Source organism: Anolis sagrei, chromosome 4 (assembly GCF_037176765.1).
Source record: "Anolis sagrei isolate rAnoSag1 chromosome 4, rAnoSag1.mat, whole genome shotgun sequence".
Lineage (NCBI taxonomy): Eukaryota > Metazoa > Chordata > Lepidosauria > Squamata > Dactyloidae > Anolis > Anolis sagrei.
Genome location: NC_090024.1, coordinates 192,266,844 through 192,737,189, shown reverse-complemented (window position 1 = coordinate 192,737,189; position 470,346 = coordinate 192,266,844). Strand labels below are relative to the sequence as shown.

At 40.6% G+C, this 470,346-nt stretch overlaps 6 protein-coding genes, 1 long non-coding RNA gene and 1 pseudogene across 27 annotated transcripts; 5 read left to right on the top strand and 3 right to left on the bottom strand.

The window, feature by feature from the left end:
* Positions 1-7,646: 7,646 nt before the first annotated feature.
* PPP1R15B (protein phosphatase 1 regulatory subunit 15B) lies at positions 7,647-12,117 on the top strand. The gene is made up of 2 exons (XM_060772982.2): positions 7,647-9,199; positions 11,881-12,117. The coding sequence occupies exons 1-2, from the start codon at positions 7,946-7,948 to the stop codon at positions 12,079-12,081; spliced, it is 1,455 nt and encodes a 484-aa protein (XP_060628965.2). The 5' UTR covers positions 7,647-7,945; the 3' UTR covers positions 12,082-12,117.
* A 7,520-nt stretch (positions 12,118-19,637) lies between these two features.
* LOC132773643 (general transcription factor IIH subunit 3 pseudogene) lies at positions 19,638-20,846 on the bottom strand (annotated as a pseudogene).
* A 9,156-nt stretch (positions 20,847-30,002) lies between these two features.
* Positions 30,003-288,137, top strand: PLEKHA6 (pleckstrin homology domain containing A6). Of its 17 annotated transcripts, none has more exons than XM_060772985.2 (29): positions 30,003-30,215; positions 31,054-31,130; positions 37,579-37,636; positions 218,922-219,002; positions 219,394-219,508; positions 220,925-221,029; positions 222,013-222,085; positions 224,726-224,826; positions 235,528-235,703; positions 236,852-237,334; positions 238,378-238,873; positions 239,979-240,065; positions 243,389-243,442; positions 249,060-249,140; positions 255,019-255,087; positions 255,527-255,607; positions 257,457-257,606; positions 258,628-258,723; positions 264,523-264,634; positions 266,035-266,174; positions 267,562-267,711; positions 269,712-269,841; positions 270,660-270,769; positions 273,177-273,362; positions 274,353-274,517; positions 275,292-275,425; positions 276,380-276,522; positions 278,793-278,913; positions 280,988-288,137. In XM_060772985.2, exons 1-28 carry the CDS (start codon positions 30,127-30,129, stop codon positions 278,903-278,905), a joined length of 3,855 nt encoding a protein of 1,284 aa, XP_060628968.2. In that variant the 5' UTR covers positions 30,003-30,126; the 3' UTR covers positions 278,906-278,913; positions 280,988-288,137. The 17 variants fall into 17 exon arrangements, with proteins under 17 accessions (XP_060628968.2, XP_060628974.2, XP_060628970.2 ...); XM_060772987.2 differs by having other exon boundaries at positions 30,004-30,215; positions 235,588-235,703; positions 238,378-238,888; XM_060772984.2 differs by having other exon boundaries at positions 30,004-30,215; positions 238,378-238,888.
* LOC137097000 (uncharacterized) lies at positions 287,653-291,343 on the bottom strand. Its single transcript, XR_010909887.1, has 3 exons — positions 291,246-291,343; positions 288,805-288,968; positions 287,653-287,733 (listed from the first exon to the last, which is right to left on the bottom strand). It is a non-coding gene; the product is annotated as an uncharacterized lncRNA (long non-coding RNA).
* A 60-nt stretch (positions 291,344-291,403) lies between these two features.
* On the top strand, positions 291,404-296,600 carry GOLT1A (golgi transport 1A). Of its 2 annotated transcripts, XM_067467059.1 has the most exons (6): positions 291,404-291,549; positions 291,978-292,107; positions 293,329-293,420; positions 293,809-293,987; positions 295,561-295,624; positions 296,194-296,600. In XM_067467059.1, the coding sequence occupies exons 3-6, from the start codon at positions 293,379-293,381 to the stop codon at positions 296,230-296,232; spliced, it is 324 nt and encodes a 107-aa protein (XP_067323160.1). In that variant the 5' UTR covers positions 291,404-291,549; positions 291,978-292,107; positions 293,329-293,378; the 3' UTR covers positions 296,233-296,600. The 2 variants fall into 2 exon arrangements, with proteins under 2 accessions (XP_067323160.1, XP_060627510.2); XM_060771527.2 differs by lacking the exon at positions 291,978-292,107.
* A 9,738-nt stretch (positions 296,601-306,338) lies between these two features.
* REN (renin) lies at positions 306,339-319,764 on the top strand. Its single transcript, XM_060771528.2, has 9 exons — positions 306,339-306,409; positions 309,291-309,447; positions 309,579-309,702; positions 313,020-313,138; positions 315,532-315,728; positions 317,580-317,702; positions 317,865-318,009; positions 318,759-318,857; positions 319,568-319,764. Exons 1-9 carry the CDS (start codon positions 306,339-306,341, stop codon positions 319,727-319,729), a joined length of 1,197 nt encoding a protein of 398 aa, XP_060627511.2. The 3' UTR covers positions 319,730-319,764.
* A 10,249-nt stretch (positions 319,765-330,013) lies between these two features.
* Positions 330,014-358,974, top strand: ETNK2 (ethanolamine kinase 2). 2 transcript variants are annotated; one of them, XM_060773004.2, is made up of 8 exons: positions 330,014-330,451; positions 346,361-346,620; positions 348,701-348,838; positions 350,761-350,909; positions 351,083-351,166; positions 353,025-353,200; positions 354,142-354,215; positions 356,626-358,974. In XM_060773004.2, the coding sequence occupies exons 1-8, from the start codon at positions 330,260-330,262 to the stop codon at positions 356,690-356,692; spliced, it is 1,140 nt and encodes a 379-aa protein (XP_060628987.2). In that variant the 5' UTR covers positions 330,014-330,259; the 3' UTR covers positions 356,693-358,974. The 2 variants fall into 2 exon arrangements, with proteins under 2 accessions (XP_060628987.2, XP_060628986.2); XM_060773003.2 differs by lacking the exon at positions 330,014-330,451 and having other exon boundaries at positions 346,355-346,432.
* Positions 358,975-362,241: 3,267 nt separating this feature from the next.
* Positions 362,242-438,551, bottom strand: SOX13 (SRY-box transcription factor 13). 3 transcript variants are annotated; one of them, XM_060773006.2, is made up of 14 exons: positions 438,469-438,551; positions 393,437-393,644; positions 390,498-390,606; positions 389,223-389,309; positions 388,472-388,644; positions 386,418-386,486; positions 385,591-385,705; positions 385,048-385,130; positions 384,800-384,959; positions 382,764-382,873; positions 380,187-380,280; positions 378,869-379,012; positions 368,047-368,263; positions 362,242-367,111 (listed from the first exon to the last, which is right to left on the bottom strand). In XM_060773006.2, the coding sequence occupies exons 2-14, from the start codon at positions 393,641-393,643 to the stop codon at positions 366,832-366,834; spliced, it is 1,848 nt and encodes a 615-aa protein (XP_060628989.2). In that variant the 5' UTR covers position 393,644; positions 438,469-438,551; the 3' UTR covers positions 362,242-366,831. The 3 variants fall into 3 exon arrangements, with proteins under 3 accessions (XP_060628989.2, XP_060628991.2, XP_060628990.2); XM_060773008.2 differs by having other exon boundaries at positions 368,065-368,263; XM_060773007.2 differs by having other exon boundaries at positions 385,591-385,702.
* Positions 438,552-470,346: the final 31,795 nt, after the last annotated feature.

The window sequence follows — 470,346 nt, the reverse complement described above, 5'->3', positions numbered from 1 at the left end:
GGTTCTTGGGAGGTTCTTAAGCAGAGGCTAGATGGCTATCTGGGTCACAGTAAAATTTGGGGGGACAAAATTGGGCCCTAGCCTCACAAAGGTTTCTCATCCCTTCCAGGAACAACACATTCCTTCCTACTTTCTTTTTCTTTGTTCTCATGTTTGCAGATAACTGTGGCAAGAAAAGATTACTGAATGTAAGAACATCAAAAATGGGTTGGGTTTCTTACGTTTCCTCATGACTCATGATGTGAAACTTTAAACTCAGTTATATGTTTAAGGTCCCAATATTTATTTGCACAGCTTCATAGCAACCTGAAATTTGATCCTTTCAAATGCCTTACTAGCAGGATGTCTGCATGCAAATGTAGCCATTGGATAATATGCAAATTTGAGATTCACCTTGTCTTCTTCCGCTACAAGGGTGAAAATACATAGAATAATGTATTCCAGTGTATGGCAAGAAAGGAATTACTTGATGGCTTGTTTGGAAGAATGAGACAACAATCAGAATAAAGAATTTAAGATGCACTATTCTTTCTACACAATTATTAAAGGCATTGATGCTTTCCTTCCTTATAGAATCTGGCAACTGAATTCTGATCACTTCTTCCTGACAGGATATCCCAGTACTGTACATTGTTTCTATTTTATTCATTCATTCATTCACTTATTAATTTCACTTGTATACCACTTTTCTCACCCCAGCAGGGGACTTTTTTTCTGCCCATCTAAATTGCATGGCTTCTAATAGAGAGTAATTTTATTCAGATTCCCTCAAACACAGTCACTTTTCTCAGAACTGGAGCTTGTTAGACAAGTAACCTGCACCTTGATACAGCTATGTCGTTGAGTCCAGAGCATTCCAAATGTGTGTTCCTTTTACTTGCAGGTATGTGCTATGGTTACTATGGTTTACAACACTCATGCTTTATGAAACAATGTGTTAATTTAACTACCACCCCACATAATAACATCTTTGTCATCAGTTGCATGATTATTGCAACAGCCTTGTGACATGAGCAAGCAAGCTGATGAAGTGGCCATGGAGTCTTCTTGTGTACCTCCTAGGTACTACATTGCACGGTGTTTGCACAACTTGAATAATAGACTTCTCGTTATATAGGATGAAGACATTTTCTATACCTGTTTAATTTCTGCCTAATACATACTGCTTGGGGCAAAGACTCCAGCCAGAACAAAAACACACAATGGTAATTATGACATTATGCTGCAAGAGACTGCCATAGCCTTGTCTTCATAATATTTCTGAAGTCAGGTTTAATGCACCTGACTTCAGGAGTCAGGTGCATTAAACATTTTATATAATACTAGCTGTGCCCTGCCACGCGTTGCTGTGGCCTATAGTAAAACTTATCAAAGTTGAGGTAGATATCTGGACTATTATGAAAGAGAGGTACCTACCTATTCCTTCCCCCTTTCTCTCCTTTCTTCCTTCTCTACCTCTTTCTTTCTTTCCTTCTTTCACTACTTGGTTTCATCCTTCTCTCTTTCCTTCATTCCCTCCCCCTTTCTTCCTTTGCCTTTCTTCCCTCCCTGTTTGCTTCCTTCTTTCACTTTTTATTTCACCACCATCATAACAATAACAATAATGCAATGCATTGCCTCTGGGACCTGACACCTCTCCCATTCCCCCTAAAAGGGTCTCCTAGGAATAATAGCATCATAATAATAATAATAGAAATAACAACCTTTACCCGCCACGCGTTGCTATGGCCAACCTTCCCTCTTTCTCTCCTTCTTTCCCTCCTTCCTTCCTTCCCTCCCATCTTTCCTTCTCCTTTTCCTTCTCTATCTCTTTCCTTCTTTCCCCCTTTTTCTTTCTCTTCTGGTCTCTTTTCTTCCTTCTCTCTTTCCTTCTTTCCTTACCCTCCCTCTTTCCCTACATCTTCCCCCTTCCTTCACTCCCTCTTTCCTTCTTTCATTCCCTTTTTTCTTTCCTTCTCTCCTTCTTTCCTTCCCCCTTTTTCTTTCTCTTCTGGTCTCTTTTCTTCCTTCTCTCTTTCCTTCTTTCCTTCCCTCCCTCTTTCTCTACATCTTCGCCCTTCCTTCACTCCCTCTTTCCTTCCTTTATTCCCTTTTTCCTTTCCTTCTCTCCTTCCTTCCTTCCCTTTTTCTTTCCCTCCCTCTGTCTCTCATTTCTTCCTTCTCTACCTCTTTCCTTCCTTCCCCCTTTTTCTTTCTCTTCTGCTGTCTCTCTTTTCTTTCCTTCCATCTTTCCTTTTCTTCTTCCTTCTTTCTCTAACTTTCCTTCCTTCCCCCTTTTCTTTATCTCCCTTTCTCTTTCTTCCTTCTTTCCTTCCTTCCTGTCTTTCCTGGATTTTGACAGGGTGGGAAGGGGCGGGGTGGGGTTTGGAGGTGGCGTGAAGTAAAAGGAGGTAAGATTGGGGCAGGCGAGTGATGGAGCGTGAGGTTGTGTGTGTGTGTGCAGCAGCGGGGGGAGTGATGGAGCGTGGGGTTGCGTGTGTGTGTGCGGCAGCGGGGGGGAGTGGGGTTGCGCGTGTGTGTGTGGCGGTGGGGGAGTGATGGAGCGTGGGGTTGCGTGTGTGTGCGCGGCGGGGCTTGGAGTGGGCATGGCTTCCGCAGAGGGAACTGTGTGCGCGTGCCAGGGAACTTGCGGCTGGGCACCAATGCGCATGCTCAGTTGTTTTGCCGTTTTGTGAGTGTGTTGTTGTGTTGTTTTTCATTTTGAGTAGATATGTTTGTACCTTATGGGTTGTGTTATGAGCATGGGAATTTTGGTTAAGTTTCGTTGGGGGGTTTGTGAGTTTTGTTGATTTGCCGTTTTGTGAGTGTGTTGTTGTGTTGTTTTTCATTTTGAGTAGATATGTTTGTACCTTGTGGGTTGTGTTATGGGCATGGCAATTTTGGTTAAGTTTCGTTGGGGGTTTTTGAGTTTTGTTGTTTTGCCGTTTTGTGAGTGTGTTGTTGTGTTGTTTTTCATTTTGAGTAGATATGTTTGTACCTTGTGGGTTGTGTTATGGGCATGGCAATTTTGGTTAAGTTTCGTTGGGGGTTTTTGAGTTTTGTTGTTTTGCCGTTTTGTGAGTGTGTTGTTGTGTTGTTTTTCATTTTGAGTAGATATGTTTGTACCTTGTGGGTTGTGTTATGGGCATGGCAATTTTGGTTAAGTTTCGTTGGGGGTTTTTGAGTTTTGTTGTTTTGCCGTTTTGTGAGTGTGTTGTTGTGTTGTTTTTCATTTTGAGTAGATATGTTTGTACCTTGTGGGTTGTGTTATGGGCATGGCAATTTTGGTACAGTTTCGTTGGGGGGTTTTTGAGTTTTGTTTCCTCGTTGGATGCCCCTAACAAATTTATATATATAGATCAGAACCAGATATTTTCCAGATTTTTTCTATTCCTGAAAATACTTCAAATATTTCAAATTGCATTGATGCCACTGTGTATATGTGTCATCCTATGATCTATATAAGCCGGATGCCAACATTACAATAATTGGATGGAATTTTCTAATTGCCCTTGTGAGTGTCAACATAAACAGAAAGCAGCACCATTCTAGACTAGGTTGATGACAAGATATAAGGCAATATTTTAAAAGGAAAACAAGTAGGAATTTCTAAGTTTAGGAAGTTGAAGTTTGGCCTGGGAAAAGTAAAACAGCTTACTCCAGGTATTATGGTAAGAAAAATGCTGATATGAGGCTATATTTAAGAAAGCATATAGTATACTTTCACAGTATAACTCATATATATTTACCAAAAATGATCTCTCTTGAGTCTATGTGGTCTTTGTGGTGCTGCAGTAGACATGTATAAGTTTGTGCTGTAAGTGTACCAAATTCCCACTGCCTTGGCTATATTTTGTAATGGAAGCATAGTTTCAACACAACATGCAGATTTTACAAATACTTTTAAAGATGCATACACTGAAAGGAAAAACCTTTTTGTAAATCTGACCTCTTAATGTATGGTGCGTGTACACAATGTGCATGTGGGAATATGTGTGTGTGTGTGTGTGTGTGTGTATTTTTCTCATTCCTTGAAATAATTGTACACTTACTCTTCATTCAATATAAACCTATCCACTTCCCTGACAAAAACATGCATAATGGCATCAAAGCATAGCAAAATATGTTACGTCTGATAAGATGAGCCACCAAGAGGCAAGTCTAGCAGCAACCTGCAGAGAAAAGATAGGTCTCAATGAGCAATAGTGAAAATAAACATGATACAAGCAGGACAAAGTTGTTTTACCTTCATCCCTTAGCCCACCTATTTGTAAGAGGGCTTATTATCCATGAAATAGCTGTTTACTTCCATAAAGAAAATGCTTCTTGAAGTGAAAGTTATAAACTTGGTAAAAGTGAAGTCGTTTTTTTAAAAATATCTGCTATTTAATTACCTTTTAATTACTGTAGGAAACGTGGCACTGAAGATAGCACTGGACTGCAATTTCTATTAATGTCCCAAATATGCAATGGTAAGAAATACTGGGATGTGTGTTGTCGAAGGCTTTCATGGCTGGAATCACTGGGTTGTGTGAGTTTTCCAGGCTGTATGACCATGTTCCAGAAGCATTCTCTCCTGATGTTTCACACACATCTATGGCAGGCATCCTCAGAGGTTTTGAGGTCTGTTGGAGACTTTAGGCGATTCCTTGTTGACCGAGTAAGATTGTCTTCCAAGTTCGGGTACTGGCAGTGGGTATGTGGTTTATTTATTTATTTGCTACATTTATATACCGCCCTTCTTGTGAGGTCTGAGGATGCTTGCCATAGATGCAGGTGAAATGTCAGGAAAGAATGCTTCTGGGATATGGCCATACAGCCCAGAAAACTCACAACAACCCAATGCTAGGATAGTTGCAATCCAAACTACCTGGAGGCTTCATAATTCTCTTACATTGGATGTTGTACAAAAATATTTAAAGTTGAGTCCAGCATGTTTATTCAGTGTTGGCAAAAAACAGATACAATGTTCACTAAAAATTTTAGCTTGTGATTATAATTGCAGAATTTAAGCTTCTGTATGATTATATGAAAAGGTCTAAATAGCACCAGAGCCCATCTTGAATGTTGAATCTAAGGAGGGTCAGCTGTAGTTTCACTTGGATGGGAAACTACCAGTGAATGCCAGGTGCTGTAGGCTACATTTCACAGGAAGAAACTAATATATTTCAATCAGTATTTCAAAGGGGAGAGGTACATAGAATCATAGAATCAAAGAGTTGGAAGAGACCTCATGGGCCATCCAGTCCAACCCCCTGCCAAGAAGCAGGAATATTGCATTCAAATCACCCCTGACAGATGGCCATCCAGCCCCTGTTTAAAAGCTTCCAAAGAAGGAGCCTCCACCACACTCCGGGGCAGAGAGTTCCACTGCTGAACAGCTCTCACAGTCAGGAAGTTCTTCCTCATGTTCAGATGGAATCTCCTTTCTTGTAGTTTGAAGCCATTGTTCCGTGTCCTAGTCTCCAAGGAAGCAGAAAACAAGCTTGCTCCCTCCTCCCTGTGGCTTGATGTAGTGATGTAGCGGTTTGTGCATTAGACTCTGTGGAGACCAGCCTTCAATTTAGCGCTCGGCTATGAAACCCACTGAGTGACCTTGGGCAAATCACACACTTTCCAGCCACAGAAAACCACATGATAAATTGACCTTAGGGTTGCTGTGAGTCAGAAACATCTGGAAGGCACACAAAAATATGCTAAACTGACAGGTGACTTGAATGCATTTCACATACATACATGCACAAGCATCTTTGTGTGGACATAAACACCACTAAATTTATACCAAAAGAAATATGCATAGTATGGCAGCCTTAAATGGAAAAGTTGGAAAGGTTGCTGCATTCTGAACTTTCTTCATCTTTAATGTCATGCTGTTTGGGGCTGATGAGTCTGGAGCTCACCACTTTGTGAGCTGCAGGTTTCCCACCATGATCTTAATATATTTCTCAGTACCTTCTTGTATCATCTTCCTGGTACACCTTGGTGGAGTTAGAACAGGCATGGGCAAACTTTGGCCCTCCAGGTGTTTTGGACTTCGACTCCCACAATTCATAACAGCCTGCTGGCTGTTAGGAATTGTGGGAGTCAAAGTCCAAAACACCTGGAGGGCCAAAGTTTGCCCATGCCTGAGTTAAGAGGGATGTATGTGGAGTTAGAGGGACCTTTGCCCTCTTCCACTGAGGCAGTTATTCAGCAGTTAACAGTGAGACAAGGCCGTCTTGCTTTATTTGGCTCCCCTTATGTAAACTAGCCTTTATCACTATCTTATCACTGTTTGCAGAAGAGCCGCACCTTTGTGCTGCCCGCAAGAAAAGTGGATTTTCTCCTCAGCACTTTCCTTTTGCTTTCATAAAGGCTGGACATGCAGCTGAACCATAAATATAGCACTGGCATGCTTGCTTTTGAAGCCGGTGAACAAGAACTAGACTTGTGGAGAATTCGTTCCTTCTGTCTGAACTTGGGGAAGTTACTTTTTTGGACTGAGGAATTTTGGGGAGCTGCACAACTTGTTTTGCAAAGTTGGTTATATGTTTCCAATCTGTGGTGATCCAACGGTGGTTCTCAACCTGTGGGTCCTCAGGTGTTTTGGCCTACAATTCCCAGAAATCCCAGCCAGTTTACCAGCTGTTAGGATTTCTGAGAGTTGAAGGCCAAAACATCTGGGGGACCCACAGGCTGAGAACCACTGCCCCAAAGCAAACCTGCCACATGGCAAGATTGTTCCGAAGATACTTTCCTTTGCCTTCCTCCGAGGCTGAGAGAGTGTCACCCAATAAGTTTCATGGCTGAGCAAGGATTTAAAGCCTGGTTTCCAGAGTCACACTCCAGTGCTCAAACCATTGCACCCTTCATATTAAGAGGAGAAGACCAAATCACTGTTACTTGCTTTGACTGGGCAGTCTGGGGAAGCTTTCTTCTTCATTGCCCTCTAGTTACAAAATAAAGGAAAGGAGGTTCCACCTGAACATGAGGAAGAACTTCCTGACTGTAAGAGCTGTTCAGCAGTGGAACTCTCTGCCTAAGAGTGTGTTGGAGGCTTTTAAACAGACTGGCTGGCCATCTGTCAGGGGTGATGTGAATGTGCTTTTCTTGTATGGCAGGGGGTTGGACTAGATGGCCCATGTGGTCTCTTCCAACTCTATGATCCTATGAAATCCCAGGATTCCCTAACACTGAACTATGGCAGCTAAAGTGGTATCAAACTGAATTAATTCTACAGTGTAGATGCAACCCTGATGGTTTTTAACAGCTCGTATTATTAAAGTGATTATTATATGACCAAGTATATGTATGTATGTATGTGTGTGTGTGTGTATATATATTTAATCATGTTTACAAATTCCACCTAAGATTACAATTTTAAGGAAGGTGTTCAAATGCTCTCCTTATAAAGTTTCTCGTGTAAATTCTGTACTATTAAAATAATACTATTAAAGATATTGGAGTATTTAAAAAATCCCAGATTTCTCAAATGTGGGGGTGGGGGACCCCCTGTATGTAGCGTCCTTTCTCAGTACTGAAACCAAGTGGCTGATGCAATAGCTAGGCTGTGGCACCAGCATCTCTCCAAACGTCAATCAGAGGCGAGAGGCGGAACTCTGCTTAAGTAGGGAACCAATTGCGAGCCCTCGCCTGCCGCGTAGATTGCCCGGATGTTCCCAGCCGTCAAAGCTTCTCTTTTCTGGCTCACCCTCTCCCCCGCCGGCTCGATCAGAGGGAGCGCGTGCGTGCGTGCGTGCGTGCGTCAAGAGGGGCGCGCGGAGTCTCCCAGCCCAACCGCTTTCCCTGCCGCGCCGCCATTTTGTTCCTCTTCCCTCAACAGCCTCGAAGGGGCCTTCCTAAGGTTTGACTGAGGAAAAAAGATGGCCCGGCCCAACCTGAAGGGAGGCTACCGCGTCTTTCGGAACCCGCGACACCTTCCAGGCTGGGAGAAGCGACCGCAGGGCTAGAAAAACTTGAGGTAGGAATGGAGCCGAGGAGGGAGTCGGAGTCGACATGCCCTGGCTTGGGGCCTTGCCCGCCGCCCTCGTTGCTGCCGCCGCCGCCTCCTCCTCCTCAGCCCGGCGAGGCGCCGTTTTCCCTGCTGAGGCTCTTCTTGCAGCTGCTGCATCGCCTCCTGCCCAGCCCGGCCATTCCCCTTCTCTGGCTCCAGGCCGAGGCCCAGACCTCGGTGCCGGCGTGGGAGGCGCCCGGCCTGGCCCCCCTCTTGGCCGCCCACCACGAACTGCGCGCGGTCTCCTCCGCCTCCTTCGACAGGAGCGCGCAGCCTGGCCCCTTGAAGGCCCCCTGGGGGGAAACCATCGACGAGGCCGCCTGCCTGCGCGCCAAGTTCCCCAGCCTCTTGGAGCGGGTGCATTTGAAGGGCCCTCCCGCCGCTCTCGACTCGCCAGATCCCGACTACGGCTACCACAGTTTGGAGGTCGAGGAGACACCGACACAGCCTGATTCTTGGAATACAAACGCCGCTGAGGTCGAGGAGTGTGGCCAGGAATCGCAGGAAGACCGTGTTGAAGGGAGTCCCTGCCAGGAGGGATTGTCTGAGCTCGAGTCCTGCTGCGATGATGAAGACTCTGACATAGAACAAGATCTACCTGTTGAGGCCCGGCCTGCCTGTAGTAACAAACTCATTGATTACATCCTGGGGGGCGCTTGTAGTGAGGAGGAAGAAGAAGAGGAAGATTGGGATAGCGGGGAGGAGGAAGAAGAAGAAGATGATGGGTTTGATAGTGAAGGATCCCTCCCAGATTCCAATATCTGCAGCCAGGAGGGAGAAAGCCTTCACTTGTGGAACTCTTTCTGTAGCTTGGATCCTTACGACCTTGGAAACTTTACTGCCCCTATTCAGACTAGTGCACCAGAGATTAGGTCTTTCTCTGAGCCGCCTGAGGTAGAGGTGGCCGCAGATGACTCTTCCTCGTGGACAGAAAGTTCTTGTGAGGACGAGGAATGGGAGTGCGATGGCAGCATAGACGAATCGGCAAACTTGAAATTGTGGAACTCCTTCTGTAACCTGGGAGATCCCTATAACCCTCTCAATTTCACGGCCCAATTTCAGTCTGTGGAAAAGAAAGGGAGATGTGACTTGAAAGGGCCACCAGGCTCTCAAAGTAGCATCTTGTTCAGCTGTCAGGTCCATTTGCTTGATAAGAGCAATTCTGAAGCTACAGAGACTGTGAAGTGTGACATTATTTCTAGAGAAAAGTGTAAGAGGAAGAAAAAGGTAGGATTCGTATATGTTCATACTTAAGTCTGTAAGCACTGAATAACAGTAACTCTGTCCTGCTCAGTAGGCCTGCAGAATGGCTATTCATAGAAGAGAACCTGATGTTTTGCATACATATGATAAGATTTATAGTCTGATCAGTTACTTTATGCCAAATACTTAGCAACTTAACTTGGCATAATTACTTCATTGAAAATTATCCCAAAAAGGAAATAACTTTTTTCAGGACCAGGTTTGAAATATTTTTCAAATGTATTAAGGAATTGAAACAGAATAACTTGTACAGGACATTTTCAACACTGTGATGTTGTTGATTATGATGACAGGTAATAATACTTAAGTTGAATGCTTCCTATTCCTAGCACATCCTGCAAAGATGTTTGGATGTGAGATATCCATTTGAATGAAAGAAACAATACTAGAGCATGGCAAAACCAAAACAGATATTCCCACCCATGCTATCATTATATGATATCTACTTGTTGATTTTATTTAAAGAATTAATCAGAAGCAGGCTGCATGATTTCTGTATGAGTAATGAAGGTTGTGTCATTTGCCCTTTGGTCCTTTCAGCTTTTTCTGGGATAAAAGTCTCAATTCTATAACCTTGCTCTAATGTGAGGTTTTGTTCAGATATCCGGGGTATCTTCCACCTCCACCACTTAAGCAGCACTAAATTGAAAATGAGAGGGTCACTATAGTTTGGAAATAACATGAAGGCTCACAACAGCAAAAAGTAGAAGTGATTTTAAGTAGTATGTGATTGTGAGAAAGCTGTTCATTCTAACTGCTACTTTGACTAGCAGTACAAAAAGGTACAGTGACTTCTTACATGTCATTATGGAAGGTTTATGTGTTCGTATACGTTAAGCACGTAAGTGACTTTACTTCACTTACCTTAACTGTTTGATTGTTGAAACTCACAGTAGGATTTAAAGTAGGATATACATTATGTATAGTCCCGTTTGAAGCAGATGTTACTGCTTTGCAAAATGGTTAGAACAATGAGTCTGAACACTTGCATTCCACTCACTAGGTCTTCTCAGTCTTTTCTGTCACAAGGCAGACTTGACAAAACATGATTGGAGCTAATTTACCTAAAATTGTATGTGAACATCGTATCACACTGTTTGATCTAAAGGTTTTCTAATACAAAGCTTGGCCATAACAAGTTACTTTAAATTACATTTACCATTTACAGTTAGCAGCAAGTAGTCACTTAGGTGCGGGAGTGCAATAAATTTGTATTTCAAAAGTAATATGAGTAAGGAATTGTTATTGTACTGTGTAACAGGTAGTGGTTTCTAGTTTTTCAAAAAATACTTTTAAATGACATTCTTAGAAGAACTTAACACCAATTCTTGTATATTACATCTTATCATTCCAAATAAGTCTTCTATTATTATAAATAACAATAGGTAATTATCTAATGCTGTTTTGTCTAATGGAAACAAATTACTTCTACAAATAACTTTCCAAGCAGTACTCCTAACTGACAGATTTGCATTGTGTAATAGTTGATCTGCATCAACTAAACCTTTCTATTTAGAACTGAAATAGCTTACTAGTTCTTCTGAAAAGTTCGCATGTAGTTAGTGAACTTGTCTAGATTTGCATAGAGTGAACAAGCTTAAGATAGTAAAATTATGTCTTGAGAAATCTCTGGAGTTATAAATGTACACATTTCGGCATTAACTTCTCTGTAAACATTTTTATTTTCCCTACAAATTTCAATTGTGTATTGCTTTCTAGAGATGCACAGTAAACAAACAAAGAATGCTATGCAATATATACACAGTGTTACCTGACCTGTTAATGAAGCCCAGGAGGATACCTTAGAATGATGTAAAAGTCAAGAAAGAAGATAGCAGAGACAAACAGGCTGATGTAACTAGCATGTCCCTGTGCCATCTTTTTGTATGAAAGTAGTTATAAACTTTAGGGAGACTTGATGCTGTAAAATATAAAGTCTTGGCATACTTTAATCTGTAGACATACTTTGTTTGTTTGTTTGTTGTAAGCATAACCCATGTAATTTTTGTAACTGTATAACAGCATAAGAAATTCAGGTGTTAAACTCAAAAATGTAAAAGGGTCAAAAAACTATTTTGAACCTTTGTTAAGATTTGTGTTGTAAGTGACACATTATAAAGGAGTGAAGAAGGAAAGTAAGTAAAATAATAATAGTGTATTAAGTAGGAATCCCGTGTAGCGCAGTGGGTTAAAACATCATTCTGGCAGGACTGCTGACCAAAAGGTCTGTGCTTCAAATCTGGGGAGAGCGAATGGGCTGAGCTCCCTCTGTCAGCTCCAGCTCTCCATGCAGGGACATGAGAAAAGCCTCCCACAAGGATGCTAAAACATCAAACAGCTGGGCGGCCCCTGGGCAACATCCCAGCAGACGGCCAATTCTCTCACACCAGAAGTGACTCGCAGTTTCAAGTCACTCCTAACACAAAAAAGTGTATTAAGTAGAGGGGGCACTCCTCAAGTAACAGTAATCTGTTTATTATAATCTGTTATTAAAGCCTCACAGGCTCTTATGTATAGTTCTAATTCGTACTTTTAATGTCTTTAAACTGTATTGGAATCTTAATTACTTGGTGTGGGATATATCTCATACACTTGGTGTTATTTAAATATATGTTAATAATTTGATTTCCTTTTGTGTCTCATAGGTGACCTTCCTTGAAGAAGTTGTTGAGTATTATATAAGTAGTGAGGAAGATCGTAAAGGACCCTGGGAAGAACTTGCACGGGATGGGTGCCGATTCCTTAAAAGAATCCAGGAAACTGAAAATGCTATTGGATATTGCTTAACAATGGAACACAGGCAGCGAATATTTAACAGACTCCTGGAAAGAGCCAATATTTCCTAGCACCTTAATAAAATATAAAATTAAAAGGCTAACTCATTTTAGTGACACCTGTGAGCATAATATTAACAACTGTCAGCTGCCTTTTAAATGGGAAGGAGAAGTGATTTTAATGCTGCATCACAATGTTCTAGCAAGAAATATGCTGGGTGTAGTTGTTTGCAGCGTTAAAACAAATTCAACATATTTAATAGGTAATATGTTTCCTTCTGAAATCAAGAATATCAATTTTTGGAGAAGCCAGTCCAGAAATGCATCCTTGTGTATGTGTGCATGCCTGCTCTGTCTCATTTACAGAAAAAAAAATCTGAGTGCAGGCAGGCAGATAGGACTGGAATTTTGCACTTTTAAAACAGGAAGATATTTTTAAAGTATATTTATTGGGGTTGGAACCTAGCAATGAAGTTTTGGTTTAAAGTTTGAATATTGCTATCTGTTTTCTTGTTTGTTGAACTTGCCAACTGTAGAAACCAAATAACCTAATAGTTCTTATGATAGAATTCGTTTCTGTTCTAATTTTTAGCCTTATTGCAAAAGATCACTGTGTCTTTGCACTAAAATTGCAACATGCTGGGAGTTCAGACTGCCAAAAACATGATTAACAGTATAGTTTCCCCCCCTTTTAGCCATCTGTCAGACCAACAGCAAGTTGCACAGCATTCCCTTCTCAAAGGTGGTTTCCTGAAATTCTATAGCAGTTCCACTTGTTACCATTATTTTTAATCAAACTGTCTATGAGGTCAGTTTTTTGGATGTATAAAAACACACAATTGTTGATTTGGTTACAGGATATTCTCCTTAAACTATGGAAATTATTAGGCGTTCCAGGATTTACAATGCCAATAGTTTTACTGCTTTAAAAATCAGTATTAAAAATTGTTTCATAGCATAAGTGCTTGGAAAGATAATTCTGTAGTTAATCTTGAATGCATTCCAAGTTATGTTTTGTAGTTGATTTATCAAGAATGTTATTTTGGATTCCAAATAATTGTTTAAATGACAGATACATTGTTTAAAATAGTTTAACTTCAAAGTTGATATGTCAAATGAACAGCAAGTTACAATTGTTTTATTCAGTTTCCTATATATTTCATTTTCCTATAGCAAGCTGGAGTAACAGGAGCAGTTGAAAATCAGGCTATGATAAGATATAAAAATATTCTTCCAGTGGCACATTAAAAATATATCCAGGCATAGTTATTCTGGGCTTTCAGGTGGGGGGAGGGGTAATAAATAGTATTCTGAAATTCTCATTTTGATACAAGAATAAGCATGGAAGAAATGGGGCACATAAGTTAGCCTTCCTGAGTTTTGATAGGGTTATTTTGTTTCACAGAATGTTTAGTCTTAGATGATGGTATTGAATTATGTTGATATTCTGAGATGAACTGCTGTAGAACTTCATTTAATCATCTCGAAGACTATGGTCTTGTGTTGATACATAAGAACAAGTCATATTTGAGCTCAGTGCTAAAGTTGGATTGGGCTACAGAAATTATAGTAAGAACAGAAAATCTTTCCAGTCCCATGCTCTTTCAAGTATTGTCTTTTGTTAGCCATCTGCTGACTCCTTGGCTGAAAGAAAATTTGAAGTCATGAAAATAATACATACAATGATGGTGGACTTTTACATAATCTTTCTTTTTCCATAGAAATATTTAGTGGTGCTACACACAGTAGTGAAGGATGTCTCCTCAGTTTCATTAAAGTAGCAAAACACGAAAGCCTACTTCTAAAACTTTAAATCAGAACCATAATTATCAGAATTTTATTTTTATATCATTTTATGAAGAGAAAGGTAGATCCAGACAACCTTTCACTTTATACAAATTTAAATGGACTTGATTATATCTTATTGGATTTTTATATTTAAAATTATATTTCTGTATATAATAAAACAATTGAAAACTAATGTGTAAAATATAATAAAGAAATTTTGCAAGTTATTTTCAAATTATCTGGAAAAATAAGCCGCATCAAGACAGTATTGACATATAGCTGCTATGACAGATAGAAAATGTGACGATGAATTGTATATTGTTTAGGTAAAATATTTGGTGTGGTCAAACATGTGTTTGATTATATGATTTGATCTAAACACTTGTACACTGCATGTCAGAACAGTACTAAATCAGTTCTTGCATTCAAGACTGCATCTTATGTAATGATACTGATCATTGTTTGCTCAGTTATTTGCTGCCAAATTTTGGTAGTAAACCAACTTATTGATGTGTTAGGAGTGGCTTCTTAGTGAGTGTTGAAAGGCAGCCACAGAAAAGTACTTGGAAGCCATATAGCCCATAGACTCTGCTTAGTTTATCCTGATATAAACTTTTACAATAGTCCTTACTTTCCATTTGAGATCTGTTCGCACAACCTAGGTGTCTAGTCTAAATGTGTTGTGTCCAATAGTGCAGAGCTTTCAGTTTGCCTTTACTGACACATTTCTACATCTTTACAAGGCTTGCTTTGTTTGTGCTATTGCCTCTACAAATGAACTTTTGTTGGTAATTCTAACATCTAGATACAACTGGCTGATTTTTATTAGCAGTATACTATTAATTATTATCATTATTATTATTATTATTATTATTGTTAGTTACTTTACTCCCACGAATGGGACTAAAAACTATTACTATGTATTAGTTGTTTGTGCCAATACTTTGAGACAATGTTTTTCAGTACAACTACAGGATGATCCATAATCTCATGTTCTCTTAATCACACACACCATTGCTATTTTCCTAGACAAATGGCTGTATCGTGTAAGCACGTATGTGTGTGATGATTAATGAATAGTTCTGGTGAAATGCAGGAAGTGGAATATATGAGTTAAATCTCAGGAGTACATACATTATGCAGTTATGTTTATCAGACAGGCTTAAACAAAACTCCTTTCTGAGCATATAGTGAATGGCAAACTCAAGGGTTTTTTTAAATGTATAGTAGCCTAAGACTACAGATAAACAATGCTGGTTGTAGTAACTGGCCACTATAAATCTTAGTGGTGATGGATAGCTAAGAAGTATTAAGAACGTGTGATGAGACAAATGCATAAATTTTTTTGATAGGATTAGGATTGCCAGGTTGAAAATTGGAGCAGGTTCCTGTACTCTCTGATACTTGTGCAGAGAAGGGAATTTCAACAAGTCTTGCTTTTTGTGTAACTAGGTATAAAGCATCACCTTCTGAAATTCCTTCTACACAATCATTAAATATGGGAGCCTGTGAAGAGAGGAACTATCTGTAAAAGCTTAAGATGATGTGACCGAATGCAGAAAAATCTTGTAGCCCCAGAAGAGACAGAGAATGCAGTTGGTAGTATAAGCTTTTGTAAACTAGTACTTTCTCAAATGGGACTGAATGTTCTATTCAATAATGGATGGGGAGACTGGTTGTTCTTACCACATTGAACCCATTTATCAAAACCACCATAATAGAGATCGCCTTTAGACCTGAGTACCTGATCCAAGGAGGAATCTTGAAAGTAAAAGGGCAACATGTGTGGTGAGAGTACAAGGGTTGAAAATACAGGCAAATCTGGAGACGGTTTACATCACAGAGATCTCTAATTTTCATTCTAGCAACCCTGGATAAGACAGACAAGCATTCAGTGTGGCAAAGTCACTGCCCCCCAACAAATCCTGCCAAATAAACCTCACAATAGGTTTGCTTTGGGGTTGCCTTCAGTTGAAAATGACCTGATAGCACACAACAATAAAATGTACAGATTTTGATTTTTTTAGGAAAAGTTACAAAACAATTGTTAAAACAACATCATATCTCTGGCAAACTGTAAAAGGTTCAATGCAGCATACAGGTCAGTCAATAAATTATACCATTTACAGAGCCCTGGCTTCTAGATCATCAAATAGGATACAAATCTTCAGATTTGGGATCGGGAAGAAAAAAAATGAAAAGGCATGGATGCCATTTTTAAAGGATTGACAGAAATATCATTTTGACAATGTGAAGAGTCAGGATTCAAGGAAGTAAAATTACATGGCAAATGCTCCCTGATGGATATTCAGCAAAGAGGGATACCAGACTCTTCATGTCTGGCCTTCCCTTGTGCTTGGCAAAACACAGAAAAACTTGGAAATGTCACATTTGGATTGCAGTTCTCAGAACCTAATGCTTGTACCAGCTGAGGAAGACTGAACATTGGAAATGTTACCTGTTTTTAGACTTACTGCGACCCTAAACCTCCGCAGGGGTGGAGGACAAATTAAGATGGTCCGCCCTAGGAGACTGATGGATCCGGACGGATTCCTGAGGAATCTTAGGGTTCTTCCTGCCTTGGAGCCTGGCGATTCTATCGACGCCTTGGTAACTCTCTATAACGGGGAGATGGCCAGGGCGTTAGATACGATCGCACCCGAACGCCCCATCTCGTTGCGTCGTGACAGGCCATCTCCTTGGTTCACCGAGGAGCTGGCTGTGATGAAGCATACGAGAAGGGGGCTAGAGCGCAAATGGAGAAAATCTCGAGATGTGTCTGACCGAACACGGGCTGGAGCCTCTCTTAAGGCATACTCCGTGGCCATACGGGCGGCCAGGAAGTCATTCACGACCGCTCGTATAGCATCTGCAGCAAATAGATCATCGGAGCTGTTTCGGGTCGTGGGAGAACTCCTCCACCCACCTGCGGTGGAGGAGGTCCCCAACGACCCCGCAGCTCGGTGTCGCGATTTCGCACACCATTTTGCAGATAAAGTCGCCCAGATACGCCTCGAGCTCGACTCCAATTCCATCGCAGTACCAGAAGAGGTGACGGAGGCACCTGCTTGTCCAATTTTATGGGATTCTTTTAGGCTTGTTCTTCCTGAAACCGTGGAGGAGATCCTTGGGGCTGTGAGAGCGACCACCTCATCCCTGGACCCATGCCCATCTTGGCTCATTAAATCAGCCAGAGGGGGGTTGCTTGACTGGTTTGTACTGATTGTCAATGCATCGTTGGAGCAAGGAATTTTTCCATCTAATTTGAAGCAGGCCGTGGTTCGCCCACTTATCAAAAAAGCTTCCCTTGACTCCTCGGTGCTGAATAATTACAGGCCGATCTCCAACCTCCCCTTTTTGGGTAAGGTGCTGGAGAGGGTGGTCGCCTCTCAGCTCCAGGGTTTCCTAGACGATACCAACTACCTAGATCAGTCACAGTCTGGTTTCAGGCCTGGTCATGGCACCGAGACAGCCTTGGTCGCCTTGGTGGATGACCTCCGTAGAGAGCTGGACAGGGGGAGTGTGACCCTGCTGGTTCTCTTGGACATCTCAGCGGCTTTCGATACCATCGACCATGGTATCCTTCTGGGTCGTCTCTCCGGGATGGGCCTTGGGGGCACGGTTCTGTCGTGGCTCCAGTCCTTCCTGGAGGGACGAACTCAGATGGTGAAGCTGGGAGACGCCTGCTCTGACCCCTGGCCTTTGACCTGTGGGGTCCCGCAAGGCTCTATTTTGTCTCCCATGCTTTTTAACATCTACATGAAACCGCTGGGAGAGGTCATCCGGGGTTTTGGAGTTGGGTGCCATCTCTACGCGGATGACACACAACTCTACTACTCTTTTCCACCTAATTCCAAGGAGGCTTCTCAGGTGCTAGGTGAGTGCCTGGCCGCTGTGTCGATCTGGATGAGGAAGAACAAGCTGAAGATCAATCCCGATAAGACAGAGGTCCTCCTGGTCGATCGTAAACCGGATCGGGGTATAGGGTGGCTACCTGTGTTGGACGGGGTTACACTCCCCCTGAAGCCACAGGTCCGCAGTTTGGGTGTCCTCTTGGATTCTTCGCTTACACTTGAGGCTCAGGTGTCGGCGGTATCCGGGAGGGCCTTTGCGCAACTGAGACTTGTGCGCCAACTGCGACCATACTTCGTGAAGGCTGATCTGGCTGGGGTGGTCCATGCCTTGGTCACCTCTAGAATGGATTACTTCAATGCGCTCTACGTGGGGCTGCCCTTGAAGACGGCTCGGAAACTTCAATTGGTCCAGCGGGCAGCAGCCAGGATGCTAACCGGGGCTCATTATCAAGAGAGGTCTACCCCTCTGTTTAAGGAGCTCCATTGGCTGCCATTTATTTTCCGAGCCCAATTCAAGGTGCAGGTGCTTACCTACAAAGCCCTAAACGGTTTGGGACCACCCTACCTGCGTGACCGCATCACCATCTACGAACCCACACGCTCGTTACGGTCATCTGGAGAGGCCCTGCTCGTGATCCCACCCACGTCGCAAGCGCGCTTGGTGGGGACACGGGACAGGGCCTTTTCTGTGGCGGCCCCCCGACTTTGGAACGCCCTCCCAAAAGATCTCAGACAGGCCCCCACTCTAGCCGTTTTCAGAAGGAATTTAAAAACTTGGCTGTTCCGTTGTGCCTTCCCAGACTAGGAATCCCCACCCCAAGTCCTAGTAGCACCTTAGCATAACCAATTGTCGCTGCACACCGCACTTTTAACCCTACGTGCCTCCTGCCATTTCAGCACTTTTAACCCTTGTACCCCAGTGCGCCGGCCGAACCAGTTTTTAATAATGTCTTGATGTACTGCCATTGTCGTTATTTTGCTTATTGTTTGATTTGCTTAGTTATTGTGGAGTTATGTTATTTTGCTCATTGTTTGATTTGCTTTGTCATTGTGATGTTACGTTCTCTATTGTATTGTGTTTTGAGGCTTCGGCCTGTGTAAGCCGCATCGAGTCCTCCGGGAGATGCTAGCGGGGTACAAATAAAGTTAATAATAATAATAATAATAATTTGTATACAAGCAGGAAGAAAGGTTAAATCAGGAGTAGAAAAGCTTGTCAGTGTTAAGCCAGCATGGAATATTGAACTCCTTTCAATTCTCAGAACTGATTAAATTTGCATTACGTTCAACAACAGATGGTTCATTGTACCTGGAAAGGAGGTGCATAGCTGATTCTTCCTCTTAAAATTATCAAGGAGATATTAGAAGCAGAGTATCAGGAAGTATCTTAAGCCCTTCCACTGGAATCAATTTGGCTTGCACGATTGCGTTGGCACAGGTTTTGGCAGAGGAAGCCAACCATCGAAAGGAGCCTAAGAGCCAGCCAATCCAGATGCAGCTATCACTTTTGAGAAGGGGAAACAAAGAACTTAGAGTCATTGCTAACCACAATTGAAAAGCTTAACTCAAAGCAATCTAGATCCCAAAGTTTCTGCAGTCTTGAAATTGGGCTGTTTTCTCTATTAATTAACACAAGTGGGGCTTCTGTAGGACCTGCCCCCAGGAGCCCTTTACAAAATACTAGATTTCTACTTAAATAAATGGGACTTTCTTTTTGGAAGGAAGGCATCGTAGCTTAAATTATTTGACCTGTTCCGAATAGAGAAGTTGGTCTAAGGAAGTTCTCTTAGAGAAGCTTTACACTTCATTCTTGGGGCTGGAGAATCTTGTCTTCATGCCTTCGATAGCTGCAGTTGTGGGTTTGAGGCAGTTTAATCATGACTATATAACACAAGCTCTATCCCCTGTTGCTTGAGCAGACTGGTGGCACTCGTCTTTATGCCGTTGTTCAGAAATGTTTAGCACTCTGTTGGAATACAGGTCTCTTCTTTTCGGACATCATATAAACACCCCAGCTATGATCTCAGCTGGGAAATTGCACATCGAAAGAAACAGGCATGAGCGATGCTCTTATATGGCTAATTTCAGCTTCTTTTTCTTATTTTTTATGATAGCTGGCAGTGAAATCTTGAAGGCAGTCTTGCAAGTGGTGCAAATCGGACTGAAGTTGCAGAATATTGACAAACACACCGAGCAGATGTAACCAACTTCAATGAGATTCCTATGGCAGAAGCAAGCTGCCCTGTAGTCCACATGAACACGGGGTGGGAGGATGAGTTGGGATTGTTGGTCATGATCAGGGAGAAATACCCACAACAAATATTGCAGAAGTGATGGCTTATGTGGGACTTTCAAGTAAATACCCCCAGTGATATCACAAGCCTGCTGCAAGATCCCTGAATCAGACTCCAAAACACAGGAATCGATCAAAATATTTATAAAGTTCATATACTGCAGTGCACTGTCTTCAGCAGCTTTTATGACCAATATCCTGGATTTAATTTCTTGGCTGGCTGATTCCGTTTTGGTCACCCTGTGAATATAGCATAATGCTTTCGCAAGGGATCCGGCTAGCAATGTTTCTGCCTGTTGCCATTCAAGTCCGTTGATCATCAGATCCTTTATCTCCTCCGCAATTGCTTCATTTATAGTTAATAACTCATACTTTCCATCCTTGCTACCATACATATTAGTTTCTCCAGCCTCACCAAAGATATCGATAACTGCCCAGCACTTTCCAGGATACAGGAAACGGCTTTCATGTATATGACTGGCTATAACAGCAAGCTTGTTGTTGCGGTTCATAAACAAGTGTGAGTTTCCCAGCACCATGCTCGCATCAAGGCATTTTGACAATGTAAGCTTTGATCCTCTCAACGCCTGCTTTCCCCACCAGATCGGATTAGCGTCTACTACTATGACTAAGAGATTCAGCTCATCATCGCCACTCATTGCGCTCGGCAGCAGGAAGGAGCGCAGTGGTCCCAGTGGCCGGGGAGTGACCAGTTTTGAATAATGACTGATCACATTGTTGCCATCACTTGTCAATCAAATACTGCCATATTTTCCTCCCCTGCAGCATAAATGCTCTTGTTTTCACTAGCTGGTAGGAGTTGTATATTTTAAGAAAACCTCCATGTTCTTAACTTATCATCACTTGAATTTAACCATGATAGTCCACTGGCTTATTCAACTTACAAACCTGATGAAGAAAGGAAGGGTAATCCTTATTATCTCATTATTATATGTACAGTTCAGATTCAACCTGTGGGGTACTAGTAGGATGTAGTTGGATTCTTCAGCAAACCCTAGAAACCTGATGTTCGATACACCGTGCTAATATACAAACTACTGGTTGTGTACCATGGGAAGTTTTTAAATCCAACTATTTCAGCATTTTACCTGATTTGATTGTAAAAACAGCAAAAGTCATTCAAGATTGACTGGAGCAAACTTACTAGTTGAGTGATTGGAGCGGTCTCCTCTCTGCTTATTCTACTTGGTCGTTATATCCATTATCAAACCTGTAATAATTTTTCTAATTTTCCTTTGAGCACCTCCAACAGACAGGCTAAATTTATTGATATACATGCCTGATCATTTACATCTCCTAATGGCTCATACTGCATTGAAAATAAAGGCCCTCGCAGACTGGATTCATTGATGTCGGCATTCATGAGACTCCTACCTTCAAAGCACTGTGAACCTTGTACAAATTGTTGCAGTTGCAATGAAACCAACAAATAAGACCAGGTTGGTATCTCAACAATTTCTTACTGAAGACAATCTTAGGAAAGGTACCTAATTTCACCAGTTTTAACTATAAATCTCACCAACATCAGAGGCTGACTACCACGTATGCTGCTAAATGATCTTTCCCTCTGGTTCTTCCCACCAGAGTTTCAAATGAAAGTATGAAAAGAACTAGTCCAGAAACAAGCTCCATCATGACATTCTTACATTATTTCACATGATTTAGAACATGAAGGGCTTATCTGCATACATAAAATACTAGAGGATGTGCAGTTGTCTATTAGTATTGTTTTTATAGGCCAATCATTTTACATTTGGCATGATAAGAATAGACGCAAGACACCAGAATGAACACTTGGAAACCATAAGGTAGACCTGTCTAGAGAAAATTCCCTTTTAATCTTGTTTTGCCTTTGCATGGCCAGTAGAGGGAGAATTACCTTACTATTTGTTAAGTCTTATACTCATTCTTACTCTGTTTCATAATACAGGTAATGCCAACTGGTTTTTCTTGTATTGCTTAGTCATGTGGCCTCCCTTTGCAAATGTTTTTTCTCTTGAATAATTTATGTATGTTTGTGTGTGCTTATACACATATACATACAGCATCTGAGGGAAGGAAGTTCATTGTTTACCCTTGCCATCTATTAAGGGGCACCTTACCTCCTCAGCTGCTTTTGTCTTAAGGTATGTTACTCATTCTTCCCCACGCCCTAACAGTTTCAGTAATGACAGGGTTGCTCCACAACTTCCACAAGTTATGAGGGTGAATAGGCCAGACAAGCACATGCTTGCTGCACGCACAGACGAGAATGTTTTTTTTAAAGGTACTGCCTCATAGAAGCCAGCAAATGGGCCACATTTGTCAATCATGGTAGTTCTTATCTTATGAATTTGTTGGAAACCTATCATGGGGTTTTCTGAAGCTAAGAACCTGTAACTTGCCCAAGGTCAATCAATGGGTTTGCATGGCAAAGTAGAGAACTGGACCCTGGTTTCCAGAGTTAACAACCCAATACTCAAACCACTACAACACACTGGCTCTAAGAAGTAAAACTGGTTTTTGTCATTGGAAAGAAATCATAACAAATCCATACTTTGTTGATACTGGTAATAGTTGGAAATGACTTTGATACAAGTTTCACTTTGCCATAAAGTACAGATGACTCCAGATGTCAAGTCACAAATGTTATGAGTCTCTAGCAGCAAAGCCACTACTGGTGCTGGTTCCTGAGTTTCCCAGCCCTGTATGAGCAGTTCCATAAAACTCCATTCTTGCTGCCTTGAACACTATTAAGATAATGGGTTGGATTCAATGGCAACTTTTACAACATAGTCTTAATAAGTATTACTAGTACACATTCATTCTTAATACTACTCTTCTAATTCAAGGTCTTTGTTTGTTTTTAAAAAATGACACATGTCTCTTGGATTTTTTAACAAGTTAAATTACAATGGGCCACCAAGTTGACTACGACTTTCACACACTTATTTGCTTAGAACACATATCAAAGGGTAGACATGTTGGCCATTTGGCAAAATACCACAAAATCCCAAGAATAGTGATATATTATTGGACAGGAAAAGAAATGTGACCGCGGTAGAGTCACAGGCCAACATTTTGCATCACATATTGTTTCACTTCTAGTTTAGTTCTGGATGGATTTCAATGCAGGCACAGAAGTCCTGGGACAAAGGACAATAAAAAACACATTAAAGTTTCAAATCTTTCAACAACAAAAAAAGTTAATAAAATGTAGACCTATGACTCTGCCCTTGTCCCTTTCTTTCAACCTTTTGCCTAGTACTTTGGAAGGTTGTGTGATGTATTTCATGCATTTTAGTTGGCCAATAAAAGTATCGCTCTTCCATTGTAATACACCCCTTGCTTCTAATCCTAATTATTTTAGGACAGTTTTTTACGGCTGTGTAATAAACATTAATCTTACCCATTGATTCTTTCCTGCAAATACCTTCTTCACATTGTCTTTCTCAGTGGTCAGGCTTCACTCAGTTTTTGGGACTCGTCTACTGGAAAACAGATAAATAGAGGTATAATGTAGATTTTTCCATCGAAAAGTATTACGCACCTTTGTCTAATACAAGGAAAGGGAACATAGAATCATAGAGTTGGAAGAGATCACATGGGCCATCTAGTCTAGTCCCCAACTATTGAGATTCTCTGCTCAGGGATGGAAACCCACATATAGCTCTCTAAATGTTGCTGGACTTCAGTTCCTATCCACCTCATAATGGATTATGCATATGATGGATAAAATACCTTTGTATACTAATTTGCAAACAATGCAAAGAGTAAAGGATTTGAGCAGTCTTACAATTCTGCATAGTCCATTTTAAGGAAAATGCATATAGGTGGATATTTGTGTGTTTTTCTAAGAGAATAATGCTAGTCTAGTACACCATCTCTTAAACTGTGGGCCTCAACCCCAAATGGGGTCCTCTTTGTTCAATATTTGGGGTCACAAAAATTTGACAACAGTAAAATGTCACCTAGTAGCTGTTTCAGAGATTTACACACATCTGTTAGCAGCAAACAACATCTGTTTACAGTGGACTCTGCAGAAAATGCTTCAGCTGTATTCAACAAAAAGGAAAATCAGTCTATTCACCAAGCCTTGAAAATGCTGGTTGATTATCATTAAATGTTTAATTTTATACCTGTTTTACATATCTTTATACCTGAGGTCAAACAAAAACATCTGAGGAAGAAAGGGGCTGCAAGTGGAAATGCTTTAAGAAGCTCTAGTCAAACGCATTTTAAATTAGAGCAGCCATGCCTCAAGATTCGCCTGCATCTGCTTGGAATATTTTTCATGACAAAACTATGTCTGTTTACAGTCTTTGAGACCTTCAGATGTCCAGGAGGAATCCAGAGTATCCTCTACCAGACAAATGTAATATACTGCCTGTTGAGACCAGTTGGTTCCTCCAATGTCAAGGTCTGTGAGTAGTAAGTGCACTCTGCAGTCATCATCCTAGGGTAGTCACACTAAGCCATGGTTTGTTTCTAAAGATGTATTTAATATGACCCCATTGTATGCACCCTCTTTTTGAAAGAAGCCTTTCCAAAGGACAAAAGCTTTTGCCTAACCATCATTGCAGAGAATAAAACTACATGCCATGGTTTTGAAGTGCTCGCTTTCTTTAAAAAAACAACAATAAAACTAAGATTGATTAATAGAGATTTCAATTAATGATTAATTTGTTTCTTAATCTGCTGATGTTACAAACCCATTTTGAACTTCATAATAAATAGTTGAAAAGTTGTTTGTTTTTTTAAAAAATCAGCTTCTGGGATCAAGAGATTCTGGGAATTGTTGTCCGGTGAAGTAAGAATTCCATACTCCAGATAACCTGCCATAGAGACTGGTTTGAGATCAATTTCCAAATCAAATTAGCTATCGTTTGTCTTGCTTTTGCTATTTCAAGTATCTTTGAAAAACATTGTTTTCTATCAATCTCATTTATAAACACAGGATATCAAAATACCAGAATCAAAATCTTTAAGATAAGATGGTAATTATGAGGCCTTTCAAAATGCTGTACTGTTCCTTCCACCAGTTCCAGCCAGAAAAACCTGTAGGGAAGGAAAGATCATAGAACTTGCAATCTAACAACCATTAAAGAAGCTTCAGTCCTCAATCCTGCTTTAGAGATAAATCATGATGTGATGATGCTTTCTGATATGCTAGACAAGGTGTACCAGTTATAATTTCCAGCAATTAGTTATTCTAGAAGCAGACATTTCAAACTCAGATCATGGAACCCATAATTAGCTGCCAGCGGTTTGTTATATGAATTGCATCTCCACAGAAATAAGAAAGACATTCATCATATGCATAATCAAATCTGTAGTTGCTGAGAGATTGCAGCCCAAGCTAGATAGTATGTACTTGGAATGTTTTAAATGGTATCTATTTAAAAAACAAAAAACAATAAAAACAACAACTCTGAAATAATTTAATTTGAGGAGTGCTACATTACATTCAAACAATATAAAATCTCCATTAATTCCAGAAGGCTACAAAACAAAAAGAAAAGTCACTTGCCTGTGAAAATACAAGACAAGAAAAGAATACACACACTTTTTAGGGGAATGGGGTTGGATGAACTCCAGAACAATGGCACCACCACAGAAAAGGCACTGCTCTTGGAAGATGATAATTTCTTACATCTCCTGAAAGGGCATAACCTGAATTCCTGTTGGTACACTATGTTAACATTTTTATTATTTCCAGGCTCAAGAAATAATGGTGAGAGTAAGCAAATAAATCTTTTCTGCGCAGCCTATTTCTTCAATGCTTTATTTCTTTGATGTCTGTTGCATTCATGGCCTTTTTACTCTTTTTACTCACACTGGCATAATTATATCAATTGCAGCAGGAATCTGTTCACAACCTGATGCTGATTTTATTGGCAGCTCACTCCTCTGTGGATCTTTAAAGCTCTATATGATCATCAACCACAAATTGATGAATCAGCACAATTGTGTGATTGAAGAGAGAAGTAGTATTGCAAGTGCTCAACTCTGTATGTATCAGTTATCAATTGTAGTATGACTGCAGTGGAATAGCAAGTTTGTGCAATAAAGTCCATAGACAATAAATCAATAAGTAAATACAAAGTGCAGCAGTGCAATCTTATACAATGAATCCATTTTCAGTCCTCCATCTTTAGTAATACATGCAACTTGGTTCAATTTTTTCAAACAGCACACTAAATGTTGATGTCAACCAAAATCAGGGGAATCTGACAAAGATGCTTTTACTAATACGTTCTAATATTTTTCTTCTTCAGCACAGACTCCTGACCAGTCAGGGGGATGGAGAAATTGCACCAATTCAACCATGGATAATCCAGCACAACTACACCAATTGAACTATTGATAATCTAACCCTGCTAATATGCAAATAAACTACTGACAACTGATTTGAATTCCTGGCATACAGGAGCTTAACTTAAAGCTTCATTGGTGTTAGCCATGACATATTAATTTACTATTAATTTACCTTTTTCTACTTGAAAAAGGTCTATCTGACTCTAAAAGAGCTTACTTCTTGGGGACCATAGGAATGCAACTTTTAAAAAGTTCCTACCAAGGCAGTTTACAATGGGCTTTAATTGTCATATTGGTATTAGTAAAGCTTTATGCATGCAGGGATGAATCTTGGTTTGAGTTATAAATAATCACAACTCATCATGTTTGTTGTTATCTTATAAAATCTATGAAACCGAGTACCCAAGGACTTTTTTCCTACTGGGAGATGAGACAATTCGGGTATATATATCAGTTGCCAAACAGGACAGTGGATGGTATACACAAAGTTTGGGAAGACTGTTCTACAGGTATTTCTTTGTGCAAATGCTTTCAGAAATTATTTGTTCACTCACTTTTAATGGAATTATCAGTAATTGTCCAGTACTTGTTTTCTCTTTCTTCCATTTTTTCTTCTAATGCAGAATAAAATTGTTTTAAAATAATGGTATCTTGCAGTTGGTAGAATGGAACCTCCCACCTTCTACATGTGGTAGTGTAGAACTGCCTGGGAAACACAGAGTCTCAAGTCCACTTCTAGAACTAGGTGGAGGAGCTATTAATTTTAGCAGGAGGGGCTTGGCATGCAGAATGTGTAATAACAAGCTTATGACTAAGTGCCACAGTTAAGAAATCTGAAAATTCAAGGCAGAACATGGTGTCAACAGTAATGGTTCCCAACCTGTGAGTCCTCAGATACTACAATGTTATTGTCTATGCTTGGCTGGGACTTCTGGGAATCCTTCTGATTCTAGAGCACAAGATTAGAATCTTATTGGTTTAGTAAACTAGAGTGGAAGGCAATGAGAGATGTGGTAGAATGCATCTGGTTGTAAGAAGCTAGAGTAGACTATTCTCCACTGTTGCATAGACAAATTGTCTGACTTGCAACAAGTCACCGTTGTCTGAGTTGCTGTGAGTTTTCCGAGCTGTATAGCCATGTTCCAGAAGCATTCTCTCCTGACGTTTTGCCCACATCTATGGCAGGCATCCTCAGAGGTTGTGAGGATGCCTGCCATAGATGTGGGTGAAACATCAGGAGAGAATGCTTCTGGAACATAGCCATACTGCCTGGAAAACTCACAACAACTCAGTGATTCTGGCAATGAAAGCTTCAACATCACCTTTGCCTGTTAAGAAATGGGGCAATGGTGGTCCCTGATGACAGTGTCTTCCCTTCGTAATGTTCCTCTGTTTCCCCTCTAATGTTTCTAACTATTGTGTGTGCATGTGCATTCAAGTTGCGTATCAGCTTATGTTGACCTCCTAAATTTCTTAGACAAGGAATACTCAGAAATTGCATTGGTAAGCCCTTCCTCTGAAATACTGCCTTCAGCACTTGATATTAATTGGCAATCTCCCATCTAAGCATTAACCAAGAGATGACCCTTTCACAGAAGACAAACAGATAACAGCACAGTGCTTTTAATTGGAACTCTCTATCTGGAAACAGCCACCATTAATCATTCTTTGGTCCAATTCATTTCATTGTGAAAATGGATGTCCAAGCAGCAGCATTTCTTAGATTTCCATCGGACCCGAGTGCAACTATTTTCAGTTCAATCCTTCTCAGAAGAATTTCATGGAGTTTACACCATGAAAAGCATGGATACAGTCCGTGCTTTTTAAAAACAAAGCTAACAAAGTAATCCTCAATCTGCAGTACCTCTTAAATTATAGAAATCCATCAGCACATATTAAAAATAGATTTTAATAGATTAAATAAATACATTCGATTTTTTTAAATGGTGAGCTCAGATAAATTAACCCTTCCATGCTCTTATTTATTTATTTATTTATTTATTTATTTAATATACTTCTACCCCTCCTTTCTCAACCCCCGGAGGGGGACTCAGGGCGGCTTACAAAATGGCACAATTCGATGCCTACACAATAATACAATAAACGTATAAAAACAGCAGTTAAACAGTTAAACGATTAAAACAACAATATATATCACAGTCAATAAGCCAACCTCATGCACAGCGTTCACCACTCAGAGTCCATACTTCGTTCCACATTGTTTATTCCTATCAGTCGTCGCAGTCCTTTATTTATCTGCCAGATTGCCCAAACGCCTGGTCCCACATCCATGTTTTTAATTTCCTTGTAAAGGAAAGGAGGGATGTCGCTGATCTAATTTCTGCGGGGAGTGAATTCCATAGGTGAGGGGCCACCACTGAGAAGGCCCTGCTCCTTGTCCCCGCCAACCTCACTTGTGACAGAGGTGGGGCCGAGAGCAGGGCCTCCCCAGAGGATCTTAAACTCCGAGGTGGGATGTAGAGGGAGATGCGTTCGGACAAATACGCTGGGCCGGAACCGTATAGGGTTATAGCTTTGTTACATTCATTAGTGGGCTTGGAACACAATGACTCGCTATATCAGTGAATTGGAGGAGTCAAGTGCATTTCCACACATAATTTAAAGCAGATGATTGGGTCATATACTTTACTATTTTTATCCATTGAGTAACTAAAGAGTTGTGGCTATAGAAGCCATCATTACCAAATCATTTTATAACCCAAAGAAAATCAGAAACAATGACGTCCAAACTCCACGTCCTTAAGACAGAGTTGATCCTTGTACTCCTCCTGTTGTTGCTAGACTCCAAGTCCTATCATTCCTCATCATTGGCTGTGCTGTCTACTAGGGCTGGTGGAAATTTTATGGCAACTTCTTGGAAGGCCACAAGATTTCCACCTGTGATCTAATGCCTCTCGCCACCTTGGATTCTGTACTGAAAGGAAGGAAGCAATCTTGAGAAATTTTACTAGCCCTATGACCCCATGTGTGGGGCATATTCCAGTATGTAGATAAACTGGCTTACCCAGTTCATGGCACAGAAGCTGATGGGATCTGTGGTGATGTTTTATGAAAGCGATCTGCCTCTGACATGCTTTGCTTTTTAAGGCAGAGGTTGGCTTTTTTCCTGGATTAATTTATACTGAGCGGCTGTCATTCTCCCTTCCTTATTGTGTTGAAGGAGACCGAAAACACTCAGCACTGATGATAAGTAGTCATTTATGACCTCTTCCTTCCCTCCCTTCATAGCAGCGGGGGAGTGTCTCAAAAAACCTCACCTTTCCTGGTGAATAAGCTTTAATTTGAGTCTGCAGAGAGAGAGAAGAAAATGCCTCCCAGGTGAGAAGCGCAGGCAAGTGAGGCTCTGCCAGCAAGGAAAAAAGAGGCCAGCAGGAACTCTCTTGCTCTTCAGTCTGAAGAGTTAATTTTGGATAATTAGACTGAGCACTTTGGCAGTGGAAGAAGGAAGCCGTTTTATGATTATTATTATTTTTTGGGGGGGGGGGGGCATTTTTAGATGACTAAAGCCACAGCTGGAGAAGCCCTTTTGTGGGTTCTTGCTTAGCTGATGGAAGAGCAACCAAGCCTGGAAAGGGTTAAGTAGACAGATGCTGGGTTTTTTTAAACTCCCTTCTGGGCTATTTGTGGCAAAACAAGAGTTTCTGTGGAAAAGGCTGTGCTGCCTGACCTCCCAGTGGGACTGGCTCAGGTGGGCTTAGTATTGACACTATGCTCACTCATCTGAGCTGTAGTCACCATCCTGTTTTGCTTTAAGGGGGCCGGGGAGAGAAGAGAAGCTTGAGATTTTTGGATACCTGGATTTCCCACTTCTTTCTTGGTGGAATTTGCAGTGGGGAAAGCTTGATGATGGCCACAGAGGATATCGACTGGCTAGACCTGCCTGGCAAGTGGACCTATGGAGTCTGCAAGGACGGAAGAATCTTCTTTATAAAGTATGTCCCATTCTTGCTCTCTTTTTGTTGTTGTTTTCTACTAGTTTGTCAGGTTTATAATGTCTGGAGATATGGGACAGTTGGATATGTGGGACAGTTGACAGGATTCCGTTTCCTATTTGTTTTTTTTCCTGAGAATATTAGTGCTTTGAATGGAAATAATTGAGTGCGCAAAAGTTGTTGCTTTGGACTTCCATAATACACAGCATTGAAGCTGTAGTCCAAAAACCTCACTTTGCCAGGGGCTTGTATATAGAAGTATTCCTTGCATAAGAATATCCTAAGAAATTCATGGGCAAACATAGATCAGCAGGTGATTAGAAGGCACATACACATATAGTCATACTTGCTGGCATGTCTATTCAGGAGTGAATTCCAGTGAGTTTGTTTAATTCTAGACTTTGTCACAAAATCAGCTAGGCAAGCGTACTCTTTCAATTTCTGCTCCCACGTCTGCATAGTAACACCCCTTTTTGGACTACAAGTCCCAGAATCTTCCACCAGTATGGACACTGTCTGTGCCAGTTGTAGAACTACATGGAGCTCCTTACAGGTGTATCAGATACATTTCCCTACCTTAGAGTGGGGGGAGAGAGGGTGGTATTTAGAAATATACGTTGTTGCACTCCCTTGTCTCACTACCAGTTTGTTACATAACCATAACTTTTTGGTGGTAGGTTTTAAAGTTGGGGACCTATATGAGGCACAGCATGAACTACACAAGTCTAGTTCACTTCTCTGTGTCAACTAGTCTTGACCTTTGAGTTGTATATATTGAAAACTATTATGATGAGTCTTCAAATGCCTTGGATTTGTTCGTGTTCTTTACCCTTTGCAGTGATGAATCAAAATCAACCTGCTGGCCACATCCAGGGAGTGGTTGTCCAATCCAGAGTGGGCATTTTACCTGGCAAGGTGAGAAGAAAACCTAACCTCATTATGCTTATTGCTTCTATTAACATAGTGATCTTCCTCCTGTTTTTCTCCCTTTTGTTGTGACCAGTCAAACATCTCTTGGCCCAAACTATCTCCACCTGATACTTCTCGGAGTAACATATGTCTCAAATCCAAAACTGGGTTAATGAATAATAATATAAAATACTATAGGGTTATAATTCATAAGGGAATGGTCTGGTTTTGTATTATATATGTAGAACTTTCCATGATGAGTGTTTGACTCTTGTTTACTTCGAGAAGTAGATCAGGAAATGGGCATGCAACATCATTTTAGGTAAGGATGTGCAAAATCCAGCTCTCCAGATGACAGACTAGTTTACATCAGACAAGAATGAGAAATGCTGAAAAATGCAGGGTTACACTAGCCCATTTCTGATAGAAACAGGCTCAATGGTGGTATTTGATCTCTGCCATGATTTCAACCTTATTAAAAATAACAATTTTCCCTATTTTCTACAGTGGATTTCTGAAGGAACATTCAATTACTTCATATCAAGCCCTGTGAGAGTCTTCTTGGTTTACATGCCTAACCAGATCTTGGAAAATCCAGACCAAGTCAAAGAAGAGATTCTGAGAGTTGTAGTCTGAAACAATAACAATACTGTTGTAACAGAAATATTGTTTTCTAATCCCAATCAGTACTTTTGCAGACATGCATCCTATCAGATGCTTGGGGCATTAGTGTCCAGTATGGATAACACTAAGAGGTTATGGGAGCCATTGTCCAAAACATATTTGATGGTAAATTTTTCCATTACTTTTTTTCATGTCAGGAGCTACTTGAGAAACTGCAAGTCGCTTCTGATGTGAGAGAATTGGTTGTCTGCAAGGATGTTGTTCAGGGGATGTCTGGATGTTTTTGATGTTTTGCCATCCTTGTGGGAGGCTTCTCATGTCCCCGCATGGGGAACTGGAGCTGACAAGCGGAGCTCATCCGCACTCTCCCCAGATTCGGACATCTGACCTGTCAGTATTCAGGCCTGCTGGCACAAGGGTTTAACCCGTTGTGCCACCAGAGGCTTCTGTTTCCATCACTGGACAAACCAGATTCCACAAGTCAGGTGGGCTCTTGATAAGAACAAGGTGTTCAACTAATGTGGTGTCTCAAAATTCTGGCTAAAGGAAGAAACTGTAATAGGATCAGCTGGAGTTGTAAACACCACATCAGCTTTATCAAGAATTTGGATCAAGCATACTTTTGGGGTGTGAGCAACAAGGGAACCCATCTTCCAAGGGATCCCAGCAACAGAGGAGCCTAGCTTTTCCAGCGCTATAGGCATATCTTTGATGCTTCGTTTCTCTTTTGCCTGTGCCTCATTCCTTGCACTATTCCAGGGTACCAAACTCCCACTGAATTTTGAAAACGTCTGGATTTATAGCAATCCACTTAAAGAAAGAAATAATCATACAATGCGATTCACATTGTAGGAACCATTACTTCCTTTTTATTTATCTTTCTACTTAGTTAAATTAGTATGTTGAATCAAGAGGTCATTAGGTCCAAGGGTCCATGCCAGTAAAGAAAATAGTAGCTGGAAAGGAAAGTTCCTCTCCTCCTCTGCCTCTTAAACTATCAAGTTTTAACCACAGACATTATTTGTGCAGGTCAAAAAATTTCTTGCCCAGATTTTTTTCTGTTTGTGTATGGAATGTATTGAGCAAAGACAGATAATGTGGTCAAAATACACATTCCATCCTAAACATGGATTAATGTGTTTTTATGACCTTTGAAATAGGCTTTGGACACAGGCATTTAAAAAACCTGGTGTGGAACTCAGAGACAGACAGTCAATAGAGGAGAGTTTAGAGGCCGATTTTCTGCCACTATAACACCCTGAGGGCTACACAGACTGCCAAAATACTATAAAGCTAACCAAACAGAGGTTTCTGGATATCGAGTTCAGGTTTTTTAAAATAAATATTTTCAATGTTAGGTAGTACAGAGCCACCAGCAACCTATTTAACTGGTGTATTGTCACTTTTGGAGGCTTCAAAGAGAGGCAATTCACACTGTTTTCTCTTGGCTAGAGAGAAGGGATTTTGGAGGGGTGGAAGCCTACAAAGAAAGAGAAAATGAAAGAAGAAAAAGAAAGCTGAGGGTGCATGGCCACTTTGCCCATTTCTGCAGTGGACTATACTGAGTTCTGCTTAAGACAGTATAAAGTGAGAAGTGCAGATTATCACCTATAAGCAGATTATCACCTGCTTAAGACAGTATAAAGTGAGAAGTGCAGATTATCACCTATAAGGCCCTACACGGTTAGGGTCCAACCTATCTTTGTGATCACATCTCCCACTATGAACTGGTGTGGGCTCTAAGATCTGCTGGGGAGCCTCTCCTCTCGGTCCTGCCTCTGTCTCAAGTGCAGTTGGTGGGGACGGGAGAGAGGGCCTTCTTGGTGGTGGCCCCCAGCTATGGAATGCCCTTCCCAGGGAACGTAGGCAAGCCCCACACTACAGCCCTTTTAGAAAAAGTTCTTTCTACAAGCTTTTCATCATGCTTAAGATTGCAGCCAGACCACTATCTTTAGCCTGGGAATGTTAAATTGATTGTATGAATCTTTTAATTAATGACTATTGTCATATTTATTGATTTTATTGCTCTTGTTAATTTTATATGTTTGGTTTTAAATGTGTTATTAGTTTTAATGTTGTTTTATTATATTTTATGTGTTGTATGGCACCATTGTATGTTTGTAAGCCACCCGGAGTCCCTATGGGAGATGGCAGTGGGGTATAAATAAAAGATTATTATTATTATTATTATTATTATTATTATTATTATTATTATTATTATTATTCTGTTTTGCTTTCCTTTCCAATGTATGACAACCTTAATGCATCCCTATTAAAGGGTTTTCCTGGACTGAGAACTTGTGACTTGTCCAGGGTAAGCCATGGTGGTTTCATGACCAAAAGGGTTTTCAAACCCTGGTCTCCAGAGTTGTAGTCCAACGCTCAAACCACTACACTATACTGGCTCTACCAATAATTTTTTTCTTGTTTCTATTAAGGCTTTGAGATGTCTAGAATCTGTTGACATGAATGTAAAACATGTATGCTTTCTATCAGTTTTACAAGCCACTTAAAAGAACAACACATTCAGGCTTTCATGTAGTGATGTAAATATCTGATTGAGGGTGAATAATTTCCACAGTTTCCTCCCTGCTGTGGAGAAAACATTTTTTTTTTTGCAGTTCTCACCTGGTAGATTTCAGTGTTTTGTGAAATTATTCTGTGAAATTATACATGTGGGTTGGCATGTGTGTGTGAATCATGCCTTTTTGCATGAAAGCCCACTTTTTTTTGGTAGACATGCATTTTTTAATTGCAGGATTGTTGTTTCAAGCACACGAAACAACCTTGCACAATAAATATCTTCCACCCCTCCCTCCCCTTTTTGCATACAAGATTGTTATTTTCTGTGGACAAAATAAAAGTCTTGCCCAAGAAAAGCAGAAAGGAAAAAAGTATAGCTGATATGGTCTAGCATGGTACTTTTTTTTTTTTTTTGTCGTATCAGGAGTGACTCCTCGTGTGAGAGAATTGGCCGTCTGCAAGGACGTTGCCCAGGGGATGCCTGGATGATTTGATGATTTTATCATCCTTGTGGGAGGCTTCTCTCATGTCCCCGCATGAGGAGCTGGAGCTGATAGAGGGAGCTCATCCACCTCTCCCCGGATTCGAACCTGTGACCTGTCGGTCTTCAGTCCTGCCGGCACAGGGGTTTAACCCACTGGGCCACCAGGGGCTCCATAGCATGGTACTACTCTACATAGTTTTAATATATATTTATTAACTATTTTAATATATATGAATGCATTTATTATGTGTTTTATTTCATGTTTGGCATTTAATTGTTGCCTGTTTAGATGCGATTCTGAGTCCCTCCTCGGAGGAAATAAATAAATAATAATAATAATAAATACATAGTGGTCTCTGGACCATGGGCTAGCAGGATTGGGCAAGCTTCCAAGAAAGAAAAGAATTATACCCAATGGGTGCAATTTCAGTGCAAATCCTTGGCATACTGGGACAAAATAACTGCTGGTCCCCCACATCAGAAATCCTGAGAAATATCAGCACAAACTATTCAATGTGTCAACATGTGCCATGAATATGAGCATGGATTAGTGCTTGCTAAAGACTTGGCCTATTCATATTGTATGGCTGGGTTAGTGTGTACAAGTTATTTACATTGGCTCCTGTGTGAAAGGCTGTTTCAATAGGTCCAGGAGTGGAAAATATTTGGCTTTACAGATTATGTTTGACTGCAACTCTCATGATTCCATTGTCTATGCTATCTATTGCTGATAGGGATTGCAGTCCAATCATATATGGAGAGTTGGCTTGGATTAAGATGCACAATTTATCAGGGATTATCAATATGATATCATCCAGATTATATTTTTCTACCAGTTCCTGTCAGCTCTAACCATTAAAAACATTTGGAGGGCAACAGGTTAACTACCTCTGCTCTCTTGGTATCCACATAAGCAAAATACCGTATGGGCAAAATATTCTGCTAATGAGGGTTTTGAAAGATTCCCATTCCAATATGGTTCCACCATGGCTGTTTCCATTCTAATTTATGTGACCCTGGAATTCATTGTTCATGGAGAGGTGCTTGAAATTCTCATCCATAGAGTTCTAGTGCTTCACCAGACTACAGAACTAAAGGTTCCATAGGAGGTCGCCATCGAAGTTAATGTGGAATGATAGTGCTCTAATTGTATAGTGTGAAAGAGCCCTTAAAGTCAAATTCTCATGGTTTGAGTTGGGAGGGGAGAGTGCTGAGACTGGTTTCAGGTGAAATTTCTTGAGATGCAACATTCCACACAGTTGGTAATGAGGTTTCTAGCAGAGAAGCAAGAGAGCTGCCAGACAGGATGATCTCCTACATCAGGAATCCCACTCCCTCCCTCTTCAAGAGCTCCTTTCTGGAGGGAAAAATCTCTCATTCTTTTTTAATGTATCTGGTGAAGTTTGTGGGAGTGGATTGAAAACAAAAAGTTATCTTTTTAACCTTTCAAGATTTCATTAATAGAAGGTTGATGTTCATGATCACAGACTCCATTTTGAAGACAAACTAGATTTAGAGTCTTACCACTAGATTTAGACAAACTAGATTTAAAGTCTTGTGTATCAGAGGAATAAAATAGTCCAGATTCTACTCCTCGGTTGAAAAGCATATGAAATTATAACAAAAGGCACACTACTGTCTTTGTCAACATTATTAATAGTAGCATTAGTATCACCCATCTTTAAGTATACAAATCATTTCAAACTTTAGAGTGATATCAATATGCAATACAATTGCCTATCCTTATCCATAGGTTCTGGATCCATCAGTTCATCCATTCATGGCATGCATACACATATTCTTGCCCTTTTATATAAGGGGTGCCATTTCAGTGCACCATTGTATATAATGGTGATGGTGGTGAGTCCTGAAACCATGTTAGATGAGCAGAAACATTTTGAACCTTCTAGAGACTTTCTGAAATTTATCTAAAGGTGTTTTTTCCCTCTTATTCTTGACAACAAAGGTACCAGATATGTGTGTGTGTGTGTGTTACACTGATTACTTGAATGAGTTTAATTCTTATGAGTCTCTGATTTTTGTCGTGTCAGGAGCAACTGCTCCTGTTGTGAGAGAATTGGCCGTCTGCAAGGACGTTGCCCAGGGGACGCCTGGATGATTTTTGATGTTTTATAATCTGTGTGGGAGGCTTCTCTCATGTCCCCGCATGAGGAGCTGGAGCTGATAGAGGGAGCTCATCCGCCTCTCCCCGGATTCGAACCTGCGACCTGTCGGTCTTCAGTCCTGCCGGCACAGTGCTTTAACCCACTGCGCCACCGGGGGCTCTGATGCAAATCTGCTATTAGTGCCACAGAGTTTGCAAATTGGAGGATATCCATATAGGTTCTGGATATCTTCCCAATCATCCCTAATAGGAAGGATGTATTAAAAAGAATAAAACTGGAATCTTGTTTGTTAATCTCTACTAATAAGGACTCAGTTGGTTCTTGAAAGGTAAATCAACACATGGATATAACCAATTGGTTCAATGGGTCTAGTGTGGTGTGTATGTTAAAGGTAGCCAGCACAATTACCCTTTATGTCATTCCTGATTTCAAATTTCACAGTCTGGAAACACTATTTTTAATTTTCAGAAATGAAAAACAAAGAGGTTCAGTCATAGATAACTTGCATAACCTGTGCTCTAGCCATTGGTGTGAAGAAATGTTTTGCTAGTAAGCTGTATAGATGGCCTCCTTTAATGATTTCCCCAGAGTTCCATAGGAGCAGCGCCAAATAGGGTTGCTCTCATAACAACCTGAAACAAAAGTTCATCCAGTTCTGATGAGTACATGATGTCTGCTTTTGTTACTCTCTTTTTAGAGCTGCCCAAAGGTTGGGAGATGGATACAACATCCATTGGAGCTATATATTTTGTCAAGTAAGTGGCTAATGTTTGGTTTAAACTGAGATGATGATCCTGTGTTATCCAAGTGGTGCCCAATGGCTAAAAACATAATAAGAGTGCAAAGATGATTTACCAAGGGGCACTAAAAGTGTTCAAGCACACTTAATAAATTGGAACTGGAAACTAAGACTACCATCTTGTATGTAATGTTTTAGGATTATGCTGTATTGATAAAAGTGAGACTCGATTCTGAATGGAGGAGTGTAGAACTAGGCTGCAAGTACGTATGTCTTGACTAGTTAGGCAAGTACAATATAATGTTGTATTGATTCCTTTAGATTAGGTATACAGTATTTTGGGCAAGCTTATTGTACTTCATATAATACAATATTGCTTATTTTAATATAGTTCTTAATTGAACATGCCCCCTCCCAATAAAGGATTCCATTGTTAATCAAGGTAGACTGAAAATGCTTTTAAAAGCCAGCTAGTAAAGTTCTAAAACACAAGAAATAGAATAATAAAACTTCTTAGTGTAAGGCCAGCTTTCCTCCTTCATTTTCTATCTTCCTAAGTAACATTGTATACTTGAGTGGTTTCAAAAGCATCCCTTCTAAAACACTTGACTTCAAACATAATTCTTAGAAAGTTATTCCCCAAATTTCTTGTGTTGATACTGGAGGTGCATTGTTGTTGAAAATGTATTTGATATTCACTCACACCAAAGAAATGTACAATATTACAGTTGTTGGTTGCTGCTTGGTTTGTCAAACTTGTAAAGTGCAGCTTCTGAAAGTGATGCTACCTGGCTCAATCTTTGCATCCAGAACTTGGAAGCATTACTTTTTAAGACTATAGTTCTCAGACCTCATCACCTTTCCCTACTGCAAAATACTTTCATTATATTACTCAGAGCTGTAATAAAGCAGTGTAATGGAATAAAGCAATGTAACAGAAAAATGGCCAGGTTGACAAGCTGGAAAGTGTCCAGAGGAGGGCGACTAAAATGATCAAGGGTCTGGAGAACAAGCCCTATGAGGAGCGGCTTAGGGAACTGGGCATGTTTAGCCTGAAGAAGAGAAGGCTGAGAGGAGATATGATAGCCATGTATAAATATGTGAGAGGAAGCCACAGGGAGGAGGGAGCTAGCTTGTTTTCTGCTTCCTTGGAGACTAGGACACGGAACAATGGCTTCAAACTACAAGAAAGGAGATTCCATCTGAACATTAGGAAGAACTTCCTGACTGTGAGAGCCGTTCAGCAGTGGAACTCTCTGCCCCGGAGTGTGGTGGAGGCTCCTTCCTTGGAAGCTTTTAAACAGAGGCTGGATGGCCATCTGTCAGGGGTGATTTGAATGCAATATTCCTGCTTCTTGGCAGGGGGTTGGACTGGATGGCCCATGAGGTCTCTTCCAACTCTTTGATTCTATGATTCTATGATTCTATGATTCTAGGTTGACTCTCATGTTGTTACCTCCCAATGGAATCAGGCACATGATAATAAAATTATAATCATCTTTTTGAGAAGCAGGTGACAGCCATTGGAGAAACCAGGATGCTGTATGAGATAAACCAGAATGGGTTGTGTTTTCTAATTAGGTGTTGGAGAAATAATCTCTCTCTTATTCTGTTATTATTTTCTTTTCCACCACTCCTTGTTATTGAAAATAAAATTTGGGGCAGGAAAATAGCAATAGTGGCTGCTAGTATCATTCAACAACAAATATCTGGAAGAAAGGGAAAGCTCTCCTATATTTTAAAACAACATGGTAATAATATCATCACTTGTGTTGGCATCTGATATAATTATAATCCTGTCCAGTTGGAACTTGGTTTCTTCCCACACCTCCCCAAATTACTCATAATACAGAATGCTGGGTGTATGCTGCTCTGCGCTGAGTAGTTAAGTGTTGGTGCCCAGAAGAGGAACGTGTTTTATATCTCTGGCCAGTTGCTTATAATATGTTGATTTCTTGTCTGGAAAGAAAGATATAAAGTAAGAATTTCTTTAGAGTGACACAATAAAAAAGTTGGGTTTTTCTTTTCTTTTTTTTAAAAGGGTAACTGTTATGATAACTAAACAAATGCTTAGAGCTGTGCATATCTCACAACTGTCCTGATTTAGCAAGGACAGTCGTATTTAATCCCTTGTCATGGTACTCTTTTGAATGATTATAAATGTTCACATTTCTCTCCTCCTCCTTTCCTACTTTGTCCTTCAATTGCTCCAAACTGACTTCAAAATGGAAAAATTGTTTGCAGTTAGCTAACTCATAAGAGGGAGAGGAAGAGGTGAAATCTTGTCCTCGCCATAAAGCTTTAGACAAACACAAACTCCTGCAGCCTCTTCCATCTTGTGTGTTTTCCTCACTGAAGGTTGGGTATCCCTTCTTTGGAAACCTGAAATACTTCAACATTTGAAATGGTCCTTATGAAAAGCTGAGATAATTATACCTTTGCTTTTTGAGGCTTCCTTGTATGCAAACTTTGTTTCATGCATAAACATATTAAAGCATACAAAATTATCTTCAGGCTTAGTGTATATGATACATATGAACAGAAAATGAATTTTGTGTTTGGACTTGGGTCCCATCTCCAAGATTATGCATGTATATGTAAATGCAGGCACCCCAAACATACCCCATTTGAAATCCAAAACACTTCTGGTCCCAGACACTTTGGATAAGAGATTCTCAGTCTATAATCATTTTTGCTACCTTGACCACACTCTAATATTTTTTGACTGGATTTGTTCCAGTTTTTTACCTTTGAAATGTCGCAGGGTATGTAACTGCATCAGATTTAAAAGTTTCCAAGGCCAACCTCTGCCATCTGATATAAAGTAGGGGAATATCAGAAAAAAAATGGCCACTTAATATTTGTTATTCTCAATTTGTGGAATATCCTTCTTGAGGGCTTTCATTTAGCACTCATATTACTATCTTCTTGATGCAAGGTAAAAATTCTCATTGTCTTCTAGGCTGTTCAAATGCCTTGCTTTCAGTATTTCTGTTTCTTTGTCATTTTTATCTTATTTGTGTAAATATTTATGAACCTTATCATCTTATGTGAAAGCCCCCCACAGGAAGGCAGGGTATGTGGGGTAAGCAGCTCTCTTTCAAGTAAAACAGTTCATAGAAAAAGATAATGGTTAAGCCTGTCATCCATGGTGGAATGAGATGCTAATGGCTGAACTTCTTTCTATGCAATTCCTCTCAACATCAATGAACCTGGATTAGCATTGCCAGGGAGCTACTTAAGGGGACAAATGGCCTTTGAACATCTACTAGCTAAGGCTGGCCAGAGATCAAACACAATCCCAAAGGGAGCAATTGCACCGGCAGGAAATCATGTCATCTGTTCATACAATAAAACCTGATCCTTGATGGTGGATTTTCACTATAGTTACAACATTCACAAATATAAGAGCTGGTTTCTTGTTTTTCCCAATGGACATACACTCTGTGTGCACATGCATAAGTTTGTAAGAACATTTATTGCATGAAACCTCTTAGAATTTCAAGCTGCGACCAAACTAGCAGGGGAATTTTGGAAATTGGCTCCTATGGAAATACTTGTCTCAAACTCTGTTATGCATAGTCATTAAGACTGGAACTTTTCAAATTAGTAGTACTAGATTACTGATTAATTATTGAATTGGCAGCTCACTAGATTACATTGCTTCAACTACAATTTCTCTCTCTTTCTGTCACACACACACACACACACACACTGGCTTACCTCACAGTGTTGTTGTCAATATAATGTAGAGAGAAATAAAGCCATATATGATGCCTTGAAGTCATAGAAAAATAGTAACTAAATAAGAAACAATATGTGAGGAAAAAGGGGATGTTGCTATTCAACAATATAGTATAACCACCTTATCCATGGATTGGATGTTGCTATTCAACAATATAGTATAACCACCTTATCCATGGATTGGATATCCTTGGTTTCACTTAATCACATTCCAATACCTCTCTCCCCCCCCCTCCCCCCAAGAAGTGTTTGTGCCTCTCCAGGACCTCCAACGTGATTCTTTGACATGTTTCCAGCCCAAATATAGTCAAAACATAGGGTTTTTTATCCACTGTTTCAGATATGTCATGAGGATGCAAGGAATCTACTGTATATTTTTTAAAAAACATTAAAATCAAGAGGTGCTGTTAAATACAGTAGAGTCTTGTTTATCCAACCTTCACTCATCCAACGTTCTGTATTATCCAACGCAGTCTGCCTCCCACCCTGATCCACAGTTGTTTCAATACATTGTGATGTTTTGGTGGTAAATTCGTAAATACAGTAATTAGTGCACAATGTTAGCGTGCATTGAATGGCTTTTTCTGTCCATTTGTTGTAAAACATGATGTTTTGGTGCTTAATTTGTAAAATCATAATGTAATTTGACATTTAATAGGCTTTTCCTTGATCCCTCCTTATTATCTAACATTTTTGCTTATCCAACATTCTGCCGGCCAATTTATGTTGGATAAGCAAGACTCTACTGTTTTAATAGCTTGGAACAAAATAGTAAAGAAGCCCTCCGGTGCTCTGTAAAGAAGGAGGATCTGCAATGCTGTTAATTCTCTTTTTCAATGTCACATCCCTTCTCTATTCAAGCTTAGAAAGGCAGGGAAATGCCAGTATCTGCTGGATTTTCACCCAAGAGGGGAAACTTGCCCACTAACTAAATTCAGCAGCATGATATTGCTATCAAAGTGTGTTGCATGACCAAGAGATCTAGTATGCAGAGGAATAATCCTTGGGTGGTCCATAGCCATAATATAGTAAAATCCTAGTTTCTAAATTCATATTCATTAAAATTAGGAACTAAAAAGGTGTGTGTAACATGTTCTGGATTCCAGGACAGTGCCTTCATGCTCTTGATTTGGTCTCTCTGCATGTAAAACCATTTCCCACAAGGTGGTGCCAAAGCTTACGGCAAATGTTCAATGGATTGGTAATGCCAGTATAATTCTCTACCCATGTCATGTAGTGTCAAGAGATCTGCCTCTAGCTCTTGGTAGGGTATTGTGTTGAATCATTTTCCTCAGCATCTCCAATGCAGATTATCAGAAGTAATTTCTGAAAGTAATTTATTTATGTAGTCATTACAGTAGTTTAAAAGTAATTTATTGATTTCAATGGCTAAACCAGGCATGGACAAACTTTGGCCCTCCAGGTGTTTTGGACTGAAGTTTGCCCATGCCTGTGCTAAACAGTAACTTGCTACATTGCTCATAATACTTGTAACATTCTTGTCAAAATGCAAACATGTCTTTTAAAAGCACAGAGGTGGGGGCGGGGAGTGGGTGGGACTTGGTATCCTTTTGGGTTTAGTTCCAGGACCCACCTCCCATGGATACCAACATTAATTGAAGTTCAAATCTCATTATATACAGTGCTGTAGTAAAATGGTGTCCCTTATATGAAGTGACAAAATCAAAGTTTATTTTTTTAAAAAAGCAAACCATAGATGTCTGAATTCATGGGTGCAGGATCCATTGATATGGAGGGCCAATTATAATGTGTGATTTATTATACCAATAAAGTAAGTTGATTCCTACTTATGGAATCAAGAGAAACATGATCTTCTTTAACAGGCCCACCCCTGGTAACTCATTATACAACCTGTTACGTCTGAGCACTGCTATAAAAGTGTTTGGACATCTAGGATGCCATCATCGTGTCATACAGCATTAGTTGAATCAGGATGTTACTTTGCCTTGTTTTCTATTCACCTTTACTGTCACATATGATACTCCCTACTCCAGTATTGAAGAGGCATTTTGAAATGTTAGGACGTGGAAGCATTTTTCCAAGTCCTAACCCTGTGAGAACATTTAAAACAAGCTGAAGTGGAATTAATTCCTTAATTCTCATCTTGAATTGGCATCATAATTTCATCATGGAACTGTTCCAGCAGCTACAGTCCACTTTGGACAATTGCTGACAGCTATTCATTATCTGCACCTCATGTTTATTTATTAGTTTTTTTATTTACCTTATTTATACCTCGCCTTTCTTACCCCAGGGGAGACTCAAGGCGGCTTACAAATGGCACCTGCACAGTGCCTCAGACATACAAAATTCAATCTAAAATGGTTTGGATTAAAATTACAAAATAATAAACATGATTAAAATACATTCAAGGTTAAAACAAACCATCCAGAGTTCAAGGTCTAAAGCCATTCCATGATCAATTGCATATGATTCCACATTAAGATTACTGCACTGCCTTATTTTTCAAAAGCGTGCTCCGAGAGCCAGGTTTTGACTCTTCTCCTGAAGGCTAATAGGGAGGGGGCTAATCTGATGTCACTAGGGAGGGAGCTCCACAACTGAAGGGCCACCACTTAGAAAGCCCTGTCTCTCGTCCTCACCAACCATGCTTGTGAGGAAGGTGGGACCGAGAGCAGGGTCTCCTCAGATGATATTAGTCTCCAAGCTGGTTTGTAGAGGAAGATACATTTGGACAGGTAGCATGGGCCGGAACCGTTTAGGGCTTTATAGACTAAAACCAGCACTTTGAATTGTGTTCGGTAGCAAACTGGCAGCCAGTGGAACTGACATAACAAGGGGGTTGTGTGTTCCCTGAATGCCGCTCCAGTGAGCAACCTGGCTGCCGCTCGCTGGACCAGTTGAAGCTTCCAAACAGTCTTCAAAGGCAAGTGCCTCCATATTATTTGACTAGATGATACAGATAACTAATTTAAAATAATAGAGGAGATGTAATCTCTTGGGGTGGAGGTGCTTCTTTTTGTTTTAATCCAACATATCCAAAAACATTGGCCTAGACATTTCCAGAAGTGAAATTTCCTTTGCTTTTATCTATGCTGGAACTGAAGGGTAGGAATTGTGCAACCCTCTAAATGTTGCTGGACTACAACTCCCAGCATTCCGCTGCATGACTATCCTGGCTAGAGCTGCTGGAACCGGCAGCCACATGATATCTCAAAATTCTGCTGACCCAATAACAAATATACTCCATTATGTTTAAAATGATGTACAATACTTTCTTATTTTTAAAAGATAGATTTGGGTGGCATGCAGGCCCGTAGCCAGGATTTTGTTGGGGGGGGGGGGGGGGGTGCTGAGTCTGAGTGAAAGAGGGTCTACCCTAGCAAACCTTTTGTATCGTTACCCCAATACCCCCATGCATATGGGATATATTGAGCATGGTGATCAGATCATGATATGAATAAACATAACAGTTTAAATAATGTACCAGTAAGGCCTTCTCGCGGACCACCATGAGAATTTGGGGGGGGGGGGCGGATGCCTGGTGGCATGTATTGCAAGTCCTTTCCATCCCTCCTTAGTCCATACATAGATAGATTTCATGACCAAGTTGGGAGAGGAAGAGTTAATTTCAGGCTTCAGCTTTGTTGTCAGGTAGGAGGGATTTGGCAATATGGGCCACAGTGAAGCATTCAGTGAAAGCCAGTCCCCTCCCATCATCCCCTAAAGCTTTGAGGAGATTAAAGGCTCAAAAGGGGTTATTTTCCTCTCCTGTCACCCCTCCCAACCCTTATCCATCTGTGGCATCAGGCTCTTTACCCATTCAGAAGCTTGATGCCAGCCATAGACAGGAACCCAATGCACTTTGAAGTATCCTTGTCAGTACTGTTCCAGCTCTTCCTGGTGTTATAACATATTTTGGATGCCTCACTCTGGGTGGTCCGGGGTCAAATTCACCCACCAGAGAAATTGTATAAAGGACAATAGCCACACCCCTTGCCTATTTAACAATTTTCTATTTCTGGTTATAGGACAAAAAGATAATGTAGCCTCCATGCCAGAATTGCAATCATGTCATCAGCATGAACTGTGCCTCTATAGCAATGCCAAACCAGATCTGTATCAGCTCTTTCAGAGACCGCAGGCAAAAAATAAGTACCAGCAGCAATGATAACAGAAAGGGCCATAGTCCTAGTCCTGGCAGGAGAAAAAACATTCTCTTCATCAGCTTTGCACACATATCCCCAGGGGTTTGCTCTGCTTTGCTCAGAAAAGTGGAACAGGGACTCTATCTAACAGCTTCAGACCAGAGTGAAGTTGCTATTTTGAACTGTATTTCCCAGAAGTCCCCAGCTAGCATAGTTTTCAAAAAGTATTTATCTCTCCCGTTCCAAACTCGGTTTTACATTAGCGCTATGAAAATAGCTCTGTATCTCACCTCTATGTTAATTTCTTATGTATTCTGTTTTCTAACCTGGTTCTGCCAGTTTCCCCAACTACAGGTTCCACATACTTATTGAAGGTTGAAGCAGCCTATGCACAACGTGTTATCATAATCAAAATCTGGAAAAATTACTCTTTTGGACTACAGCTCCTAGGATCTCCTAACCAGCATGGCCATGCTGTCTGGGGCATTCTGGGAACTGAAATTCAGGATTACTTTTTGTGGCTCTTGACTTTGTGCTATGAAAATACAGTTGCACAGGCTCTCTCCTAACCCCTGTTTGGGAACAGGAGTCACACATGATATCCTGTATTCAAAATTTGGGGAAAGATTATAATAAAAACTGTTTCTCTAGGTCCATCAAGATATTGTAATTAGAAATGAAGGACTCTGCCTTGTCCTGAATCAGGCCACTGTGAGTGGTAGTCATGGAGTAGCAGATCTGCTCTGGTTTTAGTATGGAATGTAGAGCCCCCAGTGATGCAGTGGGCTAAACCCTTGTGCCGGCAGGACTGAAGACCGACAGGATGGAAGTTTGAATCGGGGAGATTGATGAGCTCCCTCTGTCATCTCCAGCTCCCCATGTGGGGACATGAGAGAAGCGTCCCACAAGGGTGGTAAAACATCAAAACATCCAGGTGTCCTCTGGGCAACGTCCTTGTAGACAGTCAATTCTCTCACACCAGAAGCGACTTGCCATTTCTCAAGTGGCTCCTGACACAAGAAAAAAAAGTATTGAATATTAAAAGCAATACAAGGTGCTTTGGTAATAGAGTTCAGCACCTTAGGTAGATCCTCGCAAGTTCAGACTAAAACCCAAAGCAGATTCACTGACTCAATGTCATGGAAGCCACCAGTTGTCTTTGATGGTTGGTCTGTCTTGCTGAATACACAATGATTTTGAACATTGGGTCCTAGACACCAATTCCCAGATTTTCTGAATTGTTTGCAATGATGGATAAGATTTCTCTGAGGTGAAGTCCAAAACATCTGTGAAACTAACAGGGGTTGAGATGAGTCTGAACCAATCCTCATCAACTTGATTTTCCTGCAGATGCATCATCACCCCCTACCCTATGATGGGAGTTGTAATCCACATATCTGGAGGACAGTGAGTTTGAGAAGGATGATCTCCACTGCATGGCAGTGGTTCTCAGCATTTCTAGACTCAGGTCCTCCTTTGCCCTTCCTTGAGTAGAGAAGAACTACAGTAAATCTGGGACCATTTCCATACAAAGCATTTTCTCTGGCAGTCAGCCACAACATTTTCCTTTTAGAGAAATATGTGTGTTTGCTGTTGGACTGAGAGCAAAGCCTAACTCCTGGATTGTAATCCCTGAGGGAATTCGATTTCTACATATGGGTGGTAGTCACATTATGCAGCTGTGCTGCTGTTGTTCAGGGTAGTGGATTAAAACTGTATTGCACAGATTTCTAAATATCTCACCAAACTGCAAATCCCATGATCCCATAGAATAAAGGCATGACAGCTGAAATAGTATCAAAGTATCCAGTATCATGAAGATTGTTCTTATTGTTCAATCTGGACACTCCCATGATGACAAAAATAAGCCTCTCTAATGCACTGCTTGATGTGTACCGTGGTCCCTTGAAATGTGCAGTGGTTTGGTTGCAGGACCACCCATGGATGCACAAATCCCATTATATATAGTGGTGTAGAGAAATAGTGTCAATTATATCAAATAGAAAAAATCAACACTTGCTTTTAGGATTTAAAAAATGTTTTCAAGTTATGGATGCTTGAATCCAGAATTTGTGGCCACAGAAGGGCAACTGTGTTTATCAAGTGGTTTTTCTGCTGAACACAGGGGAGCACAGAACTAGGTTGAATGGATATAGATTTATTTAGATAAAAATATGTCATATCACTGACTTCAGAATGTTATAAACTGCAACTCTAACATTTTGCTGATAAGATGAACCCCTTCACACATCTTAATCAAGATGTACCCAACGCTAGTCAAAGCATTTTAGTACCAGAGGCAGAAAAGCATACATTTCTCCATTCTGGTGGCAAAAATACAATAGTAAATATTGACCTACCATTTGCTGCACTTTCATAACTCTATAGATCAGCTTAATGGTAAGGCCAGCTCTGATGTCTTTTGGTGCTCAGCCTTCTCATTGTATTACAGTGGGCTCCCATCATCTCTCCTGTTTATGACATGCAAACATTGTTCCAAACATGTAAAGTATTGAGGTCACTCAGGAAATAGAGAAATGAATTATGTTGGCGCTCAGAAACACTCTGGTTACAACTCAATGCATTCTGCTTTGTAAACAAGAGCTAATTATGCTAGTTTCTGAGGCAGCAGTGCAATCTTATTTCAAGACCATGGGATTGCTAGATACTGCTCCCTGCGCTATCTTATCTGGCAGAGTCCCCTCACCCCAAAGTGTGACAGGGACCAGTTTTACATTTGTGCCGATTGACTACTTCTGCAACTTTCTCACAGACCACAATTTAGGGTGCATCTACAATATAGAATTAATGCACTTTGACACCACTTTAATTGCCATGGCTCAATGCTATGGAATTATAGAAGTTATATTTTTACAAGGCGGTCTTGGTCGCCTTAGTGGATGATCTGCGCCGGGAGCTAGACAGGGGGAGTGTGTCCCTGTTGGTGCTCCTGGACCTCTCAGCGGCCTTCGATACCGTCGACCACGGTATTCTTCTGGGGCGCCTTGCAGGGATGGGCCTTGGGAGCACTGCTCTGCAGTGGCTCCGGTCATTCCTGGAGGGTCGTACTCAGAAGGTGTTACTGGGGGACTCCTGTTCAACGCCGCAGCCGTTGACCTGTGGCGTTCCTCAGGGTTCCATCTTGTCCCCCTTGTTGTTTAACATCTACATGAAGCCGCTGGGTGAGATCATCCGGAGTTTCGGGGTGCGGTGTCACCTGTACGCAGATGACGTCCAACTCTGTCACTCCTTCCCACCTGCTACTAAGGAGGCCGTCGAAGTCCTGAATCGGTGCCTGGCTGCTGTAATGGTCTGGATGAGGGCGAACAAACTGAAATTAAATCCAGACAAGACAGAGGTACTCCTGGTCAGTCGCAAGGCCGAACAGGGTATAGGGTTACAGCCTGTGCTGGACGGGGTCGCACTCCCCTTGAAGGCGCAGGTTCGCAGCTTGGGTGTGACCCTGGACTCATCGCTGAGCCTGGAGCCCCAGGTTTCAGCGGTGACCAGGGGAGCATTTGCACAGCTCAGGCTCGTGCGCCAGCTGCGCCCGTATCTTGGGAAGTCTGACTTGGCCACGGTGGTACACGCTTTGGTCACATCCCGTCTCGACTACTGCAACGCTCTCTACGTGGGGCTGCCCTTGAAGACGGCCCGGAAGCTTCAGCTAGTCCAGCGCGCGGCAGCCATGTTATTAACGGGAGCTGGACGCAGAGAGCATACAACGCCTCTGCTGTCCCAACTCCACTGGCTGCCGATCTGCTACCGGGCCCAATTTAAGGTGCTGGTGCTATCCTACAAAGCCCTAAACGGTTCCGGCCCAAAATACCTTGCAGACCGCATCTCGGCCTACGAGCCCTCGAGGGCCTTGAGATCATCCGGGGAGGCCCTTCTCTCGGTCCCGCCCGCCTCACAGGCACGTCTGGCGGGGACGAGGGAGCGGGCCTTCTCGGTGGTGGCCCCCCGGCTGTGGAACACTCTCCCTGCTGAAGTTAGACAGGCGCCCTCCTTGATGGCCTTCCGTAGGGGCCTAAAAACATGGCTCTTCGAGCAGGCCTTCAACTGAGTATAGTTAATTGACACTGGAATGAATTAGGACTACGAATTTTGGCTATGACCCCAGGACTTGACGAAGCGGATTTTTAGTATAAGTATATGTTATGTTGTATTTGTCTGGTTTGTATGTCTTGACTCGCTGTACACTGTCTTCTTTGTTGTTGTTCACCGCCCCGAGTCGCCTCCGGGCTGAGAGGGGCGGTCAATAAATGCAATAAATAAATAAATAAATAAAATAAGGCCTTTTGCTTTCTCTGTCAAAAAGTGCTGGTTTATCACCAAACTACAAGTCCGAGGATTCCATAGCATAAAGCCACAATAGTTAACATGGTGTCAAAATACATTAATTCTGTAGTGTGGAGCAATGGTTCTCAAACTGTGCTCCGCAGAGCCCTTAGATATCCATGAAGCAGTCAGGGCTCCATGTTTCCCTCCTCTTCTCTCCTCCTCCCCTCCCCCTTCCAAGCACACAACAACAAACATTGTGCTGTGGAGTATCATCGTAGCAACTGTTCTGGTGCCCATTGCTCATCACTGCTCATTTCCTGAGCTTTATATATTGCTTTCAGTTAATACATACAGTGTTGTCTGTTCTATTATTATCTTTTGCTGGGATCAGGGGTTAGTTTCTTTGAAGTGAATAGCTTGATTTCAGTTCCAGGATTTAGCATGCAATGTAACCCTATCTTTTATTTATCCATTATAAATGTGAATACAAGTGACTTCATCTACTGAAGAACCATCTACATGGACAACTATCAAAATGATCCAAGAACTGTAGGAATGTAATAGCTTTCTCGGGACCAAACAAACTGACACATCCATCTGCTTCAATTTAGCTTGGAAAAAGCCTTCTACTGCAGCCAATGGAAAGATTTTTCAAGCTTAATTACAGCATACATGGGTGGTATATATTCTTAGATGTAGCAATGTGTATCATGTGTAGGTGTGTATATTATGAGTGAAAATGAATGTGCGTAATGTGAGTATGTGTCAGTAATGTGATAGAAAGAAAATAAGGTTTTTGCTATTGTAGTGCTGGATGAACCACCAGAAAGACACATAAATGGGTTCATGAACAAATCAAGATGGGACTTTCTGTTGTTGTTCCTCCAAGTCATTTTAGACTCATGATGGCCATAAGATAAACCTATCACAGGGTTTTCTCTGTAAGAGTTGGTCAGAAGTGTTTTGTCATTGCTGTCTTTTTAGGCTGAGGGAGTATAATTTGCCCATGGCTGCCCAATGGGTTTTCATAAATGAGCGGGGATTTTGACTCTAGTCTTCCAGAGATCTCATTCAAACCACTCTACTGGGTCTTAGACTCTCAAAATAATGAAACAGAGGGTATTATACTTTGGACATATTGTGAGGTGTCATAACTCCTTGGAAGGGGGAATCATTCTCATCAAAGCTGAAGGCATTGGAGAGCCAGCATGATTTGAGCATTGGATTCCGGAAACCCACTAGATGACCTTGGGCAGGTCACCCACTCTCTCAGCTTCAGAGGAAGCCAAAGCTAAACCCTCTCTGATGAAATGTTGCCATGTAAACCCCATGATAGGTTTATCTTAGTTGGAAACTACTTGGAGACACACAACAGCAACAAAGCTGAATGCAGTGGAGAATTACAAAAATGTGAGTCAAGCACTGAAAGGGTTAAATAGATGCACTGACTCAGCAAAAGCTGCAGTTCTATATAAGCAGGTGTGCCTGTAGCTTAGTAGGCCTCTGTGTTAGTTTGCCTCAGTGGGAGAAAGGTCACAGTCTGTGAGAAGGCTGCACAATGTGAGAAAGGCCTTAGTCTGTGAGAGAAGCCTCTGTGTGAGGTGTGCCATGAAAACACGGGAGTTGTAGTTTGGTGAGGCATCACTACTCTTTGGCAGAGAAGATGAGAGATCTTGTAAAACTGTAACCCCAGGATTCCAAAGCCTTGAGCTGTTGCAGTTCAAATTACATTTATTTATCAGTATAGAGCAGTGTTTCTCAACCTGGGGGTCGAGTCCTCTGGGGGGTGGAGGGTTGCAAGTGGAGTTTCCAGACTATTGGAAAACACATATTTTTAATGGCCTTATGAACCCCTTTGGCAGAGAAAGCTGAAGATCTCTCCGTCTGTCCTCTTCCTTTTTGGAAAAAGACTGAATCCTCCCATGAAAAGCCCTCCTCCAGCTGTGGTTGGCCGGCCTCTCAGCTGGCCTTTCAGCCAAGGGGAGGGCTGTTTTTGGGACTCTAAGCGGAGGAGGGGAGAGCAGGCGTGCTTTCACCTAAATCATTGTCAGTTCCTTTCAAATCCTTCCAGTATTTTCTGTTTGTCATGGGGGTTCTGTGTAGGAAGTTTGGCCCAATTCTATCATTGGTGGCATGGAGGGTCAGAATGCTCTTTGATTGTAGGTGCACTATGAATCTCAGCAACTACAACTCCCAAATGTCAAGGACTATTTCCCCAAACTCCACCAGTGTTCACATTTGGGCATATTGAGTATTCATGCCAAGTTTGGTCCAGATCCATCATTGTTTGAGTCCACAGTGCTCTCTGGATGTAGGTGAACTACAGTTCCAAAACTCATGGACAACAGTTAAACATGTCCTCATGGACAATAAGTTAATCATGTCATGTAGTGGCAAAAAAAGAAAAGAAAAGCCAATGGGATTTGGGCCTGCATAAATAGGAGTCTAGTGTCTAGATCCAGGGAAGTCATGCTACGCCTCTAGTCTGCCTTGGTCAGACCACATGTGGAATATTGTATCCAATTCTGGACACCGCAATTGAAGGGAGATGTTGACAAGGTGTAATGTTTCCAGAGGAGAACAACTGAAATGATTAAGGGCCTGGAGAACAAACCCTATGAGGAGCAGCTTAAAGAGCTGGGCATGTTTAGCCTGAAGAAGAGAAGGCTGAGAGGAGACATGATGGCCATGTATAAATGTGTGATTTATATCTCATATGCATGGGGGAATTGGGATAATGATACAAAAGGTTTACTAGGGTAGATCCTGAGCCCCCCCCCCCAAAAAAAACCAAACTCAGCCCCCTCCAAATTAAACTCACCCCCCCCCCCATCAAAATCCTGGCTACAGGGCTGGGTGGAGGCTCCTTCTTTGGAGGCTTTTAAACAGAGGCTGGTTGGCCATCTGCGGGGGGTGCTTTGAATGTGATTTCCCTGCTTCTTGGCAGGGTGTTGGACTGGATGGCCCACGAGGTCTCTTCCACCTCTATGATTCTATTATGGTTGGGGATCACCCAAACATGAGGAACTGTATCAAGGGCTCGCGGCATTGGTAAGGTTGAGAAACACTGGCATAGAGATACACCAGCTAGCTACCCAAGCATTGAGTGGAGGAAGGATGGGAGGGGGGAAGATCGGCGGCGCTGACGAAGCATCTTTCCTTCTCTCTCTCTCTCTATCCCCCCCCCCCCCCGCCCTTCTTGGGTGCGGAAAGAGTTAATGGCGCCTCTCCCCGTAGTTTTTACTCCTTGCGCGAAATGACAGCTCGGGCACTGTCACGTGACGTGTAAATCTGCCCCCGTATCACCCCCCCCCCCGCTCCCCACGCCGCCTTTCATCCTGGGAGAGAACAGGGAGCATGCCCACTGCCCAGGGAGGGAAGGAAAGGAGGAAGGAAGGAAGGATGCCGGAGCCAGGCGCCGCAGCTTCAGCCTCCTCCTCCTCCTCCTCCTCTTCTTCTCCTTCGCCTTGCCCTGGCGATGAATGGAGAGGAGCTTGAGATGAGCGGCTAAACTGGGGAAGGGAGGGGGGAATCGAGAGAGAGAGAGAGAGGAAAGCAAGAGCAGCTGATAGAGAAGGAAGGAAGGAAGGAAGGAAGGAAGGAAAGAAGGAGGAGGGGAGAGCAAGGAGAAGGAGCGCGCTTCCAATCTCCGGGAGGCAGCAGCAGGAGGGGAGGAGGAGGAAGGAAGAAGAAGAAGAAGACGGAGAAGAAGGCGCCCCCAGGCTTCCTCACCATGGCGTGGACTCAGCCCCAGCAGCCCTTCTTCCACTGTGAGTAGCACCCGCGGCCGCGGCTCTTCCCCTTCCTCCCCAGGCGCCCCAATGCTCGGAAGAGGCGGGCAGGCGAGCAGGCACAGCTCCCGACAGGTGCATCCATGGAGGAGGCTTGCGGGCAGCAGCCACAAAGGAGGGCCAGATTGCCAAGCCATTGGTCGGGCAGCAGAAGGGAGCCATGGTGTCGAGGGCCCTGTGCTCACCTCGGAGACCCCACTCTACTCCCAGGCATGGCTTCCACCGCTGTGCAAGCCATGGAGCCTCTGGGATGGAGGTGCCACCGAGTACGTGCTCTTGCTGCTGTTGTTGCTGATGCTGGGCAGGCAGTTCTCTTGCTCCAGGCCTGTCAAGGGAGTGGAACATCTCTCCGGGGGGCATGTATGTATGCCCAGAGGAGAAAGTCTCCAGGGGATGTGCCAAGCAACGCTTTCCCCAGGTCCCTCCCTTGGCAGTGATAGGATTTGACAACTAGGAAGTCACAGATCCGGCACCCTCTCCGTGACCCTTTGGCATCACAGAATCCTCAGCATAGAGGGTGCAGAACCTCAACCCAGCCTAGGAAAACCCTGAACCTCTCAATTGCATGTGTCCCTACTGGTTAGGGTGTCCATTTAGATAGCTCAGGGGAGGAAGCCTGGTTCATCTCTCACATCCTGTGCAAGACAATGCTGGAAAGCATCTTCCAATGTGCAGGAAAAGGATCTGAGTGGTGGAGGGAAAAACCTCAAGCCCTGGCCATTCAGTGTGCAGTGGCAGCAGCACCAGCGTATGGAGGAATCGGGGCTGCAGCACTGCAACATTACAGCTGCCTTCCTGTGTGTGCTTACCTAGGAGTAAACACTGTTCTTCACCAATCTTGTGCTTCTCAGTAGACATGGGGTACGCTGCGAGGCCTGCTTTGGGTGCTGTGTGGCTATAGATACAATGTGAGCATGGATTGTGTGGTTTTTATTGGAAGGGCTCCCTTAGCGTCCTTAGCTTAGTGTCTGTCAGAAAACAGGAGGATGGAATTGGGTGCTTTCCCCTGCAAAGGGGAAGTCATATGTGGCATTGAGTGTTTGGGTGCTAGGATGAGTTCAGCGATGCATCAATTCTGCCTTTAGTTAATAAAAGATGCTATGTGCAAATATCAATTTGCAAAAATCAAGTTTCAGCTTATGATGGAGGTGGACCATATCTTCTACTGTAAACCTGGTCATGTGCTTTTGCTTTTTGCCAAAATGGGTCAGTGCATCATGCTTTGGAGCAGCTTTTAGCAGTATCTGTTGGGGTTTTCTAATATGCAGTCTTTTCTATCGAGCCTTCAGAATCAGGCACAATGAAGAGCATAATAGACTGTTAGTAGTGTCCACTCCAGGTTGCATTCTCAGTGGACAACTATGTGCTATTATAAGGGGATATACATATTTTGCACGTAGAGCAATATATAAGGAATAAAGCGGGCATGGGCAAACTTTAGCCCTCCAGGTGTGTTGGACTCCAATTCCCACAATTCCTAACAGCCTACCAGCTGTTAGGAATTGTGGGAGTTGAATTCCAAACATCTGGAGGGCTGAAGTTTGGCCATGCCTGGGATAGAGCAATGAGTACAGGTATCTCATCTAATTTTTGTGCTTTGATTATTTTGGGCAAGTGCATTTCCCGACCCTTTGAATATTATTTTAAAAATCAAGTTTGCCAATTGCTCCCATTACTGCTTAGATCAACAGGAACTCTTAAACTTCAGGGAATTGATTTGCCTTGGAGACTAAGAGGGTTTCTAAGATGCAGTTGACAGCTGTCTGATCCTGGTGTTGTATACTTTTTGTTCTGTTCCTCTTCTTGTCATGAGAGCCTTGTTCCAAGCTTTAAGAAGACAGGTGGAAAACTTGTGTGCGTTGTGTACCTACCCTGTTGGATGAACAAATCAATTTCTTGGCTTGCTCATGGCTGGGTCTTATTTTCAAGTTGGAGACTAGCAGCCTAGACATCCTGTAATCAATGGCATTTGAGGCTCAAATCCCACCTCTGAAGACGCCTCTCCCAAGTGCCCCATTCCTTTCTGCATTGCTGTCAGAAACCAGTCTGTTTCTCTGCTTCCAGCAGTAACAGCGGTGGCGGCAGCAACAACAATAATAATAGCAGCAAACAGCTCTAATTCATATCTTCTATTATTAGAGATTCTTAGCAAGCTTACATGGCCTAATACACAAACCAGTTAAGTAGGAATACTGATAAGCTGATTTAACTCCATTATGCATTTTAATGTCCCAGACCTTAAAGCCATTAAATGGAAGAAATGCCAATTGCAGTGAGGCTTGCAATGTGTTTTAGTCAGGATGGGGGTATAAATATCCTTAGAGCCAACTAACTGATTTGTGGATCACAGTTCTAACAGTCCACTAAATGAATACAACCATGCTAATACAGTGTTCAGATTGAGGAAATCAGTGCCAGTCCATTATTCCGTTCTTATCACTCAGCAAACTCTTTTATTATGCAGGTATTAAATGCCAAGAAACATTTTACAGTTCACCACATGTGGCTTATCTAACCTATTTCTGAAATTCTGGTAGTGGCTGCAGTGTCAGCATCAGAGAGGGAGAGTATGTTGGATGAATGGATTTGAATACTATGTTCATGGCCCTAAACTGCGAAACAGTGTTTTTCATTTATCTCACCTCACTCTTTTTTATATCACACACATTCCCAAAAAGAGATGCTTGTATAATAGCCTGTTGTGAATAGAATATGATTTCTAGGTGACCAGCTTTAGAACATTTGATGAACTGAAAAGAATAGCTTCCTCCTCCTCCTTTCGGATAAATGGCTAATATAAGAAAAAGTGGTCAGGGTAAGTTCTTAATATTGGTGTTTGATAATTAGTTAGTTATTTTTGCAGATTGATTTGTAACTGTTGAGTGTTTAGTGGCCACATGGTTACTCATTACTAAAGACATGTTTTGAGCCCCATTACTCTCATAGACTTTTGCGGGGTTCACTCCTTTTTCTCCTCCTGGTGGCACAGCGGGTTAAACCACTGAACTGCTGAACTTGTTGACCAGAAGGTTGATGATTTGAATCCAGGGAGTGGGGTGAGCTCCTACTGTTAGCCCCAGCTTCTGCCAGCCTAGCAGTTCAAAAACATGCAAATGTGAGTAGATCAATAGGTACCACTTCTGTGGTAAGGTAACGGCACTTCATGCGCTCATGATGACCACATGAGCTTGGAGGTGTCTGTGGACAACGGCAGCTCTTCAACTTAGAAATGGAGATGAGCACCACCCCCCCATAGTCAGACATGGCCATACTGAATGTCAGGGGAAACCTTTACCTTTTACCTACTCCTTTTTCATCCCATTTTTAATTTTAAGAAAGTGAAAACATCCTATCTAGTGGAGGCTGATGGCTCCTGTGTTACTCGGGTGGTGGGTCTACTCTGGTTTTTAGACTAAGATTTAAAAGAGCCAACCAAGATACGGAATGTATTTTGGGAATAGGTTTCAGCACTGTGGATAGCTCAACTCAAATATGAATGCAAACCTGCTTCAGTGACAGCAGGTTTCAGTAATCCTACCATCTTGTCCATCAACATTCGAGCCCCTTAATGAGTAATTGGCTTCTTTGAAATGTCTGCATTGTCTCTTTTTGCTTCTTCATTGCAGATGTTGCTAGGTTGATTTCCTCATTCATACAAATGCATCTTCATAACTCAGTGCTCTCACTCTTTGGAAAAAGGACTACTTTCACTGACCAAAGCCTTGATTTAAAACCAATGACATCTTCGGGGTTTCATGTCTTTGGTGTTTACCAATCAGATTTCTTAAAATAGAAATGATGGACTTGGGAGCTCTTCTTCTCTTGCTAACCTTAAGGTTCAATTCTTTTTTATAACATCAGGATGGCTTAGCTTGCAAGTCCTAAGATACAGAATTATGTAAGGAATAGGAGCCTCCAGAGGTGCAATTGGTTAAACCCTTGTGATGGCAGGACTGGTGACCGACATGAGAGAAGCCTCCCACAGGATGGTAAAACATCCGGACGTCCTCTGGGGCAACATCCTTGCAGACAGCCAATTCTCTCACACCAGAAGCAACTTGCAGTTTCTCAAGTCACTCCTGACATGAAAAAAAAAGTCAGGAATTTTCAACTGCTTCTGTGACAATTGGCAGTTTAGAGCCCAATGTTTTTGGAAATGGGAAAGTCTATTCTATTAACAAATAGAATTTCTCTGAAAAAATGCACAATATTTTTGCTGTATCTGAACATCCCCTTCAAACCAAGTGTGGAGAAAGAAGTTTATTTCCCCCCCTATATAGTCCCCTTCCATGTACCTACCATGAAACCCCTTGAGGTTCATTTCTTGACTATCTTTTCCTAATAGCATGAATAATACCATCCCATCTAGCAGTGCATTTTAAAATTTCTACCCTCAATGCAGCTTTTCTAAAAAAAAAAAAATGTCCATTCAGGAAGCAATGGGTCAGAATAATTTGTGTTCTTTCTCAGAGGTAAAATATCTCGTGTCAGCTCTAATCTTACACATGAACTGAGAGTTTGCCTCTCCTGTGGCTGCATAATGTAGGAAATAGTTACTATGGACAAAGAAAACTTCTTCCCTGTTACTGATCCACTAAACAATGAATCAGAGTTTGGAAAACGTACATGCTGGCTGGGGGATTCTCAGAACTTTAGTCCCTGAAAGTACTTTTCCAGGCTCTGTGTTGAAGCTTGGTAAGTTTCCAAGGGTTCTTAAGAACACAGTTTGAAAGCCAGTTTATTTCAGAGTGCCTGTGACTTTGCAACCCTGTGTGATCCCTGCAAATGACGTCTGCCCCTTGACCCAGAAAGCCTCAAAGTCTGTTATTTATCTCTTGGAGTTCTGCTTGGCTTGGGATACCATGCACCAGATGGTAATTGTAATATCTGCGTAATCCACCCAGAAGATCAGAAAACCAAAATGAAACCGAGTGTGGCAGATCTTGACCGAAACTCACGAGGAAAAAGGATACAATGAAGATCCCAGATACATGTGTTCTCCTTGAGGGTCCAGTGCAGTTGATGTGGATGCTAGTTTTTGCCTTCTTAATGTACTGTAAGGGGTTAATTTCATTCTGAAGTGCAATGGGAAAACAAATATATGGTAATAGACCATGGTATTGTGTTCTCTACAAGAAAAGAAAACCTGGGATTAACTACAGAGTCTTGGGGAACCAACATGGGTAGAAAGGGAGACATGGAATCATTATTATTTTTAGCTGGGAGAAGGTTTTCATGCTGAGTTCATTACTGTGCATGTCAATTGGTGGCCTAATATTAATGAATCTCCTGCTGGCTTTGTGTTTTGGAGTTGTTTGGAAAGGAAGCAGAATGAGCCCCTTAGGAAGGGTGAGATGTTTACCACACAGATGCAAAAAACCAAAAACTAAGCCCCCAAACAGAATTAATTACCTTCTGTTTCCCTAAATAGGCTTAGAACTGTCAGAACCAATTTTCCTATCTGGGGTTTGCAATGTGTATGGCATCCTTGAAGAGAGGAGTTCATTCTCTTGTGGGGGGAAGGGAGATTATTGCAGGGGCTAAGGTACACTGGTTTTGCTCCCCCTCGCAATCCCTTGTTATTCTGCAGCTACCATCAAAAGGCTTTGTTCTGCTTTGAGAAAAGTGAAACGAGGACAGAGCAAGCTGTGTGACAAATGGCTTTCAAGCAATTGCCATCCTGGTAGCAGGCAGCCTGCCAGGCTATTTAAGCCCAATAATAATATAGTTCAACACATCTGAAGCCACCTAGGAAAACAGCAGCATTCAGATTGCTGATGGGCACACATGTTTAGTTCTTCACGCTCAAAAGAAAATGTCTCTGGATTGAATCCAGAGGCTATTGAGCTGTACGTTGTGCCTATCCTCGCCCATAGAGGGCAGTGGTGAATATTCGTAATTGACTTCCATTGTGTTTAGGGACACTGTGGTACAGTGGCTTGATTTCTACCTGCAGACATTTCCAGAAGGCGGAGAATTGGTGTGCAGAAGGCTCTCCTTGGCAATTGCAGTATGTGATCCCACAAGGGGACATTTGGTTTTCCATGCTTTTCAACATCTTTATGAAGCCATTGGGAGGAACATGATCTGAGCAACTGGAGTGAAGTATCTAGTAACATCCTGGATGGATTTTTGTAATGTATCATACTCAGGCTCTCCCTTAAGATGATTTGGAAGCTTCTGCCAGTGCAAAAATATATTTTAGCTGGCACAGCCAGGCTTATACTTTGGATATGTATACACTTCTGTGTTAAATTCAAAGTGGCCATACTTTCAAAAACTGTTTATAGTTTAGGAGCTAAATATATAGTGTGGTGTCTCTTTCCATACCAGCCTACATGTGTTTTAAGATCTCTTGAAGAATCCCTTCCCCAAATAGCTTCCTTATTATAATTATGCCACAACATAGTTTTGAAATAAATACCTTCAAAAAGAGATGAAAAAAGATATGTGCATGATTCTTGATTTGTGTGTGTGTGTGTCTTTCTTTTGGTACCATATTAAAGCATACTCATTTTCCCTGGAGAGACTTGCAGTTTCTCAAGTCGCTCCTGACACACACACACACACACACACAAGCCCGAGTATTTAAATTTAATTTTGAATATCTTAGTCTGATGAATGGTTTTTACTTTGCTGCCTTATTTTATAGTTCATGTTATGGTTTTATTGTATAAGTTAGTGTTCTATATTTCACATAATTTTATATTTATTTGTTCAATTATTTATCATATAAGGAGCAAACCAAGGGTACAGTTGTAATGGTTTTTTTTAAAAAAAACCCACTAAGTTTAAAAACTTGGCATTATACTAAATGTCCATTGACCAGTAGCTGGCCACTTGGAGTGCCTCTGGTGTTGCTGTAAGAATGTCCTCCATTGTGCATGTGGCAGGGCTCAGAAAGCATTGTAATAAGTGGTCTGTGGTTTGGTCTTCTCCACACTGGCATGTTGTGGACTCCACTTTGTCGCCCCATTTCTTAAGGGTAGCTCTGCATCTCATAGTGCCAGAGCGCAGTCTATTCAGCACCTTCCAAGTCAACCAGTCTTCTGTGTGCCCAGGGGGAAGTCTCTCATTTGGTATCAGCCATGGGTTGAGGTTCTTGCCACTTTTGGACTCTCGCTTGCTGAGGTGTTCCTGCAAGTATCTCTGTAGATCTTAGAAAAAAAATTGATTTAAGGTATTGGCATGTTAGCTGATATCCAAACAAAGGATATCAGATGTCACTGCCTTGGTCCTTTCATTATTGGCTGCTACTTACCGGCAGATGTCAGGTGGTGCAATACCGGATAAACAGTATAATTTCTCCAGTGGTGTAGGCCGTAGACATCCTGTGATAATGTGTCATGTCTCATTAAGAGCCACATCCACTGTTTTAGCGTGGTGAGATGCGTTCCACACTGGACATGCATACTGAGCAGAGTAGCAAAGCGAAAGGGCAGATATCTTCACTGTATCTGGTTGTGATCCTCAGGTTGTGCCAGTTAACTTTCGTATGATATTGTTTCTATAATTATTTTATTATAATAATTATAGTTATGGAATGGTTATGATTTAATTATTTACTGTGCTTGTTGAGTATTTGTTGGTACATAGTGACCATTTTCCAATAGGAAAGCACCGTGGGCTTTTTTTTAAAGGTTAGTGTTAATTTCTCCAATAAAACTTAACAGTTAATTTCCAATCCTGAAAGAGTTCAATTATGGGGAATTGGGGGTGAAAACATTTTTCTTTATTTTGTGAGCCACTAAATCATTAGTGGTAGAGTTCTTATTATATTTAGCTAAAATTAAAGGTGTTTTGTTTGTGTGTTATATGTAGGTACCTTCAAATATCCTGTTAACTTATGGTGACTACAAGAATTTTGTAGGGTTTTCTTAGGCAAGGAATACTGTAAGGTGGTTTTGCTCATCCCTTCTTCTGAAATATATCCCATAGAACCTGTGATTCACTGGTGGTCTCCTGTCTAAATACTAAACAGGGTTGACAGTGCTTACCTTTCGAGATCAGATGGGATATAGTGCCTTTAGAGTATTTAGGACATTTTGGTGTGTATACTTTATGAAAATTGTTTTAAATGCAAATTGTTTTACAATGTATATGGAAGTATACCAATATGCAGTTTGAATGAATTGAGTGCTTTTCAGAAGCACACTGCACAAAAATGACTTTCTTTGTTTCAGTTGTGTATGGCTTGCATATTTCTGGTTTACAGGAGGAACAAATACAAAGGCAGGTGTGCAGCATTGTTTGGGCAATGGCATATTCTTCACAGTACAATTAAAATCTTTGCTTGTTAATATTGTGGCTTACTCCTCTTTTGGAAAATAATGGTTGGTCAAGATATATGAACCTCTTGTGATCTGTTTCTGTCGTTGCATTATCTTGCCTTGAATACTCTTCAGGGGATCATAACAGAGGTTTGTTATCACCTGGACAGTTTTGTTTTCTTTATTATGGAAAATCTATGAGCCAGAATAACCAAAAAACTGTATTCCATGCCTTTCTTTTGTAACTGTAAAATGCAACATCGCTTTTATCTGCCATTGCAGTGTGCTCTTACCTTACTCCATGCAATAGGCCATTAAAAGTAATATGGTGTATGCATTAAAGAACTGACCCAAGTGGAATCAAAGCAAATAACCTAACACCTAATCAATTTGGCATTATATAATTGTGAGCTGGTATCCACTGATAATACAAATTCAGAGCTCTCAAGGTCACATAAAGAATCATCCAAGACTTGGCTAACCCCAGAAGGTCTCAATTTGAATGGGGGATGGTGTTGTTTATCACTCAGGCCGCCTTGGTTTCAAGTGTCTTCTGACCTTGCTGAAGATTCAGTATGGGAGTCCTGTTTGTATTCTGAGTTCCCATAGCAACCAAAGGGAAAGAGTAACTGGTCTCGAAACAGCTTGAAAATAAAGATGGGGTGAACAACAACTCTTAAATAGAATAGTGCAAGAGAATGAAAATTCTGCTTTGGAGGACTGGCTTAAATATTTATGCTTCCACTCCAGGAATTGCAGAAATTATCCTCTATTGAAAAGTAAAGGTGTGAAAGAAAGCTTGCCCATGGTATGATACAGACCAGCTGCTTTGCATAGAGAATATTTGTAGTCATGCCAAACAGTCTTCTAGCTGATATGCAGTGGTGTGGGAATTCTCAGATTGATGCAGGCAAATTGAAGCGATCCATGTGGAGAATTTGGCAACGTTTGCTCAGGATGGTGTGGTGACGGTGATCTGTGGTATACCTATAAGTCTGAAAAGAAATATGTGCCTCACGTTGATTCCAAAATGACTCTGGATACCTTAAAAGATGCTTTCATGTTTGAAAATAAATGTGAGCAGCTTTCCTTGCTGCTTTCTTGAACTCCCTGTAAAGTGATTATGATACAAGATTACATGTTGATGACTTTTCCATTGGCTTTCAGACATTGTATTTTTCCATCTGAATATTTGGTAGCTGAGAAAATATAACAGATTTCTTTAAAGCTTTGCCAAAGAAAGATGCTACTGAAGTTGTGCAAGCTAGCCACTCTTCTTGGGATTTGAAGGTCTTCTCAGATTTGTCAGTACTGATTGGTAGCATGCTACAGTGTAATAAGATGCTGTGCTGCTATGATACCTCTTTTGCTTTCTCCCAGGATAGAAGAAGTCTGAGGTATTTTTTCCAGGATCTGTAAGAGTCTCACTTTGTAGCATGAAGTCATGCTAATAATATGAATGTGTTTTCGAAGGATTTCATGGTTAGAATTACTGGGTTGCTGTGAGTTTTCCGGGCTGTATGGCCATGTCCCAGAAGCATTCTCTCCTGACATTTTGCCCACATCTATGGCAGGCATCCTCAATGGTTGAGGGATCTGTTTGAAACTAGACAAGTGAGGTTTATGTATCTGTGGAATGTCCAGGGTGGGAGAAAGAACTCTTGTCTGCTTGAGGCATGGCAAAGTTGCAAATGGCCACCTCAATTAGCATGGCCATTAAATGCTAATCAAGGTGGCCATTTGCAACATTCACACTTGTCTCAAGCAGACAAGAGTTCTTTCTTCCATGCTGGACATTCCTCAGATATATAAACCTCACTTGCCTAGTTTCGAACAGTCCCCTCAGCTTCTGAGGACGCCTGCTATAGATGTGGGTAAAACATCAGGAGAGAATACTTCTGAAATATGGCCATACAGCCCCAAAAACTCACAGCAACCCAATAATAATAATAATAATAATAATAATAATAATAATAATAATAATAATGATAATGATATAATAATGATATTTTCTTTTGTACCCGCCTCTCCTCTCCTTTAGGTGGGTTACAACACAGCAAAAAAAATCATTATATACAAAACACATATTAAAATGCATTTCTACAAAATACATATATTAAAATATGCAGAACAATGATTAAAATATAGTGCACATTCATGAGTTTAAAATTCATGATTAAAACTGCCGGAAGAGATAGGTCTTCAGATGTGTTTTAAATTTCAATAGCTCATTTAGCTATCAGAGCTCTACCTGCAGGTCGTTCCACAGTTTTGGGGTGGCCAATGAAAAGTTCCTCCAGGTGATGGTTGTCAATTGAATTCTGGCTAGTTGGAGTATCCGCCCTCCGGGTGACCTCAGTGTTTGGAGTGGATGTATGGGAGAAAGTGATCCTGTAGGTAACCTGGACACAAATCATGGGCTTAGAATATTGGACTGCAACTTCCAGTGGCCCTCAGTGGCAATGATGATTGGGGGATTCAGGGAGCTTTGAAACTGAAATTTTCCCAAGTTCTGCCAAACTGAGACCAAGGAGCAGTATGGAGATAAGCCTGTTTTTAGTGCACCTCTTTCTCAGCTGTGTTTGGTTGACATAGGCTAATTTGGCACATGCAGGCTGCTTGTACCACAGGATTCTCTGTGTACTCATACACAAGTGGTTTAAGCTACTGTTGCTCAAACTGATGTCCCCTGGACCAAGTCTGGTCATGGAGCTATCAACTGATGGTCCCTGATGAGCTTCTGCGAAGAAAGGAAGCCTATAGTAATAATACAATATAAATATGTTGCCAGTTCCTGCTTACCCCATGTCAGATATCATGAGAAGACATGATTCACTGAAAAAGGCTACAGCAGGTGAATATTACCCCTGTTCCTCTTTTGGATATGAACATTTAAAAAGCGACACTTAAACCCATATTCACAGCCAAGTTATTGCCTTCTATTGGCTCTTTTCTATGCAAACTAAAGGGCAGTTTAGTGTTGGCTATTCTTGTTCTAATTGCTGACATAAGTTCAGAGTGAGGTTATGTAGCTGTCTGGCTGTAAGGGAGCATGTGGGTTTTTATCTCCAGACCCTGTGCATTCTTCGGCCCAGACCTGATGTCAGGCAGCAAATAATTCTGTGCAAACACTACCCAGACATATGCATTATGGTTTAATCCTCCCTTGTGACTAGCATGAAGGTCCTAATCCTCTGGTGTTATTGAAAGAGGGTTTTTTGTGTGTGTGTGCATATGTGGCTGTAGAACAAAGAATGTATCTCACTTCTTTAGAAAGCACTTTTGGGATAGGCAGATTTGGATTACTTGATTTCCCCCAACATATCGTTACTCTGAGTATTTCTGAGTGATGTGAATGAAAACATTCAACTGACTGACAGGAGAAGTAATATATATCATGGATTCCCTGGCCATTATATTTTGGAGAAACCTAGGTAGTTACATAGTATGTCCTATGCAGAGCCTAGAAAAAAATGATCTTTGTGTTACTGTTCCCAGTAACCACCAACCAACAAGGCCATTGGGTTTCTGGGATTGTCTGAATCCAGCTGGCATAAATGTGCACAGTGCAGAGAATTTTACCAGTCTCTTTTGGAAGATGTTGGGTTGTTGCACTATTGGGTATGATTGTGGTAGCCACATCATCTGGCACATGCTACAGTATTCGAGAGCAGATCTTTATGGAACATACAGCTGTCCTATTCTCCATAAACCAGTGTGTTGCCCCAGTTCTAAAATGTTTTTCCAATTAGTTACTTTTGCAAAAGAACTGAGTTCCTTTTTTGCCTGTAAGGATAATGGCTATGATTTTCAGAGTCGCGTCTGACTCTGGCTTTTAGTGGGATGGAAATGGGTTATCTGTAGTTACTGATTACTGAATGAGTTGGACTTCTGACTCAGTCTGAGCAATGGGATTCATAGAAGAGTCACGTGGGATGGTGCAGCTTGTTAATGTCTTGCATTTTTCTCCGTATTTCCAAATTGCATTCTTTGAATTAACTACATGAGGGAACCAAAGAGCTTTTGCAATGGCTCAATAGTGACAGTAATACGGTGTGTACCTTTTGCATTACAGTAGCAGTTTTAGGTAGTGACATGTTCTGTGATTATTTGAGTAAAATAACTAGCTCCTTTAAAAAAGACCCTTGCTTACTGGCCAGCCAGTGGGGCTTTTGCAACAAAGACGTTGTGTGCTTGCAGTATTCAGCTCCAGTTCACAATCTAGCTGTAGTTCTTTGGATCAACTGAAGTTTCTGAACCCTCTTCAAAGGAAGCCACACATAGAGTTTGTTACAGTAATCTAATTGGGATATAACTAAGGAGTGTGTCTCTATAGCCAAGTCTGACATCTCAAGAATTGATACTAGACATAACTATGCAAATACACTTCTGGCCACCACTGTCAAGTTGACTTCCAGGCTCAGCATTGAATCTAGAATCATACACAAGTTGTATACCTGCATCTTCAGGGAGAGGATAATCCTACCCAGCAGAGGTAGAATATCCCTTTTCTCTGATCTGACTTTTGACTAACCAGGAGCATTTCTGCTTGATTTGGGTTGATTTTAAATGGTAAGGTAGGATCCACCTGATATCAAATGATGAGAAGGATATCTATTGAACCCCTGGATAGCTGCTGCCAGTCAGTGAAGAATATTGGACTCAATGATTTTTTTTTTACTAAGCCATCTTCCCATATGTCCTACTTTTCCTTGGCCCTAGTGTGGCCATGCTTTTGACATGTCTCTAATATTTGACTCCTGTGTATATGGAATGATGGTTCCTAAAACATTTGGAGAAGTCAGTACAGTGGTTCCCTTGTGTCGGCCAGGATTTGACTGTAGGTCCCCCATGGATACCAAAATCTGTGGAAGTTCAAGTCTCATTATATACAAGGTCATAGTAGGAGGAGGTCCATTATATAAAATGACAAAGGAGTGCTAGAGAGAGCCTGAGGATCTGTGAAAAAGTGAGAGGCCACAGCAGGGTATAGCTAAACATCTGCAGTATCTTTTTGGATCCCCCCCCCCTTAATGTTTTTGATCTGGTTGAATCTATGGATGCAGAACCCATGGATAGAGAGGACTGACTATATGTATGGATGAGAGCTAGATTTTCAAAGGAGGTTTTTCCCCATTTGATCATATTTGTGAATATCTGGTAATATGGAAAAGTATGACAGGACTGAGTCCTGTAGAAGCCATAATCTGTTCAAGGGCTGTAGTCTGTTTTTAGCCTCTACTGTCTCATGCAGCTTCTGTGTGCTTTGGAAATACTATTTCTCCTTTAAAGATCATTCTTTTTCTTCCTCCCACCTACTGTGGATTCTTCCAAGAGCACTTGGGCTTAGGGCTGTTTGGTATGCAGTCCAGGCCTCATGTATTGCAGTCAGCATTCTGTTGGGATGGAGTCTGCAACTATTGAACAAAGTTCATCACCATGCACAAAATAGAAGCTCTTTAGCAGGAATGAGAGAAAAAGAGGAAGAATGGACTTCCATATGAAGGTCACTTCAAGATCTGGGGAGAAAACCGTGTACATTTTTCACATGAATGAATGAAGAGTTGGAGCAGCCATTCCCAACATGGTGCTCACCAGATATGTTGGACATCCATCATCTAGCTAGCAAGGCCAAGATGGGAATGATAAGATTTGTTGTTCAAAACACACCTGGAAAATGGTTTGTTGGGTAAAGGCTGAACTACTTGAAATTACTCTGTGAAAAAAATGAGCATTTTGATGGTAATTCTAGTAGACATGGTTAATGAAAAGCAGAGATGGTTCGGTACCACCAAATCAAATTGCTCAAATTGCGGGATGTTTTGAAATAAAGGAACCGTTTATTTGTTAGGGCTGTGTAAGGGTTATAACTAAGGAACTGAAAAGGCAAGTTGTTATCAGGCAGCTTTTATACAGGACTGATGGAACGAAGAAGACAGGAAAAGCCACCCTAAATTGCAGCAAGTATTTCTTAGTCATTTGTGAAAAGCTCTATGATAGAAAAAGTTGCAACTCTTAAATGCCTGAAAGCAGGCTTATTCAGAGAATGTACTTGGACCAAAGCACTACGGTCCTAGTCCTACTGAATAATTTGGTACTCACCTTTTTATTTTTACTTGTGTGTCTTTTAAATTACTACCAAATGTGTGCATTTTTTTTATAAAAAAAAAACAACTCATTGGGTGTGTTTAAATGCTGCTATTGACAATTAAACGCCAGCAAGAAAACATTTGCAACAGATCAGCTGGTAAATTACTACCAACTAGTCCAATGCTTGGCAGCCATGATTTTAACAGGAGCGGAGCGCAGGGAGCATACAACCCCCCTGTTGCGCCAACTCCACTGGCTACCGATCTGCTACCGGGCTGAATTCAAAGTGCTGGCGTTGGCCTTTAAAGCCCTAAACGGTTCAGGCCCAAGCTACCTATCCGACCGCATCTCTGCCTATGAACCCACCAGGACTTTGAGATCTTCCAGGGAGACCCTGCTCTCGATCCCGCCTGCTTCTCAAGCTCGGCTGGCAGGGACGAGAGATAGGGCCTTCTCGGTGGTGGCTCCTCGGCTGTGGAACGCCCTTCCTACGGACATTAGACTAGCACCATCTCTAATGGTATTCCGCAAAAAAGTGAAGACCTGGCTGTTTGAGCAGGCGTTCCAATAATTAGTGCAATGATTGGTTAATGAACACTGGAATGGAACAATGGATGACGAATCTGGAACATGTTTTTGATGACGAGATGACAGTGAATGGGTATTGTAGTAACTGTTATTAATTGTGTAATGTGTTAGGTTGTTAACTGTTTCTATACTGTAGCACTGAATTTTTGCTGTTCGTATTTGTTGTGAACTGCTGTGAGTCGCCTTCGGGCTGAGAACAGCGGTATATAAGTAAGGTAAATAAATAAATAAATAAATTAAAGTATAGCTTCTTTCAAAGTGGGCTTTGCAGATATGAAAGAACTGTCCGGCTGAGTTGTTCCGGATTGTCAGAGGCCTTTTAAACCCCGCCGCCCTAGGCAGGAACCCTGACAATTCGGCCTCTCGCTGTAAAGCTTTTGCTCAGTTCTTTGCATACAAAGTCGCTTTGATCCGTTCTGGTCTGGACACCATATTAAGGGCAGTCTCTGAGGATGTAACACGAGCACCTGCTTGTCCTATTTTGAGGGATTCATTTCAATTGGTGAAACCCGAGGATGTGGACAAGATACTTGGAGGAATGAGGCCTACCACGTCCATCCTAGACCCCTGCCCATCCTGGCTTCTAAAGGAGGCCAGAGGGGGATTGGCTAAGTGGGTTGAGGTGGTGGTCAATGCCTCCCTTCGGGAAGGCAAGATTCCAGCGAGCTTAAAACAAGCTATAATAAAACCGCTGTTGAAGAAACCATCACTGGACCCCACTAAATTTGACAACTTCCGGCCTGTATCCCTTTTTGGGCAAAGTCCTGGAACGTGTGGTGGCCTCACAACTCCAGGTATTCTTGGACGACACGGATTGTCTGGATCCGGCACAGTCTGGCTTCAGACCGGGGCATGGAACTGAGACAGTCTTGGTCGCCTTAGTGGATGATCTGCGCCGGGAGCTCGACAGGGGGAGTGTGTCCCTTCTGGAACGTCTCACGGGGATGGGACTTGGAGGCACTGTTTTACAGTGGCTCCAGTCATTCCTGGAGGGCCGATCCCAGAAGTTGTTATTGGGGGACACCTGTTCAACCCCACAACCTTTGTCTTGTGGGGTTCCACAGGGCTCAATACTGTCTCCCATGTTGTTTAACATCTACATGAAGCCGCTGGGAGAGATCATCCGGAGTTTCGGGGTACAGTGTCATCTGTACGCAGATGATGTCCAACTCTGTCACTCCTTTCCACCTACTACTAAGGAGGCTGTCGATGTCCTGAACCGGTGCCTGGTCGCTGTAACGGTCTGGATGAGGGCGAACAAATTGAAATTGAATCCAGACAAGACAGAGGTACTCCTGGTCAGTCGAAAGGCCGAACAGGGCATAGGGTTACAGCCTGTGCTGGATGGGGTCGCACTCCCCCTGAAGGCGCAGGTTCGCAGCTTGGGTGTGATCCTGGATTCATCGCTGAGCCTGGAGCCCCAGGTTTCGGCAGTGACCAGGGGAGCATTTGCACAGCTAAAGCTTGTGCGCCAGCTGCACCCGTACCTTGGGAAGTCTGACTTGGTCACGGTAGTCCACGCTCTGGTTACATCCCGTTTAGACTACTGCAACGCTCTCTACGTGGGGTTGCCTTTGAAGATGGCCCGGAAGCTACAATTGGTCCAACGTGCGGCAGCCATGATACTAACAGGAGCAGGACACAGGGAGCATACCACCCCCTTGTTGTACCAGTTCCACTGGCTGCCGATTTGCTACCGGGCTCAATTCAAGGTGCTGGCATTGACCTATAAAGCCTTAAACGGTTCCGGCCCAAGATACCTATCTGACCGCATCTCTACCTACGAACCCACCAGGACTTTGAGATCTTCCGGGGAGGCCCTGCTCTCGATCCCGCCTGCTTCACAAGCGCGGCTGGCGGGGACGAGAGACAGGGCCTTCTCGGTGGTGGCTCCTCGGCTGTGGAACACCCTTCCTGTGGACATCAGACTGGCCCCTTCTCTAATAATATTCCGCAGGAAATTAAAGACCTGGTTGTTTAAGAAGGCATTCGGACAAGAAGTGCAATGATTGGCAATGATTATAGGAACGGAATAACGGAAAACAATATTGGATTGTGGTTTGGACGATGAGACGATGCGGAATGGTTTTTGTAGTAGTGATGTTGTTGTTTTTTGGTATAATGTTGTGAATTGTTTTTATATCGTGCCTTGTATTTGCTGTTCCTATGTTGTACACCGCTGTGAGTCGCCCTCGGGCTGAGAACAGCGGTATAGAAATAAAGTAAATAAATAAATAACTGCAGATAGATGCAATAATGATTTACACAGCACAAGACTTGATGCTTCTTTAGGTTTTTCAGACTCTTTAATGGATTGTCCTTCAGTTGTACCACACACAGGTCACATGTCAGGATCAATTTTCTGTTTTTACACTTTAAAACGTAGGTGGGCACCTTCTTATTATCAACTAGCCTTGATATGGGACCATATTTGGCTTTGCTTCAAAGCTATAAAAATAAGGAAAACTATTGAGATGGGATTCCTATCACTCGTAGTGAAGTATGGCTGTGCAGCTCAAAGAAGGAAACAAATTAGAGTTAGTGTATAGTGGTTAAAGACTGGATTATGTCTTATCCTGTTTTATTAGATTATGACAATCTAGATCTTGGCTTTCCTGCTCTGAAGCTGGGAGTCCTGCATTCCAATTCATTGAGCCGACTGGGTGCCTTTAGGGTTGATGCTGTCCTTCCATCTAACCTGCTTGGCAAGGTTGTTATGTGGATAGAACGGGAAGAATCTTGCATGCACTGAGCCAGCAATGTGTACTAGTTTCAGTGTTGGACTGGGACTCTGTCTTAGAGCTCAAATCCCCACTCAAGCCTTGAAATCCCTTCAGTGGAGTCCACTGAGTCTAGTGTGGCCATGCTTTGGACATGTCTCTGATATTTGACTCCTGTGTATATTTTCTGAGCCTCAATTGTAATCCTCCTCTGAACAAATCTTGCTAAGCAAACCATAGAATAGGATCATCATAAGTCAGAGTTCACATGAAGGCAGGCAGCAACAAAAACAACACTGACCCAGACTGCTAGGATGAACATGACACTAATAATAAATAAAAATATATATATTCGGTTGGAATTGAACCTGCATTCCAGTCATCAGTACATTTCACAGTGCTTGCCTTAAAGACATCTGATAGGGAAAAAACAGGAAATCTAGGCTGCATTTGTCACTGGGTGTGAAAAAGAGCTTTTTCAATTTGCATGACAAATTTAAGTACTTTAGGTCTTAGAATGTTCAAATTTGCAACCCTTTAAAAGGTTCAGTGAAAGAATTGGGTGGGCCAGCCCTTGATCTTAAAAGCGTGGAGGTTTATTTAGTGCCATGAATGGGCCATCCATCAGCCAGATGCCTCATTTATTCTCTCTTTTGCCCCACCAAAGCTTCCTGCTTTGACCTTAGGCCCTTCCTCATTCCATCCCAGCTCCCCAATCTTGGCAATCTCTAGAGAGAGGAAGGCTGGGGCCTCTCCACTGGCCCTTCCAGCCGCCTGATTGGCTCTAATGTGTCTTTCCAGCCCCACCAGCAGCCGCCACTCAGACAGGCATTAATTGCAGGCACCGCAAAAGCAATAATTAAGAGATAATGAGAAGGCTTTTGTATGAGAGTCTGGCGTCCCGTACTAGTGTCAGCAAACATGCTGCTTGGGTGCTGAACCACCCAGTCCCCCTCCCCTCTTCTCCCATAAAAGGACTAGCTTTGCTTGCTCTTCTTAAATGGAGCTGATGCAATCGGGATCCATCTATGCAGCATTGAGACCCTGGAACCTCGCCAGCACTTTCCCCCAACTGATGTTGCATCATCAGAAGGGTTGGAAAGCAGCATTTGGATGCCACTTGCATCTATGTGTAGGAAGTTGGGAAAATCAGAGTTAAGGCATCCACATTCATATAGCTGCTGTTGTCTCATTCTACTGGGGCCATGAGGATGAAGAAGAATTCTTATCTCTGCCAAACAGCAGGCTTAAGTCAAGGACAGGATTACTTAAATTAGATTATCAACACCTACAGTGACCCCAAGCATCAAATGTCAATGTAAAATAAGGACTTTAAAAGTTTCATCCTTATTACTTCTGGTGGATATTCATCAACAGTGAATCTTGAACTGATTTAGCATGAGAAAAGTTCAAGATCTTATTACAAACTGTGTTGTGGTGAGTACCCAAGAGGAATCGATCTATGTTCCTGAAAGCAAAACCCATCTTATAGGCAGCACTTGAATAAATATAAGTAGGCTGAATAGTTTCTCTACTAACATCTGTTTTCTATAATCTTCACATTAATGGAAATGCATGGTTTTTCAAGAATTTAGGGTTTTTTTTATTTTTAAGAAGAGTAATGTTATGCTTTACATTGTGATTTTGGCTGGGGATAGAAAGCAAATGAATGAAAACTTACTTTAAAAAAATTCTACAGTTGGGACATTGTAATTCATATTACAAATGGAGAGGTGATATATTATTAAAGAGATTACATGGATTTTGTTTTAAAAGAAGCCACATACAATCCATCATTACAAATGCTAGGGAAATGAAATTTAACACATGGAAAGAAATTAAGAAACATAAGGAAATGGATTTGAGTTGAAGAATTCTGAAGGAACGAAGGGGTTGTGTGTTTATTTTAATAGTGCTGTTCATGTTTGCTTGTTTTAGAAACCTCCTTGCTTCCCTTAGAGTAGAGAAATAGGCAAAAGAAGAAAAGCGAGACTTTCCAAAGTTATGTGGCCTTTGTAGAGTCTGTGGTCCTGCTCCTTTCTTATTGACAGAGAAGTTTTGGAGAGAACTTTTGCTCACTTTGTTGTGTGTGGATTATAAATCTGCTGTTTCCTCGTCCTTCGTTTGTCTTGCTTGGGAATCATAGAATCATAGAGCTGGAAGAGACCTTGTGGGCCATCCAGTCCAACCCCCTACCAAGAAGCAGGGAAATCATATTCAAAACACCCCCGACAGATGGCCATCCAGCCTCTTTTTAAAAGCCTTCAACGAAGGAGCCTCAACCACAGAAGTTGGTGGAAGTGTTCAGTCAGCAGTCCCTGATACAGTTACCAGAGATTGTAGGTGGGCCAAAGGAGTGCAGAAAGGCACATTTAAAAATAAATAAATCCATCCACTTAAGCCCAGGCTGTGCTTCAGAAAGCAACAGATTAGCTAAAGCAGCTTTAATTTTTGACTCCCTCAGATCTTGGAAAGAGTCAAATCTGTAAGGAGAGATGCCAAAGCCACAGATACATAGATATTCAGGAGAATTTTATTTTGTGTATGTTCAGCTGTCTTGCCTTTATTTGGCTGTAGGCCCAATGATCTAAAATAGATATTTTTCAAAGCTATGGAAATATTTGGGTCACTTGAGTCACATTAGCAGAATCAAGTAATTAAGTTGTTGCTTTCTTAATTATTATTTCAAATTCAGTATTCTCCAGACTTAAATCTTAATTAAGCTTTAAAAATGTCAATAAATACATAAATTTCTAAAGAAGCATAGTGACTGGACACTTCTTTCTGACCTGTTTGTGTGTGTGTGTGTGTGCAGAGAGTGGCTTTCTTTTTTCATTGGTTACTTTTGAATAAACAACAAAACTGAAGCACAAGGGTGCAATGGCAGGGAACTTCTTTCAGCCTATTTCAATTTGGAAAAGATCCTGTGCTTTTCCTTGGAAATCACAAAAGCAAAATGGTGGAATGCCATCATATTTCCATTTAAATCTAGTACTGTCAATAATCTAATGATTATCCATGAAAGACCCAAACATTATGGTGATCCAAGAGGGAAATGTAATATATTGTAGAGTATATATTGGCTGGGAGTTGATATAGTTTTCATTGTGGCCATAGTGCTTTAGATATGCATTCAGTGACCTCTGGTGGCTTCCCGATCTGTAGAGCAATGAATCTGCACTGGTTTTAGCCCACATTTTAAATGAACTCTCCAAGGTGCTGAGCCTGTTTTAGAGGTAGAGGTCAACACTTAGAACAGGCCCTTTAAAATTCAAACTAAGCCCCAGAGTGGATTCACAGTTCCATGTTTTGTATGCCACCAGCTGCTCATGTATACAGCATGAATTTGAAGATTCCTATATTGCTGTAACTCTAGGATAAGTATGCTTGGTTGCAGTCTAAGCTAGGGCAGCATGTGTTCTTTACAAAGTAAAAAAAGGAAGCCTAAACTGTATACTAGATATCAAATTAATGTGGAGTTTGTAATCTTAAATTGTGAAAATGGTTTCAAGGAAAAGTGGAATATTACCCATCTTGATGCTTTTGCAACAAACTTGATTTCAATCCCAAAACAGCAGTTTCCCCTCCTTTAGACCAGCACAGTTTTTGAAGATGTGAAGATGCCATGGAAGCTCATGTTTTATCTCATGCTAAGATAAAACTAGTTAGTCTGAAAAGTGCTGACATGTTTCTTTTTCTTCTTCTTCTCCCCTTCCCTTTCTCCTTTTTATTTGCCAGAAACTAATATATCTGTTGAATTGGAAATCCTCCTAAAGCGAAGTATCCTTCCCTCCAAAGCAGGGATAAACAAAGTATGGCCCTCCAAACATTTTTGGCCTTCAACTCAGCATTCCTCGCTATTGGCTATTCTGGTTGAGGGTCAATGAGAGATGCACCCCAATAACATTTGGTAGTCTGTGTTTGCCCAGATTTTATCTAGAGAAATTACTGTTCTTTCTAAATATTAATACATCTTGATTCCCAACTATGCTCATGGCAATGAGTCAAGCATGCTTGTACATATCATTTTCACAAGCATGAGAAAAGCTTGGCTGGGTAAGACTAAAGAATCTATTTCCAAGAGCAGCTGTTCCTGGTATGTGGTATTCAGAGATATAATTTGCCACTGAATTGGCAGATCCATTTAGTTATCATGGCTACTAGCCATTCTCCCTATCCTCTCTGAAACTGCCCAGTCATTTAAAAAAGCCAACCCAATGCATTATTGCAAGGCTTTTACATTGTTTTCTCCTAGAGCCCAAGAATGCACAAAGCAAAAACTCTTAATTTGTTTGTGGTAACAAATTGACAATATTACCGGTCATTTGAACCTAACAGTTCAATCCTAGATTCATGTCTTCAGAAAAAAGCCATTTGTCTTCTTGTGTGTTTGATGGAGCTTATGACCTAGCACTGCAGCTTTGTTTGACTAGCCAGTCTTCTTTAACTTCTCTTAAAATTATGCAAGTCCTGGGAAGTTTTCACTGGAGGACAAACTGAACATGTTTTGAATCATAAATAAATATTCAAAGGCATCAAAGAGTGCTCAGAGGATGCTCCTCAAAGATGAAGGTTGGAGTGGTAAGAGATGGAATGTGGCCAAGGCAGACATTGCCTCCAGAGCAGGTCATTGCCTCAAGATGATGAAAGGAGTGGAGCATCTGGCCCCAGAGGGTGTATCAGAGGTGATGAGATGATGATGTTAGAGCTTTGGTTACCACTCAGTGGAACTGGCAGATGTTTGTCTCAAAGAAGGGAGAGCACCGTTTCTGACTCATCTCATCGAACAGTGCCAATTGGCTGAGATCTCTTCTGCCAATTGTCACCAGCTGTCTGAGGATCTGGCTTTCAGTAGCTGTAGGGTTTCCTGTATTGTCTGTCACTGTTTTTCTGTTCCATCTGTGATTTTCATTTTTAAGCAAAGCAGAGAACTAGCTGGCTTGCTGCTGCTGCGTTACGCATTTCTCATTGTTTTATGAATGATTACCATTTGTAAAATGGGTGGGTCTCTTGAGTTTATAGAAGCAAAATAAAGGTTTGCTTGCCACTTGAAAAGCTCATTAAAAACAAAGTAAGTATTATCAGAATGTTTGTAGTTCAGACAGAGCCAACTACTTCTGTAGACTTTCCAGTTTTGCCATATCTTATATTGCCACTGCAGTTATTTTAGGTTTTATGACAATGGCAGTATTTTCAGAACAATTTTTCACTAGGAGCTCCCAGGACTTCACAGTCAACCTATAGCATCACTAGGGTTGGTTTCACCCTAATGTAATTCATGATGCCAGCCATGTCGACTTTCTCCTTTAACACTCTTTAATATTGTGGCTAAAATACCAGGAAATTTGACAAAATCAGTGACTATACAAAACAGCAATGGAAGCAACAGTGCATGCTTGTAGCACATGGAGATGTAACCATGTGATTGAAAGTGTCATTGCAATTGGGTAAGAATGAGAGCCTGATGCATGCTCTTTAAAAGGTTCAATAAGTATATTGGAAAGGTATATTAGAGTTGTTGCCTTCTAGGCTGACCCTTCCTATTCTCTCCACTTCTGGACTTTTTGAAATTTATGATGGGAAAAGGAAATTACTTTTCAAAAGTAATAGACCTTTGATTAGTGTTTTCTTTTTGTCTCAGTTTCTCCCCCAGTAGCTTTGATGTAGAAAGCAAAGGCTTTTGCTTCTATTATTAGTTAACTACAGTTTAACATTATGTTTGAACCTGGGGAGACTATGGTTAGTTTTCATCCATGATTTCCTGGAGAAAAGCAAGCTCAAATCTTTGTTTAAAACTAGCTTCTTTCAACAAATGATAGATTAATCAAAGTTTAGGGTTTAAATATAATTGAAAACGGAATTAAATTCTTCTGATTTACTCCTGGCAGTTGCTTCTGAGTAAGGGAAGACAAGGAGAAGATATGAATTCAAAACAAGTTCATACTTTATTATTAGATTCAAATGCAAATCAGTGATCATGTGATAAAGCAGTGAGGTAAATGTAACTTTTTGAGCACTGACCTTTCCATTTAAATGTCTGCTAAATGTCACATTTTCCTATATCTTAATATCTCTTCTAAATTGCTAATTACTGCAAGAGCTCCAATTATTATTGCAAATTGACGGTTGTGTTTGTCTTCCAATCAGTTAACGTGCTGACCTTTAATTGAATATAATTGAAATAAAAACCATGGTCATTCTCTGCTTGTTTTCCATCCCCTCACTGGGAACTGTCAGTACAGCATGCAAAATAAAGGACCTCTAGACCCCAGCATTTGCTAGGAATTGGGCTGATGAGCTTTTGCAGACACAGAAGGAATTTATTTGGCTTTAGATGTCAACACTGGTGTTTTCAGCCTGTTGTGTCAAAATGTCCCTTGTCCTCTTCACTAGGGTTAAGATTTGTTATCAGGCATAGTCTTGTCACATTGTCTGTAAGACAGAGACTTTGTTAAGGTCTAACCTGTGTGTTTATCTTGAGCATGTTTCTCAGTTTTTTTTATTGTCTCAGATGTACAAAGCCTTCCAGTCTTGTGAAGCTTAGGCTTAGGCATGTCCAGACCTCTTTTGATTATTGATTTCTAGTTCAGAGAAAGAGAGACAGACACAATGGTTTAACCTGGGCCATCAGTGCCAACACAAGGGACTGGATACAAAGCCCAAGGGTATTCCAAATATGCTTACTCCAAAATTTTCATCCTAATTTCCCCTCTTTTTTGGTTCAATTTCAGTGTACTTATTGTATCAAGTGTAGTGATCAAGTGTAGAATGGAAAAATTGACTCTTTGCTGATTCAATTTCATTAATGTAATATTAGAATCATGGAATCATAGAGTTGGAAGAGACCTCATGGGCCATCCAGTCCAACCCCCTGCCAAGAAGCAGGAATATTGCATTCAAAGCATCCCTGACAGATGGCCATCCAGCCTCTGTTTAAAATCTTCCAAAGAAGGAACCTCCACCACATTCCGGGGCAGAGAGTTCCACTGCTGAAGGGCTCTCACAGTCAGGAAGTTCTTCCTCATGTTCAGATGGAATCTCCACTCTTGTAGTTTGAAGCCATTGTTCTGCATCCTAGTCTCCAGGGAAGCATGTATATTCTGTGGCCTCTATATCCTACTGAACCGCAACCGCCTTAGCTATCACTTCCAATACTATGTAATACTGGGGATTGCACTTTGGCAAATGGTACGCCCCAAAATCTAGCTTCCTTTATGGCAGTGGTTTTCAACCTGTGGGTCCCCAGATGTTTTTGCCCTCAACTCCCAGAAATGCTAACAGCAGGTAAGCTGGCTGGGATTTCTGGGAGTTGTAGGTCACACCTGGGGACCCACAGGTTGAGAACCACTGCTTTATTGTATAGAGGAGTGTTTCTCAAACTCTGCTCCTTCAGGTGTTTTGGATTTCAAATCCCAGAAATCCCAGCCAGCTTATTAGCTGTTAGGAAATGTGGGAGCTGAAGTTCAAAACACCTGGAGGAGCAGAGTTTGAGAAATACTGGTATAGAGCAATGGGTGTTGATGGTTTCCCTGTCAAGCTGCTGAACTCTATCCCCAAAAGAAATTCAATACCATGGATAGCTCTTATAAAGCTTAGACTGAAATCCAGAGTAGATGTCCCATCCCACTAAAATTAAAGCCTCCTACTATCACTGATGTTGTGTGTAGGCATTATTTTTTGAACAGCACCTGCATGTTATCTTTGCACATGTGTACCTGCAGTAAATGTGATGCATCTGTAAAATGCAAGATAAAATTAATCTTAATGTAATTTTACATTTACCTGAAAAACCTGAAGAATCAGGTTGTTTGAGTAAGATTTGTTGGCAACCAGAACTGAAAGCAGACCTTCCTGAAGCTTACTTTGGTCTGGTTCCTCTTCAGATTGTATACATCTTTCACCTTTTAAGAATATGAACCTTCCTAAAGCCTTTTCAGTTATCCAGTGGTTTAGTGGGCTGCAGAAGGACAGATAGTGTATTTGGGAAAACATTGCTGCTTTCTTTTCTTTTTGCTAAGTATGGGAAATGTCAGAATGGGGAGAGGAAGAAGCTTGGATTTCTGGATTGTGTTTTGGATTTCACCAAACAGTCAAATCAGGCTGTTTTCTAAATCACTGAATCAGAGTCCAGTCTAAAAGTTATGGGCATTGCAAATCCTCAACAATACAATTACTTTGTACATCAAGTTTGCTGAAGGAAAGGAGTACAAAGTTTGTCCATGCCTGCCATAGAGTCACATTAGAGAACCTAGAGATTTGAAGAGAGAATACCTCTTTAGTGTCAAGTAAAGTAGTCCACAAGCTGTGAGAGACCCAAACTAAAATCCCTCCTGAGCCATGAAACACATCTGTTGACCTCCATGCAGGAGGGAAAAAAAATAGAGAAATGGCAGAGTTACAGATAAAAATATTCCATACACAAGTAAAAAAACCTCTATCCTACCTGAAGCATTGTCTACACATGAAGCAGCTTTGTCAATATTATTTTAGGAAAATGATGTGATCTACAGCAAGGTCAAATCTGTTGAGTACAGAAATGTGTTTTGCTTGGTTCAGGGAAGACTTGATATATACATGGTGTACTTTTTCGATACCTCAGTGTGCATTGGTAAAACAGGATGTAAATTTTACTGTATTTTTCCTGAAGATAAAGGGAATATCATTTCTGCTGATCTGTTATCAAATGGTAAGACAGATGGAAATCTTGCTAGCCTGATGATAGGAACTATCATTATTGGACTGGTCCAAATGTGGTCTGCAATGGTACTTCTTCTTCATTATATAGCTTGTCAAAGAGTTGCAGATTCAGTTACAGCAATCTTTATGAAGTGACACAATTTCTGCTGCTCCAAAAATATGCTGCTATGGCTAACTTCGAAATTTGCCGTGGGGAAAATTGTATTGGTTTGTAGCAGTAAATACAACAAAGAATTGTGTTGTGGCATCTTAAAGACCAGCAAGTTTTATTTAGCATAAAGACTTATGAAAGCCTTAGTCTTGTAAAACCTGTAGGTGTTTAAGCTGTTATAAGGCTCTTTATTGTCTGTAATCACAAAGTAAATTCTTCAACGAGCTAATTTTGATCAAGTGTTTTTCTGGGAGTGGGAAAAGGACCGCTAAGAGAGAGAAATACGAATGCCACTTTTAGAGACCATTCAATTGCTACAAAATAACCCAACTGTGACGAGTCACAGATAGACTTTTCATAAAGACCTAGGGAAAGAAGCAGAGATTTTGCTACCAGTGTGCTACAAATAACAGATGTCGTCTAGAGGAGGCATGAACTGCAAAATGTGGACCTCTGAGAGATCATAAACTTTAGAACAAATGATTTTCCCCCTTTGTTTCCCTGTTTTCTTTCCGGCACTGATGTTGTGTAGGTCTGACATTGTAATCACTAGGGGATGGATTAAGTTTACCATGAAAATCTGCTTGATAATGATTGAGGCAGGCACCTCCCCAACCCCTGTGGTCTGACTGTCAGGCTACCAGACAGGTGGCGGAGGAGAAGAAGGCAAGCTGTGCTCCAACCCTCCAATTAGTCCAATGTAAGTGGTGGCTGCAAGAGTCCTCCATGGGAAGAAGGGGGTGGGGAGTTGGGGAGGCTGCTGGTCTTTATTCCTGCTGACAGCTTGTCCTGTTTGATTCATCACCAGCCTGCTCCCTGCAGGTGAGCTGCCCCTCATTTTTTCCAGTGGGGTGAGACACTTTCTTGCAACAATGGACTTCCACCAGGGCCTGGCCCATGGCATGAGATCCCGCCACCTGATCCTTGTGAGATGAAATCCATGACATGTTAGGAATCTCTTTTGCAAAACTATCCATTATCTTTTACTTGTTTGTTCTGAAGTTAATAGTCTCTCAGAGGTCCACGTAGTCTGCAGAACAGCTTGTTGATGTTATTGTTAATGATTACTGTCACTGCTAAGCTGTGTTTTAAGCAGCAATGTGGCTCACCCATTGCAAAACTCGATAGGATCCAGTTTCTCACAGCTTTTTGGGTGGAGTAAGAGGAATGGGGGTGGGGGGGGGGAAGAAGGGTACAGGGACTTGGCTCAAGTTCACAACACACCCTTTGTCTATCTGGGCCCTTCTTTCCTTATCTGCAAGAGGGAGGAGGAAGCTCAGGAGAGCATTAACCTGTCAAGCAGCTATGTCAAGAGAAGAGTAATGATCCTGAAGTACTTCCAAGCTGCCACATGAAATGCAGCGATTTGGCAGAAGAAAGAACCCTGTTGGGTTTGAAGGGGGAGGTAAATTATGCTTTTTAAAACCATGCTTTGTTGTATATCTATGGCTTCATTTGGTATGTATGCTGCTTCTGCCATTTGCTGTGCCATTTGTCTTGATTTGGTTTCAGCAAACACAGATATCAAAACATATCCAGACTAAATTGGCAGACCCAGTGACTTCTAAAGTGATGTAACACACATCCTGCTGGCAACTGTATGGCAGAAACCCACTCCTTCATCCTATTTTCATGTGTAGTTCAGGCGTGGGAAGCAAAATGGGCTTGGTTGAAGGTAAGGCTAAGCAGCATTTTTTCTTCGCTTCTTATTTTATGGCAGTTGGTATTAAAGTGTGTAAGCAAGAAAAGGCTGGCAGAGAAGCAGAGTCATATGCTTATAAATGCATACATGAGATATAGAGAACAAATTTAGGACTGTTACTGACTTGAAATTTAGAAGACAAATCCCTGCAGCTGATAAGCAAGTTTTATCTATACAGAAGGGAAGAATTCTATAATCCATTAATTCCAGAATGATGTTATGGTGGTCAGAAGAACAAACTGCAGATTATGCATCAGGGCAATAAATTGGTGTAGTACGTCCAGTTCTTTAAGTGTGATGCCTATTTTTTCTGCACAATCAAAAGGTTAGCTATAATATGTAAAGAACAGATTGATTTTCTACTGATATTCTTTTGTGTGCATCATTATCCAATGTATGTTTTCAATATGATCCATGCTGCTTCTTTATTTCCTGAACCCAGCTTGGACATCTGATATGTCTTGCTCCACATATAGTAGAAGTCTTTGTTGTAGAATTTCGAGCAGCCTTTTGCTTGCATGGGATATTAATGCAAAGGTCCTGTGGTTACTGTGATCACTGGTGTCCACTTTCTTGGGGATTGGAATGTATACTGAATGTTTCCAATCTGTGACTCATTCTTTTATTTGACCAGATTTTAGTTTGTCTCTGTAGCTTGAAGCAAGTGTACTTTTATGCCATCTGTTCCTGGTGATTTATTTCTCCCAAGTGCTCTGAGTGTGGCTTTCAAATCACTTTCTAAATCTTCAAATGGTTCTTCCTTGTATGTATTCTAGTTCTTTAATGTATTGTTTCCCTCATCTTTTGTGTCTGGTTGTATAATTCTGCTGGTTTTAGAACATACCTATTCTTGGTTTAAATTTCTCTGATTTCTTGAATATTGTGGAAGAGATCTCTTGTTCTTCCTTTTTTTGTTGCCATCTGCTCTGTCTCTCTACATTGATTAACATAAGGTTTCTCCTCCCTGTTCACATGTCACCAAACAGTTGCATTCAGGGTTCTATTTCTATTTCTCCATTGAGAGTTATCTTTCTTTTTGGCTGAAGATAGTGTCTTCTTTGAATTCCTCACTGACAATTCCCTTGGCTTCAAGGTTTCAAGCATCAAAGTTGCTTGTGACTTTGCATACAACGTGTCTTTGAATTTTTGCACTCACTTAAAAATGTACAGATTGATATAAAAATGGGATGGAATCAAGGTATGCTTGCAAAAAACGTGGATTATACCTCCTTTCAATAATTGAGAACCACACTACTGGGAGATATATTAGTGACTCAGAGACCCTTGCTGAGGTCATGAATATTAACATTGCCTATTTAAACCTCACAAAATTTGTTTCACCATTGTGGTAGATTCTGTGTATAAGAAGCCCTGTTGTACATCTATGTTTTATATTTATTATTTATTTATTTAAAACTTTTATATCCCGATCTTTTCTACCTGCATAGAGGGACTCATACTGGCTCACAGCAAGGATTCAGTGCTACTAATATAGTCTAAAAACATAATACAACAACAACAGGTTAAAATACATGTAGAAAAAATTACATATAAGCCAAATCGCCAAGATAAAATCATCTCCAACTCAGTCCGTATGTGTGGTCGATAACTTTGTTCTGTAGCCGGTCTCAGCCGGTTTTCTGGGAATGCTTCATTCCATAGCCAGAATTTCACTAGCCTCCTGAAGGACAGGAGGGAGGGGGCAGGTCTGATCTCAATCGGGAGAGAGTTCCATAACCAAGGGGGCACCACAGAAAAGGCCCTGTCTTTCGTTCCTGCCAGATGCGATTGTGAAAGTGGCGGGACTGAGAGCAGGGCCCCACCAGAAGATCTTAATAGTCTTGATGGTTCATCGGGGAGAATACGTTCGGACAGGTAAACCAGGCCAGAACCATATAGGGTTTTGTAGGTTAAAACCAGCACTTTGAATTGTGCTCGGAAGCTAATTGGCAGCCAGTGGAGCTTGTGCAACAGAGGAGTTGTGCGCTCCCTGTACCCTGCTCCCGTTAGTAACCTGGCTGCCGAACGTTGGACTAATTGCAGCTTCCAGGCAGTCTTCAGAGGCAACCCCACATAGAGAGCGTTGCAGTAGACAATACGGGATGTAACCAGAGCGTGGACCACTGTGGCAAAGTCAGACTTCCCAAGGTACGGGCACAGCTGGCACACAAGCTTTAATTGTGCAAAAGCTCTCCCGGCCACTGATCAGTGATGAGTCCAGGATCACTCCCAAGCTGTGAACCTGTGCCTTCAGGGGGAGTGTAACCCCGTCAAGCACAGGCTGTAACCCTATGCCCCGTTCAGCCTTACAACTGACCAGGAGTACCTCTGTCTTGTCTGGATTTAGTTTCAATTTGTTCACCCTCATCAGGTCTGTTACAGTGGCCAAGCACTGGTTCAGGACTTGAACAGCCTCCTTAGTAGCAGGTGGGAAGGAGTGGCAGAGTTGGTCATCATTTGCATACAGATGACACCATACCCCGAAACTCCGGATGATCTCCCCCAATGGCTTCATGTATATGTTGAATAACATAGGGAACAGTACTGAGCCCTGTGGGACCGCACAGAACAATGGCCGTGCGGCCGAGCAGGAGTCCCCTAACAACACCTTCTGGGAGCGACCCTCGGAAGGAATGGAGCCACTGCAAGGCAGTACCTCCAAATCCCATTCCTGCAAGGCATCCTAGAAGGATACCGTGGTCAATGGTATCGAAGGCCGATGAGAGGTCCAGCAGAACCAACAGGGATACACTCCCCCTGTCTAGCTCCCGGCGAAGATCATCAACTAAGGCGACTAAGGCTGTCTCAGTACCATTTTAAAGAACGCTGCCTGCAATCTATGTATAAGCTTTTTACCAACAGCTGTGTGAATGGAGCCTAAAATAGTACAGTACTTAAGTTTTAATAACGTGCATTGTCACATGTGCTCCATGTCTGCGTAGAAAGAGACAAATGACATCCACCAAACATGTTCAAGTGCTGAGTCATAATAAAGAGCAAGTAAGTGGGTGGTATGGTATATTGTGGCAGAAGTCTCTCATCTCTGGTGAAGAAATGTCCTGGGCCTTTCTCTGGGTCACAGGTAAAGTGGGTTGTGCAGGACTCACTCATGTTTGTGCAGGACTCTTCAGAATTAAATATTGTACAATCAGGCACAATTTGCAAGCCAGTCAAAGATACACATCCAGGGCTGGGGAGGGACTGAATGCTGCTGACTATGGAAACAATGGGGCATCAAGCAGGCTGTGCATGTGGAAAGCATGTAAAATTGGCAGGTTAGTGTTGGCAGTGATTAATTTTCCTGGTGGGGCAGGATGCCACCCCAATTATTTCTAATCAGATCTCAGATTGACAATATAGAGTGCCAGATATGCTAAAATCAAAATCGCAGGAGGTGGGGGGTGGGTGTGAAGTGTAAGTAGAATAATGTATTCAAAACATATACAACATGTAGAATATTAAAATCAAACGTATATACAATATAAAACATATATAATATATAAAACAATGTAATCAAAATGTTTATATAAAACTATAGATTTTTGGATGATCTCCATTTTGACCAAGGTATGGATAATATTTATGGCAACCAGTTCTGAGAGCAAACAATTTATAAAATACTACTAAAACTTTATTTGTACCCCACCACCATCTCCCCAAAGGAACTCTGGGCAGCTAACAAAGCACTCAAGGTGCCGCACATAAAATAGAATTACATATCATCAAAACAATACACAATTTGACTGGATACAATCAATGGATAACATCAATTTATCTCAGGAATACATAAATTTCCCCTAAGCATTTAGCAGGAGTAATGATGATAGAATGACAAAAATGCCTAGGTAAATAATTTAAGAGCACTAGAAAGTAAAGAGCTCAGAGTCTATTCTGCTTGCTTCTCCTCCCATTAGGAACCCCCCATGTTATTCATATGTTGTATGTGCTTTGAATACATTATACTATTCATACAATCCTATTTCTTTTTAGCTTTAGTATCTCTGGTGCTTTCTCTGTTGTGATTCCTAATCAATATCTATTACGTTGAGATCTCAGATTGTCCTATAGAAACATTGAATCACAAAAGTGGAAATGGCTACAATAGTCTTGGAGCTGTGATCCAGTGCAGTAATTTTACAGACTTTACTTGAGAGAGTAAATCAGACCTAGCCAGGATTTGTGTTTTTTAAAAAATAAGCAAATTGTCACTTTCTTGAAGGTTATGGTATATGAGTTTTAGGCATTTCAGATATTTTGAATTAATCGAACTTAGATCCAATAAGGTACTATACAGTGATTTATATGTTCAGATTTCTCATAATTCACGGTTTTTCAATGAGGCGATGTGAGCTTGATATGGAAAAGGTTTCTTGCCCTGGAGCCAGAAAATGGTTATTTAAGAGCACTGGGCATTGCAGAAATGGACAAATTAATGTACAACATTATTTTGGAACAATGCCATTATTTCAGTTAGTGGAAACATGAACTCCACTTATTGTATACTTGAATGGAATAGAGAATGCATTGCTGTAAGCCTAAAAATAAACCTTTTTCTGTAATTGTGGATGTAGTAGCATTGTTGTTACATTTTAAATGAATCCAGGATCACAAGAACAGAGAGTGCTGTGGACATGCTTTTCATAGTCTTCTGAATGTACAAATATAACTGTGCTTTGTCAACAAATCAACTACTAGTATTGCTGGCCCTCCACATTTGTAGTTTTGATGTTTGTGAATTTGATTATTTGTGGATTTGATTTTAAAAGTTCTCTCTAGGAACCTCAGGGCCCTCCTGTGTGACTTTATCAGAGGTGGCCCTAGGTAATTTTCAACGGTAAGCAAACAGTATTTTGGCACCCCACCCCCAACCAATCATTGATATATATTTTCTGTTTGTCGTGGGAGTTCTGCGTACCATATTTGGTTCAATTCCAACATTGGTGGAGTTCAGAATGCTCTTTGATTGTAGGTGAACTATACATCCCAGTAACTACACTTGCCGCACTTGCTCCCTTGCCTGGCCCGCTTTGGTTCCGGAGGTGTGCCTGAAGACCCCGGCGTGTGCACCAAAAGTCACCTCTTCTCCTGACTTTCTCCTCAGCCATTGGGACCAAGATAGAGAGAAAGAGAGAGAGAGAGAGAGAGGTGGAGATGCCCTCCTTTCCTGAAGGTAGGCGCAAAAACAAAGGAGGGAGCGGAGGTGGGAGATACCTCCAGCCGGAGGGGCTCTCTCTCTCTCTCTCTCTCTTGGTCCCAATGGCTGAAGAGAAAGTCAGGAGAAGAGGCGACTTTTGGTGTGCATGCTGGGGTCTTCAGACACGCCTCCGGACCCGAAGTGGGCCAGGCGCGACGGCTCCGCCCCTTGGCCCACCCGCAAATTGGGGAGAGGAGAGGAGGTGGGTGGAGCGCTGGGGGATCTGGAAGGGGAGCCGGTCATGGGGAAGGGATCGAACACGGAGAACGATTGAGCACCGGCTCTGCTCGCACACCCGGTGGCCAGGTGGAGCAGGAACAAGAGGGGCTAGGCGAGGCTCAAGGGCCCGGCCCCTTTGGGAAGAGGATCGCCCAGCAGCGAGGCAAGAAAGCCGAGACTCCCCCCGGACTGCTAGGGCTGTTGTGAGCTGAGGGGGCGCTCCTCAAGTGGCGGTCGAGGGGCATTTACAGAGGCACCTCTGCGCCCCTGGCAAAAAAAAGTGTTCTGCGACCCCTTACTTTGCGTAATGGATGAGCCGCCCCTGGACTTTATGGTTGGTTTACTCCAGTCACGGTGGAGGACCTAGTGATGTCTAGAGAGGACACCATCTCTAGGTCCTTCAAAATGATTCTATGGCCAGTTGCTGTTGGAAGGTGACCATAGAGTAACACCTAGAAATTCTTAGGTTAAAGGTAGAGGTTTTCCCCTGTCCGACTCTGGGGTGTGGTGCTCATCTCCATTTCTAAGCCGAAGAGCCAGCGTTGTCCGTAGACATCTCCAAGGTCATGTGGCCAACATGACTGCATGGAGCGCCGTTGCCTTACCGCTGGAGCGGTACCTATTGATCTACTCACATGTTTTTGAATGGAGGTGTTATCTCAGGTTTTAAAAAGCGAATTTTTAATTCATGGTTTTTCATTTTCATAGCAGTTTTGTGCCTCTTACTCCAGTGAATGTGGAAAGCTGAATATATAGGCAATTGACTGGCTGCTTCATTGTTCCTTCTTGTTTTCCTTCTTCCCACCTATGGGCAAAGTAAAGTACTCACTTGCCTAAGAAGGAAAGAGTCTAAGCTACAAGCTGTTAGTACCCACTGGGAGAAGAAGACACACATAATGGAAGCAGATGAAACAGAAAATGAATGAACAATTGCATGAGTAACATCTGAGTGCATGAAGCTCTGTAAACCAGTCCCCCCCGCTCTCCACAATTGCTATCTATGGGTCCTGCCAAACTGCCCCGTTATCCCAGGATCTGATCCCAGATTATCTGTTTATCCCAGGTTATCTGGCTGTGGGGACTCATATATTCCAGTTTAAGCAGGTAATCTGGGATCAGGCATGTAGCCGGGGGGGGGGGGGGGGGGGGGGCTCGTGGGGCTTCAGCCCCCCCCCCCCCCGAAATTTTCATGGTGGTTCGTGAAAAGGCCTTATTGGTGCATTATTTAAACTGTTATGTTTATTGATATCATGATCTGATCACCATACTCAATATATCCCATATGCATGGGGGTATTGGGGTAATGATACAAAAGGTTTGCTAGGGTAGACCCTCTTTCACTCAGACTCAGCCCCCCCCCGAAACTCAGCCCCCCCGAAACCCCCCCTGAAAAAAAATTCAGCCCCCCCCCCCCCCGAAACGAAATCCTGGCTACGGGCCTGTCTGGGATCAGATCCTGGGATAAAAGGCGTGTGGAAGGGCCTTAAGTCAAAGAATAAGATGGCCTATTTCTCTACTCAGTGTCCAGAGGCCAATTGCATTTAAGTGTTACCTTGTCCAGCATTCTGTTCCCATAGTAGAATGCTAGAAGCAAAACATGTAGCTTTGCATCATCCTGCTTATGTTCTTCTGCAGCTGGGTTTCCAAAACATAGTTGTCTCAATAATAATAATAATAATAATAATAATAATAATAATAATAATAATAATAACAATAATAATAATAACTTTATTTATATTCCGCTCTATCTCCCAAAGGGACTCTGGGCAGATTCCAAGCATAAAAGGGAAACATTCAATGCCCGAATACAACAGCAATACATCTGTACTCACAAAATTTAAACAGCCCAACATATAAAACACGAATTATATGTATTCGCCATCATGATAATCACGAGTCATCAATAGTCTTGTCATCCATTAATTTGTCTGAATTCCCTGGTATAGCTTTTCTTCTGTGAAAAACTACCTTCATAGGTCAGCCATCATACTTCCATTTTTTTCACCATTCAGCTTCACTACTAATCTGGGATCCTATTCATGGGGGAGTGGGGAATCTGCGTATTCACTTTCTCCTTAGCATATTTAATGTTATACATCTCTACCATATCCTCTTACTGGCATTTCCCCCCCAAGCCATAGCCTCAAGTATTACAGTCTTTTCTTAGGCAAGTTGTCCCAAAAGTGTTGGTTTCAGTATATTTTTTCTGTACCTGTTCTAGCTCTACAGTATCCCTTCTGAAGTGCAGTGACCAGAAAGTACAAAGTATTCCAAGTGTATTTGCACCGTAGCTATATATAGAAGCCTTATGAAGTTCTGCTCCATAAAAATGTGAAGGTACCTGATTGAAGTAGGCTAGCATAAAACAACAGTCTGGCTGTAGCTGGGCACATTATTAGTTTAAGCACAAGAAATGGTGTAGGCTGGACATTCACATAAATGCATTGCCTCATTTCATAGTACATGAAAACAAAGGGAGTTTCATTTTCAGTTTTTAAAATCAGGATTCTGAAATGCAATTTGCCTTTTAAAAAATAGAATCTTCGCATTGTTTAGGGTGACTAGATACAGATTTCAGGCATATGGCATGTTCTCATATTTTCATCTCACTCCTCTGATGCCACAGCAGTACTTCTACTTCTGTGGCTATTTATTTCTACATTCTCAAAACTAAGATGACAAAAAGTGCTTAGAAGAACAGTTTCAAAGAGATTACAACTGATCTCTATAGTATTTCTAGTCTGCATTTAACAAACTCTCAAAAATAAGTCTGTTTTCTGTAAAACTGTTCAAGCTCTTAAACTGAAATAGGAACCCAGTTTTCAGTAACTGATTGCAGTGGGCCCTCCGTATCCATTAGGGTTTGGTTCCAGGACTTCCCTGTAAATACTAAAATGTGAGGATCTTTAAGTCCCTTTGGTAGAGTAAAATTATATTTCTGATACAAAATCAAGGTTTGGTTTTTTGGGTTTTTATTGGAATTTTTCAAACCTTTGATGGTTGAATACGTAGATGAAGAATCCATGGATATGGCAGGGTGATTGTAATTCCACTCCCCCCCCCCCCAATATAAGATAACCTCGAATCAAATGGTTACAGAGGGAAGGAGAAATGGGGCTCTAGATGTACTTCAGAGTGGCTGACTTGTGCTAGGATCTTCTTGGTTTCACAAGGATATGTCAAAATATTTTAGTGCAATACTTATTCCCTTTGTGTTGCTAAGATAATGAACGGAACTTTGTAATCTACTTCTCTAGTGGCTTTTGCTAATACAAGAATACAAGCTGAATCAGCCATACCTGGATAGCAAATAATTGCTGCAACTTGATTAGCACTGGTTTCCCCAGTTCCCTTCTGTGTTTTTGAGAGTTTGGTTGCCTTTTTCTTTTTTCGGAAGGTATGCAGGCCTGCCTGCTGAGCTCAGCATGATTACAGGCTTGATTCCTCCAAGGAATGTGGCAGGGCAGCTGCCACTCAGGTTAGGAATGTTGCAGAAGTTGGCAAAGCCCAGAGTTTCTATTGGGATCTTTAAAAAAATTATTGCGTAGCCTTTCAAGCAAGCCATTTAGAAGTTAACAATTCACAATAGTGAATTCCACTAATGCTTGCCAAAGATGCAACTTACTGCTTCCTTCCTGCAAGAGAACTCTGTGGGTGGACAGCAACCATGTGGCTCCTACTCTTTTTGTTTTTTTTTATTTAGTCCAGTTACCTTTTGGAAAAAACATTAAGAAACTCCTGACCATGGGAAGCTGACATGCCAAAACATAATGTTTACAATTCTGCATTTTCTTTATCTATTCCTGTATTTCATAAGGCAGGAGTTCATGTTAGGAGCCTATAGCAGGTTGATGATTGTCCCTCCTTCTTTAATGGAGGAGGGACAATCATCTAAAATCTAAAACTGGAATAAGTCAAGATGCTTCTTTTTAGTCCCTGATACACTGCCTCCTTGGGGCTGAAAGCATTTACTGTCCTGATTTATTGTTCTGATTTTAGAGTTATTTTTTAATACTGATAGCCAGATATTTTTTTTTTCATTTTCATGGTTTCCTCCTGTCTGTTGAAATAGTCCACATGCTTGTGAATCAGGACAGTAAATAAAGAGGAACACCTAAAAAAGAAACAAACAGGGGAATTCCAGACAAGGATAAATCAGGGCCAACTAACACCTCCTAACAAAGGATGCCTCCAGGCAGGAAGCAGCCAGGCTTTGAAGCTGTAAGGATGTTTAGTGCTAATCAAGGTGGTCAATTGCAAAATTCATACTTGCCTCAAGCAGACAAGAGTTCTTTCTCCCACCCTGGACATGCCACTGATATATAAACCCCACTTGCCCAGTTTCCAACAGACCCCTCAACCTCTGAGGATGCCTGCCATAGATGTGGGTGAAACATCAGGAGAGAATGCTTTTGGAACATGGCCATACAGCCTGGAAAACTCACAGCAACCCAGTGATTCTGGCTATGAAAGCCTTCAAAAATGGATTACTTGTTTATTTAATTTATATCCTTCCTTTATCCCAACATGAAACCCAAGACGAATCACAGTACGTTCCTCACACTTGCTTTAAGCTAACAGTCTACATTGGAGGAAAAGGAGGAAAGCTGGAATAGGCAGATTTTCAGTTGGATATGTGTAAGGTTTCCCCAAATCACTGATATCTTTCAGATACGACATACCCCCAGGTCTTACTTGTTTTATCTGCAGCTAAAAGCTGCTGCTACTCAAATGGTGAAACAGTGCCGTTTGCTCTTTGTGGTTACTACAAGTCTTTTCCCTTCCTCACTATTTGGCACCCAGGTAGCATTATGGGATTGGTGTGATCCAGAGCGATCAGCTTAACCTAATTGTATAACTGTCTTAATTCCTCTGCATGACATTGCACTCTGGACACACTTCCTCTGGAGGTGGCAGACCCTCAGGCAGATTATCAAATGACAGACTTGACCTGACAGTTCGGAACAGCTAATGTGAACTCAGGTCATAAAAAGGATCCTTTGGCAATTCTCGGCCATGGCTGCACAGCTGAGTATTAAGGCCAAAGCAGTGCTGGGGATGCTGCTGGCTGAGGAGGCTGGCATTCTGCCTTTTGCCACTGGGGACAGCTACAACATGGGCAAGCTTCACATGCATGCGTGCACACACTTACATCATAGTCAAAGAATTCAGAAGGCAGTTTATGGTCTTTGAGACCACAACTGGGAAACTTTAGGGGGCAGCAAGGTCTCAGCTATTCTGGCAATTCTAGCCCAATTTGTAACTTTTCCGTGATACGTTAGACACTCTTCGAGGGTGGCCCTCCTCTCGCTCCCGCCTCCATCACAAGAGCGGCTTGTAGGGACGAGGGAGAGGGCCTTCTCCATGGTGGCCCCTCGGCTCTGGAACTCATTCCCCAGGGGGATTAGGAAAGCTCCCACCTTAGCAGCCTTTAAGAAAAGTTTTAAAACTTGCCTTTTCCGGTGTGCTTTTGAGGAATGAGCAACAAATCCCCATACCATGCCCATTCCAGTACAAATTGATCTTCTGATGCACTTTATCTCATCCCTCAGTGAAGATTAACCCCATTGTTTATCTCACCTGAGTCTTCCACTAGACACACAATTTTAATTATCTATCTCACTCAGGGGTTTTTATAATTTTATACTTTGCATTTGGCCCAGCTTGCTTTGTTTAACCCCTTTATCATTTTATATTTGTGTTGTTATGTTATTGTTATTATTTTACTGTATTATTTGTTATTATTTAGTATTTTATTTGATGTTATTGTCTGTTGTATGTATTTTATTTTGCCTTATTGTAATTCTTGGGCCTGGTCTCATGTTAGCCATCCCGAGACCCTTCAGGGAGATGGTGACGGGGCATAAAGATTATTATTATTATTATTATTATTATTATTATTATTATTTGCATTCCAGATTTTAAGCATTTGTTTAATGTGTCAGTGTGTACACCTATATGCCCCCCCCCCCAAGAGACAGGCCCAGAGCTAAGTGCCTTTCTATGAAAACTAGCAACTTCAACTGTCCCTGAGAACTCCCCAGAAAACTACATGCAACTAAGGGCCAGACTATATGTGACATTTATTTAGTGGTCAGCCCTTGTGTGCAAAATTTTCAAAACACCAATAGGAAGCAGGGGTAGGGAAAGAGGTTTTTAACCCTTTGCTCTTCCCTAAGGAACCCTGAGTAGTGACTTCAATCAGAATAATTCTGTGAACTGTAGCACTAGCAAATAATTCTAAGCACTTCACCAAACTAAAAATCCCAGGATTCTTAAGGCTGGATCTATGATACTTGAAGAGCAATGAAGCTGATATTATTGTATAGATCAGTAGTTTCAAACAGTATTAAATGGTATCTTTGCTTATGTATAGAAGACAGCAATGAGTAGAAAGGGCAGTGATTCACGAAGGCAATTAATGCTTGCCCTTTTAATTTCTCTGCCAAATGATTATCCCACTATCTATGTAATAAAGAGAGTCTGTGTTAATTAAGTCAATACTGCATAAAATTAATGTTTGATCCCTGGTGTGAGCCTGCAAAAAGATATATCAGTACCTTCTCTGATTGCTATTATTAATGGAATATTTTTATTTTTCATGAATGCCATCTTGCCATTTTATTGCGCAAAAGCTGGTGATATTTCTTTTTCAATATTTTTTTCTGAATGTTATTGTTCAATAGATGAAATCGATGAAAAAAATGTTTCAGAATTCATTACAAAATTAAAGAGTGCCAGCATGTTGTTTCTAAAGTGTTTCTAAAATGTTGTTAGTGAAAATTTCATTACTCTAACGAGAGTAATGAAATGTTGTTACTTTTTGTTATAGTAATTGCACAAGTGGGGAAACTTCAGGGGTTCCTTCTTCCCTCATTTTTACAGCTATTGGGGTGAAACTTAAAACTTACATCCAACACTAGTGAGCATTCCAAGAGCTCAAATATTGCTGTTCTTGATGCATATAAGCCACACTTTAGCATTATGTTTGAACCAACCACAAATTTGCTTTCAGATGTAGTGGTGAACCATGTTTTGCCATCAATTGCAGAATCCATAGTGAACTTTGCCCACTTTCCTCTTTCCTTCTTCTAGAGAGATAGGAGGAAATGTAACATGGATATCAAAACAGAGGATGCTTGCCACAGATGAAGGCGAAACATCAGGAGAGAATGCTTCTAGAACATGGCCATACAGCCCGAAAAACCTTCAACAACCCAGTGATTCCAGCCATGAAAGCCTTAAACAATACATTGAACATTGCAAATGTTTTGTGCACAGTAATGACATTAAAAAGTACAAAGTTGCTCTCATATTTGTAGTTATAGAATTATTCCATTTGCCCATCCAGCTCTAGCTGTAAACACTGCTGTAGGCTGGGAGAGGTGCCAGTCCCTTCAGTCAATACTTTCTTTCACTTTGGGCTGGCAGTGGCTGCCTTGCTTCCAGGCTCAGTTGCGTTTCCTAAGTCTTGCCCCTTTTACTTTCTGCCAGCAACATCATCCTGTACAGAAGCTATCAGAGCTTAGCTATTCAAAGCCATGTCCGGTCAGGGAGGAATCAGACTTGGCTGTTGCTCAGCAGGGGCTGCACAGGAAGTTCTATTTGAATATTCCAAATGTCACTGCTGGGCCAGTTAAGCAGAAGTCCACAACACATGCAAATACAGCATAGAGGAAATGGCTGAATCAGAGTTCTTTCAATGTCATTACTTTTTAAAGGTAAATTCAGCTGCATATTAATCATGCAGAATGGTGCACTGAGATTTTTTTTTATCACGTGCAGACAATTATTGTGCAAGGTACACAGTGTTTAGAAACATTACCTTTTGGCACAACTCCCCCCCCCCCCCCCATCCCCAACCCTGTGACATTGTCCCATAGTCACAGTAGAGATTTTGGACTAAAAACATAACTTACCCAAACCCAGTTCCTCAGCATTTCTAAGTTATCTAAGATTAGGGTATTGGCCAAAGCATTTATCATGCTTATATTTTTGCCACCTATTCTATTAGTGTCACACTTGCTGTGGTTGCAATCCACCAGGAGAAGTGTGACTGTTAAATGGGAAAGCAACCCATTCATCTTGATTTAAACAAGAAAGCAGTTTGGGAGTGTATGAGAATATTTGTGAAAAAGAAGGACATTGCTATGACAGAAAACCATTGCTTTTTGGATGAGTAGAAAGAAGGGCTAAATATTTTACAGCCTCATGTTAGGGGAGCAAATTGCGTGCTTAGAAATTTGAAATGTTTCCCTTGTAATGCTCACCTCTTTGTAAACCCCCCCCCCCCCCCCAAAACCCATACCAGCAACCGACAATCCAATGCCATTATTTTCCTGTGTGTTGCTGTCTCAGTGCTGTTTTGAAGTCTGACATCTCTGGAACAAAAGTGATTTTGTGTGTCGGGAGAGAATGGCCTCTGGTTTTCTGCAACTTATGAATAACTATCGAGTGTACATTATACCAAAAATCTAGAACCACTCTAAAAATATGAGGAGTATGGATGTATGTGCTCTTGTCTTCTGTGACAGGGGCTTGCCTGCTTATTATAATTATGATTTGCTTGCTGATGATTGCAAGGTGCTTGAAGATGAATTATGATGGAGTTTGGGCTATTATAAATGCCCATATTTTACCAGCACAAGAACAGGAGAAATGAGATGATTCAAGGATATTTTAGTTAGTTGATTTGCCCTTGCTCAGGCAGCAACCTTTTATATAACTCTTCTACTGTCTGCTCCATTTTTTTGGTGGGGAAGATGAGTCTCCACTATGTTGTTGAAGGTTTTCATGGCCTGAATCACTGGGTAGCTGTGAATTTTCTGGGCTGTATGGCCATGTTCTAGAAGCATTCTCTCCTGATGTTTCGCCGACATCTGAAGAAGCCTGGGTGAAATGTCAGGAAAGAATGCTTCTGAAACATGGCCATACACTCCAGAAAATTCAGAACACCCAGTCTCAATTATCTTTGTTGTTGTCTAATTTCTCAGAATTAGATGGAAATGGGAGAGAGAGGAGTTGTCAGTGTAGTAGTAGCACAGATCCCGAAATTTCTGGATGGCACTTTCAGGTGATGTTAACTAAACAGTACAGGGGACAAAACTGAATTTTGGGAGACACTACAGACTAATAGTTAGAATGTTGAATAGGAATCCCTCAGCCCCACCTTCTGGGTTTGCCCCTCCAAGAAGAATTGTGGCCATTGTATAGTGCCATATCCCACCCTGAAGACAATCCCAAAGAATGGCAGCAACAAAAGAGTTACATGATTCTTTACATATTAACCATTTTATTACATGGTGTGCTATGATAGTAGCCAATAAAATTTTATTCTATAATAAATGTGTTGGACTTTAAAGTATAATTTTTGCATCTTGTGAATAATGCAATCTTAAGAGTTGTTGCACTTTTATTACAGGACTTTCTAATCTCAGTGGATCTGCTTTTGGCCCACTATATTTTGGCTTAATGTGGGCTGAGATAAACAGGAATCTGGTAGTTTTCCTGAGAACTTGGGTTCCACCCTAATTTGGTATGCATTATATTTTTCTTTCCGGACAAATAGATCATTCTTGTTTTCCATAGTCTGGCAAGACTCTCAACCCAACTTTATTTTTATTGCCGGTAATAATTACATAGTTCCAGAGTGGTTCATGAGAATGGGAGCGGGGTTGGTTTTTGTATTGTTGAGCTTTCCATACAAGAAAATATATATATAGAAGAATCACATGGCACGAACTGCTGTCATCTGTTCCCCTCCCCCTCTGTTTTTTTCAGGCATAGACTGAGGAGCTTAGTTAGAAAGTGGTCTGGGCTATGCTTCTCACACCCTTCTTGTTCTTACCTCTTTTCCACAGTAGCAATTACTATTGCTTCATGCTTTTCCTCTAGAATCCAATCAACAGCAGCCCACTTGAGAGCTGTTTATAGTTCAGATCTTGTCATTTCTTTCATTTAATCAGTTTCAGGTTTTATTTTAGCTTCGGGGTTATAATGAGTCTGGCAGAACATGGAAATATTCTGGGGAACATCAGTCAGGTAGTCAAAGGGATATTGTGATAGTTGTAGCCCCAAAATGTGGGTTTTCTTGGGCCATACCATAGAAGAGCAAAGCTTTTGCTTGGATAGTCCTTATGTCACAAGTAGGGATTTGAAAGCAAGGAAGCTCATTCAGTTTTTAGCAAAGTAGCACAATATGACACTATGCCTAAATGGATTCCTGCTTATCTTTTGTGAGTTGTATTTGTAATATGCAGGATGGAGGAATATTGCATGGATGGTATAACAATCCAGATACATGCCTGAATTACTTTAAACCACTTATGGATGATTGATGAATGGAATTACCGTAATTCGGGTCTAGAGTGTCCTGTTTTATAGAGAAGAGGATTGTGCAGTCCAAGTCTCATTTAAAGAACTAGAAGGAGCAGGAAGAGCAAGGGCCTTGGAGTTGGCAGTCTGTGCTTCCCACCTAAGAAAACTAAGGCCCCTTCTACATTTCCATATAAAATCCAGATTACCTGCCTTGAACTGGATTATATGGCAGTGTAGACTCAGATAATCCAGTTCAAAGCAGATAATGTGGATTTTTTGCTTTGATAATCTGGATTACATGACTGCATAGAAGGAGCCTAAGCAGGTACCCAGACCATTTGCTCATAGTCCCTTACATTATAATCAGAAGTTTGGTATTTTTGTTTTGCTGTAAGTATTGCTAAATGTGCATCTATGTATTTGAATTGTAAGCAAATATAATGAGATTTGTGCCACTTTTTAACCGCTTTGATTAGGGACCTCATAATATTGATGAGATCCCCTGTGCCAATTCGCCAGCCTCCATAACAAATTGGTGGAGCAGCAAGGCAATCCCAGTGACCAGCTCCTCACCCAGCCAACTGAGTCAACTGACTGTAAACTAGTTTCATTTCAGTTTGTAGCAATTGACATAAGATGAGGACTAAGCAGGAAAGTAGGAGGAACAGAGGAACGCTGGGACCTTTGGCCAAATTTGGATACTTGAAGAGTATACACACACTGTACTTGCATGATGCAGACTCTTACCTACCATAGCAGTTTATCCCAACATGGAGCCTTTCAGATGTTCCATGTTCCCACAATCCCTTGCCACTGGATGTATTTGCAAAAACTGAAGGGAACTAAAGTCCTCAAAGAGCTAGCAGGCACCAGATTAAGTAAGGAGATCATACAAAGCATTTGTTTGTACAAGTGCATTTGTAGTACAGAGACCTAACAGCCCACGGGACTTGAGGTCTGTCAAAGCATGAGCAACTGCCTTTGTTGTACTGCATTCCTGTGGGAACCGGCCCCTGCAAGTATGCCTGGGAGGTGATCTAAGGTGGAGAGTACCTGTCATTCCTGGAACAATCCACCTGCCTCACTTGGTTACCCTGTGGATGGGAGATATCCTTCAAAGCAAGGAGATTATGCAGCAGGGGTCTTTATAGCCACTCATCCAAATGATTTCTGAATTCATTGGCTCATGCAACAGCAGCTAGTTGACAGGAGCCGCTCTGCAGAATAGTACACTCTGGATCCTGTTTGTTCCTTATGGAATTTACTGAGGAAAGACATCTCTCTTCGCAAGGACAAGATAAAAGCAGAAGGCAAGACAAAACGTTACCCTCTAGGGTTGGAAACCGTATGCCACAATTAGTATGCCCCCAAATGTATCTATATATGTACATGCATGTGTGCACATATGTGTGGCTGTGCCTATCCCATCTGTCTGCTTTGGAATATTTTTGTTTTACTTGGCTACTTCCCGTAATTACAAGCTGCTATTTGAGGAAAAGGTTAGAAGGGCCTTTGGCATCTAATAAGAATCTCTTTTTTTTAATGACAAGCTCGGGGAGACACTTGGAGGAAACCCTATTTCTTCCTCTGTTTATTCCGGCTCAGGGAGTGCCGTGTTCAAACATTCTTAGAAGTGTAAGACAGGGGAATGCTGTGAGGTCATAAGGTTTTCATTTCAGCTTGCATACGGGAACATTGTTGCCACAACATTTCATGTCTTTAGTGGGTGTATTTTCAGCCTGCATTTCCTCCATTGAGCTTGAGGCTCTTCCTCTCCCTATTTTCTTCTCAGAACAAACCTGTACAGTAGGCTAGTCTGATAGAACCAGTGGTTGGCTAAAGGTTATCAAGTGAGCCTTATGTCTGTGAAACTGAACCTGAATCTCCTAAAATTCCACAGCACCTCTCTAACCACTATCCCATACCCTCCAAAATTTCTTAGGTGAAAATCGGGGACATGTGTGGCCAAGCTACATCAACTTTTTGAGATATTTGCAGGCCCTCTGATGTGATTCTGCAGTCTATTTCCACTATGTGTTGGCCATAGATTTGTGCTGGACAATCTGGAGATTGCTTTAAAGAACACTTTTTAGGCTTTGGTAGATCCTCCAATGCAATTCCATGACCTGGTTCTGGTGGAAGTTGACTGATGATGGAGGACATAGAAATTTATGTAGAGGTATCCCCTCAGGTAAAAAGGCAGCTTTTAAATGCATACTTTCCCCACTTTCATGGAGGTCTCTCCCTCTAGCCTCAGCAAATGTGGAGGGCTGACCCAGGGGTCATTTAACTACATTATAGAAACTGCATATTAAAATAATCATAAAAAGTGAATGGTTCATTATCAAGCCTCCTAAGCTTGCATACAAATTCTATATTACATTTCAAACACATTTGCATTCATTCTTTACCTCCTCTGTGGGGAGGACAGTGGCTCACACAGAACTTGCCTCTTTGATCCTTTTAAGAATCCTGTGATCTGGATTAGTTTGAGAGCCGTCAGGCTCCAGGTCACTCTGTAGCACAACAGGAATTCAAACTCAGCTCTCTCTTGTTTGACATTCCGTATTATGATACACAGCACATGCAGGGCACATGTAAGGATAGACTTCCTCCTGTAAATGTATGTTCAGTTAACAATCTCCTGCGAGATTAGCCTTCTTAGTATTTGAGTTGTCAGTTTAGGATTGCCTCAGGTTATGAGGTTTCTGGGCCAAAGCCTAGAGACTTAGGGATCATCCCTGGTGATATCATGAATACTAAGTACTAACCACCACTCCAAAACACACAAAGAACACATTTTCTATTTGGAAATTAAGACAGAATGGATGGAAAATACTACAATTGACTAAGGAAGCAACCTTAAAAAACATTTGGGAAGTGCCACACAAGACGCCTTTTTTCCCTTTCTCTCTTCTTTCTCCTACTTTCCTAAAAACTTTTTATGTTTCCCCCCACTTTCGCTGTATATATTAAAAAAGCACAATAAAATTATTTTTTTTAAAAAACGAAATTAAGACAGGAATTTTCTTTAAAGAGGCTGTTCCTAGATCTAGGTGAAATGTGGGGAATTATTCCTTCTTGCTTGTTTAGGGAGACTGAATAATAAATATCTAATCTAGCTAATGTTATATAGTACCTTGAGTGTTGAACTAGAACATTTTGGATCCCTGCTCAGACATGAAGATTCACTGGATGTAACTGGGCAAACCTCATTCTTGTATCCTCAGAGGAAAGCAAGGGCAATCTGAAATTCTGCCAATAAAATCCCATGATAGTGTCACTTTAGGGTTGTTATAAGTCAGAAATGACTTGAAGTTAGACAGCAACAATAACATATAGCCTACATGCTTCTAGCCAGAAGATGAATGCAGAGTGTGAGCCCTGGAACCATAACAACTCGAAGGGAAGATAGAAGTTAACTAAGTAAACATATACATCTCCTGAAGGATCTTTACAAGTTTCAGCAACAAATGGGTTATGGCTCGCAAACTGCAGCAAGCAGCTACTCTAGCTATGCACGAGATTACGCAGACCAGACCACCAAATTTGTAACTTTGCACCCTCATCTCTCTTATGAAGATGTTCCATGGCCCTGAGATCTGGCCACCCTATGTGGTGTATATGTTGTCTAGCTGAACAGTATATGGAGTGAATAATTTGTGTTAAGGCCTAGCCAACTCTGTTTGTGTTCTTACAAACATGTTGCGAAGGATCAGTGCATACAAATACTACTGTGGCAACTGCCTCTATTACAGCAAAACAACAGACAAACAGATTGCAGGGAGAGGCCCACATTATTATTTGCTATTTCACAATAAAAGTACTTTTTTACATAGTCTTGCACCATTTCAAACCACCAAGATAGCTAAAACTCCACATCACATTTGGATGAGTCTCAGGTAGTTCATGTAGCCACTCATGGTTGTACCCACTTGTCATGCTCATGCAAAATTAGAAAGCAGCATGTTTATCTTGGAATGGCAGTGGCATTGCAACATATTTTCAGGTCTGGCATAGATGCCTGGCATCAAGCCATACATTATGTGCTAATGCAGTTTAAATCCTTGTGCAGTTTAAATCCTTGATCTGCACCCAAATTTATTTGTTTTATCTTTATTTGCCTTACTGGTGTGAAATTGCTTCAAAGCCTGAAATCAAATTTTAGTTTTACAGAATGTTGGGTAGAAATAGGCACCAGATTATATGTACTAATGGAGGGTTTTTCATGTAAGGTAGGATGAGAAGGCAGCAGATAATAATATGGAAGTTCTAGAAAAAGTAGCATAGGTATAAATTTCTATCTGAAATGGTACAATTTTGCCTCAAATTGACCTCCTTTTCTACTAAACATTAGTATAGCCCAAGTTCTTTTCAGTTTAACTTGATTAGCTAAGCTTATGAAAAAAGACGACTTCTCTTGAGGATGTACTATGTTTGACAGCATCATGTGTTGAAAGTCAATCTATCCAAATTCCTGGATAGTTGCATAATAAACAGAATGGAGTAAGAAGGGGATATGAAAACCACCAGCACTTTGTATACAGCCGTTTGAGTTCCTCGTGTTTAGCTTGTGTTCTTTTGAGCTGTGTTGTGTATTCTTTCAGGCTGGCTGAACAACAATGATGAGTTAGTCTGTTTTGTCAGCCTGATGCCGTCATCTCTTCTGCTCCCCCCTCTGCTTTCCTCTTTTTTCCTCAGTAGGAATCCCTTGCCAGCTTTTTGTGAGACAAATTGTTTGCTTTGGCGCTTTGTTGACTTTTCTTGAATCCAATAGATTGTCTTATTTGGAAACAACAAGCAACTGTTAAGATGGGAGCATAATGAATTTTGTACAGCTCATCAGCATGAGGTATTGAAAATGTGGGCAGGCGCCAGCCATGAGAACAACTCTCTGCCAATGGCATGGTGTCTTGACTTGAAGACTCTTTCACACAACTGTTTACAGCTCCGGTTCTATACTTTTCTAGCTGCAGGCTTCTCTTCTTGCCTCGTCTTGCCAAAAATTGCAGATCTAACAGGTCCCACCTTTTCTTTTCTCTACACTAGCCCCTTCCTTAATTGGGGCAGATCAAAGAGCATGCTAGGGATACTCTTTGCCGTCACAATATGTGCCGTCACAATATGTAGCAGTGGAGCATTATGGCTTTTTGGTTTTTCAGAAAGTGGGGTCCATAGTGACCTCCTCTTGCCCTCTCCCTTTCTCAGTCTCTTTGACTTGGTACAAATGCACATGAGAAGATTGGCATGGCATTTGGCATGTACTGAATGGTCATACCTGAGCCATGTGACTTGGGGAAAGTTTTCCAGAAAGCAGTTACACCCAATTTAAGTAGGAATTGGTTTACTCCCCACACTGATCTCTGCTAGACAAAACAACAGAGGGGCTATATTAGCACATAGCATGTCCCAGGCCAATTTGTTTGGTTATAGTATAATGGATGGGGAAAGGACAGAATTCTAAACATCATTCTCACTGGATCAGTGCTTCTGTGATCAGGGAACTATTAACTGGGTGACAGCTATATTTGAAAGTTCACCGGGCTTCCCTTTGGATCTCAAAGGCCCTGAAATATGAGCATTTTGCAAATACTGCTTGATTGCACCTAACTCAGTTTGATCCAAGTTTCAAGGGAAAATGTTTTTCAGAGTAGCCACTGATCAGCCAAGGAGAAAGGTCCATCCATATCCACATTTGCATCTGCTTGCTGTTCATGTGATGCATTGTGAGCATAGTCCACAATCTTGTGACATAACAACAAGTTAAATTGAGCAGTTCAGGGCTATCGTGAAGGAAGCTGCCAAAAAAGATATTCCCACAGGGTTATCTTGTTGGATGAAGCACCATCATGGGCTCTCCTTTGAAGCAGTTCCCCCTATAGGCTGTCTCTTAATTTGGCTTCATTTGGATAGATATTTGAGTAAGGAGTTTCAAATAATTCATCCTGAGTATTCACAAAAGCCCCCCAGCTTTTTCAGGTAATTAAAGGGTATGGTCACCTTCACCCCTTGCCTATGATTTTTTACCCAAATAAATGATTGCTCATGCATTAGGATCCTCCAGTAAAGCTAAAACAAAACTCATATTGGGATGCTCTGGAAATTCTGGTTTTTAGGGTTGTGTGAATAGTTGGGCTGCTTTCTATTTGGAAGCAGCAGCCTCTTTTCTCACAGGTATCTTGCTTTCCTTGGGCTCAGACAGCCTGGGGATGGGATGACATTTGCTTTCCCTTGATTGTTCTGGTGTTAGTGGTGACAACTAGGCCCAAAACTGCTGGTCAGGTGGTCATTGCTCCCTGTCTGTAATGATACTAACTGGACTGATGAAGCAATCAGAGAAGCGAGGAGGAAAAGGAGGGAGCAGCATCACTCGGCCATAAGGACAAAATCCAGGTACCAGACCAGCTCAGTACTGAATAGTGCATATACCTGCCAGATGCCTCAGTGGCTGGCCATGCAAACTTTGGTAGCATTGATCCAGAGTACCCCACTCTGGATCAGCATTACCATTTGTGGCACGTGTAGATGACCCCACACTGGGATTACATTTGTCTGCTGCAAGATGTCCATTATATCCTGTTCTTTAGAAGACAGTTTACTACTTGAAAGGCTATCAGAGGACACAGGGTTTTCTTTGAAGTCACATTCTGTTTAACAGACTTCCCAGTTCAAATCTTTTTCTAAGAAATAGCTGTGGAGTCAGGCCTTCGATGAATGAGACAACACCCTAGGACTCTGGATGGAAGATGATGTAGATCTGTTTTTAATATGATGACTGACCACTGTAGTTTTATACATAGTGTTACTTTAAAGCTGTTCTTGTAATTGTGATATATGATATTTTAACGAGTGTATATGTTTTTATGATTGGAAACCGGGCTGAGTCCCTCAATGAGGTCGAGAAGCTCAGTATAGAAAACTTGGAAATAAATAAATAAATAAATAAGATAAATATAAGAAGGAACAGAAGAGAACTTGGCATTACTTATCAGCCAAATAGCAAACCAAACACATATGGCATCAGATCAGTTTTCTCCACTATGGTGAAATGAATTATAATTCTGTTTACATTGCCACAATTATGGTACATCTAAATGTGCACCTATACATATAAACTAGCACTTGTATGTTTCTTGTAGAATTCAGCCCTCCTTCTTTGCTTATATGTTACTTTTCCTTCCTATTTCTTTTTCTGACTTTATTTTCTTCTTCCCTTTCTTCTTCCTTCCCTTCCTTCCTATGTAACTGCTACCATAATTTACTTGCATATGCAAAATATTTCTGTGCATGGGCAAAGGGCTGTCCCCCTTTGCAGAGCAAAATAAGGACTTGAGATTCGGTTTTGCCTCAGATTACTCTTCATGTTGATCTATTAATATGATTAGACTGAGTAACTAGAAAGCTGACCCATACAAGTTGCATGTGAGGAAGCACAAGTATGTCATAGGCCTTTTAAGTATAGCTCATTTCTGTGAATAAACTATTCAGAACAAGGAGCAGCATAAAAAGAGAATGTAAATTAAGAGTAAGACTGCTGGACTAGAATCGGGGAGCCCCATGTTAAGTCAACAGATTACTGGAACAAGAATGACGCTCACTAGGGCCAGTTACGTAATCACTCACATATGCTGAACTTGGAGAAAATGTGAGATATAAATCTGAAAAGAACAAAAATCCAATAAATTCCCAAAAAGAAATAAAATGCTGTAAGGCAGTCTTTAATAGCTGAAAAACCTGATGTTCTTCAGCCTGACTTATCTAAATATAACAAACAAAAATGTGGTCCAACAGTCGGAATGAGAACTTGGAAAAGCTACTTTTGTGGATGTAGATTTTCACTCCTAAAAAAACAACTCTCCCAACCTTTGGTGGACATAATTTATCTGCATGAGGAAAATGAGTTCTATTGTGGGGAAGTGGGAGCAAAAATTCCAGATTTAGAAAGTATTTTTTTGTCCCAGGCACTCACTTATGAGCATGGACAACATGACTGAAGTGGTATGATGATGATGTTCATTTATACCTCACTTTTTCTCTCTACAAAAGAGACTCAAAGTCTCTCTACAAAATACCTCACAACCTCTGAGGATGCCTGCCATAGATGCAGACGAAACATCAGGAGAGAATGCTTCTGAAACATGGTCTGAAAAACTTACAACAACCAAACTCAAAATGGCCTACAATAAAACCAATGCAATACAATTTCAACACTAAAATATACAAACATTAAAATAGAATTAATGGTATTATAAACAGTTAAAATTCTTAAAGCCAATTCAAAACGTATTCAGAGCTAAAACCACAGCATCCCTGAATCGATCTTTAAAAACCTGCTTCTTTAAAAGCCTGCCTGAAGAGAAAGGTTTTAGCCTGCCTCTGGAAGAACAGCAGGGAGGGGGCCATTCTGGCCTCCCTGGGAAGAAGGGAGTTCCAGAGTAGAGGGGCAGACACTGAGAAAGATGTCTCTCTCCCTTGTTCCCAGCAACTAAACTTGCAATGGTGGTGAGACTGAGAGAAGAGCCTCTCCTAAAGACCTCGGGTCTGGGCAGGTTCGTACAAGGAGATGCAATCAGATTTGGTGTTAAGCAGCCTCTTTCTCCTTGTGGCTAAAAGCTCAGGTCAGGAGGGTAAGACCTTTGCATTCCAGATTGTAACCTTGAGTGGATGGGATCTTTGGCAGGCACGTTGACTTCCACAAATGCTATCTGCAAAAGGAAGAGATAGATAAGGTCTGTTGATCCATCCTTTTGCTTAACCTGAACGAAGGCATTTGTAAGTACTTGTCAATCTTGTGGAGATAGATAAACAGTCATGTGTTCACTGTAAGGCCAACATGTTTTGATTGTTCTCTAGGAATGTGAGGCACTGTTTCTATCAGCTTGGCAAGACTGAAGATCCAACTTTTATTCTTGAAAATATAAATCATAGAATCATATCATTGAAGTGACCACAAGGGCTATCCACCCAGCCCAGCCCCTGCAATGCAAGGATATGATTTTATTTAGATAGAAAAGCAAGAATGCAATATTATTTTGAGAATGATAATATTAGTATGCTATATTCTTTTGGTGCCTTCAAATTGTTTGAAAGAATTTAAACAATTGAAGGAAGTATTTATTAATACTTGTATTTATACATTACTGTAAACCATGATTTATCCTGATAATAAAGACAGAGTGCAAACTGTGGGTTTTTGCACTTTTTCTCCCCACTTTTCTGGCATTGTTGCTCAGAGAGGCTGAGAAACTTTGGTTTCCATATACCGTGCCATATCTTCTGAACCAAATGAACTGTGGATAATTGTAACTGTTATTTGGATCAAAGGAACTTCAAATTATAGGTTGTGAAAATGGCTCATTTTGCCTACAGATTCTTGATGATTGCAATAATTTCCAAAGTGTCGAATTCTGACAAAATATTTTAATAAATATAAAAATGAAAGGGACTCAGGATGATATGCTTCAATTAAGACAGTATTTCTCACTATAACATTAGATTCCGATGGTAAAATATTGGTTGTATTTGGTTCCTGGTGCTATGCTTAGTGAAGCAGGGAATGGGCTGGGTTGGATTGAAGAGGAGGATACAATTTGTGGCACTTGGAGCTGCTGGAACTTCATGTGAGAGAAATTAGAATTGCCAGTTCAGAATTGCCTCAGGTCCTGAGTTTCTAGGCCAAAACATAAATAGTGATGTCTCTAAGCATTATACATTAACTGTTATATAAAACTGGGAAACATCTCAAAAAGGCAATGTGGTTGCACAATAGACTTGAGAAGAAAAGGAAAAAAAGAATATATATATAAAAAATAAAAGGGAGGACAAGTTGTTAAGGAAGAGTACAGATGTGTAGGAATAATATAAGGAAAGCTAAAGGTCAGAATGAGTTGAACCTGGCTTGGCACCAAGGAGCAACACATTTTTTCCAGATGCATTTGAGGCAAGAGAATGACCAAAGAGACAGTAGAGCTGCTGATAAGTAAGAAAATGCAAAATGACTCAATACATATTTTGTTTCTTCTTTTTTTAAAAAAAGTATGTTTCCATATAGCAGCGGAGACCTTGATCATAGAATCATAGAGTTGTAAGAGACCACAGTGATGTGGGAAATGAATTGCAAATCAAGTTTGAGATGGAGCCAGGCATCATCTAGCTAATCTAAATGAATTCAAATCGGCAGGGCCAGGCAAACTGCCATCATTTTGAGAAATCTTGGAGAACAGGTGATGACTTTACAAGAGAAATGTTGGACTTCTTCTATTAGTTACAGATAGGTAATGGTTTTGGTTTTTCTGTTTTTAAGTATCATAGTTCTCAGCTTATTTTTTAATGACATCTGATTCTTTGAAGCACTGCTTTAGGTCCTTGTGCTTTGATTGGTCAACAAAAGACTTTAAATATTGAATGTCTCAAGGTCAAAAAGGTTGAACTCTGCACACTGCAATGAAGTCCTTGGGGGCAATGCCTAGTAACTGGAACTGCAACGTACATGCAAATTGTTGAGATTCCAAAGTCAACATTGTTCTTCCAAGGCATTTTTATTACTCCCAGGGATTAGTCATTGGGGATGACTGATTTTACAGCTTTCCCGATGATCTGAAGACACAATATGGAAGTCTGCCCCAGGGCTACAATGATGGCAGGATCTGAAATGGTGCAAAGGGAGATATCTTTTCAACATGCCAAAAGGAACTAAGCAATATATTGTAAATTGGCAAAAATTGCAATGCAAATGAACTAAGTCTGTTGACTTGCAGAAGCACCTACTGTACTATCTTCAATGCCAGGGAAGAAACCAAGAAGGAAGCTGCAATGCATTTCCAAACAGTAGCCTTATAAAAACAGCCTGCTATTTTCATCAGGGAGGTGCAGTTTATCAAGTTGATACAGTAATTAAGGATTTCCACAGGTTGCTTCTCCAGTTTTTTCTCTGACAGATATTAAAGTGTCAGCAAGTTAAGACAGAGGTAAACTCCCAGATGCCTTTCAAGAGACCAGCATTCAGTAATCTTCTCTTCTTACCCACCTAAAAACATGTTGTTCAAGATAGGGTGTGTATGTTTTTCCCCTTCTTAAACTTATTCTGTGTTACATACAAGCCATTTTATTTTAGTCCTTTTAGATGTGGCCCTGCTACAATCCATGGGTATTTTGTTGGAAGTTGTGACAATGTCAACCCCCCCCCCCAGTTTTTCCATTCCCCCACTGCAGACCCCCTAATTTTGGGGTGGGGTTGTCCAATAGAAGATCCATTAATGATGGACTGATGGAATACATGCAGAATGTCTCTTGATTAATATTGCTAGGAGTGCTTTGTCCAAAGAACATTTTAATATATAGCTCCAGTAGTTCGCACTCAATTAATTTAGCAAGAGAGGGTGGAATCTCACTCGTCTCTGTAGGCTAATGCAATTTCAAACTGCTGCATCCGCACCCACTTTGTGTGTTCCTGCCTACTTTTGTCATCTTTTCCACACCCACCTTTTGCTAGATCAGTTTCCACCTCTAAAAGGTTAGACAGTATGGACATTCGATTGCCCCATTCCAGTAATTTAGTCCAATCTGCCAAAATATAGCCTAAAATAGAACTGCTTTTCCCAATATTTTAAAGATGCTTGAAACTGTGATTTAGTAGATTTCTAGAAGAAAGCATTTTCATCTATGCCTCCTTGACCCCCATTGTTTTCTGAAAACAGCACATACATGGTTGTGTTATGAGGGCATCTTTGATGACATATATCATGTAAGACTTGATTTTCATCAATTTTCATTATTATGGGTGTATTGTTGTTGTGTTTGGGCATTGAATGTTTGCCTTTTATGTTTGGAATCCTCCCAGAGTCCCTCTGGGTAAATAGGGTGGAATATAAATAAACATTTATTATTATTATTATTATTATTATTATTATTACATGTTTCTACCTTTACTTGTACTTTGAAGGCAAATATAAAGATAGCAGGTATTGTAATCAGACAGCCAGATTTTTCTAACAAGTATTGACTTTTGAAGTCATAAAATACACTCATGAAAGCTGAATAGGCACAATGATCAATGAACACTAAAGCTCAGTCTGGGACTTCTTTAAGCTTACATGCACCTGATGCTGTGTTGTATGTATCTTTTGACTGTTGTAGAGCAAGAGAACCCTTATTTTGGATGTAATTGAGTTCAGTATGGCAGTACCCTCAGATTTCCCCTATATATGAAACAGGTTTGAATAATAATGTGTTTGCATTGCGACTCTCAGTATCCTTAGCCAACGTGGACATTGGCCACAATCACCGAGAGATTCTTGGAACTATGTGAAATGCTTACCTTAGCTCACCTCTCATGTCAAGAAATGCATACAGAAGGATCTCTAAGGACAAGCATGATTGTCATGTGCATTTATGTATATAACATTGCCAGATTGCTTTAAGCCAGCACAGAAACTTGCTGCTTGCCTAACTGCCAAGAGATCTCATTGGTTTTGCAGCCCTTTAACTGTTGTGACTGTTCATATAAATCCTTCAGCACTGCAGCCCTGGTGTGCAATCACTCCAGAAGAGTGTGCCAAATATATCAAGCCTCAGCACTGAGCCAGAGGCTTGGGAGGGTAAGCTAGGGTGAGCTCACTGGGATGAACTAAACTTCCCTTGCTGGGGGAGCATTTTGCTCAACTCAGATAGTTTCCCTTCAAGGAAGTGGAACAGGATCCTTGTAATGTTGGCATGCGGAAATGCTGTGGCTTGCGCCTTGGTCAATATCCTTAGCCATATCCTGAGTGTACATTCCAAACTAGAAATCCTTTGTTTACTTACCCCAGAACTTGTTTCATCATCCTTTCAACAGTCACCTGAAAGGTGTGGTTGTTGAAAGGCCACCATCCAAGTGCAAGTAAGGTTGAATTGTTTACAGCAGATGACTGTAACTTTGTAGAGAGCCAGAGGACTGTTAGCATTTGGACACACATGTTGAAGCAAATATAAACTTTAGAAAATATGCTATTTAGATTGCAACTTCTAGAATCACCCACCCAACATTGCCAGTGATAGGTGTAGAATGTTGATTCTTTCCAGTAGAATTTAGGAAAATTACTTTTAGGGGAGTGAGGAGATTCTGATAGCTTGCAGTCTGTAAATTTTTCAAGCTTAAGAAATATTAGCACTTTGCCCCCATTTATGCGTGGCCCCTCAGCATTGTATAACTGAAAACAAAGCTCCCAATTATTAGCTTGGACTAGAATAAGACCATTGAATAAACAGGGTTTATATAAGTGTTGATTTATCTCTCAGTACAGGTATCTGTTTTCCTGATATACAGGCAGTCCCTGGGTTACAAACATCCAACTTACAAAGACTCATCGTTAAGAACAAGGCTGAGACAACAGGAAGTGAGAGAAATCTACCACTTGGAAGGGAAATTCACTCCTGAAAGTGTTATCATGGGGAAAAGGTGTCTCTACTGAAGCTTTATCACCAATCCTTGTTTCCACAAAAAGCCAAATTTGTCAAAATCCAATTATCACAGGGACAAAAAGTGTAATTGATTCAGTGGGTGTATTGTAATTGGGATGAGAATGACAACTGGATTCCAACAATTTGAAAGCAGAGTTCATGCAGTCCAAGGTAGGCTCTACTTGTGGGAGCAGAAAGTTGGTCTTCAAAGCCATTTGAAGTTGTTTGGCTCTGATCTTGCCCAGAATTGTATCCTCTGGATGACAGTGAGTCTTGTGGGTCTGGCCTAATGGTCTTTTATGAGTATTTCGTAGCTTTTAACAGGAGATACTCAAAATTGAATTTGACATAGGACCCTCTGCATTTGGAAAAGGTGCTCTGACAATCAGCTGTTTCCCAATCTGAAGCTCCTGGCTTAAACACTAAATTCTCTTTTGAAATAAAACAAAATAAACACAAGGAGGAGTTGGAGGTGTAAGTTGTAACTCAACTGCTTAATTAAAAAGAAAAACCTGCTCTAAATTTTGAGGCTTGGCACTCATTTTTAATAATTTAGTATAATTAATTTTATTAGTTTCTTCAGTAAATTAAAATGTGAAATATATTACAGTTGCTGTTTGGCATTGCTTTCTGATTGCTTTCTGGACATGGTAAAATAATGTCCAATGATGGTGGTTTCTTTGGTTTCCCTGTTTTTAAACAGTGCTGCGACATTTTTTCAAGAAAACCTGATATTTTTACTCATAAGCCTGCTAATGCAGTGCTGTTGAAATAAACAAGCCTCAACCTAGGATTCAGGCAAATTGTGCCAATGTAAGGTAAATAGTTATGGACGATTGTGAATGAATGTCTTGTCACTTTACATGTGTCATTTTACTTATGCACCTGTTTTATGTAAGACAGATTGCATTATGTTATTACTATGCAATTCAGTGCAATATAATACAATGCAATGTTTCACCATAGCTGTATACACGCCATAATTTAATTATTAGAAATCCAAATATGCCTTTTAAAAAAGCTGTCTTTTTTAAAAGAGCATTTTTAAAAAAGCATTTCTTTCCAAGGATTTTTGAAAGAATAACTTCAAATACACATTTTTGTACAATGCTAAGAAGAAATATTTTCTTCCCAAACTGCATTAGAAAATCAAGTCTTGACTCAGTTAATGGTTGGTCCAGAAAATACATTTGTGCACGTACGGTTTCTAAATTTTATGTTTAATCACATTCCCAAAAGTGAATGTTTTCAAATTTTTATTTAAAAAGTGCACAAAAGAAATACTTATATTTCAGAATAAGGTTTGCAATGTCCTGATGACAGCAGTTCTGTGCCAAGACTTCAGTTCTGGAAGAACCACCTAGTTTGATCAATATCCAGAAGTGGATTGTTTGATCTTTCATATAAACCAGGTGGGTCTTCATATATCTGTTTTTCTTCTCAAATTCCTTGGTTGGCAAAACTGAAATAACATGTTGCTCTCATGGAAAAATGTACTTGTGAAAAAAGCCTGTTAGAAAACTCTTATTTCATGGTATTTCTACAAAAAACAAACAAAAAACCCTATTCTGAAATAGCTTAGAGTACCTTTCTCCTTCCTCACTTATTCCCCTCCTTCCCTTTCTTCTTTCCTTCCTTCCACCATAGATGTGAAATGAACCTGACATGTTTAAAAATATTTGACTATATGTTTCTCTTGAATATATCTATCCATCTTCATTTTTATGTGCATTATATTAGTGGCCTGCTTTAAAAAAACATACATCCTGATCAGGCCCGTAGCCAGGATTTCGTTTCGGGGGGGGGGGGGGGGGCTGAATTTTTTTCAGGGGGGGTTTTGGGGGGGGCTGAGTTTTTTTTGGGGGGGGGGCTGAGTCTGAGTGAAAAAGGGTCTACCCTAGCAAACCTTTTGTATCATTACCCCAATACCCCCATGCATATGGGATATATTGAGTATGGTGATCAGATCATGATATGAATAAACATAACAGTTTAAGTAATGCACCAGTAAGGCCTTTTCGTGAACCACCATGAGAATTTCGGGGGGGGGGGGGATGAAGCCCCCCGAGCCCCCCCCCGGCTACATGCCTGATCCTGATAAAATGATAAGATCTAGTGACAATATAACACAGCACAATACAACTGTACTCTTTCTTAGCAATAGTTTCAATATGACCATTAAAGGGTATTGACCACCATACGGAGTCTGTATACATGCCTTCAACTTGCCTATTGACTTATGACAACCCCATAAATTTGCATTTCAGTTATTAGTGGAGCACATCTTTTCATTGACAGAAAAAAATCAATGGCTCTCAGTATCATTGCTGTTTCAATACTGTCTGTTAGGTGATGGGTTCCTTCCCGGCAGTTCTGATATACTGGCATGAGTGGGTGTGTTTCTCCTCCTCTCTCTTGCTATTCCGAAGCATGGTGATGTTGTTTTTACTCCATTTTTCTATTTCTTTGCTTTGAATATTTTTATTTTATAATTTTACTGTAATTCCATAATGGCAATAAAAGAATAAAAAGTGAAAGCTGTATATATATATACTGTATATAGTATATATTATTGGGAAAACAAGAAATCTCCACAGGCTTTTGGAAGTGTGACCCTTTTGGGGATTAATTGGCATTAACATTATTTGGAATCACCATAACCTATTGGAATGGCATGACCTTGCTAGAGATCATAACATTTTATAAAGTAGAGTAAAAAACTCACTTGAGTCAATCTTCTCCTTAGTGGTAAATATTCACTAGTATTCTTGCAAAGCAATGTATGTTTCTCAGCTGTTAGACTGATAGCCCTGGTTATCTCTTTGAACTACTAGGAACAAATATATACCAATTCACAAAATATATAGCAGATCTTCAGGAGTGTTATTTCAGTTGCCCAAAAACAAATACTCTCCCATAAAATATATTGCTTTCAAATCATGCTCTCATGAGATTAAAAAAAAAGTAGTCTTCATTAAAAGTTAACCTATTTGATTTACTTACAAACTTCATATATTTAACATATTTTACATTGCTTATTGGTTTCATGTTAACTAAATAATATATCAATTATACTATACATCAACTGTACTATACTTCTGATGCAAACAGACTCATCCTCTGATATCTTACTGAGCATACTGACTATACTCCTGCTCTGACATCAACCAAATCAATCAACTTCTAACTGACACGGCCTCCCACTGACTTCTGATTCAAGCCCATTCTAAAATGGAATCTCACTCTGAACATTCAGGTTCACATGGTCTGCAGTCCCTCCCACAACCTATAAGAACATAGAGTTAAGGGAAAATACACACCAATACATACATACAAAATAGTAAGCGAAAGATTTATAGAATCTGAAGAGAAACCAGAGAACAGTAACCAGAGACTTTATAATGACTGTTGTTTTCACTGATGGGTCTATGGATTGTAAATAAAATGTTGTTGTTGTTGTTGTTGCAATAAGCAATCTCAATTATATATATAACAAATAACTAGTATAGGAGGCTTGTAGAAGGTTGCTATTTCCAAAATATATGGGTAAGAAAGTGGGGTTAGTGAGTGACTGTGGGACTGGTCATTACCAAAACAGGACCATAATGCAATTATAGAAAAATGTGATAGTGATCGTTTCCACACTGTTATAGGAAGTCCCCAAGTCTGTAGGTTTGTTCTTAAATTGAATTTGTATGTAAGTTGGAACAGGTACATTTTTAAAGTGTTCCAAAGATTTCACCTCACTTTCTGTTCCTATGAGAATTGGAGTTTGAAAAATTTGACTTGTTGTGAAACATGGATTAGAGATAAAGTTTCAGTGGAGGTACCTTTTCCGCATAATAACTCTTTCCCTTCCGAGGGGTAGATTTCTCTCAATTCCTGTTGTCTCACCCCTGTTCTTAACTATGAGCCATGTGTAAGTCATATGTTTGTAACTCAGAAACTACCTGTATATTCCATTTGCTTAAGCAACACAATTGCAGCAAGACCACAGGCTGGTATGATGTAGTTCTTTGTTCAAAAGAGAGGCCCAGAACAAACTCTTCTGTTTTCCATCTTGTTTTTCATCATACTAAATCTGAATACAACTGTATAGTGTGTAGGGGTGTTGTCTGTGGTTTCATACACAACTGGGAGTAAAGCCAGGTTAACTACATGGTTTGACTCATAGTATGTGCTTCCAACATAATATTTCTTGTGCATGGACTCTGTTTTTTTTCATAGCTTATGTCTGAGGCCCCTTCTACACTGCCTATAATCGAGATTATTAATTCAAGTAATTCAGATTATCTGCTTTGAACTGGATTATGTGATTTTGCCCTGCCATATATTCCAATTCAAAGCAGATAATCTGTATTTTATATGGCAGTGTAGAAGAGGCCTGAGTGTAATGGCAACACAGCGACTTCTGGTCAGGTGCTTTATGGCTTGCAGGTCAGTGATGGACAGAATAAATCACCATTGAGGAATCCTGGAAAACGTGGCCTAGTTTTCTACATTTCTGCCCATATCTGCATGGTGAAGATCAAATGGATGATGGACAAATCTTCATTCAGTGTCTCTGATTGGAAAAGGAGTTGGATATTTGCTGGATAAAAATAAACTCTGGAAATCATCTTTCCAGGTCATCTAGTTTAATTTCCCTGCCACCATGAAAGGATTGTTTCCTCCAGCAAGGAAGCTTTCTCAAAAGCTCTCAGATGAATTAGTTTGCCTTTTACAATGGCCAGATTGTGGGTAAACTCCATCCAACTTCTGAATGCAAACCCATGGAGGAAGCATGCTTGCTGTTTGGCTGAAAATAAATGTCAAATAATTTGAGCAGAACTTTGAAAGGAAGCCCTATTTAAAATGACACAGTACGGTGTATATGCCAGCTGGCTCAATTTTTCGAGTTCAATATCTCATTGTATACACACATCCTGAATAATGGGGACATGAAGAATATGAATGATGAGCCTCTGATTATCCTGTGACATGTTGGGGAGGGAGTAGGAGTGTTTTCTTCTGTACCTTTATGTACAAAGTGTTTTAAGGGTTGCATGCTGGACAAAAGAGATGCACTTACATTCCATATATAGATGCTGACTGTACTGACAGTTGGATTTTACTGTAATGCTGTGGGGGGTGGCATCAGGGTATACTTATGGTGTGTGTGTGTTTAAGGAGGGTATTGCTACCCCATATGATATTTTCCATCATTCCTCTTCCATCAATTCTGGAATTGCAGAGAGTGAGTAAATGAAAATTAGCTTCCTCATACCTTGAACTCTTATTTCTACTGTGTCACGTTCCCTTGTAACTTTTGAACATGTTTCCCTGGATGAGATTAGCTTATGTCCTGGTAAAATATGAAGATAAAATCAAATGGTAGAGTCCCAGCTGCTGCCTTGAGCTCCTTGAAGGGAGGTGGAAGGAAATACACACCTAAATAAATACATTTAATTCAGAGACTTGCAAAGGGAGGGTGTGCAGGCTGCAACTATGAACATAATCATTTCTCATGCTCTTGTTTTGCTGCAATAGTACACATGTAAGAGCATGTAAGGTCTCTAAAAAAAAAGTAAAACTGTAGCCTGGCTTATTATGCAAGCCCATTGGGTGCAGTTTTTAGGTATACACAACAACCTTTGAATACTATAGAAGAGCACAGGAGGACCTAGCAATGCCTAGAGAAATATTTTGTCTTGGCCTACAGCATGATTTTGTCAACTTCTTTTAGACACACCAACAGATATTTTGATGGAAGTTGACCATACAATCATGTTGAATGCCTAAATAGAAGATTTCTCTAGGCATGGTTTGGTCATCTAGCATAACTCTGTAGTATGCAATGGCTAGAAGCCATTGCATCAAATCTTAAGGCACATGTTTTCCCATTTAAGGGGCTGCAGAAATGGAATGCACCTTAGGTTTGATGCCTTTGATTCACTAGATTTTGTTTTTGTTTTAAAAACTATCTTGCTTTTGAGACAGACAAAAAGGAGGAAAGGCCCCAGCCCAAGCAATTCTGCCAGCTCCACTATTTTGTCCTTAGCCTCAGCCAGACAGATGTTTACCAGTATTTGCCTAAGCACCACTTTCTGCTTCCACTGTCTCCCTAACAGGCCCATAGACTCCTGCAGGCAAAATAACTTATGGGTCTCTTCATATTCCCGCCTGACCCCACAGGAAAGGTTGCACTACAAATCCACATTGCAACAAAAAAGTATTGTGCATGCAGAAGAAATTTTAAAAATATATTCTAAGAATTGTTTCCCCTAAAATTGAAGCTCCAAAAACAAGGTGCACCTTACATTTAATGGCACCTTAAATTCAGTGAAATCTATTAATTCATTTCAGGTAGAAAAAATAGGATTTCAGATCATATGTGAAAAATCACATTACATTGAGGGTCCTGGAACAGATGTGGGCCTACTAATTATCCCCTGGGACAACTCCTCATAAAGAGTCAGTTGCTTTGAAGTGCTGTCTGGACTAGTCTATGCACAACATGCAATATGGGCTGAATCATCCTGCATGTACAAGCTGTAGAGCAGGGGTCCTCACACTATGGCCCCGGGGGCCGGATATGGCCCTCCAAGGTAATTTACCTGGTCCTCGCTCAGGGTCAAACTAAGTCTGAAATGACTTGAAAGCACACAACAATGACAACAACAATCCTATCTCATCAGCCAAAAGCAGGCCCACACTTCCCATTGAAATACTAGTAAGTTTATATTTCTTAAAATTGTTCTTCATTTTAATTATTATATTGTTTTAAAGTGTTTTTGAACTACAAATAGGATATGTGCAGTGTGCACAGGAATTCATTCATGTTTTTTTTAAAAAAAATATATAATCTGGCCCTCCAACAGTTTGAGGGACTGTGACCTGGCCCTCTGTTTAAAAAGTTTGAGGACCCCTGCTGTAGAGGATAGAAACAGAAACAACACCCTTCCTCCCTAGAATTGAAATCATATGGATGTGTCCAAGAATGATACATTCAGATGCCATGAGATAAACTTGAGACCCATTTGGCTAAATCTTTGTGGAGAGAAATGATGGTGTTGTATAGATACTTCTCCCAGGTTTGCTCCACTGTTCTTACTAGAGACACTTGCATGTACCAGATATAACCTGGCATCCATTTAGAGCCATCAATGTTTGATGCTAATGCATCTGCCATTATATCAGATGAAGAGGAATTGCCTCCATTTAATAGACATAAACCCCGGTGATTTCCTTGTGTGAAAGAAGCAAAGTGAAGGCAGATCTTTCTGCTGTAATCCCAGGACCCAAAAGATCCCCGCACAAAGACTTGGTCTTATAGCATTCAACAGTATGGATGAAAAGGCAAGCACCGGTTTCTTCTGTAATATATTTGCATTTACCATGAGTAGGCTGTTATTCTAGATTGCACGGTTCTCTTCCCCTTAAGTCATGTCTTTGCAGAGAGATGATTTTCTTAGCTCCCTGGAGGGCCTAGTCATGTAACATGACCAATGTAGGAGGCCTGAAAGCAGAACGGAAATAAACCTTTCAACTGTGAGTAATCAATCAAGTTTGTTAGACAATCAGGTACAGGTGACAGTCACAAAGTGAAATAAAACAACACACACACACAGAGCCAAACAGAGCAAACATTTAAAAATGCAGCAATAATATAGATGAGGCAAACCTTGCTGACTATCATATGCTATAGGGTGGGACTATTTTTCCTTCCAGTATATGGAATGTCTCCTTGTTTCAGCTTCAGGAATCTTTGCTCACATCTTTGAAGGTTGGGGGAGGGAGATATATTAGTTTCAACAGCAATTTGCAATGTTTAACATATATAACAATTTGATTTATCAAATCTTTGATTTATAAAATCTTTTCAGAGTTGAGTTGGCAGGGCTGGTGCTGGCATTACCATTATGTAAAGTATGGCATTCACCTCAGATAGCAGATGATATGAGATATGATGGAGGAGGATGTTGTGTGCCAGATAGCCACTATTACATCCCCTTGACTTACCCTTCTGTCAGGTATGATGGAGAACACTCCACCATAAACAGTGCTGAGGAAAGAGTCCAGTGGCAACCTAATCAGCTTTTGGGCATGGAATGGGAGATGGGTATTATCTTGTTCAGTTCTGTCAGCAGACGGATGTCTTGGGCTGGACCTGAAAGCCAGTGAAACTCTCAATAATTCATATGGCATTAATCACATCTTCCTGTCCTATTTTTAAAAATCCCTAAGGATTTATGTATAGAAAGAGGAGGGGCTAAGATGAAGGGTGAGGCTTATCCCTGTCAAAGGAAAGGTGTGCAAGTGATGGGGGGGGGGGGGTTCTTTCTGTCCTGGCAGCCCAGCTCTACTTGCAGAGAATGTAGCAAATAGAAAGCTACCAATAGGATTTTCCCTTTCATTGACACCAAGAGTTAAACTCTGAAACAGGACATTCCAGAGGTTGTGTGGGTCTGGTTTAGGATTGGCTAGATTACCAGATAGACCTTGGGCCCTTTCACACTACAGTATTATAGCATGATGTTCCATTGTAGCTATCATGGCAACATCCTATGAATCCTGAGATTTGTAAATATAGTTTCCTAAACTGCAAATCCCAGTTTACTATGGGATGTTGCCATGACAGTTAAAGTGGAAGCATAGCACTAATTCTGTGGTGTGAAAGGGACCATCATTCTTCTTGCCATTCTGTACTGGCTGGTGTAAATTGGCAAGATTTGGGGTGAGGCAGCAGATCATTTATTTCTCTATTCTCAGATCACAGATGTATCAAGCTTAATACAACTTTTTATATACAGGCAGTCCCCTAGTTACAAACAAGATAGGTTCTGCAGATTTGTTCTTAAGTTGAATTTGATTGTAAGTAAAAACAGGTACATTTTTAAAGTGTAACTCTATCTATCTATCTATCTATCTATGTTTGGATAGCACAGGGAAGGGGTGTCCGGTGGTGTTTATTTTGCTGTCTGTGTCCCTGTTCCGAAGATTTCACTTCACTTTCTGTCCTTGTGATAATTGGATTTTGAAAAAATGACTTATTGGGGAAACAAGGATTTGTGATAAAGCTTCAGTGGAGACACCTTTTCTCCATGATAACTCTTTCAGGAGTGAATTTCCCTTCCGAGGAGTAGATTTCTCTCACTTCCTGTTGTCTCATCCCCGTTTGTAACTATGAGCCGTTTGTAAGTCAAATGTTTGTAACCCAGGGATTGCCTGTATATCAGGAGCACAAAAGCCTTCAGAAGACATTGCTGGTTATTTATTGGATGTCTCATCTCCGAAGTCTCCAGCAACACCACAGGTTATATTCAGGAATTTCAACATCTTCCCATGTTACAGTTTTTGTTATGAATGTTTCATATTACTTTTGTAGAAATATTCCAGACTATTTAATAAAGGTTCACCTCAAGAAGAGCTTGAAGAGTGAAAAATACCACTAGTATATGATCAGCAGTTGACCTATTGACCTCTGGTGATCATATTTCTCCATCTCTCTTTTTTAAACATCTTCTGAATTTAGAAGGAGATGTATATATATATGTATATGTGTGCATACTGATTTCATCATTTTGTAATTTGTGACTGGGCTGGGTCACAAAGGTTCATTCAGTGATTTAGTTGCTTAGTAAATTAAGCAATTTCTGTTGATCAGGTAAGTAATTAAGCCTACAATCCTAGGCATACTTGGAAATAAGCTCTATTAAAAACAGGACTTACTTTAGAGTGAACAGACATACAATTCCAGTAAAACTGCAATTCTATATGCACTGCTGTAATACCATTGGATGCAATGGAATGTACATCTGATGATAGTACATCCTATGATACATGCATGGGATCACATTGCATTTATTTATTTATTTATTTATTTATTTATTTACCACTCTTGTACCCTACCCTTCTCATCCCGAAGCAGTCTCAAGGTGGCCTTAAAAAGGCAACAATTCGGTGCCACATATACCTATACATATCGATAAATAAACAAATGCAAACCAATTGAAACATAAACATTAAAACATCAGTTAAAATCACACAATCCAGGTCATATTCCAGGGCTGATCCAAGTCATCATTATGTTATTTTATAGTCTTTTATTGCACTGCTCCCATTTACTGACTAAAAGCTTGGTCCCAAAGCCATGTTTTTAGTTTTTTTCCTGAAGGTCAGGAGGGAGGGGCCAATCTAATTTCACTGAGGAGGGAGTTACATAGATGAGGGGCCACCATTAAGAAAACCCTGTTCCTTGTCCCCAGCACTTGCACTTGCGAGGGGGGTGGGACCAAGAGCAGGGCTTCCCCCGACGATCTTAGCCTCCAAGGTGGTTCATAAAAGAAGACATCAAGCTCCTTTTAAGAACTCAAATGCCACTCTTTAAAAGAAGGTACAACTAAACCGAGTCAAGCTGAGTATTCTTAAGTCTTGGAATTATACTTAGAGATTTAATACTTAAATCAACCAGTTTGGTTCATGCCTTAGGATACTCACATCAGGTCCCTCATCTGAGTACACCGCTTCAAGGTTTACTCAGGATGCAGAATTAAAAGCCTCTTTGTGCCTCTTTCTTTTATCATCCTCCATGTCTTCAGCCTCTGGAATAACTGAACAATATAAGAATATTTCAGAAAGAACTCCAAAATGGGAGATCAAATTATGTCAGCTTCATGTTTCCTGCCTGAGCATTTAATCTGCCTTCATTACAGACTCCATGCTGGTGAGAAGTTGGTTTTTGACAGGTCTCTGTCTGGCTCTTTCCCATTGTGAATATTATGCTCAGTCTCTAGTTTTCAGTGGTGCAGCTAGAGGGCTGCCTCCCATTACGGAGGAAACACAGAGGAGTGGTGTGTGAGAGAGGAGAGTGAATGGGTGTGTGTGTGTGTTTATATATGACTAGCTCAACCTGCAGTTTCAGATTTCAGACTGAGCTTATCACTATTCTAGTTCCTTCCAGCCTGTGGATGTTACTCTGCCTTTTCGCTGACGGATCTGCCAGCACGACGAAAGAAGCTGTTGCTGCTTCTCTTTTCCTGCTTTCCTTCCTCGTTCCTTCATCAAAGCAGAGCTCTCAGCCCCATCCGCAGCTGTCTTTTCCCAGTCTCTGCTTGCCCCACAGAGGGACTTCTCCCTTCCTTATTCTGCTCATGCCTGGGCACTGAAGGATGTTGCCACTTCTTCCTTGAAGGTAAATCCAGGTGTTCACTTTGGAGAGTTGTTCTTGCTTCTCTTCCGAGTCCACAAAACAGATTATACCTAGAGGGCTTCCCTGGATTGAGAGGAAGAAAAAGCCTGCACTAATGTGATTTCAGTTAGTATGTACTGCTTTGAGTGGTAATGTTAGGTTAAAATTGGATGGGAAATGACAGGTGTGTGTCTATGCTTGGTATGTGGTTTAATGTCTGTGTAGTGACACACAAAATTGTCTGAGAACATGCACTATTAATGAGGGAAAGGCTCAAGCTCTGACATTAGCAACATTATCTGGGAATACTCAAAAGTGGGATTTGTGTGTAAGGTAATCTGGATATGAAGAGCACAAGTTTTGCACTTCTTTCATGCTTTGAATGCTATTCAACGATAAGTTGATTCAAGTTGTGTGACTATATGCATTGATTTTTGCAGTATCAGGTATCTGAAAATACGTTTTGGCGTGTATTTTTTCCAATAGAATAGGAAGCATATTTTCCATGATTTCCACATTGCAGTAATGTGTAGAACTCTAAAGGATTCTTGGAGAGAAAGGGGACAGATCACTATGTAGAGCTAAGAAAACTGAAAGGCAGCCTGGGATGAAATGGTTCTTTTTAAAGTAATCTGTGGTGACACAAACAATTGGACTGTTTGTTGCGTCACAAATGCATAGACCAGTTTTCTCCAACCTGATGCTCAGCAAATATTGCAGGAACCCAGATCCATCAGACACAGAGATGATGTGTGCTATGGTGCAGCAATTCTGGACAGCCATAGGCTTTCCAAACCTAGTTACTTATAGGCAAACATGAGTGCCCGAGGAGCTTGTTTGAATGGATGGATATGCGCCAGCATCTACTCTCAAGCATCAAAGGTGGGGTTGCTTAGTACTCAATTAATAGATTACAGACTTTACTATGGAAGGTTTCCAGTGTTTCATACTCCATCTAATCTTAATGATTTTGTTATTCATTCTTGTTATTTGGTAACAAGATTACTAGCTGGGCCAGCACCATCTTGATTAGAAATAAAAGAAATAGAAATATTACTGGGTTTTAGTCCTTTGGGATGTGTGATTATTATTTTCTTTTTAAATCAAAATGCTTTATTGAGAATATGAACACAATCCACTGAAACCTCAGCAGAGTGAACAGTCATTGACCATAACGGAAGACATTTAGGTTGTTGTCCTCAATGTATAGGTTGCTGTAAGTTTTTGGGCTGTATGGCCATGTTCCAGAAGCATTCTCTCCTAGGACATGGCCATACAGCCCAAAAAACTTGCAGCAACCCAGTGATTTCAGCCATGAAAGCCTTCAACAGTATGTCCCCAATGTAGTTTCTTGAAGTGAAGTCTCTTTGAGTTTACTAGAGTGTGCCTCTGAGTTTACATGAGTAGGATTGTGGTCTTCAGCACTTGCTTAATTATATGATTAAAAAGAGCTTGGCGTTAGTTGGATTGTGTCCCAGTCATTTTCTTTTGTTGCCACTACTTTGCGATTATGTTGCTTGTAATGTTTGGAGCATTAATTGTGATTATTAGCTTTGCATGTTACCCTGAGTGCTTGGTGGAAAGGTAGCCAATAAATATGATGGGCAAATAAACACAATGAATTCAATTTCACATTGCTGGTCCAATACACTGTTGAGTGTAATGATTTTTCTTCCATCCTTGTTCAGTGAACATAGTTGGTCACTATTTCATGAAATGAAAGGCAAAAGTCTCTCTTTGAAAAGCTTTTTTGGGAGGAGGGGGGTGTTTTATGAGGGTAAAAATATTATATACCTGGCTTTTTTTAAAAAAAATAATAGCATGCAGACTTGAAACATAAGTTTCATGGACACACAGCCCTTCACATTTGAAGGTTTGACTTTTGTAGATTTTATGACTCATGGATTTGATTAAAATGTTTTCTCTCAGAATTTCTTTGTCCTGCTGTGTGACTCTCTGGTCAGCTTCTAGAAGTTAACCATAGAGACATACTGGAAGACCTAGAGACTCCTAGAGAGATGTTTTCTCAGATTTAAAAAGAAGAAATTATTTGCAATTTTTCATGGTGGGTTCCAGTGAATGTGGAAAATTGTGTATGTGTATGTACATTATGTGTGTCCATCTGTCTGCTGGCTATGTAGCTATCTCTATCTCCACATTTATATTTACATTTTTATGTAAATACAATCAATTAAAACTCACTGACATTTGTTCAACATTATCACATAATATAAAACCCATACGTTTTCTAATTAGTAGTGTGTACTCTGTGCTCTTCAAGGTGTTTCTAATGTAGTTGTGACCTTTTAACAAAATCTAATTCCTTAGGTGTCACATGAACCTAAGTTTGCCTTAGCATAATCTGCTTTGGTGGAGATCTGTTTAACAATGTTGTTCTTATATATGGAATTTTGACATTTTAGTCCTTTGATGAGGTGTCTTGTAGTCATTTAGAACATTTGTCACATCAAAAAAATGAAACCTTGCCTTTTTTTTTGGTCTGCAAAAACATTTGAAGTTTAGATTTCAAAACTGGGACAGGCTGGATGGATGTCACATTGACTGATCTGCCTACACACTATCAGTTCCACCTTCGTTTACTATAAAAGAAGGTGACTTGTTTTCTTCTATGAGATATTTCATAAAGCTCAGTACATTGAGGCCTCAGCAAATCATTGAGAGGTTTGCCATTTATCAGCACACATAACAGTGGTAATTGCAGTATTTTCATGTTGGATAGATGCTGTCACATGTGCACACAAATGGATTTGATTCCAAGTGACCCTGTTTGAATTCTGTGATAGAGAATATGAATTTTACAGAATGTAACCCTTGCAAAACCCACCAGATGTCAAGTTCTCGAGTTTCAGGTCCATCCTCTGAAGACTGCATCAAAACTGAAGTCTTTTCTTGACTCTGTGGGAGTCAATAGTATGGAAGAAGGGCATAGACAGAGTCATACCAGAATCAAATTTCAAGGCAAGGGAATAAAATGCAAGGCAAAGCATACTTGTTTCACTTAAATATTTTGAAAAGAGGTGGTTAATTTGAAAAGATATGTCCTAATCATATATCTCAATATAAAGGATAATACAGAAAAGAAGTGGAGGAAGGATTAACAGGCTCAAGAATTGTCCCTGGAAAGTTGTTCTCATATTAAATGAAAGCCAGAAGACTTGATATGTTGTTTTCATTTGATACCATTTCACCTTAAAGTGTATGGGGACATATTGTCTATGGAGCTCAGTAGTAAGCTTAAAGTCAGATCTATACTCCTGCAGTCTGCATTTAACAATATGCAGTGACAAGTACCTTCGAGTTTCAGTCCACCACATCTGGCCCTCATTTACAGCTGGCTGGACTGGAATTGGTCATCCACTGTGCATAAGTGCTATTTTGACTGTTAGTGGTCATGCTGCTAAGGAAATACATAGAGAAGTTCAAACACTAATCTTGCACAGAGATGGATGAATCTGTCTGATTCGCTTTCTGTAACATCTACTTTTTTTCCAAGTACAACTTTGTTCTGTTCCATTTGTGCATTAGTTTATTCATTTCCCTACTATAACTATTTCTGCAGTTTCTCCATTTCTCTCTCTCTGTGTCCTTTTTTGTATGTTTTTTTTTACTAATGTACACTTTGTGTGTGCTCTAATTTGGATATTAGTGCAGGAAATATGAATTAGGTCAGCTCATAGTAAAATGCAAACCAAAGTTGTGGAAAAGAAAGCATTTTATATTTGGTGAGGACATTGCTGTAATTGTGATGGGTCACACACCTAATGCTATTCATACAGGTTATTTCCTCTCTTTTTTTTCCAAACTAAGAGATGTGCCCCATTGACTTGCCTGCTCCTGCACAAGGCCATTTCAGTGTTTAGAGCCTGAACATGCAAATCATCAGTGTGATATTTAAAAAGCGAAGGTAAACCTAAATCTAATGTGACACTCACACGGCAGTGCTATAGAACTTTCATGCTTCTCAATCTGCGGCCCTCCAGCTGTTTGGGCCTCCAACTCCCCGAAGCACTAACCAGCTTGTCCAGTGGTCAGGAATTCTGGGCGTTGGGGGCTTAACAGCCTTAAAGCCCTTAGCATATATTGGAAGCTAACTCCACAGAGTTTCCCAGATCTCCAGAACAGGTTTTTGGGTTGTGCATAGGGCTTCATTAAAGAGGGGAGGTTATTTCCCTACTGGCTTATTATTGATATATATCATTGGATCATGACCATGGTCCAAATTTCCAATATTTGTACAGTAATAGGATCAATCAAACTGTCACATTAGAGAGAGCTCTCGGGTTATTTAAAATAATTTTGCATAACATTGTGTGTGTGTGTGTGTGTGTGTAGAAAGATAGACAGATAGACATATAGAGGTAGGACCAAAGATATAAGTTTTCTTGAGGAAGGAACAATGTATGCATGCATAATTGGTGTGAATGTGACTACCTCCCCTACCACTATCCCCCTCCCTCATTTTACTGGGGTTTTTTTTGCTTATATTACTCTGATACTATTTTGTTGTAAAGATTACATCTGAACCCTAAGCTGCTGAAAACAGTTACAGTTCTTGACTCCGGTGGCACTGAGGGAGCATTCAGGGTGGAAGTTCTTCTGAGTATCCAATGTCTTAAAGCTTGGCACCAGAAATCACCTGAGTCAGGAAACATGCTGCTATCTGATTGCTAGCATCTATTGAAACTAAGCACCTATTCAGACCCCCCTTGTTTTTGCCTTTCTCCCGAGTTTAGAAGTAAATCATGTGGAAACTGTTATGTCCATGCAGCCAACAATACTGGTCTGCTTTTTGTATTCAAAAACCAAGCATGTAAGCTGTCTTAAGAAATACTCACATTTTCTACTTAGTAAAACTAAAGTCATTGCAACTTTCATTGAAACTAAATGCAACAGTATATGCCCCACAAAAATAAGGGCTAATACATATTGTATAGTCAGCACAGGAAGTTTTTGCGTGGGTTGCTCTTTGCAAATGGAGCATGTGTCTTAGAAAGCTAAGAAAAAATATGTGAAAATGAAATTAATCACAGCATTTAATGTATGCCTATATATTATGAGGGAACAGATTTGCTTTAAAGAAAATCAGAGTCACTAGTTATCTTGGCATTTAAAATATCTGTTAAGTGGTGCTTGTTTTACAATTTGGACTTTGATCTATCTTAATTTACCCAAACAAACCGCTCTTTTTAAAAAACCTGCTTCAGTCGGAATGACTCCTTTTATTTTAATTGCACTTCCAATTATGCCTTATTTCCTTTCTGGAAAAGCCTCCCTCCCCCCCCCCTCCCCAATAAGGTGACTAGTTTTATTGTGTGTGTGTGTGTGTGTTTGTGTGTGCCTTCAAATTGCTTGTCAACTTATGGCAACCCAATGAATATCATAGTGTTTTTTAAAAGCAAAGAATATGCAAGAGCTGGTTTGGTCAGTTTCTTTCACTGAAATATAGTTTACAGTACCTAAAGAATAGCTTAAAACTAAATCAGTGTTATCCCTTCCCTTCACTGGGAAGTGAAGGAAAAGCTATTTCAACAAGTCTTTTCTGTTCTTCTCTGTTGCTTATTGAATTTCCATATCTCTTGTCTAGGAATAGCAATAATAATCAGGAGACTATACTGACTCTCCCTTTGCTAGCTGTCACCAGCAGTAGATGCCGGATATGAGGCTTTTGTGGTATAATATCTGACTAATCCTTTATGGCTACCATAATCTGCTTCCTTGCCCATAATTGCAGTCAGTCAGTGCCAGTTCTCTGGTTATTGCAACATGATTATCTTATTATTGAGCAAACCTCAATAACAAAATTGCCTCATAGTTTCTACATGACTTTCTTCTTTTGATGCAGGCACTGGCACAGTCCAACCCAACCCACTGCAGGTGTGTGGGTCTTCATTGCCTTTTCTGTAACTTACTGGCTGTGGGTCCAAGGCCCCAATGCCCCCCCTGCAAAAAATAGGAATAAAATGCTCCCACCCAATGACAGTTGACCAGCACCTGAAATCACAACTAGAAGTAGACTTTCAGTCATTTTTGACTACAGCACTGCATGAACAAAAAATGGATTTCACACCAACCACATTTTTGTACCATGATTTGAATGGAGATAGTCACCTGTTCAAAGCAATCTTTTATTTGAAATATTGTCCAAAGTCTGCTTTAAAGACAAACATTTTAAAAAAGGAGGAATCTGGGATCTTCATACTTGGTCAGACACACAGCATGCTATTCAAATTTTACTAATAATTTTAAAATTTGCATTGGTAAAATTTGCATGTAAATGTCTACATTTTAATGATCTGTCACATGGAAATCTTAGCATATATCTGCAGTTTTGTCCTCTATTTTTGGTGACTCACTACTATTTCTTCTCCTCGAGATATATTCAGGGTAGCCATGTTGGCCATATAACAAAGTGAAATCCACAATTGGGTCTTTGGCAAAGATTGGTCCTACTATTGTAAAGAGAAGGTCAACTGCCTGAGGGAGCAAATGTTGAGACTGGACACGGAAATGAGACATTTAGAGGACAGCTATATGTGGTATGAAGCCTGGTCTGCCTCCCATAATTGAGCCTTCCACCCTCAAATGTGTAGTCTCACTGCTAACAGCAAAATGAGATTCAACTGCCACTCTCATCTGCTTTTGCACAATGGAGTAGTGGAGCAAATATAATCTTGTTCTTCTCTTTAGGCAATGAAATTACTTGGGCCAGCCCTGCCCTGGACCCAGCTTTCAATTAAGAGATAGCTTCAGGTATTTTCATGACTAAGAATGCCCGAATGGTGGTAGACATACACAAAAGTAAATAATAAAAATGTGTGCCCTTTGGCGGAACTTCTAAACTTGCCACCCGCCTTTGTCTTTGCTGTTTTCTAGCATTAGGACTGCTTGGGATATTTGTGGTTTGCTTCATTGAGAAAGCAGGTGCAGACATTTAAAATCCTTCCTGCGGGGAGCACACTTCTTCCCCTGGAGCAGTGAAGGAAGGAAGAGCAGGAGGAGAAGGAAGAGGAGGAGTTGGCTGAACAGTACAGGCTTGGCACCTGCAGAAGAAAGCAGTAAAACTGCCTTTGGGGAGGTTCTGTACATGCTGAGCCAAAGCAAACAGTGCACAAGGCCTTTATCTCAAGTTGCCGTCAAGATAAGGGAATAGTGTAACCGTCACTTGCCTCACCCAGTTGTGTGGGTTTTTCATGAGCCCACACCTTGGCAGCAACGTGTGCAACTGGTTCATTTTTTAATCACCACAGCATCCGTTTAAACACAAGGCACACCAATGAATGGTTTGGAAAAGACCTGTTGTTGCTGCTGCTTTCGTCACTTTTCCCCTTTCCCCAGTGCACTGCCATTTCAGACCTAGTGTTGGTAGGTTTGTTTACTAACTATGCTGTCCTTGTGTGCCACAGGTGGCTGCTTGCTAAGCCCTCTGTCTATTTTTGGCACTGGTCACTTGCCTTGGCCTTCTTCCCTCATTCATGTTGCCTCTGATAATGATAATCAGGTAAAGAATGCAGTTCCAAGTGGGGAGCTGAGGTTGGCTTTTCGCTTTGTTGCTGGCACATCTGAGCACAAGGACTTGTTTAAAGGGACAGTGCTCCAGTGATATCAGAAAGGTCAGTAATTAAAGGTGATGATTACAGTTATTATTCGGTCTTACAGGAACCAAAGCCTTCAAAGAAGGGATGAAAATAGCTTCCCAGCAGTAATGGATATGCCTGTTTGGTCTAGATGCAAGGAGACATCACTTGCCACTCACTTCCTCATGTTTATCACTGTGACATTTTCAAGTCCAGATGGTCAAGAGTACAAGAGTTACATTATCAGTGAGAGCTCACAACGGATCAAGTCTCTTGCTTTTATATTTGCTAGTTGTTCCAGTGTTTAAATGACAATATCAGTATACCATCCATCAGGGAGAGGGGGTTCACAATGATTGCTAGAACATTCATGAGTTTGTTGAATTATTTTGTGTGCCTTTCCTGATCTATGGGAACCTAAGGTGACCCTATTACAGGGTTTTCATGGCAAGATTTGTTTAGAAGTTTGTCCTTAACATCCTCTGAAGCTAAGAAAGAGTCATCCAGTGGGTTTCTAAAGCTGAATGAGGATTTGAAGAAAAAAAGAACAATTGAGACCTTGGACAAATGTTACACAGTATAACTCTCTTGTTTCTGGTATATTCTATGAATTATGTGCATACCCAGTCCTTTCATTTGTTCTCATTAGAGATCCTCCCAGACTGCTTGCACCTCTCTTGTGTGTAGATGTTGACATTTTGTCCAAAATCATATTAATGATCTCAAAAGACAGGGCTTACTTTGGTAGCATATGCTGGTTCAGCCCTAGTTGATCCATGGAGCCTGCTAGCTCCCATCACACGATGCAGAGAAATTTCCAGCTGGGCTCTGTGGGTCAACTAGTGTGGAGCCAGTGTACACCACTGCAGGGGCAACATGGGAGGCTTCCTGTGTTGCATAGGAAGCAATTTGGGGGGGGGGGGGGACTGCATAGTTGATGCTTCCCCCTGTGTGATCAGCTTCCTGCCAAGCCAGACAATGTGGGGCATGGGGCAATGGGTTCCCCACGTCTCTGACGATGGTCACCAGATGTGGCAATTCTGGCAGCCCATGTGACAAGGTCACTAAACTGTCCTTATGCCTGCCAAAAGGAAGGCATTTTGAGAGAATAATGAGATATTTGGAGGTAGCCCTTTGATGTTTGATAAATGGCATGTTTCACCCCCAGACATCTAACAGTTTGCCACTCAATCCCACTACTCTGGAGTAGACCCAGGGACTGATCTTAACTAGACATCCCTTTGGGGATACTGGGCTTTCTTCACAATCCATATTCAATCCATATTCATTGTATTAACTCAACTCATGGGTGCGTAAGTAGTGAGAAGTACATTTTGGAGGGATTCAGACAATTTGGGGAGAGGAGCCAAAGACAGATTTCTAGTGATTACTGATGATCCTATCTATGGGTTTTCAAATGATCCTGAGCAGCTGGTTTTGCTAAATGACAAAAATATCACTAAGACTGCAGCTGCTGAACAGAGGGAGACTGACTTCCAGCTGAACATTTATAGGATTGTTGTATTACTCTCCCACTTTTTATCCCATGGAAGTTATGGGTGTTTGAGAACAGTGTTACCATGTAGTTGTAGACATTCTTAGGGGCCTCAGCTTGTTGGTGACAGCAATAGAATTAACCTGGCAAACAGTCCTTGTGATTTTGACTTCTCCTTGCCAAGGTGTGGAGAAAATTGCTGAGCTACATCTAAATGACAGGCTTGAGCCTCAGTACTTCAAAAGCCCTTGAGGACATAAAAGGGTGTTTTAATGACCGGTTGCAGGAACGCGTGGCTCATTATCCCCAGATCATCCCAGGATTGTGAAATGATGATGATGGTTCTTCAGGGTTACTACACCTGTTTTTCTGCTACTTGCAGAAATTAAAGAGAACTGTCTCAATTGTGGCCAGCGTTGGGCTGGAGACATTCTGGCTGGCTGCAATCCTAATATGGAAGGATAACGTTGTCATCATTGTTGAAGACAAAAGAAACTACAATGCTGAAGCTGAGATTTGGCTTCTTTTATGCAAAGTAGTTGGCTGGATAAATAGATAACTCTATGTTTGGCTTCTGAGCAATATTTGTAAACACATACTCATTTTGTATTTTTTAAATTCCCTCTCCATAAACTATTTATACCATCTCAGTGCTAAACAAAATGAGCAATGCAGTTTTGCAAGTGTCACATTGTATTGTTGAAGGCTTTCATAGCCGGAATCACTGGGTTGTTGTAGGTTTTTCGGGCAGTGTGGCCATGTTCTAGAAGCATTCTCTCCTGACATTTCGCCTGCATCTGTGGCAGGTATCCTCAGAGATTGTGAGGTCTGTTGGAAACTAGGAAAATTGGGTTTATATATCTGTTCTTTCTCCCACCCTGGACTTTCCACAGATATATAAACCCAATTTTCCTAGTTTTCCAATTGTCATATTCATTGGAAAATTAAGAAAACACACACACACACATATAGGACTTCCCCATTGCTTGTTTATGAATTCTAGTATGTATTACTTAAAAGATAAGTATGAGAGTTTTATGGAAGTGTCTAGGTTGAATGTTAACAGCAAATGTAGTATCATTGTTTGGTACAGCAGTTGTGGCAAAGATTGTGATATTGTGCCCAGAAGGTAAGGCAAACACAAAGTGCCTGTTAACAACCTGGTAGGGAAGGGGCTGGTGAAGGGGTAGTATTTTGGGGGTAAATCTATTTATTCAGCAGTCTGCTGCTTCCCTCTTTAATTAATTAATTAATTAATTAATTACATTTCTATCTTACCCCTCTCCCCAAAAAGGTAAACACAGATATCTTGGTTTTTAGAGAGATATCCCACTGCCAGTGACAGTGGAGTTCCATTCACCAGGTGGGTGACCATTTTCTAGATATGACTACAAAGGAATAAATAAGAAATCCATGATTTCTTACTCATTGGCCTTTACAATGGCTCAGAATTTAGAAATAACAAAGCCGTTTGTCATGTATTTTTATTTGGTGCAATGAAAAATTAGCAACATTGCTTTGAAAAATAATGCAACTCCTACTGTTAGTCAAATGTTGGCATATTGAAGAATCTTTTCCTGTTATTTCAAAAGATTAGTTGAGCAGGAAGATTTTGAAGAATATTTGGCCTTTTCTGACTTTTCTTTTTGAAAGCAATTTAAAAGTGTAGTATTAGTAATGTAATACTACTATTTAATGGTATTTATTCACTATTCACTAGCAGTATGTCAGAAAAAAGAAGTAGAAATGTTGTTGTTTTTTGGGGTTTTTTTTTTGCATGATTGCATTTCCAAACTCCAGAAATACTTTTCCGCTATATATATATGTACTGTATAAAATATTTTATTACTATACCTCAAAACATGATATTATGTAGGGTTTAGCTACTGTATAGTTTTCTTTTACAAATGCAACTTCAAAGGATAAAAAGGGACAATACATTTTCCATGTTAATAAAAGAGACGCTTGAATTTCTTTGCAGAACAGTTGATGCATCAGGCATCTATGGGATTACTTCAACTTAACTGTAAAAACATTCAGGCCAGTAGGCACTTGGCTTTACATCTTTTATATACGAAAGTTCAGATTCTCTTGGACTGGTGTTTTCTCAGGATAACAGTAACAAGATACTTCAAATATTGAGTCATTTTCTTCAAGAGGAATATCTTTTTCAGTAGATAGCTAGTCTGGGCAGGATTTTTAGAGCCAGGGCAAGACGTTATGCTACTTGAGGTGGGTAAAGTCTCCTTTTTGTTACCCCTTCCTAAAATTTATTTATTTATTTGCTACATTTGCATACTGCCCCTCTCAGCTCGCAGGCGACTCAAGGTGGTTCACAAGGCAACAATTCAAAACAGCTGTTTTGTTGGGGCATTAGCAGCAGCATTGTGAGAACCTCTAGATTCTCTAGGGGCATCTTGTGGTTGTGGCAAATTGTCAGTGATGCAGGTATTCTCCCAAGGTCACCACACCCATAGTGCCATAAGGCATGGGATAAGCATTTCATAGAGACCTATTATCATTGGGCACTTCCTTACAGTAGCATATTTCAGAGCACCAAAACAAGAGCAAATAGCAAACCAAATTGAATTGATGGATGTGTGCACCCCAGGGGCAAAGTGAGCCAAAACCTGTGTACATTCTCCAATCCTGGGCAGGATTCCTACAATCTCTGATGACTGCTTGGGGTGAGGATTTTACTCTGCTCCATGAGACAGTCACTGGAGCAGTCTGCATTAGACTTAAGTCCTATTATGATAATGGCCCTAACAGGATAAAAGTACTATTTAGACTTATGTCTGCTTATATAAAAGATATTATTTTGGATGACATATTGAGATTCCTACAAGAGTTGCATAAGTTGAGGATGAAATGTTACACAGTTGGCATTTCCAGTAAAGGCTGGTGGATTTAATGTCAGTAATGCTGTGAATATACTCTGAGTTATGGTTCAGACTTTGAAGAACTATCCAGACTTAGAACAATGGTTTCAAACTACAAGAAAGGAGATTCCATCTGAACATTAGGTAGAACTTCCTGACTGTGAGAGCCATTCATCAGTGGAACTCTCTGCCTCAGAGTGTGGTGGAGGTTCCTTCTTTGGAAGCTTTTAAACAGAGGCTGGATAGCCATCTGTCGAGGGTGCTTTGAATGCAATTTTCCTGCTTCTTGGCAGGGGGTTGGACTGGATGGCTCATGAGGTCTCTTTCAACTCTATGATTCTATGGTTCTAGGGTGTTGAAGTGTGTCTCACAAAATGGTTTCAGCACCTTGGTTACTGTCTTTCAGTTTCAGGCTAAAACCAGCAGTGACTTCATCATCTGTGATGTTGGAATCATTAATTGCCATTGGGTGGTTCTCAAATCACATTAGAAAGAAGAAAGCCATTTTGTTTGCCTATGCTTGATTAAAAGCTGGCTTGCACTATCATTTTGCTCTCATAACAATAGATTCAAATTGGTGACAGAATGACCCATCTCTATATCAGGATTTTAACACCCAATAGAACCTTATAGGGATAGCTGGTTGACAGAAAAATTGGGTGCTAAATAAATAATTAAATAAATAAAGTAGTTTTACTGGTTTCAAAGTAGTTTTAATCATTGTACTACCCTATGAAGCAGTTGTATGATTCTGGATTAATGTCAATATGAGGTCATGTTAGCAATGTGGGGGATATATAGCTAACTCTACATGATTCTATCCAAGAAGAGTTGAAGGTGTACTGGGGCAGATGCTGACAGCATGTGCTTTTTGTTTATACTTGCACGGAGGATGTTCCATGCAACAGCATGATGGATGTGTTCAGTATACATGGAATTTACAAAGCTTGTTGTTACCTGTGTGGGCAGAAAAACAGCTGACAAAGTCGAGTCATTTGGGTTGCCTTTGCAGTGATTATACAACTACAAAAATGTAGATATCAGTGCCTGTGATGATCAGATTGATAGTGATCTGAAACCATCTGGAGGAGGAAGCATAATGACATGTACAATAATGCTGATGTCACAAATATTTCTGTTTAATCCTTTGATGATTATGACAAGTACAAAATTTCTATGATTTTGGGTGCACATAGACCTGTGATGCAGTTTACTTCTATTTCTTTCTTCAACTCAAAACTCTGTGTAGAATCCAGTGTTGCTATTTTTAACTGTTACTTTAGAACTAGCTACTTTTCCCCTCTAAGACTTAGAGTGCAACTTGCCCAAAGTTGCCCACTGGCTGAACAGGGATTCCAACCCTGGCCTCCCGAGTCATGGTACAACATCCAAACTACCAAGTTGACTCCTTTGGAGCCAGTCAGACCTCTGAAAGTTTGGACTAAACTTAGCACTTTATAGCTAGTGTGATGTAGTGGTTTAAGAGTTGGGCAATGAATGGAAAACTATATTTAATTCCCTGCTTAGCCATGGAAGACCACTGGTTGGCTTTTAATGAGTCACTCTCTTAGCCTCTGAAAACCCCATGATAGGTTCACTTTAGGATCACCATATGCTAGAAATGACTTGAAGGCAAACAATAATAAACTCACTGCAGTGTCAGCAGCCTCTACTACTCCAGGAGCCTTTTCATGCCACCAATAACCTGTTTCAAACATTTTTTTTTTAGCATCTGGCAGGTTGCAGGAAGGAGTTGGGACCCTGCCTTCCTGTCTTCCATGTGCTGAATCTGCCTGTGTTAGAGTACAGCACTGTGCGCTGCTCTTTCTGGAGACTATTTTTTATTTTTACCATTCACTTCAAGCAGATACTAACTCATCACTAAAACCTTCAAGTTAAAATGCAGCAGCTATGTGTGAAACATCACAGACCAGCTGATCCCTTTATTTGATGGCCCTCTGAGGAGCATTAAACAGCACAGATTGGAAAGGTAGCTCTACACACTCTCTCTCATTACATTGGAGAGTTATAATTGATTTGAGACTTGATTATGTAGCCATGCTTGGTATTCTACCACATACAATCAGCCCTTTGCATTTGCAGGTCTGTATTTTCTGGATTTGATTCCTGGTGGATTTGATTAAAATGTTCTCTCTAGGAACCTCATCACACTTACATTTTTTTAAGCATCCTAGCAGGCCCGTAGCCAGGATTTCATTTTGAGGGGTGGGGGGGGGGGTCTAAAAAAACTTCAGGGAGGGTTTCGGGGGGGGGGGGGCTGAGTTTCAGGGGGGCTGAGTCTGAGTGAAAGAGGGTCTAGCCTAGCAAACCTTTTGTATCATTACCCGAATACCCCCATGCATATGGGATATATTGAGTATGGTGATCAGATCATGATATGAATAAACATAACAGTTTAAATAATGCACCAGTAAGGCCTTTTCGCGAACCACCATGAGAATTTCGGGGGGGGGGGGGGCTGAAGCCCCCCGAGCCCCCCCCCCCGGCTACATGCCTGCATCCTAGGACACTAAAAGGACAGTCCAGTGACAGAAGGGCATGCTACGCATCACACAACGTCCCTGGACTTCCTGTTGAAGCCGTACCTCAACCATAGTGAAGTATTGTAGGATGCTTCCCTCCTGAAATGGGAAGGCTCCCGTATTGTTCTGGCTTTCAGGAGTTGCGTGCGGGCAACTGTCACCCCCACATCCTTGTCATTTCACTGTGGAGGCAGGTGAAATAGCACGGGGGGGGGGGGGTCATATGATGAGGTCATAGGAATCACTAAGTCCTCCAACACAACTCTATAGTCAACATTTGGCAGATGTTGACCGTAGAGTAGTCTTGGAGAACCTAGGCATTCTTAAAGCAATGTTCTTTCAAGCAGAAAGGGCTTTCCCTACTTTTATTATGACTTGGCACCCCTAATCCTAGCAAACTTGGAAAGTGACTGTATTAGTAATGCCTGCTCTTTCCCCCCCTAAAATCTGAGTACTAATACTTCTCATGTTCCATTTAGTTTTTGCATATGTTATTGTTGTTATTATAAAGGGATGGGATAGAAATGTATGGAAATGTTTTTATTTATTTAGTCTTTCTAAATTGTGTTTCTGAGCCACCACGACCCCCAATGTAACTGAATATCAATCTGCATCAAAGCTGCCATTAAAATGTGAATTACCATAATGGCAAAGAAGATAAAGATATACAGTGGAGGAACGGGCATGACCTGATGTTTTTCTCCAGCACGGCCTTCCTGTGTCACCTTCAAGTGATAGTTTTGTGATGCTTTTCAATAAATGCTCAGGAAGCACTGTCTTTGCAGAGTTGGAAAGTCGAGAGAAAATGCTTAGAACTCTTTATATCCTAGGCATCTGGCTGTCTTCTTTATATGTCTTATCCTTACTCCTTCTGAACATAGCAAGCTGTGCAGAGAGACGAAATTCAGTGCTTGGCATAAAACGGCTTTGAGACGTTATTATTATAATCCCAGCTGCACTGTAATAAATGATGCTACAGTTCTGCACGTCCGGCACTAGTTTTCAGCGGAACTGTTTTATCTTCTTCTTGGATTTAGCTTTGCCAAGGACAGACATGAGTAAAAGCAAGGGCGGTGAAATGTCCAGCTGGTGGTAGAAGTCTGAATACTCTGCAGAAGGCTGAGATTCACGTCATAGTCATAACTGTTGTAAAAACACCTCTCCAATTTGCCATTTCTTAAGATAGCCACATTATTCTAGGTGAAGGTAGCATATCCTACACACCGGGATGCATACATACACATAGATCACTTCATGCTCCAGGCCATTTAGAGAGCTAGCAAGATGCTAATAAAAGAGCTGACAAAGAGCAATAAAATTCTGCCAGTTGCCAGAAGAAACAGCTCTCCTGGGAAATTTAAAATCTGCTGTATTAACTCTGCTTAAATCTCCAGGGCTGACATTTCCCATTTTGTCGGAGGGGCAGGAGGGAGAGTTTTAGTTCTAGGTGTCTTTGGTATTTTTATATGGAATCCTTTCAAGTTACATCTTTCTAACATACACAGTCTGCAATGTCCTTGCCCTTGCTATTCTCCGAGGACACCAAAACTGATGGATTTATACTCAGGGCATCCTTGAGACTCAGAAACATACTCCAAAAAACTAATTAATGCTGCTCTTCAGTTTACTGAGACTACAGTATTATTGTTGTGTGCCTACGAGTCATTTCTGATTTATGGTAACCCAAAGGCAAGCCTGTTGTCAAATTTTCTTGGCAAGATTTGTTCAGAGTGGGTTGTGATTGCTTCCTTTGTAGGCTGAGAAAGTGTGAATTGTCCAAGTCCACTTAGTGAGTTTTAATGGCTGAGCAAGGATTCTAACCTTAGTGTGCTGAAGTTCTAGTCCAGCATTCAAACCACTACACCACAGTGCTGTACCTGAGTAATATTTTAACTGCACAGGTAACTACTGCTATTAAATTTCTAAATCTCAACTTTCTCTTAAGCATTTTAATCAAAGCTTAGGAAGATCTGTAGCTCTGCTGAGCAGTAGAGGCCTTTTTTTGAAATGCAGAAGAAACCAGGTTTAAGGTCCCTGGCATCTCCAGGGAGAGTTGCCTTCCTAGCAGAAATTCTGAAGGCCTCCTGCCAGTTACCATAGTGAAATTGATTGACCACTGGTATGACTCAGTATAAAGCAGCTTTCTTTGTGCCTGTCTCATTTTCCGACTTTTTATACCTACCTGAACATTCAAATCAAGCAATTACCTAAATGTTCTAGTGCTGATGCTTTAAAGCTAAAAGCTGTTATTACAGTTGTCAATAAATAGACAGTTGCTCTTGGCATGTTTGTGATTCATGGATGTTTATATTCCCCTTTTGGAAAATAGGTGGTTGGTCTGCTAATTGTCATAAGATATTTTTGAATCTTGGTCTTTCTTTGTGCTTTTCACTTAACTGTGCAGGATTGTGTTCCATTCAGTTGTCTATTATTTATTATTTATTGCTCATTGTTCTGCATCATAATGAACCTTTTTAAAATTGACAACCCATTTGACTCTATGTGTCCTATAAGATGTGTCAATTGACATTTTTGGCCTATCTGCCATGTTTTTCCATTTAGGTTCAAACATTTATTTATTTTTGTGGGTTTTTAAAATTTAGAATAAAATGTGGTTCTTTTTGTGGGTTTTTTAACATTTTCTTTGGAACCTTATTTTTTAAGGCAACCTCTTAGGAATAGAAGGCCACATGGATCATAATGTCAGCAATCTCTGAAAACAGTCCAGATGTTACAACAGTAGTGCTCCAGTGACCTGGACTATCACAGACTGACACCTTTCAGCTCTCTAATGTTAAGCACCTTGCTTGCTTAAATACTATATGGATGTTTGCTTGTTTGTTGATTTATTTGTTCCTTGTTAATTAAGCAAGCCATGATACAATTATGTGTTATCTTTTCCAAGCTAGCATGAGTCTGGCTACTTCTGGGACAGGTCTGTATATTCTGAATATTCCTTAATGAAGATAATATTGGGTGGCTCTCCAGAGTAGCAGTGGCCAACCGTAAATGGATTTGGTTCCATATGCAGAGTCTCCTCTGAAGACTTAGGTGTACTGTCCCCTTACAGCACCCTTCCCCAACCCAACACCATCCAGTCATCTTAGACTGCAACTCCCACATTTCCTAGCCAACATGGCTAATGGTCATTTGGAAACAGGTTAAGAAGGCTAGCTTATGAAATTTAACAGGACAGGATGATCGAACTTTTGGAAAGCTGGTGGTCAGGTGGGGTCAGTGTTCTTCTGCAATGTGAAGGTGTAGGGTGCTTGATAAATGAAGCCTACATTGCTAAATGTATATCAATCTTGTTGATATACCTGAACGCCAGGATTGAGAGCTCCTCCAGTAAATGGGTGTTTGTCACTGTCCATGAAAAAAGGTGTCAAACTCCATATTTCAGCTGAAATATACACATGGGGACTAGGAATGGAGAGAGAAATGTTTCTGCAAGGTAGCCAGGTTGAGCCTTGGTTGCCACAGGAACAGAAAACACTTGGCTAGAGCTGAGGAAATAAAATAATATCCTGAAAATGGCAGAGGATAGCAATTGAAATTTAAAGTGTCAGGGATAAAGCCACAAACATTTGTATCATGTGTATTGTTTTACTGGCCATCTATTACAAATGTTTTTCAATTGGTCTCAGAATTGAAAATTCGCTTCCTTCTTGCCAGAAAAAGGGAGGGACAAAAGATAATTCGGTTGCACTGTAACAGTATCTAGGGACGCACACAGTTGCTATAGAACCAATTAAAATGCCAACAGGGCTATTAAATCTCTTGAGCAGATGGGAAAGCACATAATACTCACAAGTAGACTGACTGACTGAATAGATGACTGAATGACCCAAGGCAATTCAGATCCAGGGTGTGTGCATGTATGAGCAATTTACAATCCATTCCATGTCTTCCCCAGTCGTACTATGTCAAGGGACCTAGTGATTGCGATTCTATTAGTCTGTCTCTTGTCTTGTAACTTTATTAATTGTGCAGCTGCTGTCTCTGTTATCTCATCTGTAAAATGGAGTTAATTACTTTCTGCTGTTTACGTATACTATGGTATGTTCCAGCTAGTCAACGGTGTTGTAGTGCCTCCACAGCAGGTAGAGATGCACAGCCTGCAGGACACTTGTAAATCACTGATGCTGATTTTTATATCGTTTTTGCAAAATACAATTGTAAATATTTACATTTTTTTTCATTTTGGTCTGTTAAATGCAAATTGTTGTTGTTATTATTGTGTTTGTTTATATCCCTCTTTTATCCTCCACTCAGAGACTCAAAGTGACTCAAAATAAAAAGCATTACAATATAACTTAAAATATATAAATATACTAATATTAAAACAGTATTAAACCTCATTAATATTAAAAACAATTCAGGTTAAAATAATAAAAGCATATAAAATCACAGCAGTCTCTGACGATGTTAAAAACCTTCTTCTTTAAAAGCCTGCTTGAATAAAAATGTTTAGCTTGAAATTATATCTATCCTACATTGTAACATATGCAGTCCAATCTGATAGTGCCACATCCTGGCCAACCTGGAAGTGACAAATCACTCTAGGTTTGGGTTTATCCCAGGTTTGGTGATTTTTGGGGTATTTGGATTTTCTTGAACACATTGGTGATAGTGCTAATGTTTCTAAGATTGGGAGTCTGTGTGTGAAAAATATGTTGAAAGCCACATGCAGCTCATGGGTTAGATTTTTCTTGCTCCTAGAATTGTAGAATAATAGAGTTGGAAGAAACTGCATGGGCTATCCAGTCCACCCCCTGTCCACCCCTGCCATGCAGGAAAAGGACAATCAAAGCACCCCCAACAGATGGACATCCGGCCTCTGTTTAAAAGCCTCCAAAGAAGGGGCCTCCACACTCTGGCAGAAAGTTCCACTTTTATGGTCAGGAAGTTTTTCCTAATGTTCAGATGAGATCTCCTTTACTGTAATTTGAACCACTTTCTCCGAGTCCTAAGCCTCCAGGGCAGCAGAAAACAAGCTTGCTCCCTCTTTCTTATGATGTCTTTTCAAATATTTAAACATAACTATCATGTCTCCTCTCAACCTTCTCTTCTGCAGGCTAAGCATACCCAGCTCTTTAAACTGCTCCTCATAGAGCATGGTCTCCAGACCTTTGATCACTTTAGTCTCTCTCCACTGGACACATTCCAGCTTGTTAATATCCCTCTTCAATCGTGGTGCCCAGAACTGGACATAGTATTCCAGGTGTATTCCATTGGTGAGCACCCTTTGGGTTTAGAGCTTCAGAACTACGCTCCTAAACTGCAGTCCCCAGATGTTAACGTCAATTCCCAGAATCATTCAGTATCACGGCCAATAGTCAGAATTTCTTGGATTTGTAGCCATTTGTGGATTATTCATCTAGACTAGTGCTGTAAGGGACTGTGGAATGGTACCATATTTATGCCCATTGACTACAACTGTTTTTCCCCCCTGTAAATTCTCCAGGGATCAGCAGAAAATTGTTTAAGGGCCACCACATTGAATAGCACCTACCTAGACCATAAGCCCATTTCTCAGTATGAAGCCATAGTGAGTTATTACGTGGACAACTGCTTTACACATTAGAAGATAGCAAGACAGCTTACCCAGAATCAGAGAATCATGGCCTATAATCTGTTTCCTGGTTGAATTCATTTTTAGAAAGTTCATAGTACCTCATAGTGGCCTGAAAAATATTTTAGACAACACTTTAATCTTGAAGGGCAGGTGTGGAAGGCACTGAACTACAGGGCTCTCTCTGTAGCAGTGCCTTAACTGGGAAATTCCTTACTTAATGAAGTTAGGCTGGCCCCATCTCTTTTTAGTTCTGATGAGCAGCCGAAACAATGTTGTTCTGTATAGCATTCAGTGTCTGAAACTGCTGTTTTAAGTGGATTCTAGGATTGTTTCTAGACTGCTTGCAGGAGTTTTAAAAGAATATTTTAAAGAGTTTAAAAATGTTTTTTTCCTCTCAGCTTTGTTTAAGTTAGTTTTCCTATGTTCCTCACCTTGAGAGCCCTTGTGGATTGGGATGTGAAACAGAAATACTTTAAATAAATAATAAATATACTTCCTAGCATCCCTTACCATTAACCATGCTGGCTACTGTGATTTGCAATTTGATATCTAAAGGGTCCATAATTCCCATCTCTGGTGTCCAATATAAAGTCCCCTCAAAGGCCATCAGTTAAAGCTAAGTGTTCTCTGTGCCAAAATTACCTTAGAAAAGAAAAGCCCTTTTAAAGTCTTACTGATTCTAATTTCTGTAGTTCTCTTGTTTAGAAAAGTAGTCAGCCTGTGGAAAGTGAGGAATGTTGAAGAAGGGGATGAACAACACAAATACACCCACACACTGCTGGTTTCCTTTCATTTGGGTGCCAATTGGGCCCTGTTACGAAGCCAGAAATCCAGTTGCAGGGGGACATGTTAGCCACTTCTCTGAAGTGAGCAAACCAGATATCCTTGAGGCATTATGTTTGGCAGAAGTTTGGTTGGATCTGGGGGAGTGAATGAAAAGAGAGGAAAAACCAGGAGCCAGGATGTTTTAGCAACGCATACTGCACTCACTGCTGCAGGGGTCAACGAATGGACACGGTGCACATGGCAAGAGAAGGAATGTAAAGGGCTGGGCTCTGAAGTGGGAGGCAGCCAAGGAGCTTTGATTCTTCCTTTTAAAAAATTAAGCCACTCAGCAGCTACCGAGAGAACCAACTATGATGCATCTTCCATGACTGTGCCGGGCAGAAGATTGTGAGGAGTCCAGGCTATTTGGCTGGTTGTATCTCCGTGTACAAACCTGCCAAAACCTGAGATTTTCAGGAGAGGCCCTTCTTTCAGCCCATTTCCATTGCAAGCTCAATTGGTGGGAACGAGAGAGCTGGCCTTCTTTCTCGGTGGCCACTCCTCAACTCTAAAACTCCTTTCTTCTCAGGGAAGCCAGAATGGCCCCCTCTCTGCTATCCTTCCAGCAGCAGGCTAAAACCTTTTTATTCAGGCAGGCTTTTAAAGAAGGAGGGTTTTAAAGATCAAGTCAGGGGGTGCTGTGGTTTTAGCCTTGAGTACATTTTAATCCGTCTTCAAACATGTTTACTTTTTAATAGCATTAACATATTATTCTATTTTAATGTCTGTATATTTTTAGATTTAAAATTGTATTTCATTTGGTTTTGGGAAAGCAGGGCATAAGAAAATGTCGTGATCATCATGACCAGTCTTGTGCTTCCTCAGATTTTTTCTGTTGCTGTTTTCATTTCCTGGTTCCAGACAAATTCAATTCCAGAAGAGTAATGCTGACTCAAAAGTCCCTCCCATGGAGTCAACCTCTACCTGCAGCAAGTGCTTTATCCTGAACTTCACATTGTACAGCTCTGTACATTGACAATGCAATTCTACCCATATTTACTCAGAAGCTTGTTCCAATGAATTCAGATGGGTGTACGCTCAGGATTGCAGCCTGAGCTAGTTCATCCAGCTTTGTTGAGACAGTATAGAAATGCTTGTTATTGTAGTCATTCCTATTCACAATAGAGATGTAATAAACATGCTCAGGATTCCTCAGCCTTGATGAGAAACCATGTCTCACCATGTTACAATAGGCTTGGTTTAGGTCTGCAGTCCCACTTATCCATGGTCTCCTGTACAAGGTACATCTTCTTCCTGGTATCTCAGTTGTTTGTCCCGTTGAAAATAATAAGTTTTACTTTTCCAAACAACATCCAAAGATTTTTCTCCAATTGATATGGGGGTCATACTTTAGTTCAGTAGCTTAGAGACACAGTTGTAAAACTGCAGTCAACCTACCTGTGAATGGTTACCATTTTTATGTACCTGCTCTTTAGGGGCTTTACTGCTTAGAAAGCTTTGAATGCTACAAACAATCATCCATTGTCCACAAGTAGCTTAGCAGGTGTTTTACAAACTAGACATATGGACTAATGAGATGGTCATTGTATTGATAGCAACCCTGCAAAGATATGAGATCACTGGATTGTTAAAACAGTTAGATTGATAAACACCACACAAATGATCTCATCAAACATGGTCCTTTTCGGCAGCATGCACCAGTTCCTGTATAATTTTACGATGGAGCCTGACAGCTCCCATCCCACAACATCGAACTACTTCCAGCGGGTCTCCATCGTAAAACTATAGCGGAACTGGCACATACAGCCATGGTGACAACACGGGAGGCTTCCCGTGTGCAATTTTAATCAATGAGGGGAAGCTGGCAGAATATGCTTTACCCCATGGAATGAGGTAGGAGAATGCCGGACAATACCGGATGTCAACAAATGGACAGTGTGTTCCTCCAGGCACCACTGGATTCACCATGATGTGTGGCATCTGATGAGGTTGAAAGAATCCTTTGAGAGCAAAATTTTATTGTGCAGTCATCCTGCCTTATTCACAGAATTGTATGGTGAGGGCAAACTGTGGATGAAAATATTCTCAAGTAAATATTCATATCCACACCTATAAAATTTTCCTTCAGTCCCCAAGTTCTAGCATTTTAGAGAGTGAGGCACTGAAAATCATTCACACTTAAAGCACTTACATTTGCTGTGTTTTCATTCCCTTGATAATTTGTGTGTGCTTGAGACCTCAAATTACATATCGATTTATGATGACCCCATGCATTTCAGAGCATTTTCTTGAACAAGGAATAATCAGAGGTGGTTTTGCCAGTTCCGCTAAAATATAGCCTCCAGCATTTGGTATTTTATTTCCTCCTTCCTTTTGGATGCCTGAACTTCTAGACATTAGAAATAATGTCTAATTTGGGAACTGAGGGAAAAATTCCTTACAGGTAGAATTCCAGTTGGAAGGCAATGCCCTCCTCGCCCTCTATAGCTACACCTATAATTACATCCATAATTTACTTTCCATATACACTGAAAATAAGTGACAATGTCTTATGAAAGATGGCACTAGGTTCTGTCAGAAAGCACCCTGATTCACATTTTCCCCTTTCCTCTTTCTCCACCATTAAGGTATATATTTATATCTTTTGTATAAATATGTAGGGTTATTTTTTGCTATTATGTTTGTATTGGTTGTTGTATTCAGGCATTGATTGTTTGCCTTTTTGTGATTGGAATCTGCCCTGGGTTCCTTTGAGGAGATAGGGTGGAATATAAATAAAATTGTTGTTGTTGTTGTTGTTATTTGAAACACAACAAAATTAGTACACAGCAAACAAGATCACTATGCTGGTTGTTGTATTGGATCACATATCGGACACTTCCCAAGTGTCTAGGACTATGTGATATATCGGCGAATAATGCGTGCAGATCCCTATAAGGTGGCATTTTGCAGCTGGCAGATGGTAATTTTGTCAGCGCCGATTGTGTTTAAGTGCAGTTGTTGTTGTTGTTATATCTGAAGCTACTATATATGATCATATAATTGAGGGAAACTTTATCTGACACACAGGTTTGAAGCAGTACAAATTATGGATAGATGCTAAAACAATGTAAGATGCTACACTTTCTGTTAATAATCTTGCAAAAACTAGTGTGTCACTACATCTACAGTGGACAATGGAAATGCTTTATTTGATTTATAGTCTCCTTTTCCTTTATACAGAATTTTACTAGGATAAGCAAACAGGTAACATGTCTTTTAGATATCAGGTCTAGGTATTAGGGTCCTCTTTACACTTACCTTTTTTGCAGTGGCAGTAGCAGCGTATTTAGATTTCAGCCAGAGCCCAATAGCTCCCATCACACCCCAGATAACTACTTCCAGGATGGTTCCATGGCTGAACTGCTGCTACCACCAAAAAAATGGAGATGGTGCACAACTGCAGACTCCTTATCTTTTCATTAGGAAAGATGGCTTAAACCACTGAAAACAGGCTCCCCCCTGTGCGATGAGGCAGGGGAGAAGCTGCAACAGAGCAAGGTGCAGAGCGACAGGCCCCCACACTCCCTGCGTGAGTGCTGCTGAGATGTGGCAATTCCCATCAATTCTGGTGGTGCATGTGACAAAGTGGCTACTTTTTCATTATTCACTTCCAGAAAATACTAATATTATTATTACTATCTCTGGTAATATAGACAGATAGATACTTTTATCAAGAGAGTTTCTGGACCTGAAAACTGACAGGTGATGGACTTTACCTAGAACCTTGTATTGCATGGTTCCTTCTGCAATGAAATGCAATGCAATGCAATGCAAAGCAATGCAACGCAATGTAACACAAAGCATTCATGTCTCTGACTCCTGTACCTTTTACTTCAGTCGTTCTTGTAAGCATCATATTGCATGAGAGTTATTTTAAAAAACAGATATAAATAGAAAAATTTCCAAGGCTCATCTCATTTTCAAATAAAAACAATGGTCAAATCCAATCCAAACCAATTGGGGAATATTAAATGGGTTTGGCTTCTATTACATCCATTAAGAACAATGATAGATAATGTGGGTGGGGAACTAATATAATCTAATAAGCCTTTTCCTTCCTAGGAAACTCTAAGCCTATAATGACAGGCATAATTAATCTGACTGTGCAACAGTATGCTTTTTACCTTTTCCACCCTGAGCAGAACATTGATTGTAGAGTCCAAAGTCCCATTTCAAAGACACTTCATTTTCATCTGGAATATTGGACACTGGAGATATTAGAGCCCAGTTATCTATACTACACAGTACAGGAAAATCACACCACATGGGAGAAATTTGAGGAAAGGACAAAGAAAACCATGCAAGGAAATAATTTACTGAAAAATAAACATTTCAATAAGTTTTTGCACCAGTTGGTTTTGTTATTTTATGTACAAAGAGCTGGTTAACTAGGTCAGGTATTTATTGATTAGAGAAAAAACTATATGAATGGCTCTTACTCAGTCTTTTGCCTGTCCAGCTTCTTTGACTACAAGTGCTATCATCCCAATTGCCTTGTTGCTGATAGAACTCATAGGCTAATAAAGCTTGCAATCCAATGCATCTAGATGATGCCAGATGTGCTACACCTTACTCCAAAACCAGTTGATTTGGACTCATTTTTCTGCTCTGCTCATATTTCCAGCCTGGGATCCTAATTTGGTGGTGTAGGGTAGGTTTCCTCAGGAAGCTTCTCCGTTTCAAAATATCATAGTCTAGCAATTTAGAAAGCCATCCCTTGGAAGCAAATGGCATGAATGTTGTGCAGGATTTTTTTGTAGAAAAATTGCAGCTTGATGTATGCAAATCTCCCTCTAGATTGTGGACTATATGACAGTAAGGTGAGTTCATGTAAGGTGAGTTGCTGCTCTTAGGATGTATCTACATTGTAGAATCAAGGCAGTTCAACACCACTTTAACTGCTGTGGCTCAGTGGAATCCTGGGATTTGGAATTTGGTGAGGCATTTGTAAAACTACAGTTCCCATGATTCTGGAACATTGAATCATAGCAGTTAAAGTGGTATCAAACTGCATTAATTCTACAATGTAGACACATCATTGGCCTCATTAAAGTAGTTCACCTTAAGACTTGAAATGACATTCTGTGTAGAAGAGAACCTTCAGTATCTATATCAGCATAAGCAAAATATATGAATTAATTTTACCTTATAAAAATAAAGATACCTGGCAGCATGTGAATACACTTTCAGTGCTTCTTCATATATAGATTTTTCATTGGTCTCACATTCTCTTGTTTAAGCCCTACTGATATTTCATAAATAAAGCCTAGTCTTTATTTATGAAAACTCATTAGACAACTGGGTAGGCTGTCATCCTGAGCAACTCTACAGTGTGGTGTTGTTCATTATTTTGCTACATATTTTCCTTTTTATGATGTTCAGTCTGCTACCTTGTAATTTTAAAAGCTGGCTTTATCATAAATAAAATTTTAGATTCTTCATCTATAAGCAAGCTATTTTTTCTTGTAACTTCAACTACCATTATCATATTCTGTTCTTAGTGCTTGTATTTTGGTTCTGTTTATGTTTGGTTCTGTTTATGTTCTTCCTGATATTTTAATTTTGGTATGTTAGTATTGATGGAAGCTGTTGCCTGTGACAAACATTTTAAGTTGCCTTGGATTGGTAAAAATATAGACTATAAATAAAACAAGAAAATCAACATAATATTGGCAATATGTGCCTAACTTGCAGGGTTGTTGTGTGAGGACATTGTATGTGTGAGAAGCTGAGAGTATGGATGCTGCGTCTGTTTCCATTGCAAGCTGCATGCTTATCCAGCTCTTCCTCTGTCCAGAGAATCTGGCTAACTTTCCCTGTCCTTCCATCAGTGTTTACTTTCACCCGTTCTTTGTCCTCTGGCCTTTCCAGCCATGGCGTTTGTGGTTGGGCTGTGGGCCAGAAGCAGATCTGACACATGAAAGTGAGATTTATAGGATGGTGCTTTGACTCCAGCAAAAGTGAGGCTGAAAATGAAGAGGTTCAGTATTTGAGGCTGTAGTAAGGAGCAAAAGAGAAGGATGAGAGCATCCAGCTGTTGCTTCTCCTCCTCCTACCCGACTCTCCTCTGATGACTTTTAAAAGTTTTTGTGTGTTTGCTTGTCCAAATGAGGACTGGCAGGCTGGCTGAAATTGCTCACAAGGTTCGCCCACACATACATACTTCTGGGAGTATGCTTTGAATCTTGTTGTGGCAACTTGCCCTGTTAATTCAACCTTGGACTCCTCCCTTATTGTTTTCTGGCAGTGATGTGTTTGTGTCTTGACTTGTCACCTTGATGTCACCCCACATTTTCTATAGATGGCATCCCTCAGTCTAGAATCCACAATCTCTCCTGTTTTACCCCCATTTCCTTCCAGCCACAGAATCCTGCTGGTACCAATCCACAATAGCATGCATATCTCTACATATCCTTTTTCCACCCCTAACTATGGATTTCAAAGTCAATTCTATCCTCAGCTATATCTTACTGTCTCAGTTAGGGATATCAGTCTTCCCTTATTTCATTATGTCAAACAAGAACAAGTCGTTTCAAACATGTCTCCTGGTTGGATAAGGTTATGAGAGTCTTTGCATCTTTTTCAGTGATTTTGCATACTTTTGACACTTTTTAGTGAAAAAATTGCTTGCCTCATACTCCCCCCTCCTCCTCAAACCAGGCTTTTTCAGTGTCGAAAACAAAATGAACTACTTTCAGTACAAACATAGTGGTGTGAGGAAAAGATTTCCCACATATAAGAATGTGTTTGAGGTTTGTCTGTTTGTTTTGCAAAAGAGTAAAAAAAGTGAGGAAAGACTCACAATTTTTGATGTAACGTCATAAGACACCCCCCCCCCCTCCCCTCCTCACTGAAACTGGGATAATATGTGAGGTCTCTTGCTATCTGCTGGAAGTCTTTAAAGGTAGTTAAATCCATGGATAATTGAGTCTTATTATGTACAATGATGTAAAGGATGTCCTTTATATAAAATGACAAAATCAAGGTTTGCACTTTGGATTTTTTCTCAATATTTTCAGGCCACGGATGATAAATCTGATGCAGTATACATGGAAACAGAGTGCCAACTGCATCCCTGCCCCAGTCTTAATATTGTTTGACATCATTCTTCCTGATCACTGACCAAGAATCTTCTTGGACTAAATTCTGGTGCTCCCTGTTCATTGCACAACAGATCTGCTGATGGTATTGAATGGCAGCTCATTGAAAGTTGAATAGCCACTCCTCTTCTGGTTACAGGCATTTCCTGTGGGTTAAAATGTTGACATGGTGTCAAGAGTTGTGGCTGGAGCTGCAATGGTGCATTATCCAACCAAAACAAGCACAAGACCATCAAGTCCTTATGGTCCCTGACCTTGCCTGGCTCTGAGATAGGCATCTTAAAGAGAGATATGGAAGGAGAGAAAGTGATTATGTGATTGTGATGCCTCAGGAGTGCTGAAACATAGCGTAATACTTTTCTAGCCTGAGTGATGGGAGGAGGACAGGGTGGTATTGTGGAAGATACAAATACTTTCATCTTTGGGAAAAGATTCTGAAGAGATTTGTGGATGTTATAGATCTATTAACATAATAATAAACACCTTTTAGGATTTTAAGCTGCTTAAATAAAATCTATCTGCAGATCACAGAAATAATTCCATTTTATTCAGTATGGGTCAGATCTAATTTAGAGGGCACTGTCTAATTTTGGGCACATTGCTTTTGAGACATATGCAGAAAAATTGAAATGGATTCAGAATTGGGCAACAAACTAGTAGCTCTTTGGAAATTATTTTTATAGGGAATGGATAAAGGAACAGGATTTGTGTTGCCTGGCAGAAGGATTATGGGGAACACAATAGCTCTCTTCCAGCAGCTGAAGAGTTATCACATAGAACAAGGATAGTTGAAGCCTTGTCTGGGGGCTGCATGAAATCCCCAAAACTATTTTCCTACAAACCATGCCCTGGGCGGGGGAAAGGGGGGAATTCATGAAAGCAGTGGAAGTGAAAAGTCACATTTTAAACAGGTTGTAGGTACCACGTACTTTTTAACACTCTCTAAATATTTTTCTTTTTCAAAATGTGTGGTCTTTTCAGAGAACACAAATATAGCCCCATTATTCCACTTTAGCTCCCATAGCAACATCCTATTAAACCCTGATATTTTCAGTTTATTTTGAATTCCCAACTGAGGAGGTTTAGTATCTTGCAGACTACAAAACACAGGACTCCATAGGATGTTCCTATGGCAATTAAAGTAGAATTATAGAGCTATCACGAGTTAGTAAGAAAGGATCTCAGAAGAAAACTTATTACTATTTCTAATGTGTGTCAACTGCCATATATATATATATATATATATATATATATGGCAGTTGTTTCAAAAGGTCTTGGGGCAGACCACTTGCATTTTTATCTGCTGATGTAGAAATTTCAGTGACTATTTGTTCTTTCAGTGGACAGAACTAAATTTTAATGGATTTGAACATTAGAAGAAACTTCTTCATAGTGAGAGCAATTTACCAGTGGATCAGTTACCTAAACTGGGGTCAGATTCTTCCTTCCAGGGAGTCTAGCAAAGGCTGAATAGCTATCTGTCCGGAAAGCTGTAGTGCTGGTTTTCTGACAGCAAGCACAGAAAACTCTTATGATTCTATAGCAATTACTCATTTAAAGTGTAAACAAGTAACAAATAGACTTAGAGTATAAACAAGTAATAAAACTGGGAAACCACATTGCTGCAAAAATCTTATGGGGAGACAGTGTGCAGTTTATAACAAAGTGTGTTGAGAGCAAAATAGTTTTCTTCCAGAGATTGATTAGGATGTCATTAGAAACAGCTACTCAATCATGTTACTCAAGGGCTGATGGATGGGGCTGTAGCAAAGAACCAGAGCCTGGGTATACTCTGTTCCAAGTAAGAATGCAGCATGTAGTGCATTTCATTTGTGAATGATAAGGACATAACAATGTTATTTTTTTTTGCAAAATAACAGAATGACTGAAATATCAGTTATTTGGTATAATCTGTAATGTTTACGCTTTGGGAAATAAAAGATAAACAGTGTTTGGAAGGATCATTTAGAGGACACATGGGTATTTTTATATTTTAAGTGTCTCTTTGCAAAATAATAATTCACATGCAGGGAAAAGATGGTATTTTTAACAACACACCTAACATGATACTCTAAACAACAACAGCAACATAGCTTGAGCTTTGGGGAAAACTTCATTTTACAAGTTGTGCAGATGAACTGAAGTAAGTCTGGATGGAAGACACTTACATCCATGTCAGTTTAAGAATTACAAACATATCATTGTCTCTCAAGAAAATTTGGGCTCTAGGGATTTTCATAACTTCATGCTGTTTCCTGTGTTTTCCAACAGTGCCCTGCCTCACATGGGTGTGGAGAGAATAAATGTTTTGCAGGCAGTTTGGGCAGATACTTGGATACTATATAGTGTAGATATTTTTTTTTAGCAAACTTTCCTCCGCCCAGTCACCAGTGAGGCCTATAAATATGTTTACTGACAAATACTGAAGTTTTTTCCCCAATAAAAAGGATTCTATTCTGTCATCCTGATCATTGCAGATTCATTTGTCATAGTCTACCCAGCCCTTGTTTTGTTCTGCTTTATCTGGGTTCTGAACCAATGCTGGCTTAAACCTGGACCTTCCTGGTTACAGAATTCTCTCATTACATAGAAACATAGAGTTGGAAGGGACTGGAAGAACCCACTCTTGCCATGAAGATACATACAACTAGGCCACTCTTAAAAGCTAAAACATTGTTTTGAAGATCTCCAAAGAAGGAGAGTCTACTACCCTTCAAGGCAGTCTGTCCAACTGCTGAACAGCAAATACCTTAGAAGGTTTAGGTGGAATCTATTATCTATCTATCTATCACCTATCTTGAATCCATTGGTGAATGTCCTAGTCTCTAAATCAGCAGAAAATAAGCTTGTTCTCTGTGCTACATGACTTACCTGGAAAGATTTAAAGATGGCTGTTTTTATCTTTTCTCTTCTCCAAGCTAAATATACCCAGCTCCCTAAGCCATTTCTTGCAGGGCTTAATTTCCAGACCTTTGGCCATGTTGATTGCCCTCTTCTGGACGTTTTCCAGCTTGCCAGTATACAGGTATTTCTTCAGCTATAGTGCTTAGAACTGAACACAGTTTTCTGTGTGAATACTGACCAAAGCATTATTGGACAGTCATTCTTTTTATAAAATGGAAGCCCTTCGGAACTTGTTAACTGTTTTTAATGTAATCAGTGGTTTTTTTCATCTTCTTTGAAAGTAGCTACTGTGGTTCTGTTGGGAGACATTAACTTGATGGCAGAACCACTCAGTTGCATCTGAATTTAGCTGTTTGAGTTGACTCCTTAGGGAATCATACAGTAATCCTTGTGGGGGAAAGTTGAAAAAAATGGATAGAAATACAAATCATAAATGCTTTTTTTTAAAAAAAAACCTGAGATAAAATTTCTCTATGCATTTGTAGATCTTCTAGCTTGATTCTATGGTCAACTTCCACTGCACTGCAGGACCTAATAATAATAATAATAATAATAATTTATTTATTTATTTATTTATATCCCGCTACCATCTCTCCGAAGGGACTCGGGACAGCTAACATGAGGCCAAGCCCAAATAATTACAATAAAGCAAAGTAAAGTACTACAAATCAGATGATAACTTCAAATAAAAATGCTTAACAATAACATTGTAATGCAATAAAATAATGACAATAACATAATAAAAACAAAATATAAAATGCTAAAAGAATTAAACAAGGGCAAGCTGGGCCTAAATAAGCATTTTCATCATCATCATCGTCATCATCATTATTACTATTATTATGTTTATGTATACCTCACTTTTTCTCTCCACAAGGAGACTCAAAGCAGCTGTAGTCATTTGAAATTTCAATTCTATGATAACAGTTGAATATGATATTCTAGGATAAAACCTACAAATGCATAGAAAGAACATATTATTTCAGTTGCATGTAGGGCAGCAGTGGAGGAAGCAGGAAGTGCAGCAATCCATAAATAACTAAATCGGTGAATGCTTTACTGCTTTGTGCCTCAATCACAAAGAGAAAAGTGGAATGCTAATAACAATAACAATAACAATAATCACTTTATTTATATTCTGTCCTATCTCCCCAGAGTGACTCAGGGTGGATTCCAAACATAAAAGGCAAACATTCAATGCCTGAACACAATACACCCATAATAACGAAAATTGACAACCCAACATATAAAAACAAACTGTGCTTTAACAAATAAAAAACGCAACCTGTTATATCAGACATAAGACAAACTATCAAACATCAAACAGAAGCATTTCTCAAATAAGTAATCATAACTAACCCATAAATGTTAAGGACAACTGCATTCTCAAGTGAGCTACAAGAAACAAGTTTATTTCAGTAGTAAGCATATCATGCAAATAATCTTCACACTGATTCACTCTAATTTTATATCATGAGATTTATCTGGGAGTTTGAAGCTAGTATTTTGTAGCCAGTGGAATGGAAGTACTGATGCCTTTGGAATAGGCAGAATTCCAGAGAGAGTTGGCTGTGACACCATCTGTTTTTAGTGACAGACTTGGGTGCTCCCGCCTCCTATTCTTAGGTAATTGCCTGGCTTGATTGGTCTTTGACAGCAGATCTGCAGCAGCAGTTTTACACATTTGGGTAATCAAGTGTTCAATACCAGTCAATAGACATGTTTTGGATATGCATACATTTGCATCAATTAGAACGTGCAAGTGAGCAATGGGAGTGTTTGTTTGTTTTTCTTCACTCATAGAGCAATAGTAATGAAAGCAGACTGTAGCTCATTAAAATTGGACTACTATTGAAGCTGAGCTTATTTATTTCTTGAAGAAATATGACTTGTCAAACATGACTCTGTTGAGTCCCTAGCCAAACTAAGAGCACACTACAAAAACTATACAAACCATAGAAAAGCAGCAATACCGATTGTAAATGGAAACAGATCAAGGGCATCACCTCCTCCTCAGAATAGCAGATATGAACATATCAATCCATTGAGTCAAAAAAGCTTTAATTTATTTAACCCCTATTTCTTATTCCTTTGTCCTTGCTTCTTGAAATCTCTGAAAACATAAACTACATTTGCAAATAAGTGACTCATTTTTTCTTCTTCTTAGTCCAGTTTTGAACCCATCTTTTTGGAGTGACACATTGGGCTAATATTGGATTATTTCAAACTTTCATTTTTAATGAAAATAGCATGCACAGGGTTTTTGTGAGCTTTTTGGGCTGTATGGCCATGTTCTAGAAGCATTCTCTTCTAACGTTTCGCCTGCATCTCTAACCTCTGAGAATGCCTGCCATAGATGCAGATGAAACGTCAGGAGAGAATGCTTCTGGAACTCATAACAACCCAGTGATTCCAGCCATGAAAACCCTTGCCAATACATTTTGCATGCACAGTTTGGATGTCTTTTCTATGGAAAATATATAAAGTTATGCTGTGCCACATCTGTAGTCTTGTGCTGGTTAACCTTAGTTGATTCCATGGTCCCTGACCTCAACCATGAGATATCCAGAAAGTGGTTGGCCTACCTGTAAGCTGGTAAAAATATCTGCATATTTTATCAACATTCATGAAAAAGGTGAGCCATCCTATTGAAAAAAATGGTCTCAAAATGTCAGAAGCCTTCAGAAACTTTCATAATCTTACCCAGCAGAGAGAAAGCTTTTGTCATTCTTGATTCTTGTCTGGAAAAAACAAATAAGTGAAGGCTTGAATGTTGGGTATATGGCCACCCTAGCTAGATGCCATATTCCAGTTGAAATGTGCGGTTGAACTGAGAAAAGGCTTTTCTAAGGCCCCATTATCTTTTTTTTTTTTTTGTCTTTTAGAGTCTGTGAAATGTTACTCTTCCATATAAGGTTTGTTAGTGAAACAGGGCATATAACAATCTAAACATTGTCTGACATGCCAATGGTGTTTGCATCCCTCTAATTCCCATCTTTACATTTGTATGTTATTCTGGGCAAGAAACTTCATGTTTCCTTTGTAAAATTTGGAGGCCGTGTTTCTGAAGATCAACACTTGCATGTAGGTAAGAACAACAAGAGTTTCACTGAAAACCAACACTGCTATTTGAGGAGTTACCAGCAGCTAAAGACTTTTGGACGTTGGTTTTGGCATCATGCAGTTAACAAACAACAAACATTCACATGGCTGTCCCTCTTGTGGTTTTCTTTTAAAATCACGGAAAGCATTTAATTTAGCTGCATGAAGTAGAAATCCATTAGTGTTACATTCATGTATCTGGTGCAGGGATGGAATTATATTAACTCCCTAAGGCTGTATTCCTCAAAATTCCCAGTACTACTCAATATTGATTTTGTTGGCTAGGGCAACCTTTGGAGAATACTATGAATTTAGTGTACATATTGGCAATCTTTTGGTGAATGGTACGGCCCCTTCCACACAGCTGCATAAACCCACATTGAACTAGATTATATGGCAGTGTGGACTCAGATAATCAGTTCAAAGCAGATATTGTGGATTATCTGTCTTGAAATTCTGAGTTATATGGCTGTATGGAAGGGCCCTATGAATCTAGAATTCAGATCCTTGAACTCAGTAGGTTGGTAGGGACTCTGGCCCCATCTACACTGCCATATTATCCTGTTCAATGCAGTTAATCTGTGTTCTGAAACCAAATTGTATGGCAGTGTAGATGGGGTAAGAGTCCCTACCAACATACCACATTGAACATGATTAAATGGCAGTGTAGTCTGCACTATATTAGTCTACACTTAGCATTATAATGCAGTTCAAACTGGATTATATGGCAGTGTAGATGGGGCCTCTATCTTGAGGCTGATCTGGGTTTTTCTCTTACTTATAAGGTCCTGGGACTTGAATGAAAGTACCCTGGCTTTGCTTTCAAATGAATGGTTGGTCAGGGAGACACCCAATTGGATTGCCGTTAGGGCTCAAGAGAAATCTGTGAAGGTAGTCAAGGTTTGACACCTGGCATTAGCTGGACCCATATCGGATTGCTCCCTCTTCTTGCTCTCCCTAGGTTCAACCCACCAAAATAGGCTTTAAGTAAAATGAAATGGTCTGTGTTTAACCCAAAGTTTTGTATTTGGCCTCATGTAATGTCTGGTCATCAAGCACAATCCCCCCCCCCCCCCCCGTCACATCATTTAATGAATTCTACTCTAAGAATGTTTTTGTCATAATAGTCTCTTTTGACAGAGAAAAAGCAGGACATAAATACTACTACTACTAACATATTAGTCTTTAAGATTATACATAATAATCTAAAATTGAAGCTAGGTTTTAGACAGCGAAGGTGTTGGTGAGTGTAATGCAGGGGTCCTCAAACTAAGGCCCAAGGGCCAAATAGAGCCCTCCAAGGTCATTTACCCAGCCCACGCACAGAATCAACCTAAATCTGAAACGACTTGAAAGCACATAACCACCACAACAAGAATCCTATCTCATCAGCCAAAAGCACTTCCACTGAAATGCTAATAAGTTTATATTTGTTAAAATTGTTCTTCATTTTAATTATTGCATTGTTTGTAAGTGTTTTTGCACTACAAATAAGATATGTGCAGTATGTATAGGAATTCATTCATGTTTTTTTCAAATTATAATCCGGCTCTCCAACAGTTTGAGGGACTGTGACCTGGCCCTTTACTTAAAAGGTTTGAGGACCCCTGGCGTAGTGGTTTAAGTGTTCAATTAAAACTCTGGAGAGTTTGAATCCCAGTTCACTCATGGAAACCCACTAAGTGACCTTTAGCAAGTCACACACTCTCAGCCTCAGAGAAAGGTAAAGGTGACGCCAAAATATCTCCAAATATATCTTGCCAAGAAAAATCAGTGGTATGGTTGCCTTAGGATTGCTATGAATCAGAGATGCCTTGAAGGCACACAGCAACAGCAATGATCAGCAACAACCACAATCCCGGGATACAGGGAAATATATGTCAATTTGTGATCAGAGATATTCCCAGTTGTGGCCATTGCCACAGGCCCTGTTCTATGTGATGTGTAAAACAGCTTTCTCATCTGGTTTTACATAGTGAAATTGCAGTTCAACAGGGAATTGCCTTGTAGTCAGGGCCGGCTCGTCCATTACGCGAAGTAAGCGGTCGCAGAACACTTTTTTTTGCCAGGGGCGCAGAGGCACCTCTGTAAATGCCCCTCGACCGCCACTTGAGGATCACCCCCTCAGCTCAAAACAGCCCTAGCAGTCCAGGGGGAGCATCGGCTTTCTTGCCTCGCTGCCAGGCAATCCTCTTCCCAAAGGGACTGGGCCCTTGAGCCTCACCTAGCCCCTCTTGTTCCTGCTCCACCTGGCCACCGGGTGTGCGAGCAGAGCCGGTGCTCAATCATTCTCTGAGTTGGATCCCTTCCCCATGACCCTTTCCCGATACCCCGGTGCTCCACCCGCCTCCTCTCCTCTCCCCAATCCGTGGGTGGGCCAAGGGGTGGATCCGCCGCACCTGGCCCGCTTTGGGTCCGAAGACCCCAGCGTGCGCACCAAAAGTCACCTCTTCTCCTGACTTTCTCTTCAGCCATTGGGACCAAGAGAGAGAGAGAGAGAGCCCCTCTGGCTGGAGGTATCACCCACCTCTGCTCCCTCCTTTTTTTTTTTTGCGCCTATCTTCAGGAAAGGTGGGCATCTCCACCTCTCTCTCTCTCTCTCTCTCTCTCTCTCTCTCTCTTGGTCCCAATGGCTGAAGAGAAAGTCAGGAGAAGAGGTGACTTTTGGTGCACAGGCCGGGGTTTTCAGGCATGACTCCGGACCCAAAGCGGGCTAGGCAAGGGACCAAGTGTGGCAAGTGTAGTTACTGGGATGTATAGTTCACTTACAATCAAAGAGCATTCTGAACTCCACCAATCATGGAATTGAACCAAATATGGCACACAGAACTCCCACGACAATATCAATGATTGGGTGGTGGTGGGGGGGGGGGGCGCCAAAATACTGTTTGCTTACCGTTGAACATTTCCTAGGGCCACCTCTGCTTTTAGTGGTGGTCATTTTATTTGAAAAGAACAGAGAGGGTTAGTGTAGAGATTCTGCAGTAACATTTGGAATGAAACTGTGGGTGTGTGTATTTGTTAAAAGTGCAGTGTACATAGCTAAAACTACATTTTGATTTTTGCTTTCTCAAGCCGTTGTGTAGCCAAGGGGTTAAAGACTTCTGGCAGCCTAGATGGTTGTTAATGATTGACAATAACGATGCTTCCAGTGGGGTTTGAAGGAAAACATATTCAAGCAGCAGTCACAGTTCCAGCAAAGACCGCCACCTGAGAGCTACCAAACCTGGTCTAGCAGATTTCCAACTGGATTTCCGAGAGGGAGGTAAGCAGGTGTGTCTGAATGTAGGGTTGCTTCATAGCATACACTGCACAGGCATACCTGAGTAGTTCTGAGGCACATTGCACAGTAACAGTGCTATAATCCTACTTTCACAATCATGGCTACATCCTAAAGAATCCTAGGGCTTATAGTCTGGTGAGGCAGGAGAGCTATTTGGCTGCAAAATCAAAATGCATGTCCAGTAGTCCATAGAAAGTTACCATGCCAGTTAAAGTGGAATCATAGCACTGTACTTGAGTAGCATGAAAGGACATGATTGGCAGCATGGTGTCAAAGGAAATGAAAGCATTAAGTGCCTGAAGGGCCAGCCCAGCCATAAAGTAGGCAGAATCAGTTACTTTAGGCAGCAATAGCAAAATGTAAAAAGTTACACAATGATCTGTAACTATATTTTGGGTAATGAGGATGTAAGAAAGCCACATTTCAGAAGTAATATAATTAGTAGGAGCAAAATTACTCTAGTGGTGGAAAGAGTAATGGGTTCTCAAAGGGCACTTTTATAGATACGTGGACATATTGGATGCTGTTTTCTTATCATCCTTAAAAGGTGAGAATTGCTCTCACAGTAATGGAAAAGTAATGAATTGTCTGACAAGTAATGTAATGCATTATTTGTTTTCATCACTGTAATTAGTAATGTTAGCAGCGTACTATAAAAATAAAATGAGTACAAAAAGTGTATAGAGTAACAGAATATATTACAGTATGACCCATATCTTCCAGAGATACATTCCTAGACTTTGTGTGGATATGTGAAACTGTGGATAATATCATACTGCATTGTTTTTCAATTAGATGAATAATAAGAGTACTAAGAAGAGGATATGACGTATATAGCAGACCCTAAATTAATAAATAAAGCAGTTGATAAGGGAGACCATGTATATCAGTTCCACAGATATCATGGTTTATTTATTTAATGTCAAAAGCATTGCATAACTAAGTATAAAACAGATAAAAATGGAAGGAGCACAAGTGACTAAATAATTTTAGACCAAAAGCAAGTAGCAACAACAACATTGCCTGTAGCTTTAAACAATTATTTTTCTATGCATGAGGCAGGGCATTGTGGACAAGCATACAGATGCGGAGTTGTTTGTTCCGCTCTACAGTTGCACATGATAGTGCCCTTTTGTCAAGTTGTCTTTTGATCTGCCCATTCCATATTGTATTTTAAAGAGGTGCTCATATTGTATTTTAAAAAGTAATTATTCTGGTTCTGGGCAACAAATGCTAGATGTCATAGAAGGGGAGGTGACAGGAGCTCTCTGCTTTTTCCTCTTTGTTGGAGGTTAGAGATTTGTGTTTTGGGGCCTGATCAGTTATCTAGTCTGCTGATGTTCCAGTTATACAGTTCTATCACCAGTGTTCAGTCACTTTCTGTTGGGGAAAAATTGGTAAGTGGAATATGGGCTAGTCTTTCATTTTTTTTTTTGTATCAAAATATCCTGAGTCTCTCTTAGTCATATTCCCAGGATCCTTTCACTCTACACCTATGGGTCCCCAGATGTTTTTGCCTTGCAACTCCCAGAAATCCTAACAACAGGTAAACTTGCTGGGATTTCTGGGAATAGTAGGCCAAAACACCTGGGGACCCACAGGTTGAGAACCACTGCTCTACATAGTTACAGCACAGTGTTTTATTTTATCTGCCATTGTTCCATTCTAGGTAATCCTGGGAATTTCAGTTCAGAAAGGAGCATTTGGAATGTTTTGTTTGAGAACTTTAGTTTTTCATAAAAGTACAAAGCCCAGTATGCATTGAATGCAGCCATGGTAGCCAAACTGGAACCATAGTGTTATAATCATGTGGTATGAAACCTCCCCCATTCACCATCCCATTCTCAGCTACAAATTATATGTTGGTTTATAATGATGGCTAGGGTCTGGTGTGTGAATGGATCAGTGATTTTTTTCTTAGAGCTTTAATCTATACTTTGAAGGAGCTATCCAAGGTGAAGGCCCAATCCTTGCAATAAATTCAGCAGCCTAGTTCCTTTTAAAGTTCAAGTTAAGCCTCAGAGTGGATTCATTACATCACTCACATGCAGCCACCAGCTGCCTCTGAGTGTCTTATCCGGGGACAATCCAAGCTACTTGGAGAAACTTGAAAACCTTCAAAGGAATAGCTGTGTTAATTTCCTGTAGCATAGAAAGGAGAAAAGGTGGGGGCAAAAACAAGGAAAGGTGGCAGCACCTTTCAGACTCACTGCATTTGATTTTTTCATGGATATAAGCCAACAACTTGGATACAGCATTGGGTGGTATACTGTGTACAGTACAGTTTCTGTATCCATGGAGGATCCTTTCCTGAACTTATAGAAAACTGTGGATAAGTGTGAACCCTATTGAAATGAAGGACCTCTGCTGAATGTCACCATGGAATCACCTAGAGAATCTAGAAGATTCCTAGAGAGAACTTAGTATGTCAGATGTGGGGATGAAACTGGTATTGAGGTCATTCTGTAATAGGATATCAATTTTTTCCTTCCCCTTCTTTCTTTCCACCTTTTAAAAAACTATTGAAATAGGCGATCCTTGTATAAACACAAGCAGGCCTCTGTGAGATCCCCTCTCCACTTTTGTTCAGTAACTGCATAACAGGACCAGTGCCCACATATTTACAGCTGTGGCTCATTTTCTGTCTGGCATGCTTGTAAGAGAAAAGAAATCCAGATGTTTTGATGAACCAAACTGTAAATTCTAAGAGAAGCAAAGTGGTGCCTGTGATCAAGCTGCGATGCTTCAGTGAATACTCCAATGGTTTTTAAAATAATATCATGAATGCTTTGCCCTTCTTTGTTGTTCTGCTGGATCAGTTGCTTGAGAGAAAGCCCATAAGGCCTTCTGTACAATTTCCTGCAGTCTTTGCCTGCTGAGTGATAGCAATCACTGGTTCTCTCACCCTTCATTTTGAGAATAAGGAGGTTGCAAGTATCGTAAGCATTTATTGACTGAAGCATCATGCTTGGACAAGTCTGCTGAAGTAGATTTCATTTCTAAAGAGCCTTATAACAGTGGTCAGACTGTTCATCCACAGAGCCAGACTAATGAAAGAAGAACACCAATATTAGGGCAGAGGTATGTGTCTGACCAGAGCTAAGCTCCTTTTTGGGACTGCAATTTTGTAGTCTTCCATCCAGTGGGGGTAGCAACTATAGTTCCACAAAATAATATTTCACATTATATATGTGACCATGTCTGACACATTGTTAAAATTATATGGTTAATTAAGGGATATTGAATTAAAGTAATTTAAAGTAACATTTCCCAGCTCTTTTCTGACACTATATGTAAATGATGGTGAAAAGTAAAGTTCACATGATCAGGAGAAATTGATACAGCACGAGGCTCTGTGGCTAGGTCACATTCATTATCAGGACTGGCTCCAGGTTTGAGATCTGGTGGTCCAATGCTTTCTCACATTTTGGTGGGCCTGATAAGCCCACTTGTCAGTGATGGGGACATGAAGCACCACAAGGCAGCCCTACCTGTCATTTTAATTGACTTGCAACTTTCCCTTTCAGAGGATCTCACTCTTAATTTGTCCTGCTGACCTTACATATTGTTTCACATTTTCAGTGGGATAATGCACATAATATTTTGCATTTGCCCCAACAGAGGGAAAAGCATCGTACTGTAAAAAGAGGCAGAAGAGAGGAAAATATTAGTTTAATGCCAAATGAATGGCCCAGCACACTTTGAACATGCACATTCTTCCTTGGGGAATGAACAATTAAGATATAAAGTCAACATTATAGTCTAATTTGTTTTCTTCCTGGTTACTCAAACGTAGGCAGATTAATTGAATAATTAAACAGATATGGAAATACCCTTCTGCTCAGGCTTGCGACATGGGAGAAACAGCTATCTCTGTGATCAACTTATATAAAGAAGTTCATTACAATGCTTGAGGGATGATTTTTTTTAAAAAAAAAAAGCAGAGTGAAAGGACTATGATGCTAATGTCTTTCTCGTTAAGAGGTGTGTTTTGTGCCCTTCTCCAAGCAAGTACACATGCCTGAAGATCTTGGGCTTGTTTGCACTGGCTAAAAAGAAACCCTATTGATGTCTACTTTTAATACACAATAACAATGAAGATTAATTTGAAATGTGTTTCTCTGGGTTTTAAATCATTTTTAAAAAATCTTGCTTTTTACCTCCAGGTTTTTCAGAAAATTTGTACTTTCAGGCACATCATCATCATCCTGCTTTTATCTCTTGATTGAGACACAAAGCAGCTTACAATATATAAAAATGCAATTTAAAATACACAACATAAAAGTATTCAAACAGAATCAAACAGATAAATCAAATCACTTAAAACACTAAAAAACACCCTGTGAAAATAATTAAATATGCTACAGCACTCCCTTGGTCCACTTTCTGTCTTAAGAAAAAAGATTTTAGCCTGCCAGAGGAAGGACAGCAAGGAGGGGGGCACTCTGACTTCTTTAGGCAAAGAGTTCCAGAGACAAGAGTCAGCCATCGATTAAGCCTCCTCTCATGTTCCCACCACCCATGTTTGCAATGGTGATGAGACTGAGAGAAGGGTCTCTTCTGATGATCTCACAGAGGAGTCCCCAAATAGCTAGACCTGAGCCATACAGGGCTCTATAGGTAACGGCTAGTACTTTGAATTGTGCCTGGAAACAAACTGGCAGCCATTGGAGCCATTGTAACAGGGGAGTTAAGTGCTCACTGGTTAATAGTCTGTTCACAACTCTAGACCAGCTGAAGTTTCTAAACACGTTTCAAGGGTATGTGGCTGACTCTCCGGGCAGCTTTCCTTCCAGGTGTGGTGGGAGTAGGAATGAATTGTGGGTGGAACAGGTTGATGGAAGGTGATCACCAGAAAGTGGCTGTTTCCTGATTGATTTTTTTTAAATCTGTTTGCTCATGTCTTGATGGCAATGCAGTGATCAATAGAGCCAGCATAGTTTGTCAAGAATAAAAACTGCCAAACTAAACTTTTTTGATCAGGTGACTAGTTTAGTAGATGGTGGAAATGTCTTATATATGGATTTCATCAAGCATTTGATGTATTCCCCATTATATTTTGACTAGCCATTGATCAAATCTGGAATAGATGGAGACACCATCAGATGCATTCGTAATTGGTTGGAGAACTGCGCTCATAGAAATATCATCAATGGGTATGCTTCAAATTTGAAGGAAGTCTCAAGCAGAGTTCCTCAGGGTTCTGCAAATGGTCTTTTAAGAATGGTACAGATAAGCTGGAATGAGTTCATAGTAGGGCAACAAAAGTGATAATAGATATAGAGAAGACAATGCATGAGAAAAGGTTGAAGGAGCTGGGCATGTTCAGCCTGCTGAAGAGAAGACTGAGAGGTGACATGATCACACACTGTTAAAATACTACAAAGAACATGGTGTAGAACATGGTTCTTTGCTGTTCCAGAGGGTAGAACTAGTTATAATGTTTTAAATTATAGGAAAATATTGTCAAAGGCTTTCATGGTTGGAATCACTGGGTTGTTGTAGGTTTTTTCGGGCTATATGGCCATGTTCTAGAGGCATTCTCTCCTGACATTTCGCCTGCATCTATGGCAAGCATCCTCTATAGGAAAGTAGATTCTAATTGAACTTAAAATGAATGTCTTGACAATGAGAGTGGTTCATGAATGGAATCAATTTCCTAGACCTAGAGAGATGGTGGGGTTTCCTTCTCTGGATATCTTCAAGAAGAGTCTGTATAGCTACCTACTGGTAAAACTATAGCTGTAGATCCTGTTTTTAGCAGGGAGTTGGATCTGATGATGAACAGGGCCCCTTCCAACTCTCTCTCTCTTTTTTGGGACTTCTCTCTCCCTCCACATGATTCTGTAACTGAAATTCAAAAAGACTGAACTGCACTTGTTTCCTAGGAGGGGAAGACAAAGGACAGTTTTTTGCATGACTTTAGCCTTGTTACTCAGTGTGATGGGATTGTGGGGGTAAGGTCTCCTTCCTTACCCCTAGGGCTGAGGGTTTGGAGTTGTTTGCATTGGACAATTGAAAACAGAAAAGAGGAATTTTCTGGGCATGTGTGGTTTTTATTCTTCCTGTGAGAAGGGAAAATGACCTGCCTAAATAGTGAAAATTGGAGACCACCTAGAAGGCCAGAGACTTCCAGAAGGGTTGGGTTGAGTGGCCAACCACCTCAAGCATTCCCAATCTACATTTCTTATTTTTAAAAACCAAGTTGATTTCTGCCACTATAAAATGAATTTTTGACAATGCCAAAGTGTAGTGGCCTGGTAGAGTGCCAGGTGGTGGAAGTGGGAGGATGCTGTCTCATGATCAGAAGTTAGAAAAGTTAATGTTTAGATTATAATCCAGACAACACGGATTCTGGGAAATGTAATAAAAATAGCTTTTCCAGTCTTGGTTCCTAATGGCGGAATGTTTTGACATCACTACGTTTTGATATCACTACAGTTAAGAGTGTAGCATTAGGTATGGGCTTTGTGCATCCTTCCAAGTATTGTTAGATGGCAGTCTTAACTATTATATACAGTTATGAAGAATGTTTTAAGCAGCAGTTTAATGTCTAGAGCAGTTGTTCCAAACCTGTTTTTGACCAGGGACCACTTGACTAGGGACCAATTTGACTAGGGACCATTCTCAAACAATTAGTACCAAAAGGGTTATAAATCACTTTTTGGTCAACTTTAAATTTGGTTTGGTTATTTGGGGTGCTAGTTTAGTAATGGTGATGCCGCGGACCATATTTTAGTTCTTGTGGACCACTGGTGGTCCACAGACCACAGGTTGGGAACCAGTATTCTAAAGAAATACAGTTTAACATCTAATACCTGTCCAGCTACCTACCTAAGCTTTCTGAGGAGAGAAGGAAATAGAATGAGCAACTTTTTCCCATAAAGGAGAATAGATTCTATTTTAAAAAATGAATGGAAAAGAGATATTGCATGTTATGAAGCTATAAAACAGTATGTATCCTTGTTGGGGACCCCCTGGTGGCACAGTGGGTTAAACAGTTGAGCTGCTGAACTTGCTGATCGAAAGGTTGGTGGTTTGAATCCAGGGAGCGGGGTGAGTTCCCACTGTTAGGCCCAGCTTCTGCCAAACTAGCACTTGGAAAACATGCAAATGTGAGTAGATCAATAAGTATCGCTTCTGTGGGAAGATAATGGCGCTCCATGCAGTCATGCTGGCCACATGACCTTGGAGGTACCTGTGAATAATGCTGCTCTTCAGCTCTGAAATGAAGATGAGCGCCACCCTCCAGAGTCAGACACAATTTTTTTTATTTATTTATTTCGTGTACTTATACCCCGCCCTTCTCAACCCCCGAGGGGGGACTCAGGGTGGCTTACAAAAGGCACATCTTGGTGCCTACACAAATACAATAACATATAAAACCAGCAATTAAATGGTCAACAATTAAAACAATTAAAAACAACAATATATCACACAATCAATAGCCAATCTCAGACACAGCGTTCGCCAACCCAGAGTTCATATTTCATTCCACCTTGTCCATCATCACAGTCCCTTATTCATCTGCCAGATTGCCCAAACGCCTGGTCCCACATCCACATCTTTAATTTCTTTCTGAATGAAAGGAGGGATGTTGCTGATCTGATCTCCCCAGGGAGTGAATTCCATAGGTGAGGGGCCACCACAGAGAAGGCTCTGCTCCTCGTCCCCGCCAATCGCACTTGTGACAGAGGCGGGGTCGAGAGCAGGGCCTCCCCAGAGGATCTCAGACTCCGAGATGGGACGTAAAGGGAGATGCGTTCGGACAGATACGCTGGGCCGGAATCATATAGGGTTTTGTAGGTCAAAACCAGCACTTTGAATTGTGCTCGGAACTGGATCGGCAGCCAGTGGAGCTGACATAACAGGGGGGTGGTATGCTCCATGTATGACGCTCCGGTGAGCAATCTGGCTGCCTCCCGCTGGACTAATTGAAGTTTCCGAACAGTCTTCAAAGGCAACCCCACGTAGAGTGCGTTGCAGTAATCTATCCGGGATGTAACAAGAGCGTGGACCACCGTGGCCAGATCTGACTTCCCAAGATACAGGCGCAGCTGGCGCACAAGTTTTAATTGTGCAAAAGCTCTCTCAGCTACCTCCGAGACCTGGGGTTCCAGGCTCAGCGATGAGTCCAGGATCACTCCCAAGCTGCGAACCTGCGTCTTCAGGGGTAGTGTAACACCGTCTAACATAGGCTGGAACCCTATACCCTGTTCGGCCTTACGACTGACCAGTAGGACCTCTGTCTTGTCTGGATTCAGTCAGGGATTTCCCCTGACTTAATATCAGGGGAAACTTTTACCTTTTACCCCTGTTGGCCATGTAGTAAAATAAAACAAAATACACATTCCACATAAGAACAGCACCTTTATTGCCCAACCAAAATGCACAAAATATCATGAAAGCTTTCAAAGCTCATCTGTTCTTTTTTCATAATACAAAAGCTCTCAAAAATCATATAGGAGAAGAAAAAACTGACAATATTGAAGTAACAGGTCTACATTTTGTATTGGATGTTGTTTTCATTGTTGCTCAGTTGGTCTGGAAGGATCTCAATGCAGGCAGAGGCCACTCCCTTCTTGGCTATGAGAGGATCAAATCAAAGAACAGTAAAATTTAAATACCATTAGCAGCAGTAAAGCAACTCTTCTTGGAATACAGGATATCTGCCATTTGTGAAGCCACAAAAGATTTTGTATTTTGTTTTAACTAGATGTTAATAGCAATGGCTAATGTTAGGACTAATCAACAGGAGTTGAATTCAGTGTGAAAGCTGAGCAGTAGCTCTGTATGCCTTGTGTAATCAAAACTATTGTTTGAACGAGGCACTCTATAGCTTGTTTGAGGCAGGCTATGGAACGACAGGAAATGAGGTGCAGTTCTTTATTTTCATCTAAGAGCCTAGGAGCAAAAGATGAACACATGAAACCTTTTACCAACTAATAATAGACCACCAGAGTTGCTTCATTGTAGTAAATTCTCAACACGTAGGTGGATAGTGCTATAGAAAAAAATACCGAAGGTGGATTGCCACAAAAAAAAAACCCTTCATAAACACCCCCTATATTTGCCTAAAGAAGAGCTAGGCAAACCTGTGACCTTTTGATATTTTAGGTTACAGCTACCTGAAGGCCAAGATAGCCTAAACAAGGATGGAATTTATCATAATGATCCAGAATGTGAGAATCACAAAGTTGTCTCGCTAAAATCCGAGACCAGCCCGATTGCATTGCAGTGCTGCATTGAAGGTACCGAATTTTCTATTTTACTGTTCCAATATTCTGCTGGAATCACCAGCACAACAAACTTTGGGAGCAGGCTGTAAAGAATATATCACAGGATCCTTAAACAAATTGGTGGCTCAAACTCTTAAACAGCACCATTCTCAATCCTGCCAAATAAGTACCTATGATATTTGCCAGTTTGTGAAGTTTAAGTAGACTAATCAATTTGAAATTGTTTCACTAATTCAAAAACATATTCTGTCATGGCAGTAAGTAGTGCATCCACAACAGGTTTTGGTCAAATGGTAAAGGAGATGTCCAAGGTGCTGAACCTGTACTAGAAATAGAGTTTAACAAATTGGATGATGTCTTTGAAGTTCAGATTTAAAATCAGAGGAGATTCATTTCTCTATTAACATAGAAATCAGCAGCTACCGCTGACCTTCCCTGGAGATTCTAGAACTGAGGACTTTTTGTGTGCAATGCAGTTTTCTTTTTGAAATGACACCACCTTAGAATATGTATTTCACCTTCTCTCTTATGTACAGGAGGCAATGCCTCTTCTAAGGGCACTTTTACATTGCACAGGTGTGCTGCATGTGTTAGTTCTTTGTACTTGGCAGTATTGATGGTTTCTCAGTACTAGTACAAAGCTGAACTAAAAGTGAAAACAAAACAAAGAAAAAAATAGAAAATAGTCAGTCACAGTGGAAAAGTAGCCAGATGGCAAACATGCCTTCAAGAAATATAACAGGTTATATACCTATTTGCTTCTCTCTCTGTCCTCTTTGATAAACTACATTTGATGTTGTGGCTGCCAATGCCATATGAAAAAAATGTGCCCAGGGTTACTTCTTGTACTCCCCCCCCCCCTGCATTTAGGATCTTGCAGGAAGGTTTTGCAATGTTTTCTTTCCGAGTACATGGTGTTCTGTATCCCTTGGCCCAGAGGTTAACTCCATAAAGCCCCAGGAGGATGTAGAGCAGGGATATAATTCATGTGGCCCTGTGAATCTTATTAGATGGAGCTGGCTTGGAGAGATGTGGTCACTCAAATAAGATATTGAACTTGGCATGGGATGGAGGTTCTAGCTGATTTGGAGAGAAGCAACTGAGCTGGTAATTTAATTGTGAGTCATCAGAAATTGATGGCTTATTAACCAGAGTGTTGTTTGCCTGTAGCTCTTTCAGTCACAATGAGAAATTGTATGGGCTTTTTATGTGTCCAGTCCAAGTTTGAACAATAAGAGAGTTTATGGGGTGCTTCTAACACTGCTCTGTGGAGAGGGAAAAATAAAGGAACCCATGTGAAGTTGCAATAATCTAAAAAGGAGGGAAATAATAACTCCTTTTGCAAAAATGAGGTTGTCATTTAAAATGTAAATCCTTTGTAGGTCTAGTCAGTCTTCCATATCTGGGGAAATACAAAGAAACAGTGCCATTGCTAGAGTAGACAGTTAAAGAAAATATGACTGTTTTCTACTGTGTCAAGATATAAGGAAATTGCATGTCCATCAGAACCACTGAAACACTCTGAAATCCTGTGTAGTTTCATGCATATACCTGAGATTGAATTCAAGAAATCATAGTGTTGGAAGGAATCTTGGATCATCAAACTCAGTGCAGTATTCGTAATACAGGATACAACTGCAGCAGAGCTTGGAAAAATGACTTCTTTGGACTATAGCTCCCATAATCCACCCATCTGGATGAAGGACAGACATACTGACGAGTGGACATTATGGCAGATATGCTGGTCGTGGGAATTCTGGGAGCTTTCCTCCAACTAAGTAGTATTTCTCAGTTCTGGATTGTAGTATCTCTGAGGAATGACACATTCAGATTCTGCTTAGCGACCTCCATGGGAAAAGATCCAAGTAGTTCTCCAGGAGGTGAGCCAGTGTGCTACAGTTTTCTAAGTGTTGGACTACAACTCTGGAGGTCAGGGTTCAATTCTCTGCTTGGCCATGGAAATCTACCTTGCCTTAAGAAAACCCCTTGCCTTAAATTTGGAATGACTGCAATGCACACAACAACAACAACAAAAACCTCTTCAGGCAGTCTGTCCCCATAATCAAGCTGCAAACTGATTTTCAAATGCCACATGGGCACAATAATCTTCTTCTGTTTTCCCCTGTCTAAAAAGCAGAGCATTAAATAAAAGTGAACTACCAGAAGCTGTCCAGTACCAACATTGGATTAACTGTACGGTGAGAGGAGAGAAAGACAAAGGCCTCACTTCAAGGAATACAGAATGCTTTCTTATTTTAGAATTGTAGCTCAGTGTTCCTACAAGCATTCTGCCCCAGGTTTTCTCTTTACAGTGTTCAGCCTGATTTTCAGGAACATGGAATGTAGTGACTCTGTTCTCTTCCAATGTTTAATTATCCCAGCAGATGGAGATGTTTAAAATTCCTTTGAAATCTGCCAATACCTGGAGTAGGCTCCTCCGTTTTAGGCCTGTGGGCCATATGAAGCTTGCACAAAGCCAGGGCACTAGTAGTTACTCCAGCTAATTTCTGGCACATTACATCTTCTTTAGCTGAGTCATTTCACAGCTCCATCTACAATCTGCATAAAGTTAGCAATCCTATTCTTGGCCAGTTTTGTTGTGAAACGATGCCCATAAAAATGCAATATAATACAATGCAACACTACTATGCTTTGAACCATATGTAATATAGCATTATAATACAAGTTTTATTTATATTTTTTAAAAAGAACACTCAGCTCATTTGAAACTATTCCCAAGGTCAAAGCAGTAAAACATTAGTCAAATAGCAGCCGCTCTATAAGCACATAAATTGAAAGATAGTTGAAACAGAGAAGGTTCAAAAGCCCTTTTCAATGTGGCAGTTGAAGAGACCAGCTCTACCTTTATTGAGAGCCACTTCCATCATATATTCCATCATATTGACCCAGTGCCTGACAATCTAATTGATTTAAAACGTGAGCCAGAAAACAGAGCCTCTGATAGCAGTCTTAAAGCATGGGGAGGTTAGTATTTGAAGTCTCACATTGGACCATAGCCTTTCCATATAGGGGCTGACATCTCCCAAGTGTACAACTATCTTCTTCTTCTCCTTCTTCTTCTTCTTCTTCTTCTTCTTCTTCTTCTTCTTCTTCTTCCTCTTCTTCTTCTTCTTCTTCTTCTTCATCATCATCATCATCATGCTGTAGTTGCAGGAGATTAAGAAAGAGACAATTGTACATATGCTTATTGTGTAGCAACTGCCACTACACTACACAACTGTGTTTACATTGAACTTATTCACCAGTCAGGGTTGCAAGCCTATGCAAAGGTATTTTGGGGTAAATGCCATTTGGCTAAATCAGTGGTAGGAAAAATGATATCCACCAGATCTTGTTGGACTGCAGTTTCCATCATTCCTCCCTGATTGCTAGGACTGTTGGGAACTACATCTGAATGGCTATACTCTGCCCAGCCCTTGTCCATGTTTTGTTTTAGTCCCAATGAAAATATAACTGTAAATAAATAAATACCTATTGAAAGAAAGGGGTTTTGTTTGTCACTTCCTATGTTAATTTTTTGGATTCTAACAGGCTTGTTTTAGTTTTGTTGTTGTTGTATACCTTCAAGTTGTTTCCAATTTTAGGTGACCCTGTCTTGTGATTTTCTGAGGTTGAGAGTGTGCTACTTGCCCAGTGGGTTTCCAGTGGATTTCAAACCCTAATATTGGATTTAGCTCACTAAACTCAGCTGGTGTTATTTCTGAATAGATTTCATGTTCTGGCTTTTCCTGACCAGTCATGGTATGTTCACAGAGGAGCCAATTGCTCTGATTACCTTCTGTTTGTGTACTGTTGACAGCTGACCATGTTTGCTTTCAGCTTCCGTTAGATATACAAAGGAAATGAATACACAGCTGGGCAGCATCACCTACACAAATAAAGCTCCAATACATACAAACTTTCCTATACACACACACCAGTGGGGTAGTAGTTAGCATTATCCCCCATGTTCCTGTGTGAGTGGAGGGCTGCCTCTTCTGCTGGAATTTCATGGACAAGGGTGGGCAACTGGTAGGTGTGAAAACTTTCCTGCTGCTGACATTCTCTGGACTGCCAAAGAAACAACCTGACCAAGCAACAAAAAACCTGAAGAGGGTAGAGTTCTACTTATGGTTTTGAAAAGGTGTTTCTTTTAATGTTAAACCATGCAGGGTATTTACAAAGGGACTTGCCATACCTGGAGACTTCCACACTGGTCAGTTATAGTACTGTAACTCCATGACTGCATCATATAGAATTACAGGGTTTGGGGATTTCTGAGGCAGCATTGCTCTCTGGCAGAGAATGCTTAATATCCCATTCTTAAATCCTAGGATTCCATAGGATATTGCTATTACCTTTGGCATGAAGAAAAGCAGTTGGTATTTTGTGTTTTCTGTGTGTGTTGTGGTCAAGAGAAGCTCAATTGATTGAGGGCTGCAAAAAGAGGACTGAGGAGTTTTAAAGTATGTCATGAAGTTATTTTTGTGACTTGTTTCCTTAACAGAACTTATGTATGTTATCGGTTTGGACCACATTTCTACAATCCATCAGCCAATATAGCCAGTGGCCATGCTGGGTGGGTTTTTCTAGGAATTGTAATCCAAAAAAGTTATTTGTCCATGCTCTACCCCCAAAGAAATCTACCAGACACTTCTTCGTTTTTTCTTTTTTTAGGTACTAGACCGGTCAATGTCACAATGCAGTTATGGTGCTGTTATTCCATTTTAATCGCTATGGGCAGTGCTTATCTAGGGGTTTGTAGTTTAGTGAGTCCTACATGATAAATACCAGGATTCTATAGGAGACAGATGAAGTGAAATAATAGTGTTATAACAGTATAGGATGAAAGTCCTGTTCACTGATGTCTGAGTATTAAGTTTGTTTTGACCATTTCTTCTTTCTTGTCCATTATTTTTTGTTGTTGACTACTAGAACTGCTGAACTGATACTGATACATGTTGTCTGAGCCTACTGTATTTGTTTAATGTTGATTTTTAAAGTCGTTTTAATGAATGATTGTTAAGTGTCCTGGAATGGCATTGTGTTTCATCCAAAGGTAGCATATGCATTTGCTTTTAAATAAGTGAATAAAGGGAAGTTCTTGAGGTTGTCCCTGAAAATTCCCATTTGTATTCTTAAAGTAATTCTGCTCAGATAAGAAATGGCAGCATTAGGGGGAATGAGATGCCTGCTAATGAAAAAAGAATGAAGACATAATGGGTGAATGAAGCACAATGCAAAATGCCATAAAATGGCAATGTTGAATTTAATTTGTAATACATACTTCATGATGGGTTTAATGTATACCTTGTATTCCATGTATATATTTAATAATGTATATAGTACTTCATCACACTAGAGATTGAAACCACTTAAAGTCTGGTTTCTGCCTCCTAGTGAGCCTGTCAAAGGCTCCTCCCTAAACTACAAACCCCAGAATTCTGCAGGAGGCAACAACCAGATTTAAAGTGGATTCATTTTTTAGTGTGATGACGTCTTTAGAATAATATCTATACCTATAGTGTGGGAAAGGGGTGGCGAACATTTGCCACTTTGGGTATTTTGGACTAGGCTTGCCCTCAGAGCCTTACAATTGACCATGATAAGGCCAAAACCTGTGGAGGGCTGGAGTGACAAAGCAGATGGAGGTAAAACATCAGGAGTGCTAATGTTGCTACATCCCTACAGCTTTAGGGCAAGTTACTTTAGTTAAAAGTAACTTGCCTTAAAAAAGCCTTGGGGTTTGCTAAATCAAGTAATTCTTCTTGGTGAAAATCATATAAGCCAAATGAGAACTCTGGCGTTATAAATAGATTCTCCAAGGGCTAATTATTTCTGTAAGACCTTCACTGTTTGGGTTTAATTCTTGAAGAATCCCTCTTCGTTTCCATGCTAATGACATGCCTTGCCTTATTTTGATTATTTTGTAGAACTCCAGCCATTGAAGTGAGTGAGAATCTCATTCCATTTAAGTTTTGGATGGAAGCAACATTCATAGTGTTACTGTCTGGATCCACCAAAATGAATATGCATGACCTATATGTCAAATCAGTCCTGACAACATAAGTATTTGCCTCTCTTAAATAGCAAGATATCTTAGAAATTCAGAGAGTTATAAGAGCTCCCCATGCTACATTTAGACACTGAAACAGGAATCCTGCTATCAGAATTCCAAAAGCTGCACCCTGCCCTTCCTTTCTTATTACTACAAACCCCATCGAGATGGGAAAAGGGAACTTTTAGCAAGGCACTTAAGGATTAATGGGATATCCTAAAGCATTCAGAATCAGAGGGTGTGTAGAGAACCTATTGACACAGAAACCTGGCTCCACATCAGCTATAAATCATGCACTAGACTGTTTATGTCATCAAGAAAAGCCCGCATATACCATCAAAGGATTTGGACCTGAGACATGTGGTCTTAAGCAGAGAGGATACCCCTATGAATGCCTGGCCCAGCAGGAGACTGGAGAGAGATTCTGGTAATAAAACCATCAGCTCCTCCAACAACAGGCTCTGAGATTGTGATGGACTGATCAGGAAATGGGAATGCTGCTACATGTTCCTTGTTTTTCTGTTTTGGGGTGGGGTGGGGGGAGGAGAAAAACAAATATAACATGAACCATGGCACTGGGTGGGAGGGTTGGGGATAGCTTGAGTCATGGCCACAAGATAAGATGCTGCCCCTGTCTGCTAAAGAACACTCCAGGCAAGGAATAATAAATGCCTGCAGGAGGCAAGGAGAATGAAACACCAAGCAATCAGATGTCTGTTTATTATTGTACCTTTGTGGAATATAATAAATCCCCCACCTCCCTTCCCTGCTCTCAGCTGATTGATTCCTCTTTCTGGCCTAGACAAAGCCTCCCCTTTGTGCTCCTGACCAGTTTATCAGGCTGCAGACATTCAATGGAAAAGAGACTGTTTTTCTGCCTGTATGTTTATCTGCCTTAAAGCTGCTGCCCTGGACGGTACCCCTTTGCTTGCAGAGCCAGAGGCAGCTGCTGTGCAGATGACTTCAGGTTGGTACTAGGGAGAGATGGCAATCGTTATCAATGGGGAAGTACAGACAAATTAGGAGAGGCTGGAGCTGTTTGCTTTTGCCTGAGCCAACTGGGAAATACAAGATTCCATTCCTTCCTTTCTTCTCTGTGCTGCTGTGTTAACTGAGTACAAACTGCTACTGCTCTTTGAATTCGATGTGCAGCAATTGAAGCAAGGTGAAGATAATAAGGGAAATGGAAAGAGGAAAGATTTTGTAAAAGGAGTTTGAAAAGTATGATGACAGAAGGTTAATCTGTTATCTCCCTGCTGAGACAATTTGAGGATATGTTGTTTACATGGTTTTGAAGAATAATGTAGTGTACTTGAATAAAACAGCTATTGGTCTTACTTCGGAAGCATTCTGCCAGCAAATAAAATAAAAATAAAATTTAAAATGCTGCCTGTGAGGAAAATTGCATTTCCACATCAACAACAGCCTTCAGCTTGACATTGCATGCCCATGCATGTTTGTTTAAAAATAAACCACTTTAGGTTTAGCGTATAGATTGACATTTTTGCTAAAAATGAGTCATTTCAAAAGTTTTCTTCCCACTTGGTGAGATTTCTACAGTTTCTGCAAAATTTTCAGTGATATTTTACATTTCAATAATTTTTTTAGCAAAGAGTTTGTACCAAAAAATTGCACACACCCCCATCCTTGCACACGAAACAATGTTGCTTACAAAACAGACACTGATTATCACCCCAGGGGTGATAGTTAGTGTAGTGTGTAGAGGTATGTATGTTTCGGTGTAGATGTGATACCTGTCGAAATTGTACCCTCACCCCCCTCCCCCTTCCCTCCCCCTCTTCTCCCGTCTTTTTAATGTATTTTGAAAACTTAATAAAGATCATTTTTTTAAAAAACAAAACAGACACTGATTTTGTGCAAAAATTGTCTTTTTTTCAGGGGGGGCGGTGTTTTTGTAAAAAAAAAAGGTTTTTTTTGAAAAAGATTTTTTTTTAAAAAAATAGTATGAAATGCAAAATACAGAAATTATTGCAGAGGCTAACCATTTTATTGACTGAATATTTGGCTTTATCTATAATTGTTTTAAAATTGTGATGATGAAGCAGGGGATGGAAAGGAAAAAAGAGGAAAGCAGGATGGCATGAAATGTGGGCTAGTAATATATGTATTCATATAAGTTAATGACATGGTTTCTTAACACATCAAGGCAGGGGTCCCCAAACTAAGGCCCACGGGCTAGATGCAGTCCTCCAAGGTCATTTACCCAGCCCTCTCTAAACTTTAGATTTAGAGTCGCCCTGAGTCTGACATGACTTGAAAGCACACAACAACAATAGTCCTTATTAACTTGACTATCAGTCAAAAACAGTCCCACATTTCCCATTGTGGGACAGTCCCACATTTCCCAACAATAGTCCTTATTAACTTGACCATCAGTCAAAAACAGTCCCACATTTCCCATTGAAAGACTGATAAATTTATATATTGGATAAAATTGTTCTTCGTTTTAAATATTGAGTCCCCGGTGGTGCAATGGGTTAAACCCTTGTGCTGGCAGGACTGAAGACTGACAGGTCGGAGGTTTGACTCTGAGGAGAGCACGGATGAACTCCAACTGTCAGATACAGCTCCCCATGGGGGACATGAAAGAAGCTAATTCTCTCACACCAGAAGTGATTTGCAGTTTCTGAAGTTGCTCCTGACATGAAAAAAGTTAAATATTGTATTGTTTTTTCATTGGAGTTTTTTTGCACTGGAATTTGTTCATGTTTTTTTTTTCAAACTATAATCTGCCCCCCCCCCCCAACAATCTGAGGGACATGAACTAGCCTTATGCTTTAAAAGTTTGAAAACCCCTGCATCAAGGTATTCTCATAATAGAACAGTTTTGTATGTTTATTTTTGTAGAGGGGGTCAGCAAAGAGATTCTTCTTCCCTATCACTTGTTTTCATGAGCCCTTTAAACACAGAGGAATGAGGTATTTACATGAGTGTGGGAGAAAAGATTCGCAGGCAGGGCTAAGATCAGTGTTGTTCACATATTGTTGTAATTATCACTACACCGGATAATTTGCCTTGCATTTATCATTAAACCTGTATAGCCACATAATGATGCACAACTCCTGCAGCAAAGTATGCTTATCTTTTGAATGCTCATATTAATGGGTGATGTTCATCAATGACCCATCAGTTTGTTCCAGCATTTTCATTAGTTCTATAAATATATGGGAGTGCCTAAAAGATCTCTCTTGGAAGCATCCATGTGTCTTGCAACATCTCAGCAAATGGATGCTTTTCATGCAGTACGTCTCTCTATAAAGTGCTAATGAGTTCCAGACTCTCCTTCAAACAAATGGAAGGAGTCAGGGAAGGACTAAGTTTACAATTGTGTGCCTCCTCTCTGCCTGGGGCAATTCCAATCTGGCTTTCTGGCTGACTTTGTAAAGATCTGCCCTTTTAAACCAAGCCATTTTGTGCTATCTGCACAGTGAGCTGACCAAGATGTCAAAGGATCAGTAAGCGGGTCTAGATTCCAATCTTCTGACACAGAAATCTTAGTGGGTGGCTATATTTTTACTTTTAAACAGGCAAAGAATATTAAATAGCTCAGGGAAACATAGATTCCTATCAAGCTGGTTTTCCTTAAACACACAAGGCACCTGGTGCCAGTGCATTTCCAGGGTACAGGTCAGGATTTGATAAGAAGCAAGAAAGGTTTCACCCCTGAATCCCTGGAGTAATTAGACTGATGAATGCCATCAGCTTTTCTGAGCCCAGAGGCATTGCAATAAGAGAGTGAAAGGCAGTCTGATACACTCATACTGCTTTAATCAGAGGATTGATATGGATTCAGAAGGGAGGCGAAGACTGAGGTGAAGAAAAGGATATGAAAACAAAAGAGAGGGAAGCCAACGCACAAGATTGGTTTGGATTCCAGCCATCCTGGCCCCTCGAGTATAGGGCAGTCCAGATCTGTGTCTCCAATGAAGAAGCAAACCTTCTGGATGAAGGGAAACAGGATTTTCTTTTACTCTTTTGCTGTGGCAAAGATTGCCAAAAAGAAAAGGGGAAAAAAGAAAGGAAAACCATTCCATTTGGTCCTCTCTTACTTTGTGATTAAATGCTGCTCCTCTAATCATGGAGTTTGTAATTTAGTAACATTCTCTTGGTATTAAAGTGTTTGTAATTTGAAGACTTGATAAGTATTTTACCCAAATGCCTCCCCTTGTTTTTGTAAAAGAAAAAGCCTTAAAAACCTTCTTTAGCATACCATCCAATTGTTTTGATTTTGTAGGGAGAGTTCTGCTAAATCTGCTTTCATCCCACATTTTCAGCTGCTTTTAAAATGTCCCACTTTCTCCCTCTTCTTCCCACCTTCCTGCTCTATCCTCAACATGCTTTAATTGCTGCAAAATGAGTTCAAAAGCAAAAATAATTAGCACTCAATTAACTAATTGTGTTGGGGGCAGGGGAGAGAAGGGGCAGAATCTTGCCTTTCTACATAGGCTTGGAGAAAACAAACTGCTGCAGACTACCCTAGCTTGTCTGTCCTTTTTTTTGAAAAATTGATACATCCATTCAATTAACAAACTTTTGCCATACAACTCTGATCTTGATATACATTATTCCAGAAGTCACTTCTATCTTAAATGTTGCTTTATATATACCTTAGATGTGTATCACCTTTACCCATGCCCTACCCCCATTTCCCCCTCCTTCCTGGAACAGCGATTCCAAATGATGTCACTGCATCGATTTAACCATGTGGTTCAAAATGCCGTATCTATCATCTCCATTTGTTTTGTCGGTTAGAATAGACCATTTCCTATACCTGTCTTGTTTTGTATGACTCTTCAGATATTTGTTTTTCCTTTGATTAATGAAAGCATTGATTATGTATTCCAAGAAATAAGACCACCAAGTTTCCATCTTCTATTGTTTCTCCATCCTCGGACTAGCATAGCCTATATTGTGGCTATCATATATTTTAGGATTTCTGTTCAATTATTGTTATCTTCCTTTGCCTCTATAGTGAGAGACATGAATCTGGCTTTATCTTTTGCTTTGGGAAAGACTGCAAAAAAGAAAAAAAATAAGAAAGGAAAGGAAAACCCTTGTAGTGTAATAGTTTTGAATGTTTCTACAACCCTACCACATGTGGGAGAATGAACCTAGCTTGTCTGTCCTTTCTCATTAAAAACCTTTTTCCTTTGGCCATGAGTCCTGTTTTTGGTTTTTATCTGAAATGAAAAAAGACACGCTTTAAAATAAGTTATATTTAAGTAATACCTTATTCATCTAGTCCGTTTTTTTACTTTCAAACATCAAGTAATGTCAGAAGTAGATAATTAGTTACTCCTCGTGTATTTTGCTTGTTCTGTGATGTTTGTTGTTGTATACTGACTTCAAGTCCACTTCAACCTATAGCAATGTGATGAATTAGAAATCTCCAAATCACACTATCCTAAACAGCCCTGCTAAGATCTTGCAAACTCCAGACTGTGACTTCCTTGATTGAGTCTGTCCATTTGGAATGGATAGACTGTTTTCTTACTTCCTTCCTTTTTATCAAACATTACATTTTTCTAGCAAGACATCTCTTTTCATGATACCTCCAAAGTGCAACAGCCTCAGTTTAGTCAACTTAACCTCCAAGGAGAGTTCAGGCTGGATTTGTTCTAGGATGCATTTGATCATAACTCTTTTAAAAGATAAGATCCCCAGATGTCCAGTGATTGAGGAATCATTCAAAGAAGATGTTTTCTGGTACTCCCTCTCCATGACTGGTGATCTTTCCTGGCAATGGCAGTATTTGCAGTAACAACAGTGCTAGAGCCAGGTACCATTTTAATTCACCATAAAATAAAGATATTCCACAAGACACCAAAATGTTTACATTGTGAGCAGGTGAACCTCATTGGACAGATGCCAGAATAACAATGGCAGAACTCGGAACATGTTATTTGGAACTATAACACCCAAATTCTCCATTTAGGATATTACTTTCCCTGAGTCATGAACATTGTTAAGGAATTTTAGCAGCGGCTCAAGGATGCTGAGCCTGAATCTTGTCCACAGATGCACTGAGCTCACAGTTGGGGATGCAACCATATAGAAATGAACAACAATCTTTCAATGACAGGTGAAGGTCAGGACCTGAACTTGAAGCTGGGAGCTGAGTTGAAAGAATTGTACCATGCTGTCATTTTAATATCAGATTCCTGTTGGAGTTTTCTCTTAGCTTGGGCTTCCTTCCAAAGAACGAGAACAGATTTTTGTGTGTGTGTGTTTTAAGGATGCTGAAAATCCCCATAATGTGGACCTGGCAGGAGTCTGATAGGCAAGCCCAGTCAGGAGTCAAAGGAGAAATGAAGAAGAAGGCCTGGTGTGCTATATTCCTTGCCAAGGTTTTTTTAAAAAAAATTAATATACATCACGTTCCATGACTACTGCCATGGTTTTCATCTGGGGAGGGGGAGGCCCAGCTCTGGGTATTTCTCCAGCTTCTAGACAGACTTATCTTGGCAATGCAAGAATCCTAAATGTTCCAGCGGCTGGAGGTGGGGGCTCCAAGGGATGGTTTCCATTAGTGTGTGTATACACTATACATAGGGGTGTTGACCAGGATCAGTTCACTGCATCAATTCTAATTGTCAGCAGAACAAGACCTTGCTCTAGTCTGCCCTCTGTAGGCTTCTGCTGTACATTGTAGAAGCCTGTGAAGCTTTTCAGTTTGTTGTGTGCTTTCAAGTTGCTTCCAATCTATGATAATATTAAAACGAGCCCATCACAGGCTTTTCTTGATGAGATATGTTCTGGAGGGTTTTTGGTAATACTGTTTCTTATTCAAAACTGAACCTGGATTATGTCAAGACAAATTTGAAGGTAAGAACATTGCAGAGTAAACAATGTAACCAGATTCATTTGCTGCAAATTGCAAATGCTTCTTTTAGGCTACTTTTTTAATTTCCAGGATTTGATTTAGTAATAGGCTTTAAATTCAATCTAGCATTAGAAGCTGCCCAATAATAAACTCTTGTACACCCCCAATAATAAAGATCTTAGCATGATTAAACTGTGAGAAACAACCAGACGAAGGGCACTCTCTGTATCTCTGTTTCTCTCTGTGTTTTCTCTCATGTGCTTGTGTGCACGCATGCATGAATGTTTGTACAATTGGTAGTTATTTTCTTGACATGAATAAATTGTCACAGTTTTAAGATGTCATGAAAGCAGTCTTCTGAATCTGGTACCTTCCAGATAAAAAAATTAGCCAGGGAGTTGAACTGCAATTCTGTCAGAAACTTCATGAAAACTTGAGTGCTAAGGTATATGGTCACTTCCCATATGTGTTGAATGGCAAGGTTTTCTGCATCTGTGTGTCTTTTATTATTGGCTTTCCCGTTATCTACAGAGTTGTCCCTCCCTGTTTAATCTTGCATCATGGTAAAATACAGTTACTTACTTACTTACTTAGGCGATCCCTCGTTGGACGAGTAAGATGGTCTTCCATCATGTGTTTCCTTGTGGGTCCGCATGTGGCTGTGGAGCCCTATTCTTGCTGCTTGGTTTTTGTTTTCTTTGGAAGACGCCTGTGCGTGGGTTTTTTTAATGTGTGGAGGTCAGTGCACAACTGAACAACACACAGTCTTCACAGATGAGGTTCCACTGGTGATGTAGTTTAACACAATGACCATGGCTTCTCAGTCTGTTGCAGCCTTCTTCCGCCTTCGCAGCCGTTGTAACATGTGCCATGTTATCCTCCGCCTGCTCCGCCGTTGAGGTCTTTGGGTCTTCGGACTGTGCTTGGTCTGGGACCTCCCCCGCGGCCACTCCTGGGAGTGCACGACTCCAGTTGTTGTGCCCACAGGTTCATCGGAACACGCAAGCCCCCTCACCACGACAAGGTGACAGTCCATCGAGGGGGAGGTAAAATACAGTAGTGTAGTGATTTCTGATATGCTGTTACACAGATGGTAGTTATAAAGGCTGATCTGTTCTTTCCAAAGTGAACCATGGCAGCAAACTCAGATAAGCTGATTTGCAGTCAAATATTTGATTTCCTTACCTTTTTACATCCAATCAACTGCACACCATATCCTGAAAAGAATTTAAATTAACCACCCAAATTGATAGAGATACTCCCTCTTTTTTATTTGAAAAAGTTTATCTAAAAAGCCTGTTTTGCCAGATGTTTAATGATCTTTGATTTTTCTCCTGAGCCACTAGAATAATTGAACCTGCCTTGATTTAAGATTAGGAACAATCCCTTCCTCTCTAATTGGATTATTACTCTGGCTAGTTGAAACCTATTTTTGTGCTTGCCTGCTGAATGCTTCCTGTGTTAATGCTTGCCTAATTCTTCCTGACTCCTCCACTGAGCCAGATTGGCAGCAGGTTTGGGTGTCTCTCTCTTGGCTCATAAACTCTTATCAGATTCACCAGCCTGCAAACTTTCTCTTTGACCTTGGTGAAGCAGAGCTTGAATAAGTTTCTGTTTTGGACAATAAGTCTGAGTCCCTGAGCCAGCTTGGCGGGTATTCTGGGAAGTGTACTCCAGAAATTAGGTTTTCCCTCTGGACAAGCCATTGCTCTAGTATGCTCATTTCGTGTCATCTTCTTTCTTCACTATCTCAATCATGAGCATCCTCTATTTTCAAGTCGCTAAGGGTTTAACAATTCAAGCAAAAGCCTGATGTATATTTAGCTGAGGCACTCAGAAGTCTTAGAACTATACTTCAAAGGAAAGCATTGGTGTACTCTTGTAAAGAAGTCTAAGCATTTCACCATATTGCATATCACAGGAGTTTGTAAGATAGAGCCATGATCACTAAAATTGTATCAAACTGTGTATAATTGTGTACTAGTCCAAATACAGTCCTGGTACTGTTGGCTTCAATGCATTGTTTTTTAACATTCTGACTCATACTGTACCCTGAAGCTGCAAAATAATTCAGAAGAGTTCTTTCAAAAGTCATGCCCCTCTCTGCTGTGAGATCCCACAATGGCAGAGAATGAACGTCTCGCCCAATGTATGCTTGAAGAAAGCCTTCTCTTTCCTTCCAAGAAGAGAAACATTGCCTGTGTCTGCCAGCCTACCTGCCTTGTTCAAGGAAATCATGATGTAACCAAGGGAAAACACCTGCTTCAAGCCCAGACCTGAACAACCTGAGTTACTGCATATTTTTAGCTGTAGTCTCAGGAGCATGAGTGGGTGGCCATCTGTTCTGTGGTGTTTCCAGACAAACAAACCCTTAGTTTTTTTTTTGGGGGGGGGGGGGAGTGCTAAAGTAGTGCTAGACTGTTTTTATAATCATTTTGTTTAATCATGACAGTCTTTAGGGAAGGGGAAGGAGGAAACCATTAAAAGGAACTCATTTGGGAAAGAAAGAGCCAGCCTTGGCAGTTCAACATGGCTCTCCCAGAGGTAAGGCATTCCCTATGCTTCCTTCATGGTCATAGGCTATCCCAACCCATTCCAAGGCTCTGGTTCCACATCCCAATATAGCATTGGCAATTATCGGTATCTCCTGGTCATAATAAGTACATGTTATCACCACATTATGCCTCTCAGTAGCAGCTCCTGAGGAACTTGAAGTAAGGCATGGCATTGCACTCATGTCCTGCTCATGGGTTTTCCATAGGTTGACCATTGTTTGAAGAGAGTGCTGGACTAGATAGTTCTTTGAGCTGATCCAATTCAGTACTTCTTGTGTTCATCTTGCTGCAAAGCACAGAGAGGGATGATGTCCCTGGGCTCCTGTAGCAGCAAAGGTGGGCTTAGGGCAGAGGTGAAAAAGAGGTAGCCAGAAGTGTTTTGCTCTTGACTAAACATTATGCAATAAACAGAATTTACAGGATTGCACTATGCAAGTAATTTTGGGATGGTGGTGAAGGAAATATTTATCTGATCAAGTGTAAGCAAGCAGGCCTTTAGAGCATTCCCACATAAACTGTGACTCTCCGTGTGTTTGGAACTCCAATTCTCTGAAACCCTAGTTAGCCTGTTCAATAGTCAGGATTTCTGGAAGTTGGAGTCCAAAACACCTGGAGGGCCACAGGTTTTGCAGGCCTGCTCTAGTCTAAAGGATAGATTTCATCTGGAGCAGTGGTGATTGGTGGGTCCCATGTCAGTGGAACAGTGAATGCAATCCAAATTTTGAACAGTCTTAAAGAGAACTGTCCAAAGTGCTGGATCTATTATTATTATTACTGCTCTGAAGGTACATTATGCAGCATTTGAATGCTGAGTAAGTAGTGTTTCTCCTTCCTTTTGTGTCTTTTGTTATAGAAGTCTCATGCACCAACAAACTATTTAAAAATAACATATTTTCCATTGAGTAAAAATACTTCATTAAAATGATTTGGTCAGGTGTACAATGGTTGGGCTATTTCACAAAGACATTTTAAAATTGAGAGTATTTTAAAAATATCAACAGTGCTTTCTGTTTTATTCTTTACCTCCCTCAAGTTACTAAAATCTTATGTCCATCATGTAATTCTAGATGGCGCTCAGATAGCAGGGAACTAAAGGGATATTGGGATATGGGAATAATGATAATGATCCTCATCTCTATTTTAGATTCTCCTGGTCCTGTTAAAGGTGGGACACCTACCTGGTTATGGGTGTAGCCATTGGTCTGTGTCCTTTGCCCTCTCTCAAGAGGTCTGATTGCCCAGTCTCAGAAGGGAAATAGTTGCAGGTGGTGAGTAGTGGCCCTGGCATGTTGTTCCATGAACTTCCTATAGTAATTAAAATGAGCCCCAGTCACTCACCAGAACCTGATAACAACCAAACTAATTAGCAGGGCTGGGTGTAGCTGCAGGGCATGTTTCCAGGCTCTCAGCTCAGCGAGTTTATGAGTCATGGAGAAAGGCAAGGCATGTGCAGGTGGCTCCACTGGGAGATGGTCCAGCTGTATACTTACAGGCATCAATGCTGCATCCATTGTTCTTTCAGCTAGTTCTTTGCCAAACATTTCTTTGTATCTCCTCACCAGAGTGAACTTGGAAGCTAAACAGGTCAAACCTGGTTAGAATCAGAGTTGGAGGTAACAACAAGGGCCATGTAGTCCAAACTCTTTCCATGCAGGTTAGAACTTAGATAGAACACCACAAATACCAGGTGCTTTAGACCACTGCTTCTTAGACTGTGAGCATCATCCCAAATGCAATCTCCTTAGCTCAATGAGGCGGTCACCAACACTTTAGCAACAGCAAAATGTTTCTGAATGCCACCCAAATCTGTTAGCAACAACCTGCAGTGTTTATAGTGGACTCTGTAGAAAATGCTTCAGCTTTTACTCCACAGAAAGGAAAATCAGCCTGTTTAGCAAGGCTTGCTGATTTATTTTCAGTAAGTGTTTGACTTTTATACTTATTTTATATACATATATACCTGTGGTCATGTAAAAATGTATTGGGTGGAAATATTTCAGAGGAAGGAACTGGCAAAATGACCTCTGAGTATTCCTTATTCAAGAAAAGGTGAAGGAAGATTCTGCTGGAATTCTGTCCAGAGTTCCCTGGTTTTATATGACATTTTCCACTGCTTCTGATGAATGAATCTAGAGAAATTGAAAGGTTATCTGGCTCCTATCCTGGTGGTAAGACTCTGCCTGTTCTGCTGCTTGGCCTAGCTGCTCATTCATAATATAGATGTTGTAAAATGTATGTCTATATATAGTACTTTAGGTCTAAATTCTCTGAATCTGTTTGATTCAGCTCTGGTTGGTCCTTAAATGGGAGATCACCAACAGAAGAGGAGGAGAAGGTTAAGAGGTGACAAGTGTCATGTTGGAGCAGGCTGATTTTTTAGTGGTCTAAAGACCTGGTCACAGAGTAGTGGATTCAAATTGCAGGGAAAGAGGTTCAACTTGAATATTTCAAAGAACTTCCTGATGGTAAGAAATGTTGGACAGTGAAATATGCTGCCTTGGAGTGTGGTGGAGCCTCTTTCTATTTAAAAAGTTTTTAAAATAACGATTGGATGTGCAACTGTCAGGAGTACTTAGATTGTATCTTCCTGCATGGCTGTGGTTGGACTTGATGACCCTTGTGGTCTGTCCCAACTTTATGATTCTAATTACCGATTACTGTAGGCCCTATTTCAGAGAAGGGAATTGGCAAAACCACCACTGGGTATTCCTTACCTACAAAATCTCAGTGAAATTCATGGGGCCATCATAAGTTGACAGGTGACCTGAACACCTATCTGTCTCTTGCATTGCCATATTTCTCTTACAACCATTCTGCTCTCACCATCTTTCCTCAATTTTTCTTTGTTTGCCTCTGGCTCCAGTAGCCCTGCCTTTTTCTCATGGTATTGACTAAGAGCTGTTCTAATGTCACATAGGGCTGGAGGAATCACTGGGAATAGCAGAATATAAATTCAACAGTCGAAGAACTGATGTGTGACATTAACTCTTCCTCTGCAGCACACCATGGGCTTTTGAATTACACTTCCTTGCATAGATTGAATTGTATTGGAAAGAGGTAGACAATACTTCTTTTTCAATTAGCTAGAGTTCCTAATTGTCAGGATCTCACTGATCATGCTTCCATATGTAGTGGGCCTCAATCCCATTATCTCAGCAAGCATGGAGCATCCAGTTCAGTACATTAGAGTAGGCAGATATATTATTATTTATTTGATTCATTTATACCCCCTCTTTCTCACCCCCACAGGGGGATTCAAGGTGGCTTACAACTCCAGCAAGATTCAATGCCACTTAAACATAGTTATAAAACATATCCCATAAACTAAAAACAGATAAAACAGTAAGCAAATAAAATACATAGAACAAAACCCTCTTTAAACATATAAAGTGCATGATTCCATTTATCCATAATCCTTGCTCATAATCGTTATTCAGACCGTGTCGAAACCATAATAATTTATTCTGCAAATGCTTGTGTACAGAGCCACGTCTTTACCACTTTTTTCTGAGAGAGCTTTTGTTCTGGTCCTTGAGGGGCATGGAGTTACAAATGGCTGAACAAGGATAGGGCTTTATATGCACACGTTTAGTATTCAAGCTTGGAAATAGTATTTGAACGACAACCCCCAGAATTCATAGCCAGCATAGCTGCTGGAAGTTGTACTGCAAAAATAACTTCCCTCTTGTGCTACAGTTTAGTTGGATGAAATGAGTCAAGAGGATGATGTGAGTTCATGAAATAGAATTTAAGGCATATATATCCTCATCCCAAAATATCCAGGCTATTCAATAGTTCAGAATTGTTGTGGGGATGGACTATAATTCACAATGCCTATAATTCACTGGGGGTTGCAGTAGAAAAAGTCACTTCCAGTCTCTGATAATATCATGTCCTTTGGATCCTGTTTGGCGAGCTGTGGATATTTTCCCTCCCTCTTCCTGATTTTTCCAGCATCAGGGGGACATATCAATACTTCATGTCATTTATATATGGCTAAGGTCAGGTTGATGGCCAAAAGTGAAGAGGAGCTGAGGAGCCTTCTAATCAAGGTGAAAGAAGAAAGCACAAAAGCTGGGCTGCAGTTAAACATAAAAAAAAAAACCAAGATTATGGCAACAAGAATGATTGGCACCTGGGAAATAGAGGGAGAAAATGTGCGGCCCATGACAGACTTTGTATTTTTAGGTGCAAAGATTACTGCAGACGCAGACTGCAGCCAGGAAATCAAGAGACGCTTACTTCTTGGGAGGAGAGCAATGACAAATCTTGGTAAAATAGTGAAGAGTAGAGACATCACACTGGCAACAAAGATCCGCATAGTTAAAGCAGTGGTATTCCCTGTAGTCACCTACGGATGTGAGAGCTGGACCATAGGGAAGGCTGAGCGAAGGAAGATAGGTGCTTTTGAACTGTGGTGCTGGAGGAAAGTTCTGAGAGTGCCTTGGACAGCGAGAAGATCCAACCAGTCCATACTTCAAGAAATAAAGCCTGACTGCTCATTGGAGGGAAGAATAGTAGAGGCCAAGATGAAGTACTTTGGCCACATCATGAGAAGAAAGGAAAGCTTAGAGAAGACAATGATGCTGGGGAAAATGGAAGGAAAAAGGAAGAGGGGCCGACCAAGGGCAAGATGGATGGATGGGATCCTTGAAGTGACTGAATTGACCTTGAAGGAGCTGGGGGAGGTGACGACTGACAGGGAGCTCTGGCGTGGACTGGTCCATGAAGTCACGAAGAGTCAGAAATGACTGAAATGAACAACAGCAAGGTCAGATTGATGTTTTGAATGACATATATTGTTTTTCCTTTCTTGTTCATTTTTAGGGAAAATGGGGTGAGGGGTGGGATGTGTGTGAGAGGCAAAAGTGGCAAATTCTAAGTTAAGGTTGATGAAGAAAATAAAAATCTCACAATTGCATTTCAGCCAGTTTTGAAACAGTACAGTTAACCTGGGGTTGTTTATACAGTTACTTGTTGCATCAGCTATTGTGCAGGGGTCATGTCTTCCCAGCTGTGAACCAGACAGAGATAAGAATGGTATGGATAAGAGCCTGAGCTGTTGGCCCTTGTGGTTGTCAGATGGATAGTGCACTGGGACTGTTTGCACGTTGTAGCATCTAATGTGATGATAACTAGGGGTGGCTGAGAACTTGGTTTCTGTTTGTTTTTGATAAGAATTTACCTAACACTGCAAAATTCTACAAGATGAAATGATAAATCAACATGTTTGTCCATCTACAGCCAGCCCTGTTAGCCTGGCTTTGAATCACTTTGTATCCATCCAGTTTTATATTGAATTAGGACTGCTGTCTCCCTGAAAGTCTTCTTGCCTTTGAACTGTATGTCAAGCAGGTACAAAATGAGTTTCACCTTACTGAATTTGCTTGATGCAAGTGATTGGTGGAGGAATTAGTTTTGTTTCAATTTATTTCTGAGAAAATTCCCAGTGTTTTCAAAAATGATAATGTGGAAGAAAGTGAAATGGGTGGATTGTTCAGTCACTAGCAGTAGTCCAACTTGCTTCCTTGTCTGAGCAGATGTGAACTCAAATACTTGGTACACTGACAATAGTGTGTTTGGATTCTGCTTTAGAAAAATATAGGCCTTTTTTTCTCAGGGAGGAAAGAAGGACTTGTGTATGTATGTTTCTCTGTGGGTCATATTGCAAGGAGACTCATAGGTTGGATAACTTAAATAAGCTGAACTGGAGAGTTGTCCTTCCTATCCCTTGATACTCTTTGTGATGATAAGGCAGCTCCAAAGGTAATAAATTCTCTTTGAAGGTGACCTTCTTTTACTTGTCAGCCCTATTTCCTTAGGCTGAAATGTATTCTCTACTCAGGTAGAGACAAGGGAGTCATCTATTCTTCTAAAAATACCTTTCTTTCAAAGAATGCCACATTTCTGACAGTTCAAATAAAGGACCACTCATGTCCCATATATTACAGGACCATGGCTATACAGAATTCTGTACAACCAACATCAGGACTTTTTGTTTGTAGAATCAAGTGTCACCTTCAGGCAGGATTTATTATCCTTGCCATTAATTTCCATTCACAAAGGTATCAGGGGTTGTGATGGTGGAGAGAGGTGAGTTTTCTCTTCATCCCTCATAAATATTGTGCTGACAAGCAAGGCTACCAGTTTGTTTCCTTAGTGCAGTTTCAGTTTATGAACTTAGAATCATAGAATCATAGAATTAAAGAGTTGGAAGAGACCTCATGGGCCATCCAGTCCAACCCCCTGCCAAGAAGCAGGAATATTGCATTCAAATCACCCCTGACAAATGGCCATCCAGCCTCTGTTTAAAAGCTTCCAAAGAAGGAGCCTCCACCACACTCCGGGGCAGAGAGTTCCACTGCTGAACGGCTCTCACAGTCAGGAAGTTCTTCCTAATGTTCAGATGGAATCTCCTCTCTTGTAGTTTGAAGCCATTGTTCCGCGTCCTAGTCTCCAAGGAAGCAGAAAACAAGCTTGCTCCCTCCTCCCTGTGGCTTCCTCTCACATATTTATACATGGCTATCATATCTCCTCTCAGCCTTCTCTTCTTCAGGCTAAACATGCCCAGTTCCCTAAGCCGCTCCTCATAGGGCTTGTTCTCCAGACCCTTGATCATTTTAGTCGCCCTCCTCTGGACACATTCCAGCTTGTCAATATCTCTCTTGAATTGTGGCGCCCAGAATTGGACACAATATTCCAGGTGTGGTCTAACCAAAGCAGAATAGAGGGGTAGCATTACTTCCTTAGATCTAGACACTATGCTCCTATTGATGCAGGCCAAAATCCCATTGGCTTTTTTTGCCGCCACGTCACATTGTTGGCTCATGTTTAACTTGTTGTCCATGAGGACTCCAAGATCTTTTTCACACGTACTGCTCTCGAGCCAGGCGTCACCCATTCTGTATCTTTGCATTTCGTTTTTTCTGCCAAAGTGGAGTATCTTGCATTTGTCGCTGTTGAACTTCATTTTGTTAGTTTTGGCCCATCTCTCTAATCTGTCAAGATCGTTTTGAATTCTGCTCCTGTCCTCTGGACTATTGGCTATCCCTCCCAATTTGGTGTCGTCTGCAAACTTGATGATCATGCCTTCTAGCCCTTCATCTAAGTCATTAATAAAGATGTTGAACAGGACCGGGCCCAGGACGGAACCCTGCGGCACTCCACTTGTCACTTCTTTCCAAGATGAAGAGGAAGCATTAGTGAGCACTCTCTGTGTTCGTCTTTGCATGCATGTTCTATTATATAACATATGGAGATCTCTGTGTGCTGAAATGTTTATCTGGGAATTGACATAGCATGTTGCCTGGAGAGAATGAAACATTACCTTTCTTCCAGAGGAGGTTAAATTATATGACACTATCTCCTGTAGGAAAAAATCCAGGATTACAAAGTCTATGTCTTTAGATTTTGTATAATTCAGGAATTTGCTTTGATGGTACATGTCAAATATTAAACAAAGTAATTTCTCCAAAAAGTATAATATAAAAAGGGGCACAACAAGCCTGTACATAGATAAGGATTAGGCCTCAGAGTCACTGTTAAGCTGGTAATGACTTGAAGGCACAAAACAACAAAACTGGTAGCATTATTTTTGTTGCTGTTGCATTCTTGTTCCCATTACCACACCAGTGTTCTCCTAGATGAAAAAAGGGTGCATTTTTCATTTTCCCCCAATCCTTAGAACTTTTAGGACTAGTGATTTTACTCTGAAATGGAACACATGGCCTCATTCTTACCAAAATTCCCAAGCCTTAAAGCTAAAAGTGCAGCAACATCTATTTCTGCATTTGTAGATATGCATTTGAAGCCTGGTATATCTCATACTTTCTCCCATTGATGAAAAAATGCTGAAAAGCTAGGATTGTAATGAATAAACCTGGATCTGCAGCCATGTCACTGTTGTGTGATGAACTGTGTAGTAAACTCCCATAAACTCTTACTTTTGTCCGTACTGTCTGGGGCTGATAGGAGCTATAGGTGCAAAATACCCAAAAAGCTACTCTCATCCATCCATTCTCTAAAGTACTGCTTCTTAAACTGTGGGTTTCAACCCCAAATGAGGTGCTCTTAGTACAAGGTTCAGGTCATGAAAAACAGTAAAAGGTTTCAGAACATCACACATTTACACAATGTGCAGCACTTACAGTAGACTCTGCCAGAAATGCTTCAGCTGTACTCCTCAAAAAGGAAAATCAGCCTTCTTATCAAGGCTTGAGAATACTGATTTATTATCAGAAATTTTACATGTTTTATATACTTATACCTGGGGTCATGTAAAAGCTTATTGGATGGAAAGGGGTCAAGAGTGGAAAAATTTAAGAAGCCCTATTCTACTGCAGTCCAAATGTTTTCCTGATGTATTGAACAAAGAGGACAATCACTCTAGCAGGATGATGGCTGGAGATGTATTGGTTGTCCAAAATATCAGGAAAACAGGATAAAGCCTGTTTTAATGCTTTATAATTTTCTCTCTTCATGGCATATTTGTTGACTGATGTTGTGTTTACTAGGAATAAACATTTTTCCCCAGGCTGATGAACTTTGTAGTTGGTGTAGACTCCAACATCCACATTCCTGATCCATGCAAGTGAGAGAGAGCTGTTGCAAGCTGATGCAGCTAAAATATCTGAAGGGCAATAGAAAGACACAAGAAAGATTGGCATATGTCCTGTTTTCCTAAGAAAATGTGCCTTGCTGTTTGCAGTCTTTTTACATGCCCACTCCTGTAGAGTATTTCATAAGTCTCATGGGGTTCAGTGGGTTTCTTACACAGGAATAGATGCCTTGGAGGCAGCCCTAGGTTCCTTCTTTCCTCTTTTCAATTATCTTGGTTATTTTTTTTTTCTGGACCAGGATCAGAGTAGGTAATGCAAGGACGACAACCTGCATAATGAAGTCACTCAGTGTATTGTCTGAAATGTTTTCTTTGCAACTGCTTCGAACCTAGGAACTGAGCCATGAAAACAGATCTAGGGATCACACTTGAAAAGATTAATTGGTGGAGATAAAGGGAAATATTAAATTCTGCTCTTTTTGAATGTGATCACTTTTCTCTGCTTTGCTTTTTAGCAACAATGGTATACATGTGTTTAAATTCATGTTGAAGGGGTTTTTTTTAAAAAAAAATGATGGAGAGTGTGTCTGCAAAATTACATCCCTCCTCTTTAAATATGAAACTGAAAAGCCTTTGCAGATGTAAGTGAAGAATTGTTGCTGCTCATAAGGTCACAGCTGTAATAGGGTAGAAGAACCTTTCCTTATTGGCTTGCAGGCTGGAACTAATAATGTTTATTGGAAGACATTTCTTCCAGGTGATCTTTTTTGTTTGCTGTTGTCCAATAAATACACGGTTGGCTCTTGTTAGGAGTAACAAATGCTAGTTTATCCCCTCAAAGCAGAGCTTGTATAATATTTTCTGAGGACACCAAACAATGTTGTGTTTCGACATAACAGTAAATATGTTTTTTTGTTATTTGAGTGAGTTTCCCTTCCCTTCTCCTTTTCCAGCACAGCTGCAGCAAAACCAGAACCTTTGGGTTTGTTATGAGTAATATAGTTTATTGTTATGACTGAATTTTCAGTTATCGTCCATCTTGGCTATGGTTTCACAAACAAGCCAACTTCATAAACAACTCAGGAAAAAAATTAGCATGATCTTGAAAATGTTACTTTTTAAACTACAGTCACTAGAATTCCTAGCTAGCATTCTGTGAACCGTCCAAAATATAACGCCCTAAATTTTGGAATGTCTGCAGTTGATCCAAGTTGGGATATCCCACTAACAGTTTTCCTCTCCCCAAGAAATGGGGAGAGAAAAAACATTTGTCTGCCTCACACGAGGCAGGGAGGAGTTCTGGAGGAACCCTCCAGAACATCCGGGGGCGTGGCCTGCTAGCACAGGCCAGGCCCTCCCAGGCTCATTCCGAGCCTGGAAGTTGGGGAGAGAGGTCGCAGAGAAGAGCGAAGACAAGAAGCCTGAAGAGGTTCAGCAAAGAAGAGAAGAAAAGAAAAGAGGTTAAGGGGATAAGAAGAGCATCTACAGGTCTGTACAGGGGTCCTGGGGGAGGGAGGCTTCACCCACCCCCCACCCCTCCTGGACGATGGCTGGGTGCTTCAAAGCCCTTCACAGAGGCCTTGGTTATGGCAAACAAGGGCACACGTGGCCAGGGGCCTGGAGCTGGGCGGCTTGGCATGCGGCTAGCTCGCAGCGTCAATTTTGGGCACCGTCCGGGCCGTTGATGGAGGCCATTGTGGGAGATGGGGCGGCCGCCATTTTAGGATAGGCCCAATTTCGTTTGCCACATGGGGCAAAATGAAAGTGAAAGTTATTTCAATTACTTTATTTTGGGCCGGATGCGTGTTATATGTAGTAGGTATGATGTTAAATATACACAGGTAATAGGGGAGTTATACCCTTGGCTACAGAGGTTGCTGACCTAAGGTCGATAGTTCTTATTTGGGAGCAGAGCGAGCTCCCGATGTTAGCCACAGCTCCCAAAAAATGGATCAGGGAGAGAGCTCCTGCTGTTAGATCCAGCTTTTGATACCAAAAAAAAAATGGATCAGGGAGAGAGCTCCTGCTGTTAGATCCAGCTTCTGATACCAAAAAATTAAAATAAAATAAAATAAAAATTATTAGTTTAAATAGGATCAGAGGGGGAGCTCCTGCTGTTTGATCCAGCTTCTGATACAAAAAAAAAATGGATCAGGGAGAGAGCTCCTGCTGTTAGATCCAGCTTTTGATACCAAATAAAATAAAATAAAAATTATTATTTTAAATAGGATCAGAGGGGGAGCTCCTGCTGTTTGATCCAGCTTCTGATACCAAAAATAATAATAATAAAATAAAATAAAAATTATTATTTTAAATAGGATCAGAGGGGGAGCTCCTGCTGTTTGATCCAGCTTCTGATACCAAAATAAATAAATAAATAAATAAATAAATATTATTATTTTAAATAGGATCAGAGGGGGAGCTCCTGCTGTTTGATCCAGCTTCTGATACAAAAAAAATGGATCAGGGAGAGAGCTCCTGCTGTTAGATCCAGCTTTTGATACCAAATAAAATAAAATAAAAATTATTATTTTAAATAGGATCAGAGGGGGAGCTCCTGCTGTTTGATCCAGCTTCTGATACCAAAAATAATAATAATAAAATAAAATAAAAATTATTATTTTAAATAGGATCAGAGGGGGAGCTCCTGCTGTTTGATTCAGCTTCTGATACCAAAATAAATAAATAAATAAATATTATTATTTTAAATAGGATCAGAGGGGGAGCTCCTGCTGTTAGATCCAGCTTCTGATACCAAAAAATAAAAATTATTATTTTAAATAGGATCAGAGGGGGAGCTCCTGCTGTTTAATCCAGCTTCTGATACCAAAAAAAAAAATTGATCAGGGAGAGAGCTCCTGCTGTTAGATCCAGCAATGAAGTCAAATGGGAAGGGATCAATAAGCCCTGTCGCGGGCCCTGGCCATAAGTATTGCAAGCTCCCGATGGGAGCCTTAACTTATGTGACCTCCCAATGGTACAGTCTTTGCCAGTTGCTACAGGTGAGCTCCCTTGGTTAGCCCCAAATTAGGTTGGCCTTACAGTCGGCCTGTATACTCAAAAAGGAAAATGACTAGAGCAATAAGCCCAGTGGCAGGCCTGGGTTGGTATAGGGGGGCGAGCTCCCGCGGTTAGCCTCTACTTATGTAAACCTTATAGTGGGACTAATTGCAAATGTGAGTAGATCAATAGGCCCCAACGATAGGCTCTGGCTACTGGGGTGCGGGTGAGCTCCGGTTGTCAGCCCCAACTTGTGATAACCTCACAGCAAGACTCAATGAAAATGGGAGTAGATCAATAGGCCCAATGGTAGGCTCCGGCTACTTGGGTGCGGGGCGAGCTCCTGATGTCAGCTCCAACTTGTGATAACCTTACAGCAAGACTCAATGCAAACGTGTTGCCCTATATGTTTAGATATATATAAGGGACAAAGTCTTCGTCAATTTGTTATACTGGCGCTATATACTTATTGACACAGTCACTGGTTATTTTTCTTTCAGGATGGCGCCGAAGAAGAATGTGGGCGGCCCTAAAGGATTACAGGGCCAAGGCCTTGTTTAAATATCAAAATATAATATATGGGGCATATGTCAACTACACTGGTCAGGCGTGGCTTGTTTACGATAGCCGCTTTCGTTCTGAGGCTGCCATGATGCCTAACAAGCGATGGGACCTCATCGACAGTCAATTGTGGATGGAGGTAATGAATACAACCAGAGCAGTTTCTGGTGAGAAGGCCGATAGCGGCCATACTATACAAAACACTAAAGAGAGTCAGCCCTTTTGACAGGGAGGCCCAGCACAACAGCTGCAAAGACAAAAGGGTATGTGCTGGGAATACGCGGCCAAGGGGGCTTGCGCCCGCGAGGACTGTAATTATCAGTATGGGGCATATGTCAACTACACTGGTCAGGCGTGGCTGGTTTACGATAGTCGCTTTCGTTCTGAGGCCGCCACGATGCCTAACAAGAGATGGGACCTCATTGACAGTCAATTGTGGATGGAAGTAATGAATACAACCAGAGCAGTCTCTGGTGAGAAGGCTGATAGCGGCCACACTATACAGAACGATACGGGGAGTCAGCCCTTTTGGCAGGGAGTCCCAGCACAACAGCCGCAAAGACAGAAGAGTATGTGCTGGGAATACGCGGCCCAGGGAGCTTGCGCCCGCGAAGACTGTAAATATCAGCACGCCTGTACAATATGCCAGGGTAACCACGCAACCAATAGTTGTTACAAGGGAAAACCCACAAGAATTGGGCCAAGAGGCGCTCAGTTCAATAGTAAAAACCCAGGACAGGTGAATGTTCAAAGGGGGCCCCAGCCCAATCAAGGCGGGTCCGCTTAGTTGCTGGCCGGAAAGATAGCCTTACAGAGCTGCAGCAAATTACTTGCTTCGCGGCTTTAGGAGGGTTTTCAGATCCCGGCCCGTGGGCCACGTTCCCCCCCCCCAACTTTTGTAGCATCCAATTTAAAAATCGGTTATAGGCCTAGAAGCTGGGGTCATGAAAAAGATAGATAAGGAGATTAAGGAAGGCAGGGTTTTGGGCTTTGGTGCGTTAATAGGGCCACAGTACGGTCGTTAACGCTCGGGACTTAAGCAACTATGGCCCAGCCTGTGCACATCATATTATGAACAGGTTTTATATCATGCGGCGGCGTGGACTGCATGTTTTGCAACTACACGTGAGTGAATTGGTGACATTAGCCAATAACGATACCTCACACCGCGCACTTTTGGTTTCCGACTTCAAAGTTTTTCAAGATAGTGTGGAAATAAGAATTAGAACTTCCAAAACAGACCAGAAGTTACATACGGTCAGTTTCAGCCTAGTTATCATTATCGTCACAGGCCACGCAGGGCTGGCACATAGAAGAAGGGTCCTGGTCTGCGGACAGTTATGTCTTCTGGGCAGTGAGAGAGGCCCACAAGACTGCCTATGGCCAGCACTTGGGTCTCTCTTCCACGGCAACGGTGGAACGGAGAGGCACGAGAAGCCTGCGTTGGGACGGTTTGTGCCCTTTGTTGTTTGATGCCGGGAGTGGTTCTCCTCCTGATGTGTTGGTTATCCACCTCGGTGGTAACGATTTGGGCCTGTTAACAGGCAAAGCCCTCTTTTTGCAAGCACGGGCGGACATTCGAAGGATTTGGTGGTCATGGCCCAGGGTGCACGTCGTTTGGTCTGCTATCATACCTCGTCGCAAGTGCAGAGGCGACGTGGGAAGGCTTGAGGAAGCCAGAAAACGAGTGACTCAGGCCATGTGATTATCATACCTCGTCGCAAGTGCAGAGGCGACATGGGAAGGCTTGAGGAAGCCAGAAAACGAGTGACTCAGGCCATGTGATTATCATACCTCGTCGCAAGTGCAGAGGCGACGTGGGAAGGCTTGAGGAAGCCAGAAAACGAGTGACTCAGGCCATGTAATTATCATACCTCGTCGCAAGTGCAGAGGCGACATGGGAAGGCTTGAGAGAGCCATGAAACGAGTGACTCGGGACATGTGATTGTTCTGATCCATCAGAGGGGTCGTTACATTGAGCACCCAAACAGCACTCGTGACGACGAGAGGTTGTATCGGGGTTTTGGAGTACATCTTTCGGAATTGGGCAACCAACGGTTTCGGCTAGATTTACAGGAAGGTATTTTAGGGGTGTTGGAGGAATTGGTGGGGGATGGGGGCGAAATAGACATTTGCCCCCAATCCGTGGCGTAAATAGATAGGGAAATTCCTTTAGTCGGTGTGCACCTAGGGCACCCCTTTAAGGGGTGAAAGGCCCTTAAGTTAAACACTCACCTACAGTTTAAAGGGGTGAGGTGTAGTTAATGGCCTTTAATGGGAAGGAGTCTCGATACAAGAGCTCTGGAAGAGACTCCTCATTCCTTTCCCTTGATGGTGATACGGTTTGATTACCGAAACCCAGGTGCTTCGCCCGGAAATTGTTATTACGGGTAGTGATACTACCTGGGTTAGGTTACACCAGTTCCTTACACCCTTGAGTTAAGTTAAGAACTTAAATAGGTAACGTTAAATAAAAGTTGCCCAATTTGAATCCAAAGCATTGGTGTTGTGTCTTTTATTCTCGTGTGTTTCTTCGTGGGTTGGCAGACAACAGTTTTCCTCTCCCCAAGAAATGGGGAGAGAAAAAACATTTGTCTGCCTCACACGAGGCAGGGAGGAGTTCTGGAGGAACCCTCCAGAACATCCGGGGGCGTGGCCTGCTAGCACAGGCCAGGCCCTCCCAGGCTCATTCCGAGCCTGGAAGTTGGCCCACCACTCCCGCCCATTAACAGTATATCTTGCGGTTGCCTGCGGAACCGGGTAGGAATTTTTTCCTCTTCTTGTTTTATAGGGGGGGGGGTTTTGCCTACCCTATACTGTTTAGGGGCTAGATAGAGGAAGTGGGCTACGCTTTAAATAGGCCAGGCGTAAATAGATAGGGAAATTCCTTTAGTCGGTGTGCACCTAGGGCACCCCTTTAAGGGGTGAAAGGCCCTTAAGTTAAACACTCACCTACAGTTTAAAGGGGTGAGGTGTAGTTAATGGCCTTTAATGGGAAGGAGTCTCGATACAAGAGCTCTGGAAGAGACTCCTCATTCCTTTCCCTTGATGGTGATACGGTTTGATTACCGAAACCCAGGTGCTTCGCCCGGAAATTGTTATTACGGGTAGTGATACTACCTGGGTTAGGTTACACCAGTTCCTTACACCCTTGAGTTAAGTTAAGAACTTAAATAGGTAACGTTAAATAAAAGTTGCCCAATTTGAATCCAAAGCATTGGTGTTGTGTCTTTTATTCTCGTGTGTTTCTTCGTGGGTTGGCAGACAAAACTCTTAATGATGGACTCAAACTCTTCCGATGTCCTCCTCAATCTTGCACTAGGGAAGATGGGGAGAAATTGAATGTGTGAGATTGAGGCAAATTATGACTACTGTGGCACAGTTTTTCCACATGATCACACTAGAGCTTTAAAGTGGGCAGTCCTGTATTTTGGGCTTCTTCTACTGCCTGCCCTAGTGTGATAACAAAGCAGATTTCTGGGGCTGTATCTCAAGATGATTCAGAGTCTTCATATGGTACAGAATGTAGTCACCCAGGCTACATGGGTATTGTGATATGGTACTGCTTTGACTGTCTTGGAAGTATCCCATGGAATACCGAATTTGCAATTCTTTGGCTGATAATTCTAAATCCCCCCCCCCCCCCCCGCCGCAAATCTCTGGATTCCATAGAACAGAAGACAACAAAGTGTGGTCCGTGGGACATGAACAATTCATGAGATCCCTAAATGTGTCATGCAGGAGGTCCTAGAAGCCCTTCAAAGCTCTTAGGTCAAAGCTCTTTTAAAAATCAGAATGATTTGGAGGATATTTTTACCCCATACCTCCCCCAATTGCCTGAAAATGCAACAGTTTGCTGCTCTAAATTTCCAAATCTCCACAGAATACCAGAAAAGAAATGTAATCACAAAGGTAGTGGCCTGAAAGTGTATGTAATGGAAAAAATGGTGGTCACTTCGAGTGTACTGTTGAAGCCTGCTAGGTGGGCTAGAAAGGAAAAAAATGGCTCCTTCCCTTTGTGCAGTTGCCCACTCCTGCTATAGCATATTTCCGTAGCAGTTAATGGAATGATAGCACTATAATTGTCTATGGGAGCCAGAGGATCATAATATATACAACCAATTTTATATCAGCTGCTGTGGTGATGAGTGTTGGCTGGCTGTCAACTTCAAAGCCCTAAATGGTTTGGGACTGCTACATTGTCTGAACAGCCTGCCTGGCCTACACTCATATGAAGTTCTCCAAGCCCTAAGTTTAGACAAGAAGTCCCAATTCACATGCCCACTGGTGAATCTATTCAACCAGAAGACAGAGGGTTTTTTTTTTCCTGTGATGGTCTCCTGCTTCTGGGATACTCAGTCACAGCATGTGTTCATTACTCTCTCACTGATTGCTTTTCAATTATTTTGAATGATCAGACTATCCTAAGTTCTTTTCATTGATTTTCTTAAGTATTGTTTTCCTGCTATGCTGTTGTGGCTATTTAAAATGTTTTAATTAATTGTATTTATTGGTCCTGGAAAGGTTATATACAAATATTTAACTAAATGACTCAGTCAAATCAGAATGCAGCCTGTATCTTATCAGGAAAATATTACTTTCGCCATGTAATGATGCATGCATTGCCTTGCAATTGGCAGTTGAGATCTGGCAGTGCAAGTGAGTCACCATTGGTGTCAAGTAGAGATGCTACCCACGTTTTTGACCTTTAATATTAACATCGTTTTAAATTTAGAATCTTAATGTAGTGCAGAGTGTGCTCTTTACCACTTGTTGATCTGTTAAAAGGATACTACAAACACTATCTGGCTATTCACACAACAAAATTATTACAGATCCCAGGATTCTACAGGGCAGAGCCATGGCTATTGATGTGGAGAAATTGTGTAGTGTTGTTAGGTAGGTCTGAGGGCGCATCCACACATCACCTAAATGCACAAGTGCCCGTATTTTTACCCGAGGTGTCCAAATGATGCCTCAGGTAAAAGTGAATTAATTTGGGACAAAGCAGGAAAACCCTAGAAAGACCTGGGTCTTTCAGAAGACCTGTGTCTTTCGAGGTGTGGGCACTGTGTGGGCTAGGCCCGGGGATCTCATTGCATGACTTCCAGTCTCAATCCACACAGCTGTCTTTGTATTTCCTACTGTATTTCCTAAGTGAAACACAGAGCTGGAAAAGCCCTGAAATAGAGCACGAAGGAAAACAGATACAAACAATAACTTTGACCAAAGGATCTACCAATCCAAAAATAGCTACCAGTCCAACTTACTCACAGCACTGGTTGAGATAGTTTATTTCAAACACCAATATTTTATGGAATGTCAAATTTCCCCAGATAATGGCCAAGTGCACATGAACAATATCTAATGTGGCAATCCTTATCTAAGGTCTATGTGACCAGCACAGAATGTATCTGGAGACTGCTTGTTGTTTACAAGGATGTTCTCCGGGCCTAGCATTGTATGCAATTCCTTATAGTTATTGACTCTGGGCAAATAATATTGCATTAACAGCATTTTTAGCATAGCAGAAATGACAGAACTTAACAAACAATGCAGGCCATGGGAAGATTGAATGTTTGCGGTTTGTATGTTGTGCTCCATCCTCAGTCCCCTTCGGGGTGAGAAGGATGGAATTAAATAAATAAATAAATAAATAAAGGTGTAAGCAATTGTCAAAATGGAGTTTATCAGGCTCACTAAAACAGATCAGCATACAGTTGAATAATTATTCCATTAATTAATTTCTATCTCAACTTCATTTTCAGCCATTGTAATAAGGATGTTTGTATCTATTTTGCTTTATTTAATTTCAAGGGCAAAGTCTGAGTTAGATGAATTGACTTCCTGATATTAATTTGGTAGCTTCACAATATTCTGTATGTGTTAAGAACTACTAGACAATTTTGGGTTATGTTTCATGCTTTTTTAATGCTTTGTTTCTTATTTCTAAGATTGGGTTTTTTTTATTTAAAAAATTCTCATAGCCTGCTGTTGATGCATAATGGTACTTCAAATGACAAACAAGGTCTTCCTTGAGAAGAATTTGGAAATATTTCCCTTTAGATTATAATTCCCACAATCTCATAGCCAGTCTTACTGCTGATTTATACTGGTTACAGAATATGGGAATTAACTTCTCAATAAGTATCTTCTCCAAACTTGGAACTCTGTCAGTTAGATGAATAAGCCAGTCAAGAGATATGATACAACCAGCTTTGGATGGGGTTGCATTGTCCCTCACGGTGTGGGGGTGCTCTTTGACAAGACACTGCTTTTGGATGCATTGATGGTAGAACTATCTAGGAGTGGTTTTTCCTACTTTAAATTTAAATCCCTACTTTAAATTGTCAGCAGTGTTTCCCCCCTAAAGAGAATTGCTTAGACAAATGCAATGCTGGTATTTTGAAACCATCCTTTGTTCACCAACAGAGCTTGGTGGTAGGGATGGGAAGAATCCCTGATTGATGAAAAATTGGGGTTTTTTTTAATTTCCACAAGGCTTGATGAGAAGAATGCAGGAGAGATTAGTCTTCATTGTTCAGGACTTACTTTGCATTAAAAACAAGTTTTCAGCACAAAAATGTTTTCTGTACAGAAATTGTGCACATAAAAATGCTCTTTCCTATGCAGAAAAGGTTTTCTGTGGAAAATCCCATGTATCTTTTGTACTAAATGAGGTTCACACTGTGAATAGTCCTTTAAAAACATGCAGCTTTTGAGGTCTCTGTTACAGTATGGGGGAATGGTAGAATTGAATGTTTTTGCCTGTGAGAATGACATTTATGAAGATTTACATTTATCATTATTGGTTTCCATGCCAGTGAGGTGAGAAATATAGTTAAAGTTTTGGTCTGAAATTTAAAGACGCTGTCCAAGGGGAAAGGGTCCAGTACTTTCTATAGGTTGCTTGACATTCAAAATAAAAACTGGAGCAGAATTGGTGCCACATAGAGATGGAAGTTCCAGGGTCCAGTGCTGTTGACCTTCCATTGAGGTGCTTAATCATGAGACCTTTGTTTGTAGGTGGCTGCTTCTTTGGATTTTGTCCTTGATAACTGAGTTCCTTTTACTATTCACTGCTTTCTGATGAATGATTTTATTGTCGTAGTTTTGTTGTTGGTCTTGCTTTGGTTTTGCAATGTTGAAAGTTAAAATGTTTGATGCTTTTAATATTATTTCAAAGAATGTCAGATTCCCCCCCCCCCAAAAAAAACAACCCTCATATTAAAAAGAATGATGAAGGCATGTGTTACTACAATGAAGACATACCTTACTATCAAGACTAATACATGCAAACAATTTAGAAAACCATTGTCACTTGAAGATCACAGAATGATCTATGGAGTATTGCGGAAAATGTTGGAACTGCATTAAAATGTAAATTTATTAACAGATAAAGGAGGGGGTCCCAAGGTCATCTGGTGGTTTTATGGCTGAGCAGGCATTGAACCCTAGTTTCCAGAGATATAATCCAATGCACAAACCATTACACAACCCTATATTTTATTCATCAGTAAATGTATATAAGACTGTTGCCTGACAATCAGGGCTCCCTTGTCTAGGATTATGACATTTGGGAAATCTAGATATCATGTTGCCTAAATTCAAAGTTTGATCAACTATAATACACAGTGACATTTAGAAAATCAGTTTAAACCTTTCCATATTTAAAACCTTTCAGACTGAATGCATAAATGCTACTTTGTATGTATGTGCTTTATTGTTTATTTATTTATTTATTTATTTGACTTGTATAACGCTACTCCCAATTTGGCTTGGAGCGGTTTACAGCAGTAGATTAAAACAATACAATTAACTTTAAAATACAATAAAAACAAGAAGAGACATAGTCCCGAGTCATTCACCCATCGAAAGCTTGTCGGAAGAGAAAGGTTTTACAGGCTTTCCGAAAAGCAAGTAGGTCTCGGATAGATTGGGTTTCAACTGGCAAGGCATTCCATAAATAAGGGGCTACAATCGAGAAGGCTCTCTGCCTAGTAGAGGACAGATGATAAGTCCGGATGTTGGGGACTGCAAGCAAATTTTGCTCTTCGGACCGAAGTAATCTCTGGGGTTGGTAGGGGGATAAGTGGACCCTCAGGTATGCTGGCCGCAGACCATATAAGGCCTTAAAGGTTAGTACTAGTACTTTGAAAGTAATCCGGTACTCAATTGGTAGCCAGTGCAGCTGTTGTAGAATTGGGGTGATACGACACCTCGCCGGCACCCCAGCAAGAAGATGAGCCACCGCTTGACTGCTTTGATTTTTTTGTTCTTTTTGTTTGTTTTATTATGAAGTTGTTTGGGAGGTCATTGCAGATGGGAAAACAGCCTAGGAATATAATACTGTAAACTGTAATATCACTATAATATCAAAAATCAGAGTTGATGTTGTTGGATTGGGTCTAGAGGAAGAGCAATCAGAGCGTCCAGATGATAAAGGAACCAAACTTTTCAGATTTATGTGGCTTTCAAATAGTTTACTGTACTCAAACTGAGTAGTGCCTAGTAAACTGCCTTTGAAACAAATTTCAGATGCACCTTATGGCCATTTGACATTGGAAAAAATATTAGTAAGCTAGAAATGGACAAAGAAAGAAAACTGGATAGGAAACCTGAGCAAAAGGCATCAGCAAAAATTTATCCAACTTGCCTATAAATGAGCACAGATTTGTATGGTGAATTTGTAATATTTTCTTGCTTTTAAGTACTGCAACATATAATCCACACTTCATTCTAGGGAGAGAGAAAAAAAACAATGTCCAGTAAACTGTATCTATCTGATAATCTGGTCTATTTATGTACATTGTTGTCATAAGAGATTGGTTAGGCAGAGTTTCTAGAACTGTAGTGTTAAGCTATTGAGGGGTCTTTCACTGGGGAAAATGCCACTAATTTTATGCTCTTCACCTTCAGCTTTTATGCAAAGCCCTTGTCTCTGAAACAGTCTTGTCAGGCTGAACCACAATTTGCTTCCCGCTGTACCTGCTGTCTCTCTGTGTATGCACAAGTGTGCGCGACTCAGCCTTTGGATGTGTGCTGGTGTCCGGTGTCCATATACCCTTCACCTTTTCTCTCCTTGGAAGAACTGAGCTCAAAATCCCCCCCCCCCCCCCGCTCCATCCCCGCCTTTGCCATGCCTGCTGGCTGCTTCTGTTGCTGCATGTGAGGCTGAGAGCATTGTTTGAATGATGAGGCTGTACTAGGTTAGATAGACCCTGGTGCCTCGAGAGAGGGAGGGAGAGAGCAGCCGCCTCTCCCTGCCTGTCTTTCCTGCCCAGAAATCAGAACAGAAAGGCAGAAAGATCAGCTACTATCTTCCCTGAACTCAAGGGGAACAGAGAAGTTGAAGATGGGAGAAGCGCATAAAACCATCACATCACTGTCCTTGCCAGGGCAAAGCTTTCCACTATGGCACATTTCCTAATGCCACAGAGGAACAGGCCAAGAGGACTTATATTTACCCACACAGAGAGATACCTTTCCAGGGACTTGACTGTACGAGTGGCGATTGCAGTGGAGACCTGCCACCATGCTAAAGTTTCGTGCAGACCGTCGGGTCAGGTAGGATACACGGTGATGCTGCAGAACCATAGAAACGTAGTGGGTCCCACGGCCTTGCACTTCCCCCTTTGGGTGTTGGGGAGGGGGAAAAGCTTCTGTATTTCTTTCTCATTGCTTAGAGGATTTTACTTTGGTCGGTGACTGCTGCATTGCAGTGTTCAGGGCAGCAGATGCTTAACTCAGGAGTTTGTGTAATGGGACTATGCAAGAGGCGGCAGCTGGGGAGGAAATAATTTAAGGAGGTTCTGGGGGAAAGTTGGCTTTCTTGTGCAAAGATTGAACCCTGAAAACTGGAAAAGAGAGGAGAAGGAGGCAATTGGAGGTGTGCCAACTGGAGCTGCAGATGCCACACACAACTACAAAGGATGCTAGGAGCAGCCTGAGCATAAAGGCAAACCTGCCTCTGGCTAAATCGATTCAAGGTTCCTTCTTCCAACTCAGGGCAGAAAATAAAGTAGTTCAGGTGTTAAGAAGAGTCCCGTGGTCAATGCATGCCCACAAATAAAACTCCCAGTAGCACCAGCGTCAGCTCCAGAAAAGTTGGTTTCTTAAAGGCTCTGTTCAGTGGACTTAATGGAAATGTTTCCTCACAAAATTCCAGTTGATAGTATAGAATTTGAATTTACCATTCTTTGCTTGTTATGGCACAACAATAAGAAATAAGCAAATTGACTATATATACAAAAGCACTAACTCACAGTAATAATAATACAACAGTATTATATGGTCAGTTCTTTACAATCTAATTTTAAAAATGGGTCCTGGCCCCAAAAACCACATATTTAAAGATTTTGATATTGGGAAAGAAACAGATTACTAGAAGGAAGGGGAACAAGTGACAAATATGAATAGTTGCAAGTTCTCAGACAGTGTTGTTTTTGGGAGAATGAAGAGTGAGCTTTAAACAGGAGCTTTTGGGTTGATGTAACTGTGGAACACAAGGTACAAATCACTTTTCTCTTTGAGCCTTGTACTAGCTGTGCTAGCTCTCTCATAATTAAACTTTATGCTCATCTTTCCATAGGACATATCCGACTAGCTTGGCTCGACTCTATATTTAGGAACTGATCATTGGTCTGTTTTATGTCTCATTGCCTTCCTTTCTTTCTTTTTTGAGTCACAGTAGCAGAGCCATTTCTGTCCCTTTTCTTATTGCAGTTTTTTGTAGTCTGAATTTCTTCCTTTTGTTTAAGTACATTTACAGAACAATCATGTGCATGTTTAATCAGAAGAAGGTCCAAAGGCAATTGATGACTTCCATGCACAGTTTGTGTTTTTGTTCAGATACTAAAGGTATTACCTCAGGTGCTGAGTCCTTCTCCTAAAATGGGTACGGCAACTTGCCTGGCTGCTTTAAAGTTTGGATTGAAACCCAGAATAAATTCATCAACCCACTGATATGGAAGTGACCAGCTACCACTGAGTATCGTCATCCAAAGTGAATTCAATAGAACCTACTCCCAGTTAAGTTTGTGTAGGACACAAGCCTCAAAGTAGGATAAACTCAACCCTGTGTACACAGTTGAACTTTATTTCATTCAGGATGTGAACTCATGTCATTTTCATACCTAAGCTGGTGAGAACAAAACATGAAATGGAGTTGTACCACAGCTATATAAATGTAGTTATAAAATGATCTCAGGTATTTCTATTTTAGACGTTTAGGTGAAACCCTTCATTATTTGGAATTAGGCCTTGATCACCTATTATCGTGCCTTGGTAGGTTATATGGTACTATTCCATTATCCAGGTGGAGGCCAAAAGGGGGTGCTAGGGAGAGAAGGGTAGTCAATTTTATTGGGGGAGAGGGAGGTTTGAAGGAGTAAAACCATTTCCTTTGCTTTCCTGCTATTCCCCCCACCCATGTTGTCATTGTGGAAACAACCCTCGTTTATGAAATAAGAAGTGGGGAGGGGGGAATAACCAGTGAAAACAGGGGGAAATGGTTTTCCTCCTTCAACCCCCCCCCCCCCCCAATAAAATTGGCTATCCTTCTCTATTTAGTGCCCCCTTTTGGCCTCTGCCTGGATAGTGGAATAATACCGGTTATGCTTTTGGACTATTGGTTGTGCTGGCTATGGGATTCTTTGAGTTGTAGCATACCGAGTATATTTACAACGGATTTCAGAGGGTGATGGATTGCATATAATTTTTAAGATGGCATATGTAATTAGCAGAAGAGAAGGTTGCGAGGAGACATGATAGCCATGTTTAAATATTTGAAAGGATATCGTAGGAAAGAGGGAGGAGGTTTGTTTTCTACTTCCCTGGGGACTAGAACCCACAGCAATGGGTTCAAATTAGAGAAAAGGAGATTCCACCTGAATATTAGGAAGAACTTCCTGACCATAAGAAATGTACAACAGTGGAACTCACTGACTTGGAATGTGATGGAAGCTCCTTTTAAACAGAGTCTGGATAGCCATCTGTCAGTGGTGCTTTGATTGTGCTTTTTCTGCATTGGACAGGATGGCAGTGTAGCCTATTCCGATTCTATGATTCTATGAATGAAAAACTTTTCCCTCCTAACCAGTTTGTATTGCGCAAAGCTAAAACCAACAGTCACATACACCCAGCCTAGATAGAAAGGATGCCATGTGCTGGCTCTGTTTTTTGAACTGTAAAGTTCCAGATCTCCAGAATCATTTCTGAGATTCTCTTGTGCTTCTCTCTACCCTTTCTGGCTAGTCAAGATCACAAATATGTATAAGTCCCCTGGCATCTGTATATTGTGTATGTCATCTCTACTTCCTTGCAAAGGAACTTTTTAGCAACTTAGAGACTGAGAGAATAAAATTGGTAGCATAATCTTATACTTAATCTATGAAAGTTTATGCTGACTTCATTCTTTCAGTCTCTAAATGCTACAACATCCTTGAATTCCAAACTAGCATGGTTATGTCTTTGAATTCTTCTCACTAATCTTGGCATGACTAAAAACTAGGTAAGAGATAGACATTATCCAAGGGCTACAGCAGGCCATCTTGTTGCATTTCTACACAGTAAATTTTACCACCAGGAAACTTTACAATTTTCTTTCTTTCTCATGAATATTACATTTGAAAGTATTCTTGATATTATTTATTTACCAACTCAGAGACACTTTCATTTTCATTTGCAACCTTCTGTGGAGAAGCTACAGTTGGCCAAAACAACAACAGGGGCCTCATTTCTTAAATGCTGCAGAATTACATTCTATATGGGTTGTTGTAGGTTTTTCTGGGCTATATGGCCATGTTCTGGAGGCAATTTTCTCCTGACGTTTCGCCTGCATCTACATTCTATATGCATTATGAAATTACAGGTGAATTCTCTGTCTTCAGCCTTCATTATACTTCAGGCCACCACTGACAAATGCCAAGATAATCCAACACTAAATTTAGTGTATAGAACATGATTGCAACATTGAGTAGTGCTAATATTTCATCATCTGAATCTTTTATTATTAGGAAAGCATCTACAATGACTGTGAAGTGATAGTGCTTTAAATTTCAGTACAGAGAAAAGAAAAACACAGAAATGCCACATATATATAATTAGTATGTGTAGACCAGTGTTGTATGTTTTTTTGAAGCACATATATTGTGCAAGACGGAGTCCACAGAGATGTTTCAAAGCATGGAAGAATAGATTGGGTTCAAGCATCAGTAGGTGGGCAGATAAAGAACAAAGGGATTGACAAGAAATTCATCAACACCCTCGACAGGATCTTTATTTGGTCAGGCAAGTCTTAATCAATAGGCAGGTGTCTTGTGATGTTTTTGCACTGGTTGAAGGCCTACTGAAGGCTGAAATTATGTTACAACAAAGATGTATATTTGACCCCACCACTTTTAAATAGCTCCCTTTTCTTTCCACTTCTACTCAAATGTTGGGAGTACAACTTCTGCCTGATTCCTTTCGTTACAATTGCTATAGCCTTAGGACCTCTTCATATGAACCACTGGGATCACCACAGATTGTGGCAATTTTGGCAGCACCCACCCAGGAGGTGTGGGGACCCATTGCCCCATGCCCTGCTCAATCCTGGCTTCTCCCCACTTCATCACATGGAGGGAAACACCAACCCATACTTTTCTATGGAAAGATAGGATGCCTCCCTCCTTTTGCTGCTGGTTATTTTTTGGCAGCAGCAGCGATTTTCTGCCCAATTTTGACATGGAGTCACTCCGGGAGCTGTCGGGCTCCATAGCAAAACTACTAAAAACCTGTCACTGGCACTGAAAAATAGCCTGTGTGAAGAGGTTCTTGTAGTTATATAGTTATTGTTGTATTAGGTGTTGTGTTACTGGCTGACAGATTCTGGTAATTGTAGTCTGAAAAAGAATGACACACAACCATTTTTCCTGACTCAGCTTCTGTCTCAGCTTGCAGTTTTCCACCATTGGGCAATAGGAAATGGCTGCCACATGCTATGAGGTGGGAAGTGGGGTTAGAGAAGAGGGCTTTGTATGCAATTCACAGCCTGCCTTGCCTTGCCTCACATCAGCTGGACTGCTTTCCCCACATAGGTTTCTCTGGTCACCACTATTTAACTGCCAGTCTAGCTGGTGCCTGTCAACAGAATGGTAAGGGATGTTTTGTCCTTTGGCGGAGAGAGTAAACAGTCTTACATTCATTGAATTTAATGGACTCTCTTGTTTCTTCCATTAGATGAATATCTCACATTGGAAAAGGGATGATGCCCAATTCATTCCATACCACTCAGGCTGTTGTTCTGTAATGTTATTTGTGGTTCTTGAAGTCATTTTTTTCTTTAGATGCTCTCATTCCCTTCAAAATGGGTCGAGCCATTTACAGAGCTGATTGCTCAGCAGGTGCCTTTAATCTCCTCTAGGCAATTGTTCATTATCCCAGTCCAAAACCTCTTGAAGTCACTAGTATCTTTTTGGTGACAGTACTCTTAGTCTTCACCTAGTTATTGAAAGCTTCAGTGCACTTTGGCTTAAATAAAGAAGCTACAGATTGCACATGTGTGGATGATATGCTAATTGCTTTGGAGTGCACTTTTAATGCACAAATACTCATCAGCACTCAATATGTATATCCATCAATAAACAGGTGTTAAATTCCAAATAGTCTTAAGGCATATTTAAACACAAACAGAGACCGTATCTCAATTTTCAAATAGCTACAGGAATTTTTATGAAATAAAACATGCTTATGTTGGAGGTTTTGCTAATTTTAAGTTGACTTTGGATTTAAACGTGTAACCAGAGATCAATTTAGGATAAGATCTGTGTGTGTTAAGGCTGACATTCAGTAAATGTTTAATAGAAAAGATGTTATAAAAACAAGCAGAAAGAGTTTTGTTTCTTTTTTAAAAAAAATCCTCAAGAATTATCAAGAATGGATAAAGACCACATTTGGAAGTTGACTCTAAAATGTGAAATTTCAACAAACTACTTCTGGTTTGAAGACTAAGTCTTAGGTGTCACAATAAGTTGAGAAGTAGAGAAATAGGATATAAATGAGGTTAATAAGAGCAACTTGCTTATTTGATCTATCAAAAATCAAATCATTTCCGCAATATAGCAGTTAACAACAAAGAATATTGAACTATTTCTTGTTTATCACTTAATGGTGACACCTTACTCTCTTGATACCTGTGTTAAGAAAATACATGTGAAATGGTTATTGAATTAGTGAAGGAAAGGAGGAAATTCTTAATGATACCAAATATATTGATTACCAGCAGTAGAAGATTGGTGGTACAGATAGTTAAGAAAACCCAAAAATGGTTAAAGTAAGTAATAGAGTAAGAAAAAGAAAAGAGCAACAAATATTATGGTGTCTTAACAAAATGACATATGCTGAGTTGTTGAATATAGTGATGTATGCAAGAATGTGTAGATTATTTTTTCCCCCACAATAGTTTGTGGAGGTAGAAAATATCATATTGTTATGTTCTCCTTGCTTGTTTCACTATAGATATGTACTAAAATGTTGGAAATAAAGCTTTGAAAAAACAATAACAAAAAGAAGAAGAGAAATGTAATAAAACATGAGGTGATTTCTGTATTCCAGTAGGAGAGACATTTCCTGGAAAGCAAATGGAAACCTGCTGAGCGGCTAGCTTCCAAATCAGCAAGACAATGGAGTCTTTAATGGAGCTATCCAAAGTGCTGAACCATATTCTCAAAAAAGATTCAGCACCTTGAATAACTTCTTTAAAGTCCAGAATGAAGGTGACAGCTGATTCAACATCTTACTGATATGGGAGCCACCAGTGGCATGGGACTTTCCACAGCAAAGCTGGGAGAGGTGGCATACCTCCAAGAGCTTGAAATAAGATAATAGTCCACTCTGGAAAAAAGCTGATTATTTCACTGAGTCATTATACTCAGGTTGACACTTTCCTCACAGTGAGATCCTCATAATCAGATCTGAGGTCATAGTGGGGGACCTCAATCCAAGACTATTAAAAATGGGGAGGGGGGAGGATATGAGAAACAAAACAATCACAGGAGATAATCTTTATTCCAATCATGCTTTAAAAATGTTCAGTCTGTCTAAAATTTATATACAACTTTGCAATAACTTTTACTAAGCAGAGTTCAAGAAATTGAAATCATCTTTTTGTCTTCATTGTGTTGGCAGAGGGCAAACAAATGTCTGCTTTTCTTAGGTCGGCACAGTGAAGTAATAAAACCCAGCAGGCTGAGATAACAGAATTTGTTCTAATTAAAATCTGTGTCTGGAAAAGCAGATTGCAAAACACCACTGCCTTGATTTATTTTGGCTTCTGTAATTTAATGTTTTTGTTTTAACAACAGCCTCTGCAGAAAAAACCAAATGGTTATAGAGTAAACCTCTGTTGTCTAAGCCTGGAGCCTTTCTACACACTATGTGAAATGAAGGGGAGAACTGAAACAATAAAATAATGAACTGTACGCCTTTAAACTCTGTTTCTCCCCTTCCATTCCCTCTTTGAATATTCACCCATTTTAAAAAGAAACATTTCCCCTCAACTTCATGAGAGACAGTAGTGTGCTAAACTTAATGCATTCAGAAAAGTTGTTCTATTCCTGGGGCTTTTCCTACCATTACATGTGACTCTGGATTTGGATTTGTATAACTTGTATAACTTTAAAATGGATGTTTATATTTTATTGATTTTAACAGATGTTTTAATTGTGATTTTTATTGCTACTATTTGTTTGGCATCTAATGGTTGCCGGTTGTGAGCCACCCTGAGTCCCCCTCTGGGGGCGAGAAGGACAGGATATAAATGTCTGAAATAAATAAATAAATAAATAAATAAATAAATAAATGTGAGTATAGGGCAGTGGTTCTCAACCTGTGGGTCCCCAGGTGTTTTGGCCTACAACTCCCAGAAATCCCAGCCAGTTTACTAGTTGTTAGGATTTCTGGGACTTGAAGGCCAAATATCTGGGGACCCACAGGTTGAGAACCATTGGTATAGGAGATCTATAAGCTTTTAAGGCACTTGCTGACTGATAATGACTGATAATGGGTTTTCTTAGGGAAGGAACACAGAGGTGTTTTTGGCTCTGAAGTAGAGTCAGCAACACATGGTACTTGTTGGTGGTCTCCCATTCAAGTACTAACCAGCACTGATCCTGCTTAGATTGCAAATGCATTTGCATCTTCATTCAAAAACAAGAGTTATCTCTTTTATTTGTATTCCTTCTTCCCATCAGGATTGAATGCAAAATGGCTTCAAAGATAATTCGTTATGGTTCTAATAAACCATAACCAATTTTATATGTTAAAAATGATATTTAATTTCCTACTGTTAAAATACCAGCACTGTAGTAACAATAAATAAAAATGTAAGGTGTTTAAAAATCTAGTGCATCCTTTAAAAAACTACTGGCAGTCAGTCAATTGCAGAAGGCCTTCCTGAATATAGACATCTTTGACTTCTGTCTACCTTCAATTTAAGTGATGCTGTCTATAATTATTCCATCTCTCATTCTATAAATGAGAAAATATTATTATTATTATTAGGCAGACTCCTGTATCAGCTGCTTAGTTACATACACGTAACTAAGTTGTTAAATACAGTATAAAGCCAGCCCTTCACATTGACTGGCGTTAGGGGCACAGGACCTCTTTGAAAGTGAAAAACTCTGAATAGAGAAAATTCTATTTTTTTTTACCCCAGAGAACACTTTTCTGGGAATTTCTGGGTCTTCCAGCATGATGCTGTGGTTGACTTCCACTGGAAACTGACCGTAGAATTGCACTGGAGGACCTAGAGATTCCCATAGAGGTGCTCTAGAGTCACAGTGAAGGATTTAGGGATTCCTAGAGAGAACATTTTAATCAAAGCTTTGGAAAATTAAATCCACAAAAATCAAAACCACAAATGTGGAGTGATGACTGTATACTCAAGTATACATTTAGATATTTTTGTCAAAGAACACTCAAAACCTACTTTATAATAGTTTTAGCTGTGATTTTGCAGCTGTAACAAAGGGCTCTTTCACGACACAATTATAGCCTTCTATAGATACTACTTGAACTGCTATGGTTCCATCCTATGAAATCCTGAGAATTGTAGTTTAAAATTCTCAGCCAAAATGCTCTAGTGCCTTATAGGATCTCACAGGATGCATACATGTAAAAGTGGAATCATAGCACTGTAATGATGTGATGTGAAAGGGTGCTATGAGTAATGAATGTTTCAATTGGCACAGAAATGTTGAAAGCTCCAAGTCAACAGTGGCCACTATACCTCTTAAGCCGCTATCCAAGAGAGTTGGCATAGCTCTAATGTCTCATCAATATATAGGCATGAAAAAGCTGTATTGATATTTCTCCCGTCATTTTGGGCTCCAGACATGGAAGGATGATGAGTCCAACCTACTCATTGTTGCTTTTTGCAAGGCTTAACTATTAGAAGTACAGGTGAATAGGTATGTGTCAGAGCTGGAACCCAAAGTAAAGGTTTTAGTCTGACTAGCAAGGTAAAATTCAAAGGCTTTCAAACTCAAGATTTTTCTCCCTGGGTGCCTGCATAAACCCCTCATTGATGTATTATAGATGCACCTTCCTTTTCATTGCATCCACCAGTGCAGATGCTGTTGGTTAGATGGCAGGTTGTTCTACATAAATATGGAACAAACAAATTCCACAGAGGTTTAAATTGTATAAAAAGATGCTAAGCTGAAAAGCACTGTTGTGGTTGCTCTGAGAATTGAGTGGGGTTCTTGCTTGGTTTTTCTGAGCTAGAAACCTGTAAGGTATATGCACATTTGGCATAAGTGACAGGTAAAATCTTATACATGGACATAGGTTACTTTTGAGATAAAGACAAAATTTAATTTCCATTCTGACATATGTTTTTTTTATTCCTGTAATGGCTGTGGCAGTGGGAAAGCCTAACTGAATGCCTCAGCTGATCACAAGACAGAGAATTTCAATATGATGCTTAGCAGATAGAAATGAAGAGACATTTTCCACACTGTCATGCCACTGATAACACTAGCCAACATATATTTTGGTGCTTCAAGTGTTAGACCTGTTTCTGGATATATTTGACTTGCTGGTTCCAAAAATAGCACCAGTTTTCCCTTATGAGCTTTGGTTTTTGAGACACAAAACATACATCATATGCCAGTCTTCATCTGTTCACCCGTAGAAAATCATGATAACCATATCTCAGATATGATCTGTCCGATGCTGATGTGGTCTGTCCGATGCAATTTTCTAAATCAGCATCTCAAATAACCACAGAAACAAGAATTTCTTTTTTGGTTGAACTGCGTAATTTACTCATGTGGTGTGTACTGATAGAAAGGAAGTCTAGCTGAGGTTGCTGGAAAACAAGAAAGCATATGAAACTTCAAGGGGACAAAATTTTAGAAAGAAACTGGCCCTGTGAGGATAGAGTATGTTCAGTAGTCACTGAAGGCTGAGTGTTAGTTGGAAAAGAAAATGGGAAGAGTGGTGATCAGAGGAGTGGATGCCCTATTTGAGCTGTTTACAGTATATAGCAAGGGTGAAGAATCTCTTTTGGTCCAAAATTAAGGGCCAAATTCAATTTCGGAGAATTTCTTGGGAACCATGTTCCTTTGTGGATAGGGCCAAAAGACTGGCTACAAGTACCAGCTTCAAACTCTTATTGCCATTCACTTCTGTATGAAAGATGATGCAGTCTCATCATGATGGATGGAAGAAATGTAGAAAAGCTTGGAAATCACCAAATAACAGTACCCTAGTAAAGGGGACATAGCCCTCAGGGGAATCCTTGAGGATAGCATTTAGCTGTCAGAAGATCTAAAGGAGGATCCCAAACAAAAGCATATTTACTAGGCAATGAGTAAGGATGTGTTTAATGTTTGTTGCTGGTCAAACTTCTTCTCTCCCTCCTCTTCATGAAATAGAATAAAAATTATGCATATTCCTAAATGTTCATACTTAAATATATACATCTGACCAGAACAAAGATATTGGCAGGCATCTGTGTGAGTGCAAGGATAGGCAGTGGCACATGAAAGATGTAGGCTTGCTGCTCTGTAATGTGTGAAGTCAGCTGGCTCAAAGACATAGGACTTTTTAAATTTCATTTCTATCTCTGTTCTGTGTTTCCTGTATGAACCGAATATTATATGCTAGTTGCCCAGGTATGAAATAGAGAAGATAGGCCTCTCCAACCTTATAAAATCATTATAATGAAAAATACTGATCTTAAAAGTCTGTGTGTAATCCTCACAAACTGTGAAGAAGTATTCGAGGCAAAAGTAATTGGACCTAATTACCCAGGAGTAAGCTTCATTGAGCATGCTGGGCAAGTTCAAATGTCACAATGAACCGGGGGCAGCTTAATAATGTGGCTATCCAAATGTTGTTGAATACCATATCCCAGTAACCTTAGCCAGCACAGTCAATGGCATGGAATGCTGAGAGCTGCACCTCAACAACAGCTGGAAAACCACATCATTCCTATCTTTGCAATAAACAGTCTATTATGAAGGGAACAAGTTTGTTTGTGTCCATCCTTCTTTGCTTTCACTGTGGCTAAGGCAAATCAATGGGACTGCACAAGCTTTGGTTGCAAAGCCCTAATATAGTTTCTTTTATATCCTATCTTTCTTCCAACAAAAGACCCAAGGTGACTTTCAAAAGGAATACAACTAAAAACATAATAATACAAAGTTCAAATATTAATAAAAATAATATTAAATATTAACACATATTGTTAATTTATTCTTTAACAATGGCATCTGCATTCACAATGATGCAAATGGTCCATTCTTGCAGTAGGAGCAAGAAGTGGAAAACATAGCAAATTTGTTTTCTAAGCTTGTGGCCCAGTTTTCTCCCCATCTCCCACCCCAATTTAAATTTGTAATAATACAAGTAAGATATGCCAACTTCAAAGAAAACAATAAGGAATGTTCATAACTTTTCTATGGTACTGAAGCCAGCAATGTTGCTTTTCTTTTTTATTTCCTCCTTGTGATGTGAAAGCCCCTATATAGGTCCAAAGACAGCTGGTGCATTTCGGAGGCAAATCCATTCGGTTTTACAGCTCTTCATCCCATAATTCTCCTGGTTATATGAGGGGCATCCAGGTGCAGATGTCAGTAATGGAGCACATGCAATATATGTCATGCCAAGCATCAAAGTCAGTGTACATCTGTATGTCACTTGCTGGGAACTATGAGATAGAAGATATAGGTGTCCTGTTGACTTTTCCATAGAGAAGTGTTTGCTACTGTGTGAATAGAACATTGGAATAGACCAAGTATGGGCAAACTTTGACCCTCCAGGTGTTTTGGATGTAAATTTGCACAATTCCTAACAGCTAGTAAGCTTTTAGGAATTATGGGATTTAAGTCCAAAACACCCAAAGGGCCGAAGTTTGCCCATGCCTGGACTAGCTAGCTCTCTGGTCATATCCAGAACATTTTTTTTATTTTCTCATTTGTGTATTTTTGGACTGCATGAGTACAGCAAGTAATAATTATCATTACTACCACAAATATGCATGGTTGTATGTGTGTGTGCGCATAAGTAGTGATTATTTCACACCATCATTTGTCACCAATTCATCAGTTTGGATATCCCTCTGGTGAACAGCCACATGGTTAGGCTGATCTTCAGATGGCAGGCATGCTGTCCACCACTGCTGAAGCCCAACTTCCTTGGTAGAACCTGCTAGAGTTTGTGCACTGTTGGCATAGCATTTGACACTAAGGATCACCTTCATATCACAAAGAGGCAACATAGTAGGATTTGTGGAACAACTTGTTGTTGTTAACTGTTGTCATGTTGACTTTGACTTATGGTGACCCTATGAATGAGAAATCAACAACATTCTCGTTCAGGTCTTACAGACCAAGTATAGGCAAACTTGGTCTGTAAGCTGTGGCTTCCTTGACTGAGTCCATCCATCTGCAATGTGGTCTTCTTTTTTCCTTTGCCTTCTACCTAACCAAGCATTATTGTCTTTTCCAATGAGTCATGTCTTAAAAATACAAACAATAATTAAATAAAAATAATGGATGGATAGATGGATGGCTCAGGCAATTATAACTGATAACCAGCATTTAGATTGCGTATTCAGAGATGGGTAGATGTAATCATTATTGATTTAACTGAATTTCCCACAACTTGGCTCCCTCCAAATATTTTGTACTATAATGTCAATCATCCCTGAAATTAAATCATAATGTTTATGACTTATAATTACTGTAGTCTAAAAGAGGATGAGGGAACCAAGTTGGGGAAAGCAGATTTGCACCAATATTTGTGTATTTATAAATGCTGCTATCAAACAATGTCTGATGATGACTAATAATTTTGAAACATGGATTCTTTGACTGATTCTTAATTCTGAAGTATTTTACGAATGCTTATACTTCATGATTCTATGATTTTATGTTTAAATGTCCTATCATCTTATGATGAAATTGTCCTATTGCATTTTATGCTTAGTCATATGCTGTTTGATTTATGATTTGGTTTATGTATGCAAGGCATTGAATTTTGCCATTATTTTTTTGTAAACCACTTTGAGTTCCCCCAGGGATGAGAAAAACAGTATATAAATACTGCAAATAAATAAATAAAACCCTTAGCCATCAGTCACCTAATTAATGCATTGTCTATTCCTCTTTGTTTTTTTCCAGCCATAATGAAAGACGGAACACTTTTCTTAACCCAGTGACTGGCGAAATCCCAGAAGAGAACAACCAATTTGACTTGCAAAGGTAGGTCTTCTTTAGTGCATTGCCATTTAGGGGATAGATTGATCACTCTCACTCTTAGAAAAATAGTAATAGACACAGAAGGGATAAACATGTCATCTGTAGAAACAAGTAACATTCTGTTTCCTTCAGAATCAATCTGAAGAAAGAAAAACACAGATAAACTGTAAGGCAAATTCTAGTGCATACGATATGGTTTACTTGTACAATGTAAACCATATCTCACAGAAACTGCTGGAAGACACTTCCTTGTTTCCAATGGCTTTCAACCTATGATAATGCATGTGTACACATCTGACTCTGCATGAGACAATACTGCACTAAAGAGGTAAAGAGAATTCCTCAAGGCTCTCTCTGTAATAAGTCTTTCTTTCCTCTTTCCTCTCAATTCCAGATCTGCCTCGGACATGTCAAACAAAGCAAGCGGCAAGCGGCCGGCAGCAGTCAGTACTGAATCATCCAATCATACCATGGTCTCAGAGCCCCCTCAGGAAAGAACAAATGGCAGGGTATGCTTAGTATAGCAAGAAGGCCTCTCATGAGAGATTTGGTTCTCCCCCACCCCATGTGATTATGCACTGCAGTGAAATGTTACCCAAGATATTCAGGTTTCAAGTTCTCCCTTCTGTAATATGCTAACAGTTGTACAGACCTGCCATTGTGAAATGCTGTGTGAAACAGAGAAAAATACCAGTTTACATCTGACAGTAAACATCAAAAACCTTTGGTACAGGTATGCCTGTCCGTAATGACCTTGCTGTTGATGTGCATTCTCAGTATAAATGATGGATATGATCTAACAGAGGGATACGGAAAGAGATACATATCTGAGCATTGGTTTATATCACAAGTGGGAAATGTTCCTCCCTCAATATGTTGAATTGCAAGACATCATATTCCTTAGTAGTGGCTGTATTGGCTAAGATTACTGGGAGTTGCAGCCCAACAACTCTGGAAGACCATGCAGTTGCCACCCTTGGTTTGAATTCATCTTATGTTTCTAAGATGATTCACACTGTTCTCGTATGCCAGATATCCAATATTCTTTCCAACATCCCTCAGTACTGTGTCCAACACCTGGCCAATCCAGACTTAATCTCAGCGTAGATGCACTGGAAACAGTGGGACTTTAGTTAATAATGGCTAATTGAACTCTAATTGATTTCAATTTTTTTTACTCCAAGGTTTATCCTACCATTAAGCAGAATATGGCAGCTGCCTCAAGCAGCAGATGCAGCACATCATGAAAGTGTAGCAAATTGTTAGTTATTTCATTGGTTCTCTTTGTATTTTTGCTTCCAAAGAAGGGGATAATTGCTTTTGGGATTTTCTAATTCAGTGTTTCTCAAACTGTGCTCCTGATGGTGTTTTGGATTTCAGTTCCCACAATTCCTAACAGCTGGTAAGATGGCTGGGATTTCTGGGAGCTGAAGTCCAAATCACCCAGAGGAGCACAGTTTAAGAAACACTGTTATAATTCATTGGCCAAAATTACTTGTCTGGCTTTAGGTATGATGCACCTTGCTTAGAGTGCCGCCTAGTGCTCTGCCTCAGGCAGCAAAATGTCTGGGTTGGCCTTTGCCTATTCTAACCTGACTGTGTTTCAATCCAATATATTTTTATTTGTGTGTTGTTTCCTTGAATGGCCTGTGTTTTCTGTGGGATTTGTGAAAGGGAGTCACTGCATATCTTCAAATAAGTATTTGCTTGTTTGTTTTTGAAGGGGACAATGGTTTCTGTAAACCAAGAGTTTCTCAAACTCTGCTCCTCCAGATATTTTGGATTTCAGCTCCCACAATTCCTAACAGCCGGTAAGCTGACTGGGATTTCTGGAAGCTGAAGTCCAAAGCACCTGGAGGAGCACAGTTTGAGAAACACTGCTGTAGACTGTCTCTCCCTAAACCTTTTCCTTGCATTTCCTAAAGACCTCACGCTCCTCCAGGAAGGGGATTGCTTTTGGGAAGCGCTCCAATTCCATGAAGAGGAACCCTAGTGCTGCTGTGACCAAGAGTGGCTGGCTGTTCAAACAGGTAATATCCTCTGCTATGTTGTCAGAGAGGATCCCATTCTATGATGACTTTCATATACAAGTTTGATCTCTTAGGAAACCAATTGGGTACTTTTGGCAGGAGCAGATTATTTAACCACCACTACGTGATTTTCTTTGAGACATTATGGAATCAGTTCCTGAATATAGAGTGAACCAAACTCCCTTCAGTTCAGCCCTATCTTTTCCCCTCAAGAAATCTATTTAAAACAGAAATATGACATTTCATGTCCATTGGAACACAGAACCCTCATTCCAATTTCAACTTCTGCTGTTGTTAGATCCAATGAGTGATGGGAAATAACAAGTCAATGATGCATTAATGTTGTGTGGAAGTGAGCTCTATTTTGGAGTCCAGCGAGCTGTTGCGTGGAAAAGAGTGCTGGTTTGCAATCTAAGAAGATGTTTCCATTCCATTTGAACTCTTGTCTGATATTATCATGCATACACATAATGGAAAACAGATAAAACTTCTTCCCTGCTTTACTCCTTGTCAGGATCTTTATAAGACATCAAATAATAATAATAATAATAATAATAATAATAATAATAATAATAATCTTTATTTATACCCCACCACCATCTTTCCAAGGGGAATCAGGGCAGCTTACATGAGGCCAAGCCCAACAACACATCAATAAGACCTTCTACTTTGTTATGTGTCATATCCTACTTGGTTGTTCCTTACAGAATTATAGAGTTTTACTTCTTCCGTTGAGCTCAGTATCACCCATGCTATGTCTTTCATGCCACAGTTTAGACACATCTGCAGCTCTAGAATGAATCCAACAGAACCTGGAAAAACTTCTGTATTACAGTTCAAAGTATACACCAGTGAACATGAGCATTGTCCATGCTGCTTGGGTGGAATCTTTATGTGGAGGTCCAAAAAAGCAACATTTCCAAAATCTGGTGTGCAGTACTGTGTGTGTTGTGACATTTTTAATTTTCAGTATCTCTTTATAGGCCAGCTCTGGTGTGAAGCAGTGGAATAAGCGCTGGTTTGTTCTAGTTGATCGCTGCCTCTTTTACTACAAAGGTATGTAGCAGAACCAAGTTCTGAAAAGGGATAATGGAAGGGGCAGAAGTGACCTTGGTGTTGGGGGAAAGCATTGTTGCTAGGATATGAGTCAGAATGCACCAGACTACAACATAATTTCAGTTTCATAGCACTCTCACTCTCATATTTGAACACTTCTGGAATTCATGATTTCATTTATCCCCAATTTCCAAAAATGGATGGATCCCAGATACTACTTTTTAAATTTGGTATTTAGAAATCTCTGTAGAGAAAACCAGAGCACTCTAGCATAGAATTGGAGCACTCTAGTACCTCACTAAACCATTTATCCAAGGATTCCATAATTTAGATCATGCCAGTTAAAGTGATATCGAAGTGAAATAGTCATATAAATGCAGATACAACTTACTTTTCACTTTTGATATGCTGGAGCAGATTGATTATAGGATGATGATGTTGAGTCCACAACTTTTAAAAAATGGAATGCCAAGGCATGAATGGCTGCAAATATAGCTTGAAACATATATCATATTAATATCATGTATATCAGCTAATAGGCTGTTGTGACACCAGCAAAACTAACTTTCATATAACAAAATACCTAGTTTTGTGGGGTTAAACTGTAGTTTACTAACTAGTTGGCCTCACAATTTGAGTGCCTGTAAACTACATAAACGCAGCTGTACAATCCCCCATGAGAGCAAAGGCATTCTGAAGAACTCTTTTCTCCTCCTACTGACATCTTTGTCCATTTTCTCTGTTATTTTTCCTGTGACTGTTCTACAGTGTTCCTGTTTTAATCTGACCCTTTTACTCAGAATATTTAAGGATAAACCAGATCTCAGGCAAGAAATTTAGAGGAAACTTTTAGGAATCTGTGGGTTTATTGTCTTGCCTGAGTTTTTTGTTGGCATCAAATGTGGCATTTGAAATATTGGTTTGTACATGTGATGGAAAATGAGTGTTAGAAACCATCTGCATCTGTCTTTTTCTCTTTCCCTTTGCCCTATGGTATTGTCTCGGGCAATCTGTGCAATTATACATCATACAAGGGAATGTATGTGACACGTGCCATGATGTCTCTGATGGCCAGATTTGGTCCAGCTGTTCCCTTATTTCTCTGGAACAGATGATTTGGATTGTTAGTTCTTTCTCCCACAGGGTAGATTCACTGGTGAGAATATACTTAATATATACAACATATTCAACACTCCTTTCAATTGTTTCCTTCTGAAAAGGACAATCACTAGTCCTTCTACAAGGCCTCCCCTAACATTAAGCAAAGTGAGGCCGTCACTCAGGTAAGCCATTTGGAGTGTCTTCAAAAGACAGCAAATTGTAGTAACAGTGTCATAGAATCATAGAATCATAGAATCAAAGAGTTGGAAGAGACCTCATGGGCCATCCAGTCCAACCCCCTGCCAAGAAGCAGGAATATTGCATTCAAATCACTCCTGACAGATGGCCATCCAGCCTCTGTTTAAAAGCTTCCAAAGAAGGAGCCTCCACCACACTCCGGGGCAGAGAGTTCCACTGCTGAACGGCTCTCACAGTCAGGAAGTTCTTCCTCATGTTCAGATGGAATCTCCTCTCTTGTAGTTTGAAGCCATTGTTCCACGTCCTAGTCTCCAAGGAAGCAGAAAACAAGCTTGCTCCCTCCTCCCTGTGGCTTCCTCTCACATATTTATACATGGCTATCATATCCCCTCTCAGCCTTCTCTTCTTCAGGCTAAACATGCCCAGCTCCTTAAGCCGCTCCTCATAGGGCTTGTTCTCCAGACCTTTTATCATTTTAGTCGCTCCCCTCTGGACACATTCCAGTGTCTTTTGTTAGCATTTGATTTGTTTGTTTATTTTTAGTGGCAAAAAATTGAGAGAGGAACTTCTGGGATTTTCTATTGCCTTACATATCATAGCATACCTGACTTTAGGTACTGTACACCTTGTCATAGCATAGTATTGGAGGGACCCCATTTGGTGCTCTGGCTCAGGTTGCAAAATGTCTGTTGAAAACCCTTTCCTTTGGCCCTTTAGTTGAACAAACTGGATATGGTGATGCCAAAAAGAGGAAAAGAGGGACATGTGGGCCACAATGAATACAAGGTTATTGGTGGAATATCTTGCATATTCCAGTCCTCACATGTCTGAAAAATGTTTAATGAGAATTGAGAATATTTTAACCACCCAGTGGGTTTTCCCCCTTCTAAACGACACCCCCCAGCAGTATTGCTTAAATATTGGTATTTATAGGTGCCTGTCAACCTTTGCTTCTCAGCATCCAGCTGCTTGAGCATGTTCCCAGGCAGTATAGCTGAAAGGTGGGCATGAATAATGAACAAGGCAGTATTATGAGCTGTCAGTGTAACTGATCCAGGCCCAAGTGTGTGAGAGCATTTGCCTGTGTGACATGGAGAAAATAATAGACACAGGTGCTCCAGGGAGGAGAGCCATCTTCTACAGGTAGATCGATTCATAGGCACAGCTTTTTTTGACATGCAGAGGCAGCTGTTGCTCTCAAGAGTCTGGCTCTTATTGTAGTAGCATGAAGGGTTATGCTGAACTCCTTGGTTGTTTCTTGTTTTGTAATAATGAGTTAGTTGTGAAAAAGATATGCACTCACAGGTCTGACTCTCTGCTCTTCTACTTTTCTTCATGCAGATGAGAAGGAAGAAAGCATCTTGGGCAGCATCCCACTTCTCAGCTTTCGAGTAGCAGCAGTTCAGCCATCAGATAACATCAGCAGGAAGTACACCTTTAAGGTCAGTAAATGGCTGAAGTATCTCATGGATGTAGCCCAGTGTTCATTGATGTATGTCGAGAGGCATGGTTGAAAGTTGGGAATTGGTTTGCTCTTGCTGGGTGATAGAATAAGAAATGGGATTTAGAGGGTCAGGACAACATTTATTTTCTAGCATTTATTTCAAGAGCTTTGTGTGAGTTAAGAATGGAAAGAGATGCCAGTTTTGCTTCCTGCCATGTTCAAATTGCAAGTCTTTTCCTCCAAATGCAAAGTTTGCTACTATTTCTATATCCTTAAAAAAACTCCAGCTGAAACAAAATTATCTCCCATTTCATTTATCAAATTGAGAAGGTACAGCTATTCCTGGCTTGGAGAAATGAGGTGGCTCCTGCTTCCCATGTATTATTAAAGATGATGAACTTCTCAGAAAAATAAATGGTGGTCGTCATACTTCAGCACTAATCTGGTTGAATAAGCAGGGATTCAAACCCAGCATTTTAAGATTTAACCTTTTGATCTAAGGTAAAGGTTTTCCCCTGACATTAAGTCCAGTCGTGTCTGACTCTGGGCTGTTGTGCTCATCTCCATTTCTAAGCAGAAGAGCCAGTGTTGTCTGTAGACACCTCCAAGGTCATGTAGCCAGCATGACTGCAAGGAGCGCCATTACCTTCCCACCGGAGTGGTACCTATTGATCTACCCACATTTGCATGTTTTCGAACTGCTAGGTTGCCAGAAGGTGGGGCTGACAGCGGGTGCTCACGCTGCTCCCTGGATTTGAACCTGCGACCTTTCGGTCAACAAGTTCAGCAGCTCAGTGCTTTAATCCACTGCGCCACGGGGGGTCCTTTTGATCTATGGACAAATTTTCTAATTTCAGTTCCTCCCGTCTTAATTTTTTTTGTTCTTTCTATCCCAAATGTGAAGACAATTTGATAAATTTGTACTGGAAATGAATGGAAGTGAAGTCCTCAACAGCCCTACTCTGAATTGGTTCCTTAAAGGTGGGGATTTTGGAAGCAACAGTGAAGTATGAGTGTCAGAGTTTAAGGGTATATCTCAGGTCTCAAACTAGTATTTACTTTAGGCCAAAGTAGGTCTGACACATTTGAAACTGTTCCACTGCAAGCATGTTCTCAAAGTATATGTCAGTTTACATCTAAAATTAGAAAACAAATATTTGAGTAATTATCAAGCTGGCACAGAAAGTACTGCCCCAGATAGAAGCATGGCTCATATACTTTTAATAGCTGGTTGAAAGAGAGTGGGAACCCAGTAGAATCTTCTCCTGCTCCCAAAATCAAGATTAATGAACTCAGGTACTTGGGAACTTTCAGGAGATGAACAGGAAATGCAACTGGAATAGAATGGATCAAACATGACCAAAAAAAAGCCTTAAGTGGAGAGAAGGCTGCTGATTATTTTGGCTTCAGGAATGTGAGTTGAAGAGCATTGAAGCAGTCGACCTCGTTCCTCTTAGATATCCTTAGTTTTGGCTCTGTTGGCATGGCAACTATGGCACTGTTGTTTCAAGTGGCATCGGTGTGCATCCTTGCCCAGCAAATCTCAGAAGGGCAGATTTTTGCCAGACCTTTGGCCCAGATTGGATATCATGACTAAATATCTTATTCCGTCTTATGATTAATCTTTGCTCCATGTATTTTAATACGTATTTTGGAGAAATAGGTTTTAATATGTTTATTTTAAAGTATGTCTTTAGATGATTGCATGTTTTAGCAATGTTGTAACCCCCTCAAGTTGTTGTTGTTGTTGTTATCCACATCAAAGATAAAATGGATATGATCCAGGGCTTGAGTTCTAGATGGACAAGGTTTTAAGATTCAGAAATGGCCGGAACCCAAGGCTCAGCAGAACAAGAGATTAAGGCTAATGTGGAGGCTCAAGTAAAATCAAGTTATAATTGTTTCCTAGACTTCAGGCAACCATTGAAACCTACTTGTTCTACTACTTCTTTTTATCAGATGTTCTACCTCACATGGAAAATGGACATGTCAAGACTGAAATCAGTATTCTTATTTGATGACCTGGTTTTCTGTAGGAAGAGAGTGTTCCTGAGGTAACAGAGTTCAGGAATTGCTTTGCCGCTTGATTTCAGGAGTTGCTTGAAGTAGCTCTAATATAGTGCCAAGGAAAGAGCTGACAAATCAGCATATGAAGTAAAGCTGAAAGCCTAGCATTACAAACAGGCAAAGCACTTGATGTAAAAGCCCAAAGTCCTGAAGCATTCTTTTTTGGAGATCAGCTCCCAAAATATTGTATGGTCATTCTGTGGCTTTTTGAGAGCTATCCAAAAATGGACCTTTCCTGAGCTCTGATAAAGCTCTCCTAGACTTTCTTTTTAAAAAAAACCCCAGACAGAATGATGCATTGAATCAATTTTTTTATCAAGGCAGGTTGCTTCTGGTGGGATAGAATTGGCCATCCACAGAGACATTGCCCAGGAGACACTTGAATGTGTTACCATCCTGTGGGAGGCTTCTCTCATGTTCCCGCATGGGAAGTTAGGGCTGATAGACAGGAGCTCACCCCATCTCGCAGATTTGAACTGCCGACCTTCATGACTTCAGGTCAGCAGTTCAGCCGGCACAAGGGTTAAACCCACTTTGCATTTCGTTTTTCCTGCCAAAGTGGAGTATCTTGCATTTGTCACTGTTGAACTTCATTTTGTTAGTTTTGGCCCATCTCTCTAATCTGTCAAGATCGTTTTGAATCCTGCTCCTGTCCTCTGGAGTATTGGCTATCTCTCCCAATTTGGTGTCGTCTGCAAACTTGTTGATCCTGCCTTCTAGCCCTTCATCTAAGTCATTAGATTTAGATGAAGGGCTAGACCGGGCCCAGGATGGAACCCTGCGGCACTCCGCTCGTCACTTCTTTCCAAGATGAAGAGGAAGCATTGGTGAGCACCCTCTGGGTTCGTCCATTTAACCAATTACAGATCCACCTCACCGTAGTGTTGCCTAGCCCACATTGAACTCGTTTCCTTGCCAGAAGGTCATGGGGGACCTTGTCGAAGGCCTTACTGAAATCCAGGTACACTACATCCATGGCATTCCCCGCATCTACCCAGCTTGTAACTCTATCGAAAAAAGAGATCAGATTAGCCTGGCATGACTTGTTTTTGATAAATCCATGTTGACTATTAGCAATGACCGCATTTGTTTCTAAGTGTTTGCAGACCACTTCCTTAACAATCTTTTCCAGAATCTTGCCTGGTATTGATGTGAGGCTGACCGGACGGTAGTTGTTTTGGTCATCCTTTTTTCCCTTCTTGAAGATTGGGACCACATTGGCCCTCCTCCAATCTGCTGGAACTTCTCCTGTTCTCCAAGAACTCTCAAAGATGGTTGCCAATGCTTCCAAAATGACTTCGGCTAGTTCCTTCAATACTCTTGGGTGTAGTTGATCTGGCCCTGGGGACTTGAACTCATTTAGAGTGGCCAGGTATTCCTGTACGACTTGTTTCCCAATTTGGAGTTGGATGTCCTCAAATCCCTCATCCACTCCGTCTTGCTGAGGTTGAAGATGACTTTCTTTTTGTGAGAAGACTGAGGCAAAGAAGGTATTAAGTAGTTCTGCCTTTTCCCTATCCCCTGTCAGCATTGCCCCATCTTCTCCTCGAAGAGGCCCTATCGCCTCCTTGTTTTTCCTTTTTCTACTGACATAAGAAAAGAATCCCTTTTTATTGTTTTTAATGTCCCTGGCAAGCCTGAGCTCGTTTTGTGCTTTAGCCTTGCGGACCTTTTCCCTACAGGTGTTGGCTATTTGTTTGAATTCTTCTTTGGTAATTTCTCCCTTTTTCCAGTTCTTGTGCATGTCTCTTTTGTGTCTCAGCACAGTTAGAAGTTCTTTGGACATCCAATTCCCTACCATTTTGGTGGGATGTCAGGCAGAGGGGGGACTATTGCCTGCATAGCATTTCAAAAGGAAGTAGCGAAGAATAACTTCTAGTGTGACCTATTGCTAAAGCCCTCATAAAGCAAGTTTGGAAATATATGGAGCTGAAGGGACTATTTTTTCATTTATTGTTTCCTACTGAAAACTGTTATGTCCTTAAAATGCTTATGTGATGCTGGCAAGGCCATCTGTACTAGCTTTGGACAGGGAATTGAGCTGCTGCTGCTGCTGCAAATTCTGTTCTCTTTCATGGTTCCCATAAAGTCCCTACAGAGCTGCCTGAAAGAGCTACAGTCATGGCCTCCCTAAATAATGGCATTGAAGATTTACTGAGGAGGAAGGATTGTTGCCCAAAAGGGAAGAGCATGGCAGCTAAACTACATTATTTCTGGATGCTTGCCCATGGTCCCTCAAGCTTACTGCAAGGACGTTGAGGCTGTTTCTGAGCCTGGACCTCCAAGGGAGAAGCGTGTCTTGTTGACTGACATATTTACTACAGAGGCCGTACAAGCCATAAAATGTGAAGAGCAACAGAAATACTTCCTCTTGTTGATAAAAAAAGCCAAACTCTCATTGTTCATTGGATGATTGGTTAGGCAGAAAAAGGATGGAGGGAAGTTGTTCATGGGACTTTGGGGGAGTTGCACTCTGGGAGAAAAGCCCATAGATTGCTTTTTGAATAGTTTAAACTATTTATTCCTCTTTACAAACATGAATCCCCTCCCCATTTTATTAAGAATAATAATAGCAGACTCTTGCTAGACTATAGAGACTTTCTGGATCACATCTGTTAGAAGCCAAGGAGCCCTAGTCCAACAAAATAACACTCCCAAGACCTGATCAATAGAGGCTCTTCATGATGCATACTAGGCAGTGGGGACTCATATAATCCAAATTAACGCAGAAAACCTGGGATCAGATCCTGGGATAGAGGGCCTGTCTGGAAGCATTCTTTGAGAAGGCATTTTTCTGTCTTTCCCTAGCTATCCCAGATGACTTCCTCACTCGGTTTAATGGTATGGCTGGCCCCGTCCTTGGATTTGGCCCACGTCATGCAGTAAATCTAAGGAGAAGCAGAGACTGACTCTTTATTAACAATTATACTCTTGGCTTTGACTTATTTGTTCTTTTTATTTTTTAAAAAAATTAAAGACTGCAGACTCATGGAAGCTGGTTTTCACCCATCAGCAACATGATAGTGAGGCTGATTTCATTCTCTGGCAGACAATTGGATACCGCCCTCTTTAACTATTTTCAGCTACTAGTGTGTTAAAGGAAAGGCAATAGATTGTAATTTACTTAGTACATGATTAGTTTCTATGTGCTGAATTTCAATGATGTTAGGATTATGACTCTAAAGAAGGAGTGAACTCAGCTGTGAAATTTAAATGTAGGGGATTGCTGCAGAGATGGCATAAATGTAGCTGCCTGGATTCCTTGTGCAAGATCAAACAACCTTTCCTTTCTGCAACTGTTGTGAACATATCTGTTTCTATAGAATATTTTCAATATGAATGTTCAGTAGCATGATGGTGACTGGGGGGGGGGGCAGTACTCCAGGGAACAAAATTTGGCCAAATGTTCTCTTGCAAAAATTGGTGCATTCTGTCTTCTCTTTGAAGAATGAATACCAATCCTTCAAATCAGAAACAGTCAATTTAGTGTTCTCCATATGCTTTGTAGCACAACTGCTATAACACCTTACCATTGGCCATTCTGCCTGGGATGTGTGGGAACTGTAATCTCAAACATCTGAGGAGTATCAGGGTGTCATTCCTCTCTAACAAACCACATAGTGTTTTTTTTAAAAGTGTGTCAAAAACGGGAGTGCTGAAAACTAATTAGAAAGAAATTAGATAAAGTACATCCACACCTGGGACTTGGGAGATGCAAAACAAATCCCATGCAAAACAAATCCAGCACACCCAAATGCACCAACAAAACTACATCATTTTGTTTTCATCATTACTGACATACTACATACTGCTTGTTGAAATGGCACTAATAAAGCTCTATTCAGATGTCTTATGAGTGAACTCTAGGGTATTTGTACTTTTTTAAAATGAGGATGAATGAGAATAAAACGCAATGGTATTTTAAGAGTTTAAAACTATTGATACCTTTATTTTCTTTGCAGTTCTTCCTAACCGCTCTATAAAGGGGAAGAGAAAGAAGTATTTTGATCAGAGGCATGGTGCCTCCAAATGTAGCACATTAGCCTTGAAAGATGCTGCTGGGCATCTTGCCCACCTTTGACTGAGATTTGTTTACTGGGAGTGAATGTCTTTTCTCCATGGTGTTGCCTTGACAAGAGGTCTGCACTTGCTTTCTGGACAGCTTTCTGGACAGCTTCACTGGCGCCAGGACTGTTCAATTTGGAACAGTCCTTTTCTGATCCGATATGGGGGAGTAGCATTTATGCACTGAACTCAATATAGAGATTTTAGTAATTTTTTGTAGAATTTGTAGATTACTTTAGAAAAAAAGGATCATATGGCCCAATAAGCATCTTTATGAAGTGAATTTCACAGAATTCAGTGGGATCTACTATGAAATAAGAGAGCCTTGCTTCACAATAAGTCCCATAGTGCTCTGGTTGAATAAAGCCAATGTTGTTTTTGATACATTTTCCTAATGTTTGGTAGCAAGAGAGAAGAAACCCCATTATGGTTGCATCTACATTTGTGTCTTTAATCATTTAAAAAATTGGGAAGAGGATTCCCAATCCAAGTTCAAAAGGAAGGTTGTCATTGACTGGATATATACTTATATGGTCTTGAATGGACCAGCTTAGATGGTGTTGTTGCTTTCCTTCATTGCACCTTGAAAAAGCAATATTGTTCATGGCATGTGCTGCTGCTACCATGCTTGCATACCCAGTTTACTCTCTAGCATATCAGAATCCTGGCTTAGGCCCATGGCTTCAGATACGTAGATCTGGTCTTCCCGTCCTCGTGGTTTATTTTACGCTCAGATAAGGCCAAGTGACCCTTTGATTTTAGGCTCAAAAAGCATTCAGCATGTGCCTAGTTTGGCTTCAGCTACCCTTCCACAGGTCCAGCTCTGCTCCTGCCGTGCTTCGCCTGCTTGATACTCCTCCCCATTGGATTGCTTGTTGGGAGTGGCTGACCTGTTCTCTATCTTCCCTCTTTTTTTCCCGTGCGAGGATCCCCCGGACAGGAGATCTCTTCTGATAACCCGTCTGCAATGCCATCACCCAGGCACCAAATAGGTAGTATTTTCCTTCCACTTCCAAATGCATGCATGCTGGAAAGGAAAGATCAAGTTCAGATGGGTACAAATTATCCTGCATGCTTTATTCACCCACAATCATTCCCAAAGAAAAGTGGGATGGGGAAATTCTGGAATTCTTTATGTGGCTGATTGAACACTTACAAATTCCTAAACCACTGAGACTGGTAGCAGAGGTATGTATACACATAATCTGATGAAGAAGGAAATTATTTGAATGTGTTTGCTTCTCATTTCCCATTTATGGACACCATGTTTTGTGTACAGCCAAATTGTAGTCCTTTTTTTGTATAGTGTATCAATACTGAAGGTCTACAAAATCTGTACTGAAAGTCTACAAGATCTAAGTCTATAAAATGACCATTAAAAAGAGAAATATGTTTAAGATCACCTAAAATTCACTAGCATGATGAGTGGCTAACAGATTGTGAACTAGAAATGATGGCCAACTTTAAAAAAAAAATAAGACATGTTTTTCAGCACTGCAAAATAGTGAATAGTGAATAGTTGTAGTAACAGGAACAAGAGCTATCTGGCTGTTATTATTATCATACTTTAGTTATAATAAAAGCCACATTGAGATGAAAAGTAAGCATTGATGGCAAAAGAAAAACTCAACCAATTTTAATATTAATTAAACCAGAATGGAACAAATGATAATTGAATCAATGAGTTGGACTAATTCAGATTTAACCATGCCTAGAAAGGTCTTGATCTTGAAAATACAAATATTATAAAGTATTTCTCTGAAATACTCTATAGAAGATATTTGTTTTTTAAAAATCTCTGAGTTTAAATATATGTTGTTCACCGCTTTGAGTTGCCTGAGGGCTGAGAAAAGCGGTATAGAAATAAAGTAAATAAAATAAAATAAAATAAAATAAAATAAAATAAAATAAATAAATATATCAGAGTTGATTACTTGCTCTATGGGTCTATTCTGCATTTAAATCTAGAAATTATACTCAAAGCCAATTTTTATTATTGAAAAAAATCATTTCCTTGGTTTGATAGGAAGGGTGAATAACTATTTCTCTCTCGACATTTTCGGACTGCAATTTCACAATCCCTCACTGTCAGCTATGTTTGCTAAAGGTGATAAGAACTATAAACCAAAAAGTCCTGTCATATTGTGACATGACCAAGAAAATTGTCTATACTAGCTTTCCTCAACCTGTGTTGTCTTGATGTTTTAACCTGCAGCCCAATCCAACATTGCCAAAGGTCAATATGAATAGGAAGCATTGTTTAAAACATCTGGAAAGCACCAAGTTGGAAAAGACTGCCCCATACAGATGAAGAAATGGGCCCATTGGCTCCCAGAGATTTCTATAGAGCAATGTAAAAAGATTGCAGTCTCTGACAAAATCTGTCCATCTCACAGGAAGGTCATTAAGCAAGATTAATGTCCATCCTATATCATTCAAACATTGTAATTGTAGATACTGTTGAAATGAAAAAAGTTTAAATCTTCTAGGGAATCATGTCATAATGAAGGGGATCTTATTAGCGTCAAATAAATATAACCACTCTGCAGTCAAATTATTGGATATATTTAGAAGAACGATAAAACATTTGGAATGGATGATAAATGTTCTGAGTGTTCCTCCTCATCCTAGCTTTCCTCAGGAAGGCAGATTTAAATATTTAAAGATTAGATCACAAATTTGATGCCTGTAACGAAATCTTACCCTGGTTTGGTTGAACATGAGAAATTATAATTGACCAAGACTCTTGACCACCACCAATGGGTTATTCTTTCACTTGTTATGGATATCATTGTGGAAAACAACAATATTTTGAAGTTTAAAAAGTGGAAGCTGTTATATTTAGTTTTACCTATATTCTAGGGAATAATAAAACTGGGAAAAGTTACATCTCAAAAACAGTGAACAAACATTAACGCCATTGCCTTTTTGGTGTAAAAAGAACATTTTAGTTACTTTTCCATTAACTTTTAAAGTGTATTTTAAAGTATTTGTAGAGAATTTTTAGTTTTATGTCACTCTCTTACCAATTATCTCTAAAATCAATTGTGTAAAGCCATCTCAGATCAACTATACCAGATCTGGTCAGCAGGATAGATCCTGCTGATCAGATTTGGTGTGGCTGATCTGAGATGGTTTTAAACAATTGATTTTAGAGGTAGCTGATTTTAGTGTTTGTGTATGTTTATAGATTATTTTATGTTCTGGCATTGAATGTTGTGCTCTGCTCTGAGTCCCCCTTGGGTGAGAAGGGTGGAATATAAATGTTTTAAATAATAACAATAATAATTAATAAATAAATCCTAAAAAAATTGTTTAACCTAAAAAAAAGCAATAGCGTGATGAATTTTCATTTTTAAAAATAACAGCATAGAATTTGTTTCTTAACATTAGAAACTAATTTGCTTTTTTCCAAAAAAGTAATTTTCCGAGCCTTGAAAAACAGTTGTCGTGTGCTATGTTTACAGTGAGAGCAACTTTATCCTTAAAGTCGAATAGATAATTAGAACTCCTGATTTTTGCTTAATTGATACTCCAGATACTCCAGGATATTAGGCAACACAAATTTATTTTGCCACACTAAGTGCATAATACACATGTACACTGACTGAATGCTGGCATTTCATATCGGAACAGAAGCTTGCATGCTCTTCTGTCCATGGAACCATGCATGTGCTGCACGGGGAAGAAACCATCCAATTTCTGGGGTGCTTGTATGTTGCTGGGAAGAAGCACAGAGGTTGTCGTGGTCTATATTATATCCTGTTCTTTGAAGGGCTGCCAGAATACAATTGTCTGTTTGAAGATGTTTGAAAGGCTATACAGACCAAGTCCATTTTAAATGAAATGAACTATAAAGCAGAAGAGCAGGAAGCTTGATTCAGTATTTATTATCTGCAAAGGGGGCTGAGGAGGTATGGATCACAAGGTCCCAGACTGCTCGATTATGGTGAAATGTCTTCTCTGTCTTTTTATTTTACAGCAATTGTTTCCAGATTTGCATCTATATATCGAAATGAACACAGGCACATTTTAAGCAAATTACTGTCCAATTTTGTCTTTGGGGAAGGCAATGCGTATTTGGTCAACAGTTTTGCACTTGTGTGAACAAGCTGTTCACTAACTTGTGTCCGTTTTCCAAAAAACAAACCCTGGGATATTGACAAATAATCTTTGTCAATACCTCAGGTTTTAGGAAAGTTAGTGAAAATGTCTAATTTTTTTTTGAAAATTGAGAACATCAAATGCAATTTTTTTTACAGGTTTCCAATCTGAAACGTTTTTAAAAACCTACACACACTAGCATTTCCCACCAACCCCGAGAAACATTTTAAACATATATAAACATAAATCAACAGTCATTGGGATATGTGACCTGAAATAAATGACATTTCAGTTTTTACTATCTCACAAAACGGAAATAAAAACTGTTTGAAGTCATAGGTGGGAAATACTAAGAAATGTAGTTTCTCCTCTGATCAGAAGCTAACACTTTGATACTAATTTAATATATCTTCCCCTCTGCCCCCCCCCCCCCCCATGTTTTCCTCTTCTATCCATTCTATAGGTGACTGTGTGCTGGATGGAAGAGACACCAGGCAATAACAAGAAGTCACTCTCTCCCCAGGCTGAACATGCTGGTATCCGGACTTATTTCTTCAGTGCTGAGAACAACGAGGAGCAGGAAACCTGGATTCAAGCCATGGGCGAGGCTGCCCGGGTGCAAATCCCACCAGCTCAGAGGTCAGATGCTTAAAGGAAGTCTGCATGTCCTATCGTTTCTAACTGAGCCAGAGATTTTAGATACTCTCTGTCCAAGGAAGCCAGAATGACCCTCTCCCTACTGTCCTTCCAGCAGTGGGCTAAAACCTTTTTATTCAGATGGGCTTTTAAAGAGGAAGGTTTTTAAGATCATGTTGTAGTTTTTATGTATTTAATCTGAATACTAATGACATTTAATACTGTTATAATATTTGTATAATTATATATTTTACATTGTATTGTAATGCTTTTAATGTTAACCGCTTTTAGTCTCCTTATGGAGAGAAAAAGCAGGGTATAAATAAACATAATATTAGTAAAAACATCAACAGTTCTTTCCTCTTGCCTGGAGATGAATCCACCAAAATTGGAGAATTTTTCTTAGGCTTTGATATTTGAAACCCTACCCAAAAATAACTTCCTGTTCACTCCCTGTTTAAAATGCTTAAAATGACCAGGTGTGGGGTAGAAAACATAGATAAAATGCTCCCATATAGCCCCATAGAACATTTGGGGATAAAAAATGTGGGGAATGTGCAGGTCACACTTTATCCCACTCTGTTTTAGCAGATATTGTTTGGCCTTGGCTCACCCCAATGAGAACAGGATAGGATATTTGATACATATTTTTTGAATTATGATGAAATCAGTGGGCAGTGGACGGAGTGAATGGTTTTTTAGGGTATTATGTTTGTCTCTTGGAAATCTGATGTACATTGTCTGTTCTATTAGTGATAATCTGTTCTGTTGACATCACACAGCATCTTGATCCCTCCATTAATATGTTTTCACTGAAGTCTTTAAGTATTGTATTTATTGCACGCAAGAGTCATAGGGCCTACAGAAAACAGATTTGAAACCACTGAAAGTAGCTACTCTCCAAAACACAATGAGGCTCTTTCAATTGGATGTAAAAAAACAAAAAACACGGGGTTGAGGTCAGTGATCAACATGAGAAATGTTTTGGAGAAAATGGCAGGGTCTAAAAATGAAATACATTTGTGAGGTTAGCACTTATGTGTTTTCAAGAGATTGAGAAAAGCTCATTAAAGCTAAGATCCCTCTCTTTAAGATGACGTTATGAAGTAAAGCCATGATTGTGACCTCTTCTACTTATCCATCCCTATAAGGCACGAGAAGATTGATTCTGAAAACATCCCTCCTAGCAAGAATCACCATCGCAGCATTTCAGCCAGGGACTCTGCCAAAGCTGAACCAGAAGTCAAGACCAGAGGAGAAGGTGATGGTCGTGGTTCTGAGAAGACTGAAAGGAAACAAGAGCGAGTAGAAAACAAGAAGGAGCCTCTGGTCAAAGCCAATGGCATTGTCAGCCAAGATATTCCTTCTGAGCCTGGTAGCCCTTATCCAGAAGCCTCTCGGATGCCAGCTGGAGTGGAGAGAACTACACAGCCAAATGGCTGGCAGTATGCATCTCCAAGCCGTCCTGGGAGCATGGCCTTCCCACAACATGACAGTGAGACTGCTGTGACTCGTCGGAGCTTTGCTCCTCGGACCAATCCTGAGAAGATTGCCCAGAGGAAGAGCTCCATGACCCAACTGCAGCAGTGGGTGAACCTACGCCGTGGAGCTCCATCTTCTGAGGAACTCCAGAGGTGCGGTGATCAAATCCTTGGTATAATTGCCCTGGAAATTAAACAAGGGAAAATAGTAAGGACCTTGACTGAGAACAAAAAGGATCAATTTACTAAATGAAAAGAAAAGGGAATATGTACACTGCAACGTTAAATCAGTACTGATGTAGATGTTTATTTACACATGATCAGGATGGCTAATTTGGCTAGTGTCATACAAAATTATGTGGGCTCCATGTTTAAGTGTTCCCATGGGAAGCACCATCAGCCCCCACATTTGTGGGTTAACTGTTACAGATCTGATTATTTGGAGATTTGAATAATATGTTATATCTAGCAAACTCTGGGTTCCTCGGTGAGATTCTGTGGTCAATGTCTGGTCACTGAGTTGCACTGAACAATAAACAATAATAAAATATAGAGCAAAGAAAACTGTTCAGCATAAAACATTAAATAAAGATGAACATCTGAAAGATCTGACAATTTTTAAAAAGGTTTTTTTTCATTTGGCACAAAAAAGACATCAGAGATGTTGCCAGCCATATCTCTTTGACTCTTTGCAGACTGTCACCAAGTCTCCAAATCTGCAGTGCAATGTGTTACTGTGTTTTTCCCCTGAAAAATTGAATAACTGTTCAGTTCTACAACTGAGCCATATAATCCACAGAATCTTATATACTGTTTTAAACAGTAGATATATACTACTGCATCATAATAAAAAGGTGGCTTACATGTAGGAGTGAGAGCAATAAAAAGATTACAATTGTAACAGATGATAAGGATGATGGTGGTGCCAATACCTTTGAGATTCACCACCTAATTAAACATTTGAAGTGCATAAAAAGTGGCATTTGCAGTTGTATATTTTGTACATTTTTGGGATTTAAGTTTTTTAAAAGTCTGTACAAACATCGGCATTTTAACACAGATCTGGAGAATTTTTATTAGCAATGTTCACCAGAGAATGTAGGCTGAAATATAATTGTTGGGAACACATTCCCAAATGTCATTTGAGCAAATCTAATAATGGGTTTTTTCTTCATTCTTTCCTTTGGGGCATTTAGCCCTACCAGGTTCTATCCAATGTCCCGAAGAGCCCCTGACTACTATCCCCCCTATTCACCCCAGTTCTCTGAGGATTACCAATACTACCCACCTGGCGTGCGCCCTGACAGTATCTGCTCTATGCCTGCCTATGAGCGCGTGAGCCCTCAATGGACAGTGGATGACAAACGGCACTCCTTCCGTAACAGTGGCTCGTACCAGTTGCGGGATTGGAAGGAACAGCCTGGCTATGGCAGACAGGATGTACCTATCTGGATTCCAGGCCCCACACGGCCACCAGTGTACTTTGACGAAATGGATGCTGCCTCAGACTCCTTGCGGAGGATGTCACTCCAGCCTCGCTCCCGGTCGGTCCCCCGCTCGCCAAGCCAAGGTTCCTACAGCAGAGCCAGAGTATACTCCCCAGTCAGGTCTCCAAGTGCCCGCTTTGAAAGAGTGCCTCCCCGGAGTGAGGAGATATATGCTGAGCCAACGTCTTATATGATGAGGCGATCGGTTAGTTCTCCAAAGGTAACCCTCCCTCATCACTCCACTCCTTTCCTTGGCACTTCCTGCCACTCTTAAATGGAATAATGCAGAGATTGTGAGTGCAAATTGAGGGGTTCTTGTGATGTAGCCCATATTTATCTCTCTGTATTTATGTATTTATCTGTGCAGAAACCAAGGGATAATGAAAAGAGTGAATATAATTATAAGGGAAGAGAAAGAAATGCAAGGTGGAAATTTCTCAACTAACTGAATCAATTAGTTGAGAGTGGTAGAAATGAGCAGTGCTTCATTTCTAGGATAGTCAGCATTGTTAAGTCCATAATTCAGCCCACCAGAAAGTTGCTGTCTGATCTATAAGTCCTGTTCTCAGGAAATATCTCAGACATATCAGAGATTGTTTTAGTCACTTGCTAGTATAGGAATACCAGTTTACAGATGCTGAAATATAGTCACAGTTTTTTTGTGCCCCGGAACTAAAAGTAAGGGGCTTCACCTTGTCAAATTAAAAACCTAGTGTAAGAGATTAGGAACTGCAACCAGCTTCAGTGGGGCACATGGGTTGAATGTCAAGACTGAAGGCAACTTGCTTATAAGCTACATTGGCATATCAAAAGGGTTGCTGACATGAGACTCTTAAAACATTGGCCATCATAATATAGACTTTAAGCTACACAAGCATGATGGAGACCACAGAACAATATTAAGCAGTGCACTGCTCAATATATTTTTCCAGGACTGAGACTAGAACTAGACCAAACAGTGAGTGGCATTACAAGTTTCAAGGGCAAGAACTGGGGATGAACATATCCTTCCTTTTCCTCACCTTCTAACAGAACTAGGCTTAGTTCCAGCTTATAGAACCAACTTTTCTTTTCCAAGAGCATTCTTACCTTGTGTCCAGGTTGCAACCCCTTGATCTTCCTATAGTTTGCCAACCTATCATCCTTGCATTGAATGACACCAGGCAATTGCTTTGCCTTATCTCCATTTCTATATGATGAGTCATGATAATTATTTTGTATGATAGAACAAGTGATTGAGGATTACAGTTATCCTATTATAGTGATATAAACATGTAATGTATGATGTGTGGTTTCTTCTCTTTCCTCAGTATGATTATCTGGGTGACAGGAGGCCCGTCCCTGCAGGGATGTTCCCCTTCAACTATCCAGCATCCCCTACGGTTCATGATAAAATGGTACGTCACATTGGTGTCCCAGTATCTCATTAGAGATATTCCATTTCCTTTTCAAGGCTGGGATTTAATTCAAAGAAGGGATAAAGGGACATATGATGATGTGATAGTAGAAAGCTACTTACTTGGCACTATACTGTCTTCTTGAGATGGCAATTTTTTTATTTATCAAGACATATATGTTGGCTGCATGTGATCAATCTGGATATGCAGTACTCTGTGATTATGCAAACTGTTAAATGGTTTAAAATATTGGATGGGTTAAAAATGAGAGTCCTTTAATAGGTCCCATTTTTGGAAGACGAAGGGATGAATTAAGTATGAGAATTATGGAGAAGGGGGAAAAATAAGATCAACACATACATACCAGGTCAGTGAGGGTTCTGGAATTCATTAGCATCCAGAAAGTGTAACATATTTTGATATTGTAATATTGAATGGGCTCACATCATTTTAAGTTACAAAAACCTTGTGTTGAAATTTCATTTTACACCACAGGCAACCTATATGATGAAGGGGAACACTTCTATATAGCTTTGCCATCATGTTACTGGAACAATATGTAGCAGAGTGTGTTGCTAATTGTTTTTGCAAGCTTAATCCAGACATTTTCTTTTGGTTCAGAGTTTCTCCTGTCACATGGCTTGGGCCTTAAATAGATAGCTCTGGTTTGTTCTTCTATTTTTGTCCCTCAAATGGTGCCAGACTGTAGTTCCCACAATCCTTTGTCACTGGCAATGCTGGCTAAGGTTGATGGGAGTGGCAGTTGAACCTTTAGAAGGCCACACATTTTCCACCCTAGTTCTAAATGAACAGTACCTTATCAATTGATATAGTGATAGGAATTGAAAATCTTTTACCTCTGGGATAGTTTCCTAATCTAAGGATTTATTGCTGGATTGTTTATAAAGACTAATAAAGCATTGGTAAATTATACTTTTCACTGCTGGTCCTCTCAGACCTCCAGTGTAGTTCTGGGACAGCTGAGTATGACAAAAAGAATCTGGGATACCAACTGTGAAGTTAAAAAGGACACGTAGAAACCTCTGTTCCCCATTGTTGGCTGCAGTTTCTTTCTTTGTGGTTTTCCTCACTCATTCTACTTCTCTCTTTGTTTGGTTATTTCCCTCCGGGGGAGGATCCATTTGGTGGGGGCTGAAACCATAGGGAGTGGGACTCTGCCAAGTGAAACTGCCAACTTCATTTGCTCCATGCCAAGGCTCTTGACCCTGTCTGACACCTTTCACCTGTGGGAGCAAGCAGTAAATCCTGGACTGGATTAAGGTGCCCTGTGGAACAGACACTAGTTGCACGCCTGATGCACGCAGCTTTTCCCTTCACTCTTCCCTGCCTTCTCACCAGCTATGCACAAAAGCGGATGCATGTGGCTGAACTAGAAGTGCAATGAGATGACCCTGGTAGCTCTAAATAGGTCTATAACAGTCTCTTTTTACAAGAGACGCTCTGTCCCCAATCTCCAGGTGTTATGAGAAGAAAAATTGATTTCAGCATTAGATTTAGAAGGATGGAGGTGGATAAAACCCCTGACCAAACTATCTAAACTTTTGTTATTTTTCAAGGAGGGGAGGGGTCTAGACAATTTTAGTACATGTTAGCTAGCTTGACCTAAACATATGGCCTAAACTACCAAAGTGATCGCAACACTTCTGCATGTGTTGAAAGGGATGCAGACACTTTCGAAAAGCAATCAGAAGTAATGTCTACTTGCTAGAGTAGACATTTAACCTATATCTAAAATGTGATGTTAGAGGTGGCATAGCAGTTCCAAAGTATTTACTAGCTGCTGGAACATAGTAGGGCAACTTTGGAGCTCTAAATGTTTGGACTCACAAGTCACAGTTCTATCAGCACCACAGTGCATAGTACTAAGTAAGAGATGGTGGGAGTGGCAGTCCAAAACATCTGGCAGGTCAAATGTTCCCCATCCTTGAAGAATGCAACAACTATACGATCTCCAGTTTTGTAAGAGCCTTTTAATACAGTGCAACTGATGCTGCAGACAAGAGACCCTGAAAATGTGAAATGAATCATTCTGAATATGGCCAGAATTATTCATTGTATGCAAAATTAAACACGTATCACCTTTCCATTTAGTTTATATTCGCATTACAGTTGTGAAGCTGTTAATTAAACACGTATCACCTTTCCATTTAGTTTATATTCGCATTACAGTTGTGAAGCTGTTGAGGGTGGACTGAGCAGTGGAATAGTCAGTGGGGATAGAGAAATTACAGAAGTTTCTCATCATGCTGGACTAGTCACGAGAACAGAATGAATGCTGATACAGGTGGCATTTTAACCTAATCCCATGCTTTCAGAACAAGATAGCTCAAAGTGGAAATAGACAGCGTGTACCCAGTTTTTGATAGCAAAATCAGCCTAATCAAGAACCAATTGCCCAAATGTATTGCCCACTACCACAGAAAAATTTCCTGACTATAGTTTCATGGAAACTGGTACGGAAACCGCATTTTAATCAAATGCAGATTCATGTAAACTTGCATTATAGTTTGATTGAAAGTGGTTTCACACCAACAAATTTGGTAATTCACTCTCTCCAGGAACTGTTTAAAATAAAATGGTGTACTCTAGGAGAGGACACTATGGTCCTTTTGTAAAACGCATGCCTATCTATCAGCAGGCAATGCATAGGTTGGGGACAGAGCATCAACTATGAGCAAGGAGCTACCAGGATCTCTTGTTAAGAGTTCCTCTAGAGTAGGGAAGGACAACCTGGTGGATAAGCTTCTGATTTTTGGACTACAACTTCCATAAAACCCCAACCAGCACAACCATGATTGAGGATAATGGAAATTGCCATATAAAACATTCTCCCATAAGCCCTTGACAGCATGGTCTATGATCAGGGATTATGAGAGTTGCTATATAAAATATCAGAAGAGCACCAGGTTACCTACTCTTGTTCTAGGGAACGTAATCAATATACCAATACCTCAATCCTATTGTTAGTCCGAACCAAAGCAGACTCCTTTAATCAAGGGGATATGGTTAATCAACCCTTATTTCCTTCAGTTGATCCAACAACAATCTTGTAATAGGAACTAACAATGGAATTCAGGCCCAAATGTGATCTCAAACAACTGTAGAACAGCTACCATCCACCACCCCACTCACCTACCCTTCTTTTTTAAAGTGCTTGTGAGGCTGAATATTTCCTTTTCCTGTATGGGGGAGCTCTGTGCCTGTCTCTAGCTAAGTTGCACCTAACTGCTTTTGCTTCTTCTTTGTGTTTGTTTGTTTCTTTTGTGTTTCCATTTTGCCGCATGCCTAATGGCTCCTGATAGGATGAACTATTAGACCTTCAGTTGCAAAGAAACCTAGAGTATTTGGACCAGCAGGTAGGCTGAGCTGGCTGTGTTCCTCTCCCTGCACCCACTACTCCCAAGACATCCTACCTTTTGTTCTATACCTTCCTTCCCTCCCTCCCAAGTCCCTGTTGTCAGGTGGTTGTTGTATTTACCTCCCCCCTCCAAGTGCTCCCTCCTCTTTCCTCATTGTCCTTTCTTGGCATTACTATAGCAATTGTTGGCTTTGGTTTTCTTTCTTTATCCTTCCTGCTGATAGTGACACTTGTATGATTGGTGGAAATGGGGAAAGCAAGGGTTGGCTAATGTGGAAAATTCCTGGATTCTGTGTTTATACAGGATTTTAGTTGAATTTGGTCACAGTTGCAGGCCAGGGTTCCCAGAATTGTAAATTGGATTTAGGATAGGATGTGTGTAGACAAGTGAGCAATAATGAAATAATGAAACTAATGCTCAGGTAGCTGATTTAACTGCTATTTTTGTGGCAGTTGTATTTTGAATTCAGGTTTTGCCTTGACCACTGATTCCTCTCCACAAGCACCAGAGCAGCAAGATCTCTTTAGCCCAGTGCTTGACACTTCATATGAAACATTCTGCTACAGATGCTGGTGTCATAATAAGACAGAGATTCACAGGCAATGCTGCTTGTTTGATCCCACCTGTGCTGATAATTTTTTTGGCCATGCTTACATTTCATTTGTTTGGCTATAGGCTTATCTGGTTGCAATGAATAGGTTTAAGAAGGTACCCATCATGTTTAATTTCCTAACAGTATTCTGGAGCACCCAGTGTAATGTTGCTGCAGGGATTCTGGGAAATTAAAATAGTAGGAAAAACATAATAAAACATTGTACTCAATTTGTGGACTGATTATTACTTTAGACGCAAGAGTTAGTCAGCTACTTATTTATCCCAGTTCTGTAGTGACTCAGACACACATTGGTATTTAAAGGCGAAATGATTTGTGACACAGGACAACCTAATAAAATTTCCTAGTATTCCAGCAAGATAATGAAGTGTTGCACCTGAAGATAGGGTTCAAATCCATGTGTGCTGTACACCTCTCTAGAATTTGTAATCTTTGATTTCCTATGTCATACTTAGCTTGGCCTTTGAAGAAACAGCAGGAGTAGAATCACTCAGAGCCCTTCCACACAGCCCTATATCCCAGAATATCAAGGTAGAAAATTCCACATTATCTGAGAGTGGACTCAGATAATCCAGTTCAAAGCAGATATCTGGGATATAAGGCTGTGTGGAAGGGCCCTTAGAGTCTGCACTTTAATGCAGGATTAAAATTGTGCATCCCCTCCAACTGTTGTTGAACTGTACCTCCCAGCACCTTTAAGCAGAATAACCTTTGTTAGGGAACTGTGGAGGACCACAAATTGCCTATCCTTGGATCAAAGCATAAGTAGTCCCTCAGACTTGCTCAAACTAAATAAACCAGTTATTTCTTGTCAGTTATTGACAAAAATCTTAAATTCTTCACCTCTTTTACTGCATTGTTCTCAGTCAGGGTCCTTCCACACAGTCACATAACCTAGAATATAAAGGCAAATGATCCACAATATCTGCTTTGAACTTGATTATCTGAATTCACACTGCCGTATAATCCAGCTCAATGTGGATTTTAAACAGCTGTGTGGAAGGGGCCTCAGACTTATCTCGGTTCTCTTGGGGATGGAGAATCGTCCAGTCAATCTTTTTGAAATTCAGACATAAACTACAAAAGTGCCATGCAAAAAGGATGTAGTTTGATCCAAAAAGCCAAAGCTGGAGGCTTCTGCTGTTAAAAAAAATCTGTATGTATTCTGAATGGTTAATATGGTAGAAGTGTATTTGGATGATAACTTAATGATATTCCTTTTTAAACTTTACCTTGCACAATATTCTACCCAGCAGGGTCAGTAGCCATACTAGTTGGGATATTCTATGAGATGAGATTCAAAAAACCTAACTTGCTTAGTTTCTCTTTTCAACCAGAATCTAGTTAATCAGCTGAAAATGTACAAATGACAAAGATCAGAAAGAAAATCTATTGCATGTGCTTTTGGTGATTCCATGTATGCCTTGAAGGGTGATTGTCCATATGAGAAGTCATGTATGAGAAAACAATCTGTACATAAATGTGAGAAAGAATACATGATGTGTGGTGGTGAAATTTCACTCGTTGGACTATATGTGCTCATTTGAATCCATCTGTGAATGTGTGAAGCATTTATACAAGATATTCTGTGCAGGCGCATGAACTGAGTTCTCACCTACTCTCATAACTAAGATTTTGATCAAGGATTGTAGGTGAACAACTATTCAATGTCAAAAATTTTCAAGGGCTTGTGTTGCAAATTAGGGGCAAAATGAATGTTTAAAGTTTAATCTAATTCAAAATACTCATAATAATACTGCATTTGTGTATGAGAGGTAAAGTCTGTATATCTATGAGACTCCGTGTAGGTGGAGTCCACATAGCTATCCTGAAATTCAGTAATACAGGTTGAACATCCCTTAGCTGGAATTTCAAAATCCAAAATGCTCAGAAATCTAAAATTTGTGAATAAGAGTGGCTGAGATAATGACACCTTTTCTTTCTGTTGGTTCAATTTACACAAACTTTGTTTCATGCACAAAATTATTAAAACTATGCTTACTTCAAGCTATCTGTATAAGGTGTATATAAAATATAAATGAGTTTCATGTTTAGACTTGGGTTCCGTCTCAAAGTAATCTCATTATGTGTGTATATGCAAATACATGTATTTCAAAATCCAAAATACTTTTGGTCCTAAGTATTTCAGATAAGGTATGTTCAACCTGTATGCACACCGTGTTTTACATCACAATTTTGTTCAAATATTCCCAGGAAAGTGAAATTTCTCAATTAAGTGTTGTAATTATAAAACGAAGCAACAAATCCAAATAAACTCCCCCATAACGGTTGACATGAAATGGAGCAATCTCCCTTGCCTGTTGTAGGCTCAATTGGTGATTCCTGCCTAGGGCCTTAAAGAGTGAAGGAAAAGCCTTTCGGGAAAACTTCAGCAAGAAAGATGAAGTTGGAAATAAAAAGGAAATCCCATTGCAAGCACTGATGGATGTCTGATATTAGCCTGCAAAAAGCCTGTATTTCAATAAACAGCCCTGCTACAAAGGCAATCTCATTATGGCTTTGGAGTCTGTAAATCCCCCATCAGTAGAGTAATGGCTAAAACGCCTGTGTCTGCTTTGGGCTACAGCCAGGGAAGAGGAGACTATTAAAAACTCCCCAGTCGCATTCTGATTTTTAAAACGAACAAACCACAAAATCATTGAGTCTTTCCATCAACTTCACTCTCCTTTCTTAACTCCATTCAAAAAGACTGATTTCAAGTAGGCTGAGCAAATGCAGTTGCCTGGGCCTTATTTGTTTTTTTATGCTCTGGTGACTTGTGTTTGCAAGCGTGTTGAACATTTGTATGTGAGAGCCTCTAGAGATGTAAGACCCATCAACTTCACTTGAGTAATGGAGACTGATGTCGGCAAAAAATGGTTTGAGATTCGGGATTTTTGTTTCAGCAACTGTTGATTCATTATATTTTCGTTGCTCTTCCACAAAACCTTATGGAATTGGGAGCAATTATAACAGATACACTCATGCATATGCAGCCAATTGGATGCATTCACTTTTCTCCTAGAATTAATCTGTGTAACCTAGGCCAAAGTTTTAACAAGTGTTTTCTTTGAACTATTCTTCCCAGAATCCTCCATTAAGCATGGCTGGGGTTTTTGGAATTTGCAACCTAAGCTCTGACATAAGGTGCTATATCTAATTATACACAGAACAGAGGAAATAGTGAACAGATTCTGATGACTAAAGCAAGTCAACAGATAAAATGCAATTTCTATGTAGTCACTTCCCCACTACCACTAGCTAATTTGGCCTGGGGGCAGGAATCCTTGTCCTATTAGATATCCCTTGTCCTTAGATATTCCAATCAGCAACGGAAGAGATGGCAAGAACCAATTTGATCCTCGGCATGACCCAGCTGGCCACAGCAATGTACTGCTCCAGTATGCCTGATATGACCAAAAGTGTCATCATGTACCCGTTTCAATATCAGCCATTTTTGGCATTTGGGAATATGCAGAGAGCATATTCAGGTGGAGGTAGTTTTGAGCCAGCTGCCAGGAATTCTGTGAGTTCAAGTTCAAAACACCTGGAAGACCAACGATTGGGAACCACTGATGCAGAATATTTAAAGTTGCTTTTTTAGGGCTATCCCCTATCAAGGCAGTGTAGAGAAAAAGTGAGAAATAAGGTACAAAATATAAGGGCTTGCATCCAGACATGCCCACATAAAGTACTTAAAAAATTCTACTTATGACCATGGCTAGAAAGACAAAGCCTCTAATCCATGCCAGCCTTTTTTATCTCAATGACAGGCACTCAAAAAAGATTCCTGACATAGATCTTAGCATAGTCAGCCCTCCATATTCACAAGGGTTAGGGATGCAGGACATCGACACCCCCCCCCCAAGGTATCCCCCCAAAAAACCTGAATGTTTAATATTGTTTAGCATATTTAACATACCCAAAATAGTATACTACATATATTTTATGCATTTATGTGTTATTAGACTTTTTTTTAGTTTTCTTTACATTTCCTCATCTACATGCATTTTTGCAATGTTCTGCAGTAGGCAGCAAAACTCTCCCCAGAAAAAATCCAATTTAATTATTAATGGAAAACTCATGAATAATCAAATCTGCAAAAGCCAAGGTTCAGCTATATATACTTAGATGTGGATGAAGACAGTTCTTCAGATAACCTGGATCCATAGTGTTAAAAGTGCTTGAGGGGAGGGGGGGGGGGTGTATGATTTTTCAAAAGTGTCCTGAGGAAAATATTTTAAAGAAATGATCTATCTATTATTGTTAATTAAATGAGCATGTGCTTGCTCTGAAATGACCTCCCATCTAAAAATGTTCAAAAAATTCAAGCCTCTACTTCAGCTTTAGAAACATACAAGGTCCTTGGGCTGAGTCAGAGTCTTTTCTATAATGCATCAGTATAGGCAAGACCCATTCTGCTCTCCAGACATTGTTGGAGTGCAAGTTCCAAAATTCCTCACCATTGACTCTGCTATCTTGAGCTGTTGAGAGCTGCAATCTCAAAATATCTGAAGGACTGCATTATTTCTATTTCTGTTCACATAGCACTGTGACGCATCAATTCACACTCCCAGTAAAGATGACTGGCTGGAGAAGGGTTCAGGGCCATGTTTCTTTAAGATCTTGTAAATGGGAAAGGAGCAAATTTTCTTTTCTCACTCCCTGAAGCCCAGATCTACTCAGGCTGCTCCTCTTGGCGGCTGCTCTTTACATAACAAAGAATGTGTGCCACCACCTGTTCATTGTAGTCAAGCAATGGCATGTTTGTTTGACTCTAAGCCATCTCTCTTAGTACTGATGACATGTGTTTCAGTTCTGTGGGATTCCCTTTGCCATGTGCAATCAGAGCTGAGGCACTGGTCCAGGTATTTCCAGTTTCATGGCAGTGGAAAGATGGGGGTGGGTTGGGGGAGTGGTCACAAATGTTCACAGCTGAACTGAAGTGACTCTGCTTCCTCCCTCAGCATCTTGACTTTTTTACTTCTTTGTCTGCTGCAGATGAGCGAGAGCGAGACTTTGATCAGTATGGTGAACAGAATGGTGGAGAGCTCCTCTCCTAGGGCTCAGCTGTACATGCAAGTAAGACATCACAGCAGCTCTGCCATCAGCCATGCCATCCCAGCTGCTTTTGCATGGCAGAACCATTCCTAGTGTCCCACCACCACCTCATATCTCTCTCCATTTGTGAGATGCCCATATAACATCTCATCCCATAGTCACTTTCTTACATGAATGAGCCCAAGAAGGCACCCATGTGCTTTCACATACTGATGCCTCTCATACGGGAGGATTCCTTGTAGTATTTTCAAATCCATGTCTTTTCTACATATTGAAGAAAGATAATTCCGATACTTTTAGTCCAAATTAGAATAGGCTTATTGCATCAATGGAACTTACCTAAATCCTGAGCTACCATGTTAATGAGGATCCACTCTAGTAGAACCAACGAAAGGATTTAGTCCAAACTCTGTGCCAGCTTGTGCCCATCTCTTTTCTTTCTCTTTATACTTTCAATAAGTATGTTTAAAAACCTGGCTACAGACTTAAAGCTCTTGGTTAAAAAAATTGTTATTTTGGTTTATGTCCATTATTGATTAGTACCAGACTTCTGGAAAATGATTAGGTATAAGAATGTGCATGATTGACAACTGGAAAATAGAGGGAGAAAATGTGGAGGCAGTGACAGACTTTGTATTTCTAGGTGCAAAGATTACTGCAGATGCAGACTGTGGCCAGGAAATCAGAAGACGCTTACTTCTTGGGAGGAGAGCAATGTCCAGTCTCGATAAAATAGTAAAGAGTAGAGACATCAGACTGGCAACAAAGATCTGCCTAGTCAAAGCCATGGTATTCCCCGTAGTAACCTACAGATGTGAGAGCTGGACCTTAGGGAAGGCTGAGCGAAGGAAGATCGATGCTTTTGAGCTGTGGTGTTGGAGGAAGGTTCTGAGAGTGCCTTGGACTGCGAGAAGATCCAACCAGTCCATCCTCCAGGAAATAAAGCCCGGCTGCTCACTGGAGGGAAAGATACTAGAGACAAAGTTGAAGTACTTTGGCCACAGTACTGGCGTGGGCTGGTCCATGAGGTCACAAAGAGTCGGAGACGACTGAACGAATGAACAACAACAACATAAGAATGTGCTTCTATGATAACTTTGTTGTTGTTCATTCATTCAGTCATCTCCGACTCTTCGTGACCTCATGGACCAGCCTATGCCAGAGCTCCCTGTCGGCCGTTACCACCCCCAGCTCCCTCAAGGTCAGTCCAGTCACTTCAAGGATGCCATCCATCCATCTTGCCCTTGGTCGGCCCCTCTTCCTTTTGCCATCCACTTTCCCCAGCATAATTGTCTTCTCCAGGCCTTGCTGTCTCCTCATGATGTGGCCAAAGTACTTCAACTTTGTCTCTAGTATCTTTCTATGATAACTACATAGCTACAAACCTTTGCCTCATCTAGGATGTTCAGTCAGGACACTGTACTCAACTCTCTTTCCAGTGTCAAGGCTTTGAAATATGTGGAGTAGAACAGGTTTTGTCCGGGCATCTCAAGTGTAGAATAAGTAGGTGGGAATCCACTTTTAGAAATGCTTTCTGAAAATCCTCCCCTCTATCTGAAGGTATCTTCTGTTTGAAGGGCAGTCCAGTTCAAATCCATTTTAAAGACAGAGTAAAGAAGGCAGAGGAGGTGTAACTACCCATTCGTAATTACTGCCACTGTTAAGCCTTTGAATCAGAATTTCTGATATCATGCACTAGGTGAGACAATTTTTGTATGCCACAGATTGGCAGAAAATATCATGTTTCAGAGCGTTTGGAAAGCTTTGGGTTTTTGTTTTGTTTTGTTTACATTCTATTGTAACTAGGCTAAATATTTATAAGGTTGGATCTCCAAAATCACTGGATCAGAAGGAGAGTCTTCTCAGCAGGCTTGCGAGCGCTCATTTCCTACATTAAGCAATTGTGCCAGTAATATGATCATAAAAGCTGCATCACATTGAATTTGCAATCCACCATCTGCCATCCATTGTCAATCCTCAAGATTTAGCCATAGTTTTTCACCTTCTTAAATACTAAAATGTACTTACTATTGACTTAATTTGTTATGCTGTATATACCTGAGGTAGATTGCAAAAGAACATGGTGAATAATTTCAGGTTAGACCAAACTTAGGGATGAATTTAAGATAGACTTTAAATAGTTTTATTTGTATGAGAAAGTAGAGTAGTATATTTTATAGGACATTCTAATTGTTGACTCAGACTTGAGGTTTCTGCTGTGCCAAATTACCCTGGGTTCAAAGATCTTTTACCTGAGAAGTATCATGGCTCCCAGGCTGATCTAGCTGCAGCAAAATATTGGTTATCTTCAAATGTAAGCTAACACTGTGTGGTGGGGGGCTCCCCACTTGAGAGAATAATAGGCCAACTCAGTTTCCCGCTGATTCTTAATTCACAGTGACTACCACTGCCATTTCTTCTCCACACACTGATATCTAGGTAAATAGTAGTGTCTAGCTAATAACCCCAGCCAGGAGTAGTTGGAATAAATGTAAAACTTATGCTTCCCTTTGTCATGTAACAGGGGCTTTCAAATCTTATCATAACTCTTCTCAAGAAAGTGATATCTCTGCAGCGCAATACCAAGTAATATTAAAGCATACTCACTAGATAGTGCTTTAAGGCAAAAAAAGTAAAGGCACCAGAATACATTAGAAAGAAAAACTGGTATGATAATATCAAACATATCAGAAAATGTTCAGATTTAGAACAATTCTCAATCTGGCATTTTCCAGGGAGGTTTGTTCTCTCCATGAGAGAGCAAATAATTACCACTCTCAACATTTATTGCCTTCAGGCTAGCTGTATAAGGGGTGTATGAAATATGAGCCAATATCACATTTAGACTCGGATCCCATCTCCAAGATAGTTCATTGTATACATATATGCAAATACAGGTTTTCCAGAATCTCAAAAAAAATCAGAAATAAAGTATTTATGGTTCCAAGCATTTTGGATAAGGAATAACCAACTTGTACAAGTAGTTTTGTTAAATGAGCAGTGTGAACTGACCCAAGATAATTTCTGTTAATTCTAAAATCATCAAAAGACTTGATCCGATTTTTAAATGTGATAAGGGCATTGGGAATGTTGCTTTTTGAACTGCAATTTCCAGAATCCCTCAGGCAGCATTGACACTGTCTAAACGCTGTGCAAAACTAGCATTTCCATGCTCTGCATTTTTTTTCTGTTGGAAGCAAGCAGATTTCCAAAGGGTCATATCTGCCAGGAATAAAACAATTAGATAAAATAATTAAAACTGTGAATGCTTCCCATACATAACAATAAAGAGAGTGGGAGATTTTATCTTTGGTTTTTGAGTACATGATCAAGAGTTATTGGGACCAGTATTCCTGATAGTTCTTATAGATTGCACAAGCCCATAGGAGTGTGTTATATATTGAGTCAAACCATTATCCATGAAGCTCATAACTGCCTAAGCTGGTAGGCAGTTGGCAGTAAAAAAAAATTGATAGAAATCTTTCCCCATACTGGAACTTTCCACATGCAAAGCAAGTAATTCAGTTATGAACCATTACCTTAACAATGAACAATTATTATTAATTATTAAACTTTATTTATATCCCTCTCGCTCTCCCCAAAGGGACTCGGGGTGGCTTACAGTAAAACAAATGAATACAGTAAATGAATATAACACAGACAACAATTATATATCAATTAATAAAAACCAAATAGCACAATAGTGTAAACATAAATAAATACTTTTTAGCCCTCTAAAAACAGTGTATATATGAATGTTGTTTAGCACAAGCCAGTTCCTATGATCAGGGTATCCAGCATTATAAATTCTCATTTTAATAACCATTGAAGTCCTGTCTGATAAAGTGGTTGATACTTTTAGCCATTATCAAAAGCTTGCTTAAATATCCAGGTTTTCAACTTCTTCCTGAAACTTATGAGGGTGGGTGCTTGTCTTATGTTATACAATGTTATATTTAATACTTGAATATTGAGTGGTATCTATGGCATGGTATGGTCATGCTTGTGAACCAGCATTTTTTGCAGTAGAAGAGTATCAACTTAGTAGTTCCTATTGAGTGGTTGTTAAAATTTTGTTTGGTCCAGTTGTGTTTTTATAAAGAGGTGGTTTGTTTGAAAACAATAACCCCTCTTTCTGATGTGGTGCCTTTCTTCTGTGCTGCATTGCATCAATGTTAATCAGAGTTCTCCTGTGATATTCATACACCCCTCTTGGGTAAGTAGCACTGCTAGCTATAAGTCACTGTTACAGAGGGAAATACAGTATTTTATTTTGATACTTTATTTTTTTAAAATCATGCGCCAGAGGCAAGGCTCTAAAAAAGCCTCCTTGACCTTTTCTCTGCATTAAACAGCAGTTGCTCATAAGCTGGGGAGCTGTATAGGAAAAACCTCAGACCATATAACTACACAGCTGCATCTTGAAAAACATTGCTCTGTATATGTCCCACTTTGGAATTCAGAACAGAGAATAAACTGGTAGTCATATCAAAGGATTGTCTTATTTCTCACTCTGTAAAGTTCTTCATCACTGTTTCATTTTGAAAAGAGCAAATCAGATCCATTTCTTTGGTTGTTGAGGTTTTTTTTTCTTAATCCAGCCTTCTGAAGGTCACCCAGTTCTGGCCTATCATTTTCCTGAGGATAACTTCTTGATCAGCCACCCCCTTATAGCAACATTTTGGATCAAGCTTTCCCCTACTGGCGTGTTGCCCATCTTTCCAGCAAGCATGGTGCATGGCCATATTGGCTACTGCTGATGGTACTATAGTCAAATATACTGAGAGGGCACTGGAGTGTGTATGTCTTAGACCTTGGCCCCTGTATCGCATGGAAAGACTTGCACCAGGAAGCTCATAAGATCCACTGCTGTTAAGCCTACAAAGCTCAGCAACCATACTTGGTCATGTATGCGGCATAGTAGCCTTGGACATCTATTAGCTAAATGCGTGTTAGTAGATGATGTGGAGCAGCCCTTCGGAATGGTTCCACCTACCACTTTTTATGGAACTCTGCCCCACTCCACTTATCATCAAATGAAATTTTGAGGTGGGGAAAATCTTTTATTTTTATAAACCTCACAATTGCAGTTGCTGTGATTGTGAGCTCAAGCTGCTGGTAGGATGGATGGCGTGTAATGTTCTGGCAAGCTGTAATAGTGGCTGCACATCTAATTTGCATGTAAAAATAGCATAACTGATATTTTGTGAATCTAAGCTAGAGAAAAATAGTCTTTTTCTCACTGTTTGATATGGAAGGCTTTTTCAGTGAGTTAGAAGATGGATGTTTTTAAGGGACCGCAAGTGTTAGATAGATTCCTAGGAATTGTTGAGTTTTAAAAAATGTGCATCTCAAATCACATGTTGACTTTTGACAACCCCATTAATTTTCTATTGTCATCCTTTGAAATGTAGCCTACAGCAGTCTCCCTTCCAAGTACTAACCAAGTCTGACCTTGCTTAGTTTCTGGTATCAGACAGGGATCTGGTATCTTCAGTTGTCAAGTAGCAGCCCCTAAAACTATGGTGGAAATTATATACAGGGACCTGAATCTGCTTATATTAGTCCCAGTTGAGGTAGACCTATACAATGAATTGCTGAATGGTGAATATTTGCAATCTTGCAATTGATTTAATGGATCAGCTCTACCTGAGATCGACCAAAGGATTCAGGACATTGTCTTGCATTGGTTCTAGATTAGAGTAACAGTGTCTGCTTCCCCCAAGTAAATAAACTTATCAGAGAAATACTTGGAGGAGTAGAAAACGTGTGTATGTGGGAAAGAGAGAGAGACAGTTTCATGAAGCAGAAAAGCAGTCTTGGATTTCCCCTAGGGCTTGTCATGGCATGTTAACTTCAAGGAGGAGAGAGTGGTAGTAACATGTTCTTGTTGTTGCAGGTGTCTCATTTCCCTGAAGCCTATAGAGAGGCACTGCACACCTACAAGATAAGCGAGCAAGATACAGACGTAAGAACACTTCTCCCTGGCTGTCGTCTGTCTGCCCACTCCATTTCCCTTCCTGCTACCACTTCTCCACCCTCCACCTCTTGGAGGTTATGCCTTTTCTCCCATTTCTTTATCATTAGATGCACATCTTTTCTGCTGCTAGTTGGAGCTGCAAGGCCTCAAGTGTCATTGATCACCATCGATCACCAGTCCTGTGCTGTCTCTTTTCCTGTCGCATCTTTCCCTCGTACTCACTGTGTGTGCTTTCAAGCTGGTGTAATTGCTTGTGAGTTTTCCCTGCTCGCACTGTGGAGTTTCAACAGCTGAGACTGGCCTCCTGGCTTGGGAGGGTATTGGTTGCTATCCATCAAAGCAAATGAATGCCTCATCGTGTCCTCTTGTGGACTTCAAAACTGCATCTTGTGCTCCACATTTCTTTTCTTTCTTTACCTCATGACAGAAACTCCTGGGAAAGCTCTGTGAGCAAAACAAGGTGATGAGGGAACAAGAGAGGCTGGTCCAGCAACTGCGTGCAGAGAAGGTAAGGAGTTTGAGGGATAGTGGTATCTCACACAATAGACACCTTGCCTGATGGCACTCTACCTTAAAGGAGGTAAATGGGAACACTCTTGTTCTAATCAAGTTCCTCATCATAAACAGCAGAAGAAATCAGAAATAATAAGCTACCTTCTGCTCTTTGAATGGGCATACCCTGTAAGAAGCTTTCTGAGCAGAGAACCTCCTTGCAAGCCTTTCTTAAGAAGCAATAATCTCTGAAGAAAATATTTCCATTAAATGAGCATCCACACTGCAGAATGATAACAATTTAATACCACTATTGTTGCCATGGCTACATCCTGTGGAATCCTAGGACTTGTCATTTAGGAAGTTAACTGTTAATTTGCTTTAGTGCACTTTCTTTAACTAAAGTACCAGAGCTCACCAACAGAACAAAGACAATTCCATAGGATGGAGCCGTGACAGATAGCAATATCAAACTGCTGTCATTTTGTAGCAGTGGCAGATATGCGGAAATAGATATTGCCAACTCCATCTCTATAATTTGAGAAATTATCTCAAATTTTAGGAATGACCTCAAATTATAGTCCACTCTTCTCAGATGTAGTGAGAGGGGTGCTACCATGCTGTTAGTTTGGAGTAAGTTCTGCTATCAGACCAGCTTCTGCACATCAAAAAAGGGGCATCTATTTCCATCATATCAGGAAACAAACCTGTCTCAAACCTTGCTTTGCACTTCACAACTCAAGTGTTGATTACAAAACCTTTAAGTCGCAGTCATAGCTCATAAAGCAGTGATCTGTTTTTCTCTGGGAGTTGTAGTCTCTTTTCCATCCTCTGATCTCAGAATAATGTTTTCATACAATGCTAGATTTCTCTTGAAAGAGGTATGTTTTTTTTCTATTTCTGAATACAAGTTGACTGTTACCCAAAATACTTACTGCCAGAAATTTTTCAGAATTCAGACTTTATTCTGATTTTGAAATACCTGTATTTGCATATACATTACATAGTTAATGAGATATAGAGGTAAAAGGGAGCTAGTGACATATCCAGTCCCCACTGAGTTTTTCCTTAAAGAGCTTTGATGGGGGGAAGATAAAATGGCGAAGGGTTGGAGGACTCTGCTTATATAAGATTTTGTATAAAGCAGACATCCCAGACATGGTCCTGGCTGTCAGCACTCTTTCTGCCCTTTTAGGAAAGTAGTTGGTGAGGAAAGGCATTAAACTTTCTTCATCCCCCCCCCCCCTTAATTTTTTTATTTTATTAATGCTGCACATAGGCAGAAGTCAATGGGGTCACCCTACACTCAAGCTCGTGGCCCATTTCCAGGTGTTATCACTGATGGGCCTTGGACATGTGACAGCTCCCTTTCCCCAGAAGTAGGCAGTTGATAAAGTAGTCAGTGGCAAATGTTTCAGGGGGTTTTGGTTTTTAGTATTTCAGATTTCTAGATAAGGAAGACTCAATATGCAGTATAGAAGGAAACTTCTCCATCTCCAGAAAACTATATCTGCTCATGGACTTCTTAGTACTTAGTTCTGTGACATGAAAATGGTTCAGTTACATTTAATGTAACATTTTGAAAAGAGCAGGAAAAGTAGTGATCACTGCATTTTAGAAATGGGGGAATGAGAACCAAAAATTCTGGAAAATAATTTAAAGTATTTTGACTCTAATTCATGTATGTCCTGCCTTTCCCCCAATAATGAGTCTCAAGGTAGCTTACAATTTACTAAACACAATACAGATTTACAATTATTTTCAACCGGTGTTGATTCCATTTTTAAAATGTGTCTCCTAACCATTAGTCTTTTTCTTCTTGTTATTGTTCTAAAACATTACTTCCCTGCTGTATTCATCTCCAGGAGAGTCTAGAGAGTGCACTCATGGGGACACACCAGGAACTGGAGATGTTTGGGAGCCAACCAGCTTACCCAGAAAAGCTGCTGCATAAAAAGGAGTCCCTCCAGAATCAGCTGATCAATATTCGAGTAGAGTTGTCACAAGCCAGCACGGTAATCACAGAAGCCCCCTGTATTGAAGGAATCCCTTCTGCTTATTCTTGCAGTGATCTCAAATATCCAGGGACCTTCAGTGATGGAGGATAATTCAAGGGAGGGTGGATTGGGCACATGCTGGCATATTCTGCCCTTATTGATTATGATCGTAGCATTGCTTTATTTATGCATGCACACCATGTGCAGCCATGCTCAGGATACTTTTTTGAAAGGAAATACAGACAGCACTGCCCAGCCCGCATGGCCAATCGGGACAAGTACTTTGTGGACTTTGCCCAGAACTAAGTAATGCTTCTATAACAGTATGGCTGCATCGGCAGAGCCCAATGCCTCCAACTGAGCCTGCATGGCCTGTCTGCTCTTGTTGTATTCTCGGGCTGTGTGTGCCAGTGGATACCTGGTGTTGAGTGTTCTGTCGCTTTAGCATTGCAAAAATCATGTCTCTTCTTTCTCTGTGTTGCTTTTTTATTTCATATAAATATATATGAAATGAAGTAAGGAGAGTATATGAAAAGACAAATAATACCCTTCAACCCACTGGGAAGGTGCAGCAGCATACAAAACATATCCTTATGGGCTTGCAAGTAAATGCTTTGCATTTGTTACAGGCAAAGGGAATTGAAAATTCCTGGTTTCCTTAACTATGTACGAAACCTTGCTGCTCTCATTGCTTCTTCATTAGCCTCCTCTGGTGCACCAATGTCATGCCAATTTTAATGTAGACTGATTCTACCCAGTGGACCAGGAGAGCCACGCAAGAGCTCTCCTGGTCCTCTCAATACATTTAAGAAGATGCAAAGGAACAGTAGAGCATTTCTGAAGTGGTGTAGGTCTCACCTCTTGTGTGAGGTTTTTCCTCATTCTGCGATGTAGACTCTGGTTGGGCCAATATCCATATAAACGGTTTCATAGGGGTTTTCTAAAGCCAGTCAGTTTCTCTAAACTCCCAAGGACACACTGAGGCAATGCTGAGTGAGTGTGTTGGTATCTTGATGGGACTGTTTGCAAATCCCCACAGGCGCTGGCCAACAGCACCATAGAATATGAGAACCTGGAGGGCGAGGTGTCAACCTTGCATGATGACCTGTGGGAACAGCTGAACTTGGACATTCAGGTGAGAAAATGAAGCCTCCAGATCAGCTGAATCTAAGGGGGGAAAGCAGGCAATCCAAAGCAGAATTGGGCATTGGCTTACATGGAGGTTTAGTGTTACCAAATCATTTCGTGAATAAGCCAGTAGAGTGTTCCTGTGCTAGATCTATTTCTGTCATATTGTGAACAATCAACATTAAGCCATTGTATACAAGTGTGAGTCATTGGGCTATACAGGTTTTTGTAGATTTGGCTAGGATAATCAGAGCCATATTTTTAAGAATATGCATGCTTGTGTACCTATACATAATGTAGTACTACTGTGATGATCTACAGCTATTGGAGCCCCCAGTGGTGCAGTGGGTTAAACCCTTGTGCTGTCAGGATTGCTGACCGAATGTTTGGCAGTTCGAATTGGGAGCGTGGAGTGAGTTCCCATTTGTCAGCTCCAACTTCTCATTTGGGGAAGCCTCCCACAGGATGGTAAAACATCTGGGTATCCCCTGGCCAATGTCCTTGCAGAGCCAATTCTCTTGCACCAGAAGCGACTTCAGTTTCTTATCTATTGTGCATGCACACACCAACTGTCTGAAGAACTGACTATCTGCATGTGCTGCCTACTGGGATCATATGCAAACTCCCATTTAACTATGTCTATATTTGAAGATATATTAAAAGGGTCCCCACAACATTCATCTGCTCTCTCTACAAAGCACTGTTAATACAGCAGGCTCACATTTGCTCCTGTAGTTTGTTTTGCTGGTATGCATGGTCAGAATTTTTAAATACATTTCATATCACACCCCTATATTCTTTCCGCAAACCTTTTCTACAGTGGCGCTTCTTTTTTTCTGCTTTGAGGGCCATCACAGAACTGCTCCCATTTTGTATAAGCAAAGACCTATCTCCTTAACTATTCTAACCATTCTGATTAAGCTGCTTTAGCCAGGTATTTCAGATATTATCTTGGGTTTCTGCTATCTGATATTTTCAAGCAACCTGGGGCAATTCTGCAGCTTCACTGTGAGTTGTAATATGCTCTACAATTCTATGACCATTATTATTGCTATGTTCTTTACATTTGAAGTAGGTGCAAAGGACATTGCCAGTATTGGGAAATGTGCTACTGATCTGGTAAAACAGCTGTGATTTCATAGTAATAAATAGTGATGAAAACCTCTAAAGTAAGGTGCATTTTCTGCCAGGACAACTAATGGCATCCTGTAAAGGCAGATTGTGAGACATGGGAGCAAGGAACTAGGTACACAGACATGCTCTAGTTAAACCTTTCACAAGTCTAGTAATTTGCATTAAGTGTAAGTGATCTGGATCCAAAGACCAAAAGAGTGTTCTCTGCCACACTGACACCAGATAGTGTAATGAGGTCTAATCCTTGTTTTCCTTCCTATTTAAATGACACTTGACCTTCCTGCAGTCTTACTGAAAGAAGGCATTGTTTTCTTTCCTTGCACTGAATTGCTCTGAAACGCAAGATAGCACACATCTAAACATCTCCCGTGGTTTCTTTTAAACTCTGCATGAATCTGTGTTATATTTAGCATGGAAAGAAAGTTTCTGTTCTTCTTGGTGTTTATTTGCAGAGTTAAACTAGGCAGAAGAAAGCAGCATGTCGTCTTAAATTGTTTCTTCCTCTTCATACCCTCAAAGCTGAATTGGCAAGCCCTGCTTTGGCATTGCCCTGCTCATACCTGACCTACCAATTGCTTCAGTATCCATCAGATGCTCTTAGTCCAAACAGATAATGAAAACGGAAACAGACCAGTTGTCATGGAGTACACAGCCAGCATGCCTTAAGTGTGCACTTTTTGCAGAGTTTCAGTGGAAAACATGCATGTTTTAAACTGGGACATGTCCCATGCTTTCAGCAGAATGCTGCAATGTAGAACCAGAAGTGTGCAGTGCTTCTGTCTGGGTGCTGCACTCTTAGAGACTAATTTAGTCATTGAGTTGCCACATTATAATCTGGACCATTCAGCTGTGAAGTAAGGAAAATAAATTGTTGGAAACACGCACACATATACCATAAATACTTCCTTTTGAATGCAAAGGTTGAACCTCAGACAGACAGATAGACTAGAAGTTTTCTCTTGTGCTTTTATTCAAGCAGATTTTTCACTTTATAGTTCAAAATAATTATTGCAAATATGAAAACTCTTCCAGTGGAACAATTAAGTCACTTTGAGCTTGAACCTTAACTTTAAAAAGAGCTTTCCAAAGTGCTGAACCTGTTTGGAAGATAGGGCTTTGTACTTTGGGTACTTCTTTGAAGTTCTGACTAAGCCTGGAGTGGATTGTCTGGTCCTTGCATATGGAAACCACCAGCCACCCCTATATCTCACCATCCTGCAGGCGAGGGTGGGGGAATTGTGGGCTCCCAATCTCACATATGAGAGTAGACTAGCAAGGATTTTCACTGTGAGCTCTTTAGTTTGAAATAGTCCCTCATTGAGAGCACCCAGTATCTGTTCCAAATTGTCATAAATTCCAGTCCAGGATATTTCAGTGACTTTTTTCAAATGGAGGACATGAGCTTCACTAGCTCTTGATGGAACTAATTGATTGTAATGGTAGACAGAGCAGTCTTATGCCTGTGCTTTGGCTGGAAGGATGATGTGTTCAGGTTGTTCTCATGATAAGACAGCACTTGTGTGTACTCTTGTTCACTGAGTAATTACAATGGACCTCTAATTTATTTATTTATTTATTACTTGCACTTATTTACCGCCACTCTCAGCCCAGGGGGCGACTCGTCCCATGCTGACTATTTTGCCTGCGGTTTGTCTGCACAAACACCCCTAATCTGATCCAATTTATCACTTGGATTTGCATAGGTATCTCTATGCCTAAATGGAGCTGTAAGAACAAACTGTTTCTGGCTGAGCATTTGAGAAGGGGGATGTGTCTTAGGGCCCTTCCACACAGCCATAAAACCCAGAATATCAAGGCAGAAAATTCCACAATATCTGCTTTGAACTGGGTTATCTGAATCCACACTGCCATGTATCTCAGTTCAAAGCAGAAAATGTGGGGTTATTCAGTTGTGTGGATAAATGTTGTTGTTGATCTGAGACATAAACTAAGTTGACAGAGAAGCTTTTTCTGCATTGATTTTTATATAAAAATGGAGCACAAGAACATTTACTAATGTATATTATCTGCATTATAGATTATATTTAAGGCTTTTTATTCTTTGTAGTACAGGGAGATTGAATCCAAATTTATCTGCTTATAATCAAACAAATAAATGAATAGCAATTGATGCAAGTTTATTTACACTTGCATGTTTGACTGCATGTGAGTTTTGAGGAATTTGACATATTGGGGCAGAAATAGAGATACAGATATAGTAACAACAACAACAACAACAACAACAACTTCTTATATCCCACCACCTCTCCCCAAAGGGGTCTGGGGCGGCTTGCAGATGGCGTAAAGTGCATAAAAACAAAAATAAAAGTTAACACAATATAAATACAATAAAATAAAGCACATACATGTATAAAAACATCAATTCAGACTCAATCAAGCTGCGATCCTCTAACTGTGGCAGTAAATTACTGTAAGGATGGCCAGACTGTAAACATTAGGAATAAAATAAGTGCCAGCTGCAGTAATGGAGAGAGGGCATGGGATACAGTGCAGGATGTGCAACTATTACGCAGGACAACTAGAGACTAAATATTCTCAAAGGCTTGATTGGAGAGCCACATCTTCAAGTCCCTACGAAAGGAGGACAGTGTGGGGGCCTGCCTAATCTCCCTGGGGGGAATTAGAAAGCCGGGGGGCACCACCGAGAAAGCCCTCTCCCTTGTCCCCACCAACCATGCTTGTGGCAGTGGTGGGACCGAGAGGAGGGCCACCCCAGCAGATCTTAGAGCCTGCACTGGTTCATGGGGGGCGGGGGGGGGGATGTGGTCACAAAGATAGGCAAATCCAACCCGAGCTGTTTAGGCTTTATAGGTGATAAATAGCACTTTGAATTGGGACTGGGACCTTATCAGCAGCCAATGGAGACATGGCTATAAATAATAAAAAGTTGGTAAGGTAAATGCAGAACACAAAGTGCTGCTTATGAGTACTGTGTTGTTCATTTCAACATTCTGGACTAAAAACTATTTTGGAGGGAGAAAAAACAAAGAATTCAGAGGTACCCAATAATCCATATGATGATCCTTCTAGCATTTTTGTACTTTCTACCATATCAGAGGTAAGATAATTTCTCTCCATAATAGGCAACATCCAATAATTACAGGGGGGGAGGGGGAAAGAACTTAACTTCTAAGCCACCTGCATTGCTTTCATTGCCCATTCTTTGATTTCCAAACCAATCTATGAAAACTGCACAGTGAATGGAGATACAGGACTACATTATGTGGTATCCATCTAACTCCCAAGATTGTTTAGTGCAATTGCAGGGACCATAGTATGCAGAGCTTGGCCTAGTTGTTTTTATAGGACTGCAACTCCCAGAGTCCCCCAACTAGCATGGGCACTGAGCCATTTTGGCTGAGAAATTCTGGGAATTGACTTAAAAATGACCTCCATGATTCAGGAGCATGTTCATGCCCTATTGTTCTTTAGCCAGAAACAATCAGGGAGCTTCTGAAATGTCATTAATTTAGATATAATCATCACTCACAATCCAGTGGAGATTTCGATAGTATTCTAATAGCTTGTTTGCTGGGAGATTCACAGATATGCTGATCTCCCTTCCCCCATAAAGAATTTCCTCTAAAAGTATCTGAACATCTTCATTGGGGAATTGTATAGATTGTTCATCGGCTCATTGCCAGGAGTCACCATATCAAACTGGCCTCTGGAGAGGCCAATCTAAAGCTCAGTCTTTAGGATTAAGACTGGGAAACACAGATCTTATCACTTGGGTGCCATACTTTTACATTTGTGTTATTTCAGCAGAAATGCATCACATTATTAGTTTTGGAAAAGTATTTTTGTAACATTTTCATCTCTGCAAAAAGATGGGAAATCCACTTTTCTCTGGATTCAATTTTCTCCCTGCAGCTCACAGCTTTCCATTTCTCTGAACTACTCTGTATATTTACCTTTTGCCCACTTCTCTTTTCCACTCCATAAGACAGTCCCATCTCTTCCACTGCAGGTCTACACGCCTGTTTTTCCTTCCTTCTTTTTCTATTTATCAAAGCTCTTTTTCTTTTTTGTTTATCCAAGCCCAAACTCTTCTCTCAAGAATCTCTTGTTGTTCTGTCCTTTCAACCTCCATTCTAAATACTCTAAAGGCATTAGATCCTGTCTGATCTTGGAAGTTAAGCAGGGTCATGCCTGGTTAGTACTTGAGAAACTGCCAGATAGTATACATCACCTATTTTACAGAGGAAGGCAATAGCTAACCACCTCTGACCATTTTTTTTTTGCTATAAAAATCATGATGTCCTTGTAAACTGACAAACAACTTGGAGGCATTTACTCTTTTACCTGAAATTCCTCTCCTAACCCCTTCCTTCATTACCACAAAGACTAACATCTTAAGGAATAAACAATACAATATATGAAAATCCTTATTGAAATGACTTTTTCCTTGAAACAGTTTTGATGGGAGCAATTTTCCCTAAAGAAATGGAAAAGTAGAGGGTGTCTGCTCTTTTCCTGCTGCATCTCTCCAGGTGCTTTTTCTACTGCAGAATTCTAGTTGCATGTGCATGTAAATGTAAAGGAAACATAGCTTTTAGCCTTTACTGAATTAACACAGGTGCAAGGGCGGGTAATAGTTACTTCCCTTAAACCCAGGATCAAGCTTGTTTTGTTTCCTTGGTCTTTTCAGAATGAAATGCTCAACAGACAAATCCAGAAGGAGATCTGGCGAATCCAAGATGTGATGGAAGGGTTGCGGAAGAACAATCCCTCTCGGGGAACAGATACTGCAAAGCACAGAGGTAACATGCCACACCTTTAAGGTTTGGGATTCTTGTTCATTTTATCCTAATCCTCAGAGAAACACACAGCAGGCCTCACTGATATCTCAATATCTTCCACTTCTTCCCCAGTTCATACACCCATAATTTTGTTATCTGCCATATGAAAATTTTCACTTATTTCTCCATTTTGCTGTTGCAATCTGTGTAAGAGTACTGTTTATGGCAATTTGATGCCATCATTTCACCATTGTTGAGAAATGATTCAGATTTGAGTTCCAATTTCTCCATCTTGTCCATAATTTGGTTAATGTGTCATTTTTTTCTTTTAGCTCTTTTTTGAAGTAAAGTTTTAAAAGCCTTCAACAACATTGTGGCTTTAAAAATTTTAAAAGCCACAATGTTTAGCCATATTTTTGTGGGGAATAGGCCCCAATCACTTTTATGATTTAAAGGGCGCTTTCTGTACTCTTTGATGCTCTCCAGTATTTTCTTTGAAATTGAAGTGGACACAATAATGCATAGTACAATTTGCCCTCCAGATGTATGGGTTTTACTGGCATGGAAGCTGCCACTTGACAGGTCCTCGTTCATAAATACATACATGCATACATGCAACCACACATAAACAAACTACTGTTTCTCATTGCATAATAATCATACCCATTTGGAGGGGGAAAGGCAGGATATAAATAAGGAAGATCAAACCAGTCCATACTTCAGGAAATATAGCCCGACTGCTCATTGGAGGGAAGGATATTAGAGTCAAAGATCGGGTACTCTGGCCACATCATGAAAAGACAGGAAAGATTAGAGAAGACAGTGATGCTGGGGGAAATGGAAGGACAAAGGAAGAGGGGCCGACCAAGGACAAGATCGATGGATGGGATCCTTGAAGTGACTGGCTTGACTCTGAAGGAGCTGGGTGTAACACCCGACAGGGAGGTCTGGCGTGGGTGGTTCATGAGGTCACAAAGAGTCGGAAGTGACTGAATGAATAAACAACAACAAAATCATCATCATCATCATCATCATCATCATCATTTACGGGTGTGTGCCCACGAGCGAGGTCTCCATGGCCTGCCACACACAGACCTGCCAGAGAGAGCTAGGAGGTGTCTCTCAGCTGGTGGCAGCTGGGGAAAGCCTCCTAGCTCTTTCACCTACATTATCCTGCATGCCTGCCCCTCAGAGCTATGGGGGCTGCTCAGTTGGCAGGTATGCATGTTGCAGTGTGACTATTGTGCAAGGAATATAAAAATACTGAAACTGGGACCCCAAAAAGGGGAGGGGTGACTATCATGTGATAACGACTATTATGCAATGAAATGCGAGGTTAATCTTTCCATTCAGCACCCTCTTTCCTTGATCTATCGCTCTCTAATTACTAATCCTTTCTCTTTTCTGCCATTTTTCTGCAGTGACTCTGGGCCCATCAGGAACTTACAGCTCTAATAGTCCAGCCAGTCCACTGAGCTCAGCCAGCCTCACAAGCCCTTTGAGCCCTTTCTCTCTTGTGTCAGGATCTCAGAGCTCCCCTACCAAGCAAGGCAGCAATGAGGTGAGTCAATCAAACCATTACACTGGGGGAGTTGAAGAAGAACACACACACAAGTTGGAGCAGGAGCAGTATTGCAATGTGTTTCAAAAGTTGCCATTCTACCAGTAGGTGGCAATCCCTGCCTTGTTCTAAAGTGAATGATGGTGGTTACAGGAAATTCAGATGAGAAAGGTTGGGAGTTTTGTTTCCAGTGACAACAGCATCACTGAACCAAGCAGCTCAACAGGAAGGATTTTAAAGAACCCCTCTTCCAGGGCAAAGATATAGGACTGGCAGGCCAGGGAAAGATCAAGATATATCAGGGCTAGGTGTTTGACAAAAGTAGAACTGTCATTGTTGTTTTGATGTAACACTATCAATACATACTAATCATTAAACAACAAAAAGGCCTGCAACCTAAAATAGTACAGATTGTAGGGAAATAGAACACCCATGCTTTCACTTTCTCTTGTTACAAGCAATAATCCCTTAAAATCTAAATTAAACAGTGCAGATATTGATCGCTATATACAGAATTCTTTCCACTATTCCATTGACTTCTGTATGGTTAATTGCAACCTATGGAAAACAGCAATTAGGGAAATAATAATAGTTAGCAGGCTTTTTCCCCTGGAGTAAGGCTCCCTCCTTTACTCTGTGTAGTAGCCCCAGATATGCCCAATATAAATGAAAGCCTGATAAATTGGTCCAAAGGAAAAAATGGTTAGATGTGGTACTGTCCCTAGTATATCCTTGCCTATTGAATGTATTACCTGTATTGACGTATGTTGTCTATTCTAAGAGGACATACAAAATTGCTTAGTGAAATGTCTAGCATAAGGATTGCATACCTTTTTAAAACACTCAAACCACATCTGTCAACAGACCGAACTCCTGCCCCCAATCAGTCGTAAATCCCTAGCCCCACTCACATTCCATCCTAATGCATGTATGGGGCCATCACTTTCTGTGTTGTTTAAGCCTTGTGACATCAATGCATAGAGAAGCATTATGAGGCCTTTCAAGCTAATAGCAGTTGAAAGCTAATAGCAGTTGACATCACATTGCAAACAGTGAGAAATTTTTTAAAATATAGCTGAATAATGTGCATTGAAATGACAAATATTCTGTAGACAGTTGAACTTCAAGTTCTGTCCCTTATTTGCTTCATGGTTCGGTGGATGATACTGGGTTAACAGCAGGCTGGTGTGGCTTTGTAATGGGTTGCCTAACAAAAACCTAGCCATGTGACATCTGGGCTGTTCTGGTGCTCAATTGCAGCTGTCCTGTCTTGGGTTGTACACCTGTCTCTGTTTGAGTCTATGTCTCACTAATTCTCTTTTCCTTCCCATTCTCACAGTTTCTCTGCTCTTACTCCTAACACTTCTTGGCTTCCTCTCCACTCCAGGAGACTGGTCCACCTCGACCTCCCCTCCCCAAATCATATGTGCCCTTGGAATCTCCTCCGACTGTCCCTCCGCTCCCTGTTGAAAGTCGCCTTTGGCCGTATCCTAACTCCCCTTCTTGGCAGCAAAGCAGCGAGGCGAAGAGGGGACAGGTATCAAAATGGCATTCGAGAGTTAGAGGCATGCTCTGTCCTTTGCCATACTCACCAGGAATTTGGGAGGGACATTGAGCCAATTGGTTCACAAGACAGCTAACCTGAGCTTCCTTAACCGCTTTGTGGATGATAAGGGCAGATTCACACATGGTATTTTTTCCTGAAAGTGGATTTTATCCTGATATAAATAAGTGTTCTGCCAAAAAGCCCCAAAGGGTTTGGGGACAATTGGCCTTTTGGAGACTGTAATGAACTATATCTCTGAATGGCTTGCTATAATTTAACTGAATTGTGGATAAGGGTAAAATATAGGAGCAAATTTTGGAAGGGAAAAATGACTTTGTTTCAACTATACATTCCAGGATTCCATAGCCAGAGCTGCCAATTGCCAAGCTTGCCAACAAAGTCTGAGAACTATAGTCAGGTTCATTGGACTACAACTTCCATAATTATCTGTGTCTATCAGCCATCCTGGTTAGAGTTGCTAGCCAACAACATCTGGAAAGCCATCAGTTTTCCATATTTGATCTACATTAAGACCCACAAATTTAGTTGAAATGCTTTAAAGCTGCTGAGTTGATCTATCATGTCAATATTTAGAAGACACATTGCTAATTAGGATCTCAAAAGAATTAGTTTGAGAGCTGCAACCATTATAGGCCAATTGCAATGGCAGCTGGAGACAAAAACCTAAAAACCATTGGTCACTATCATTTTAAGGCTGCTCTTTCTTTCTTATGTATTTTTATGAGTCTTGTATATGAGAAATATGAGATAGCTAGAAGCTTGAGGGATGTAGGGTTAGGCCTTCAAAATGCAGAGTAAGCAAATTCAAAGGAAATAAGGTGATAGACTTTCTTAACAGCCAGTGACCTGGTATTGATTTTTCAGCCCAAATATTTTTTAACATCATAATATGTGTAACTCTCTCGGAAACTTACTTTTAAAAATTCAATTTGCAATAACATTAAATTTTGGCTCTTTCATAAGATGACATGTTGGCTATTAAATACATATGTAAAAAAAATGAAACTGACAGATTGTTTGATGCAAGTGGCTAAATGGTTGCAACTGCTCCAGCCCATTCTGCCAGTCCATTCGGTGCCAACAATCCCTGTGATTTTTAGTTTTAATGCCTTTTATCATTTTGCCATCTACCTCCTGTGATGATCATCTATGTTGCCAGTAAAGGCTGCCTGCAAAGCTGCTATTGAGATGAAGCAGAACAGGAGCAACTTCAGCAGGGGTTTCTTTTATTGACCTTAAAATGTCCATCCTTGAAAGAAGAGGCAACAATCTTGTCCAAGTTGCTTGTGTATTTTCTGATGAAGGGCACAATGGAATTCTAAAGCTGTGTTGCTCTTAAACTTATTTTCAGGTTTCTGTCTGCTAGAAGAGAGTGGCAATTGCAGGTTATATAAAGGGTTTCATTCCCCTAGGTATGCATCCAGCCCATAATTTTTAAATCCTATGAGCTGCTCAAAGAATGGTTTTCAATTTAACAAAACCATATGGATTTTTTCACATAAACTTAAGCAAAACTCAGATTTGGGCTGGTAAAAAAGATTCTGGAAGGCTGGGAGCATATTAAAGACTATTATTCTGCTTTAAAGACAGGAATAATAAAATTCCATTAAACCTTGTTCCCAAGTGCTTGGAATATAATGTGAATTATTTCATCCTCAGCTTGGTTCTGGTTCTCTAAAATATGAATCAATCTGAAATCCACCCCTTCTGTTTTCTTCATCTGATTGGATTTTCATTAGGGAACATGTTTTTGTGTGACTTAAAAAAATGAACGAGGGAAAACCTGCTCAGTTGTTTCTTCTTGTTACTGTTTCCTTTCTTTGTTTCTCTGTGGGCTTTTCTGTTCACTTTTGGCATGCATGTCTGTGACTCAGATCAATGTAGTTATAGAAAAGGGCAGCTGTATGGAGGTAGGACTTCTCACCAACTATATCCACACATCCTCATGGGAAATATAATTGTCCCCACAGTCCAAATCCAGCTATGAGCAGAGCAAGAAGGACCATCATCGAACATCAGCTTCTCATTCTGCAGCAGAGGCTGGTCTCTTGCAGACCAGGCAAGACCAAGATGTTGATAAGCAAGTTGCTCTTAACAAAGGTACCTGCAAATAGCCTGGTTTATGTGACCGGTTTTCGTTTCTGGGTGTTTTGGTACTTTTAGCATAGACCCTTCTATAACTTTGTACCTCTAGGAGGTACCAAGTTGAGCACATTCCTAGTGAGCACCGGCCATCCTGTCAGGCAATGGTGGGAGTTATACTACATCTTCATGATGACGATGATCTATAGTTCCTCATACCATGTGGATCTGATGTCTCCAAATTGTGTTGTTATTGCAGCACAACTTTAATAATGTTGATGGTGAGCTGCCTTGGAAGTCACTGTCTTCATCTGAGAGTTTGTAATTATTACTTTTCAGAGTTCTGGCACAATTGAAAGAAAGAATATAAAGAGTTTATTGTTCTTTTATTTGCCATCAAATTGTCTTTGACTCATGGCTCTGACTTTTGACTTATGTGAGATCTAGAAGTCATCAACAGCCCTATGCAGTTCCATGGCTTCCTTGATTGAGTCAATCCATCTATAATTTGATCTTTTTGCTATTTTATTCTTCCCTTTATATTTAAATATATACACAACTCAGTGGGGAATGAATTAGTTTTTGGAATAGCTTTGGTTGTTCAGTCTTGCTATTCCAGCACTAACTAGCTGAAAGTATTTGAATTTTGTATATGGGGGAGGAGACATTACATTTAAAAAATTGAGGGCCTTTCCTTATTGCAAAGGTGTCACATTATCCTAAGAGAAGATTAGTAAGAAACAGAATCAAATCTGCCTCTCTGTGTTGCCAGTGCCCCAAACCTGACTTTTTTGCATCCCTAATGGAATTCATATTTGTCCTCTGACTTCTTCCAGTTGGCATTGTTCCTCCAAGGACCAAGTCACCCATGGATGATGACATCACACCCCCATCAGGCGTGGTGAGAAGGAGTGCCAGCACCCTATCCAATGGGCTGAATTCTCGAGTAAGGACAAATGTTATTTACATATATTTTTAAATTATTACTTACTCTGCAGCAGAGTCTGGTATGTTAGCTCTGAAAATTATAACTTTGGATATTAGAATTCAGCCACTGCCAGAAGGGACAGAGAGTTTCATCTATGCTGATGATCGTGCCATTACTGCTCAAGCAGGGAGCTTTGAGATGGTAGAACAGAAGCTTTTCGAAGCTCTAGGTGCTCTTACTGCCTATTACAGGGAAAACCAGCTGATCCCCAACCCATCCAAAACACAGACATGTGCCCTTCATCTCAAGAACAGAGAAGCATCCCGAGCTTTGAAGATCACCTGGGAAGGAATCCCACTGGAGCATTGCAGCGCACCCAAATACCTGGGAGTCACTCTGGACCGTGCTCTTACCTACAAGAAGCACTGCCTGAACATCAAGCAAAAAGTGGGTGCTAGAAACAATATCATACGAAAGCTGACTGGCACAACCTGGGGATCACAACCAGATACAGTGAAGACATCTGCCCTTGCGTTGTGCTACTCTGCTGCTGAGTATGCATGCCCAGTGTGGAACACATCTCACCACACTAAAACAGTGGATGTGGCTCTTAATGAGACATATTGCATTATCACGGGGTGTCTGCGGCCTACACTACTGGAGAAATTACGCTGCTTAGCCGGTATTGTACCACCTGACATCCACCGGGAAGTAGCAGCCAATAGTGAAAGGACCAAGGCAGAGACATCTCCAGCCTATCGCCTGTTTGGGTATCAGCCAGCATGTCAACTACTTAAATCTAGAAATAGTTTTCTAAGATCTACACTCGCTGGAACACCTCAGCAAGCTAGAGTTCAAAAGTGGCAGGCTCAAACCCAGAACCTCAACCAATGGCTGATACCAAATGAGAGACTCCCCCCTGGGAACACAGAGGACTGGGCGACTTGGAAGGCGCTGAGCAGACTGCGCTCTGACACCACGAGATGCAGAGCCAACCTCAAGAAATGGGGCTACAAAGTGGAATCCTCGACATGCAAGTGTGGAGAAGAGCAAACCACTGACCACCTGCTGCAATGCAACCTGAGCCCTGCAACATGCACAATGGAGGACCTCCTTGCGGCAACACCAGAAGCACTCCAAGTGGCCAGATACTGGTCAAAGAACATTTAATCAACTACCAAACTCACAAATTTTGTATTTTGTCTGTTTGTTTGCTTTGTTCTGTTAGAAATGTAATATAATTTGACTGGTTGTCCTGACACGACAAATAAAGGAGATTGGTTCATTGCTATTTGTGTTAATGATCTGAAATTGTTTGAATCATTGAATTATATTAATTTGATGCTTAGGTCATTTGTTTTTGAAACGAGTCATGGGATTTATAGAGTATGGGATGGGATTTGTCAGTGTTGACTACTTAGGGCATATATTGTTTTTAGAATAGCAATTTTAAGTTGACCTTCCCTAATCTGACACTTTTGCCAAATGGACTTCAGAGCTCACTATATGATTATTATATGGGGATAATTTAATACATTTTCTCCAACCCTAGCCCTGTTCCTGTCTTAATGCAGAGAAAGACTTCCTTGCACCTAAGGAATTTTAATGACTTAAAATACCCAATTCCTTTAGGTATAAGTGCAACTTAAATCAGACAATCTATGGAGTTTAGAAATGGGGGCTATAATGAATTAGTTGTTTTTTTGTTTTTACATTTTGTGTAGTGACTTGTTTTCTGGTAAAAGTACAATAAAACATACAAAATTCCTAAATCCATATTTAGCAAAATTAAGACTACACTAAGACAATAATACAGAGGACTTAAACTGTGAAAGTGGTGGTTAGTATTTTCTGGCTGAGTTCTCTTCCTCCACCCCTTAAAAGGTTGTTTTTTCTAGAATATTAAAATTTGTGAATATTCTTTGCATTCCTAAATATGAATATAGAGCTTATCTCCAGACCAGACATTTCTAATACAACTAAGCATGTTGTACTTTATTGGCTACCACCTGTCTAGGTACCACAATTCAGAATGTTATGACATTGCATCATTTTTTCCTTTCTTTCTGCCAGGCCTTCTGAGAGGAAAGAGGGATAGAGAGCTAGGTCTCCTATCTTTGTTTCACACAGTGTTGTCTAGTTCTGCCTTTAGCCACTAAATTGTACTGAAACAAATCCCTTCTAACTCAAGAAAGCATTTTCAGGAAAGAGCGATCAGACATAACTATATTAGCATTAAATGTTCTCTTGCAGTGCTTTGAAAACCCTCCCTATCCTATTGGCATTCCTCTTCTTCCCCTCCCTCATATAGTAGTAACCTGTTCTTTTCCATCTTCCACTCCCTCTTCAAATTCGTAAATTCAAGAAAGATTCCAAGGAGATGTGTAACCGTGAGGATTCTATATTTTTCCCCTCACTTCTTCAGGACAGACCAAAGAGTGCAGTGTTTTCTAATGAAGTGAAAGCAAAGATGAGTGTTGAAGAGCAAATTGATCGCATGAAGCGTCACCAGAGTGGCTCTATGAAAGAGAAAAGGAGGAGCTTGCAACTTCCAGCCAATCAGCAACAGACAGATAGCCCTGTCTCTAAAGCACCTGCATCATACAAAGTGGTAATGTATCTCTATATCAAGCAACATTTGGAACATCCTAAACCAGGACTGGGAATTGTGTAGTACTCTAGATATTGCTGGACTGCATTTCCATGAGCCTAATTGGACACGCAATCCCATGCCCCCTTTAATGCCAAATATTTTCCAGGATCTATCTAAGCATAGAAAAATCAAGCAGCTTCTCAGAGAGTGGATTCTGTAGGTTTTAAGGTTCTAGAATATGTCCAAAGGTTAAGGTTTGGAAGAAATGAACAAGAGGGTTCATTAGACTTAGCTTTCACAAGCAGCAACTGAAATGATGAAGGTGTTGCTTTGGTACCATTCCAGATTTCACTTTGAAAGTTCATGTTGAGGAAGTCTGTATCATCCACAGCGAAAACTCACATGCTAATGGAAAGGCTAGGCTTAAATTCTTCTCTCCTAGAATCTTCACTCCTAGAATCTACTATTAAAGTAATAATTTAATAGAGTGCAACCACAGTTTTGTTGTTTCACATGCTGTACAAGGCTACAAAGCAGAGTAGGGAAACTTCTGGAGCAAAATACATTTAAGTAGTGTCTCTCCTCCTGGCTCTGCCACTGGCATTCAGTTAGAAGTAAACCAACTTGCAAGTTCTGGTTTAAAATGAGGCACATGAATAAGCATACACATTATTTTAAGCCAGAGTTGTGCCTAGCTTACTCTGGCACAAATCAGGATGTCATCAGGGAGTATGCTCTCCTTTACACTACAAGGCCTACCTCTATGTGCATTGTTTTAAATTTTGCACATGTAGGGGGTTTTTTTCAACACTAACTTTGGAAAATACAAAAATGGATAAAAGGTTCAATTACAGTTAATGGACTGGTTTTTGTTCACTCCTGCCACAAAGTGTGACAGATAAGGAAGTGATATGCTGAGTTTGAAATAGTGATAGAAATCCTAACAAGTTCTTGAGGGCAGGTTCTCCACTGTTCCCACATCCTGATTCTAAGGTGGTATGGTTCCAGGTGCGCAGGCATCGAAGCATCCATGAGGTGGACATATCAGATCTGGAGGCAGCATTACGCTCTGAAGACTCTGGCAAGATGTATGAGACCCCTCGGGAGGAAATTGCTCGCCTACGCAAAATGGAGCTTGAGCCAGAGCATTATGATGTGGACATTAGCAAGGAGGTGAGGTCCTATCTCTGTTGGTTTCATCATCTCTCCAGAACAAGTTCTTCTTCATTCCCAAACATTTACAGTGAGGTATAATTATCTGTTCTGAAAATCAAAGTATCACAACATGGCCTTTGATGTAAAGTGTGGGCCAAGCATAATGTAAACCTGGGGAACAAGGAATGAAAGCCAAAGTCAGAATCCCGTTTCAACATTGTCCTGATATAACTTCAGGTTATGGTAACAGAACCCCTGTATGCAAAGATTTCTCCATTCACCTGTAGCCAGATGTGCTACTCCCCAACCCGCTAGACAGCAAATGGCCATCAGGGCAGTTACTGGAATTGCCTCAAATACCTACCAAACATCATGTGGAATGTCACTACTACATAAGTAAGCCACCAGAGCTTTATGAAATATAGAACAAAATATCATCCCAGTCTTTGCTTTCATGGCAAGATGCCTATACAGAGGACAACATTGAGACATTTTTATAATGAAAATCAGAATTTAGATATGTTTTTATATAAACAGAGCAAGAAAGTTTATTAGCAATGAGTAACACCATTGCAGGGGTTGGATACTAGAGAAAGGTTAGGAACATTGTTTTTATTTGGATGTATGTGCTCAAATGTTTTAAAATACATTTTAATGCTTTGTATATCAGCCAGAATATTAAGGTTACTGAGTGGTTTAAAGCTGCAGTTACTTATGCAAAGCTCACTTAAAGGTACCTACTTTCACTACTACCTTTTGAACTCACAGACTGCCTTGATCTGGTTTTTTTAGCTGTCTACACCAGATAAAGTCCTTATTCCAGAAAGATACGTTGAACTGGAACCTGATAGTCCACTGAGTCCCGAGGAGATGAAGGAGAAACAGAAGAAAGTGGAAAGGATAAAGACACTGATTGCCAAATCCAGGTGCAATGCAAACCTCCTTTTCTGCCTATGTGCATTTATGGTCTTCCTTTGTAACATATGCTCAGTAATCTTCAGTCCACATCCAATTTAAGTTTTTGGAAATTCATAACCTTGACTGTCAGTCCACTCCTATTGCTGGTTATCTCAGCTTTCGGGGCTCCTTATTAGAGTTCAAGGAGTTGCCAGTCTTTCTTTATTTTACTTTCTGTCACACTTCCTTTGGTATCTGAAAGCCTGAAACCAATGTTAGCAGATAAGGTAGTGCTCTTACATAAAGCTTTTATCGTGAAGTCATCCTGTCTCATTCACAGAATTTTACAGAAAACAACTCTGTATTGTAAGCCTCCTGTGTTTTTCTTCCATTTCTTTCTATCTTTTTGCTTATTACAAAAAAGAATTGATAAGGAAAACAAAGAGTTACAGATTTTTAATTTAGAGCACTAGAAGTCCCCCTTGTATCTTGTCTTATCACTTGATCTTATTGGCATGAAGAATGCCACCATAATCCTACACAAAATGAGAACAGCCATTTGTACAGATAATTGCAGCAGAAAAAACCCATATCTTTTGAAAATAAGGAGAAAAAAAGGGGGGAGGTTAATATATATATACTTTGAACTGAACAGATTTTAAGTTTGCAAAGTTATCTGAAAAGTTACATTTGTTTTATATACATAAATTTTGGAAACTATTCTGATTGTATTGCCCACCTTTTGTGGGGAGCAAGGAGAGAAGTTTTGGATTTTGAAAACTATTTCTTTTGAAAGAAGTAGCCTTTCCGGTTGGTCTTCACCTGTTCCCCTTCAGGCATAGTGACACACAGATGTTCAGTGGGAAGCATCTCATTCCATGTGTACCACCATCGATACTTCTCCCGTCCTGTTGTGACTGTGGAGAAATGTTCTGACCAGCCAATTTCTGCTGTGCATTCACTACAAGCATTTTCTCTTGCAGCTTGCAGAATGTGGTCCCGCTCAGTGAGGGAGAAGTAGATGTGTCCCAGGACCCTGAGACCCAGCTACAAGAACAGGAGAAACGGATAGAAATCTCCTGTGCTTTGGCTGCAGAAGCCTCCCGCCGAGGCCGCATGCTCTCTGGTAAGGTGCAAACTCATACAATGTTGCAAGAAAGCTTATGTAATAGAGTCCGCGCAAGCACGAAGGTTCCCAGCAGTGAGTTTTCCTGACCAAACTCTGTTCTGTCTTAATTTAAATCATATAGTTATAAATGTGTTAGAGATAACTATCAAATTCCCTTGCACAATCAAGAAAGAAGCCAGACAGATTCAGCAACTGGCTGCTATGAATTTATGTTACTTTTAAATTCGATTAGTGAGTTATAAAGGCCAGAGAGTTGTCTTGGAGAGCTAAAGCACGGACTGTTGTACTGCTTCCTTGGGTTTACTTGGGTACCAAAGTGTCATGGGAACACGTGTGGCTTGATGCTGCCAAGTGCTAAAGAAGGTCACACAATAATTTCATTGGTCTGACCTGTCAAATTGTGTAGTATTTTGAACTGTACTATTATCTTTTATAATTTGTAGTCCTTAAGGAGCTGTCAGTTAGTTGGCAACCACCCTTTTTTTTTCCAATTTTGATATGTAGCAACATTATTTCTACAGAACTGAATATACCTAAGATGACTAACATTTTCCTTTTCTATGTTTTGGACTTTGATACCAAGAAAGTCCTGCCAGCATGTCCAAAACATGGGATTTGTAGTCCAAAACATCTGGAGAGCAAACATTCCTTCCTACCATTCTATAAGTTGTATAATCATAGGATCATAGTCAGGAGAAACCACAGAGGGCATACAGTTCAAGATGTTTTGCCATTTTAGGAACTATTTTAATAGCTATCCTTTAAAAAACACATTTGAGAGTCTACAGGGACCTGCCAGATGTGGTACAATGCCTTCTAACAAAGCAGTCCATTTCTTGAGCCAGAAATACCAATCACGTCAAAGTGTGCTACCTATTTGGAGAGATAGGGGATGATCCATCATACTTTGAGCAGAGGAAGCAAAAGCTGAAGGCTGAAGGAGGTTCATACCTGCTACCACCATATTCATGGCAGCATTGTCCTCAAGAGCAGAGAACTATTTTCTCATGTCGCATATATCTGCTGCTGTAATCATGTCCCCCTTAGGGAGAAAAAAAAGACTGTATTGGTGTATCTTAAGGCATGGAGGATTTGCTCTGTAAGTACTGTTAGAGAACTGGGCGTATTAAATGTAGTCTTTCCAACAAAACTGCCCATATGTTCTGGACTACAACTCCCATAAGCCCTCACCATTGGCCATGCTGGCCAAGGCTGATTGGATTTGTAGTCCAAAATCTCTGGAAAGCACCATGGTCAAGAAGTCTGGTTTAGTGCATCCATTGGGAGGTTCCATTGACATCTATCTAAAAAGACTACTGGAGGCTTTGCACTTATGATTTTATTAAATCACTCTTGCTTCATTAAAATCATAACTGCAAAGTCTATAGTAGTTGTAGATTTTATTAAAGCACTTTTGCTCTTAGCAGTTTCCCTCAGATTCTTCTGCAGTGAGAAGGCAGTTTCTTATTCCCAGGCAGTTGCTATTGATGTTACTTGAAAGTAAATGATGGTCCATAAATAGATGACATTTCCAAGGTTTAAGTGTTTCTCAATAGATAAAAACCCGAGGAAGAGGGAATATGACTGAGCTGTATAACGTTATGCAAGGTGCTCAAACAATGGTTAGAGAGAAAGTGTTTGTTTTATCCTCTCTCTTATAATACTAGAGCTTCAGAACATACAGCAAAGCTGAATGCTGGGAAATTCAAAACAGATCAAAGAACACACTTCTTTTGTGTAAAATAAGAACATAGGAAAAGCAGATCCAACACTGCCCTTTCATGACTGTCCCTGCCTCACAGCCTGGGCTGTGCAGAAGACTGGAGGAGATTATTATTCAAGCCACGTCTGGTGTTTGAATCTGTGATGAATAGCTGCACAAATGAGGGTTGCTCTGAAGATGTTCTAGTTCCCATGAATATTAATGATGAATGCTGCAGAGGGATGGAGCACACAACTATCCAGCCTTCCTTTTGTTGCATGGCAAAGGACAGGCTAGGGGATCTGTCTTCCCACAGGGCCAAAGCTGTGCTGCTCTTCTCCCGACCTTGCACCATGATTTTCCCTGCAGAGTGTCAGTGGGATGTGGAGGAGCCATTTTGCACTGCTCTGTGATTTCTGATCACGCTTCTCTTCCCCTTTCTTCTAACCCCCGTTGGCTTGATGAAATTTGCCTCCCTTGCCTTGGTTTTTGTCCCCTTTTCTTCTGCCTTTCTGGCTGAAGCATCATATGTTCTTCAGGCCCTGTCTCCATTTCTTGTTTCCAGCTCAATGTGCCACCCCGAGCCCTCCCACTTCCCCAGCCTCCCCGACTCCACCGACCAAGTCCCTCTCGTCTGACTCATCCCAGGGCACCGACAGCCATTTTATGCGTGTCTGAGCCATAAAGTAAGCACATTTTCTATTATATTTCATCTCATTCTCTGTATACCTCAGCCTCTTGGAAAAAAAGGAGTGGTAAGCTTCTTTTTCAAGAGTTTCCTCTTTCCACCAACCCATCCTTCCATTGATACCCACTAAGCTAACCCTTTTTGCCTCATAAGCACAGCTTTCCTTCCACAGAGTAAGTCCAACATGCCTCAGCAGTGAATCAAGGTGCCACAGAGTCCTTGGGGAAAAATGGCCTCTATTAATCCATTGTAATTCACCTATGAAAATAAATACCAACAGGAGGAAGGAGCATCCTAAAATATGTCCATTGCCATGCCTCAGAAACAGGGGTGGCATGTGTCAGGAGAGATGTGGCCATTTTTGACTCCTTCAAGAGGTACCAGCATACTCACAGGAGACTGGAAATAACATTTGAGGCCACCGGAACTCACTTCTGAACTCATTTGGATAGGCTCTATTACTGTTTCCACCATTTTTAAAGTCCTAGCAAGCATAGTGAAGGGTTAACACTCCTGTGGTGTTTGCTGTCTGGACCCCTGTTCAGAAGATTTCACATTACTTTCTGTCCCTGTGAGAATTGGATTTTGAAAAATTTGGCTTGTTGTGGAAACAAGGATTTGGTGATAAAACTTCAATTATGGCACCTTTTCCCCATGATAACTTTTTCAGGAGTGAATTTCCCTTCTGAGGGGTAGATTTCTTTAACTTCTTATTGCCTCACCCCCATTCTTAACTACAAATCATTCGTAAGTTGAATGTTTGTAATTCAGGGACTGCCTGTATATAATTGTAAACTATGTTTCCCTAGCATTGAAAACCCTATGGCCCCTTAAAATGGGGTGGTGGACTAGATTTATCATGTAGGCCTTATGTTTGAAATGTGTGCCATAAAGGATCCCACAAGGACTGTATGTGATCTACAAAATGCATAGATCTCATGCCTGTCTTAAAGTTTAATATATGAAGAGAAAAATGCTGTTTCATATCTTATTTCAGCTATCTATAGATAACTTAGGTGTGAAATGTTGGTTTGCTCCAAGATGGGTTTTGATATATACAATGGGCCCTGCTCTTCATGGAGGTTAAAGGTGCAGAACATTCATGAAACTGGCAAAACTGAAGTTTCTTTTTACCTAAGATAACACCCCTATATGAATATCTAGGCCCTCCAGCACAAATCTGTGGACAGCATCTCCTGGAAGTGTTGATCATAGCTTTATGATGGAGGGCCTAAAATGCTTAGAGAAGTTATCTCTCTGGAAATCTCTCCAGTACAATTTGATGATCAGCATATACTGGAAATTGATTGTTGTGCTGTAGAAGGTAGAGATTCCTAGAGATAACATATTGGTTAAATATGTATGTGATCAGATCTGCAAAAGTCAAAACCATAAATCTGAAGGGCTGACAGTATTTTTTTCACTCCTTAGCCTCCCAAGCTTCCTTTGGTGTTCTAAATAAGATGCCTCTGGCACAGATCTTTGTAGTGAATATCTTTAAGCCTTAAATATTAAGTCTTTGAGAAATTACTTTGCATGTAAATTTAAGGGAAAAGGTTTGCATAAAGTCTCTCTTTGTTGCCTGTTTTCTGCCCACAGACCTTCCCAAGAATTACACAGACTGCAAAAAATTGAAAGTATTCCATTAAAACAACTTGGGGAAACACACACACACAGAGCTGCACTTTGCCTTTCACCTTCCAACCCACTATATAGGCAGAGTCACACTGTGCCATCATAGCAGTTTGTAGCCACTGTAATCATCATTCTCCCATCCTATTGAATACTGAAATGTGTAATTTAGTGAAGGGGCTTACATTTCCTTGCACTATTGAACTGGAGCCCTCTAGCAAAGAATTATGAGTCCCTCATGAAACCCCAAGTCCAAAGACTCTGTAGGATCAACTCATATCACATAATGTGGCATAAAAATGCTACATTATGTGCTATGGGTTGATCCTACAGAATATTGTGGATGCTTTCCTAAGTTTGCAGGTCTGATGTTCTTTGTGACAGTCCTGCCACTCTATGCTCCAGCTTACTGACTCTTCTGCCTTCCTTCTACCTTCCAGCACAGGCCCTGGCTGCTGTGAATGCTGTGAAGTCCCGTGGAGCCACATTTTAACACATGAGTCGAATCTGCACCTGACACAACCACTTGATGCACGCCATTGTTACGGTCCTGACAGAACATCCTCTCCTTCTGTTGAGCCTCAAAAACATTCGGGAAGGAAAAGCTGCCTCTCTGAGGAGAAAGGAGAGTGTAACTTTTACCCCATGTTTCCTGTTGCTATGGCCCATATCAGCAAGTTATCTGGACAAGCCTTTTAAAAAACAAGTCACCAGTGCAGCTTGCTGAAGCTGTTCCATTGTGCAAGGTCAGGTCCTCTGCACTGGCACAGAAATCTCCAAGCAAAAGGCTGAGTAGCGAAGTATCGGCAGTTCCCCCAGTTGCTTGGCAAAGAGACATCTTGGTATGGAAATGGGGAGGGGGTGAAGTTTCCTGCACTAATGTAGCTGGCTCCTGAGTCTCTGTCTTGTTCTACCAGTATTTGTGCAGGAAGGCGGGAGATTTGAATGACTTGTCATTGCAGCCAGGGACTTCCTCACCCTCTACTAAAGGAAGCATAATATTTCCCCTCCTCACACTGCACATGACCCCTTTGGTGTCCTTTTATGGGCCAGAATGGCTTTTATATCCTTAATCTCTGGAGCTAAGTAAGCCTATGCATGGCCGCTCTGCATATGCTCATTCATAGGAGAAAAAAGGAAGTGAGAGAGCAGGAAGAAGCACAACGGGGTGGAGAACTTTGTAGACATGGCTAGTGAAGGAAAAAGAAGGCTTCCATTGAAGAAGGATGAGAAACAAACCAACAACGAAGTGGAAGAGGCTTTGAATTTATTAGTCTGAGGGGAGGTTGATGTGACTATAGTATGCTATGCTGTTATTTGCTTCTTCTCCCTAGTTTGAGGGCTGGAACAGAAAGTGTGGACAGTGTACATGGCCAAGTTGCAGATGTGTAGGATGAAGGATGTCATATGGAAATAAGGGGATGGAAATGTTCAGTTGTCTGGGACTCGCCTCTAGGCAAAAGCTTGGATGCATTCTGTGACCCTGTTAGGTTTGTTTGCCTATAGATACACAGGGTGTCAGGGACTGCTAAGGTCACATTCTTTTTACATTAGAGTGAGTTCACAATGGTGCCATTGAGCAAAATCCTTTTCATGAGTTCTCCATAGATCTGAGTAGTGGTGCACTGGTTAGATTACTTTGCTACTCTTAGTTCCCAGTGATGAAAATGCAAGGCTGGGACTAAATGGGATATGATCTGAGTTGATCCTAGATAGGCTGTTCCACAACATATGAAGGAAGCTTCTCCTGGGGTGCAACTACACTGAAGGCATAATGCAGTCTGACACCACTTTAAAAGTGTCTGGCGTAATGCTACACAATCATGAGAAGTCTTTAAGCCTTCTCTGCCAAAGAGAGCTGATGTCTCATAGAACTAGAAGTCCCAGGACTCCATAGCATTGAGCCATGGCAGTTTAAGTGGTATCAAATTTCATTAATTCTACAGTGTAGATGTGCTCCTGATTAATATGGAAATGATAAAATGAGACCTCTTCAAACCTTGCAATTTGTAACATCTTTCCTTGTTAAGTTAGCCAGCAGGGCAGTTTTCTGTCAATGATGTGGCAGATGTTTTCTCCCACTCTTTATAAAATGCAGAAATGCATGCATCACATCTCCTCTCCAAGGCTACATGATAATTACCGATGTGTCATTTGAGATGAATTGAGCTCCAGTGTCAAGAATACAGGGCAATTATTGCACCAGCTCCTATTTCAAATGAGACGGATCCTTCCAGATGAGTCCATGTTGTTTTCTTAAAGAATTAATTCAAAGGGGAAATAGACTAGAGGGGCAGGCAGAAAGAAAAACTGTTGTGTATGAGGGAAAATATCAAAAAACTGTATTCTTTTTCAAGTAAATCCCAAAAGAGCCACTGCTCTTCATTTATTCACATGGCTATTGCTCATTTGTCTCAAACATACTGAGGCAGGGGTCTAATAGAGAGATTTTTTTTCAGCACTGTAGTGGCTCATATAAAGGAGCCTAGGGGTTGGCTACATTACTTTTTTTTATTACCCTTCCCCAAAATCTCCGGAGTGATCATGCTGGTTGGAAGGTTCTGGGAGTTGTAGTCCAAAACATTAACCTATCCGAGCTCTAGTAAGGCTCATTTGGATGCCATTTAGGAAAGACAAAGTTGGTCAATGTCTTTGTTCTTGGGGACAATTCTGCTTTCCAAGCAATTATGCATGTAGAATTATGGAATCATAGAGTTGGAAGAGACCACATGGGCTATCAATTCCAACCCCCTGCCAGGCAGGAAAAGCATAACCCAAGCACCCCAACAGATGGCCATCCAGCCTCAGTTTAAAAGCCTTCAAAGAAGGAGTCCCCACCGCACTGTGAGGTAGCGAGTTCTATTATTGAACAGCTATTACAGTCATGAAGTTCTTCCTAAGATTCAGTTGGAATCTATTTTCCTGTAATTTGAACTCATTGCTCCGAGTCCTCCAGTGCAGCAGAAAACAAGTCTGTTGTGGAAGTATGCTTTGTCACATTACCTCCTTTTTACAAAAGCCAGGCATTAGACATCACCTCACAATCCATAGAATAACATTGAGACATAAACAGTGCATTGTATTCAAAACCCAGAGAAAGGGGAGCATTAAATTGCAGGTCTCCCTCATACACAACATTTGAAAACAATTGTCCTCCTAAGCAGACCTATGGGTCGGATTTTTATCTTAGTAAAATATAGAAAGGCTATCATGAGAAGCTGCTTTAGAGAGTGCCAATTGGTCATTCATTGTAAGAGACTGGATTAGATATAGTTTTTGTTCAAAAGGATCCCTTCATTTTGTTTAAAATTACAATGTTCTGGAAATAGGTGATATAGGTTGGGTTTTTTTTACAGGTTAGAAGAATATAGAAATGTGAATGCCTTTCTTTTCTTTCTCTTGAGCTGGATTTCCAGAAAAGATCAGGGCAAGGCATTCAAATATGTCAGCAATCAAACTCACTGGATTTGTCACAGAACACAATGGAAGATGGCAGGGTTTGTCACTGTAGACTGTGATTTGGCTTCTAAATGACAATGTAGTTCTTCTGAGTTGCTGATACACTCACCCCACACCAAAGTCAGCAGTTTCATTCTAGGCTTTGTTTCAACATATACATGTCCATAAAGGTATACATGAATGTTACTTAAAGCTATGTCATAATTTAATATAATTGTTTGGAGTAATATTGCCTCCACTGCTTAAAACCTTCAGATATAAAGCCACATACTCAACTTGATTGAGCTTGAGTCTGTGATGTGTTTGTGCTGCCAAGCTAGCAGTGGTGGGGGAAGAAAGAGCTGTCTCATTTTAAAATATTGTAGATATTTTTGTGGTTTGTTTAGCAGTTTTAAGGACAGAATCCAGTTGGTGTTTTAAAGACACATAATGGAATCAACTCATTTGAAATATGCCATGGAAAAGAGTTCAATGGATATCATGGACTGCTAAAATGTCAAATAAATGGACCTAAGAACCAGCCAAACGTGAACTATCCCCAAAAGCCAAAATTATACATTGATGCTCTCTATCATATTTTGGCCATATCTTAAGATGGGATGATTCACTAGAAAAGATGCTTGGTAAAGTCAAATGTATTAGGGAAAGAGAAAGATCAAGTTTCAGATGAATAGATTCAATCAGGGAAGCAACAGATCTGAAGGCTGTTGAAGGTCTCTCATTCATAGGGTCATTATAAGTCAAAGTTGACTTGAAGGTAGTTAACCAAAAAAGGGAAACTGTTGGACATTTTTGTCCAGTGCAGTGTCCACATTCCATTTAAAGACACTGAAGAAGAACTGCACATGGTATTGTTATGCCTGTGAAAGATGCATATCCAACGGTGTCTGTTGAAAAATGGTAGTAGTACTCCTTTGGTTGCATGTCTGGTTGTGTGTGCCATTGTCCATTGGGTTTTGAAACACTGCAATTCAGTATAAGGGTTTTATAGCACAATGTGTGTGTAACCCTGGAATAGGCAAGGTGTTGACTTCCTACATACTTATTTCTAAGTGAACCTGTGGCTCCTATTCCCTTCCAGAGCTTTGTGGTGATGAGAGATAGGCAATGACTAGCAATTTTTTGCAAGGGGGTGGTGGCATTGCAATTCATCATCTGAAAGTACGTTACTCACTGGATTACTTCCCCAGTGTAGACATGACTGGAGCAGTTCCACATTTCAAGTTCTGCCATCATGTGGTGTAGCTTTGTCCTAAGATATTGATGTTCTGCTCACCAAAGAGAAAAAGACTAGATTCCCTCCCACTTTCCAAAGGGGAAAAAGAAAGAAATATCAGTCTTCACATAGAGTTAGTTTTTTTTTACTCTCTTCACTTCCTGACAAAGCTATCGTGTATGTGTGTGTGTCTATGGAAGGAGACATGAGCTTGACTTTTCAGTGTTTGCAGGCCAGGCAGCAGCTGTGTTGACCTCAGTGATCCTTCCTTCTAGTTCACGCATGAGAGATTGTAGAACTGTTGGGAAGAATGACCATAAAACTCACAGAAGACCCGACCTATGTCCATTTAACGTAGACTAAGTCATACTAAAATCAGTGAGTATTCCTTCTGTGGATAGATTTGCATCTTTCTACGGAATTGGGTCCTTTGTCCAAAGGAAGACTAATTTCTGTGGACACATTCCTGGGATTGTGTTGTTAACAGGTTCTGTTTCCTGGAAATTAAGTTTGACACTAAAGTAGCAAAAGCTAAGATGGTATGCCTTGTCACATTCACGGATCTGCCTCAGTAGATTTGAAGTGGAAGCATAGGGTCTGAGCGTTTAACAGTATCTTTCTCATATAATCCAGTGGAGAACACTTGGCAAGGATGCCTTTTATCAGAAATATTTCAGTGCCTGCTTTTGTCAGGTTCTATTTCCTGCACATTCATTTTAGCACCAAAGTAGCAATGGAGCGAGGTCCCATCTCATCACTTACAAGACTCCACCTCAGTAGATAACTGGTAAAAATTAGGTTCTCAACATATAGCAAGACCTTTCCTACATACCATAGTGAAGAACAGATGACAGACTGCCTTTAAATCAGATTTTACGCCACCTCCCTATTCAAGAAATAGTACAGATCCTTTTTAATTTATTTTTGAAACAATCTTGCTGGCAATATATAGAACACTCCAGGGCATCATAGTTTTAGATCCTTTCCTTCTCCTTCAGCAATACATTTGACATTCCAGGATAATAATAATAACAATAATACAGTTCTTGGTTCTGCTCTTGTAGTAGCACCTGCTAGCTCATAAAACTGTCCCTTCATGATCCTCTACATGCCTTAATATATGTTTTATGGAAATTATACAGTGATATATGTGTATGTGTATATATAAATATATATGTTTTTTCTCTTCATCGTACTGTTTTGTTTTGTGCTAACTTTCTCTCTCAGTACGCAAGACCACTGAAGTCAGGCGTGTCACTGAGTTACTAAAGTGGAAGACACTATGGGCAGTTTATCAGAATAATAAATAAAAATAAATAAAAGAAGACATATTTAAAGAAATATATATATATTTTCTGGTTTTATCAAAGCAAATTTATTTAAAATGAATAAAAGCTGTCAGTTTAAGAGGAATGATGCATTTATTTCCTTGTTGTTTGGTAAGGTAGTGCTTTGTATTTCAGGTCTCAAGCTTCTGCCGAAGGTGCTTAATACTGAAACTAGCAAAGCTGAACCAATTTACATCTGTAGAGAGTATAACCTGGAAGGAATATAATAGGAAGACGTGTGGGACCGTAGCATATCAGGGACCGCAAAGATTGTCTTGCTGGTACACAGCTATCCCTTTGGGATCCTTGCAATATATTTGGCATTTTCCTGTCAGTGCCAGTTTCCTTTCCTTTCTTTTTTTACCTCCCTTTTGTTCACATGAATGTTTTTTTGGTGTAGCTTTCAGAGAGAGGTCACTGCAAAGTGGTTACTTTGCCTCTCTCCAACATCCTCACTATCCCAGTGGCTCTCCTTATTTCTACCCACCATATTTTGTTAGGGAACAATACAACCTTCCAATGATACTTCCCCCCCCCCAATATGAAAGCATTCTGGCCATTTTCTAAATGGTGATGGCTGAATTAGATGGGGGACATAAGAGCTAAAGGGAGTTCCTGAAGGAGTGTCTGCTTTGGACTGACCCTCCCAGAAGTCAGAGAGAGCCTCTGTATTCTACCTCCTCTGAGGATTTGATGTGTAATGGTCCTATATGTTTAAGAGATATGGAGGACAAACAACCTTGGGGAGAAATAGTGTCTTGAGAAAACCCTTCTACAGTGATTGAAGTTACAGGGCTGTCATGAGGTATGTAACATTTTTTGGAACTTTTGCATTTTGTCTGCCAAGACAGTGCTCATTCCCCTACTCCTGTGGCATGCCCCAGTAATATGAGCACCTATTCGCAATTAAGGAAGGATTTGGGTGTTTTTTTAAAGGGCATTAATAACATAAGGAATGTTCTCCATCTCTTCTCACTAGTCGTCTCAATTAGTTACTAGGTAGAATTTGGCACCAATTTATTGCTATTGTCACTTTAAGCATTTGGAGGTTACAAGCTGTGAGTTCTCAGCAGAGTGCATTTAAGACCACCATTTTACAGTATTGTGGAAGATGTTTATAATCTGTTTTATTTTAAGTACTGTTGTTTTCCCTTCTAATTACGCGTTCCTATGCCAGCAGCACCTGTAACCAAGAAAAAAAAGGCATTATTTATGCACATTATTTGCAGCAACATTTTGCTAGTGTTAGACAGGTTTTAAGGAAATGATCAAAGCAGCAATGTGATGTTGTCTTTTGTTTGTATAAAAGTGACCTTAGATTATGACAATTCAAAAGAAAATTAGCAGTCTGTGCTTAAAAATAATATGTCAGTGGCTTGGAGTTCTTCACACCAAACCAAGGGATAATCTTTCCAGTAATTAAACCTGCGGTGGCTTGCTTACTATTCCTTCCCAGCAGCGTATGTTCTAGATGTAGCTACTTCAAAAGGTCAAAATCTCACACAAGGAAAACAAAAATAAAAATGCATTTGTACCTTGCAAGTTTGTATAAAGCAAATAAATAAAAAGTGATGGTTTGTAAACAAATTGTGTGTGCCCCTCATTTTTCTCATGGTCTCTTTTTAAGGCTTGGAAAGGTCAAGAAGTTGATGAAAAATATTGTTAGTCTACATCAAAAGAAGGGTTGAAAAGTTGCACCAAAGATCTTTTTGGAAGGGGAAGGACTATATCTCACTTCTCTCTGAAATGATTACACTTTAGGGAATTGGGATTATTTCCTCAGAAACAGACCGGCAGTGATCTTCTAGTACACCATGAATACAGTGTGTTGATATTCAGTCTCTACTACATCTAAATATGCTTGGGAAGGAGTAGACAGTGGAGTTTATGATGTTATAGTCCAGTGCTGCAACATCAAAACATAAAGAGATGGGCACTATTTCTTAGCTATACAGTATCCAAGGTTAGGATGGATCCAGAGTAGTTAGCCTGACAGAGGAGGGGCTCTAGCTCACAGAAAATACTGGAACCAATACTGGAGTCTCCTAACTAGAGTAGAGGAGTTGATGCTATTGTGGAGTCCTCATAGTGAAGCTAGGTTTTTCTCCCACAAACAAAGGAAATTAACAGTGTTTTTTCTTTCCGGAGGAGGAGGAGACAACAGAGACAACTCAGAGGCAAAGAGAAAGGAAGAGCGGTGGAGGCAAGCACTGAGGAACTACGTCTTTTCCCCAGAAAAAGGACTGCAACCTACCATCACACTGAAGGAAGCTGGGGAAATCAGGATGAATCCACTTAGCTGCATGCTCTGAGAGAAAGGTGTCCTACTCTAAGAGTAGAGAATCGCCCTCTTATATCATCAGCAGTCCCGTTTCATGTTCTGCCTCCCCCATCACACTCCCACATAGAAACTGAGAACTGGAAATACATTCATCTTACATTCATCACAAAGTCAACAACAACATTCAAAATCCCAGAGATCCTGTGCCCTACCCAAAGCCCCTTAGATTAATGGAGTCTGACACCAGTTTAAAACCTCACCTTCCTATGGGAAAATAGTTTTGCCAAACCACAGAGGATACAGGAGACAGCAATCCAGGTTTAAATCATTACTTTCCATGGGATCCTATTGATCTGCATCAACCCATAGGATACAAGAGACTGCTGATGGTTGGGCAATGAAACAGGATGGGAAACTTTGATGGTTCCCATCACACCTGTTTTTCAGTTGTAAAGATGTAAGTAAAGTATGATAAGAGGTAAGCTCTCTCAACATGATTGCTGGCCCATATTCAGAGCTCCCTCCTTTCAGGACATTCCAAGGGAGAAGTGGCTTGAAGAGGAAGAGAACACTCAAGCATATCAGAAGAGATGAGATGAAACTGTTTCCCAATGGATGATGTCTGCACTGTTCTCCCATCTCCAGAACTGCCCTATGGCTAATGTCTGTTCTTTTCTCCCTGGTGAGGAATAACATGGATGCTGCTCAGGCACCGCCATCCTCTACTAGGCACTAAATGGCCATGAAGATGCCTGCTGGGATTGATAACCTGCCTTGAGCAGGATATGAAAGATAAGTTCCCTGGAAGTATGCTCACAGAGCAATAGGACCACAGCCACTATGCGAATGAATAAATACATAAATTCCTGCCAAACAACAGCATCTACTGGAAAGAACATTAATATGATGTGAAAGAGATGTCTCAAAAAACTGAAGTCCCTATCCCAATGAAATCACTATGCTGTCCAAAGTGAGCAGATATTTGGAGTAGTATAGGAACCTCTACATTGTAAACTTCCATTCTCTTCCCCCTGTGGTAGTGGTTCCCAACCTGTGGTCCGTGGACTTCTAATGGTCTGCAAGAACTAAAATATGGTCTGTGGCCTCACTATTATGACACTGTTGTAACAGTGACCGTTACAAACCCTCTTATAGTGCCTAAGCTTATTAAATATGATTTTCTGTGGGTGAGCAGATGGCAACTACTGGGTGGCATATGTTCTGTATCAGAAACTAGAGCTGATGTGGTCTAACCAATGCAATTTTCTGAATTAGCACCCCAAATAACCAATCTGAATCTAAAGTTGACCAAAAACTGACTTGTAACCCTTTTGGTACTAATGTTGGAGAGTGGTCCCTGGTAAAAGTGGTCCCAGGTCAAAAATAGGTTGGAAACTACTTTCCTGTGGTGACTTACATCTCCATCTCTCTCATGTGTATACATATATGCATGGGGACAGTTTCATTCACAATAAATACCATTGTATTCAATCAAGGGACATCGTTGAGCCATTGCTAAAAATATACCAAGACATTGCCCTTCATGTCCAGGGCCATGAGACTCAGGTGTTATATTAGCTTGAATGTTGAATCAATCATCTTGATTATTGGTTACAAGTTTGGATTACACCACAACACATGGAAGAATTATACTGTACATACAATTATTACAGGCTTTTATTTGCAAAAAAAAATCATAATAAGCTTCAGGTATCAAAGGTATTGAATGATGCACTCATTGGAAATGAGTTTGCAATCTGTGGTCCTCAGCTATTTGTATGGCACTCGTAAGAAATGTCAATTTCTTGTGCTTTATAAGAACTGTGTTCTGTAACTCAGGCATGGCTAATCCAGATGTCCCTAGCCACTTAATTATCTCTTACAATAGCTTTTCTCTGTCAGTTGTTTGCATGAAAGCAACATCAGTGTTTTGCAAGACTATACTGTGCCTTAAAAGATCACATGTATGTTTGTGTGTGCATGAGAAAGAAAGAGAGAGAAAAAATAAAACTGGCACACATATATATGCTCAAGTTTAGAAATAATGGCTATAATTGAAACAGAGATACAATACATGCTCAATTGCCCATTGCTAATTACTGATAGGTAGCTCTCCGTGTTTCCTACTATTTTTTATCATTCACTGTGGTTTAGATTTCAAACAGTGGGCTGGTCTTTTTCAGAAAACAGACAATTCTGTGAAAAATAGGATGCACATTTATCCTGTATGCCTCCAAATTGCCAGCACAAAAAGCAATAAGGAAAAATGCTCTCACAGAAGAGAACAAAGAGTCTCTGCTGGCAACAGGGAAGCACATTTCCTATTGTAAGTTGCATAGATGGTCACATAAATAAAGCCATTCTCCAACACTGAAGAAAGTTTTGTTCATGTCAGAGTGTTATTTTCACCTTACCTTGGTTAGAACTACCTTTTGCAGGTTGAGGAGAAGAGAAATGCAGTGACAGAGCCCCTCTTGGATACTCCATAGTGGCACCTTCAGGGCGATCTTCACTACAGACAGGTTAATAATTTCCAGGGTGACGCAAAAAGGGCTAAAGGCCTTTCCAAGGTTCACCAGCCAGGAAATATGTGGAAGTGTCTGCCTTTGACTCAACTCTCAATGTTGTGACATTTATACATAGGAACAGCTACTTGGACAGGAACATCCCTTTCTGGGCCTGCTGTGGTGAAGATAATGGAAATAACAGAGATCCAAAGTGAGTATGATAATGTACTTCAACCTGTGGAGTGGGGATTGTACATTCCTATAACAGTCATGTTAACTTAGAAAGTGTAGTCAGGATCAATTTGTTTTTTCTTTGTTGGCCCAGCTCTTCTAGGTTATGACACCATGACCTCTAGTTCAGAGCCTGGAAAAGTTATCTCATATAACACCCAGCATGGTCCAGCTGGTAAGGCCAGTGGGATCACTGGGGCATTTTGGGAGTTATAGAAAAACACTCAGTTTTCTAAGCTCTGATGAAGAAGTCATGTGGGGTTACATTTAAAGTAACAATTGCATGTTCTGCTCTAGACCAAAACTATTACCTTGGAAATAGCCTTACTAGGATTTTTGTTTTCCTGAAGATTAGAGAATTTGCCCTTGGAGCGGAAAATTGACTAACCTCTTTGCCTTTGTCCACAGCAAATGAGAATTACTGCTCCACCAGGCCAGCCCAAAGCCTCTGGATTTGGCAGAGATTACCTGTAGTTATCAAGGCCAGGGCTTGTTTCTGATATCCATATAATATTCCTCCTTACCCAGAATTTTTCTTGTGAGTTTTCAGCATTATCTGTGATTTTGTAAAATCCCCTGCAAGGTATAGGAGTTTTGTTTTGTTTTGTTATTGTTGTTGTTTTTGGTGAGTTTCCAATACAAGCCAGGGGGAAAGAGACACGTCTATATCCACAATATCAGTTCACCCATTTGCAAAGGCCCAACTAGTCATGTTTAGAATGGAGATGTGATATTTGCCATGGACCTTTTCCACTGACCACTATTCTTTAATTACATTTATATATCAAGATTGAATTGTTCTTCTTTTTTCTTTCTTTTAGAGGTATAGAAATGATATAGTAATTTAGATGAGGATAATCAACTTGAAATGTAATCCATACAAGAGAGCTGAAAGGAAGATCAGGGAACAAGGATTCAGTCAGTGATAGATGGGACTATGCTCCTGCTGAAAAAAACAGGTCTGCAGCTTGGATGCACCCCAGGACTCAGCACTGAGCACACATTTTGGTGCTGGTTAGGAATATATTCACAGTTCAGTTATGCTTTGGGAGCCTTTTTTTTTTTTTTGTCGTGCCAGGAGCAACCGCTCCTGTTGTGAGAGAATTGGCCGTCTGCAAGGACGTTGCCCAGGGGACGCCTGGATGATTTTTGATGTTTTATCATCCTTGTGGGAGGCTTCTCTCATGTCCCCGCATGAGGAGCTGGAACTAATAGAGGGAGCTCATCCGCCTCTCCCCGGATTCGAACCTGCGACCTGTCGGTCTTCAGTCCTGCCAGCACAGTGCTTTAACCCACTGCGCCACCGGGGGCTCGGGAGCCAATTGCACCAGTTCCTTGAAATGTCAGGTGTGGACATAGTGACAGATGGCTTGTTTGAATTACTGCAACTGTCTCCAAAGTACCACACAGTTATGAAAACAATTAAATTATAATAACACAGCAAGAAACCTTTGAAAAAGAACACAGAAAAAGCAAAGGAGAAAGTAATATTAGGCCACATACAATTGGTTCAGGAAACACAGATTATCTCAAAATGAAGTTCTTCCCAAAAGCAGAAAGAGGAAAGTACCGCACTAGCTTTTCCTCCCATAGCCAGAGGCTTCTGGGAGCTGTAGTCAAAAAAGGCAACTTTTACAAGTTCTCCAATACTATGGCACTACGATCAGAATATATCCTTCAGTAAGTTATAAGCAAGACTCATTTCTTCTGTCCATTCAAATTCCTATGACATTCATTGCAACCATTTTATGTCTTCCAGAGATTGGTGTCGGCCTTGTGGGCTTCGGAGCATTCTTCCTCCTTTTTGGAATGCTGCTTTACATGGATTCAGTGCTTCTGGCCTTTGGAAATGTATGTTTCTTCAAAAGCATCAGATATTTCCTACCAAAATAGTGTTGTTTTTTTTGAAAAAATGGCCACATATAATTTTAATTCCCAAAGCTTTAAAAACCGTAATGATCTCTAGATCAGTAATTTCCAAACCCTGGTCCTCCATGTGTACTGGAATTCAATTACCAGCTGCTTCAGCCACTTCAACATGGAGTTGACATTCAAAACACATGTAAGGCCAGATGCAATGAAACACCCCCTGAGAAGGAGAACATGGAGCAGCACCGAGACCCTGCCAGATAGTATGGTCACTTAACTCTTCCCAATAAATTACTATATATTCATACAAATCATGTTACTTTAAAGCACTCTGACAATCCCTGAGAACAGTTTCCTTTCTTCTCCTTAGATTCTGTTCCTGTCTGGATTAGCTGTCATCATTGGACTAAGAAGAACGTTTGGTTTCTTCTTTCAGAAACCAAAGCTTAAAGGAACCAGTTTCTTTCTAGGAGGCATAATCATTGTCCTACTTAGGTGGCCAGTCCTTGGAATGCTGCTGGAGATCTATGGTTTCATCAATCTCTTCAGGTGATTAATCCAACCAAAGTAATGGAGCATTTATAAGAAACTGTGTGTGTGTGTGTGTGTGTGTGTGTTTATTTATTTTATTTATATGCCCCCTTTCTCCCCATGGAAACTCATATAGCAAGGATGGGAGCTGTGAAACACATGGGCCACATGGGGTCTTTAGTGCTACCACCAGAACCCTCTTAAGTCCTAGACATCTCTCAAAAATGTATTCTAGCAAAAATGGGAAATCTTGCCTCCAGAAGCCTCTATATATTCCAGTTATGACTGAATGACAAGCAAAGTAGTGCATGTATATATATGAATGTGTGTGTGTGTGTGTGTGTGTATCTATATCTATATTTCAGTGCTAAAATTGCATTTGGGGAAAACATGAAGTCCCTTCTGGTTTCATCAAAATTGTTATGTGCTATCAAGATTTCTCTGATTCATGGTGATGCTAAGGTGAACCTATAATGAGGTTTTCATGGCAAAAGTTCTTCGGGGGGGGGGGGTTGCTCTTGAGGTTGAGAGAAGTTACTTGTCCAAATCACCCAGTAGTTTTTAGTTGACTAAGAATTCGAACTGTGATTTCTCAGTATCCTAGGACAGCTTGGAAGATTTCAGGTGATAAAAAATGTGATGACTACAGCTCCTAGAATATCCACAGATATCCAGTTAACAGTGGCTTAAGATCGGGCTTGTGCCATACTGCAATGCATAAGTCTCTGTCCCTCATTTGTGCTTATCCATATCCGACCAAGACTATGACTTAATAATAGCTGTTCAACCATGGTATATGCTGCCTTGGAGTATGGAAGTTTTTAAACAGAGGTGGACGGTCATCTATCAGGAGTGATTTGATTCAGGCATGGAAGGGGTTGGACTAGATGGCCTTTGTAGTTATCTCCAATGTATATTTCTGTGATTCTAAGATTTCATACTGCCTGCCTATTAATCATAGTGAGGGGCCATTGTTGTACACTCCTGCTTCTGAAAAGAGCTCTAAGGCTTGTGCATACATAGTCTATGACAACTCATGAGACTAGCTCCCAGTTGCAAATACTAAGATTTCTAAATGGTATTCATATCTCAATATAAAAGTTCTTCCTCTAGTGATTCATCAAAGGATAATTGATTATCTATACAACTCAAACCTGTATGGATGCCAACTAAGAATACTCTGGTTCACAGTTTAAGGACCAATTTCATTGATACATTTTGTCAGTCAGAATGCAGTTAACTTTCAGATGCAGAGCTTTGAAAATGATGGGTTTTTAATAGATGTAAACATGGTGCTTGGATTACAATAAGCAAACACTTTTCTCCCAGAGATTTTTCTCTTGGTCTGTTCTGGTATTGGGGTTTCAACTGAAAGAAAAGTACATGAAGAATTGTTATTTCTTGAGACAAGTGATAAGCAGGAGAAAGAGCTAATCACCTTCTACATTCAGATTTAATTTTAAATAGCCATTGTGTGATTGACAGTTCACTATTTAAGTATACAGAATTAATGCTGTCATATCTAGTTTGGCTTTCAAGTTCATTGCTACATGCTAATTTTAGCAATTAACAAATTCTTCTTTGTCCTCAGGAGTTTTTTCCCAATTGCCTTTGGATTTCTTGGGACATTGGTTAATATACCATTTCTGAACACGGTAAGGAGTCATATTCTCCTGTGGGAAAACAAGCTTGGTGGTTTAACAAAAGAAGCAATTATGCCATAAAGGTAGACAGTTTGGAGGGTCTGTATTCCAGCTGTTTTAAACTAAGACTCTTGCTAAATAATCTGTTTCATTACCAGAGTTACTGTAATTCCTCTTTGTTTTAAATGCAAGTTGATGCATAATCCTACATTTCAGTACGAGTGATATCATGGTAAACTCTGAGGTACAGATGATCCCAGTGAAAGTGTTAACACGCAGAAGTGCCAATATAGTTCTACTTGTCCCATGAACCATAGTTTCTTTGCAATCTAAAACTGTTTTTCTCTGGATGACATGCTTTGAGTTGGTGCACTGCACAGCCAGGCTTATTGAACTGATGGAAATTGTATTGATTTAAGAGCAGATATATCACACTTTACAGTTGTGTAGCCTCATTTGTAAATGCAGAAGTAAATTCTAACATAGAACTAACTTTGTTCACAGTTCTTGCTTTTTATTTCAGTTATTACTGTGTCATTTTTATAAAAGACCAATTGGTAAAAATTGATATCTCGTTGCAGCTGTTCCAGAAATTTGGAGACACCAGTTCTTTGGTGTAGTCTGGATGAGACCTATCTCAGGGACAACTTCCTTTCTTACAAACAAGAACTACTTTCAAAAACAAACATGAAGAACCTATTATCTTCACAAGGATATATAATTTAGGCTCTCAGTCCTATCTTTATATGAGGTGACCTCCTACAAGTATATACAAATCAGCTGAAAGAAATTACTTGGAGATGTTGGTTGTATTAGCATGGGGTAAAGGTTCTACATCCTTTTGCTAGTTTATCCACAGCTTAATGTTCTCCTGCAGAGGATCTTACTGAGGATGTTAAATGGATGGATAACAGCGGAGTGAACCATGAACTCACTGAGCAAAACAATCAGTTAAAGTTAGTTCTCAAAAGGACACATCCAAGTGGGATTGTCACCTTGAAAAAATAAAATGTCCAGATTTTTTTCATAACCTCGTTGAGGTGGATAATTGGTGTCCCGCCAAGTGTTTTTGGACCAATCCCAACTTTTTATCTGGTCATATTGATTTAGGGTGCATCTACATTGTAAAATTAATGCAGTTCGACACCACTTTAATTGCCATGGCTCAATGCTATGGAATACTGGGAGTTGTAGATGAGTTTACTTGTTGTTTTAAAAAATGTGCAGGGGAGGCTAAAGGATGTGTTAAATTACACTTCCCAGAATTCCATAGCATTAAGTCAAGGCAATCAATGTAATGTCAAACTCATTAAATCTACAGTGAAAATGCTCCCAAAGTCTCTCTGAAAGTCAAAATCCATCAACTTCTGAAGGGCTTGGTGTATATACAGGTTTTGAGGGGGTTTTTTTCTTTTGTATATGTGAGCAGGATGAATATCTCAAGGCATGTGTTGAAAAATGTGCTGTAGTATTTGAAGCACTACAAAAACCTGCAAAACCACATCAGCAGAAATAATAGTGAGAGAAGAACATACTCCAAGAACAGTAATGCCTTTAACTCTCTGAACTATCAAACAAAAGATATACTAAGATAAAGGCATAAGCAGATATAGGAAGAAAAATTGAAGTTGAGATGTACAGAAAATTTGAATTTGAAGAAACAGCTATGATTTTAAAGAACATGTATGGAATATATCTACCCTCAAATTCAGAAACAGGGTGTGGAGAATAAATATTAGAATATGTAAACAGTTATTCTGGATTTCCTATTTATTTCAAGTTAAACACAAAACAACTGGAAGTGTCACAAAAGATTGGAGGTTGCTTGTTGTTTTAATGTACAAGCTATACAAAGCGGCTAATTAAAAGTCTGAGAACATTACGTAGCCACCTTGCAAATGTGTTTTCCCCCTATTTTTGTATTTAATAATACTTGTTTAATTATAAAATAAAACAAGTTATCAAAACTTCTTGTTGAATTGTGCATGTTTTTTTCTCCCAGAAGAAAATTGCAAATTCAGGGGAATTGGGAAATTACTAACTGCAGTTTCAGACAACTTTAATCATGGCATCATTTGTTCACTGTTTTTTAATGAATGGAAACAAACTGCTTATGTTCCTTTCCATTCATAAGCTTCCTTTTAGCTGCACAGTACAATTTAATGAAGAATTTCTATATTGGAAAATGCTGTGTAGATGTGAAAAAGGAGACAAATATTCAGTGTGAGTGTTTGTGTGTGTGTCAAAGAATCACCTTCAATTCTTTTAAATGTACAGATTGGACCAGCTAAAATGACCATTGCCATTAAAATACAGCCATTGACACAGATTCATCAGAGATCAAGTGAAAGAAAGAAAAAAATGGTTGTGACACTATTTTGGCACTTTGAGTACAACTCCTGAATAATAATAATAATAATAATAATAATAATAATAATAATAAATAAAACTCCTGAATAATAATAATAATAATAATAATAATAAATAAATAAATAAATAAAACTCTGGAAATGGATGACAATCAATTTCTGAAACATTGCATGAGATTATGATCAGCAATAAGTGAAGGAGGTGGGAAGTTGGATATTACAAAAAAGAGTTCAGTTGCAAACCTGAAATATGCACATAAAATCAAAACAAAAAGAACTCAAAAGTGCTGATATTTTCAGAAGCTTACTTCCTTTCTTGATAAGCCTACTGATATAATATTCAAATCAAATGCTTTTTATAAATTGCTGTTGATGTACTGCAATAAATTTAAATGTTATATCGGAGTCAATAAGGGTTATAGGACAAAACAGAACATGTGTGTTCCTTGTATTATCTGGCAATATTTTACAACACATAAAGAGGAAGGAATTTTGTGGTTGTTTTAAAAAGATCTGACATGAATCAGAGGTATATATGAAACATAAACAAATTTCATGTTTAAATTTGAATTTCACCTCCAAGATATCTCATTAGGTATATATAGACAAATATAGGAACTAGGCATGTGTGATCCATGGTTCTAAATGGTTCTACAGTTTTGGTGGTGAAAATTCCAGAGTTCCAACAAAATTTTCAAAATTTCATTATAAATGTAATTTCCTAATTGGTTCGGTCAAAAAAACATAGCAAAAGTTTATCTCCTCATGTGAACATGTTGATGTGCACATGAACAGAGGGGATAAAATATAAACAAATAAGGCAAATTACCTTTTCCATCTTATATTCAGCAATGGCAAGATCTTCTCCCCCGTCCCTATCTTCCTTATCTATCAACCTGTACCAAACATCACATGAACTCTCTATTATTATTATTATTATTATTATTATTATTATTGAACTCTATAAAATGAAGGCAAATATACATGAACCTATAAACTCCAGTAACATCTCTTTAGCAACCCCAGATGCTCATTCCATGCCCTGTGTGAGAACCAGAGATGGGACATAATCTATGAGAAAAAGGATCTTCCTGGACCTCAGCAGGAGCCCATCCGCCTATTGCCCAGAATTTCCTCTTCAGCTATCTAGGACGAAACTTTGATTGCAATCCCATCAACAAGAGACATATTTGGGACTCTTTCTTTGTCTTCCCAGCATGGGAAGAGGTCTGGCACAACAATTCTCATTGTCCTCTTTGTATAATCCTGTCAAAACTTATTTTGGACTTTTCTTTGTCTCCAGCATTCCATTGCTACACACCCAGGGGTTGGCATGATCCCTGGAGACCTTACCACCCCAAGACCACCTCTGCCAGTCCATTGGAAGCCCTGGGGCCTCATTTCCCAGCTGGGAGGAGATCCCCTGCTATGTCATCACCGCCTCCTCCAATCATGGAGCCCATCGGTTAAGACCCACCTCCTGACCAATCAGAGGCCTGGGGGTGCTGGCTGGCTTCTTGGCTATGGCCAATCAGGAGAAAGGGAGGGAGTTTCAAAACATAGCAATGTTCATGCATGAGAATTCTTGTGTAAAAAATGTCTGCTTATAATTATACTTTTACACTTTTATACTTTTAATTATACTTTTACACCTTTTGACTATCTGTGCTGTACAAGTGTCCCTTTTTCACAAATTGAATCAAGTCTCTGTCATTTCCCTTCAACCTAGTGAGATTCCTGGTTCCTGACTCGAGACATCCGCAGTTAGCAAAGCTTGCCAGAAGTCCCTCGGTAACCATGGGACTCAGGCATGTAGCCAGGGGGTGGGGGTGGGGTGGTCTGCGAGAAGACCTTACTGGTGCATTATTTAAACTATTATGTTTATTCATATCATGATCTGATCACCATACTCAATATATCCCGTATGCATGGGGGTATTGGGGTAACAATAGAAAAGGTTTGCTAGGATAGACCATCTTTTACTCTGACTCAGCCCCCCCCCCCCCCAAATCAAAATCCTGGCTACGGGCCTGATGGGTCTTATAAAAACTAAAAAAAATTCTTGTATTAAATCCCTAGCCCCCTCTGCTCCAACTTGTTATTATCTTGAGCAAACAAACAGCTTCTGCTATATCTAGTTTTGTCAGATTGTTCATTACTTACAAGAGTTTGAAATATATCACTGTGAGCAGTCAGAGCTGTGTCTGTATGGGAGAGACTAGGAAGCAAACAGAAATAGATACAGCCAAGAAAACAAGGAAAGCGGCCAGAGAGAATGTAGACAGCAATAAAAGAGAGGCAGAGAAAGACGTAGTAAACAGCTAAAGACTGCTGGATGTGGTATGCCACCATCCAAAGAATCAAGACCATTTTTGATGCTGTTTCTCATGGGGAAAAAAACTTGGTAACAACGTAACAATCACGTGACTTGCCCCTGGTAACCCAGTAGGTTCGTACAGCTGAGTGGGAATTTTGTTCTCCAGAGTCCTGTCCAAAACTCAAATTGTGACATCACTCACACTGGGTCCTCCCAAGTGGCCACATACAATTTAATCACTGAACTGTGTGATTCCCATCCTTGTTTCAATGCCTTCTGCAAAACACTGCAAACCAGGAATAAAAATAATCCACAGATATAATTTTTCCCAATATGAGTGGTCTTTTTAAACCATTTTTCTGAGCTCTAATAACAGTTGTCAGGATTTTTCTTTTTTTTTAATTTAGATATTTTCTGATGGTTTGGAGGATAATAAAATTCTAGGATATTGATGTGTTTAAATGTCTCAGTATTGACTTCTTTTTTGAGAAAAAAAATGTCACAGTCTAAATATCATGATTATCTGTACCTCCTGCGCAAGAAAACCTTTGAATGAGGCAACTGATACCTAGAAACAATTTCTTTACAATTTTGAATTGATGGGAAAGCTGTTGCCTTTCTCTTGGTGGGATCATGCTCAGAACATAAACAAAGTCCACTAAGTGACCTGGAAGTGGATTTATAACTGCCATCTCCTCTCCTGGGTCTTTCTCGTGTTCCCTTTACAGCTACGCAATGCAAGCAGGAATTGCTGATTTCTTGCCCTCTGACTAAAACTGCTTGCCTGGAGGCCAGGAGACTGGGCAGTATGACGCAGTACAGAGCCTGAAAGGGTGGGAGTTTCTCAGTCTTCCTTGTGGGAAAAGGCAGGAGGCCACCCTCTTGTTTCTGAAACCAAGGTAGTTCATCAATAAAGCTCCAGGGCAAAGGCACCAAGGACTGGGATGGGAAAGGAAAACGGATAAAACTTGAATTCATCAAGAGTATGGGTAGGAAAGTTTATTGTAGGCATATTTTAAAAGGATTCTAAGGAATCAAAACAAATATGGAGTGCATAAAATTATGTCTTTATTGTATAATCACCTTATTCTAATACACAGAATGTTATGGGATCCAGTTGTCAAGTTATTTCCAGCTTATGATGACCCTAAGTCAGTGGTTCTCAACCTGTGGGTCCCCAGATATTTTTGCCTTCAACTCCCAGAAATCCTAACAGCTGGTAAACTGGCTGAGATTTCTGGGGGTTGTAGGCCAAAACACCTGGGGACCCACAGGTTGAGAACCACTGCCTAAGGCAAACCTACCTTGGGGTTTTCTTAGCAAGATTTCTTAAAAGTGAACTTGCCATTAGTTTCCTCTGAGACTGGGAGAGGGCGGGTCCCACAGGTTCACCAAAGTGGTGGGTTTCCATGGCCAAGCTGGGAATCATGGTTTCCTCCATTATCAATCAAACACTGAAACCACTACACCATGGTAGCTCTATTCCCTCCACTTCATCTTCCATCTTTTCTTTTTCTTTTTTGTATATATAAGTTGGTTAAAGACAGAAAGCCAAAATGGGAGCACAATTATTGATAGTATCACTAAGAGCTGGCTGTACCCTTGCACCTGAAAAGCCATGCCATTTCTTGACTTGGAGCAATTTATGCAACCAAAGTATGCTTGTGAAAATTAAGAGCTATATGTATCCATGATGTGATGGCTGATCTTGTAATTTATATAGACTGGGCACAACTAGCAACTAGTGGAAGGGTTAATTACACGAGGAAGGGTTTATGTCCCATGCACAATGAGCCCAGCATGGATATGGGCACCGCATCCTTTATTCAGAACAAACAAGAAAGTAGTGTTTAGCCGCATGTGTGGTATGTAATGTAATCATCAGTTTAATTCTGCAGGTGAGGTGAGAAAAGATTAGAAATATTGGAAAATTACTGTAAATACAAAAAAAGATATCACTATAAATAACATTAGACATAAGGTGAGAACAATGTGGCCCATCACATACAGATGCTGAACCTTCCATGCTGGAGGAAAAAACCAACCCTAAAAATAGACACCCACTCCCGAAATCCGCAGAAAGCATTACCATTGCCATAACAGTATTTGCATTTGTGTACATAATGAAATATCTTGGAGATGGGAACCAAGTCTTAACACAAAATCCATTTATGTTTCATATACATCTTGTACTCATTGCTGAAGGTCATTTTTATATCATGTTTTAAATAATTTCATGTAGGAAACAAAGGTTGGGTACATTGAACAATTAGAAAGCAAAACCTCCCATGTGGATGATTTTAGAGAATTTTAGAGAATTTCAGATTTCCAGATATGAGATCTGGAATTCCAGATATGGGATCAATCTATAGTAAAGTGTCATAAACACCTATAAGCTCCTCTAATATAATAGTTCTTATTTCTCGTTCCTGTCCAAACCTGTTTCTATAACTCAACACAAAGACAGTGTCCTCTTCAAACCATGTTTGGCTAAAATAATTTCTTGAAGTATCATAATGGTCCAGAAAAGAACCAAAAGATGGAGAAATTGCTTTATACCCTCACTGAGAGGTATTTAGGAGGGCTTGGGGTAATCATTCAAATTAAAATTATTTAGGGTAAAGCAGAGGGTCCCCAGGATGATTAATGTTCCTCCCACCTCCAAGGGTTGTCCCTTTGCTTAAGTAGATCCAAGGGTTTTCTTATCACAAAGCCTTGGGTTTTTTGTTGTTGTTTTCCTAAATGCTTTGCCTTGTCAAAAACCTTGATGCAAGTTGTGTGTATACAGAAACTCACTGCAAGTTTCCCATGCCTCTCTTTGTTATAAAATGTTTCACCAAAGGTCACTAAGGCCATTGCAATAAATGCAACTCCGCTGTTATTTGGAGGAGCTCCCTAGTCAATTGCCACACATAGCTCATAATATCTTTATGTTGCAAGATCTTTGTTCTGGCCCTTTCTGACCTTTAACCCATTAAGCAAAAAAAAAAAGTTTGGGAAAATCCTTCCTCACAAACATAATGCCCAAAGCCATCTGTGGGGAAATAAACAGGGTCAATCATTCAAGAGTGCTGAAATGCTCTTGCAATTGCCCATAGAAATAGATTACCTTTCCCTATGGAAGCCCAAGGATTTACCTAGATTTGATGAACCATGAGGCCCCTAAATCCATAAGATTTAGTGCATGGCTCGTTCCTTTTAGTTTATGCACAAACTGTAAGACCATAACTAAAATAATTTGTTTTGCTCTCTTGTTCATGGCCCAGACTTTCCATAAATGCCACAGGTTGAAGGAGATGCTTTATGTGACATTTATCACATGGTTTAGGCCTTGTATGGTTGATTCCTCCCTCCTACCTCAATTTCCCTAATAAACAGCTGGTAAATACAAACCAAACAAGAACTATAATCATAGCTGGAATACAGGTATATCTTAGTTAATTAAGCCTTCGAGAAAGAAGCTTATTTCTACACAGCATTTTTATATTTGCCAAGCTTCTACATGTCTTTTTTCTAGAAAGGTGATGAAGGAGAGTTGGAAAAACATAAGTGTCAGTGTCAGAATAAAGAAACACCTTTTGATTTAATTGTATTTTGTGTTGCTGAGGTTGGGCATGTTGCTCAGCAATGAGTCTGCTGAGGGATCAATGAAGCCCTCCACAATTGTCTATCCTACCCTGGTGTTCTAGATTCTGTCCCAAATTGAAAGCATATAAAGCAGTGGTTCTCAACCTGTGGGTCCCCAGATGTTTTGGCCTTCAACTCCCATAAATCCTAACGGTTGGTAAACTGGCTGGGATTTCTGGGAGTTGTAGACCAAAACACCTGGGGACCCACAGGTTGAAAACAACTTATATAAAAAATAGGAAGAAGCCTATGAGCTTCTTCAAAGTGTGACCACAGTAAACAATTGTACTGCATTCATTAATATGTTTTATGCTACAGACAGTGGGATCTGCAATTCAGTGAACTATTTAAAATGTGCAGTTTAGAAATCTCTATTGCACTATCCTCAACTACCACTCTGCATTCTCCAAACTACAAATCCCATAATTGCACAGTATGTGGATATGGCAGTTAAAGTGGCATCAAAGTGCTACAATTATATGCTACAAGTCTGTGCTATATGTATGTGTGTGAATCATCACCACCATAGGTGATCACTTGTGGCCGAGAATCATTCTCTTCCAGGTGTAGAGTCTTGATGGTAGATGCGTAGATGACTGTGAATATCTACTCTGGATCCACATGATCTTTCATATTGAGAGCATAGATTTCCAGATGGAAGGTGGTCATGGCAAGGGTTTGTTCATTGTGCCTTCCTCTTGGCACGTTTCTCCCTTTTGCCCTCTATTCATGCCTTTTCTAAATCCATAGCCCCATTGATAACAGCTAACCTCCGGTTACAATGCCCAAGTGTCAGGGCTTCTCGATGTTTATGCCATATTTTTAAAGGTTACTTTTAAGCCCATTTTAAAATCTCTTTTATTGTCCACCAACATATCATTTTTCCAGTCTTGAGTTGAGAATAAAGCAACTGCTTTGAGAGATGGTGATCAGACATTCAGACAATGTAGCCAGTCCAGTGAAGGTGGCATCAAAAAGCTACAATTATATGTTATAATTTTGTGTTTTAATTATATGATGTAAATGTACCCTTTGAGGCAGTACAGAACAGGTGTATTCCTGTTCCAGCAATGTTTTCCGGTAATTGTAGCAGCTTTTCATGGTTAGAGGGAGAAGGGATTCGTACTCTGAAAACAGGGTAAATGCTAATAAGTAAGATTTGTGTATGCATAAAAAGCAATGCCTTTTGCTTTCTGTATTATAGTGAACAATGCTCTCACATAGACACTTCCATGTACAGAAGCTGGTTTGATCAATGATGATTCTTACTTGTATAATGGCTGCTGGCTAGATTAAGATGGGCAAATATAGTAGACCCTTAGTATTCACTGCTGTTTGGCTTCAAATTCCCCCATGAATACCATCATCCATGAACGCTCAGGTCTCATTATGTACAACGACATTGTAAAATTTATTTATTTATTTACTCTATTTACTCTATTTATTCCCTGCCCTTTCTACTCCAAAGGGGAGTCAGAGTGGCTCCTGCAAAACTTCTGCAAAAAGAGTGGCTCCTGCAAAACTTCTGCAACTCCTGCAAAAATTCAATGCTGCATCGTGCAAATAATAATGATGTTCCTTAGATAAAATGGCAAAATCAAGCTTTATTTTTGGATATATATATAAGCTGTGTACAGTTGAATCAGTGGATGCAAAACCCATGGGTATGGAGAGTCAATTATATTCCTGTTTGCCTCTTCCCTGCTCATTGAAGCAGCTCAGTGATCTGACTCCCTCTGTCCAATTACCATTTCTCTAATTGTCTGGAACACATATATTTAGGGAAATGCACTGATTCCATAACTATTCCAAAATAAGAATTGTCCGGTTCTACATCCTCCTTAATAAAGATCAGAATTATCCCCCGGGCAAAAACCTCTACGTTGATAAACAGTCCAACCATATTGCCTCCAGTCTTCATTATAAATTTAATGATTATACACCTCAGTTCAAAAGAAAGCCAATAAAATCCATAGTCCAAGTATGAACGCAGAGATTCCCCTTTCCCATCCCTGCCAGAAATACTATTACATGAAAGGAACAAGATTGGCCTACTTAGGGTTTTTTTTTAAAAAAAAACAAAAAACAAAAAACTTCTCCAACATGCTAAAGAGGGTTCTTGGTTTGCCTCACCGAGTTACGCACATTGAATGAATCCCGTACATGTGAGATAGTGAGTGTGCATAAACACACAACCAATATGCCCTTTGCCAGGAAGCAAGGTCAAAGTGGCTGACTACCTCAAAAGTGTTTAAAGATTTATTACCTCCTTCTACCAATCAAAATAGTACAAACACAAGCCAGTCACATAAAGTTTTGCTATAAAAGCCCACTGGACCTGGCTCCTTGTTTCACACAAAAAGAAAACACAGATTAGAAGAGAAGTTTTTTTTTTACCAAAACCAGTCATATAATGCAGCTGTCCTGGGCCTTTGCAGTAGTTACCTGCTGCTTCTTGTCATTTTCCAGTGATGCTTTCCAAAGGTAAGACAATATTTTTAAAAAATCAAGAGTGGGCATGTTGATGGGAAATGTGTGCCTTCAGATGTTCTTGGGTTGCAGATACCAATAAAATTACATTAATTGAGGCATCAGTAGGTTAACTGTTTTTAATATTTACATAAAACTGTAATTTAAGATAAGACTGTATTAACTCTGATTAAATGCCTTCTTCAATATAAACGTGCTTACATATTCTTCCAATAATCACCAAAGTTTATTTTAACTATACATTTTGGGGGAAATGCTGTGTGTATATGAATAAGGAAAAGTGGGAAAGACTGGCACTGGGAGAGGAGGAGAGGAAGGCGCACGCTACACCGAGAGAGGAGAGGAAGGAGAGATGGGTTGCTGTGTGGAAAGGCGAGGATCCTGGCAGGAAGGCATGGGGCTGAAAAAAGCCCTTCTTTCAGCACCACACCTTCCTGCCAGGACCCTCACCCAAGTATAAGCTGAGAGGGGCTTAAACCTACCTGTTGAGGAATTAGAAATCTCCTGCTGCATCTATTAGGCAATAAGCTTGGGATGGCAGAATATGGGATCCTATCTAGCCATAAGCTAAGGTTGGTTCTCTGCCACTGAGAAGTGAAAAAGATATGAATGCATCTGGCCTGGGCATGTCCCTGAAGGGTTTTATCCCCAAGACAGACGGCATTGTTGGACTGCATCTCCCAACAGCCCCAGCCCACATAAGCCTATGGTGAAGCATTTAGAGGCTGAAATTCAACAAGGCAGTGCAATTTCCATTGTTCTAAAGGGGTTGCTCAAAACTGAAGAAGACAGGCATGTAGGCTTTGCCTTTTAATCAAATGCATCCATCCCAGTGCCAGCTGCTCCACAAAGCAGGTACAAAAGAAAGGCAGCACAACAACAGAGACCCAAATAGCATCTGGCAAAAAGGACATGCAAAACTGAACATAAAAAGTGGAGATTGAGGAAGAAGTGGGTTGTGACACTCAGGAAGAGCATACATGGGATAAAATATACCTATTGAGATTTTTTAAATGAGGTATTATTTCCTTTATCATTGGGAAAATAATCTAGAAATCATCCAAAATGTAAATACAGTGAAACACCTAACACAGTGAAGCACAGAAGACAGACAGAACCCACGTGTCTATTTAAACAATTTCCGTTGCCTTTCAAATCAAATATTCTAAATTTATATATGAAAAAGGTTTAGAGGACTTGCCAGACCATTGCAAGTATTTGCTGCCACCTAGTGCAATAGAGTGCTGTGTACAAAGCTAAGTCAGTTACAATGTGTTTATCAGCTGTTTGCAAAAGTCTACGCTTGTAGCAATGGTTATTAGGGCTGGGCGGTTTCGTTTCGTTAATTCGTAATTCGTTAATAATTCGTTAATTTTTTCAATTACAAAACGATAACGAACCATTCTGGAGCAATTATTAAAAAAAACGAATTTTCAAAAACGTTTTGTAAATGCTTTGTATTTCGATATTGTATTCATTTCGTTATTGTTTTGAGGTCGTTTCGTTATTATTTCCGCATGTCTGGGCCAGTTTTATGGTTTAATTAGTGAAAAAAAATTATAATATCACACCAACAGTCAACAACAGAGGGAGAGGGAAGCTTCAGAAGGTTTTGGAGGTTTTTTAGCGTATTTCGCGGTCGCGTCCGCCATTAACGAATCGATTCGTTATTGTTTCGGAAATCATTCGTTAATTTTTTACCATTTACGAAATTTCGTAAATATCGAACTTTTTAAAAGGAAAATTTTGTAATTATTTTAAATATCGAAACAAAAAAAAACCCCAAATACAAATCGATTTTAGAAACAAATTTTTCCGTTGTTACCCAGGCCTAATGGTTATAAATGGCCCTGGACTGTAATTTCCATCAGCCTGGCTTTACCAGAATCTGTTCTTACTCCAGAACTCAGCTTAATAAGGATTTTTCAAGAGAGGGAGAAATATCCACTGTAGGTTTGCATGTGAATAACAACATTTCAGATATCCTAACAGTCCATATTAAACTGAGGTGCTATATTTTCCTCTATTCATACCTCATTTTCAGTTTTAGGTAATTTTCTTTGTTACACAGTGACTACTTGGGATATAAAGCTAAATCATAGTTTATTACATGAAAGCAGTGTTTTGACATGCATTAGCTACTGTTTCTCATGCTATCCAAATCTAAAGAAACTGTGGCTCTCTGGTGGAATCAAACTGGTTTGTTTCCTTAATCATAATTCAAATCAGCTGCAATAGAGGTTTCTGAGATTGTGTTAAACTCTCTTTCATCAGATGTAGAAATGGGAGTTTTTAGTCTCCTCATCACAACCACACTAGAGGATTAGGTACACATGGAGGATCAACTTTTTAGGAACCACTGATCTAGACCTTAAAGTGAGCTATTGAATACTATTTGCAAAAAATAATTAGCATGTTAGATAATCTCTTTGAAGTTTAGACTTGAACCTGAAGCAAATCATTTGCCCTGTTCACATGGGAGCCACAAGATGCCACAAGTTTAGCATATAGCTCTAACAATACTTTTTTAAATCCATCATACATCCCAGGAAATCTGCAGCTTAGTACCATTTATTTTGAAAAGGATGTTTTCTGCCACCTTATGTTGCCTGCGGCTTTTCAATCAAGTTTTAATTTTGCTTGAGGTTTTGTCTGGTGGTCACTAATACTTTCTGGGATAGTGTTGTCTGAGCAGTGTGGGTTCATCACCAACAATGGATAAGATTCCCTCCCCACTCACATCACAAGCCCCTTAGTGTCAATGGCAATTTAGCAATTATATTAGCTAACCTTTGCATATATTGCAAATGTGACTGTGCCTCATACTCACATTTTAAAATTCTCTTTTATATATATTTATATGCATACTCATCAGAATTCCACTCAAGAAAATGCCCTCCATACGAGAAACTCTCCAGAAGATGGGCATAAAAGTGGCAGACTTCTTCCCTTCCTTGAAGCATGGGATATACTTTCTAAATGATGGTTTTTATAATGGAACAGCTCCTACCATCCTCACAAACTACCTGGATGTGAGTACGTGATATGATCCTGTGCAAAGCAGTCAACATCTTTAAATAAATAGTTATGGGATGAGCTGTGATTAAAAATGTAGGAGTCTGACACCCCATCGCTTCTCCTTTTGTTACAACGTGTGTTTCAGATGCAGTATTATGGCGAAATCAGTATTGGAACACCAGCTCAGATTTTCAAAGTAGTCTTTGACACAGGGTCAGCCAATCTTTGGGTGCCATCCCAACAGTGTTCCCCATTGTACAGTGCTTGTGGTAAGTCTGGATAAATATAAGACTCATACATGGAAAACTATTGGCAGTACAATATGAAGATGAATGCATATTCATGTTGAATCATTCCCAATATTAGATGGATGGCCATGTTAATTCCCCAGTTCTTTTCAATATCGATGTGAACAAACCGAAAGTCAACAGGAATAGAGCAGCAATGCCAACATGACTGCTGCCATAGTACCTGAAAAAAGGCACAATGTGTGCACACTTGTGAATAAATTGCCACATAGAATTTTATTCAGAGGGACGGGAATAATGTATGTTGCCACTTTATTCCATCTGTATTACAGATGTCACACAAAAAGAGCTTTTGTTGTTTAGAATATTAACTGATTTTTAAAACCCAGCACAGAAATGCCAACAATTATTCCCAGATCAACATCTCTTTTATCCTCATTAGTAAAAGGTAAAGGTTTCCCTTGACATTAAGTCTAGTTGAATCTGACTCTAGAGGGTGGTGTTCATCTCCATTTCTAAGTCAAAAAGCTAGCATTATCCATAGACACCTCCTAGATCATGTGGCCAGCATGACTGCATAGAGCGCTATTACCTTCCCGCTGAAGCTTTACCTATTGATCTACTCACATTTGTGTGTTTTTAGACTAATAGGTTGACAGAAACTGGAGCTAACAATGGGAGCTCTTCCCATCCCGCAGATTCAAACCGCCAACCTTTCAGTCAGTCATGTTCTGCAGCTTAGGGTTTAACCCGCTGAGCCATCACAGCCCTCTTAAGTAATCCTATGTATATACTCAGGATTAATATTAATTCTCTAATGTATAACCCGTTCACATTTACAATCATATATGAGTCAACACAATGTAATGGTTTGAGTGCTGGACTATGATTCGGGATACCAGTGTTTATTCATATACTTGCCCAGCAAATGAAAAACCCCTGGGTGAACATGAATACAGTACACTTCTTCCCAGAAACATACTAAGGAAAGATCCTCTGAACAAATCATGCCAAGAACATAATCACCTTATGGTAATCATAAATTGGAAATACTTGAAGGCACACAACAAAGAAATTGACAAAATAAGTACACAAAAGACAAAGTAGGAGGGAACAGAAAGGGAGGGAGACAGAAAAGGTGACACTGATACTGCAACTTTCATTAATCCTACATATCTAGGTTAACCATCCATCATCTTCCCAGAAAGATGTGGCCATGGTGGACCATGCTCTCGTTACATCCAGGAGAGGCTACTGCAATGCGCTCTATGTGGGGTTGCCTTTGAAAACTGTTTGGAAGCTTCAGATAGTCCAATGAGAGGCAGCCAGGTTAATAACTGGTGCGGCATACAGGGAGCACACAATTCCCATGTTGCATCAGCTCCACTGGCTGCCAGTTTTCTATTGAGCACAATTCAAAGTCCTGGCCTGGACCTATAAAGCTCTAAATGACCCTGGCCCAGTTTACCTGTCTGAATGCATCTCCCTCTATGAACCACCACAGAGATTAAGATCTTCCGGGATGGCCCTGCTCTCAGTCCCGCCATCGTCACAGGTGTGATTGGCAGGGACGAGAGAGAGGGCCTTCTCAGTGATTGCCCCTCGGCTATAAAACTCAGTCTCTGGCAAGATTAGATCAGCCCCCTCCCTCCTGTCCTTCAGAAAGAGGGTAAAAACCTGCCTTTGGGACCAAGCCTTTGGGACAGTGCAATAATGTAATAATAGGAAACCCTACCCTGCTGACCGGATCTGGGATGGTGGTTTTGAGGTGGTTTTAACAATTGATTTTAAAGTGGATATAACTGATTTCAATGTTTGTGTATATCTGTAGTCTGTTTTATGTTCCGGCATTGAATGTTGTGCTCCGTCCTGAGTCCCCTTTGGGGTTGAGAAGGACAGAATATAAATGCTTTAAATAAATAAACAAATAAATAGTGGAGCATAGGTTTAGAGTTATTTTTCTTTTCTGCTTTTCTCCTGGGACACATTATTTAATTTTCATTGTGAGGTTCACCAAATATTTGTCCAGGGAGCAAAGACAGAGAGAATGTCCAGATCTGTCAAACAATATGCTTTGCTGCCATAGACATCTATGAAATCTAGTGTGATTCTGTTGAGTGACATAACTATGCACACATAGATGGTTGTGCAGTAGCAGGGCTAAAATTGCTATGGATATTGCAATGATGGGGGAGAGCCAGCAGTGAAAAACATCTCTATCCGGAGAGATCGACTCCTTGACATCTCTCTCCCTTTGATGAGAGAGAAAACTTTATCTACCTTGCTAAAGATATGCCCTGCTTCAAAGTGTGTCTGAAACCATTATAATGGACTCTTACACTGCTGTGAGTCACTGAGAGGATTTCAGCCTCTTTATCTACATTGTAACATCATACTTTCCTAATATTATGGGAATAAAATGCATTCAGTACAGTGCAATGTTGTATCTATTAAAATAGTGATAGGTTTTCTCCTGCCTAAAGGAACAATGCCAGAATAAGGAGATAACATGTGGATTAGGGTGGCAGCATTTTAGAACATGTTCAACATTTGTTATGCTCCAGTTAGTGAAATTTCTCTTGTGTCCAGGGCATCCATAAGATGTTATATTCAGTTGGTTAAATCTATCCTATGATATTTGGCTGGGGTTAATGGATTAGTCACAACAAGGAAGAATGTTGCACTACTAAGAATACAGTTTGAGTGAGATCTATCAAGTTCAATACTGTTTGATCCACTATTCGTCTAACATAGATCCTAATTCAGGAATAGCATAGGGGTATAAAAACTTTTGTGCTGTATAATTATATAATTATCCATGTAGTCCACGGTGCTTCTGGTGTATCCAGAATAATGCAGTGCTTAAATTATAGATATTGTCAGAAGACAACTTTAAGAAATATGAATATTGACTTAATATTCAAAGTCATCAAATGATTTGAAGTCTGGCAAATATTTTCAAGATATCATCTTCAGTATCCCTGGCATTTCTGAACTTTAGATAATTGCCAGCATTTTGCAGGCTGCAATGTTATAGGATACTCATATATGTGTTAGAAGTTAGACTATAAATAATGACTATGTTTATTGGATAATTCTGCCAACTATATTTTAAAACAAGAGATGAAATAGGCAACTTTTTAAATTTTTCATATTTGATTATAATTTCTTTTGGAAGAATAAATCTCATTGACCCGGTAGGATTTACTTCTGAGTAAAGAAATTTAGGATTATATTGCAAGTACTGCAGTCTTTCATTGAGGAGTGTGAAATGTCAACAACCAGAAACTATCAATATAATTTCCTGTGATATTAATATTAATTATTTTTCTTTTTAGTTTCACACAACCGCTATGACTCTTCCAGATCAAGTACATATAAGCCAAATGGAACAGAAATTGCAATACAATATGGCCAAGGATATGTTAAAGGTTTTCTTAGCCAAGACATTGTCAGAGTAAGTGCAACAAAAAGAACAAAATAATTCCTTCTTTGACTTAGGTGCCTTTATGCTTCTCAAAGATGGAGGATGGTGCAATAGTTTCCTTCTGCCTGGTTAGCACAGGGTTATTCATGAATCTCTCTCACACACAGGGTAACATGAGTATGTCAACTCAACCAGGAAGATTCCCAATACAGGCAGTCCCTGAGTTGCAAACATCTGACTTACAAATGACTCATAGTTAAGAACGGGGGTGAGACAACAGGAAGTGAGAGAAATCCATGCCTCAGAAGGGAAATCCACTCCTGGAAGAGTGATCATGGGGAAGAGGTGTCTCCACTGAGGCTTTATCACCAAGCTTTGTTTCCACAACAAGTCAATTTTGTCAAATCCAATTCTGACAGGGACAGAAAGTGGAGTGAAATCTTTTGGGCAAATCCATAGTTATATGTGTGTGCATGCATATATACTCACACACACACACACACACACAAAATATACCTATTCCAACTTACATATTCAACTTAAAAACAAACCTACAGTACCTATCTTGTTCAAAACTTGAACTCCCTATAATTCCATATCTCTTGTGTCATTTCATCTGCCAAATATTTTTCATTAATTAAAAAATTATTGGATATTTCTTCAAATTTCCAGTTACAAAGAAGGACATTGTGAGAGGAAGAAAAAGAAAAAAATGTAGCTATACATTAATATAAGTTTACCATATTTGCAAAATGCATATTTTATTTATTTAGTTAGTTAGTTACTGCATTTATATACCACTTTTCTCACCCCTGGGGGGACTCAAAGTGGTGTACAATAAGTAATGACAAGATTAAATACCAAAATATATACAAAACCAAAGCATATATAGCATATAACTATAAATTAAAATCATATTAAACATTGAACATAAAAAGACATTTAAAATTAAAATATAGAATTAAAAACATCTTAATATAGAATTCAAATAACAAAATCCATTTTCTTGTAGTATTGATAGAGTATATATTCAGAGATAGCTAAAACTGAAATACCTTGTGACCATTGAACTGTGGTTAGTGAATCTTCTATCTCTCTTTATCCTTTCAGCCTTAATCTTTTGGCAATAGTAAAAGCATGCACTATCCATTTAGTTAAACTATATATCTTATTAATATAATTTAAAAGAATATGTATATATGTGTAAATAGCAAAGATTTTTCCAGTTCAAAACTGATATTGTAATATAGCCAACCAAAGGAACACACCTGATTCAACTGCCCAATATTAATGCTCACCAAGACTTTTTGGTACCACAGCTCCAATAATTGCTGCATGGCCATGAGAGCTGGAGGACACTGGCAATCTAAAAGGGACGTTTCTAGTTTCTGTGCTCATTCCATTTCTCCTAGAAACTGTTCTGGCTCCTTTTATTGTCATTAGAAATAGAACAATGTCAGGTTGCTAAAATTTCACAATCATTGTGTTTGTATTTACAAATGTCAAGTATAGAAGAGAGTTAGAGCCACTGCTTGAACATTTTCAAGGACAGCCAAAGTCCGCTATTCTCATTAAGAACTATATGTTCCCATGGCCAACTAGCTACGGTTTGTTGTTATGTGGTAAAACAATGCTTTATTGAAAAGAACAAAGATCAAACTCTGTTTTCTGATCCTGGCTTTTCCCAGTAATCCACAGTACAAATCAGTATTGTGCCAGTAGTAAATTGTTCTAGGATTATGTGAAAGACTGGGGCCAAGAACTTTGGCCTTATATAGCATTTTAGAGACATCATGGGTATTATTGAAGCAAGAGATGAAGATCCTGACTGCTGTCCCAGTAATTCCTTATTTTTGGCCAGAGCAAATGAGAAGAAAAGGAGGGGGGTTGCTGCCCAGTATTGGAATATAATTTCTGGCTACTATGACCAATCATGATTCCCCAGTGGTGCAGCAGATTAAACCACTAAACTACTGAACTTGCTGACCAAAAGGTTAGAAGTTCAAATCTGGGGAGCAGGGTGATCTCCCGTTGTTAGCCCCAGTTTCTGCCAACCTAGCAGTTTGAAAACATGCAAATGTGAGTAGATCAATAGGAAGGTACCAGCACTCCATGTAGTCACACTGGCCACATGACATTAGAGGTATCTACAGAGAATGCCAGCTCTTCAGCTTAGAAATGTGGATGAGTACCACCCCTCAAAGTCAGACACAACCAGACTTAATGTCAGGGGAAACCTTTACCTTTATGTTTTAATATGTGTATTTTGTCAAATGTTTTTAGGTAGCTGTGTGATTTTAGCATGGTTCCAGGATGGAGCCAACTTTAAAACTTGTTTTTATTCCTGTTAACTTGAAATACCAGGGTGATAAACATATGACTTTGCTTGTTTACTGTTGTTTTTCTCCTGTCATTCTCTCCAGGTAGCTGATATTCCTGTTGTTCAGTTGTTTGCAGAAGCAATAGCACTGCCCAACAAACCTTTCATCTATGCCAGATTTGATGGGGTACTTGGTATGGGGTATCCCAGCCAAGCTATTGATGGTGTTATCCCAGTGTTTGATAAGATAATATCTGAAAAAGTCTTGTCTGAGGAAGTTTTCTCCGTCTACTACAGCAGGTGAGTGTTTTTAGGCAAATAAAACTCATAGACCAAGACAACAGAGGAGAATACATAATAGGCCCCACTCAAATAGTCTTTGCTTTGGATGAAATGACAAAGGCTAATGCACCTACAAGGTTCACATCTAGATGTTTCCAAGTTATAGATCAGTATAATACTCTTTAAAAAGCCTTCAGATTTGGGGTTAAAGCAGGAATGGGCAAACTTTTTTGAAAGCGGGCAGCATGTTGGTTCTGGGCAGGCAGGGACAGGAAAGGGGAGAAGGCTGAGGGTTGGCACAGGGTGAGGCTGGGGGGGAGGGCAGTTGATGCATGAGGAAGGAGGCCGAGGGGGTGGTTGACATGTGTGTGGGAATGGCTTCAAACGTGGCTGCGAAGGGCTCTTGGAAGAGCCCTACACAGCAAGTTTTGGCTGGGAGGTCCGGGGCTGTGACACGCAGCTGGGGGTGGGGGCAGGGGCAAGAACCCAAGGGCCATATCCAGCCCACAGGCCTGGATTTGCCCATGCCTGGGTTAAAGCATGAGTTAATTTGAGCCAGCATTGTTTAACTGCCAGTATTTTATTTACTCCCAGAAAATGAACTTCTGTATAAGCACATCTAAGATTTGAGGCACAATTTTAGATGTTCATTGTGGAAACCCCAACATCAAAACAGAAATTTCATTTCTAATGTTGAATGTATGGCCTTGTTAAAAACTTAACTTTTAGTAAGACTGACTTCAATTTTGTCTCAAAATACATTAACAAGAAATCAAGCAAAAAAAATCTGAAAGAAATGAATATTCACAACAATCTGTATTTAAATATCATTTCCATAATTATCAAGTATATGTGTGTTTCCAATCTGTTTCCGGAGTGTTTCCTGTATGCTATAAGCATTTCAGTGTGCTTGTCTCCATATTACAGAGGGATGTTATGCTCAAGGGATTGACTACCTTAAGGTTTTCTGTCCATATGAAATCTGAACCAAGGTCTCAAATCAATAGTCAGAGTGGATTTCTTTGTCATTACCACTAGGGCAGAAAATTTGCTAGTACTTTTCAAAGATGTGGAGCAGAGGGCATTTCAATCAAAATAAAAGCAAAATTTTCTGGGTACCAAAATGCATTGATGCTCAAGTCCCATTATATACAGTGGTGTAGTAAAATGGTGTTCCTTATACAAAATTCTTTAAAAATATTGTTAAACCAAGGAAGGTTGAAACCAAGAATATAGAAGGCTGACTATATCTCACTCTTGAATCCTAACCCAGGGTACAAATTTCTGATGGCTCCACTGGAAGTATTTCTTTTTTTAGTAGGAGTTCTGTCCCATGGCTTGGTAATGTTACTGTTTTAGATAATAGCTTCCAGAAATCTCAAGCTGGCTATGGTCCACGAAAGATTTTTTTCCAAGCTTTGCTCTTTCTGTACTAGTACGGTTAATATGAATATGATATTTGGAACCTCAGCTGGCACAGTAGTATACCAATCTTTTACTTACAACTAAACTACCACCAGTCTTACTATTTAATGCAAAGAATGATCCCCTTGTATAGCCTCTAGTTTCCTTACCCATGACAACTAGATTCCAACAGTCTCAAGTCAAGGAGAAATAGTGTGTTATAGTTGTTAATGTTGGACCAACTCTTAAGAAATCTAGGTTTTAGTACTCATTGACCTATGAAATGCTGGAGCTTCAACCTGTACTATCACACAGGTGAGTCTGAGGTCATCCTACCTGGAGGTCATTAAACAAATTACAAATATAACAAACACTCTCTGTCCCCTCTAGGCTTCTTTTACCTATATTTTAAGGTAGAAGAGTAGACAGGGTAGGGATTGACTCTGTGATGTTGCTTTATCTTAGAAACTCTGAGATGAATACTGGGGGAGAGATTATCCTGGGAGGCAGCGACCCATCTTACTACACTGGGGACTTCCACTATGTCAGCATTAGCACACCAGGCTACTGGCACATTGATCTTAAAGGGTAAGTGGCATGCATGTTACAACCAGGAGGTGGGGAAGGCAGACTGACCATCAGGCAGGGGTCACTAAGCCCCAGTGATCATGTCCCCTGAACCATGAAATTTGGGGGGGGGGGGTATAAGGGTCTGTCTGAAAACTGAACGGCTGTTTGATTTCTTTACAGGGTGTCTCTGGGCAGTGAGATGCTTTTCTGTCATGAAGGTTGCACAGCAGCAGTAGATACTGGGTCCTCCTTTATTACCGGTCCAGCTAGTGCTGTGTCTATATTGATGAAATCCATAGGAGCTACTTTGCTTGAAGAAAGAGATGTAAGCAAATTGAACATTTCTGCTGTAGTGTTGGACAAGAAGATGACTTTCCAAAAAGTTCTAAGATTAAACTTATTTATTTATTTACAATATTTCTATTCCACCCTTTGCACCTTGAAGGGGACTCAGGGCAGATCACAGAACAAACATATGCAACAAACATTCAATGCCATTTTATAAACAAACAAGACAGACAATTATACATAGATATAGGTATATATCAGTTTTTCCCATCTTCGGCACCTTGGAGGATTTGTGCTCTGTTCCAGCCACCAGGGTCGGGATAGGGGGTTGCTGTTGCTCCAGCTCCCTGCCGAAGAGCTTTGTTTGTAACTTCTTCCATTTGATTGAATCGCCAGCATCCCTTATGGGTGCCTCAGAATACCTCCCCGCTTTTAAGTGGTACCTATTTATCTACTCACATTTGCTTTCAAAATTCTAAGTAGGTGGAAGCTGGGCCAAAGGCCAAGAGCTTACCCTGAGCCAGACTTCAAACTGGCAGCCTTTTGATTGACACGATTTACTGCAGCTAAAGCCCAGCCCAAAAAGTCTAGTTGCCTTCCTGGGTATACAAGTACACGCTTTGTGGGCAGAATTTAACACAAATTTGCTTGTAGATTGCCTTGGAAAAAGAGATTCCCATCGAATTAGGAATTAAGCAGTTTTATCTTCCTACAGGATCTAAAACTTTATATGAGTAGGCTCTAAAGTTTTCCTCCTCCACTAATTCCTCTTTTTTTCTTATGCAGTATGTTGTTGAATGCAAGAAAATCCATTTGCTGCCTGATATTTCCTTCCATCTTGGAGACAGATCCTACACTCTCAGTGGCCATGCCTATGTCCTCCAGGTGAGATGCTTGAACATAGTTTGCAATGAGAAGCTAGGAAAAAATAGTAGTTGGAAGGGAGACACTTATTTCTCCATGAATTTCCATCAAAGAACATGCTGGTTTTTGCATGTTATTCTTTCTAGCAAATTGAAAAGTACACCTCATTCCAAATCCCACTTTTTAGGCATCCAGTTTAAATACAGTGCTGTTTCCTCCAAATAAGGTGTTTTTAGACTCCATTTCATTCTTCAACTAAATTTTCAATGTAAATATTTCCTTTTGCCCAATTTGGCACTTTAGGTGGCTTAAAACTACTGTAAATGATGATACTCAACCTAAAGTATTTCCCTTTCCATAGAGGAATGGGAATAATTGCAAGAAAGATTCTTAAATATTCAGACTTTATAGTCATTCCAAAAATTAAAACTGACTGGCAGAATAACTGGATTGATTTCATCACAATTTTCAGTCATTCCAAAAAATGAAAAAACACTGCATTTCAAACACATGCATAAGAAAGCCCTTTTTGGACAATCAATTGTACACAAGCCTAGGAAAGTTAAAGATATATGAGCAAATTCTGGTGAATGCTTTTGGTATCTGGCAGGTAGAGGAAAGTTCAGGCAACCAGAAAATGGGGGAGCGGCTTATAGCACTAATTTGTTAGGTATCTTCCAGGGCACTGAACTACCTCATTCCCTTGATTTGTTGGATTATTTTCTCTACAGTTTTCTGACTATGGGAAAGAGCTCTGTGCTGTGGCGTTCTCGGCTTTCGACATTCCTCCTCCTCTGGGCCCCATCTGGGTTCTGGGTGCTACCTTCATTGGGCAGTACTACACAGAGTTTGACCGACAGAACAACCGGATTGGCTTCGCCAGATCCCTTTGACACCAGGAGCCTACTGTTTTGAAAGTTGCTTTTTATGAGAGACTGCTTAAACTGTGAAAAAAAAATGGCTTAATAATATATTATTTTCAAAAGCTGTCTGCAAAATGCTTCCTATTATTCTGTTTTACAACCAAAAGCTACATATAACATTCTGAATCTTATAATCCTTGGGTTTCACTCTCATCCCTACTGTCCACTAAAGTCAGATAGGTGAAATCTTGTGTCTTAAAAACAGAATGATTTTGATCTTTTGATTTTATATTGTGGCCTGTAAAGAGAGGATTCATTGATGACTTGTCCTTTGTACTCAGAGGAAGTGATTAGAATGTGGGCACATAATGTTGATTCTGTAGTTATGTTCCTTCATGTAGTTTTCAACTTATGGCAGTGGTTCTCAACCTGTGGGTCTCCAGATGTTTTGGCCTTCAACTCCCAAAAAACCTAACAACTGGAAAACTGGCTGTGATTTCTGGGAGTTGTATGTCAAAACACCTGGGGACCCAAAGGTTGAGAACCACTGACTTATGGCAACCCTAAAATGAGCCTTGGCAAGCTTAAAGGCAGACCACATTACAAGTGGATAGACACAATCATGGAAGTCACATTCCTGAGTTTGCAAGACCTGGGTAGGGCTGTTTATATCAGAGCCACTTGGAGATCTCTCTTTCATAGGGATGCCCAGGGGCGGCTCAACCCATTACGTAAAGTAAGCCTTTGCAGTTGATTTTGCCCAGGGGCGCTCTTGAGGCGCTCTTGGGGGAAAATAGACCTTGACATGCGCGAGTTGCAGTTACTGGGATGTATAGTTCACCTACAATCAAAGAGCATTCTGAATTCCACCAATGATGGAATTGAACCAAATATGGTACACAGAACTCCCACGACAAACAGAAAATATATATCAGTGATTGGTTGGGGGGGGGGGGGGGGATACTGTTTGCTTACCATTGAAAATTACCTAGGGCCGCCTCTGGGGATGCCCTAAATCAAAGTCAACTTGTTGGCAATTAACAAGAACAATGTGAATCTATAACTGGGTTTTCTTGCCAAGATTGGTTCATAGGAAGTTTTTGTCTGCCTTCCTCTGAGGTTGAGAGAGCATGAATTGCACAAGGTCACCCAGTGGACGATGGCCAAGTGCAGATTTATAACTCTGGTGTCCAAAGTCCAAGGGACCTTCCACACAGTCCTATATCCCAGAATTTCAAGGCAGAAAATCCCACTTTATCCGAGTGTGGACTCAGATAACCCAGTTCAAAGCAGATATTGTGGGATTTTCTGCATTGATATTCTGAGATATAGGGCTGTGTAGAAGGGCCCATAGTCCAATGCTCAAACAATTACAACACACTGAGTCTCTCAGTACAAGAGGACTTACTTAGCACTTCACCTCCCATTAGATGTTGAATTGAAAGCTGATGTAAGAAACTGAGAGAAGGCAGGTTTGAAAAATTGAAATATTATATCCATTAGGCACCTGAATAATTTTAAGCAACTTTCCTTTTTCCTAATCATCTAGGGGCCCTTCCACACAGTTATATAACCCAGAATATCATGGCAGAAAATCCCACAATATCTGATTTGAACTGAGCTATCTGAGTCCACACTGCCATATATTCCAGTTCAAAGCAGATAATGTGGGATTTTATTCAAATGTGTGGAAAGGGCCCAGGTCTCCCCTAGTTTTATTTATATTTTTGTCTACAGATGCTTCTGGCAACAGAGATTTACCCATATCTTTCCTACCGTCAGTTTTCCAGAGTCCATTGAATACGAGACTTGATAGGATTCTAGTGCTCCCAAAGCAGAGAGATTATGCCTTGCATGACACCCACATTCTGGTATGGTGATCTATTTCATTTTGCATTAGTATTGTATACTTTCAAGTGATTGCATAAAGCAACAGGTCTAGAAAATCATTTGTTTCTTCATTCATATTTTAACCTTCCTTTTGAGGCTTTCCTGCTTCTTTCTCACTTACATAGATCAAAACCTGCTTAGCTTTAGCAGGTAACTCTCCTGTACATTCAAGCACAACTCAGAAATGTTACTTTTTGTATTAGGAAAGGTAAAGGTTTCCTCTGACATTAAGTCTAGTTGTGTTTGCCTCTGGGGGTGGTGCTCATCTCCATTTCTAAGCCGAAGACACCTCCAAGGTCATGACTGCATAGAGTGCCGTTACCTTCCGGCCAAGGCGGTACCTATTGATCTACTTCACATTTGCATTTTTTTGAACTGCTAGGTTGGCAGAAGCTTGGGTTAACAACAAGAGCTCACCTCACTCCCTGGATTTGAACTGCCAACCTTTTGGTCAGCAAGTTGAGCAGCTCAGCGGTTTAACTCGCTGTGCCACCAGGGGCCCCCACTTTTTTGTATTACTGTGCCAAAAAATCCCAAAATGGCTAGGCCAAAGAAGGATTTTAGCAGATGCAGATCCAAAATTTAACATTCAAGGTTATAACCTCAATCAAAATCATGCTAATCTGCAAATGTTGGCCATCTGATTAACAGCAGGGTGAAATCAAGATATCTGTTGAAGTCAAATTGCCATATATTATAATAGTAATGGAGTACAGAGCTTCTTCTTTGGTTACTCTCCTTTTAAATTTCTGAAAGAAATCAGCAATGCAAAAAGCAAGCCATAATAAATATGTATTATTCCACTTTTTTACTAACAGGGGGCCGAAATTTGGAGTGGGGAGATGACCTCACAATCTGCACATCAATAGAATTAACTACAAACTGGGGTTATTTCTTTCCAAATTACTTAGGAAAACACTGCTTTACTGTAATGCAAAGTGTATGTGCCACAATCATTTTTCATATTACTATACAAGATTGGGAAAGCAACATGTGACTTATTTTCTGTAGAAAAATAATACTGCATAAAACAGTGTTAGTGGCTAATGAGAAACTACATGTGATGCTGGGTCACATGCTTAGAACCACCACCCAACACGCACACACACAAGGTCTAATGCTAGGATTTATCTGCCTCGTTTTAAATAATAATACGGTTCTAATTCATTAAAAAAACAGTAGTTTGGGAAACATTTAAAATACAGCACCTTAATGAAGAGCAGGAATTATAATACAAGATGGGAAGAAATGTAGCAATTTTGAACTATTCTCTTGTAAATTAAACCTGCTGAAATTCAAGCAAATTCAAGGAAAGGGGCTGAAATTCAAAGAAACCAAACAATCCCTTATAAATTAAATTGCAATAGAAATATACAATATAAACAAATGGATACATTCATTGCATTAAAACTATTTAAAAGGAATGTTCATTGCTTCATAAAGATTCACTCATAGATAAAGAGATGTAGAGTGAAACATTTCCTCTTCCCTACATCTAATCCATCTTTCTAAGTAGCATGGATTCAGATTAGGACCTGCCATGCTGATCTAAATAAACAAAAATGCCTTCTTAAATCTCGATACCACTTGGTATAGAGATTTAAAGTTGTCAAAGAGTCCTCAAGAATAGTCTACACAGAGTGTATTATAGTAGCCAATCATGAAGATAACAATCATACATATAGGATAGGCAAGTCTTTAATGCTCCAATATCACTTTAACGCTCCAGTATCACTGACATATCATTACATGCATTTGATAAAAATTGCCTGTCACCAGATCTATCATCCCCTTTTTCCCAAACAGTTGAACCAAGGGATAGGCACGTTGTGAGTCTGTGAATTTTTTTACCTAAACAAGGATTTGTGTTGTTTTGATGCAGTAACACAAAGTATCAACCCTCTGTTCTAAACTATACATTTCCCTTTGCACTATCTCTAGCCATATTAGCTTCCTAGAATGCTTCAGCAAGAAAAGAAAAGGAGGAATTGTTAAGGACCACCACACAATGTTCTAATGCAAGGGTCAGACATCATGGTCCTCTAGATTTGTTGGACCAAATGCTCATAGCATGGCCAATAGTAAAAATAATGGGATTACTAGGCCAAAATATATGAGGATGGGAACACAGTCTCCTCATCCCTGTTGTGACAGACATGAAATAATATCACAGCCTACAGATTTAGAAGAATCAGTAGAGATGAATTCCCTCAGGTAAAGATCATCCACTAGGATAATCAAAGTTGTATGTTCCAGCCCCCAACCGAGATGCTCAACTGCAAGAGGAATTCAGTAAGAACTGGAGCTGATCTATGAACAGGTCTTATTGAGAAAACCTGACCTGGATCCAACCAAAGGCCTACCTAGGACCATCTTCTCTCCATTTCTCTGTGCTGCAGAAACAGAGTCCCATGGAAGCCATTACATGACACAAGGCCACTTCCGGTGGTTGCCCATGGGATTCCACTGTGGCAGTACAGGGAAATGGAGGGAAGACTGTGTTTTCAGTTGGGTGCTATCCAACTCCCAATGGGAGAAAACTGATAGAAAGGCAGACAAAGAATGTGTGATGGTAACTAACCTTTGCCATCACCGAAAATGGAAAAGCATGGGACCTAGATAGTAGTGAACAAAAGAAGGCACTTCCCTCTGCTTTTTCCCATTCATTTCCCCTCATGTGATGAAGTCTCTAATCCAATATTCTGTTCACACAGCGGCCAACCAGATGCCTATGGAAAGTCCACAAACAGGGAATCTCAACAATAGCTCCCTCACTGCTTTTTTAAAAGGAGATATAATCACTATTCCCCTTCAGAACAACTTTCTGGCCCAGTCTCTAACATGAAACACTGGTCTTGATTTGAAAGAATGTTGTATTTGGGAGTGAGCAAGCTTGTTTTCTGCTGCTTCAGAAAATAGGTCACAGAGGAATGGATTCAAACTATGGGAGAGGTGGATTCCACCTAAACATTACTTCCTGGTGATAAGAGCTGCTTGGCAGTGGAATATGTTTCCTTGGAGTGTGGTGGCATCTCTTTCTCTGGTAGTTTTTAAACAGAGCCTAACACCCATCTTCAGGAGAGATTTGATTGTGTACATAACAGAGGTTTGGACTGGATAGCCCTTGTGGGTTCCTACAACTCTTTGATTACTCCAATCAAGAAGTGACTCGGTTTTTCTGGTTGCTTGGAAAGAACCAAGATGGAAGATGGAATACAAAGACAAATTACACATGGTAGGTTTCACAACCCTAAGCAACATGAGATTTAATTGCACTGCAGAATTAAATCACCACTGATTGTTTCTGCCACTCAATTTCTTCAGATAAAGCATCCGAGTGACTCTTTGCCCTGCCTATTATCACCTCAGCTGGTAAGTGACAGGACAATTTCCTGCCCACTATTGTGGAGGGCATGAAAAGGGTTTTGGATGAGAGCCACAAGTGACCTGCAACTGGGACGGTATTAGCACTTCAGACTGCAACCAACAAGGCAATTATGCTAAACTGAGCTCCGCAAAGAAACTAGGACAATTATAGCCATTCTGATTAAAACAATTAAAATGATTCTGCTTCATCAGAAAAGAAAATCACTCCCTGTTGTTCTATATCACTTATTTAGCTAACCAAATTCATTTAGTAAGATGGGTGATGGGGGGAAGAAGTGCTTTTGTCCAACTTATACAAAGCAAGATTTATCTTGAAAAGCAAATCAGATCCAAAAGAGGATCTCCCCTCAAAGCGCTTGTAATATTATATTCACCAAAGATTTGGCACCCCTGATTTATTAAAGTCTCATTTTCTCATTATGGCAATGTGTTTGTAAATTGCTTCAAGATTTCAGGTGGCATGCTACCTTTAAATGCTGCCTATATTAATGTTTACCTCATGTATATGATGACGGCAGGCTTAGGGGAAGGGGAAGCAAAATTATGGATTTTGGTATGAGAAGGGGAAGCACCAGCATCGCCTCAGGGAGCCAGCTGTCACAAGCCACTGACATTTCTTGCCCAAACATTCAAAAATTTATTTCACTACACAGCTTAGAGAAGGGGATCTTTCCTTTTTTAATAAGAGTTAAGATACAGTACATTCATTGAGCCATGTATTGGCTGATACAGCTTTTGGGATCAATTTTTTGGCTCACACTTCTAGACTTGTACTCAGGGATGTTGCATAAATAAGAGAAACTGTAATGCTGTTTCTTGAGTGCACCATTTCAGAGTGCAGATGAAGCTCACGTTCCTGAATGTTCCTGTCTATCAAAACAACAAACTTGCAAATAGAGAGCCAACATGGCTGAGAGAAGATTTCTAGTTGGGAGATAGCTATGTAGGCATTGTGAAAGAAAATGCACCACCAAAATAAAAACAAAAACAAGAGACATGACTACAAAGATTTGCATAACATTTCTTGAAATAAAAAGTGAGGCAATATTACTATGACAGCTTTCATCTACAATACAGTACATCTCACCATAATGGAAAGACTGTGATCAGGTGGCCTGTGTCTTTGCTCTATATGCAGTCTAGCTGAGAAGCACGGATGGGCAACTTCTTCAAAAAGAGGAAAACTGCATTGCAGATGGATAGACTCCATCAAGGAAGCTTTGAATCTGCAGGATCTGAGCAAGGCTGTTGTTGTCAGGGCAATATCCATACTGTAGAATTAACACAGTTTAACACCACTTTAACTGTCATGGCTGAGTGCTATGGAATCCTAAGAGTTATGGTTTGGTGAGGTACCAGTATTTTTTGGGTGGATCCAGACAGGCCTTTATCCCAGGAGAATCCGCATTTTAAAAACACGGATTTTCTTAGGTGCCTGTCCACACCCACCCCAGAAAGCATGTGTCCAGAAGTTCTCCCGGGACTAGCCTGGGAGAATGTCTGGAGACCCTTCTCCCCCTCCCCTAAAGACCCCAGACCTCTTTGAAAAGTAATGAAAACTTACCTGGCTTCCATTGTAAGATTTGAGCAGCTCTCCTGGTGCTCTAGAAAAGTGGGGGGGGGGGGGGAGAGCGATTTTCCTCCCTCCTCTTCCTCCCTCGCTCTCCTGGCGCGTCATTTCTACGAGCTGGAAGAGCTGCTCGAAGCCTGTAATTCAGACTGGGTAAGCTTTCGTTACTTTTCAAAGGGGTCTGGGGTCTTTGGTGGAAAGGGGTAGCAGTCCAGAAATGGAAATAGTGGGTTTATCCCGTACCTTCCAAGAAGGCGTGGAATAAACCCACTATCTACTGAATTTGCTACAAACCAGGGTATTCCTGGTTTGTAGAGAATTAATTCAGGACTGTCCAGAACGTTGTCTGGGCAGCCCCTCCTTTATTGAGGTAGATACTATCTGGACTCCTTAGTTAGAGAAGACTAAAGGCCTCGTAAAACCATAACTGCCTGTTATATGGTTTGCGTGGGTTGCAATGCACACCTTGAAGTGGGGGCCGAGGTTGATGGAAGGTGGACTCCCAAAGATAATATAGCATGGATGCAAACAAAGAAAACTAAAATGTGGCCCATCTCCTCTTTCCCCATTCATTATGAAATCTCTGCAAGGAGGTTAGAAACAAGGAAAATTGACATCTCCAGCCACCATCTCTTTTGCTAGCCCCAAACTAACAAGATAATACAAAACTTAACTAAGGAAGTTGCTAACACAAATTGACTCTTTCTAGGTCACTGGACAGCTGTTAACATTTGGTGATGATGCTAACAAGAACCCCAAAACTCACCTGACTGGTGGCAGAAGCCCAATGCAGTACAACTGTAGAAAACTAAGTATGGTTACTTGAAAGTCATTCTCACAGAGTTTAGTGGAGTTTGTTTTCAAGTAAACATACACAGCTCATTTGAAAACCAAATTTTAAATAGTAGCAATTGTTGTTATATAGGATAACTAAATGCATCAGAACAAATATGAAGCCCACAAAACCTTAAGTTATCATATTTGTCAAACTTTGAAGAGCTACAGGACTCACTGTTTTGGTCAAGTTCTTCTCGCTATAATGAAATTGTAGCCACCTCCAAAATAATAACTTGGAATCTGCAGGCTGCTACTCCACAGGTTAAAGAGTTGACATATAAATACATTTACCTGGGACGCATCTTCACTATAGAATGAATGCAGGTAGATACCACTTTAACAGCTATTGCTCAATGCTATGGAATCATGGGAGCTGTAGTTTGGTGAGGCACCAGCATTCTTTGGCAGAGGAGGCTAAAGATCTTGCAAAACTAAAACTTCCATAACCCCATAGCCATGGCAGTTAAAGTAGTGCCCAACTGCATTAAGCGTATATGACCTTGGACTGTTAGAGAGAGAAGGGCTAACTACCATTGTTCAAAGTTGAGGCAACTTCCTCAGGAAGCAGATTTGGGGAGTTATCAAAGGGCCATAAAGCATTCATTATCCAATTTACCATTCTTTCATCTGAACTGTCAGAGAAGAGGAGAGGCCAACAGAATTTTCCACTAGTTATGGCAAAATAACGTGGCTGATTTTAGGCAGACCACTGTTGCGGGCCTTCAAGTTGTTTTCTGCCTAAGGCGACCTTCTCACAAATGTTCAGCCATAGTTTGCCAGTTGCCTCCCTTTGAGGCTGAGAGTGTGTAACTTACTCAAAGTCACCCAGTGGGCTTCGAACCCTGGTCTCCAGAGTCAGAGCGCTACACACAAACCACTACACTATGCTTAGCCTGTTGAACACCTGCAGTATTGGGTTGCTGTAAGTTTTTCGAGCTGTATGGCCATGTTCCAGAAGCATTCTCGTCTGACATTTCACCTGAATCTATGGCAGGCATCCTCAGAGGTTGTGAGGTCTGTTGGAAACTAGGAAAATGGGATTTATTATCTATCTGTGGAATGCCCAGGGTGGGAGAAAGAACTCTTGTCTCCTTGAGGAAAGTGTGAATGTTGCAAATGGCCACCTTGATTAGCATTTAATGGCCTAGCGATTTTCAAGGTGTTACTTCTTACTGCCTGGGGGAATCCTTTGTTGAGAGGTGATTAGCTGTCCCTGATTGTGTCTGGATTTCCCCTGTTTTTGAAAGTTGTCCTTATGTACTTTTCTGATTTTAGAGGGATTTTTTAAAAAATACTGGTAGCCAGATTTTGTATATTTTCATGGTTTCTTCCTTTCTGTTGAAATTGTTCACATGCTTGTGAATTTCAATGCCTTCTCTGTCTAGTCTGACATGGTGGTTGTGAGAGTGGTCCAGCATTTCTGTGTTCCCAAATAATATGCTGTGTCCAGGTTGGTTCATCAGGTGCTCTGTTATGGCTGACTTCTCTGGTTGAAGTAGTCTGCAGTGCCTTTCATGTTCCTTGATTCATGTTTGGGCAATGCTGTGTTTGGTGCTCCCTAACCACCAAACACTGGATTTGGTGGTGCAGTGGATTAAAGAGCTGAGCTGCTGAACTTGCTGACCAAAAGGTCAGAGGTTTGAATCTGGGGCGCGAGGTGAACTCCCATTGTTAGCCCCAGCTTCTGCCTATCTAGCAGTTCAAAAACATGCAAATGTGAGTAGATCAATAGGTACCGGAAGGAAATAATAAAATACACGATGGATGCAATTTTAAAGCCTCAGTTGCCCTAGGCTGGAAGGACCACATGAAATGGGATATAAAAACTTGGTATAAATATTTAGCTGACTACCTACTCCAATATTATATTAGTGAAAGGAAAAGTTATTATAGGACAGGCCAAATCGGAAGGACCTGGGAGGCAAAATGGAAGGGTCTCATTTCCAGAATAAAGGGGAAAGATAGATGTAAGGAGTTAAATAAGACTGTCCTCATGCCTGAACAATTGTAATAAGTATAGCAAGAGTAGTAAACTGCTCCTGGGCGGGGGTGGGGGATGGAGATGTGGTGGGATTGGGGGAAAATACTCGTATTTTGACTGCTGAATGTGTGTGTATATATAAAATAACTTTTTAAAGAAATAGGTACCGCTCTGGCGGGAAGGTAAGGGCACTCCACGCAGTCATGCCGACCACATGACCCTGGAGGCGTCTACAGACAATTACGGCTCTTCGGCTTAGAAATGGAGATGAGCACCAATCCCCAGAGTTGGACAATGTCAGGGGAAAACCTTTACCTATGTACACAACCGCATGGTATACGGTAGACTCCTGCAGAGGTGAGAGGCTCCCTCTTGTCCCTCACTGAACCAGCAGTATTCTTTTCCTTGGGATTGGAGAGGAGAAAGGTCCCACACGCACCACCAAACACTAGGGGCCCACCCAGGATGAAGGAGCAGCACCCTTCGCGGCATCAGTAGCATCCTTTGAGATGAATGGGGAGGGGGGGGGGACCCGCCACACTTCGAACCCGATCCCTCTTCGCCCTCTGACGTCACAATCGGGGCAGCGCCGAATGCGCCAATGGGAGGCCTCCTGCTCGGGAGGGGGAGGAAAGAGGGAGGGGAGGGGGGCGGCGTGACTCATGGATTCCGCGCGGGGCCGGCCCCTCCCCTCCTCTCCTCCCCTCAACCCCTCCCCTCGGCCCCCTTCCGCGTGGGCTCCGGCCTCCGGGGGCTGAGGAGGAGGAGCTCCCCGCCTCCCTCCCTCCCTTCTTCCCTCGTGCCCCGCCTCGCCTTCGCGGGCGCACCTGAACCGGAGCAGCATCGCGGACGAGGCAGCGGCAGCCGGAGCAGCCCCGGCATCCGCCTATGGGGCATGGAGGCGGCGGCGGCGGCGGAGGAGGAGAAGGAGGAGGGGAGCAGCAGCAGCAGCAGCAGCAGCCCGCACGCGTCCCCGGCCATCCTGCGGGTCAACCTCGCCGTGGAAGAGAGCAACGTCCTGCCGGGCGCTCTGCAGCTCATCCGAAAGCTGAGACCGCAATGGGAGAGCCAGCGGGTCAGAACCAAGGTAGGGACCCTTTGCAAAAGGGACGGGGGGGGGGGGGGGACCCGACAACAACCACACACATATCTACACACATCCACGCCTTCTTTCTCTCTCTCTCTCTCCTCACGCTCTGGGGTTTCCCGAGGCCACGCGATGGGACTGAGAATGGGAAGGAAGCGCAACCCATCCCTCTCTCGCTTCTCCCCGGCATTCAACAAGTCCAGGGTGGGCTTGGGTGCCAGAACGAGGACCCCACGCCTCCCCACAACAGTCCCAGACCTGCCTCGCCCACCCGCAAACGGATAGGGCTTTTCCTGCAAGGCAGGGGCTTGGATTGGTGGCCTCTTTCCCACGCGAGGATTCCAGGATTCCAAGCCATAGTATTCCCGGAGGCTCACGCGTGGGTCTCTCTCACAGGCGGGGAAAGTCGGGAGTCCAGGACAAAAAGTGAAGAACCCACATGGTTTCCTGGCAGGGATGGGATCCTGAGTGCGCGGGGCACACCCATCCTTTTTTCCTCAACGCCAGGGAAGCGCCTCTGCCCATTGATGCTGCACAGACGAATTTCTTTTCTGCCTCACACACATAAACAAGCTCTGAGCAGCCTTAAGGAACTAATACATTAACCAGGGGGAACATGGGGACTGCTTAAGTAGGGGACACATCCACCAGAACCAATCAGAACCCATATGCAAATGAGTAGGTTGAGATAGCTCATGCATGGGCCAACTTGGGCCCTCCTTTCAGGTGTTTTGGACTTCAACTCCCATCATTCCTCACAGCCTCAGGCCCTTTCCTTTTCCCCCTGCCACACAGATGTGAATTGTGCACAGATTATCTGTGCCTTGTATCGACTGTAACTCCCAGATTGGAAAACCAAATCCTCCGAGACTTAAGAGTATGCCTTACACCCTTTCCCTATATATATATATATATATATATATATATATATATATTCATGTCAGGAGCTATTTGAGAAACTGCAAGACGCTTCTGGTGTGAGAGAATTGGCCATCTCCAAAGACATTACCTAGGGGATGCCTGGATGTTTTACCATTATGTGAGAGGCATCTCTCATGTCACCACATGAGAAGCTGGAGCAGACAGACGGGAGCTCACTCTGTTCCCCAGGTTCAAACCGCCAACCTATTGGTCAGCAGTCCTGCCAGCAAAAGGGTTTAACCCATTGTGCCACCGGGGACTTCTTTTCGAAGATGAACAGGAAAAGGAGTCCCTGCTGAAAACTACAGAGAAGGGAAATAACACAGTGCAGGCTAGAAAAGAGAAAGTTGAGAGGGGACATGATAACCGTGTTTAATTATGTGAAAGGATGTCATATATGTAATTATTGGATTTTATTATGTATTTCTTTATGTGTACATTGGGGGCATCAAATTTACAAGCTGATCCTACTCAGGACAGTTCACACCTAGAGAGAGTAAGTGTTCCTTATGCTTGTTTTCCCTAAGACGCATATGCTCTACTTCTAGTACTTGTGAACATATAGAAGGAGGGATAGACAACCTGATGATGTTGACAAGCTGGAATTTGTCCAGAGGAGAGTGACTAAAATAATCAAAGGTCTGGAGAACAAGCTCTATGAGGAGTTGCTTAAAGAGCTGGGCATGTTTAGTCCACAGAAGAGAACTGGAGAGGAGACATGATGAAAGCCAAGTATTAATATGTGAGGGGAAGTCATAGGAGGGAGGAAGCTTGTTTTCTGCTGTCCTGGAGACTAGGATGTGGCACAATGGCTTCAAACTACAGAAAAGAAGATTCTGTCTGAACATGAGGAAGAACTTCCTAACAGTGAGAGCTATTCAGCAGTGGACCTCTCTGCCCCAGAGTGTTGTGGGGGCTCCTTCTATGAAGGCTTTTAAACAGAGGCCGGATGACCATATTTTGGGGAGTGCTTTGAATGCAATTTTCATGCTTCTTGGCAGGAAGTTGGACTGGATAGCCCATGAGGTCTCTTCCAACTCTGTGATTCTTTGGTGCCTTCTAGATATTTTGGACCACAATTCCCATAATCCTTGACTGTACCATACTGGCCCTGGGCTTGAAGAGCTATAATTAAAAAAAATCTGTTGGGCCCCGGACTGCTGACTTTCACACCACAGTTTCAAAGCAGGATTTCAGGACACTTTGGCAACTCTGAGATTACCCTAAAGAGAAGTCTATAGGTTGTAAAAGTGTTGGAAGATCACCGTTTTAGTTCACATCTTCCAGTGTTCACACACAGTGCAGTTAGAACTAGCTTGTCATAAAGGACACAAACTGAGTTGTGCTCTGGTTCTCTACAGCTGTCTTTCCCCACTATATGGTCAGTGAAAATCTGGAAAATATGTTTACCTTACCATTCCTGTTTATCCTATGGCTGGGCTTCTTGTGATGAAAGAACCATTCTGTTAAGCATAGCACACTTAGTTCCTGGCTGAAAGGATTTAAGAGGACATTCTTCCATTATGTCAATGAGTGCAACTTTGTTATGCCTGCATTGAGTAATCTGGCATATTGGATCATTGAGTCAAGTTAGGATGGTAACTATTCCGCTTTGCCTAAGATGAGAAAGGTATGCTTGGGTTTAGTGGAAGCTGCTTCTGAAGAGGCAGTACAAAACCCTATCCCAATTCTGCTCCAGATTAGTTGGTTTACTTTCACCATAGCTTTGTACATCTGATGTATCAACTCAGTCCCTTTGAGCAAAATTTGGGAACCTGTTGCATCCCAGATGTGGCTGAATATCTCAAATCAGCCCAGACTGAATGAACAAGATGTCCAGGATGATGTGAGTTGTCCTTCAACAAGACCGCCACAAGTTCTCCAGCCTTCCCTTAATGCAGTGCAACCTTGCTAATTCCGCAACCCCTAGTAGAATACATTGAATCTCAACCTTGTTAATGCCGCAACCCCTAGGAGAATACATTGAATTTTTGATGATATCTCCTCCTAAAACTTCTTTTTGCTTGTGTGTGTATATACCCTCAAATTGCCTGTAGACTTATAATTTCCTAGGGTTTAATGCAGTGTTTCTCAACCTTCCTAATGCCGCGACCCTTTAATACAGTTCCTCATGTTGTGGTGACCCCCAACCATAAAATTATTTTCGTGGCTACTTCATAACTATAATTTTGCTACTGTTATGAATCATAATGTACATATCTGATATGCAGGATGTATTTTCATTCACTGGGCCAAATTTGGCACAAATACCCTGTATGCCCACATTTAAATACTGGTGGGGTTGGGAGTTGATTTTGTCATTTGGGAGTTGTAGTTGCTGTGATTTTTAGTCCACCTACAATCAAAGAACATTCTGAACTCCACCAACGATGGGATTGAACCAAACTGGGTGTTGACCTTGAGCTTCAGAAGTGTAGTTCACTTCAGAGAGCACTGTGGAGCTTCAGAAGTGTAGTTCACTTCAGAGAGCACTGTGGACTCAAACAATGATGGACCAAACTTGGCATGAATACTCAATATTCACAAATGTGAACACTGGTGGTGTTTGGGGAAAATAGACCTTGACATTTGAGAGTTGTAGTTGCTGGGATTTATAGTTCATCTACAATCAAAGAGCCCCTTTCTGATGGTCTTTGTCCACCCCTCTGACACCTCCCTCATGACCACCCCAGGGGTCCCGACCCCCAGATTGAAAAACACTGCCTTAAAGCATCACTTTATGTACACTTGCCATTTCAAATAAGAGTGGATTATTCCCTTATTATCAATGTGAATGGCTTTGATGTTGATGTGAGGCATGAATAACTGCTGTCCCTTTTTGTTTTGCATCTGTGCTGGGAAGAAGAGTAGATACTCTGCATTTTGCTCTTGATGGGGAGGCTAATGCTTTTGAAATGGAACAATCTGTCAAGCTATTTCTGCCCATGTGCAAAGCATCATAGAATCAAAGAGTTGGAAGAGACCTCATGGGCCATCCAGTCCAACCCCCTGCCAAGAAGCAGGAATATTGCATTCAAATCGCCCCTGACAGATGGCCATCCAGCCTCTGTTTAAAAGCTTCCAAAGAAGGAGCCTCCACCACACTCCGGGGCAGAGAGTTCCACTGCTGAACCGCTCTCACAGTCAGGAAGTTCTTCCTCATGTTCAGATGGAATCTCCTCTGTTGTAGTTTGAAGCCATTGTTCTGTGTCCTAGTCTCCAGGGAAGCAGAAAACAGGACGCCGTTCAGCAGTGGAACTCTCTGCCCCAGAGCGTGGTGGAGGCTCCTTCTTTGGAAGCTTTTAAACAGAGGCTGGATGGCCAACTCAAGTGTACTTCACCTGTCTTACAAGATTTGATGAGCAAATACGTATCCCACTTGCAACCAAGCCAGAAAGATGCAGATTTGGGGACAAATCTTGAAAATTCACATTCAGGAATATTTATATGGCATTTCTGGTCGGGTGCTTAAAGACTGTGGTGACCAATTGGCCAGTGTTTTTATTGTGATTTTTAATTGGTCTTTATCTCAGTCTATTATTTCATCTTGTTTTCAGGATTCCATCATTATTCCTTTACCAAAAAAGTTCCCTATTGATAATTTTCAGGACTACAGAGCAGTGGCACTCACTTCCATCCTCATGAAGTGCCTTGAAAAATTGGTCTGCAGACATATCATTTCTAGCCTTCAACATACACTGGACAAACATCAGCTTGCATATAGAGCTAACAGATCAGTAGAGGATGTCATAGCCATCACACTCCACATTACTCTGACCCACCTGGAACAACAGGGGAACTATATGAGGATGCTTTTTTCAGGCTTTCATTCAGTGTTTAACACAATCCTCCCACATAGACTGGTGTCTAAATTTATGGATCTGGGATTGTTATACTCAATCAGTTCCTAGATTATGTACTTCTTGTCTGGATGTTCCCAGAGGTTTAGATTAGGTAATCTTCAGCTCTCACTCTTAACCCTTGGGTGGCACAGGGCTGTGTGTTAAGTCCTCTGCTTTACACTTTGTACACATATGATTTCATTCCCATCCATCATAGCAGTATCATTATCAAATTAATGGATGATACAACAGTAATGGGGCTTATCTCTGAAGGGGATGAGTCTGCCTACCCGAATAAGGTGGAACAGCTGCTCTTGTGGTGCAGAGACAATAATCTGGTCAGTAACATCAATAGGACGAAGGAGCTCATACTGGACTAGAGAAAGAACAGAGCAGAAATCCATCACTTGGTCATAAGTGAAGACCAAGTGAAATGGGTGGTCAGTTTTAATTTCCTGGGTGTCACTGTTAAGGGGCATTCATATGGCAGTGTTGGTTAAGAGGGCCCAGTAGAGATTGTACTATCTGAGACTTAAGGAACCAACAACTGCTAGTGACTTTCTACCGCTGTACTACACAGAGTGTTCTAATCTACTGCATCTGTGCATGGTTTGGTAACAGTGCAGTGGCAGATAGGAAGGTGCTCCAAAAGGTCACCTCTACAGCACAGAAAATAATTGGTTGCCCCCTCCCTTCTGTGGAAGAACTTTGTAAGTCTCACAGCCTTAAGAAAGCTCAGAACATTCTTAAGGATCCATTTCACCCAGCATATTCTTTCTTTGAATTATTACCATCTGGCAAATGGTTCAGGGTGACAAAGACAAGAACAAACAGAGTGAGAGATAGTGTTTATCCTAGAGTTGTAACTATATTGAACTCCATGGTTTCATACTGATGTGGCATTGGGGGCTGTATGGTGGTGGTTGGAGTGTGGAGGGATGGGTATGTTGTTTTTGTAATGTGTGCTGGGGAAAGCATTTAATTTTGTTATACAATGTACAATGACAAAAAGTTATTCTATATCAAGAAATAAGACAAGATCCAAAGAATTTTTTCTCTCCCAGTATCTTCCATTAGTCTTTGAATTCCACATATCCATTCATCTTACCAAGGAAAAAGAAAGCCCCTAGCTCCCATTCCACCATTGGTCAGGCCTCCTCCTGTTCCAGCTTAGATTCACGTGCCTTAGATTCAAGCTAAATAATTTTGTTCAGTGCCTGGCCCACCAGATTTGTTGAATTGTAACTCCAAAAGTCCTCCCCATCAGCTGTAATTTGGAGGACTGCATGATTTCTACCTCTATTATAAGTAATGTGAGCATTTTGCAGCAGGTAAGTGCAGGTAGTCTGGGTTATGCTCCTCTCACTTGCTCCAGATAGGCAGGGAAAAGAAAGACCTTCTGGTGTCCCCATGTTGGGGAACTAACCCTAGAAGGCAGTATTTTTCCTCCCTACAACTCCAAAAGGAAATGTTCAGTGTTGCTTTACTTATTTATTTATTTAAAACATTTATATTCCGCCATTCTCACCCCACAGGGGACTCAGGCCAGAGCACAACATATGCAAACATTCAATGCCAGGACATAAAACCATAAATATATACAAACATTAAAATCACTTATATTCACATTAAACATTGCTTTAAAACCATCTCAGGACACCATTTTGCATCTGCTCCAGTCCCATGTGCATAATTCTACCTTGTTTCCTGCTTTATTCCCCTTTAATTGCTAAGAAAAACTTGTCTATACTTGAATTGTCCCTCTTTAACTCGGGTTTCTTTGAGAATCCATCTCTCCGTTGGCTTTCACTCTCACCCCCTGCCTCCATTTGACTTTCCTCTTCTCTGGAAGCACAAAGCTAGGCGGGGCAGGGGCAGAGCTCCATGAATGAGGGGAAGGTTTTCTGGCCTTGCTGACAATTCTCCCTTCTCTCCAAATCTGCTCCTTTCACCTGTAGCAGAAGTGCAGCTAGCATCTTCAAAGGACAGGGGAGAAACCAAGGAACCACAGGAATAGAGAATGAAGGAAAAACACTCCATGCCACTGCTTCACCGCCAGCCCAAAATGGGGCAAAGGTTGGGGAGGCAAGCCAGATTTGTGATGGAAGGAAAGGGGCCCTCTAATGAGAGGGAAAGGAACACAAGGCAAATTTAACAGCCTGGCTCAGATGGTGATTACCCAGGAGGTGCTGCTACAATATTTTTTCCTACTAACGCCCCTCATAGAAATCTGCAGGGCAACCATGTGGAAATCACCCTTGGCATTCATCCAACATTATACACGGGAAACCTTTGATCCTGCCCAAGCTGCCTGTGGCAGGAGGGCCTGCTACATTTGGTCAAATCTTGAACCAGTGTGATTCCAGGTAAATCCCAGTCTACAGGAGATTCCCTCCCTTATCTGCTTGTCTCCTGGGCAACGTCATTGCAGGCGGCCAATTCTTTCACACCAGAAGTGACTTCTCAAGTCACTCCTGACACAGAAAACAAAATCTGCTTGGAGAAGGGTCATTCATTCTTGCCTGTGATGTGTCTGTTTTTAGCAGATAAGGGATGACCTCTCGATCCATTCTACAGAGTGCTGGTGTGAAATGTTATTGATATGTACTTAATTATCTCCTATGGGAGCAGAACAGCCTTACTAAGCAATATCCCAGAATACCTGTAAGATATGTAAACAAACACAATATAGTCTATGCAATAGGAGAATTGTAATGACCATATAGCATATAGTGACACCAAAATCCCCAATACAAAGCTCAATACAGTGACATGAATAATACAATGAAAAAGGAGCATCTGCTCTCAAACAGAAAGTATCTCAGTCTGATATCAGTCCCAATGTCTGCAGTCTTCAGGGGTCCAAGTCCTGTAAAGGCCCAAATAGGATGGACATCTACCAATATAAGGCATGAAAAGGTCCAGTTGCTGGTATAGTATCAGTGCAACAGTGATTCCCAGGTTTTTTTTTTACCCTGTTTCAGGGGGAAAAAACCTTCCTCTTCTTCAGGTGATAAGGTGGTCAGCAACTATGAGTAATAACTCACATCCATTCAAATCATAATATAACAAGCAATTAACCAGCAATACTACAATAAGTAAGCATACGTTACTTATATCTAACAGTATGCTCACACTATGTCTGATATCATCAAGGGAAATTTACTCTGCTCATAGGGATTCTAACAGCGAGTAGTCCTAAAGTTTCAGTGGATGGTTTTTTAAGGGATACTGATGGCTTAAAGGAAGCAACTGAAAGTAAGTGATTCATTGAGACCCTGAGGGGAAAAGGTCTTAAATTTTAAAATCCAATATAGTTCCCTTTGGGATAATAGTTTCTCTACATCCATGTGTGGTTTCTGTGTGGCACATTCCAAGGCAGAAAACTTAAAAGAAGTGGAGGAATGATTATATTGGGTAAAAAGAGATTATAGAAAGGATTCTGTTGCTAATTCTGGACTTGTGTTCAGAGATTCTGTTTCTTAAAGGTCTAGTTGTTTTCCCAATGTACCATAGGTTACATTCACATATCAAAAGATAGGTGACATTACTAGTAGCACATGTTGAAAAATGTTTGAGTGCGGTACCTACTTTATTCCTGAGGTTATATACTTCTTTGGTCTTCCAACTTTCCTGACAGCACTTGCAATGCCCACAAGCATAGTGGCCCTTATTTGGATCTTTACAGGACTTGGACCCTTGAAGCTTGCAGACATAGGGACTGATATCAGACTGAGATACTTTCTGTTTGAGAGCAGTTGCTCCTTTTTCATTGTATTTTTTATGTCACTGTATTGAGTTTTGGATTGGGGATTTTGGTGTCACTATATGCTAGATGGTTATTACAGTTCTCCTATAGCAGGACAGCCTTCTCAGTGTTGGCTCTTTGACTAATACTGTGAGTTTTGCAAATGTTTGCAAATTATTTTCCTTTTTCTGGAACATTCATCTCTTTGATTGTATTAGCAACTGGTCTTCCAGGGTTAGCTTATCCACAGAAAGACTGGAAGGTATTTCTTTTTCCATTCCTGTTTAGACTAATTGGGAGGAGCATAACCCAAACGACAAGAAGTTTGTCCCTAATCTGCTGGAAACAGATGTATTACTTGCAGGCCCGTAGCCAGGATTTCGTTTCGGGGGGGGGGGGGGGGGCTAAAAAAATTTCAGGGGGGGTTTCGGGGGGGGGCTGAGTTTCGGGGGGGCTGAGTCTGAGTGAAAGAGGGTCTAGCCTAGCAAACCTTTTGTATCATTACCCCAATACCCCCATGCATATGGGATATATTGAGAATGGTGATCAAATCATGATATTAATAAACATAACAGTTTAAATAATGCACCAGTAAGGCCTTTTCGCGAACCACCATGAGAATTTCGGGGGGGGGGGGGGGCTGAAGCCCCCCGAGCCCCCCCCCCCCCCCCCTGGCTACATGCCTGATTACTTGTAAGAATCAATGTTCCTTCATGAGCCAAACAAATTCTTATCCTAGGCTAAATGATTACAGACCTCTTTGGCCATCAATGCCTTGAATGTTCTGAATGGAAAGAGTAGTGAGCTATTGCTGTAATTCATGGTTCTAATAAAATACTAAATTAAAGTAATTCCCATATTTATTTTTGAGAGTGTTTATATTTGACCTTACCAGAAAAAAATTGTTCATGGCAACTAATAAAAAAAAGAAAATATGCTGAAATGCTAAACTGAATCCGAGTCTAAAATCTTTTTGTATGAATCCCATGGTGGTGAAAATGGGGAATTGGTATACACCTCAGAGCCCAAAAAAGTTACAACCCCCAATCAGAATGGAAAATTCAGTGGAAAGCAGTGGAAACAAATGCATTTTCCCAATTCTGGTCAGTTTTAGCAGTAATCTGCCACTAAAAAACATCTGTACTCGCAATCATCTTCCTCACCAAAAAGGAAAACACAACCCCCTGTAGGGAGAACGCGAAGTCTGCATAGAAATGAGAGTGCCCTTTTGAAAAAGAGAGAGCTGGATTCTTTATGTTTGTCCGCATGACCAATTTGGCTGGGTGCCCTCAGCGAGCAAACTCCCAGCAAGCGTGGGGAGTCAGTGGCAGAAGGATCATTACAAATTTATAAATTGCCAAGTATAATCAAACAGAATAGGCAGCATGAAAATGAATGCTAAAGGTTATCTTCAGAAAGCCAGGAAACAAAGTGCTAAATGGTCCCTGTAAGATCATTGGGGCAGAGTTTCTGTATGTATATTATATCAATCCTTGAAGCTCAAATGATAGGTTGGAAATATAGTTGTCTTTCTCCTTTATATATCATGAGTGTGCCTTTTAATCTGGGTTAGAAGGGTAATGGGGCCTCCTGATTTGATTAAAATTATAGTATGGGGTTGTAATTCCCCCTCCCTTAGCCCTGACCACCATCTTTATTACCTTCAGTTAAGTCTTGGAAATAATGTTCAGTGTTTAGGACTGCAGTTTCAGATCTGCCAGGCTCAGTATTTGCCAGAATGGGGAAATTGGGATGGGGATGGGGAAATTGGGATGGGGATGGGGGCATGGTGAATAAAGCAAGTGAGGTGGGTGAACATAAGAACAGAAAAGAATGCCCCCCCCCCAAAAAAGAGGGGGGAAACTTTTTATTAAAACCCTAGGACATTCCATGTGTCTAAATTTGCAGTGGGACCCCCAGTGGCATAGTGAGTTAAACCGCTGAGCAGCTGAACTTGCTGACCTAAAGGTTGGTGGTTTGAATCCAGGGAGCAGGGTGAGCTCCTGCTGTTAGCCCCAGTTTCTGCCAACCTAGCAGTTCGAAAACATGAAAATGTGAGTAGATCAATAGGTACTGCTCCGGTGGGAAAGTAACAGTGATCCATGCATTCATCCTGGCTACATGACCTTGGAGGTGTCTACGGACAATGCTGGCTCTTTGGCTTAGAAATTGAGATGAGCACCACCCCTCAGAGTCGGACATGACTAGACTTAACACCAGGGGGAAACCTTTACCTTTTTTAATTTGCAGGGAATGCTACAGTGCTTACAAGTTGATGACATTTAAGTAGCTTTCAGGCTTTAATAACCAAGAGTGTGTTTACACTATACAGTTATAGCAGTTTGATAACACTTTTAACTGTTATGGCAATATTCTATAGAATCAAGACATTTATAGTTTGGTAAGGTACTTAGAATTCTAGTCTAGGAATGCTGCAGTGTTCAATTAGATAATTCTCCATCCCTCAACAAACTAGAATTCCACAAGATAGTATTAAATTGTTGTGTGTAGCATGGAAACAATCTGAGAGTGTGGTAGAAGCTTCCATCCCAATGATGCGACTTTCTCGTTTCCAGCTGGGTGAACAGAAACATCCCTTGTGGTCAGGCAAAATAAGTTCTCAAGCCTTCAAAAATATTGTCATCTCCTTTTTTGTTTAAAACCATTCAAACCCGAGTCAGGTTTAAGGAAAATTTGGGCTTGTGGCTCATAAAAAATGAACCGATCGCTTTAGTTAATTTTACCGAATTTACTGAAAAACATTCGGTGCTAGCATAGCAACCTTAGTTGCTTAATCCCAACATAACTGGTACATAATCCTTTACAAATTTAACCTTGGCATCAATCCATTAAGCCTGATGGGACTTAATTCTGAAAAAAAAAATGTACAGGATTACTCTCACGTCTCTAAGTCCCTTTACAACAATGAGGAGTAGCGTGAAGCCCTAGCTGTTGTGGGATTGTAACTCCCAGCAGTTTTAGCTATCACAGTGTCAAAACATTTGGGTGGAATGTACATACGTTTCCACCCCTATTTTAGCGGATTGGATCCTGGTGCTGCTTACTTGAAAAGCAACTAGAGATTGTTGTTTTATGTTGGATTATTTACATACCACCATAGCAGTTTTGGGTATTTATTTAAATACATAAATAAACAGTACCATCAGTTGGTACAAGAGGCTTCTTCTTTGGAGGCTTTGAAACAGAGGCTGTATGACCATCTGTTGAGGGTGCTTTGAATGTGATTTTCCTGCTTCTTGGCAGGTGGTTGAACTGGATGGCCCACAACTCTAGGATTCTAAGAGGAACCATCCTTGCTATGGTGGTCCCACAAAAAAGAGCAAAAAGTGAAGAGGGGATTGCATCTCTGTTCTATACAACTTTAGATGTATGAGTATTTCCATTACATATGCTTAGACAAAGTTACAAGTTGATTTATAGGAAGTCATGGAAACAAATACATCTGATGAAAGAATATGGAAATGGCAAAAAAAAAAGAATCTGTGTTAAGGATGAGATTATGAATGCAGTGCAACTTTTACTGGGAGTTGTATAGAGCTCCATGCTAGTGTCTGGAAATGTGGGATTAATTATTTCTTGCATAATGACAAAAACTGGTTACATAAACTGATTTCCTTGTTCTTTTTGAACATGTAAAAATTCAGTACATGTTCCTGGATTTGCACCAATAATAGATGTGGCATAATTTGTGGCATACTTCTATCATTTTACTATATTACAAACAATTGAGTGTGTAGCCATGGGCTCTTGCAAACAGATTAGGGCAAAAGGCAGAAAGGGGGCTTTCGGGCAAATAGCAACGGAGAGACTAGTGCCACCAGAAGAGACTGGGAAAGACTACGAATGTTTTTCCTCTTGGAGAGAAGGTGTGCATAATACACAATAAAGAGAATGTTTTCCTAGAGCAACGAAGGATTGATAACTATGCTGCTAAAATTCTTGTCATGGAATGCAAGGGAAGGGATAAATATCAATAATCCTATTAATGCCCAGAGGAGGAAAACCCTCAATAAGCCTTGTAGCAAAGAACAGTTCAAAGCAAAGTCAGAGTTCAGGCTATTGGCATTTAGGGGTATCAAAGGAATACAATGGTGGAGGTGTATGCAAAAAGAACAGTTTTACTCAGTCGTCCACTAAGAAGTTGCAATATTCTTCTGCTGCCATTTTATTAAAGGTAAAGGGTTCCCCTTGACGTTAAATCTAGTCGCATCTGATTCTGGAGGTTGGTTCTCATCTCTATTTCTAAACCAAAGAGCCAGCGTTGTCCATAGACGCCTCCAAGGTCATGTGGCCGGCATAACTGCATGGAGGACTGATGCCTTCCCGCTGGAGCAGTGCCTATTGATCTACTCACATTTGCATGTTTTCAAACTGCTAGGTTGGCAGAACCTAGGGCTAACAGTGGGAGCTCACCCCGCTCCCTGGATTAAGCACACAACAACAACAACAATCCTATCTGAACAGCCAAAAGCAGGCCCACACTTCCTATTGAAATACTAATAAGTTTATATTTGTTAAAATTGTTCTTCGTTTTAATTATTGTATTGTTTTTAAGTGTTTTTCTTTTTTTGCACTACAAATAAGATGTGTGCAGTGTGCATAGGAATCCATGTTTTTTTTAAAATTATAATCCGGCCCTCCAACTTTGAGGAAATGTGACCTGGCCCTCTGTTTAAAAAGTTTGAGGACCCCTGGTTTAGACAATACCTGTGCTGGCAGGAGAAAGCTAAGAGATGTAGTCTGGAAAAATAGCATTTTAGGCTTTGTTTGTGACTCCTAATTGGCTACCAAGAGTAACCAATAACTAGAATCCATTCCCCACCACCATTGCCCAAAATTAGGTTCCTAAAGGTTTAGTGGCATCTGGAATTCATTCTCTATAAACAAGAAGACTTTGAACTTGGTTCCACTACAGATCATAATTTGTCAGAAAGATTGTGTGCTCAGAGGCACTCTATTCCTTATGTCTTAATGAACGTCTACATTCCTGAGTCATCTTTTTAAACCTGACTCTAATTGATGGATCTCGGTGGTGGCTGGAATATATATAAGTGACATAAAAACAGAATGCACAAGGATGTATCTGAGCTTGTTTTTGGAACAAGAGTATTTGGAGGAACAAGAGAATTTTATACACTGAGGCAGCCAGCCAAGTTAGGAGGACAGAACCAAATCCTTTGTCCATCTGTGAGAAGGCGTCATAGCAGGAACATAGGCGTCCTTAGTACAGATGTCTCCATTATCTGGGACTCCAATGCCACCCAATTACTACTTGTTTATGTCTCTGGAACATAGCTTAGGGAAGTTGCTTTTTAGCCTACAACTCCCAGTATTGTCCTCAGCTCATCTCATGGATATTATGGGAATATATTTACCCCAAATCTCTGCTCGGAAACATATGTTTTGTTAGTGCATTTATGTACCTTTCAGTTGCCATTTGACTTAAGAAAACACTACAAATTTCATAGGGTTTTCTTAGGCAAGAAATACTCACAGGTGATTTCTCATCACTTTACCCTGAAAACTAGCCTCTAGTACAGTGGTTCTCAACCAGTGCGTCCCCAGATGTTTTGGCCTACAACTCCCAGAAATCCCAGCTAGTTTACCAGCTGTTAGTATTTCTGCGAGTTGAAGGCCAAAACGTCTGGGGACCCACAGGTTGAGAACCAGTGCTCTAGTACCCGATATTCCATGGCAGTCTCCCATTTGAGAACTAACAAGGCCTGGCCCTGCTTAGCTTCCAGTATCAGTCAATAACTGGTTCTTTTGGAGTACTGGCCTTGATTTAGTACATTCATATTTGAAGTAAGGGAGACAGTACTGTCAGGAATTCCTCCACACTTGTATGTGGAGATGTGTCCCTTCAAATAGCCTGGTTCCAAGTCATAAAGGATTTTATATCAAGCACATTCTGCCTGGAAATCTTTTCCCATGAGCACCAAATGTATTTTTGAACATGTCTCCATAATGAAAAGGGGTGTGAAAAAATATTATTTGCAGCAATTGTGGACTTTTGGGATAGACTATTTAACACCAGTGTGATGTGCACACAGGGAAATTGCTAACATACTACTTATGACGATTATCAATTTTGTTAATCTACTTTTCCATTCCTGGTTCTTGAAGTTGATCTGAAATGCTTCCCAGTCCCACAAAACCTTGGTGCATATTAACTAAAAAACAAGGTGGTTTGGAAGTCTCTGTGACTACTTTCTCATTTTATAGATCCACACAGTTCTAATATTAGAACTAGATTTACATCATCCCTGCCAGCGTCAAGAGGACAAGAGCTAATCGCAATGATATTATATAACCCATCCTTTCATTCAGCCATTACTACAGCACCACTAAAATATCTGATAATCAGCTTCCCATTTATTTTTTCCATTCCCATCCACTGCTGGTCCTTCGTCAAACCCTCAAAAATAAAGATAAGTGTGTGTCTGTTTGTTAAATTCTCATACTTCTTATTTGAGTTCCCATTCAAACTTAATGACAAAACAATCCTGTGAAACTAGTCAAGTTTTGACATTAAGACATTACTTTTTAAAGGTAACTCTTTGAATAACTCAATAGAAGTCCTCCCAACATCATTTGTTTCTGTCACCATACAAAGTGAACATTTAGATTCAGCTCCTCCTATGTTGTTTATGATGCCTCCAAATAGTCTGGACCATTTTGAATAGCCAAAATAGGTGAACTGCTTCTCCTGGTAGTCTCTAGGAGTCTTCCCTGAAGTATTTTTTTTTACAGTAAAACAAAACAAACAAAATCAGAACCTAACTGAACTTCTGGCCACTTACGTTTTGCTGTATTTTGGAGATATTTTGACAGTCTTTGAAGCTCTGGAAAGTCTCAGAGCAGAACAATGTTACACAGATCCACCATACTGGCCCATTACTATCCTAGAGCCCAGACCATGTGTGATCAGCTGTAGCCCTCCATATGTTTTTGGACTGCAGGTCCCATCTGCCCTCACTGTTGGTTATGGTGGCTTGGGTTCAGGAGAGCTGCATTCCAACAATATCTGGGAAACTACATTTGTCCATTCCTGATCGCAATAGTACAGTAATAGTGGAAAATGAAGAGGTGGTAGTTTTCATATCCAGTTGAACGTAGGATGAAGATACTTCTATTTTTAAAAATGGGAGGATAACATACTCACTCCCCCCTCCCACAATAGCATGTTTTTAATTGACACAGCTGCTGCAGTCTTCATGTGATGTTTTCTATAAGAATTCCTCCAAGCACTTTACTATAACATAGCAAGCTCACATGATTATGAAACAAATAGTCTTCTGTTCTTCCCAGAGCCACCATAATTGTCCCATCATCCTGTTACCTTAACAACCACCTCTTTCCTCTTTCTTCACCAAGGTCTTCACTGAAGGCATCACCAACAAGCTCATGGCTTGCTTCATGGATGAGAACATGAAAGACGCAGTCTTGGTACGGGTGTACGGCAGGAAGACAGAGCTGATTGTGGACCGAGCAAATGAGCTGCGAAATTTCCAAGTGCTTCAAGACCATGGCTGTGCCCCTAATCTCTACTGCACCTTTGAGAATGGCTACTGCTATGAGTTTGTGCCAGGGAAGGCCCTGGGGCCAGAACATATCCGACAGCCAAATATGTTCAGGTTGTGTGTGTGGAGTGGGAGGGGTTATGTATTCACTCAACTAAACAATTGATCACTTTGACAAGTGACAACAGGGAAAACATTTTTTCTAAAACATGGATACATAATCTGTGGCCAGCATTGCCTCCACAGTTTAATAACCTCAGGTATCCTTGTTGTCATGTTGCCACCATCATCACTCACAATACACATTTTTCACTATTACTAGGATTAAGGAAAGAATGATTTGTATGAACATCGCCACAGAGAGAAAGAGTGTTATGAACATATTTATCTTCATGTTCAACCATTGGCTTGAACCAGCATCCCATGAAGATTTGGCCACCCACTGTTTTAAGATATTCCTGCACATGAAGGTTTCCCCATTGGGCCCGGCAATGCTTAAATCAAAGTGTAGTCAAAGTACTCTGTTAGTAAAGGTACTATTAACCCTAGCCAGAATGGCAGTGCTGACTTGAAATTATGGAAGTTGTAGTCTCACATATCTGGAGAGCACTGGTTTAAAAAAGGCTTCCTTGTTAATCTGATCAATGGTAAAAAGCAATTTTATTCACTCCCAGGCTTATTAATCATGTAATAGGACAGGGCCTTGTTAGACCTGAATTTAGTCTTAGTGTTAGCTGTAGGTTTAAAAAAAGCAAATCAGTCAGTGGAAGTCCTCTGATGTCAGGGACGTAGAACCTCTATACCAGAGACCAGATACCGTGCATAGGGAGTTCTACATTTGACCTGCAAACATACTTTCATGTGACCTCTAATCAGCTGTTGGAAAGAAGAGTATACAGTACAATCCCCTTATCCATGGATTCAATATCAGTGGTTTCATTTGTCCACACAAGTGTTTGTGGGCTTCTTTAGGACCTTCAGTGCTATTCTATGATATGCTTCTAGCCCAAGTTTGCTATTTTTGCTATTGTCCACAGATTCAGGCATCCAGGGGATCATATTATATTTAAAAGTATGTCATGCACATTTGGGGGCCACACTATATTTAAAAATATTTCAAGTTAAATAATTTGCACAGAATATTGGTTGCCTATTTTCTTGTGTAGATTGTATCAGGAATGGATAACTTCTGAGCTCCCAGGGGGCAGCTGTCAGATGAAGCCAGTTTTCCAAGGCTGTGTACCGAAGAGCTTAAGAGGCTTGTTTATATATCTGAATGCTATTCTTATAACACTGTATTCATTATTAGTAATTAGATTCCTTCTCAGCTCATAATTGACTAATTAGTACTTGAAAAAATTAATTCCATTACTTAATAAGTGGAAATGCTGCTGTATTCATTGTTAACAAATACAGTCCCCACATTCATTAATGTTAAATTAGTATTCATATATAATTGAAACATAGATTTATTTGCATTGACTTTAATATCTTTACTGTCATGCTATTGATTATGATCCTGATGGTAGCATTGATTGACCAACCAATTTACTATAGTAAGTGCTGTAATAACAAACTACAGTAGAAATGTTACAATATAATGGTATAGTACAATATAGTAATATTTAATATTGATATTGTACTATGCTAATAATATAACATATTGTATGTATATATACCTTGTAAGCCACTCTGAGTCCCCTTCGGGGAGGGAAGGGCGGCATATAAATGTAAATAATAGAAAGCTACAGGGTCAGTATTTTTAAAGAAGTGGCAAAACTATAAACAGTCTAAAAGGAAGAACCAGAATATGCAAAGTGGAATCAGGCTAGATAATTTTAGTGATCATTTGACTGTAGTTTTGTCCATGTTTCCATCTTACCACAGTTATTTATTTATTTATTTATTGCTACGTTTATATACCGCCCCTCTCAGTGCACAGGCAACTCAGGGCGGTTTACAGTCAGTATCAAAAAACACAAAATACAATTTAAAACAGTCAATTTAAGTATAAAAGCAAGTAAAACAATCAATATCAATAAAACATATATCAATTTGAGTCTCCTAGTTAAAAATGTTATCCAATAGCATCGTCGAGTCATTCAATTTCTTCTCCATGTCTGTTATATTGTATCTGCAAACGCTTGCTCAAAGAGCCAAGTCTTAATACCTTTGTCACTGTGTTTTGTTGTAGGCTAATAGCCCAGGAAATGGCTAAAATGCACAGGATCCATAACAATGGGAGTCTCCCCAAGCCATGCCTATGGCACAGACTTTATAAGTACTTTAACCTCGTGAAAACAGAGTTTACCAGAAAGTCATCAAATCCCAGGTAAAATTAAAAGTTTATCTCTAGTTGAAGCCAACAGTTCTTATTGTGTAAGCACAACTTGGAAGACGTATAGTAAAAAAAATCCCATCATAGACCAGGAGTTATAATGCATACTACATTTTCAGTGCGGCCTATGGTCCTTCCAACTGTAAATTAAGCAAGCAATGGAGGGTCAGGTCTTTCTGCCAAATGACAAAAATCAGAACAATTTTCCTGAATACTATGATTCTATGATGACAAATTTGAGATCGAAACAGATGGTGAGTTGGTGGCTGTGATACAGATTTGGCTCAATTTTAAGGAGGTATAAGAAAATTAAGAATTCAACGTGGCAAACTTCCAAAAACAATTCCAAAGTAAGCAGCTCATCTCTTTAAAATAAGTTTGTATGTTAACCTTTTAATAGTCCGTTTAAATTTATCTTAAGACTTTATTGCACAAAGCTGAAATTCCATAGCAGTCACACAGTCACCAATTGTGGCTACATAGCAGCATGAGCATCTTTTCTTGATTTATGCACCTGCACGAATTTGCCAATCCATGGTCCACAGTTGTACTTCAGCACAACTGTAACATGTACTTAACTTTTTGGGCAACTTTTAGTCTGAGGATTCCACCAAGCAAGCTGTATGGTGAATTGCTCCTTTCATAAAAGCCATTTTGTTATGACATCTTCGCATTTGAAATTTGGCCTTCAAAGGCAGGGACTCATGTAGAGCCACAAGTTGTCCTACCACACCTTACTTTCAGAAGAAGAGAAACTTGAAATATAATTTTTGAGGAATGGTTTACATGGAAAAACGCACCTAAGTCATTCCAAGAATGCCATTTTACCAACCCTTGAACTATGGAATTTCAAATCTTATGATAAAATGTTTCTTTCGGATGAGATTTTTATTGTGTATTTATCCTGCCAAATTCACATACCTTTTCTGGCACTTCAGGTATTCTTATCCTGTTTTCTCACCTTCATCTTGCAAAAATATGTTGTGAAGTAAATAATGAAATAGCTATTCTGTGTCTTTTGACTGGTTGTGCTAGGACCTTTTTTTAAAGAAGCATCCAGGGAGTAGTGGTTGGCAGTCATTTTTAAAAAGGACATAAGCTCTAGGTATATATAGGTATCAGACTATGATCAACTTCTTGACCTGCCAGTGATGAGAATGATGGAAGTTGTAACTATGTAACTTTTGAGTCAAGACGGAAGAATTGCATTATATTAACTCCATAAAATGGAAAAGGAAAATTATACCATCTACATGATATGGAGCTTCCGGTATTCCCAGCCAATTTCATACTTTGGCCAGTAGTAAGAGATATCAGGATTTGTAGTTCAAAATATCTGGGACGTTCTTCACCTTTGCCATCTGGGTTTGCCCATTTAACCTCTAGTTTCAGACAGAAGTAGCTAGGGCACCAGAGGGTCCAGTTGGGCATTATCTGATCTTTCAGACAGATCATGCTACGAGTGTATAATTTGTTCACTGTGACCCACTGGGGATTTGAAGATAAAAATCTGAATGCAAGTGGGTTCGTTTATTTTGAAGCCATTTTATAATGAACATTAATGAAGAAATATTCTCATGGAATAATCTAGGATTTGTCTGTCAAATGGCATGTCTCCCCAACTCTAGATATCTTGGACAACTAGTCATCCAGCCCAGCTGATGATGGTGATGATAGAAGTCATATTGCAAGATGGGTATGACCCCAGTGCCATACCCGCCTTTGCAATATGGGTTGTGATTGAACATATCTGGTGAGTGCCAAATTTGACCAGGAATGTTCCAGGTGGTGTCTTTCTCCAAAATAAAGGACCTCTGCTTTGAAAATCTTGGTATTTATGGAAAATGCATCTCTTGTGCTAAGAAATGTTGAATAGCTTCAAGTGGACATGGCATCACTTTGTCTTCCTTCCCAAGCCTCCATCAGGAAATGCACATTCCCAGTCTAGAGGTCTTAGAAGAAGAAATTCACTGGATGAAAGAGCATCTCTCCCAGCTTCGATCTCCAGTAGTCTTTTGCCACAATGATCTTTTGAGCAAGAACATCATCTACAACAAAGAAGAAGGTTTGTTACCTTAATCTCACAAATACATAACGCTTTGCCAAACTCACAGACCCTTCTTGCCCTGCAAAAAACATTCAAAACAAAAATGCCAGAGAAGTTTTCTTGCTTCTTTTAAAAATCGGCCATCTTGGTTCATGTGTTTCTCCCAACGACTCCTCTTTCTGCCTTTTCAGGTCATGTCCGATTCATAGATTATGAATACACTGGCTACAACTATCAAGCATATGACATTGGGAATCATTTCAATGAATTCGCTGGTGAGTTGAGCTCATCTAATGATTTTCCTCCTCCTCATATTATCTTCTTGAAACAGAACTTGGAAATATTAGCTTTCGTATTAATATTTTAATATGAAACTTTTAAAGAGTTTCAATTTGTCAATATTATAATTTTAGGAGCTATTTCTAAAATGAATTTGTTACCTTAATAGCTAATGAAGCATTCAGAATTACTCAAAATCAATGCAAAAAATGAATTAAATGACTGATTAAAACCCAGTGTAGAAATGAAAATGAATTAGGGTTAACATTAATTTTAACTAATTATTTCTAAGCTCTGGTCTGAAGAGACATAAACTAAATCTACTAGGGTGAGAGAAATCTGGCCCTCCAGATGTTTTTTATTCCAGCTTTCACAACCCATGCCTATTAGTCTTTCTGTCTGTGGGTGTTGCCCAAAACATTTGGAAATCCAAAGCTTCCCTATCCCTAATGTATGTTGTATTGTTTGTACAACTATGTTTAATATGAGTGGGATCTTGAGGCAGGCCTCAAGCTTTCTGCCATTATAAATTTGATCCTGTGTCAGCATATTATTTCAGGGCTCATAAACTGCAAGTACTTTTGCTTACCTGTCTGCTCCCTTCAATGGAGCCTCAGGTGCCAATCATTACAACATGAGGCATCAATCTCTTGTGACATCTTTTATTTACAATCCAGCATGCCTTTTTTTCCTGCTCTCATTTTCTGTGCTAAGAATTTCTGGAGCAAATGGAAAGGAAATATAGAATACTAGTGCCTTTATGTTAGGTTGTAGTGATGGTGACTGAGGCCTTCCTGATGTTGGACTCCTTTGGGAATTTGGAAGGTGATTGTCTCCTTGTCAAAGTCATGTTTCTTTAAAGAAAAAATTGCAAATATCTGGCTGGCCAACAAGGATATTTTTTCTGATATATGATCAAGGTAGTACCTTTACTGCCAATCATCATTTTAGGTTGTTGTGTGATTATTTTCCTTCCCCTAATTGTGACTCAAGAGATGGATTAGAAACAAGCTCCTTGTGAAGAACCTGAATGTAATTACCCAGGTTTTCTGTATTTATTCTCTGCTGAGCTTGTATAATACAGGAAATCATTGTATGGCTAATTATGTCTGCTATTCGCGCAGCTTGTGCTCTGTTCCGCAGGGATCATAAAAGCCAAACAAGGTCAATCTGGAAGTTTTTTTAGAAGAAGGCTGTCAGATCTACCGCAGAAAGCCAAGTCAGTAGTATTTCTCCAGAACTAGAGCATTGTGAACCACTTTATTTTTTAAGTCCATGTGCTTCCAGACAAGGTTGTTCTTGCTTTGTCTTATTGCACAATTTTATGGATGGGATCCAAACGACTCTTGCTTCTTGTGCAGGGCCTATCATTTTTCCAAGAAGAGGAGAAAGATAAATTAGATTTACCATGTCTTTTGATTGGTGTTGGTAGGTGTTGTCGTTTTGGTAAAGCTTTCCATTCTTGTTTGTGCTGAGCCAAAGAGATAAAGGCCTTAAGGATAAAAAAAAAGGGGAGAATTTGAAGCAAGAGCACAAGAATTGCCAGTTAATTCAGATATGTCAGATCCAGTGCCTTGGAAAGATATTTCAAATAGTTCAAATTAAAACTTAATTCAATTCTTCAGAATTTGGAGCTCTGCATTTAATAGCCATGAGAGGAGTTAACATTTCCTTATCTGAATGCTTTTGTTGAAGTCCAACCTGAACTATGGAAGCTAATTTAGCATGGGCTGGCATCCTCGCAGCATCCTCACTGAACCTGATATTATATGCTTAAGAGCCTAGTTTTCACCCATTCTCAAGCTTTTTGCCCATAAGGGCCATGCCGTCTTATGTTTCTTCCATCATCAACAGGGTTGAATGAGGTAGATTACAGCCTGTATCCAAGCAAGGAGGTTCAGATCCAGTGGCTGAGATACTACTTGCAGGCCTACAAGAAACTAGGCCAAGAGGACCAAGAAGAAAGAAGTGGAATTGTGCATGAAGAAGAACTGGAGAGCCTCTATGTGCAAGTGAACCAGTTTGCTTTAGTGAGTATGCACATTGTGAAGAGAGGTCAAGTGAAAAGTGAGGAAAAACAATATACACTGGAGATAAAGAGTGTGCAATTAAAATGCTTTTACTTTTTTTTGGTTAACAGAATGTTAATCACATAAGGGGTTTTTTTTGGCTATTTTTCATTACATCAGTTTTTTCACTGCTTTCTCTGACAATCACCTTTCCTCTTTATGCTCCAGGCACTTTGCCTTCCCAACATGGTAGATGTTCTTCTGCACCTTACCTCTCTCTTGCTGATCTTTAGCAGATCCATCTTTCTCCTTTTTTAAACCTCACTTTCTCTTTGTAGAAGCTAGCATGTATTACTTTGCTTAGTAACCAATGTGAGAAGCCAGCACTGCTATATATTAAGGTTGTAAAAGCAAGGCCTTGGATTTTTGCTCCAAGTCCTTCTGTGATTAAACCATTTGTGCTCATCCTCCAGGGAGACACAGTATTATCACAGGGTGTGATAATAACAGCACGAGGAGACTCCTTTCCCAGCAACGTCATATGATAGAGTCTCAGATGATATGTCACTGGCTGAAAGATAAAACTCCTAACTGTTCCATAGAAGGCCGTCATGGGAATTGCAGTCATGCATACTGGAACTAAGATGGGCTGCCGATTGGTCTACTCATGCTTCCATGTGTCATGTCTAATGACTGTAGAAGGAGTCAGTGCTGGTAATACAGCCACAAAGCAATAGATGCTCACCATAGCAGGTTTTTCTCTAGTTCAACAGTATTATACATTTACAGGATCAGTTTTACAGAGTTTGAACTATCATAGGCAGGGAAATACATTTGGTCTTGATGGCAACAAGAGCATTTTCACATCACTCCACTGCTTTTCAGTTACATCAGTATTCAAGGTTATTTCTCTTGTTTACTGCAAATATATGTATCCTGGATAATTTATATTCTTTTCCTAGGCCTCCCATTTCCTGTGGGCTTGCTGGGGATTGATTCAAGCCCGATTCTCTACCATAGACTTTAATTTTGCCAGGTAAGTGTGTATCTTGCTCCATCTGGAAAAGCTGATGGGGATACATTTATGGGTATCTATTTTTTCCTTAGACGAAGGAAGATTCTGCAGTACAATGCCAGTTGAGTTGCTTGTGGTGGCCTCTCGTCCATTTGATTTGAAAGCTGGATATCAGTCCATGGTTTTTTAAGACTGTGGTCCTATAGCAACTTACTTGGGAGTGTGTTCTATCATAAATAATAAACCTTTATTTGTACCCCGCTACCATCTCCCGAAGGACTCGGTGCAGCTTACAATAGGCCGAGCCCAAATACAACAATAAAAACAGCAGCAACAACAACACAATAACTCAAAAAACAAAGCAATAACATTAACAACACCCAATGACGCAATTAAAAACAATGGCCGGGTCAAATGTAATAATTAAAATTAAAAGTGCTGGGCATGACAAGGTGGGGTGTTTGGAGGGGGATGGGCATGCAGATATCCTGGATCTCTGATAAAGTGCGTTGGGACATAATGCTAGGAGTTTCCTTATTCTGGAAAGGCACACTGGAACAACCACGTTTTCAAGCTCCTCGTAAAGATTGCTAGCGACGGGGCCTGCCTGATGTCCTTAGGGAGAGAGTTCCAGAGTGGAGGGGCCACCACTGAGAAATCTCTATCCCTCATCCCCACCAATCGCGCTTGTGATGCCGGTGGGATCGTAAGCAGGGCCTAGTCAGCTGATTAGGACTTACTTCTGGTTAAACATGTTTAGGATTGTACTGTGGTGTTTAAAACTTTCTTATCAAAGTCTGCTTTAAGTCTTTAACTGTACTCTATTCATACAGAATTGTTGGACAGAACTTCAAATTGGCCTCAACTCTCACTAGCTGTTATTTCAGCAATTAAGTACTGCTTAAAATCACTTAAAGCCCTATGACCTTTGCTGATGTCTTGTCCCAGACATTTTAGCTGTGCAAGTGACTTCCAGGGTACATGTGAATGGAATTATCCACCTGTTCTCAATTTATGAACAGTTTTCAGCCAATGTTTTAATGATTTTAAGTGTTGGGGGGGGGGCATGGGGAATCACAAGGTAGGATAAAAGCAAACTGTTGCATGTAACATTCAGGGCATTGTTCACACAGAAAACATGTTTAAGGGGACTTGGGGATATAAAAAAGGGTGTTATGGTCTATGAGCCACAGTCACCTTTATATAAAGAGACTATTCATATTCATAAGCATTAGACATCTATGTCAGACAACTCTATGCTCTTCAAAAATCTGCCCTTTTAATATAAGCCTAAATTTGCTCTTTGTAGAAAAGGGAATAGCAGTCTAAGCCTGTTTAAAATAGATAGTTGCTGTTTTTTTCTGCCAATACGGATATCACTATTATTCTATACAACAGTGGTTCTCAACCAGTGGGTCACCAAATGTTTTTGGCCTTCAACTCTCAGAAATCCTAACAGCTGGTAAACTGGCTGGAATTTCTCGGAGTTGTAGGCCAAAACATCTGGGGGCCCACAGGTTGAGAACCACTGCAGTCTGCCATACAGATACACAGTATGGAGATCATAGCAAAGTAGCTACCCATAGTTGTTTAGGCATGAAGGTGGGAAAAATCCAATTAAATGTCTTGCCATTAATATCTGGAGTGGGCTTCTGCATAAGATTTGGGAGTCAACTCCCTCTCACATACCCTCATAACAACCCAACAACATGCCAAAATATTTCCATTTTCATCAGTATATTTCCCATAATGGTGACTAGAAGTGTTATCACATTCTTTCTGATTGTAATCATGAGAAGAACATGGGCAAAAATTGAGGTATGTTGGGAAATTTTGCACATTTTTGTGCATTAGTGGGGGCTTTGTGGAGTCTGTGAGTGAAAATTATTTAGAAATTGCACACATGTACAGTTGGGAGAGTTTCTGACCTTTTGGAGATGATCTGAGAGGCCTCAAGAACTAGAAATGTAGGTAGAGGGAGGGAGGGAAAGGAAATTGATTCACATGCAGCCTGTGGTCTATGCTTTCCCATTCCAGTACAATAGTTCTGTCTGGGTCTTGTTGCTCTGCAGCTCCCTCTCTCCATTAGCATTGGCTATACTGTTGATGGGGATGCTTTTGGTGTGGATGTACAAAAAGTGCACCCACTAATTAGTATCTTCTCAAACAGGGAATACATAGCACTCCAGATTCTGTTCAGTTGCAGCCCCCATCTACCCTAGCTGGTGTAGGCAACTACAAGGGATGATGGAGATTTCAGTAGTATGTCTGGAAGGTCAAGGAGAGCTTGAAAAAGTTCCATTTGAAGATTGCAGCTCCCAGAATCCCCTAACAATACTCTAAACACCACAAAGCATAGCAAATCTGAGTGTATGAAATATCTTTCAAGGAACTATAACCGAAGTCTGTTTCTGTTTCTGTTGTTCTGCAGGTATGCGGACATAAGATTTAAACAGTACTTTAAAACAAAGCCTGTGGTGGCATCCCTAAAAATGTGAAAAGTGAGGTTGAAGTCTAAAATATCTTCTGGTACTTGAGATTCCAATCCTTATTTTCTCTGGTGTAGAGCACCTGCCATCCTGTCCTCCTGAAGTTGCTTCAATGCTAAGTGGTCAGACATCATGAAACAGGGACGGAAAAGGAAAGCACACCCTCTATGAAGCCAAAAAAGAAAAAGAAAAAATTAAAACAAGCCTCCTCAAACATGGCTGTGCCATCCATGGATTTGCTGCCACATGTTTTTAGAAAGTGATGTTATGACATGGCTGCTGAAGAGAGATTTTATTCACAGCCCCTGGGGTATTAAGAACTGATTCAAGTGCCTCTTGGCTTAAAAAGTGGGTGGCAGAGATGGCAAGTAGCTTGTTTGGAGATTTGTGTAGCTTTAAAGGTCAAAAGCAGCTGAAATATCTTCTGTTCCTTGGTTGGGAGAATCCATTGGCTTGTACTCTTTTGACCTTAAGTGAAAATGTTCAATGTTTGCATCGCTTTCCCATCATGAGTTCCCTGTCTACACAGAGAGACAAAATCACCACTCCACCTTCAGTTTCTTTTAAGAGGTTTACTCAAAGAACCAGCAACAAATTCTTTGTTTGCCCAACAATGATTTTTCAAAGATATAAAAGCAGCAGGAAAGCCCCAGACATGAAAGAAATATGTGTTATTTGGTCAAGGTATTAGCTGATGGAGGAGCACCCTTGGCCATTAAAAAGATGTAGTCTACACTGCAAGAGTTACAATCACAGTTTTGGCATGTACATGTAAATGGTAAATGTCTGAGAATCAGTGGAAGCTCTAAGCACCTTTGGTTCAAGCTTGAGTACTTTAAAGGGGGCAACCTGTAATAAGTAAAACCCTACTAGATGGGAAAAGACACAGACACACACAGCTGTAATTTTAGGGGAGAAAAGAGGAGGCTGTATCAAGTTTACTCAATACTCAATTATCACAGTAGATGTGTGGAATATATTCACAGGTCTCCCCAATTTTAGTTCACTGCCAGTTTAGTGCAGCACAACAATGGCTGTATTACTGCAAAAGAATTTATCACATTCCCCTATAGCTTTGTGCCATTCAGTATTTTGAGCATGTGACATGACTTATTTCCCCATGAGACTGGAACAGCTATTAAAAATGATAATTTGTACGTATAGCCATGCAGTTAGTGGAGAAAACCAAGCCAGGGGAAGTCTCACAGCGGAGTTCTTGACCCAGGATGGCTACCTGTTGAATGAATGTTTCACTGAGAGTTTAGCATCACACTGAAGAAGTTAATGGTTTCATTTAAAATGTCAGTCCTGTGGCAGACTAGTGTAGAGAAGCCGAGAAGAAGGCCTGAACTCCCCTCAGCACCTGGCCTTAGTTTGTAAATAGTCGTTTTAGTCCTTATTATTTCTAGATTGTTCAAAACAAAACTGGAACCAACTTGAAACATTCCATATGAACTGTGAACATCTCACATGGTGCTTTGCCTCACAAGAAGGCCATTTGGGTTCTTTCGACAAGAGTCCCAAACCTATGCCCACTTTGTACAAGTTCTCCAGTCAGTATGAGGAGAACGTGGCTTCTCGCAAACCCTGGGCATCCTGCTTTTTTCCAATATGGTGGAAAAAAGAATAGGGGAGGCACTGTGGGAATGGAGAGTGCAGTGTTCCACTTTTGGGTCTAAGCTATGATTTGAGTCAATGTAGTGTAAAGGTACTAAAGAATATTTTACTACCTATGTATATTTTTTTTCCTCATGAGCTTTTATTATGTTTAGTCAAGAACCTACAGTCTTTCACTTCTTGATGTTTTTGCTGTTTAGTAGGGTCTTAACTATCGTCAGTGATCATGTTTTCAATGAATATATTCTCTGAAACAAAGATAGAAAGTCTCCTGCAGTCTTTTAATTAGATGTGCTAATTAATCTCCTAACCAGCAGCTCCAATGGTCTTATTTCCTGTGGTTTCTCTGCACTCGATGTACCTGGTATCATTAAGCATCACCTAGAAATTATCTCTACACAAGATAGAGACCTGTTTTCCCATTAGTTAGAAAAACCAAAAAAAAAGCAAAGTTAGAGGAAATGGTACGTGTCCAGGTATTGAATATACAGCTCAAACATGTTTGGCTAGCCTGCCAAGGGATGGTGGGAGTTATGGGCAAAAGCTTTTTGAAAGCCAAAAGCTCCCCACCCCTGGCATAGAAGCTGGATTTGGGATTATGTGAAAATACATTGCAGGGCTTTTTAAAAAAGAGCTCTCCCTTCTTAACCTGGAATATTAAATGTTTAACATGTCTTCTTTGTATTGTACTGCATGTGGTTCATTTGGGTGTAGTGTGCAAAGATGGCAAATGTGACATCACTGCAGTTTAAAAGCCTGTCTAGACTATATAAAAACAAGGCCTCTTGGCTATTGAATGTGTGTCCTTCCCACACAGTTGTAACATAAACAGCCAGGTCTTGAAGATTGGTCAAAAGGGAACTTTAGTCAAGATGACACAGTGAAGAAACGTGCTTTGCTAGGTGTGTGGCGTGCAGGCTCAGAAAGTGTTTACACCTGCCTGCAGCCAAGCGCCTCCTCTAGAGTAAAAAACAGAACTTGCCTCCTTGCCTTGGAAAGAGTGCATGTGTGGTGTACAGGCCCAGAAAGGGTGCATGCCTGCCTGCAGCCCAGCGCTTCCTCTAGAGTAAAAAATAGAGCTTGCCTTGGGAAGAGTGTGGGTGTGCATGCAGGCCCAGAAAGCGTACGTACATGCCTGCCTATAACTGAGTGTCTCTCTTCCAGAATAGAGAAGCAGATAGTAAGAAGCCTCCTTAAACATGCACCTGCTTACAGCTGAGCACCTCTCCTCTAGAGTAGAAACAGCTTAAATGCCTAAAATGATGGGAAGGGGAGCCTGGGAAGCCTACACACACACACATAATGGGCCAACAGAAAATGGATATTTTGGTACCCCTGAGCAAAAACAGATGTCTGCCCTCCCAATTTCAGGGGACTCCCAAAAATGGGTTGGGACCCCCACCAAAAGCTGGGACACGAAACAGGTCAAGGTTACCTGGATTGCACAAGCCTACGCACTATAAAGCCAATGTAATTTTTAAAAAGGAGATACATGACTTTTCTCTAAGCATCTAATAGTTTTGTATATCATGCACATCACGGCAAAGTTAACTATGTGATTGCATTTGTTCCTGTTCTCAAAATAATGGACAAACAGTTAATGTAGGTTTTTCAACAAAACAGTTACAAGTGCTTTCTTGATATATGGATAGAATAAATAACAGACTTTGAGGCTAAAAGGAATATTTAAGATCCTGAACAAAGCTTTTTTTTAAAGAGAAAGCTAGAACTCATGAGTTAGTCTAGACATACATTAGATTGAGGCTCTAAAGAAAAGAGCAGACAAATATGCCCCATATTTGCTTATAACAGTGTCACTTTGTTAACTATTTCAATGTTATTTTTTTCAAGGATTTTCCCCAAGATATTTTAACAGGATTTTTCTGGTTTTATTTTATTCTTACCAATTCTCAGGGATCATACACACACATCATTTCCAATAATGAAAAAATGAGGAAGATAATGAATGCTGAGTCACTTTTAACATTTCAAGCCATGAGTGGCTATAAGCATGATCATTTAGCCCAAAATCCTATTACATAGTGAAAGAAACTTGTTTCAAGGCTGTTCCTTTTCTCCAGCTTTGAGATTGAAGTATGGTACACTAAGAGCCAACTGATTTGTTTGAGGAACTGGTGGGACTCCAAACTGCACCATAAGCCAGCAAAATGATTAGTGTTGGGTACTTCTTTATGCAATGCCTAAACTATTTACACTGGAATAAAATCATCAGTAGTCATTAACCAATCTAACTTCTGCCAGCCACTCATGATTGTATGATTTTTCTCTCTGGACTTGAAGTGGCTAGTTCTGGGATAGCTAAGAGGAAACTTTCATCACAACTCCTAGATCATACTGCTGACAAGAAGAGACTCCAGAAATCCTCTCTTCCACTCCTTACTGTATTAAAAAATCATCTCTGTGCGGCTATCTTCATCAGTGGTTTGCCAGAACATACTAGAATGCAAGTCTTGTCACTTTGATCACATTTCATCTTTCTCACACCACAATATATGTCATAAGCTATGAACTAATGCTTTAAGAGGACAAAGCTAACCTTTTCTGGCATATTATCTTTGCTGGAAGTAACTGTTATGTTTTACAGATTGGGTTGCAATTTCTGACAAAAGAAAGGCAGCTTCTGGCCTTCAGTGTTGCAAACTCACTTCAGGCCCCGGGTTAAATATTATGGATGGAATTTATAATTGCAGTTATAAATGTGTAACACAGGGTTATGCATTCACAACATATTCATGTTCAGGATATTTACATCCACAATAGTGTAGAGAATACATAGGGATTGTGGGCAAGCACCACTGCAAGCAATAGGTTCTGCTTTGTACATCGGGATGCAGCAGACTGACCTTCCCGACTCTTTCTTGGAAGCTGCCTCTCATGTGAGGAGGAATTGTGATAAGGATTCTGCTTCTGACTGTTTAGTCAGAGATGGGTGGAGGGAATGGAGAGAGAACATCAATATTCGGTGTCCAGATCAACAGGAGAACAGATCCCTATTCCTCCTGCAGATGCTGCTGTGAGGATAGGGGAAGGGAGGTTACAATGAAGGTGGTTATATAAAGTAGCACATCTAGAATCCCAACTTGCATTGGTCCTATCAAATAGGGAGATTTCAGCATCATGAGAACTGGGGATTCTGTGGTATGCTATTGCAGCAAGAGGGAAAAGACTAGAAGCACTATGACTGGGAAGAGAGTATGGTACTAAATAAAGAGGCTGCTCAGCATCAGCAACCTTTGCGATCTTCCCTGCCCGCTGCTACACTCTGGAATCATGAGACCATCGCCTGTCACCCTCACAAAAGAGCTGAAGCTGGAAATAGCAAATCAGAAAACACTTTCAAGAATCCTGGTGCTCATTGTAAGTGCATGGTTTAACCAGAGAAGTTGCTGATGGGGAAGGGTTTTTTTGTGTTTGGGAGGGGGTGGAAGGAGGGAGACATCCTTCTCTCCAACTAAATGAAAATTTCCTTTAATCCTTTTCTTGAACTCCATCCATCCAAATATTTGCATGTGGGCACATTTGTATAAAAGTATAATTTGAGATTTCAAACATTTTAATGCCCTGAGTATGCCTCGTGAAGTTCATGGGAAGTTATTGTGCAGATGGAGGAAAATAAATTACCCTGATTGAACTGGCTCCTAATCCTAAACACACTTACTATTGAACAAGACTTGTCAGGTTGCAATGGTATACACACTTGCCTCAGAGTAAGTCCCACTGAATATAGGGTTTCAATATGAATATGCCCTTGGAGGGGCTGTAGGGCTCAAACCTACAGCATTTAGGCAGCTCTATCATTTCCAGATAAAGCTTTGTTTTTTCCAACACAATTCTTGAATTTTGAAAATTGTTAGACGTCACCAGCAGTCAGCTGTGGGAGAAAAGCATTTTCAAATAATAGGGATGAGGCCTTGGGGGTCTCTGCTCCAAAACATTCTTTTTATTGTACCAAGAAAACAAAAACTTACTATAAACATGTACGTTGAAATATACAGGTTAAGTTACTAATCTTAATAACAAAATAAAGCTCTATCTATATGTACAGGCATTTTAGAGTTGGGGGAAGAGACAAAATGAAACGGCAACCAGTTGCCAAAGCACACCAGGGTGGGATAGTGAGGGAATGAGCAAGTCTATAATAACAAGAATGGGCAAAGTCTAACCCATTCCCAAGATGCCTCTGCCCAAGAGAGGAACAAACTCATTGTATCCATGAGTCGCTTGCAACCCCATCTTTTTAGCAAAGTTGTCTTTGATGAAAATGAGACAAATAAATAATAGGGATGAGAGGAATAAATGTGACTCTTTCCCAAGCTAGTCAGGGGAGCCAAAGCAGCTAACCAAGTTCCCAGGAATGGTGACAAGATAACAACAAAAAATCAGACCACAGAGTTGAGAACTCAGACAACAAATGTATTGTTCTTAAGAGAACAGACCATCAGCCTTTTCCTAGATAACACTAAGATTAGTTCCTCCTACTAGCATCAGACCAGAGCTTTGAAAGGTTGCTTTAATTTTTGGAGCTCCATTCTTAGAATCCCCAAACTATCATTTACCCAAAGAGGAACTTTTCTGAAACGACTAGGGAATATTTCTTGAAAATATCTTTCCTTCCTATTAAAAGTGAAATGGAGGTGAGTCTTGGGAAAAAACCACTTCTACTTACATCTATCTCTTCCAGTTCCACTTTAGTTCACTTGGAATAAGATACCATAACATAGGAATGGCCTGAAATTTAAAATAGCATATAAAGGCAACCTTCTTTCATGTGGAATATTAGTAGATCTTTTTCTCCCTCCAAAAATAAGGAAGGAAACTACCACCCCGTCCAAAGAGAAGATTTATTGTGGGAATAGAAGAGAGTAAACCTAGGCCCTCTACCAATTTAGCTGCCTTGATGCCATTCCAGCTTCTGCCAGTAGAGAGCAAAAGCTTTCCATTTTGAGATTTTAAAGCATGTTCATATATAGTGCACTGGTATTCACTAGAATACAGTCAAAGGCCAATAGAAATGCACAAAATGTTGAAGACCATCATCCAAATATGACGATTAGAAGATAAAAATATAGGGAAAGGTCATACGCAATTGCAAACACAAACACACACACACTTTTGTTTATATATAATTTTAAGAGACAGACCCCTCCGAATCCCCAGTACTCCTTACTGGCCCTGGGGCTATAGGACAAATGTTGGACTTTTCAGACATTCCTTTAAAAAAGAGTTTATTCAACCCAAGTGTGAAGTGCACTCAGAATGAAAGATTAAGAAATCTCTGAGAACAGATAACTCTTACCAGTGCCTGAACTGAACTGAACTTTTGGTTTTTACTGGAAACCCACTCCTGGATACCCTAATCATTTAATCATTTCAGTAGTTTAGGTGTTCTCATTTTTATGCATCAGAAACCTTCACCAATCCACCATAAATCACACAAAAATCTACTAAAAGATCCTGAACCCCTTTCTGTTTCCCTGGTTCAGCTAATTTACATCAGCCAATGTCACAAAAGGAGCAGGAGCTGGTAAAACAAACCAAAGAGTATCCTACACAGTCAACCAAGCACTCTTTTGCATTACATCATTTTGCACTACCTCACTTTTATTTCTGCTTTAACAGCAACATGTCACTGGATTCTGAGATCTGATGTTTAGAATTCTCAGCCAGAGAAGTCTAGTGTTTTTCCAAAACTACAAAACCTGGGATTCCACAGAATGCATCAAAAGCAGTTAAAGTAGCATCATAAAGTAGAATCGACATAGCCAGTTTTCATCATGAATTTTAAACTTGTGTTTTATATTTAATCTTTGTTCTGGTAATTTTAATATGTATTTTGTAGAAATATGTTTTAATACAGGCCACCTGGTGGGACAACAAATTAAACTGCTGAGCTGCTGAACTTGCTGACCAAAGGGTTGCAGGTTCAAATTCGGAGAGCAGGGTGAGATCCCGCTGTTAATCCCAGTTTCTGCCAACCTAGCAGTTTGAAAATATGCAAATGGGAGTAGATCTATAGGTACTGCTTCTGCAGGAAGGTAAAGGCGCTCCATGCAGTCATGCTGGCCACATGATCTTGGAGGTGTCTATGGACAATGCTGGCTCTTCCGCTTAGAAATTGAGATAAGCACCACCTTCCAGAGTCAGACTTAATGTCAGGGGAAACCTTAAACTTTACTTTTATATTTTAATATGTGTATTTTGTAGTATGTTTTTAGATTATTGTGTGTTTCTAGCAATGTGTGAAAGAATCCATGTATAATAAGAGAGCAAATGACGTGTTGTGGATATGAGCATCAACATCTTTTGAAGTGGGCTGTGTGTGGATTTTCAATTATTGAGAGCCCTACTGTTATTCTAATAATCAGATTAATCCAATTAAATTCTCATTTCTTATACATTCCCAGAGGTTTCAAGTTTTGTCCCTAAGGAACCTAGTTAGGCTGCTCTGATGCTGCCGAGGAGGCCTCCTCTCCTGCTGTGCATACCGAGAACTGGCAGGCAAGAAGTACAGGAGGGAGAATAGGCAGTGGCTCAATTTAAAAGCAGGGCCAAGACTGCCAAGGATATAAAGGGGCCCCTTTGAGACCTCATTTGTTATTCATTCAAGTCCAGAGCTAAAAATGGCTCCATGGGAATTTACTGGCAGGACCAGTGGGAGTAGAGAGAAACAAACACAGGACAAAGTAAAGTTGGAAAGGGAGGGGAAGTAGGAACAAGTAGAACTGGTTGACATCCGGAACAAGTGTTCCGCCCAAACATTTGGTTTTTTTAAAAAGCAAAGTGAAAAGAGAAGTCAGCAGAGAGTGGCAACTGTGTGGGGTTACTATAAGCTGGAACAGCTGTCCAGGATGTGAAACAGGTAAAGGGTTCTGCTCAGCTGGATGGACACCAGTGTCAAGAAAAGGTGGCTGGGAGTGAGTAGAGACTGAGAGGGGGAAAGAGAAAGAGCACAGGCGCATGAGCAATGGACACAAGGGCTGGAATCTTAATGCTTGTGCATTATACTTTTGTCAGGTTCTTATAGAAATTATTAGAGTCTGAGTGGGACAGTGATTTGAATCTTGGGTTAGGACTATGATAGAGCAAGGTTCAAACCTCTATTTGGCTATAGAATCCCACTGAGAGATCTTGGACAACCACTACTCTCTCAGTTTAGAGGAAGGCAATGCCCAGCATCCAGTGAACAAAGAATGTCAAGAAAACGCTGATAGGATCAACATAAGTTCAAATTGCCTTGATGGCACCTAACATGCAAATAACACCGCAGCGGCGAGGGAAGGTAGACGAAATCTGTCAGTTCCAAGCAATCTATTTATCCAAAGCCTTCCTTCCTTGTAACCACAGCCTTTTTCTTCATGACACCACCTACATCAGTGGAATGAATTGGCCCAGTGCAGTAATAGGTTCCAACCAAGAACTGCTCAACCACTGAACACCTGCTTCTTTGCAATTGTTACTATGTGCCTTCAAGTCATTTTCAACCTAAGGCAACCCTAGGAAACCTTATCACTAGAGTTTTGTGGCAAGATTTCTCCATCATAAATGAGTACTACAAGGAGGACAAATGCTATTGCAACTGAAAGGAATGGACTTTGCCAGTTATGATCTCACTCCTGAAAACACAAAGGACATTTGCATTACTCAAAAAGATGGTGGTTTACTAGAGAATCACTTCTGGACCTGTTGTGCTGAATTTCATCCTTCCTTCTTGATGTCACCATACAATTGCTCCCCCACCCCCTCATTTAACTTGAAAGCAGGTTTGAGAGAGCCCTGTGCCTCAAGATGAAAGGCAAGAACTCTGTTTCTTAGCATGGAAAGAGAAGTTTCAGTGCCAACTGCATTAAAACATTCTCAATCATTAATGTATCACTCTTCCAGTGTATACATCGTGGGGCAAATCCAATATCCTTTCTAAAAGACGATGAATTAGCAAGAAGCCCTGCAAATGTCATGAGCATGGAGCCAATTCTTCTTGTAAATCTGTCTCCACATTAAACATAACGCAGGGGAGGGAACTATGTGACTTTCCAACTATTGTTGTACTACAATTTCCAACAAATCTAGGCAACCAGCCAGAGGAATGCTTGAAACTGCGGATTAACAACATATGAAGGGCTGCGGGATTCTCACAGTTAACATACATAAAGCTGCCCTATACTGAATACAACCATTGGTCCTTCTAATCCAGTGTTATCTACTCTGGCTGTAAGGGGCTCTCAGGATAGATCACTAATGGCATTGGGAACTGAACCTGGGATTTTCTGCATGCAAAACAGATACTCTAACACTGAGTTATGGCCCCTGACCTAATATTAGATTGATACAACCATCATGGTTGGGGTTCTGTCTTTCTCAGTGACAGAAGATCATGGCCTCTCATTTTTCTTAATCAGACCATCCATCCAGTATTGTCCATCCAGTTATATGAGTTGGAAAGAGAGGAAGAAGCTGATGAAGTCCCCCTCCACTCCCAGATATATCACCCCACTCAGCCAAAGTTCATCAGTTCAGTCTGTGAGAACCACCAACTCGCTGTCACTCTTGTCTTCCCCTTCTGAATCCTCATCTTCGCTATAATGGTACATCTCCCCATCAGGCACTGAATGACTGTCCTCAATCCCATCTCCTTCCTCTGGCTTTAGACTACGTGTGTTGACGATAACAGGCATGTCCGGCTCCATGCCACGAGGCAAGTAGTGATCCATAAGAGGTGGGGCTAGCTGAAGCCCAACTGACCGCTGGTACATGAGATCTGAAGCAGAAGGTGGCATCTGACTGCCCTGGGGCCTAGGAAAAAAAGATACACACAATAAGAGATGTGGCTTCCTTTTAGTAAATCTCTCCCTGCATCCATCATGTTTCTCCTTCCACCACATATGTCACTGGGGTACAGCTATGGGGAGTGACAAAATGAGGACATTGTACCTCCAAATAGGAATTCTGCCCACAATTATATTTTCCTTCATTTCCCAAATTTCTAGAATTGCAGAGAGTGAAACACTGAAATTCATTCATACATAGAACTTTTATTTTTGCTATGTCTGCATAGTTTGCTTGACATTTTTCTTGATATATGCCTAAATGATATTTCTACATTTTCAAAACTGAAGTTTTAAGTTACTGCAATGCTAGAAATGTAGGGACTGAAGGAAAATTTTAGGAAGGGTGGCAGAATGCCTGTTTTGGACCCTTCACTCCCTAGTATCCTCCATTACACACTTATAACAAGATGGTTTTCAAGGATATCTGTCCTCTATAAAGGGCTGAGGAAGATGGTGTGATGTGACAAAATATTTAATCAAATACAATTCTTTCAAAGTTAGTGAGGTTTGAATATGCTTACAGTTAAAATCCTCTGAGATAACATTTTTAAGAATATGGGTGCACATACTAGCAAAAAGCCTTTATATGGGCCAGTAAAACCAGCAATTCACCACATGAATCAGGAACATTGTCCTGCTAAACTAAATGGGAGCCCTACACAGGATGTACTATGTTGCCTTCCTAAATCAGGTGCATATTCTAAGTATTTGGGAAAGTTACTTTTTGGTCTACAACTCTGAGAACTGTAGACCAAATTATGGTACTACAATCCAGCTAGGGATTCTGGGAGTTGTAGTCCAAAAATGATCTTCTCAAGAGCTGACTTCAGCCACAGGAAGCTCCTGATTCTGAGGACTGCTCTTGGGAGCGACTGGAGCAAAGGGTCGCGGGAGCCTCACGCAATCAGGTAGCCCTGCCTGGCGTCTTGCCGCCGGTTCCTCATCAGTGCCTTGTATTCGCCAACACGAAGCCGCTTTCCTTCCACAATGCAAGTGCGTTTGGGGCGAGGCTTATATTTGTAGTTGGGGTATTTCTCCAGGTGCTGGCGGCTGAGCCGGGCTTGTTCCTCATAGTAGGGCTGCTTCTCCTGGTTTGACATTGATTTCCACCGGGAGCCTGTCAAGAAGAGCAAAAGGTGAGAGAAATCTAGCTGTCATTTACTTTGAACTCCAGGCATATAGTCCACATGAGCATTAGAGCAGGTGAAAACAGTGCTTATTAATGGAGAACAGAAAAGGACTCCATAGGAAGGAGATCAGAAGAACACAAAACTAAAGGGATGTGAACTGACAACTGATATATTTAATCTGAAATGAGAAATTCAGGTTAAATAATTTGCAGATCTTGGGACATCCTTTAAGCGTTTTTTTTAAAAAAAAATCCTTAGGACATGACAGGCAGTAATTACTCATTCCTAATTATCTGGTTCCATCTATGATGCTGGTGAGGGACCAGATGCAACATACCAATAAGAAAACCTGCAGCAGCACTGAGGAAATGCAAAGGATTTTGAACAGGGAGTAGATGTGGTTTGATAAAGTAAGATGTGTGGCAGCAACACATCTGGGACACTTTTGTTGTATCAGTGTAATGAATGGAATCAAACTATGGAGAAAGGTCATTTTTCCACGTTTGGTGGATTGTAGGATGATACAAGACTTTTGGAAAAATGTGATTAAGGAAACAAACAAAATTATTACTAAGGTTAAGAAAACCCAGAAATGTTCCTTCTAGGAATATTTACAAAGAGAATTAGTAAAAGGGATGAAGAAATTTGTCAATATAGCTTTGTTGAAGCCAGATTAACAATAGCAAAAGCTTGGAAAGGTGAAAAAGAACTATCTAAAAAGGACTGGAAAGAAAGGTTATTAGACTATATTCAAATGACCAAGCTGTCTAACAGTATCCAGGGAGGAAATAATGAAGAATTTGCCAAAAATGGAGGTTGGCATTTTATTATTTGGCAAGAAAGACAAATGCTGACTTTAAAGTAGCTGCAATGGGAATTTACTAAGGTAGTTTAAGGGTAGATTTCTTTAGATATGGGATTCACAGTGAGTAGTGATCGAAGTCATGGGTGATGGGTTCACAGGTGGGAAGTAGAAGGGAAAGTATTTGTTGGAATGCTACAATGTACTTCTTTTGTTAGTTAATGTAATTTTTGCTTATGCCTGTCAGTTGTATTCAATTAAAAAATCGAAAACACAGAAGTGTAATGAATGGAATCAAACTGATGAGAAAGGTTATGCTTTTAAAAATAGAGTAATTCTTCCTCCAAGCACTATAGAGGGACCATATAACAGTTTCTTTATTAAGAAACCACACTACACAACTAATAAAGTATGACTAAAATTCCAGAAAAGGAAATAATAATAATAATAATAATAATAATAATAATAATAACAACAACAACAACAACTTTATTTATAGACCGCCCTATCTCCCCAAAGGGACTCAGAGCGGTTTCCAACAAATATGGCAAACATTCAATGCCAAAAGAAAAGTCATACAAACAGTTTGCATCAGGACAAGACACATTAGACAATACAGAATAACACAACTATAACTTAATAATCAAAATAGAGAGAAATAAAAATAAGAAATAAAAATAAAAGCATCATAAAATACAAAAAAAACCTGATAAAATATACTAAAATAAAATATAAAACTGAATACATTGGAGCTCCATCAGGGGAGGAAAGGCACTATAGTCTTATTAGCACCAAAGGAATTTGTTTCACAATTCCCTGTAACATCTTACTTCCATGTTCTAGCCGTTAGTTAAAACTCTAGAATAGAATTTCCCTAAAACAAGCAACGGCTTTAGTCCAGATTTAGATTTACACAACTAGATTGAAGAAAGCAGGTTTTCCTTTGCCTTTGTCCTCTTCTTCACATCTGCCCTTCCAGCCCATTGAAAATTCAATATAACAGGAACCTCAGAAAATAGCTGCCCTTTACTAGAATAAAGAGCCTTATTGGATTGCAATTCCCAACAATTCATTATTTCTATCACTGTGCTATAGAAAGCCAATCCCAGATCCAATCCAATTACAAGAAGGCCCTGTATTTTTTTTAGAAACTAAACTGAATAGAAAAATTAAAAATACAATTATTCCTCATATTACTCGAGTATATTAGGAGCCCATGGAATTCCAAGGACTATGGCCTATTTATACATTTCAGCTCTCAGAATTAACCTGGGATAAAGGGTTGTGGACTCAAAATTTAAGATTTTCCAATTTTTGTACAATTCTACACTGGTTAAGTTAGGCCTGCATAATCCCAGACTCAACATACTAAACCAAAAATAGAAAAAGTCCACTAGAGACCTTGATTCTTTTTTTCATTTTGCTGACTACTTGGAACTGCAAAATTGGTTGTTAATTGCCTGGCAGACCACTGTAAACAGCTAATGGACTGAAGTGGTGGTGGAGTACAAGCTGTACATACAGACCCCATCTGGACAAAGAATAGATCAGATAGAAATCAAGCATATCATCTCATCTCAAAAACAAAACAACATCCATCATGTTTATTTCAAAAGTAATATACGATCTGTTTTTAAAGTCCCACAAAAGATTTTTAATTCGCTTCAGCAAAGAATACAAACTCTTCCTGGTGCTAAATGTAAACACTTTAAAAAGATGTTAATGTATTATTTGTACATATGTCAGAAGTGAACCCCAATGTACTGATAAATTTTGTTCCAGACAATGCAAAGGACTGCCTATACTTAGACAAACTATGTTTTTGGAGAGCCCTTTCTTTCAGTAACACCACCTCCACAGGAAAATTAGTAAATAATATGAAAGGGAGCTTTATCAATGGCTGCATCTAGGAAGCAGAAGTCTTTCCAAAGGAGGCCAGGTTAGTGCTCTCTAACTTCTTATCACTAGCAAACACTTTTTGAAAATCTAAATAGCTTTTTCACAACTTAACATCAGATGAGGAAGGGGTCTTTAACAGGCATTTTCCACCTTTTTTAACATTTTCAAATTGTTTTAATTTAGGATTACTTAATCTGCGAGACTGTGTTTTGATATCATCACTTTATGTGGTTTTAGCTACATCTGGGTGCCAGTACTGCAAGAAAGGTGGGGTTTAAAGAAAAGAAAATGAAGTGAGAAAAATGTCATTTGGGGTACCAAACAACAAATACTGACAGACAGCATATTCAAATGTAAAGAAACTATCTGCTCTCAGTTCCACCTCCTTCGCAGGCACGACTGGTAGGAACGAGAGAGAGGGTCTTCTCAGTGGTGGCCTCTCGGCTGTGGAACTCCCTCCCTAGTGATGTAACATCAGGCCCCTCCCTCCTGACCTTCAGAAAGAGAGTGAAAAGGTGGTTCTGGGATCAAGCCTTCGGAGAAGACCCACAGTGCAACAGACTGATTGGAATTATGTGCAATGACTACTGGAGTGACCTGGATTATTATTATGGATAGCACGATTTTATAGTTATTGTAATGTTTTAAAAATGTTTTAATGTAATTTAATGTTGATCTTAATTTCAATTTAAATGTTTATTTTAATTGTACATTGTTGCTAAGGCATCGAATTGTTGTCTATCTGTAAGCCGCCTTGAGTCCCCTTCAGGGTCGAGAAAGCTGGGATATAAATATAATAAATAAATAATAAAAATACACTACATCTAAAACATAGCATTCATTTTGAGTGAGGAGCAGTATGGGGTGTAAGGTAGGTCAATAGGAATGTGAAAGACCAGAAACAGGTTGTTGTTCAGGGAATGGGGATAGAATGATTCACACAAATAAGAATTCTCTCACGCTCCATGACATTTTGCTTAAATCCACAAATGTCTAGCACTGCAGATTGAAACACTGAAATTTGTCCTCACCTAGAATTCCTGTATTTGCTGTGATCACATCCCATTGTTAACGTTGCTCCTTTTGTTTGGATGCATAAACAGTCTTTCTAAATGATTGATGGAAGTTATTGCAATGCTAGAAGTGTGGGGACTGGAGGAAAGTTCCCTGGATGAAATTAAATTTCTTATTGGGGAAATGTCTTCATCTTGTGCCTGTAGCTAGAGCTCTGAGATACAATATTTTGCCTTGGCTGCTTTCTCTATATAAATGGGAGACAGCCAAGCCTTGGTGAAATGGTAGCCTACAAATAGCTAATTAGAACCTCTCCCTCCAACTGACCTTCCTGGTCACCTTCCTGTGCTGCTCTCTGGGTTTTTTCCAGCCCAAGGTATGGTGAGCAGGTGCAGTGGCTAAAATAGGCTGCCCTGCTGATATGAATTCCCTGGGCTGCGTGACCTTTTCCATGATTCCCACAAGAAAGTCCAGGAAGCATGTAGGCTGTAGAGATAGGGAAGGCTTCACTTAAAGAGCAAATCGGGGCAAAATCAGAGGAAGAGGAGTAGTCTAAAATACCCAGCTGGGGGAATTCAAAAACAAATGTTTGTTTTAAAAAATTAAAAGCTCTAGGCCTGGACAAGTTTGCTCATTTAAGGGCTTTTAGAAAGGAAGTTACTGCAAAAAAGAAAAGAAAAAAAGAATGAGGTAGCATGGTCCTGAGACAGTAGAGTGGACTTGTGACTTCAAGCAAAATGCTGCCATTTTGAATGCTCTTCTAAGTGTTTTTTTTTTTAATTCACTGTAAGCGGAAAATAACATAGTAGTAAGTGAATTTTTCTTTCTAATGAGTTGGTTTCCTACTTAGATTTTTGAAAGCTTTGGGAATATTCAAAAATAGCTCTATCAGGAATGGTTCAGTCATTAGACCATCTCTTTCTGCTTAATGTTTCCATTAAACCAATGAAACAACCAACTACAGTTGGTAAAAGCGTTTGGCAACACAGGTGACAAAAATGGATTTTCACATTCAACCTTGTATCTATGACTATTGATATTAAGTCATTCACTGTAGGCATTTTGGTCACTTTGAGGAGCTTTGGACTACAATACCCATTGGACACAGTGGCTGATGTCAGTAGAACATGGACACCCCTGCTCTAAGCTCTTGAGTACTTTTCAAGTCACTCTAATGCTTATGAACTCCCGAACTGGGTACCTTTATCCAGTTATTTTTTTCCACCACAACTCCCAGAAACCTCCAACCAGCACAGCCAGTGACATTGTTTTGCTTTTCAAACTCCCCTAGATATTTTGGACTTCAGTCCCCACAATTCCTAACAGCTGATAAGCTGGTTGAGGTTTCTGAGAGCTGAAGTCCAAAACACCTGGAGGAACAGAATTTGAGAAACACTGTTCTAGAGTATGAAACTGGCCCAGCATACCTGTCCAAACATATCTCCTTCTATGTCCCACCTCAGAGTTTAAGATCTTCTGGGGAGGCCCTGCTCTCGGCCCCACCTCTATCACAAGTGAGGCTGGTGGGGACGAGGGACAGGGCCTTCTCAGTGGTGGCCCCTTGCCTGTGGAATTCACTCCCCGGGGAAAATAGGACATCAACATTCCTCCTCTCCTTCAGAAGGAAGCTGAAAACATGGATATGGGACCAGGCTTTTGGGTAATCTGGCAGACTGACAAGGTAATGACGACCAGAATTTGGAAAGGACTATGGTAATGCTGAATGGACTTATGGATTTTAGAACTTGGTGAACGTTGGCCACTAGATTGGCTTTTTAATTGTTATTGTATTAATTGAATGTTTTAATTATTGTGGTTATTGCTGTTATGTATTTTATCTGGTGAATTGTTGGCATCGAATTGTGCCGGTTGTAAGCCGCCCTGAGTCCACCCTAGGGGGTTGAGAAGGACGGGGTAGAAGTGCCTGAAATAAAATAATAAATAATAATAAATAAACCACCACAAGGTTTTTAGTTACTCTAGGTCAGGAGTTCTCAAATGTTTTCAGCTGTGTAGCCCTTTTTGAACCAAAGGTTTATCATAGAGCCCCAGGAAGTGTGTGTGTGTGTGTGTGTGTATTAGGCATAGGCAAACTTTTTGACACATTGTGTTTTAAAATTTGACGGGCCAGGCCAGTTGAAGGTGGATGGAGAGTGTTTGTGTGAACTAATGGGGGAAAATGAACAAATTTATATGCACACTGAACACATCTCATTTGTAGTGCAGAAAAGAAAAGAAAGAACAAAATATTTAAAATGAAGAACAATTTTAACCAACATAGACTTTAGAGTATTTTGGTGAAAGATCCCAGGAGCCATCCAGTCTAACCCCATTCTGCCATGCAGGAAAATCACAATCAAAACACCCCCAACAGATGGCAATGTGCCTTTGTAATAATAATAATAATAATAGGAGTGACCCAAGAGGCTATCCATTTCACCTCCCTTCTCCCATGCAGGAAAAGTGCAATCAAAGTACCCCATGAGTGGTAGGATAGAAATAGCATTTTGGAAGCTAGAAAGGTGAGAATAAAAGGATCTGGGCAGTGAAGGAGATGGGAGAAGAAGACTTCTTTTTGGGGCAAGGAAGGCCCCCCAAAAATGCTTTTATGGTGAGGGAGGTGGGGGAGGGGGGAAAAGGAAAGAGGAGGAAACGCTTGGGAGAGGGAAAGGGAGAGGGGGAGGGGGAGGGTTGGAAGTAGTGGAGCCTCTCAGTATGCTTCACAGAGTTCCATGGACTCAACAAAGCATACTTTGAGAACGACTGCTCTAAATCAATGTGGGTTGCCAAAACACATGCTAATTCTACCATCCCTGAAAACAGGTGCCCTAATTTATTTTAGCAACAACGCAGAATTCCAAATTAAACATGCCACGAGTGACCCACAAATCCCAACACTGAAACATATTCATCCTGTGAATGAAATCTTCTGAAGCCATATAGCCAGCTAGCCTAAACTAACGATGATGACGAGAGCCTGCAGCACTAGGTTACATTGTTAAAATAGATGTTTGAGTCATGGAATACCACCAAAATAATTCAATGAGGTTATTTTTATTCAATCTACAAAACACAAAAGCTGTATTTCGACTTTAAAATTTGAAAGAGCAGTCAAGCCATTGTCCTCTTCTAAGCTTATATTTTAGTCACCATTTGTGTTTTGCCACAATCCACTATGAATCCAGGACATGTCCCAGATGCCTTACTTTTTTCCAGGAGAGCCACCATAGAGTCCAATAGTTTTGGGTCATTATCACAAGATCACACACATAAGCACTCAGTTTATACTGTTCTTTTTAAAACATCACTTGAGAAATTCTGTTCTCTTTTCTCATATCTCTCAGTAGTATCTCTAATGCTAAAATAAACAGGAAAGATGAGAAGGCACAACCTTGTCTCCTATCAGTTTTCTCTCTAATAATGGACAGATTTAAGAAGTATGAACATACCTCAGCTAAGAAAGCCTGTAACGAAGAAAAAAAATCATCTCAAAATGCATTTTGGAACAAGCTGTCAAGTGGTCTCTCAAAGATTCAAAAAGGTTTGGTTTACTTATTCATGGCCTGGCTGATTTGGTTGTTTCATCTCACATGTACTTAATGTTAGTTTTGAATAAAAGGTTTGCTGAAGCATGTTGAATAGCTCTTTTTTCATGGTGGTGTATGTGATACTATAATAACCTTTCCTTGCTATTCTGTCTCTGGAAGCAAACTTTTTTTTTCAAGAAGTAAAACCCAATATACTTGGTTAATTAAGGCAAACCAGTATTGCTGCTTGGTCTAAAGTAGCTGTAACATCCATACCAACCTTGTCTCCATTTTATAAGACTGCAAAATCACTTCTCACTTGAACATATTATTTGAAAAAGCTCACTCCATGCAATTTAAGGGTCCTTCTCTCTCCACCTTTTGTTACTAACTACCTGCGGAATGGAAATGTAGAGATGTCCCTGCCTCAGTATAGCTTACTGCCTTTTCCTCTTAAATTACTCTTATCAGGTCCATTTCCACTGAAACAATGAGTGGCTTCTGCTTTTAGATCATGGAAATAATGTTTGCTACAGATTATCTGAAATACTTGCAAAACACTGCCTCCTATTTCTAAAGAAAAAGCAGCATAACTCCTGCTATATTATTTTTGTTTGGTCCTTTATAGGCAACCTCTTGTGGTTGTTATATTCACTAACAGGGATAATTGTCGGACATTGGATTTTCTGCTGAATGGTAAGTACAAGGTAATCACTTGCAAAGTGGTTCAGCTTCCTGCGGCCACTGCAAAAATAAACAAAAATCCAATACTATTTTGTCAATTCAAATGTTGTGTGTTGTCATGGTGATGAACTTTGTAATATTTAGATGTTGCCTCTTAGATGGTCATTACTAGGCCTTCTAATACATTATGTTACAAACACATACACACACACGCTTGCATGTATGTATATGTCTCTGTGTTCTGGCTGTTGCTGTTTTTATTTTTTGAAATAAGAATAGCTATTATGACCTTTGCTGAGAGCACAATTGCTTGCTTGAATGATTGATTGCTAATGCTTTTACAGTTTTTGCAATCCTTGCTGCATATGAAGCTAAACAAAACACATAAGATGTAAAATTAGTTGATGGTGGGGAAACATGACACCTTGTTGTACCTAGTCGAGAAAAATCATCTAGCCTGTCTTGTAATATGCATAAATCCAGGCATCTGGTTGAGGCAACTGCTGCAGCAGTCTTCTTGAAATTACAACTCAGAAACAACAGGGATGGGCACGTTGCAGCCCACCAGATTTGGCCAACTACAGGCTTCATCAACCCTAATTGTTAGGATGGGCATTGCAGTCCAAAAAAATCTGGAAGAACCATAAGCTGCCCACCTTTGCTTTAATGATAACTACCAGCTACATGCTTCAATTCATAGAGCACGCATTAGAAAACTCCCAGATCCTCATGAAACTTTCTCTCCAAAGGAGTAAGAGTGTGAATTTGAGATTTCATTCTGTCTTGTCAAGATGTCGCCTGGACTGTTGTTTTTCTAATAGTCTCTGAGTTTCAGTTTGGCACCTACATCTTTTGAAATAAGAAACTATTCCATTTGTGTTGCTGAGAAGAAAGAATTGGTTTATTGCAGCACAAAGGTTGGAATAATATTGTTTAATAGGGATGGTCTTAAACAATTATCAATCTAAATAGTCTGGTATACAGATCCCTAAAGAATTTGGAATAGGTTGCTCAGTTTTCTCTAGAAGATCCATATCCATGAGGAGATGCTTTCTGCAAGAAGCACAAATTTGATGGATAGAAATGAGGCATAAGAAATCTAGGTTCAAATTCCCACTGAACCAGGAAACCTCTTTGGATGACCTTAGCTCAGTCAGTCTCTCTTAGCCTGACCTACTTCATTGGGCTATTGTGAAGATAAAGTGTTTGTGTGTGTGGGGGGGGCGTGTACACTGCCTTGAGCTTTCTAGAAGAAAGGGGGAGGTGTAAAACGATGAGAACCAAAAATGACTAACTTTTGTTTTGTGTCAGGAGTGTCTGCAAGGATGTTGCCCAGGAACTCCTGGATGTTTTACCATCCTCTGGGAGGCTTCTCTCATGTCCCCACATGGGAGGCTGGAGCTGACAGATGGGAGCTCACCCTGCTTCCAAGATTCAAACTGCTGACCTTTTAACCTATTGTGCCACCGGGGACTCCAAACAACTAACTGAATAGATTTAAACCTAACCTCCTTTGCTTTCTGTAAATATTTTGCTGATTTTATCATTTAAGCTGACTTTGGAATGAACTCATCATTTTGCCAGAAAATCTGCAGATAATCATGCAGTATATTTTCAAAATCATTTCAGGTATTTGGTGGTTTGCTGCCGAATCAGCATCATAGATCAGTATCTATGTTTCATGCTCTAAGAGTGCTGCTGCTACTCGCAAAATAGTGGATTAAAAGTTTGTATGTATGTATAGAAAGGAATGGTGGCTGCAAGAGAGAATATTCCCAAAAGCCAGGGTGGGAAATCTGGGTTCTTCCAAATGTTGCTGTACTGGAACATCTATCATTTCCTATGCTGACAAAGCGGCTGCAAAGTGCAGTCCAGCAGCATGTGTTTCCCATACCTAACCTACTGGAAGTCTTTCTTTTCTAGATGCTTAAGCTCTAGTGTTTTGGACTAATGCCAATCTGCACTCTGCTTCACATCACAAGAGAGTCAAGTTTAGCATCTTCCTGGGCTTGAAGCTTCCCTTTCCCTTTCCTCTAGCAACAAAGTAAACTTGAAACAACAAGATGCAAAATCATCTTACTACTCATGTCTAGGAGCAACAGAAAGCCTTGCTACTGATTGGTGTGTGAATGTGCAAACACAGTCTTCAGGAGAGTTTAGAAATGTTACAATACTACCCACAGAATTGCCCAGCTGTTACGTCTGCTAACCATGCTGGATGAAGTATAGTAGGAGATTTAGAAGTTCCTTGATGAGATATGTGCTGAAGCTGCAATTCATATTATGAGCTTGAGAAAATGCCCACAACCACAACTGTAATATAGTTCTCTGAGAAAGGGAAAGTCTTTGCTTTATGTCTGCTCACACGTAAGTTTTTAATTCCCTTTTTTGTTATTTTTTAAAAAATATATTGCTTTTCCATCTGTTTCTCATGCTCAGGTATCAGAATTGAAGAACCAGACAGTTGTGATGGACTATCACCAGAGACAGAGGTGAGAATTTGCATGTGTGCTTTTATCGCAGCACATAGCCAGCTGGCAACCTGCATGAGATTAGCAATAGTTCCTTGCCTGAGGGTATATGGGGCTAACAATGTGCTTTGCAGAAACACCCAAAGCCACTGGGGAACAGATCTAAAGGATGTTTGCCAGTGCACACTCCCTTACCTAGAATCTTACTGATGCTTGAATTGTGCATATCTGGAAAAGCCTGCAGGATCTTGCGCCTCTCATCCTTGGCCCACACCATGAAGGCATTCATGGGACGCTTTATGTGGTTGTTGTTCCTAGATTCAGGAAAATGCCGAGAGCCTATGTAGAAAGAACCAAGGAACAGTGTGGATTTTTTAAAAATCGCAAAGCACAACTCAACTAAGTTTAAGAGAGTTTATGAACAACAGACTGCGCTCCCACAATTTCAGCAGGTTTACTTGCTGGCCTGTAAATGCTTTAATAACCAGGCATTATCATCTTCCTTAAAGGATTACCTCTTCTTCCCTTTAATGCGATAGTTCCCAAACTGTGGGCCGCAAGACCTAAAATAAGGTCTATGAGGTGTGCATTTTTAGCCTGTTCCTGGGGTTATTTGGTGTGCCATTTCAGAAAATTACATTGGATAGAGCACATCAGCTCTAGGTTATTAAATATGGTTTTCTGTGGGTGAGCAGATTGAGATTACTGGATGGCATATGTTCTGTATCAGAAACTAGAGCTGATGTGGTCTAACCAATGGAATTTTCTGAATCAGCACCCCAAATAACCAAACTGAATCCAAAGTTGACCAAAAACCAACTCGTAACCCTTTTGGTACAAATGTTGGAGAGTGGTCCCTGGTTAAAAAAAAAGGTTAGAAACCATTGCTTTAATGGGTACCTCTTCTGGTTATTAACCACAAACTGTTAAAATTACACTCTGTAATATGATTTTTGTTCCTGGGTTATAGATGTAATTTCCTAATTTATTTTATCAGAAAAACATGAAAAAGATTTATTGAACTGCAAAGACTTTATTTTTACAGGACATCTTGTAGCATATTTTGCTATAGTTTTTCAATGAATAACTCAATGAGTCTCAACTAATTCAACATAGTTTGAGGCAGCCACAAAAACAAAAAAATGGAGTATAACAACTACTTTCAAAGTAAGTGCAGCACAATTAAACAGGAAATAACACATTCAAACCAGGAACAATTTTTTTACATAGTGTTTATCATTAGGCTCTTGCAACTTCTAGAGCTGTGGCATTTCTGTGCAGGACAAAGGTCTTCACATAGGGATTCAGAAGACAGAGAAACTGCAGTCCAATCATTGTTGGAAGTTTCGCAATTCCCATTCCTACTGTAGAAAATTTAGGAAACTGTGGAGTTTATGACTTGTGCCCATCCTCACCTTATAGGACTTTGATATTCTTCAAAGTATGCAATGAAACAATGAAAAAGCCCAAATTATACCCTGGAGACGTTCTTATGAAGAGCAACAGTTATTACCATCACTGTCGCAGGCTAACATGGATTCATCCAGTCTCTGGAAAGTCTCATCTGCCTGTTCTTTCACAGGTGAAGAGTCCAACCCAGCATGGTCCTGAAAGTAATTAGCTGCATTTTATAAGAGCCTGGAAGTTTAAAAGAAGCTAGCAATGATATATTTCAAAGAAGCATTTTATGGCATTCACTTTATGTTCCAGAAAGAGTGGTTGCTTTCATCTTATGTTATTCAAGAGGTCACAAAAGAATGTTCCCAGTTGACCCTTGGGAATGTAAGCCCTGAAAAATATAAAAGCCACTCTTTGGTAAGATAGCAAAGGACCAAACAAAGATCAGGATGTGACCAATCTACAGGATTCTGGGTCCTGGGAGGGGAAAATATCAGATTTTCTCTATTTCAGAGGAAAACCCTTTTCATTGAAAGAACAACCAGCATTCTTGAAAGCTCCTACTGCCATTACTCTGAAAAGTTTAAAAAGTTAGACCACTTTCTACCAATGTTATGACACTCCTTGGCACGACAAGAATACCCTGTACTATTTAATGATGCACCTAACGTTTGGACTTGATGCAATGGTGAGTTCATGTACAAGCTCTTCTAAGCTAATTATGAGCTGAAACCTCCCCAGGTTTCAGATTTAAGGGTATAATTCGTTTTGGTTCAAGCACCAGTCTCCATATTGCCCCAGATTTCCCTTTACTGCAAAGTTTGGGCAACATGTAGCTCATGGGACACATGTGCCTCCTTGCAGTCTTCCTTGAGGCTGCTATCACATTTGTGGTTGTTACTAAAAGGAGCATGCCTGAAATTTTGTACTGCAAAAAAGAAGCACTTAAAGAGGAGTAGAGAATGTTCTGCCTATTCATGTCACATATTTAGGCTGCACAGGACCCCCCGGTTGGCACAATGGGTTAAACCCTTGTGCTGGCAGTAGTGCTGACCAAAAGGTTGGTGGTCCGAATCCAGGGAACTCCCGTCTGTCAGCTCCAATTCCACATGTGGGTATATGAGAGAAGCCTCCCACAGGATGGTAAAACATCCGGGCATCCCCTGGGCAATGTCCTTGCAGACAGCCAATTCTCTCACACCAGAAGCAAGTTGCTCCTTACACACACAAAAAAAGTTCCAACTAAATTTAAGAGGCAATGGTGGGATCTTAGGGAGGAGCTGGCACTGAGAATTTGATCATCTCTCCTTCATGTATTTGACTTCTGTGGCAGGGAACCAATGAAACAGGCTACCACTGAAGCCACCAATGATAATACAGTGGGTGATGCTACTCCATGGAAATACCAGGGCTTCTGTAAAGTATATGAGACTGGTGAAGCCCTGTGAATGTATAGTCCCCAGGGATCCTACTAATGACCTGCTACTAGATCTAATCTATAACAACAGCTCTTATTTGTTGACTCAGCCTGGAATTCTTGGATACAGATAAAAAAAACCATGCAAGAGAGGCTACTCTGTTCATTAGCAGAGTATACAAAATGAAGTCATGGAAGCAGATTTCAATATATGGCAACAAGTGCAAGATTATTATATGCCCAGAAGTGGAAGAGTAATTTATTGCCTACTAAACAGTAATTAAAACTGAGCAATTTCATAAAAACTGATACATTGTTTATTATGAGTAACATTTTTTAAAAAAATTGACAATTCCAATTGGCTTTTTGGGATGGGGAGATGATAGTGATTTGGAGACTATTGACTTTGTAAATTAGTTAAATAAATAGATGGAGTGTAATTTCAAAGGGAAGATGTTCGAATTTAAAAAATATCCTCTTTTTCTCTTTTTGTTACATTTTGTTTGTTCATTTTATATTTAGGTACTTAGTAGATTGTGTGATATTTTGTATCTATTCAGTAGCTTTGTGTGTTGTCATTGAAATTTTCACAGTTTGTATTTTATTCAGTGTTTATTTTCTGTAGATTTTAATGATTTTAACAACCAAGGTAATTCAAGCTCAATCTAAAGTGGGGCCCAATTAGGTCAATTTATGTGAGCCCACTCTTGAATCGCAGCCCCAGTGGTGCAGTGGGTTAAACTGCTGAGCTGCTGAACTTGCTTACCAAAAGGTCACTGTTTCAAATTGGGGAAGCGGGGGATCTCCTGCTGTTAACCCCAACCTAGCAGTTTGAAAACATGCAAATGTGAGTAGATCAATAGGTACCGCTCCAGCCGAAAGGTAATGGCACTCCATGCAGTCATGCTCCATGCAGTCATGCTGGCCACATGACCTTGGAGGTGCCTATGGACATAGGCGGCTCTTCGGCATAGAAATGGAGATGACCACCAACCCATAGAGTTGGACATGACTGGACTTAATGTCAGGAGAAAATCTTTACCTACTCTTGAATCAAGCCTTGAGCTTTCCTTCATCAGCACTTTACAAAAGTTACTTTGAAAAACCCAGATGTCATTCACTTCTTTTACAGATTGTGCTGCATTTCACATTAGAGTTGCACACATCTCACTTAAAACCGATTCACGCTCAGGCTTTTAAAAGAGAATACAATTTTTATATTGCCACACTTTGAAGACTGGATCAGAAATGGAACTTAAGTGAAGAGCTACATACCTTCCTGAAAGGATGATTTGGGGAGCCATCTATTGCTCTGCTTTGGTTGTGCAAAAGTTGCCGGGCATCCTGAATTGCTTTGGTTATAGCATCTCCTTCTCCAAGGAACCCTTTTAAAAAATAAAATAAAATAAAATAAAATAAAATAAAATAAAATAAAATAAAATAAAATAAAATAAAATAAAATAAAATAAAATAAAATAAAATAAAATAAAATAAATGTAGTTGGTGTCATGAAGTCAGGTAACAAGATCTGATGTTCTTGAAAACAATGCCAAAAGTCACACACAGATAAAGGTGTGCCATTCCTGGCAGTCCTATAGCTATATTTTCAAAATGCTCAGCTATGTTTCTCTTAGAATTATTGAAAGGGTTTTGTGTAAAATAAAGGTTTAGTTGAAATCACATATTCCTTGAGAGAATTTTCCAGAGGCCAGAAGCCACTAGAGTCCACAATGGAAGGCAAGAGAACTTTTGGTCACCCTATCTGCCCTACTTTGTTGGAATTAATAGCAAAAAGGAATCATGTTCTGGGGATATTTAGGGGGAGGCTTTGAATCCATCACATCCAAAGACCCTTCACTCCCTCGATACACCTCTGAAATGAGGAAAAATGATTATTTTATTTACTATATTTCTATATTCAGCTTGGGGGTGACTCAAGGCGGTTTACAGAACGGCACAATTTGATGCCCATAATAATAAAAAATGCACTTGGCCTGAAGCAGGCTTATTGAAATTAGCTCTTGTTGGAAACAATAGGAGGGAAATTTTTCAATAACCTCAAGGAAGAGCTGCTCCCCCCATCCTTTCACCTCTAACAAGTGCAAGCATGGCAGGACTTAGGAAGCCGTGGTTTTTCCACCATGGATTTTCTTCCTCTGCCCCCATAGCATTGCTTTGGTTTATTATTTTGTTCAGTTTTCAGCAGTTACTGTGAAATTCCAGACTTGTTCTTTTGCTAATGTAAAACATATTAGATCATGTACTCGATATCAATTTATTTCTATATGCTAACACCGCTTGGTTCAGTTTCGACTATAATTACTGTAGACTAGAATCCACTTTTCATTGTCTGAAGGTATCAGACAATGAAAGAGAAAATACTTAAGTGGTTTTGAGTGTGTGTGCCTCTAGAATGGAAACTGCTTTCCATTGCCATCTTCCTGTTCACTAGCAGAACAGAAGCTATCACACAAAAACTAAACCTTTCTCTATTTCAAAACCATCAGCAGAATCTTAAATGGAAATGTAACACATCTGAAGTGAATGTGTTGATTTTGGATATATTAAGTTTTATTATTCCATGACAAATTATTGGTGCAAGCTTCATACTATCCATGTCGATTGACTAGGGTGTTTGAAGGAACCTTTCACAGCTTTAACTGAGGATGCTGGCAATTGATCTGTGACCTTGTACATGCAAACCAAAGCTTGGAAACACTATCATTTGAATCACAACTGCCAGAATCTCCCTGTTGGAGAATTGTGAGTTACAGTCCGAAAATATTTTTTTTCCAAAGCTGGTACAACAGAGATCTATACAAGAATAACAATTATGGGAGAATAACACCAAAGAGAATTTTGAGAAATGTCATGTTTGGACCTTTCATGAATCCAGGATGGCATGAAACTGAGAAATACCCAGAGAGTAATGTAAAGTATGAACTATTTAAACGTGGAATCATGTTTGTAATAGCTTATTATTATTATTATTATTATTATTATTATTATTATTATTAACTTTATTTGTACCCCGCTAGCATCTCCCGAAGGACTCGATGCGGCTTACACGGGCCGAAGCCTCAAAACACAATACAATAGAAAACATAACACAACAATAAACAAAGCAAAACAAACAATTAAGCAAAATAACCACAATGACAATACATCAAGACACTATTAAAACTGGTTCGGCCAGCGCAATGGGGTACAGGGTTAAAAGTGCTGAGATGGCAGGAGGAACGTAGGATTAAAAGTGTGGTGTGCAGCAGCATAGCTTAGAAGCAACGCAAGAGAAATCTCTATGTTCTTACCCAAAGGAAGGCTGGGAGGGTTGGTCTGCAGCTCCTGACAAACACCATGGTTAGGAGCAAGTGACTGACAGTTGCTGATCTTTAAGTTAGGTGAACTGGAAGTATTGGAGAGCTCAGAACCTTTGGACTTTGCTGTTAAGTTCAGTGGCTGCGATGATTCCTACAAAGGAGAAAGAAGAAAAAGAGATGAGATTGCATCCCTAGTAGAGTATAGAAGGTCAAGAAATAAAACAGTTCAAGAGTTTCACCTGGATTTGCAGGTGGCCTGAGCTTGCAGGTCTCTTCACTGCTGAAGGAGGGGGGCTGTGCAGCAGTTGCATTGGGTATTCCACTACAGATAATACAGATACAGAAGGATTTGGAGTATATAATTAAGCAAAAACACAATTTTTACACTCGGCATCTAAAGAAAATACAATTTCTGTATGAAGAAATGGAAAACCTAAAATCAGCTTGAAAATGTGTGCAAATTAAGCAGATTTTAAAGCTTCTTATTACAGTTGAGGAAGGAAGTATCGTGGTGAGGATCACAAAGCTCTGGCAATTACACCACAGACCAAACTTACTCTAGAAACAGTCCATCAAATCAATGTGCTCTGACTATTATTGTTTTTTAGTTATTGAAATCTAAGGAAGTGATTCACCAACTGTAGGGACTGATGTAGTTATCACAAACTCCAACAGAAACATTTGTTAATGAATCACCACTCATCCAAAGACAATTGTACAAAGGCACCCAAGAACCCTGTGATCCATTACAAAGAATTCTAAATGTCTTGGCCTCTTCATACCTGGTTTACAGGGAATTGGCTGGATGGGAAGTGCCACTTGAGGATCAGAGGTGACGGGTAGAGGCTGGTGACTGGGAGGAAAGGCTGGAATCATTACATACGGCATATTGACCTGCTGAAGAGAAAAGAACAAGGGAAGTGTACGGCCAAATTAAAATTGCCTTCAGGAACACTAACTGACCAGGGCTATCCAAGATCATCTAGAGCAGTGGTTCTCAACCTATGGGTCCCCAGGTGTTTTGGCCTACAACTCCCAGAAATCCCAGACAGTTTACCACCTGTTAGTATTTTTGGGAGTTGAAGGCCAAAACACCTAGGGACCCACAGGTTGAGAACCACTGACCTAGAAGGATTTGACTGGGGCCCTTCCACACAGCCCTATATCCCAGAATATCAAGACAGGATATCCCACATTGTCTGAGTGTGGACTCAGATAACCCAGTTCAAAGCAGATATTATGGGTTTTCCTGCCTTGATATTCTGGGATATAGGGCTGTGTGGAAGGGCCCTGGATCTTTTTAAAGTTCACACCCAAATGAAAAATATCTACACAGACCTTTCAATTTTCTACCCTATTAGTGTAGTATCTAAGTATTACAAAATGAATGTGTGTAACTACCCAACCTATGTGTCAGCACACAAATGTTTACTTATGCCCCATTGTAATGAAAAACAGCTGAAGTTTCAGGTCTAACTCTAATGATGGTTGAGATGCCTTTCAAGGAGGGTTGGTTTGGATTGAAACTGAATTGCAGGAGGAGGCATTAACTACATTTAAGTCAATCTTCCTGACTATTCCTAAAGGAAAAAAAGAGCCCCCCTTTTACCTGGATCTGCTGCTGTAGCAGGTTGATCTTGTGTTGCTGCTGGATAAGCTGCTGCTGTTGCTTGGCAATCTGCAAGAGGGAAAGACAATGAAGAATCAGGTTGTGTCTAGCTGGAGGCCATCTAAGAAGAATGAGAAATATCTCAAACCAAGAGATAATCTCTGATCATTTAACACTAGAAAAACAAGCAAGTTTCTCAATACAGTTAATGTATATACCTGATAATACCCGCTATATGATAAACAAAACAAGTAATGCTCTCAGTTCAGGTCACATCACATTTCCCTTTAAGTTTCTTCAACTACTCCCTCATATCCATTATTATGCATAACCTCCTAATCACCTTGCAATTCAGGAAAGAACTACAGCCATTTGATAGAAAATGGGTTTTAAAGGGTGAGGGGGGGGGGGAGATACAATAAAAAAGAGATGGGAGATGAATGAGAATAAATTTGAAGCTTTATGTTAATAAAACATTGAAAGGCAAATTATAAAGGAGACAAAACAAAACTATCAACATAAAATAGAACATCAAAATAGGTATCAGAAATGCTACAATAGCATGGTTTCACAGAAGTAGTGAAATATCAGGTAGTATATCCCACATATTAGGATCTTATTGTATAAAAGGCAGATATTTTCACTGTGATCTTCAAAAAAAGATCAGAAAAATAAGGGTTTTGAATGATATTAAACTTTAAATATAAGCTCTACTTGACAAGAAAAAAACTGTCATGTGGAATTAAGTCCTACTTTGCAGGCAGAAAAGCTCTTGCACGCAGACTTATTGCTGAGTAAACATTCAAAGAACTGAATTCTACTTTGTGAGAAAATGGCTAAACTCCAACAAATTACATCAGGATGTGCCCACATTGTTTTGTGTCAAACTCTCCATCCCTGCTTGTTGCTGGTGCCATCAAGTTGTTTCCAACTTATGGCAAGCCTAAAGTGGATCTATCACAGTGTTTTATTGGCAATGGCAAGATGTATTTTGGGGGGAGGAGATAGCTTTGTCATCTACTGTGGCTGACATAGTGTGAATTGTCCAAGGTTACTCAGTGGATCTTCATGGTTGAGCATGGATTTGAAACATGTCCTCCAGAGTTGTAGCCCAAAGTTCAAATCACCACATTGGCTTTTCCTGCAACCCTGTCCTTTAACCAAACATGTAGACATGACTATATATGTGTTCCTTAGCAAGGAGTAGGCACCTGTGGCAACTCCCTTTTTGGAGAGCTGTGGGTTAATAATAATAATAATAATAATAATAATAATAATAATACAAAACTTTATTTTTATCCTGTCCTATCTCCCCAAGGGGACTCGGTCCGAAAAACACAATTTGACTACATTTCCCGTCACCCTTAACCTGTATATGCAATTATGTGGAATTCTAGTAATTGTAGTCCAACTCTTGAAGCTATAGTTATTGATGCCTTCCCCAAACTAGAATTTTTTGTGCTTTGTTCTAAAGGCTTTGGTGATTTTTTTTTTTAAAAAAGCATGAAGATGTGAAGACCTTTCTCTCAATGTGGTAGCATGTTGGTGGCACACCTACTCTATCTTGTTCTATCTTTATGTATGAAGGATGAAACTGCAAAAATTATATCATCTTTAAATGTTTCACAGGACTCTTTATTTATTGGAACTGACTAATGTGATTTCTCTGGATCCACCAGCAGTGCCTCTTTTATCACAAGAGCATCATATTGCATGAACTTTGCAAACGTATTCACTTTGAACAGGTGTATTTTCCTATGCTGAACATTAATGTTACAGTCTTAGCAGTATAACATTCAGTGTTTAGGGTTTTATGTTACATCATGTGGGTGGCCCCTGTCCCACAATTCATGGTGCCTCTCACAACATAATGTAGATAAGCAGCAATATTCCTAGGTTGTTTTCTATTCCACTATCACTCAACAAAACGTGCTGCTAAACTCACCACCTCAAGACAAAATTCATAAGATTCCCACCAGGTTTATATAGGTTCCCAATTTTTCAATTACATTCTGAAATTGGAAAAGGCAAATTCGGTTCAATTGGTTGTCTACCTGTTCCTGCTGCTGTCTGGCCAGCTCCATCTGTTGCTGCTGCTTCTCAAACAACATAGCTGCCATGTTCTTCTGCTCTGAATGGGCTGTCAAAAGCTGGTCCCGTAGGATGGATAGCTGGTTAATCATGACCAACAGCTGCAACTCTTTCTCTGCCAAGCTTTCTTGGGTTCCTGGGCCATGCAAGAATCCAAAGATGGAAAAGAAAAGGTGAAATCTAACTCTGCAATATGATGGCAGTAACTGCATTTTGCAACACAAATAGTTCCAACCATTAAATTTTAACCTATATTGTGAGATGCCTTGGGTTCCATGCTGGGAGAAAGACTGAATATTAGTTAAAAATCAAATTAGTCAAAAATCAATGAAGTTCACAGATAGTGTAGTGATTTTTTAGATTTTGCCTTTAACAGTGGAGACAAAGAACCACTGCTGGATCCCGTCCTATCTCGACCTCTACAGAGGGACTCAGGGTGGCTAACAACAAAAAACATAAATATGCATATTAAGTAAAAGCAGTATAAAAGCATTATAAAAACATTAAAACAATCGCCAATTTAAGTCGTTGTCCTAAAAGCAGTCCGTTAAAACCATAGCTTGCCATCAAGTCAGCCTAGTCTGCAAAGCCATAGCTCCAGTCTTAAAGATTATAGGAGGAAGATAGTCTATGGATGTGCTGCCATCTCTATAGGATAAGCCAAATGATATCTCATTGCTGTGGTCTGGTTCCTAAACTATTCCAACTGCTCACCTTTTACTTCTTTGGATTCCATGGGGTTTTTCCCCAGAAGTCTCTCCTTCCAGTCACTGGACAATAACTTCTCAATGGTCGGCATTACTGTTGGGCAACATTGTGAAAATAGTCATGTGATTTGAAAAGAAAAGGTTTCAGAAATCACTGTAGCTTGAAAATAAAGAGTTTCAAAAACTACTGTAAACAATCTACTAATAATACAAATGAAAACCAGCTTGCGTCATTGAGGAGCAATTTCTCAAAGGCCAAGGTGGCCAATCTGTCAAAAGCCAAGATGAAAATTAATGAATTACGAAATTCACAAGGTGATCTTAAGCATATGATTGCCAAAAGCTAGGATTGAAAATAAACTCCATCTAATCTAATCTAATATTGTTTCCTCTGTAAGAGAAAACATGACTAAATGTTTTGTTTGTTTTGGTGTAATATGAACATACTAAAGCTATTAAACAAGTTTTGGTGTAATCAAATAGACCTGTAGCCCCTACAAACTGCCTTGGATAAGGAAAGGCTAAAAAGATACATAAGCAACTACTTTCCAAAACAGCTAAGTTGAATTATAGTAATAAATTCAATCCATTAATGGAGGTATGAACAAAGGCAATAGCTTTATGACATACTACATATATTAATACAAAAGTCTTTGATACAGCACATGTAACAAAAGGAATCTTCTCAGAGAAGGTTTTGAATCCAAGGAAAACTAACTCTTGATAAACAGATGTATTGGTTTTTACACATCAGCACTGACTGCACTGACCATTGCAAACATCTGATCGACCTGTACTTTATTCAGCACTTTCAAAATTTAGGATGAAAGTCATAATTTCTATCTTTCTGGGTCCTATTACATCCCATTCCATTTCCACAACTATCCAAATATGCTTTATAACCTGAGTCTTTCATTTCACTTGATCCTGCATCTGAAGAAGTAAGTTTCATTTATCCATAAACACGCATGCTATAATAAAAATAACATAAGTCTTAAACATGCTGAAACAGTATTATCTTTCTCTCCCCCACTATACCTATCACCTATGCAGGTCGATTGTACAGATTTTGTGTCTTTAATTGTCATTTCGAGTACCTTCACAAGAAACTTCAAGCAGGATCTTTCACAGCCTTACAAGCTGAGATACTTTAATTAGTGCCAAGGGCTGAATTTTGGGTCCCATAAACACAAAGCATATTTGCAGCAAAATTATGACCTCCGAAGACTGAAAGAAAATTCGAAGCAGGAGCTGAATTGTAAACAAAAACAAAACTTCCTACCTTCTTTTAAGTTTTTATTAAAATCCAACTTTTCTCGGCTGGAAAATGTAGACTCAAATGCAGAGTTCCTGCAATTCAATAATGCTTTGTCTGCTGGAGATGAAGGTTCCTAAAAGAATGTGAGCTATCATTAGCCATCAAGAACCACACCTCCCAAAATCTTCCTTTTGAGAAAGGTGCATCCAAGCATAATCTCAAGCAAGAGTGACCAAGTTGAGATTCTCCAGATTTTAGACTGCAATTCAGTGAAGGATAATGGGAACCGAAATCTAACAGTACCTGTCCATCACTGTTCTAGTGAAACTACTTAGTCATTAAATTAGTGACTTAAGGTACTTATTTTACAGAAGGGAAAAATTTCATCCTGCTCCACCCCTCTCCCTTTCAAATGGTTTTAAACTCACCAAGTATAGTATGAATTAAATTGCTGTGATGGATTGCAGATTAAATGAGCAACAGGGAAGAAAGACAGTATCAGTGTGGTCATGGATAGGAGGAAGTATATTGGTTGGATTCTAATGGGGTAATTGAGAAAAATAAATGGGCATCTTATGCCTGTTGCTTCTTCTGTTTCTTATCCCACCAAAGTATTCTTGCATGCCTCACTAGCAATAGACTTGTTGGAACTAAGTCTGAATATCCAGTTCATTCAAAATAAAACTTCTCTTGTGGATGATGTAGTTGTGGAAGTTTGTATATGTCAGAGTGTGAGAAGGAGTAGCAGGTAGTTTGTATAACCAAGGGTGATATTAGTCCTTGCTAGCTGTGCCCTCTTGAGTACTCAATAGAGCACCAATATAAACTCAAGGATTGGGATGGGTTCTTCCTTATCAGATTTGACATCAGTTTGAGTAGGTATTGCCTTGGGAATTCATGATAGATTGAGGATTCAGCTAGTGTACTGCTCAGCTAAGAGGGTTCATTCTTACTAGCTATCAGTATCATTGGCCTTACTTAATGTAAGAAGAGAATGCTTCTGGAAAATGGCCATACAGCCCAAAAAACTCGCAACAACCCAGACCATATAGGAATGGGCATTAGTATTACAGGTAAGTATCTGTACAAAGATGGCTCTTTGCTTGTTTCTACTTAAATGACTAATTCCAGGAGTTGGTATTGCAGGATTATTGTTATCTTTTATTGTTACCTTGTGGTGTTCCACAGAGACTTTTTTATATTCTATACTTTTAAACTTCTATAGGAAGCCACTGGGTGAGGTCATAAGGAGATGTGGGCTGACATCTGGATTGACATGCAGAAGACACCCAGCTCTATCTCACTTTTTCGTTGACTAGAGTCGAGGCAGTTGTCATTTGGAACCATTGCTTGAGCAGGGTAATAAATTGGGCCAAAACAATTCAGACTTTTAGGAGTAATGTATCTGTCCAAGGTTAGTAGAGTTCACCCATGTTCTGGGGGAGGCTGTCCTCCTCCCAAAGGATGTGATGCCTAATCTAAGAATGCTCTAGGTTCTAGGTTCTAACTGTCACTAGAAACATAGGTGGTTCATAGTGCCTCTTGTCAATTTAAGGCTGAAATATACAAGAATTAGGGGTCTCCCCCCCCCCTTCTTAGTACTAGAGTCATGGGGTCATCCACTGAAGCTGAATGGTGGAAGATTCAGGATAGATAAAGGGAACTGAATTGTGAAACTGAATGTAGTGATGACTATCAACTTGGATGGTTTAAAAAGGGATTACATAGGTGCATAAATGATAATTATTACTTCTCATGAAAGCTACATATTACCTCAGATTTCAAAAGCATTAAGTCACTGTATACCAGTTGCTGAGGAACATGACTCAGAGAGTGCTGTTGAACGCATGTCCTGCCTTAGACTTCCCATCTATAAATGGCTTGCTAGACATAAACTACATTAAAAAGAAAAGTATTTGACTGGATCCAGAATGGCTCCTCTTATGATTTTATAACAGTTATGGAATAACAGTTACTCTAATCATGTCAACCTCCCATTCAGATTATTGCAATGTGCTCTACATGGATCTCCCATGAAAAAAATGATCCAAAAACTTCAGCTATTCCTGGCTGACTGTTGCTACATGCCTTCAATTCATTTCTGACATAGAGATCCTAAGGCAAACTCATAACAGGGTTTTGCCTTTGCTGTCCTCTGAGGTTGAAAAAATATGACTTGCCCGGGGCACCCAGTGGTTTCCAAAGCCAAGTGGGTATTAGAATCCTGATTTCCAGAGTATTAGATATTAATATTTTATTATAGTATTTTTGAAATCACGTGGATGCACATATGGAGCTTCAGACAGCAAAAAGGACTTGAGCCTCATACAAGTGAGATTATAGAGAGTTTCTCCAAAATCACCATACATAGCAAAATGGGAAATTGTAGTTAAATTTATATTCTCTATCATAGATAGACTTTATGTGTTGGTCACTTCTTTGTATACACTTCGATCAAATAGTTTATTGTACAAGACCAAGGCCATGACAAAAAGGTACAGCTACACAGTGCACAGAATAGTACCCTCAAAGCAAACAGGAAGCAAAGGATAACAAACAAAGGCCAACTTTATGCTCACGGAAAGAGCAAAATATCATGTGAATTATCGGTAGATACTGGGGAGAAGTCAAATTAACCTTTTGTCTTTCTATGTGCACACAGTCTTCTCTCCTAATCATGGAGAACACATTCCAAGATAACTGTCATTATGTAAGCGTAGATGCACTCCTTGGTACTGATGACTTAAAGATAAGAAAGATGTCACATGAAACCATGTTTCTGGTGTATTTCTGCAGATTGAGCAAATATATATATTTAAATATATATAATATAATAACATGAGTTTGTTATCTTTTTCTATATATGGTGACTTTTGGGACACTCTGTACTCCTTTGTTAGCTTTTTTTTTCTCCTTGTCACTAGGGATGTTCTAAATACAAAGAAATACAGTTTTTGCCTGACCTGTAAGAGAATTGGGGAGTCAGTAACTTCATTCAGTGGCAAGGGTGATTTCTGTTGTTTGTCAGAGGCAGGTGTGGTGCTGGTTGCCTCTCCCCATGTAGACTCGTAGCAATTCTCGTTCTTCTCTTCTGTCTTAATGGCACAGTTCACCATGTTCCCAGCTCCATTGAGCTCCAGCTGAGGAGAGGCAGGGCTCCTCATGGACATCCTGGGGGGAAAATGAGATACAGAAAAAATAGCATTAAAAAAAGGAAGAGAAAGGTGGATCAGTCTCATATTTTTCATAAAAGTATATGCTTTCCGCAACATGATTTCACTAAAATATTTAGTAAAGGATTAAATAGTGAGGACATTTCCTCACTATTGAATTGAATTAGAATTCTTCAAACTCAAAGGAGCTAAGTATATATTTATGCATATGCACATATATTGAACTGCTCTTTTCTGAACTCCCATTCACCACTAAAAGATGAGGTATGTAATATAACAAAAAATTAGCAAATAACAGAACTGTCCACCACATCAAATGCTCCAGACTACTAACAACCTCAAGATTAAGAATACTGAAAATGAAATAAAATGATAGTCTCTCTCTCTCACACACACACACACACATACACACCCTGGTATATGCAGGACCACCTTCTGTAATTTAATGTATCCATATCCAACAAAATATGTGTTCTCTAGGCATTATCATGTATCTATGCAAAGTCAGGATTCCCTGAAGATACAGGATCTCACTATACAGAATAATACAAACCCTAGATGTCAAATTTAAAAAGATGTGCTTTACATTTTTTCCACCCTGAGAGCTAAGAGACATGTTGTAGTGTAAAAGAAGTCCTCTTGAACTGAATCAGCTTTACTCATTGGTGACAACAGAGTATGGTTTACATCAGGTGTGGGCAAACTTTGGTTGTCCAGATGCTTTGGACTTCAACTCCCACAATTCCTAACAGGCTGTTAGGAATTGTGGGAGTTGAAGTCCAAAAAACCTAAACAGCCAAAGTTTTCCCATACCTGGTTTATGTGCATGAGGTTTATGTGAATGAGATAGTATCTCTGTTATTATGGGAGAAAAACAGAATGTCTTTAAGTGTTCCTGTGTACCCAAGAGAACTAAAACAGTCAAGAAGCTAAATGTTTTCCGTTAGCTCTGGATGGCCTACTTGAGTAGCTGACAAGAAGGGATGAGACAAGAAAGTGAGGTAGCTTTCAAAAAGAAAAGAAAGGGACTTGGCTGGGTGAAGGGAAATGAGTAGTATTAGAAGTAATTGGCAGGTCAGACTGGGCTAATCCTTCTATTAATTTAGAGAAATTAATTGTAATGGAATTTATTTAGAATTTACTGGAAAAAAGTAACTGGCTTGTCTTCTGTGAAATGGGTGTCCTGTAGGATTAAGTTCAAAAGACCATTTTAAAGGGATTTGATTTTGGTTTCCCTTTGGTTTATATTCATGTGGATGCAGGTTATTTGTCACTGAACCTCACTAGTTTGTTTTCTCTGAAATTACAGAAGGTTTGCACAGTATGTGTGGTAGTACAGGGGAAGGCCATTAATTATCTGGTTTCGTATTTTGGACTCAAATGCTGTCCTTTGTAGGCAGGTTCCATGGTCTTCCTGACTACATGCACCCCAACAGTAACTATCAATACCCATGTCCTACAGCTACCATTTCACAACTATTAATGACCCCTCATTGCAGTCATTTTGTGGTGACGCCCATTGCAGTTTGACAAATTTCTAAATATACCTGCAGACTAAAAAAGGTTGAGAATCCCTGTTCATGAAGAATAGTGTATTTACGTTGTCTCTCCCCAATACAGAAGTATGTGGAAACATGACCAGAATTAGAAGAGAAAATTCTTGGAACAGCTATGAGAAGCACTGACAGAGTGAAAGATATATACTGTATATATGCAATTTTTGTGCAAACAGCATAGATACACAGCACATTATTTTTCTTGAATGGAAATTATATCAGTTGTATTAAGATGTTAAATATGTATATGTTTATTTTCCCAAAATACCATGTACTTTTCCATCACAGATATTGGTTCTTTAGTAACACATTTTTGGAAAAATGGTTAACTGTATATTCTGATATTTTAAAAAATTAATAAATAAAAAAGAAATATCAATATATAAAATATGTAATGAGCAAATTGACTCCCCGGAGCATCTTGCATTGGACCTCTCACCTCTCCCAGAATGGAAATTAATGCAAAGCAACCACACAGCCCTCCCAGGCTACACCAAGACAAAACAGGAGCATAAGCATAACAGGTTTAGGGCAAACGCAGCCATTGCAACTGGCCAAGTGCCACCATTGCTGCCACTCGGAGCTCTGGAAAAGCGCAGGGCAGTAATTACATAACAAACAAAGCCTGTCTCAAGCTGTGAATTAATCAAACTGCTGAAAATAAAACCTTCCTCTCAGGAACTTCAGACAAAAGAAATGAAAACAACAGGGCTGGCTGGGTAATGAAAAGCCAGCACACTGAATAGGGGACAAAAGGAAGTGGAACAATAGGGTGTTGGACAAAAGCAATAAAGTAAAGGGAAGTGTGACAGCTGAACAATGGGGCACTGTGCACGCCAGAGTTTCTGATCTTAGCAGGGCTTTTTTATCTCAGTTCCCTGCCCTTCTCTGAACAAATCATTGTGCTTTTCAGGCTATTGGGTTTCCTTTGCCACTTGCCTTTTGGCTCCTACAGCCATTCTGCTAAGAAACCTGCATATTTCCATTTCCATCCCTGGTACAGTCCTATCCATGCTGCAACTCACCAGAGACTAAATAGATTTATCTTCTGGAAACAAAAGCCATCCATGTGTCGGGGAGGAGCACTGATAAGTGACAAGAACTCAGCCCCCACCTCAATAACAGATGCCAACTGCATTATGTAGTCTTTGGCTCTCACATTAGATGGCAACAAAGCAGGTCTCTCTGCCATTGGCACGACACTGTCAAAGGAAAAATTCTTTAGTCTCTATTCGCCCTAATTGTTAAAGGGCTTGGCTGCGGTGTCTGAGCAACATGCTGGGTAATTTTAAATTCCTTTTGAGGGCAAAAGAAGAATACTTTCGGTTAGAGAAGTGTGTGTGTTTGTAAACGTGTCCGATTGGGAAGGAGAGTGGAAGGGAGAGAAGGGCCGGTTCAATGCATCCAAACCCACAAGAGGTATATGAATCCCCCTCAAGCTGAAATTAAAAAAGTAGGATCAGCAGAGTCAGAACACATGACAGGAACTGAATACATAATAGCTACCACTGACATGTGATGGGCTGGATCCAGATTTAGGCTGTGCTACTGGGTTAGTCCAAACCCTCAATTCTTCACTCTATATCCTGAAAATCCTTCAGATATTAGGACCCCACTGAATAGGGTAAACTGTGCAGCAGGGATGTAGAGGAAGCAATTCCTGAAAACCTGGTGGAAGCACCTTCCAGTAAAACAGAAGTGCTGCTCCATCACCAGCATGCAAGGGAGTTTCAGTGGATACACCCCAAGGCCCCCGGTGGCACAATGGATTAAGCCCATGTGCCAGCATGATTGAAGACAGACAGGTTTGAATCTGGGAAGAGCATGGATGAGCTCCCTCTGTCAGGTTCAGCTCCCTATGTGGGGACATGAGAGAAGCCTCCCACAAGGATGGTAAAACATCCAAATATCCAGGCATCCCCTGGGCAACGTCCTTGCAGACGGCCAATTCTCTCACACCAGAAGTGACTTGCAATTTCTCAAGTTGCTCCTGACACACAAAAAAGAGAACAATATTTTCAGCCTGCTATGATATGAGGAGCTAGTATGGTTTAGTTGGGGTTGCCAGATTACGGAGATTGGTTTAGCTGTAAACTGCCAGTTTTTATAGGAGTGCGTGATTCTCCAATTTTGTTGGGCTCAAATCCAGGCACTGTAACTGGAGGGAACCGAGGGATCTAAATCTGGTTTCTTCAGCAAAGGAGGACATGATAGCCATGTATAAAAATGTGAGAGGAAGTCATAGGGAGGAGGGAGCAAGCATGTTTTCTGCTGCCCTGGAGACTAGGACGCGGAACAATGGCTTCAAACTACAGGATAGGAGATTCCACCTGAACATTAGGAAGAACTTCCTGACTGTGAGAGCTGTTCAGCAGTGGAACTCTCTGCCCTGGAGTGTGATGGAGGCTCCTTCTTTGGAGGCTTTTAAGCAGATGCTGGATGGCCATCTGTCAGGGGTGCTTTGAGTGAGATTTTCCTGCTTCTTGGCAGGAGGTTGGACTGGATGGCCCATGAGGTCCCTTCCAACTCTGATTCTTGGGGGCTTGGGGGGCTTCAGCCCCCCCCCCCCGAAATTCTCATGGTGGTTCGCGAAAAGGCCTTACTGGTGCATTATTTAAACTGTTATGTTTATTCATATCATGATCTGATCACCATACTCAATATATTCCATATGCATGGGGGTATTGGGGTAATGATACAAAAGGTTTGCTAGGCTAGACCCTCTTTCACTCAGACTCAGCCCCCCCCCCCCCGAAACTCAGCCCCCCCTCCCAAAACCCCCCTGAAATTCCCCCCCCCCCCCCCCCCGAAACGAAATCCTGGCTACGGGCCTGTTCTGAGGTATGTACCTGATCCAAACTGCTATTTGTCTCATTTTTGGTGCAAAAGCATCAACATCAGTTGCTTCACTATGGTTATATGAAAGGGCAAGTTCTCCATTATGAAGGTTGCACAAAGTAGGATTCCTGGACTTGTCTCAGGCTAAGCTTGCAAACGTGCCATGCCTGTCTCTTCCTACTGCTTACAAAGTACAGGCCTGAAAACCAAAGTTGAGCTTTAGCAGCTAGCCCCCCTTATTCTGGATGCAAGGGACGTTGGCAGGGAAACAGCCCATGCTGCAGTAAATTGTGCGTGGAGGGCCTGAGGCCACTATTCTCAAGTTATCACACAATTCATTTTATAGAAGAGCTCAAAGAATCCGCAGAAGGTCAGAGCAGGAGAAATGTAAAAAGGATCTTCCGGGCACCCTGTCCTGCAAAGATACAATGAGCAGAGATGAAAATGAACTGAGCATAAAGAAAGGCATGCTTTCGTTCCAGTCCTTATTACTTCAGAAACCCCATTGAATGCATAACCCCATTATGCTGAGGGGGAAAGAAAGCCATATTCTTGTTGCAGGTCTCGCTCGCTCACTCACTGGTATGTAGCCACGTAAGAGGGTTGCATTGTCATCCGGACAATGGGGGAATCAGGAACAATCAGTTGGTGGTGAGCTGAAAATGTATTCGTTTTAAAAGAGCACACAAAGGGAAAGTTCCAATCCTCCAGCGGGTCAGATTCCTATTGTACATAACCTTCTGGTACCACTGGAAGTTTACTCTCAAAATGGGTCCATTGCTTTAATAGGTGTCTGTTTGAAAAAGGAGTCATTGTATTTTTATTACATGGTTTGCTGAACAAAAAAATGTGTTCAGTTATACTTGTTACATGGCTTGCTCTAGCGATGGGCCCATTCCTCATTCTAATAGTCTCAGGTAGTTACCTCAAGGGGAGCGCTCTGAACAGCAAACAATGGGAACGGGAACAATTGGCCTGGTACATGGAAACGGTCTTCCTGTAACAGGGTTTTTCTTTTAATGTTTCCTTTTCTTCCACCGGGTGGGAGGGCTAAGCAAAGCTTGAAGTCTTATAATGTACAAGACAAAGGGAGAAAATATAGCAGAGACTATGAATTCCAGCAGGATTCAAAGAGAAACTGGCATTTATGTGGATAATGAAACAAGTTAACCAGCATAATAATTAAGACTATGAAACACTATGTTTTGAAGTATTATTAAATCATTATTCTGTATGTATATAGCATACATGCAAAGGAAATGCACTGTGACAGACGTCCTTTTTCCACCCTATTCTCTAGAGTAATCTCTTATCATGGTCATTTCCATTTCATAGAGCAGACAATACCACTTAAGATTCAATGACCTATTGAATATTTGAAGGTTCTTTGTTCCATCAGACTACTGGCTATCTAGCCAAGAGTTGGGAACTGCTGACTCTCCAGATGTTTTGAACTAGAACTTCCACCCACTTGGATCTACTGCCTGTGCTGGATGGACGTGATGGGAGGTATAACTCAAAACATCCCGAGGACCAAAGATGCCTTACTAGGGTCTAGCCAATTCGGTCTAGTCACAGCTTTCACACCAAACCTCAGGATGGCATTGCATGAGCTCTGCAACTTGAGAACATCTGAACTGGAGAAACCAATATTCAAACCTGGGACTTTCTTCACACAAAGTATGGATACACTGCCCCCAAAAATATATTTATTAATATATGTATATCCCATTCTAGATCATGAGATCTCAGTGCAGCATACAATAAAATCAATTTAACCAATTTAAACTGATTACAAGCAATACAAAAGAATTATAAGCATAGTAAAAGCTATTAACAGATACCACAAATTAAAACAGAACCATTTAAAACAGGCAAGGGCAAAGTTTCTAACTTGGGGGCCACATGGCGGGATGGAGCAGGGTGGTAGGCCGAGAGGAAGGGGGTTCTCCCCAAGCCCCCTCCCTGCCCTTCCCTTCCTCTTCTCTTTTGGAGGCAGAAAAAGAAGGAAAGACAGGAAAATTTTGGATGCCAAAAGGGTTGGTCTTGGTCAGGATGGGAGTGGAAAAAGTGTATCCCATATTGCCTACTCCCGATATATATATTTTCCATATCAGGAGCAACTTGAGAAACTGCAAGTCGTTTCTAGTGTGAGAGAATTGGCCGTCTGCAAGGATGTTAGCCAGGGAGCACTCAGATGTTCTGATGTTTTACCATCCTTGTGGGAAGCTTCACTCATGACCCTCGCATGGAGAGCTGGAGCTGACAGAGGGAGCTCATCCGTGTTTTCCCTGGATTCGAACCTCTGACCTGTTGATCTTCAATTATGCCGGCACAAGGGAGATACTCCTGATATAGAATCCTAGAATCCTAAAGTTTGAAGTGACCCCAGAGGGCCATCCAGTCCAATCCCCTGCTATGCAGGAAGGCACAATCGAAGAATTCCTAGTAGAGAGCCTCTGTGGAAAAGCCTCCAAAGGAGGAGACTCAACCACACTCCCAGGCAGCCTATGTCACTCTCCAGGAAGTTCTTCCTAATCTTTTTAGTCTCTTTCCCTGCCATTTGATTTGAAACCATTGATCCTGTGTGTCCTGGTCTCCAGAGCAGCAGAAATCAGTTTTCCCCTTCCTTCTCAATGGGACATCCTTTTAAATCTTCAAACATGAGTCTCATGTTTCCTCTCTACAATAATAATAATAATAATAATAATAATAATAATAATAATATAGGGCCACCCTACTTGACTCTGCACGCATTATTCACCGTTATATCACGTAGCCCTAGACAGTTGGGAAGTGTCCGACATGTGATCCAATACAACAGCCAGCATAGTGATCTTGTTTGATGCGTATTAATCTTGTTGTGCTTCAAATAATAATAACAGCACTTTATTTATAATCTGCCCTATCTCCCAGAGGGGACTCTATCTTATTTTCTCCCAGCTAAACATCCCCCAGGAGGAAAGGAAGAAGGAAAAAGAGAATGTTTCTAGGAATTGAATGTTTGCCTTTATGTATGTATATACTGGAATCCACCCTGAGTCCCCTCTGAGAGAAAGGGCAGAATACAAGTAAAGTATTATTATAAGAAAGGGAAGAAGAGAGGGCTGGAAGGAAGGAAGGCTGGAAGGGAATGGATAGAGGGAGGGAGAGAGGGAGGAAAGGATGAAAAGGTGGGAAGGGGAGAGTATGTCACAATCAGAGTATGACAGCAGGATACCAGAGCCAAAGGTGGGGCACCTGCATTTAAATCCCCACTAGAAAGGGATTAAATTTCAGGTGCCCCACCTCTGACTCTAGTATCCTATCTACTGATAAAGAATGGTTTTAAAAACTAATGTACGCTGTCTCTTTATTATTATGAGCAATCCCAATAAAACTTGCATGAGGACAGGTCTATAACTCATACATTTACTCAGAGCTGCATTCTGAAGTCACTTCTTTTCACCATGGATTACATACACATTCAATGGCCACATTGTTAATTCTCTTTGAATTTGGGACTGTGTCTCTGAAGTTATCAGAGATCTAATCATTCTGGTAGCATACATTTCAAAAAACTGGCTCATCAGAAGCAAGCCCTGAGTTAAATACCAAAATATTACATTTCTGACTTCTTCAATCACGATTTTGGAGCAAATCAGGGCACTAGAAACTTCACCACCAACAGCCCCTGCTTTCCATAAAGGATAACATAATCACTGACCTAAACTTTGGTTTCCTGGCCAGGACTATGCAAGGCCCTAAGATTTTAGGGCCAAAATCCAAGACACCCCTCATGATGCCACAGTATGTGGGTGCCAGTAAGGTTCAAAGTTGATGGTGATTGGTGATGTCATTAAACTTGATAAAAGAAGCATAAATACAATAATGTAGTTTATACAGTTCAAATAAAAACACCAAGACTAAATAATGAGGAAGAGGAAAATAATTGCAGGGATACTTTTCAAGGCAATGCTCTTACCCCTAGATCGATGTTTCTCAACCTGGGGATTGGAACCCATAGGGTGTTGCGAGGGGGGTCAGAGGGGTGACCAAAGATCATCAGAAAACACAGTATTTTCTGTTGGTCATGGGGGTTCTGTGTAGGAAGTTTGGCCCAATTATGGGGTAACTTCAGAATGCTCTTTGATTGTAGGTGAACTATTAATTCCAGCAACTACAACCCCCAAATGTCAAGGTCTATTTTTCCCAAACTTCACCAGAGTTCATATTTGGACATATTGAGTATTCGTGCCAAGTTTAGTCCAGATCCATCATTGTGGGTGAACTACAACTCCAAAACTCAAGGTCAATGCCCACCAAACCCTTCCAGTATTTTCTGTTGGTCATGGGAGTTCTGTGTAGCAAGTTTGGTTCAATTCCATCGTTGTTGGAGTTCAGAATGCTCTATGATTGTAGGTGAACTATTAATCCTAGCACCTACAACCCCCAAATTCAAAATCAATCCCCCCAACCCCACCAATATTCAGATTTGGGTATATCAGGTATTTATGCCAAATTTCATCCAGTGAATGAAAATACATCCTGCATATCAGATATCAAATATTTACATCACAATGCATTACAGTTATGAAGTAGCAACAAAAATAATTTTATGGTTGGGAGTCACCACAACTTGAGGAACTGTATTAAGAGGTCGTGGCATTAGGAAGGTTAAGAACCACTGCCCTAGATCTCCCTCACACCCTGAGAATAAAAGAAGAGGGTCCAGAACCAGAGATCTGGCAACCCTAACATAAATCTAACATATTACACATTGCTGGGGTCTTTGCCTCAAACAACCTTGTCCTCAGAAAGTGGACATACACATCTGTTTAAAATAACCACTGAGAATAATCAAAGCAGGGTCAATTAATCTCTAAACCCCCAAACTAAAATCTTGCGAAGGCGCCAGGCTCTCTCAACACGGCCTAAGAAACTTTTTTCTCCCTCCATTGTTATTTCTTTGTGGCATGCATCCTGCTATTCTCCCTCTTTGCATTGCCACCCTTCCTGGCTAAAACCTAGGTCTACCTCTCCTGTTTTTTCTGCAAGGGTGGCTCCAATGCCAACAGCAAAAATAGCCACCCTGGGACTGGCACCATGCAAAACTTTAAAGATCTGAAATCAGAAAAGGATACTCCCTTGAACAGGGTAAGATCTTTAAAAAAACATTTAAAACAGAGCCACAAAAGTGTTTTTAAATGAAAGTAATAGTATGGCTGTGAACACTTTGATCCAGGAGCACTGACCATCCAATTCTGTAGCTTCAAATGGGCAGCCAACAGGGTTCAAATAAAACTTTCCCAAATTATGCTCTTCTTTTAAAGTAAGATGTCTTGACATAATTATACAGGCAATAATGGATTTTATGTATTCTAGTTTGAAATGCTGTTAATGCATCAAATAGAAATATGTAAACTTTAACACTACAGAAATGTTAAGTCAAAGGATAGCATTCATAGTTTTAAAATGCCTTGGGGAATGAGGAGCTATGTGACTAGATTCTTATTCTGAAATAAAGTTCCTTTGTCCATCCAGATAGATGAAAGCTTTATCCAGATAGATGAAAGCATTTCATTTCTTCCTAATGCATTGGTCAAGCAACCATACTGGGTCTACTTCCTCTTGCACATTCCCAAGAGCTGCATTTGACAACAATGAGGTATCAATCTGAGTTAAAACATAACAGGCGGGAGGAACATTTTCCTTTTATCCCTTCAATTGCACAGAGTCTAATCTATCTTACTTTGTTAATGTTAGAAAGAAAACTTTTGTTTCATTCCACTTATTTGGTTCCAAAGCCTACTGATTTGTTTCACTCTAGAACAGGAGAAGCACTGGAATATGAAATAAAAATAATCCAGAAATTATACCTTCCTCTAATCCAGTGGTTCTCAACCTTTGGTTCTCCAGGTGTTTTGGACTTCAGCTCTGACAACTCCAAACTGATTGGGATTTCTGGGTGTTGAAGTTCAAAACACCTGGGGAACCAAAAGTTGAGAACCACTGCCTAATCCCTTGCAACTGAAACTAAAGAAAGGCAAATTATGTGCCATATTAAACAAATGGTACTTGCACATGGTTTATGGCCAAAGATGCCTGTCACCATCAATAGCTTCAGAAGAATTGTTTCCAGGTGAGAATGGCTAAAGTGGGTGGAAGTAAATTTTGGTGTGCATTTCGTTTTCAGTATCTACAGCTAAAAGAATAGCCTGCATCAAATTTATTGTTTTGCAAATTATCCGATTTCTGGTATTTGAAGGAAAGTGTGGAGCAGAATATCAACCCTGCTCACTTGACTCCTTTGCCTCAAAGACAACTTTGAGAAACCGAGCGAAAGGGACAAAGCAAGTGTAGGAAGGATACTATAGCAGTGCAAAAGTGACCATCTTCTCACTTTTACTCAGGCTTGGAGACCAGAGGGTGATAAGGGAAGAACAGGCAATGTCACAATAGCTTAGATACTAGTAATGTGAGGATCCTGCTACTATCTGGCCAAGAATTGGTTTGGGAGCTGGAGAGAAACACTTCATCTTTGTGTCGTTTTTGCTAGAGGCCTTGCTTGTCAACCAATAGGAGGCACTGATCCCCTGGACTACTTGGCCTGACACTATTGGTAATTCCAGTTAGAGTAGACCGATCAAGTCAACTGTTGAATAGAGGCCAGACATTTATGAAATCTCACAGAGGATTCATCTGCTGTGCCTCTTTAGCTTGATTTGTGAAAGAGCGCTGGTGCCTCACCAAACTACAATTCCCATGGTTCTATAGAACTGAGCCATCACACTGCTATCAAGCTGTATTAATTATACACTGTAGATGTACCCAGAGTCAATGGGTCTACTCTGATTGCCATTGCCATAGCTGTAAGAGAGAATGATGGGTTAGAATGGCCTTTGGTTTGAGGTTTGATGTTCCAGAACTATCCTTCTGTTTTGATATAGGTGCTTTCTGGAAGGACTTCCCAGCAATACTGGGAAATTATAGGACTGTTTTCAGTTGGGTACCATAGAGTATGTTTCAGTAACCCTCACAACATTTCTTCTTTTGTTGATGCCATATCCTATACATGTAAATGACAGTGACACATGTGGGAGCTTCATTTTTGAGCGGGACACTTTTATTTATACCCCACTTTTTTCTCAATGCGAAACTCAGGGAAGCAATACCCTGAACACCATGGTGCCATCAAAACTGCCAGAGCAGCTTTTGCTCCCTCACTATATGAATGAATATTGCTGTCTTTCCATGTACCAATTGCCATCACTCAGCATATTACTAATGGTCTATGAAAAAGAAAACACTGTTCTTATAACAAAGGGTTTATACAAATAGCATCTAAACAGCCCAAGATAGCATACAAGTAGAGAGTATTTAGAACCAACATAATAAATGCAAATTGTTGACTGATCATAGCAAAATACTGTCCTTGACTGGGAGGCTCAAGTAAATGATAGATGACAGCATTTTTTAATTTATATTTATTATTTATTTAGGCATGTCTAGACAAATATTCAGAATGTACTTTCTGCCCTTTTGTGGGTTTTTAAAAAGGTTCTGGGGATCTAGAGAATTCCTAATTCATTTTACTGATTATCTATATATATAAATCTGTTAGGTTGGTTCAACGGGACAGCAAAACTCCACAACCCCCCAACGAAACTTAACCAAAATTCCCATGCCCATAACACAACCCACAAGGTACAAACATATCTACTCAAAATGAAAAACAACACAACAACACACTCACAAAATGGCAAAACAACAAAACTCAACCCCCCCAACAAAACTTAACCAAAATTCCCATGCCCATAACACAACCCACAAGGTACAAACATATCTACTCAAAATGAAAAACAACACAACAACACACTCACAAAACGGCAAAACAACAAAACTAAAAAAACCCCAGCAAAACTTAACCAAAATTCTCATGCCCATAACACAACCCACAAAGTACAAACATATCTACTCAAAATGAAAAACAACACAACAACACACTCACAAAACGGCAAAACAACAAAACTCAACCCCCCAACGAAACTTAACCAAAATTCCCATGCCCATAACACAACCCACAAGGTACAAACATATCTACTCAAAATGAAAAACAACACAACAACACACTCACAAAACGGCAAAACAACAAAACTCAACCCCCCAACGAAACTTAACCAAAATTCCCATGCCCATAACACAACCCACAAGGTACAAACATATCTACTCAAAATGAAAAACAACACAACAACACACTCACAAAACGGCAAAACATCAAAACTCAAAAAACCCCAACGAAACTTAACCAAAATTCCCATGCCCATAACACAACCCACAAGGTACAAACATATCTACTCAAAATGAAAAACAACATAACAACACACTCACAAAATGGCAAAACAACTGAGCATGCGCATTGGCGCCCAGCCGCAAGTTCCCTGGCGCGCGCACACAACGTTCCCTCTGCGGAAGCCATGCCCACTCCAAGCCCCGCCGCGCCGCTTCCCGCACACACACACCCCCTGCCACACGCACACACACAACCCCACTCTCCATCACTCCCCCGCCGCCGCACACACACACGCAACCCCACGCTCCATCACTCCCGCCGCCGCCGCACACACACACGCAACCCCACACTCCATCATTCCCCCCGCCGCCGCACACACACGCAACCCCACGCTCCATCACTCCCCCGCCGCCGTGCACACACACGCAACCCCACGCTCCATCACTCCCCCCGCCGCCGCACACACACATGCAACCCCACGCTCCATCACTTCCCCGCCGCCACACAAACACACGCAACCCCAACTCCCCCCGCCGCCACACACACACACACAACCCCATGCTCCATCACTCCCCCTGCCGCCGCACACACACACACACAACCCCACGCTCCATCACTCTCCCCGCCGCCGCACACACACACGCAACCCCATGCTCCATCACTCCCCCCGCCACCGCACACACACACGCAACCCCACTCCCCCCGCCGCCGCACACACACATGCAACCCCACGCTCCATCATTCCCCCCGCCGCCGCACACACATACACAACCCCACGCTCCATCACTCCCCTGCTGCAATCTTACCTCCTTTTACTTCACGCCACCTCCAAACCCCACCCCGCCCCTTCCCGCCCTGTCAAAATCCAGGAAAGACAGGAAGGAAGGAAAGAAGGAAGGAAGAGAAAGGGAGGTAAAGAAAAAGGGGGAAGGAAGGAAAGTTAGAGAAAGAAGGAAGAAGAAAAGGAAAGAAAAGGAAAGATGGAAGGAAAGGAAAGAGAGACAGCAGAAGAGAAAGAAAAAGGGGGAGGGGTGGAAAGAGGTAGAGAAGGAAGAAATGAGAGACAGAGGGAGGGAAAGAAAAAGGGGGAAGGAAGGAAGGAGAGAAGGAAAGAAAAAAGGGAATGAAGGAAGGAAAGAGGGAGTGAAGGAAGGGCGAAGATGTAGAGAAAGAGGGAGGGAAAGAAAGAAGGAAAGAGAGAAGGAAGAAAAGAGACTAGAAGAGAAAGATAAAGGGGGAAGGAAGGAAGGAGAGAAGAAAAAAAGGGAATGAAGGAAGGAAAGAGGGAGTGAAGGAAGGGGGAAGATGTAGAGAAAGAGGGAGGGAAGGAAAGAAGGAAAGAGAGAAGGAAGAAAAGAGACCAGAAGAGAAAGAAAAAGGGGGAAGTAAGGAAAGAGATAGAGAAGGAAGAGGAGAAGGAAAGATGGGAGGGAAGGAAGGAAGGAAGGAAGGAAGGAAGGAAGGAAGGAAGGAAGGAGGGAAAGAAGGAGAGAAAGAGGGAAGGTTGGCCACAGTAACGCGTGGCGGGTAAAGGTTGTTATTTCTATTACTATTATGCTATTATTCCTATTAGACCCTGGGGGAATGGGAGAGGTGTCAGGTCCCAGAGGCATTGCATTATTGTTATTGTTATGAGAGTGGTGAAATAAAAGGAAATAAAAAGAGAAAGAAGGAAGCAAACAAGGAAGGGAAGAAAGGCAAAGGAAGAAAGGGGGAGGGAATGAAGGAAAGAGAGAAGGATGAAACCAAGTAGTGAAAGAAGGAAAGAAAGAAAGAGGGAGAGAAGGAAGAAAGGAGAGAAAGGGGGAGGAAAAGGGGGAAGGAATAGGTAGGTACCTCTCTTTCATAATAGTCCAGATATCTACCTCAACTTTGATAAGTTTTACTATAGGCCACAGCAACGCGTGGCAGGGCACAGCTAGTCAGAATATATTTTTTTAAATTTTAGGAGTTATAATAAACCTCTAAATAGGAAATAAAGGATTCTTAAGAATTTAAAACAAAAAAAATCAAAATATTTTAAAAGGCACTAAACATGCAAAGTAATTATTCAAATGTTTGATATGAAGCAAGAAGATGAATCAGATCGTTTGAGGAGAAACGCAATTCAGATATACTGTTAATTTTACCAATAAATTAAATTGTATGTGTATGTTTCAAGATTTGGGGGTTGGGTTCATATGTTACAGACAATTACTGTTGCTTTCTTTAGGTAGAACTTTCTCCAAACAAGTCAAATTCTGTCTGGATAGCTAAGCAGGATTAGCTCTGATTAGTACCTGGATGGGAGGATGCCAATGGATACTAATGGAAACCATAGACTATATTTCAGTGGAAGGGACTGTCAAAAGCACCTCTGAGTATTCCTTACATAAGAAAACCTCATTTTGGCTATTAGGAAAAGAAGATAGAAAACATCTGAAATTTACCTGTTTGAAGTAGAGTCTCATGATGATGTCTTAAAATCTTCGTTGCTTAACAGTCCATCTGATTTAATAGTCCCATTTCTTGAGCACTAATTACTGGTGTTTACACTTAAGGCCATATATTCCCTGGGACTAGCATGTCTAAAAAAACATTACTTCAGCTAACCATTCGTGCATTATCATTGTGGAGTCTGCCACCCACTCTTTCCCTTACATTGTCACCACTACTTGCTGAGCGACAGTTCATTGGCTGTCTTGCCCTGTGGCCCATGGCACCAAATCACATAAACTCCATTCTAGCATGTTATCAATACCAGCCATAGCCATGAGCTTCCCTGACAAGTTATTATGTTTTTTCTGTGTCTGACTGCGACATCATGGGGCAGTCAATGATTCAGAGGAAACTCCTGCAATCAATGGACTTGAGTCAGGCTGGACTGCATAAGGATATCCATCAGTTGATAATGGGAAATTGGAAAAATACAGCTGAATGTGTGAACTGATTTGACTGCAAAGCATTGTGATGTGACAACAAAGATCTGACTGTGGTGATTGATCAGTGATGGCTCATTCACACATGCAAATCATCACCAGCTGCTACCGTTATCAGGAGATCAAGGTGCAAGAAAGAAGAAGTCATGGCTGCTCCAAAACAAGTGAGAGAAAGTTTGGAAAGACTATCATGAAATGTTTATGCTATTTGTTACAATTTCTCAGTTGGAAATAGGTGAATGTTTCAGTTTTCTTTCCCAAATGACACTCAATATAGCATAGCTGCTGTGCATCTTTTAATATCATTGGACTCTGGGGGCTTGTACCCTCTTGAAGGACATTACTAAAGTCTCTGTTGTTTCATAGCTAGACAACAAAGAGAAGGCAGACAGATAGACACACAGGCACATACATGCATACACACCTAAATTTGCCCACCATATCCATGGATTCTGTATCCACAGATTCTATATCCTTAGCTTCAACCAGCCACAGTTTGAAAATATTCCCATTTCCTCCCTCAAATGCAAACATTGCTTTTGCTATTTTATAATGAAAAAGATAACAATAATAATTTTATTTCTTATCTGCCTCTTTTCGTGGCTCGAGGTGGGTTACAACATCGCTACAAATGCATAATACTCTAAAACATTCTATAAAATACACATATTAAAACGTATCTCTATAAAATCATATTTAAATACACCAAACAAAGATAAATGGAAGACACATGTTTAAAATTCATGATTAAAACTGGCTGGGTAGGCCTGCCAGAAGATGTAGGTCTTCAAATGTGTTTTAAATTCTGATATAAGGGTTACCATTTTAGTCTGCCATTGTATATTATGGGACTGGGGCATTTATTTGTCATGATATTCCTGAAAATAAGAGAAATTATTAATGCTGCTACATTTTCTTTGCTGCTTTGCCCCTCAAATACTTATGGTAGGAACCCCTAATTTACTATTAGTTCATGTATATATAACTACAAACTTGGATTTGCCACTTAACAAGGAGCCAGCAAAGCCCAACTCTAAGAAAAGTATGCTACAATGACACCTGCATTTGTCACATTCTTATCTTACATCGTAAACATGTAATACATGACGAAGTCCTAACACAGCACTCTATCTATTCCTCATACCTGCTCAGAGCCTTAGAGCCCTTCTACATTATGCAATTACAGCACTATGATTCCATTTTAACTGCTATGGTGCCAGTCTATGGCATTCTGGAATTTGCTGTTTTTGAAGAGGTATTAGAATTCTCTGTCGGAGAGCTCAATTCCTCACCAGACTAGAAATACTTAGATTAGACAGGTTGCAACCATAGCAATTAAATTGGAACTATAGTGCTGTAATTGTTTAGCATGAAAGGATAAAAAGCAACTATTGATTACCTATGAAATCTGAATTTGTATAATAAATAAATACAAAGGGGAAAATGCATTTTTCCAAGTTTTCTAGTTAAGTATTCTGCTCTCATTTTCCCAGAAATATATGTTATTTTGCAGCTACGAAAAAGCTCCTATTGTGCCATTTCACACTGCATCTCACCAGGACAGATTGTGATAAGATTAAGAAAAGGAATTGTCTGGTACTGAGGTGTCACTTAAATTGTATTAGCACTAATCCAGGAGCATTTTCACATATAAGACCCCAAATGAAACGTTACCCAGTTGCTTTGTAATGCAAATCTAAGTTCTTTGTTCCCCTAGAAGCATAGGGACTGGCTCAAAACTACCTGCAGAGCCATGGTGTCCAGTGGCTCCAACATTAGTGTAATAGTGAATCTTCACTGAGATTCAGTCTGAAGGTCAAAGGAGATATTATAGGTGCTTCATTCGATCCCCAGTGAGTTTAGCAACTTGGATAGTACCTTTAAATTTCAGACTAAACCTAAGAATAGAATCACTGCCCCATTGGCAACAGAGTAACCAAACTCTACCATAGGGGAAAAAAGAGCAAATCTACTTTGGTGATACTACATTATTGTTTTGTACCCTCAAGTTATTTCTGACTTATGGTGACCCTAAGACAAACCTATATAATAGCCCCTAAATACACTAAAGGCACCAGATCCTACCTGATCCTGGAAGCTAGGCAGGATCAGATCTCTTTAGCACGGTGTTGGGATGTAATCTATATTTCTGAGGTAAGAACTGGCAAAACTCACAGAATTATAGTTGGAAGAGACCTCGTGGACCATCCAGTCCAAACCCCTGAGAAGAAGAATTCAAATCCCATTCAAAGCACCCCTGACAGATGGCCAACCAGCCACTGCTTAAAAGCCTCCAAAGATGGAGACTCCACCACACTCCAGAAGAGTTCCACAGCGGGACATCTCTCACGGTCAGAAGGTTCTTCCTAATGTTCAGGTGGAATCTCCTTTCCTGTAGTTTGAAGCCATTTCTCCGTGTTCTAGTCTCCAGGGCAGCAGAAGGATTCCTTGCCTTAAGAAACTATGATATTCATGGAATTACCAAAGTTGACAGGTGACTTGAAGGCACATATACACATTCACATTTAGTTTTCAATATTCATAAAACTACAAAATGCTGCTTAAGTCCCATTCGGATGCTCAAGGTTACAATCCACATGCATAATTCCAAGGTTACAATCCACGTGCATAAGGTGAAACTATCACTGGTTTTTCTAGGCACAATCTGTTCCCAGAGGGCTTGTGTTTGTTTTCTTCTGAGGCTGAGAAGGTGTGACTTGCCCAAGGTGGGTTTCCATGGCTGAGTGGGAATTTGAACTCTGGTGCCAATATCCATTCCAACAGACAAAAGCCGCTACATTAGAGTATAAGTTGAAAGCAGGGACCTGCTTTGTTGCTCTTTAGCATGTTAAGCACCATGTAAAATGGTGGCACTCAATAAATACATTATAATAAAGATGACTTTTTTGTAATTAATAAAAATACTGGCTTGTCAATATTTTGATCTTTTATGGTAATGGAACAATGTGCCTGCAAACACTGGCCAATTAATATTAAATCTTTTTTTTCTGGCTTTTTTTGTTGCAAAACCATTATTTAGCCTCCCAAAAACAACTCCTCTTTCAAGTTCATACTCATTGGGCAATATTCTTAAATGTTGTATTTGTTCTTATTCTATTGTCAAAAGCCTACAGTTTAGGTGAATGGTCATCTCATAACACTTCTTTCAGCTTCTGTACACTATTAGTGTCCAAACAACCCATAGGACTATTCCTGCTTCATTAAAATACTTAGTTGTGTCTTCCAAAATTCTATGTTTTTGTTTCAAACTGTAATTTTTTCCATTTCTTTATTTCCTGGTGCCCCACTTCATAAAAAATATTATCAGAATGACTGGTGGGATAGGTATGGGATACTTTTGACGTTACTTCCAGTTCCTGACATGCGAATGTTATATACTCTATATTTAGTTATCAAAACTGTAACTGTGAGTGAATAAGACACTCACTCAGAAGCTGAAATCCAAAGAATTTTTTGGACGATGTCAATATGAAGAAGACATATTATCCTGTCTTTTTGTCCCATGAACTTCTTAAATCCCTAATAATTTCTCTGTTCCAGAGAAGTATCTTAGACTAGGCAAACCAGAACACTAAGGCCCCTTCTACACTGCCATGTAATCCAGATTATCAAAGCAGATATTCCACATTATCTGATTTGAACTGGATTATATGAGTCTACACTGCCATACAATCCAGTTCAAATCTCAATTTTATATGGCAGTGTAGAAGGGACCTAAGTAGATTAAGAATAGAACTGGAGATTGCTTTAAAAACTACTTGTGATTTATTCCAGTAGTTTTTACCAAATCTAGAAAATAGGTGCATAGAGACAAGGAAGGACATTTTTTTAAATAATCTCCAATGGACTTACTATTTTTTCGACATGGTAATTGGGAATGCAGGCTGAACCTCCATGCCCTTGTAAGGAAAGCTTAATTGGAGACCTGTTACTAATACAAACAACAACCATGCAATTGTGATGATAATGTCCATAAGTGTAATAAAAACCAATGTATTAAAAGCACTTGCATTGTTAGTATTATTATTACCCGCCACTCTCTGCAATTCGAGGTGGGATACAACTCAACTCTTCATGAAGGAAATATTTATGCAATAATGTAAACATGTGTCTTTCTGTCTTACCTGTTACACTATACAAATCCAGTAGATTGAACACAGAACTGCCAGACCTGGCGTATTAAATAATGGGACCAAAATGTAGTCTTGATTTTGGGCCTAATCCAGCAACTATTTCAAATACCTCTTGAACAAAAACTTTGGTTTTCTGTAACTTTGGCCTTAGAATGTATATTAATGAATTGGGTTTGACCAAATTTAATATTTATTTCAGCTAATATCCCAAATATTGTCATGCAAGATAGGGATCAATTGTCAAACTTCATTTTATACAGGACTTGGTATGAAACAAATTGCAGACCTTACTAGTGAAATATTTGTATCATTCAAACTACAGGCAGTCTGAGTTACAAACATCTGACTTACAAACTACTCAAAATTAAGAATAGGGGTAAGACCAGAGGAAGTGAGAGAAATCTAACTCTAAGAAGGGAAATGAACTCTTGGAAAAGTGATCATGGGGAAAAGGTTTCTCTATTGAGGCTTTATGGCCAATCCTTGTTTCCACAACAAGTCATTTTTTTTCAAAATCCAATGATCACAGCGACAGAAAGTGAGGTGAAATCTTCTGAACAGGGGCATAGACATCAAAACAAACATCACAGGAGGGTTAAACCTTCCCTATGCTATCCGAAGCATGCATATGTTACACTTAAAAATGTACCTGTTCCCACTTAAATACAAATTTAACTTAAGAACAAACCTACAGGATCTATCTTGTTCATAACTTGGGAACTGCCTGTATAAGGAAAATTACTAACATGAACCAAGGCAATGCTGTATAAAATTCCTAGCCATATATATGCCTGTCTGGCTTGTTAGGATGCTTGCAAAACATGTTCTACAGAAAGACACAAGAAAAAGACACGTTCTACAGAGTTTCCATTTACCATCTCATTTGCTTCTTGTCATGTTGGAAATAGATTTGCAATACTACTGTGTTTCTCCCCCATTTCCCAGCAGATTTATGCCATTTTACAGCAATCATATCACTGCCATCTAGCTAAGCTAAGGGAAGATCCCCTTCCTTATGGTAGTGCCTTGGAGATCACAAGAACCCCAAGCCTTTTTTGTGGAAAAGGAGGTCCTTTTATTACAGAGCAATAAACAGAGAGTTTCAAGAGAGGAAACTTTGCTCCTGCATTGTTAGCAGGTTTTCAGTTACACATGATCCACCCTAAAGTTTAGGAAAGAATGGCATTTGTTTTGTTCCAGAACTCTGGACAACAGACAAGGGGCTCTTTGTGTCTCCAGGCTTCCTGAGGCACCTGTTCCCAAACCACTCCATTCCTCACAGTGCGCCCTTATTTATCTTCCCGCTGCTATTTCTCTCCAGCAAAACAGCTTTGGCAACCCTTCCCACACCTGCCTTGATCTGGCATTGTGTTCGAAGCAGAGACTGTGGGCAAGGCACAGTTGCTTTGCAAGCAACACAGCTATGCTTATGTCACACATTTGTTATGGGGAGCACATGGCACCAGGATACAGACCTGAAAGGGAGCTATGAGAGCAAGTGGGAGACACTCTCTGCTGTCCTGGCAAATTGGCACCTAGCTGAGAAACCCTGAAAGATATGCAGCTGCCACAGTCAAAAAGAGCTCTGCAGGCGAGAGCGCACATACTCTTGAACACAGACAGCTCAATGGCACAGGCCCAGGGACTGTTACCCTGAAAGAGAATACACAAACTTTCAAGAAACCGCTTGGCCATGTTAGGGGATTGTGGGTGTTATAATCCATTAAAAATCCTTTTCCAAATTCTGGAAACACTGCTCTACACTATAGTGGTCAAGAGATTAATCTAGGAACAATGACTGCTGTATCCCACTGCATTGTCGTGGTGCTATTATTCCACTTGCCTTGGAAACACCATATGTAATTCTGGAATTTGAAGATTATAATTTAGGGAATTATTGGGCCCCACTAAATTACAAACCCAGAAATCCATATAATGTAGCCATGGCAGTTAAAGTGTAACATAACACTGCAACAGTATAGTGCCATGGGGCAGAAAGTCTCTGCTCTGAATCTTGCCTCTACCATGAAATAACTAGGCAAGGCTTTAGCAAGATTGGATTTCTCAGTACTCCATTTGCCACAGCAGAATATTAATTCTAATTTACTTTACAAAAGGGGAGATCAGAAAGTAGATTGGTATGAGATTTATAGTGGAATTCTGGCTCCCATTGGTTTTGCAGCAGCAAGTAAAAAGGAACTACATACTAAAATGAATTCTGGTGGGTTTTTTAAAATCAACCATTAACTGGCTTGTTGTATGTTTTTTCGGACTATATGGCCATGTTCCAGAGGCATTCTCTCCTGACATGGCCATATAGCCCGAAAAAACCTACAACAACCCAGTGATTCCGGCCATGAAAGCCTTTGACAATACATCAACCATTAACATTCCAATTCTACTGATTCTTCCCTTCAAGCAAGTCTTTATGCAGAACTACTGGCTAATTTCAGACCTGTATTAAAATCCCTAATCTATATTAAGCTGCAGTTTCCAATGAGCTTCTTCCCCTTGAGCAGCATTGTACTGGCAACTTTTCCATTTTGTGCTCTGGTTGGTAGATCCCTTTCGATTTGCAGGAAATATTGTGCCTGTTTAATCAGAAGTAATTCTGATTGAATTCAGTGATAACATTGCACACAATACTAATTGGCACTTGAATGAGAAGGAATTCAATTCTGGTCTTCCTGATCCTACATTCTCATGCTACCATTTATTCTGAAGCAAAGAGATCTTATCCAGCAGTTACTTTTACTTTTTTCTGTCTTGATCTGAATTCAGTGATGTTGTACAAAATAGGACAGATTTAATATCATGATTTCATGTCTGTAGTTAAAATCTGCGGTGACCAATCTGATTAATATGTGCAGTTATGGCACTGTGAGATGATGCAAGATGTTGTGCCAATGTATCAAAATGAGTTGGTACCACTACACAGTCAAGAAAATATATATTTTTTAAAAAGATGGGCACTATATAAATGTATAATGGCAGTTAGAAAAATGGACAATTGATGCAAACTTATCTACTCACCATACTAGTCTCCATTTTATTTACCAGGAAGCCACAAAAATACACAATTTATATTGGCAAGTAAATCAGATACAGAATTATAGTTGGTACTGGGCACTGAACAAGATTGACTCAGTTTGACATCACTTTCTTTCAGAACAGAAGTCCCAAAGAATATTCTCATTATTCTCAGACTTTCTCGAAACACTGAACACTACAGCTTGAATCCTCTCCTTTTAGACATCTCAATCGATAATACTCTGCCTCACCACAGCAGCCTTCCTTTTCATTCTCTTAGCATTCAACTTCCCAGAATTATACAGTGAGCATATCTTTGTGATCAAGGAGACACATAACCACATATCTGCAAACTTTCCTGTTTTGCTATCATGGAGCTAGAAACTTTCAAAAACGGAAAATGAAAAAGCAGATCTCAAAATGGCAAGTTCTTTACCAAACCCTGATATTTAAAAGGCACTGCTCTGTTTTAAGCCTCTTTGTTCTTAGCCATTTTTGGTGAGAGTAATTAACCTGAGAATATTCCTGAATTGTAGGGGTAAGGTTCAGGCACCAAGGTGTCAGAGACCAAAAGCAGAAGAGAATCCCTGCTCTTTCCCTCCCTTCGCCCCTATCCTCCTGTATCCTAGCTAGAGGGATGTCTTGGTTATAAGCAAGGACACTAACAAACAGTGCTGTAAACCTTTAATGACTTTGCACCAGCAGGAACCGTATTGTCCCTGCACAAATCAATCTTGCTGCCCTCCCCCTCAGCAAATGGGGTGGTGGGGGATATACACAAGGCTCTTTCTGCCACAGCATGAAAAGTAGTGGTATTCCTTAAAGGTGACACTTTAAGTGTGCTCAGCTGGGATTGCTCTCTTCTGTAGACTGGTGTCCTTTTTATGGTCTGCAACCCCGCTGGGCTCCAGGTCAGCTTTAAAAGATATGGCATTTCCCCCTGTCTTTCACTACAGCTCTTTTTACAAGTGTGAAAGGTGGCGAAAAGTAGCTATAAGACTCCTACCCTGCAGCAATGTGTTCTGCCTCCAAGCCCTGCCATGGGTTTCCCACTGTGACATGGAATCAAGAAACAAGCCCCTTTCTTTGTCCACAAATCAGACTTGCGTGCATGTGCTTTCAAGTCCCCAGGTGACTTATGGCGACCCATAAATTTCATAGAGTTTTCTTATACAAGGAATACTTAGAGATGTTTTGGCCAGTTCCCTTCTCTGAAATATAGCCTAAATCACCTGGATTTTAAGTTGCAGAACCCAGTTCAAAAGCCGGATTTGTGCATAAAGTAAAGGTAAAAGTTCCCCCTTCGCATTAAGTCTCGTCGTGTCAGACTCTGGTGGGTGGTGCTCATCTCCATTTCTAAGCCGAAGAGCCAGCATTGTCCATAAATGTCTCCAAGGTCATGTGGTTGGCATGACTGCATGGAGCACCTTCCCACTGGAGCGGTACCTATTGATCTACTTCCCACTGGAGCGGTACCAATTGATCTACTCACATTTGCATGTTTGTGAACTGCTAGGTTGGCATGTTTTTGAACTGCTAGCTGGGGCTAACAGCGGATGCTCAGCTCGCTTTCTGGATTCGAACCACCGATCTTTTGGTCAGAAAGTTCAGCAGATCAGCAGTTTAACCCGCTGCACTACCAGGAGCCACCAGGTTGTGCATATTCCACTAATTTGATCAAAGCCTAAGAAATAACCTTTTTGTAGCTATAGCTAGGTATGGGTTCATCTCACTTTCTCTCAGTTGACCTGCTATTTTGTGGAAAATTATTCCTTTTTATATAAAAAATTGTCATTTTTATTAAACTAGACTTCAAGCTAAATTTTAAAAATAGATTCATCTTGTTCTCTTTTTTTAAAATAACTATTTGTCACTGGTTCTGTTTACTGAGATAATAAATTGTACATTATCAACAATAATATTGATTCAAATTAGTACTACTGATTCAATAATAATAATTTTATAGGACATTCTTGGCCTATTTTATATAAGACAGGAATTTAGAGGATGGCATATATGGCATTTCTGAAAGATAACAGGAACAGCTCCCCTCTGTGTTTCCCAATATAAATATGCAGGTGGCTGTAATTTGCTAAGGATGGTCCATCTGTAGAATTATGCTGTCACTAGTGTTTCTGGAATAATTATTGGTCTGCTGCATTTTCTAGTGATAAATTAATTGGTGATTTAACATTCAATTATTAACTTGGCAGAAATACACAATGTTTAAATCCTAGGTGCATGCATTAAGAAAGTGAGGTTTTCAGAGTTTTAGTCCAAAGCTCAAGCCATCCCTAGTTACCATATAATTCACTGTAGTGAGCAGTATCCCTGTACAGGCAATCCCCAAGTTACAAACAAGATAAGTACTGTAGATTAGTTCTCAAGTATAATTTGTATGTAAGTTGGAACTGGTACATTTTAAAATGTAACTCCAGCCACATACATATTAACTTTGGATAGCATAGGAAAGGCTAACATCCCAATGAAGCTTGCTTTGCTGTCTGTGCCCCTAATTCAGATGTTATCTCACTTTCTGTCCCTGTGATTGGATTTTGAAAAAAAAATGGCTTGTTGTGGAAACAAGGATTGGTTTTGTTTTTTGTTTGGGTTTTTTTTTTGTATCAGGAGAGACTTGAGAAACTGCAAGTTGCTTCTGGTGTGAGAGAATTGGCTATCTGTAAGGACGTTGCCCAGAGGATGCCTGGATGTTCTGCTGTTTTACCATCCTTGTGGGAGGCTTCTCTCATGTCACATGGGGAGCTGGAGCTGACAAAGGGAGCTCATCCGTGCTCCCCCCAGATTCTAACCTCCAACCTGTTGGTCTTCAGTCCTGCCGGCACAAGGGTTTAACCCACTGCGCCACCGGGGGTGAGAAATCTTCAGTGGAGACACTTTTCCCCATGAGAACTCTTTCAAGAGTGAATTTCCCTTCCTAGGGGTAGATTTCTCTCATTTCCTGTTGTCTCGCCCCAGTTCTTAACTATGAGTTGTTTGTAAGTTGGATGTTTGTAATTTGAGGTCTGCCTGCATTTCATAGTTGATAATATTAAGAGAAACAGTTTACAAAAACGATTAAAACACTTCAACCCTGAGTTACAACAACTAAGTATGCATCAATTAATGTTTACAATACTACCAATGTGCTAAACAGGTGCAAACAATTTGTAGATGAAGAGGACTTTGAAACATATTGATTTAACCAAATCCATTTTAAGCTCATTGTCATCCAGTATTATCTATAAGGTTCCTCGAACCCAATATTTTATGCTCTGAATTCAATTTAACACAGGTTTGCTGTTATTCTCTGTACTTCTTTACTTGCTTAAATCTGTGTATGGGCCAGCAGAGGCTGATTTTTTGAAATGTTAGCTTACATCATAATGATTATCCTTTTCTTATTATTAAAATGTGAAGAAGATTATATAGCTTTGCTTTAATGTTTGTAAATAAATTGATATAACAGCATACACATTTAAACTAGGCCATTATAGAATGTTGTTTTTGATATTGTTTTCTGCTATCAAGTCAGCTTCAGCTTATGGCAACTGTTGGAATGAGACATCTTCAGAAGACCCTGTGTTAACAGTCCTGCTCAGGCCTTGTAAACCTAGAGCCATAGCTTAATTGAATGAGCCAATAACTTGTAATATGTCTTTTCCAGTTGCTTTCCATTTTTCCAGTGAGTTAAGCTATCATGGTGTGTCCAAAATATGATAATCCCTGTTTAGTCATTTTGGTTTCTAATGATGGTCCATGCTTGATTTGCTTTTGGATCCATTTATTTGTCTTTTTAGTAGTCCATGGCATCTATAGAACAAATTTGCAGCAATACATTTCAAATGAGCTTACTGTTTGCCTGCCAGATTTTTTCATTCTACAGTAAGGAAACTACTGCAGTTTAAATAGGAGTGCTGAGAAAAAGGAACAGTCTAAGAAAACATAGGAAATGAAGAGTTGCTAAAGTAGGAGGGCATTTCAAACTGATCATTTGTGGAAGTATGTTATAGGACATTGTGGAGCTATATAACAGGGAAATCTACAGAATAGTATAAATGCCCATTTCTGAGATACAACAGGACAGCTTTCTTTTCATCAGCTTCCAACAGAACGGTCAATCATAAGCACACAAAAGCATTTGGTCTTCTTGCCTAATAAAGATTCAAAACAATGGGCGAAATATCTTGATATATTGTTGTTGTTATTTATCATAAGAAGTTTAACTTAAGTACTTGAAATCCCACCCATCTTCTTTGGTCATTATCATCCAATTAATTGGCTGTAGTTATGTAGCTAAATACATAGGGTGAAGATAAAGGTTTTCCCCGACATTTAGACCAGTTGAGTTCGACTCTGGGAGGTGGTGCTCATCTCCATTTCTAAGCCAAAGAGCTGGCGGTATCACATGACCTTAGATACCACCAAGCTCATGTGGCCGGAATGACTGCATGGAGCACCATTACCTTCCTGCCAGAGCGGTAATTACTGATCTACTCACATTTGCATGTTTTCGAACTGCTATTGGCAAAAGCTGGGGCTAACAGTGGGAGCTCATGCTGCTCCCCAGATTTGAACCTGCAAACTTTCAATCGGCAAGTTCAGCAGCTCAGCGATTTAGCCTGCTGCCCCACCAGGGAGAGAAAGACTAAAGCAGATGGACTGTGTTGGCTCTCTAACTTTTTCATACCTTTCTTCAACTCCTTCTGACTTTCCAAAAGGGAAGGCCATTCTTGGAGCCATTCTGAGGTGTGCGGTAACACTGTGACATCCTCCCATATCATAGAGTCAAAACTCCAATTGAGGCAGTTTGAGGAGTGTTAATGGTGGTCATCTAACTTCATCAGCTGTAACAGAGCCTGTGGTGATATGGGGGGTACTTGGGGCATTGACCACCTCTGTCTTAGCCATAAAGCAGCTATGGGTCTAATTTAGAGGGGACATATCTTAATATGACAACATTCCCTATTTGAAAATACAGGTCTAATTTAACAATGCAGAGCCCTAAGGAATCTTGGCAATTGCCCCTGTCAAGTCTGCCAGACCTGAGCAGGGCTGTTAATGACAGGGTGACTTGGAGATCTCTCATGCACAGAGCCACCATAATTTGAAATCAATGGGAAAACAATCATAATGTTTGAATCTATTACTACATTGGTTCCCAACTTTTGGCCCTCCATGTGTTTTGGACTTCTGCTCCTAGAATTTCTGGCATTTGTGACCAAGCTGGTTTGAGTTTCTGGGAGTTGGTCCCAAACACCTGGAGGACCAATGCTTGGGAACCACTGCATCATTCTAAACAATTAATCAAATCAGCGCTTTAGGATTCTTGAAAAGAATCAGCAACCTAAGCAATCCTTCTTAATGGGTGCTTTGACTCACACTTATGGATCACTCACATTTGTGCACTGCGTACATGTGTGCAAACAGTGAGTTTCTGTTAATTCACAGATTAACGGTAAAAGAACTCTGGTTCCAGGTTAGCCACATATTATTGCTATTGTAATATAAAGGAAATATTTAGTATAAACAGTATTAGCAGTTAAAGCATGCAACACATCCCTATTAAATCTTTAGTAGTAAAATGTGAGAATAAAGGGACTTGTTAAGGAGAGCCAAAAAAATACTATATGCAGGAACTATATATGTACTCCTAAGTACCTGTAAATTGAGAGGCAGAATAGGTTTTGCCATCAAGAAATGTGAAGGAAGGCTTTTATCGCTTCCTTTATCTGTTGCAAGCAGTAATGGTTCTGACTTATGCTTTTCAAGACAACAGCATTGTTATGACATGGGCCCACAGAACACTGGGGACTTCTTCAAACACTGCATTTTTTCATACTGCAAAAGTGTGATTCTGATCATGAATTCACTAGGTGGATCAAAGAGAAATGAACCCTCATTTTATAAATTACGGGGGGGACACATTTGGTCTGCGTGTGTACTAGAAGCATCCTTGTTTGGTCCTTGCTTTTTGGATATTAGGACCTTTTCAGGAGGGGGGGGGGGCACTCATAAAAGCATAATAGACCTAGCACAGTTCTTTGTGTTTGAATGGAAGAGAGGCTTGGATTGTCTCTTTGAATATATATATATTTTTAAAAAACCTCCCAAATACAGCCTGGTGAGAATATCCTTCATTGAAAACAGACACTAATTTCAGGCTCTAAAGTACTGCTATCATCTTCATTCAGCCATGCATGCAAAATCCCAGTCAATTGCTTTTATCCCCCTCCAACTGTGCAAGTGAAGCAGTCCTGATCATCATAAAAGGTTATAGGCCAACCGACTACACAAAGGGACCAGTAAACATTCTTCCCATTTCCACCCACCCAAGGCAATTCAAAACACTGTGTCATTGCTTAGGAAGAGTCCAGAAAACAGTAACCAGCAGTGAGTAGTTTTGATTGAAAAGATAGTGGTCTGTTGTGCATATTGAAAGCATGGATGTTAAGGAAACATTCTGTTGTGGAAAGACAGAATTTCAGATTCCTGTCCCAATTTGCATTTTTCACACAGGCTGGAAACCAGAGCCTCAACTGAAGGTGAGAGGGAACAGGGAGACAGATCTCCTCTTTTGCTTTGAATAGTCAGTGTAGATTGCATTATATGGCAGTGTAGAAGGGACCCGAGTCAGTGACACCCACTTTTTTATTCGTGTCAGGAGCAACTTGGGAAACTGCAAGTCGCTTCTGGTGTGAGAGAATTGGCCACCTTAAAGGACATTGCCCAGGGAACACCCAGATGTTTCACCATCCTGTGGGAGGCTTTTTTCATGTCCCCACATGAGAAGCTGGAGCTGACAGACAGGAGCTCACCCCGCTTCCTGGATTCGAACGACCGAGCTTTCGTTCGGCGGTCCTGCTAGCACAAGGGCATCCACTAAGCACTGTTTATTATATTTTGGTTAAAGGAAGGCAAACATCGTTTAGCTTATCATCACAACTGTATGTGGATCAGTTTAATCTTCCAGAAGCTATGCATGGCCACACTTCTCTAATTTTCTTGGTATTTTAGCACCAGTTGGCCCAAGCTCCAGTCAATGTGTGAGAGTATTCAGTTCAAGCATTCCATTCTCCTCTTCATTCTGTCTTTTTAAATATTCCCAGTAGTCCCAAATCAGACCAAAGGCTATTGTTTAGGACTGGAAACGTTCCAGGTTTGGGCATATGGCGTTGTAGCAGGTGGATTAAGTGCAGTAAGCATGAGTGTTGGTTGCGGATTGAGAGGAAGTGTTGAGTCCTTTGAGTCACAACTTCATTTCCAAAAAGTTTCAGCTTCTAGCTAGGCCAACTTTCCTCCTGCATGAAATGAATAGAGCTCTTTGAACTCAACCGCTTCTCAGCCAAGAATCCAATGATTAAAAACTCATTAGTGCAAAGGAAACAATCTGGTTGGAGGTGTACACAGCTTGCAGCAAAGTCGGCAGCCTGTGGTTCCTCTACGCATAGCAGGGAGCATATTTCACTCGGTGGGGATAGTGCAATACTCTTCAAAGTGAGGGAAGAGGGTCAGGAGGGCCTATTGATTAGTTGCTGTGTGAAAGAACCTATATTCCAGTTGTTGGGCAGTTAGATAGCTTACATCTGTCACACACAATCTGTCATGGGAAGAACAAGATAAACAGGATACCACCACCTTTTGCCCCTATAAATAGTTCCAAAGATCAAGAGGTTAGGGGCCAAAGCCTCATCTTTAACTATTTAAGAGTACAAGGAGGCCCAAGAATGCATTGTTCCTTTATTTCTGGGATTGGCATTCCATTTTTTCTCCCCAAAATTGGGATTCAGATTGCCCACCATATGCTTGAATTAATAAATTTGATTAATGAACACAATAACCTCAAGTATTAAGATATAGTTAAAATACAAACACAATTTAAAATACATAAATAAAACAATAAAAAGACACAACCTGAGTCTGCAGAATTTGAGCAAGGCTATTGATGGTAGGGCTTTTGGAGGACTTTCGTTCATAGGATGGACACAAGTCGAAGCTGACTCGGTACCAAATAATAATTGTCATAATAACGTCTATATGTTACTGTCAAGAAAAAGGTTATATATAAACTCTACACAGATGTGTGCATTACTTCAAAATGTACACTTAAGACTGTATCAAGATCTTGTTGATTCAAGAGTCTCTTCTAGCTGCTACTAATAATTGGATGTAGGCCTTGGATTGCAATCCTAACAGACTGTTGAATAAGCCACACTGGAACAATGGTTCACCTTTTCAGTAGATAGATTTGGGATCCAAATGTAAGTATGGAACAGAAATGTGAAAAATTAAAACTAACCCAAAGATTAGATTTTTGGTTGTGTCAGGAGCGACTTGAGAAACCACAAGTTGCTTCTGGTGTGAGAGAATTGGCCGTCTGCAAGGACGTTGCCCAGGGGACGCCCGGATGATTGGATGTTTTTATCATCCTTGTGGGAGGCTTCTCTCATGTCCCCGCATGAAGAGCTGGAGCTGATAGAGGGAGCTCATCTGCCTCTCCCTGAATTCAAACCTGTGACCTGTCGGTCTTCAGTCCTGCCGGCACAGGGGTTTAACCCACTGCGCCACCTAAAAGATTAGATGAAAAGCATTGAGTATCAGAATCAGTATCAAATTCTTCCAGTTCGAAAAACATTTGCTCACTCTAATTTGCAGGGTCTGTTACATATCACATTATGTTTTAAGACATCCAGTTCGTATGCATATATGGACAATTGAGACTTTCGGCTTTGTACAGGCAGTCCCTGAGTTATAAACATCCGACTTACAAATGACTCATAGTTAAGAACAGGGCGAGATAACAGGAAGTGAGAAAAATCTACCCTTGTGAAGAGAAATTCACTCTTGAAAGAGTTATCACGGGAACAAGGTATCTCCACTGATGGGATGTTATACAAAAATCTCACATCCCCATCATTTGAGTACATAGCTATGTGTACAGTAGAATTTGGAATGCTACTTTTAAGACTATAAATCCCCCCACCAGCATGGTAGGGGATTATGGGGTTTGTAGTCCAAAAAATTAACTTTTCCAAACTCTGCTACACTCAGCTCTTTGGATTCTGGCCACAGGATGGATGTCAATCCAGTCCTACAAGCAGATATTAAAAAGAGATTGTGACTTGAGGACTGATGACAAGTTTTTAACCTTCTTGCTGCTTCAAGACACTGACAGCTGATGTTATGACTTTCTGTACAGTATCTTTCCCAACCAGGTAGGACTGGGATTCAATCACCTTGAACTATGGAATGGTTTCTCATACTATGTAACTGCTAACCTGCGAAGAAACAAGCATGATGATGATGCTGGCAATGATGATAATAAAAGACAATGATTTTGATACTTAAGATCCTCATGATAACTTACAAACAGGTTTCAAGAATAATTTAATTGAGTTTAAAATATCATAGCAACATTCAAGAAAAAAGCGACATCAGAAACAACCATTGCAACCTAATAATCTACCTATAATAGCAGAAGCATATTATCTTGCTCGGAAAGCCTAGGATTAAATTCTAACTCAAGAAGATCTCCTCAGAAGACAAAAAGCCACCACCACCAGTCTGCCAAAGTCCAGGGAAGTACAATGTGTAACAAACAAAAAACAAGAGTTAGAAAAAAACACAGAGACAACATTTTAAGTTCATTCACAGACTACTCATCAAGATACAGATAAAACATGCATACACAGAGCAAATTATTTTGGACTTGTGCATTTATGCTTAATAGATATTCCATATGGAATGCATGTTACATGGTTTTCTGTTAACCTAATACCAGTAAACCTAAAACCAAGTTAACCTAAAACCAAGATTATGGCAACAAGAATGATTGACAACTGGGAAATAGAGGGAGAAACCGTGGAGGCCGTGACAGACTTTGTATTTCTAGGCGCAAAGATTACTGCAGATGCAGACTGTGGCCAGGAAATCAGAAGACGCTTACTTCTTGGGAGGAGAGCAATGTCCAATCTCGATAAAATAGTAAAGAGTAGAGACATCAGACTGGCAACAAAGATCTGCATGGTCAAAGCCATGGTATTCCCTGTAGTAACCTATGGATGTGAGAGCTGGACCTTAGGGAAGGCTGAGCGAAGGAAGATCGATGCTTTTGAGCTGTGGTGCTGGAGGAAAGTTCTGAGAGTGCCTTGGACTGCGAGAAGATCCAACCAGTCCATCCTCCAGGAAATAAAGCCCGACTGCTCATTGGAGGGAAGGATACTAGAGACAAAGTTGAAGTACTTTGGCCACATCATGAGGAGACAGCAAAGCCTAGAGAAGACAATGATGCTGGGGAAAGTGGAAGGTAAAAGTAAGAGGGGCCGACCAAGGGGAAGATGGATGGAGGGCATCCCTGAAGTGACTGGACTGACCTTGAAGGAGCTGGGGGTGGTGACGGCCGACAGGGAGCTCTGGCGTGGGCTGGTCCATGAGGTCACGAAGAGTCGGAGACGACTGAATGAATGAACAACAATACCAGTAAAAGGTCAATATTAAGACTTCAAGATAACAGTAGGGATGCTTAGCTTATCCTTCAAAATGGGGAAGGGGAAGGCCTATTTCCCTTCCACAAACCACAATATTTCATAAGAAGGATTCTCTTTCTAGCCAGGAAAGCTGTGCTGTTTAGTCTAGGCAGCTGCTGCACGGAACTAAGTAGTTCTGGATACAAATGTGAAGGCTAGAATGGGGAAAATTCATGAGATTTCTCTTCATTTTTACTGAAACCTTTTTTTCTGGGTTTTTAAAGAAATTACAGTGAAAGATAAAGCATTTAATGCAAAATGTTTATATGATTTTGTGGCTGAGTGCCTTTCAATAATTTATCACTTATGGCGACCCTATCATGGTGTTTGCTTAGCAGAATCTGCTTTGTCTTCAAACTTTTTAAACAGAGAGCTGGTTCACGGCCCTCAGACTGTTGGACTATAGTTTGGGGAAATACATGAAAGAATTGCTATGCACACTGTACATATCTTATTTCTAGTTCGTTCAGCAGTGGAACTCTCTGCCCCAGAGTGTGGTTGGAAGCTTTTAAGCAGAGGCTGGATGGCCATTTGTCAGGGGTGATTTGAATGCAATATTCCTGCTTCTTGGCAGGGGGTTGGACTGGATGGCCCATGAGGTCTCTTCCAACTCTTTGATTCTATGATTCTATGATTCTAGTGCAAAAAAAAATGAAAGAATAATACAATATTTTAAAAGAAGAAATATTCTCACCAAGATAAACTTACCAGTATTTCAATGGAAAGTGTGCTGTCCCACGCTGGGCCTGAAATAATGTCTGTTTACAGGACATGCCTTCTGTATGCCCAACAGGATGCCAGGGTGCCTCAGCTGAAGGGCCCCTTAGATTTCCCAACACAAAGTTCTATTGGGGCTCAAAATAAGTTCAACAAAGTTCTTTATTTGGGCTTAAATCTTCAAACAAATGAATAAAATGCTTTATAGCCTTGGAAAACCAGTAGCTTCCTCAATCTGCTATCAAGGGCAGGCAAGTGGTGGTAAACTGTTCCTTTCTTCCTTAAGGAAATCTTCTGACCCCTCCTTGGGCAATCTTTCTTTACCTTGCTGGCGTGAGGCCCCTACTCCCGGCCCCAAGCTATTTTATGGATAGCCTGAGTGGTCCCTTACCAGACAAGATTTCTGTAGATCTGCCAAGCTGAAAGGTGTCCTTTAGATCTACTCCACGAAGGCTGTAGGAACTGTCCTGTTGCCCCAGAAAAGGCTGGCAGTATTCCCCCAGCAAAGCTGTGGAACTATCCTTTTACTACCCCAGCAGACCTGTGAGTGGTGGGATAGAGAAACCCACACGTCCTGCTGCTAGGCTTCAAACAGCGAGACTGAACAAAAGTCCTCCTTTGCCTCCAAAACCCTGGGAAAACGGTGGGTCTAAAGACTCTCACGATGATTGTCAGGTTGCTGGCCCTATGACTGCAACTTGGGGAAGCTACCTGATTGCAAAAAGCATTGCTTAAATCAATTCATACAAACTAGCAGTGCAAGAAAAAGAGGTTCAAATCTCCTGGCACTACCATGCCAGCACAGAAAGTGTGGGCTTGCTTTTGGCTGATGAGATAGTCAAGTTAATTTGGATTGTTATGTACTAAAGTCATTTCAGGTGTAGAGTGACCCTAAGACTAAAGACCTGGTAAATTACTTTGGAGGGCTGCATATGGCTCACAGGCCTTAGTTTGGGGACCCCTGGTCTAAGTGGATTCCTAATAATAATAATAACAACAACAACAAAAACAATTAATAAAACTTTATTTCTAGACCGCCCTCTCTCCCAAAAGGAACTCAGGACAGTTTACACACAGAAACAGGCGAACATTCAACACCTTACAAAGTGCAAACAACATCAGGAATAATACAAAATAATGCATAATAATAATAATAATAATAATAGTAAACTTATAATGAAAAAAATAAATGCTTCATATCTGAAAGAGATTCAAATCTTGCCTCCCGGTGTCCTAGTCCAATGCTCAAACTACTACATCATACTAGTTCTCTGCTCATATATTTACACTCAAAATATTTCTTAAAACTGTGTAACGGGGATATCTTTATGTAAGACTAGTTATATAATGACAAGCTTACGATTCCTACTGCTAATTTCCTTCACCAGTTCTTTTTATGGGGACAGGTACTATGTTTGCTTGATACCATGGAAGATTGGAAGAGACAAAATGATTTATTTTGTTTTGCTAATACTGAGCTTCCTCTGTTGGTGTGGTTTTGCCTGCTCCTCATAAACAAAAAGTAAACAAATAAACAAGTACATTTAACTTGTACTTAATGTCTGAATAAGCTGTACTCTGTGTGTTCCAGACATGATAATTTTATGCCAAGTCTAATTAGACATAATACATTTTATGTGTTTTACCCATAATCCACTTATCTTCAATCTGTAAAGTTTGCATCATTTTCAATTTTTTTTGAACAGCTATAATTTTCTTCAGGGGGTAAGCTGAACCTTTTTTCTCCCCAATCTTTAAAAAATTCAAGAAATTTTACATTTCCCATTTGGGAGTCTGGAAAACTATTGCAGAGAATAGAGCTATTCTTTGCAGCCTTAGCAAATGTTGTATTGAATCAAGATTCGCCTCGTATCCTAAGAAACATCCCCGCCTCCCATTCCATCTTTGGGTCTAAAGTGTCTTCAAGTTGCCTGTTAACTCATGGCAACCATGAATTTTTCAGGATTTTCTTAAGTAAGGAATACTGATGAAGCATTTTTGCCAGTTACTTCCTCTGAAATATAGTCCTAACAACCAATAGCCTAATCCTGAGCAGTGGTTAAGACAGGTAGAACCAAAGGGTTTGTTCCATGCTTGCATTGGACAAAGTGGTCTTTTATGGGAGCCTCCTCTCTTGGCGAGCCTTAGTAACTGTGGAACAAAAAGAAGCGACACTCCAAAGAAAAACAGGCATCTGAAAAGTGCAATTTTACTTTCCCAAAATACCCCATCACTAAGCCACCCTGAAGGCATAATTAGGAATGACAATGCTACCTACACCTTGGTACTGAAACCAGATTTGTGCATGTGGCATCTCAGGTAGGCATTAAGAGTGGGCATTTTCTGAATGATGAACTCAAGGATAAGTTCAATTCTACAGTTGTGATGCCACAACCAAAATGGTTATGTCCTACTCATTAAGAGCAGAACCAGATATTACTAGAGTTCAAAGTTGATTAACGTGAATGGTGATAGTGTCACCTCAAGCACAGCGTGTCTAAACATTCCTCAAAGAAGCAAATGAAAGTCTTCTGCATAAAATCTGCTTCTCTTTTTGGAAAAAGTATCCTGTATGTTAGTGTGTGCATGTGAATGCTACACAACATTTTAAAAACACAGAAGACCGATGTGTGGGGAAAGCTAATCTCTGCAGAATGACAGCAAGGTTAAGGCAATTGAAATGCTAAGGAACAACAAGAACAGAACCAGACCAGACAGCCAAGTAATTTTTTCCCATAATGGCTAGTATTTAATTTTCTCAACTTTATGTCTGTACTCTGCACGCAGCCACTGTTTCTTCTTGCATGGATCACTCACAGGTCAGACTGACTAAAGAGTTAAGCAATTACCTTCTCCACCGCCCCACCCCCCTTGACTAGAACAAGCTTCACTTGTCAAAAGTACATTATTCTAGGTGCTCAAACTTGGCACACATACAAGAATATCCACACCCCAAAAAATATTGTTCACAGGGAGATCAAAACTGGGTTTCAGAATGCAAAAGGTTGTTCTGCAATTTTAGATAAGGTTTCAAATTTTGGAGCTGGCCTATAATCCTATAACTAGGATTATTTGCCTGCTACTTCTAGATAAACTATGCTAACTGGGTGGGGAATAACTCACAAATACAGCCTCAGTGATAATGAGTAAGAAACCTGTTATAGCTAAATTCTAAATAAGGCAAAGCTTCAAAAATAATGTATGTCAAGTACAACCGTTTACAATATTGTATAACATAAACAAACTACAACTTGAGAACATACACAAATTATGGTTCTGTGCATTCATCGCTGATCCAGCGAGTACCTACTTGCAAACAGGAACCTGTCATCAAAGGAGCTGAAAGGGCATTATAACATTTTCATCTTCATCTCACACATTCATTTTCCGCCCCTGATGACATGTTTGTTTCCACTTTAGCATTCAAACTATGAACTCTGTATATTCAGAAATGTCTATAGAGAAATTAAGTATTGTGTAGACCCACTCAACCTTAAGCATCCAATTTTTCTACTTGTATTATACAGATTTCATGTAGGCAGAGTAAATATATTTCCAGATGATATCATCAAATCAGCAAAAGAATAATTGCCTGAGACATTTGAAGATGTCACTTGAGTTCTCCATGGACATCCAGGATGGCAGGAGCCACAGTGGTGCAATGGGTTAAACCCTTGTGCCAGCTGAACTGCTGGCCCAAGATCGGCAGTTCGAATCCGCGAGAAGTGTGCTCCTGTCTGTCATCTCCAGCTTCCCATGTGGGGACATGAGAGTAGATTCCCACAGGGTTGTAACATATTCAGACATCCCCCGGGCAACGTCCTTGCAGACGGCCAGACGTGACTTTCTCAAGTTGCTCCGGACACACAAAAAAATCCAGTATGGCAATAGGGTTTGACTATGATTCTGGGAGCCTTGGAAGTCTACTGGATCACTTTGGGTAGTCACACTCTCTCAGCCTCAAAGGAAGGCAATGTCAACCCTCCTCTGAATGAACCTTACCAAGAAAATCACAGTACTGGGTTGCCAAAAGTTGGGAGATGACTTTCAACAAATATATGGTACTTCACAAAATGCTGCTGACAATAATAGCTCATTGAGAAACAAAACAAAGAGATTTGTCACATTAATACTTTACATGTCCAGGTATATTCTCCTTCCTGGGCAGCCTTATAGAATATTTTATGGAGCAGTACTTCAAACGATCCTTTGGTTTTCACAAGCAAGCACTGACATTCTCAACCACAAGAGATGCTGGAAAGCCCTGATATCTGAACAACTCCTCCAGATCTCAGTCTAGAGCTAGGCATATTTAAAAATATGAAAATGCCCTTTACTGTAGATTTACTATTCCAGTCAGTGGATGTATGCCCTGATCAAATATCACATGAAAACCTGCTGCATAGGTAATCTATCTCCCTCCCCATCTTTGAACACTCACAGCTGTCTTGGGACTATCTTGACAGTCCAATTCTACAGGTTCCTTCTTGGATATAGAGAGCAGAAAGGACCACAAGAGAAAAGATGTCTCTGCACTGTTGAATTACCGTATATACTCAAGTATAAGCCAACTCGAATATAAGCCGAGGCACCTAATTTTACCACAAAAAATGGGAAAACTTATTGACTCGAGTATAAGCTGAGGGTAGGAAATGCAGCAGCTACTGGTAAATTTCAAAATAAAAATAGAGACCAATAAAATTACATTAATTGAGGCATCAGTAGGTTAAATGTTTTGAATATTTACACTGTAATTTAAGATAAGACTGTCAAACCATTATTCTAACCTTCTTCGATGTAAATGTGCTTACATATTCTTCCAATAATAATAGAGTAAAATAATAAATGTAATAAAAATAATAATAGACTAAATTAATGGAAATACAGTATAATAGTAAAAGTAATAATAGAGTAAAATAATAAACGTAATAATAATAAATAGAGTAAAATAAAAACATAATAAAAATAATAATAGAGTAAAATAATGTAAATGTAATATTAATTAATAGTATAAAATAATAAATGTAATAAAATGAATAATAACAACAGAGTAAAATAATAAATAACTTTGATTCAAGTATAAGCTGCAGGGGGCTTTTTCAGCCTAAAAAGGGCTGAAAAATCAGCTTATACTTGAGGATATATGGTAATACAGTTTGACACCACTTTAACTTCCATGGCTCAATGCTATAGAATTTTGGAAGCTGGAGTTTCACAAGATATTTAGCTTTCTCTGTCAGAAGATCACTGGTGCCTCACTAACTACAAATCTTATGATTCCATAGCATTGAACAATGATGGTCAAAGTGATGTCAAACCAAAATTGATTTTATAGAGTAGGTGCACCCAGTGCCTGAACTCCACCACATTTATGGATCCAACCTGTCCAAGGCAACAACCTGTCCAAGGCAACAACCATCAGTGAGGCTTAATCTTTAAAGGACCAAATCTAAGAATCATGTTGATCGAAGTTGAATATCAAAGTTTCTATAACTTCAGTGGACATAACTGCTCCTGCAATTACTGTTTAGGACAAATACCATTCGTTCATTTTAAACCATGTCTCACATGCTGACGGGATCCCATCATTCCTCAGATGTTGATGAACTTCAACCATCTTGTCATCTGATACCATCTAGGGACCCATTGCACTAAGGGAGGAGGAACATGCCTTCAAATGAGGCTGTTTTGCTTTCTCTTACACAGGCTTTACAGCAGGCCTGGGCAAACTACGACCCTCCAGGTGTTTTGGACTTCAACTCCCACAATTCCTAACAGCCTACTGTAAAGCATTACAGCAAACACCATCAAAGTATGCTCCTGCAGATATTGTTGGATTTCATTCATATGAACCCTAGGCAGTGAATCATGTGGAGTATGGGAACTGCAGTTCAACAACCCCTGGAAAGCCACATACTGTCAACCTGTTTTACAGACTTGTGTTCTTGATGCAGTCATCCTCTCAGCTCCTATCTTACCCCCTTTATAAGGCACATCTTGCAGGAATCAAGTTTGTCAGACACACCAAACAATCCCCAATGTACTCCCAACCCATACAAACAAACTGGAAGGGGAACATAGTGTGATGCTAATATAGTAATCATGGGAAGAAACTTTGAAACACACTCCCCACACCACTGCAAAGAAATTATGCTATAATAATAATAATACTATAATAAATAATCAAACTTTATTTGTATACCGCCCTATCTCCCCAAAGGTAGTCAGGGTGGTTTCCAACATATATAATGGGAAGCAGTAGTCTTCCACAATGGGCAGGAACAGATATGATTCAAGAACAGGCTGCCTTATCTGCACAATGTGGTCATTTCACTGACCGAGCCAACAATTATGCACATTGTAGAAATTAACACCAAGACATTAGAGAGATGGGCCAAAACTAACAAAATGAAGTTCAACAGTGACAAACGCAAGATACTCCACTTAGGCAGAAAAAATGAAATGCAAAGATACAGAATGGGGGATGCCTCGCTCAACAGCAGTACATGTGAAAAAGATCTTGAAGTCCTCCTGGACAACAAGTTAAACATGAGCCAACAATGTGATGAGGCAGCTAAAAAAACCAATGGGATTTTGGCCTGCATAAATAGGAGTATAGTGTCTACATCCAGAAAAGTCATGCTACCCTTCTATTCTGCCTTGGTCAGAACACACCTTGTCCAATTCTGGGCACCGCAATGGAAGGAAGATGTTGACAAGCTGGAATGTGTCCAGAGGAAGGTGACTAAAATGATAAAGGTTCTGGAGAATGAGCCCTATGAGGAGAGGTTTAAAAAGCTGACCATATTTATCCTCAAGAAGAGAAGGCTGAGAGGTGACATGATAAGGACCATGTATAAATATGTGAGGAGAAGTCATAAGAAGGCGGGAGCAAGCTTGTTTTCTGCTGCCCTGGAGACTATGACGCGGAACAATGGCTTCAAACTACAGGAAAGGAGATTCTTGACCGTGACAGCAATTCAGCAGTGGAACTCTCTGCCCTGGATTGTGGTGGAGGCTCCTTATTTGGAGGCTTTTAAACAGAGGCTGGATGGCCATCTGTCAGGGGTGCTTTGAATGCAGTTTTCCTGCTTCTTGGCAGGAGAGATTGGACTGGATGGCCCACGAAGTTCTTCCAACTCTATGATTCTATTATTCTAACTTAGGATTCTCTCCATCGAACAGCATATCTTTCATGAAATCAGATAAGATTTTTAAGCAGAAGAATCCCAAGTCAGTTTTTTAGTAGTGCCAGCTCCTCTTTGTTTATTTATTTATTTTATACATTTGTATCCCGTCCTTCTCACCCCCCAAGGTGAGGTGGACTCAGAGCAGCTTCACAACAAGTACTCATTTGAGTGCTAACCACAGCCATAGACACATTTAAAACAAATCATTGAAATATAATACATTAAAAACATTTGGCTAAAATCAAGCCAGTTTAAAAATTATTTTCTGGGAAAGTCCATTGTCATACATATCACATTCAGTCTTACTCCCAATTACTGCTACTGTTCAAATGCTCGGTCCCACAACCAGGTCTTTAGTTTCTTTCTAAAGGACAGGAGGGAGGGGGCCAGTCTGATGTCACTGGGAAGGGAGTTCCACAACCGAGAGGCCACCACAGAGAAGGCCCTGTCTCTCATCCCCACCAGCCGTGTTTGCGATGGTGGTGGGATCAAGAGCAGTGCCTCTCCAGCTGATCTTAAACTTCATGATGGTTCATAACGGGAGATACGTTCGGACAGGTAATATGGGCCGGGACCGTACACGGTTTTAAAAGTTAAAACCAGCACTTTGAATTGTGCTTGGAAACTGACTGGCAGCCAATATGTGGGATAGACTTGAAGATGCTGAACTCATGTATATTTAATGTTGCCAAAGCATGTGACCTTAGCAGTATGTGTTCAGCTATTACTCTTGGATATTTATCAGTTTTCTGTATAATAATAATAATAATAATAATAATAATAACAATAACAATAATAATAAACCTGGTTATGGCTCACTAATAGAACACTGAAGAAGGTAGAAGGCCTGATTCTTGCAGCCCAGGAGCAAGCCATCACAACAAATGCAATTAGGGCCAGGATTGAAAAATCAGCGGATGACCCAAAATGCAGACTGTTCAAGGAAGCGGATGAAACCATTGATCATATTCTCAGCTGCTGCAAGAAAATCGCAGAGACGGACTACAAACAGAGGCACAACTCTGTGGCCCAAATGATTCATTGGAACTTATGTCACAAGTACTAACTGCCAGTAGTAAAGAACTGGTGGGATCATAAACCTGCAAAGGTAGTGGAAAATGAACACGCAAAAATACTGGGGGCCTTTCGAATCCAAACTGACAAAGTTTTTGAACACAATACACCAGACATAATTATGAGGGGAAAAAAGTTTGGATTATTGATGTCTCCATACCAGGTGACAGTTGCATTGACGAAAAACAAAAGGAAAAACTTAGCTATTATCAAGACCTCAAAACTGAACTGCAGTACAGGTGGTCCCAGTGGCAATTGGCACACTGGATGTTGTGCCAAAAGATCTCAGCTGGCATTTAGAAACTATAAACATCGACAAAATCATGATCAGTCAACTGCAAAAGGCCACCTTACTTAGAACTGTGCGCATAATTCGAAAATACATCACACCATCCTAGACGCTTGGGAAGTGTTAGACTTGTGATTTTGTGATACAAAATTCAGCATATAGATCTCGAAATTCAGCATATAAATCTCGTTTGCTGTGACGTACTGTGTTTTTGTGTCAGTAAAATAATAACAACAACCACAACTCTTTGCAAGTGAGATCCAACCTCTTAGCCGGCTAGTGTCTGGCGGCTGATTTTATGCCATGCTTGGTGACCTCTGCTGGTGCCTACAACTGTCCGAGCGTCACCCTGCCGATCACCCATTGACTATGAAATCATTGTATGACAGAACCCCACAGACTGGCTGGCGAGACAGTGCCCCTAGCCAGTTATAAATATACTGTTTTGTTTGGGCCGGGAGATGGGGGCGAGGGAGGCAGGCAGGCAGGAAACGGGAAGAAGAGAAAGTGGCTGGGAGTCTCCAGCTGGAAAGGGCCCCCACCTCCTTTGCACCCTCCCTTCCTCTCTCAGTTCTGACCTCTGTGATGAAGTTAGATCTATCTGCCCTCAATGAGTGCGCCTGGCAAGAATAGCCCTTGCCCACAAACAGGAGAGGGGGGCAGGCTGAATAGAAAAGGTGGGAGATGGAAAACCTGATGGTCTGGTTTGATTCCAAGGGGAGTTGAAAAAGAAAGAGATTGAGAAAGAGAGGGAGAGAGAAGGAGGGAAGGGGATTGGGGGGGGGGGGGGGAGAGAGAGAGAGAGAGAGAGAGAGAGAGAGAGACAGAGTTTAACTCCTTTCTTTCTGGAGCATATTAGGAATACTAGACCAGGCATCCTCAAACTGCAGCCCTCCAGCTGTTTGGGCCTTCAACTCCCAGAATTCCTGGCAATTGAACAAGCTTGTTAGGACTTCTGGGAGTTGGAGGTCCAAACAACTAGAGGGCCACAGTGTGTGGACACTGCGAGCTCAACCACATCTTGTGGTGGCTTGTCTTGAAAGCAAAGGAGAAGTCACTGCCTCCCACTGCCTTTAATGTCCACTGGCCACGGGGATTTGTAGTTCCCCAAGCACTACACTAGGGGTGCATCTACACCAAGCATGGGCAAAGTTGGGCCCTCTAGGGGTTTTGGACATCAACTCCCACCATTCCTCACAGCCTCAGGCCCTTTCCTTTCCCCCCTCAGCCGCATGAACAGCTGAGGGGAAAAAGGAAGGGGCCTGAGGCTGTTGGGAAGGTGGGGGTTGGAGTCCACAACACTTAAAGAGGGACCAACTTTGCCCATGCCTCATCTACACTGTCAAAATAACCGCTGTGGCTCAATGCTACAGTATCCTGGGGTCTGTAGTTTGGCAAGGCGCTCCTTTGGCCGGGAAAGCAATAGACCTTGTGAAACTAAAACTCCCGGGATCCTAAAGCATGTCCCATGGCAGTGAAAGTGGCGCCAAACTGCTTTCATTCTTCAGTGCAGATGGGACGGCCTCCCACGCGTTCCCTTTTCTTTTCTGAGTGGTTGTGTGTTTTCCGAGTTGTGGCCACGTTCCAGAAGCATTCTCTCCTGACGTTTCGCCTGCATCTATGGCAGGCATCTTTAGAGGTTGTGAGGTCTGTTGGAAACTAGGACCTTTTCTTTTCCTTTCCTTTTTTTTTAAAAGCCCCCTCGGGAGCAATTACTCAGCCGGAAAGAGAGAGAGAGAAAGAGAGAGAGAGAGAGATGAATGAAGTTCACATGCTGGGAAGAGAAGGAGGGAGGGAAGGAAGTAAACACAAAACAGAATTCCGCGCGGAAGGAAAGAAGGAAGGAAGGAAGGAAGGCGGACGGAAAGAAAGAAGCCGGCGCGCGTTCGGTTGCGCTTCTACGGCTAGATCTAGACTGCCCTATAGTTCAGTTTGGAACTACATTATAGTGTAGAGCCACGTAATGCAGTTTGCATTGACCCTAGAACGGGGTTCCAGACAGTGTCCCGCGCCTTCTTTCTTCCGAAGCGACAATCCCAAACCACAAGTGAGCAGAGACCCTCCCAAAGAGAGGCAAGGTGGGGAGACTCCCGGAGAGACAGACCCAAGAGCAAATGTCATCTTCCCGCAAAGAGTTCCTATCCACCCGGGGCAAAAGAGAGCCACGCAGGGCGATAGATGCGGGGTCGGGGTCTCTCTCTCTCTTTCTCTCTTTCTCTCCCTTCTTTCCTTCCCACGCAGGACCGGCCGGCGAGACTTACTAAGCTGTGGGGCTGGCCCTCGGCGCGACTCCCTTCGTCGGCGAGCGGCTCCTTCTGGGCTCCGGACGGCGAGCTGTTGTCTTCCCCGGCGCCCCGCCCCGAGGGCTGGACGCAGGACGCCTCCCGCCTCCCTCCCTCCCTCCCTCTCTGTACACAAGGAGGATGGAGGGATGGAGGGCTTGGACCAGGCTCCGAGCGGAAGGGAAGGGAAGGCAGTGCTCTCTCCCTTCCCCTCCGACGCGCCTTGGCCCTTTAAGGGGCACCAGGCAAACAGGCTCATGCTTGGCTCCCGCTCTTGGCCTCCACCGAGCCCACTTCCCCAGCCGGGTGTTGCTTCTCTTCCTTCCCCATAAAGTTTCCCTTCCTGCCCCTTCCTAACTAAGGGAGGGAGCAGCTGCTTCAGGAGAAGTTGGGTCCTCCGCCCAAACAGGTGGAATTTAGGAAGGCTTGCCTCTGGCTTTGAGAAGACTCCGCTGCGGCGAACGAGAGGGGCGCGCTTTCCCCTTCTTTTCAAAGAAAAAAAAGTTATTAAGAATTTCTAAATACAATAAAAGAAAAAAAAAACGAGCCTTTGGTTTGGTTCCAAGACACACACACACACCACTTGGACATCAATATCTGTGGGTGCTCAAGTCCCATAATGCACAATGGCACCCTGAAATGGAGAACCACCACCACCACCTCCTCCTCCTCCTCCTTCTCCTCCTCCTCCTCCTCCTTCTTCTTCTCCTTCTTCTTCTTCTCCTTCTCCTCCTTCTTCTCCTCCTCCTCCTCCTCCTCCTCCTCCTCCTCTTCCTTCCTTCTTCCTTCCTTCTTCTTCTTCTTTCACGACACAAAAACACAGTATGTCACAGCAAACGAGATCTATATGCTGAACTTCGTATCACAAAATCACAAGTCGAACACTTCCCAAGCGTCTAGAACTGTATGATGTATTTTCGAATGATGTGTGCAGGTCCAAGTAAGGTGGCCTTTTGCAGATTGTATCTATTATTATTATTATTATTATTATTATTTATATCCCACCCCCTCTCCCCTTATAACATCATAATACAGTACAATACAGTGCAAGTCACCTTGTCTGTCTCCTGAGGAATCTATATAACGACCAAGTAGCAACAGTAAGAACAGACCACTGAACAACCGACTGGTTCAAGACTGGGAAAGGAGTATGGCAGGGTTGTATCCTCTCACCCAACCTATTCAACTTGTATGCAGAGCACATCATGCGATGTGTAGGGCTTGATGAATCCAAGACTGGAGTTAAAATTGCTGGATGAAACATTAACAACCTTAGATATGCAGATGATACCACTTTGATGACCGAAAGGAGGAGCTGAGGAGACTTCTAACCAAGGTGAAAGAAAAAAGTGCAAAAGCTGGGTTGCAGTTAAACATTTTTAAAAAACCAAGATGATGGCAACCAGACTGATTGATAACTGACAGATAAAGGGAGAAAACATGAAGGCAGCGATAGACTGTATTTCTAGGCACTAGACTTTGTATTTCCTGCAGCCAGGAAATCAGAAGATGTTTACTTCTTGGAAGGAGAGCAATGGCCAATCTCAATAAAATAGTGAAAAGTAGAAACATCACACTGGCAACAAAGATCCACATAGTTAAAGCAATGGTATTCCTCGTAGTAACCTATGGATGCGAGAGCTGGACCATGGGGAAGACTGAACGAAGGGAAATAAGACATTTTTGAGCTGTGGTGTTGGAGGAAAATTCTGAGAGTGCCTTGGACAGCAAGAAGATCAAACCAGTCTATACTCCAGGAAATAATGCCAAGCTGCTCATTGGAGAGAAGGATATTAGAGGCAAGATGAAGTACTTGGACCACATCATGAAAAATCAGGAAAGCTTGGAGAAGATAATGATGCTAGAGAAGATGGAAGTGAAAAGGAAGAGGGGCCGACCAAGGGCAAGATGGATGGATAGTATTCTTGAAGTGACTGGCTTACAGGGAACTCTGGCGTGGGCTGGTCCATGAGGCCATGAAGAGCTGGAAGTACCTGAACAAATAACAAAACAAAAAGTACAATACAAAAAATTACATAGTATGGGATAAACAGTTGAAACACATCAAATTGTAAACATAAAACATAAAATATGACACCACAAATAACAAAATAACAATGAAATTATGAACATTAGAATAAAAACACAGTTATTTCCTATGAGCTAAAGGGGCTTGCTACCCCGATCGAGGTAAATCCATATCATAGAGATTGACTAATAACTGCCAAAAGCCTGTTTAAATAACCAGGTCTTCGAGTCCCTCCTAAATGCTATAAGGGTGGGTGCTTGTCTGATCTCCCTGGGGAGGGCATTCCAAAGTCAGGGGGCCACTACTGAGGCTACCCTCGTCCCCACCAGCCTTGCTTGTGATGGAGGTGGGATTGAGAGGAGGGCCTCTCCAGCGGAATGTAAGGCCCAAACAGGTTCATGGGGGGGGGGGGGGGGGGGGGATGCAGTCATGTAAATATGTTGGACCTGAGCCGTGCAGAACTTTATAGGTAATAACCTGCACTTTGAATTGAGTCAAATCAAATTTTAGAATTTTCTTAAAAAATATCTTCAATCCATGAATGGATAATACATGCCTATGGACAGCCGAATCTATGTATTTAAAAAAAGAGGGGGGGAAACAGCCAAAAGCAAGAAGAAGAGGAAGAAGAAGAAGAAGAAGAAGAAGAAGAAGAAGAAGAAGAAGAAGAAGAAGAAGAAGAAATAAAATTAGCATCACTTCAAACTTCTTTAGGATCAGGCATGTAGCTGGGGGGGGGGGCTGAGGGGCTTGACCCCCCCCCCCCCGAAATTCTCATGGTGGTTCGCGAAAAGACTTTACTGGTGCATTATTTAAACTGTTATGTTTATTCATATCATGATCTGATCACCATACTCAATATATCCCATATGCATGGGGGTATTGGGGTAATGATACAAAAGGTTTGCTAGGGTGAACCCTCTTTCACTCAGACTCTGCCCCCCCCCCGACTCTGCCCCCCCCCAACCCCCTCTCAAAATTTTTTTTAGCCCCCCCCCCCCCCCCCCCCGAAACGAAATTCTGGCTACGGGCCTGTTTAGGATGATTAAAAAATCTTACATCTCCAACTAAAATATTATTCATACATTCCTGTTACTACATAAATCAAGCCTACTAGTTGTCAACACCCACAGTTCTTATATTATTCTCTTTTATTTGCAAACAGACAACCAAGAGCTCCCAGACTTTATCAAACTTTTGAATGAGAGAGGACTCTTCTATCATGCTAGGCTGCTGCAATGTTGCACTTTCTACATCTTTGAGGGATATTAAGCACTGTAGGAGGATGGTCTGAAGAGAACTGAGGGTTTGTCTACGGCGCCTTGAATTAATGTAGTTTGACAGCATCAGAACTGTCAAGATTCACTGTTATGGAATCATGGGAGTTGTACTTTGATGAGGCACCAGCACTCTCTACTAGAGGTGGTTATTGGCTAAAGCCGTAGTTCCCAACCTTTTTTTGACCAGGAACTACTTTGACCAGGGACTAAAATTTCATTGGATAGACCACATCAGTTCTAGTTTCTGTTACAGAACACTTGCCATCCAGCAGTCACCATCTGCTCGCCCACAGAAAACCATATTTATAATCTAGAGCTGATGTGGTCTATCCAATGCAATTTTTTGAATCAGCACCCCAAATAACCTCAGGAATAGGCCTAAAAATGAAGACAGCAAGGTGCCCTCACTTACAGGCACCACATGGCATGGCTCTCCTCAGGGGGAGGGAGAAAGAGGAGAAGCAGTAGTCAGGAGGCTTATTGTTGCACCTTTCATGGGTAGTCTCTTCCCTCCTGACATCCTCGTTGCCTTGGCACTATTAGAGGGTTTTGTGAGACAAGTTGCTCTTGTTGCAATGGTGTAGCAATGGTGAGGCCGTGGACTATATTTTAGTTCTTGTGGTCTACTGGTGATCCACAGACTATAGGTTGGGAACCACTATTCTAAAGCCACAATTCCCATGTTTTGAAAGCATTGAGCCATGGTAGTTCAAGTGGTGTCAAACTGCATGAATTCCACAGTGCAGAGCAGGCATAGGCAAACTTGCTCCCTCCCTCCAGATGTTTTCGACTTCAACTCCCACAATTAATAACAGACTTAGTCCCTTTCCTTTCTCCCTTCAGCTGCTTATGTCTTGTCTCAACGTTAGGAATTGTGATGTCTAAAACACCTGGAGGGAGGACCAAAGTTTGTCCATGCCTGGTATAGAGGCATCTCTTGCCTGGAAAAAAAAAGACTGCCCCAAGTATGAAAGTGAACATCTCTTGTTAGCACAGATCTGTTAAATATTTTTAAATGCCATCTCAAGAAATTGAAAAGTATGGAAAATTTATGCAGTATATATGTAGCTATCCAATTCCATTTAGTTCAAGTGTTCCAGCTTTGGCCAGACTTTAAACACCTTGCTGGAATAGCCTTCAGAATAATAACTGTTGGAGGAGGAAAAGGAAGAGTGTGAAATGTACTGATTCCTAAAAGAGAGCATGAGCATATTTCAAGTCAGAAATCTATGTATTCTTTAATGTTTAATGCTTTGGGGGTCTGCTACTGAATCCTACTCTTTCAAGTTGGAATGGAACACTTATATAGGAGAGAACAGCCTCCGCACATCCATTTGTACTAGGAATCCCAATCCAGATGCAACTGAGTGGCACTTCTTTGTTCCAGTTTCATAGATTTTGCAGCAGAGATAGTTAGGAATGGAGTCTTCTTTCCATCTGTGTCATGGCCCTTACATCCAAATAGCAGCTCAAACTTCCTGTGCCTTAGGGCTATGATTTAGCTTTCATGGTTGATGTTTGTATTTTGAAAATATGGCTCCAATATGCTATTTTTTCTATATGTAGGAGTTAAGTTTTCTTTCATTGGCTTTGAAAATAATTTTTTTTCTTGAAGATTAGGAAGCAGAATCGGTATTTCTTGGAATGTTAGCCATATAGAACAGGACCTGACACTCTTTTTGACTAAGGATTGTCAAGAATAAGACAATCCCTGTTACATTTGTTGCCAGTTTTGGAATTGTCTAATTCAGACTATAGATTTATTCAGCTCATAACACTCATTTATAGTATGAGCTGAGGCCCATTTTCCCAAGATATTCTTCTCTGGCTTAGAATGTAAAACAAATAATAAATAGTGTTTTTAATCCGTTTTAAGGGTTTTAATTATTTATTTTTAGTACTGTTAATATTTAATTCTAATGCTTGTATATTTGTAGATTTTAAATTGTGTTGCATTGCTTTTATTGTAAACTTTCTTGGAGCCTCTTTTGTAACAGGGTATAAATAAATTTATTTTACTTAGGTGATCCCTCATTGTCTGAGTATGATGGCCTTCCAAGTGTGGTGTCTTGGCGGTAGGTATGCTTGACCCACATGTTCTTCCACAGTTAGGACATCAGTTTCCAGGTGGAAGGTAGTCCTGGTCAGGGTTGGCTTGACATGCCTTCCTCTTGGCATGTTTCTCCCTTTCGCCCTCCATTTGTCCCTCTTCAAATTCCACAGCACTGCTGGTCACAGCTGACCTCCAGCCAGAGCACTCAAGGGCCAGGGCTTCCCAGTTCTCGGTCTCTGTACCACAGTTTTTAAGATTAGCTTTAAAGAACAACCATCTTTAAATCTCTTTTCCTGTTCACCAACATTCCATTTTCCATACTTGAATTGGAAATATAGAAACTGCTTTGGGGGACAGTGAATGGGCATTCGAACAATGTGGCCAGTCCAGTGGAATTGATGGCGCAGGAGCATCCACTTCAGTGTTAGTGGTCTTTTCTTCTTCCAGACCACTGACATTTGTCCGCCTGTCTTCCCAAGAGATTTGCAGGATTTTTGGAGGCAATTTTTTTCCTCCTTGATGGATTGCCATCTTGTCATGGTGAAGGGGCTTGCATGTTCCAATCAAGAAGAAAAATAACTTTATTTTTCTACCCCATCTCCATCTCCCCGAAGGTACTTGGGGTAGCTTACATGAGGCCAAGCCCAAAAACATACAATTAAAACAAGGCAAATAAAAATTAAAACAGTGTACAGCCAACATCATAAACAATACTAAAATAGACATCATAAGCAATAACCAGAAATAATTCTAGTGGGTGTATACATAAACATAAACATAATAATAATAATCCTGCACATATAGAGAGTTGGACTTTGGGATGACTTTTATTTTCAAAATTGTGTTGATTGCCGTGAGTGCATATGAATTAAAAAAGGATAACTGATTTACAGGTCCATGAAGAGATGTTCTTCAGTATTATTTATTCTTGAGAAAACTGTCAATGTTTAATGTTAGTTATTTGAACCAGTCACACCTGGTGAGTTTCTTCTCTTGTTTTGATTCATCTTGGTTCATGCAATACAATACAAGAAGACTCTTGTACTTCTTGTACAAGAGTCTTCTTGTATTGTATTCCATGAACCTTTCTTCTCCTTCTCAGTAGTACTCAGGTAGGGGGAGGAATTTCAAGCTAGCTCTCTGCTATGGATAATTCAGAGAAAGCCAAACTACAATATTCTGTGTGTGCCTCAATATTACAAGCCAAGAAGTCTCTAGTATCTCAAAACCGATGTGCTTTTCTCAAAGAATTCCCAAAGAAACCTTGTAACAATCTTATTCTAAACCAGGATGAATGATTAATCCCTGTCCTACCTGGATGCTTGGATACTCATCCAGAAGCAGCCTACCAACACACAGTATTAGTGCCCATCAGGCTCATTATAGGTAGGAAGCCATAAAGAATATTCAAATACCTTGGTTAGTCATTGGCAGTGGTAAAACAGCTTCATAGGAGAAATATGCCTCTAAATACTCTTCCTTTCATAACCAGTGTTTCATAGACTAATGATATTCACAAACAGATGCATTATTGAATGTGATGCACATTTTAAAATGGCATTTCTAAACCACTTGAAACACACTTTTTGCCTCAGTTATGCAGACCTAGTTAAAGGTGAAGGAGCACTGATCAAATTGTCTTGGCAGTACAGTTTTCAACCTCTGTTCATCCTGACACCTATAAAAAGGTGTGGAATATCACTAATGACTTCAAAAATGCAGCTCCACTTCATCTGCATTTGAGATCAAAGATTCAGAAAGCCTTTCTAATGTTATTAATGAATGACCATTGAGATGGAAAAGCCCAGGTATTTTCCCAATTAAAAGATAAAAGGAGAAGATAAAAGAATAGTTTGATTTAAAGCAGAGGTAATACGTTTCATGCATTATCTGCATATCTAATGTTTAAGTGATCTGTATATTTATAATTTAAAATGCATTTTCAGAAAGTTAATTTAAAGTAAACATGAAGGACAACAGAGCAGAGGTGGCGAATGTTGGGTATTCTAGAGTTTGTAGGATGGTATCTCCTGTTAACCAAAGCCAGCTAATGTTGAGGGACGGTAGGGGGCATACTGTAGTTTAATAATTTCCAGAAACCCACAAGTTTTATAATTGCTTATTTAAAATATTTGTTATTACTTCCCTACCTGCCAGAGGCCCAAGATATTTATTTAAAAAATCCTATAAAAAGAGATTAAATAGAATTTTTAAAAGCAAATCTTAAACTGAATTTTAAAAAATAAAGGGCAGACAGAATAATACCATTGTACTTGCTCACCAGAAACACAGTCCCTGACACAAAGAAGCTGTAAACTGCATGGAGAGACTGTGTAATCATTTTACTAGTGGTTTTTCTGATAGGCATGGTGTCTGATCTTGTGAATGGAAATAGATTAGAAAGCTGGTGGTTTCCATATGAAAGTTGTGGTGCATTCCCTTTTGATGTTTAGTCTGAACTCTTAAAGAAGCTTTCCAAGGTGCTGAACTCTAGCCATCAAAGGTCCAACACCTTGGATAACTCCATTAAGTTTTATTTGGAAATTATTCAATTTAATATCCCATTGATGTGGAAAGTGGAAACTCTCAGCTTCCACTTTTAAAATGGAATTAGAAAACCAGACTGAGGAGTTTGGGCACCTGGGTGTGGCCTGAGTCCCTGATGTGTTTTGTTTGTGCTCTCAAGTCACCTGGCAAATTAAATCGACCTCATGAATTTAATAGGGTTTTCTTAGAGAAAGCATACTCAGATATGGTTTTGCCAGTTTCTTCCTCTGAAACACAACCTACATCACTTTGTATTTCTTGGTAAACTCCCATACAAGTGCTAATTAGGACTGATCCTGCTTGATTTCCAAAATCAGATGGGATCTGATGCCTTTGAGGTATTTAGGACCCAGTGTCTCTAGTAGTAAAGGTAAAGGTTTTCCTCTGACATTAAGTCCAGTCTTGTCCCACTCTGGGGGTTGGTGCTCATCTCCATTTCTAAGCCGAAGAGCTGGCATTGTCCATAGACATCTCCAAGATCACGTGGCCAGCATGACTGCATGAAGCGCCATTACCTTCCCGCCAGAGTGGTACCTATTGATCTACTCACATTTGCATGTTTTCGAACTGCTAGGTTGGCAGAAGCTGGGACTAACAGCGGGGGCTCATGCCACTCCCCGGATTCGAACCTGCGACCTTTCAGTTAGCACATTCAGAAGATCAGTGGTTTAACCCACTGTACCACCAGGGGCTCTAGTGTCTCTAGTAGTTACCCATAAAACATCCTAACATCAGATCAAACTCTTCATTATCTAGATTAGCATTTTCCAGAGTTTAAGATGTGCCATTCTTTTGCAAGAAGATACCTTTAATAAAATGAACTCTAATCCACAAAATGTGTATCACAATAAATGTGCAAGTAATTAAAATGTCCTTGATTAAATCTGTCCATTGGGGTTTTTTTTTTTTTTTTACTCTTTATGGCAATCACTCGCTTGCTTGTCACTACGTGTTTATCTGGAAATGCTGAGGATTGAGACCATATGTAAAATATATGTTCTGTTATAAAGGTAAGGTTATTGTATATTCAAATGGACTAATATTGCAGTATAATGATTTGAATATAGGGCTTTAACTTGAAAAATGTGGGTACTTGCCTTCCACTGAATCCCTAGGTACAGGGGGTGACCTTGGACTATTCACTATATCTTAGGGCCCTTCCACAGAGCCCTATATCCCAGAATATCAAGGCAGAAAATACCACATTATCTGAGTGTGAACTCAGATAACCCAGTTCAAAGTATAAATTGTGGCATTTTCTGCCTTGATATTCTGGGATATAGGGCTGTGTGAAAGGGCCCGCAGCCTGGCCTCCCTCACGGGGTTGTTAAGGAGAAGAAAGGAAACCATATATGTCACCTCAAGCTTACTGAAGGAAAGGCAGGATCCAAATGTTACCGATGAAGGAATGAATAACTACACAAATATATGGAGGCATTCATAAGTTGCCTTGAAAGATGCAATGAAAGAGAGGTTCCAGCAGAATAGAAGAAGGTAAATGTTGCCTCCATCTTCAAAATGAGGGAAAAAGAAGACCCAAACAATTACTGCCCAGTCAATCTGACATCAATACCAGGAAAGATTCTGGAACAGATCATTAAAGAGACAATCTGTAAGCACTTAGAAAGGAATGCCATACTCACAAAAAGTCAACACAGATTTCTCAAAAACAAGTTGGGTGGTTTAGATATTGGTTGACGGCTGAATCGAAAGGGTAAACCAGGGGATGCCATAGGATTCTGTCATAGGCCCAAGAATAGAAGGCATGCTTATCAAATTTGTAGATGACACCATATTGGGAGGGATGTCTAATATCCCAGAGGACAGAATCAGAATCCAGAAGGACTTTAGTAGATTAGACAGCTGGATTCAATCTAACAATGAATTTAATCACAATCAAAGATTTTGAAACCTAGCTCCATGAGTAACTGGGTATGTTTAGCCTGGAGAAAAGAAAGGTTGAGAGGTGACATAGTAGCCATGTTTAAATATTTGAAAGGATGTCACATTGAAGGAGGGGTTGTTTTCTGCTGCTTTAGAAACTAGGGCATGAAACAATAGATTCAAGTTGCAGGAAAAAAGATTCCACCTAAATGCTAGGAAGCACTTCCTGATGGAAATAGCCATTCTACAGTTGAATGCACTGCCTCAGAGAGTAATGAAGCCTCTTTCTGGAGGTTTGTAAGCAGAAACTGGATGGCCATCTGTCGGGGATGCTTCAATTGTGTGTTCCTGCATGGCAGGGGATTCGACTCGATGGCCTTTGTGGTGTCTTCCACAAAGTATTATTAGTATCCAAAATTACTTAAGTTAGGCTATCATACTTTGGACATAACGTGCAACACACTGAAAAAGATAATGTTTGGTAAAGTGAAAGGCAGTAAGAAAAAAGAAAGAGCACATTACAGATGGATCAATATAACAAAGGAAGACCTGGGTGTGTTGTATTTGGAAAATCTCAGCAAAACAATTGATGACTGGGCCTCCTGGAGGTCTCATATTCATAGAGTTGCCATAATCAATTGACAACAAATAACAACAAGAAAGGTGCAGTAAATAAACACTAGAGAAGTTCCCATACATTTCTGATCAAGATAGCTTATAATTATGTTGTTTTACACGACACAGACATATCATGTTGTTGTCATTGTTGTTGTCAATACAAGCTCAGGAGCATAGTAGAAGTAGAAGAGAAAGAGAGAGAAACAACAGCATACTGCTGTGTTGTATGTAATGCATGTCTCCAGGACTGAAGGTATGCTGGCTCAGATGCAGAGCCAAATGTGGCTTTGATCGATGCTGCTCTTACTCTCTGTAGAGCTTCCCCAAGCGGAGTGCAAGTGTGGGAGATTTCCTGAAAGGCGCCAGTTTTGGAGAGGAGGCCTCACCGTGGGAGACAGGCCCCGGGAGGTCAAAGGGGCTGATTGCTTTGTTGAGAGATCACCCATCAAAGCCCTTTATCTCAGAGGTTTTCCTCCCCTAAAGGTTCTTGGGGCCCTTTTATTTTCCCCCTTAAACCTTCTTGTGGGGGAACACTGTTAATTACTCCACCATGTTGCAGGCTCTTAAAAACCATGCCCGGCTTCCTTGATTTATCTTGGTTGTATGTCTGTCATAAAAGGAAGGAGTGGGTGGGGGAGGACAGAGCGGGTGGGCACACTCATCCAGAGGCAACTGGACAATTAAAAAGGGGAGGGGGGAGAGGCCTGGAGGGGAGAACAAAAACAATTAACAGTCCCAAAGGAAGGAAGAGAAAAGGCTTTGTTCAGGTCGCTATAGCAACAGCTGGGACCCCGACGAAGGGAGGAGTGAGCAGTCACCAGTGAACACTTTCACTTTCCTTTCTGCCATTCCAATCCTTTCTCCCATCCTCCCAGTCCTGACAGTGATGGCGGCGACGGCAGCAGCTTGCATGTCCTGGAGGCAGATATAGAATGGAAGCATAGAAGTGATACCCAGACCATCCAATCTCATCTATGCACACTCTGCACTCAAGGCACTTTTGACAGATTGGCAGGGAACACTGATGTAGGGCTGTTTGGGAAATGGAGGGGAAGACAAAGACATGTCAACCTTCTTATTTACTTATTTATCAGCCTTCCACCATGTTGCTATTTTTTAAAAAATCAGATCTAATGTTTTTATTAGAACCAATTACAACTCTATAAGAGTGTGCAAGACTTTGGGTTCTTCAGTGAAACTTGATAGTTTAGGAGCGGGGTGAGCTCTCGCTGTTAGACCCAGCTTCTGCCAACCGAGCAGTTCAAAAACATGCAAATGTGAGTAGATTAATCGGTACCACTTTGGCAGGAAGGTAACGGTACTCAATGCAGTCATGCTGGGCATATGACCTTGGAGACGTCTATGGACAACACCGGCTTTTCGGCTTACAAATGGAGATGAGCACCGCCCCCCAGAGTCGGAATCAACTAGACTTAATGTCAAGGGGAAACCTTTACCTTACTTTTAATAAAAGGGATGAAGAGCATGAGAGTCCAAAAAGTGGGCTACATGTTTTCAGCCATGACTTCTGTAGTTAAATTCCATCTTAAGACTGATAAATCACTGGTAGGCATATAGGTGCCAAGAACCAGTGTGGTGTGGAGGTCTGAGCTTCCGGCGATGACTCTGAAGACTAGGATTTGGAAACCCACTGGGTGATCTTAGGCAAGATACACTCTCTGCCACAGAAAGCCCTGTGATAAGAGGCATTCCTGGTGCCTTTGGTCAGAGATGATTTAAAGCTACATGAAACCTAGCAATGCCTAATGAGAAGAAAAAAAAACAAGCAATCTCCTTCTCTTGGAAATACCAGACTTATAGCAGATTTTAAAACCATCACCATCTCTATTTATTTCAAACCACCAACTTTCTCTTTCCTGAGACAAAATGTTTATAGTTAAAATATACATTCCTAAGTAATTAGCAGTTGGAGGAGTTAAAGCCATGGTTCTCAACCTGTGGGTCCCCAAATGTTTTGGCCTTCAACTCCCAGAAATCCTAACAGCTGGTAAACTGGCTGGGATTTCTGGGAGTTGTAGGCCAAAAACATCTGGGGACCCACAGGTTGAGAACAACTGAGTTAAATCATCTTTACAATTAAAAAGAGTAAACACTCCTTAAAACACTTGGAAACTAATAATGTGATACAATAGTAGGGTGTCAACTAGAAAGACTAGTATTAAATAAAGAACAGCACTCAAAAACAGAGGAATTCCATACAAGAGACAATCAAGGCCAGCTAATCACCTCCCAACAAAGGATTCCCCCATGCAGAAAACAGCCAGACCTTGAAAATGCAGGCCATTAAATGCTAATCAAGGTGATCAATTGCCACATTCACACCTGCCTCAAACACACATTCCACAGATATATAAACCCCACTTTCCTAGTTTCCAACAGACCTCACAAACTCTGAGGATGCCTGACATAGATGCAGGCGAAACATCAGGAGAGAATGCTTCTGGAACATGGCCATAGAGACAGGAAAACTCACAATCCAGTTAAAAGATGATTGGTTGATTGGATGGCAAAGACATATAAGTACCCAAGGAACACAGCACTGAATGAATTATTTGTGTCCATCTGTAGTGCAAATATGGGCCAGATATTCATACCTGAACTGATATTTTCAGAAAAGGAATTTGAGGAACTGGATAAGGGCTTGAGTTCCCAGAATATGGTGGATAATATCTTGAGAGGATTCTCACCAGAATCAATCCAAATATTGTACAGAGCCTAGAACAGGGGTCCTAAACTTTTTAAACAGAGGGCCAGGTCACATTCCCTCAAACTGTTGGAGGGTCAGATTATAATTTGAAAAAAACATGAATAAATTCCTATGTACACATCTTATTTGTAGTGCAAAAACACTTAAAATAATACAATAATTAAAATGAAGAACAATTTTAACAAATATAAACTTATTAGTATTTCAATGGGAAGTATCGGCCTGCTTTTGGCTGATGAGATAGGATTGTTGTTGTTGTGTGCTTTCAAGTCATTTCAGACTTAGGTTGCCCCTGAGCGAGGGCCAGGTAAATGACTTTGAAGGCTTTATCCGGCCCCTGGGCCTTAGTTCAAGGACCCCTGGCCTAGAATAACTGAATTATTCCAAATACTGTTTTGGGAACTTGGAAAACTTGCTGTAAAATTTACAGTTAGATGAATCAATCTCAAAACCAGAGTGTTATTGCCTGAATATACTGGAATTGGCCAATGAGGCCACCTGATGATTACTGCATATCATGGAAATGGATTGGATGGCCCTTGTGGTCTCTACCATGATTCTACTGTACTGCCAGTGGTGCCATCGTGTCATGGCTAGCAATCTGCTTAGCCTAGCTCAGCCACTCTCCAGCACTTAGAGAAAGCTAGTAAAGGGTTAACCATACTTCCTCCTCTGGAATGGGGAAGTGATTAGTTATGAATGGGAGATGAAGTAAGCACTAGTTAAGACCTCATGATAAAGAGCCCTCAGAATAGTGGCTTTGGTGTTATAGTCTTGCTGTGGACTCTGGCTCTAGGTTTGTTTTCAAGAACTCCTCCTGGCATGTGATTTCAGGACTCTGACTTTGTTGCTACCTTTGTATTGAAACTTGACTCTACTGCTTTCTTGATAACCAGCATTTCTGATTCTGGATTGTGACCTTGGCTTCCCTTTGTTCCTACCTTGACTGTGTTGCTCCATCAGATTGACTGGCTACTTGGGCTTCGGAGCTCAGCATTGAGTCACACCTATCTGTTTGTGGTTTGTACTTCTATTATTCTGGCTTGCTAGTCAAGGCATCCTGAATGTGGACTTCACTAATATCAAATGCTTGTCTTTGGTTGATTCTTCTGGTGTTTGCTGAAACTTAAACTCTTGATAACATCGCTATGTTCATGATGCATTGTATCATAGCACAGCCTGTCAGTCAAAGTTGAAATAATACAAAAAGAGTGTACCTATCCCCCTTACCATCATTGCTTTCTGAAATAGATGACCTCTCCATTGCTTGGGTTTTTGCGGAGTATTCCCATGTGATAAAAATATCATGTGAGCAGTTACTCTTCCTCTCTTTTACCTGTTGCTTTTCACATAAGGAAACTAGTGTTGGAGAGCAAGACAGGACACCTCTCTTTTTGTGTATGAATTCAAACCAGGTGAAGTAACACCTAAATAGGGCAAGAGTGCAGAAATATGGTTTTGGGAACTTGGAAAACTTGCTCTCTCTCACCATATCTGGTGAAGCAGGTAAGGCACCAGATTTAGATGGACACAAGCCCCGTTTTGAGACCCTCCTTCTTCCTTATCCCTATGCCGTAGATATTGGAGAATTTTGTATTCAGGCTGATCCTTGTGGGATTCTCATGAAGTACAATCACTGTAAAGCCCAGAATGTAATGGCACTGTGTGTGAATAGGCTCAAACTATCCTGCAGATATGAAGAAATGTTGTTCAGTTAAGACTGGAGTGACAGAATGCTAGAATTGTGGAAACAAAAATGCTGTACTGCCATGATGAAAAAAAAGAAGAAGACAGAATGCCCGCTATTCTTTTCTCTTCCAAATTGCTGGGAGCGACTGTTTTGTCTGTGCCTCTTGCCATTGTAAGATTCCAAAGCATCACAATACCGCAGATCTCTTCTTTGTGCCAGAGCTGGCTGCAATTTTCTAGCAACCTAGTTTCAGGTTACATTCAACTGAGTCCTGGGAATGAACCAGACAATGACCTGCTCCTTTTATGGTTGCTTGGAGGGGAGAAATAGAGGGAAACATGCCGGTTTTTACTTCCTCTGAGGAAACAAGCCATTGTTTTAAAGTGGGCATGGGCCATCTTCCTTGCCAGCCAACGTGGAAACCCATATCTAAACAACTATATTTGCTTCTACGTGCAGTGGTTGATTACATTTCTGTAGCTTTTGTTGATTTTTAGTTCCAAAACCTGAGAAGAAAAGCAAAATAAAGAGCAGAGCTTAGAAACAATCTGTTTAACATTTTTAATTATGTGCTAATTAGTCACCACTTCTCTCAACCACAACCAAAGAGCTAAATTGTTGAATAATGAGAGTCATTGTCTGAATTTGGTAATAACTAGTACATATAACTAGTTATATTTGGATAAATATTCTTGTGTGCAATTTTTTGTGTTCTCAAGAAGAATCAACAACAGCACTCACTATTACTCTAATGCAAGGGTTCACAACCTTTTTTCGTTTCCCAGACTTCTTTGACAGTCAGGTGAAAACTACAGTTCCCTTCTCAAAATGTAGCAGCAAATACATTCTGCTTGCTACTATTCTGTGTTGCCAGATACTTGCACAATAGTTTGTACACAGCAGGTTTGTGATAATGTGTGATTTAGCATTGAGTTGAACAGCTACTGTAATTTCAAAATAGTAAAGGTAAAGGTTTTCCTTGACATTAAGTCTAATCGTGTCCGACTCTGGGGGTTGGTGCGCATCTCCATTTCTAAGCTGAAGGGCCAGTGTTGTCTGTAGACACCTCCAAGGTCATGTGACCAGCATGACTGAATGGAGTGCCATTACCTTCCCACAAGTACCTATTGATCTACTCACATTTGCATGTTTTCAAACTGCTAGGTTGGCAGAAGCTCCTCTGCATTTCAAAATATGGATGAGCAAAAGTGATTTTTCAAGATATGCAACAACTGTAATGTGATATGAATTGAATACTACTGTTATTTATTGCATGCATTCATTTTAATTGATTTTAAGTTCATAGTTATATGTAGTAATTAGTTATTATTTCTTTGTGTACTGTATGTTGGATTGAATTTTTGCCATTAGTATGTTGTAAACCACCTTGATCCCCCCACCCCCAAGAGTGAGAAAGGCAGTATATAAATATAGTAAATAAAAAATAAATGCTGGTTTTCATTTAGAGGTCAGAAAAAATAAAGATAATAAGTTTTTGTTGTTATTGTTTTCAGTTCAAGCTTATGGACCTCCTGAGATTTTTCCACAGATCTCTGGTTAAGAACATCTGCTCTAATGTAAGGAATAAGCCAACGTGGTGTAGTGGTCTGAACATTGGACTATGACTCTGGAGATGAGGGTTTGTGCTCAGCTATGGAAACCCATTAGGTGACCTTAGACAAGTTACACTCTGATAAACCTTGCCAGGTGAATCCTGTGATAAATTTCCATTTGTTGAACATTATGGTTTCAAAAAGAAGAGGAGAAGGATCACATGATTCGGTGCTGACTTGTATTTTTGCAGAAAAAGATAGAGAATACTCTGCTTGCCTATCTCTTTGGAGGATGAGGGCAAAGAGTTTGTGACAAAGACTAACTGTGGGACAGCTGTGAGTGACAGAAAGAAACTGAAGAAGAGAAAGATTGCCTTCCTGTACTCTGAACTCAATGAATCTACTCTGCCCCTCTCTCTCCAGCCAAAATCTCTTTACTTTAAAGATATCAAAGAGACCTGCTACTTTAAGTCATTCATGACTCTGGGTAAGGCAAATTAAAACTACAGAAACAGCAATTTTGAAGGCACTCATAACAAAATGGGAGCAATGGGTACAACCAAACATGCCATTCCCTGCAAATACCATGTTTTCTTTTTAAAAAATAATGATTTAATTAAAAAATTAATGGTGAGTGCAATTAATTTAATTCCCACTCCCCCAGTGCTAGTGACAATGCAGTAATTTCTCCCTTTCCAAATATCAATATTAACTAATTAGTTTTAAAACCGAACCTCCCAGCTTTGATGAAGAGAGAAAAGAGGGCATGCCTTCATTTCATTTGCCTTCCTTGAATGCTTCTTCTGGAGATGTTGTAAGTTCATTAATAGTTTTAGGCAAAGAGGATCAGGGTGAGAAATGAGGGCATGGTTTTATTCCTTGCTCATTTTGTAAAGGAAAACTGAGAGACACAATTACTACATATAGTAGGATTGTACAAAATTTTGAGATTACCTGGTGTGGACATAAGATAGGACAATTCTACAAATACAATATTCTAGGGCTGATCTGGGGAGTTGAATTCCAGATCACCCTGCTATAATTTTTACCATCAGCCCTTAGGCTGCAGAGGCAGGATCATATCATATTAAAACTGTTTTGGAGCCACTGAACAGCTATCCTTACCTTCCTCCAGCTAGTTGACACACTGCTGTAACCCCCAACCTTGAAATGGCTGGTGGTCCTCCCTGGGCAAATCAACTGAAGCTTTAAAGCAGTGGATCCCAATCTTTTTTTGACAAGGGACTCCAAAGGGTTATGAATCCTTTTTTGGTCAACTTTAGATTCAGTTTGGTTATTTGGGGGTGCTGATTCAGAAAATTGCATTGGATAGACCACATCAGTGCTAGTTTCTGATACAGAACATATGTCACCCAGTAGTCATCATCTGCTCCCCCACAGGAATCTATATTTAATGATCTAGAGCAGCAGACATTATTTTAGGTCTTGTGGCCCACAGGTTGGAAACCACTGCTCTAAAGTGATTTGAGGGGGGGGGGGAGGAAGAAATTGCCCAGTTTTTGTTCAATTTTCCTTCTCCTCTGTCGCTCCAGTACCTTGGCCCACACTACATCTATTGCCAAGGGAGGACCACTAGCCATTTGTGGGAAAGTAGGAGAGTGATTTGTTGCTGCTGTTCACATGACCAGGCCACCTGATCCTGGGAACATCAGAAAGCCATGTAAACAGTTGTGTCTGGTTCATTTCAGAACCAGCTCAACTGTTTACATGGGTGCAAAGTTGCAATTTGCTTTAGATCCCCAGAGAAATTTTGGAGAAATCTTTGTTAATGCAGTTCAAGGCTGCATTAGGTGGTCTTAGCCCACATTAACATGAATAAAATTTGTGCATCATGTAACTGCCACAAAGCTAATTTATACCTGATACCTTTGGGGTTAGGTGTCTGTATAGATGTGCCCACGGCTGGCTGTAGCTTTCTTCAGTTTCTTTCCTAGCAAGATTTTTACATCAGGAATGGGAATTGTGTGGTCTATGAGCCACACCTTGCTCACCAAGTAGATTTGAGACACACATTTCTGAATATTGTGTTTATTTTGTTTAAAAATAGATTTTGTGGGCTTTTGGGATTGGTAGGGGGTTACAAGGTCCACCGAAATGGGCCAACATGAAGCCTGTGGGCCCCCCCCTTGGCCTACATTTTAAGGTTGTTGGGGAGTTTTTGCAAAGTTAAAATAGGGTTTATTTCCAGGTCCAAATTTTGCAGTAGATATTATAATGTTGGTTTTGAGCATTTTAAGCTTTTATAATGTCAGCTTCATCCCCTGGGTTCTCATTCTTCAGAACCAATTTCCTGTTTCTGTAAATTGTAGAGAATTTAGAGGATTAGGGATTTGAAATCAAGAGATATTTTACAATGTTAACAAGTTTCTCCTCGTTGAATTCTTTGGGTTTTTTAGAGGAGGGAAGTTGTTTGGATGGGTTACATAGACACTAAAGTATCCCAAAGGCAAAGCAGCCTAGAGGGCACTACTTACCAGTACTGATCATTCAAAACCATTCTCAGAGAAGTCTTTAGATTCAGATGGCTTCAAAATATGTTTTTTTTTTGTTCTTTTCTGTTCAGTCATGAAGGCAATACATTTATTAAAAAATAAAATAAAAATCACTAGGGTAGTGGATCAATGTCACAGAAAAGGGGGACAAACGGAGCTGTAATACAGGTGTTTGATTGTATTGCCTATATGCTGGATAGAGAAATGTGATTCTTCTGACTTAATTCCTTGGGAATAATTAAGGTAAAAATTTCCCCTTGACATTAAGTCTAGTAGTGTCCAACTCTGGGGGGGGGGGGGGTAGTACTCATCTCCATTTCTAAGCTGAAGAGCCAGCATTGTCCATAGACGCTTCCAAAGTCATGTGGCCAATATGACTGCATGGAGCGTTGTTATATTCCCACTGAATCGTTACCTAACCTATTGATCTACTCACATTTGTATTTTTTTTTAACTGCGAGGTTGGCAGAAGCTGGGGCTAACAGCGGGAGCTCAATTTGCTCCCCCGATTTGAACCACCAACCTTCCGGTCAGCAAGTTCAGCAGCTCAGTAGTTTAACCTGCTGTGCCACCGGGGGCTCCTTCCTTTGGAAAAATTGACTTTTTATTGGAAATCCTGAATTTCAGTTTCAGGATAAGATATCTAATATCCTTACTTATCTCACAGAGAGAGGAAAATGAAGTGTGAATAAATAGTGGAGGAAGGGAAACCCATTTCTCTCTTTTGTTTTTTAAAGCGGCTGCCTTTATTGTGCTAAAATACCTATAAACAGCTATTTAATAAAGCTTGAATAGTCTGACACATTTATGGCAGAACTTGCTTCTGCATTTTCCATCTTGGAACAGCCAAACACTATAAGAGAAACACCTGAACGTTTCTGATATCATAGTGCCTCCTTAAGAACACAAAAGCTGGCAGAGCTACTTCTGTAGCAACTATTATTCTTAGGAAGAATTGTTTCCCCCTTCTCCTTGCAAACAATTACGGTTACCAGCTTTTGAGGGTGCGGGGGAATCATAATCATGGCAAAGAAAAACTTTACGAAAGGACACTGAGACGCAGCAAAGCTGCCTCCAAAGCAAAACAAATGGGGATTTAAAGACAAACAAGACCAGGAACATGTTATTTGAATTTGGCACCAACAAGTGAACAATGCAGAAGGAAAGATAAAACCAGGACCAAAGCAATGCCAAAAGAGAAGCCAGTGCAAGCTTTAAAACCCTTGGAAAGGAAAGCCTGGTGATGAAGAGACCAACAAAGCATCAAAGAGAGGAATAACTAAAAGGCTTGACAAAGACCAAGCGGGAACAAAAGACCAAAAGGGAGAGAGAGAACAAAGCTAGCAGAACAAAGGCAGTACTTGGAAAACAAAGTGATGAGACAAACCCCATCCCCTCACCTCCAGAGATTAGGGTTCTTTTTAAAAAAAGAAAAGAAAAAGAGGTGCAATGTTGTTGTGGGAGAGGGGAGTAGTCTGAACTGGTTTATTGTTCAATTGGATCCAGAGCAGCCCCAGTGAAATAGAGTGTGATTAACGTTTGCCATTGACATCAATGGCTCTACTCTAAGTATGTCTAAGTCTGGATCCAACCTATTATGTGAAGGGGCTTGTGGTGTCCAAGAGTGAGCAAGAAGCAAATGAGTAGGATTAACTAAATAATCTTGGGTTGAGCTCCCTCTGTCAGCTCCAGCTCCCCATGCAGGGACATGAGAGAAGCCTCCCACAAGGATGGTAAAACATCAAACATCCGGGTGTCCCCTGGTCAACGTTCTTGCAGACGGCCAATTCTCTCACACCAGGAGTGACTTGCCATTTCTCAGGTTACTCCTAAAATGAAAAAAAAAAACACCCTAGATAATATTAAACCCATTTCTTTGAGCAACTGTGGACAGGCAGCAATTGTTGCTGTCAGGAATGTCATGGAAAATTTTGAATTGCAAACATTCAATGCTGTCTACTGCTTTTCCTACTGCCTTCTACCTTCTTAAGCATTAATAGCAGTAATAGTAATGGATTGTTGTAGGTTTTTTTGTGCTATATGGCCATGTTCTAGAAGCATTCTCTCCTGACGTTTTGCCTGCATCTATGGCAAGCATCCTCAGAGGTAGTGAGGACCTCACTACCTCTGAGGATGCTTGCCATAGATGCAGGTGAAACGTCAGGAGAGAATACCTCTAGAACATGGCCATATAGCACAAAAAAACCTACAACAACTAGTGATTCCAGCCATGAAAGCCTTCGACAATACAGTAATAGTAATGCTTTTATAGTGACTCATGTCTTCTCATGCTATATCCAAAGTACAATAGTCTCAATTTAGTCATCTTGGCTGTTCAGTGGTATATATATTTGAGAATATTGTCTAATTCCCTTATGTGTCCTATTCTTCCTCTGATGTCTTCACTATAGTGTTCATACTGACTAATGACCAAGCCAAAATATGGAAAGTCCTAAACTGTCCTGATTTCTACTTTAGTTAGACCCTAGGCAGGCCTTCAAGGAAAGCAGTGGCAAACCTCCTTGGCAACTCTAGAATAGGATCACTCTAAATCAGTGGTGGCAAAACTATGCCACACGTGTCCAAAGGGACACACAGCACCCTCTCTCCTGGCATGCACACTATTGCCTGCCCTCCTGCTTGCCATAAATTGGATTTTGAAAAATGTGGCTTGCTGTGGAAAACAAGGATGGATGATAAAGTGGAGACACCCTTTCCCCATGATAATGCTTTCCTAGGGATAGATTTCTCTCACTTCTTGTTGTCTCACCACTCCCACCCCCTTCTTAACTATGAGTTGTTTGTAAGCCAGATGTTTGTAACTTGGAGACTGCCTGTATAAGAATATAATTATCCTTGAAAAATCTCTGGTGATTGAGCATGGTCTACTCCATGAGGTTACGACTGAATGAATAAACAATCAATTTTGGAGGCCTGTGTTGGGCCACAAAAGAAAGAAAGAAAGAAAGAAAGAAAGAAAGAAAGAGAAAGAAAGAAGGAAAGAGAGAAAGAGAGAGAGAAAGAAAGAAAGAAAAGAAAAGGAAAGGAAAGGAAAGGAAAGGAAAAAGGGGAAGAAAAGAAAAAGAAAAAAAACCTGGCAATATACAGAAGGCAGCCCTTGTGTCAACTATCCTACAATGGTGTTACACAAATTGGTGGCCTATGGATCACATGCCCTCCAACATTTCACAGATGAAAACAGGCTGCACTGTAGTCAAGATGGCAAAAACTATTAATGTAGAAGAATGTAACAAACTAGGGGAAGCTGAAGAATTTTGCTTTTTATCTTAAGTTTACTGTTCCCTTTTCTCCTTTTCACCCCAAACTACTTTTGTACTCTGAACTCAGTTTGTACCAATAGAAGTAAGCCAAGGACAAGAGGGGATCTTGGGAAGAGGAGAGGGAAACGGGACAAACAGAACAGCAAAGGACTCATTGGGACTGTTCCTGCCAATTCAGAGCAGTTAGGGGGTATGGAACTATTATTATTATTATTATTATTATTATTATTATTATTATTATTAAACTCTATTTATACCCCACCCCATCTCCCCAAGAGAACTCGGGGCGGCTTACATGAGGCCAAGCCCACCAGTACAGTATATTATAATTTTGAGACTCCATCCGTCCCGGTCGCCCCCACTCAACCAGCCACACTCCTTCGCTCGAGAACCCTTCCCTTATTCAGCCCACTCAGCTCCCTTGATGTTTCATTATCTACCTCATCATCAGAAACATCCCTTCCCAACGCCCAAGGGAGATTATTCCCCAGCCCGACTCCTTCTTCTGAGAGCTGACTAGTTACAGATCCCGGCCATGCAGGGGGGGGGAGGGTTCCGGAGGAAGGGGGTGCCATCCAAGTCGTGTGGGGGAGGAGATTTGCGGGTCACCGATACCCCAGGGAGAAGCGCAACAGAGTCCTTGCGACCCTGGAGAAGGTAGGTAGTGGTAGGCTCCTTGGCAGTCCCCTCGGTCTTAAGGTCCTGCTGATTAATGCCAGATCCGTTAATGGTAAGACCGCGGCCATCCAGGACTTGATCCTGGATGAGAGGGCGGATCTGGCATGCATCACCGAGACCTGGTTGGACGAGCTGGGGGGAGTAAACCTCTCTCAGCTGTGCCCACCAGGTTTTGGAGTGCATCAGCAGGCCAGACAAGGGGGGCGGGGAGGAGGGGTCGCAGTAGTCTTTCGGCAATCCATCGCCGTGATCAGATGCGCTGTCCCACAGGCTTCTGGGTTTGAGTGTGTCCACTTGAAAGTGGGGAGCCGTGACAGTGTGGGGTTCCTGCTGGTGTACCGCCCACCCCGCGACCCAGTAGTTTCCCTGTCGGAGCTAGCGGAGGTGGTCTCTAATTCGGCCTTGGTCTCCCAGCGCCTGGTGGTGCTGGGAGACTTTAACATCCACGCCGAGACCACTTTATCTGGCGCAGCTCAGGACTTTATGGCCACCATGACGGCCATAGGACTGTCACAGATAATATCCGGCCCCACGCATCAAGCTGGGCACACTCTCGACCTTGTCTTTGTGGTGGACAACGAATTGATCAGAGTGGAAGATCAAAACATCCTTCCAGTGTCATGGTCTGACCATCATCTGATCACATTTAGACTTACTGCGACCCTAAACCTCCGAAGGGGTGGAGGACAAATTAAGATGGTCCGCCCTAGGAGACTGATGGATCCGGATGGATTCCTGAGGAATCTTAGGGTTCTTCCTGCCTTGGAGCCTGGCGATTCTATCGACGCCTTGGTAACTCTCTATAACGGGGAGATGGCCAGGGCGTTAGATATGATCGCACCCGAACGCCCCATCTCGTTGCGTCGTGACAGGCCATCTCCTTGGTTCACCGAGGAGCTGGCTGTGATGAAGCACACGAGAAGGGGGCTAGAGCGCAAATGGAGGAAATCTCGAGATGTATCTGATCGAACACGGGCTAGAGCCTCTCTTAAGGCATACTCCGTGGCCATACGGGCGGCCAGGAAGTCATTCACGACCGCTCGTATAGCATCTGCAGCAAATAGATCATCGGAGCTGTTTCGGGTCGTGGGAGAACTCCTCCACCCACCTGCGGTGGAGGATGTCCCTGACGACCCCGCAGCTCGGTGTCGCGATTTCGCACACCATTTTGCAGATAAAGTCGCCCAGATACGCCTCGAGCTCGACTCCAATTCCATCGCAGTGCCTGAAGAGGTGACGGAGGTACCTGCTTGTCCAATTTTGTGGGATTCTTTTAGGCATGTTCTTCCTGAAATCGTGGAGGAGACTCTTGGGGCTGTGAGAGCGACCACCTCATCTCTAGACCCATGCCCATCTTGGCTCATTAAATCAGCCAGGGAGGGGTTGGTTGACTGGTTTGTATTGATTATCAATGCATCGTTGGAGCAAGGGATTTTTCCATCTGGTTTGAAACAGGCAGTGGTTCGTCCACTCCTCAAAAAAGCTTCCCTTGACTCCACGGTGCTGAGTAACTACAGACCGATCTCCAACCTCCCCTTTCTGGGCAAGGTGCTGGAGCGGGTGGTCGCCTCGCAGCTCCAGGGCTTCCTAGACGATACCAACTACCTAGATCAGGCACAGTCTGGTTTCAGGCCTGGCCATGGCACCGAGACAGCCTTGGTCGCCTTGGTGGATGACCTCCGCAGAGAGCTGGACAGGGGGAGTGTGACCCTGTTGGTTCTCCTGGACATCTCAGCGGCTTTCGATACCATCGATCATGGTATCCTTCTGGGTCGTCTCTCCGGGATGGGCCTTGGGGGCACGGTTCTGTCGTGGCTCCGGTCCTTCCTGGGGGGACGCACCCAGATGGTGAAGCTGGGAGACGCCTGCTCGGACCCCTGGCCTTTGACCTGTGGGGTCCCGCAAGGATCTATCTTGTCGCCCATGCTCTTCAACATCTACATGAAACCGCTGGGAGAGGTCATCCGGAGTTTTGGAGTTGGGTGCCATCTCTATGCGGATGACACACAACTCTACTACTCCTTTCCACCTAATTCCAAGGAGGCTTCTCGGGTGCTGGACGAGTCCCTGGCCGCTGTGTCGATCTGGATGAGGAAGAACAAGCTGAAGATCAATCCCGACAAGACAGAGGTCCTCCTGGTCGATCGTAAACCGGATCGGGGTATAGGGTGGCAACCTGTGTTGGACGGGGTTACACTCCCCCTGAAGCCACAGGTCCGCAGTTTGGGTGTCCTCCTGGATTCTTCGCTTACACTTGAGGCTCAGGTGTCGGCGGTATCCGGGAGGCCCTTTGCACAACTGAGACTTGTGCGCCAGCTGCGACCGTACCTCGTGAAGGCAGATCTGGCCGGGGTGGTCCACGCCTTGGTCACCTCTAGAATGGACTACTGCAATGCGCTCTACGTGGGGCTGCCCTTGAAGACGGCTCGGAAACTACAATTGGTCCAGCGGGCAGCAGCCAGGATGCTAACTGGAGCTCATTATCAAGAGAGGTCAACCCTCTTGTTCAAGGAGCTCCACTGGCTGCCATTTATTTTCCGAGCCCAATTCAAGGTGCAGGTGCTCACCTACAAAGCCCTGAACGGTTTGGGACCACCCTACCTGCGTGACCGCATTTCCATCTACGAACCCACACGCTCACTCCGGTCATCTGGGGAGGCCCTGCTCGTGATCCCACCTACGTCGCAAGCGTGCTTGGTGGGGACGCGAGACAGGGCCTTCTCTGTGGCGGCCCCCCGACTTTGGAATGCCCTTCCAAAAGAGCTTCGTCAGGCCCCTACTCTGGCAGTTTTCAGAAGGAACCTAAAAACTTGGCTGTTCCGATGTGCCTTCGCAGATTAGGAATCCCCATCCCAAGTCCTAGATGCACTTTAGCACAACTAATGTTGCTGCACACCGCACTTAATCCCACGTTCCTCCTGCTATCTCAGCACTTTTAACCCTGTACCCCATTGCGCTGGCCGAACCAGCGCAATGTCTTGATGTATTGTCATTGTGGTTATTTTGCTTAATTGTTTGATTTGCTTGTTTATTGTTGTGTTATGTTTTCTATTGTATTGTGTTTTGTGGCTTCGGCCCGTGTAAGCCGCATCGAGTCCTGCGGGAGATGCTAGCGGGGTACAAATAAAGTTAATAATAATAATAATAATAATACAGTAACACAGTATAACACAAAAACACAGCAAAATAGAAAATAAAATAACATAAAATACAAAACTAATATAAATAAACACCTCAACAGTATAAAATCAGAACATTAAACACTAAAAAATGATCACAGTGGGAAGAGCCGGTTTCAAGGATTAAAAATTTTAAAACCACTGGGTGATAGGGCAATGTAATATATCAAGACAGGGGATTCGGGGGATAAAGCAAAATTTAATTGCACATACCAGAAAATAAAGTGCTTCTGAGGGCATTTTATGCAGGGCTTAATCAGGAGTCATTGTACATTCAATCATTGAAGGCACACTGGAACAGCCACGTTTTCAGGCTCCTCCTAAAGATTGCCAGGGTCGGGGTTGCCTAATATCTCTGGGGAGCAAATTCCAGAGCTGAGGGCCACTACAGAGAAGGCCCTTTCCCTCGTCCCCACAAGTTGCGCTTGTGGACCAACTAGTGCTGGTCCACAAGCTTTCAGCTGCTGATCTATGTAACTCTTCCAGGAAAGAATTGTAGCCAATGGGAAAAGTATGGCACCAATCTCTGGCACATCAGAGGGCAAATTCCCAGGTCACTGTACCAGAGCTTAAGATCTGGACTACATTATAAATACTGGCAGTGAGAAGAGCGAAGATACCATAGTGAGTGGAATGGAAAAAGAGACAGTCTATTAAATATTCCTCAGTGCTGATTGATGCAGACATATAAATCATGACTAATTACATTCCTCCTTGTTTTCTGTTCTCCTTTCATAGATGAAAAATTGGTTGGAGTTCAGAGTTGCCCCTTCACCATGGCACTGCCCACTTCCAGGACTTTCACTTCAGTCAAATCCATCTTCTCACTTCTTTGCTGTTAATTAGCTGACACTTTGAAGGCTTTTAAATTCGCCCATACATGCTTTCCAGGATTCTCATAATAAAGGTAAAGGTTTCCCCTTGACATTAAGTCTAGTCGTGTCCATCTAAGAAATGAAGAGCTGGCATAGTCCATAGACACCTTCAAAGTCATGTGGCCAGCATGACTGCACAGAGTGCTGTTACTTTCCTGCTAAGGTGGTACCTATTGATCTACTCATATTTGCATGTTTTCAAACTGCTAGGTTGGCAGAAGCTGAGCCTAACAGTGGGAGCTTACCTGGCTCCTCAGATTCAAACTGCCAACCTTTCAGTCAGCAAGTTCAGCAGATCAGCAGTTTAACCCACTGGGCCACCATACTCCAATTATTAATCTCATACTGAGATTAATAATGGGAGACTTGTTGTTCTTCCCATTTGTAGTTCTATTGTTTATTTCCAGTGTATTTTGTGTCACTTTAGAATGCTATTGTTGCTTTATGCATCTGAGCATTTCTTTGAAACAACGTTAGATAACCTGTGGCCCTCTAGAAATTGGACTGAAAGTCACATCAGCAGCCACTAGTAATAGATAATGGCTTTAATACAACATTGTGCAAGAAACATGTAGAAAGCTGAATGATCCCCCTACAAATTTGCCTTTAAATAATGCAGGTAAAATTAGCACTGCTTCTTTATTGCATCCAAAGTCACTTGGGAATCTGCTAGTCATCTTTACTGTCTATTTACATTTGCATTTTCTAGATCTTCTTGTGGCATGGTTTTGGAAAGTCCATATTATCTAATGCAGCATCTGCTTATACACCAAGTGATATCTGTCACATCTGTACAGTGCCTAGTAGCTAGCATATATTCAGCCTCATAGAATCATAGAGTTGGAAGAGACCTTGTTGGCCATCAAATCCAACCCCCTGCCAAGAAGCAGGAAAATCACATTCAAAGCATCTCTGACAGATGGCCATCCAGCCTCTGCTTAAAAGCCTCCAAAGAAGGAGCCTCCACCACACTCCGGGGCAGAGAGTTCCACTGCTGAACTGCTCTCACAGTTAGGAAGTTCTTCCTAATGTTCAGATGGAATCTCCTTTCTTGTAGTTTGAAGCCATTGTTCTGCATCCTAGTCTCCAGGGCAGCAGAAAACAAGCTTGCTCCCTCCTCCCTATGACTTCCTCTCACATATTTATATATGGCTATCATGTCTCCTCTCAGCCTTCTCTTCTTCAGGCTAAATATGCCCAGCTCTTTAAACCGCTCCTCATAGGGTTTGTTCTCCAGCATCAACAAATATTATTTTACATTGCTTAATAAATGAGACCAATCTTAAATTTCTATGCAAAATCTATACATCAGACTCTTGTAAAGTTCATTTCAGCAATTGGTTTTAGAAGTGGAGAAAGGAATGGGTTTAGCAACAGGATGTATCTTCTTGATAAGACAATCAAGATGAGAAAAGAACCATTTAAACCTGAAAGTTTAAATGTATTTGTACAAACTGGGTTGATCTATCAGATTGGCATCAATGTGGGACGCCTCAACCAGAATCTGTTAACAGCCACACTTCCCCTTTTCCACACTTCCTTTAGAAATAATGTGTACATTGCTTGATCAAGTCTACAACCTGTCAAGTCCAGAAGGGTGAGAATGCTTAGTCCATTTGTCAATGGGAGATTTTTTTACTGAGTTGTTACTTCGATCTATTCTACACAAAAGTGTACAATAGGCTATTATTTCAGGCAATGCTTGCTTCACTGACTTGCTTCATCTGCCAACTTATAGGTTAACAGGGGAAGTATTAACTGAGATATTTTGCAACCACCGTGTGATAATTCAATAAATAATGCTGCACTGAATCATACGGATGGCTCTGTAATTTGGAGACAATCTAAAAACTATGTACTATAGATGACAATGAATAAGAACATGCTAGACTGGCCAACCATCTGGTAATAGGTTCTACTACAGCAGTTAATAGCTTGTACTATCTGCATCCAACAATGTACTCTGTTGCAATTTGTCTTTCACTTGCAGAGCATTTTCTATGATAATTAAAGCCTTGCAAAACAGGTATCAACTTGACCACAATTTCTGTTACAGCTATCAATTGTTATTTGGATAAAGAGTTGCAAAACTTCTTCCATCTTGTCATTTTTATCAGAGTGTCTATTTTATCTTTCATAAACATTTTAAAAATATGCCTAGTTGTGTTGCCCTCTGATTTAGCAATCTTTATTAACCGAGACCTCTTTTCAACTCTGCTTTCTTCTTTCTTTGGTTAATCTCATATCCTTCTCTCTTTTTTTACAGAGATATGTTTTCAATGGTCCTGACACCCTCTTTTCTTTTGCAGATCCCTGCAAATATTACAGGGCCAAAGTCAAGCCTAGATTGAATGAATCCTATTCTGCCAGAATAATTAAAACTTGGCACATGACAGGTGATTCAACAGCTTATTCTCAGAAAAAGTTCAACAGATCAATCTGGTTTATTCATAGCACTTTAAAGTCCAGCTGAGGGAATGAAGTTAGAAGCACAAGCCTACTTGTTCAGATGCATGAAGTGCCTGGGAACAGACCATTACAGGCAGAGTGTATGCGAATAGGCATGGAAATGCAAAGCTTGTGGGTATGATGATGAGCTAAAAAGTTCAATGTTATGGAATGTCATTGGGTGACTTAAGACTAAAGATGTTGCCTAAAGGCAAGATGAGTAAATAATCATATGAAGTGTGAAGGGAGTTATTGGAATGTAGTCTAATGCTATCTGGGAATGAGAAAGGAGTCAAGATAAATGGGCTGGAGAGTTCTTCACACGGGGCTAAATAACCCCATTTCGCCACTCTTCTTCTAGCCTGGATGGGGACCACCAAGAGCCATTAGATAATGCTCACATTCCTCCCAAAGTGGAGGGGAAGCATGGGAAGGTGCTTCCTTCATCACGGGGAGGGAAGTCTGTTTTGGGTAGCTCCAACTGAGCTACCCACACTTTCTTCCCCTTACCCCATATGATGTGTATGCAGAACACATCATGCGATGCGCGGAGCTTGATAAATGCAAGGCTGGGGTTAAAATTACTGGAAGAAACATTAACAACCTTAGATATGCAGATGACACCACTTTGATAGCCAAAAGCGAGAAGGAGCTGAGGAGCCTTCTAATCAAGGTGAAAGAAGAAAGAACAAAAGCTGGGTTGCAGTTAAAAAAAAAACCCAAGATTATGGCAGGGAGAAAACATGGAGGCCATGACAGACTTTGTATTTCTAGGAGCAAAGATTAGTGCAGATGCAGACTACAGCCAGGAAATCAGGAGACACTTGCTTCTTGGGAGGAGAGCAACGTCCAATCTTGATAAAATAATAAAGAGTAGAGACATCACACTGGCAACAAAGATCCGTATAGTCAAAGCAATGATATTCCCCATAGTCACCTACGGATGTGAGAGCTGTACCATAAGGAAGGCTGAGCGAAGAAAGATAGATGCTTTTGAACTGTGGTGCTGGAGGAAAGTTCTGAGAGTGCCTTGGACAGCAAGAAGATCCAACCAGTCCATACTTCAGGAAATAAAGCCCGACTGCTCATTGGAGGGAAGAATAGTAGAGGCCAAGATGAAGTACTTTGGCCACATAATGGGAAGAAAGGAAAGCTTAGAGAAGACAATGATGCTGGGGAAAATGGAAGGAAAAGGGAAGAGGGGCCAAGCAAGGGCAAGATGGATGGATGGTATCCTTGAAGTGACTGGCTTGACTCTGAAGGAGCTGGGGGAGGTGACGGCTAACAAGGCGCTCTGGTGTGGGATGGTCCATGAGGTCACAAAGAGTCAGAAGTGACTTTTTTTGTTGTGTCAGGAGCAACTTGAGAAACTGCAAGTCGCTTCTGGTGTGAGAGAATTGGCCGTCTGCAAAGACGTTGCCCAGGGGATGCCCGGATGTTTTGATATTTTATCATCCTTGTGGGATGTCTCTGCATGAGGAGCTGGAGCTGATAGAGGGAACTCATCCGCGCTCTCCCTGGATTTGAACCTGTGACCTATCAGTCTTCAGTCTTGCCAGCACAGGGGTTTAACCCACTATGCCACCAGGGGCTCCTCTCGGAAGCGACTGAATGAATGAACAACAACCCCATATGATGGGGACAGAGTGCCAACACACCATGTCCTGTCCAGCGTGGAGAAGAGCACATCACTGACCACCTACTACAATGCAACCTGAGCCCTGCCACGTGCACAATGGAGGACCTTCTTATAGCAACACTGGTCAAAGAACATTTAATAGAACCTCAAGTTTTAAAACTTTGTGTTTTCTCAAATACATTGGTTTGCTCCTGATACAATCAATCAATCAATCAATCGCTTGTCCTATTGAATAGCTATTGCTTTCTGAGTATACTCTGACCATACACATACCTCCTTACAAGTATTATATGTTGGAAGGTTCACATGCTACTGTGCATTTATAGGGAATGAAACCTATTTCTCAGTGATATTGTGAGACAGACCTGGTTGTACTTTGAACCCAATGGGGGGAAACCTGCCTCTTCAATTGTAATTGTCCACCTTCAAAAGGGCTGTGCCTTTTTGCATTCCAGAGTTGACCCCAAAGAAGAATGAGGACCCCCTAGCCATTCCCTCTCTTCTTCCATCTTTACTGTCCACAACTATTCAAGGAATATTGTTCACTGTTGCACAAAAAAGCATCTCTGAAAATAGCAGCACCGGCCGAGCCTGCCAGTGGCTGTGTGAGATAACGTCTACTTGCAAACACTGGTGCCTTTGTGTTGCTGTCACTGTCCCTATTGTTCGGGAGCCTATAGCCTCAGGGATATTGTTCATGTCTTTTGTCTCAGCCTGGCTTCTTTTTGTTTGACTTTACTTACCATTTCATTCCTCTCTTTTGTGCTCAGGTTCCCTCTTTTGTCTCCTTCCCTCTCTTTCCTTTCTCTGTGAGATTTGTATTTAGTAATTGTTCCAGGCCCATGGGGGGCGGGGGCAGGAA

What these genes read in the sequence shown, in the direction of transcription:
- PPP1R15B (XM_060772982.2), top strand. Translation starts at nt 7,946, where the DNA reads ATGGAGCCGAGGAGGGAGTCGGAGTCGACATGCCCTGGCTTGGGGCCT. An exon ending in AGTGTAAGAGGAAGAAAAAG is followed by an intron (nt 9,200 to 11,880) that starts GTAGGATTCGTA and finishes TGTGTCTCATAG; the next exon opens with GTGACCTTCCTTGAAGAAGT.
- PLEKHA6 (XM_060772984.2), top strand. Translation starts at nt 30,127, where the DNA reads ATGATGGCCACAGAGGATATCGACTGGCTAGACCTGCCTGGCAAGTGG. An exon ending in GGAGCTATATATTTTGTCAA is followed by an intron (nt 37,637 to 218,921) that starts GTAAGTGGCTAA and finishes GTTTTTTTCCAG; the next exon opens with CCATAATGAAAGACGGAACA. An exon ending in CTGCCTCTTTTACTACAAAG is followed by an intron (nt 222,086 to 224,725) that starts GTATGTAGCAGA and finishes TTCTTCATGCAG; the next exon opens with ATGAGAAGGAAGAAAGCATC.
- GOLT1A (XM_060771527.2), top strand. Translation starts at nt 291,528, where the DNA reads ATGGAAATAACAGAGATCCAAA. An exon ending in TGCTTCTGGCCTTTGGAAAT is followed by an intron (nt 293,421 to 293,808) that starts GTATGTTTCTTC and finishes TCTTCTCCTTAG; the next exon opens with ATTCTGTTCCTGTCTGGATT. An exon ending in ATATACCATTTCTGAACACG is followed by an intron (nt 295,625 to 296,193) that starts GTAAGGAGTCAT and finishes ATCTCGTTGCAG; the next exon opens with CTGTTCCAGAAATTTGGAGA.
- REN (XM_060771528.2), top strand. Translation starts at nt 306,339, where the DNA reads ATGCAGCTGTCCTGGGCCTTTGCAGTAGTTACCTGCTGCTTCTTGTCA. An exon ending in TTAGCCAAGACATTGTCAGA is followed by an intron (nt 313,139 to 315,531) that starts GTAAGTGCAACA and finishes CATTCTCTCCAG; the next exon opens with GTAGCTGATATTCCTGTTGT. An exon ending in CTTTGCTTGAAGAAAGAGAT is followed by an intron (nt 318,010 to 318,758) that starts GTAAGCAAATTG and finishes TTTCTTATGCAG; the next exon opens with TATGTTGTTGAATGCAAGAA.
- ETNK2 (XM_060773004.2), top strand. Translation starts at nt 330,260, where the DNA reads ATGGAGGCGGCGGCGGCGGCGGAGGAGGAGAAGGAGGAGGGGAGCAGC. An exon ending in GCCAGCGGGTCAGAACCAAG is followed by an intron (nt 330,452 to 346,360) that starts GTAGGGACCCTT and finishes TTCTTCACCAAG; the next exon opens with GTCTTCACTGAAGGCATCAC. An exon ending in CATCTACAACAAAGAAGAAG is followed by an intron (nt 350,910 to 351,082) that starts GTTTGTTACCTT and finishes CTGCCTTTTCAG; the next exon opens with GTCATGTCCGATTCATAGAT.
- SOX13 (XM_060773006.2), bottom strand. Translation starts at nt 393,643, where the DNA reads ATGTCCATGAGGAGCCCTGCCTCTCCTCAGCTGGAGCTCAATGGAGCT. An exon ending in GGAATCCAAAGAAGTAAAAG is followed by an intron (nt 388,645 to 389,222) that starts GTGAGCAGTTGG and finishes TGCATGGCCCAG; the next exon opens with GAACCCAAGAAAGCTTGGCA. An exon ending in AGGCAGGGCTACCTGATTGC is followed by an intron (nt 367,112 to 368,046) that starts GTGAGGCTCCCG and finishes TTTTTTTCCTAG; the next exon opens with GCCCCAGGGCAGTCAGATGC.